Below are 464,917 nucleotides of genomic sequence, written 5' to 3' on the forward strand. Positions count from 1 at the left end.
GAGCTGACGTCAAATTCTTGGAAATTTCCGAATAAACTTCGAGCGAACCAAACTCTTGTCCAAAAATTCGATTTTGTATTAGGAGAACATGACATGATAGGAGGTCGATCGAAAAATTTTTCCAAGAAATGACGTCAAATTCTAGGAATCTCTGAAATTCTTGGAACTGGGGTCAAATTCCTAGAATTTTCAATGTTCTTGTAGCTGACGTCAAATTCTTGGAAATTTCCGAGTAAACTTCGAGCGAATCAAACTGTTAGCCAACAATTCGTTTTTCTATTAGGAGAACATGATTTAAAAGGAGTTTTTTCATCTTTATCGTATGCTTATCCTTCTCGTACTTATTTTTTAACCATTTCTCTTAGCGTTGCCACTCCTTTTAGAGCTTCAAAGCATTTTTTTTGACACTTTATATTAATTTGGATATTCACTTTTTGCACACTTATCCTGTATCATGAAAGCTTACTTTTTTAGTGCGTTTTTTATCGTTTTTTTTTACCTTTTGAAGAATTCATTCCATTATTCGTAATATCTCGTTTGTTTTTAACAGTCGATTGCATAATAAATTGTACCGGGTGTCCAAATAGTGCTTTCTCTTGTATCGCGCTTGTTTTTGGAGATATTAAAAAATGTTTCGAATAGAAGTTGATGCGTTTCGAGGGAGATACATCCTTCCGTCATTCATTTTTTTCTCCATAGAAGCGTAAAGGATTTATGAAAGCAAACGATGGTTTTTTAAGTAGATCTATACACTTTTTTTTAATGTAATATCCCAGCATTCTTTTCAAAAAAGTTTTGAGCCATAAGTAGCAAAAAATACATAGTTTTGGTAATATATCAATTTTTTTGAATATCTCTTAATCTGTTGTTTTTTTACTATAAATGGCTTTATATATTTTTATATAGAATACAATGATGCTCATATTTGTGCTTAAAAAATTCTACGATATACAGTATTTTTCGTTCGTGTTTCAACTTTGACTGTCTCCAATGATAGATTGAGACATTACGATCCGTATTCCATTCCTTTTACTCCAGGATTTGTTAATTTGTCACAACGACGGGGTCATAATTTATATATTTCATTTTTCATGGTCATCGTTTCAATTTCGAGCCACTAAATTGACTTGGATTTCGAAAGAGAGAAACGAGATCACGTTCAAAGTGAATTGCATATTTTTGGATTAAAATAAAACACTATTTGAAATATTTTAATATCCATATAAATGATATTTATTATGGAATACAATATATGATTGAAATAACTTTCTAAGTTTTTCTCATGTACCTTAATCTTTTTTAATTTTCATATAATAATTGGTTTTAGTTCATTAATGATTATTATAATATCAATTTTCACTTATTTTTTAAAATATTTTATAGGAGAAATCTGATGAAATGAAATTAATGAAATTAAATCTCATGATGTGTCATATTTGATTGACATCTTCTGCTCATGAAATTAAGTATCCATTTAATTTTTCCTTCTTTATTGCAATATTTTTTTTCTCTTTTTTGTAATATGTGGCATTTGATCATGAGTTTTTTAATTAATAATCCAAAAATTAACAAGCATGAAAACAATATTACAATTATTAATGGGACAATTAAAATTTAAACCAAGTTGCAGTTGTGAATGAAAGCCGATAAAATCTTTCGATATTGTATTTCATAAATACTGCATAAATAATGAATTTTATATTTAAATAAAGAAACTTGAAATATCTCAAACAGTTTCTATTATTATAACGATTTCATTTACGATTTATAAATAAAATTATTTAAATTTGCCAATATGATATCATAGCTTTATTGTATTGAGAAATTGACTTGACAGTAATTGATTAAAATTCGACAGACATTAGTTCGAAATGGGTTAGGTAAAGGGATAAGTTGTTAAGCTGTTGAGAGGATTCAATTAACGATGTCGTTTCAACAAGGTTGCGTTGTCGTGGCTTGTAAGATTGATAGTTTGAGACGTATTAGCGTAAGAAGGTGAATCGATAAAATAATGATTAATGGAAGATTGTCTTTCTCGCGAACACAACATAAATTTAATATGATTCTATTTTGTGAATTTCAAATAGCAATAAGGATATATTCTAAATGACATAATTATAGAAAGAATGTATAATCACTTTTATTTAAATGATGAAATGAAATGAAAATTACAAACTCTTAAATAAAGTTATTTGATGAAAATAATTTTTATCTCACGTGGAATAAAATTATTTCTCTTGGATTGTATGTAGAATAAAAATACTATGGTATTTAAAATAATTCATTATTCTAAATTTTTATTGGTTGCTTTATTTCAAATAAAATATTCCCAACTTTATGAGCTTAAAACTAGCCTTAAATATATATACATATACATATACATACATATACATACATTATACATATATTAAAATATCTTACGAAAATATAATATAAAAAACCTGGTTTTAAATGTAATTTAATTCGTTATAACATATTTTACAGTACACTATTTGACTTATATTAAAATACTTAGGAATCATTAATATCCAACTATGAATTCTTTCTCAAAAATAAAAACATAAAATACAAAATAATAATGGTATGAAATTAAAAAAACTATTACTTTTCCATTATTATAAAAATACGTACGCAAATTAACAATCCGTATTATTATTTAATTAAAATCCACCATTTTAAGTTTCAACTTCGATTCATTCTCGTTCTCAAAACTTCGCAGACTCTCACTTCACGAATCCTTAAACCTATCCTCATTTCAATAACTTCTAACCTGTTCAAACGAACGTGTCAAACCGTCGAAACTGAAGCGATCTCTAAGCAGACAATCGCACGGCTCGTTTCCACCACCTCCCAGCGACGACGCGTAGCAATTAGCCGTATCTCTTGCATAATAAGCCAAACTCCGTGAGACGGTACCCGTCGTTGCAAAATTAACCGTTTCGACGAGCGAGGAGTGCCCCTCAAACATTTCTCCCTCTCTCGTACCAGCGAACGAGATCTCTCTCGCCTAAGGAGCCAGTCAGACCGAAACTAAAGCCAACTTGTAACCCTCGACTATGTAATTGCAACGCGCCACTTGTATAAATTAGCCGAAATCTCAAGAAGTAAAATGAGCCGAGGAGAAACACGTCGGTTGACTTGCTAATTCCATTTACTCGCGTGCGTTCCTCTTTGACGCGAGTCTGGGATGGTGGGCAGGGGTCGAAAATTGTTCTTGAACGGTGGCGGTTGTCCGCCTCGGTCAACCATTCCTTCTAATTTCCCATCTGCGATCCACGCGACGACAAAAGTCAAGCCACCCTTTATTAGCCAGTCTTCTACCCTGAAATTCACCATGCACGGCATATTAACATCCTGGAAAATAAACGGTTGGTTGCGAATCGTCGAACCGAAAGTGGCGCCCTCTCAACCAACTTGCCCCACGAATATGCAACCGCCTTCGCAATTGTTTTTCTCTTTTTAGACGCGTTCCTCGTCGTTTTTACATTCGAATTTGGTTTTTATTCGTTTCTGAGGGGAGGTAAGCATCTTTTTTTTTTTTCAAAATGCTTTGAAACTCACCTATATGTTCTTTGTTTGTTGGTGTTCCAGTTTGGACTGGTGAGTTGCTGACTGACTGGATTTCGTCGAAACACGGTTTCTGCGATGCGTTTGTCTGAGTGAAACGAACGATACGAGAGTTGATTGTAGATTGCGGTAGATTGTAGTATTAGGGTATTGATTGGTGCGGATAGAGAATAATGGAGATTTTTGTTGATCGATCGACCTAATAAAATAGAGTAAAATAATATCTGTAAATGAACGAAACGATTTTCGCATTATCTTTTCGAGATAAAATTTTTTCCAATACAAATGCGTTCAAATTTTATACACATTTAGCAAATATTTTCGTCTAAAATTAGCATATTGTTCATATTTTCAAAAGATGAAATGGAAAGATATAACATGAAAAATATTCGGAGCGGAAAGTATTTCTAGGTAAAGTTATATCCATTTTACCCGGCATATGAGACAAGGAAACTTACTCTATATGTTTTTTAATTCTTCTGTACAATTATTTTAAACAGAGCCTCTCTGTATTTAAATTGGCCGTGTGATGTGGTCACGAAAGAATATTTGAATATCTCTAGTATGTTGCGAGAACAAACTTTTAACCCGTGAAGTTTCACATTTCGTGGAAACAAATACGACAAGTCGGCACGTTAAAAAAACGGTAATTACGATAATAGAGAACAGATGTAGAAATTTAACAGTATTTAAATAGCTATTTTTAAGTTTCTGTAAGCGGTTTCAAACCTTTGATCATGATATCAAAAGGTATTATTCGAGTTTTTTCGATGGAATTTAAAAAAAAAAGAATTTTTAATGAAACATGCTGAAACGAATGATATAAAGGATGTCAAGTTATTTAATTTTGTAAATTTGAAAGAAACCAAATTAAATTATTTTATTTAATTGAAAAAAAATTTTAAAGAAGAAAGATAAATTGTGCGAAATATATATTTGCAACATCATACGTGTTGTATATTTTTTGAAAATAACAACATGTTTGTGTTTTTAATAAATCTATTATTACTTCAACATATAAATCAACAAATATTCCAATTTTTAAAAAATGAATATAACAATAAAATCGTACAAGTATATCGATTTGTGTTTTATAATATCTTTAGAAAAGTATTCACTATGGCTGTTTCCATGCCAATTTTCAAGATTGGCTCCGGCCAGTTTTATCGACATTTGATAGGCGAACTACTTTTTCACGTCGGATCTGGGAGAAACATGCATCAATCAGGTACTGTCTGGAATAAAGATTGTGTACAATTTATTTCATTCAACCACGAAGTAACTAATATTGGACTTATTCGTCAATTGTCAATCATACTTATTCGATATTCGTTGATTATAATTCCATTCGACACATAAATATATATTCCTTAAAATTGATTCATGTTTATAGAAATTTTTTTAATAGAGATTACTTAAACGATTTGTATTACTTTGATATAATTAAAATTTTATTTATAAAAGCAATTAATTTATATACATGAGTTATTTATTATGCTTTGTAGTAAATATATTGTCTTTTTGATTTTACAAAATCTTGAAATTACTTTTCTTCAAAAATATAAATAGATAGATTTCTTTAATAATATTTATATACAAATGATTTGTAGTTAATTAACAATAAGATTATACTAATGGAAAAGTCGAATATTTATTTATTTTATCGAAGCAAATAATTAATTGATAGAGGTAACTTTGTGACAGTTAACACGACAGTTAACGAGATATTGCTATATCGTATGGAAGATATATTCCCAAGTTTAATCTTTCGAAAGATATTATATTGTTATCACGTCGTTCTAGCTTCGAGATTAGAGTATCGTTTAATTTTAGAGTCGTTGGCACTTTTATAGCATCGTAAAAAATTATTAAAAAATTTTTAAATTATATCCTCCTTCACTCCAATTTCCAATAAATGGAACAATCAAACAATTCACATTCGCAAGTAAAACCATTTTTCATCTAAAACGTTTTGATATCAAATTTGAACTATCGGCTATCGAATAATTATGAAACATAATAGCCTTTAATTAGTTCAATCTTCGCCATTCAACGACCGCCATTTAAACTTTTCGATAAGTCACGATCATCCCTCTCGATCGTATCGTACCTCTCGCAAAACTTTTCCATCGACGCCTTAAAGCGTTTATAATCAACCATAGAGCGTGTTATGATTGACGTTATTACGTCAGGTATTCGTGATTTTCCAAATTGCTGGTGTTAAGTCTATTATACGAACAATCTATTTTAAGATATAATACGAGCTACGATATAACGAAATCGTAAATTAAATCATTAATACACTCGTACGCCATGGAAACTCGTCATGTATTTTTCTAAATAACTTGAAAGATTTAAATTATTCATTTACGACTATTTTTTTTATATTTATCGAATATTCATCATTGGGAATTTTTTTCGATTTTTGTTACAGTCTTGAATATGCGAGAAGCAATATAAAAATAATATCAAATGAGATACGTCATATTTAGAGCCATTCTCCACAACCATGTATTCTCTTTTAAGTTTCCAAAAGTTTCAAGATACTTATCTGATCATAAATTCATCGAAAAATTATACCTGATTTAATATATTTGATTCATTTCACGATATACTATACATATTCAAATTCTATCATATTCATCGCCACTTATTAAACTGAAAATACATGTATACCAGAAATTAGTCAAGGTAAACGGTGTGACGATTCGAATAACGTAATTCCACCTGTTCAATTCCATACCTGTTACGAGTTAATTACGCGTTAATTGATTCACTGCCACGTTTTCGAATCTCGTTACTGCGTAAGAAATTAATTTCTTGGTGGATGTTGTTATGAAATTTGGAACATGGCTACGATTTACGGCCTGTTGGTAAACGAACTCGCGATGGTTTAAGCTGAAAATATAAATACATGAAAGACGTGTATGTAAATGTTTTCAAGAATTAATTAGAATGATTTCTATAACACATATCAAAATGAAAACTATACTTATTCTATTATGAAATGTTTGAAGAACATATTTTATTTAAAAAGTTATTGAAATTATTACATATCGAATGTCAAATAATTCGATTCATACAAATATTTTAAATGTAGATAGGATCCATATGGAATGCTTTCCAAAATTTCATCATCGACAAATGTCAAATCCTCGTCTCGAAACAAAAATCCTTAACCTATCACAAGTTACTTCACTCTTCGTCATCGATAATATTCCACGCAATCACGGACGCTCTCCAATACGAACGAAATCTACCACACGATTCTTCTCCACGCTAAAATCCTTTCGCGCAGTATGACTATGGAAAATTACTCGAAAAACGTCTCGATTGTTAACCGCAGGTTGCTACGATGCAATTGACAGTGCTTAACTTTTCATTCGCACGGAAACTTCAATCTAAACTTTTCCATCCCCTCCACCACCAATTTCCATCCTCATCGCTGTTTCGGCGTATGCCATCGCGGAACGTTCGAAAGGCGTCCAGATGCGCGAGGATTTACGGTGACGAGCCGTCTTCGATGGCTCGTTTCCGCTTCCTCTCCCTTCATCGACGATCGAAACTCGAAGAGTCGGGTACCATCCACTTTTGTAGCGAATCCTCGACGATTGCGAGGGGATGGATCGACGAGTGATTGCTCTTCTGGCACGCCAGATGGATTCTGGACAACGAGAATGGCTCGTAAAAAATGATCGTAGCCGCTCGTAAAAGTGGAATGAGACTATTGCGTATGCGAACAATGCCTGAGGCTAACTTGCGAATGAGGGACAGTGATGGAAAGGGAATGGAAAGTTATGGAGATACTGTGTAATCCAGTCAGATTATATGGTTCTACCGGATGAAATGGTTGCTCAACCAGTTTGCTTAATTTTGATTTGATTATTGATGTATTTCTATTGATATTCTTTCAAGTTTGTAGAAGTATGAATGTAGGATTTGATGTTTCTAAGAAACAGGGATATTGGTATTCTTATTTTTTCTTATTTTTTTATCTTTACTTTTTATCTAATGTTATAGAGATTAAAGTGTAAATGAAAGAAATAAAGAAATTAATTGGAATATTTAGGATGTACTGATTAATAATAAAAGAATGGAAGAAAAAAATATAAAATACATTCATGTGAGTACATAAATATTCAATTACTTTACTTATTTTCTCACTCATTTATGAAATCATTAAAATTTACATCACAATAATATATATACGAAGTCAAATAATTTTTATAGAATTAGTTTTCAGCAATACTGTAAGAAAAAAACTTTAATTACATCAAATCAAATAAAGAATTATAAAATGTTTGAACATTTAATAAACAGTTTACATAACATTTACGTAATTATACATGTATTCAATGTACACAAAAAGTAATTTCCTGGGAAATATTTTTCAATATAAAGTTGTTTCATTTCCTCCAAAGTTAAAATTTCGTGTTTTCTTGATTTTATTGAAATTGAAAATTCGTTATTTTATGTTCGAATATTTCGTTAAAGTTATATTTTTAATAATTTCCAATTTTTCAAATTAATTGATCATAACATTAATTGTATATCTGATAGATATATGGTTTCTAAAATCAATACGCCAACTTGATGTTGGTACCTAAACCTACACATTTCCAATCTGAAACCTTATTAATCATAAGTCTGTGAGGTAGAAAAATTTATAAACTTATAATTTTATATTTTTTTTCATTTTTATAAATCAAAAAATTATTGTACAATACATATAATCATAAAAATGTTGCAAACATTCCTAAATAAATTTTTTTTCCTTAACTCCTTCAAGAATTATATATTCTATTATCTACAATTTATAATTATCTAATTCATCATAATTCGAAGAATCAAACGGACAAATTAATTTCATATCATTTCGAAAATCCAATCCAACTGATAAAGATCTCCAAAAACTCATTTTCCAATCGAACGATTCGTATTGCAATTTTCCCTTACAAGAATTTGTAGATTCTTATGGAAATCAAGTTGCTCGACATCGTAAACGATCGATCCATCACGTTTGACGAGATATTCGATTGTCGATTTCATTTCTTCGACGGTGATCGATAAAACGATGTGACACACGTAATCGTCGCATTGACTGTTGGTACCCAACCGATACTTGTCTCTTTCAACATTCATAGGTAGAGTATCCATCGGCCACTTGCACATGTCACTTTGCAGTCATCGATCCGCGATTATTTACGTGCTTCTCTAGACATCAGACACTGTCGATTATCCTCGACTCAGGTTGGCGGCCTAGGTGAATCGTATGCAGCACGCGGCCGCATTTTGTATGCGATGCATGCTCATCTGCATCTCGAAAGCAGAAAGTTACTAGTGCTTCTTTCGTGCTATAAACGTAGGATATACTTATACTTATAGTTATATATACAGTTTAAGATAACGAAACGTAGATGAATTTTAATCTGGATTTAGGATATTACTTTATTCTTCTTTGTTTTCCATTATCCTTTGGATTTCGATAGTGATTTTTTATTTTTCTTTTTATAGATCATATGTAAAATACAATTTACTTATAATGTAATTGAAAATAAATTTGAAAATGTGATTTAAAATATTTATGAAAAAGAATTTATTCAATAATACGCCTATAATTATTAACCATTGCAAATTATTACATATATAACTGATTATCTTCATTCTTCTTACTTCTATATTATGATATCCAAAGTTTTAATAAGGAAGATAATTAATTATGAAATTAATGGAAGAGATATTGAATACGAAATTCAATCAAGAATTAATAAATATCTAAAATGTGCATAAAATTAAGAAAATGAAGAAATTAAGAAGATGAAGGAAAATATTTTATAAAATCTTCAATAGAAAACATGTTTCTTTTTCTTTCAAGAATTGTACTTGTTATATATCATTGCACATTAATGTATATATCAACCTTTAAATCTAGATAATCTGATATGAATACATAATGAAGACAAGAACATAATGAAGAAATTCAAAGAATATTGCAGCAAACAAAGCTCAAACACTTTCTTCATAAATATTTAAGATACTTTTGATAATCGTAGAACTATAACTCTTGATTACTTATGATGATAATAGATCGTTTTAAGTAGCATGCAACGTTTAAAATTCCGTTTCATATCTCTTATTTCGTTGTTAATTTTTTATTCAAAATTACGCCCCTTGTTTTCTGAACATACCTAATTACAATTTTAACTGTCGATTCTTATCGACTCTTCTTGCCTTTTATCTGATGATAATATGATATATTGTATTATTCATGGATATCAACACTGTCTATCTTTACATCATTCGCTTTATAAAAGAATAAATGAGTTTTTTGTAATTATAATTTCTCAATTATATTTCATTAAAAAAAAACAGAAATAAATTACAAATAAATTACACTTGTAATTCGAATTCAGCAAAACACTTTAACTCGTAATCACATTTCATCCATCTCAATTTGTTCAAGAAATTAAGAAACAGTTAGTTGGAAAGTTCACTGAAGTTAATCGTTAATTGAATCAACTGTAGATCTTACTTCGATTCAATACTCGGAGGACATTTTGGTTAATTCTCCACGATAGTATTAAGTACCCTATTCCATTGGGTATATATGACCTTAGCTTACAAGACAAATATGAGACAATAGACGACATCAAAGCAAACCAGTTGGCACAAGCAATTCCAAGAGACGATTGAAAGTTTCAATTAGAATAATTGGCGAACTTGTGAAAAAGCTACCTCCTCACCGATTTCAATGATCTTCAAATATATCATTAAAGTTATTTAGAGCAATTCTTTTCTTATATATACTGTGAAAAATACTTTTGCTTATAACTCGAAAAGTCGTTATGAAAAAAAGTTGCAACAACATAATTCAAACTCGTTAAAATCATTGGAAAAGTATCTCTTCATCGAATTAATTTACTTAATTATATTTGCATAACGAGTATTGTAATAATTTGAAAGGAGAAATAATAAATTTACTTGCTTATTTGGAAAATTCGATTTCGAATACATGAATAATTTCAAAATCGTTGTTAATCATACCAGATAATAGAATAACTGATATTGCAACTATTTCATAATAAATTGGATAAAATGGATGTAATTCGGGATATCGAAATTATTAAATCATAAAACTAAAATATACTCGATTTAAATTGCTTGATTTAAAGATATTTAATTGTATTATAATTTTTTTCATGGCATTTACATCAAATGTAATATACGAAATGAAAGTGAATTAGTCTAAAATTATGGCGAATCTGATGATATCAATTAAAAATAATAAAATAGATTTTTGATAAAAATAAATTTAGAAAAAAGTATCTCAAAATATTAAATATTAATAGATTAAATATTAATCCAAACTCTTGTTTCTAATCTTAATTTTTAAATATTATTATTCTGTTTCAAATAATATAATAATCAAATATATCTGTCAAAAAATATTAACTGCAATTATCATTTTTAATCTCTGATAAAAAATTTACAATACTCGGGAAAGATGTCAAGGCGACAGTGATTACGAGAAAAGCTTGTGTAATTGGAAATGAGGGAAACGTTTAAACAAAACGTACAAATCAGGCTAAACCCGATACTTATGAACCAGGCATACGTTGTTCATATCGATCACAACAGGCTGTGCTTAAAATAATACATGTTTCTGTGTAGATTTAATGGGCGGTTTAGGTAGGTAAGTGCAGTAATTTAGACTACGATTCCATGACCATACCGCGAGCTCGTTAATTATTAGAGAACGATACCTATGGCCTATGGAACATATCGACACGTATTTTACATGTTGTGCATTTACATGCATCACATATTTTCCAGTTAAAATATATAATCAGATAAATAGGACATTCTCGAAGATACTTTTTCATTTAATATAATTAATATTGTCAAAAAATATGAAATGACTTTAAGTCATTTTTGACATTATTCATTGGTCCCAATGGAAATTTCTTAGAACAAAATGATTAACTAGGTTTTGAATAGTTTTGAGTACAGTTGTCTAGTCATCGGTTATGGTAAAAGTAGGTTAAGCAGATAGTGGAAGAATCGTGTTTCAACATTAATTCATAACCTGTGATTTGCATTTCATGGAAGTGTAATACCAATTCCAACGAGTCGTCGAGTAGAAAAACCTTGCTCTGAATGTAGTCTATGATTTGTTTCATTTATTCAACAACGAACATGGGCAAATTTTTGTTTAATCTACAATAAAATAGGTTTTCTTAATCTTTCGTGTCCATAATTCATTTACAATTAATTCCACTAATTTACATACTTTCATTTTAAACATAAACTAAACCGTAAACGCATCCATCCTCGAATCCATCCTCATCCCGATCCCCTTCGTAGCAGCAAATAAATCAAGTCCTCAAATTAACAACAATCGGTAAACAGGTTCCAAAGCGATCAACGTGAGACCAGAATCGGTACAACCGATTCAAGCCCTCGAAAATAGCAATTAGCACGGGCACAAAGATCCCTCCATCAAACAAGCCATCGAAGCAAAATCAACCGTCCTTCATGATCCGAGCAGGGAACACGGTCTATCGTCGCTCGATCCAAAATTCGAAGGACCAATTAGACGTGGGCACAGACGGTTTCGTTGATGGAGCAACGACGATCATGAGTGTACGCCACATCTGTATCCACTACAAAATCATCGGATTACAATGGTTGGATGCATCGTAATTACATAGTGTATTCACGGGTAGAATGGGGTGACAGTTTGAGGCGCAGGGAAGGCTGAGCGAAGCATACTCGGTGTAGAGATCGAGGTCGTCTTAACAGCCCCAGAGACAAGGTTGGCACATAGAATAATAGGGTTCGTCGGTGTGGCTGGGTTAGTCCCTGTTAGCAAGACCGAAGGTGCACAATGTATGCAAACACCGTCGCGCTACGGGATTCCCTGGAAATGCTCGAATTAATGCGCCTCCGTCCAATAGGGCGTGCTCTCCCACTCTTTGCAACCCCGTTTCGCGAATTGCCTTCAAAACTAACGATGACAAGACTATCAATTTTCCTTAACTAGCGTATTATGGATGGAAGTCTCTAAAGAAATATACTTTTTTGGAAATATTTTGCAAATATTCTCTATGATTTTTGAAATATTGCGAATCGATTAAAATACAACTTAACACTTAAGAATGAAAATAGGAATTTAGAATAAAGCTTCGTGAACTCGATAAGAAGATAGCTTTTGCAGCTTATTTACAGCTCAGACTTAGTACCATCAAATTGTATACTGTTCTACTTCTTGGAAGATCGATGGTGAAGTTGGATGAAGTAAAGATAGATTGTCATCAAGTCTTCAAACGCAAATGGATGGAACAAAGTCACTAAAATTGATAGAATTTATTTCGAAGAGAAAAAAAACTTTTTTCTTAATTTATGATACTTATTAAGATACTTATATATAATTAATAAATGTGAGATAATACTTACCTGACTTGATGTATGTAGGTTGAATTGAATAGACTTTAATGATTCGAATCCTTTCGTCGATATTGCAGTAAAATCAATAGATGTAAAATAAAATATATATCGTTAGAAAAATTGTAGAATTTTTTTGTATATTGCTAGTCGAATTATAAGATCTGTGTATGTAAAATTATGTCGTAAAAATTTAATCAAAGTAATCTTAAACACTCTGCAGTTATATATATAACTTTGAACAGTTATTTGGACTTAAATTTATAAATAATTAGACTAATATGAATTGAATATATTTATACGTGTATTTAATTATCACAGGGACGAGATTATCAGAAGTAAAAGAATATATTTATTTTTTATCCTTTGATTAATTATTTATTTAAAATATAATTAAGTATTTATTTAAAATATATTTATAGGTATTATACTTTCTTTTTTTTAAAAAAGTCATGCTTAAATAAAATATAAACTAAAAATATTTGTCAGCCAAAAATATCTTTTGACATTAAATAATCAATATGAATACTTACAAAGATTGATTGCCAATGTATTATTCAGATCTCGTATTTTCGCCTAACAATACGTGTTAAGAAAAACAGAATAGAAAAATGAAATAAATTGTTGAAACACAACAACACAAATGACAAATAAAATTTATATTGAAGCGCTATAATACATAAAAACATATCGATCGAATATCCAAATGACAATAATGCCAACAAAAAATGAATCGAAACGATACATCCAGCTTCGTTTAAGGCAAAAATTAGGCAAAATAATGTTTACACGATTCAATAAACAAAATATATCTCTATTAAGATTAAAATAATTCCAAACTAGAATATAAATTCGATTAAACATTAGATTATACTGAACAAAAAAAATTAATCATATTTTAATCATCGTTAAAATTGAGCCCGTTCTCGAACAGTACTATGGAATACTCAACTTAAAAAGCTGGCCAAAAAAAAATTTTCATATTAAGATTCTTATTTAAAGATCAAACACATACGTAAAAAAAAAAAAAAAAAAAAAAAAATAATAATAATAATAATAATAAAATTTTACCAGCAATTTTAAAATAATTTTAACACGATCAAATAGATTAAAACGCTGTTAACAAGTTATATAATAGTGTATCTTTGGATTATTTCCAAATGCATAATCGATTTCATCTTAAGCATACTTCCTACGTCCTTAAGAGTTTGAAAATTTGAATTTCGGCCAACTTCTTAAGCCAAACACTCCATCGTGTGATCCCACTTGGAGTAAAATTTTCATGGTACTTTCATCGTCGTGGATGCACCCCAAGATTTCCTTCACGTTCGGCATAGGGAACGTGATGGACACTGGACCGTGTAACGAGATTCGGCTCACGTGCGGCCGAAATTTCGGCTGTTCATTCCGTACGTTCTCTCCTCTCTTAAATAGAGAAGATCGGGAAAAGGTTCGGACAGGACGACAAGTGGGCGAGGCACTCGTTTCTGTAAAACAGATGAAACGTATTCTCTTTATTTCGTATGCCATCGAGTATTTATCTTACGTGACCGAACAATCCTCTCTCCCCTGACTTAACAACACGTGACTTTTTTAGCGAATGAAATTCGGACATCGGTTGTGACTATCCAACTAGGGCCAGGCTATCTCGCCTATTTACAATAGAATCTTTGTACAAAAACTAATCTCATATAAACAGTAAAATGTACGGATGATCCTGGGTTCTCGGTACATGAGCCGAGAACGAGGACGGGACATTCGATATCCCTCCACGTTACCACGTGTCGGGCGATTCGACGACGATCCACCGTCAAATTGGACCTCTCTCTTTATCGGGCACTCGGTTTCCATCCTCTTCGAAACCCGGTCTCTTCGTTTCATTCGCGAACGTGGCCGTACTCCGTTATAAAAATCTGCAGGTAGAAAAAGAACGGACAATCGAACGAGAACCCATCACGATCCGATACACTCCATCAAGCATCGAGTTCCTGTCTAATCATCGACGTTTCATTAACTCGTCGAGTATCCCGATATTCCACTTGTCCAATCTACACGACTAAAATCGCCTGTATGCTATTCCTCGTTCCCGTCACGACGACCCGGAAATTTCTCATCTCGCTTTCTCTTTTATTTCGTTACTTCTTCTTCTTCTTTTTCTTCTTCTTCTTTTCTTTCTTCTTATTTTTCCTTTCTTTGTACAACGTTTTTCGTAACGTAGAGTCGTCGACCTTAGGAAGACGCAACGCACGAGATTTCACGCGAGAATTCGAGAATTCCTCCCCTTTTGTGGGATTGGGGATTCCCGCGCAATTTGTAACTAGCTTCTCTTTGAGAGAACGCTCTCTGAGCCACTCGAGTCTCTCGACACGGCGAGACTTTGATCGCGAGATTTATATACAACTTTCTTGTATCCGATTCGAGCGCGTCACCACTTCCGGCTGATGGAACTTCCCCTGCGCGGAGACCGAGGAGGAGACCGGCCTCTGCGGCATCGATGACAAACCTTTGCCTGACCTCTGGAGGCTGTAGTACATCTGCAATCAATCGAACGTGTTCTTTGTTTTCAGCCAAATACTTCGCTTGTTCGTTAATAGCTTTGTATTTTCTCTTTTCTCTATTGATATGAGGATGATGTACTAAAAAATGATGATTTTAATATTGGAGAGAAGAGAAATTTTGACGAGTTAAGTTTTCTCAATTGTTAGAAGAGAACGACTTTAAAGTTGGAGGATGAATATGTATCGAGCTTTTCATCTTTTTATCTTTGATATATCTTGATATTGGATCAATATCAAAGTATTAAAATAAATATTATGTACATAAATTTATTAACAGTAAATATTTCCAATTTTTCACGCTTTATTTAATGATCCAAGAAAAAATGTTCAATGAAATGGGGCACATATAAAACATTATAAAACGATAAAATGGCACGTTTATCTTAGCAATAATAATAATGTAATTACGTGTTTGAATAGTTGTTCAGTTTGATATAGAAATTAGCGCTCAACCAGTTTACGATCCTGAGGAGACAGATTAATTATCCTCTCTTTAACGCTTTTCGAAGGATGTAAACATTTGCTAAAATTGAGTTTCAGTTAATTGCGTCGAGAACGTTAAACGCTTTACGAAAGGTTACCTCAAGTCCTTAGAGACTTTTCTGAAAGGTAAATGTGCTTTTTCCAACTTGTTTTTTCAATGTTAATTGAGTTTGCACATTTCCATATTGCGACAACGCCCTATATTTTCCTTTAATATATCAAAGATATTTCAAAACAGGTTTTAAATTGAAAATAAATAGATTCCATCTTGAATCATTATACGATTGAATCATTATTTATGAACTCATAGCAAGAAAATATACTTTTCTTTAAAATCGTATACTTTAAACTTATTAAATTATGATGAGATAAATTTTTTTACAAATTGCTTTAAAATCATGGCATATATTGTGTTAATTTTTTTTTTATTTCTTCTATATTTATATTTAAATTCATTAAAGTATTATAGACCAATACTTATGATTTTTCATTTTTTCAAACAGGCAAGACTTTATTGACTATCATTTAATTAGAAGTTAATAATTTCTATTAACTTCTATTAATAATAGAAATATTAAAATTCAAAACATTTACCATTTTCATTCCATCTTTCATTTTTGCACAAATATCTTTATTTTCTTCTATTTTATCTTACCTTTTATCCTATTCTTTTACATTTATCTTAATTTTTATTTATTCTCCTCCAAAATAAAATTCCTTTCTATTTCTCTATTTATTTTATTCTTTATTTTTTCCCTCTCTTCTCTATTTTAAATTGGGTAGCAATCAATCTCTCAATTTAGATTCCTCGAAGAGCAAATAAGAATTTTAAACCATTCATCGATAGAATTTTACATTAGACGAATTCGGAACAATTCTTAAAAATCACACAAAATTCTTCACGTCTAAATTCCATTATTCATCCATCATTAATCGTTAACGTAATCAATTTTGTAAATGCCCGTATTTTCATGATCAATAATCATATCTGTCCGCACATGTTGATAAACCCTGCGTCTAAACGCAAAATTACTTACACTCTATTAATTCAACGGTATAGCGTACCATCAACATTGTTCTCTCGCTTAATTGGACATACAGCCCGATAGATTCCCATCAGAATTACACTGACCACCGTTACAAACCGCATTAACGATACAAATTACACCTTCCACCGCTCGCGTATATAATTTTCACACTGAAAAAAATATCAGCTTATCTTAAAACAACCATAATCTACATAATCTATATATCGCGGGATCGAAAACTGCATAAACTGTTCGCACGGAAAATAACCAAAACTTTCGATTTACGATACCAGCCAGCGCGAAATGTTCAACGAATGAGAGAGAAAGAGAGACAATGAGCGAGCTCGAGAACGAGAGACAGACAGATAAATAGAAAGAGAGAGAGAGAAAATGGAAAAAAGGAGGACAGTAAATGCAAATGCATCGATACTTGTGAAAATTGCAAATTCGGAATTAATAATGGAACAGCCAATGGGGTTGGAACGCGAGCTACACCCGAAAATAATCGAGAACCGCGGCTGGGTTATGTGATTCCGTGAAAAACAAAAAAAAAAAAAGGAAAAAACACCACTCGTGGAAAACGAAAACATCCAGGGGGAGGGAATACCAGGGGCTGTTTAATGAACAAAGGCTGCGGCGGTCTCGGTTTTCGAAATCGGTATTAAAATTATTCAGACGTTTAATGGAACGCGACCAGTTGTCGTTGGGAAAGGAAAGGAAGTCGAGTTACGCGCGCATCGGGACTGGCCCTCTCGAATTATCGAGGAAACTTCGACGTAATTAAACTCGCAGATAACCCAAGGCTTCGCTAAACCGGAAAAGTTAAAGTGGAAGACTGGCGTATATTAAAGCGAGCCGATCCCTCCACTTCTTGGCTCGTGTCCCGGGATCCCCTCTCTCCCCTCCTCCTCCTCTTCTTCGAAACTTCGAATATTTTAAAACAACCTTGTCGGTTTGGTTACGCGGGGCGGAGGGGGGAGGAATAGGGAGAGGGACAGAGATTGGCCACGATAAAGAAGAGGAATCGCGTCGACGAGGGGAGGATCGATTGTATTGCTTCCTCGGGTAAAAAAAAAAAAGAGAGGGAGGAGGGAGGGGGAGGGAAGAGAGAATCTCCCTGTTGAATATTGTATCACGTTTCATCGATCGGCCGGTTCGGTAATTCGCTCGTTTCTCCTACAAACTTTCACCCCCTACCCCCCTTCTTCCGTGGCCAGGGAAAGCGTTAATTGCTTCTCATTAATCAAACGGCTTCGACTAAATACACTCTATTAGATATCGGCGAAAGAAAAAAAAGAGGGGATCCCCGATTAAATTTACAGACCTTAATGAGTTTATGGGACTAATTGTCCTATCCCGCTTGAGGATGATTTATGTGGCCGCGGTGTCGATCGATTAGTTCCGGTTCCGGGATATCCTGATCTCGTTTTTTTCCTTTTCCCGAGAGAATGCGAAATCGTGGAAAGTTTCGTGGTTGAAAGGAAGCGGAGAAAAGAGCGATAAATCCGGATGATCTAGTGGATTCTTCTACTTTTGTTTCTGTTTGCTTACCTTCGAATTCCTTTTGGAACGTCAATCATGGTGACTCGTGAATTTGTTGATTCTGGGGAGGGAAGGTAATTCTCTCTATCTGATAGTATTTTTCTTTCTCTCTCTCTTTCTCTCTCTCTCTCTCTTTTCGAAGAATTCGATGGAATTTCATTAATATCTGAATTTTCAATGAAATTCGATACGTCACGATTGTAAAGTTAATATTTGGAATTCGGGGAAAGCTTTGAAATATGTCCATTTCCATTTCTATGAAATATTTAACTTCTCTTTCGGATTGATGATGTAAATATGAGCCATCGAGAGTCAAATTAATTTTATACGGAATTATTTCGATTCTTGATGAAACGAAATATTATTATTCTTTTCTGAAAATTTAAAAAAATTCAAGGAAAAACTTTCGTTTATTTTATCAAACACGTTGCATAATTATATAAATGGCCTTATTTTGTCATGCTTTTCGTATATGTGTAATTTCAAATTTTCCCACCCACGTAATATATTATACCGGTGATAAATTGCCTCGCTTTAACTGAACAAAGCTGTATCTGTAAAAAAGTTGGAGCAGAATTTCACGCGACAAAAATAAATGGGTTTGAATTGCGCGTGACTTGGTGCGTTTAAAAATTTCATGGTCGCTTCTATTTTTCTTTTTTATACGGAGCCGTCTACTTTTTTGTATTCTCACCAATTTATATCTGGCTCGTGTATAATATATTTGCAGTTACGCCCCCAATTATACGAAAAATGCATACAAATTTTTACTTTCAGAGAAAAGAATGATTGGAAGAACTCACGTTTTGCTTGTTTCGTTGATTGTAATCGTCCATTGCCATCTGCTTGAAGTCAGCCATGGTGGGTGGATTGCTGTACGTATTCGATTGGGATATGTGATTTTGGGGATAATTTATGGTCGGCGTTGGCAGACAGTCGCTCAACAACGAGTCAGGTGGTAGATCCAGACCGTGTTGCACGATCGGCCTTTTCTCTGGCGAGATCGCCTCGTCCATGACACGATCCTTCTTTCTCCGTTGCGGAGGCGTCTTATATATCGGAGTGTACGTTAGAGGTCTTCTCTCTGCGAACAGATTCGAACGAAACCGTATAAAGTTGCGTGTACGTTAAGCAGATTAGTCGATTAAATCTAGACAAGAGTTTAGTCCCCGTGCACGGTACAATACGTACAACAAGAGAGAAGAGCTCCAGGAAAAATTGTGCTTCCACGATGGAAGCATTTTTCTTATTTTTAATAGGGACGAATGGATAATTTGAATATTCATTTGTGAATTTATATGAATTTTAATATGAAAATTTCACTTCCTGTAATATAATATATTTGATTATAACGGAGTTGATTATCCAAACATAGATTAAAATTTAAAGTTTGGTTAGTCGAATAATCGATTATATATAGAATATAGAATATGAATGCCAGAATGAATATGCCTTAATTATTAGTTCAAATAATCGATATTTTATTGTATATCTATAAAGTGTAGAACATCTTTTATTTATCGAAATGAAATTTTATTATTATCCGAACTAGCGTCGATGATTCTAATTATACGAATGTTTACTGTGAATGAAAACAAAAGACGTAATAGTCATAACATATTGCGTGATTTCAAAAATAAGCTAAATGTATTTGATTGAATCCATTTTGTATGTAAACATAAAGTTGGATTATTTGAACGAAAAGTCGCAAGTAGCAAGAAAAATATTTGGCAGATTTATATAAATGGAATTCTGTTATATTTATATTTTGAAAGAATCGAAGAGTAAAATTTGATTCAATTTATCATTTACAAATTATATAGTCAAATCATATAAAATGATTTTAATTTCTAAAAAATCTTATCGAAAATATATATAGTACTTTTAAATTTGCAAAAATATTACATACGTTTTTTATAAATAAAATCTAAATGATTTATTTATTTTCTCAAAGTAAGTACATATTACTTACAATAAATTAATATTCATCCTATTGCTTATTCCGATCATATCAAAGTCTTTCTTAAAAATTACGAAAGAAACAAATTACACTAAAAGTTATGCTATGCGATTCAGCTTCGAATTCAATCTGAAATAATGGACGTTCATTGAACCAAAGAAATTCAAACAATTCGAATGGATCAAAGAATTATTATTACAAGGGATCGAAGAATTAATCTGTAATTTGAAGTGAAATGATATTTTCAGAAATAACTCGTAGTCGACAAAGAAACGAATCTCGTTCATTTTTCTTTCGAAAGCATCAAAGCTTCCGATGAAACGTAATGCGTTTGCGTTCGTCCGCTTTAATGCTGAGATAATAATGTAGAAGTTTGATGAGCACACATTGATCACTATTCATTGTGGATAAAGGCATCGCGTTTCCGACCTATTAATGTGTATTGAAGCGTATCAATTTAACCTGACAATGCATTTCGAAATTCATTGGTACGCGGAAATATCTTTGATGGAAAAAAAGAACCCTTCGCAAAACCATTCGCCATTAACATTCTGGGAATTTGAACGGAATGAGATGATGATACGCCATCGTATCTCTATCGATTTTTCCCCCTACTGTTCATTGAACGCATTTTCGAAAATTAATTCGTTGATTGGAATCCAAATGCAAAACAATTGCCTTTCTGAGATTAAAATTAAAGAAAACAATCTTCCATTTAAATGAGATTATAGATATCCATGATGCTTGAACAATTTGATCTTTAAATATTTGAATTCAAATAACTTCAAGGATTCAACATTTTATTTTATTTATCCTAAATCTTTTTCGTATAGAGTATACATACAAAGTATATATTCGTGAGATATTTTTATAAGATCGATTCTGGAGCTGAAACAAGGACTAAAATTGATGTGTAAAATTACTTGAATCTCATTTGTTAATTAATAATTTAGTTGGAGTTTAAATTGGGATTCCTTTCTGTCTCACTCTATCACCATTTTGCATCATCTAAAACTTAAACTCTGCTTATAATTTGATAAACAAACAGCACTAACTCTCTTATTTATTTTACCTTCCAAAATCCACCCATCAAAAATCTACCAACACTTCACCTCATTTCAGATTATTTGCAATTCACTTAATTTCCATACTTAATTTCCGAAAATTGGAAAAATAAATACCAAGTGTATACCAAGTCTTTACAGGTTCGCGTGCACGTAGACCATGACTCGGAGCCACAGTTTCGAACAATCGGAAAGTCGTATACTCACCATACTCGTTGGGTATGATGTCTGGATCGATGTCATCGACCGCCTGCTTGGTCTGGGGGTGTACCGGAGTTGTTGCACCCGTATTAGGAGGGTCGCACACGATGGGAGCGTGCTTTGGACTTCCGGGGCGGCCGTTCGAGTGCTTCCGGTAGAGAGCCGCCAGGATCCCAGCTACGGCCAGGGCCAAAAAAGTCGCTGTTGCCGCGAGGCCCAGCAGCAACGGGCTCAGCATTGACGCGTCCGTGTTCCCTGTCATGGAACCAATGGAAAACGCTCGATCAACCGGAACTTCCATCGTGCTACCTATCTGCTGTGTCTTCCTCTGTTTTCTCCCTGTACCCCCGATTATTGCCGCAAGTATGTGTATTTTTACGCCACCTATACAACTATACCATCCTCTGTACACATTGCTGAGCATTGTGAGCTATTTGATCACCGATTTTCGTTCGCCGACATTCGTTTAAATTTATAGTTCCGCAGGTATTGTTACTCTCTTTCGCGATGAACACGGATTGAATGATCGCGGTTTGTTTCGCAATTCAATATTCTTTTTTGTGTTTAAAATATTCGAGACGTGTGAAAGCTAATAACTTGATTTGTGAAAAATTGAATAGAATAGTTAGAATAGGAGAATGGTAATTTTAAAATAAGGGTAATATTTTTTGATATTCGCGAATTTTATATTGACTCAGTTAGTTGGACAATATGGAAAATTATTTATATTATCTTCTTTTATTAATTTTCTTTGAGAAATTGTGTTTATTATTTAAGGTAAAATGCAAAGGCTTCTAGACACTTATATTTTGATACTTCTCCAAAGAAAAGAAAAGAATAATAAAGTATTGTTTATATTTATTCCAATTAAAGAGAAAAATAAATTAATTTCGTAACTAAAACATAATTGCAACATAATTTATTGTTCAATTTTTATTCTTTTCTTCTTTAAAAATAGATAATACCTATTTATAATAATATATAATAACACTATTTTTATAATGTATTTTCAGAAATGATGCATCAATATTGTATAAGATATACTACAGAGAATCAGAAATACTTCCTCAAATGTTGAAAAACAATATAGTATTAATATTAAAAAATAATCCAAAAACGATTTCATTTGTCCAAATCAAAATATAAACTGTCTCTCCAATTCTGTCTTCAATTTCCTTTCTATAATCGCACAAAAAAAAGAAAAGAAAATTTACAAATCCCAAGAAATATCGAAAAAATTAAAAGAAATCGCACGACAACGAGAAAAATCCTCAGCCATTTTCATTTCGAGCACGGATCATCCTCAGCATCCGGATTTCGCCGGTCAAACGCGTGCACGCACCCCTGCCAGGGGGTGAATCGTAAATCAGCCGTTAGGAGGCCGCAGTCGCTTCAGGCTTTAATCGGGCTAAAGCTAGTCGCGGCGATGTCGCGCGTTGTAAATTTTACCCCTTCCCTCCCCCGCGCGTAATCGTCGTGAATTATTAAGCCGGACGGTGCTTCCGTTTCGCGCCAAAAGGTACGCGGACCAGCGTCGATTTTTCCACGCTGATTTTTCCACGCGCCTTATCCCGGTTATCGTGCCTGCTAATTGGTGTTTGCGCGAAAATGTTTGCTCGACGAGTATTAATAAGGCTGTTTGGTTTCGTTGCGCGGCGTGTTTGCTCGTTGTCAAGCGAACGGATTATTCGTTAGCTATTAATTGGGATGCATTCGTGGTAATGCAGCGATGGTTGAAAAGAGCATGGTTGCTTTGATTCTACCGGGAGACAAATTTGCGTTATTCTTTTTTTTTTTTTTTTGTTCTGAAAATATGTATAAATCAAATTTTTAAATCGTACGAGCTTCGATTCCATAGAGGAAACGAATTCCATGAATTATTCTCGTCTTTAAAACGTATAAGTTGAATGTTTAAATGTGCACGATTTTCGTGCGTAGTTTTCTTTCAGTTTCGATATGAATTGTAGATATGAATTGATTGATTGTTTGAAATGCAAATAGTTTAATATCTAGAGTTTCTCGTAGGTGTTGAGAACGTTGAATTCATGTTTATTAATGTTTAATATTTATAATTTATACATGTCGAGATTTTATTCAAAGCAATTCATGCGTTTCGTAAGATTTTTTTTTTCTTTGAATAGGAATTTTGTACTCGAAACTTAATAAATATTGTTGAAGAACAATTTAACGAAAAATTTTTATAATTGGCAGCCAATGATTACAATATAATAATGTATCTGATTCGGAGATATCGAATGTTTGAACAAATTTTTTGGTTTTATTGCATGCTTTATTGGCCAAGTAGATTTAGAATCGCGTTCTTTCGTATTTCCATGGAAATTTCGCATCTATTGCGCTTTTTTTGTTTTTAGTGAGAATACGTTTAAAAACTTCATAAAACAAAATCGATGGATTCGGTTCAAAATAAACATTGAACCAAAAACTGCAGTAAATAAAGAGTCGCGATATAAGCGATGAAAAAAATTGGTCGAAAAAATCAAAGTAAAAAGTTGAAATGATAAATTTTAATTTATCCTATTTGACATAAATGACATGGAATGAAATGTTTCGGACGTAAATGTACGTTTTTTTTTTTTTTTTTTTTTTTGATAAAAATCGTTTGTGAAAAATTATTTGATACGACATATAACAAACAAAAGTCTGAATCAAAGCAAATATTATGATATAACAACAAATCCATGAATTTTATACAATAGTGAATTTTAATTTCAAAGAGAATTTGTAATTTATTATTGTAATTTTTAATTAATTATAAATTAATGGAACAATAATTACTCGTGCTTTACTTTCGTTTAAAAACTTTATGCAGAAAATTCTTTGTAAATAATTTCACATGTATGTATGTAACGTCAAAAGGTATTCAAAAAATTTATTATCCAATAAGAACGAGAATTTATATGAAATTTACGCAATTGAATAATTAAAAATTATTTGCTTAAAATTAAAGATAAATAAATTATTAAATTTCTTTTATATCTAATTTCATAATTAAATTGCAAGCTGTAAAAAATAAATAAATACCCGCTCCCTCTTTAATGACACTCTATAAAATATAAATTCGAAATTATTATTTCAACATTGAACAATTTCTACTCAGACAAATCTAAATATACAAAAACTAATAATAAAACACAAGAAGCGCGTCGATAAAAAGATAAAATCCAGATATCCTTTTAATAGCGAAAAATTTCATATTTCAAATTTTAATCGTGATCTTGGTGATCGGTCCATTGATCACAGGAAGTAATCAAAGCGATCGGTAAAATTTAATTCAGTCGTTGGGATTCGTGAGGGTTGTCCATATTCAACGGTGTCGACCGGTCCCTGAAATTTTTAAAAGAGCCGTAAATCCGGCGTAACTCTTACCAATCGTTCTGCCGTGAACCCCGTTGAATCCCCGCGCTGGACGAACGAGCAGGGAACATTCGTGATACTCGTTAAACTTTGATTAGACTTTGATTGCCGGCAGAAAGCGGACCGATTTAAACTAGCGAGCAGAAGTCGGTGTGTACAAAATAAAAAGAGACATCATGCCAGGAAAGGGGAGGAACGATAACGAAACGACATCCGGTGATCAAGCCACGTCTCGATGGAAAAAGAATTGTGGACCTTAAAGCAAAAAGAAGTCATTCATTTTTTGATCGTTTTTTTTTTTTTTGAGATATTATGTGTAATTTTCAGCGATTGCAAGGTAATTTTATTTTTCTTTTCTCGAATTTTAATTTTAAATACAATGTGCAAATATTTTTTATAATCATTTTGCATAGAATATTCTGATATTCTGCATTATTTGGTGTAAGTTTTATAGATGAAAAACGTACCTATCCTTTTTGGATCTTATTATTGCTTTGCAATACGAATACAGAATAATGTTATTTTTTGATATCCATAGAAAATTTCGATATATCTTCTCCATTTTTGATTAATACAAACTGCAGCGAGTCGAATAAATCGAATATTTTATTGTCGATATAAAGTAATTGAAATTTGCTGCAAATCTAAATTTAAAATAATATTCCAAATTGAAAACAGATAGATATATTTTTAATTATAGTTTTTCTTTCTAAAGTTAAGTAATTTCGTAATTTTTTCTCTTTTTTTTTAAATTTTCATATTAATTGGTAAAAATGGAACTACATCCTTTCGTTGCTTCGAGGTCCTCGATTCAGTTTGAAAAAAAACTGCGGCTGTCTTTCCACGGTTACATGATATACAGACATGTTTACACCAGAATATGTCGTCGGGTGTAATTAAACTTTTTCCGTCGCGAAATTGGTTGCTCGCCACTCCCATCCCGCTGTCTCTTCAACTCGACGGCAGATTAATCGATTGCCGTGGAAAATGGCAACGGTGAAATTGCTCAGACGTAGATACGCGAAGAAGAATATGTCGTAATACGTCGATTCCAAATGGATCTTGAGTAAACGAACCGTAAATCCATCTGGCTTCCGTGATTGGAAGCTGGATACACTGTGATTTGTATTGATGAATCAGAGATGTAATTAGAGAGATGGTTGTCACGTGATGTAAATTGTGAAAATTGTTTAAATATAGGAAGATGGTAATAATACAGAGGGCAATTTTTAAAAAATTCACGTGAAACGTTGAAAAATTATGAATCATAAAAGATTTTATAATCTGCTTCTTATATATATTGCTTTTAATAATTGAAGATAAGAAAAAGATGATCATAAGCGATAAAATTAAATTAAAAAATTGTATAATTAAAAATCCATCTAAAAAGATACATTTTTACACATTTTTCCTTATTTTATACTTAATGAATTTATTTTATTCATCGATAATTATGATGAAATCGCAAGAAGAAAAATGCAGGAAATTATAATGAAATACAAGATTGAAATAGTATACGTACAGGAATTGGAGAACATTTTATGTTGTAACACTTCAGGGGGATGAAACGAATTTTTAATCGCATCACTTTCAACAATCCTCTCTCTGTACAATTCTTTTTTATTGTCGGTTTCCCACAACTACTCATGATTCGTTTGGTCCATCGTAATTCATCATTCGTTTGATCCTGACTTTTAATACGCGTTGAACGATTTTCACAAAGCGAATGTGTTTCTTTAATTCCGAATTTACTGAAAAATATACGCGTATCGTCTACTGTTTGTACGCAAAATTTATTTGCGTAGTTTATGCAAAGATATTTGCAACGGAAAGTTGCAATGTAAATTATTACAACGCGAGTCACGTAGTTTTATTCACTATTCAAGCTCTTTAATTTGCTATTCCTTTTCATCCGAAAAAAATTGTACTTGTTTGTTTGAATTAAATTTAATTAAAGAAAGAAAGAATGTAGATAGTTGGAGATTTAAAACAAGAAAATAAGATTAAATATTCTTTGTATAACATAATATTTAAAGAATGAAAAAATCCAATTATTTCAATCATATCCTTTTACTTAATTTGCAAAAACATCAACATTATCCCTCTCACCCTCGTTTCAACTCGAGATAGAACGAAACATCAGTTGTTTAAAGCAAATCGTAATACATCATGCAAGAAATTTCGCAAGAAATCACCCATCCAAAATCACAGCGACGATCCCCTGTTCCCCATCCGCACCAACTGTCTAAATGAGCTCCAAAGTTTAACCGTAGAATAGGAGTCGTAAGACTGGCGTCTCAACTATTCCCATTGGTGAGCCAAACATGGCTTAAATACGTTTCCTGGACTGTTTGCGTTCTCAGACTCGTGAGCCCTGGCAACTCACCGTCCCATTACTAATTGTGGCAGAAACAAGGGCAAATAATGAAGCAATGACGGTGAATGGGGTACCCACCACCACGTCAACTGTTGCCAAATATTGATATACCTGCTGCTAGTAGCAATTGCAGTATCTAAGTACTGCTGAAACTTACCACCACAACCCGGTGTAATCGGCGACAATGGTAACAACAACGCGAGTTAATGCCAGACTGCCTTTTATAGAGAAGGGAAATAAACATGCACGAAATTCTTAGGACAGGCGGATAGTATACATCCAGGGGCAATGGCGGCCACGTTGCGTGACGCTCCACGTTTCCACCCTCCTTTCCACGTCGCCTGCTCTGAATATTTAGCGAAGCAACTTTCAAGGGTATTCCTTAATAATGGATCAAGTACCTTTTCACGTGCAGCCGGGAGGAAAACCAACTGGAGAATTAATGTTTCGTTTCGTACATCGCGATGTTCGACGATTTCTAGGATTTTATCCGCTCTTTTTTCTTGTACGTCGATGTGGAATCAAATAGAAAGTTGAGAATTGTCGATATAGGGATTGATGTTATTCTGGTACATTATGATATCTAGTGAATGCATTTTAAAATTTTGCTTCGTAATTAAAACTATGTAACTATGAAAATATAAACAAAATTTAGTTTAATAACAATGCGAATGTTTAATTCAAAATAATTATATAATATAAAGGTAAAAAATATCACGATTATATAAGATTTATTTATGCAATATCCTCGTAACGTAATTAAATAAAATAAAATTCTTAAAAACTTGATGATTTGTTACTTGAAGTTTTAATTAAAAATTGTTACGGAGAGAAAATTAATCATTCCAAACTAATTTTATTTAGAATCAACAATTCTCTTTGATCTCTTGATATCTTTTCATTAACAAATTACGTAATTCACTAGAAATTTAAATTCACATTAAAGATTTAAATCTTTTACTTTATCTCTCTCAATTACCTTGTAATCATATTGTTGTATTATATCTACAATAATATTATCCAACTATACATAAGATCATTGATCTTCATTTCAAATATTAATTAAGTCTGTCATCGACTCAACAATGTCAGCTTGTCATTTCTATATTCTGTCTGTCTACATTTCTATTACCTTCCTCTCTCTCTCTCTCTCTCTCTCTCTCTGTCTTTGTCTACCTTTCATAATATAGTCGCCTATTCGAAACTCTCCCTCGGGTTTCTCTGTAATAATTCCGCTAACTGACACTTGTTATCATCCGGAGCGAAAGATCTCATTGCACGAATCTACGTGCTTTATATATTTTTTTTTTTGAATTGTATTCTGGTGTGGCTCGTTGGGGTTGGCAATTTTAAACGAACATGCTCGCAAAGTGCTTTACGATCCCGCAGCATTTATTTCGGGATAACTGTCCCGAAGCTGAAAAAAGGGGAAGATTATGGATACACATTTCCAACAACTGCCACCTCTGGCAATTCGTGTTTCAACTTTCGTGAAAAAATAGTGTTTTATATAAAAATAATTTTTCTATTAATTTTATTTCTTTATTTTATTAACCGACAAATCTAACTTTGAAATATGCACATGTGTATATATTTACGAGGAAATAAAGAGTTTGTAATAATTAGTCATTTTAAAAAAAAAGATTAGCGACAAGGATCCTTATAATATTTCTAATAATCTTTTAAAAATATTTTTTTAATATCTTCAAAAACAAAATATATTTTTTTTATACTTTTACATAAGTATATTACACAAATATTTCATTCAAAATTGGCTAATTTTTACAATTATGAAATTGTCTTTCATTATTCCCCGATATTTCTCAAAACAAATTTCAAGGAATACTTGAAGTACTCTCGAATATATACAACAGGTAAAAAGCCAATAAAGTTGCGCCAATAAATCCATGTAGAAGAGGATAAATCTCTCTCTCTCTCTCTTCTTTTTTTTTCTAGCATTTAAAATATTAAATAAAGAGCAACAGTAAATAAGATCAGAGACGAGTAAGAATGTCAAGAGAACAACTCTTCGTTTCTCTACAAGTATAGCTTGTTCAGAATGGAATTTGAATGCACTTAAGACACTTACATCGTCGTAAATTCGTGTTGACCATGCACTTTGTTCCGCCTGCATAAACAATGCAGACACGTCACGGCTAAAGAGCGAAACGCGTGGACAACCAAGTCTTCGTAGTTAAGACCCAGGTACATCCACTTGAAATCATTATGCGACCCTTTCTCGGATGTGACAGGTGTCAGCCGTCACCTAAGCTATCTGTCAACACTCGTCCAGAATTTCTCTCGCGAATGCTTTCGAAGTGCCACGCATTCCAACAATCCAAAAAACACGAATATATAACTATAATATATTAAAAAAATCCATTTTTAATAAATATAATTACGATTACATAAAATACCATTAATAAATCATCTTTAATAACTTACATGAAAAGTATTAAATATAAATGATCTGCAAAACTTACGAGTCAACGTTTCTCACTAATGAAATTTCCAAACTCTAACCATAATTTCGTTGCGTATCGATTCAAACTTCTATCCCTTTCCTCGTTCCACGTTCTCTCTTCACTCAGATAAACATAGAAGAGGGAAACAACGAGATGTCTCTTCAACGTGGTGGAAGGGAACAAGAAAGTTTCGAGTTAGTAGGCGGAAGTTTTCTGCGTACTAAGCTGGAAGTGGGGGAACCAAGCCTACCTTCAAGGCAGCAAAGACAATTCATCCTAAATCGAAGCAATCTCGCGGAAACCCGAAACCAATTCCGAAAGAATTGCATTCTAAAACCATCCACGTGCTAGCTCCGAGCCAAACAACCGCGCGTATACGATCGAGATGTCGATTCCATTGAATGCCAAAACTTGTCGAAGAGTTCGTGGCCAAAGTTGATATCTTGCTAAGTCAAGAACCGAGGAAGGCCAAGCCCCAAAGGTTTCCATTCCTTTCTTATTTTTTTCTTTTTTTTTCCCCTCTTCCTCTTTTCCAATCTTTTAACGTCAATGCTCCTAATTCCATGAACGTTTTCTTGTTGGTGCGTTGATTTGTTTCCTTTGGACCCTTTTCTTCTTTGACATCTCGCTAAATGTTTCGAACAGGGTACATTAATCGATAAAAAACTTGAGATATCTGGATTTCTTCCAATAAATTGTTTTTTTTTATTAATATTTTACAACGTAATTTTGTTTAAGAATTTTTGTTATTGATGTACTATGAATCGTGTGTATTTATATATTTTCAGAGTTTTTGAATTAATTGATATTACTTTTAAACTTTTGTCGTGTTATATATACAAATAGAAGAATAAAACTTTTCTTTCTTGATGTTTTTATCAAAAATTTTATGTATTTATTCAATCTTAATTATCCATTGGATCAAAGATTTAAATGATAATTGTTCACAATAAAAAAATATATCTCAATACTGCATTTTTGCAAGGCCATATTATTATTTCATAATCGAATCTTTGCAGAGTTATATTTTCTGTTTTCGTTAAAGCCCGTATATCTCTGTGTTTCTATATCTTTTGTTCGTGTTCATAACCGACCTTTCTATCCACATTTCCACGATATTGTCATTTTCGCGTGCGCGTCGAGGGTGGAGTTTTCATTTATGAATTGAATTTTCGTGGATGTGGAAAGCTCTTTCTCAAAACCTTTTCCAACGACGATGTGAAAGTACTTTCGAAATTTTCTGAAGCTTGGATGATCGTGTGGCAAAATCTATTTCTGTATGGTGCCCTAAGGGTCTCCGCTGGCTGACTATGGTATTCAACTTCAGCTTCGAACTATTATTTATATTCAATGAAAAAGTTAAATGCAGAATAGATTTGAATGCAAATGCGAGTTATAACGCGTTAAATTTATTATCTCTTAAATTTTAATGGATCATCGATTGTTAGCATTGTTTTCATCAAATTATTCAAATTATTATTTGAAATTCTAAATTCTAAATATTCCCATTTCAAAACTGTTCACACTTCCCTACAATTATACCAAGCTCATTGAGATAGAGAGAGAAATTGATTACCATTGAAAACAATTTCAAAATCCTATCTACCTAATCAGTATCCAAAACAGATATAAAATTACTTTCAATTTTCATTGGATCCAATAAAATTTAAATAAATACTCGAATTACAAAAAAAAAAACGTAATACATACACTTGAAAATGAAACCCTATTCTGCAAATTCTTCCCCCTGTAAGATACGGAAAGGAAGATGGGTGGTCGAAAAAAGAAAGAAAAAAAAAAAAAAAAAGAAAAAGGCCAGGGGAAGAATAACTATTTATCATTCTCCTTTCGGTTCTCCTCATCTCCGATATCTTATCCGCTCCTTTTCTCCGAAAGCCACGCTCCTTCCACTATCTTTTCCCCCTCCCCTTCCAAGGTGCACGTTGCGTGGTTAAAAGAAGAACACGGCCTTATTTCTTATTCCACGATCCACGGCGACGAGGTCGGTTCTTGGTTAACAAAGAGGAGCCAGAGGACACGTTACCCCGTCAGGAATAAGTAAAGCCTGTCCCACGCTTAATTTTCCTAATGGATTAGCTGGAGCTAGTTCAACAGCGGAATGGGAAAGAGGAGGGAGCGATTCTGTTCGCGCTTTCCATTCTCCGCGCTCATTTTCTTGCACCGTCGCGCCATCATCCCCTACGAACGGCTTGCCTCACCAGTTTTTCTTCCGTCTTTCCTCCAACCCAAGGAGGAACGGGGCTCCTTTCCTTTCCTCCGATACCTGAAGAACCGCACGTCTATCCGCGCCGACGTTGTCATTGTTCACCAAGGGAGATGCGCTCTTTCTTGGCCACGTTTTTCAAACGGCGTCTCGCCTGTTACCTTGAATCGAGATCACGTCCCGGCTCCCATTTGTTTTCCCACCTTGGGAATTACCCTCGCTGCCTTTCGCTTCGTAAGACCGAGCACCGAGGATTTCAACCCTCCCGTTGAATGGGATTGTAATGCGAGATTCGATGCCCAGGTATCGGATATCCGCCCCTCTTTCGAAAAAAAGATCGAAAGAAGTTCGCTTCGGGGTACTAAGTAGATCGCGTTCCGAGAGATTTTCGCTTGATTAACTGCGCGTCGTCACGTGCATATCGTGAGGATATATTCTATGAATGGAATTTTTGATGAGGGATGACGTATCTGAAAAATATTTTAGACATCGTTTGTGAGAATAAATGAAAGTGAAAATTGATAGGAAACAAAATAGGAAAAGATTTAATCGAATCTTAATATCCTGATCTGAATACAATCATTCGAAGTTCAAAGCTATTAATAATGACTTATTAATTTATTCTTTTCCTATGCATTCCACGTAATAAAATCAATCCTATCTAATTTATGATTCCATTGAAAATTTGATCAGACGATTCGAACAATGATCCGGACAATGAACATTCTACCTCTTCTTCCACGCCACGCATCCCCTGATGAAAGATACTCCTCCGTCATAAAATCGAGCACAATGTCTCGCCAACAATTCACACAACTTGGCCAACCGTATACCGATCCCTGGAATAAACCCTTCAGCAAAAATACTCGGCCGTCGCACAGAATGGAATCGCTGAATGCGCGGCCGGGGCGGCACAAAGAGCCGTGTGCGACGACTTTCTTGACGAGCTGGCCTCGATGCCGTTCCATCAAACGGAGGACAAAGCAAAGAAGCCGCAAATTGGCTGCGACGACCTAACGGTCGTTGTGTCGTTCGGACAAATCAGCGTTGCGGACGTCAAATCAATATTTGCAGCTCCTCGCTACCCTCGCGCACGGAAAGGCAAAGTCGGGGCCAAAGTGTTGGAATTGCGGTGGAACGAGGCGGAGTATACCAAGGATGGGCGCCACCAAGGGCGAGAACGAGAAGTGGATCGCGCTATGGTCGACACTCGCTCTACCGTAGAATCATCTCTGGTTTAGAGTAGAACCAGAAGATCACGGACAAACTGAATTAACTCGGTATTAACCCGTGACCATACCGGTCTGGCAACGACTTTCCGCTCCCACGGGCTGTCTGGGCAAAGTCGATTATAATCGAGACGCTTCCGCTCTCCCGGAAGGAAGACCCGTTCGAGCTATTTTGCGAGTGTACAAATAGGTTGGGCCAGTGACGTCTTCACTCGTGGTGATCCCCGTGGGAGACGTGCGCGAAACCGCGCGATGAATTTCGCGTTTGCCTCGGCCAACTTCTCTGGGAAATGGATTCACGGTAAATTTGATCGTTGGGGAAACATGACGGCGGTAATGGAAGCGTGGCGAAGTGGAATATATATACAATTGAATATTTGAGAATTCGAAGACTCGATAAGTTTCAATTCTGCCAATTCTCTTGGAACGATCGGCTTTGATAATTTCTATGGGAACGAATCCGGAGGAGAATGTTTTCCTTGTGTCGAGTGGTTTGAGAAACATTTATCGTTATCGATTCGAAGGAGATGAGATGTTCCGGTTGATTCGAGCAAGCTTGATTATGTTTGATGTCTTTGGGATCGGTGCGCGTGTTGGATGATTGCTAACTACCTGTAACGTGCAAGGGTTATAGCTATATTCAAAACCTATATTCACGTATCGCATGAAATTATGTATAATACGGTAATTGAGCTATATATTTTCGTGGATATATACTTACGTGATATTATACTTTTTACTTAACCATCTATCGAACTAAAATTAAGAAAATCTTCTCACACCAATTATAATAAGTAATTCGATTCTAAAATAAAGAGCAAATATATAATATCTGCTTGTGAATTTAATTCCGAAATAATTAATATAAATATTTATATAAATAAATATTATTTCGAATATTTTCAAAAAAAGAAATCCATTAAAACATGTTCTCACTTCGAATCCCGCCCGTCGAATATCGCCAAATCATTATTCCACCCATATCACCCCTATCACCGGGCCGATCGCATCAATCGCTTCATCACCCCGTTTCCATGACGAGGTAACTACAACCCCTCCCCCTCGCCTCGATATCGCCCACTCACTTCGCACGATCACTTTCTCGTCAGATCCGCAACAGGGGCGGAAAGCCTCCCCGTTATCTGAAACTAATTCGACAAACGATCGTGACCGAAACGGATGCGGCGTATCGACCGATACCAAGAGGCTGCTACGGGGATTCCGGTATTCATCATAGAGTTACGGGGCTCGTAGAAGGCATCGTTCGCGGAAGAGAGATCCGGTTGGCCTGCACACGGATACCGGAAGTGATATAGGCGTTCGTTGATCGAGTGTAATCTGTTTTGTTAATTGCAAGTTCGGGAACGGCCCGATACCTGCGGTCACGTTCCATAGTGTTCAGCGTTTGCCCTGCGCACGACCCTGCCTCCTTGGTGCGCCAGCAACGAGCCAGACCGCATTCAGTCGCCTCTTATGATGCTTACGGCGACCGGCCACTTGGCCATGGGACGAGTTTGAGCCTCGGTTAACCGACTAATCGCAATAACGACGCGCACGCTCGGACTATTTGCGCAATTGCGATCATATCCGGCCTCGTTGTGTCGTCTATCGTCGGTATAATAGGCCACGCATGGGCCACGTGCACGCGCTAATGGACCGTCAAAAGCCGGGCTTCACCGTTTTTCCGGCGGCCGACAGTCATTTTTCAAAAGCCACCCTCCGGCGAAATCGGCCCCAGTCATTGGCCGTCGCGACAGCGGCTGTTACCATTGCGATTCTGCCGTTTTTTTCCTCTCTTTTCTTTTTTTTTTTTTTTTTGTTTTTCGCTTCCTCTTTCTTTGTCTGTCTCTCGGTTTCTCTCTTGTTTTCCCGCTCCTCTGTCCCTCTATCACGAGTCAGTTTCGGCAAACCGCGTGAAAAACGACTACGCACGATTTATGAGGAGCTTTGTGCGCCGTTTTGTTCCCCGAGACCTTTGGGAAACTTCGATGAACGATCTGCGGCTTTGTTCTCTTGACTCTTGGCCAATTACGATTGAAAAATATCGGATGGCTGAGTCTCTGTGATTCGTTGCGAGACAATGAGGATATTAAATTTCTGGGTTGTTTCACGTTCAAATCTTTGGATCTTCGCGTTTCTTGACACGATAATTTAGCAATTACATAATGATGGAATTGACAAATTTTCTTTATTACTTTAGAATTTCGTTCAAAGAGGACTGCCGTTTAATTTGTTCAACCGTTTATTCGTAAAATTCGTTTATAGAAGTTTATTTATTTTATTATTAATTTATTAACATTGAATCTTGTTAATAATATTGATTCGAATATCGAATGTCTTTGGAAAACAATTTAATACATAAAACGATTGAAAAAATTTCTTTTTTCTTAAAATACAGATTACTACATAGACATTTTTAAAAATGTAATGCATTCAAATCCAAAACATTCATTTTGATGTAAAATAAAAAGAAATATTAATTAATTTTATGAATGTATAACTTAAAAAGAAATGCTAGTAGAATTGACTTATTTAATTTGTATAATTTATAAAGAATATAAAATTATTTAATTATCGAGCGATGTCAAATGCTCTCTCGTTTAATAAATATAAAATTAATTAGCTGCTTACAAGGCAAAAAGTCCATCTTCAAGCGTAAAGCACGTTAAAAGACGCGTTCATTCTTCATTTAAGAAACTTCAAGTACTTCGGAGTTAATAATGAAATGTTAGAAAGAGTTTGTCAAAGTTGTGCCTTATAAAGAACTTATAAGGGGAGAAAATTTGAACTATCTAAAAGAAAATCTAAAATAACGAATATTATATTGATTCTGATACTTTGTAAATAAGGTTATAATAAATATCTAGTTTAGTTTTAGATACATTAATATTACGGGTTTAAAAAACAAACGGTATATTCAATTTAGCTATAATTAAAATGAAAAAGTTTTAATATCACGCCAGTCGTTTTTCAAATCCTATCAAAATCGATACTCATAAATTATACCGAAATCCATAAATAGTTGATAGTATTTCAGAGCGAATCAGAAACGACAATTATCAAAATTTCAGAAATCTGAGATCTGATTGATTAATAATGTTGATCATATTTCACGGATTCATATTCAGTTTATTTATGTTGAATAATAATCGTGATAGGTTTTTACCATTGACTGTTTTATATATTTATAACTATTCTTTATATGATAAAATTTTGATAAATTTTTGACTAACTTTGTCATAAAATATTCAACGTAGAGATAATCACTTTAAAAAAATTAGAATGTGTTGAAATATTTCTTTTTAAATTTTAAACTTTTGATCTAAAATTTCTATTTCTATGATAAATAATTATTTAAATTATATTATATTATTTCTCAATTATATTAGTTTTCAATTATAAACGTATAATGTAATTTCTTCTTTTAATTTCAGTTTTTGAGAAAATCTAATTTAAAGTATTCAATGAAGAATTAATTAGGTACACGTATTCAATGAATTTTCAAATTGAATTTTCTCAGAAACGAATTTTCGAATAGAAAAGTTTAGTTCTACATTTAGAATACTTTTTGTTAATTATTCGTATTTAATCAAAAATTAGTCAAACAGAAACGTATAATAGATTTAAGTTATAATGTTGCTTTAATTAATAAAAAATTCTTAAACAATTAATTTTAGATTTTAAAATTGTATATAGAAAAGAAAACTTTGCATAAATTTAAGAAATTTCGAAATTTCTTTCGTATACTTTAAATATTTTAAAATAATCTAACATTAAAATACTTTTTACATTCTTACCAAATATTTGATATGATTTATCTTCAAAATAGAATATAATATTATCATTAAAGAGTACTATAATATACAAATATACATTTTCCATAAGAACAAAGAATAATTATATCATTCGATATCGTTTTCATAGTAAATTTGGATCTCGAGAGTTTACATTTAAATTCGATATTCGATACGAAGAAGAGTCGAATACGTTTTCCAATTAATACTTTCCAATCTAAAGCTCACTTCGATCATTTTCCTCGCCGTTAATAATATCGTGCTACGATTCGAGAATAGCCTCGTGATCGAGACTTAAGATTTACCGGACGTCCCGTTTTCTTTTAACTTGTCGTTTTGTCAACGCCCAAGGAGTTCCACGAGAGAAACGTTCCAGTTTCTTTTGCTTCCGCCCTTTTCTTACAGATAATGTAAAAATAATCATCGTCGGTAACGAGAAAACTTCTCAACGCTTTGCTCGAACTCGATAATGTAAATACATCCTCTTTCTCTATCTTTCTTTATCTCAGAATCGTGGATACTTTGTCTGGATAATTGGAACAAGTGAGAAGTTGATCCGATCTGATAATTTTGCATGCAAAATTCTTGCATGAATAATTCAACAGAATATTCGAATTTGGCGATTATTATTAATTTTTTACGTTATTTATATGTAAGATATCATTGATTGAAATTATCTCTACCACAGAAAAAAATAATTGACCAGAAGAATTTACTGTGATCTTTTACACACCTATAATTACTCCCATAAACGTCATTGAGTTACTCTGTATATCATCACTATCGAAATAACGATCGAACAAGCAGTAATTGCATTCTTGATCAGTTATACTTGAGAAACAAATCTCGTTTAATTGTTTCTGCTTCGAATGATTGCGTGATTGCCAGTTGTTGTGATTAATACTCGAAACGCGAGTACAACTAAAGTCACTGTACGATTGATCGATAAGTGCAAGATTTAAATCGAGAACCAGTTAGTTATTTCGTATGCAGTCCACACAGGAGAGCATGGATATTTATTACCAGCACTCAATATTTATTGCCATTCTAATTGAATATCTTTATAGATTACTATTTGGTATGAAGATTATAGTATTGTACAAAGTTATTCAATAAGATACTGTCGTTTCGTGACAAATTTTTCCAATACATTGTTTATCGATTTCGAAAACACGATGTATGTATATAAAAATTTTCTCAGATTGATTAAATAAAAACTTAAGACTAAACAACGTGAAATAATCAATGTACAATCTTCAATACACTATTAGCAAGAAAGTTATAATCAATAATTTTCTAAGAATAAACATATCTATGTGTAATTTATCTTAAAATTCGATCAAACTCTATTAAAATTAGGAAAACTTTAAATCGCTATAACTCCGAAGATAATGACTTTTAATCAACGAATCAAAGATCATTGGAAACGCGGAACCTTCCCCTTTAAAACGCTTTTTGATTTATCTTGATACGACTTCCGGTTCCCGAGATATCGTCGTGTAAAGAAAAAGGTAATTTTTAACTATTTAGTATTTCCGTCCTTATCTCTTACTCGGACCTCTCGCTCGCACCTCGTGTCACTGCCCTGTCCCAAATTCCAGACAAGCGACAGACGCGATTCCTGGAAAAATGCTTAGTACGCACTTCCAGGGAAAAAATGTAGGTCACTGGGCCACGATCTTATTCATAATCTTTGAAGTCTTATATCTCGGCAACCGATTGAGATATCGGGATAAAACAAAAAGCAGCTTCAATGGTACAGTTTTCTCTACTTCCTGCATTAATTTTGATGATAAAATTCTTCATTCTTCGTCACAATTTTTACATTAAAAATCGAAAACGTGATCTCAATGATCTAATGCCGTGCTATAATTTCACATTTTTATGTTTATATGCTTATGTATATTATGAATATATGATATTGCAATAATCTTTTCCAATCTACGTATTAATTTTTTGGGGATAAACGATATCAATTTACGCGAACAAGCATGAAAAATTTACCGTGATAAAAATTTATCTCCGAATAATCTTCGAATTTATTATATTTATAAATTCGACAAGTTGTCCCACAAATCTCGATGATGCATGTAAATGTAACATGCACAGAGCACAGAGCGTGAAATACTCGAAGGAAATAGCTGTTTGACGCGAAGAATCGTTTCTAATTACAATAGCAATTTGACATATGTCAAATGGTTCCGGTAAATCCGCCACGTATTAGAAAGTCAATGCACTCACCGGTCGTGTACATGGCGACACCCTTCAGGGTCACTGGCTCGAGAATGGCAGGCTCGCTCCTCCCCTTTGCATTAATCGCGTATAGAAAAAGTCGATAACTCCTTCCCGTGGTTAGGCCTGCCACCTCGAAAGTCGGTCCGTTCGGGTTTGCCGGCACAGTTTTGTTCAACAAAATTGGCCCGCCATCCTCGTCCGCGACCACCTCCAACTGGTAGCTGTAGATCGGAAGACCGCCATCGTAACCCTCCAAACAGCGAACTATCAGTCCCGTACCGGATCTCGCGCTCAACTCCTCCGAGTCCAAAGGCGCGGACATTTCCGTCGTTGTGCAGTTATGCAGAGCGTACGGACGTCCTGCGGCTATCACCTGGAAAATATGGTCGCTCGTTGCTGAATAATGTATGTTGAACGTTTGAATCTGATCGAGTTCGACAATGTTTTGCGTTACGATTCATGGAGCTTCGTCTAATCTTTCCCGGATGGGATGAAATATGTCTGAAAGATGTTCAGACTAAATGGTACGAATGTATTTTAGAATATTTTATTCCCATGGAAACGTTGAAACGAATGCGTAATGTTGTTTTAATTCTATTTAAAACATTTCTTTCTAAATATATAAATATTCTTTCTAAATATAAATATTCGTACATCTTTTTTTGGAAGTGATGCTTTGAATAATCGTTTTAATATCTGTAAATATGTGGAATTTATGGAGGGAATTTCAATAGGATACGAATTTAAAATAGTTCTTTTCATTTATGCGATAGTTCAGACGTAAGTGTATCTTCTGATCGATATAACTAGACTTTAGATTGAACAGATCAATGTAACAATCATGCGATATTGCGTTGACTTGATTAATTGATAGAGCTTGATTAAAGGGGTTGATTGAAACCGATATGTATTATCATAGAGTCGCTCATTACTACAAACATTTGCTTACATGAATGAATTAATATGAATATCGATATGAAAAATTTAGCAGGAAAATGGTAATTTCTACTTTTTTTTATCTTCTATCATTTTACAAGAAAACTAGACATGTATATATTTACTCATCCTTAAATACAAATTGCATTCCTCTGTTGGCGAGGCTAGAGCCATGTATCAAGTTTCATTTTCCTTTCCCGATCTTTTGGAAAATGTAACTCGTGCACACACGATTGCAACTAACATCACTTTGAAAATGGTCGAAACGTGTTCATGCTCGAAACGTGCAAGTTCGTTCGGAAAAGTCAAAGAATTTTTTACAATATTCAGATGAAAGGTGACGAAAGAAAAAAAAAACAAAAACAAAAATGAAAAATATATTATTTGTAAAATAAAAATATCATGAGTTTCTTTTATTAATGTCTTTTAATTTTAATGAACGATTTGCTAATTTTTTATATTAGATTTTGATATATATATTACTTCTTTCTCGTTTCCATAAAATGCCACAAGTATAAAACGAATCAGTTCTCTCCATAAAATTTATCATTACTTCAAATATTTGATCAGGATTTTCATTTACACAGACTATTGATCAGACTATTACTTTTCCTCGAATGAGATTAAGAAATAAATTAAAAAAAAAAGCAACAAATGATTGAAACAGACAGATCAATAGTTAAAATTCTAAAAGCATCCTATATCTTCCTCATTCTTACTTTCGAAACCATACAAACACCGTTTCAAACTTAAATCCAATATAAATTCAAATAATAACAAGCATGATGAACATAACGCGTGGTCAACAATTTCGAAAATTGGAGGGCAAACAGATGGGGAAATAAGAGAAATTGCATTCACCTGAAAGAGGCATGGCGTCCGTTGCTTGCCAACCTGGTTGCTCGCCCAGCATGCCACCGTGCCGTAGTCCATTTCCGTTGCGGGTGTATAGTTCAACCTGGGCCCGTGGAATTGTTGGTACTCTTTCAGGCTCTCTGCGACAGACGGCGTCCCGACCGCCGCCACATGGGAGTAACGGGGATGAGGGACCTCAACTAGCTCCCCAGAATTATTGAATGTCCAGTGGAAAGTCAACGGTGCTGGATGACTTTCCACGGAACAAACCAACGATACGGTCTCTTGCTTCAGCGCACCCACAACTACCTCGCCCCTTCCCTCCTTGCACACCGGGGTATCTGTGAACGAAATTGTTCAATTGTGTAATTGCGATCTTGTTGTTTTCTTCAATTTTTTATTAACACGATATAATAATATTGTGTAATAATAATTATTACGTAGGATGAGTCGATGTAAATTGGCAATGTTCAAGCTTGTTATTATGGTTATTAATTGAAAGGATCCTTCTTAAAATTGGCTAAGAGTTAATGGAGTGAAGGGAAAAGTACTTTAAAGGAAGGCTAGATTTACGATACATTGGTTTTGCCATGTTACAATTAATCTAATTCTGGAAACCATTCGAGAAGATCTCATTCTCATATGACAAAATTTATATATGATATATTTGGAAGATTGATTCTAGGGACCAAAATATTATTAAGTTAAAAGCAGTTTAAGTTTGCGTTAGATAAAATTGAAATGGGGAGATAGAATAATATTTTGAGAACTGTTAAACGTATACTATTATTATTTCCACGTTTTGTACGAAGAACGAATAATAGAAATAATGTATCAACGGTCAAAACACAATAACACCGTGAAACGACATGAAATTATATTTTAATGTGATTGAACGTGCATTACAAATCCGAAGCCGTACAATATAACAAACTGAAACAGTCATCCGGATCCAATTGACCTAATACAGGGATAAGTTGGACAGCGCACCGGTATAAGCTACCTTTCAATGTCTATGCAGATATCGTCCCATTGCAATTTAACCAATTCGAATGCAACTCGACAGTTGCTGAGGTAATCACTTATCGCTCGAGCACGTATTCGTGCAGAAAATTAATTGTTTTCGAGCGAATTAGTTATCATTACCTCTTAGATCCGTTTAATTGGGTAGCAAGGATTCGATATACGAACGCTGAATTATAATCCTTAAATGTTTGCTCTTTAATTAATTGAAATCCATCGATACGCAGCAGATATACACATTATCTTTAAAAAATGAAACTTATAAATAATATCTGACGTTTTAAAAAATATTTCTCTTTCTAGCTGTTGATATTGAAGATTTATATTATATTTATATTTATATTATTGAAGATTTATATATAATTTTTAACTATTTTTAAAATTTTTATACGATAAACATATTTCTCCTAACTTCCATTATAAAATGTTAATTCCCGCGAAAATTTACATACACAAACGTTCAAGCCAACGTGTATAATCACTACCTAAGAAAAGCATTCTTTATAGTTGGTCGGCAAACCGATAATTCATATATTAATTTTAAAAATTAGCACCAGCTTAGCCCCATTCATCATCTCACGTTCCCCCAACTGCACAAACTAAACTCCGTATCCACCTCCTTTCAAAACATCACGGAATTACCCGCAATCCTTTAACAAATTAGAACCTAACCCAACCTTCACCCATAACGTGCTCCATCCGAGCGTAAGAAATTATGATCGATATGGGTGGCAAATAGAGAAGACGTCTCGCTCGAGGGGGCGTTTAATATCCAAATGTGAGGCGCGTGAAACGGAAGAAGAAGCTCGACACCATTGAACCGACCGAGCGGTTTCGATCGATCGCCTAATAGGAAATTCCCTTGACATCGGTATTTGCAATAGGCCATGGCATACGGAAATTCCAAATGGCACGAGGGATGATTTACGGCGGAAGCGCGGGATCACCAGACGGCTTGGTTTCAATCTGATGCGTTTGATGCACTGCCGAATTAATTACTAATACGAGAAGTCGACGATAACTGGAAACGCGACGTATCACCGGGCTGCATTTATCGAGTGGAACACACGGTTACTAATTAGTAAGCATTATTAATTCTTTCATCTTAATCAAAATGCGTATAATATTGTCTTATACGTCGTAAGGATTACGATTCAAGAAAATCGCACGTTATCGAATTTATCCGTCGAATTATTGGGCGAATTAATTGCGTTGAGAGAAACTTGATGTACAATGATATCTAATTATTCTTATAATTTTTCAAAGAATAAGAAATTATTAGAATACCTTTGTTGGCTTTTTCTAATTTAACATACAAAAGAACATGTAAATTTAACCTCATACATTTTCTTATAATATATATTTAATTCACGATTAAACTTCGTTACTGCAGATTTAAATTAATAATTTGGAATTACGAATATTTATTTCCTGTCTATCTAAAAGCATAAAAAATTGCCAACATTTTAAGATCTTAATCGAATTCGCGAAATTCTTGAGGGACTCGACTCCAAGGATCAATGTCAACAGTCGAAACGACGACACGGCGCGATGGCTTAAAACATTAGGATGAATCCGCGGTTCCCTTTAACTCCCCCCACCGGCCTGGCTTAGCACATTGCCAGGCTGCGTTCACCCACACATGAATATTCAGTTACGCTTTACATACATTGAATATGCATCGCAGTCCTTCCTTCCCTCTTAGGTCATTTACAAGATGCAGATACGCCGGGCCGCCACCATCACCGACCATTCTAATAGAATAACTGGTGTCGTGCGTTTTACAGAAAACTATCCTCAACCTGTCCTCCGTCTCTTCTTCCTCGTCGCCACCCACTCACGCTTCCTTTCACACCGATCCTCACCTCCCCCCCTCTACTCGATCCCGGTTATACGCAGTACTCTACTTGCCATCGATTAAGTAATTATCGAGCAGGGGCAAATTAGAGAATTTCGAGGGGAGAATATCAAGCCAGTGGCCGTAATTCTATTCGCGACCTCTTCCGTTGTTCTCGTGATTAACGAGGGCTCGAGATCGAGTCGGCCCGCTTTTGTGTTAACGCGGAAGGAGAACGGTGTTGGGCCGTTGTTTGGCTGGAATTTTACTCGACTCGTTGTTTCAGTGAAGTTTCATTGTCCGATTGTGTTGGATACGGATCGTGAATCGACGGGATAATCGCGTGAATCGATTATGTTAGGGAATGCGAGTGAGTTGTTTGGTAATTGATGATTCGTTTAAAGTAAGAGAAAGTGAACTGATGAAGCGTTTGCCATATTGATTTATCATATTTCGACTCGATTCGTTTCGTTTCGTTTACATTCTTTGTGCGATTAATAATGAATTTATTCACGAAAATAATTATTTTATGAGAAGTGATAGAAAAAGATCTTTCGTTGATTTCAAATGAAATAATATAATATTTATTGAATATAGTTATATTTCCTTTATATTTCATTCGATTTTAACATTTTAAAATTTCAATCTGTAATCGAATTAATATATTTATTTAAGAATGGATGGAAGAAATTGGAGAAATCAGAGTAAAATACGTGAACTTACACATTATTTGAAGAGTCACCGGATTACTGGCAGTCTTCCCTTCGCTGTTGGCAACGAGACAAGTGTAATCACCTGCCGAGTATCGAGTTATACGCTGAAGAACCAGAGAATGATCGCTGAGGACGATACCTGCTGTGGCATTGTTTTTAAGCTCTCTGCCCTGAAACAAGTAATGCTATTTAATTTCAGAAATACTCCTTTATAAGAGTAATAATGGATACAAGACATTTAATTTTACATTAATTTTTTTAATTTATTGTAGATTAAACATGTCTTTCATTTCCTATCCAAAAATTGTGAACAATTTTTAAAATTATTTTATTAAGTTAATTTCTATAAATAATACATAGAACAAGGAATAAATAAAATAAAATTTTTATAAAAGATATTCAGTAACTTTCTAATTGTACGTTGCTGAATTTAAAATAAAAAAAAATTATACTGATTAAAAAGCATAAGCATTATATTTTCAATACTTTTAAGATCGAGCCAAGATCTTATCTTTGTAAAATCTTTTAAACCTATAGAATGTCAAGACTTACATCCTTAAACCAGGCAAGCTTGTACACTTTCGGATTAGCCCTGACCGAGCACTCGAAGTAGACGTCGTCACCCTCTTTGATATCATCTGGATTCAAGGTCTTGCCCATCTTCAGAGTTACCACAGGCTGATACTGCACGTCCAGCCTCCACCTATCCTCCAAAGCGCTTTCAGGAATAACAGGATTCTCCGCCCGACAGGTTAAGTATTTGCCGTCGTCGTCGATGCTTGGCACGAAACTCAGGATACTAAGAGTCTGATTATTTTCCAGCGCGTACTGCCAATAAAAACATACCTCTTTCAGTTCAACTTATATTAGAAGAATGGTTGAACAAGATGAATAATTCTTACAGAAGATAAATAGCACGAGATAATATAAAATTGAGTTAATATTTTTAAATATGAAATGAATTTGATTGAATTTTCGCTATTGATACTTATATTTCTTTTATTGTTGCGAGTCAAATTGATATCTATTAATATTTGTTAAGATGATTCATAAATATCATAAATTCCAATTTTTATTTTTTATAATAAAAGTAAAATAAGTATCCATTGGATTTTTAAAATTTTTACTTTCCTGTTACAAAATGCCTCGTATTCATAACTAATTTAAATATTTCTATCACAAAGTAACAGATTGGGATATAGTTAGATGCTCTGAATTAAATTAAATCAAGATGATTTATCCTGTTAATGTTCAAATATTAATATACCTCAATGATATTAATAAAATAGAATTAAAGAAGAATAATAAATAGTTTCTTTTAAAACGTGATTAAATTCTACATAATCAGATAAAATTAAGGAAATAATCTATATTAAATTACATTATCAAAAATTTCAAACAATTAACAATTATGAACATTAACAGGATAAAATCATCTTGATTTAATTTAATTCATCTAACTCTTTCTCTCGTCGTAATACTCGGTATATACATCCTCTTTCGCAAACACTTTCCACCCCGCACGTTCCTCCATTAACCCCATCATCCACCACTTACCTCGATCCCCCAAAATCCTGCAAAGATTAACGCCACTGATTTGACGTCGACGAAACAGGTAAACAGATTTCGCAAGCCGTGGTCCGCCGTGCCCCGTAAACGAAAGCATCCAAGCGATTTGTCACCGGTTTAATACGAAAATCCATTCGGCACAGCGCAAGGGAAATGAGAAAATAAAGGGGCGAAGCGGCGGCGGCAAGTTGAAAAAGAGATTAACGATTTTTCAGAATTTACGATGCAGTCGCGTGAGGAAAATGTAACCCCCTCCCCTGTGTAGGGGTGGCAGGGTCGATGACTGTCTCTCTGGTTTTCAGTTTTTCTATTTTCTTTTATTGCACGCCGCGTAACCTTCCGTTTCCGCGATGTCATTTTAATGATAGCATCATACAAGCATACATATCGAGAAAAGCCGCGTATTTCGCACCGAGTATCACGAGCACGATGAATGGAGCTAACGGTTCGTCAGGATGAATGTCGCTTCGTCTCTCTCTCTTTCTCTCTTTCTCTGTTTCGTTCCTTCTTTTTTCAACCCCGCCTGACCGGTAGTGATGGGATCAAGTGTATCGCAAACATGGTAACTCGGTGAAATTAAAGTTGCACGTCGCTTATCATCGTTTATTTTTAGAATCGATCTAATATATTTTTCATTTCAATTTCTTCTAACTCTTAAAATTATTTCACTAATATTTATTTATTTATTTATCAATATTCTTCCAAAAAAACGAGGAAAATACTTTCAAATATAATCGATAAATCATATTCAATAATAATAAATAATTAGATATATACGTTTCATTATTTCTTTTTTTTTTTTAATTTGTTTAGAGATATGCATCTTCAGGCTTTATAAAATATCATTTTTAAACAATCGTGAAAGAAAAAGTTCACATGACAACGAATTCTACGAAATGAATCCTCCATGTTAGATTTAATCTTTATCCATATAAGTTTATGCCGAATTTTGTTCCCATCGCTACTGACCAACGTCATTCTTCGTCTATTTCGTCCTATTTCTCTCCTCCCATTCTGTCACGGCGTTGACAGTTCCTCTCTCTCTCTCTCTCTCTCTCTTTCTCTCTCTCATTCCTTCAACCGTGAATCTCCATCAGCTCGTTCGATTCGCATAGTCGCGGCACGATCGAATTTCTCGATAAAGGTCCGCGAGATGGTCGAACATCCGCGCCGATATATCTTCGCAGCGGAGATCGTGCGTGTTGGACAGGATGCGCGCCAAAGCTGAAACTTTATCCGCTCAGAAATTGCGGACATCTCTTCCGCGGACGACGCGGAAATAAATCAAATCTTTCATGGGTTTCGCCACGCTTTATAACGTTTCCCGTTCTGCGCCAGATGACGCCTCGATCGAGTTATGGATTCACATAATTTATCTATCTATTCTTTAGCGAGATGACCAAAGCATGCGGGAAATGTTACGCTATTCTGCGGATACGTCTTCACGTAAATCAGAGATTTGAATGATTGGAAAGAACTTTTGACGGATTCGTCGATGAAAAAAAGTGTCATTTGACGATGATGATGATCCTTCCTCGTTCATTATGGTTAGTTAAGGTGATATTGAGAGGGAAGGATTGAATTTGATAACGAATACGAGGTATTTCCTGATGTTTAGAAATATTTTTTTTTTTGGCATAATTGGTTGTATCACAATTTTCAAACTATCAATTTTTTTTTTTGTATCTTTAAATACGATAGACTTTTCATGCAAAATAATAAAGATAAAATACGTGATTAAACATGAATGCAAATGTGCATAGCCGATGGACATGAAATAATGTGATCGTAAATTAAATAAGCAATGACTGGCACAAATTAATGCAGTAGAACGTTAGATAAGCCGTAACATTTTAAAAGGATCAGAGATAAGTTCTATTTTAAAATAATTATGGAAATTGAACGAGAATAAAGGTATTTATACGGGACGTAGCTTATTAAGATAGTTGTACAATTATATTAATAAATTTAATTATTGATCAATTTCAATATTGATAATAATAAAAGCATTTGTCATTCCAGAATAATTTTCTCGGCAACATTTCTACATTAAATAAAACTCAACTATTAATTTTCAAAATTCACGCAAAAGTTCATTTATTATATCACAGATAACACTCTTCGAATTTCTCGATTCATTTCGCACAATTTTTCACGCGAAACTTCCTCTTATATATATTTATATACCGCAAGAACGAAGCAAAATTCAAACACTGACCGGAAACTTGTATAAAAAGGGAAAAATTTCTGCTTCGCGAAATACGAAAGATTCGGTTTTCTGTTTTCGTGCGATTACGATGGAGGGAAAGTCTCGTTGCAAATAAAAAAAAAAACGAAGGAAAGGTCTTTCGTAATTTATTTCGAGGAAGGGAACGAGTTAAGGAAAAAGAAATATTCCGATAGATTCGAACTTCTACTTCGCCACTTCCGGTGAAAGTGTCGAGATCGTAACGCAAAAGAAAAAAAAAAAAAAAAAGAAACAGACCGTTGTTGAAAAAAAAGAAAAAAGAAAAAAATGAAATAACTTCATTGCACCAACTTCCTGATGAATCGTTGCGAACTGGAATAACTCGTCAATTTCGCGAATTCTCCTTAGAATCGCGTCACGAAGCTGAAGGTGCACATAACGCGTGGAACTTGAAAACTCGAAACCGCTAACGTGGTCGATTCGATTAGCGATTTTCGCTATTTGCTGATTCCGTAAAACTCGCGATTTTATTTTCGTTCCGTATTTTTCTCTTCCAACTCGCAACGTGAATGCTGTCGAGGCTCGTTCCCGAAACGAGATCAATAAATGTGTCGAAATGGAAACGTTTTGTTGCGGTGGAGAAATTTCTGCGAATACCGGGTAATATATTTTTCGTGCAAAATATTGATAAGAGACGAAAGAGTTGAGAGAAAATAAATATAGCTCGAAAGAGAAAAGTAAATCGAAGGAAACTTTATGTTCATACGAGATGCGATATATAAAATCGCATTTCTTTTAACTGATTAACGATTCTATTCGGTATTGTATTAGAAAATTGTGGAAAAATAAGAAATTGAGATTGATATGTGTCTTTTGCCCTCGATTGTAATTATTGTGATGATATAAATTATTGAAATAAAAATAATTTAAAAATATATATTCAAGTATAAGAAATAGCTATCAAAATGATATACATTTTTTTATGCTATTTCTTGAAAAAAAAGTGGGCCGATTTTATAAAGCGAGATAAACAATTTTGAACCAGGGAAATAACAAGGCTCCAATCAGAATATTGGTCGCAAGAAATTGTATTAAAGACAGAACGACGCGCGCTATTGGATTTTGCAAAATTCCAATTACTGACAGTGGAACGTTTTTAATTATCGCGAATTATGTTACACATTGTTTTTAATATCAATGCATTCCCTTTCTTTCTCTCTCTTTTTCTCTCTTTCTCTACGGGCATTGTAATCCACTCGTTCGATAGAATTACGACGTGAATAAAGAACGAACCAATTTTCGTCGTTGCAATGCGAACAATATTTCCATAATAAATCCTCTATAAAATAAATGTACGCTTTTAATCGGCATTTGCGGAAATTGTTGGAAATTTATTCTCGACAAAGCTTACGTTTTGCGCTATTTTCTTAATCTGCTTGTCCCCTTTCCACCAAGTAATTACTGGTTCCGGTCTAGAACCACTTGTCCTGCACTCCACTTCGTAGTTTTTGTCAGCGGAAACTCGAGGCTCCTTCGTCAAAATTTGCACGACCAATGGCTTTACTGAAATAGAAAAGAACAAAAGTGTTAGATTTTGTACGAGATCAATTAATGACGATCGAAGAACAAATTTTGGTATTTGACAAATTTTTTCATCCTTTTCCGTTTTCCCCCAATCCATTCTTGGGATTTCTTTCTCAGTGGAAAGTAGTTGTCGATCGATAAAAAATATCGAATATGAATTTCGATGCATCGTTGAGTTACTTCCAGGCTAACAAGAAAACTTTGTTTCCTTCAAAATTCAGCTTCAAAGTCTCAAAACTTTTGCTAGATTGTGGGGGAGATCGAAACTGATATCGAGTAATTTCTATTTCTAGGCAAAGTTAATAAAGTTGTATTGCATAGATTTTTCTTAATTTATCAACCAATCATCATTTGATCTAAAAAAGAAAGATTCTCAATTTCTTTTTTATTAAAATTTGAATCATGTGTTTCTTTAAGTGATAAAATAATTTCATTTTTTGGATTACGAAAATTTCATTTCCCAATATGATTTGTTATACATCATAAGAAAACGTGACTGTTAAAAATTCATTCTAATAGGAAGAATACAAATAAAAATTTCACGCACAATTTTCTAACTTGACTCTTAAGTTAACTTAAACCTTATTATACAACCAACTCTCACCTAGTTGTAAAAACAAATTTTCCTTCTGAATAGCTTAACTTTAACCAACTTATGCAAGAGCCGCCACTTTTCGAACTTATCCTCTTCGCTCTGTCGTTCGTGAAAACTGCAAATTATTCCGACGTCTCATTTTCGTCGCCCTCCATGTGTTGAGATAATACGAACGAATTCAAGGAGATGATGAGGCGAGAATGTCTAATTTTTGAAGACATCGGTGGAACGCGTTTAATGAATGGGAACAGATCTGTTCTTAAATTTCGTGTGACAATTTCACGTCTTTATCAGTGTATTTTTACACTATGAAGATTGATATCTATTGTGTCTATAAGTCATTGCATCATTAAGTTATGTAATTCGATGGTCGTAATTGATGGTGATTGGTTGGTCGTAATTGGTTGTGATTGATTTATTCTATTAACATGAAAAAAATATTAGAAAATCATTGATGATATGTCATGCTATCAAATAAACTTATAATTGTAGATCTATCTATTTCAGACTTCAGAAAAAGTTTTATCGTTATCACTGAAACATATATTAATGAAATATTTAAAATTTTTTCTATGTTCTCTAATTTATATTTAACGAATTATCATCAAGTTTCAGATAATTTAATAATGAGCACGAGACAAGATAACACGTCGAAATTGCAAAAACAAAGAAGCTGTACGTATCTTGTAATGCAAGGGTATCACATTGCTCAGGGTTAAAGAGAGTCTTTCAAGACGTTTACGACCACGTGAATGAACGAGAGAGGCTCGAAGAAATATTACACGATGAAAGAACCTCTTGAAATCCTGTCGACGCAATACAACGATAAATCTTAATTATTTAATTTTTTAGTTACGCCAACAGCTAGTGTTTTGTGGCCCAGACAAATGATTCGAAAAAATGGTACCTTAATGAATGAAAGTTAAGAACTTTTGGTGGAAAGATTGTACATAATGCTCTCTGTATAATCATTTTATAAACAGCACAATTTATAGAAGTAGAATATAATTTTATAAATTATTATTAATTGTAAATGTTATAGATGATTGTTTTCTTCAAGTAAATTATGATTAAAATTTTTCAGAATATCTATTAATATTATATCTCACAAATATCAATTATAATATTTTTAATTCAATTGTTTAAAAACTGTTTTAGAAGTTATAAAAATTCGTAAATCTTTATTGTAATTTTTAAATTTTATTTTTTGTTAAAAATATACCATTCACTCTAACTGATATATAAATTTGTATATATCATATGCAAAATTCACTATAATTATTGACTATTATTTATATCATGTAATTTTGCAGAATGAATGATAGAGAATATTGAATTTCCTATTAACGCTTGTGCGTTGCCTACGGAAATTCATAGGTTGGAACGTATACATCTGTCACAGTAAAGGCATATATGTACCGCCTGTCCATTTCCATCAGCGATAAATCTTGGAACGTCTATTGATTGCAATTATTGCATGCAATATTGGATCGCCTTAATCACGCAGAATAAGGTATATGTGACGGCAACGAGTTGTAGCGATATTGGTTTTGCATTAATCGTTTCATCATTTTGACATTTTATCAAATAAAATTAACAAATATAGTTAATAAAAGAGAAATATAATGTATGTAACATAATATAATATTACTAAAGAAATTTATGAAAAAATTTCTAATTTTTTATTTTAATATTATATTATATTAAAAGAAAAATAGAATCGTACATTAAAATCAATTATAATAAACTGTTATTATTATATATAAAACCTTATCATACTGCTTTCAATGAATATACATTTCAATAATTTATTAAAACTTTGAAAGTTATCTAATACATTATTAAGTACTAAATGAGAAAATGCGATATCTTGCCAATTTAATTATTCATCCTATTCGAAATATTTAAAATTGTTTAAATAAATTGAATATCAAATATTTTCTATCCATTCCTATTTCTACTCCTTAATGTCACATGTACAATTTTCACAACATCAATAAATCAATTCTGAAAATATTTATGTATAATTTCATTCAGAAGGTTTAAAGAAATCAATAAAAGAAAATCCCCATCTTCGTTCATCTATTCTTGAAACTTACGAAATATTTTGCTATCTTCCTTAGTCGAAATTTAATAAGTGTCGACACAGAAAAACAAAAGAGCAGTTGTGTTTAGCGCAATCCATAATACCACGTTGCCCATCACGCGGTCTGCCTCGTAAATTCCAACGTACGTTTATGCACCGCCGCAACTAGCCACTCGTACAACCCCTAATTGCCATTAGTCGGTAGCCACTTCTCTGAAATTGGTTCCTCCGTTCCGTTTCGTGGATTCTCCTGCTACTGTATGTGCAATGGTGATCCTTCTCATCGTACGATCAACCTCTCGTTCCCTTTTCGTCCCTTATACATATGTTCACATTTCTAAAGATCCTCATTAACTGGGAACAGTCCACGTAAAAACGATATTCTTTGAAACTTAAAGAGGGAAAACAATGAAGGATCTTGTTGAAATGGAAATGACATGGAGATAATTGTTGATTGTAAGATGAAAAATGTTTTATAGATTTGACAAGATATGCTTGATAATTTTTAATATTGATAAAAATGATTAAATTAATTGATTCTTTAATTTTTTTTTTTTTTTTTAATAGAAAATGTTTCAATTCAACGAATATAAATAATATTGCATTGAATTCTTTTCCTATTTTTATGGAATATCTGTGTATGATTGATTATGTTTCATTATTTTAAAATTACTCTACTTGTTGGATTATTATTACATCACTTTTCTACTTTTTTTCTCTCTTTTATTTCGTTTTTGAAACGAATGTATACTAATAAATTTAATAAAATATATAATAAACTATATATAACTTTTATTATTTAAAACGATATTATTTATAACAATTTATTTCAACGAATTAAATTAAAAAAAAACGAAACAATAAGAAGAAAATACCGTGAGTTAAACGAAGTCCGAAGTCCGAGTGCCCAGCAATTTTAACTTTCAATTAGTCCGTGATGTTTGAAAAATCGTGGACAAGAATCGCGAAAGTTCGTTTCGTGCGAAACACGTCAGAAACACGTATGAAGCATCGATAAGAATGGAAAAGCTGAAATCAAAGGCTGTATCGTTTGTTGCACGAAGCATCGCGTGTTGTTGCATCGTGATCGCGGCTTCCTGCCTTTCAAGAAACAATGGGGAATTGACTGTACTTTTTGCGATCAATTAGTGAAAAAAAAAAAAATCCGTTCCAGATTGCTCCTCGGTGATTGGATTGCTTTAAAACGTTGAACGAAAATTTCGATCTGTAATAGTTGCATATATGTATTGCTTTTATTTTTACCTTCAGAAGAGTTAACACGAGAGCATAAAACATATACAGAGTGTTCGAATGGAATAGATAAAAAATTTAAACAGTTAGTCTGAAAAATAAGAAATAAATAAAATAAAATAGGTATGCAAAAATTGTTTGTTGAAGATTATTCAAATTATAAGCAATTTAATTTTTCATTGGACGAAGCAAGATAAGGATATAATTCTCCATTATATTCTATCTTTATTATTAATTTGAAAAATAAGCTTCAACAAATATTCTCTATTAATTTTTGTATTTGATTCGATCTCTCAATTATTAATATAAATTCTTTTCCAAAAATGTTGTATCATAATTACTCGAATCATCCATTTTTATCGCAAAAACTAGAAAAGAAAAGTAAGTATTCGATATTATCAATAAAATAGCACAAAAGAAAAAAGCTACATATATTTCTCCTTACATAAGAAAATAAGAATGTTCATTATAATTCAACACGCGTATTTGGTATAGAATATTATAGAAATTAAAAAATTAGAACGAAGAGAAATAAATGTTAAGCCTGTTCACGTTTATCACACGCATACTGCATTTTTACATTTCAAGCACTCGACGAAGTTTACCTTGTGCTATTATCGTTAATTTGAGTGTATAAGCTTCGCCTACGCACGTTCTATTGACTTACCAATGCACGTCCATCGTTTACATAGATGTATGCCCAACCATCGAAATCATGAATTAACACCTGCATGATTAACGTTCCACGATCTACCTTAATGTCGCCACCCGTGTTTATCTTGGAAAATTATCGTTTTCTGTTTGAGTACTCCTCCAAGTCAATTTGATATAACCTCGTCAATCTATAGCTTTGCAATTGAATGTAAGCTTTCGTTTCTTCGAATGGTTATTTGGATTTTTTGAAATTCACTTCATAGATCGATGATTTCGATAAAAATGATCCACGTTTTAAATTGATTTAAGTTGACAACTAAGTTTATCAACTAACGTGCACATACTTTTATCTTTCAATCGTGTCTGATATTTCATTCTCGTTGCTTGAAAATATCATTAGAAAAATATATATTAGAGAATACTTTCCACTATTTCTCTATTATTTCATAAATGAATTAATATAATTCATCTGCTATCATAAATTTCGCAATAGTGGCGATGATATTTCGTGACACGGATCATCATATAATGATTTTTCGTGTAGAGTCAGAATAATTTGACGAGAAGATCCATCGTATCGTTTCGGATTTATTATTAATTATCATTCCAGGAATAATTCAAACACGCATCGTTGCTCGCGAGCAAATATTGCGACCGAACACGATTGTACATCTGCACGATCACGAGTAGCCGCCGTATGGGCGCATGTTTCATGCGTGCACGCGTTTGGTGAGCATTCAGATCAACCGGATGTGAATTATCGGCGATCAGTGTGGCGATACATATCAATAATACGATGCCCGTTTATACCAGTCTTTAAATCTTAATTAGCGCCGCAAATTGCTCTATTTAGACATTAAAGGGACAATTATTTGCCCCTATTCTCGTAGGAATATAGCCCATTTAATTTTTAATGCAACGTTTTAGATTTAATCGCCACGATTTGTCTTTTACAATTTGTCTTTTATTTTTTACGCTCTTATTCTCGATTCTTTTTAATTATGAATACGTAAAGTTTAATATTGACGAGGAAATTTTGTTTAGAAATTAATTTTAATTATAATACCGAGATATACGTAAGTATGTTTAAAGATTAGATTTAGAAAAAGAGAAAATAAAGAGAATTACTAAAACAAATTTTGTTCATTTGAAACATTAAAGACAAGACTTTTTTCATTATTAAAAATATAACCAAATATAACCAAATATTTGTTAAGAATTATTTCATTAAATTTAATATATCCTAATACGTACTTTACTTTTGTTGCACAACTTTTCGTGCCATGATACGTTGTACATAAATTATGATCATTCGACAACGCGTTAAATCACTTAAACGAGGAACATGTGTAAATCTAAAGGATCACAAGGAATCGATCGTCAAAATCAGACAATGACGTACGAATTAAGCACGAGCACGAGAACCCGAGCCACTAATGATTTTACGCGTGTTTGCATTAACGTTATCGCCAAGTTCGAATAGTTTTACCCCTCGTAACAGTTACGATTCCCGACCAAAACTCTCTAAGCCGGCGTGTTCCAACCCCTTCACCCAATGAAACCACCTTCCAACCCCGTATGCACAATATATCTCGTCGCCAACTCGCTCGCGAACACCTAAACGCGTGCCACAGTCGTACAAGTCGCATTCTTCGCCCTGTACACCGCAAGAGCGTACAATTGCACACATACATCATACACGTGTATACACATATACAGAGTGTCTCATTTAAATCGACCCGAATATCTGCCAATTGTTTCAAATAAAAGTTTCAAGGAGGTATAAAATTTAACGTGATTAATTTAATTATATGTACATTTGATTATTTAAATATCGTATAAAGTTACATACATCTTCTTAATCTAGCTTATCCACCTATTTCTAGAAAATATCCCTATTTTTTGCTGTAAATAGCACCATTTTTTCCTAATCAAATTTACTAATCCATCACGAGGTTACAGCTCATCAACAATTCGAGGGGGGTCGATTTAAATTGGACACCCTGTATACACACGAGACGAGAAAGGTGTATGGCACACACGACGCCTCGTCACCGGTATCGACCGACAACGGTTGAACACGGCAAGAGCTCGGTGTAGAAACACGGAATCGAAGCCGCGAGGGCAGCAGGCACGCGATCCACTGATCCGTCTTGCGAGAGGCGTTACTGTTATCTTCAACGTTCGATCTCGAATGGGACGACTAATAGGTTCAGCGCGTGAACACCTTGTCCCGGCAGGACCACGTGAAAAGGCGTTCGGTAGCCGGGAGGGAGGGTGGGAGAGAGGGCTCCCAAGAAATCGTCGTGGAGAATTGTTTAACCGCGATGGTAGATAGGGCGATAACCGGGGCAGAGGCCGATCAAGCGCCCTCTAGGTCAGGTGGCTTCGCGCGGGCCGCGGAGAATATTACTTTGAAGCGTTTATCGGTGGATCTAGCACGCTGGATTTTCCTCTGATTCCCTTTCAGATTAGGCCGAATTGGACTTTAATTCCGATAGTCGTACGGGAATCATTCTATGATGTTCTGTTCCTTTCGTGGCACGAACGTGGGTATGGATATCGAATCGGGCAAATTAATCGCACGCACGGTGAATCGATCGGGAGATATTCGGGTTTTGAACGGAAGTGGTGGATAAAGGATTGTTAAAAATTGCAAAAATGAGGCTGATTTATATGCCAGAAAAGTTAGAAAGGTTTATAATTATATTATTGATTTTGATTAATTTTTATTTAAATACGTGAATAAGGGTGGATAAGATAGTTGTCGAATTCCTGAGTTTACTGTACGTGAAACGAGTCACAATCGCTGAGCATATTAATGAATAGATACAGCTTAATATCTTTCGAATAATAATCAATATTAATTATATATTCAATGTGCGAGTAAATGCATATGGTCGGCGAGATTCTATCAATGAAAACATTGTGAAATAATTATTAATGATCTCAAGCTAATCCAGTTTGTCGACAACTGATAATTTTATTTATTTATAATTTTATTTATTTATAATTAGGAAAAAATGTTTATGTCATTAATATTTATATGAACTTGCAGTGAGATATAAATTATTGAATGAATATATAGAATGTTCTCAAATCGGTTGCAAGTACGAACATTTTGAAGCCATAAGAAATCAGATTGTCTATCTTGAGACAAGCGTGCAAGTCGCGCATTCAGCATGACATATGCGTTAATCACGCGTGCAAACAAACTGGTTTCTGCATAATTTCGTTACGAAAGCCTCAAATCAAAGATCGCAAAAAACTTCTTTCTTGCATCTCTTTAAATGTTTTTCACTTGACTGAAACCAGTATTACGATTCTATCTATTTATAGCACACGGAAGTAATTTGGTGGCACAATTTGGCACAATTTCATTATGATAACAAATGATATGACGTGTATAATTTAGAAACAAATTTTGTCAAGCAATTTGAGAACATACACGAAGAAAAATTGCATCCTTTTATCTTATTTTATGTAACTTATATTGAATGGATAAGTCTTCGTTTTTTTCTTTTTTTTTGAATATCAAATCTATTTTATTTCATATCTTATTTTAATATTTTTTGATATTTCTGTAATGCAAGTTCAATAAATAATTACACGATAAGAGAACTGAATCAGAAAATAGCCATTTATAAATTATATTTTAATTGCATTTCATTCCATTTTCACGTTAAAGGTAATGAAATAAATATTTCAATAGTTCCATTACCTTTTTCGTGAATTATTAATCTACGATTAAATCACAGATGAGATTGTCTAATTAAATTTGTTTGAATATATCCAATTATTATTATTATTCGAATTCTAAAATTATTTTTAGAAACTGATTTACAAAGAAAAATTTTTAAATTTATTAATCTAGCTATTTCTCAAAATGTAAAGTATTACCAGTTAGTAAACTCACTAAATAAATTCTGTTTTTTGATTAATCATTTATTCAAATTCCTTTCTCTCCATTCATCTCTCTAATTTATTCCTGTTCCTAAATAAACGTTTCGTTTCGAAGAATATTCTCATTAACCAATGGCAACTTCCCAAGAAATTTTACATTTTATATTGCTTATCTAATTAAATCACACCAATCGCAGATTATTTCAATTAAATCTGTAAGAATGGAACAATATCTTGTATCGCAACAACGTCTACATGCCATTTTACATTCATCTAAAGAATATTATATCTTTAGAAAAATACAAATCCTAAATTTATATTTTCATTACAACTTCCCGATGCAAATAACAAATAAAAATTGAAATTGATTTGAATTGAACCTTGGAATTGATATATTATACTTGTAAACTCAACGTGCTCACATTCCAGACCATTGATCGTTCCAGATCACTGATCACTGAATAAAATTCCTTTTATTTAATTAATCAAAACAATACAATTGAAAGCCTCAAGCACCCTCATCAATTACATTAACTCCGGGCAGGATCTTAAATCTTAAAGAGTCTAAATTCGAAGTGATATTTCGTTCTTCGCCAATCTTTCGCCATAGTTTAAAATAAAAGAATCGAAAAATTTAAAAAAAAAAAGTTTAAAATTTCGTATACTTACGATTCATATCCAAGATGACCAGCCTGGTCTGCGGTGGCACCAAATTTGTGTTGCTCGCCTCGCAGATCAACCGAGCCTTCAGATGTTGCCTTCCAACTTTGGGATAGGACAAGAGATTAACCGTGAGTCCAGTCTCGGCATTGTAGCGATAGGATTCGTCTATCACGGTGTTCTCGAGGTACCACGTCAGCTTCGGGGGCGGCCTGCCACCTCGTACCTCGCAAATCAGGTTCACGTCACTCCCCTCGTTGTACGGCTCCTCCAACCTCGAGATGTCCCTCGTCGTCCCGTCCAGTATCATCGGCTTCGACGGAGGAACTGCGCGCCAAAGACACACGTGTAAACGCACCGTGTGTATTCGTGTGCACGCACACGAGGGCACGCGCGCACGTGATTGAATCAGCGGAAATGCGGATTGATTATTTGTCCGCCGCTTGAGAATGGCTGATCTATCGCGCTGCCTGCGTGCCGGCGTGATTTACTCGTGAAAGATTGATTAGGGCCAATTGAGTTCCGCTGATGCGAGTGATTTACCATACGGTGAATACTCTTTTGTCGACGATTACGTGCAAACCCTGGCAAACGAACGGCTAAAAACCGTCCAGTCCCCCGGTTGAATTTCCGCGTGAAACGGTAAATTGCGCACCAGCTTGGCCACCGAGCGATTTATTTATATCCAAGGGTTGGATATTTAATTCTTTCCACCGTTGGATAGAAATACGAGTATAAATTTCGAATAAATAATACGAATAAATAATCGCTTTTTCTCTCTCTTTCTCTCTTCTTCGAATTAGATAGTGTCTTGCGCAATGTTAGATTGGATGGATTTCTTATGAAATATAATGTTGGACATAGTTATAGGATTATAGTTAATCTTTCTTGTTTGTTATACGATCGAATATCAATTGCATAATTCAGACACATTGTAATTTTTGTTAAGTTGAAATGAATTGCTCACCTATAACAGTCAAATTCATCTTTTGCTTTCTCGTCGGCGAATTCTTAAAGTCCACTCGACACCGATAGATCCCTTCGTCCTTAGTTTCCAGCCGATCGATGCTGAGGTGAGCAGGATTCGACGCTGTGATAAAAAAAGCTCTTGGTCCCAGTGCCGTCGGCGACGACCAGAGGCGAGCATTGTTGAACTGTCGGCGACCACGGACGTCGAAGCTGAAACCATCGGTTGTACTTCTTTGTAGCGATGTCAAGTAACCACGAAACTATTGTTTTTTTATTGTATGAACTTGTATCGAGTCGATGGTATCGTGGAAAAAAGTAGAAAAGTATAGTACTTTTTTTAAATCGTAGGAAGAGTTTGATACAACTTTTTAATGAAAAAGTTGTTAGATTAAACTGTTAAGATCGATGTAATAATAGAAAATAACAATAGAAAAGATAATTTTTATTTCAATAAATTATTCTAATAATACATTCTATATTTAATGTATTTTACGTTATTTTTTTCGTAGATTGTGTACTTTGCAAACATGGAATGAAACGAAATTATCAATTTACTTTTCCATTTCAATTCTGTCCAAATAGTGAAGAAGTAACACAGCAAAAATACATGAAACGAGTTTTCTTGTATTTTTGTATAGTAGTGAAAATTTTGTATCTCCATCCAATGTAAAATATCATATAATTTAAAAAAAATAATTTATTGAACGAATCAATTATCAATTTTTCACGAATTAATTACTTAACTGAAATTAATTACTTAAATTGTTTTTTTTATATAATTGGATATTATTTCACTTTTATTCTACTTTTACTTCTACTTTAATTTCCACCATATTTCTGCTCGAAATCCTTAACAATTTCACTTATTAAGAGATTTAGATTGTAAAAAAAAAAAAACTTCAACGGATCTACGTTTCTTCGTAGAGAACATTTCTGTTAGATACGAGTTAATACTAAAATCCCATGGAACTGAGACGAGAATTTTCATGGAACAAGCACCTATAATCTCGAAGATCCGACAGTCGACAACGGTCTTCGAGCCGTCTTGCGTCGTACACTTTAGTTGGTGTAACGTGCGAAGTTGAGAACATGCTCGTGCAAGCTCCTCAGATCCTCGACGATTCCGTCTTCGATCCAACTACGAATTTCGAAATCATTGGTAACACGATTATGAAGTGGATAATCGTGTCTTCTGAGTCTAATTGAGCATGAGGGAAACTTTCGTTCGCGAAATTTAATAATGCTTCAAGTTTAATTGCGCGAATACCAAGAAACTTGAAAATCTTTTCAAGTATAAAATAAATACATATATATATATATATTTTTTATAAATGAGACGGATTGATAATTAAAGGAATTAATATTTTGTTTTTTATTGGATTGTATTTATAAATGCTCTCTTTTTTAATTTCATTCCATGCTTCTTTTTTTCAATTTCATTCTTTGTATCCTCTTCATATTATGTTGGAAATGATTAATATGAATAATTGTTATATCAAATATATTTTACAAATAATTCATTTCAAAAAGCATCTCATTCCTTTCAATTTAGATGGATTTCTATCCCTTTGTTAAATAAATGTTCGTAAAATTTTTTATTAACTTTAAAGGATTATTTATGTTCCGATCCATATGTATGTTTTTTACAATGGCTGTACGAAATTAACTTGTATTGTAATAACTTTCTGTATAGTTGAATATACAGGACTTCATAGAGTTATATCTATTTTCGTTATTTCTATTTTCTTCGAGCATAAAAACCATTATAAATTGAACAAGCAAACCAGTTTCCCGATAGGAATGTACTATTGAAATAAACTAACTATTAAATAAAAAATAATAACTTTCTATGAAAAGCATAGCTATTTTCTTTTTTATTTTTTTTCTTTATTTCAAAAGCTAACCATAACATAAAATACATCTCAATGAACCGAAATGAAAATTGTACATTTAGAAGAAATATTAAGAAATATTGGAAAAATGATGGAATATCGATATTTCTGTGTATGTCTCGAAACGCAAGGTAATTATTTTGAGATTCTAAAGAAAAATCCGAAGAATACATACGTGTATCATAGAAAAACACGCAAAATATTTAAAATAAATATTCATTACAAAGAATCAAATTCCTCAGATTTTGTTCTTCCTCGAACAATTTCAAATTTATTCTTTATCCTCCTCGCACATCTTTTACCTTCTCAAACACATTTAGAAGATCCTGCTACGTAATTCCAACATCGGGATCAGAGAGTCCAAGCAGACTCGCGATTTAAGATCCTTCATCACGCCGTGAAGGTCTTAACGACGGGGAAAAGCGTAACGGAATTATAATTCGACGGGATAAAGGGGTTAGGCGCATACATCGTGGAGAGCCATCTTCCTTGCGTGATTGCATATTAAACATCCCCATCCAGGAAGGGAATTCGGAGAGGAAAAGAGGGAAAGGGACGAAAGTCGTGACAACGGATACGTTGGATCTTTATCCCCGTTCCCCTCGTCATCCCTGTTTTTCTTACCTCTGATATCGCGACAGAAGTGGTGAGAAGGGGCGCAAAGAAAGAAGATAGAGAGATCGCAGGGAGCGTGGAAGCCGACCGACTAAAAGTTAAATTGCGTTCCAGGGCTGCACGGGAGTTCGGATTTCCGCTCGTGACTGAGTATTCCCAAAGCTGTCCCACTCCACCGGCTGCTTCCGCGGCATTGACGTTGAAATACGATTTAATTCTTCCACTTCGCACTTCCAACAGACGAGGAAAGCGCTTCCGTGACGTGCCGCTGCCGTCCGGACATCCGTGTAGTTGCTTGCCTTCAGGCGGCTAGCCCTCAGGGCCCTTCCCGTATGGATGCAACCAGCCACGCACACACGCTCGCCTCTGCATATTCGACAGGATCCCTCGTCTCTTTTCAGAAAATCGCCAGGCTTCCGTGGGCGGTTGGAAGCGATTCGTGGGTATAACGCGTTCGTTCCTCGGCTTTCGACGAGCGATAACCCTGGCAAAGCGATTCCCGGCTGTCTGAGTTCCCTGGCTGAATCTTTCGATCGATCGGTCGACGCGCCTCTCGCGTGCCTCGTCGATCACCTCGGCCGATTCGCGGAGATTTTCGAAAGAAGAATCGACGATCGAACGCGGCCCTGGGTGGATGGAAATCGAGGCGATTCCCGGCTCGCCCAGGTTTTTATTGGAAATCACGAGAGGCGGATTTGAGAGTCGAGGCGAGGATCGACGGCGCAACCGTGAATACCGTGCCGCGATAACTCGAGAACTGGTCCCTCGTGGCTTCTACGTCGTATGTTGTGTTTACGTTTCTTTTGAAAAGTTTTGATTTGTTAATGGATAGTGTGTATGTTACGATTGTGGTATTCTTGGAATAATTTAATCCATTGTTTATAAACCGTATTAGTCATAGTTGTGAAGAAAACAATGTTTGGTCACTGTAATGTAGCGATAATAATATTTTAATAATTTGTATTATTACATGAAATTATATATATTACAAAAATGATTTATTAAAATAAATAATTTATTAAAATAATTTATAATAATTTAATAATAATAATAATTAATAATAATTATAAATTATTATAATTATAATAAATTATAATTAAATAATAAATTATTATAATTATTATTATTAAAAGTTAAGTTAAAGTTAAATTATATCTTTTTATGTAAAAGTATAATGAAATTACCTTCATATTTCTACAATGTAATTATTATATACGTATGCTCTTCGATTAAACCTACGTTTCAATAGAATTATCCTTATTCGCTATTTTATAAAAGAACAGACTTTCATCTCTGTTCATTCCTATATATACATTCGATAATAAACTATTAACCGTCGTGAAAGAACGACCATTCGCATAATGCACACGATTTAAATATTTCCAAGGAGAGTAGCGAATGAAATTGGACAGATTCAATTTTATGAAACGATGTCCCTACAGGGCAATTGAAGAGGTTGTTCAGAGATCTCACAAATATTATTAGAAATTTCATGAAAAGTCGAAGGTTGTCTGGTCCGAAGAAAATAAAAAGAGTAAGGAAACGTAGAAAATCGGGGTCATCGAGGGAAACGAAGTAAGTAGATGAATCGATAATCGAGAGAATCGAATGAACCAGACTTTCTGATGGGGGGAAGAGGGTGAAAAGTTCAAATGGCCGAATAAATCGGCGTAATGTGATTACGAGTCACAGAACACGCGACAGGGGGGATAATACGAGTGAGTACGAAAGGGTAAGATTTAAAAAACGTTAACAACTTAATCAACTTAACTAAAAGGGATTCCAAATATAATATCATAATTCGTCCAAGTTTTCACGATATGCAGAGGAGTAGATTTACATATATAAAACAAGCCAACGCTTATCTCCCGACATGGGATTTGGCTCGAGGGCAGAACTAGCGTTCCGTTTTTCATTTCTCGTTGGATTAATCAAAAAATTACCCCTGTTTATCAAGGCATACTCTACGGTACTTACTATTAGTCATAATCACGAGTGCTGTTCGCTTTCCCTTTAGAATGCACGTTTTCATTATGCTGCATTAATTTAGGAAATCTGAGAGCCTATTTATTTCTCGTGCATATACGAACAAATTTAGCGTACATTGATAAGTAGGTTATGAAATATTGTGCGAGCCATAAAAGATTTGAACATTACTTCATTAAATCAAGTACATCTCAGTAATAAATTTTTAGAGTAGAATATTTTTGCAAATATTAGAAAATAATATATAATTTACTTTTTCTGTGATCCATAATCTATCCAACCTAATTTTCTTCGTGCTAAAATCCTTTGAATGACTTTTATATCTCGTAAGAAACTGATATAAATCTGGCAATAAAAGTCATTTTATTAACAATTTACGACATAATTTACTTACAAAATCGTATAATTCTGATACGAATATCTGACTTACGAGTTATTTTACTCGTAAAATATAACAAAAAAAAAAAAGAAAATGTTTCACATTTCCTTCCATAGCTGTTAACAATCGATAAAACGACAATTATTGATGCTCCCTATGTGAAGTTTCGTACATATTTCCAAGCTAAAAGAAAGTCAGAGCTGAATTCACTTAAGAAATGCGAAACGTATCTTCTTTATTACCTGTTCATGAAGCAAGATGTCGCGACAAATCGAGGAAAACAAGGGAAAAGGCAAGGAATGATATTTCCCGTCTTTAACAGTCTGGCGCACGTATGATAAGCGAGGAAGCGTGCCTAGCCATAAATATTTTACAGCTTCAGCCGGAGGAAGAGTACGCGGAAAGCTCGAAGTCGAGAAAGATACAAGGGGGGTGCGTCTGTCTGCCTCTAAATTTAAGGTCCCCCCTCCCCCACGGGGGGAGGATTAAACTGACTTTACAAGAGGCGACGACCTACGCGTCCGCGATTCATATACCTCCGCCCTTTCTCTTTTCTGGACAGAAGCGGAGGAGAGAAAAGGAGGGAGGGAGGGAGAGAGGCAGGAGACGATGCATCGCCTGCCCCCGCACATATCTTACACCTTATTACATTTCTTAAATATGACCCGAGCCAAGAGATTCCACGCGATCCCGGTGTTTCCGCACCCTCTTGGTCGAGGGGGGGGTCTGTCGCGCTTCTTTGCGGGGCAGGGAAGGGGGAGGCGAGGTTCGAAGGTTTGCGGGCCAAGCACCATTCTATATGCAAAATTTCACGGGTCGCGGAAGCGAAATAGCGAGTCGGCAAGCAAATGAAGTTCGCCGTGGAAAATAACGCGAGGAATTTCTGGACCGTCCTTTATCCACCCCTACGGCCACGCCCGCAGTGCTCCTCGTTTTATTTCTTCCGAGCAATTTATATTCCCGGATTATCGAGTTTCGGGAAAATTTTAGATGACGCCCCAACCAAACGCGACATGTAACCGTTGGTAGAGAATTTCTGGCGAATTCGTGACTTTTTATCGCGGTCACATCGAATCGTGATGATGAGTGGAAGGAGCTGGGGATAAAGAATTTAGTTTGTTTCGATCGATTGCAATTTCGATTTGCGTTATTGTTAACTCACCTGTAGATGGGTTCTCCAGCACCCTCCTTGTACCACAGTACCATGCTCACTTCGTCGTTGTCGGCAGAACGAATATCACAAGGAAGGTGCACTTTGTTTCCTACAACCCCGCTGATAGTAATCACTGGAACTGCAAATGAAAAAATGAAAAATGTTATTAGTTAATTGTATTACGATAAAATGAAGTAAAAGTTGTTTAAGCTTGAAAACTTGTTGATCAAGTTTGAAACTTTTATTTCTCTTCAATATTCTTACGGGGGAAACTTGATGATGTAATCACAATTAACTGAAGATTAATAGAGAAGTCTTGAGAATTTTATGATAACGCTTGATTCGTTGAATATGAAAGATGTAAAGATTTTATAGTTTGAAATACTTAAAAAATGGAATAAACTAATATTTTATAAACTGTAATATTTATTTTATACAATACAATGTATATGAACAATATAAATTATCAGAAAAAATATCGAATAAATGATAAGTATTACTTTCTTAGAATAAATAGTCTCAATCTTAAGTTTTACTTAAAGTTTACATTTTCCTTCTTGACACAAAAATGTATCTATAAAATATTAAAACGAAACAATAAATCTATCTTATATCTCTAACATTTCTTTTGATATAAAAAAAATATTCTTTATATTCAACTTTAAACATTGCTTTTATCCATTCGAGTATGAACAATTCTTCAGAAATTTTATCAAGAACCAACAATCGAACAACTTCTCTTCCAAAGACGAACAGAAGAAACCTCTTAAAAAAATTTGTTAAAATCCACTGTCATGATCCAAGTATATTAACCAACAAACCAGAAAGGAATTAAATCATACGGAGTACGCGGATCAGCGAGGATAATTAACCTCATTCGTTTCCTCGTGGGCGGATTGGATGGTTTTACAAGGCAATAGAAATCCGACCAAGGTGATGCACAGAGAAGACATCCTTCGGGATTAGGTCTCATTACACGGGAATTCAGTGGCAGACATACGCGTTGACGGTTCAACTCGTGGCTTGCCGAGTTTAAGGCAGTCGTCGGCTGACTCGTTTTGCCAGGTTCACGATGCTGACTGTGGTTAACGAGGGTGGTTTGATATCCTCGCCACCCCTGCCCGATTAGATTTACATGTAGATGGAGTTATCACGTTTTAACGAGGTACAGGGTGACGAGGTGTATCCGCCAACACCGCCACCCCTTATCTCCCTTCTTCCTTGATTGACATGTTTGCCATCGTTGTCAGACGAAAATCAACGATTGCACCACTACTCCCAGGACTGATCGTTCCCAAGGATCTCATCGATCACTGACACTCTGCACCACGCTTGTAATGGACCCGCTGTTACACAGATTTCCATCTTAGGTCGATCATGCACCCTCTTGCAAAGTTGGGAAACACAGCCGTGAAAATCGAGGAACCGTTGGGTTGGGGATGTGTGTCTGGAGATGAACCGTTGTAAAGTTTGTCCGCCAATTCTGACTGAAATTATCATTGATCGGACAAGTTTCCACGTTAAATTTCTTGTAAGATTCCATTGTCAAATTTGTTCGAGGATAGGAGAGATAAAGATAATTTCGTTTGGAGTATTTACGCGATAAATAATTGGAATTCCGTTTGTGATAAATTTTTATCTATAGCACGTAAATAATAAATGATAAATAGATAATATTTGGATAAAATTATTAAATGTATTTTAACAATTGTATATAAATTATAGTTATAGGAATCTATTATATCAATTATCATAATTATATTAATCTATGTAACATTAATTATTTTAAACTATTGTAACACATTTATCGATAATCACTTTATAAAATATTAAAATTTTTAATCACTGAAACGTGAATCCCAAAAATTTCTCTCAATTTTTCATTGTAGCGATGTCAATCAATCCAATTGAAGAATATCTTTAAATCTCTTGAATAATTAATAAGCCAAATCAATTACCAAACTGAACAAAAAACTAATTTAAACTTATCCCATTAAGATATATCACTCAACTATAGAAAACGCGAACGTATTGTTAACATTATATGACTTATTTTCACGTTAAATAACGATAAAAAAATAACAAAATTTCTCCATAAAGATTCACAAAATGCTTGCTATCTTTAGACAAAATTCCACAAAGAAGTAAGAAAAGCAATAACTTAAAGCATCGTTCCCTTAATCATTAATGGCTAAAGCTGTGAAAGTTTATCGTCGATTTGCCACGAATAGGTTCTTCACCATTTTCTTCCATAGTTGGCCGATATATCGGTCGTCTAATTCGCCGGATGTGTAGCGTGCATCGCGATCCGTTCCATTGGCGAAGAATCCTCGAACGCCCACGTCGTTCCCGGTACGGATCGATGCCACAACTCACGATTCATAAATAACCTTTCTACGCGGAAAACGAATCCATCAACAAATCCATCAACGAATCCCGCTTCTTAACTAGCCAATTCGAGGTAACATCAAACACAACACCCGCCTTCTTTTCCATTCTTTCCTTCTTTTAGGCTTTTATGTTGGTGGCCTCGTAAATAAGTGATCTTCTCGTTTCAAGGAATGCGCGGGAACATCTTGAATTCCACGATCCGGATGATCCCTTTCGTGCCAAGAATATCGGTTGCGTTTATTTTCTCTTTTTTTCTTTCTTTCTTTTTTTTTATTGGATGCGTAAATTTAACTAGCCTTATTTTTCTTCAATGTTTTCGATTTTCCCCGCTTCAGCGAAATGAAATATAATATTATTCCACTTGAGAGAATCCGTATTCGATCCTTTTCTTTCCTCTCCTTTGTTCGTGTTTCACGAGAAACGATATTCTCTCCCAATGCGATATTTTCTGATAGTTTATCGATGTGCTGAATTATTTTTTATGCGGAGTTTAAGTGGGAGGATTATAAAGATTGGCTGATAGATCGATTTTTGTTATTATTTTCAATTGATATATTACGATGTATTAATAAAATTGTTTCAATTGTGTTGTAAAGTTTTATGGAAATATATTATATTTTATTTTAACGAATGTAAAAATATTTAATGTTTATTAATATTTACGTAATACATATGTGATAGATAGCTAGATGAAAATTACTGATATTATAAATATTTTATTTCTATATATATTTCAATCGTTTCTTAATAAATAAAGGACTATAAAGAACTCATATCAAGGTAATTAATACTTGGCCCCAGAAATAAAAATATCAAATTCTGATCCTACTCACTCTTGTCGTTGTAATCTAGATTCGTACGGCGATAGATCTTATTTCTGTGTTAATTATTTCCTCGAGTGGCATACAGGATCGTTTTACGATAATGGTGGAACGAAGTGAAGCTATTAAGATATACTAGCCAGTCGTCGTTCGAGTATCGTTCGTTATCTTTCCTGTCATATTAATGCAACTAAAAGGATAGCATTAACAGGAAAGGGTGAAAATGTCAAGGTTCATAGTCATAAAGTAATAATAACAAGAGTAATTTGTTCTCAATCCTATGAGGATCTTTTCTCTCCTTGATGTTATTAAATTATTAGTGTAATGTACCCTGAACTTTGTAATTACTCTGTAAGTTTTTATGCTAATGATTACGTGATCAAATCTTTTGTGACTCTATATATTACAAATTATGAATTCTGTTTGATTAATTTTCTTTATGAACGCAATATTCTAATTTTTTTATTCTCTTTTTATTAAAATGGTGTTTAATTAAGTTTAAATTCAAAGAAAGATGTATAACTCAATAATTCATTATTTATTTTCGCGAATAATTTCTGTGCATTTTTATCAAATATCTTGAATTATTATTATCTTGTACAAATACAAATAAACGATTATTTTTCTTCCAATTTAGATCAATTATTGTATATAACATTTATATTGTAATTTATCTATAAATTTTTCTATGAGTTTAATATTATACCTAAAAGAATTGCATCAAGAAAAAAACAGTTTACTTTATATAAAGGAATTTAATATATATATATATATATATATATAATTATACATATAATTATTATTATTATTATTATACATATATATAATTATACATATACATATAATATATTATATATATATAATTATACATATAATTTATATAAAGGAATTTAATTTAATTTATAAATCTTCTTTTTTATTATATTATAATAATATTTGTGTGTTTATATTTGATGAATAATATTTTTTATTATGTAAAAATAATTTTGGATGAAAAAATGTCCCAGCAATCAATATATACATCGCAGAATTGTATAATATATAATTGTATAATATATAATTGTATTATATAAATTTGAATTGTCGCCTCGATCGGCTTGCATGCCGAATCGTAATACCGATCATACCGCTAGGCGGCTTCGAGTACTCGCTAGTGCAATATCGCCCTATCGACTATATATAGCTGCCGATCTGCACAATTGATTAACAGTTTTCTATATAAGGGTGTTATTTTACAATTTTGTTTTTACATTTTGTTATAGTATATTGAGTAAGGCATATTAAGCCTAGTGTGTGTGTGTACGTGTGGCTGTTTATTCCTACCCTCTTCCGGAAATAATTGTAAGTTTTTGAACATAATTTATATTATATTGTCTTGTTGTTTGTCCATATAATGGAATTGTGATAAAAATCACATATATTTACTTGTGGTTGATATTAAAATTATTGGTATTTATTTGTGATATATTATTTGGTTTCATATGAAACCAATATAAATAAATCTAGTATTTTCTATTATTATATTTTGAAATAATTAATTAAAGTTATAAATGATTAACTTATTAGTATTTATAAAAAAAAATTAAAATTCGAATTGTATTTAGATTTGATAGTCAAGATTTCCTATAATTTCTGTAAAAAGTTAGAATATTTATTTTATTATTGAAAAATATTCTTCTAATTTTTATTTTTATTTCACTGTAATAATTTTAATAATTTAAATAATACATATTTTTTAAATAAACTTAATTATTTAAAAAATTTTATCTTACCATTCAATAATAAATTCATTTCTTAAAATGTTCTTTAATTGGGAGGGTTCTTTAAAATTAAATATAATTAAATAATTGGGATAAAATTAAAATGAATATTTGAGAACGATATATAATATTCATTATTAATTATTCACAATATTGCTTTACAATGCAGTTTACTATCGATCAAGTCTTTTAACTAGACTCGACCGACAGATGAAACTAGATTGGCTGATTGTTTATTAAATGTTGCCAAATTATTAATGCTAATAAGCCATGGTTTGCCGAGCACGCGTTCGTATGAAACCAAATAAGCGACGGTGGACATCGAAAATATCTGGCAGTGACGCATGTGGGTGGCTACATGACGTCTACCGATCAAAATTATTGTAATATTCGAACACAGCCGTGACTCGAAAACATCACCTCTGTCCATAAGTGACTAATGAATTGAGAATTTATGTTAAAGCATTTTAATATTGTTTATAACAGATTATCATTTCGTAATAAGTTGATAAATGAGATATAATGTTGTATAATTAAATCGTATTATTAATTTTCCTAATATTAGTTATTAGTAGTTAATATTAGGTATTAGTAGTTAATGAAAAATTTATTAATTACATTCAATAATATTTTATCTTTATAATCTACTTAGAATTTTGATTGTTTGTTGAACAATCGTCAAATTTGGATTGTAGATTATCTTTTGTTTTTTATTTAATTTTTATTAACTTATATTTCTAATATAATTCATCAATAATTCATCACAATAGAATTTAAACTAAGATATCGTAACAATTAATAACTTAATTCAGAATATTTTCAATATTTATGTACGCAATGTATATCATAAATCTTTTTATATATTGAAAGACGTGAAGACACAGCTGTGTTACTTCCTGATTCGAATAAAGTACCATTCGTTTTTCAAACAATCAAAAATCTTTTCACATAAGAAAACATGGATAAAACAGATTACATACACACGGCATCAGAAAACATACAATTCTCATTTATGTTTCTTAATGTCCTTTGTACATTCATTCATTCATTTCATTTTTGAAGTGAAGGGAAGGAAAAGGGGTAACTATTAAAATGGCAGTCGCTAGAAGAAAAATTCCCTTGGCACAGGGGACGATTCCTCTGTTAAGTCCAGATGTATTGTGGACCACAATGTAGCAGGTAGATTAATGGTTTCTACTGGTGCTTGAGAGAGCTTTTTATGGCGAAAGGTGCCCACGCTTCGTATAGAGTGCCGCGACGGGCACAGTTCAGGTTCCACTCAACCAGTAAAACTTGTAATTACTGTAAATCGCGATGTAATTGCCGTAGTAATTACCGTGGAGCAAAGTAGGCAGCCGGTTCGCGTAAATAAAGCTGTGCTTGCAAGCTTACCCGAGCAACCCCCGTAAATTTCAATCGTGAATGTTTCATTTGTTATGGAACCGCTTTTAATCGTCCACCTTGCTCTCTCGGCTCTATTAACCCTTCTGTTGGATATCGTTTTTCCTAGTTATCGATTATTTTTTTCTTTTATTTTTTTTTTTTTCTCTGTAGAGATAATAATATCGTTTATGTCACTTTGGATATAATGCTGAAGTAAGGTATTTTTAAAGGTATTTTGCGTATGGTTAATTCATTAATTTATACGTGGTGTAATTCATTGATGAATATCAGCATTTTATGTGTTTTTGATTCACGTGACATGAAATACGTAATTTGTTAAGCAATTTTGCTTTATATATTAGAGCTTAGTGTGATACTGTACGGTTAATAATTATCCACTTTAATAATAATAATTATACAATGTAAAGATTAAAAATTCTATTTCAAAGAGAAATTCTAGAAATTCTCAGATGATTGTATTTTTTAAATTTCTGATAGCCAACTATCTCACACAATTCGGAGACACCCTATACGCAGTTGTCGCGATTTTATGGATTCCCTTTGACGATCCCCATCTTAGAATGAGATTATGTATATCTCCGATTTACTTTACTAAGTACGCAAAGCCGATTTAAGAATAAGCTGTGACTACAAGGATGCGTGTTTTTCTCTTTTACAATCGATTCGAAGAGTACCGTCTATCTAATTACCTGCTTTAAAGTTTGGCAATATTTTCAAGTATACGGCCATTCTATCAAGTTGTATTGCAAATTCTTTTAGGATCTCGAAAGCAGCTTTCTCGTTTCCTTTCAGGTGCAGAGAAAAAATAGATGAGAAATTATTTTTTCGCAGAAATATCCCGAGAAATCCATTCGTATCTCGTCCAAGTAAATTAAAGGATTCTTCTAAAGGATTCATCTTATAGTATAACTAATTTTAAATGGAATTTAGAATTATTATATTTTTCATTTGCTGATAATAATTTATGTGAAGTATATATAATGCCATTTCAAATATATTTTAAATTTCATGAATTGTATATAAAATGATTCTATAAAAGATTAGAAGATAGGATATATTAATCAGAAACTATCTTTTATCTAGTATTTAATTATTTTCCATATCTTTAATTAATTAATGCTTTATCAAAATTTGTCTTAAATTATCCTTCATATTTATATTATATTGTATTATATGAAAAATTCTATTGTTGCCAGGATAATGCTATAAAAAATTTTTATAGCATTAACGAATTTATAATCATTTCCATATATGATTTGACACAAAATTGTTTAATTATTTGATGGCCAATTATATATGCTTCAATAAATAATATATTATGATATGACATAGAAGTTAATTAGTTTCTCTTTATTATCAATAATGTAAATCATTTAATTAATAATAACATTATTTCCATTTAATTTTCTATCGTTAGCTAATAACGTTGTGTAAAATGGAAAATATGATTATTATTAACTGAAAGATATTTTTGTAGTAGTAAATGATATATCAATTTTCTCTACATAGATTATATTTTACATTTATAATAGATCTAATAAAAATTATAAAGCAACAAATTTTATTTCTCTTCTAACCTTATCACACCATTAATTAAAATATATCGATTAAAACAACAATCCTTATTTATTTATTCTTATTAAATTCCTCCTTTCCATACTCAATAATTTTAATCTCAATATTCCCTTATTAATCGACTGTCTGTTCGCGCGCTTGCAAAACTTCAAACATCACATTGCCTCCGTTCGAAAGAAACCAAAGGAAAAGGAGGAAGAAGAAAAAAACCGAATACAATAATGGAAAAACATCCTGTTGTTATTCCTGGTAGGCCGTTTTATTCGCGCAGAGCTATCAATAAAGAAAGGCCAAATTTTCTCGTAGGAACGGGAAAAGGCCAGGTTGAATACTCATAGCTGCTCTTTACGACGTTCCACAGTCGCATCACGATCCCAGTTTCCTCCGCGAGTAACAGCTTTCCTACAGAACAGAACAGTTCTGTAGCGAAGCTTTACAGTTCTCCAGTTGCGCCGGAGACATTAATCTCCCTTATGAGTTACGACGTGTGCGAGAACATACACACACATACGCCCCCGTCTCTCGAGAACCGAGCGGTTCCCGGCGCTCGATATTTATACAAGTATATATATTTATACGCGTGACGCAAGGGTTTCGCAATCGACACGATGGTGTATCGAAGAAGCACGGGCCATAAAACGGCACGTGCTGCTACTCGGAGAGGAAACTCGGCGAGAGAAGGAGAAAACAAGAAGGAGAGAAATTAATCGTAACTCGAGGGTGGAAGGAAGTAAAAAAAAAAAAAGAGAACCCGTGTGTCAACGCCACTCCTTTCCTCCCCTCCCATCGACACGTAAGTCGACTCGTTTTACAGGGTATCGTAATTCACGCTTTACGAGCGGACCCTGAGCTCGCCTCTGTACCCGTCCATCCCTGAGCTCGCCCGTGCCCGTGCCCGGGACATTTTATCGAATTTAATTAAGTCGCCGCGCGTCTCAGGATTCTCTTGATTCTTGGGAGGGAGGAGGGGAGGGTGAGCACGAAAGTTGGCGTGGTGAAGTTCGCTAAATTACGCGAGCTCAACTTACGCTTTTCGCGGCGAACTTCGGGGGCGAAGTTTGACCATCGCGAGACCGTTTCATTGCGGGCAAGCGTGAGATTCTCACGCTTGGAGGAGGAAGGGGGCATGATTGGATTCAATAATCGATTGGCTGATGACGATGGGGTGAGATAATTTTAGAGAAGGAAATTTTTTTTTAATAAACGTAAATGGCATTTGTATATGTGAATAAGTAGAAATGAAAATTTTAGCATTCAATCTCTCGAATTGTAAGTAGATTTATTAAAGAAAATAGAAAGGATTTTTATTTTTATTAAATTAAAATTAAAAATTTGGATTTTAATTCCCTTCAAAGATTTTATAAAAATACGTAATGAATTTTATAAATATATAATATTGTGTGTTCAAATGTTCAAACGTTTATAATTATTACGATGGAATAGAATTGTTGTATTGCGCATTTGATAGAGTTTGAGAAACACTTATCTAATACATTTCTCTTCGCGATATTCAACATCATTTTGAAGCGGTTCTATGAAACAGTTGTATGAAGTTTATTCCTAACAATAAGATGAATTTCTGCGAGTTTGAATGTTAGTTATAGAATATTGTTACGTAGAATGGACATGGAGACCTTCGATGAAGTTATTTTGATCTGTATCTCTGAATCAATAGTTTGTCTAACTTCATCATTGTCAGAATTTCTATGCTCTATTCACGTGCAAATTCTCGCATAATTGGCAGGTATAAAGACAATGTTACCTTCGTTAGAATCGAGAGATTCCATGTATTTCTATAAACGAATATATTCAATATAAATATAAATTTTATTTTCATTAATTCATTGAAAATGTTTATATTAATTACTTATAAATATTTGTAAAAGAAATCTTTTTTTTTTATTTATGATAATTATTGCCACTATTTTCGAATTTTTCATTCAATATTTTATAAGTTTCTGAAATATTTTATTTCAACACCCATATATTTTCGTGTTTCTGATATTAATCTCATAATATATACTTTTTTAATACGACAAAAGGAATCTGCAAAATACCTGTTTGCTGATAAAAAAAGATTAGATTAATTCTGATAGAATATATAAAAATAGAAATATATGATATGTATTTTGAAATAGATACTTTATCTTTTATTCAGGAAGCTGTGATATTTTTATAGAATAAAAGTGCTTTGTCCTCCTAAAAAAAAGAAGAAATAAATAAACAAACACGAAATACCAACGTAGTAAGATTAAAATAGTTTTATATCGACCGAAGGTGATTCAATGATCGAATGAAAAGTGCTGTCCATAAATCGTAATATTTCCACTTGGACGCTTCGTGAATACCGTTCATTCTTGTTTGCAAGATGTACCGATTTCCTTTTATAGGCTAGTAAAAAGTTCGATGATGAAATCCATCAAACCTCGTTCGTCCTTTTATAACCTTTCGTCTCTCTGCTTTTTACGACTCAATTCTCGTAGAATAGTAGTGGCTAGTCTTTAAAGCACTTCGATACTTGTTAAAGACTTCCTTAAACCGAAATTTTATTCGCGATGACAAGCAATAACGCTAATCTATATCGAACTTTGCAATAGATTCATACATTTATACTACTCGTTTTTCAATTTCAAAGATAACTATGGTTTGTTAATTACATGTCGTTTTTAATTTTGTAATTATATTACTTTCTTTTTATTTGGGATGATAAAATATTATTTTTCTATTATCTGTTTGCTGATTAAATTAAAAAAAACAGGATATTTACGAATATGTTCATATATTTTTTGAAATTCAAATCGTTTTAAATAAAAAATCACAGAAGCAAAGGAAATATTTATTTTTTAAATAAAAGATGAGATCTGTCTAAGATTCAAAATAAAGTATTTTAATAGTATTAATTAAAAGAAAGAAAAATTGATTATGTAATATGTAAAATAATTGTTCAACGAGAAAAATATTCGACACATCTTTAAAGATCTTTTTAAACGAAAGTAGTTTGCAACGATCCGACTTTATTCCTTGCCCATAATAGAATTGAAAATCGTTGAATTGATGACGACAAATTCGGGATACAAGAATGCTCTGGATTCTGCGTAGTGCAACACCGAGGAGGCCAAAATTGCCAAAAGCGTAACTGTCCTCCTTTTTTTGAACAAGTGATTTTCAAACATCGATACCATTCGACGTGTCGTTTGGAAACGAAGCGTGGCATTGTCCAAAATGAAAAGGAAGAATTGGGAAATTGTTTGAGCGTTGAAACCTGTACCAAAATTCGAGAAATGAATAAAAATAGAAGGATAGAATAGAATGTAATATTTTGCAGAAAAAAGTGACAGTATATTCACTGGAAAACAATTTTTATTTCACGAAGTGGCAATGTTTGTCCTTTTTATTTGCTCGGAAGATTAAAAAAAGATTTTATCTATCAGCAGTACTCAATTTTCATATGACTCGTATCAAAAAGAATTCCCCTTTTTTACAATGAAATTAAACATTGGAAAATTTTTATATTTCTTTGCAAAGTAAACATTAACAATTTTATTTTAATAAGCATTATTAGATTTTTATTAGCAATAAATCCATGATGCTAGATTAAAAACTTTTACTGATATATATTTTGCATATATATATATCTATATTTATATATACATTTAAATATACGTGTCTTCGAATTATTCAATCCACAATTTTACAACTCGAATCAAAAAAAAATTGTCGCCTCTAATTTACAATCTTTCGTGTATCGTCAAACATCACAAGCAATCATAAAATAGTGCACACGATAATCGATTCTTTCCTTTCGATGCAAGGTTTGCGTGCCATGATTTATCGATCAAAACCTCGATCCTCGGCATCTTACAGGGGCAAAAAAATAAAAGAAGCGCACGGTAATTACGTCGTCTGAGGCGTGCACAATAATCAGCAAGGTTCGGAACTTAACGAGGGTCGGTAGCCAGAGAGAATCGTGGCTAATAATTAGAGATCCGGGAGAGCGAAGACGAAGATCGAGGCGAGCGTTGAAATAAGCGTTCGATTTTTCCATGCAATGTGTGCGCATCCGATTCACGTACGTGCGTGGTCGGTTACCGAACGATTTCCTGCCGATTAGCTTTCTTTTCGCCTGTGTGAATATTGCACTTTGATCGTGAAAGTAGATGCGAGAGGCGACTCGCGCGGAAATTGCAGGGGAGATTCTCCACGGAGGGAGAGAAAAAAAAAAAAGTGATTTAATGAAGGCTTTAGGAGCATAATACGTTGCGTGGTGGAAAAGTCGAACGTTGAACCGAGAAAACGGAATGATGTTGCTTCCTCGATTTGATTCCTTTTGTTTTTAGGATTAATATAGCATGGAAAAGAACTTTTGAATAATTTTTTTTATTCCAGAAACGTTTAATAGGTAAGTGGTTTTTCTTATTTGCTTTTTGTCTCGTGTAGATATCCTTATTTCATTGCAGTAATGATGTTGTTACTAATAATATAAACATATATATGTAAAATTCATAAATTGTTCATATTATATATAAATATTATAGGATTTTCAATTTTTAATATTTTTTAATAAAAATGTAATATTCATATTAGATGTTTTGTTCTTTAAGAATTATTATTTCTTTAAGAAAATCATTAATTCTTTAAATATATTTTACATTTTATAAAGTTATATTAAGAAAGAGGGAGAGAGAAAGTGAAAGAGTAGTTTTAAAATCGTCTGTTGGAAATATATTGGAAATATATTATGTGATATATTGTTAAAAATCACTAAAATCATTCAACTATTCAATCATTCAACTATTCATTAAACTATTCGAATAATTGCGCGTTCAATTAAAAAGTTATAATCAAATGGTGCTATATAACGCGAAAAGTTACCTTTAAAAGTTTCTTAAAAGAATTCCCAATCGGAATCTTGATGGGATATCACGATCCTCACGATAGATACGATTCGTTAAAATGTTTATGGCTTTGAATGGAATTGGATTTGTAATCGAGATTGCTTCGTTATTTTTTTTTTTTTTAAGCGCATTTCATCTCGCGTATCTAAATAAAATAATCGTTTTACGATCCAAACCTTAATCGAAATTATAAGAATTTACCTTCGTTACTGGGCAAATCAATTTAATTTTACTTACCAAATAATCACGGATATTTAATTTTTCTAATTTTCTCGAATTAAAATTTTTAAATTAAAATCCTTTCGATTTTACAAATATATGAAAAAGTATGTACAAAAATTTGTCACTATAATAAAAAGATTTTTTCTTCATTATTAATGAAAATTAAAATTTACAAAAACAAAACATTATTATAATTAAATATCCTTTTTATTAAACGCTTAAATGATCAAATCTTTTGACGTATCTTTTCCAACATATGGACGTTAAATAAAATATCAAGTCCGCATCGACATAGAGCGACAAAGGGTTAAGTACTTAAAAGGGAGTCAACTGAACGATACATGATTACAGTTGCAAACTCCATTTTCCATTAAAAGTACTTAAAATTTAAAACTTTCCGTCCCTGAAACACCATTATCCCATAACCATATTCCCCTAAGCAGCCATCTTCCAATTTTCTTATTATCCTACAAATCCAATCAACATACATATCCCATAAAAGCGATGGAAAAAAAAAATATACATATATCCCCTCATCGATACGTACAACTTAGAGAATTTAATATTTTACTTTTACAACCCCATTTGTGCCATTTGCGAATTAGCGGAAAACGTGGCCCCTCAAACAGTTGGCCTTTTATCAATGATTCAGTAATCCGTTAAACGAGCATTCAACTTTTGCCGCAATTTTCGATTTTTGTTTCTATTTCTTACGGACATCGAATATATATGGTGGGCAGGACCGTGAAAGCCGTGTGCAGAATAGCATTTGGTGTCTACTCTCTGGCAGGTTTTAACAGCTCGGGACCGTATGCCAGACGCGTGCTAACTTCATCCCCCTACCCCCGGGCAACTATTCGTCTGTCTGCGCGTTTATCTTTCACCCAGGAGAAGAAGGAGAAGAAGCAGAGGAAACAGGCAGCTACTATTTTCCCTCTCTGCAACCACCCTCTTATTTAACCTCCTCGAGTAACACCGCGTGTCGGATATCTTGGTTTTGCTTGGTTAGCCTGAAGCGTTTGATCAATTTTCATCATATCTTCTCGCCTGTATGTAGTTGGATTGTCGAAATAAATCGTTAAACTGTCATTTTTTTTATTAAATTATGGCTTGAGCAGGGATCAAAGTTTGTTTAAAGTATTGATTTATTCGTGGGACAAATTATTTGAAGGGTTGATTTTAGAGGCGAAAACAAAAATGGTATTACAAAATTTTGGTTGACGTTTATTTTTTTTAAGTTAAAACATTTTTAAGTTCGCAGTAGATGAAGCAAGATGTTGAGAGCTCATTGTTGAATTGAAAGGAAAATTGAATCGGTTACAAGTTTATAAATAAGCTTTAAATTTTTATGTTTTTGAATCTTCTAGAATCGATCCTCCAAATGTATTTTACGAATATATTAAATATTCAGTATACAAAGTGATACAAGTTAAAGGGGATTACTCTTTGAAAATTTTATATTGATAATTTTCACTTTCAAGTTGCTTTTATATGAAAATTTACCCTTTTTTGGATTATATTATAATTTTCAACATAGCTTTCATATATTTTCTATTCTGTGCGATTATATTCGAGTTCAAGATATTTATAAACTTTCGGAAAAATTAAATCGTATAATTATCAACTGTATTCGATGAAACAAATAATGCAAGGCTTTTTCGTTAATGTGAAACTTAATTAAATTGGTATTTAATGAAATAATTATTAAGCAATTATTTGTTTTCGGAGTTATCGTGTAATGGGTTGTACACATGAAATTTTGCAAATTGTGAATGATGATCACGTGAGAGTACATGAAAGTTTGATGGAGTATCTGGTTGCATCGTTTATCATAGATGTCTTTTTCCTTATGTTACACCGTCACACTAATGATCACGATAATAATACTTTGCAAATTCTTCAAAATTGTTTTAGATTTCCTTTTCTAAAATATCGAACGATAATTTATTCTTTGTTTAATCACGATATAACATTGAATTTCATTTTTCAGTTTTTACCTCTGAATGTAATTTAATCTTTGACAAAATCCTAGAATAAAATTTCAAATTTCTTTCTTTTCATTATTGTTACATATATCAGAAAGGAAAAGAAATTTAATACGTACAACACACAAAACTACAATTTTTTAGTTTAGTCGTAACATAGAAAACTGTTTTTGAATAAATTGAATAATTTGAATAAAAAGAATATTTCTTCTTACGGAAAGAAATATTCGAACAATGTATGCGATGACAAACAGCGTGTTCCTAAAATTGCAATCCCGATGTGTTTGAAGGATACCAGTCCATCTCAGGATCAAATTTGCGTACGACAAATAGCGCTTATATCAAATACATAACGACTACAGAAACGACCGACTCCATCGTTGAAATCTAGAATGGCTCTCGAACGATTTTCAACGAGGAAATCTCTCTTCCTCTTTTATCCGTGCCTCGAGGTTCTGGTTCCTTCAGGATTTCCGGGGACAAGCGCCCCTTTGCAACAAGGGAAATCGAGAATACATCCTATAGGTCAGGCTAGCGTGCTTACAATGAAAAATTGCATATTTCGTGTCTTCGAATTGTCGAACAGAAACGTTCAGAGAGAAAAGACTTTTATTTTTCTTGTCTCAATCCTTATGATCTTCGATTTTTGTCATTGTTCTAATATAATGAAGATGATAACAACGAAGAAACGTAAATTAATTTGGATGTGTATTGTTATATCATAATCAAGTTTTAATTTTTCTTAGTTTCGTATTTATCTGTAAGAAATTCTTGAAACATGTATCCAAATTTCTTTTTTGAAACATCATTAAGGGATATTAAATTTCATATTAATACAAAAACTATTGATAAAAAATCAAGTACGCTTTATATATATTTTTTAAAAAATAAAATAAAATAAAATAAAATATAAAATGTAGATATCACCAGTAGCATCTCTTTTAAAATATTTTCAATATCAATCTGAAAACGAACAGAAGAGAAATAATAACGCATTGACAATTTTATTCGAAAAAAAAAAAAAAAGGAAAAAAAAGGAAGCGTTATTACGCGCGACATGAATTCGTTAATAATACGTGGCAATAATGATGCAATATTCCTCGGTGGATGCATTATTACAATGTGCATACACGCGAATCGTGCAATTAAATTTCACTCGATGGTTGTTCGACCAGTTTTTGCCGTTTCGTCGAAATGCCACGCGATCGTGTGTCCATTACATAGGGTGTCTCACAAACGGAATCATGGGTGCATGCATGAAAATACAGGCGAGGTAAAAATTTTAAAAACTGCGTGGCAATAAACTCTTTCGACTGCGCACTCTTTCGTCCGGAACTCGAAAATGGGGTATTCTGTGGCGCACGAAACGACGCGACGTTTTATCCATTCTGGAATTGCCTTTCGTTGCGAAAATGGGATGTTGGATGAAATGTATTTTCAAAGTAACGGTATAATTCTGCTCAACATGGTTTGAATTTAGATGCGTCTAAATAAAAGTGCACATTTGAAAATTAAGTTTCTGATTGAAACGATATTACCTAAGTAATATGATATGATGTTGATATGATAATTGAAAAAATGCGACGTGCATATTTGAGAATTGAAATTTTCAAGAATATTTTTTTATAAATGGATATTGCAGTTCGAAAATAATTTTCACTTTTGATGCAATGCCATAATATTTGCGAAAAAATATTCTTCGTTGCATTATTCTCAAAAGTTTCACTTTCAAAATAGTCTTTACATTTGATAAATTGTACAATCTGTAATTAGATTTAACATATAACAAGATGTAAATTTGCAATTGATATTTGCAATCTTTTTTATCTATCAGTTTAGAAATGCATTCATATTATTTCCATCATTCAATTTCACAAACAATTTTCTAATAAATCCTTTTATGTTAAATTGTCACGAAGATGCACGAGTTAATCCTCGTATCAATCATTATTGTCAAAGATTTTTTTTATTTGGAGATCACGTTAGAAGATTGAAAAGTGATTCAATATTTTCAAGAGTGGCCTTCAGTTCATCAAGAATTTCACCTACGGATAGTGCTCTCGTGTGTCAGATCTTCTTCAAAGCTTGGGTTACCTAATTAATGACCCTTTCATCCCTCTTCTTCGCTCCTGTTCATTACTCTTTGATCGGATTCGTGAGAAGCGACTTTGAGAGGAAATTTTTAAACAGACGAGCGTTCTACTTCAAAGATCTTTCATTTGTCCGATTTCGACTGTCTCTCTACTCAAAAAGCAGTAAATTATAAACAAGCAAAGCATCTACTTAGCAAAAATTAGATGATATTTTTCTTATAAATTATCAAATGGTAATTTTTAATCGAGATAGAATGAATTAATTTAGAAAGATATTTAATTTGTATATGATTAATGAAAATTAATGAGAAATGGAAAATGGAGAAATTTAATCAATAAATGATTAAATTTCAATATGAATTTTATACTATCAATGAATAAATTTTTTCATTGTTTCATCTTTATTAATAATCATTTGTAACGTCCAAACACAAAATTTCATTTATTTTCCATTTATTTCCAATAATATTAAATTAAATAATATATTAATATATTATAATATATATAATATTAAATTTATATAATATAATATTATATTATTAAATTAAATAATATAATAATATATATATGATGAAAAAAATACTTTATTGGAGAAACATCCACATAACAAAATTCATAAAATTGAAACAGTCAGAAAGAATCTTATTTGAGTCTTTATTATTGTATATTATTGTAATGAATGAAAAAAAAAAAAATAAGCAAGGAAAATATTTGATATTTAACCAAGAAAAATATTAATAGTTTTTCGAAACTTAATCCTCGTCTACTTTCAAACTTTCTCGAGTAATAATAACAGAAAAATGATTCGTAAAGACACGTTCTAAAAGTGCAAATCGAGGAGGAATACCAGGATACGCTAAACTTGCGTTAAGAAAATTACTTAGGATTGAATAGCGTCCAGCATCGATCAAAGTCAGTGACGAGTTGCGCGAAGAAAAAGTTCAAGCGGAATCGAGGCGAGGAAAAAATGGCGAGGGGAAGAAAGGAGGAGATTCGTCGGGAACCGCGAAGTTTGGAGGGCGAAGAAAGAACACGAGAGAGGGAAAGGAGAGAGGAGAAAAACAAAAACGGACAAAAAGCGGATGAGATAAAGGTGAAAAGAAGAGTCTGACGCAAGGCTGGCTGGCAACCGTGGCTCCAAGCTTAATACTTTCGCGATCGATAAAAAATAGTATTATATCTCTTTGTTTATAAAACTTGAAAATCGTTGACAAAGTACCGTCACTCTTCATAACGCAGAGCTGGAACTTTTGAGATGGCCGCGTCCTTTGTCACGCGCTTTATCCTGGAAAAGAACGGTTAAGAAAAGGGACGTACTATCCCTTTCGCTCGTGCCACGTTTAATGATTTTTCGTTTTTAAATTCGTTTCTTTGAAGCAATTGACCGTGCAAAATAATGTATGGTAAATAAATATTGCTATCGATATATTTTGTTGGTAATTGGTTTCTCATACTTTGCTATACTACTTTAATATCGTTTAAATCTTATAGACGATTAAAGATATCAATCACATAATATTTTAATAAAGTATCTCTCAGCATAGATATTACAATCACCAGTGAAAAAATTGTACTACTTTAAATCATTAACATAAATCTAAAGTTAAAACTTCGATATAAAATTAAACATCGTTAAATAAAATATTTAAACCCTTCAACATTACGGTTCATTACTGGATTCTACAGTGGGTACGAATTTTTTCCCATATTATATTATATTTCAAAAGTTAAACTTTTATTATTAACTTTTCATCTTTATTATATATAATACTATATATTTAACTTTTTATTACGTTATATCATTCCGACACGTATATTAAATAAAATAATTTTAATCGTAACATACGTATATAACCACTACCGAGGAGATTAAGCTTTATTTCCGTATGAGCACAACGTGCAACGTAACCAATTGCATTTACCGCCTAATAAAACGCAATCCGATCAACTCATCCTTCCCCTCGCATCAACCAACCCAAGTCAAACAAGAAGCATTTACCAAACCAAGGCGAGGGAGAGAGCAAACCGTGTGAACGTAAAACACGCAAGGAAGGTCTAAGAATACCCAACGACAAACACCAACGACGACAAGACGAGCTTGGTAAACGTAGGAAGCTCGGAGAGAAAGGAAGAGGGCTTGCGAGGAGACAAGAAGCTCCGAGACAAAACAAAGTAAAAAGAAAAAAAAAAAAAGAAGATCTCTCTTCTCTCGAAGAGGAAAGACAAATAGAAAGAGCGCAAAAAAGAAAAAAGAAGAAGAAGAGGAAGAAAAAGAGAAAGGGAGAGGAGGGGAAGGGAAAAGGAGCGGAGCAAAGGCAAACGAGAAAGGAGGAAAGTTAAACGAGCGGAGGAAGAGCTAAATAGCCCGTTACCGTCGCTCGTGTGTAACTTCCGGGGCTTGACTTACTCCTCTATTAGTCGGCGGCCTCTCCGTCTCGAAACTTCGTTTTAATACGCTCGCATCGAAGAACGACGGGAGGAAAAGGAAAGCCGGCGCCTCGCCGCAATGGAACACAGCGTACATCCTTAAGCCTCCCCTTCTAAGCCCCCTCCCCCTCCGGCTTCCAACTTTCCCGAACTTCCGGCGATCGTTTCGTCGCGGAACGGACGAGAGCCTTTCGAATCGCGAGCGGAACGCTCGCGTAATCCCCTCTCGCCTCGATGGCCAGGCAACAACAGAGGCTTCAACCACCCTTCCCTCCTCTCTCTCTCTCTCTCTCTCTTTCTCTCTTTCGATCCTTCCTCTTGGTCTTTCGTTTTCCATCTCTGCCCGCGGAAATTTCGGATCCTTTATTCGACGGCGGTAATAATACGCGAGATTAAAAGTTACCACGGGCGAATTCTAACCGTGAGCATTGATGCGGTTCGCAGGATTAATCGCAGGATTTGTGGATCATGTGTTGGTGTAATTAAACTGGCAGATTTGCGGTAGATTGCAACGGGTTATTCTTGGAAGAGAGCGGGTGGAAGCCGGTTGGGATGATAGGTTAGTTGGTACCGATTGACCGCAGTAGTTGTAATACGGGATGATTCCTCTGGTAATCTGTACTCTGGGAAATTAATTAGGAGCGGATGATTATATTGATGGGATACGATTCTGGGATTGATAGGGATTACAAGTTTTTTTTTCTAGAGAGGAATTAAGTTGTAAATAAATAAAGTATCGATTCTTTTTTCTTTTGTACCAAAAGATTGATAATTTTAAATATCTCTAGAATTATTATTAATTTATACAAAATAATAAATATTTAGAGAAAGAAAATTCGTGCATGGTTAAATGAATAGTGTTAATAATTAGAATAGTTAAAACCAAGTGAATCCAAGTCTTATGATGTATATAACGTAACGTGATGAAAAACAGCAAAGTTACTTGATAGATGATAAATATTAACAGAATTAATGTATCAATAATTTTAAAGATTGTCCTCTTCAAAAATTGGTTGAAATCACTTTTCTCTGATCGATTCGCAATTAAGGAGGGAAAGAGAGAGAAAAAGAGAAACGTAAATTCATTATTGCACTCCTCATCATCAGTTGAAATTTCACGGATAAAGTTTCACCCCATGAAACGTATGCGAGGCGCGCAACCCGCCGAATTATCTCGCCCCTATTATTTCGAGCTCGTGCCACCAGGCACGTTCCACGGTTTATCCGAATCCGATAGAGCTGAAAAGACACGAGACCCCTCCAAATAGTTTCCTTCGTATATGTCTCGCCTCTATTGACCAATCTCATCAACGCGATCACAGATATATAAATGAAAGCTCCGCCTTAAGCTCGTATTCTTCCAACGAGGAGCTCGACCTTAGCTAGACCTAGGGGGTTTCTCTTCGCGGCTGAGGATGAGCGCCTCGAATCCAATTGGCGGTGAACCGTTTCCATTTTGAAGCATAATTCGAAGGTAGGAAAAGGTATATACCGTTTAGAGTTGATAACAAGGAGGAGGAAGGGAAATGTTCGTGGCGTGGAACAACAGTTGCCTGGATCTTTCGTCACCGTTCTAGCCCAGCGAAGGAAGTTTGGTCAACTTCGTTGACCAATCTCTAACACGCGAGTGGAATTTCCGCGTAATCTCGCACTGTCTCGAATGCTTGCTTCTAGATTACATTCACCGTCAAGTAACTTTATGTTCGGAACACTTGGTTAGAATCGAAGTTTCTAGGGTCGAGCCTGAGAGTACCAGCTGCCTTTATTGCATTCACGATGACACTCTGGAACAAAGTGGGTATATCAAGGTTGCGAGAAATCTTGAACGTTTCAATTAATATTTATTAAAAGTTTTGTTATTAAAAGATGATCGATGGTTACACAATGTGGTGGAGATGTTTAGGAATATTTATTGATATATATCTATCGGTGAAAATTAATAGATAAATTGGTTTATTCTCGAGATTACGATGAGAAACAATTCAATTAGAGCTACATAATTTAAATCTTCTTCTGTTTATTATGTAGAAATCTAAAGTAAACTTTGTATAAACGTAAGAATTGTGTTTAGTTATGATTTTTTCTCATACAGAGTCCAATATTTGTTATTGTGTATCTAATATACCTAGCTATGTTTAATATACTTAGCCAGATCATTATAAGAAATATCTTTCAAAATAAACATATCTATCATGTAATTTACTTTTTCAAACCGTATTATATTCTATTAAAATTAAGAAAACTTTAAACCGCTATAACTACGAAGTTAATAATTTTAAATCAATAAGTAAAAAATAGTTAGAAGCGTGGAAACTTCCCCTTTAAAATGCTTTTTGATTTATCTCGATACGATTTTTGGTTCCTGAGATATGATCGTGTAAAGGGAAGGATAATTTTTAATCATTTACTATTGCTGTCCTTATTGCTTTCTCGGATCTCTCACTCTAAAAGAGCGTAGTACCTATTTTCAGGACAAGATGTCACTAGCTCACGGTACATAATTTTTCCACAATGTTAAGTATTACAAATACTTTAAATCTTTATATCTTGGCAACAAATTGAGATATCGAAATAAAACAAAAAGCAATTTCAATAGTAGGGTTTTCTCTATTTCCTGAATAGATTTTGACGTCAAAATTTTATATCTTATTTTATATTATATCTTATTTTATCTTTTATATCTTTTATTGTCTTCATTGCTAATGCATTAAAAAATGTAATGATTCTTTTTAAAAAAAGTTGATCTTTACCCTTTTCTTAATTTTGATATGTAAAAATTATCACACTCTATTATTCATTTTTCAGTTTAAAATATATTTACGAAATCAAAAAAGATATTCTCAATGATAGAATGGAATACCAATATTCATGAAAGATTACACGTTCCACGTCACGATAAATATTTTATCCAACTTATTCGATTCGCGTCTACTAGAGGAAGTAGCGACAAATCGCAGGTGAGAAAAGTCACGGAATTGAATTTAAGCTTTTAACTCGAGGGAGAGAATTCCATTACGGAACATAGCTTTGAAAGCAATACGTTTCACGATATTTTCTCGAATCACTTTCCCTTTTTCGAATCAACTTTCATTCCATTCCGTGATCCGTGCCAATCTAGACGATCTGTTTTCGATTCAGAACCGGACCATCGTACCTTCTCCTATGCCGCTATCTTTTATAAGCTGCGCCTTCGAATATCTCACTATTTTCACATTATTTCAACGATAAATTTCTATGAGGAAAATGGCACGAAATCGTCGAAGGGTAGAGCTATTCACGGTGCCGGCAAGCAACGGGGAATTTATCGTCTGGGAAAAAAGATGGCCGGAACATTGCGGTTGGTTCAATTCGTTCCCTATTATTGGTTTCCTCTTCTTTATTTTTTTTCTTTTTCTTTTTTTCCTTAGATAAAAAGTATTTGGGACAATAGGATATTGGCAATGTGCTTATTTCAAATTTGTTTTAATCGAATGTATGGAATTTTAATATGAAAGATTTTTTCGCTTTATTAACCGATAATATATCATATGAAATGACAAACATTCGTTTTAATTTTTATTTTAGAATTAATTTTTTTTTATTTAAATATATGATACGTGTAATTAAAGATTTATTTGATGAAACAATATTTCATATGCATTGAATTCATCATCGAAAAGAGTCGAATATTAAATGCTCTGTTTTTGAAAACACTTTTAATATTTTTTTGATTTTGTTGGATAGGTATAAATATTCGAAAGCGTGTTGCTATTATCGCTGCAATTATTATTTTTTAATTAATAATTTCGTTCATTTACTAGCTGTATTTTATTTTATTAATAATTTGAAAATTAATGATTTAAAATTTTGCATTTATATTGAAACATTGTATTGATATTGAAATCAATATTTTAAATAATTTGATATATTACTTTCGATAATTTTAATAATTTTTTTCAATATTAATTTTATAAAATTTTTAATTCTCAGAATTATATGTATTGCGTTTAAAGTCAATTTTTTATTTCTAAAAGAATAAATAATTATTACTGTAATTTTATTATTAACGCAAAAAATAACAAATAATTATCTTTTTCTTTATACAAACCGTGTTTAAAATCTTATAAACAAGACAACACTTAATTAGATAGCTATCGATTTAATTTTTATCTCAATTTCGAATCAGTAATTTTATTTTTATTTTTCGAAATTGATTAATACCTATCTACTTTAAATTTCGAGATATTTCCTGTTCAACTTTTTAATCAAAAGTAGAAACGGCAAAAAAAGAAAATAATCTATCAAATACAATTTCTAATAAAAAATTGAATTAATCAGTAACATCTGTCAATTGCATAAAATGAAACGATCGCAGAAAGAATTATTCATGTGAACAGTCCAACGGAAAAGTGGAAAATTTTGTAATGAGAAATATCATTTTTCGATTATTAGAGACATATTTCGTGAAGTAGAAATATTTCAAATAAATATTATTCAATAAGTTTTCAAAAAGCGTAACTTAAAAGTAATTAATTCTACAACCAGATAATTAATCCTTTGAATAATTAAACAATATTCGACAACAACAACCATAACAATATATCATTATACCATTTATCTTATACAAAATTTTCTACATTACAACTTATACAAATATTTAATTAAATACAATAATATTTATTCAAATATATCCACTATATCTATGATAATGATGTCATAAATTTAAATAAAAATTCATTTTATCAAAATTTGTTATAATATCAAGAAAAAATTGAAATAAAATTCTCAATATGAAACATACCCCATAAAAATAAAAACAGAATTCACGAAATTCTTTTCTTACACCTATTGAACTTGATCTTTGTATTTCCATATATCCTCCAAAAAGAAAAAAAAAAAGAAAAAGAAAGAAAAAGAAGAAGAAGAAGAACAGTACAAACGAAACTTCCGCTCGAAAACAAAAATGGACCCGTTGTCCATCGGGTCGCAACAAAATGATGGGAAGAGGGCATGGCGGTGAATCGAAAATCAACGTTGCATCGACGACCTTTGTTCCGGGGCAGAGAACACCTCAATTACTTTGGCTTTCGGGCTTTGCTGATACACGTAAATTACAGACGTGACCGGGCTCGACCCCCAGGGGGCAGCAAATTCGCATGGTCAGTGCTAAGGTGCAAGTACAATGGCAGCACCGGCGAACAGAGAAATTGTACCACCAATGAAATATCCGCTGTCGTCCGGCATCGGCCGAAGATTTGTCAAACGGGAATTGATTTAGGTTCGAAAGGGGGTAGGGGAAGGGGGAGAGGGGCCTTAATCCTCGAGGGAGCTGGCAGCAGCAGTTGGTTTGCCTTGGAATTCGTTCGATTGCAACACGGTCCGCCCGTTTCTACGCAAATAAATTGAGACCCTTTATGTCGATCAAAGGACACAAGCCTCATGTTTTATTCCGCGCGGCTTCGAAACGTTTGACGCATTGCTCGCACCTTTAATATTAATGCACAACGCAATTCCAATTCGAATTTTGCTTTTTTAATTAAATTATTCACGTTCTGGTTATTTGGTTTATTGGAATAATGAGTAATTGTGATATTTTTATGTTGCTTAAATGTATGTAGCATTCGGTTAGTAAGTAAATAATATAATAGAACCTTTGTTATTACAAAAAAATCGAAGAAAGGTGTGTTTCCATCATAAATAAAAAGGAATTCGATCCTTAAAGAATTAATGATGATGCGATTGAATTATTATTTTAATTATAATTAATCGTCAATAAATATTTAATCGTCAATCGAACAAATTCTTCTTATCTTCATCTTATTTACAATCTTCCATTTAAGATATTTGTATTTTAGGAAATTTCATTATAAAAAAGAATTTGCGAATCTTATATGATTAAATACAAATATCTCGTGGGAAAAACCTAAATTTGATTATAACTTTCGAAAATCAGATTTACTTTAATTGAAAACCGAGATGCACACCGTCAAAGCATATCCTTAATTAAATTAAATGTTAAATATTATTATTATGCGGTACATGAATTCCAGGTTACGTGATGCATTTTTTTCCGTGAGGACGTATCATAATGCTTGTACAGCCGCATAACGAGGGGCCCTAATTACGCCAGGAGCCAGCTGCGCCATGTTTGATGTTGCAAATAATCTTAAAAACAGCTGTGTTCACGAGATATCCGCGTACGCCACAAGAATATTTTGTCAAATGTAATATGTACAAAGTTCTCGAAAATTTCGAGAATTGCAACGTTTCAATATCGTGTTGCTAGTTTTTATCGATATGCTAATCACATGCGCATGATTATGGCGCTAAAAATAAAAGTTTTAAGCTACCAATATTGCAATAAATTATACAAAGATACAGATTTTCTAGAATAATTTCTAAAATATTACGAAAATTTCATAAGATTGTATTATCAATAACAAAAATGTATAGTTCGATTTGTTTTCAAAGATTATCTGATCACTTTCTCTCGCGTAAACATAATTTTTGAAGCTGAATATTTCTCCTCGCAAACAGCTGTTCATCAATGCGAATAATATTGAGATCGAAGCGACAGATGGGCCACAAAATGGCCCAAAGCGATATCATCGGCTCAAACTCACCCTCGGGGTGAGATTCGTCCAATTTTAATAAACATTCGAATCAAACAAATTGTCCGAGCGTCTCCGGGAACAAGTTGCCTTTTTATGGAGCTTTATCTCCCGCCATAAAGCCAGGGAACAGAGGGAAGCCAATATCGTGAAAATGTTGCTTCCTCGTCATAGAAATCCTCCTCTATGCCATAAATAAAGAGAAACACGATTTCGAGCTAACGTGCTCGTCGTTTCGTTCATCCTGCCCTCCATTAACCCTTCGTACGTGATAGGGACCACGATTCTCTTGGAACGAGGGTAAATACCTTTGGCTAATGGTCCCCTGAATGGGATCGGAAACAGTTACCATGAAGCGCTTGATACCTTGAGAATGACCACTAAAATGAATGCTTCTCTGGAAGCGCAATTATCACTTGCACGTTTACAGGGTGTTCTAATGTGCGAAGGATTCGTGAACTTTTTGAGATGGTTTCAATTAATAATTCTCGATTTAATTAATTTATCGAAAATTATGAAATTTTATAAAAAAAATTTGATGCACAAAATGATATTTTGACATTCGAATTATTATTATTTTTAGAATTATTATTTTAAGATATTGAATTTTGGAAAATAATTTTTCTATTTCTTTGCATGATTTATATAGATTAATTTATATAGATTAATTTTTTTAAATGTCGTTCTTAACGTTTATCTATTTCACTTAAACGACGAAGATTATAATTTCTTTTCTCATTCATATAAATATAATTTTTCTCATCCTAAAATCTTTTGCATTAAAAATTTAAAGAAGAATAAAATACTATACTTATCATCGATCTATTTCACTTAAACGACTCAAATTAAAGCCATAATAAAAGAAAGCCTCTTCGATAATTATTAAACCCAATTTTTCAATTCTCTTAAAATCTTTTACGCAAGAAAAATTTAAAAATAAGAATAAAAATCGTGAAATTTGTATTTCCCTATAAGCGGTAATAATCACCGAAACGAAAATAGAGTTAGGCAGCCAACGTAACGGAGCAATGCATAGTAACGAATGCAAATTTCCTCTCACACGATAAAATCGAATTCGCGAAACAGGGGATGAAATTAATATTGCCGGCATGCCGTTTCAAACATCTGTTTCCTTTTAAGCTCGAATCGATGCGAGCTTCCAAGAATGCAGCTCGAATTAACGACCGAAGAAGGGGCGAGAATGGGGTAATTCTCGTTTCATGCGTTTCATACGATGATTCATCGTGTTAATAGATATTCAAATCGTACAATTTTGGGAATGGCGTTTACCAACAACTTTAAACGAATCTAGCGTGCAAAGGTGGCTGGAAATTCTCATTTCCAGCAGTAAATGCTTGCGGCTAACGTTCTTACCACAGAGCCGATAGCTGTTACGAATCGAACCGTTCGTGTCTTCGAAATCGTTCCCGGAATTAACAGTAATCACGGACTTCACAATCTGCTTGCAAATGAGATGGTAACAATAAGTTCGACAATCTCAATAAACGATCTCGTTTCGAAAAATTAACTTTGTGGAAATTTTTTAAAAAATTCTGCCGACGTACCAAGTGTGACAAAGTTGCTAAAAATAAAGAAATAGTTATGGTTTAAATGTGCAATGTCAAAGGATGATAAATACTATTATACAAGACTTATCATTTCACCTTATCAAATGCAAATATTAAAAAAAATCACTCAAATCACGTTATTGTTCTACGTTCCAAAAAATACATAATAATCCATCGAATACTCGTTAATTCTTTTCAATTAACATCATCGAAAACGATCTCAAATCTTGTTCGATTTCAATTCTAGAACATCAGTCCTAAAAATTCATCCCCATAAGCTTCAAAAATCAGAATTAAACTTTCGAAGATTTCGAAGTACGTACCGATTTCATCGAAAAAAATCGCAATTGCATCCGAGCCAAAATCGTCTCGACGTTTTCATAAATTTCCACTTGTCCCCTGAAGTTTGTCTCATCAAATTTTCATCACGATTTTCACTTCGGCCGCCGATATCGAGCCGCGCATCGACAAATACTCGGCTTCCGCGGAGAGCCTCGATTTCCCTAGATAACGATACGCGAGGCCGTCGCGATACACACTTGGACATTAATCCAACTGTCCTCTCCTCGACGAGCACCATAAATTACGGGATTCCAATTTCCAGACAGCGAGCCGTTCTCGCGGATACGGGTCGGGAGAAAGAGGAATAGAGATGGAGGGAGGTGAAGAGAAGAAGGGATGGGAAACGGGAAACCACGGGGTTGGGAGGGGAAGGGGAGTCGGTCATACAGAGTTGCGTTTTAATTATCCACGCTCCTAAGGACGGAGAAGAGGCGACAGGTATTGCATTTCCGGTGGATAGACGACTGAAAATCCTGTTACAGTTTAATTGTTAATTTACCAGCTCGCCAACTGGGCCAGACCACGGGCGCAAAACAATAGGCCAACCCTTCCGGGGACCAACACTTGTGGAACTCGCACACGTATTCACGCCCGAGGAAGAGTTTGATCCCTAACAAGTTTCCAGGAACGAGGTGTGAAACTTCTCTGCTCGTGTCCGCAGGAATGTACGTGGGGGATGGTTCTTGGACAACTCTTCGGGGGAGAATCGATAATTTATGAATGGGAGAGTTGAGTTTAAACGGCACAAAAGTGCGGTGAATTTCGTTTCTTAAATTTCCTTTTGTCAGATAGATCTTTTCTTTTTCATTATTGGTGTTTTTAATTATTGTAATTAAAAACAATTGTGCTGAAATTGTGAAAAAATGTTTATTAGATTTGTTTATTTACTTATTCAATCATTTCAATCTTATTCATAGAAATATGGAATTTGTATTGAATAAGTAGTTTTGATAGAAATTGCATGTTGAATAAGTAGTAAGTATCAATAATATAAGAACGTTGTGTAGAATATGTAAGTAGAACTGCTTCGATTACATTATAAATAAGAATTTTAATAAAAATTGATATATGTGAAAAGGTCTTTAGATCTGATCATCACTATAGAATTTTATAAAAAAGAAAATGGTGCCTTGAAGAAGACAAATAATCTAATTCAATCCTTTATACAATTGTCTTCTCACTTTTCTATCATTTACTATCCATTCTTTCCCTAAAACAGATAAAAACTCGCACAATCGTCTTTCTCAAGTGATCATTGATTTTATAGATCGGCGATAGGCTAACTAAATGAAACAAGGGTGCGGCGATTGTTCGATAATACTCCACGCCCAAGGAACCAAGGACTTGAAAATGGATCGAGTTTCATCGTCGACTCAGAAAACCTATCCTTTCCCGTTCCAATTCACCATTTCGCCACTTTCTCGCGTTTCTTGCTCTAATATACAACATACAGATCCGTATCTGGTGTTAACCAGATACCACTCGAACCACTATTTTCCACGATGTTATTACTGGCAACATCCTCCCGCCATTGGGAGTGCCTTAACCTCCGCCATTTTTCCATTTCACGTAGAGACGAATGAAATTTTCTCGACCATCTGGCTGTTCCTCTTTACCTCTCCCTTCACCCGTGGCAGAATTTGTTCACATGGTGAATTCAAGGATGGGATTGAAAAGAAAAAAATGTCAATTCATTTGCACACAGAGGCTATATCAAGTTCACATAAATATTTAATTAGTGTGGCGCGAAGGATCGATACAAGTCAACGAGAAGTTTGTAAATATTTTTCTTTTACTTTACATCTCTATGATAATGAGAAATAAAAGAAAAAAAATATTGATTATATTATATTATGAATTAATATATCCGATATTGGATAACGTGAAGGTATGAATTCTGTGGCTATTAAAATAAAAGAAAAAAAACATTGATTATATTATGTTATGAATTAATATATTCGATATTGGATAACGTGAAGATATGAATTCTGTGGCTATTAATGTTCAATTCATATCATGAATTATTCTGAAAAATGTCAAAGATGAAGAAGTTCTTTCTTTTATACGTGTTTAATATGTACGATATGGTCATTATTATATTTTGAATTTCGTTGAATTTCAGTTTGGATTTATATTTATCAAAAATCAATTTTATTATCAGAATGTAATAATGTGAGAATACTGTAGAAGTAGGGTTGATGACAGTCACGACAGGATGATTGTTTCGTGAATTGATTATAATGTAATCTGGTTTTTTTTTCTTGAATACTGAACATCGGTCATGAGGTAAAATGGGTGCCGAGGTAAACATGGGTATGAAATAAGTTTGGTAAAGTGCGGTGTCAGAGCTTGTTTCATTAAGATGATTGATGATCTTGGAGCGAATCTCTGCGGTCGCGCTCGGTTTTTCTTATTCCATGAGGGGTAATTTGAATTAAGGTGAAGTCGTATATCAGGCAATCAAAAGCGAGGAACGTTGCTTGAATGTATGCTTCTTTAATAATTCTTTAATAATAAGAATTTGATCGAGTATTCGATCGACTTTTTCTAGTATAATTCTTGAGCGTATAGTCGACTTGTCAAATTGTATAAGATAAATGAAATTAATATTTGTTTTCACCATTGTATTATTAATTACAATAAACAATTAAAAATTCTTTTTTTTATGTTATTTAATGCAAGAATCATAGAGAAATTACTTACTGGACAAACAAAAACAACCCCTAAATTCTTGAGATCTTTTAGCAGAAGATTTATGGATAAAATAAAAAATATTGGAAATTAATGTAATAGTTTTCAATATTTTATAATTCAAATTTGTTGATCTAGAATTCGTAAGTATGACAATATCTCATAAATCAGCTTCTCCAGTTTCTGCCAAACCATTACCCCTCATAAAATGGCTCACTTCTTACGATCCAATAGTTTATCCTCTACTGAAGTCTGCAATTTCATACTTGCTTTCTATGCTATCTCAAAAAAAAGAAACTTAGTAACTGATATTTCATTTTTTCTCTTCTTGACTATACACAAACACTTTATGCAACTTAATAAAAGTTAAACTTTATGAAGAATTCATACTAAATATTACAAATTTATTTTGAACGAATAACAATTTTCTCTATAAAATAATATTTAAAAATACAAACTCAAATATTTTATCGTGCTTTCATCATCGAGTCAAATAATTTTCAATCAATATTTTTTCCATTTTTTTTTCAATCTACAGAAATAATAACACACATCAACTGTTTATTTTAAAAAATTCTCGTGTTGTTGAGAAAAAGAAGGATAGAATCCCATAATGCACCATCAAACTTTTCCAAAGGGAAGAATGAAACTTTTTACAGAACGCGGGCAGTCGAATAAAATTCTACGGTAGAATGTGTATGCTAATGCGGCACCATCTTATTTCACTTTAAAATCCTCGCTGTCAAACTATATTTTCTCTCAATTCTTACCCTCTCTGTTGCTTTTTTCGGATAGTCGACTGGAAGAAAACATGGAAAGCTATACAGAATCCTCTCTCTTTCTTTAGATTCCACCGGATATCTGTTGGCGGTTAGTGAACCGTTACGCCAAAATTAATAGATCTCCCGGCTTTGCTTCTCTTTCGGGACGTGAAAGAGCCTTGATAAACAGCTCTGGTCGCAGTGTATCGGGCTGCTTTGAAATTTATGTCTGTATCGTAAACCGCGATCCCGCGCAGTGATTTTTCATTGGTCCTTTCGCCATGGTGGCCAAAGGAAAAAAGCGAAAATCGGGGGGAAATCGGTGCTCGCAAAACCCTTTCCCTTCGTGTTATATTGACATCTTCGATTCTGGGTCGGAGAAGAGATATCGATTGAAAATAATATTCTTTTGATATTTTGTGAATTGATGTATTTATAACATGAAAATGTGCAATTATGTAAAATATGTGATGTGATATTTAAGAAGTGAAATAAATCTTTATTTTATTTTTATTTCTGTAGATATTTCTGTATCATTATGTATAGATAGATTTATTGAATAATTGAATAATTATGTATAGATAGATTTATTGAATAATTTCATTATTGAAATATTTCACAATTTTGATTTTATGTTATAATTAAATTTCCAAGAAAATTGTAATAAAATTATCGATTCGAAAATCGTTATATTGGTTATTTTGTATAATTAGATTTGCATTATATTATATTCGCGTTCAATTTTATTATGGTAATTGTAATTATGTTTTAATTATAATAACATCACTAGCTAACTATTCTTCCAATCAATATTATTATTACATAATTATCTAATAATCGTAAAAGATTTCGGATAAATAATAAATTTACGTTTAATTAAATAATACGTAAATTTTTAATTATCTTTAAATATTCTTTTCAATTATTCACCCATACGAGAGAATGAATTCAGTTAAAACAATACTTGTACTTAAGTAACAATCGGACAATATATTCTCACTTAAATGAATTAAGAACCGTCAGTTAAGAATAGAGAATTTACGAGGAGACAACAAACGTAAAGCTGTTTCCTCTATAAATTTTCTTGATCGTATTTTGACTGCATGCAAAGTAGCTATTATTCTCTTGCTTCAGCGAATTCGAGTCGTGATATTTTGTGCAATACGAGGATTAATAAGATTAAAACTGCCATCGATTAACAAATCACTGAATCAATAAACATTCGTCCAAGAGCATTTTATGGATTATTTTATGAATCTGTTTAATAACCCATCGTTGCAACGGTTTAGCAAAAAAGAAATATTTTAAACAATATGTACTGTATATTATGTATACTGTATAATATTAAGCAATGATAAAAAATATTTTATTAAAAGGTAATATTTTCAATATAAATAAATGAAGAAAGAGAGAGAGAAAATAGTATTGAACAAAAAAGAAATAATTTATCTTTTCTAATGTATTATATTATTTTTAATAGTAAGTTTTATACTTTCTAGGATCTATATTAAGACTATATTAAGACTATATTATCTATATTAAGACTAAAGATAAAAATGTCAGATAGAAGATATCTAATTCGAAAGAAACTATATATAAGTTTCTTATTCTTATTTTTAGAATTCTCTTTTACTAATGAAAACTAGTCTACGTCAAGAAATAATAAGTCTTTATCTAATTCATTATTTCAATCTAAAAACGAACTTTATTATTTGCATAATGAACCATTTATAAAAATAGTGAAAAGAGATGTAAAAATTAATGAATTTAATTATGATTAACAAAGCACGATTAATATATTTTGAAACAAATTTATCAACTTATTATTATTAATCATCCAAATATCAAAAACACATTACGTTATAAATAAATAATAATACCAGCTAATTAAAATCAATTTATTTTAAGAAGAAAATCTCAATTAAATCCCGCTTGACAATTTCTACTTTTCCGTAGCAAGAGACAATAAAAAAATTTCCTTATCAACTCGTGGAATTTTTAATCTCCTAACTTACTCGTTAGATCTCTTCCATTCTCTCTCTCTCTCTCTCTCTCTCTCTCTCTCTCTCTCTCTCTCTCTCTCTGTCTCTTTCCTTTTCTCTCTCAACCAACGAAATGTCAGCCACCAAATGTCTGATCGCGCGCGAAGGATTCGAGATAACTGCGCGTGAGGGTGGTTGGCAGTGAGAAAGTCAAGAGATCCCACGGAGCAGGAGGACCACGAGGAGTTATCAGAGATGACGAAGCGCTCCCTGGATAGCCCTTACCCGTTTTCTGCCAACTTACCTACCCTCATTCGACCTCTCTAGGACAACGAGAACAGAATGGAGGAACATTTGCAAGCTTCGCCGTGAAAAATTAGTTTTGACAGTTTGCAATTAGTCAGCTTCGTTGCTCTGAAGAGCGGAGTAATTTTCATGCATATTGTTCGCATTTTCCTGTTCCACACCGTGGCAAAGAGAAAAATATGAAGCTGTTTAATTGTGAACGGCCGTAGCGTGTCGCTTTGTAGTCGACCATTTGTTAAAATTATTAGGGAATAATAAAAACGTATAAGGTTCTCGAATAAATAAAGTCTATTCGTAATGAAATTATTAGAATCGTGAAAAGTAATCTTCTTTTTTTATATTTTGTGTTTTATCATACGCGAAAGTTAATATTATATACACATATTGTCCACAAATATTTTAAATTCAATGTATTTAGAATATTTTGAAAAATATTGTAGTATTTCTTTAAACGTTATAGTTTTTCTATTAAAATTTTAAATTTATCAACGTTTATATTATAATATATATATTTTTTAATTTGTAAAATTACATTTACCTTTAAATGCAACATTTTTAATTTTTCTTTTAATACTATCATTTTAAAATTTAACTAATTTTGCATACAAAAGAAATATCTTGGATATCTTTCTCATTTCAATTTTTTAAAAACTTCAAAATACTATCGTTTAATTGTATAATAAATCTGATGTAATAATCTGGAAGCATACAAAAAAATAGGATGAATGCACATCAATTTATGCGAGTATTTTAACGAAATCATGTCTAATTTCCGATCGATTAACCGGGTTGTTTAATTAATACGCATCGATGCTTTTATTGGCGTATGGCACGTAAATTGACACGCGATGGATATAAAATCACTTCAGTATCGACGGAATCGTGACAGGCATCAGGATCATATACAAATTCCCAAATTTCTACCTGACTAATCATCGTTGATCATTTGTTATCTGTTCAATTATTCTCTTGCCCAGTTTTCACGATAAATTATTTCGATTAACAATGTCAAAATTTACAGCTTTCGTTTTGTTTCCCTTTCACATTTTATCAAAAATATAATGATTTATTGCAACTTTATAGGATATTATTAAATTTATTTACTTTCAACTAGAAATAACTTTTACTTTTAAAAATTAAAAATATAATATCCTATATTAAGGTATTTTATAAAAGAATGTACCAAACAGGCTACCAGAACACATGAAACGTAATAATATAAAATATAATTAAAGTCTTTCAATTATCAAATGGAAAAAATAATATCCATAACAATATATTATACTTCAAGTTCATTAATCAATAATCTAAATCTTTAAAAAAAGGGTGTAATTTATGGATGAAAACTATTGGACAATAGATTCAATATATGTATCTTTATATATATTGAGAAACGAGTCAAAATTTTATAAAATTTTTAAAGCTTAAAACTTAAAGTTTAAGAAGAAATCTTTGATAAACTTAAATGACCTAGATTTCTGATAGTATTAGTATTAATAAAAAAAAATGATCGCTAAAAGAGGATCAAGATGGATAAAAGAGGCATTGACCCAAATTATAATTACTCTACTCTAATAAAATTCGTCAGCTATCCATCGAAAGTAGAACACCGAGAAAATTCAGGTTTGACAGGAAACAAAAAAAGAACATTTATTTTCGTTTACAACGCATAATGAATGGAAAATTTATTTCAACGGATATTGCACAGATATTTTTTATTTCAATTTTTCAATAAAATTGAATTGAAATCGTATCATGAAAATAACACCACGTAATTATAATCTCTGCAAACTAAACAAACCAATCAGATTTTCTTTTCCATATTAAAATAAATATCAATCCCTTCGCATTAAACCAATCGATATTAAATATCTAAATTAAAATTGTAATTCCTTAATTGTTCTTCGTTAAAAAAAAAAAAAGAAGAAAAAAGAAACAATTATTTCCGCTTTCCGTATTGCACTCGCAATGTTTCTTGATACATTACACGCGATATTATTCCTCGACAAAGAAACGAGCCAAGGGAAAAGTAGGGTGTTTTCGCAAACTTACAGGCCGTCACACGAGACGGAGAATGCGGTCGAATAGTCCGGTAGCGGGAGCTCCGTTCCGGAATTCGAGGCATTCGCCGCTTCCGGAATTCCGCGATAAACGCCGCGCTTCGTACGCTATATTTACGATTGCAGCACGCGTTCGTGGATAGAATTTGCCCGGCTCGTGGAAAAACCGCGCCGTTTCTCGCTGATAAGCGGGGGAAAATTGTATCTGGCGGGAAATTTTAAGGGAGAGGGGGTGGGGATCCGGCGAAAAACGCGAGCCCGCCATTGACACGGGTAACTGGCTACGTCCACGCGGCGCGGCTCTTTTGAAAGCTTTAGTATCGAATAAAAAGCACAGTTTAACCTTTTATTCTCCGTGTCTCCGTTTCGACGTATTTTTTCTTCTCTCTCTCTCTCTCTCTCTTTCTCTCTTTCTCTTTTTATCGGCACATCCCATTTCCCCGTTTTCCAACTTGCGAGCAACAGCGTGAATTCGATAGGATTCCGATAAGCGAATTCGTCCAGTCCAACTGTACACTCTTTTTTTATGCTTCGATGAGTCTTAGCATTGATTCGTCAAGTATTGTCTTTTTTTTTTTTTTTTTTTTTTTTGATCGTTCGTGTGTACGGTGATGGATCGATAAGAGGTGTGAAGCTGAAGTGTGAAGCAAAATAAATAATAGATTGTGAAGAATATATTTTTTGAAATATTCTTTTGAAATTTTAGATTTTTATGAATATGGCTTATATTTTTCCAAATGAAAGATTTGAGATTATAAATTAACTTAATGAATATCTTTTTCATCAATAATACATTGAAATTTAATATATTATACACGTTTGTTCATTCGTTTTTTGTAAAAACTAACAGAACTTTGAAGGAAAAAAGAAAAAATTATTCTTGAAATAAGACTTCAGTGACACGGCTCGTAAATAGAACTCTAGCTAAAAGCTTTCGTAAACGGTAGAACGGTAGAACCCAGTCCTTTGAAAAAAGGAAGAATTCGCATTTGCACATGACGCATAACTTAAAAGAAAAAGAAAAAAGAAAAAAAATATGGAAAAAGACAACCAAGACAAAAGCTGAAAAATTTTTAACAACAGTAACTCAGTTTCTGGAAAACTATTATACTCTCGTTCCATGAGAAAACGCGATTATTCTCAAAGCTTTGCGTACATACGCACTTAGGAAGCCTTTTCTGCCTTAAATGGACAAGACTGCTCTAACGGCCGGTGTGTTGGCAACAAAACGTTGAACTGTTTTGTATTTTCTAACAATAAACTTCTTCTATTATCACGCTCTTTTCTCGCGAAAGTAATATTTAAACGCGTTGTTTGACCCGTTTTCGACGTTAATCGGCTCTCGTGCACGCTTCAACCTGGAAACGAAAACATATTTTACAATTAACGTGGCATTATTCCAAAAGTAGTATTAAATTAATTGGTGGTCGTTACTCGGCGAGCGCCGATTATTAAGTGTAACCACACATTTTCGGTTTACAACCTGTCAAAACAATGTCAACCCAGTTACCAACGAATTTAAATTACAACGCTCCCTATTGTTCTCTTCTACCTTTTTCATAATCTGTGATTTTAATGATTTACGTTTGATCAAAAGATTTACGAGAAAATTGACAGTAATAAAATTGGAAGTAAATTTTATGTAGCTTTCCCTTTTTCAAAGATTTCAAGAATTTAGGTTAATTGGAATATTTTGAATATTTGAAATTACTGAAAATTAAAGAATATAGAAAATATTAATGGATAAAATCACACAATAAAATCACAGGCAAGATACTTTGAATATAGAAATATCTGAATTGTCAAAACTTCGCATTATTTATTAAGATCAAGACATATTTCACTATCTTAATGATCAATAATTCAAAGAATGACGAAACTATTACTGCCATGAACAGATAGAAATAATTAATATTCGTATTCATGGAACTGGATTAAAAGGGAATACGTATTTTCATTCAACTCGTATTAAATTGTAATAAACAATCCTCGTGGGAAAAGCTAGCTTTTTCGATTTATTATATAATTTCATTATATATATAATTATTATATGCAGGTATATAATCCTGAAGCGTGTTATCGAAGAAAATTTATAAGATGTAATCAGTGAACTTCCTACTTTATCCTGTGTAAAATGCCAACGAAATATTAATATGGAAATATATATGCATACATGCTTGTTTCATTCATCAATTATTACGGTAGGTATTTAGTACCCATGGCTTAACTATAGTTAAAATAAAGAAAATAAACGTGGATGGAGAGAATATTTAAAAATTTAACAAGGAAGGTTTAAATTTTATATCATGATGTGGTTGTAGTTGAATAGACAATTACATGTATTTATTCAAATATTAATACGATGGATTAATCTAACTTGAATACATCTGTTTCACTTACATTCACATTACGTTTTACTAAGATATAATGTAATTGCTTATACAATTATTAATCATTGCTGTTTTTATTATATTCTAGATATATTCTGATACATATGTGTGTTAGAATTTCCATTATTTTATGTCTAATAATAATTTCTTTCTTTTTTTTTTTAATATATATTATACACGTTGAAAATTGAAATATAAATTAAAAAAGAATTATTAGTTGAAATATCGAAATAAAATATTTTTGAAAATGTTTAATAGTAAAACGAATTCAATTTTAATTTTAAAGTTAATATTGAAGATGCTGAATAATAATTCATTGAAATTGTAGTTTATACTGGAGTGGATTTTCTATTAGCATATTCAACAAAAATTATATATATTAAGGTATTGATCTTTCAATACTTTACTTAATTATTTTCATAATCGTACAAATAAAGATATATATATATATATAATCAAATGATTGATAATTGTTTTGCAAAATTTCAAACAAAGTTTCTTTCACGATTGAACACTTTATCTGAAAAACTTTGCGAATTTAACTCAAACAATATTTAATAGAGAGCATGCAAACAAAATCGAGTTTGAAAAATCAAAAAAAAAAAAAGCAAAAACAAAAACAAACAAACGAGATTTTATTTTTAATTTTGCATTCGAAAAAATTGCCTGCCTGTCATATTTTTCTCATGAGTTATACACGTATATAACCAGTCCAGATATATCTATTTTCCTATGTTGCTAGAGCTCGCTGTTGCTATTGTGACAAACAATCGAAAAACTAACAACACGAGAAATAAAACGAGTTCGAGTTTATATTTTTTTCAAACAAATTCCGCACGTATACAGCCACGGCTCATTCGCCGTTCCCACAATGTCAATCATGCGCAACGGGTAAATTGCTTCCTTGTTAAGGTAGCAGAACGATTGATCAAAATGAAATATGATGTAATAAAAGTATAACTGTGGAAAAATACTTCGGTTCGTCGATGGAACATTGGGAGACAAAAATCCCAATCCCCCATCACGCCTCCCTCCCATGAGATATAGTTTCTAGTCGAGCGAGGAATCAACCCTCTCGATCGCAACCCCCCCTTTATCTATATGGAATGATTACTGTTCCTCGCGTGTTACAAAATTTACGTGAAATTTTCGTTCAAAACCGGTGCTCTTCTATCATTTTGCGAACACGAACGACCTCGATCGTCACTAATAAGGATAAAGAAATTAACGAAGTGGGGTGCTTGAGATTTTAGCTATACCCCACACATACACACATATTTTGATGATAATTTAAAGGTGAAAACGAAGAATCAAAGATCGAAGTCGAGATCAAAGCAATCTCTTATTAAAATTTAAACTTGCTCTGCAATAAGTTCAATCTCGAGTTCAAACTCGCAAACACCCTTTCCACTTATTCTACTTCTCCATTCCAGTCTGATCGTCTCCGTTTCGAATCAGAGATGTTCCCCGATTCGAAATACGAGAGGAGAGAAACAGAAGAGAGAGAGAGAGTAATAACGCCACATCGTTCGAAAGTTGTAAGTTGCTTTCGAAGCTACTTTCCGCGAGCGGGGTTCTCGCGCCAACGGCCGCCATTATTTATGAAGCATGCGTGGCCTGCATACGCGTGCCGTATTCACGTGTGAGGCCTGAGGATCACGTGTGTGCAGCAACGATGGAACGTGCGCCAGGAAGGAGCCCACCTTGCCGCATGTAAAGGAACTCGAACCGACACGCGATATCGATGTACAAAGTACCGACCTCGCTTCCTGCACGTACATCCATGCACTACCGTTGATGATGAAATATCGTCCCTGATAAGAGTTCGACAAGGACAGGAATCTGGATCGAGACCAGGTCCATAAATTCGCGCCGTTCCGTGGATTTGGATCAGCGCTTGGTAAGGGTTGCAGGGCGTGTACATTTTTGTGCAGAAATTTCAGTTCAAACGTATGTCATGGGATGTGAATGCGGACGTGACTTGTTTACCCCTGTTATACGGTATAATAAAGATGCATTTGGCATTTCGCGTTATTCATTCGTGATGAGAATGTGTATATAGGATGTTGTACGTTATTTAGATGCGATAGTGTTTCTTATGATTATTTTAGGTGTAATTGGGATTAGTATGTTGAATTTAATGCTTGTATGATGATATGAGATATCTATTCGATATTTTTGGATATGACGATTTGATGAAGAAAATTATAATTAGTTGTATATTATCAATCTTCGAAGGGAGCTTATGATTTTCAGTAAGTATACGTTTCTTTTTTATTTATTTATTCTTTTGTTGTAGTTATTCGTTTATTTATCTTTTTTTTTTGTAATTCATTTCCTTCTTTTAGTTTTTTTATAATGAAAGCCAAAAGAATAATAGTGGAATATCTTTCTTTCATTTGAAATATTACTTCAGTCGTGCCTTGTCGTTGATTATTTTCAGTAATATCTCTTGAAACCTTATTGTTGATGGCATTCCCCGATCTTCATCCCGAGTTCATTTTCTACTGAAATATCACCAGTCTTGAATTTCATGAACCATACACACATACACATCGTTGTTCATTTTCATATAATTTTCTTCAAATGCTAAATTTATATTTTCAGCAACGTTGGCGACACTTTTCCCAAGTTTAATTCATTATTTTGATAAAGTTAACTAATGGTATAAATTTTATTACCACTTAAGTTTCTTCTTCTTTAATTTGATTGATAAATAATCGATCAGTTATGAATATAATTACAGTCACTAAAATTTTATTGAAAAAAGAACTGTATTTCTGTCTGTAAGTAATCTTATCTCGACTTCAAAATGAATCATTATATTTATAATACATTCAATCCAAGTTTAATTACAAGTTTAACTTTCAACTTATTTTTAAGTTATTTATAACTTCTATGTTAATTTATGGTAACGAAATATAGGGTTGACTTCTTTTAAAGGTAGAAAAGAATGATAGAGGCAAGATTTACATCGTTTAAAAATTCTACGATGCTCTGACCATATTTTTTTTTTGTAATATGCAAGATGCATATGCAGTGCACGCTTGCAGCTATCTTTTAACCGGGACATGTTCAAATTTATTTATTGTAACTGATAACACATAGAATATTATAGTAGGATTTCTTTCGGCTTACAAATGCACCAAGTCACAAACTTACATATTTTAAAAAATATTCGAGATTTTGTGAAATCTGTAAAAATAAATATTTTTCTATTCTTATATTTACAATATAATGATATGAATCATTGAAATTTTTGCATCATCTTTATTCAATTATAAAAAATTGAATAACATGAATCTTTGCTTTACTAATTAAGAATTATAATTAATTCTAAATTAAAAGTTATCGATATTTCAGTTACATTATTATAATTATAAATTTTCACAAGCCCAAATCTTTATTTTATTTCTATTATAACTTCAATATTGGCTTCATTTCTTTTTTGACGTCGAAACTTTTCATGGATGAAAAATATTCCATCAGTTCACCCTTTTAAAAATAGATTTAGAGCACATTGTTATTACTATTTAAAATTAATGATCAATATCTACACTGGTATGCTCCACCAAATGTAGAATTCTCTAAAATTTCATTCAAAAATAACCAATATCCCCAGTCGTATCATAAAGTAGCGTGCACTAACATGGGGGAAAATTTTTGAAATAGCAATTTTAAAGTGGAACGCATCAAAAACAAGTAAAGTTTCATGCAACACAAACAATTTTGCAGGATGAACATTTTTTTGCGTCATTCTAGTTTACGTTATTAAAAGTTTCAATTGTTGTGAACATATCTGTACACATAAAAATAAATTCAATTATATAAATAGATATAAAATATTATATTTTCCTTTTCGAAAAAGGAAAAAACAAGAACGTAAAGATATTATATTGGATAATATGAATTTATTCATTCGCGATAATAATAGTTAAAAGTTTTCTGAAATTTTTACCATATTTTCTATCAAATATATCGTTAATATGTAAGTTAAAATTTAATTGTTAATCAAGATAAAAAAGATCAATTATTCCAATATTGTAATCGTTGTATTGACATATTGAATTGTACTGCACATTTAATTTAAGTTTTAGAGATTTATCACATCATTAACTTTTTTATTCTGTGCGAGTATCTTTCAAATTGGTTTAACCAATTAAACCAATTACAATTTTGAATCTTCAATTTTCGAAAATGATCGGATCTAATTTTAATCTCTTTACATTTGTTTAAAAAATATAAAAATCGAAATCAGATTGTCGATATATTTCACTTATCAAATTCTAATTTTAATATAACCAAGTTTAAAACTTCATGACCTATTTTTGCCACGACGTGATTTAGCATTTGCAAATTTAACTTCAAATAAAGTAAATTAACTTCCAACTTTAACTTCTCGATTCTACTTAACATCATACTTATACTTAGATTAATTTAAATACAATTTATAAATTAAATACAATAAATTTATTTTCGTTATTTATTCTACATTTCAGAAAATGTTATAATCTCTCAATTTTCAATCTGATTTCTTAAATATCTCAAATTCGATTTAAATAATCAATTCCTTGACAAGCGTCACAGAAGCCAAGTAAATCAATTATTCGCAAGACAAATCATTAATCAAATACGTTGCCAAAATTAACAATTATTCAGAAACTGAGATGATCAATTCTACACCCAACAAACTATTCCATTCCTCGCTTAAATTCAATTAAACGTGAATTAAAGCAACCAACAGGGAATGACCCGAATGCTATAGCAACAGATGCGTTGATTAGAACCCGGCCTGGATTACGATGGCGTAAAAATCGTTGCCCTATAAATCACGCGATGGTGATTTCGAACCATCCAATGCACACGAACGCATCCTCATATTATTCGACGTGCTACGCATCACAAAGGAGCTCGTCGTGCTTTTTTTCCCTCCCCCCCCACACCAAACATTCATCCCTGCTTTAATTATCGATCCACCGTTGCCTCTATCTCCTTCAGAAGGAAAGAAAGAAAGAAAGAGAGAGAGAAAAAGAGAAAGGAATAAAAAGAAAACTGTCGCGTTTCGTCGCCTGTTCCCGCTCCCACGATTCAAAGAATGAAGGGGGAGGGGGCGGGATCGTTCCAACGAGAACAGTTCATTTCCGTCGCGAGGAATTCATCCATTTCCCTCGGGGAGGAAGTGAATTTCGTCGAAACGGAGCGGCACCTTTAGCGCGGGGAACCTCAATTTGCAAGGAAAACAGCCGCCCTAAGTAGATTTAATTCCCAAACGGGAACGAGAGAGACGCGAGGGCGTGTTGGTCCAAGACGAGAACTACCACCGCCTTCCGTAAACCCCGTGTCCCGTTGGGGACCATGCCTTTTTCCGAGAGTGACGGGCCGAGTATACACAGGTAGCAACAGGAAAGACCACACGTCCCGGCAATACGTCATCCCGTGTGTCCCGGTAACCACAAGTCAACTATCCCCCCTCTCGTGGCCGGCTGTGCGCTCTGAGTGCGGTTAACGACGACTCCATCCACGCCCGTTTCCTTTCGCCAGTCCTCTGCGAAAATGTCTTTTTCTGATCCTTGTTGTTGCTTCGGAAATTCGATATGAATTTATTTTATTATCGATCTCGAGGGAACGAACGGGAATTAAATAGAAAAATATATATTCTTTTCCCTGAAAAATTCGAACGTAATATGTGAGTATAAGATATATGTGAAAATTGAAGATACATAGAATTCGTCAATTTTATAATTTATAATGTAGTGGTATAGGAAGATTGATTCTTAGAAATAAAAATAAATATAAAAGTCAGATGTACAGGAAATATTGGTTGAGCTCCAATCAATATTTTTGTACGCCAACTTTTGTGTTTATTTTATTTCTAACGATCCTCTACCTCACCGTTGTGTATATTTATATACTACAGAATACTAAAATGAATATTATTGTACCGCACTACATATCCTCCCCTCCTTTCTACACGGATTAACTCCAACCAATTTTCAAAAAGGAGAATATACATGACATTCGTCATTTCGCTCAATCCAATAAAAATTGGACCCGACAATGATGAACCCGAGCTAATGATACCGATCTAATATCCATACGGGCACGTATAGCGGATCAAACGATCCATTAATAATCCCAATTTACAGAAAACGTTGAACGATGATTCGCCTAAACGAAACGAATCCCCGGCTCGATCGTCGGAACACTTTCGTGGATGAAAGTCATTCAGGCCACGTAGCGAATTACCCCGTGCACGACCTCGTTGTCCCTGCTCGGAGGAGGAGGGAAACAGAAGGCCTCCCCACCCCCTCCCTGCCTCGTTGTTCGGGACGATCGCCTATCGATTCCTCCCCGCGATCGGGTTCGGCTTTTCATTCGAATCCTCGCTTCGGGGAGGAGCTTTGCGGTCGGCGTTAGGTAAAAGCTCCAGTCGTGCGCTTGAGCTTCCCTTTTACGATTCCGGCTTTCATCGAAGCTTGCACGTTTCAAAGTGGACCACGACACAATAGATCTGCTTACGCGCCACGCCACCATGGCGAAGGAGCATCGAATCGTCGTGAATACCATCCGAATCAGCCTTACCCCCGGGGGAGGGGAGGGAGATTTCCTTTCTGGAAATACGCGAGCATCGTCCTCCAATCCGCGTATTTACGCCACCCTCGCGTGGATATTACGTGACTGCAAGGGGTTTGGATGGGGGAGAGAGAGAGAGGGTGGTTGAAGAAGTGAAGAGGGAGAAGGAGGAAAGGAAGGAGATCCCTTTCCTATGATTTATTCCACGGTCTTTCTTACTTCGATTACGTGACCCAATAACTGTAGATTTATAGAGGATCTGTATCGTTGGTTGAAAAAAAAAGAAATGACTGAATGATTTGTTTTGGTCTGTTGCTTAATGGAAATGATATTTCGGCTGGATTGTTTATTGCTAGTGAGAGAGGTGTTGTTACGTGGAATGATTGAATGGTTGGGAGATGGGAATGAAATGATGTGGATGAAATGATTTATTCTCTATCATCGTTCTTTATATATTTTCTTTATGACGAATGATTTGGAAATAAGATAAGCAGTATAATTATTTTATTTTTGTAGTGGAAGAATTTGACAATATTTGTTTGTCGATGAGTAAACAAACGAATTATAGATTTGAAGATATATTTAATTTAATAAGATTGAAGGAATAATTTATTTTTGTGAAATATTTTATATAAATGATTCTGTAATAATCTAATATTGCATGATTATTCAATCAGAGATGATATTGTTTGAACAATATTATTATTAATTCGTATAATTAATTAATAATTATATCAATAATTTTCGCGTTCAATTTTGATCAAATTGTATTATTTTAGAAAATATTTAGATATATGTACTTTCATAATAAATGAAATATATTTTAGAAGAAAATAATTTATCTTATTTTTCGAAATGAATGGTATAACGTGAACCCAAGTTACTACGATGTTACATATGCTACAAAATTGTTCCACGTTTAAATTTATTAAAACATTTATACTGCAGCTAAAGGTGTAACTTTGGAAGACCGACGTGCAGAAAGTAACGTCAGTTTGACTTCAAAGTTAGAACTAAAACTTGCAAATCAGAACGTCTTTGCAAGTCGCTAACCTGAATGTTTTAACAACTCGTAGTAAGCAGAACATTCTGAAAAGTCAAACTGAAGCTTGAATATCTTGACAAGTCGCTGTAACCATAACGTTGAGGAGGAGGAGTTGAACTGTGACCGTGATGCAAGAGTTTGAATAAGACTTCTGTTTGTAAACTTTCAACTTACTAACCTGTGTGCATTTGGCTGGCGTTACGACATCCCTATTTTAGTTTTCACTCCATGTTTTAAAATATTAATTATTCAAATTATTCCTCAGATCTCGAACTTATCTCATTTCATCACATTTTGTCAAATAATATTACTTATTTACTTATTTATAAGTATATTGGACACTCCAAACTGATTTAAAATTATTAAATCGACTCGATTAAACGAATTTTATTGATTCCTTTCAGTTTTAATTTTTATACCCGAACATCCTGTATCGTTGTTGCAAAACATATGCCATATATTTGCATTAAAGAATGAAGCTTATTAACGAGACACGTACTTCCCTTTTCACAAACATTCTTTCTCACAATTTTCCAAATCAGCACACCCCACGCGGATTATCCTCGACGCAATATTCCATCCCATGTGATCACAGACTGCCTCTCTTTCTCCCGTATAAATCGCAAACCGGTATAAATTTCAGTCAGCGTAGCTTTCAAGCTTCCTTGCCTTTTGCATCACGATGTCACACAACTCTGAGTACAACTGTAAATACCGTCCATGGGGGAATTCACGCGACGTATTTCTCTAACGTATCCCGACACGGCCAATAATATCGCCGCTCCGAATCTGTCCGCATTAATCAGACGGGACAGACAGTAATTTCTCGGAATACAGAGTCTCGAGTTATGCATCTGGACGGGAAGGGATTTCGGTATCCGAATTGGCCGGCGATGAACAAAGAAAATTCAGAGAGGTAGCCGTGGAAAGGGGAGGGGGAGAGGGGAGGGGGAGAGGGAGAACAATGAAACGCGACAATATCGATGGAATTGATGAGTGGTTGGACCGTTGTTTCGACGTTCGTCCAACGAGAAATGACAGAGAATCGAGAAGAAACGCGGTTGACAACCTGGTTGGACAGAATGTAATTACGAAATATCTTCATCGTGCAACTACCATGCACGGTTTTGAAAAATGAAATTTTTGACGAAACGGACAACTGAATGGGAACCGAGGGGAAATTATGGACTTTGTTTTCGAAGACTGTACAGTTTTTATCTTAGTTAAATATATCGACTAATTATGGGGGAGAAATAGTATTTAGTCGAATAATGTAAATTCTTGCTTCAAGTTTTATCTTTTATCTTATTTGCTACCTTGTGGATCTTTATTTCATAAAATTATCTTATTTTTTCTTAAATTAACGTTTATATCTGTCTGTTGGCAAACATGGCAAAGTAAAAATCATAATTATTTTAATAGATCTAAAAGATCTTTAAATGAAAGATGAAATTAAATTTAACGATAAACTATTTGACAGATTATTTTTTTACATCATAATGAATAATCCTCTTTTACAAGCTCCTCTTTTACAATCCATTTTTATCCATCAAAGCAACAGAGTTCTTTTGTATCAATAATAATGAAATGTTGCATTTTCAACTACATAGACAAGTAACAAATATAACATTAACAATGTTATATGATTTATTTATTCAATTAATGAATGTGTAATAATTGCTGTAAATGAAGTATTTGATTAAAAAATTAAAAACAATTTTTTTCTATCCTCATTAAACATGCATATATATATAATTTAAATACTTCCTTTCTTTATATATTTATGATATAAAACAAACAGTTTTACATGCCTTTCACTGTCATGTATTACGTTAATTTAATATATGATATAAGATATTTTAGGTAATTAATACGATATTAATTATTGTTCAATATTGAATTGAATGAATTCATAATGCAGCAAAGTAACGATAGTTTCAATGTTTTCAAAGTGATAAAGTATTATTAAGAACATAAATGATTTTCTTGCAATGCAATGCAGAATTTCCGGTTTTCTACGTTATAGCAAGAAGTTACAATAAGAATAATAAATGCTTCAAAACTTTGCATATACTTTCACAGAAAGAAAACCTAACTTTCTAATTTTATTACGCCGCATAAAGTTACCTTTAAATCGAATTGCATAAAAATTTTGAAATAGACTATATTTTAGGCATGCGTATAATAATTCTAAAAAAAAAAATATCAAAAATTTTCATTCATTTCCATCATATGATAATATTGAATTTGAATTTATAATATTATACCATTCTATCTATTTTCTATCAATATCATTACAATACAATTCGTAAACTCTTTGTAATATTAATTAAATTCAAACTAAAACATTGATTGATAATTGAATCCTAATTGAACTTACTTTAACACGTAGTATCACACCATTATGTAAAACTTCAAAAAAGATAATGAAACACTCTGAAACATCCAAAACGATCAAAAGTTCAAAACTGAATCGCAAAAATCTCATAACACATCATGAAAATTCCTAAAAACAACCCTATCCGAGAAATCTTCTCACCCCCGATCGAATTAGATTCGATCGCGATCGAAAGATCTCGATCGAGTTTCGTTCACCGCCGATCCGAACTTTATCCCACCCCCCGCGATCCCCGGCGTCTACGAGCTCCTCCACCGGCCATTCCTCTCCACGGCCGTGATTCAGACTAGCGTGGCTGAAACACGAGTCCGACATTATCGCCCACCGTGCAATCTCACCCCTGTAGTTACACATCTATACGCAATACGAAAACCGGTTCGATCGATCCCGTCCACGCGACGATGGGTGGAGGGAGAGGATGGAGGGAGAGGAGGAGGTGGGGTGAAACGGTCGCGATCGTGGCGGCATGTTAATTGGCTGACAGTAAATAATGCGTCCACCTGATACAACGGGGCGACACGAGGCCGCTAGGGCGAGTTATTCGTGGGCAAGGATGGCCATCGTTTGGGAAAATTAATTCCCCGGCGTGCAGCTTAACGCCTATGGGATCAGAGGTGGTGCAAAGCTGGGTAGCGCCGTGATTTTCCACCCCCAACGAATGCGGCTTCGCGATAACAACTCATTTTGCGGGCCGGGTTTCAAGTTAAGTAGCAGGGTTTCTATGCAGGGAAAAGGGGGGGGAGGGGGTGAATTTTCGACCAACTTAACGATATCTTTAATTAGTTTTTAATTTGTTTGGTATCTGTTGGAGACAGGATTTTGCGCGGATGTGGAGGGAGGGGTTATAAATTAATTTGTTGTCGGAGGTCGTGCGATGAGGAAGGGGGGAGTTTAATTACGAACGACAAAAGTTGTTGTTAATAGTCGCAGATTTCTGTGGAGTGAGTAAGCTTTCGATTAATCGTGGATATCTTAAATTAATTTTGATTTGTTTAATACGTTGTCGAAGACGAGATTCGTATGGTATAAGGGAGAGGAGGGATATTTCGATTAATTTTGTATTACTGAGTAAAACGAATTGATAATTGTAGAGCTAGGGTAATTTTTAATTATCATTTTTTTTATTAGAAGATACGAGTCATATTGCTATGTGCATTATATGTGCAAGTATATTAGGCATTTCTCTAATGGATGAATCGAATATTATAGTACTTTTTCATTATTTTTCTCCGTATTCTTGAAAACATGAAACATTATTTATATAGATTTATAAAATTGCACAATGCAATTTCGAACTCACATGATTTTAAATCGAGATAGCATTTAGGTCGTATACCAGTAAATCGTTGCACAAATGGTATTGTAAAGAGAGTTTCTTCCACAAAAGATTTTATAAAATATGTCTTCACGCTATCACAACCAAATAACAAAGTCGCTATCTGAAAGAACCTTTAAATAAAAGTACCTACGATGAAAAATAACAATTCCAAAGTCTTCCAAACTTGGCAGGTTTGAAATATTCTGTAGTCTGGAAAAATGAATGTTTCGCCATTTCTACATTGTTGCGGGCTTCCCTGATATAATAAAGAGATATTCCTGTTTGAAGGGTTAGAAAAAGTTGCATTATTTTGTTACTTTTTTTAATTTACAAGAAAACTTCTCCAACTCGAAAGTTGCAAAAAGTTTGAAACTCTGCAAAAGAATTTAAAAAAACGTTAAAAACAAAATCATTTTTCTCTTTTTTATCTCAACAAAGAAGTAACATTTTATGAGTTTTCGAAAGAACCACGTATTTTTAAAAAAAAAAAAAAAAAAAAGAACTCAACGAACTTGAACATCGAAATGCAGATTTTCTAATTTATCTATATCTTGCTTAACCCAATGCAAATTTAAAAATAATCATAAACCTTCTTCCATCCACTGTACAGCAAAATCGAACATTTAAAATATGCATTAACGCTCAACACTGGTATTGCATCAGGGACATAGAGCTGACATTTGCCGAAATCCGATTTGCATTGCAAACTTCGAAATCGTTCGTTCGAAACGGTGGCTGATCGAAGAACTGTGACCGTAGGTGATTAATTGTTCCGTTGCGCTTTGCGAGTAATTTAGTTTGTTATCAGCGCGAAAGGGCGGGCCATTATATTTCCATTTGTTGGTATCATAATCGCGATTGCTTCGCTCAACGATAAGCATAAATCGAGTAATCGCCTTAGCGTCAGGAAATGTCGGCCGAATAATTGGCGACAGTGTTACAAAATCAAAATTCCAATATGCCTACGTGTAATCTCCGATTGCTGCCGTTTCATATTAGTGGTCAATGTTGATTGAAAGTAGTTGGTATGTTGGAACGTTGATTCTGCCAACACATTAACACCATGTGTTACTTTGAAGCGTTCAAATATTGTTGTTCATAATGAGTTAATACCATAGTTGACGAGGATGTCGATAATGCTCGTGTAGATCCTTGTGTATGTAGACTTAGGTTATCATTGTTATGCAGAATTTATGAAAGAATTGTTAATCTTAATTTGAGAAGAAAATTTTCTCAAGAAGATAGTCCATATATTGAATCAATTCTTCGAATAATTAGCATTAAAATATATACACAATGAAAAATAAGAAAGATATACACGTATAATAGATATTTTCTGCTCCCTTAAATACAGAAACAAATTATTATTGAATGCTATTTAAATAAAAATAAAATTTGATATGAAAAAAAAAATAGTTGTTCCATCATTATTGAATGCTATTTAAATAAAAATAAAATTTGATATGAAAAAAAAAAATAGTTGTTCCATCGATATCCAAAATACTTGTCTTCTTATTGATGCCATGGTTACAAAAAAATCCTAATCTATCGTATTATTTTTGGCAAAGAGGAAATACGTGAATAAAAGAAGATCTCGTAAATTAGTAGCAGCAAGACAGGAAATAGTAACGACGATTTTAACTCGTTGTATCCTTTCTTCTCGTGAGAAAGATCAATCAATAAGAACGGAAATTCTCGCCAGAATCGATTTCACTATGCCGAGAAATAATTCAACGATGCTCCCTAGGTAATAATTTCCACATTGGTAGATGCACAGTTGAATAGTGTAATCAAGTTTTTGAAAAATTCACCTGCTATCGCTGCATTCCGAGTAGGCTAATGGATTCGTAGCGATATACGTTTGAATTGAAACACCGTTTCCGAAATTGCACGTAATCTGATGCGAAACGATGATTCATCGACTGTATACAAATTGAATAATCCTATGAAATGTACACATTTTACTTTCCTCGCTCTCCGTATATATATTTGCACGGGTTAATCCTCACTAGGTGCTATAAATTTTATTAAATCTTTGTTATCGGTGCAAAGTCGGTGTAATTTATGTTCCGTGAAAATGTTTATAAAAATTTTTTAATGGAGTGACACGTTGCAGATGTCATATCCTCATGTCATGTTGAATCAATTTAAATAATTGTAGCTAACGATGCATGGCATGTGATTAAAAGTAATTTTAATCTGGAATCGTTCTTAAGAATTGAATTGAAAAATTCTTTTTGTAATTTTATACGTATGTAGGTGTTAAATAGAAGATAAAGAAATAAAATAGACGAGTTAATGTATAGAAAAAAGGAAACTTGAAAATATCTTTGACATTTCGTTAAAATTCAAAATCAATTGACAATTTGTCAAAGAAAAAACGAATCAATTTATAAGTATAATTGAAAATAATGAATTCGTGTGATCAATGAATATATCTTCATGTATTTTTTATTATTTTATATTTATAATATAGATTTTAATATTATTAATGCTTAAGCGATCAAAATTTTTTAATTTTGTATAAATATTTTTAACTATAAAATTTAATTACGAATTTAATTTAATTAGAAAGTTACAAAATATTTTACAGGCGATATCCAAAATCACTAGGAAAAAGAGGACATAAAATTTCGAGATAAAATTAATTAAATTTATCAGTTTTTCATACCATGTGTTCATATGGTATCTTCCTATCTACTAATATTATTATTTAAATTTGATTTGTTCAAATCAAATGTTATCACAATGAAATTTTAACTCCTTTATGAATATTTGTAAAAAAATCTTGACAATAAATCTTAATAATTTGTGAAAATTTTTACAATTGTTCGAGAGGGAAAACTTTTATCAAAAAAGTTCAAAATAGCGGAAGTAATCTCTATTGAATGCAATTGAATCTATCATTTTTTATTGCTTCTATCTAACAATAGAATTTGTTTTCACGCTGTCATCCGCGAACAAAGTATTTCAGAATATTGCAAAAATACGATTTATATTTGAATAGATAATTAAAACGAGTAATAAAATCTGCTCTAACTATGAAACTGCCAATAATGTTTCTCGAAGTTCGTTTTATCTTTTAATCTAGAAAAATTGATCATTAAAAATTTGAATAATTTCTCTTGTCTGACATAAAAGAAAAAAAAAAACATGATTTGTACAAAAGATCTTATCACAAATCGATTATAATCGTTGGTTAAAATCAATTTTCTCCCTGGTCATTATTCAATTTCAAAGAGCTGATATAGACAGAATGTGGAAGATAGTTAATCAATACTTTTCCATCCTGCTAACGGAATGCGTTCGTGATTGATGACATAAACTGATAAACTCATTTACTACGGAAACACTCATTCATTCATTAACGTAGTATTTATTTGGTAAAACTAAATCATATAAATTAGAAGAAGAAGGAGAGAAATAGGGGAGACAACTAAATTAAATTAATTAAATAACAATAAAGTAATTAGTCAATTTAGATCGAACTCACATTTGAAATATATAAATGAGATAAAATAATTATTAACTTAAATTGCATAATATTACGACTCTATTATAATAAAATAATAACTCTTTTCTATTAATTTCTCTTAATACTACAATTTTTCACACCATTTGTCTCATTTTCAATATTTTTTTTCTGAAAATGTGTTTAATAACAATCTGCACTTGAAAATCTTTCGACAGAAAAATAAAAAATTATTGGCACAAGTGTTATTTGTAATTTAGAAGAGTATGGATATTTCTGGAAAAAAAAGTTCTCTTCAACGCTTGAATCTTTCTTGCCATGTATAAAAATTAATCTATCATACAGAATAGTGTGATATTCCAAACGTAAAGGGTTATTGTTTCATTTCTTATAAGAATAAAACAGTTATCCACGATCTATGAATCAAAGAATTGAATAAAAGAGAGGAAAGCAAACCATGAATTACCAATCGATTTCACATAGATACAGGTACTAAATGTCTCAACGTTAAAGATAACAGAACACGAAGTTGGTCTACATGCCGAATCTACAAAAGAACCGCAACGTAAAGCTAAATTTAACCCTTCTATTTAAACAAGCTTACAGACAACCCAAGTGAAATCATTTCAACAAGTTTCCTAAACAGCATGTTGAATTTGGATTAAATCATTAACATTCGTAATTGACAAGTTGTGCGCAATTTTTAGAAAGTCAATCGCAATAGAGAATAATCGATGATTCGATTATTTACACTTGAAATAATTACATTTGAACAAAATTTCTAACATAAATTAAAAATTAGATTTAACGCAAAGTTTGAAGTTGCGGAATGTTGTTGCAAAGTACAAAGTTTAATCCCGTGGTTAAACTCCTAACAAGGTAGCTTAATTGTAAATTGAATCGGTTGATTGAATTAATAGTTTAATTGTCAATTGGATTAATGATTAATTAACGTAATTCTTCATCGTTTTTTTTTAATAAAAATTGATTATAATTCTTCTACTCACGAGACAATTTTTAAAGAAATTCTTAATTCAAATTGTCAAAATGTTATTTAACATCCTTAATTCTTTCACAATATAATAAAATTATTAAAAATTATAACGTTACCTCTAGTTTTCGGATACAATATCCATCACTTCCATTTTCTTATAACATTTCTTTCAATTTCATCAAAAAGTTAAATAATATATAATAAAATAATAATAGTAGAATCCACATTTTTAAAAATCTTATCATTTTTCTTTAATTATAGTAAAACAAATATTAATACACATAATTTCTTTCTCTTCAATACATATCAATATCAATCACGTTACTTAATATTTTTACCTTATTATAAAATTATGAAAAAGAACTTCTTCCCAACCTTTCCCTTTACCAAAATTGCATATTATTCATTTCTTTAATTAACCTTATGACAAATATCTCCTTCATATCTTTCATCGTGAACGATATCACTTATAAGACGACCCAATGCTTTCCTCGACCCAAAAAACAGGCACATGCACTGTTAAATCAATTAAATCGCTGCGCTCTCAGAAATAACGCGCCTACACATTTTCGTCCGCAACGTAAACTTTGGAACGGCCAACTACCCAAACAGTAATTAAACCCGGATCGAGGCGTAACAGCCGGATGACGGAAGGTATAACCGTGGTGGCTCTAATAACCTGCTCGTAATTTTAAACACTGCCCGTTATCGTGGATCACCGGGCGATCGCATTGCCGGGGCCGAAAGCATTGGCCCGTAACTACGAAATGCCTGCACACACGCGCGATCAGGTTTTCCTGGAAAATCCTGGAAATCGTGGCTCTCCATGGGGCGAGACAGATGCGCGGATTTCTATCGTAAACGCGAATCGAAACGGTGTTTCCGAAATCATGCGTAATCTGATGCAAACGATGATTTAGCGGTGGGCAGAGCTCGGCCCTCGAAAAGGGTTCAAAATGGCCACCGGGCTCGAATAGGACGTTGTGACGTTACGGCCGGCATTATTTTGCGTTTTGTTCACCGCGCCTCGCCGTTCGCAGCGAGGGAAAGCGTCGTTAATATTGATGAAAGCCGCCGCTGTCGAAACGGTCATGCCTGTTTCCACCTGGCCACCTCTCGTACCAATCCTCTCCCCCTTTCAACGTAGAAAGAGTTCGGCGTTCATTTTGAACGCGGTGGATTCAGACTATGCGGAAGTTTGCGCGGAATTATGCGCTTTTGAGATGATTTTTTTTGAATCTGTAGTTTTCTCTTCTTTTCTTTTCCTTTTTCTTTTTTTTTTTTTTTTTTGAATTCGAAATGAAGCGAATTTGAAAGTGAATTTGTTAGATTTGTCTACGTTGAAGATTAAGGATGTTAAAAAGAAAGAATTGGATAGGAAGAACTGAACTGTATAATACAAAATAAAAATACGTATAATCTATTTCTTGAATCATGCATCTTCAAAAAAGAAAAAAACCAATACGTAATCCAGAAAAGCAATCAAAAAAGCTTACCAACGATTAAACATTTTGCCCACGTTCGACTGGTGGAAAAAATCGATACGGATGCATCGAGAAGATCAGGGGTGGTATCCACCACTATCTTCCACGCAACGCTAACGCCCAACCCCCGGAAATAAACAGAAAAAAATACTAACCCAATAATGCTAGCGGCAGTGATTGATAGCCGGCACGCAATAATACCGGGTGGCCGGATAAAAAGTCGGGAGTCAAGCTGACAGATGGTCGACGCGTAGCAGGATACAAACGAGTGGACGACGAATTGGAAAAATTTCAACGTTAATGACAGACCGACATATCGATCGGTCGAAAATCGTCGCGCGATTTTCGTTTCATTAAAAAATCCCTCGCAAAATTCCTTCCATCGAACGAATTCACGAACGCCCTTCTTCCTTTTTCTTTTTTTTTTTTTTTTTTTTTTTTTTAATGCTTCTCACTCTCATCATACCCTTTTTACGACGAGATCATTATTTTCTCATGCACCTGTTCTTCCGTTCGCAAAACCACTTTCGACCAAATGTATTCTATAACGGGGATATTTCGACCAGAAATTACGCTTCGCGAGAGATTTTCTCGTGAGATTTGTTATTATTTTTTTCTTCTTTCTTTTTTTTGATTTTCGCTTCTGTTTATCACGGATATTTATTTACGGATTGTATTACGTTATTATTTTCATAATAGATGAATGCCATAGTGGATGATAGTGATGAATTATGTTTAGAATCATCGAATATATTCGTCACACGTATATTCGGATAATATTGTCTCTCGTAGCCGTAGCTTTTTTTTTTATATAAAGATTTGAATGTAGGTTTTTATCGAGAGCAAGCCCATTTATTATACCGTTTGTATGGCGGTATTTGAATTTTATCTCAATATGAATGGTTCGTGCGATATTTTTATACTCGAATGACCGATTAAAATACTTTCATCAAATATATGTACATATAGTAGTATGTATTATATAAAATATGCATATACTGACCATTGAATTTTCTTTCCAATTTTGTTAACAACTGAAATATTAGATTATCGCAGATATAAATAATAATTTCACTTAATTCGATTTAAATTTTTGACGAAATGAATTAATTTTTCATACACAATTTTTTAACAATAAATAATATGATATATATGAAGCAGGCCATCATATATTTTTTCTATTCGAGGATCCAAAGAATTTTAGCAACTTTCATACAGAAGGATATAAAAATAAATCATAAATTTAATTGCATCGGTTTATTAAAAAATTGTGTCATTTGTAATAAAAGAAATTTCAATCAGCCTAAAATAATTAAATTCGTTGATTAAAAAATTACAGCATGAATGCATTTTTTGGTTTCAAAATTTCAAAATATTATTACGAAGAATAATATTTGAGAGACAAAATTTTATAAATATTCATATTTAAATAACACAAAAATATATACAAAAATAATTTCGTTCATAAAGAAAAGAAAAAAATTTTTTTTTAAATATTTAAAAAGCAGAATAATACCTATAACTCAATACTGAAAACGCGAAAATATGTAAATGTCGCGTAAAATGTGTGAAACATTTGGGGTAACGCGCATTTCTTTCTATATTATAAAAAAACGTCCAGATAATCTTTTTCATTCGGATGAAATAATTATGCAATCGTGCAAGAAGTTAACTAACCGTGAAACTCTCCAGAATTTGCTTCAAAAGTGAAATACTCAGTTGTACGCGTCGATAGCTGGTTTTATAACTAGAAACACGCTTGTTGGAGACAAGACAATTGACGCGGACAAATATTTTATTTTATCCGGATGTGTCAGCGCGGGAAATCTTGGATTCTGATAAAATATTAAAAGAAAAATAAAAGAATCAGGGACGAGACAAAAAGCAAACTGAAAGAAAATGAATTATTCTGAAAATTAATTTTGAATTGTATATAAACGGAAGCAGAAAGAAGACAAAGGGATAAACAAGAGACTATTTCCTGGTCCTTTGAGTTTTTACATTTGGAGATTTATATTTACGTTCCTCCATTTTCTTTTCCATTAAGTGCAAAATTGCGAAATTGCCATAAGCTATAAAGAAATTCCTATCCTAATTTATGATTCCAATTTAAAATTCTCGAGCGAAAGATTATTTCTAATTGAAATTTCTATTTCTCTTTAATAACATTCTGATAATAAATTTATATAATGGATAATAATAATAGGTTATCTGATATTTTAAGATATTCTAATAATTTCATGAATAATCACGATATAATCATCGTAAAACGAAATAGACGTAATATAACTAATGTCCATCATATCATCTAATCTATAATAGAAATACAATTAAAAATATATAAAAAATTGGTTTCCATTCAGATTAACTTTAAATAGTATTTTAGTAAAATTATTTCTGGTGAAATTATTATCCTAAATCAATTATCAATTTATTGAAATTTCTATTAAATCATCGATGAAAATATTAAATTAATATTTATGAAAAGCTCTCCACCGAGCAAGGAAGGGGCTGATTGCCGAAAATCATCGATGTGACCACACGCATTAAAGGACATCTGAGGAGGAAGGCCATTGGATCGTTTCACGATCCACGTTAATTTCGAATCAAAGGTAATCGATGCGCGTTCGTTTACAGCTGAATTAACTAACTTAAATGGTCAAAGGTCAGAGACATAGTCCTCCACATACACACATATGATCGTACAGCGTGGACAAGTGTAGGTGCAACCGTGTGGACAGGTAAGAAGAGACCTGTATGCGTGACGATGGCACATCCACGCTATGTTGTAATTGCCTATTAGGTTCGCTGGTGCAATGCACTTTATAATCGACGTGCACCCTTTTAACACACGACGATCGTGATATACGTCAGAGTATCCGTGAGGAAAATTACTATCAAGTATCGCGGCGAGTGATTCTCTCCATATACATATTAGAACATCGTTATGAATATGATTAATCTATTTATTCATCTCCTTAGAAATATCCCATGGATAATTATTTCTTCTCAAGAATATTTAATAATATTTTCAGTAATTAAACTGTAGTTTCATTGTATTTCTTTATCCCAATCTTTTCAGGATCACATTGTCCATATTTTTATGAATATTAACGTGCTAATCTTCGTAAAATCGTCAATATTTTCGAGCACATTATCAGATTTGTGTGCTTTTAACATATATGCAATATTTATTAATCTACGTCACTTTTATCTCCGTTTGGTTAAATGCACGTAAATCAAAAAGAAAGAGCGGAGCAAAGATAAAATGCATTTATCTCCGTTATACCGAAGGTCCCTGGTTTCTGCATCGTAAAACCTTGTTGTATTCAAACGCTTAATACTCCTGCACCGCGTTAAGTAGTATAAATAGAACGGGGCTACGTTTTGCTTCAGGATTGCATGGTATTAATTCAGATTTAATGCCAATGTTACAGTAATGTATTATTACCTAGGCCATTGTTATCTTACAAACCGGTTTTTACAGTTGTAGAAATATCGGTAGACGACTTCTGATTCTTTAAATCATACATATTTTAATACGTCTGGATCGAACGGTTCCTAGACTTTGCACAATGCTCTACCTGAGTGTGTACGTTCACATAAAACAGGAGATTATTGAAAGAAATATCTATACAATGTCTCGTTCCTCGCGTGTAATTCCAATATTTATCGAATCCTTTCCCCTCCACAAAAAAATCGAATCGAATTTCGCTTTTCTCTGGTGTTCAGTCGGAAAAGTATCATCTCAATGTTCGTTTTGTAAACAAACTTTTGTAAAAATTCCTTGGCAACATGTTATCTTGTAATAATCGTGCATGTGGAAAGTAATTTGTTTCTTCTACTATTGCTGTATTTTGTGAAAATAATGTAAACTTATTTAAATCGATGTGTTGAGTGTTCTTATTATGTTTCTAAAATCTTTTAATTACGTTAGAATATGAAATTATATAATTTTAATGTAAATCTAGTTTTAATTTACTTTCTTTAACAACAAGTGAAACCGAATTTATTCAAGATGAAACTTATTAATTAAGGGAATATTTTATGTAAGTGATGTTCGAGTTGAAAATATTCGTAGTTGTGATCCAAAGTTAGCAACACTCTGAGTTTGTAAGCTGATTTGACCACAGTTATGATAAGAGAACTGTTATCAGTTCTCTGGAGTGTTCCAAACTTACACACTCTCTAAATTACTGGGAACCGTGAAAATAATAGTATAAGAATAACTATAAAAGTATATTTAGTTAATAAATATCACTCCTTCTCTGATTTTATTAAACTTTATAATGTTTAACTTTGCTTAATTGATTCATAGAATATTTTGGAATACTTGAATTACTAGATTAGGAATATAATATATTCGCAATTATAATTAAAGCAGAAATATCGGTATTTTCATGCAGTTAGAAAATATGCGATTGCTTTCGAGCAAAATTACAAATGAAACTTCGAATTTTCATGCAAAAACCGTAAGAAAAAACTAAAAATTTTGCGATCAATATTCACTTAAAAAATAGAGAAAACCATGCCATTGAAGTCACTTTTTATTTTATTCTGATATCTCAATCGGTTACTGAGATATCACAGCTCAAAGTTATCATATTACTTAAGATGGTAGACGAAGATTATGAATGAATTCGCGACCTACATTTTTCTTAGAAATGCGTACTACGTTTTTCCAGGAATCGTGTCTGCCACTTGTCTGGACTTTGAAGTTGGTCAGTAAGACGAAGTGCGAGCGAGAGCGTCCGAATAAGCAATAAGGATGGAGAGAATAAACGATTAAAAATTACCTTTTTCTTTACACGACATATCTCGGGAACCGGAAGTCGTATCGTGATGAATCAAAAAACGTTTTAAAGGGCAAGATCCCACGCTTCTAACGTTTTTAACTTATTGATTTAAAGTTATTAACTTCATAGTTATAGCGGTTTAAAGTTCCTAATTTTAATAGAGTTTAATTGAGTTTTAAGGTAAAATTACGTGGTAGATGTATTTATTTCTGGAAACATATTTTATGTAAATGATCTAATTGTATATGAACACTATGTACAAATACTACGTAATTTTTATAATTATGAATTCATTTAATATAACTTTACAAGTTATATTACATAAAAGTTGGATTATGTATAAAGATAGAATTATCTTATGAATTTCTAATAAAATACGAGAAAAATTCAATGAAATACCTATTAGTATTTCCATTAAAGCTCGCGAGAGTACACCAAGAATCCGCAAATATTTATAAATCCTTTCTGGGGGAGATAACCGAGGAAGAAAAGAGGACAAACTAAGAGAGTTTGATCCCTTAATCAACTCGCTTGATCCTTCAAATCACTGTAAATGTCGCAAAAGCTGCAAACAAAGCTCGCAATAATCCTGGCCAGTGTAATCGTTTCCGGATGAAAGGTCGAAGGGGCTGTAAAAACTTTCGAAAGTCGAAAACGCTCAAGTTTCATGAACTTTTGACCCAGCCATTTCCTGCCTAACCAACACACCGGTGCACCGGAAACAGACTATCTCGAAACTTCGAGGTTTGACTTAATACGTTGCTTCGACACACCAACAGAGACATGCGAAACCTTCTCCCATTTTGTGTCTGTTTGGTCCACCGTTACGCACTATAAATCCGCTTAGCAGAAACGAAATAGCAGTTTCATCTTGTTTATACTTTGGTAGAAATCCGATCGAGTGGAATCACTATTACGAGTTTTAACACAATTAAAAGCTTCATTGTAAAATATATATATATATTTTACAATGAAGCTTTTAATTATAGAGAATGTATAAAAAATATTTGATAAATTAAATCTAGAAAGTGTAACTTTATATATATATATATATATATATACGTCAGAAAAGATATTTTCTATAGTTTTATTATATCTGACAATTATACAAATATATATATATATATAAAGTTACACTTTCTAGATTTAATTTATCAAATATTTTTTATACATTCTCTATAGGATTATTATTTTTCAAATGATGTTGACTTTTAAATAAATGAAATAGAAACTTACAGACTGATGTTGTACATTTGATCATGCCTCTTACTCTTTATTATCTTTATTATTATATCGTTTCCAGAAAAATATCTCTTATCTTTCCTGCATTTTATAGCACGATAGCTTTCGTTTCGACTAAAACGTGTAATTCCTATACATCACATATCCTATTTCCAACACAACTAAACAAAATACACTAAATACCAAGAATTTCGCCGAACTTTATAAATTTTATTAAACTTTTCCATCCTCCATCGAACGTAATAACGGTATTCTCATAATTTTATCGATTCTACTGACCCGGAGAGAGAAAGTTAGGACGAGGAAACAAGTCTAGAGTAATGCTATTACCGAGGTATCAGTTACCTTGGTATCAGTGGCCAACAACATCACGGGCGGATCACTAATTAGGCAGCAACATAATTCCCATATTTCAGACCGGATCAGTAGGGCTCGGATCAGAAACTGCGCTCGATACGCGTTCATACGGTATCCCCTATTAATTAGGGGACTAATACGAATGTTCGTTAGCGGATAAAGGAAGCGCGCGCGCTGTGTGTGACGCACTCGCGGGGAGGACGTGTCGAATGTGTGAACGACGAGTTGAGAGTTGGTCGTAGAGAGCGCAGTTGTTTATTAACAATTCCCTGCCTTTCCCTTTTTTCTTCGACCTCTTTAGCGAAACGGGGGTCGTTGTCACAGTGGGACAATAAGCGACGGCGAACAACGCGAAGATGACAACGACCCCCGGCACAGTTACCGAAAAAGTGTCGAGGACGCTTCAAGATTGACGATGAAAATGCAATTTCGGCGGAGACGCGAATTTCGATGCAACGAATATCCCATCGAAATTAGTTTCAACGTGCAAACGAGTTTGCATTGGTATTGTTACTCGGATAATGTTTCACGGAAAGAGGATGCTTTTAGAACCGTTTTCCCGGATCGGATTCCCTGGAATCATGATTTTCGAATGAGGATGAAATTTTGAAATGACTATTGAACAGGATTCTCTTTTCGTATATTTTCAATTTATTTTAAGAAGAATTGAAATGAATTTTGTAATTTAATTGTTGTGGAATGGGATATTTTATAAATTTTTATTTGTAATCGTAGCTTTATCGCAAGTAATCGTGATTAAATTGCAATGTTCATTAGTTATTTTTTCGTTATAATTTGTATTGTATTAACTCCGACTTTGAAAGCATGATAATAAAAAGTGAAAAATTGTTTTACAGTTTGAATTTTAGTGCTTCACATATATCGTAACTCTCCTATGTTAAACATGTATGGAGGATAATCCGCTTTTCTGTGAAAGATCACACGAAAATCCCTTGTCGCGGCTATTCATAGAGTCGCTACATGGCTAATATTTATTTTTTTGTTCATCGATATCATGGTATTTAATTTCACGTTGAAAACAATTTTATTTATATTCGTTTATCGATGCTGAAACCATTACTCTCCCATGAAACTAATGAAACTAGTTTACACGGCTAATATTTAATTTCGTTATTGAGAATTCGATTTATTTAATTATAATTGATTAAATAACTAATTATATCGATGTTAGTTAAACTGGTTTCGAATATTTACTGTGAAATTATGAATGAAAATTACGAATCAAATTTGATTTACATCATTTGAGAATATTGCATACATGATGAATTGTTATATTATAATAATTCTTGCAAAATAAAAATCGATATTTAATTTTCAGAATCCAAATATATATAATCTCACAATCTTTAACTTTACAGTTAAAAAAGATTCATCAATCACGAGAATAAAATATCTGATATTCTCGTACATTCTACAAAATATTTAACGACATGATGAACATATCTAATATTTATTTGAAATGAATGATAATTAAATAAATAATTCGAACAAACTCTATATATATTCTATATACAAAAATAAAATCATCCTGTTCAAATTTTCAAGAGAAGCTTAACAGAAGCTCAATAGTCGATCAGAAATATATTCGACAAAAAATACACAAACGATCTCAATACCAAACATATCTATCAAAATAAGTCAAATCACGAGATTAATATCCACAAAAAATCCTGTCTTTATTGATCAAATCGAAGACGAATCATTAATCGTTAGAATTAATCGATCGGCTTTATCGCTCGGTTTTTGGTTGCTCAAAGAGAGACTCGAAGTTGCAAAAAATTGTGACTGACAACTAGATAAAAATCTTGATACGTAGAAAGGGTACACGGGCCGGATAAACGTGTCTCTTATCCATGATTCCTCCCTTTAAACCCTCCGCTTCCAACTCTTGATCGCGATACGACATCGAGAGGAAAGGGAGAAAAATAAGAAAAAGGGAAAGAAAGAAGAAAAAAAAGAGGAAAAAGACCTCCCTGGCTTCCACCTTCCGACTTTTTGTCGGCTACGATAGGGAGGAGGTTGAAAGCGAGCCGTAATGGAACCGGAGATGTATCGTTCCCTAGCGAATAACGAGTTTTATATTTCTACCAGGTCCGCGGGGTAACTTTCACGGCAACAAGATCGAGGCTGTGTGTACCTCAGGTAATTAGTTGCGTTCGAGTTATGCTATTCCCCCAACCGATTCCGTTTTAAATTCGCCCCGTTGCTCGCGGGCGTAAACGCAACCGCGGCTAACGAGCTTAAGTCCGGATATCGTTGGAATTGCACGCGAAACTTCCCCCGTCAGATGCACGCAATCGCAACAATTCTGACCGCGCGTGAATTCGAACAAGTGGCGCCACTTGTGAAGTATGATGAACGGCCATGCTGGAACGAAAGAGACGTCGGATTTCCGGGAGGGAAGCCTTTTTTTCCCCTCCCCCGCGGGATTCTCGAATGATGAATCTATCTCGTTTTTATTTTTATTTTTATTTTTTTCTTTGAAGTGGAAGTTGTTTAGAGGAATGGAAAATTGTTCGTAATTTGTCAGAGTCGATTATTATAGGGAAACAAATTAACGAATGAAATAAATTGTAAATTTTTCGTGAATTTTTCGTATTATCAAAGTATTATTATCATAATATATCATTATTATTATAATCAAGGAATGCAGTTAGAAATTCCAACGTTCGTTCAACGTTGTATTCTAATCTTATCGTTCGTCTTTAAATCAATCTGTTGATATAATCATCTCGTACACGCATACAGAAAATGTTCTAAAGCATTAATAAATCGAAAGCATTAGAAATCTTCCTCTTTGGGGCGCGATTAAAATTAATATAGCACTAGCGAGAAACGGCTAACAATAATTTGCCTCAAGTGGTCGATGTATTATGGAAGGCGGTATATCGGTGGTGTAAAATCGCATCGACCTCTATTAGCAGCTTATATGCACACGATCGACTCGTACGGTGGTAGCGACGCCCCATTGACCCACAAGAAATGATATTGATCTAAACGCGGTTGACTTACACTAACGCGTGACTATTATTAGCCGCTCTTAACGGGGGTGGTCACCGGGACTAATTACAAAAAACCGGGGAAAAGGGAGAAAAAGAAACTATAGAGATTTTTATCGAGCTACTCAACACGAGAGAACGAACAAAACTCGAACTCGAATGTCGAAAGTAAGTAATTACGGTTCGAAAACGAAACGAACGATGACGATCTGTGTGGAAGAAGAAGAAAATTCCTTTATTTTATTCAGGTTAATTTGCAACTTGTGTCGTTCTGATTCGTTTTTATCGATGCGTTCACGAAAGGCGAATACTTAATCCTTTCCCAAATTTTCTATTCTATTCTTTTTTCTTTTTTTTTTTAAAGAATTTGAACATTATCGAAAGAATATACTTATTTCATTTTATTTTACTCTTATAATATAAATTTATTATTACCTAATCAAAAAAAAAGAATAGAATAGGATATTTCAATTTTTGCTTTGCAATCTATTCATATTGATTCGACACTTTTGTATTTTTAATAATTACGAACAACGAAACCATTTTATGCATCGTAAAATCATTAAAAATAAATCATTAAATATTCCTCGTTTCTTCTTTCATTACGTATCTCGATGTTCTTTTTTTCGTGATGGAGAAAAGAGCGAAAGATATAAAGCACATTATATTTATCCATGGCATCGAACAATGATTCTCTTTAATATCGTTCTCGCATTGCCCTCGACGAGAAAGAATTTACGCGATAATCGACGCGTAAGCTGAACGCAATACAATATGATCACGTTGGAGGATGAAAAGTTGGCAAATCTGATCGAAATAAACCTAAAGATCCCGTCGACGTTATCTCTGTCATCTGAGCAAATCCGCTTTTTACAGTCTTTTGAAACAACGATAATCTCGGTTTGTAATTTGTTCGACCTCTTTCGTAAGTTCTAGCGTTTCAACGTGGAATCCTTCTAAATGGCAGATTAAAGGATAACGCGAATCTTGCGCTTTCCTCGATCCAACTTGAGATACTGATTAATTAATTAAGGAAAGCAATTAATCATGCAATATAATTAAACTAATCATGCAATATAAGTAAAAATTATAAAAATAAAAGATTAGTTGACCGTTTAGCATTTCGCGTGATTGATAAAAAAGTAAAAGATTTTAAAAGTTTAGATCGTTACGTTAAAAAAGTTGCAACTCTTGATTTTGTGCAAAAGAATAAAATAAATTTTACCATATGTTTGGTGTAAATTTTATTTTCGTCGATTTACGTACTTGTCGAATATTAAAATCGTTCTACGTATCACATTTACCTAAATATTGATTGGACGTGTATATTTTGTGATTTCTTTCCCAGAAGCAAATGTGAAAATTTGCATGAGAATAACATTAAGCAGATTGTGGGAGAATGAAAAACTGAGATAAGTAATTTTTAATCGGCGATTATCTTGACCTGAAATGTATGTAACACAGTGTATAGACGATTATGGGGTAAGGTGATTTGTATACAGATAGAAGATAATAGCAAAGAAAACTAAATTTAACAATTGTAGAACTTACAGCCCTTGTTTTTCTTCGTAACTTAAATTACTTGTATTTGGTATATAATTTCACTTTTTCTATGAAATATGCATTTGACTTTTCTGCAATTTTCCTGCAATATCCCGATATTTATTGGAAAACAACACATGGACAATATGATAATATTGCATTCAATCCTTTATACTTTCAAAAAAAAGGAAGAATAATTAAAAAAATGATAATTTATATTTATAAGATAACATACTAACGATCTATCAATTGACTCTTAACTAGAATTTACATTATTTCTAAAGCAAGATTGTAAGATATTTTAATTTCCGTATGGAAAAAGAAAATAACGTTCATATGTACCAATAATTTAATATTTTCAATTATGTTTAAAACTACAAATATCAAGAGAAATATAAGTATCGGAAAGGCAAACGTTCCATCAATTACTATCTACTATTTACAAACATTCAATCACTCTAGAATAGCAACAGCCACGAAAGTAGAAATATTTTCACAAGTGTATATACGCGTGGTCGTTTTATATCAATCGGTGGATGTTTATTCACGGAGAAAAGATCGATGAATCGAGTCGAGAAGCGAAATACACTTGAAGGCCAAGCGATGTTTGCACCATAAACTGCCCCACGTCTAAACCGCGTCTCCTTTCCGTTGTTATTCCTCTTGATCGCGGCCATTCTCGGTCAACGAATCGTGCGAAGGAAAAGCATCCTATCGTAAAATTTCTCCGAATTATTTTCATACCCCGTTGAATACAACAGAACCTTTTTTATTTTCTTTTTCCTTTTTTTAATTTACAAAAGAAGTTCTGGAGAATTGCGAAATTTCTAGCAAAAAATGAGTTCAAATATTGCTAGATATTGCTCACTTTTGTTTCTATAAACTCTGAAACTCAAATAAATAGTATTTTAAGAATTCTCTGGAGAAATATATTTTTTTGTCCTTAAAAAATAAAACTTGGAAGAAGAAAAAAAAGGTTGCGATGAAGGTCTTGTCATGTTTGTAGGAAAATATAATAATTCGAATATCTGTAAAATAAAAAGGTAGAAGTATGTTGGGCCCTACTAGTTAATAACCAGTGGCGCTAGTGTTGCGTCATCGATGGTCTTCGAATTCAACATTCATTAAATCAGATAATTAACAATTAATGCACAATTATAGTACATTAAGACAACTTTACCGATATCACAACAATAAAGATATGAAAGAATCTCTGATTTTTGTTCACCAAAATGATTTTGATCCATGAAACACAGCGAAACTGGTCCATTCTTGGCCATCCGATTCGCTACGACCCATCCGTCTCAATGGCTAATAACTTTTCGATGGGTTTCAATTTAAAATCACCGACCACGTATACGCCTCGTCGTAAAGTTTGCCAGGGTTGTGCGGTTATTGACAGATATCCTGCATTTTTCAAGCAACCGAGTGGCTTTACGGTCGCTTTATATTGTACAATATTCACGAGGGACCTCTCTGCCTGTAAAATGACCGCTCTTTCCACCTCTTTTTCTATCTTTCGTTCTCTCTCTCTCTCTCTTTTCTGTTTTTTTTTTCATTCTGCTTTTTCATCGGCCGCCGTCCCGAGAGCACAGGTATTCGTCATCCTTTTAAAACAGATTATTTCACGGTTAACTGATGGTGCTGACACCGGGGCCAAGCGCTTTATAAAAATGCAAGCGTACAACTTTTCGCTCGATGGTCTAAGCCGCGGCTTTTGGACTAGCTGCAGAGTTCCGGCTGCTCACAGGACCAATCGTGATAGTGTGCTTCTCGTTCAGAGTGTACCGGAAGAGTGTACCGACACGAGCGTATATTTTTGAATTGTTTGAACGCTTAATTCGAATCGAATTTTTCATTCTCTCTGTGAACGAGTCGAGATAAAAGATTTATAATCGAATAACACAAAATTTTGAAGCTTTGAAATTAATAAGAAAATTGGAATTATTGAAATTGGATAACATTCATCAAAATTAAATATTGTCACTGTGAAACGAAATGTCGAAGGGATGTAATTTTTTTCTTTTTTTTGTATGTGTTTGAATTCTTTTATCATCCCTACGTTCTTGAATCATCAGATTAAATCATTAAATTACAAATTATAAGAAAAATAACACTAGCAAATTCCCATAAGTTGGGAACTATTGATTTTATAACTAGATATTACTAGAATATTTTCTATTTAACGAATCTTTCGAACGCTGTAATGTCTTTCTATGACAGCATAATAATGACATTAATAATGACATCATATAACGATTTCCTGAGTCATTATTTATACATCTTCTGACTTATGGAGTAATTTTATATGTTAAAGCCTCGTTTAAAATATCTACAGTTGAAATTGCTTTCAGTAACGTGACAAGAAGATTTTCATAAGTATGTCAGAGAAAACAAGCGAAAATTGATTTCTAAAATGCGGTCTCAGTAATGTGAAATGTATTATTTAAAATCGATGCAATTACTGTTGAACATGTTGATTATATTCTTCTTGATAAATTACTAAAAACGAAAAACAAAGAATGTAAAACTATTTTATATTTTCGTCATTCCAATTTCATACAAGATTAATTCTTAGATTGAACATGAGTGAAAATACTAGTCAGTGATATTACGACTAATAAAGAAAGATTCATTGTTATTATTAAAAACAATAGTATAATATACATATATGTATACGATACTATTGATATAGAGAAAAAGCATTGGTATAAAAATAACAGAATTTTTAAAAGCAGAGCGTGACTTTGATGTTTGGAAAATGAAGAGAAATCCATGATGGTATCATTGTGGCTATAAGGAAGAGTCGTGAATGTGAAAAATTCTTTTTAAGGGTGAATGGTACGTTGAAAAATAAAGAATGGATTTGAAAAACAAATTTAGAAAAAGGGTGTAAAAATACGTGCAACAGTCTGTTATTTTCGAAGCATGTGAAACATAATTTACTCTTTTTTAATAATTTTGAAGAGAAGAAGAATTTTATTTGAATACTCATAAAGTATTCATGCAATTCTGGAAAAAATATTTATACTTATCAATACATATTCTTTTTGACAAATATAATTAACATAGATAATGAATGATTCGGTGAACAGAGTTTACAATGGAAAAAGAATTTTTGCATCCATATCTATTGAAAAAGAAGTGAAATATAAAATATAAATAAATTTACAGTGATATCCAAACGATATTGCGTTCGTTTATTGATTATTGCATTCCCTTGTTCCTACCTTTCGATCCATTTCAAAACGAACGGTTTTATTAATGATACATCTAGTATTTCTTCATATTTACAGAGAAATGTTTACTCGAGGATATTTATCGTGGAACAGTACACATGACCGTTCAATTGAGAAATACGAATTATTAATTTGATGGATATGTAATATTCCTTTCAAATTTTGTATTTTGTATTTTTCAACATTGATTTTCAGCTTTTCTTTTAATTGAAATTCTTTTTTTCTTTTCAATTCTCCTGTGTAAAGAGGGCATTGATCTATTATTGTATTTCTTTTCTTTACTCAAGTTATTGAGTAATTTTTGTATTTAATACATTATCTTTGATACCCAATCAAATAAGGATATATTTATTTTTTTTTAATCTTCGCAAGAAACATCGTATCGTGAAAATTTTTGTAAATAAAATGCATTGTTATTAAAATAAGTACAATTTCCTTGAATGATATTCTCAACATTTGTTCTTAAACCTCTCTAAAACACTCACTGTGTATTTATTCTCTCTAAAAACGTTTAGCGTGCGCGTTATGTTCGCAGTATTCACTAAATCCTGCATTCACCACGCATTGACCACAGTTAAGAACCCTCTTAGCTCGCGCCTCAAGCACATTCACAGATTCGCGTCGCTTCCGCTTTTCACCATATTTGAAACAGCAATACAATTTCAAGATTTCCAAATTCAAGTATACATAACTTTAGAGTATCTTTGTATTTTCAATATGACGATCGATCACAAATTAATAATTTAATAATTTAAAATTAATAACTTGATGCATTTGTTAAAATATTAAAAGATACATTATATATATATTTCTTCTATCTTGATGATTTTTATTATCGAACACGATAATATTTTTGTAATTAAATAATAATGAAAGAGAAGATGTAAATCCATGTAAATCCAGAAAAAAAAGAGGAGAATTGTTAAAAGAGGCAGACCAAGCAAATATTCTTTTAATTATTCGTCAAATATGCAATCGATGACATTTTATGGTAATTATATAATCTCTTTCTCTCTCTTTCTCTTTCTCTTTCTCTCTTACCAAAGAGAAAATTTCGAAATAAACAAGGTAAAGAGAGAGATAAAACGTCGGAAGGCAAACTCAATTCCCATTTTTCCTGGCATGTCATTCATTTATAGTATTCCCGAGGCTCATTTATATTATTCGAATCGTAATCGCAAGTAGCTCGTTAGCGCGCTCTCTGAACCGTTCGACGAATAACTTTAGCGCCGATAAAAAGCTAATAATCCCGACCTTTAATAAGTGTCGACGTATAATTTATCCTCCAACTTCCCCTTTTCCCCATTTCTCTCTCCCTTTCTCCCTTCACTGATCCCTCTGTTCGCTTATTCCTAACGTTTCATCTGTTTTTTAACGTTTTTATCCAACAAAAATATTTCGTTCTATCTTCGTTCGACAAACGACACGAAATAATTAATGCACGTTACGAAAGAATTTGTAAATGAATATGCAAACGTGCATGAGTAGCATAGTAAAATAATGACGAATTTTTCTATTTATTTACAACAGAAAGGGAATATCTCTTTAAAGAATATTGTAATTAAATTGCAAAGATAAATTTCAATATTTATGCGTATGACGAATAAGAAATGTTGAAATTCAAATGAAAATTACTCGAAGCTTGTCGTCCTTCGTCTTTTCTTTTTTTCTCTCTCGAAAAGGAAAATATTTTCTCTTCGAAGAGAAAAGAATAAGAAATGATTGCTTTTCTTCCCTCTATTGCGTATGTTTAAATTCTTGATCTTTCGTCGATATCGAAATTTGATGAAACTACTTTCTGATTTTTTTTTCTTCTTCTTATCCTTCAAATAGAGAGACATTAATTTAATTACAAAACATTCCGATATTAAAATTTTCCTTCTGATCCCTTCCGTTTTCTCTTTATTCGAACGTTCCCTCTAAAATTCTCTCTTCCATCAAGCATTATTCGTTCTTAAGGGGATTCTGCTCTCGCTGTACACGAAGACGAACGTATTCAGACTTTTGTTAGTTACGAGTGTCAGTAACACCGACACATCGCTACGATTCTTGCTCCGCAAACATCACAGACACGTAACACTCTTAAAAATTTTCGCTCCCAGGCTATTCACACTTTAAAACCAGGAATTTTCGTTTATGTACCTATGTCATGAAAGCACTTTGCCACGATGCAATTTTCTAAGTCAATCTGCATACTTTACTTTAGATTTAAGTGATCTGCGAATATACAATTTGCAAGTCTATTTGGAGAACTGCACGCGAACGATTGATTAGAATTTTGATACTGGATTATATATTTTCTATCTGAGAATCGTTCTCATATTTATCAAACATGTTAATTCGATTACTTTAATGTGATCAACGTCCTCCTTCTTATAGAAAATGATTGAAATATTAAATTCATTTATTTTGTTTTTGCTTCCCTATTTTATCGTAAATAATAATTAAATAACTTTTTCTTTAGTTAAAAATCCAAATTTTTATTGAATTTAGAAATATTTATCACTCGTTTATCGTATGTTCTCTTTGTTATTTCGAGACAATTAATACAAGTTATTGTTTTTTTAAAAAATTCGATAGAGAAAATGTATCTAGAAACGTATGTGCACGAGAAAAATTGAGAAAAAATTATAATAATCCGTAATATTATAGTTCGCAGCAGCATGTGGTTGCGTAAATCGTGATATTATAACTGAAAATTGCATCGTATTCCCTCGGGTAAAAGTATATCAGAGATATAGTGGATAGATATTTGGCATCGATGTAAAATCACTACAACAAAAAATTAGAAATTATTATTACATTCTAGATTTTCTTAACTTCATTGAAACGTTACTTAACTTTTTTTCTAAAAGTTTTTATTAAATATTCGAATTTGCATTTAATTTTCCTTTCAAATGTAACTAACATCGAATTAAATGATTTAATTGGAAATGTTTTCTGTAGAAAGTTTGCTTTCTTATAGCATATCTGACATTTAATTAAATTCAACCGTTGTGTACCGATGTATTTAAAAGAATAATATTCCATTTATTCGATTTAACTTGATTATTTAACATTTTTAATTTGATAAAATTAATACAAAATTTTTAAATCTATTATAACTTCCAATTTTCAATTTATATTCAATTTTGTAATATAAATTATAAATAAGGAATATATATAACTTTACAAGAACTCAAACGTAATGATACGTGGAAAATAACTGGAAGAAAAATGAATAATTATAACTATTAATACCAGCACGTTCAACAAGCCATACTAAATGAAAAAACATCATATACTGGTATACTTATTGATGTATTGTATCTCAATTTTATTGATTTTGTTTAAAAAAAGATTTCTATTCTATAAAAATTTATTTTTCATATATATCTTGATTCACTCATAAATTGTAAAAGACAATAATTCGAAAATAATTCATCTTTCTATGAAATAAGCATTTAAAAAATGCGCACAACATTTCTTCCAAAATATTGTGATACTACATCACATTGAAATTCTACTTCAATTTATCACTTCTCAATACGAAGGCAAGTGTAATGCTCATGATCACGTGTAAGTGACAGCATCAAAAAATGAAATTTTTCAAATTCAGTCACGATGCTCGTTAAAGTTTCAAAATACTTAAATATCTATTTACAGAGGAAGACCTGTCACTTTCAACATTTTATCCAAATTGGCCTTCAATATTATAATAAATAAACTTGACATATTTCTTTATCTTACCTAAAAATATTATCACATTAATTATGGAATCCAATATAATTCAAACGATCATTACCGATATTTCTCCCGCATAAATCTCTATCTCATCATAATACGCACATATATAATTACCATTATATTCATCCATGTCTCATATTCATCAATTACTCTAAAAAAAAAAAGTTTTATGTACATATATATATTCTCTTCACTCACATATAATTAACATACTTCAATGTATCCTCATTTGAGCATCTTTGAACAATTTTCTCATGACCATCCAGTTGGCCGTTCAATCACACCGGCCAGTCAACCAAATTCCCTCAACGCCCACTCGTTCACGATCTTTCGGTGGCTCTCTCTCCCCCCTCATTTAGCGGAATGGGCAGATAAATCACGAGCGAAAGGTAAATCAAAGTCGGTTCCAGCGCAAAGGCAAAACCTTCAGAAATTGAGGCGACGCCGTCAGAAAAACTATACCGGCGCTCTCGACGATCGAGCCGGTCCACGATGGATTATCTAATGTCGGATTATGACATTGGAAAATTGGGTCGTGCTATCCAGCCCGTGCGATTCGTCACGCCGTTGGTCACGGTGTAACACCATCCGTCCCACGAGTCTCTCCTGTAAGATCGGATAACGGATACTCGACCAACGGCTACACAACGTTAACTAACATGACTGTCACCCTCGAGGGAAAGGATTACGATGATATCGCGAGATCCTTCAAGCTTCGTGTGTGTCGTTTACGAGGATAACTTTGTTCGCGCCAACTTGTCGGAATCTCTTCTTTTTCTCCTTCTTCGTCTCTCTTTTTTTTTCTTTTTTTACGAGAAAATTTTAATCAGGTTTCGAAATTTTCGGGAGAACGTTTGTTCCTGAAAGAAATTTGAAATGTTAGTGGAAAAATTGTTACAGAACTTATTTTGTAACACGAGATTATTTGTTTAATCCAAATCATGGATAAAAATGATTGATTTTGTGAATTAATATCCAAATTAAAAATCTTTTTCTTGAGATCATTTTTCATTTAAGGTTGATAACAATATCATAATGAAATGAAAAAAAATTTCTAATTTAAAAAAATAGGAAATAAATGATAAAATATAAGGATTTTCAAATAAATATAACTTTGCATTTATCTATATCCCAAACAATAAATCTGAGAAAATATCCACTCATAAATCCGCAAAACGTAAAAACCTAAAAAAAATTCTATTCCTCGAATACCGTCAAGCTTTCGATCTTCTTCTTTTCAATTTCTTTTCCGGATAATTTAACCATTTTCCTCTTTACACGAACACCAATAAAACCGCGCGTTACATCGTGATTGACGAAGGAATTGATAGACGAAGGAGTAATCCTCGACACCGAGCTTCGAGAGAATCGAGATCCAATTTAAAAAGGGGCGGCTATCGGTATTTACCAGTTTATGCGAGCGTTACCAAGGGAAAGGGTAGTTTTGCCCGAGATTATCCGCTAAAACTCCATAAAAAGGTAAACGGGAATCGTGACCCGGTCGGCTCTCCTTGAAGGCGGTCCCTCCCTTTTAACTCTTCTCATCTTCTCGTCTTCGACCTGGGGGCGTTATAGCGTTCGCCCAATGTTTTCAGCCAGCAGTGATCCAACGCTTTTATTGACGTTCCCCGCAGATTGGACGTGTAAGACAGGTATACGAAATCCTTTTGTGCCGGGATACACACCAGCAGCTACGCCTGTCGTTCCACTTTATATATATTCCTCTCCCTCCTCTTCCCTTAATCCTGGTGGCGCGCCCTCCTCTTTGTGTTCGTTTCTCGCTTCCATAAACGATTTTCATTGTCTTGATCCGACGGAACGACACTCGGTTAACTCGAACGTTTCTCTGGCTATCCGCGAGAAACCATCGTGTAACCATTCATCTCGAGGCAATAAAATTCCCGCGAACTCCCTCCTTTTACTCTCCACTCCGCGTGAAATAACACGGGAGGGCGAGTATCGTAACGTTGCTGGACTTGGAACAAGCAAATTACGTTAGTTTCTGCGTTGTTGTTGGCCAGACCGACACTTTCACGATTTTTCACGCGATCGTGAATTAGAGGGTTTGAGAGACCGGTACGCGCGCTCCATTGTGATTAAGGTGTGCGTAATTTTGAGGAATGAATTCATTGCGCGAATATTTTCTCTTCGATTTGATTATTGTCCTCTTGTCGAAAGATTTTTGTGCACGTGGAATTTTTTCAGGGATGGTGTACTCTGAAAATTTAGGAGTATTAGTTCTAAATGTCATACTAGATCATTCGATATCTAATGATGCTGTCTCTTTCTTTTTGTCAAAATTTTTGAAACTTCATTATTTCGAATATTATTCCAAGTAATATGTTATACACTTCGTAATGCAAATTTGGCTTTACATCTTTTCGTTAACATAACTTTGGTGTTAGTTTTATTAACAAAAGTAATTACTTTTGTTAAAAAATTAACGAAATTCGTTCTTCATTTTTAAAATTATTGCAAACTTGTATAATTTCCTTTTAAACATCTAATTATACAATCTATAAAGATAAGGTATTTAAAAATAACAAATCTTTTTCAAATTTTTAATGTAAAAGTACGAAAGACATACCATTAAATGGACTGAAAGAATAATGCGTCACTGAAGGATTAAAATAAGTATATAAAACCATTACACTGCAATGAATCAAGCGTTGTACTACGAAACATAATTACCACGGAGAGATATGTTAGCTCATATATGCCATTAATTGGTACAGGGCAAAGATTTGCACCGATACGTTCCTTTATGAGAGAAGGTTACGCTTGGGATACGATAATGATCCGGAAATGGAATGGTTAAGCTAGTGTAACGATCCCTTAAACTGGAAATCCAATGGTGGAAACCACGCGAAATCATGTTATAATCCCTTTTAACGATAAAATTGTTGAGGCAAGGGTGAAAATATAATATAATATCGTCGAGATCGTTGTTAGAAAAGTTGGGGGAGGAGGCTCGCACTTTTCAAGCTGTTGCAAACGCTAATGGACTCATGACAGATTCGAAATAATTAAAACCGCGGCGAAGAAGAACATTTTCCTGGTTGAACAAATATATATATATATATATATATATATATATATATATATATTTTTGTTCAACAACTGCAACCGGCTGTTGTTTATTTAATTTCAGCTTTTTAATGAAACAGTAAACGAAATTGAAAAAAGTTACGAGATTTAATTATACGCGAATCTGTAACAAGTTTTCATTAGATTTTATGCTTAACGCTTTTGTTTTATGCATCAAAGGGAAAATACATTTGTCTTCTTATAAAAGAATATATGTTACTTCAAAAATTTTTTAATTCCATATATATATGCATAGAGAATAAAATAGAACTTTTTTTAGAAGTTTGAAGGATAATCTCTTTATTTCAATTGAAAATCGGTGAAGAATATCTTATGAAAGAAAGAAAAATTAAATTTTATTTTATTATTAATTAAATTTTATAAAATATCTATTATTAGTTATAATAATAGCAATATTTTAGTTAGCACGTATAATATAGTATTTTTAACCCTTTTTTTTTTAATTTCTTTGCAGTATTTGCGTTTGAGGAAAATTTAAATTATATTCTTCAGTACTCGATTATACAATTTTACTTCTTTTACATACTTAAATACTTTCATGTAAATTAATTTTCTTGTTAATTTAGATTAAATTTAATTACGTACTTTCACATACACATATTGCCGGCTTTTATAAAAAAAAAAAGGCTCTTTTTATACTATCATAAAAGAAGTATAATTTTCCACAAATTAGTGTGCTTCAGGGTAAAAGTTTTTTCAAAAGAACAGACGAAGTAAAAAAGAAATTTTTGAAATAATAATAGAGTTAAATTTGAAAGAATATTGATAAACATAAGTTCTACATTGTTCTTAATTGCTCTTAAAATTTTTAAACGATTCTGTTAGTGATTTAGGATGAAGAAAATCAGATGTAATTTTATATTCATATAGAAAAAAAAATCTCGACACTTCAGATCGAATGTTTTGATATCGTATAAGTTTCGGAATGAATAAGCTTATAGAAAAATGTTTGATCTAATTTATATCTAAAGATGATTAATTACTACTATTTTCTTTAACATACAAACAATTAGCTTTCGAATTAACTTGAATTTATTTAAAATGAAATATTTTTTTCGTTGTTTATAAAATATATGGTAATTTTAAAATAATCTGATAAAATTAAAATGTTAAATATATTTTATAATGGAAAAAATTCATTCAATCCTTTGCTAATATAAAATCTAAATTTTAATTCAAAAATTTAGCTGGAAGGATAAAATTTGCATTTTTGCATTTTTACATAAAATAATTAATAGATGTCGAGAAATTTGAAACTCGTCGCCTAACGTTATCGCAAAGTAATTTATATTTAATCTCAAACATAAAAATATCAGCGTGTTATCGAACCATTAATCTAATGGTTTTTTCCATATCATGTCAATGTAATATTATATTATATTTATATGTTGATCAAAAATGATATTTGAGAAACATTATAATTTATTTTCTTCAATATTCCTAGAATTTTGATGTAAAAAGCAACTGCTGCAGAAATGTTACCAACAGCAAAGAAAGTTAATGAGATTCTAAGTAGCTTTCGAAGACATATATATCAAGAATTTAATTATTCATATTCATACTTTTCCTTTGCCAAAGAAATGATTTGTAAATAATTCTTATACAACATTTTTTCTGTTATTAAATATTATTCTATGCTATATTTGAATTACTCAAAAATTAAATTAATAAACCCGATTTTTTGAAAAATTGTATTGCTTTAATCGCAATACATATCATATAGAAAATGATCAATCATAATTGATTTACATAATATTGATTACATAAATATCTAATTTAATAACTTTAAATCAAAGCTTTATTTCGTTTAAATATGATATTTATGTCGTTTAAATAAGATTTAAAAAATTAGAAAAAAATATCACGTTTTCTATTATATTTTCCATAATCCAAACATAGATAACTCATTGTATTTGTATTTATATCTTGAGTGTGAAACAAATAAATTAGTATATTCCTCAAACATCATAATTTATTATATAAAGCTGCTCATACCCAATTGTACGTTTATATTACCAGAACAAAATAAAATACTGTTTAAAACACAGCAAAAAAATAAAGAATAAATATAAAATATTTTTTCAAACACGTTTAATAAAGTTAAAATCAAATTTCGATAAATAATAATACAACACGTAAGAAAGGAAAAATAATAAAAAATTCGCTCGATCTAATTTCGTCAAAGCTGTTACACGGTTTCGCGACTGGTTATTGCTTTCATTTACGTTTCACAAGCGAGGATGCGTCAATACCTGTTAGATAAATAGACACAGATACGAAATAATATTTCTCGCGACCAAGTTTACGGCGTTATATGCGCCACGAACTTACGTAAGCCGGAGCGTTTTCGCGGAAATGGCGCAAACACGTCGAGTTGAATCTCGTTGCCATGCCCCTACACAATGCCGCCACTGACGAGTACCGATCTCTAAGAGGAAGGTATCTTTTATTAAAATAATAAAGGAATTTCATTAAAGGAGTCGTCGTCGAAAACGTGTCTCTGAACGAAAGGGGAGAGGAGGGTTGCAAGTAGGAGGGTTGACGACGAGAAAGAGGTCGATAGTCGTGGGGAGAAGTGGTGGAGGAAGAAAGGAGGGACGAGGTAGGAGAATATGACACGGTAACACGGTGGAGGGTAAGGAAAACCCTGCGAGTATCTTTTCCACCCTCCCCTCGTCCCCCTTATATATCCCCCATGTCGCGTGCATTTTTCTCCGCCAGTTTTCTTTCTCGTCTCACGATATCCGCGCCGCGTGTAATCCTGTTGACACGGATTAACGAGGATTCTTGACCGTTGTGCATCAATGCCCACTTTGTTCTATGGTAAATTAATGGATGTCGCGTTTCGAATTCTTTCACCGGAGTCGAGACGGTGGCACGTCGCGTTAACGGTACACGTCATCATCGCGCTCCTCTATCAAAGGAAGAGTTGACGAACATTTTCCTCGTTATTTCTTTTCTCTCTCTCTCTCTCTCTTTTTTTTCCTTTTTTTTTATTTTCCTTTTTCGAGGATCGTGCAACGCCAACTCTTCGCCAACCCCTGTGTACCCGTGTGAAATATGAACGGGGCTGGTTTAATACGTGTGATGATGGTTCGTTAGAAAAGTCTCTTGGATAATATTTTTCTCGCCTCGTTTTGTCATTCCGTCAACCTCGCAAAATGTATTTCCATTATCAATCTTTTATCATCTTAAACCCTTGAACGGTTAAAATGTTAAGGTTTCTTCTAATCAAATGTTCCTCTATGATATTTCGCAACTTTCGAATTTAATTAAGAGATTAATTAAAAACGAATTATCTACGGATTTACGTTATCCTCGTTAATCGCATCGTGTGTACACTTCTTCGTTAAATCGGAATTTCAACGATTCATCTCGTCGAATTCACCGTAGCGCAGAAACTACGAATTACTATTCGCTGGTTCATGTGTTCGCTGGCATTATTACTAAATATAATAATCCGGATTCGAAACGCATATTCGCGCATTCGGGCCAAACGGCACCCCCGGTTTTCTCCAGGCAGTGCTAGAAGTTTTGCAAGTTGCACGTTAATTCGTGGAGAAACTATTATCATAGCCATTGTTTCCCCATATAGCACGCTAGCAACTGCTACGTCTGGCCGGAAATGGTGGAACGGAGGGAAGATGCATCGGGATATAAGGGGGCGGGTATAAGGGGTGAATTGTCTTGAATTCGAACGATTCGACGAAATGGCTGCCGGCTACTCGTAACAATATCCGAAACAGGTTGCCCGTACCTGTTCACGTAGCTTAGCTTGCCGCAGATTACCGGTAATCCCTCGGGTTCGGGTAACAGTTACACGCTTTCAACGAGAGACGGGGAGTTTTGACCAATCTCTGTCCCGGCCCGCGGCGGACCCAACTTCCATTCGCACTCACGACGTCGTTGAATCTCTCTCTCTCTCTCTCTCTTTCTGTTTCGTAAACCTCTGGGACAAGCCGATGAACTTCCCTGTGCGATATACAATTCGTTAGAAAATTTGTTAGGCCTCCTTTTTCGCGAGTGTTTGCGATTTCTGATCGAGAATGCATTGTTAATGCATTCATTGAAAAGAAATAAGGACGTTGGATTATTTTATATTTTCTTTCCAAGAGATGTAGTAATTTCTGTACGAGAAATGATCAGTAATGGTGCACATCGAATGATAGTATTGTTTTAAATTTTGTGAAAGATGGCAGCAATAGTGTACTCGATGAAAATAAGAGAATAAGAAGCATTGATGAGGGATAATTTTTATAGATGGAGAAATGGAGTGGAGAACATTTGATAATTAAGGTAATAAATGGCTCATTAGATATATAGATTTTATGTTATTTATATCTTTTTAAATGTTATTTGTACTTGATATCAATTAATTAATCCATAAGACTGAAAATCATTACATATAATATCCCTTGATAATTTTTTTTAATGAATTAAAAAAGTGATCAGTTAAGTTTAAGAATATAATGAAGAAAATAAGAAAATAAGGCAAGAACTTGGCACTTTTAAAATAATAATAATAAACATATTAAAACACGTATTAAATTGAAGATCAATATCTTATAAAAGAATAGGAATTTATATTAATTTACAATCAAAATATTTTTTAAATTTAAATTAATTTTTTATTTGATATTTTATCAATCTATATCTAATCTCTTGCCTCGTGTTCTTATTTAAAATAAAACTTTTAGATTTTAAAATAGTATTTTAACTTTTATCTTTCGTGCTTAGGTATGCATATGTAATAACTAGACAATGCTCTTACCTATCTTATCACATAAATTAAAAATCGATTTATGTGGAATGAAAAATAATACGCAATTAAATGAGAAACAATATTTTATCCACAATTGTTTTTAAGTATTCCAACTATCCGATTAAACGTTCGCCACTTGACGAGCAACGAATGTTTAATGGGGTTACTTCGTTTTGCTCGGCTCTCGTGTAGAATTACCCGTGGCGTGGTGTAAATGAGCGGCAGACAGAGGTGAATCGGTTACCAGCGGATTAGAGACCACTACGGAAGTCTCGTATTTCCAGTTAATGGCAGATAACCCGGATCGAAATTAATGATATTTTTGATAATATAGATTCACGATTCATGATTTCATGGATTATTCATGTGCGTGTCTTTAATCTCAAGAATTTATTGGTGCATGAAATACACGTTTTTTTTTAACGTTTTACTTATCAAATATACAGAATGAGGCACGAAACGAGAATTTCTTTAGAGACTTTAATATTGATATTTCTCGTTGCTTTTTTTGTAATATTTTGCAGTTTGAAGTTTTGCTCATTTATATCAATGACATAATTAGTACTCTAATATACCATAAATAATAATTTAAATGCCATATCGATTATAATCTATTTTCAATACTTTTAACTATCGCAGAACTATTATTCAAAATATCTTCTACATGGAGGGATGAAAATTACTTGCACACAAATTAAACTACAAGACTTCATTTAAAAAAAGATCTTACTCTCTGTTAAAATATAAAAAGATCTTCAAATGAATTTCTTTTTTACTTATTATTTTATACATCAACAAAGCATCCAATATCATTGTTCAAATTGAATATAATTTTAATTTTCCCCTATCCCTTTCTTTATTTCCCCTCAAATAAATCTAAGCTATCGTATTGGAAACAAGAGATAGCAAATTTTTGCGGGACTTCTGTCTCAAATAAGTGATACGTGGAATTCCGAGCGAAGGGGATGAAGTCGAATGGTGCACGAACGAGTGTATCGATTCACGTCGTGAAAACTAATTACCGTTAAACGAGAGTAACGAAACAAAAAAATGGCGTATTCGTTTAGGAGGAGGAACGTTCGATCCGTACCTTATAGAGTGAATTACATCGTGTGACTGATTTTGAAATTGCTCTCCGGATACGAAGAGGATCTCGTAGATATACGAAACGGCGAATATGGATCCCTTTGACGCATATCTGTTAATGAGATTCGAATAAATATATCTAATTAAAATTTAACGTGATCGCGTTTCCTCCATCCGTGGTGCAGCTTTGGCCGTAAAGGGTTAAAGGGTGAAAATTGAAACTATCTGCTCGCAAAGATTAATCCTAATAAATCCGTGAATTATGAAATTTATAGTGTACCAATCGATGGCGTAAAAAGAAAGAAAAATGTAAATGTTGAATGAGTGGAAAAAGTTGATGATATTAAAGCGATGATAAAATGGGAATGAATTTGAAACGTGTTGAAGAATATTCTAATAGTGAGGCATTTAATTTTCGAGTGATCAATTTTTAATATGAGAAATATAAATTAATAATCATAAATAAATATAACATGATATAATATATGAATAATAAAGTAATAGTGTATTTGTAAAATGATAAAAAAGATTAAAGTTTTAAAAATATAGACGCAAATGTCTATGTAACTTTCTTAAGGGTGTTATAGAGGGTTAATTATAAATCTTTAATTATAAAGTATTGAATATCGAAAACAATCAATGTTTTTATATCTTGATTACTTGAAACAAGAGAAAAATAATAACGTAAGAATAACGTTTACCACAAAATTTTACACAATAGATATTTTACAAATTAATTGCAAAAATATCTATTATTTCATATTCATTTTACTTTTTTATAAAACTTACTTCCTTTAGCTGCAGAAACAGAATGAATATAAATTTTAAAATAAATATTCACCAGAAATTACAACTTGGAATCTTATATTTCATGCTTTAAATTGAGGATAAAAATTTTTTTACCCAAATACATTTATCGTTTCATCTATGTTAAATACATTATTATGTAAAACAACAATTTCGCAAACAATTTTCCTCGAATGTTTCTATCCACGAATCCAAGAGAAACGGATTAATTTAAGCGTCTAAGAATAAAATGAAAATCCTCGCGAATTACCGAGCGAATGCTGAACTGTTTCACTGTTTCACGGAGCGGCAGGAAAAATTCGTGAAAAATTCCTGTTCCAGCCGGATCACGTGTTCACTTGGCCGATATGGGAGCATCGAAGTGGATCCACTTGTTACCTGTATCAGAATTTTGCGAAACGAGGCCCGTGGGTGCGATATTCCGCGTTTTCCACGTGAACACCCGTGAGAGATATGCGAAACACGGAACGTGGCATGTCGGCCGAGGCCTGCATAATTGCGCGACAGATAATGAATTATAATAATACTGGGGTTGTATTATATTCGAATTCTTGTCAGAGGCTCGCGTCGAAACGGAAATGCTCGAACGAGATACGACGATTACGCGTAATTTCTGTAATTCTCGTTATTTAACAAACGTTTTGATATATAGCGTCGCGTCGCTACTTAATTGAATAAACTGTCTGGTAAATTGCGAAAATATGCAGCGGAGGATCGTCGGTTAAACGGTTTCCAGCGACATTATTCACCATTATTTTCTTAATATATGTATATGATTATAAATATGAAATTTTTAGTCAATTCTCTTCTGTGTTTATGGAAGACAGATTATTTGTGACATTTTTAGAAAAATGATGCTCGTTAGATATTTTAAAGATCGATACCTAAGTAAGAGTTAACTTATTTCTTTAACATGGTTATATTTCAAAATATAATATATAAAAGTAATTCTTTTGCTAAATGAAAAATTTTGTAATGATTTCATATGTATCGTGAATATTCTTAACAAATTTTTACCCTAACAATTATACGTTTAATAATTTTCGAAATAAATGGATAATATTCAAACTTTATCCTATTTCGTTCCAACCTATCTCGCTTTAAAGTTTCAACTAAATCAAAATTTTCCGATATTCCCTTGTTAGTGTAATACACTTGATTTAATCGTGAAATACGAGTATAATTGTATCGTGATTATCGATATTAGGAATTGCCCGTTTAGATTTTCCCCTAACCAGTCTCCATGGAATCGAAACTACCATCCCGTCGTCTTGATACACGACCGATCAGTTAATTAATAGCAAACGAAATTCCAGTTCATTGCTAACCAACTCTCTCCATATTGATCGTTCCAAATAAAACTTATATATATTTTTTAATCAATATCCTCGTCTCACATTAAAATTTTCACTATTATATCAATTTCAACCAGAAAATTCGAGCAAAACAGTACAAACAATTAATAAAATTTCAAACGCTACTTAATTCTCGCGATACAACTTGACAATAAGTCAACAATAAAAATTCACTGCAAGATTCGAGAAACAGGTTTTAAATTTGCCGCGAATGATGCGGCAACATTCCAAACTTTTCACCACGAGCGGCGCAACGTGCACCCTCCTCCTCCTCCTCCTCCTAAGAGGACATACCGTATAATTCAGAAGACTTGCACCGGCATGTCTCGTCTCTACGAGTACATTCAAATTAAGAGCTCTCTAGATGGAACGCATGGTGTTCAATAAACAGAACACACCGTCACTTGACCGTCCACTCACGTTTTACACTACACACAGAAATAGCGAACTATTTTCACAAAAACCTAGAATCCATCGCGCCGGCCAAGTCACGTATACATCCTCCGATTCCGCTTTTATTTTCAGTTTTTCCGTATCGACCGGGAACGGCTACGTTTTACGACGTTTAATCGTGGTTGTTAAAGCCAGTCCGGATTCGAGAGAGGAAAAAAAAAAAAAAAATAATAAAAAAATAAAATAAAATAAAAATGCTGTAAATTTCCTCTAGAAAAAAAGAATCTCCAATGTGTATCTCGCGTAACTCGTGTGTACGATTTTCCCAACACATGAACACTCAGAAGTTCTTTTTTTTTTTTTTTTTCAATTATCGAGTCACGTTCATTTATTCATTTCATTGCTAACCGGTATATCATTAGACAGAAATGTATGCACATGGGCGTATAAAGAGCGTATAAATAATCTGTATGGTTTTTGCAATATTGTTATGTCGATAGTATTTAATCATTATTGCAATCTGAGATCTAATTCCTTCCAAGATTGACGTGTTTATTGAAACGTTTGATGTTTGATATAATCATTTCTGAAGCTTTGATATATGGTAATTTAATTTGATAAATGACATTCGGAATTTTCTAAACATTTTTTTCTGCCTTGTATTTTTGAAATATCTTTGATTTATTATTTGAAAAATTCTCGTACGTTATATAGACTTGAATTTTATTTAAATTTTTCTCTTCTTTCTACAATTTTGTATCTGTGTTATATTATTTGAAACACAAAATACACATCACAAAACTCCACCTATACAAACAGAGAAAAGCAGCAAAGGGCGGGCATAATTACATCAATGATTTATTTAAACTGACTACCTTCCTCTTCAAGACTCTCCAAACATCCGAGACCACGTTTCAACACGCACCTAAACGCAACCGAACCGCAAGAAAACCAAACAAACCCCAAGTATCCACCCTCGATCCACTTCAATCAACGACGTTTAAACTGTGACCCTCTCGAATCCTATCATCCCATCATTACAGATTCCGGATAAAATCTCTGTACAAACTGTCCCTGTGAAATGCTCGCGTGGAAAGCGACTCGCGAAAGTCATTCGTCACCGATTTTCGCCACCAACCACTTCGAACTTGCGTTCGAAGTCGCGTGCAAATTATCGTCTTTCGCCGATGAGACGCGAACGGGAGAATAGGTTTGACCAAAGGCCACACCGCTCGTCCAATGACAAATCACCGGCCATTACGCCGATTTCGTGGTCATCCCGTGGTTCCTACGCTTCCGAGAGTGGAGCGCAAAAAATTAATTACCATCAACCGGCGCGATGCTGCAATTGCCGTTTTTCGAGTGTCGCCTGCACTTCGGCCACTCAGCCGCGCGGAGTGCCTCGTTCACCCTCGTGACCGTGTTCAGGCGAAATTTATCACCCTGCGGAGGCCACGCCGCCACGATTAATACGTTTGAGAGAGACGAGGCCTCCCTCCTACCCTGATGAATAGCGCGTGCGAGCAGCGAAACGGATTTCGATAGATTGCGGCCTACGGATGCGAGAGGAAATTAAGTAATAGTATGTGCGCGCGTGGAATTTTTACCGTGTATACGTGTGTGTGTGTGTGTGTGTGTGTGTGGGCGTGTGGTGGAATTCGGTATTGCGCGGAGCGTATCTCATGAACCCTGTCTATTTGAAGTATCTTCGTTATTCGGAACGATATTCACGATGTTAGGTAGACAGAGATATCGAAATTGGAGAAGAGGTGAAAAGGAGATGTGAATTTAATTTCCTTTAAGCGGAATTAAATGCAATTTTTCTATGCTTGATCTCGCTAAGTATGTAAAATATTGAAGTACATCGATTTCTGAAAACGATTTCTGGAAAACGAAATATGTTCTATACTTTTTATTTGAGTTTTTATTAATATTAATTTCATTATTTGCAATATAAAATTTTCTCGTTTCTTGTAAACAATGAAATTAACAAGTTCTTTCAATTATTTATGTGGTATCTTTCGAATAGATAAGTTTTATTTATTTAAATTAATAAATCTGTATATGGGTATTCTTTTATTCCATGTGATGTATGTTCCACGTTTTAATTTATAGTGAATAATACGGTAAAAGTGGTTTGAAAATAATGTATACACGATATTGAAAAAAATAAAAATTTTCTGATAATAATGGATTCCATCCATCACCAGCATTCTGAAAAAATATACAGCGGTGAATATGAAATCCTCGAGGTTTCAGATCCATCCTCTTCAAAGAGTAATACTCACACTTTTCATCGTTCGATCAGGCTTACATACGAGCGCATCGAGGATAAAAAAAGAAACAGACGTAGCGCGTTCCGCGAAACGGGAAGCGCAAAACCATCTGCACTTTTAATCCTCCATTTAGGCCGTTCAAACCGTTAGTCAACGGTAAAGGAACCACAGATACGTTTTCTCTTCGCGGTTTTCGACATTAGATGGCCTTCAATGGAGGCGTTCAGGTGGCTGAACCGCGGTTTTCCATGATACACCGTTCTGTGCAGAGATTTCTGTGCGTTTTACCACGCGGCGGCCGTGTAAAAGCTTCGAGCTAAAAAGGGGTGTATCTTTGAAAATCGCAGGCAAATATCGTGCGGTGGAACTCGGTCGACGTGAAATAAGCGTTAATGGAAATGGATTGAAGCAAGAGGGACCTTTGCTCCTAGGGAAAGTAAAGAAAATTCAACCACTGAACCATTTACGAGCCTTTCTTTTGTGTCTCTTCGATGTATCTTTTTTTTTTCCTTTTTTTTTTTTTACGAGTCATCCATGGCGTTAAAATTAGAAAACAAAAAAATCTCGAACAATTTGCTCGCACGCGATGCACGTTGGAATAATTAATTTGAAGAAAAGGAGGTTAATACGAAGATTAATGCTTATTTTTTTAATTAGACAAAAATTTTGTGTACATGTAAAATTATTTAATTTCATCGTTACTCTATTATAATCTTCGTAGATGTATTAGCATGTTGAATGAATTACATAAAGATATATTAAAATAAATCTTGCAATGAATCTTGTAATAAATTTATTTCATACTAATTTTATTTTAATTTTAAACGACTATCAACGATTTACAACGTCACATTAATTCAAGTTCTTAATTTGTGACAATTAAGAATTAATCAGAAGAATAAAACCAATTGTTCTAACGATATTGTTTCTCGCAAAAATTCATAAAAACAAATTAACAATAGTTTCATGGTTCCAGTCTTCGTTTTTGAAAGAAATTTGAAAATTTATTAATTGCAAATAAAATAAAAATTAAATAATTCTAGTTGAATTGAAATACAAAACGATTAACTCACATGGTAAGTTAAAAATGTAGAACTTTTTCATTTCAAGATTCATTTTCGAGGAAATAGAATTTGAAAATTTACCTATTACCTGAATATTTGATTCTTGAATGAACATTTGAAAAAACTTTATTTTATTTTTCACATATTTCGTGTAAAATAACCTCCTGTTGATTATCGTGTAATATAATCTCCTCCATTATTGACAAGCTTCCAAATTTTTCTTTTTAAAGAAAATCGAGTAGAAAAACTCATTTCATTTTACAATTTTCACTTATTTTATACCGCAAGCCGTCTCTTCTCTTAGCTTTTTAGCATTTTATCAGATGCAATCCTGTAAATTAATTCTTATAATAATATCTAAATAATATGCCCAGATACGCTTTTAATTCAGCATTAAATTAAAAATTTATCTTAAACCTCTGAAAGATTTTCCAATCAAACTGGATCCTAATTATTTTCCGTACTCGCTATCTATTTACACTCCAAACATAGAATTTTATCACTGGGAAAATTAGTGAATCGAAAAATACAGCATGTCGAAAGCATTAGTTAGTGATACAAGGATTAAACCATAGTCGCCGTAAAGGTTTGAATAATCGTTCGGGCATCGTTTTCATTAATTATGTTTCCCCGTGGAAGGGAAAACATAATTAACATCGAGTGTTTCGGAGCGCTTCGAGCCGAGTATCGTTCACGTATATGTAAAGCGGCGTAAAAACTATTAATTAACCTGGTACATGCACGAAAAAGTTACCACACACGTTCTGTTTTTCATCCCTGCCAGCACCTGTTGAAACAAATGTTCAACAAACCCGACAGAACCGCGAGGATAACGTTCGATCACACGCTCGTAGTTTTGTAACTGGAAAAGCGGGCAATTGCAATCGCAATTAACCGTTTTCGAATTCACTGCGAAGCTTGTAGTATTAATTCGGCTCGAGCAATGTTTGTTCGCATATATCCGTGTTGATGTATTGTTTTTTTTTCTTTTTTCTCTTTTTTTGTTTTTTCTTTTTTCTATTTCCATATGTAATTAAGCGAACCTTCTCGATATTCCCTGGAAAATAATGAATTTTCTTTGACTTCGTTACAAATGGATTTATCAAAGCTAGATGCGAACTAGTTGTTTCGTAACGTTTCGTGTTTATATATTTGTTTAAGATACGAATCTTTCAGAGAAAAATTATGTATCCGTATATACGTTTATTTTATTATTTTATCATTATTTTTGTATATTTTGAAAATATTCTCGAACCAAAAGAGCGAACATACGTGCGTTACGTATAGAATTACGCAGGATCGACCATCTTTGTTTATCGATCGAAATTATAGACTTGTAAAAAGAATAATCGTATAATCTAAAGATTATAACGATTTTTAATTGAATAAAATTTAATTCAATATGGGAAAAGATCAAATATCATGTATCAATCGAATAATTTGCAATTTTTCACAAACAACTTTTCAGCTATCCATTTATATAATAATCGAAAATAATCGAAGCAATCACGTCGGGTAATTCACCTTGTCCAGCATCCTTGCAAAGATCGTATCTCGTTCGCAGAAATAATCAATACCCCAGCTTCCAAGAAAGAATTAACTCAGAAAAAGATAACGAAGATGCAGGTTACATCGATGCGTTCGCGGAAATAAGGAAAGGGGTGAGCGCAATGATTAAATGGTACGCGAAGGACGGAACCGTTTTAATAAATAGAGAAGTTTTACAACGAAGTTTCGCAACTTGCGAAACTCGGTGCCACATTATTTTCCGTCTTACAACCCGGAAACCTGAACTTCCCTATTGAAATTCCAATTTTTTTCCCCCTCCCCCTCCCTTCCTCCCCCTCGAAGCGGGCCGCGAAATTTCTTTTCCTTTGTCATTCGACGATAAATTCAGAAGGGGGCTTAGAGCAGCGGTTTAATTAAACTAGTTTAACTGTCATTCCGTTCCTTCAACTTAGCCTCGTTCGCCGCATAGTGTGGCCCGCTTCGAAATCGATAATCGCTGCTCCCTCCCTCCCACCTACATTTTTATTACTTTTACGTACGGATTGTAGGCTTTAATATTAATTTCCCCGTGACAAAGGAGGGCCTACTCCATTACGTACGGTATGGGGAACGGGCAGAAGTATCCAGCTTTATTGGAAATTCTTATTCGACGTTGCGCTCACTTCCTTTCAACGAAGGTAGAGAATTCGAAATGGAGCCATTCACCGTGATATTAACGCTTCGAATTACGGCTCGATATTAAGACACTTTGACGATCGCGTTGAGTGTGTTATTAAGCGGTATAAATATAATTAAGTATTATTAAATGTAGCGAAGTTAATATTCGCTTTGATGGTTATTAAGTATGAATGAATGTAAATCGAAAGAGATATGCCTTTTTTTAATTAAGAATATACGATATTCTATTTATATATAATTATGGATATGTAAATTTAAATTTACTCACTCTAAAGAACCGTACATTCATCGTACATTACACTACTATGTGTATAATTATCCTAGTGTCATGTAAATATTTATAGTTTTTAAAATCTAAATAAATATCTGCATTCGTATGAAGATCGTGGAAGAAAAGTCTTTGACATCTCGAAGTTAAAAATTTGACATTTCTAATCGTGTCATGAAAAAGCTCAAGTTCAAAACTATTTAGAATTATCTTTAGAAATTAAAAAATACGATTTATAAAATACAAATATATACCAGCAATAAGAATATTGCATTTCTGATTCTATATATCGTTCCAATTTTTATAAAAGCAACTTTTTATCTTTGAAATTAAATGATTTGAAGATGATTTCCAAGAATAACCCTTTCACGTCAAAAAAACAATACCTCACTCTGAAAATAATTCTCATTATTCGCACGAAAACGTGCATGAAAACATATTATCGCAAAAAGATCCTCGATCAACAGTCACGATATGTAAAATCTAGGAAACGATTAGTTGCAAGATCTCGGTCCATTCACTGGAAATTTATTTTACGTTCGTCTATTATGAATTTCCTTATAACTACAAGCATAAATCTATCAGATATTTTTAAAAAATATTCTTAGTTTCGATTTTTCTATAAATTTCACAAAAATTTCGCAAGAATTTATACATATTTCTAAGGAACTGCATATTCAGGAAATTTTTATATTGCCTTATAAGTTATCGCAAAGATGTACATTAATTAAGAATATAAATATTTATTTCTCTCTTTCACTGAATATATGCAAATATATTTCTGATACATTGTAAATCGTTTTCAATGTAAGAATGTGAAGATATATGTGATTTTTTTATATATTATATATATTTTATATTTATTATATTATATATTATATATTTTTTTAAATAGGAAAATATACAATTATTTAATTCTTCACGAATTTTCTATTTTCCAAAAAATATAAAATATAAAATCGCATTCCTCTATTTATAGAATATCTAAAATTTGTCTACGCAAATTTATAATATCGTTTATTTACCAGAAAATCCTCAAGAAACCAACCAATCTGAATCTTGATTAAATTGATTAATTTTGATAACCATCAAAAATCAAATATATCAAGGAATAACAAGATCTCTCGATTTTCTATCCGAATTAATTAAAAAGAAAAAAGAAAATTGGAAAAATTTCAAAAAGCAGCAACATTAATTAGCCAAAGGCAATTAAACCTATTCGTGTTATTTTCCCCTAGGATCCCTGTACAACATCGCACCCCATCATCAAAAGTTCCCGAAAAATTTCAGATAGCACAGCCGCCGCTGTAATTATCATCCGTTCGACAAAGCGAAATTTCATCCGCCGTTAAGACCGCACGTAAAACACACGTGTCCTCAAAGGCAAAGGCACCACCGTGTAATAAAATTTCTCCACGCTCTGCCCAAATTAAAGGAACAAAAACAAAGGGTGAAATTCAAACGACACCCACCGAGGAAATTAACTATCCTACCGAGAGGAATTAACCGCCGACCTGTTATCCTCTTTCTCGAGCGCGTACGAAAGGAGAAAAAAATTCGGGAGAGGAAACAGTGGTGGCATGCAACGACAACCCTCCCTCTCCCCCTTCCATTACTCCCTCCCCCTCTCTCCCTTCCATTACTCGTGATTGCGCGTTACAGCATCGCGAGTATAAATAATAAATAAGGGGTGTACGACTCACTTGGCTTATCCAGATCAGATATCTCGAGCTGCGAGTACACCGTTGCAATCCCCAACACGAACACCGTGGTCGTAGTCGCGACACTCCACCGGCACCTCCACCACCACATTTTGTCTCCCTTTCGCGCACTCCTGGCACACACACCCTCGAACCAACACCTCGGCCTGGCCGCCCCCCCGCGCTCTCGCCGCCCTTTCAGCGGTTACCTAGTCTCGCGACCGTCGTGAACCGGCACTAATTGCAGCTGCTGTTGCTGCCGCCGGTGCAGCCGGTGTTCTCCTTCTTGTTGCCGATGTTGCCGCCGCTGCTGCATTGCGCCGCCGTCGTCGACATCCTCTCGACTCGCCTTTCTCGTCCTCCTCGACTCTTCGCTCGACTCTTCGGCCCTCGACAATTCACCACTTTTGCCACCCGATCAGAGATTTCAATCCCTATCGTGATCACCCTATCCACGATTCGCCTCGACGCACTATCGAAATCGAACGCTTTCTCTTCTTCTTCTTCTTCTTCTTCTTCTTCTTCTTTTTCTTCTGGAGACTTTCCCTCTCTGTCCTGTACTCCGATAACTCGACCAACCAATTGATCTCGTAACCCTCGGCCGAGCACTCGTTCCAATTACGATCCAGGGGAGATCACCTTCCAAGGGAGCCTCAATTAATCCACTTGTAAGAGAATAAATGAACGAGAGGTGTTCGAACGTTGACAATTCCTCCCGCGGAAAACTTTTCAACTTTTGGTGTATTTTGCAGGATTTGACTAGGTTTTTGGCGGGTTTTTGTTAAAAATATTGCGTAGAAAAAAATGTGCGGTCGGATTTCAATGGCAGTCGGGATAATTAGGCAGTATTCACTGTGTAAACGTGACGATTGTATCGTAACGATAATTTCTATATCATATTATAGGTACAGATCACCAATGTTGAACCGTTACTTTGTAAAAATTCGACACTTTCCAACATTCTTCAAAATTTAACAAATACACACTATCGAACTCGATTCGCACTAAAATACGAAAAAAAAAAAAAAAGAAAGAAAGGAAAAAAAATAAAATTCATACAGAGATAATCATATAGAAAATTGGCAGTGTAGCGCAGAAACACGTCAGGTATCAAATTAAATTGGTCCTTTCGACAGATTGGCGAACCGTGCGATTCCTCGAAGCCATTCACTTTCAACACTGTTATCTTCGGAGGTGTTTATCGCGATATTCGATATTTTTCGAAGAAGAAGGCTTATCCTCGCGGACGAAGCAACATTATTACGATCACGATGAGAGGGATGACGGCGAAGATTTAAAATTCGAATTGCCGAGAATTGGTGAATTCCGAAAATCGGATCGAACTTAACCGCAAGTAACGTTCTGGACACGGGTCTAGTTTACTGCACCACTAGCTCCGAATGAACTCGTCGGTTTGCCCCTATCTCACGGCTCGTTACTCGCACCGCTGCTCCAGGGGCGCGTACACGGAAGGACATTCGCATCCAGCGGAGGCATCCGGTCGGGTTCTATGCGTAATTAAATCCCCCTGTATATCGATATTAATCAATCAACGAAATCAAATCCGCGGCCGTTATTAATTAACTGCCTCGACGGTTCGAATTGGAGCAAGATTTACGAGTTTCGAGCGCCAATCGTTCTTCAATTGTTTGTCTATTATTAATTTTCATTTCTTCCCTTTTTTTCCCCCCACCCCCCTTTCCTGTATTTTATTTTTGCCCGATCAAGCGAAACAAGTCGAGTTTAATTTCGTTTTTTTTTTTTTTCCGATCCATCGGAGTGCAAACACGTGCTCGTTTTCATCTCTCTGCCGAGATTGTCGCGCACCATACATCGACGTCCTCTGTCCTCCACAAATGAGACACCATGCTATCACATCGTCGAACGTGGTATTCACACTATCTCGAATTGTGCATATTTAAAAAAATATATATGTATGTATATATCCTTTGCAATTCGCGTCAATCCGTTGTTGCCATCGATCTCGTTGGTAATGGATCGATCGAGACGATGGATGAGGGACGTGGGAGCGCGCATGCAGGAACCAAGATCACGTTGTCCTGCCGCGATTTTAATTCATAAATCACAGGGAGCACCGTGATCGTACTCGAACACGAGTGAACGACAAACCCCTCGTTTGATAGAACCACGTCGAGTCCTGACCCGTGGCGGCTCGGTACTGAAACCATTGAGTAGCGTGAAGGACCACCGCAAGCCGGTTCGGCTTCCTTCGCGGCCGCTCGGCCAACTTCGGGCACGCTCGCGCTACCCGTCCTCATCGTGCAAACCGGTCTGTCCTCGTCATTGCCGGCGCTATATCCACCTTTGCTTTTCCCTCTGTACAATCGAGCTTCTTCTCGCCTCTTCCTCTCACTTTCTCAACCACGCACGCCGCGTCGAGATCACTATGATTTAGTGGCAGGGCTAATGAGTCGTCATAATCGCCGCGGTACAAAGCATGCAACTTCTTCGAGAGATCGACGAGGTGGCACGGATTCGCGCCGATTGGACGGATACCTGGATCGTAACTTTCGTCTCCATTCGTTTTTTTTTTTTTTTTTTTTTTAAGTAAAGTTTGCAAAATATAGCAATAGTTTTCGTTCAAATTATTTTCGGGTTTTTATTGGAGGAACGAAAGAGAAAAGAAACTGAGATTCTTAAAAATCGAACCGCATTATATAAGATCCGGAGCGGGCCACTCGGGTTATTTGACTTTAACCGCTTGCGAAATTAGTAGGTTTTATGGGTCGATGACGACCGTAATTCCCTCGTCTCGCGATATCGTGTGAATTGGTTAATATTCATGAATGTTACGGGATTGGATAGCTTTGAATCTTGAACGAGTCAAATTATCCGTTCTATTACACCAAAAATATGTGGTAATAAGGAAACCGAGAATTTTATTTATTTTGATTGATACAATCCCTGGATATCAGATTAATTAAGGACGAAACGAGAATGTTTCACTTGCTATAAAAAGCTTACTATAGTTCTCAAGTAAAATAACAATTCTCTCAAAAATTTTATTCTTGACTTATTTTTTATTCTCTTGTATAAGAAATCATATGTCTGCTAATATAATACTCAGATATATAATTTTCTTGTTTTCATTTATGAAATAATCTGTAAAAAAAACAAGCAATATGAAGTTACATTCCCATATAAAATAATGAGAAAAAATAATGAGAATAAAAATTTTTAAAATAATAAAAATATCGAAGAAATTTTCAAATGATTGATATACTAATTATAAATTATTCATCTAATAATCTCTCATCCAATAATCAATGTTATAACTGATTAGATTTCATTATATTTTAAATGTAATCATTCTGGAAATACATATCGGAATCCAATATGAATAAATAATAAGATTTTCCTAAATAGCTTTCTAATAAAATATCAAAAGTGTTGAAAATATTTTCGAAACTTCTATTTTCCAATTAAAATAAAAATTTTTAAAGCTACTAAAATAGACTAATAATGGTTAAATTAGTACGTCAGGGGATACAATTAAGAAATATTAACGAAATTAAGAATCTTCTCAAAAAAATTCGTTCTTAAATTCACCAGATAGACACTTGACTCGACCTACACTCTATAAAGGCACGCTCTCTTTCTAAAATACTCATTTATCACATAGTATTCCGTAAAAAGATTCAGCTCCACATATATCTTACACGAATTCCTACACGTAGCACCAAACACAACCACATACCTACATCGACATCTAGTTTAGAGACATTCTTAGAATTCTTATCGCTCATGCATCATACCCTGCTCCTAAAAATTCCTTTATTTTTGCAGAATTAAGTAAATTAAGTAATTAACCGATAAATCGTTGAATAAATTGTTTGTATAAAACTTTTAAAATTATAGAAAAATTGGAATAAATTGTTATAAGTCCTAGGCAAACTTTATAATATAATTATCGAAGCAAAGCATACTTGAAAATTTTCAATTTTAAAATAAAATCCACATAAACAAATGCACTTTCAATCTCTGCAATTTCGTGATAAGCGTTATCATTAGACATTCGTCCAAAAAAGAATTACGTTTAATACCCAAAATATATTTCATCAACATTGATAATTGTAAATATTCACTTTACAGATTTAAACACGGTCAAGCCGAAACGAGGTTAATGAGCACCACGGAACATACATATGTTTCGATCGGAAGATTGGAGGGATTGAAAGGGTAGAACGCTTATTTACGTCATAAACATGTTCATGAAAACTGATAGTTCGTGCATAGGTGGTGCACGCGCGAGATAACACCCCTCGAAACTTCATGACTACGAGAACTCTCTGCGATCACGATAAATTCTGGCTTTCGTGTTTCCGTCGCTATCGGGAATCGCCTGCAAATCACTTCCTAATCCTCATCGAGTAGGTATCTGCGAAGGTACCTTTCCTAAATCCTCTTTCTACGTTTGAGAACAGCTTAGGTACGTATATCGTTGTTTTCCTATCATTTATCGTAGGCTTTTGACGGAGCAAGATTTTTCGTTCTTGATTATGAAACAATTTCACTATATTATACTAGAAAACTAAGAGAGAATTAAAGTTTGCACATCATGGAATATCGAACAACTAAATTATGAAAGTTGATACAAGATATTCCATTTTTGTAATGAAAAATATAATGGAATAAATTAACTCAATGATGTACGTATAAATCACGAGAGAAAAAAGATAATTATTTTTAAATTTACTTGTGATATTAGTTTTTCTATAATAGTAAATGTTAATTTTGTAGATGAGTTTGTAGTAGATATTAATTTTAAATTATTATAATTAAATAATAGGAATCAAGCTACGTACAGAAAATTTGCAAGATTGGAATCCGTGCCCGATGATTGGTGACCCCCAAATCGGGGACTTCATATCTATCGTCAGAACATTTTCTTGATTCTTCGATTTCTTTATTGCTCTTTTGTTTAAGATTATTGAAGATTCTCTAGTATTTGATTCATTTTTATATATGTATCCTATTATTAGTAAATATGATATGAAAGAAAAAATCTTTTAAGATGGAACTATCATATGAAGAGCATTAGTTGATGAAACGAAGAATGTTACATAGAAATCTTCTTCTTACTTTTTTTATGTATGTTTGCTGATGATTATTGCGGTCATTAGTGGAAAGACTTAATAGACGGCCTCTGATTCTTTTTCTCTTTTTTAATAATGGAATTTCTTGAGTCATTACGTAAATGTTGTATACGTCATTACTTAAATATTTGAATCATTGTCTAAATCATTATTCTCATCAAAAATAGATTCAAATAAATAAAAATGCGAGGAACAAGTAAATATCAATTTTTTTTAATCATTTATATAATATAATTATGCCTTCATGGTGAAAATTAATGTGGAAGATTTTTAATTTTAATTTAATACATACTCGATGATTCTTTGAAATGATTTTAGTACTTGTCGTTGTTATATAAGAAAAAATTACACTATAGATAACTTTTAATTTATGATCTATAAAATTTTATCAATAATATAATGGTTTAACATACGAGAAGGTATTAATTATATGACTTTATCGATAGGAACCAAGTTTGTAATTTATTATTTTACATCCTGTAATTTTATCTTAACTTTTATTATTGTTCAAACTTTTATGAGTTTGCTCATAACGACTAGATCCCTACAATGGGAGATTCTAAGATCTCAACGACCCTATCGAATGCATCATTAATTTCGAAGGAAAATCGAACGATTTCGAAATCTCATAAAATACAGTGAAAGCTAATCGCGCGACTAGCACGGTGTCGGATTTAATGTATTTTTTTAAAAAGCTTCGAAGCCTGAGAGATCGAATTGTAATCAGAGACGTGTACTCGTGAGATAATCAACGTGTCAGGGTCAACTGTAGTAATTTATCTATATCAAGATACCGATACATTTTCTCTTTTCTTCTTTTTAATTCACGAGTTCAATTCGGTGTTCGCTTTCAATTGCGAAATTTCTTTCTTGTCTTGATCCAATGAATAATTACTGAGAGTAAAAATTTTGATAAGGAAAAAATAATTCGTAAAAAATTGTATTTCTCCTTTAAAGTCTAAATTACTCTGTAGCAAATAATTCTTGATGATGATGATATTTTTGAAAAAATATATTTGTTGAGTCGAATATATTAATTGGCAATACAATGACCTGTAACAAAGATTAAATCCGTTATTTAAAAATTAAAAGCAATTTTTTGGATGTTACAAGCAATTTGCTGATAAATTAATCTGTGACAGATTAATTTATTTTATTATTTACAAGATAACAAGATAATGTGCGTTCAAAATTAATTTACCACAAGGATTAGAAAGTTTCATAAATTTCGTTAAATTGCATTAACTGCTAATTGCCATAAAAATAAAAAAACGTACGATAGAAAAAGACCAAAGAAAGAAAAAGAGAAAGTAACGTTCTCGACGTTATACTTTTATTCGTTATATATCTTGATTAAAATAGATAATTCTGCAAAAGAAATAACAGAATTAATCAAATTATTATCAAAGAATGAGAAACTTTCAAATAATTCATTTCCATTTGATTCTTTTACTTTACGTGAAACTTATAAAATCTATGATCAAAATTTGACATCGCGTTGGTCAAACCAGGTTTTATGTATGGCATACATAAAACATGCAAGTCAGCCTCATCGATGTTTCACCAGATCGTATTTAATCCCTTGTTCGATGGGAATGCAAAATGTCCATGTCATTGGTTTATAAACATAGAAATGTACATGTAACAGAAACGATGCCAATCTCGACGTTGACTCCGGATATATGTATGTCTCATTAATCTTACAGAACTGAGTCAGTTCGGTTATACTAGTGATTGACAATGATTATTCATTATGTAGAATTCATTGGGTTTAGTACAAAATTTTAATCCTTGGCTTAAACTGGTGGAATATACGGAACACATTAATCATACTGTATGTTCTATTACGATATTCAAAGATTAATATCATTGTTAGAAAGTTGAAATAGCATACTATTTATTACTTCCTTAAAAAAAAAAAAATGTAAAAAATCACTATAGTAAATATAGAATGAAAATAAAAAATGAAAAAAATGCAAATTGAAATGAAAAATGAATTACAAGTATAATTCATTGAAAATCTAATGATATAAAATTAATAAATTTAAAAAAAAAAAGTATAACTATAATAAGCCAAAATTAAAAATGAATTAAACTAAAAAATTTAATTCCAATAAATATATTTTCTCAAAAAGCAAAAACTATTGGCAAAGCCAAGAGAATTCTGATGAAATATTCCACGTAATTATATTCATTATTTTGTTAATAGAACAACTAATCGCTACATGATACATGGAGGTAAACGTCACTATTGAAAAATAGAAGATATTCCAAAGACCTTCCCATTTCCTGTTCTCCAACTCTCGAACTTAATATCTTATGAATATGCATTATTTAGGTGGCACCAAGCCATAAAATCGTGACAAATATTCTTCTTCAAATTGTCATAAATATATCCAACCATAAATATTTCTTCATTATGAAAATTCAAAGATTACAATTAAGAATCGTGATTTATAACATAATATAAAATATTCTGAAGCAATCTGTTTTTCGTATTTATTCGTTTTAATCATCGTACGAATAATAAAGAAAGATATAGGCGTAGATCTGAAAATTTTTCACTTACCAGTTATATATAGACATTATTCATAATACAATCTTATAATATCTTGAAAAATTAATAGATAATACTATACTTAAATAATTTTACATTTGCTTCTACAAATTTGTATATTATCTCGAAAATTTTAGAATATCTACATTCGTAACTTGAAATGTTACTATTTAGCATAAATATTGCTGAATAAATTTTTCCCAATTTTTAATTTATTTATTCTTTAATCAAAATCTTTCATCTTTCTTTGTAACACGCAAATTATCAAAATCATCCTGCTCATTATTAATTTTCACATCGTCTCACGAAGCAAAAATAGCTCGATAACACAAATCCCGCGATATTTAAACCTTCGAGCAATCCCACACACGAAGTTTTTTTCCTCCCGGCGCATTTTTTCCCAAACTGCCAAAGCATAAACGATCCTTACGCAAACAATCCGTATAGAGTTTCGAATCAGTGGAAAAGCATTAAAAAGTCGTTAAACGCATCCATGTTTCAGATTATCCGGGATAAAGCCACTTGAATGCGGATTCGAAAGACTCGGATGCGCTGGTAATCGGCGGCTGCCATTCAGAACCTGGCGGCTTGTGAACTGGTCAGAGTGTGTCTGGTACTAGCCCAGACCGCGTGCCGGATCAACGATATTTTACATCGAGCACAGAACCCGCTTTCATGGCATTCCCAGAGGATTGGAACCTGACACCACGTCATACATCATAGTACACCGTCGAATACCCAGGCTGTTAACCCGAAGCACAAGTTAGATACGATGTAGGTTTCCCGTGGCCTCCTACTTGTCGAATAAACTATGAAGCCTGTCAGTCACACCATTTCCTCGTCCATGATCGCTTTATTATTTCCATTTTTATCTTCAACCACCGTGCCCTTCGTCCACAATTCTTCTTCAGTTGTGTTTTAATCTTTGCTCCAACACTCGTATTAAATATCGCATCATTTATATATTATATATATTTTCTGTCGAATTTTTCCAATATTAATTAATTTTTAAAAAAAATTTATATTTTAACAATTAAAAATATACTTGCCGTCGAATAAAATTCTTAATAAAATATGTAAGAAAAGTTTCGATTCGATGTTTCATCAGAGAAAACTTTCTCAAATAAGTACAAATGAATAAAAATAACGTCTTTTTTTGTTTCTCTTCTTGAATAAAAGAAATCTCGTATCGGAAGAACTCCTTCCCCAATTGTCTTCTATAGTTTAAATCGCAAAACAATTCTCCCGATTCGGCCATAAGCACGTTATACGTATTAAGCGCTTAACGGAAGTGCCGCCACTATTGTCAAAATCGATCAGGACAAATGGAAAACCGTCGGTCGTGAGTTTGTTCCGGTCGAATAGGAGGGGTAGCCACCCGGTTAAGGGGAGAGCGAGAAGTAGTAGATAGTCCGTAACAGTTAACGGTGGTTCAGGATGGCCAGGACGTATAATGTAAAAGGGGGTGAAGGAGGACCGTGTGGAAATTTATGTCAGTGTTTACGCGAAAGTGGATGGTGCTCTTGGCCGGGAACGGAGAAGGAGAGAATAGTTATTACGATTACCGTGCAGAATAACGAGTTTCCATCCGGAAAGCAAAAGATTTTGTCCATTCCTTCTCGACTTTTCCTCTGTCCTTTTCATCTTTCATCTCATTCGCTCTTACTCATAATCTCTTTTCTTCTTTTTTTTCTTTATTCTTTTTCTTTTTCATTCATTCTCGATTTCTTTGTTTTTCTTTCCTTTCCAAGACTCTGTTTCATTCTTTCGTCCAATTTTGTTTTTTTTCTTTTTTTTTTATCCACTAACGGCTCTACAGGGAATCAGAAGTTTTCAGAGAGGAAAAAAATCTTGAGAGAAGGGAGGGTAAATTTAGCGTATAATTTCGCGATGCAAAAATAGAAGGAAACATTTTCTATTTAGAACGTTGGTACAATTTATTATTACGCTTTGACCATTTGATTTATAATATATCTAAAAGATTAACAATTCGCAACAAATGATATTGATATAATAATAACATAAAAGTAAAACGAATCTCGTTATTTTCCACGTTGATTGCAGTAGAATATATCCGTATATATAAAAACTTAATTCTTCGTTTCATTTTATGTGAATATATCGTTATGGGCAAAAATTCAGATTCAAATTTCTAGTGAATTAATTTCGGATATCTTGGTTACGGGCAACCATGCAACAGCGGAAAAAATAACACGAAAATATTTTCATAGGAACTATTACTCCTGCAAATATCTTTAACTCTCAATCGAATGAGACATGGAAATTTTATAATATTTCAGAGGTTTAATTTCGCTCATAAATTCTCAGATAAATTTTCTTCAGTTACTTTCTTTTACTGAATTTCAATGAGACTTTTATTCTCGAAATTATATCGATCAATATAGAAGCATCTGCGATAACATGTGAGCAAAGATATCCAAAGATAGTTCTCGTTAATATTTCTTCGTTTTTCGTTTCTCTGACAAAGATGAAACGCGTGGCAAGATATCTGGCAGAAAAATAAGAGGAATGGCGCGGTTACAACGCAATCGCCGCTTGAAAAACGTGTTCGAGCAACGATAATGGACAAGAGGGGCGTGATACGAATATCACGATCGTTCGCGCGAATCTGTACGCATCTTCATTATGCACCTGCACCACTGTTCATGGAAACCCATGGACAGGCCCCACGTATTATGCAGATGACGGTCCAAGAAACAAAATGGCAAAGAGCCCATTCTTCTTTTCTCGCTTGCCGTCGTGAATGAAGAGAGAGAAAAAGGAAGAAGAGATTGCAAACGTCGAAATGAGAAACATTTGCAGGAATCTTTAAGGAGAAACTCGGTCTGCTTTTAATGGAATCGATCGATAAATCACAGAGTTTACGAGATGGTCAGAGACTAGAGTTATTTTTCAGATTAAAACTTCCTTTTTCTATGGGGCAATATTCAGATAATATGCGATGATTATAATGCAGATTTCTTGGGCGCTCACATTTTTCGTGTTTTTCATATTCTTTTAGTTTGATTTGACGATTTGTTAAATCTCTACTTCGATTGAATTTCTTCGAACTCAAATCCTCCTATCTCCTCCATTTATTTCCTATAACGAAAGAGAAGCACGTTAAGAAAAGGAGGATGAGAATCTTTCTCTAAATAAACAGAAATCCATTGGAAATGATTTTCAAGAAATCACTTACATAAAAGCAATCTTTTTTCCCCCCTCCCCCGTATATTCCTTCAATTTTCGCGCTCAAAGTTATGTTTCACGAGTGCAACGCGTGCAACGCGTAATTCACACTCAGCAACAAATATTCTGATACATCGATGCGAGTTAGATGGTGGAAATTATATCATTTTTATCGAACGAGTGCACGTAGATCCAAGCTTCGAATTCGCGTAACCGAGCGTGTATAACGCTTCGATAAATTCGCGCAACAGAAGCTTCTTCGCGAGACTGGGATTCGTGTTAAAGTCGTAAATTTGTCGTCGCAGCCGTAGGGACGAACGAGTTGGAAAAATTATTTGCGGAACTGTTCGAATTCCGCGTGTGCACCCGGTGGTTTAATTAAAGGAGGAGGGGAACGATGAATCGCCAACCACGGGGATAAATTTCTTCACCTTCCTTGTTGCTTCTGTGGCGAGGTATTAATTTTAATACGTCGCTTATACCCCCGAAGAAACCTCATAAATTCTTGAGAATTTCATAACATTTCAATCGCATCACAAAATAATCATCATCGATCAATTTTAATCCAGATACGTCTAACTTCTGAAATAAATTAAATTTTTTTTACACAATACCTTATTTCAATCGTAGTTCGAAAATCAAAAAATCAAGGAAGGTATTCCATTCTTCTACACAGTGTTAAATATAATTGACTCAATTTGCATATATATATATATATGAACATTATAAATAATTTATATCCGTGGATAAACGAATTAAAAATTGTCTCGTCCCTTTAATTATCAAATAATAAATAGTATTCTTTCAAAATATTATTATTCAAATTATTCTTACGAAATAAATAGCCATCGGTATCGTAGAAAAATTTCAAGAATATTAGATCATGGTTGGCGCGTGTATTATTGCCTTCATGGGGCGGTTGTCTTCACGAAGCATCGTTCAGGCTTTCGTATTGAAATGAGCAGACAAGTCGGTGGTATCTTATCGAAGACGTATACGTTCATAATGAAAGAATGGGTGTTCCCTCTCTCCTTCGCCGGAAGAGGTCGCAATATACTTGTAAAGTAGTAGAGAACATCCGATGGATCAACATAATAAGGGGTAGAAGAGGACTGTTGAGAAAAAAGGGAGTGGAAAGAAGAAGAGTGGGAGAAAGGGTAGGAGGGAAAGGGAGAAGAGGAGAGGAACCTCTCGCCGAGGATTTGCCGTGGATAGGAGGAGTTCACCGGTTGCTTCCACGACCCCTCTTCTCCCTCTCAAGGCTTTCCCCTTAACGAGGAACGACTTGTCCTCGTTACCACGCTCAGAAAACACAGATCAAGGGAAAGGGAATAAAGATCGTTTCTTTTGAAACGAAGGATTCAAAGAGCCGTGGGGAGAATTAGTACGTTGTATAACGCGATGCCTTGGCGAACATCGTTGCTTCCAATCTTTCAAATGAATGACAACGCATGATGGAGCAATGATATTGATGACTTTAAAGATTTAAACTTTTGTGGGTTCAGGAATATATTGAATTTTACGTAATAATTTCTTCGTACGAATGGAGAAGAGATTCATGTAAGAGATTCATTTGTTTCTTCTCTCTTTTTTCTTTTGTTGCTGAGTAGGAGTTAAGAATATTAAAACGATTGAATAGAATGTAATATTAAATCGCTGTGGCAATTTATTTAATTATCGTTCATAAAGACGTATCATAATTGGTCGAGTTATATTCTATTTCTGTTTCCATATAAATGCTAAAACAAAAAAAAATATGTATTAATAAAACATAATTTGGATTGATTTAGAGTAATAACTCTGTATTATTTATATTTGGCCAATATTGTTCAATAAGAAAAAAAAGCTCGATTCGTATTCAATGAAGGTTCGAGTGATTGAGGAATCACGTACAACTACGTGCTCAGCCGTCAGAATGTTGATATTTGATGAATATGCCAATTGCGTTTAGACACCCACTATGTATGCATGAAAATATTACTTTATGATTATATTAATAATAAAATAATCCTCGAAACGATCAATGATCTTGGCCGTATTCCTTTAGACAAACAAATATACGAATCGTTCAAAAATGATTGCTTCAAAATAAAGAAGAAAAAATAAGAAAGAGAGAAAGAAACCGTACAATATATCTACAATGAACCGTTATTATTTAATTCATTTATAAAAAATGAAAAAATAATTCCAAACTCTTGAATCATACCTTTCTAATAATAAAAACTCGACAAGCAATCAAATATTATATTGCCAAAGTTTCTTCGATCAATATAAAAAAAAAAAAAAGAGAGACATAAAAAGATCTTTCAAAAAAGTCTTTCAAAAAAAAAATCAGAGAATACTTACGAAAAGTTTGACCAGGTCGTTGCATCATAGTGCAACACATGAGTTACACCTGTGATATGGAGGCGCAAAACTCGGAACGAGGGGGAATAAACCAGCGGAGAAATGAGTTTGGAAAGAAGAGGACGCAACTAGTTATTAAAAAGCGGCAGTAGTAAAATCATTCCTCTCGTTATGTAAGCGTGACACAACACACATTACGAGTATAATTTCACGAGGATTCCTTGCCGCCAGATTGCAATCTACACAACTGGCCGCCCCGTTTAAAAAGCAAGGAGGCATCCACAGAGATTTTTACGAGTAGAATATTAAATGGATGGATTCGCTGAAATTCCATGTTTATACTAAATTTTTCCCGGGATCAGTTTGATGCACGAAACGGGCATTCGCGCCAAACTCGATGGAACAAAATGTCCCATTTGGAATTTTAAGTGAGAATTGATACACATCGTGTTACGTGAAAGCGATGGAGATTCGTTTTTATCTCGTACAGTTTTTTAAAATTATCTCATATCGACGTGTTCTCCTTTTTCTATATTGAAACAGTTTATACGTATATATTCATAGAGAAGAAAATCCTTTCCCTTTTCATTGTACAAGAAAATATGTATCGTTTCTCTTAAGTGATTCTTCGATAAACTTCATAACCAAATTCGTACTTTTAACATTGCTCAAAAATCGATAAATGAATTGAAAAAAATTTTTTAAAACAAGAACAAGAATTTAATCGGTGAATGCAAACGTATTATTCCACAAAAAAAAATCCAAATTGACGGTAATCGTATGGTATCGGCAACTGAGAAGAGGGGCGCCGAACAGATTTAATTCCAGGATAAGATGCATGAACGAGATCTCTCTTAACGCAGCGTAATCTCTCTTCGCACTCACCTCAAGGTACACGGTAAATCCATTCAGAACGTATTCATCCCAGCCTCCTCTCAATGCCGATAATCTCGACCCACGATCTAAATCACCCCTTGTATTTCGCGCCATTATCACCATCCAGCCTTTTCTTATTTAATCCCTCGATACGTCGATCGCTCATCCTTCCACTACATCTTTCCACCACCACTCCATCCACACGCATCCGTCGCCAATTATATATTCGATGCCCTTGCAACATCATTACACCATGCATCAGATAAAAGCGTAATTAAAGGGTTCGCGCATTTGTGCGACCGCCATGTTGGCTCGCGGTTGAGGTTAGGCACGCGGCGGTGGAGACCTCTGGGCGGGAGGGAAGTGAACCACCACGGGAGAGACGGGGATTGCGCACAGTTTTCGGGGAAGGGTGGCAAATTGTAAAACGTGACGCAGATTACGGTGCACAGGCCGTAATAATAAATTATCATCGACGTTGAACACTGTCGATTTCGAGGCAACAACGAACGAACGTTTGCAAATTCGTCGAGCGATTCGCCGCCTGCATAAAATCGTGTCGTTGCTCGACCCTCCTCTTTCCTTTGCCGCCTATGTCCCCCTCGTCACCGAGCGCAAAATGGTAAAAGAACGAGGGCGGATTTAATGCCGACTTGATTGCGCGGCGTATCGTGGCGCCAGCATGCTTTATTTCTTGTAATTCTCTCGCGCCTCCCCCCTCTCTCTCTCTCTCTTTCTCGCCCATTGAGAATTTTTCGCGGACGGGAAACTCGGGCGTAATGTTTATTACGTATGACGCTTTGTTAGTTTGGAATTGCACAGGCATTTGTCACGAGTGAAACCGGCAGCAGCTTTGCTCGATGAGGGGGTCGAATTAGGGCCTGCAAAAATTTGAAAATATTATTAGGACGTTGACAAATGTTGCACCGCGTATAGAAAAATCTTTGCACGGTCTTGATGTTATTGTGCCACTGCCGGTTCGTATGAAAAAGTTGATTCAGTGAAAGGGTATTTCGTTGTTTTATGGGCAAGTTCGTGGAATAACGCGATATGTAAATGGGATTTTAAGCTCATTGATCATTGAAATGAGATTATATACGAAGATTTCGGATTTCTTGTTAGGACATTTCATGTGTTGTAAATATGAATTGATCTCTTAAGTAATTCTCAAATTAAAGTGAAATTATTACAAGTTGCGTAAAATTTAAACGTTATGAATTAAATTTTTCTTTCCATGGGTGATTAGACATTTTATTTTTGTATATTGGAACTGGAAAAGAAAAAAAAGAAAAGAAATATCGAAATTTTAAGTGATTCGATGATTCAAATTCGTACATATTCATTAAAAGAATAAGTTTAACTGACACTCGGAATGATAGATAATACACTTGTGTTATTAAACGATCGTTAAACGGTCGGAATTGTGATCGGGTTGACGCCAAGTTTCACCGATTATAACGATAACTGTAGCATAATGGAAGGGATGTTGAATGGCTGATCACGAGTGTATTTGACCAAACATTGAATAACGCAATACAAATAACCAACGCGATACATCAAAGTGCCCTGCGAGTTATAAATTGGAATTGCGAGCACGACAAAACAGGCGACGCGCCATTTGTAGATTGAATCGCTGATATTAACGAAAAATTCATTAAACACGTGGGATTTATAGATTATACATATATCCACAGCGCATAAAATAACGGGCGCGTGCGGCTTTGTATTTTGCCTTTTGAAATTTTATCGAGATAAAGACCTTCTCCTGAACTATTTTCGATTGTTTTAATCTTTATTGTCGTGGAACATCTGATCGTAAATATCGTTATTTAATGGTAGACCGACTGGAGCCATATTTTTTTTTATCACCACAAAGGATTTATCGATCGGTATAAAATAGATCTTACGCCGCCTATTATTTCGAACAGAATATTTATGTTGGAAAGTTCAGTGCAATCATCGATCGGGTATAGAAAATTTTTTAAAAATATCGCTTTCGAATAATAATATTGCCCTTTCAAGAAACTTTAATATTTTTCTTCCCTTAATATAATCTTTCGATTATAAATTCTTCCAAAAATCTTCTATTTATTTTTAATTCTTTGAATGAATTAATTTTCTAATTCTTTCATTTTTTATTTATTACTTTTTTTTACTTCCTCTTGCACTTCCACGTTCCTCACCCTCGAATCCAAATAGAGAAAATAGTGCGTAAGGATCGATCAAACAGTCATTGTACATAAATCTTTCTTCCTTCAAATTTTAAATCACGTTTCTTAATTATTTTAGCACGATCAGTTACAGTTCGTTGACTAATTACACAAGATTCGGCCGCCACTCCTTTTCACCCCCAAGTGGAAACCGTTCTCCATTTTTCCTCTGTTCCAAGAGAACGGTGACATTCGTTTCAAAGAGGGTGAGAGGCGCGCCGCTGTGCCATGATGAGTAAACATCCATTATCCCTGTGGAACAGCGAAGGGAGAGGAAACGTTCGAGGAGGAGAATCGGGCGCGTACCCCCGGACGATTTGACCGTTTCAAAGGGAAGAGAAATCGATCCTGGTGACCTTTGCCCACCTCCACGGAGGAAAAAGTCAAACGTCGACACCCGTGACTGGTAGCTTCCTCTATAGATATCAGGAAAAGATATTACGATCCCTCGATCGGTCTCCGATTGACCTTTTCACGAGACACTCCATTCGTTCGGGATTAAGGGGGTAGGAATGATTTAAGGTTAATTTCCACCGGATTATCGCCCTTCCCTCCCCTCATCGGACCCTTTTTCTTCTTCTTTTTCTTCTTCTTCTTCTTCTTTTTTTTTGTAGTCGAATACCTGCTTAGATATTTGCTCGAGATATTGCGCGAGATCCACGAGATCCTTGGAAGGAATAGTGAGGAAATAGGTCGGTACGGTGGATTTGTTGTATAATATTAAATTTTTAATAAGCGTCCATTATTATGTCGAGCCCTTTTTTTCGGGCGGTAATCCTTTTTGAAGAGGAATGGCGATGAATTTAGCGGGAAATTTAATTTTCATCAACCGCTCTTTACCTTGCTCTATAATTAATGACGCGATATTTAATGACACGTTACCTTAATTAATCTCTGTGTTACAACGCAAATTAAGTGCTTTACGAATTCGGATTCCCTCGTAATATAACACGCCGAATCTAATTCGAATTCCGCTCGTTCACCAATATAAGGAGTTAATTACCTGAAAAGGAATTATTTACATAAAACTGTCATATATAATAAAAATACTTTGTCGAACGGATTCTTGCCTGCACGAGCGAGATCCTCATCGCCGATATCGTCGATAAAATTGCGAGGCGTTAAATAACGCAAACATCACCGAATCGTAATCTCTGCGAAACAATGTTGCCTATAAATCCACTCCCAAGGAGGGGAGAAGTTTATACGAAATTTAGGGGCGCGGGATAGCGAGTCGAGATACACGAATCGGAAGTTCATCGTCGGAAGTTGGTCCAGGGGTTGCGCTATCGTCACGTAACCGTGTCCAGTATCTATCCAGAGAGCAGAAGGAAGGTTGGGACGGAACGGCGGTGCAACGGGTTAAAAGCTGAGCACTCAAGATGTCATTTAGTTGGACATTCCTCTCTCAAGGTCTTGGGGGGGGTCGGGCGGGGTTGTCGTGTATTTCTTCCGCTTCGAGGCATCGCGTCACGATAACCCACGGCGAAACCTCGAGAAGTCTCGTTTCAGGATTACGAGCGTTCCACTCCCTTCCCCTCTGGCTCGATCACTCGTGGCCGGAGAGACCTTGTATTACAAGATGAGGGGAGGGCATCGTAATGAGGGATGAGAATCGCGAGTGATGACTGACGCGGTTCGCCACAAAGCTCTGCCCTCTCGTCGTCTGTCGCGTTACCCTTCGATTGATCGCAATCATTGACCCGTTATCGAATACGGGAGAAATACTTTTGTCGTCGCGGCTGCTGCCTCCTTTCCCAATTTTCTTTCTCCTCGCGTTTGATGTCGAATATAATATTTCCCTTTGATATGGAGTGACACGACGATATCGTAATAGTTTTTAGGAATCGAGAGATAGATATTGTTTGGGTTATAGCGGTGAATAAATTTCAATTTTACGATCGAAGAATTTCTTTAGAGGATAATTGGCAGGCAATGTTATTAATTTTTCCTTTGGAATTATAATTGGAGGGGGGGAAAAAGGAGGAAATTAAACTCTCGTGATGCGTTTTCTACAAGCTCGTCAAACGTTACGACGTTTCAAATTTACGCATTAGTATAAAATAAAGGAGCTTGTACGTAGGTAATAAAGTAACGCCTACTATAGGGGCAATAAAAGAAACTATCCAACGTTCAGATCGTTACTTGATTGCCCATTAAGAGATCCATTAAACTCTTTTATATCGATTCCTCGTTGTAACACCCGAAGCTTTTTCAAACTATCGAAGGGGAATTAGTTACATTCTCAAAAATGCAATTTATAATCCATAAGAAAAAATCAAATCTAATATATGGTTAATTCATAAAACATCTATTCTTGTGAAATTTGAATTTACAATGAATAATTCTGAACTGTTTATTTATAACATGTGAAAACTACATTAATATATTTATTAACTCAAAAATCAAACGTATGTATTGAAACCTTTAAACCTGTTTCTCTCGAACGTACTAAAATATTGGATATAGAATATCTAAATCCAATAAGTCATATGCTTTTTTGAGATCCTGCATATACCTAGGAATCACATACACGAAACAAAACATGTGTGGTGGTACGTAGAATAACGTGTCATCTCGTATAGGTATAATAAAAAAGTGTTTAAGCTATGTAAGTATTCTCTCGCGTGCAACACGAAAGAACCTCATTGTTAGCATCGTAACAATCGTTCGTAAGAATGGTGTAGGGGTACAGCATCAAATGTCCTTGATATTAATACACGATTTGACTCGTTTGTATCCGTGTCACAGAACTCTTTAGTATCGTAGATTACGATTGTTGCACAAAAGATCGAAACGAATCTGACATTTGTGCAACCTGTAATAGATGACGGAGACGTGGCAAAAAAAACATAATCGTAGTGCGAAGAGAGGCTTTCATTTCGCAAGGTGGTTATTTCGCACTTCTTCTGTCGATCCGACGACGTAAGAAAACACGTAGAAATCGTTGGTTGAAACTCATTCAACGTTTGACATTTATCGTTTCACCGATCATTCACCGAATCGAAATGCCTCTCGAATCATTCTCGATTATAAACGAAGACCGCTTATATCGAGAGAATAATATCGAGTTTCGAAATGCCTGCCCGATTGGATGGTTAGATCCCATCTCTCGTATCGGTCGTCATCCGTGCTCCGTATAATTATTAGCTATGATTCAAATCGAGATGATATAATCGTTTTGCTTTAATCCGTGAGACGATATATTGCGATTCTCTTTCTATGGAAAAATTTAACAGGAAATGGAGGAATTTTTCGAAATTTTGTGTGATTTAAAATGATTTGATACATTGTCATGTATGGTTCAATTAATATAGTTGAAAAGTTTTAATTAGTGTAAAGACATTCACATAAGAATCTGAAAAGATGATAAGCTTATTATGTTTAATTAATAAAAAAAAAAAGTATTAAACATTAAGCTATTAAGATGAAGTATGATACTCAATCAATTACGATATTAGAGATATAATCCTATTTCCACCGATTAATCTTATTATCACATCCCAAATTCCGAAATTATCAATTATTTGCTTGCATGAACATATCCGAAATCAATATAACTTCAAATCATGATAGGTCAAAATCTTCTGAATATTGTAAATAGTAGAAACGTGATTATTTAAACAATCTTCATCAGGAATAAATGCAGGAATAAAGGCAATTTCCTTCGAAAATTTTTAGATTAACGGAAAACAATAGCGAGCTGCTGTTAAAATAAAAATATGTTAGACTTCTATTGTAATTACCTGTAATTATAAGACACGAGATTACATGTGCGGTATACATATTGCAAAATATCACTAATTTTATTATGTTTTTATTATATATGTACGCTTGGAGCTTGAATTTTAAATCTAATTTTTCGCGTGGAAAACGTGAGAAGAAACAGAAAATTTTATCATTTAAACTCGTTCATTGTACAGAGAAAATCGTGCCATTTAAATTCCTTTTTGTTTTATTCCGATATCTCAATCGGTTGCCGAGATATAACGATTCAAAGTTTCGCACGGTGCGAACATGTGAATGGGTCCGCGATCCACTGACCTACATTTTTTCCAGGAAATGCGTCTGTCGCTTGTCTGGAGTTTGGAATAGTGAGACGAGGCGCGAGCGAGAAGTCCGAGTAAGCGACAAGGACGGAGATAATAAACGATTAAAAATTACCCTTCTCTTTGCACGACGATATCTCGGGAACCGGAAGTCGTATCGGGATAAATCAAAAAGCGTTTTAAAGGGGAAGATTCCTCGTTTCCAATGATCTTTGATTCGTTGATTAAAAGTCATTATCTTCGAAGTTATAGCGGTTTAAAGTTTTTCTAATTTTAATAGAGTTTGATCGAATTTTAAGATAAATTATGCGATAGATCTGTTTGTTTCTGGAAAAATATTATTTATAACGATAATATTAACGTTATATATATACCTCGAAGACTTTAAATTCATTTAAAACTTCCTTGTTTCACGTAAGTTACTCTTTCCAATTTAACTCGAATTTAATTTAATTTTCTTTCCGAGCATCTTATATCATTTATATAAATTATTCAACATATAATACAACATATTATATTATATATATTATTGCATAAAAATCTGCAATCTATCTCATTATTCTATAAACCAAACTAAAATAACAATTTCGAAATTAGATTTGAATTTTCCTGTAATATAATAGTTCGTGAATACTTTCGTGAACTATTATACATAATATGCATATAGCTTGTAATATGTCCACGAACTTATTGCCCTATCCTCCGTCTAATAAGTCCACGTTCGATTCATCGATCGATTGTACGGGGAGAAGTGGTATCGACGCCATACATTATTTGGAATGTCGAAATTACTTTCGCCGTATCGGTTCGAGCACAAGGGTTAGATCGTCGTTACAGAATGTGCTTCCGTTTTAATCCTATACGGCCAGTTCCCTAAATCTCGTACGAACTTCTCCACTAACTTATGCATCGTCCATCGTCGTTCCCCTGTTGTACGATACCGATATGACGTGACCGTCACATTGTTGGAATGCATTACCGGTATCGTATATCACTCACTCCTGCGACGATGCTTGTGCGTATTGGCGTTTCGAAAAGCGCAGACGATATCCAATACGTAATTTCGTGGATTAAATATAAATGTCAATAGGATATGGTGGCTCGAAGATGTGAGATGGCTTGACGAATTAAATCGAAACTTTTCCTTCGAGATCCAGTACTTTGGATGTAATGATAGATGAGAAATAGATTATCTAGAATTAATAGATATGAATATATCAAATTTATTAAAGACGAATAATTTATGTATGTTAAATTGATATTATATTAAAATATATTATAGAATAGTTTTTGGGATTCTTTTTAAGTATCAATTTAATAGTTGTAATCCTAAAATTTTGAATAATATTTATAAAAATTCCAATTTTATACCAACGTAATACTGTGTGCATTTTCAGAAGAAATTTAAATTCTTTATTAAAAATCTATTAATGCATTTTTTCTTCGTCGGAATATTACTTTTTGATAAATAACTTAACTCAATTTAATCGATGAAATATATAATTATACCGTTTTATTAAAATTTAATAATTCTAAAAAGCAATTTAATGTACACTTTAAAAATCACGAATGAGATATGAAAGGAGATAAACCGATAAATAAATTCACATAACATATTATATTTACCAATATGATGTAAGTTATTAGACGTTAAATATATGCTCGTAAACATTCTAATTGTTAATTCCAAACTATCGTTTATAATATTCTCCATAAATTTATTAATAACGACATAAAATATATAATCCTTTCATTTTCGCTTCCTCGCAATTAACTTTTTATCGTTCGAAGCGATCCTCTCGCAATCACGTCGCCGCATCTGCAAAACACGCGGAGTTTGCTTCATGTATAGCCAACAGTATGTATGACAGCTTTGATTCCTTGATACCCATGTTGATAAGGTATTAGATATTATTATACCCGCGTACTGAATCGCGTATGAGATGTATAGAGAATACCATAATTGAGATGCATTGCTCGCAGCGGAGTACGTGCAGCTGGGGGCTTTCAACGTTGCGCGAAATTCCTTTGGACGAAACTTTTTGACGCCACGATTTAAGCGTAGGCCCGATAGTTTTCCAAGTGCAGCGGAGCACCATCTTCCAGCAAGATTTATGCATCGCCCGCGAATATATCGACATCGCGCCTAATACATCCCCACGCCATCCCAAATATATTACCCCCATCATACATCACTCTCCGGATGGATATAGCGCGCGGATGCATGCGCGTTGCCCACACTCATGTAAGTACACACGTGAATATACGAGCTCTAATAATGCAGGAAAAATACGATCAGTCTCGCTGATTTATCTGGCGTTCATTGGAAATTATTCCGGTGTACAGCCGGCCCGCGTATTATTTCCTCGGCACACGATTAAATATTTTTCACTCGGGTCATCGGGTAAATTTAATCTTTTCTTGGGAACGCCATGATGAAAGAGGGGAATTGCAAGGAAACATCGGTGACGTGTAAAGTTTCGCTAAAAAAAAGAAAAAAAGTATTAATAAAAAATTCGTTGTCTTTATGAGGAAGCGTAATAAATATAAGAATTGCGCTTTTGTAAAATTTTAATAGAGAAATCGGACTATTTGTCAAAATTTTTCAACGGTGCCTTCAATAATTGATAGAATAAACAGGAGGATTTTTCTTTAGCATTAATCTTTGCGATCATTTAATATTAATATTTCCATGATATATCGAATTTTTCTCTGATATTTCTTCATAATGAAACAATCATATTTGCAAAAGTTCAACGTATAAATGGTGGAGATTTCTTGTTTATTTTGCATTCGTTATATTATTTACTCGAAGAGTAAATGTTCTAAATCAGGATATCGATGATAAATCATTTTTGGATCAATAATCCAGGCACGATCGCGTTTGTTCAACTCGAGAGATCGACGATCGTTCGAATTTATTAGAAACAGAACGTTATTTTTACAGAACGGTTTGATGCTATGTTCGTGACTGAACGCATTATGTTACGTTGGATATACTGAAGATTTACCGCGAACGAAAAATATATATACAAAAAGGAAATACGAACTTTCCTCTGGTTCTTTCGTTTCCTGGAGCTTAAATCAAACTCCATTTTCTTGTATACAATCAATAGCGATGGAATCAAATACCTCGTTGATTCAAACTTTGTCTGATTGGATTATTATAAGTATACTTATAAAGATATACTTATAAAGTATACTTATAAAGCTTTTATGAATGTTTTATCAGAAATATTATTATCAATCTTACCTTTAAAAATCATTTATATTATCCTTTATGAATAATTCAATTTTATTTAAATAATAACTATTTATGTATTCTTAAAAAATATATTCTCAAGGATAAGGAATATTATTGATAATAAAACTATTTGTATAATAAAAAATTTGATTCTTGCTAATATATCTTGTATTATATATATAATAATCAATTTAATATATCAATATAAAATAAATAGAATAGAATAGTCATCGAAGCATTATTCTTTCTTATAATTAACACTATTCCATGAACATATTGAAATAGATTCAGATTCATAAACTATTTTTACGAATTTTCGAAACTCAACAAACTTTTAAGTTAATTTAAATTTTCAAATTTCAATATATATCGAGAAACCCATTCCTTATAATAAGTACATATTTAACTCGATGCCATTCCTGGAAATCAACGAATACACGTTTTTTATTATCAAGTCAATAAATAGATAATAAAACAGGATATATCGAGCGTTAAATCGATAAAATCGAGCATCGAACTCGAGGAAGAATGCTCATTCAGACAGCGATAAAAATCTGTTTACTACCTGGATCTTTTGAACAGGATATATAAAACTCCGGTTTTCCGATTAACTTTAATAAATCTGCCACGGTGGATAACACTATAAATATTGCCAGGTTGTAGACCTCCGGGATAAAAAGATCAAAGTATTATCTCGAAACTTTCTCATCATCATTCGCTGACTCCGCCAGTTAGCGTTTCTCAGTCGATTTCATTGTATCGGGTATCGTGAGTACGTTAATTGGGTATAACCGTGAGATATATATATACATGTATACAGCTCGTAGAAGCTTTTTTGAGACTTCTTCGGAAGAGATATGATCGTTCTTGGAACGATATCGACTGAAAAATTACCATTCAACGTAAGAACTTACGAAACGAGTTTTTCCCCTCCGCTTTGTGCATTGTTTGAGTTTATTCTGTGTGATTTATTATTTATGCAAGTTGCAAAGTTTTATTTTTGATATGTATTTATAATCAACGATTTTTCTTTTCTGGTAAAATGAATTTTTGTATTTTCAGATTTTTAGATATATCTCCATTTCACGTATCTTAATGATATATATATATTCTCTTTGATTATCAGAAAAGATATTTTAATGCAAAGCTCTTTTTTAAAAATACACGAGTGAACGAGTAAACGAGTATGTAGTTATAACTTCCTACACTATATCGATAGAATTCTGGCCTGTATCTGTCCTTTTAGAAACACCACCCAAGTGTATCCATAAACCGCCTTCGTTATTTTTAGTAATTCAAGCGTGTCGTGGTCACATTTCTCGAGAAAAATCATTAAATTTATCATTACATACGTATATAATAATATTTCATATTAACGTTTTCATAATAAATTTTCATCACGAGATTGTTATTAATCTTTTAAAATAATAGAGACAAATTTTACAGAGGGAAGATTTATTGGATAAAGTAAAGAATATTATTAATACTAAGCAAGATCAAGAATATAATTTCTTTCGTGAAAAGTAAATAATGTAATTTAAAGTAATGTTTTATGTCAAATAAATTTTATACGATACGAATATGAATATTAAGATCCAAGAGCGAAGTTTCATCGACTTCGATTTCACTTAATTTTATTTTATTATTATTTTATCATACCATTATAATAAGTACAATGTTCTAATACTTAAATAATTTCAAAATACCTTGAAATATCATGAAATATATTTATCATCTACAAAATCTACTTCATCATTTCGAAAAATGACATGACATAAAATAAAATAATATTATGTCCGTTACAATTTGTTGGTTTTCATGACGTCAAACTTATGTCATAATGTTTGAATATTTATTTGAACATACACATATGTGTTAAACATTCTCATATCGAGAAAATATAAAAACGGAACCGCCCTTAAAAAAACAATGATGCGTTAAGCCGATATTCATGTTAACGTGGCAGATACTCCTTATCGAATGAAGTAACTCAATTTATTATCGTTTTATCCTTTTATTGCATCTTGTGCGATCAATAAAATTATACTAATGTAAATTCGTCATTAAGAAAAACATTTGCCATTGATGAGGATATAATGGCAGACGATGAAGAAGCAAAGATACATTTTATTCTTAATCTTAAGATTAAGATAAGCCACTGGAACAGTAAAAATATCGAATGAGTCAAAAATCTAAAGAAGATTATTTATAATTTCTCCATTCAATGTTAAACTTTAAACTTATTTAGATATAAAATAAATGATAAAAAAAAAGTCTGGTTATTTATTATTTATATTTTCCTTCGTATCATTTGAATTATTCCACATAAAAGAAAAGATGCAGATATCAATGTACTATATAATAAATACTAAATTTCTATTGTTCCTATAAATATTTACAACAAAGTAACCAAGAAGGAATGGTTTTTGAATTTTAAAATCAGAAGAAAGGAAAGAAGCATAAATTATAGTATCTATCTGAAACATCGAAACGTAAGTATTTAGTGGATGATATTTTGAATGGATCGTTAAGTAATCAATTTAATGCATACGTGAACAATCGTTATCGATGTTCTCGTTGATTATGCATGATCGACATGCGCATATGAATATATGTATATAACGAGCTCTGGGTGCACTCTTGAAACTAAAATCGATACCACCCGTATTAGAGATAAAAGCTTTTCAATTTTAATTGCTTTAGTGGCAGAATTTGACTATTAAGGCAAAGCTGAAAACAATCGATATTGACGTTCATTCTATTTTCTAGCGTTTCATCCGAACGTAACAAGTTGATGCTATTCGAAATAATTTGACAAACGAATCGTAATAATTCATTATTTTTGTTGGTGATTGAATCATCGATTAATTACTTCTTATTAAAATATCTTTATCAAATGAATCAGTTTAACTGAAGATCATTAAATTTCTTCAATTAATTGCTTTGATTATGGGGATTGGGACTATCCATCCATCGTAATATTTCGTAATAATTGTTTAAATTATGTTAAAGTTATCTTGATTTCTATATTTGAATTTCTCTTGAATGCAGCATTGATTTTAATTTCGATAACGAAATAAATGAAAATTTTCCATACTCCATATACTGATAACTTAAATTCAGGATGTTTATACAGGTATATAGATATCTTGATGATCAAAAATTTAAAAAATAAAATCTAATTAAATATTCGTTTCACTCTAAATATCGTAATTGAATATTTTGGATATATTTTGCATATCATGTTCTGTACAAACATTCGTAATTTACCGATAAAACATTAAAATATACGCTAATAATTTATGTGCCGACTAAAATAAGCCTAATTTTCTACCTAATATGTAATAAAATACATGTTCAACGCCATTATTCGCAATTTTACTAAATTGACATTAATAATGAATCTTGAATATCAATTAGAATCCTCTGTATATGATCAATTTTAAATGAATTTATCTCATTTTGCACAACGCTTTTGCATATTGTAGATTGTACGCCAGATATTTCGCATAACAATAAATTTATTCCTATAATTGATTTGCAACGGGAAACAGAGGCGTTTAATTTTCAATTTTGCCACAATTCTGCTGTACATGTAATTTCGAAAAGAATTCGACCGAAATCTCGCTAATTGTTGCATTTTCCATCTTCCAAATATGCAATATGTGTACTTGAATATGTATACAAACTTTGTCGGATAAACTTAATTATTCGAATGGCTTCTTAATTTAATTACTTTAATTAGCATACTGCGTTTTGATTCTTCAATCTTTTCTGTCTCGATCTCAAGTTTGAACAAGTTTTCTGCGAATCACGTGAGATGATATATTTTCTGTGTTCAGAATTGGATGTGGCAAAATTGACACGAATAAGATACTTCTTATGTATCTCTTATATACCTCTAAGAATTATTGAATAAAACGATTATAATATATTTCAAATATCTGCAATCAAACTTTTATTTTTTCTTTTTTTTAACAATCTATTAACTGAAATATAATATTAAACTTCTACTATTATAAATAGTAATAATTTTTTCGTAGAAGAGAGAAACTTCTTTTTAAAATATAATCTTATCATACCATAAAAATGTAAAAATTTTATGATATTTAACAATGTATGAAGCACGATATATTTTTCATATACCCATTCTCCATTCTCGTTCTTCTTCAATTTAACTGACGAAAACTTGTCAAGTTATACTTGGAATACTATTGAAAAATAGAAACGAAGTAGACAAAAAATGTACCTTTCAACAAAGATTTTCAAATATTAAGGTAATCGATACAAATTGATAAATAAAATGGTCCAAACTTATCCTTTGTACCCTATTTTTCATTCTATATCGTAAAACCAATTTCAATTGCAATACAGACCCGGGGACGAGGGTTGCATTTCGTCCATTGCAGATGCTGCACCATCATCTAATCTCCGCGATACGATTCCCGGATCATTGACATCGGTTGCTCTTTCGATCTCGATTCCCCTTCTTCACGTTTCACGTCAGTGGGTCAACTCTATTTACCGCTGTCTACCACCCTTCCGACCGAATGTCTCTCAAGATACCGTAGATTACAGTGTGACCGTTTCTCTCCACCCCCCTGATAATTGCACGATAAGGTTTCGTCGAAATCGGACAGAGATTAGAGGCCATGGCAGTGTACACTGGTTGGTACACACGGTGGCGCTCTCTGATAGTTACCCCGGCAACGATAAAGAGTTTCGTGTCGCACGACCTAATTAAACGCGCAGGTTTCACCACCGAGTTACTTGAAATCTTCGTTACAAGACGATTGGAAAGAGTGAGAAGATGTACGAAGATGTGCACTGGGATGTTTAACTCAAGTTATCATGAGTTATACGTGTAATGTCTCCTTGATTGTCTCCTTTAAAATATATATTAAATCGATTCCTTTCTGCACGAGTATGAAGATTGATTACGTTGTATTTTTTCTATTTTATTTTATTTCTATATTCAATAATATGAAAATTATATATTATGATCGTAATTGTTATTATACCGTTACAATGACGACGTGTTTATTTCATCTTGTTACGAAATATGGTGTCTTGCTCGTGTGCTGAAAGTTGTTGACAACACTGCTGTCGTGCTGTTAAGTGAGCGATGGTTATGAATAATTTTAATGTCGATCAGATGTTGCTATATCCGACAGAGAACTACTTATATTTATGGAACATTTTTAATGGATCGATTCCGAGAATTCGAGATAAACATAAAAGTTGATACACACAAATCGTCATTGTCTCGTTTCTTAATGTTTTTATATAGTGCTACAACTTTTTTTTTTTTTTTTTTAGCATTTAAAATTAGCTCTTTAATATTTATTCCACGAATATTAAAACGCCAACAATTAAAATAACATTCCTTGGAATTAATGTAACATCGACTTCCATTAATTGGCCGTTCTCAAGATCGGTACGCCGAATCCGACTGGACACACGAGGTAAGACCACCAGGATCTCTTTACACGCGACGACGGCACCGAGTCAGATCCCAAAAAAAAGAAAAAAAGAAGAAGAAGAAGAAGAAGAAGAAAGAAAAAGAAAGAAAAAGAAAGAAAGGGTACTGCTCTTTCTGCTCGTTTTTCAGCGACACAATATCTCTCGTTGAAATGACGCAGAATCTCACGTGTTTTCTTTTTTTTTTTTTTTTTTTCTTTCATTTGGTTAAAAATTTCTTGCAACCTTTTTTTTTTTATTATTATTATTCCCTTCATGGTCATGGAAGAAAACGATGACAAGGGAGGAGAAAGGTTCAGGTGCAAGAAATCGTGGCGTCGCCCAACTGTCGAACGAAAAACTTGAAAATAAGAGGAGGATGGGCCAACTTGTCTAGAAGGTGTATAACGAAACGTTCAAACGAAACTGCATTCCTTCGTGTGTGCCGAGTGGCGGCCAAGAGCACAGGAATGTTAAGGGCTTAATTATGCGAAGAGGTCCCGCTACTCTCGAGTGGACGTGCTCGAAGAAGAGTTGTTTTCGCCGATCCCAATGTAATTCCCAACGGCTAGTGCTTAATTACGTTTCCACGAAAATTTATTTTAGTGGAGCTCGTTTACCTACGCACGTGGCAATGCGTCTATTCTCCCCTCCGTATTTAAATGGAAACAGCACGTGCAATCGTTCGAGAACCGGTTTTGGAAAAATTGCTTTGATTCCTTTTTACAAAGTGTTTGAGATTTAAGTGAATTAAAAATAAGATCGTAAATAGAAGTTTCATTAGTCAAAATAAAATACTTTTAATAATTCAATGGTGATGGAATCAATATAGGATATATCTTGATCCAAAAGTAGATCTCTAAGATTTCAATCTCTATTTTATTTTTTTTTTTTACACCTTATTCTTTATAAAATATATATATATTAAAAAATTCGACGTAATATTTTATTTTAAAAAATCCATCTTTGTCTTCTCTACTGTCTTAACAATATGACAGTTTTAAAGATACTATTACATGAATGAAGGAAAAGAATCTTCAATAACATATCACTTTTAAACAAATCCTTTGTTGTATAATTGTGATTCAATCTTCACTTGTTACGTATGATATATATTTATGGGATGATTTGCAAATATTTTGTTAAAATTACAATTAACTGTTGTTTGAATTCGTTTAAAATTGAACGTGTAAAACGGAAGTACTATTGTCTTTTGTGTATAGGAGACAATGTAGTTTCTATTCCTCTATCGATCCTGGTTGATTCTATTTCTCTTAGACTGTTTGAATCGTGAGGTAAGTTTAGTCTAAACACTTCTTGGTGGTCCGTACTGGCAAAGAAACGCAGTCAATCCGATCTGTGCTAGTGGAGTTGTAAAAACAATTTATGGATAGATCAAAAGCATTTTTCCTTCTCTTATATGTTAATAATAACAGCAGCAAAGGCATCGATCGAAACGATGTTCCCCTTTCAGAAGAAAATGGACATCGGATAGTCTTCTTTATATATCAGTGGACTTAAAAAGAAAATATCTTCTTTCGATATATTTAAATATAAAATGTTAGTTTATAAAACATCTAGTTTTCTTCGATTAAATTATTTATCCATATTTACTACACCAATGATGTAACGCAAAATTTGCAATTTTTGAGAAAAGAAAAAACTATTATTCTTTATATTTTTTATTGGATGTAAACGATAATAATCGACGAAATTTAAATTGCAAAGAATCAATTTGATCAACTCGATGTTTTATTTTATATCTATATCTTTGATTTCGATATTTCTTAACTTTCAGATTTGTAAAGAAAAGAGATTTAAAATCAGTCTTAAGTACTTTTCAACAACGCTCATAAGATCTCATTATGAGATTAAGATTATGTTAATTAATTGTATATAATAAATAGAGTGTGTTATACATTTTGCTGGTTATAGCTGAGGAAAATTACTTAGAAATTTATAGTGGGTGGAAACTTAAGAAATTAGGGTAAATAAGCTAACTTTGGAATTTAAGTTTGGATTAAAATTTTAATACTTCTGATCTGTTCTGTAATAAAAAAAGAATAAAAAAAAAAAATAAAGTTAAGAATATAGAAATTATGTGAAGTGTGAATTTCACGAGAGATTAACTTCACAACATTATTCCACGTTTCATTATTCACTGTGCAAATAGAAAGAAAAAATACTTCTTATACAACAATTCGCGCATTTCTAATTATTAATTACTCTCACATTCTTTTAAAAAGTCAAGATTTTTATTTAATTCACAAAAATTTCCTTACGGAAAGAGAATCGCTCGTTTCAATCCGTATTTCATCAGAATCAAACGAAACGAATGACAATCAAAAATAGCGTAATTGTAATTCGAATAACGAATTAATAAATCTCACCCTCGGTTTCATCGACGATTTCAATCAAATCAAGGAAAATTTCGCGAAACGATGTATAATATATAAACGTTATCAATGACAGAGAGATATCAATCACGAAGATATACGTGGATTCCAGGGTCCTAGGGAATCTCGTGCAGATGGCGATGGATTGGGTATTCAGGTGACCGCGTTCAAAGCTATCGATTACAATCAACGTAGGGATCGGCCTGGGAGCGAAATTCACACCGCGTTCGAAAACCAGTCTTCATACGATATCTTGATGATTACTGGCAAGAAAAAATGTCATGGTTGGTAGTTAGCTAGGGACGACGATTGCAGATATTTGCATCAGCCGTTTGGCCATGGAATACGAGAGAAAGAGGTATTACTCTTGTCCACAAGTGTATAGAAATCGTTTGTTTCTAAAGAATTTTATTAAGCTGCATAAAATATATTTTTTATTATGCGTTTTAATTAATTAATATGCTGTGATATGCATTTAATAATCTCATCGATAATAATACAAAGTAATTAAATTCTCTTTTCATCGATGTATTCCGTTGTAATTATTTCTATTGATCTCGATATCCCGACTATCGTCTTTATTATTTTCAAACGCGTCTGCCTCGTTGTTCAAAGGATTCGAATAATTAAATTTTTCAATCTGCGTATAATACGGAGATAAAATAAAATATTATAAAAATTCGAAAATTTTATATACTTATGGACAAGAGTATATGAAAGAGATATATATATATGGTAATAATATACAAAAGAGAGAAATAAATGAAATCAAAAGAGAGTGCAGAGAGGGAAACTCGATATAGGATCATATATTGGAACCTATGAAAATACGTAGAAATACGTAATATATCCAGCCAATGGATCGGATATTTAGTTAAACTCGTTGAAAATTGACATTCTTCGATTTGGCCACCATCTACCTGCGCGTGTATCATATTTTTTTCCACGAGAAAATTCTTCAGGTCGTCCTAAATATTCGGTATAAACTTACACCAGGTGTTGGATCAGGTGTATCTTCCACATTCATCGTGATCAGATTGCACGAATTGATATTTACGAAAAAATAAAAAAAGATATTTTGTCATGTACTGCACACCTGGCTGATCAATTAACGTTTTCGTTTTTTTCTTGCCTCGTCTGTTTGCACAACGCGTACAATTTTTATTGAATTTGTAACGCCAATATAAGCAAAAACATTGCGCGCTTATTTTTCTTTTTTTTTTTTTTTTTTTTTTTTGAGATATTTCGATTTTGATTTTCCGCTATAGGAAAAGTGTATAATTCAATTTTGTAAAAAAAAAAATATATATAATCCTTTTGTTTTGAATCAATTGGGAATATAATTGAATTATTTTACACGAAATTTTGTTACATCGTATGCACGAAATTTGCATGCGTGTGTTAAAAAGACATGTAAAATTGAGGTAGTTAGAGTAATTCGTATTATTTTCTATCGATGACTAAACCTACGAGTAAGTGAATGTGTCATAAAATTGCTTCATGTTGAATATAATTATATGAAAAATATGTAGTGAAATATAATGACTCCAATACTATTCGATTGATGTCAGAATGATTGTATAATACATTTATGTTGTGAAATCATGAATGGCTAATTCAATCCGTTAGAAGCACAAGAAGTCATAAATCCTGGATAAATTTTTATATTTAAGTATATAATAAAAATTAGTAAAAAATATTTTTAAATATCATTTCATTGTACTTCTGTATACCTCAACTAATCTGATATCTGATTACTTTACATATTTTTATTCGAAAAATTATTTTAATAAAATCTCCAAATCATAAATTTCGAAACGATAAATTGAATTCAATATAATATAACAAATTTCCTTCATTCAAAATATTATTATCAGATACGTGGTTTAAAAATCCATCTCCCGAAGATGGATAAATTTTAAACGTATAATTTAATATGTACAGCCATTATATTTATCAAAAACGTTCAGAAATCAATTTCATCACAAAGTAACACGATAATAACACTAGAACAAAATCACAGCAGATTCTTTCATCCGCAATTTTGTGATTAAATTAAACACACTATCATCGAAAATAATCTATCCTCCAACCATCCTAAACCATTAGGATAATTATCAAGCGGTTTTTGATGATCACTCGGATTCGAAAATTCTGGAGTCACAGAGTAATAACGAAAAAGAAAAAAAAAAAAAGGAAAAAAAGTGTGAAACGATTCTCTCTGTCGGCGAAAATAATTATCGTCTGCGAGTCTGCGCGGTTTCAAGGCGTTTTGCGAGATGAAGGAACAATCAGCGCGCCGATTGCTTCGCCAGTCAGGTATTTTATATCGTTAGTCAGCTCGTAGCTACATCTACCTGTGGAATCGTTTCACGTTGGCCGACTTGTCAGGTGGGTCTGACGATAAACAACATCGATACGCTTCCTCACCATGTGTCCAATGTGTTTCTTTTTTCCATGCCGAAACGTGCGTGGAATCAGGGCCCTGATCAAATAATGCTGTGTTATTATATTTGAGATTTTTTTAACGAGCCTAAACCCTTACCCTTCGCCAAGAAGGAGCGTATTATATTTTCATTTTGCAGAAAGTTGATTAAAATCGCGCCTTTGAAGTTTTCTATCGCGTCTAATTTAACGGCTTGGATGGAATACTTTTAACGAGTATAAGTTTATTGTGTGAAAAATAATTACAATGCGCGTGTGCATCGTAGTGGAAGGGTGTTTCAAAGATGTTCTTCTTTTTTGTTGTTCTTTTTTTTGTTTAATAAAAATTAATTACCATTACATATAGTTGTATAATAGGGTGTTAGTATATTGAGGAGACATCTTTGGACGATCTTTTTCTAGAGAAAATGTTGATTGAGATTTATTTATCAAGTTTAATAATCGATTAATTCGTGATAGAAAAAGAGAAGCTTGATGGTTCCATCTTTGACAAAGAGAGGCGATCGTGTGACAGAGATAGAATTATTTCATTCTATTTGTTTCTATTTCTCGCTTCATTTAATTCAAACTTAAATTGTTTATAATTTTTATTATTATTATTAAATTGTTTATAATTTATTTAGAGGAGAATGTTTCTTAATTTGGATTCTTGCATTAATATTAAAGTTTTCGTAAAATGTTAAACTCTTGTAAAAGTATTGAAGTATATAAATTTAAGTGTACTATATCTTTAATAATCCTGTTTTCCCCACAATAAAATTACTGAAACAATACAAAAGATAATATTCAGATTATGCTTTAAATTTCACTTTGATGTTTAATAAATATCATTTAATTATTAAATTTCGATTCATTCCACACATTTGTGAAATTTAACAATTCATATACGACCATCTAATGCAGAATTTTAACATAACTTAATAATAACCAAGTATTTTCATAATTTATCAACATTTTCATGATTTATATCCCGTGTTTATATAATCTGTGCAATTGTAAATTAAATGTCGAGGTCTTTTCAATCGGTTAACATTCTTCTTCTCGTGAATGGGAACGTTATTTTATTATCATGGAATATAGCCACGTTGTTGAGTAAAATGTAATTATGATAATTTGAAAAGGTATAGGTTATACCAATATTCATTAATCATATAATAAAATATGCATATGATAAAATTTGCATATGAAGCGATTTGAATGCTGGTATTTTTACGAGAACGTATGAATGAAACCGTAAACACAATGATATATTGCTTTTCCATTTATATCCTTCGATGTAATATATTTTGGAATTTTAATATTAACAGGCTATTATTTCGTTTCTAATATTGGATTGGGGAATATAAGCGAGTAGTCGTTTGGTATCAGGAAGCAAATGAATTTTGGTTATCCTTAAAGTCGCAAAGCAGGTGGTAATCGGATTCCCGTTGCAAATGGGAATGTCACTGGAAGATTTAGCGTGGCGCATGGCGGCAGAAACTCTGTTTACAACCTGAGGCTTTAGTTTACGAATGGAAATTCTCTGTTCTCGAACCGACCCATTTATAAATTTCACAGATATCCTATCGATCGTATAAAAATTTAGCAAATTTTTGACGAGTGTAAATTGCAAAATTGCAAAAAATTAAATTTTAAGGGATCAATATAATTAGGACGAAAGAGAAGAAAGATTGAACTAAAGTGTGTAAGCCGGAAGTCGGTTATAACCGGCGGTATGACGATCAATGATGTCTGCCAAGACGTTTCCAAGTGGTTGCAGCTGTCACAACATGCAGACAATGAAAAAAAAAGTGTTCCTGTTTCTTTAATAAGTTCCACGTTACGAACGATACGTCATTCCCTCCACGATCCTTCTCAGATTTGTATCAGAGATTAAGATAAACGCGAACATATGTTTCACTGGTAGAAAGTATTAAAGAGACATTAAATTATGATACATGGGAGCAACAGTTGGATTCAGACAGTAAATGTATTAAGCAGATGGGTGGAATGTATATTTTCTTGAGAGATCTGGAAAAAAAAATTGTAATTAATCGACACGTAAATTATAATAAATAAAATTAAGAAGATATTGATCTGCGAAATGTGCATAATATTACAGAAACAGAACACTGTATTTACATTATCATTTTTAAGAAATTTATATCGTATGATGATAAAATTTTCAATAAAAATATTGCGAATCATCGAGCAATGCTTGATTTTCACGAGTTTAAAATCAATCCATTTCCTTCCCAATTCCTTTTTAAAATATTTCTCTGACTATACGTCACTCGTTTATTTAATTATTTCCCGAAGAAAGTAAAGTGGAAAGTTATGTTGAAAACATTCATCCTACAACAAACTTTTCGCAAAGGAACGAGCTTCGTGTTTGTATAAAAATTTTACGCGCGTGATAAGGTATTGTTTCAACACACGGCGCACAGTCGTTTCGTCAGCTGCAACTTAACACTTATTTGCACGATTCTTTACGCGATGGCTATTCGCACTTCAAATGGATCCGGATAGGCGCAGAGAGAGGTCCTGTGGAGCTCTTTCAACTGTCCCTTTCCTTTAAATAAACAGTACGCCTCTGGTCCACCTTTCGTTCATCCACCGGCTTCCTTTATTCCACGTCCCCTCCTTTCAGTTTAGCCACGGGTGAATAATGGCTACCTCAAGCTTCAAGCGAGGAAGAGGAAGCCTCACGCTGTGAGCAGATAACTTGCCCACCTCTTTTTTTTTTTTCATTCTAAAGACGCCAACTGCAGCCAACCGCGATATTGTTTTTAAGAGCAGCTGAGAGCATTGCAGTCCGATATAACCGGGTGCCAGAAACCCATTTTCTTAACAATGTACAACGCGACAATTTTAAATTATTTTGGTACGCGTTACACGATTTAAGGTTCAATTAGAAACTATCGATAAATTTATTCCATTTGACTTGGAGAAATTATATATCGAATATATATCGAAATTTCTCATCGACGAAAATATCATTTTCTCTTCAAGTTTCTATCCAACTTGTCGAATTAACACAGATTGTAAACGTAATTAAAAAGAAGAAGAAATTCCAATCGTATCTTTTAACAGAATCGAAACTCCAAATCCATGTTCTTTCTCAAGGGAACACTCGATTCCCATCTTTCTATCATTCCGCGCACCATATCAGACCGCATTAGACTAATGATCATGATGCATTAATATTCCACGATGCGGTTTCCACGATGCGTCATTCAACCTCCTTCAATCTATCTTGCTTCATTAATTACTTGGGCTTTTTTGTAAGCTCTGGCCGCCTGAGCTGTACGAGTCGGCATTTCCACTCTTCGGGAAAATAATTTCCTTCCTCACGTCATCGTCCCCAAGCGGCGACTGGTTTAATTGCCGCACACTCCAGGAGCCACCACGCCACGAAATCTACTTGCTCGTTCCCCCGGTGGACTCGAATGCTCCTCCCATTATACCCTAATGGCATAATAATCTGTATATCCCGCGATATGGTTTCCAATTTCAAGCGCTGATGCAGTCAGCGGGGGAGGAAGCGTGTATACGTATAACAGCTGGCTTCCTGGACCCCGCCAGTGAGTTACGATTGCCGCCAAGTAATGGCCACGTTGGATGTTTCGCTCGTTGTGCAACTCTACCGCGTATTCCCCAAACAGGATTCTCCGTTTCTCTCAGATCGTTTCTCGATCTGAGAAGCCAGGGGAGGGAGGGAAACGTAATTCTGCATTTTCCTTGAGTGGATTTTGTACGAATACCGGCGGCTAATGGGACCCCCCGCGACCAAGATTCGAAAAATTGCTCGTAATGGCGAGTGATTGAGCTTAAATATTCGATAAATACCGCGTCTCGTTTGACGTGTCGTTTAATTCGTATCGAAAGAAGAATGGGGGATGGCCTCTAAAAATCTAATAAGAATCTTTTTGAAGTCGATTGAAGTCTTCAAATTTGGATGTTCAAGATGTTTGATTGAAATTGTTCGTTCATTTGAGTTCTAAGATTTCGTATATGAATTAAATGTGTTAACACATTCTAATTGCTATTGATTATATATTATAAAAGAGAAAAGAATAGAAAATATACCAAATCTTGCTCGTATTATTTTCTAAACTTATTCATTTTCTTTTTAAATATTGCAGAAATTATTCACGTGCATATATCGCGTCGCCAATTTCAATTGGATTCTTTACTTAATCAGATACAGATCTCCTTATATACAAAATTTGCGGTAAATTTGATTTCTCGACGTGCCTCTAATTCTGTGAATTGCAAACACAAGTTTTGAGACTTATAAAGAATCGTCCGTTTACCATCGAGACGGAATATAATGTACCGATTCCTTCGATTTTTAGAGGAGTTTTACGTGACCACCACAAGTATCTCGCGCGGCGACACAAGCGCCAATTTATTTTTCGAAGGGTAGCTGGCTAATGAGACATCCAAACCGTGTAGTCTGATCCTGAACACTTCTACAGCTCGTAAACCGTCAGGCGGTTTTACGCCGCGAAGCGTGTCAGCGTCGACGTCATGGTAAATTTGCAACAAATAGAAATTGTTGTTGGGGGCTGGAGGGGTGTGCGTGCTCGCAACTAGAAGGATTCTTCAATAATGCATGTCTGTCGTCAAACGTATAGTGTAACGTCCGACACGGCCGGTACTGTTTTATCTTTTAACAACGCGCACCAGATAATGCGGCATGTAGATTCCCGCGATAGTGTACTTGGAAATATTGTTTCTCTTTTGTATTAAAAATTCATCCAACTTCTCGTTCCATTTATACAATAAGTTCTTTAATTTATCATGAATTTTTCTAATTGTTTGTTCTCTAACTCAAAAAAGGATCATTGTTTTCAATGTGCAGCAAACTTTTTGATTGATTCTCAGAAACGTTTAATTTCTTAATCTTTAAGAAATCTGAAAAAAAAAAACAAAGATGGTTAGTAGAGTGAATTTGTTTAAAATAAGTGCATCCAGAATATTTGAAATTATACCGAGATTATTTCTTTTTTTTAAATTCTTTTCAATATTTGAATAATTCAATAAGAAAGAAAGATTTTCTTCGGGAAAAGTGAAGTTATAATATTTATAGATATATCTCTGAAATAAACGGTTTAATTAAACGGTATAATTATTAAATTATACTTACGTGATTCAAACTGAATGCAAATATAAATCATTTTCTCGAGTATTCTTTCACGATGAATCAATCCAAAGTATTTCTAAATTATTCCTTATTCCAAAAATTGAATGTATAATTCAATTTTCGATTTTGAAGATGCTATAGCAAAAATATTAATTGAACTATAGATCCATATTTTTTCGAATACATCTCATTTTATTCGTTTTCGTTTTGTTTTCGAGAGAATACGTGAAATCCATGCAATTTTCATGTTTGTTACGCGAGAATTGGAGAAGTCGCCGAATATGGAAAACTTTTTTCCCCGCTTAACCAAGAAAACCGCCATGGCATTCGACTCTCGATTGTCGCTATAACGAGTTGACACGAGTACGAGGGAAATAATTAAACGCTCGTTTCACTATACCTTCGAACGTTTCGAACATGGAAACAAGTTAAAATGAATTACCGAAGTGTCGTTCGTTTTCACGTGACTTGACACGCGCTGATCTGTGGACACGCAACTTCGAAGCATCGTTAATCAATCTTGCGGATCGTAAATTATTTTTAATTGCAAAATAATCGTATAAAAATAAATAAATTTGCTCTTTCACGCTAGAATTTTATTTATATTAGAGATTTCGATAATTAATTTCATCTTGCATATCATTATTATACACGTGTTTCACGATCCACAAAATATAAGATCTTATTTGATTTTTATTGATCGATATGCTGAGCAGAATGGAAAAATGAAAATATAGATAGACCAATTTTGAGATTGCGCGGTTTTATAGCCTATAATTTAAGAAGCCTTTCACGAAACGAGAAAGATTGTAAAAAATTCATGTAAAATTTAAGATACGATGATAAAAGACTTAAAAGCGAATTACGGGAAGACAATCAAATTTACGATGGCAACGTATAAATAATATTGAAGAAAAGTAAATACTATCTGTAAAAATTTGAATCGAAATCTTAGAATGTAAAATATTAACAATAAATATTGAAAGTTTCGAGCAATAAATTCTTTTCGATTTTATTAAATATAACGTGTTTTCTTTCGATGAGCTAACATAAATTTTAAAACTTTTTTAAAAGTAACCTCGTCCATTTTCTAAAAACGTCTACTCACTATCATCATTCTATCCAAGATTGTCTATCTATATATTCCCTATCTATATATCCTTTTACCACAAAATTCAAAATAACAAGTCGAATCTTTGAATAAAACGTAATCGCGTTAAAATATCGACATACGTATATACAATTGCAGAAAAAGAAACAATTATCGAGGAAAATAAATGTCATAAAAACCAGCAACATGACTAACTTTCTAAAGATAGCAGAGAATGTTAATTAAATAGGGTTATTAATCACAACGCGAACAAGGTTCACGCATCTTTGCACCTTCGAATATATTTCTACCTCGTCGAAGAAATTGTACGGTCACGTTCCGAAGGAAACTAATGTTGTGTGTCCAGCACGTTAATCGCAGGTCTTTGTTAATGAATTATTACCCTACGCCTTCGCGTTCCAGTCAAGTGCCGCTACGACAACCGGTCAGCCAGTGCGGTAAATCGTGACGTTGACGAAGAACGAGTGGCTAAATGAGACGCGGCAATTTTTATGTTTCTCTTCAAACAAGCCGTCCGATTCATATCACAGTAAATGTCTCGAAGGAAGTACGGGAACACGTGTATTCGTACGAAGAAAGCGATAACGCTTCTTTTGTTTCTAATCAAGGAAGAAATGCCTGCTCTTTATCTTTTTTTCTTATTTCGAATGAAAATATTATTTACGTATCAATTTGTTTTAAATATATTCAAATTCAATGAAATCTAATTCATCTTAATAATTATAATTTGCCATTTATATCGGTGATTTAATTTACGATTTTATTATCTCTAAGATAAAGGAAAAGAAATATAGTTGTCTTCAACGCCTATTTATCGTATAAACATCTACTAAACTAAAGATTACTCCGTATATTATTGAAATTATTATACGAGATTTAAACTTCAACTTCGAATAAAATTCGAATAGAATCCTCCTTTCATAATCGTATCTAATTACGTTAAAAAATACGCTACTCTGGGTAAAACAAAGAATGAATTACGACGAAAACGAGTCGCATCGAGTTTGTCCCTAGGAAATTCTCAACCCGTCGATTAAATATTCAGAATCAGTTTCGCCAAGTTTCAATTTTCCATCCACTCTTGGGCAAACTCGCTCGCAGCATACTTACATTACCGAGGCGGAGGTAGATGGTATCGTCCGCGGGAACGACTGTATCCTCCCTTCTCCCTTCTCGAAGGGAGCCACGACGAGATTATTCGTTAAAAGTTCGTCGCCTCTGTCTTATCATTCGTGCTCGAAAACTTGTTCATGCTTTCCACTTATCCGGCACGTGATGAGAAATCGTGATCGGAGGGAGGGGCCTCGTGTATTTGAAACCAGATTTCCGTGCCGGGGACGTTTCTTACACCGGGTGACGACGGCTGCCCACCTGCCCGCCCTTTCGTAGCGACATCTGCGCTCGATTCCCTTGTCCCGCGATATGTTCGCGGTTATGACATCATTTACTCGAGGGACGTGGAATTTATACGGCGTGAAAACTGCACGCTACATGCACCGACACGATTTATGCAAATTTATTCTTTCTCGCGAGGAATTCGAAACCGTTGTAAAATTGTGAAGGAAGCAAATAAAATTCGATTACAGGTGTGTCGTCTTGTAAATCTCTCTCGTATTTCCATTATATTGAATAATTGTAGTGAATGAATTGTGCAGGGTGGTCTGGTTAATTGATAGTCTGGCCCATCGTAACATCTCTTTCAATAATACAGAAATATATTTTTGTGCGCGTTTTTGATAATGGGATGATTTTGGCATGATGATGGCCTTCGAGGATGAAAATTTGTGTCATTGAGAGAGTGTAGAATTTAGAAACAAAGTTGATAAAAAAACAAATGTGATTAAATACTAGGTGTATGTGAAAGGAATGGTAAATAAAAATGGTTTCTTCATTTCCTATTAACATCAATCCTCAAAGCAAATTTAGAGACAGCTTAAAGTTACACGGTAACTTCCTCGATTTATCAGGATTATCGATATTTTAAGGATATAAAGACAGTTTTATGGTCACCAATACTTTGACCATTATTTATGGATAATCGATTGTAACATCTGTACTTCATAGCAGTGGTGTACCGTATATCAATATTTATTTTATCGAATCGTTCCGTCGAAATACTGCACTCTCATCCTCTTATGTCATTATTAAAGGATAATGTCGTGAATAATGGTATATTGAATATCTTAACAAAGTTGTAATATTTTTTACTTGAAATATAATTAATAATTATATGAGAATGTAAGATGAAAAAATAAAGTGTAAGTTTACTTACAGATAGTAAAGTTGTAGTTCAAATACAAACTTGAAAAACTTTTAATAGAATTAAACTTTCTAGACTTCTTTTAATTGGTTAATTAAAACGTTGCAAAATCCATATGTCGAATACTTGAACTTTCAACCCTTTTAACCCATTGGATCGATTAGAATTCGCCTATTACGAATCAATACCGATGTTATTTCAGAAATGATAGACACAACCACAATATTTTCATATAATCTTTCTCATCGACGATGCGAAGATTGACCAGAAGTTAAATTATCGATAAATTTGACGTAGAAAATTACCCATATGACTTCACAGTTCACAAACATCCATGAATTCCTATATTACGTCATCATCGTGTTATCAATCCTCAAATATTCATCAACGACCAACTTACTACTTCTTAATAATACATCACCACGTTCCTTATACATATTATCCTTATCCATTCACTCCAATCACAAATTCATCCCCCGAATTTCAAAATTTCTGTCATTACACACGTCGAGGAGCAAAGAAGGAACGAAAATTCTGACTACGGTGGGGAATGTTTTCATTTCATTTAAAAGGACCACACGGCAGGTTGCAAAGTGAAAGATATCGACGTTAAGCATCTTGGCCTTTTGTCCTTTAACGGGGGCTGCAGAGAAAGAGAGAGAGAGAGAGAGAGAGAGCGCCGGTGGTTTGCGTGCACGATGCGATAGGCTAATTAATTAGACTCCCTTGGAAAGGCATAGCGGCAGCCGGCAGTAGGAATCGGGCGACGTGGATGACACGGCAGATAGGTTATGTATTCTAATCCATGGCAGAGATACAGCCACATTCCCCCGGTCTGGCACGAGTTCGCATTTCAATGAGACCTAAGACGTCGTTCCCCTCTTTATCTTCCATCGAACCGTCCCTTTCTTCCGCCTCCCTATTCCGAACTTGATTCTATCCAAAGGGTACACATCTACCACACACTGCTCTTCGGCAAAAGGGAGTTTGTTCCAGCCGGGAACTGCTCGTATCAACGAGTGAAACCACCATGGGATTGGTCGAATTATTAGCATAGATTGAGCATCGATATCCTCCATAATTGAAATCCACGAATTTGTATTGTCGTGTTTATCAAATTCTTAATTTTTCCTTTGTTACTTCTTAATGTGTTAACGTATTCCTATATTTTCTATATTCTTCTTGAATGAATAGCAGATATGTCAAGGAAAAGATTTTTAAATCCAAGTATATGGTTTAGGATATTTTCCCCTGTATTTATCAATTTTCCAAGTTTAGAATATTATTATTGAATAATTTTAAAGATCTAATTTCAAAAACAATTGCTCTATTCATCTGTCTTCAAAGTAAATATACGAAGAAAAATTTCTGGGTTGACTCTTACAAAAATTCCTCCCAAGATTTATTTCTCTCTAATGGAAATTAAGATTGACAATCAATCTGAAAGAATTGCCCATAAGAAATAACTCTGAGAGGTATTTTACTCTCAAAAATGACGTGCCCTTACCGTTGCGCCATCTAGCAACACGCTCGACGCCATTTCTTTGATTAAAGAACAGATGCATATGTGTGAGGTCGGCGTGCGCAAGCGGAATGACAAGTGGCCCGGACCCTAGACCTCCCTTGGAATTCGGTTTTCCCTTATGGAAACGCCAAAGAAGCGTTCGGTAGATCTGGTTTTTGTTAACGATAACAACCACTTAAGCCTGGCGCCCGATGATTAACTTGTTTCTCGTGAAGCGGAGTACGATCGTGATAACGCGTGTCGATTTATACACCTCGAGTATCTCGTACTCGGGGATATTTCTGGGGTTTCGAGTGTTCGGCACGTTTGATGATCTGGAATTTTGAAAGAAGTGATTTATTCGTGTTCCGTGTTATTTTCCCTTCAGTTTCGATCAATGTAATTACCTTCATTTCATTTTGATTGATCGAAAATTATTAAAAACTTGGACGAATTTGTAATTACATTATGTTATATTACTTTTTGCAATATCCTTCTATTAAAGTAGTATTAAATAAGAAATAATTATTGAATAAAAAAATATAGAACATATCTCAATTAAACCTGTTTAAAATATTTTCTCAATGTACTTCATTCGTAATTGTTGTATTAACACGTAATTGATTCTATTTAAACTCAATTTTTCTGAAAGGGGTGGGGGAGAAAAAGCAACTTTTTTTCGCAACTCACAAGCACTTTTAATAATTGCCACCGTTTGCCGGCAACAGTTTCTAAAATTCTCTGACAAATTCTGTGGTTGCGCGGTTAGGCAGCGGTACATAAAAATTAACTCGAAGTCGAGTATTTTTAAGCGGCAACTCGTGAGAGTTACATCTCGTGAATTACGTCAAGAACAGGGTAGGACTCTCCTAGAGCGAGCTTAATTTGCGAATTACGTCGGGTACACGGGAGAAGTGCAATGTCTCTTGCAACGAGACAGTCCTCCACAGCTTTCAGACGGTTTATGCTCCGCTCTGTTGAAAAACGAGTCAAGGGTTGCAATAATTCGAAACGTCCCGTGAATAATTTCACGAATGAATATATGAATTTACCACCGCTTCATGCTAATTATATATTATGCTACGCCAGGATTCAATTCATTGAAATAGGAATTTACGTCAATTCCCAATTAGGCGATCTCTAACTGGACCTCTGTCATTTCATCATGCTAGTTACGTAATTTCAATTACATTGAAATAGAATTGGTTACGTCAGTTATATTAAAACATGGTGAATCCATGTTTTAGAAAAGAGAATTTAGAATATCGTTTTGCATCTTTTACATTTCTTGAAAAAAAAGAAAAGAAAAACTCATGACACGATTGTATGCATATCAATGAATGCATTAAATGAAGTAATCGAACGATTGCAATTGCGTAAGTAACTGCGATTTACTAAAAATTCATTAATAATATCAGCCCACTTATGCAAAAGAGGCTTGGCTACACGAATTGCTTCTCTCTTAAACGGTTCTGGATAAATGAGACTTGCACTATCGATTTTATTGTCTACTATATTCTCAAATAGAGGTAAAAATGGAATGAAAATCTCGATTACGAGATTTTGTCACGACAGTTCCATGTGGATCGAATAATTTTTCTTCCCTTTTTCTTTTCACGAAGGGATCGAGTCATGAAAAGTATCATGTAAAACGACGACTTCGCTGCAATTTTAACTCATGAATTACGGGGGAAGTATCGTTAAACTCGGCTGAATCGAATGGTGGCAATCTCTCGTTGCCTTTTACGGGGTGACTTATCGTCCTTGTCGACAGGAATTACGAGCACCGACCGAAGAGACACGCGAGGCCCGTGAAGACGGAACCGATCGATCGATCGATCGTGGAACAACAAAACCATTATCTGCTTCAGGCGTTCAAACACAAGGTAAACTGTTTCTCCTCGTTCAAGTGGGATTGCTCTGTCGGAAGTCACAGGGTCGCCCCTATTCCTCGACATCGTGGCAAGACGTGCACCCTACACTCTATCTGATAGTCGTTTCTGAACCATTGCTATCGATTCAGAGTTTAAAGAATGGGGTTGAAAAGATGGAGGTGAAAAATTTAGCATCGTTGCGCTTATAATTATGAAGATTATCTGTAATTGTAATGTAATTACGAAAATGTGCAATCATTTTAATTATTTTATCGAGTGGACTGATTGAAAATTTTTTCTTTCGTGGATGATTTAATTTTGAAGAGCTTTCAAAGTGATTACACTCGATCTTTTCTATGGTTTTTATCTCAAGTATTAGAAATAATAATTTAACGTAGCAAGAAGATGAAAAATGATACCTTAAATCTTTGAGAAAGTTGAAGATAATAAATATTCAAATCTATTTCTAATAATTTTATTATAAATAACGAAATTGTATTTAATAATAATAACGGATAATAATAACGGAGATTTCTTAATGAAATTTCGCAGCACCTCGATCAATAAGTTATATTTTTCACTTTGAAAGTTCAAGTTTCTTTTAATGAAAGAGATAATTTACCTTTCTACCGGGATTCATAGCCCTATCCAAGAGGGAAGATTCATTTAAAGACGATAAACAATGAACGATTGTTTTCGAGGAAAGTTCCAACATAATATTTAGATTGGTGTAGCTTCCAACTGGAAACGTCGGTGTCTTTTCTTAATTTCAGCCTGCCTCTTCTCATGAATACCGTAGTTTACTGAGGGCGATACGCCGACGTGAAGCTAAGAAAAGGATTACAATGATTATTTGTACAGGCCGATTCCGGCAGCGCTTTGCATCTGCCGTGGGAAATAGAGCATTGAACTCAGGGCCCAGATGCATATTTACCACTTTCTTACCACGAATACCGTTTCCATGAATTGATTCTTAATTCGTCGATAAATGGATTAGAATATCGGAGAACCTCTAATCTCTAGAGAAATTATATTTGAAGTTTATATAAATACAGATTGATTAATATTGAAAATCAATCGAAATAAATTTTCGTAAATTTCAATGAATTTTTATTTATATTTATTTTTCAATGAATTATATATATATATTTATTTTTAACTGAAAAAGATTGAGAAAGATAGATGTTCCACAAAAGAAAAGAGAAGGGAAAATATGAGAAATCAAAAATCGAACAATATTATTTTTAAATTAAATTAAAAGGGTGTGAAATCCGAAATCTCCAATTAAACCAAAATTCAAAGTACACGTAAAAACAGAATAATTTTATAAATGAATATATATATATATATATTTCAGTAAGCACAAATATGAATTGAAAAAGTGTACTGTTGTAATGATACATTCAATCTCGCATATAATTTTTTTCATCTTCATAAGACAAATTTATCAGAGTAATGAACGTTTCATTGAAATTTTTTTCATATTCGTTCATATATTTTTAAATGTTACATATTGCTTTCAAATATACAAAGTTTAATTCGAATATTTACAAAGAGAATTTTCGACGTAATTACTTTCAACGTGGAAAACAATTAGAGAAAAAATAAAACTCAATGTCGTCGAAAACTTTAATGTATGCATTTTATATTTTATTTAAAAAAAAAAAATCTTTATTGCGTATAAATTCTTCACAATATTAAAAGATATTATCAATTTAAAATTCGATACGTAACCTATTAATTTATGAACGAATAAATTTATAAATGATTCTATATTATTATTATTTTCTAATTATTTCATACGTTGTGATGATATTACATTTATTATATATTCTTTATAAACGTTATTACCATCACATGTCTAATATTAACGAGTAAGAAAAATAGAATTTGAGGGACGAAGATAAATTCTCTAATTAAATCCTCTTTCATCTTATTTTGTGTCCTTAAATATGAAAGGAAATGGATGAGGATTAAATTAAGGCAGTATTTAAGTTAATTAGTTCGCTAATTATGAAAAAGTCGTCTGACAGTAAAAAGAAATTCCTTGTTACCACTTTCCCCTCCATTTCACTTATTTTCACATTTTCACCGTTAAAATTCTCGTGGGCTCTTTTCTTATCACGACTGGTCTGCACCGTATCACGCGGCAAGACGTGAAAAAGCTCTTATCTATTTTGGGATTCCACGAAAATGAGGGAGGCAGATGCATAAGAAACGCTCGACTACGTCGCAACTTGGAACTCTAAACGATTTTCAGAACGATTAGTATGTAAATTCCGCGATGTGGATCTATATATATATATATATATATATATATATATATATATATATATATGCATGCATATTCGATCTTAATCGAGCAATTCGAACGACGATGTTAAAATTGGTTAAAGAATGGCGTCGTGCGATTTTGCTGGTCGTGCAAAACGTGCATTTGACGTGCACGATTTTGCCACGCGTGCTATAATCAACCATACGCTTTTTGTCGATTCGATCTATCAATTTCGAGGATTATAGGGTACCCCGAACCCTTTGGTTAATTAGGCTTCTACTATGCAGGTAAGCGACCACGAAAGGCGACGAACCTTTGATTCCACCTTATCAGATCTTGGACGAGAAATTCGAAATTTACGAAGCGGTTCATAAAATCCTTTGATACGTAGATCAAAGATAATTTCTAGTTAAACAATTTTAATATCCGTGCAAATTTGATAAATGTAATAAATACATTATGAAAATCATTGATATTATTCTGATTCTTGATCTTCTTTCTTTTCTTTTCCAATGTTTTTTTTTTTTTTTTTTTAATATTCAATCGAAAAAATATTCTATTTCTAATCAGTTCTTCCAATTACTTCAATTTCTTCGCATTTGATTATGACATGTCAAATTGTATTTGGCACATGGATTGTATCTTCATCACCTGCCGAGGTGGATGTGACTGTGCTCTATTGTCGATGAATAATGTATGTGCAGCCCGTAACGCGTGTTCTTACCAAGAAAACCCTTCTATTCTCTGACGCACGTAGTAAAGTACATATGGCTGCATATGCGCTCACGTACGAAAAAGTGCGCCACGGGTGGTGAAAGAATCCTTTCAAAAAAACCCCGTGAACATTTCATCCTTATTATTTTCACATTTCGCTTCAGCATTGTTCTATTTCCCTCCTTACCACTATTCTTTTTCAATAGTTTCTCCTTATACGATTTGCCTCTTCGTTTTGAATGAAATTTTTTCCTACTCGATCGTATATCTTAGATCAATGAATTGATTTGAGCGTTCATGGACAATGATAAAATATTAATGCAATTATTTAATCGAATAATAAATTCGAAGCATAGTATGAACATGGACCTTTTTTATTAATATATAATTAAAATAATAAATTTCTTTCCTGATCCTTTATTTATTCATTCATTTTTTCAACATCTTCGATTCAATCCACTTTAATAATAAATATAAATATACTTTGAATATCTCGTATCCTTTTGCATATCGTGGCATGTATTCGATAAGTATTTCATACGTTCAAACTTTCCATAAATGCATAAATATCCGCAATTTAATTATCGATGTAAAATATTTAATAAAAGTAAAATACAGGATTCTAAGAAATATATTAATATTGAATGTATCCATATGTACAATGAATCAGAACATATCCTAAAAGACATATATTCCGATACACGTATACATATAGCAAATTGATTTCAGGCATTACGATGCGCATTAGAAATGTCGATATGCATATTATCCTTTATGTCTCGGTAGTTCATGTATATGTATGTTAACGCATCATAAGTTCCAACACACAAATAATTACGGCAAATGTATTCGTCGTGACCGCATCGTATAATTGGTACAAAAGCTTTACTTGTATACGTATAACAAATTATGCGCTCTCGCGGCTACGACAGCTGTTGTTTACTTTACGTGATATCTGTACGCATTTATTTGCCTATTGGTATCATTAGTCACGTGCACATGCTCCCTTCGTGCTGTTTCCGGATGAGTTTTATAGCCAACTTTGATACATTCCCTCACGATCCACTTATAAACTTGGGATTTCGTTACCAACTGATAACGAAATTCGATATTTAACTGTTATTTTAGCGATCCAAATTCGACTTCCCCTCTCCTAGTTAAACGAGGTAAAATCAGTCGTTAAATTTCCTTGAGGAAACAAAGAATAAATCCATGAAGAATGTAAACGAATGGAAATCGATATTTAAAATAGCTTTTAGATTTTAACTTTAGATTTCCTGAACTTCTTTATTGGTAGTTGTAATACTTGGCATTTAGTTCGTATTTATCGAAAAATAACAGAGGGAAAAATTCCAAGCCGAAGAATTTTAAACAAGGTAATTTAAATCTCTTTCGAACAATCTCTTTCTTCATAAATCAATCGACTATCAAGAATTTATTATAAATATTATTATAATATAAGTTTATTATAGTATATTATATATTATAGTATATTATATATTATAATATAAGTTATTATATCGTTACAAATTTCACTCGTGAAATTTTCTTTCATATTGTCCTATAGGTGGACCTTCCAATTTCTAAAACTGATTCTTCTCGAATTCTCCTCTCTCCCTGTGCTCAGTATTTTCTTCACCAGTCAGCCTCTGATATTTCAAGCGCGTCGACGGAAACGTAAAAAGTGATATCTTTACGAGAGTGCTTTTTTTTCGCCCCCTCCTCGTTTTCCTACCAACTCCTCATCGTGTTTTTCTTCCAGCTTACCCGACTGCACGGCGATCGTACAACGACAGACAACCCTGCGACGAGGGATCGAAACGAGGGTAAGAAGTGACTCGCTTTCAAGGCATTCTCGACAGACGCAACACTTGCATCGAACGAGCGCCCATTGGCCCCCTTCTTCCTATCGAATTTTGATGAACTCGATTTTTATTTGACACATTTTTTATTTGACAATTTCTCGAAGGAAGTTATATTCTTGAAAATGCTCACGATTAGAAATTATCACATTTTTTGAAAAGAACACTTCGTTTTTAAGGAATAAATTTTTTTTATATCGAATTATTCAACGTTCTTCCACTTCTTACGTATAGAGAAAATATAGAAGAATAATTTATGAAATTATTTTAATTGTTTAAAGCTCGAGTTATTTATGAAAACGTATGTTATATAATTTGCATATGAACTGAATAAAGTAATGTAAAATAATTTTTTATAACGACTATATTAACAGCTTAAGGAATTAAACGATTCGCATCATTCTAATATATAAAGTATAGGACAGAGAAGAATCGCAATCTTTTGAAGAATAAAGATGAAGCAATCAAGGTGGTTAACCGACGGTGAAAAACATAGAGAAATTAAGTTCCCCTTGAATAGATTATAATCTAAAATGAATCCGTGTAACTGAATTCGCACTATGGTCCATTTTCCAATTTTCTTTTTCCCGGTGATTCTACGAGACTTTCCGCAAACAGCACGCCTCATATTTGCATTTGCACTGGTAATTGTAACTTCCTGAATGAACGTAATCTTTCTCTCGAGAGTTTTTATTAAAAGGAACCACGATGGCTTTTCTACCGTTATGAAGGAAACATTTGCGTTTCCCGAAAGGAAGGAAGTTACTTCGTTCTCTTTCTTCAATGACAGAGTGGTGTATTAATGGAGAAGAAAAAAGAAAAAGATAAAGAAAAAGGAAATAAAAAATGTGGGGGATGGAAAAAATACGGAAACGAATAACTTGAAACTGGATGCTCGAATATTTTCACTCGTTTTCTCATGATGAATGAATTATTTTTGCGAAAATACAATTTTATATTAATTGAATTACGCGTTCAATAATTGCAAACCACACCTTCGTTATTTATAAAATGATTAATCTATTTTCTATATTATTATGTAAATAACGATTTATATTTTCAGATATTGTGTTTGAAAATTGTTTTATTTCCGGTATACGTTTGCAAATTTTGCTCCTCCAAATTTATTATCCGAAAATTGATTATCGAAACGAGTTTGTATCCATATTAATTAGGATAATCGATATTCCATTATATATCGATATTCTTTATACTTTCGTTTCCGATTATTTCTAAATAAAAAGCACTCTTTTCTTTTCTTTTTAAAAAAATCACATTAACACGAAACTCGTTCAAATAATTTATGGATAATTTTTTTTAAAGATCTTGAGTCTTCTTATTTAATATAAATTTACACTCTACGTATCTTCAGTTAAAAATATTTAAGCATTACGTAAAGAATTATTGAACATCATTCATTACAGTCTAATCGATTGCAAAATCGAGTTAAAAAAGAATTACTCTCTTCGATTAATCTTTTTACATTATAATGCCATCCTCGTTCCTTTTTTTTCTTCGTTTGCTAAAGTAAACTATCATTTTCACCAGCTAGATTAATTTTTCGTCGCTTCAGATCCCTTTGCGAAAAATGAAATTTTGTTTGTTCTTCGTAACGGAGGTTTCAAATGCTCTTTCATCTCGTAAAGAGGCAAACTATGATCACACGTAATGCAATTGCTCGTCTTTTCCTCTGCCCTTTTGTTTCATGATAATTCGTGGCTATTGTGTGACATTTTAGATTAACCAAAATCGTTTTCTTGAACTTCGATTCATTATAAGATTTTCTTGCAGTGATTATTATGTATACGTAAGAAATATTTGATCGTTGACGAAATCGTCTTGATTGAACAAATTTGTGTAAACGAGAATGCTTCGTTCTCTCTGGTACTGAAACGTTATTATAATTGTCATGAGTCACGGCTGTTTAAGCGATACATTAGATTGCCTTGCAGGCATATAAATTGCCATCAAGCATATAAATTTCTAAAAAAATATTTAACAACCTCAGAGAATACGAGAATACGTTGATTTTACTGATTGAAATGGTTGTTGATTTCATCATTGAAAAAATATTCAAAGAAAGGAAACTATCTCATTGCTTAGGATTAAATTAAAATATACCAAATCTCAATTTTTCTTCTATTATTTTTGTAATTATTGAAAATATTTATATATCTTTCACAAAATTAATGTCGATATTGAAATAAAATGATTTATTATTAATTTTCATTGCATTACTTAATGAAATTATTAAAATAATTCTTTTATTTTTTTTCTTTTAAATTTTAATCAGAATGGAATAGTCTCCAGTAGTCACAAAATAATCTCCAGTATTTATTTTGAAAATTTACACAGATGGTTCTTTAAAGCCGCCATATCCTTAAATCACAATGTATAATTTAAATTCAAGAGGAAATAATAACACTCGTTTAATTTATAATTTTATCGCAATTTTAGTTTGTACACGCACTATTTAATTTTGAAATAATTATACCGATTTAAAATCTAATTACGATTAAATCGTATTCAACGATCCTCAACCGATATATTTATTTCCATGGTTCTATTGAAATCGATGAAAATGAGAAAATTTCCGCAATTATTTTTATATTTTTTTTTTTTTTCTCTTGATGCAATACAAATTCGAACGTAACAATAAACGACACCGTCCATTCTCAATGATTCATGGAAGTGAATGAATTAATCGAAAAATATCCTGTTTTGTTATAACAAGGAATTGATAGGGGATAAAATGGAAACGTTATGAATGCGAAATTTAATTAATAGATGTTTTAAGCGTTTCTTAATTAATCCACGCGTATGCATGACCCCGTGTAAAAACTGCGGATATTTGTTTCATCGGTAATCAGTTTACACGTTTTACTCAAAAATCATTGGCAGAAAGATAATGGAATTAAAAAACAATCCGTTTTGATCAAACGTTATTCAATAAATATTCATATCACTGTCGTACGAGGGTACGCGCTGTACATAATCCGAATTCATATTTACTCATTAATACGAATTATACCTGTCAAAAAATATTTGCGCCACGCTCACGTAATTAATACAAATCATCTGTGCTGTGGTTCGGTCGCCAATTAATTACGCAACTTCCAAAAAATCGTATCCAATATGTAAATCGTTCGCAACAAAAAGGGTGATACAGGGTGAATCACCCTAAGCAATGGAATAATTTGTAAAAATTGTGGATATTTAAATTGGAAAATTTAAACGAAATGACTTGCACAATATTCCTCTTTTAAACTACAAAAAAATTTATCCACGTTATAATAAGAGATAAAATTTCCATGAATAGAAAAATTCATCAAATTTTCTAAAATGATAAAGCAAAACGAGAAATGATATTACCATTTCCTCTCGCGACGAAAATATTCAAAAATAAAATTTTGGAAACATTGAAATCTTCACGCGAATATTAGTATTAATTTTTTTTTAGTAGATGATAAACAACAAAGTCCAAAGGTGATCATTTTACAACCGAAACCCAGACAAGTACAAGTTGTAAATATGGTGGAAATTGGCGATGGTGATTCCACGCGAGATTTGCACTTTTACGACGTCTTATTTTTCCATTTCTATTCCCTTCGAAAAGAAAAGGTCGATATCGTGTGGCAACGGTGTCGTAGAGTCCAAGGTAAATGCGAGAGCGGAAGAAACGCATACGATGGTAAGAGCAATATTATCGTTGAGAGGGAATGATAACACCTGGCTGCATACGTTACTGCACGCTGATACAAGTGTTCCTCTTCTCCTTTGAGAGAACACTGATATACTTTCTTCGGGGTGTGCTTGAACCAATAGCGAATGTAAGAATGTTTTAAAAGAGAGGCAAACGTACCGTGAACGTATGTATGCACGTACGTAAGAAACCATCGCTTGTTTGAGCAAAGGATCGATATCTTTGAAGGCGATGTCGACACCGTATCGAGCTATCGAAACACGAAACGCTACCTAGAATTTGATCGTTTAGATTACGCGGCGTAGGTAATTTGCATTATATACATACGGTAATTCGAGGGTAAAGGGATGTGGAGGAAGGGAGGGAAGCGAGTAAGTAGTTAGTTAGAGCAAGACGTTGGGATAAGTAGCTTAATTTATTAGATGGAGTGAAACTATTTCAACGTTTTTTATCTTTTTGAAAGAGAAAATTGTGTTGGAAATGGTGTTACTTAAGGAAGTTATGGAGGATGATACGAGAAACAGAATTTTTATTCCGAGGGAAATTGTGTGATACGATTAAACTTTTATATATCTATATGGATTTTAAAACTTTTAAAATATTGAAATATATACTGTATGAATAATATATAAACATATACGTATTCAAAAATCTATAATAAAATTTTCTAGATAAATGTATATATCATTTTTTATATATTTCCTCCTTAAAGAAAAGTAAACTTTTAAAATTGTATATACAAATTATATTGAGAAGTGATATTTGGCCAATTCCACATATCAATAATAAAAAAAAAACATATTTTTCATGGTTTTTTTATTCTCCTCGCACAAAGGTATAATTTATTTATCGATTTATCCTTGTGCCTCTACGATAAAAATATACCGTGTAAATTACCGTGAAAATATATATGGAAAACAGAAAATACTTCACAAAGAATCTTTGTTTATAACAGATATAGCAATCGTTAATCCGCAATGAATTTTCCTGCTCGTCGACGAAATGCAAAAAACGAGCTTATATAAAAAAAGAAAAAAAAAAAAAAAAAAGGAAGGAAAATCGGCTGCGATAAAGTGGTTCAAAACAAAATTTAACGAGGGCGTTTTATAGTTAACCTCGAGCAGGGGGAAGGCAGAGAGGGCGCTGTGATCGAGGATATGCAAAGCCAGCCAGATCGTTAGAACTCCATTTCACTTTATTGTAATTTCATTTTTCTCGTCTGCAAATAAACGCTCGGTTGGTTACGTACATTGCGTTAACCACGAGCAGAGGGAAAGTTTCGGAGGGTTAAATGGCTCTGCCTCCCTTCTTACCGTTTCGTTTCCCGCCCTCCTCGATTTCACCCCTCCTCAAGTTTCATTCGTCACTCCTTATACAGATCTCGTGTTATTTCTTTTCTCTTCTCTTCTCTTTTCACTTATTTCTCTTCTTTTTCCTTTCTTCGTCACACGTTTCTTCTCTCGTTCCTCTTGCTTTATTAATCGGACTATTTATCGTTCAATATATCGCTCTTTCTTCCATTTCGTCACAATTTCTACGCTTTTATCGTATCCCCTCCGTTCACGGAACCGCTTTGATCATCCACTCTCTTTCCTCTCCTTTTTCCCCCCCTCTTATAACGCCTGAAATGATTTTCTTTTGTGCACCCTTATACATATATGCACCCTTCGCGAGTTTCTTACTTCGCTCTTTCGCTTTAGTTATGACAGGAATTACTAATACACTTAATTTCCTTTTACGTTTCCTTTTCTCGACGTTTCGTACATTCGACGACTCTTTCGTTTTTTGATTATGCATTTTATAATTTATTAAAAATATTCAACTTCTTTAAGATTAAATTTTTTAAAAGCAACGAGAGAATTATATATTTCGAGATTATATATCTGGAAAGGTTATTATATCGTATTATATCATTTTCTGTTCGAAATCTCTTTTTAAAACAAAATTTTACAAGCAATTTTGGTGATTCAACCTGTATGTTTTACATGCATGATGAAGAAATAATGAGCTTAGCCTTTAACCATAATTTGGATCGCGTGAGTTCAAACTTTCTTTTGAAAAAGTTAATACACGTTGATTAACCTTATTTTTGAAGAAGAGAAAGAATGATTGTATCGATCATTTGGTGAATCACAATTAGTGATATCATCAACGATATCATTATAAAATTGATGTTAATACTATTGTTTTCACTCTTATCTTTCCACCCTTCTTTCCATGCTATTTCGTCTCTTGAATTTTTCGCTTTACAAACTTTCATATCCATTCTATCCATTTCCATTCCCAGTAGAAAGACGAGTTATTTGTTTATCCTGATATAGCATTCGAGTTTCGAAGACTAAAAGGTTTACCTTTTTCAACGTTCACGTATTTTTACATTTCTAATTCGAAAAGAACTAAGATAATTTCGAAAAATTCATTATTTCGTTTCACGAATATTTTTATTATTTTTATAATAAAATAATCTGTTGTCCACGAGAAAGATTCTTGATCACACCTTAATAATAATAATAAAACCAGTCGAAACAGCTTTTAACGTTTTCCGATACGGTAGCTAGAGCTAAAAGTGTCTGCATTATTCGTTTTCTCGATAAAAACGTAACGTCGAACGTGAAAGCGCAAAGTGATGGACTTTTTTTCTTTTTTTCCTTTTTGTTTTTTTTTTTCTTTTTCGTTTACCGTTGTAAATACGAAATTTTCGTTCCGCCTGAAAATTCATTACGATCTATAAAAATGTGGAACAATCTCGTTTTTTCTCGTTTCCCTCCTACCCATTCACCGAACGCAACAAAGAATGCGCGAAAGAATATAATTCAATCGAGTCAAAGTACACGATTAAATTTCAAACACGACAATTTATATATTTAAGGGGCCTGTATCGAATGGACACAATGTATACGTATGACGGTTTTGCAAAGCCCCAAGCTCGTTACGGCCTCGTAAAAGGGTGAATTTTAAAAACTTGGCTCGAGACGAGTTGTTTTTATCAATGCGCACGCGAATGGAATTTCCACGTTAGCCCAATCGCGTTTTAATCAATCCCGTTTATTCAAAATTATATTTGCATTTCGAGATTTTAAAAAATATCACCGCGTGATATTTCATTCCTCTCTCAACCATTTTCTTCTTTTCAGATCTTTTTTTTTCTCCCTCTCCCTCTCTCTCTCTCTCTCTCTCTCTCTTTCTCTCCCCCGTTTCTCTCCCCTCCCTTCTCCCTTTTCGCGCGATATTTTGTTTGCTTCGTTTCGTACAAATACGTGTCTCGCGTGGGGAAACGAGGTTGGCTCGTTTTTTATTCGCAAATAGTGGAAAAATATTTCGTACGAGCAAATAAATGTCCCCTCCCTCCCCCTTTTGCTCGGACATTGTTAAGTATTATTCGAAGATGTGGGACGCGTTTTGCGTTCGGGCCTCGTTCGTTCACATCTGCGCGATGATAAAATAGTTGGCGCGCGCTTGAACGGCGAGAAAAGAACAAATATACAGAATGTATAAAATCAACGTGGATACGCCACGCGCACGGCACAGGAAAATATAGGGACGGAGTAGCCAGAAATAGAATGGGACGATTTTCCGAAACAGGTATATGCGTATAAAAGTGATACGAAAATATATATGATACGATTCACGTTCCTGGAATTAACCGGTCATACCGCGGCAACGTTTATCTTCAATCTTATTATAAATATTTGGGCTAAGCCCCCAACGTTGAAACGAGGCAGGGTTGCAGAAGGATGTTACGCGTCCAGATGGCACTGTCGGATTTTTTGCCTCGATAGGTGTTTTCATAAGGCAGGAAAACGTTATCTCTCTTCACTCGTCTCTCGTACGCTCTCTTTGAATATTTAGGAAGCACACGTGTAGTTACCATCGTGGCCGTACTTATGGTTTACCACAGTGCATAGATATTATACATATGATATATAGCACGCGTGTATATACGTGATATACATACGCCACTGGTAAACTTGTTCCCGTTATTTTCTCAATATATGTATTATACATTGATCTGCACGTTGTATAAATAAATGGAATTGAAGTTTCGAAGAAATTTCTTGTTTCAGAAATACTTATATATATTATAACAAATTACAACAATTTAATACAAATTGAAGTAATATCGTTATAATATTTGTAATGGTAGAATACTTTGGAACAGTTTGAGTTTCACAATTGATCGATTAATAAAAATAAATTTTGGATTGGAAGAAGAAAATGGAGTCAAATCTTTTAGATTTTAGAATGGGAAGATAACGAGTTGATAAAGAAGAGCTAAAGGTATTTGGCGCGCTCTTAGAGGTTTATCCCTGTTGGGATAACTTGAATCATTAAGGCTCCCCTACTGCAATATTTTCTGCTCATTTCGCCATTAACCCTAAACACTGCTGATCATAAATTATTTCCACTAAGATTCATCTCGACAATAGAGATATTTGAAAATTTAAGAAGAAGATTTCGTCCTTATTTCTAAAATCTAAAATTCATTTCCTTTTCCGGGAATAAAATACATTATGTATTCAACAAATACTTTTTAGAAAGTAAAGTTTGAAATTTACGTGTTTCATTATTAGTTGCATATATCTAACTATTGTTTATTACAAACAATTAATAATAATTAAATCCAAACACAATTCGATAAATTCGATAAAAATAAAGTAATAATTTTATAATTAAATTAGATTTGCATCGATGATTATGCAAATATATTATGCATATGATTGCAAAAACAATAATATGATTTTAAAATTATAAAACGGAATGATTTGAGAGTACAAAAAGTGATTAAAACAAATTCATTATAATCACTTTGTAATATTTTAACTATTTTGAAATAAATGACTTATTTTTTTATATTTTTAATGAAATGTTAATAAAAAAAACTGTTTTTTTAATGAAAATTAGCGAGTATTATAACATAACGAAGCGACATAAAGAAGATGAAATTAATGCTTAAAATTTCCTTTGCATTTTTCATTTTCTTAAATATAAACTATGTAACTGTACGAAATAAAATTTTAAATTGCAAAATATTCAGAATTTACCACTCTATCATCTTGTTATAAAATAAATATGAAAAAATGTTGAAACTTTGGGGGTTGATTTCACCCTAGAGAGATTTCCTCGACAAAAAAATTGCTCCATATGTAACCTACTCTGTTCCACGAATCTTTCATTAAAATCAGAATTTGCAGACCGGATAAATTTCCCTGCAAAATTCTTTTACAATATTCACTTTGTATAATACAAAATCATAAATATAAAAACATAAATGTTAACAACAATTATTACTTACTCATCGATTACGATCTTCCAGAACTTATTCGTGTCCCTCAATTTCGTTCGACAAACATTTCAAAATTACTTTCGTATATTTTTTATGTCTCCATTCAATGTTTCGCCGCTACTTTATCCCGCTTTCTATCTAAATTCACCAGTTTGTTCCAATACCCTCTCCACGCTATAGACGCATATTTACCATTTCACTGTTCGAACGGTATTGCGTTCGATCAATCCCCCTCCGCTTCTGTTTCGTCCATGTTTCGAACAATCCTTAACGACTCATTGTGAATGTTGGTGGAGTATTATTTATGCACGGAATGACAGCATCCGTGATAAAAGCCGGCGGATCCCTTTAAATCAGTCGAGATCACCCGTGCCAAACGAGTTGTAAAGCGCGTATATGGCTCGTAAAGGAACGTCTGTTGCCTCTGCCGTTTTTTTACGATTTTTGAGATTTAGGGAGGCCGCTATGAGACACGTGATGATGAACAATAGTGGAGCTTTCCTTCGTGTCAGCTGGTCACCTTTGCAGAGAATGGTTTTAAAATTAAATTATATAGAGGCGACGATCTGCCTTTTGTCTTTGCACACGATGCACTGGATTTTGTTTGGTTTGAATAATTAGGAAAATTGTAATTAACGAGATTAAAGAAGTAATATCGTTACTTTGCTTTCGCGTGATATGAAGTGGAATGAATATAAGTGTAAGTTGTAATTCAACACGATGTACAAACGTTTGTTTTCCTTTTTTTTAATGAAAGAATGTATACGCTTGAATTGTGTACGTGTTTGTTTAATGTGTCAGTGAATTAATATTGCCGTTCCATTCGATCCACGTGATTGATACTCTTCGTGATTGAACGAAGAAGATGGATTAATTATTCAGTTTTCTTTGTGCTCGTGTACTTTGAAATGCCACAAGTATCGTATAATTATCATGATTGATTGAAACGTGATTTTCGGTACAGAATGCTTTCAGTTTCAATTCGTGTGATTGTCAGAGTATAATTTTAGAATTTATTTTTCATTTGATGCGAAGAAATGTTATATGAATCTTGTTTTCTTACATTTTAATACGTGTGTTAAGCTATATTGTATGTATTCTACACGTATACGTAATTTGTTCAGAATTATCTTTATAATAATAATGCAACGATGAGACATGCTTTACGTAAACTTGAGTTAAATTAAACTGGTTTAAACGGCTATGATAATTCTTGAATTTAAACATTTAAAATGGTTACCATCGATCCGCTTGTTATTTCTCTGCTCGAATTTGAATAAAAATGGGAACTCGAGTCATGAATATTTTTAAAAAATTGTTCTCACGATTAATTTCAATTCTGTTAACTTTAGAAATTCCACGTTGCATTATATCAATCAACAGGATCTCGGTAATCTTTTCATATCGAAGAGGAGAAACGTATCTCGAATGCGGTCGAATGGATGAGCCTTAATCCATAGAGGAGCGATTCCATAATCTCGAAAAGTGGACTCGATTCCCTTTATTTTTCTGGCAAAATTATCTCTCTTCCGATATTCTCGAATCCTTCGACCTATTCCAGACAAGGAATGACGATCAGAATGAGACAATCGCGTCGAACTTTTTTTTCTTTTTTCTCTTTTCTTTTCTTCTTCTTCTTCTTCTTCTTCTTCTTTTTTTTTACTCTCATTGAATTATTATGCAAAGTAGCAATTAACCTTTCTATTCGGATAATGTTGTAGAGGGGCTTTCATATAAGATGTCGTCGATGAATATTTAAATATAACGTTGAAACGGGTGAAACGATTGGACAGTTCCTTTTGCCTCGGAAATGAGGCCTTTCTCCTTTTCTCTGGGACTAGATAAAACGTGATTCCAACTTTTCTCCACCTCGTCAGATGAAAGCTCCCAGATATAAATGCACGCAGAGGAATATTTTAATATTCCAATAAGAGTTTCCGTGAAAATATTTTTATTTAATGGTGTTCCAATCTTTAATGATCTTACCGATATCGAGTAAAGAAAAATACGATACATCCAATAATAATAATATATTGTAGATTTTGAAGTTGATTGCATTTAAATCCTCACATTAATTATAATCAAAATAAATTTATAATACAGTAAAAATTTCGAAAATATATAAATAGTTTAACTTTACCTCGTTCATTTATCTCTGTTTTTATATTTATAGCAGACACAACATTTGATAGAAGAGCAAACTAATCGATGCACTCATAATTGGCTCTCTAAACTTTCCTTATATTTTCATTTTTATTTAATCATTTCACCAAGTTTCGCAAAAATGATTTCGCAAGGATTGAATCATTTCATCTTCCAAACACAGGTCTAACGTCATCAATTGTCGCCTCGTCTAAACAATCGTGACATTGTTCAAGATGCGAACGTAATTAGCCTTGTTGATGAGAACAAACGTTTTAGCGGCACAGTGACGGACGATGTAGGGTTTGATACGCTTTAAATTTAGACAGGTTGGCGGGCCCCCCCTCCTCGTGTTGTGATGCTCTCGCAAATTCGAATTGGACGAGTCGAGAACAAGGGTGGACGTGCCGTGACGATGATTGCCGAGTCGCAATGCAGTCGCGCATTATGTCGCGCGCATAATGACGAGCTCGCATGAATGCGTTGCATTTTCGGGACGTTCACGCCGATTCGAGTGCCGACAAAGGGCGAAATTGGTCTGAACCAAACTGGCTAGCTGCTCTTCTTGCCCTGTCTGTCTCTTTGCCCACCTCTTCGCGGTAACTGCCGCTTTCTCTTGTAATTTGCCCTTCCCTCTTTTTCCCCTCTTTGCAACCCTTTCGAACGATATCGAACACGAAGGAAGAGATAAACTTTAGAGAAGTAACGTGGTTGAAGAATATAGATCCAAGTTTGGATACTTAAAACACTATGGATCGAGGAATTATTTCGCAATTTTGTATTTGTTTATTTGATTCGAGCGAAAGTGAAATAAATTTAAAGTTGTTGTTTATATGTAATTAATATCATTTGCATATTTTTATACCGTTCTTACTTCATCAAATTTATCTCCTAGCACAGAAATATAATTTCCATAATTAATTCCATTCTCCGAGGAGCTATATTATCTTTTCGAATTTTCGTTAACGCTTGATCACGTTACACGGAATACAAAAAAGAAAAAAAAAAGAAAGAAAGAAAGAAGAAAAAAAAGAGGAGGGAGGTGGAAAGGGAAATAAACGAGAACGAACCGTTTCGAGGGGTGAATTATCCCCGAACGTGGGGAATTCGATTACTTAATTCGTTAACAGATACGTCGATCGGGTTGCACGAGGGTGCAAAATGTGAGAAGGATGTATATTCAGGCACGACGCAAACTCTGTAATCCAATTAACGCGTTGAAAGGCAAGATTGACGGTGAGACGACGGAGTTTCAAGAGGGGAATCGATTCGCAACCGGATCTCGTCGCAGATCGATCGTCTGGCGGACCTGTCGAACTGTACTCTTGGGACAGAGAGGGTTGCATTACGGCCGACCTATCAGTCGCGCGTGTTCGCGCGATTAGCGCATTCCAAAGCGTTTCTGTTCACCGATCCTCTGTGTCCGAGTGGAGATAAGTCGATTTGCGGCCCGTTCACGACCGACCATTGTGTCGTTCCACATCTGTGATCGACACTTGGATCGACGACTGTTCACTCTCTTCTTCTCGCCTCTTGTTTCCACGCTTCGCGTAATTGTTCCTCAAACGCTTGATAATCCATTTCGCCATCTTTTATATTTGCCGATTGTCCGTCCACGATTGTTTCATTTTCGAGAAGAACATTCTCGCGCTCGATTCAACGGGGAAAATCAATGTTCTATTTGAAAATTTTATCATTATTATATTAGAAATCAAGTATCAAGTAATTAATTTAAGATTCGGGTTCAAATTCTTTGAAAATATTGTCGTAATTTTACTTACACTATCGCATGAACTATTGTATAAATTAGATTAATATTTAAAAGACTTCAATTAATAAAATTAGAAGCTATTCTCCATATTTTTCATATTTCGTATGAATATGTAACAGAGAATAATCCACAGTACATGAAATAATAATCCATCTTCTTATCGAAAAACAATCCTCGAATCCTTTGACACGAATTTAAGAATTAATCAATTGAGAATTATCCGTGAAAGAATTTCCACAACCAACCAAATCTATTTCCAATATATCCCTTGATTCTTTTCAGATTTCATCATTGGTTTAGAATGAAGAAAATGAGCGCTTTGTTTTCCATCCAGGGATACAAAATATATCCCCATTTTTCTCGAGTAAAAAAAAAAAAGCTCCTCGTACGAGCAGGTATCAAAATGCAAGCTTTCCAACTGGCAACCCCTTTCGTTCCACGGAACTCGTTGCTGTCAGCTGCTGCCATCTGCACGACGCTGCAAAACGCTCCTCGTTTCACGTAAATCCACGTGGCAAAGGGAAAGGTGCTCGCGCGCAAACGTATCGACGTGCCTCTTTATAACTGATTGCAATGGAGCAGTGGCTGGAGAAGGTGACAAAAGCTTTTCATTCGATCGCTTTCCTTCCTTCCTTCCTTCCTTCCTTCCTTCCTTCTTTCCCTCCTTCCTTCCTTCCTTCCCACTTATACACGTATACCGACATCCGACCTCTATTCTTCGCGCGATCGTCATTCTCAGCCCCCTATCCGCCCGCACACCCCCTCCCCTCCCTCTTTCTCTTGATTTCCTTCCACCGACCGTCTCGCCTCGACCAAAGGGAAGTCTATAAATTTACCGGGAGAAATTGTCACGAGAAATATGGAATATTGAGCGCGAGACGAGTTCCCCGGTTCTCGTCAGTCGAATGCCGAGGAAAGGAGAAGAGGTTTGCCAGCCGGGGCAACATCGGTTCAACCGTCCACCCTTTTCCTTCCTTCTCTTCGCTTAAGGAGCGAAAGATCCGTCCCTCCTGTTTCCTCCTCTTTTCTGCACTATTTTTCTGAAATGGATGGAGCGTAGCGAACAATTGTAAGCAACGTTTAAACGTAAGCGTGTTTGTAAAATTGTCGAGGTAATGTCAGCTTGTAGTTTTTATCGAAGAGTATCTTTATTTTCCCTGTATAAATTATATTCGAACTTTGTTTATTACTCTTTGTGCAGTTATCCGATTGAAAATTTCAAATTTGTTTGTTCAAGTACTTTATTTTTCGTTTCGATCGTATCAAAGTTTAATATATTTTCGCGTAAAATTTGCAAAATTCGAGATCACTTGTACACTGGTTGTTATCCACTTTGTTTATCATTTATCTGTCATTTGTTTCAACGATAATTGGAAATTTGAAATTTCGAACGTCTCTATCGTAAAGAATTCAAAAAGTAAAAGGTATTTTCGTTCAATCAATCGATGGGGATTCGGTATGTAATTTTTCGAAACGATGCTCGTTAGATTGGCAATCGAGACGTACGAGCGCTCGAGAACGTTTGTCGAACTTTGTTCGATTGCGCGTTATTTATTCGAGCAACGAGAGCGTTTCGTGTGTATTCGACGCGAGGCCTCGTTCGACTCGATTCTTGCCCGCGATCATTGAACTTTCGATCGTTTACTTTTGGCACGTTAATTTCCTTAGAACACAAATTTCTGGATGGAATTATCCATGAAAATTTATTCGTTATTTGTTAATAAATGTATGTATTTCTCGAACAATAATTTTTTTGTACGTATATTTATATCTTAATAATTTCTTTTAATAATTGGTAATTTTGTATGTTATTTATTAATTGATTCAATTAATTTTTAATAATTTTTAATGCTTTCCATAATTGAAAATTAATAAAATAAATTGGAGGAATTTTCTGTAACAATTCATGAAAATTAAATTATGTATAATAATAACGAAAACAAGATATTAAAATTTTATTTACTAAAGCTGTTTATAAATAAAAATTTAGTGAAAAAACAATATGTATAATTCAAGGATTTATTATGAATTATTCGATTGAAAAAAAACAAAGCAATAACTATAAACTAAAAGACAGATTCATAGTGAATCTATGCAGTAATATATATGATGGTAAACAAAAGTATTTTAAAAAAAATTTATTTTTATCCACCACCATATTTCCTAACTCTGATCAAAAAGATTTTTGGATCAAAAATTCGATATATACGAATAAATTCAGATAAAAATAATTTCGAGATTCTCTTGTTATTTTCTTTATCTTTAAAAATATCATGAATAAATATAAATTTATTATAATTTGAAATAAACGTGTAATTTTCAAAAATCTAAATATATTCTAAATATATTTTAATAAAATAAAATCTATGTAAATGCATAAAAATTTCAATTTTACAGTATCTAATTTGAATAAATCATCACATTTTACCTTTTATGTCTGAATAGTAATTTTTATTTCATTGGCAATATATAATTCGTTTCATTAAAAATCTTTCGTCGAGATAGATGTACATCCATAAATAATACTTATGATAAAATCTCCTTTTGTACGTAATTTTAAGTATTTACGAACTATTTTCTAGCACGTTACAGAAATAGACGAAGAGTGGCAGCTGTCGAATTTCAGATATCGTGATTGAATACCGATAACGGTGAAAATGCTTTTGACGAAAAGAACGTCAACGATGTCCTTTGCATAGTGGATCGAATGATGAGCCGTCTATCCTATATATATATATATATATATATATATATATATAGATCGAGAGACAGTTTTGAATATCACATAAGTGACGAGATGATTCGAGCAAAGAGATGTCGATCTATTTCCAGAAAAAGATCCACATCCTCTTCCTGTAAAATTGATACATAATAATATCTCGTCAGAATTATTTTTGGACACAAAATTCGTTTAAAAATTTCACCCCATTCAATGGATACAAGATATGTTGATCCAGATCCAAAGATAATTCAAATTACATAAAAATACAATGATCTTGATATTTCACAGAAGAAACAATTTATTAATAATTCATTCCTTCCTCTTCTACTCTATGTTACTCTATATTATACATTATTCATATTTTACGCATAAATTATTCTTCCTTATCCTTCCCTTAAAATCTTTTCCTTATAAAATACATAGGCATTAACGATATATTTCATCGTTTAAAAATTTCGGAAATCGCAGACTTACTTAAGAAGATAACGTTATTGTTGTACAATTTTCCTCGAACTTTCGAAAATTACATCCCTTCTGGATGTGTGTTTCACACACATCGCATCCATATTCTGCGACCACAAATATAGGGGAGGTGTTAGTTTGTTATTACGGATAGGTAACCCTGCAAAACGTGGACGGGCGTTAACGTCTGCGTATAAATTATTAGTCGATATTTCAAGCATGACGTCACTTCCGGCAATGTGCCGGCTGGTTTCCGCCGTATGATGGATGGTCTACCCCCCCATTCCGTTGGCCCGTGTCTCGCCATCCCCGTCGTCGTACTCTTCCTCAAATCGTTGCGCATACACGGATCTCCTCGCGTATACACGTCAACCAAGTTTCACGTAATAGTACGTGTATTATATCTAGCCGATATATACATTATGTACAACATTTTGTACAAAGTTGTGGAAAAATCAATATTCAATAATTGTGATTTATTATGTTTAAAACTTAATTCGATATTATTGGATATTAATATCACTTGTAATTCTGACGTAGAAATTTATGAGTTACATCCCATTGATTCAATTCTTATCAAATTATCGATAGAATCGTGTATATTTCGTGTATATTTTTTTCTTCAATTTTTTTTTTTCCAAATTAAAAAATATTCTTTGAGAAAAGAAATCCTCTGAATTATTTTTCTCTGTTTAACTCTATTTGATCCATTTACCAATTATCCATTATTTTCGGCATATTAATGTTAAAATATATTCGCATAAAAATCTGCAATTTATTTATTACTCGTTATTTAAAATATAATATATATAAAAGTGAATATTATGGAGTCAAATATTTTCTTACATCTATCTAACAAATATTCATTGTAAAAGTATTCCATGTTAAAAGTATCACGTGATATCCGCTTATTCGATGTTTTGCTTCACGTACTATTGTTCCAATTAATCGATGAACATCCATTTACGATTTGCGAAATCGAACGATATCTAATTTTTACCAGGAGAAAAATACACGTTTATATACGTGCGAGAAAAAAATCAGTCAGACGATGCAGAGGGGAATTCTTTGGTTAAGCTCTTATCGTTGCAATTGGAATTTCAGTTCGCCGATAAATAAGATGACGAGGTTATTAGATATCATGGCCACGGATCAAATTCCAATTTCACCGTTCGAGGGCAAAGAGCTCTTCCATCCGAGGATTCAAAGCTCAAAGGGGTTAAATCAGTTTCTATCCAGCGCTTAGAGGATCTTGGCCAATGTCCTAACTGAAAGCAACTGTGACTCGGAACGTTTACACATGACCTATTACAACGATACCCAAAAGCTGGTCAATAGTGATTCGATAACATCCTTTTAACTTTTTTGTCGGTACAGATATTTTTAACTATAGGAAAGATTGCATTTAAAACAGAAATGTATTTTTCAATGCAGTAAATATTTCCAATGGATTCGTTCAATGGATAGTTGAAGTATTACAATTTAATAATTTACTGCAGTGAAATAATAATAATAATAAAAAAAATAAAAATTAAATATACCTCAATTAATAATCACATCTTGTTATAATTTACGCGCATCCATCTTGAATAATTTATCCACTGCTTTATATTCAAAGAAGGCGTAGTGATATAAAAATATACAAGACATAATACATTCTTTCTTAGCATTCAATATAAAGCCACCAAAAGATTTTACCTCGTGTACAGACTTCTTTTTTCCTTTTTTGTCTTTATACCTTCCGCTACTTATTGTTAGATCTGCTACTTCCTTTCATAAGTACAACCAACTTCTTGTATTCACGCACAATGAACCAACTACACCCGTCTTTCTTAACTTCTAAAGATTTTTCTGGTCTTCTAAAGATTTACCATGTTTCTGCACGAAATCTCAAAATAGACAGCCAAAGAAGAAAATAAAAGCCTTTGTAACCAAAAATACAGTATCAGATTCAAAGATTTCACAAAGAATCTAACGACAAGTGATATATTTTCTCTCGTTCAAAAATAAAGATGAATTTTTCTTATTTATTTATATATATATATATATATTTTTTTTTGCTTTTATTATTTTAATTTTCCTTCTTTCATTCATATATTCTCCCTTTTACGTGCGAATTAAAATTTATCTCGACAAACTGATTGCCAATGTTCGTTATGTGCATTCGCTCGTATGCGACGACACTGACAAAGAGATTGCATAATTTTTCAGACCGGGCTCGGACATTCTGATAAGTTATGGGATTTATCTGTGACCATTTAATGGTAAGTTACAGAGCCACGGTGCGAAAAGGACGGTACCGACGTCAGCAGAACGCAGACGTTCGATCGTAATCAATGGTGATGAATTTCGTCGCGATTCGATACGCTTTTCGTTCACATCTCGTTTTTCAGGTTTATGGCTCACCGAAGGGAGAGATATTAGCTTGCAAGGATTAAGAGGGAAGCTCTTTTGCAATTGATGCATGTAACACAGGATTTTCAGCTGTTTTGTTTATAGTCGAGTGTAAATCCTGATTTTATCTGGTTATCGGGTAGATTTTAAAACCATAAACATTTTTTACTAGATGTATATAAATATTTTGTGTTTCATATAATAAAGAAATATGTGCACTGAAATATGTATGTTACACATGTCGAAAAATATCGTTTCGCTTTTTCTTTTATTATATTCTTTATAATTTTTTACTATAAATGGTTTACTGTTTTAAATATATAATAAATTATTAAAAATTTCATTCAATGTTTTATAAAAATTTATCTTTCATCATAGTCATCAATCTTGAATGACAATCAACTGCAAATCATTTATTGAAAAACACTTTTAACTTCCATATCTTTTCCATCTATGAAAAACTGAATGAATTATTGACGTTTATGCAAAATCAGAACTTGATGAAAGTATGATTTTTTAAAATGAATTTTGAAAATTTTGAAAATGAAGCTTAAATAAAGATTTGCTTTGAATTATATTTTGAATATTTCATTGTGTTTTTTTTACATACTGCAAATCTATGTGCATTCTGCAGATTTTTCTACATTCAAATTTCGAATAAATGCATATATATTTATCCTTCTCTTGAAATCAATCAAGTTTAATCTCTGTATTCTTCTTTTTTTTTTTTCTCGTCGAGTTATTCACACGTATCGTCCTGTGTAATCGAAAGAACAACAGGGAGACACGACAACAAGAAGAGGCAAAATATAAAAGCTCGGTTGTAACGTGATTGTTGAATTATAATCCCCAGTCTAGTTAAAAGCAACACGTGAATCGTTCAGAATTGCTTTATATTTGGGCAAATCGTTTTCAGAGGTGGACGTAGAAACGATTACACGAGATCTCTGGCAACGAAAATGTTCCGCGTGTACAATTCGCGCAATATTCAGCAGTCCAAACAGAAAGTAGAACGGGATTGCGAACTATACCGAGTGACTCTCACTCCATCAGTATAAGTTGTTAATTTAAACTTTCTGCGTTGAAAATGCAACAATCCTGTTGTCGACGAGTTTGCAACTGGCTTGCTTACGCGTGACTTTCATCCCGGTTTCCGTCTTTTTCTTGTTTTTAGATAATTCCCGTTATAGTATAAACGTTGTAAGATTTTATTGAAATGAAGCTTGAACAAAGAACAAAAGATCTAAATTAGAATCTGGTAAAATTTGTATTACATGTTTGATGTTTTATACAATATTTGCAATAAGAGTGTGCAAAGAATAATTCAGATATTAAAAAATGTTAATGTTGATTTTTTATATGAATAGAAACGTGAAACTATTTTAATTCGAATTTATATATTTTTTGATCTTCAGAATTAACAATTTTCCGATAGTGAACATCTAATTCTTAAAATAAATATAGAAAATATATATTCGGAAAAAGGATATTTTTAAATTAATCCGTGATACATATGTAATGAGCATGAGAATTTCGAGAAATAGAACACACGTTATAACTATCACGTTATATTAGAACAAATTGATTGATGAACTCTAAATTTTACCAAGGATTCGCGACACGAATTTATAATATTTCCAATTCAATTTGCGTCTATGCTTTTAATACCGTTTTATTTTTCACCATGTAAAGTAAAAATAAAAATCACAAGCATCTCTTTCAAGTTCGATTAAAACTTTGAATATATTTATAATTATAAATCTCATCCCTTCTCCTCTAACTTTCACTCACAGATTTCAAAATTTCCAACAGATTAAATAAATTTCTCTCTCACATGACTATATTTCTACTTAACACACTATATTTCAATCAATCTAACAAAACTCTAATCGATTTCCCTTTAATTTCTAAACAAATACCATTTACAACATCCTCGTTCCCCACCATATGCACTCCAATATTCTTCTTCCTCCAGTATCTCCTTTCTCTTTTTCAATGGTCGAGATATACATATATAATAATCGGTTATCCGTTCACACAAAGTCGGCAGAAAACGAAGCGAGGCGCGCCGCGTAGTGGTTCGAGCCAGGCGTGTATAATTGATTCGAAACAAAGCCGCGAAAAATGATTTCGATCGTTGTCGAGCGAGAACGGGGCCGCCGTTGTATACGCCGCCACCACCCCTTCGTCTATCAGGCGCAACGCTTGTCCCGATGACGCATAGAGGGGGAGGGGGAGGCTGCGACGATGTACAGGCCGGTTCAAAGAACGCGGTACCAGGCGCGAGACCAGCGGCGGTGACCGGTTGGTGAGCGCTTCGTTAAGCCCATCGTTTGCGTTTCCGTGCCGTGACCGAAAACCACCGTCAACCGGCCGTTTCTCCTCCCCAACTCGCTCCAGTTTCAATGGCAGATAAAATAGCGCGGTGTCCAGCCTCCGCCAACACCAGCAACGCCACCCTCCCCTCCTCCCTTTGCAGCCGGTCAATAGTGGACGACGTGTACACAGCCGACGTGCCTCTGGCATTTTTAACGGTTATATACGCCCAACCTCCTCCCCCACCTCTTCTTCGCTATTTTGTTTCCCTTTCCATCGCTCGCTCACCCTCCTCCGTTTCTACCACCCTCGTTACTCTCGTCCGTCTCGGTTTTGACATCGCTCGTTTCCCTCCCACGCGTGCAACACTCGCACGCTCCCTCTCCGTCACACCCCGACCTCTCGGCTTTCGTCACTCGCACATCCACTTCTCCCCCCATTGTTCTTTTCGCGGTCTATCGCATGCACTCTGTTTTCTCACTCCTTTCCTCTGTTTTTCATTCTCTTTCTCTTTCTTCCTTTCTCTCTGTCTATGCTTCACGTTCCTTGCTTCTTTCGCCGGCTGCCTTGGTCTACTTTGATTTCCACCACTCGTTCACAGCTTCCACGCTGTGTTTCTCATTATTCCGCCGTTGCTCCGCGCTATTGTTCGACCGCCGTTGAATTTTTCTGCCACTTTAATACCGTTATTTCTTCTCTATTTTAATTAATTCCCGGCCGCGAGGGCGGGTCCGATGTTTCGAACTGGTGGTTTCAAACTGGGTTTTGGTCGTTGGCAGCTCCCCCCCCCTCCCCCTTCCCTCTTCCGTGTATTTTCCCTCCAAGGTAAGTTGCCACGTTATAGGTATGTAACAGAATTATGATAGGATATATAATATATATTAAATTATGATACGATTAACTCTGGTACGTAATAGAGTTATTAAAATTTCATGGATAAGAATTTAGCGATTTTATGGAGATGCGATTTTACGCTTTTAGCGATATTATGGCAATTTTTGATTCATTTTGTTCTTTCACCCCGTCCACGCGTTTTAATTATGCACAGTAGGAAATCGATACGTAAATTTTTATTCATATGTGTTTATTTTTTTTTTTTTTTTTGCTTTATAATTTAATTATATTTACTATTGAATTTCGTTCGAAAAATAAATTTTTTAATTTTCACGATAAGAGCGTAATTATAAATAGTGAATGCTGCCCGATAAATAAATATATATTTTGTGATAAATTATTATATGTATTATCTTCTTTTTGAACAAATTAAATGGAATTCGAGGTAAAATATTATCGCAATAATTTATTGTGAAAAAATGTGCGATACTTTGGTGGTTTTGGTGAGAAGGAGAGGAATCTGCACTCGATCTATTGCAGTTATCTTATAAAGTTATTACTCACCATTTCTCTCGAAAGCCATTCTAGATTCTTGTCATTTCTCACAAGTCGTATTGAGGAATCATTATTAATGTACCAATTTCACTTGTTACACATCTTCGATATAATGGTGAGGTTTCTTCAGAAACTTTTACATTTAATTAATAATATACAATCTATCTGTCGAAACATAATGTCGATTATACAACAATTGGAAGATCTCGTAATTTCTTTTTAATATTTTCCAAAAAACAAGCGATATATTTTAAGTATAGATAAAGTGGAACACCCAATACATATATCCAGAATCTAATTTCATTTTTCCATCATTAAATTCGAGATATTCAAATTTCTAGAATTATTTCTTTGCGCTCGATTTCACGGTACGCGAAATAGGCTGGCATTTATTATTTTCTTCTTTTTTTTTTTTTTTTTTCGGTATATATTCTGAATTGAAAAGAACACGGCACGGAGTTTTTTTCCACCCTCCCTCCCTAGTCGGTCGATGGAGACCGAGAGCGAGAGTTGAGCTGAATGCGCCTATAGAAAAAATCGTCCGCGAAAAATCGGAATGTAGTTACCAATCTGCAATGCAAACTCGCGGTTTCGCGATGGTTATGTACTCGATTTGACGAGCGGGGAAAAATCGACGAAGAAAGGAATACCGATAGATAGCATATTGACTCGAAAAAGAGAAGGATAACGATACCTCGCCTCGTTTTTTCCATTCCAAACTCATCCTTCCTTATTAGATTCCATTGTTTCGTTTCGGTTGCTATACCATCACGTTATTCCCTTTTTTCACCAAAAATATACTCTGGAAATTTTTGATCAATTTCCTTAAAAGAATATAGATATATAACCACGTGATTATCAATTAATTAAGTGAAGTAAAAAAATATTTCTAGCTTAAATGATCATTTTTTTTTTTTAATACAATTGCATCTTAATTATTGAACTATAATTTATTTATATTAATATATTCAAGAATAATTTCAAGGATTAATATTAAATTTTCCAAATATATCTACGTGTATAAACAATAAATATTTAGTACATCGATTATATGATTATATTTCATTACTTCACGGTATTAATATCACAGTTGCCATTTTGTGCAGCATTATTTGTATTGATATCATATTGAAGCATGCTTAATATCATTATTACACGTTAAACAATGGAATAATTTGCAGTATCAATATCACAATGTTGCACTATATATTATAACGTAGGAAAGAAATAAGGAAAGTGCAGATACCAGTAACGATCAATGAAACTTTTTTCCACGACGTTTGCCAAGAAGGACAGGGCCGATACGATCAGTGGAGGGACGATTCTCGTTCTATTCTTGTAAAAAAAGTAGGTCGGCTTTGAGTGTCTTCTATAGCCGATTAACAAAATTAGTTGGCATTGAGAATATTTCAAACGTTGAATAGCTTCATTGATAAATGATATGATGTATAAAAAAAATATATTGATCAGATATTGGCAGCTTTGAAGAAATCAAGTTTAAAAATTAGAAAAATTTATTTCAAAAGATAGAAAATAGAAAAATTCTTAAAAAAGCAAGATGTACACTTGATGTTTATTATACGATTTACATTCTTACTTTTGCCAACAAATAATTATAAAAAAAAGAAAAAAAATTTGTTTGCAACGTAATGAAATGTAAAATCAGTCATTTCTTTTATTATTTGATGATAAAGTAAAAAAAAAGAAAGTTTAAGCGTTTACTTTACCATTTGATTAACATTTAAGTGTAAATCTTTGAAATATTTTTAACATATGAAATAAATGTTAATGATTCGTAATTTCTCTTACTTTAAACTGTATAATATCCTACTATGAAAAGTACAATTCGCAAAAACACACGGATATTATTGTATCTACATATTATATGGTTTGAAGATAAACTCGACGAGGTTTGAAAATTAACTCCTATATTATAGCTATTATATTCCTCTAGTTTATCTTTCAATAGATTTGTTTAAGAATATTATTATTAAATTAAATACAATTTACGAAAATGTGGAGGCTTTAATTGGTCCTATAGAACAGAAAAAAAAAAAAAAACAGAACGTTAATGAAATGCCAAAATTGAATAGATTTTAAAACAATTTCAATCAAATTTCAATACAACATATTGATGCCGACAACAAATTGTTAATAAATTTTGTTTCGATTGGAAAAAAAATTGGATATTAAAAAAATTTAATTTGTTAATTTTATATGACTTCGTTTACAAGTTAAATAATTAATAAAAAATAAAATGAATTCTATAAAATTATCACGTGTTTTTATATTAATCTATATTAAACCTATAATATCCTAATATTACTGAAACAAAGACATGTCCAATTGATAAAGAATACATGAATATGAAATAATTTAAAGATTAATAATTTCAGATTTAATTTAGTTAATTTAAAAACGAACCGAAATTGCACATTTCTCTCATTCTAATTTAATTTTATTTAAAAAAATTTAGAAAAGAATTTTTTTTTTTTGTGGCATCAAAAGACGATTTCCAATAAATCCTTATAATTATATAATTTTAAATAATTCTATTTAATTCAAATATTGGATTTAGACTGCATAGAATATTTTGACGCGAATTCTCACGTCAGTTGCAAATACTGATATTTTTTTCTCAGAATGAGACACGATCAGTGCGATTGAAATACCGTTTACATGGGAAGTCGAGTGCATTCCAAGTAGTATAGCTGTCTCTATAAAGCAATGTAAATCCATGTAAATGCACGAAAATCTGCAACGAGACGTCGCATAATGAAATGTTTAAACGAGTTAAAGGAAGAAAATTACATGCAAAATATTCACATAGTGAAGTGCACGCATACTTACTTATATACTTTGGAATTGATGGAAATTCATCTAACATAAGTCACTTTCTGTGTTCTATTTCCTACAAAACATTTTTCTTAAAAATAATCCATATTTTAGTATCTAATTCTTTGACAATCGATAAATTATTTTTCATATACACGTTACTTCGCAATTCCTTTCCTACATTTTCTCCATTCTTTCCATTCGTTCGAACCAAAATTGTAAACACACTAAACCAAAATTCTAAAACAAATCGATTAAATTCATTATTACTTACTCAAAAAAAAAAAAAAAAAAAAACATCACTCACAAAAATATATTCAAACCTGAACCAATTAAAATCTTAAACAGTTATATACCCACGAAAACCCGTTCAACCGTAAAAGCGAAACCGCCAAAACTGATCCTCCCCATCGTGACGCGTTGCGGTATGTAACCATGAAGATTAATCACCGACTCAGCCTGCCGAGCGTAATAATTTTAGGGGGGGTAAAATTTCGTCGATCACCTAACCGCAGCTTCCGCTTACAACGCGAATCTTTCGCGGCCTGGACATTGGGTTCAATCTGGCCATCACGTGACACATGGTAGTTACGCCTAGGGTTAATTTTCTCGCGCAATTCCCTAGATTCGTCGCCTGCAAGCCCTCGTTTCCCCCACCACGATCCCGATCATGGCAATTCTCGTGTCTGAGTGCGTCCATATAACACCGGTGGCATTATGTACAGGCACGAGTTGCAACGACAGTCACGTAAGTCACGAGTATCACGCCCACGATAATGGCAAGCCCACACGAGCATTACACCTGTGTGTCTTATTCCGTGGCGCGGCGTATGTTTAATTCGAGCAGACCCGCCGTTAAACCTTGTCTTCCGATATTTCCATGACATTATTTACGCCATTTTGCCCCGCCACGAGGGGTAATAGCATAATCCGCGCCCATTTTTTAACCACGTTTTCTTCGTGTCTTATTGTTTCGTCGATCGATTCTGAATCGCGTTTTATTCAACGTCATTGACCTCCCTTGGACGGAGCTTTGCTTTCCATCGTATTTTTATTCTATTTAAATGTTTTCTTGGATCAATTTATCGTTCAAAACGATGATGGTTCTTGTGATTGTTATATCTTTTTAATGCGAGCTTCGAAATTATATTTGCTTTTGTATCTTTTTCTTGACTGAGACTTTCGTTGAAATATTTTATAAGCATGCAACTGGAACATATATATTTAAAATCAGATCAGAGATGGATAATTTGGAAATAATTTTATATCTATTTATTTTTCTAATTTACAAATTTATTTAACTATTTTATCAAACGTGACAATACGCAAATCATCATAAAAATAGAACACTAATCAAAAATTTGGAATCAGTGTCGTATCAAACTTAAGAACAGTTTGAAAATCATAGCACGAATTCCAAATTAATAATGAAATTATACGAAACATATGGTATAAGTTATCAAGAAAGTGAATCTAAATTTATTATCTAACTGATTCCAGGAAGAAAGATTCAAATGTGACTCACGTATATATCTCTATATTCACAAAAGGATTAAATTACAATACGATCCTTTAACTATTCACGATTTCTCACGCGCATAAACATCCAATCCATTTCACCAAAATACAAGAAAAAAGAAGAAAGAAAAAAAAGAACAATCACTAAATTTATCAAAAATTCCTAAATCTTTCTACCATTAACATTGTCGTCACGTGCCATCGCTATCACCGCCGAGGAATTTATGTCGAATGCATGGCAAGTGTATTTATATGCGACAGCCAAGCTCGAGATACGTATTATCGTTTCATTCTTCTTTCCTTTCAACCTGCCGATGGGCAAATTTTACGCTTCTTACAGAGGCGGAAGGAACGAAAGAGCGTTGGGAGAGAGGGGTGCAGGATTACCGAGGAAAACGAAAAGCAAAAGGTAGAACGTGCCACGTTACGGGGACGAAAAGAAGCGGACCTATTTAAAATGCCGCCCACGACGGGTCATACCCCATTGTCTCGATGTTTGCAACGAATTTGCCTACGTGTTCGAATGCGGCCACAGTCGTTTTTCGGCTGTTTTGCTCGCTGCATCGCAGTTTATATACGCGCCAGGAATAAATGTCTCTTACGCTGTTTCCGCCGCCGCAAAAAACTACGTTTGCACGGCCAACGTTTAACGTTCCTTCGCTTGATTCACTAGTGCGAACATCTCTCCCTCTCTCTCTCTTTCTCTAGCGTTATATTTATTCTTCAATTATTGTCAATAACCGTAGTAGTCTCTTTAAAGTGATGCCGAAAGTTAAGATTCGTAATAAGATCCTCCAGATTTGAAGATTCAAATGTATATCTTTTAAAAAAGAATTATGTAAAAGAAATTGTAAACTATAAAATAATTTAAAATATGGAAATATGTTAAAAGGAAGTTAATAAAAGAGAAAAATTAAAAAAAAGGAAAGAGAAAAATATTTTCCTAAAATTGTTTGAATAATTGTTTACATAACAGAGAATTAGATTGCAATTAGATGCATTATATTTTGGTAGATTTGTTCACAGAAATTAATCTTTCGAGTGAGGAAATGGAATTATCAATATGCAAAATAGGTACTATCTTCTACTTGATTGAGTAAATAGTGGAAATATGTAGAAGTGTTTATTGTTACTATATTTAAAATCTTATTGCTTTTACCTTAAAAAGATATAATAAAGATACTTCTATCATTGCACTTTTTTTTCACATCTTTTTCGATAAAGAGGAATTACGTTAAAAGGAGAGGAGTGTTCAAGTATAAACGTTTAGAAATGATGGAAAACAATGATCAATCGCGCGAATCCGCCTTCGCTATTGAAAGTCTGACAATTTAAGTTTGAAATATATCCACCTTCTTTCAGCTTCTTCTGGTTGAGAATTTATCGTTTAAAAGCTATCTATAAATCTTAATTTTTAAATCATAAATCTAGTCTATCTATAAATCATAATTTTTTCAAATAAATATTCAAGTGTAATATTTACTGTTTAATTAAATCTGAAGTATAACGATGTAATTAATATTTAAGATTTACGATTAATAAATTTTTAATAATTTTACGATTTTACGATTTAAAAAAAAAGATATATCTTAAAAAAAGAAGATACATCTTTTGCTTCCTTTTTCCAAACGAATTAAAGATATAGGATAAAGATGAGGACATATATCATCGAATGAGTCTCTTTTACTATATTTGCGGATTTTGTGCATGTATATGTACACGTGCGGAAATTTGCTAGATGCAGTGTGCAATGCAGATAGGTTGTATATCTATGTATACTCTTGGGAAACAGGTCGTAATTTAATAGACCTTATTTGAATTCCCATTTTCCATGGCTTAGGTCCTAATTAGAAAATGGAATTTTCCCCCTGATAAACAGCTAAATCGAGAAATTTAAATCGCAAAGAAAATAAAGATGGGAGTACAAAAAATTTGTTAATTTTTTTTTTTTAAATATCTATACACGAGATCAATTTATAAATTATAAAACAATTTCTCAAACGAATTTATTAAACGTTATAATTTTATCCGAGAATCACATTTACCTCCCCCCTCTCCCATCTCGTTTTACTCTTTTCATTAAATCATCGAAACACTACGCGTCATAATTTTAAACGTATCAGATTATATAAAATAATCGTTTAAAATTTATCATTCTATACCATGCTCAAACAGAATTTTAATCATATCCCACCGAAACGATATTGATATTTTCAAAAATCTGTTTCCTCGTTCATTTATTGCACCTATATCGAATCGAACGATCCTCCAATGAAACCAAATACATTGGCGTAATTCACGTAATAGCAATTTCTTAATTAACAATGCAAACTCGGCAACGGTTCGGTGTTTAATCCTATGTTAAATGTTACGGCTTATATACTTCTGCAAACGAGGTGGAAGTAGAGGTCAGAAGGGCTTGCAGGTAACACGGCCAATATGCAGTCTCAATAGCTTTATACATACGAGCTATCGAGGAACGTGATTTATGGGTGGACAGTATGAATCCCTGGCTCGATGCATAGGCCAGGGGAAACGATGCTGGGCAAACTGACTGGGATTAAATAATTATTCGCAATCACATACAGCTGGTGCATTATATATGTATAGGTGGATGTCAGTGTTATTTAAATGTTCGCTCATGTGTTTTCCTGTACTATGTTGCGTTCTGATACTTTTTTTTAACATAAGTAAATGGAGAAATAATATATTAATTTTTTTTTCTACAATATTTTTAAACTTTTGTATTATCTACTTACAAGAAAATTATCAAAAGAACGTTTTCAGATTTTCTTTCATTTTACTTTTTTCTCTCAATTACTTTTGTCTCAATAATCAATAATTCTTTTCATGATTTCTTCCAATTATTTTTTAAATAATTAATCTCAGAATTATTAAATTTAAATACAATTTACATAATGATATTTTTTAATTATACAGAAAGAAAGATATTTAATTAATATTTTTTACCATCGTTTCAATTTACGTTTCCACTATCACGTTCCTCCATAATAATAAAATTTTCACGTATCAAAGTGAATGTCTTCGATCTAAGCTTGATACAATTAACCTGATGACTCGAGGAAAAACAATCAAGAAGCTAACCAAGACAGATAACCGTTGTATTTGTCTATTGTGTTGATTCCATCGCAATTAAGAAATAATTATTCCTGGCATGGAGAACGACTCGATTATTCGACAATTTGGAAAAGAAATAAGGCCAGTTGGTTGAAAATGTTGGCTCGTTAATCGCGCGTATTCACGATTTTCTGCTCGTTACGTAAACGCGAGAATTCGACTAGTCAGTCTAGTATTATTTCAAAGAGGATTGCACGAAAACACGCATCGAGGCATATAGTAACAAATGATAGCTACGATAATTATCTATTTGACCAATTAATGTCGCCCAATCATGGATAGAATTCTCACTGAGATGAATGGAATCTCAAATATTTATACTTATAGTTTATAATCCTACATACAATCTTAATAATTATTTAATTTGATAATTTGTTATTTTTGAAATGTGAATCAAAAAGCTCTTTATTAAAAAAATAATTTTAATTTCTCTGTTTTTTCAATCTACTCTAAATAAATTCAAATTATATATAATATTAAGTGAGAATTTTTAAAAATAAAATTACATCATGGTCAAAATATATGCTATCAATTCTAAATTTCGAAGCCAAAGTGGCTATAATTAACTTAAATTTATCAGTTTGCCTTCAACGTTGTTCCATATTCATATTATCTTACTCTATCAAATTATAACAATACACTTTCTCGATTTAGCGCTCAGACAATTTCTAGAAACATTTAATACCCGAATTCGAAATAACTAACGAGGAGGATCACTTTATTACAAGTACAACTGCAAATTAACTCTATTTCCCTCGAAATAATTCACCATTAACCTCATTCAATCATACATTTCTCTATATAACTTCTCACATTACGTATATGCTTGTAAATCAATACTATCGTGCCGACATTGAAACATTCCTCTAACCAGCCCTGTATTCCATTCCGTTGTTCACCCACGCGAAACACGGACACGTACTTTTACTGGTTCCAGAGGCCAAGCACTTTTTCATTCCAATATCGTGTTCCCTCCCCTCCCCCTTGAAGAAACTTTTTTTCGGTTAGTTCCCTTAAAAAGGAATTCAGGGAGGGAGGCTAGGTTTCCTAGTGACTTCATGAAAGACCAGGGATTTTTCAAACCGGCCTGCAAAACTCTTGCGAGCGTTTGGTGGCCTGAAGCAATTATGCGAATTCCGTGGAAGATGGATATTCATTCCAACGTATACGTGTTCCGTGTACAACACAAACGTGATGCAACGAAACACGTTTGTTACGAGACCCGCTATCCAACTTCTCTCTGTCTATCCCTCATTAGCAAAACAGTGGAAACAACGCGAGGATAGACAAAATTCCGTAAATAATTGCAAGGGTTTGTGTGTCTTTCGATGCGATAACTTTGTTTTCGTTTCCCCCGAATCCGAAATCTTTGAAACGATGGTTCGACGTTTTTGATGAAAATGTTTCTCTTTCTTGCTGTATTTTTAGATGTTAAAGAATTTTTATATAGTAGGTCTTGCAAAAATTCGAATTTCTGTTATAACTATTTACTTTTAATGGGTTGAATAGAATGAGGAAACGAATTTTAATAATTGTGCAGCATGGAAATGAAAAAAATTATTTGAAGGAATATTTATATTAAAGAAACAGATGAGCTAATATCTTTTGAACAAATAGAAATACAAATATTTTTACTTGAAAGCTTTTGGTTAACAATGATTTTAATTTTGTTAAAATCCTTGCTCTAATTGTCATCGTGCGTATAATTATTTTCAATAAAAGTAAAAGAAAAGCTTACATATTCACTAGAACTGTTAAATTTAATACTATAATTTCCTTAGCCTTATATTTTTACGAGTACTATTAAGAAACTGAGAAGAAGAATTCTGAGATTTAAATCTCCTTCATCATAAACAAGTGTGAAAGTGCCTACCATAGAAACCCTTAAACCAGCAAGTAACGAAGGATTTACGTGCAGCAAAACTGCCTATTGCAACCGCAAACAACCGCTTTTAACTTTGAAAATGCGCTCTAAAGATAGTTACACTTCGATGTTACGGACCATACGAAACAGAGGCTAATATTGCAATACATTCAAGAATAAGAAAACCTATTTGGAACAAGTTATTGCTCTTCGTGGAAATTTCAAATTATTGTATTGAAAGGAAAAAAAGAAGCAAAAATTCTTCTATAAATAGAATAGATATTCATTATAATGACAGATGTATAATTATCTCGATAATAGAAATTATATCAGGAAATGAATGATATTAAAAAAAAAGAATCAAATGTATGTACATTTTTACTTTACAAATACTATTTATATCACTTTTTTAATATTTTTACTACTATAAAATATTTTGTAAACAATTGTATCTTTGTATTGAAACGATTTATAAAAAAAAATCTTCCAAATAGAAGAATTATACTTCTTTAAAATTTAATTTATGTATTAAAATATAAATAATTTAAAAAAAATCTATTTTTTATGCATCAAATTTTTTGTTTTGATAAATATTCTATTTACAACGATAGATTAGATGCTTTGAATACGAATAGAAAAAAAATATAAATCTGAATGAAAAATGCACGAAAAAAATAGCAGACATCGTGGAATAACAATTTTTGTTTTTCAAATAACTTTGAAGATAAATAATTGAAAATTCGTACGCTTGACCATCTCGTTTCGTAGGAAACAAGATTTATTAAAAAAAAAAGTGAACGCGAATGACATAAGTCTACCGAAGGAAAAGGCGGCAAAAAGTAAACATATTTTTTTCATGCCTCATTTCTCTTAAAATAAAATTTCCTCCTTAAAAGTTTCTTCTATTTTTCCTCATTATGCTAATTGCATCCAACCGTACAACAACGGCACGGTTTCTATTTCGTTACCTTTCGAGAGTAAACACCTTTCCACGCATAACGGAACCTTCTCATTCCGCCGGCCTAGAAAATCTGACTGACAACGAGATGCTCTCACAATGCAAATAGGTGGATGTGTTATTCAAGAGGGTAGAGATTCGCGGAACCCATGAGTCGATTTGTATTCGTCGAGAAGACCCCATGCTCGAAACTTCGCGCGAATGATCCAAAATGATTCCGAGGGGTTGGATCCGAAATTCTTTATCCTTACCCCCCTCCCCCATTACCGAAAAATCCCTAACCAATCTCGAGACTACGTTGAACAATGCATTACGCGTTGAGCAAATTTTAGATACGAAATTTCATCTCGAGAACACTAGTAGTTTACTCCTACTCTACTCTCGATGCGTGGCTGAATTCCTCGCGCGCGCAAGTACACGTGTCTGCTTTTGAAATCAGGGATAGTCGGTTGCACGGAGAACATGGAAAGCACGCTTTTAAAACCGAGCAAACGTTACGGGAGGAGGGAGGAAAAGGTAGCGTGACACTGTGAAGCTTGTGGAGCACGTGAAAGCACGACGAGAACGTTTCGAAGGTAAAACGAATACCTATCAGGGCTAGAAAATCGACAATGGACGGGGAGATAACGGGGAGGGGTGTATACATACGTACAGAGGGGAAGAGAAGGAAGAGAAGGACAATGCGAAACAATGCGGCAATGCGATAGAAATAAAAACAGGGAGAAGTTTCGATGTGTGTGCAGAGTATCGTGACGGAGGGAACGACTCGAAGTGGACTCGGATGATGGCGGGAAACGGTTGGAACAATGGTGTACGGAGTACACGTCGAAAATTAAAACGGAAAGGAAACGGGGGAGACGGTGGGGTGGGATGGCGTACGATTAACTGATCATCGATCTGCGCTTGTGGTAAAAATCGAGGGAGTGTAGGGAGGGGAGAGTACGAGGGTAAAAAGGGAGATATAGGCAATGGAAAACGGAAAGGAAATCGATGGTGGGGCTTATTGGTGAATAAGCGTATAGGTGGCGCTTGTAAGAAAATAGTAAATATCCTGGCATCGGTTGCAGGGGAAGAAATTCGGTAGGGACGTAAATGGTAATCGGAAGAAATTTAAAAGCGAAGGGAATAAGGAAATGTTCCGTTGATTTCTACGGAGAGAGTGGAATAAATTTTTCGAGCAACTCGACAGGAGACAATGGAAAGACGTCTATATACCTCGAGATATCATCGAAGAGAAGCATTTGCAAGGTTGGCGAAGAAATGGTAGAAATCTGTCAAGAGATTGGAAGAAAATATTTGTTGATAAGAAAAAATAAAAAATAGAATTTAAAGAAAAGATTATTTTCTCTCCTATAGATTTTAATAACTATAAGACAAATCAACTATGATACAATAACTTTAAATATACGCATAATATTTTGTGAAATTTATCGTTTCTATAAAAAGAATTTGCTATTGCCTAAATTTTAATAATTTATTCGATTTCTAATTTTCAAACAATCAAAAATAAAGCCTCGAATTTTCATTTTAATTATTATCCTTAAATTCTCTATCTACTTCGTCCAAACACCTAATATGTAACAAACATATATATTTACAACAAAAATTTCGATCAATCTCGATTATAATATACCGTAAAATCGGAAGAAAAACGAAACAATAAAAAAACCTATCTAAACAAAATGAAGATACCATTTAACCTGCATCCATTCCTACGCAGAAGCTGTAAAGCTACGCCAATAAAAAAAAAGCAAAAAGAGACACAGAGGCAAATAGACAAAGAGAAAGAGAGAGAGAGAGAGAGAAAGAGAACTAAGCAAATAGAAAATATTGGAAACCATGAAGCACAGGGAGGAAAAAGAAAGAGCAAATAGAAAATATTGGAAACCATGAAGCACAGGGAGGAAAAAGAAAGACAACTTTATAAAAGGATGGAAGCGGGTGCAGGAATTGCAACGTTTCCATTCGACCGGTTGTGTGTATTTCGGTCGCAATAACCAATGACACCATCGTCGTGAGGTTTACGTAGGTACGAAGGGAAGGAGATCCCGTGGTGGTTGGAGGGTGGAGAATACGGGCAGTTTGACTTCATGCGCGACAGTATATAACGCGGGTAATACAATTTGTCGGAATTTATTGGCCCTCGATACCCCCTCGACCCCCTCTGGAATCAGCTTCCTCCACCGTGTCCCGCGTTTACCGTCCACCCACGTCCGCTTCCATCGACTATCGCGTAAAGTCACTACCCATCCCGCTTCCTGTTTCCCATTTACTTCCTTCTCCTCTCTCGTTCACGTTTCGTCGTTCGGACGAGTGAATTTCCCTATTCGCTATCGTTTCAAATGAATTTTCCTATATCCATTATTATCCAATCTTTTTATTTTTCAATCTTTCAACATGACATGTTGCGGATCATTTGTCGAATGAACGCGTGAATGGATACGAAGAGAGATTTTTTTTTCTAAATCGTTTGTTTATTTATTGCTTTCAGAGAGAACGAAGATTAGTTTAATTCGAGTCATCGTAGTCGATGTGATTTACGATTGTTTTCGAAAATTTCTTGGAACTTTTGGGTGATTGGAAAACATTGCTCTGTTTATTTCTTTTTCTTCTGTTTCTGTTCATTCTGAATCATTCGTTGCGATTGTTTGTTAAAAGAATCGGTGAAATGCGATTCTAGATTTTTCTCTTGCTCTTGTTTTTTGAGAAAAGTTGCTACATTTTTTATGCATAAAATATATGTATAGAAGACGATCAAAAAATTGAAAAATTATTTTGTTAAATTCTTCTGTAAGATATAAATTATCAAAATTACATCTCGATTCGAGCCAAAATCAAAATCAACAATGCTCATTATTTCCCCATCAAAATTCGTCGCCATCCACATGTCAAACAATCACCAAACGTGTCGCAGCAAGTTAATCGTCGAGCCAACTATTCAACGATCGAATCCACGATTCCTCCCCCTCTCCATTGACAAAACCGCGACGTGAAATTAGTAGTAGTCTTTCTCGTTTGATTCTGTATAATAAATGTCCCCCTCCCCCTTCTTCCTCCGTGTTTTGCGGGGGGAGAGAAAAGATTGGCCAATTGCCAGGCCCATGGACGTGATGGTACCGCGGCAACAGCCAGACCGAAACCAACCACCAGGTATCGCTGATGGAATGAATTAACGCTACACCGAGCGAAGTCGATGAACGCCACGTATCGTGGCTCCTACTGACAACCAGGCAGTTGAATAATTAGCAGAAACTCAGAGTAAATCTCCATCTCCACGGTTGCCTCGATTCACGATCGTTTACTTCCAGTCAATTTATCCTTCATCCCTCTCTCTTTCTCTCTCTCTTTCTCTCCCTCTTTTTCTCTCCAGCGCTCTCTATCGGTAAGAAAGGAAACGCAGCGCGAAGGGTGGTTGGTTTTTCCCAGGAGGAAGCACCGAATCGTCGCAGCAGAACCGCTTTTGTGAATTGATCGTCGTTACGCGGGAGAGAGCGCGCAAGTATTGAATCCGTGTGGTTTCGTATATACCCGCGCGTATTCCTGCGCAGAGAATAGAGGCTGGTTAAGCTTAGCAATAAGGCAACGTTGTCGAGACCGCGCCACCGTTGGAAGGAAAAGAAAAGAGAAGGAAAGGGGGGAAAAATTGGGAATAAAAAAAAAAAAAGAAGGAAAGGAGAATAAAAGCAGATATGGTTTATCGACCCCCGGGACCGGTTTCCCCGACGGAGGTGAAATTGGAGGAGTAAAATGTGCAAGCTGTTACGGATGGAAGATAAAGCAACTAATAAGATAACGTCTAATTTGCATGATTGGGTCAGCCGTCCTGGGATCGAACGGTGAATTTAAAAGAAGCTTTTGCTCGAGACCGGCGTTGACAGCGCCAGACAGCGAGAAGAGCGTTCCTCCAGGAATATTTATCCCTCGTGACGAGTTCTCTTGTCGTATTAATTTAATTATCGTTCAGAGGAGTGGGGGTATTAACGATGGTTACTCCGCTCTATTCCAACATCGTCGATATCAAGACGATACGCGCGGCGTATTTTTAATTACGAATCCATCGATGAGACAAAAAGTTTCTTCAAAGTTTCTTTTATTATTTCCATCGTTACGAGTCGAAATTACCGCGACCAACGTTTCAACGAATCAAAAAAGAAACGACGGAGGGAAGAGGACGGAGGGTGTGATTAAATATACAATTACGAAGGATCGAAAAAGGGACGATTGCGCGTGGTAGACGGGGATAGGCGTAGACACGAGTGCGAAAAGAAGGGTAAAGGATGTGCTCGTGGTGCAAACGTCCCTCCACACGTTCATGCACCGTGGCACGTTGGTAGTAGAGCGCGTATACCTCGCCGCACATAAACCGTAGGAGTCGGGTGGGTGGCGTGGCTGCGAGGGAAACTACCCCTTGGCACGCGAGAATAGCGTACCGACCATTACGTTTTACCTTAACCGCCTAGCGCCGCCTTCCACCTCGGCTCCTCATCAACCTCGGCCTCCACCACCTCGAGCTCCCGTGGTAAAACGGGCGGGTATGCCAACGGAGAGAAAGCACGTGAGAAGGCCGACCGCACGGAAAGAAAAGGGTGAAAGGAGTTTCGGGTAGGGTGCACAGTCACGTAGCCCCCGGCCAAAGAATGGTTAATTGTTTGTAATTAATATATTACATGCCGAGTGGTAAGTCTCGAGTAGCTGGTGCATTACGAAGATAGCCATCATTTATTTACGACTATGGCTCGTGGCTCGTGCGTCGTGCAACCGAGTATACGATTGGATACGTGTGTATGTGTGTGTGTGTGCGTGTGTGTGTATGTTGATCGAATGGATCGTGTATTTGTCGAAGATTCCTGTTTGAGGATGGTAATTTCTGGGTTGTTGTCACACAGAATTAATTGGTTTAATTTGATCTGTACTTTTAGGAAATTTGTTGATAAAAGAGAAATAGAATAAAAAAACTTTTTTTTAATAGTATTTGTTTAGGAATTATATCTATAGAAAAGAAGAAGAAAATCAATATTGGGATTATTAAAATTGATTAAGTTATGAATTTTCCAAAATAGTAATAACATATTCAAATATTACTTTCCTGATTATTATTTATAAAATAATAATTAGGAATTTTTCGAAAAATAAAATCATCGAACGAATATAACTCTACTTTTAATCACAATATTATAATCATCGAATTCAAATATTGCACAAAATTGAAGCTGGCTTCGTTCACATTATTTCCACTTGTACCATGTACCGTATCCAGAATCATTGTGAACAAATTTAGAATGGAACGAAACTCTCTCAAAGACTCTGCACGTTACACTCGCGTAATTTAAAAATGAAATTCCCGATGAGATTAATTAACAATTATATCATTCGATTTACGTATATTACTCGAGCATAATTTCGCACAAAAGACGAATGTCCACGAGGAAGGGGATAAAACATAGGTTGTAACATTGCATTCCTGCACGGTGCAGGAAAGTGTGGATCGGTGGAGACAGCAATGGGGCAAAGGGAGTCCGAGGCAGGGTTGGAAAGGCGTCCGGTAAATTCCTAGCGGTTTGCTTGAACCACATCTCCCTTTACACGTCGCTATGCGCTTAAGTGCGATTCTAGTTGGCGAAGGATATACGCCGAGGCACACAAATAGTGGTCCATGTCCGACCACTGTCGTAAAATCGTTTTCCTTGCCCCTCTCGTCGAAATTTTCATTCGAACAAACTTTCGAATATTTTTCATTCAATGGCAAGGTTCTTTCGAGTATTTCTCATTCGATGTGTAACCAATCCTTCGTCTTATCCCTTTTAGCACCCTGTTAAGCTTTCCATTGATTCGTTGTCTATATATATATATATTCATGGGTGATGAATTTTTAACTAATGTTAAAAAATAAGAGATATTTATTTATATATAAATTTATATTTATACGAAAATAAAATCTAAGCAAAGATTTTATTCGTTATTTACGTAGATATTACAATGAATGACTTTATAGATTATGCATAGATTTATATGGTTTAATGACAATAATTTTGATCCCCAAAATAAAATATAATTTTCACTGATACGCTAAATTCTTAATTAGTTGAATAATCTTAAGAAACTGTTGTTTAAAAATTATTCTCAACGTTCAATAAAAGATAATAGAAAAAAGTTTCTTTGCATACAAAAACATCAGTTAAAAATCATCCAAAGTAAAAACTTCGTTTAAAACGACGCACACAGGAACAACTGATATCATTATTCTCTTAAAATATTCGTCACTATCTGAACAATTCCTCGATCCACGCTTCTTTTCATTTAACTCCTTACTCTCGAGTTATAATTTCTCCCCTGGTTTTTCGACGTCGTTGTTCCAAGGACGTTCTCCAGTTTCTATCCTCGCACCCTCTGTCAGGCGAATTTCCATGAAATTACGCGATATCACCGCGACGCGTCGGCGCGATAGCGCCCAAAGCGGGTTGATAATCACTTTCGATCGTGACTATGGTAATGAGGCGGCTAATTATAAAAAGGGATTACAAGCATTCCGTCGAGAGAGAGAGAGAAAGAGAGAGAGAGAGAGAACAGAGAGAGCAAGTAGGAGAAGTTTTCTTAAAACGAGCAGAACAACCACGACGCCATGCCGTTTGAGTAACGACTTTCGAAACGACTAACTACTTTTAACGAGCAGTCGCGAACGTTTAATGAATAGAAAGTGGTTCTGTTGTATTCTTAAGATGCAATGGTTACGTTATCTCGAGTGGAAATATATCCTTGTTGTTTCTGGAGTATCCTTGGATACGGTGTTGGATCGTTAACAATAATCGTTAAAAATACGTTTCCAATATGTAACATATATTGGTATTTGGAAGTGGAGTGAAATTCTTCAAAGTTTCGAAATTAAGAGGAAGGTATAATTGATCGAAGGAGAAAATTGCATTGAATAGCCTTGGAGAATCTTCGAAGAAGCAGAGGATCGATATTATAGAAATATTGTAAATATGTAAAATTTCATATTTTACATATTTAGAAGAAATAGTACGAGTGATTTCTTCTTCTTTTAAAAGAAAATTAATTTTATTCCTATCCGCGTTTGAAAGTGGATCCTAGGATCCTGCGAAGGAACGAACAAAAGAAATTTCTTAAAATTTTTTCCCCTTAATTGTCACGTTCATTTTGAGTAATTTCGTTAAATTGTTCGGGGTAAAATCGGCCGAGTAATCGTACTCAACCGTTGGTCCATTGTTTGGTGGCGGATGTCTCGTGGGATGAAGTACTCAAGGATGAAAATGCGATTTCAGAACTACGTGTACAATTCAGAATCAGCGGAGGAGAGTGAAGATAATAAGATAACCAACGTGGTTAGAATAGAATCGTCGTTTGGGAACAGGTCGCTAATCTTTTCATCTCTCAGAAGATATTTTTCAAAGATTTATGTACTGCATCAATTAAAATCCCAATTATGGCCAAGATGAATGACAGTAAAATATTCTATATTATATCATAATTTTATTTCTACAAGCAAAGAGTTTAATTTTATTTGCATCGACTTAATTTTAGAAATCTCTACCTATTCCCAATCGAGTTTGTTCTCAGAAATTGGTAACAAAGTGGATTATTGGCTAATATAACGATACCCAATAATACTAGATTTTGGAACAATACGTGTCGATAGTGTTCTCGTGTTCGCTATTAATTCTCTAAAGAGGAATTATATTAGAAAACGAGATACCACATTAATTAATATATGAATGTCTAATTAATTAAATTAAATAATTACAATTTAATTTTTAAATTAAATTGTAATGTTCTTCAGAATTATTATTGTTAAAATATTGTTACTTATTCACCAAAATGAAAATCTATCGCTAAATGCGTACTTTCTTTTTTCTTACGAAATATTTCTTCAAATTTCGATTAGAACATTACAAAATAATTTTATAGATATTAAAAGAAATCTATTTCTACCAATGACCTAAAAAATGTTCGAGGAATCGAGCTACGAGAAAATATACGCGAAAACACGATCGACGTTTCGAGCACGCATTTTCTTGTTCGCGCCTTAACGCTTTTAGAACGTGCGTCACGAAATTTCGTGGTCGGATAACGGACGATTCTCTTTCGAGATAAACAAAACAAATAGAAAAAAGAAAAAGGTGCTCGGCCGAGTTAATTAGGGTGACGAAGAGAGTTACATGAAAGTAACGTTGACAAATAAACCGAGGACCGTTGTGGAGTGCTTACCGGAAGCGGTAACTGGATTAGTTAGGTAACTTAGTAATGCGGCCACGATACCTGTGCCGAGAGTCGAGAAATTAAAAAATTAAGACCTTAAAAGCATTAGCTCGTGGAGGGCGGTTAGTACGTGGTGTTCTGTCGCGTAAAGTGGCGCTCCATCTGCGAAGGAGGGGCTGAAAAAAAAAAAACTTGGATTAAAACTTAATCCAATTTATCCCTCTTCCCCGTGTTATTTTCAAATTTTTGTCTCATCATTGTTTTCGTCTCCGTCGCACATTCATTTTCTCGCTCTTTTCACGGACGAACTTTATTAATTGTTCTTCGTCGATCGATCGATTTACGGATATACTTGTTCTATTTCTTTATTAATCTTTAAATTTTTGTAGATCAGATATTTACGCGTGTGTTATATTCTTATCAAAATCTCGTTTCTTCGAAAATAATTTTAAAGAAAATATCTAATATGTACTATTGAATATATATATAAATGTAAATACTCATGTAAATGTAAATAAAAATTGTCGTTCGAATATCGTGTGATTATATTAATTATATCATATTTATTTCTGTTAACAAACAACAAAAATAATAGATAAAAGACGAAGAAATAAAAATAAAAGTATTATTAAAAATCTGCATATCTGCATATTTATATACAGATTTTATATGCACATTTTAAATGTTATTATTTACATTTACATTTATATTGGAGTAAATAATTAAATAATTTATGTATTATTTAAAAACAATAATAAATAATTAATTAGTTTATAACTAATTATAAAAATTAATTAATTTACTAAAGAATACAATATTCTTACGAGGAGCGTCGAGAAACACGTCCGTTCCGTGCCGTGTCTCGAAAACGACTACGTTAAATCGATATTTTGATTATGAATGTCGACCGATTGTTATTATTCCTCGCGCCGCGATTCATGACATTCTATATTGTAATTTTCAATACTCGTAACAGTATTATTATTCTATTGCTATTTTAATTATATTTTATTATTTTTTTTATTATTATCGTTTCTAAATTTTTTCATTTGATAATAATAAATATTGAATAATATATTAATACAATAATAATATATTATTACAAGAAAATTATATATTTCACGTTTATATTGTTTATATTTATTATTTATTAATTCGTTTTATTGATTCTTGAAAGATATAATTATGCTTTTAAAAATCATAAAAAATCACAAAAAATTAATTTCGTTAATAAGGTAATTTTATATCTTCAATTGCAGAGAAGTGTGTTTGTACAAATTTAAAAAAAAAAAAGATTGAAAATTATTAATTGAAAACGATCAATTTTTTTATTTTGCTCATGAATTAAATTGATTTTTCGTGAATAATCTATTTTCGATCAACTAACGACACGAAAAAAAATCATTGATTATTTTAAATGGATAATTTCGAGGAGAAAAGCTTTCTTTCCTCGACGCCATTGTTCATATCGTGAAATTCATTATTTCATGATTGCGTGTTAGCCAAAAGGAAATAATTCCGATACGAATTATCATTTCTATTGATGAGAGATTTCTGATAGAATATTTCAAATGGCCCTTACAATAATTCATTTCATCGATTCATTAAATTTCCATTGAAAATCTTATTACACGACGTAATATTGATTGAAGAAGGATAAAAAAAAAAGAAAATTTAAAAAAATTGAAGCATCGCAATTATCTGTTACAACATTTGGATCGTTTTGGTTAATAAATCACTTATTCACAATTCTCATTTAGTACAAATGAGAAATTAAAGAATATGAAAAAATGAATTTCTATAAAATTTTTTTTTTTTTATTTAATTCCATTATTGGAAAGAAATATATCGAATAATATAAGAGATGAATAATTAAAATATTTAATCAGTCACTGTATCTTTAATTTCATACTTATCGTATCGTTTTTTAAATTACGAAAATTTTTATTTTTATCGAATATTTTAACATTACGATGTAATTTTTAACATAATATTACGTTATAAATGAAAGGATAGAATGCTCTATCACGATGCACTATGAATATTATTGCTCATGCATGCTATATCTTAGACCAAACATCGGTGTTGTCCTAATTATTGTATCCTTGCTAATCCTTGACGGGAATACCGAGACTAATCGTAACAGACACGAGATAAGATAATGGTTTCTGAGTTACAATGTGATCAGAGGGTATAGTATTACGAGGAAATACAATCCGTTCTAAGTGAGCTTTAATGACTTGATCAAGTATATAATGATCTTATAGCGGTCATGTAACTCTCAAAAGTTGCATTTTTTTATCGATCAAAACGTAATTCAAATGAAAATTATCATGATCGAAGAGAGAGAGAGAGATGTTGAAAGATTAAAAATTAAGAAATATTAGAAAAAAAAATAGAGACGCCAAAATTTATTACTATTAAATATTATATTGATTTGATTTCTTTAAAATGTATAATAAAGTTTGAAATTACAATTTATGAACGTGGACTTTAATAAGCATGCTTTAATATAATTTCATTCGTACTAAATTGTGAAAAACAGGTTCGACATCGTTGAGCAAACTATTGCTACAATGTGACAGTTCCATAAAACGTACAAATATGTAGTATAGCACGAACAGAGAAACAGCGGCGGAAATGAAATATTTCAAGTTCAGGCAAAAAATGAATTCAGTGGCAGAAAAATTTCAAATTAGTTTCTCGATAAAAATAGAAGCCAAACATATCAAACGTATACTAGCAAACAACACACTAACTACCGTACATCATGATAAGTATACAATAGTTTACAAAAAAATGTAATCGTTCATATTTATGACAAATGAGATATGGTATATAAATATTTATATTAAGAATAAATTTCTTAAAACAATATATTAAGCATATATTTAAAAAAAACTTACTTTTTATAAAGTATAATTATATTATTATTATTGTAAAAGATTAAACTAAATATTTCTTTATTATTGAATTTGAAAAAATGTTTAAATTATTAATAATAAAAAACAGAATGATATTAATATCGTAATAATTCAAAGTTACAATTTCAGTGAAACTGTCAAATGTTTCTGGCCAAGCTTTAATTCAATTTCAATTCAAATTAAACGGTAATAAAATTTCCATGGTGGAAATTTAATAGTGCCGTATTTTATAATCCACGGTACTTGTTATTCTCATACGGTAGGACTTTATTTTAACTGTATTTTTTTTAATAATATAATAAAATTACATTTCCATGACCGAAACTCTTCGCAGTTACTGCATGTTCCATATTTATTTTATATCCTTTCAATAATAAAATGTGCCTGTTCACTTATTGAACTGTTTCATTCAATATATTGGCTTCTATTGGAGTATTTATTTAAAACTGACAAGAAAATATGCGTATAGCAATATTGATGAATTATGACATACATGAAATCCATATAAATAATCTTTTATCCTTCTTCAACTTAATTTTTAATTTTTCAATTGCAGAGGTTAATACATGCTCGCCTGTATTGTTAAAAAATTTTCTTTTATAAGAAAACTTTTATATAACATATAATATATACATACATATTGCGTCTATCTAGTCTATCTAAATCTAATTATTTGACTTCTGTCAGGCACTTTTATCTCTGCGATCGCACAATTCTCTCCTCTTCGTCAAGATCATAATATCGAAGAAAGTTCGTTCACGGATGCAGGTTTACGAGGGCATAAACGATTATAGCGGGGCAGACACCCCGTTGGATTTATAAGAGTCGCGGTGAACTTTGTCTCTGAAACTCATTACATACTTACAACGTCTCCTAACGAGCAGTAAGCTTGAAGTTATTGCACGCGAGCACGCCGGAGTCGTCTACGATTTTTAATTTAGATCCTGTTCTCGCGGTAATGCGCGGCCATTTTTCTCCGCCAGTTTGCCTAGACGGAGACAAAATGAGGAATAATTTCTTTATTAGTTTCTTCTTGCAATTTTTAACACTCGTTAACAATAATTTGCTCCCTTATCGTTGATTCTTTTTATCTTGTATCGAGAAATAAACGAGAGATGGGCCATATAAGTGATTAAATAACAAATTTCTTTCTCTTAAATTCTATCTTTCTTTCAAATTTGGTCTGCTAAATTAATTGCTCAAAAAAAAAAAAAAAATGCTCGATAAGAAAAATTTTATCAATACGATTTCATTAATTTCACTGCCACGTAACTCTTTCCTTACGCAATGATGATAAGGATTAACAAATATACATACTTGATGCTGCGTTACAACTTTTGGCAATAAACGAAAAGTTAAAAACCATTGATCTAGATTTAAACGATTGGTTTAATAATTTCTTTTTCACGAATCGTGCTTGACGAACCTTAAAAAACTCGTTTAAACGATTCGGCCCGTTCGTATATATCACCGACTCTGACACGCAGGAAGCGCGAAAAGCGGAAGAGCTGTTACGTTGATTTGAAAGAAACAGAGATCGTGGAAAATTGCTTCGCGGGAAACACGTTATACGTTGGCGAGATATATTTCTACCTACCCGTGCAGTCCATTGTTAACAAATCATGCGGGGGGAGAAAAAAAATTTTATTACAGAGCCGGCTACCTGACCCGTTACCGACGAGTCCTCGTCCTTTTGCACCCACGCTACCCATCGATTTTCCTTTCAACCATTCGTACACGATATCAAGAACCTGTATAAGATTATAGCCCTTCGGACGACAACTGAATAATTATTCTTACTTTATACCGCTACTCGGCTATTATTAATATCGATCCTTGTATAATTTGTTTCTTTCGATTCAGATTTATAGTTATTGGAATTAAAATATCGAGTCGAGTTGATAGTTTTAGAATCGATTTGTACTTTGCACTAGATTTATTTATTATGGCAGCGATAGAAAGAAATATTTCATTTATTTATTTATTTATTTATTTATTTTTGGAACAACGAAAATTATATGGACGAGGCATTATAATAGTTCGAAGCTATCACGAGAACAAAATATTGCTGACAGAATAATAGCGTGATAAATTTTCAAATTTTTAATTATCAAATTTTTACCATCCGTCAAACATTTCTTCGATTTTATTTAACAGATGATTCTTTTATTCGTTGATAAAATTCGTATGCTCTGCTATTTTTATTAATTCAAGATAAGAATATTTTTAACACAAGCAAAATGTATCTAAGAACAATACAGAAATGAAAGAAATAAGTATTATACGAAATATCATAATAAATTCTGATCGTTTCACTGTTCAAGTCGAAAGTAAAATGATCTTTAATATTCTGAAAGAGTTTCGTTCCTCACCAATGCTCAACTTACCACGTATCGTGAATCTAAAGCATTCCTTTCTTCGATTGTGGAATAAATATAGGATTATAACCATGCCACAATTGATGAGTACACTTCATATATGCCAGAGGCTATTATAGAAATATAAAGAAAATCCATAGAACTGTTTAGAAGGGAATTCGGAACGCATCGTATCGAAGAAAATTCAAAGAGGCGAATATAAGGATGGAACAAGTTCAAATTTATACTATTAGAATAACAATTATATAAATTTAATTTAAATTTTCATTAATCATTAACTTGGTCCATTGGTCTATTTTAAACAAGTAGCCTTACAATTTATCAAATTATTAAATTTTAGATTTCGATTAATAATCTTCCTTAAAATTAGTATGACAATTTTTCGAATAAATAATAGCAAACAACATTCAGAAAATATTAATTATTTATATATCTATTCTAAATCGGATCATCTTAAAGATGTCAGTATGCTCGCATCTATCAGATTCAACCCATTATACATAAATCCACGAACGAAATTGATACAAAAATAATTACACACTATTACCGTGTCATGAATCATTAGCATCAACAAGCGCTGCCAATAATTTTTCAATCGTTCCCCGATTGAATTATTCGCGACGTGACGTTCGATAAATCCGATGGAATCCAGTTTTCCACCAATATTTCCAACCATCGAACGAAGAAATATTAAAAAGCGTCGTGCGAAAATTTCGATCTGCCTCGCGAAAAATTCGAGGGCGGATCGTCCTGGAGATTTGCCTCCTGGAGACGTCCCCCACGGGAAGTCTTCAGAAGAGAACGATTTGCATTTAATCGCGATCCACGGCCAACCTACACGGCCGCGTGTGTACCCAGCAGATACGAATTCATAGTTTACACCGAACGGCCCCCGGTTCATATACGCAAACTAATTGTACAGGCGGTAAATTACAGCGCTTGTACGCCGGCAACGGCAGCTGCAGTGCCGCCGCATGTGTGTTGTGTACAAGCCCTGTTCCACGCGTATACCTGCATCTCGCGATGCTCCCTGTATTGGTATCGGGAAAAACTAGGGAAAATAAGAGAAAAAGAAGAGAGATTTTTTGACAAGGGATGGAATGCTAAGACACGTATGAAAGATTATAGCTGCGATTCATTGTAGTCGAATCTTTGTAATTATAGTAAAAGATGAAGATAAATCTCATTTGTTAATATCGAAAATATAATTTAATACTCGACATATTTTTAATATTATATATTTTTTATTTGTGTTCATTAATTTATATGAGATTCGTGCCAAGGTCTTCATCTGTTCTTATTAAAAATTCTGAGCAAGAAGCGAATAAAATATAAAAGAGAGAAAGAATAACGAAGATTCATTAAAAGTGAAAGTGAAGAAAAGATGCAACGTTGAATAGACAGAAAATAATATCTAAAAGATGAGTTAAAACAACTGGATGCTGGAAATGAGAAGGATCTGAAAATTATTTTTTCAGATAGAAGGAACATTTTTTTAATGATTAAGATAATATAAATTATTATATACATTAACAATCTAATCTTTTCATATTATGAAGAAATATTATTATATTTTATCAATCATAATTAAATGAACATGAAAATATAGAGATGTTTATCAAAATATTTTCATATGTATATAATACGAGAAGAAAACAAAAAAAAAAAAAAGAATAGAATTAATGAAATCACACAAGCAAAATCAAAGGATTGATTTGCTTTATAGAAAAGGCAAGAGAGAAAAACAGAAAAATTTAAAAAGGTGAACAAGATTGATCAAATTGTACAGTATTCGATTAATACTCATTTGCATTTTGATTGTCACTAGAATAATTGGTGGTTACGGTTTTTCGTAACAGTAATCTGTGTAAAAGTGGGAGTATCTTGTGGACACGCAGCATGAAACACCAGCTTTTCGGAATTTGTTACGTTTGCCTGTTAATCCGTGTATACAGGGTGTCTCGGAACGGCGAATACAAGAGAATACTTCCAAATAAAAAAATGGATCGAAAAAAAAAAGAATAATATTTTTTCGATTGAGATTTTGTTTTCCAGAAAATCGAAATCTGAAAATTCGTCAAATTTACGTGAATTTGATTAATTCCCGATGGAATACGAATAAATTATCAGTTGGAGATACGCGAAAATAAGCGAAAAATATAGAGTAAAATTTTCCCATTTAAAAACTAGTTTTCGAGAAAATTTTATCTGAATTTTATATGCACCATTCAATTTTGACGATAACACATCAAGATCCATCGCCATCCTAGTAACTTATTTATTTTCGCTATCAAAATAGTTAAAAATAATTTTTTTTTTTGCAAAAGTTTAATTACAATACTTTAACAGTATTATATTTGGAAGTATATCGATGAATTTTTTTCAACATTTTTCACATAATGTACACGTACAAAAAAATTCTATAGATAGATAATAGTGTTCTATTACAGGATAAAATGAGAAAATTTATCCTTTGTCCTGAGACACCCTATATAATTGTTATCGAGGTTGGGAAACAGTGGAACGGTGATACGTTTCGGTCCAACGGGCTTGTCAGAGAACGTGAGAGGCTTTCGTTCGATAATATCGTTGGCTAAACACACGGATAATGAACAAATTGCGTTATTCTCGTGTTTTCTCCGCGGGCGATTTTCGTCCTTTCGCGTTTCATCCGTTTCGTCCGCGGATTTATGACGCACAACGGAAATTGCTAGTATACGTTTCAAAGTGTACATATTTTCGGCCGAAAATGACAAACTCTGAACTCGCGAGTCGATGTCAATTTTCTGGCTGGGGGAACTCGTAATTATGAGACGAAGATACGAAATCCGATGTCGATTTCGGTGATAACTTCAAAGGATTCTTTCATTGCAGTTTACAACGTTTTAGAGAGGGAAGAAAAAAGAAAAAAAAACGAAGTTTCTAGTGGATTTCACCATTTTTTTTTCACTCGTTCCTTCACTTCCAAAGCTTCTCCCACCCTTTCACCCTTATCCCCATAGCTTTTCGAAATGCTCGAAGCGTAAAATTGCTGGCGGAATCGCGTTAAAGCCAAGGTCTGACCACCACCTGGGACCTAAGATCTATCTACAAAGATATCTAACCGTGGAGCTTGAAGATCGCAAAGAACAAAATTCTTGCCAATTCCCGTTGAAATTTAGTCTTAGATGACTGTGGCATTCTTGCGCTCTCTGCTAATCCAGAAAGAGAAGTTAACGAAGCCATTTCTTTTATCAACATAGAAAAAAATGTGAAAATACAAGCGAGCCAATTAAAGATCAAATTTGATATGCTGCTTTCTGAAATATTCTTAAATTTTTAATCAATCGGATAATTAATTTAAATTATATAAAATTATAAATATTATATAAATTATATATTAATTTAAATTATATAAAATATTCATTTACGAATAAATTTTAAATATATTTGCATCTTTTTCATTAATGTAACTATATTAATATTTAATAACTACTTAATAATATCTATTTCCATAATATTAACGTTTAATTAAGGAGACTTTAAATTATCGAAATGAAAATATATCGTACGTGTAAAAAGCAAAATTCTTTTTTTTTTTTTTTATCAAAACTTTTATAGAAAATCAACTTTCTATAATATAAACGTTTCCCTACCAATTTCTTGCAAAGAAGATTACCCATATTCGACGATCACGATAAAAGCCCAAATGTTGGAAGGGAGATATAAGAATTCAGAAGGCAGGCTGGGGGATGGTGGAGGGACGACGAGGGGAGACGTAATCGAAAAACGAGAAAAAAACTGAACATCACGAAAGAAAGAGGCAAACTGTGTAGAGACCTTTCTTTTTTTTGTTTTTTTTTTTTTGTTTTTTTTTCACCTCGTGCTCTCGATATCATACCGAGGGTGGACATATGAAGTTAGCCAGCGTGCCAACTTGCCCATTTTCTACTTATCGAGTTTCCTAGAAAGCTGTGAGGAGATACGAAACCGAGGAGATATCGAAGGAAAAGGGGAGCATTGGATGAAGGGAGGCAGGGAGGGAGGGGAAACGAAACAGAAATGAAGAAAGAAAATAGAGGGTGAGAAGGAGGGAGAATGCTCGCAGAGATTTCCTTCTAATTTCTCGAACTTGATTAAAAGTTATCCGGTATGAAAATTAAGTTTCGTCTCGACCAAAGTATTCCCTTATTATCTACCCTCTCTTGTATAAACATCAAAATTTTTAAAACCTGTCGAAAGGATCGAAGGGAAATCGAGAAACACAGCGCGTTGTGTTGAAAAATTGATCGAAATCAACGAGATCGATTTTTAAACCATCGAAATCATGTCGATAATTTGTAACGATTAAATAGAATAATTGATGACACGATTAAAATGCTGCTCCAGCATTTTAACATTTATACCTGTTTATTTATCGCGCGAATTAATTTCGTTTTACGAATGTGCGTGCAAGTTTTATCGTTATATTTCACAGGTGCATAGTTAAGCGATTAGTATACGAAGTGAGTACGTACACACGTGCACACGTTAATTCACACGGTGTAATTTCAGTAAATTTTTTATTATCATTGTCCGACGCATTATCCACGGCCAAGAGAGGATTTGATGGAATGAAATTATAAGTAACGTTATTCCCGAGAACCAGGCAGATTAAGCACTTGCTGCTTAGTTATACAAGCTGAATTCCAACTTCATGATCAATATTTTAACGCGGTTAACAGTAAAGCTTATGCATATCGAAGCGGGTCGTACTTCCAGGGGAAATTTACAGGATTATCTTGGCTAATTATTTTCAAACACGCGCGGATTGGTTATCGTTCCCAATAAAAGATGAAAAACATGTGGACACGCGGGAATTCCGGTTATAAAAGGATTAGCGTAAGTTATGGCAGTCATTTGCATAGCTTTATCGGTTATTTGTAAAGCAGTTTCGTTAATCATATAACATTTCGTTCATTTAATAAACTAATACATCGTAGTATAAATCCAGAGAAACAGGAAATATTACCGCTTTCAAATATTCGATGATTGATTAGAATGGTATATGTGCAACGAACACTAGTTGAAAAATATACTACCTTTTCGCGATTTTGTTGATTTTTATTATTTCTAGATAAAATAGTTATGCGAACCGACTACGTATCGATTATCCATTTGTATATATGACGTTGCTCTCGAGGCATGCATTCTGGTGCCAAAAATTTCACGAGAGATACACGGTGCGGTTGATCTTCATCGTTGATATTTATAATCGCATAGTGGTTATTAAGATTGAAAAATAATTTATTTTTTAAAACACGAATATCGAATATCTTTCAAGAAAAAAAATTGTGCCAATAAACACGATGAATTTCGAAACATGCGTTCCTTTCTTTTTTTCTAATCAATAACAATCGTCTCTTCTAAAATTCCACCCCATAGTATGATAACTAAGCACGATATTAAGGAAATTAGATTAACAGCAAAATTCCCGCAGCGAACTGAAAAGCACGAAATTCCAACCAATAGGATTTCTCGATTATTTTCGTTCCCACCCATTTCTATGAAAAGTAATCCGTATAAGCGTCATAATCATTAAAATTTCATGGGAACGTATCGGGATCGGGTTTCGAAACGAATCCAAACAAATGATTGGCAAGTCATAGAATTCCTACGAGGCAAATCCGAAAAAGCGTGAAAACATCACGCAAAATGTTTCACAGGTTCCAATCGAGCGTTAATCCCCGGTGTTCACCACGAGGCGAGCACGGATCGATAAATCATTTTTCCAACAATGAATCCCCCCCCCCCTCCTCCTCCCTCCGAAAAGTTCGTTTTTTACGCGGCACTTGAACAGGCTTCGTTTAATCGGATGCCGGCCACGGCCGCTATCAGTTTCGGGTACGGGTCTATAAAACAGCCGGTTTCCAGGGCGTCAATTTCCGGTGGTCGCTCTTCGCGCGCCACAGTTTTTGGCCACGTCACGGGATAGGATATAATTGACCACGGCCGATGCCCGCGACCATTAACGGCCGCATGAAACCGTGAATGGACCGTGTATATAATATAATTAAACGGGGAACAATATGAAATCAAATCCAGCGAAGCGTCCGTCACGAAGGAGGGTGGTACGGGCTCGCGCCTCGTCAAACGGCACTCGTACCGTTTTACCGCTATTTAGATTTTATTATACGTTTTACGACTCGCCGCGTCCACGCTTTTCGACTTTTTGCCGCTTCGCTTTTAGACCGATTCGTGTGTCATCCAAATGATTTTCAACAGTGGAATTCTACTGTGCATCATCGATCGCGTATACATGGGGAAATGTAATTTAAAATGGAGACGCGATAAAAATTGAAATAAATTTGGAAAAATTATTATTTAGAAAAGATTGCGATGGTTTTATATAAAATTGTAATATTTTTTTTAAATAATATATTATATTCTTGTGACGTGAGTAATTTGGTATTTCAAATTGGTCCAATTTAATAAATTTCGTCGATATTTTATTTTTACAATTCGCAAATATACGTGTGTTATGAGTTTTTCTTTTCGTCGAAAGAAGGATAAAAATCACGGTAACGATATTTAGATTAATAGTGGATCTCATTACTTTCAATGAGAGCGTAGATTTTAAATCTAATTCAACTGACACGAAGGATATCGAGTGCAGGTTGCATGCAAAGGTGAAGTTCCACTGAAATCTTACGGAGAATATTTCTTCGTAATTTGTATCGCGTGCTTAACGATCCTTCGAATACCCTAGTGTCTTTAGAACAGAAATTCTAAAGGATATTTTAGATTCACACGGATCACATTCTTGTCCCAGATGCATTCTTGCATAAATATACGCAGTTTATTTACGCGGTAAAATGTTTAATATTCCAGACGAGATATAGAATAGATATGTTGACGTAAATACATATTATTAAATGAAAATAGCAAAGCAAGAAGTTATTATTATTTAATTATTGTAAGTGGGACAAAGCTTGTACGTATTCCAATCACTCTGATACACTTTGGCTTTATGAAGGCCAGTAAGCACAAACTGCACTTAAGTTTAACTTCGTCAGGGAGGAAGCTACGCAGAATACGAAATTCGCGATAGCAAATCCAAGGAAGGGAATCGTTACTTGCATTGGAACCATCAGTGTCCTTCGGGAAACGATATCTATACGAGTTTTATGGAAAACTGTTCCCATAATCCTATCTATTTATTCATTTTTGTTGCAGCTTATGATCGTGATATGAAGATGTGTATTTTTAAAAATATGGAACTTTAAACGATGCAATTTGTTTTCATTGTTCAATAGTTGCATCCAATAACAATGCATTAGAATAGCAATCAGAATAAAACTTTGATTTTTCGTGTAAAAAACGTAGGAAAAAAATAAAAATTTTGTCACCAAAACACATTCTAAAAATAGAAGAAACTATCTCATTGAAGTCCCTTTTTGTTTTATTCCGATATCTTAATTGGTTGATATAAGAATATCAGATATAAGAATTATAAATTTTCTTAAAACGATGCAGAGATTATGAATGAATTTGATGACCTACATTTTTCCTGGAAGTGCGTACTACTTCCAGGAATCATGTCTGTCACTTATCTGCAGTTTAGGATAGATGAGACGAGGCGCGAGTGAAAGGTCCGAGTAAACGATAAGGACGAAGATAGTAAACGATCGAAAATTATCTTTTTCTTTACGCGATGATATCTCGGGAACCGGAAGTCGTATCAAGATAAATCAAAAAGCGTTTTAAAGGGGAAGATTCCATGCTTCTAATGGTCCTTGATTCGTTGATTAAAAATCACTATCTTCGAAATTATAACGGTTTAAAATTTTCCTAATTTTAATAGACTTTAAATCAAGACTCCAAATTGATTCAGAATTATTTTAAATATCGTTTGCTTGAAATAATGGACGATTATGTAATCGTTCTGATTCGAATTTAATGACATTAATTATTCAAAGGTAATCTTTTCCACCGATAATAATAAAAATTCAGTCTAATAATAAACATACAGTTTATATCCGAAAATTGTTCAATTTCTAATCGTTTCACGATCGTTTTTCCATCTTCCACGTCTTCGATCAAAAGCATCAAAAATACATAAACCGATATTCGTCCAAACTTTGCGCGGAACGATAAATCTTGAAGCGTGTCGCAGCTCGTAAGCAGCCTCTCATGCGAGTCGTAGTCACAGACTCGACTACGTGTTCCTTAATTTATTCCATCTTAGCCCGCGTTCTGATTTTCAATTCGTGCCCCAAGGCCTTTTACTCCTGTCGAGCAAAGTGTTTGGAGCGCGTCGACCGACACGCTTTCTCTCGTTCGCCGTTTCGAAGCCGGCTGCTTGAACACTATCTACATGTAAATCTAATATACGCTCGTATATTCTTCGAGGTTTCATCGTATACCATCGTATATATACGTCGTGCATTCGAGACGATATTCCATCGAGACACCGTCAACCGACTAGGCTAATGGGATCATCGAAATATTTTGAGCGAGCTTTTCACAGTATCGAAGTTCGTGGGAAGAAAGCTCGTTATGCTTAGCAGACGATAGATTAGATTGTTCCAAGCGAATTTCACGAGTGACTACGCGGGATAAATAACTTTGCTTATTTATCTTTTGGTGTTGAGATAAGAAGCGAATACTTGTGAAATAATACGTTGAATATTTTAATCCATAATATCTTGATACCCTAAATGTTTAGAATTAATATTATAATCAGTAAAAATTAAATAGGAAATATATTCTTAGGTACTTGTACCTAGAGAAGAAAATAGAAATTATTTAAGAATGCTTGCTTCTTATGTACGCGACCTTTTATTCCTCGATGGAAAATTTTTCTTCGCATAGTAAGAAGTCTTTTGTCTTTTAAATAACACAGCTATTTGATTGGTGACGCGAGCAAATATCGTGGAAATAATTAACATATCGGAATTAGTGTTAATTAAAAACAATCTCAGAGATCGCTGTTTTCTACATCATTAGGTTTCATGGATGGCAAGATAGGCACGTGACAAATAGACCGTAACGAGGCCATTACGTGCTAGTGATAACGTTTTAGGATAATCCCGCAAATCCTGATATCTCCTCTTTTTTTAACTTGTTCAGGAAGATTTGAAAATTATACTATTGAATACTATTGAATAGCAAAAATTTTTACGAAAGATTTAAATTAATTTGCTTTGTAAATTATTACAAGTCTTGTAACTTTTAACTTTTTCATCTTTTTAACTTTAATATACTTACATGTACTTTCTCTTAGTTATTAAAAAAGAAAAAAAATCAATAAAAATAAACTTAAAACTTTCGTAATAAAACAAAGAAACGAAGAGAAGAAATTTTGTACTACAAGCAAATTATCTTGGATTCAAGAAATGTTTAGCAATAAAAATTTGTCAAGATCCATGCGAAAGGATCAAGTAATAATGAGGATGAAAAATTCCCTTATCCCGATCTTTAATTTCGTGATTCACGAATCCATATTTCTGTGAAATTAAATGACTATTCGATCCTTTGGTAAAACAGCCAGAGGGCACGTTCTTTTAATTATACAACTGCTGGATCTCGATATTATTTTAATATAAACACGTCGATATCAACGAGAACTTTTCTTTTTTATCACGATCCTTTTATGATGGAGATTTAACCGCGTAGGAATGAACGAGAGGAATATTTGCACACCGAACACTCCGAGAAATTTTCCTCGATGGTATTGAGCTTTATACGTATTATATTTTCCAATGCTTCAAGTTTTACTTGTTCTTTGTTCCTCAATTTCACAACGTTGCTCTTCCTTTCTCTTCCTTTTTTTTTTTTAAATTCTTTCTCGTTACGTTTCGTTCACCGTAAAATTTCCCCACGGTAATTATTTCTTCGTTTTCCACCCGAGTTGAATTGCAATAAAGAATGGCCGTTTCAATTTTGTATACTTCCTCGTCTAAAAATCTATTCGATTCGCCGATGCAAGAATTTTTGAATATTGGATACGTTTGGTTGAATATCGTGTGTAATATAAAATATTAAGTGTCTCTTTCTCTCTCTTTCGAATCGAAAAATACTGTTTTACTTTTCTTTTCCTCCAAAAAGTATGTTCTACGATTATAATATATTCTGATTTTATTGTTACTATTTATTATAAATAATTTATTATAAATAATTTAAATAATATTATAAATAATTTATTATAAATAATTTAAATTTAATAAAATTTAATAAATACTTTAATCGTAGCAACAAAATAATTCGAATCTAAAAATTATCCTCTTAGAAAAATGATAAAAAAATGTATGATTTATCACATTCTCCATTAATAACCATCAGGTATTAGGATCGTAGATTATGCAGAACGTTAGAAACGAACGTTGATAATCCTTCATTATCTTTTCTGCGACGTGACGATTGGAAAACGGTTTATATCAGGCGCATTGGAGGCGTCGCTTGTTTACATTGACACATAATAAATCTTTCCATGAAATGGGGATTAGCAAGGCAATGATGGTTGTAAAGCTGTATATCTCTCGTTGGCAATCGATAACAAGCTTGGCAATTATTCGGCCAGTAGCTTCTTTGAAATCAGCCATTTTGCGTGCCGAGGGATATAAAATATGGGTTGTATCAGGGTCTGCGTCAACCAAAGAAAGAATGCGATCTGATTAGAGGCAGAATCGCAGCACCCCCGTTGCCTCGGCTTAATGTTCATGGATTCTGCTTTCCTTTCCTTCCTTCTTTCGTTCGTTGTGGTTTTTTATTAGCCTGGCAGAGCCAGTATAAACTCGGAGATTATCCTGACTCGATATATATAACAATATTTTTCACTTTGTCCAACGAATAATCCGTATAAGATGAAATGGATCGGTTATGAAAAATTATAATTATTGTTGAAAAAAAATATTGTTGTAAAAATTAAAATACAATATGTCGAATATTCGTTCTTTCATAATATATTACTGTTTACACTATTAAATGTAAATAATGTATTTAATGATGAAAGGTTAGATAAATATTGCAGATTAAACGCTTCATTTATTGCGTATTATTCATACGCAATTATCTTCATCAAATATCATAAATTATTCATCAAAATTATTCCCCAGTTCTATGCTAATATATTTTGTCTTTAGCTAGTATATGGCGATATTCCCAGAAATTCTATATTTCTAATATGATATTTCAATATTTTTGCCTCTAAATTTTAACATTTTTTTCTGTCTTAAATCTTGTTGCATTTTAATTCAGTAAAATATCATATTAGAAATAAATTAATACATTTAAGTTATCAGATATAGTATGATACACTAATGTTAATTAATTAACTATTAGATTGTCGAGTATCACATATAACACGATTTATAAAAATATTAAAATATGTATGACTTCCAATTTAAATGAAATTTAAATTTTAAAAAAGTCTGATCTAAAATTGCTGAAATTATAAATTTATTATCATAGAAAGAATGCTATATCTATTCTCTGTTTCACCTATAATACTATAATCAATAAAGAAGAAACAATAAACATAAACATTTTTTTAAAATATAAGTGCAATATAAATTATATTTCATAAATATCAACCATTTACCTCTAAATAAATAAATCTCGAACAAGATTCACCTATAAACAAACAATCATCCAGGCTATCTTAAATCACAATCAACAAAACACCAAACTTCATCCTTCGAGAAAAAATAAACCAGCTTAACCAACAAACTTACTTAAAAAAAAAAAAAAAAAAAAAAAAAAAAATAACTGCTCTCACATCCTAAGCCACGAACTCTTATCGTCTTCAAATCGATCGCGGTCAATCCTCTCTGTCCAAACGAGCTGTGGTTTGGTCTCTCGAACGGCGAGAGATTACCTATCTTTCCGCCTCCTTTAGCCCTAGTCCGCTTGTCCCTTCGACGAAACCGGCAAAGATCTCTCACGAGGATCGACGATTTTTCTCTCTCGCCACGCCACGCTGGAATCTAATACGTGAATCCAAGGAATAGACGAGCGTGGTTTATTCGGTCCAAGGCGTCGGCTAACTATGCCGACCTCGAAATCTCGCACGCCGGATTACGAGCAACCCTTTGAAAGTGTCCGAGCCGAACGAGGATCCGTCGTTCCGTCATGTAACGTGGCATTATGCTAATTTCACGGCTGTTAGCCGGACGAAAGAGCAAAAGGTGCCCGAATGACCGAATCGGAGTTAAATTACGAATAATTGTGGCCTGTCTCTGGGATCACTCACGTCCGATCCCACCTTCGATCACAATTTGTGCCCAATGTACGAGAATCGTTAATAAAGGATTATTCTTTGAATTTCAGAATATTCGTGTAGTTGGAGTATCCCTTCTTTTTTCTTTTTCTTATTTTTAAGTTGACAGAATTGATATACCGTGAACGAGGAAAGGGTTATTCTACGTGTGAGCCCTTCGAGGAAGTTTCTGCTGATTTATCTATATGTCGTGTAAAGTTCTGAAAAGGATTGTGAAAAAAAAAAAGTGTTCGCGAAGAGGGTTCTCAATAATTTTATTTCCTTTGATATTTTGTATTAATTTGAATTTATGTATAGGGAATAATGAAAGATTGATTGCAAATTGCTCGAGAAAGAAGGGATAGTTTTAAGTAGCTTACATGCTGATAAAAATAATGTTGATTTATTTTATGTTATCATATAACGTGTGAAAGATATTTTAAGAAGAGAAGAATATAAAATTGTATGGATATTAAAATAAATGTGTACGTAGAGTGTTCATAAAGATATTGGCTACCTGGTTTTCTCATAAGTATAAATATAAAAAAAAATAAAGAATTAAAACAAAATAGTATGATAAAGCTTCTTTCAAGTGTAATTTCAAGTGAAAATCAAATATTTGCAATACAGTACAAACGTAAATATTTTGTACAATGTTTTTTTTTATATTTACTTTATACTATATTTTCAAATAACGATATATTGAAAATAACAATACTTCAAAATAAATTATTTCGAGCAATAAATTGTTTCTTTCTTCAATTTCAAATGAAATGTTTAGGCAATTGATAAATATTTAAAAATTATAACGAGTAATTTATCAAATAATTTTTAAAATATTAAACAGCCAGGAATTTTAAATACAGTTTATGCTTCTTTTATTAATAATTCTTACGTTTATTTTTTATTATTATAAACTTGTACATTTTTGGAGCGTATTTTATTTAAGCTTGCACAAATCTATATAGTTCGAAAAGAAAGAAACCCCAATTTTACGCTCCAGTTCTCTCTAAAATCTGTATATTTCATGCGATGTCGTAGGGAAAAAAAAAAAAAAAAAAGAAGAAAAAAAAAAAAAAAGAACGAAACCAAAATTCGAAGGTTTCCCAGTCTCTAATTAGAATTCAGAACTTTTTTGCTTACAAACGAAAGCAAAACGAAAATATCAAAGTATATGAAATTTTTCATTTCGAAAAATATGGATATGCAGAAATTATTACATTCATATCGAGCATACTTCATCCTGGTTTTTATTCGTGTAAACGAACACGCATGACAAATTATAGAGTGATAGATCCAGTTTAAACGGAGCATTGCGTGATAAAAAAGAGAATCCACCATCCACAAAAACAGGAGTCTGTTTGACTCGCGTTGAAAGAGACTCGATTATTATCATTTCCTCTCGAGCATCATCATCTTAACATTTTGCATCGTACGTTTGCAAAAGAAGCGCGCATTCGTGATAACGTAATTAAATCGGTTCTAAAAATTCTCGTATCTCTGTTAACACCGTGGGAACCATTCTTGCGTTAAAGCACGTTTTATCGTGGCCCCGTTGAACCTCGACCTGGTGTTAATACAAATTCTACGAGACAAGCTCGAAGACGGTTTAAGTACATTAAATTATATATTGTTGGCGTGCTCAGATTTCGCTTATGCGCTAATGGCAGAATCGTGAAATTTGGAAAAGCGGTGAAGCTTGTCTGATCCCGCTTCGAAGGTATTAAATATACTTACAATATGTAAGTAACAATAAATTGATGATATAATAAAATAAACTTATGCATGTAGATTTAAAATTCTGAAAATATCATGTATAAGTTATAATACTATAATTTTTTATTTATAAAGACACGAGTTCTTTTTTTTTTAAAGCTGAGCTGTTTTTAATGTAATATCATTTTAAGATAATGAAATGGATTCTTTAATTTTCCATATTTCTTTCATATACTTTATTATTATTTACGGTCGATATTTGGAATTGATTGCTCGTAACGTTTCTACTTTACGTTATGACTAAGAACGATGAATCTTGTATAAAGTACCGTAATTTGTTTCAAGAAATTGGTAACATAAATTTCAAATTCCCGTTTTTCAAATTACACAGAACTTGTAATATAAAATAATTACATAGCATTAATACAATCATACTCCATAATATCAATACTTTCGCGATCGTGAAACTGAATTCTTTACACCATCAATATATTTTTCGATACCAAACTTTAATTCTAGAATTAAAAAAAGAAATCCTAATAACGACGTTCCTTGTACACGATGAACCGCATTGAATCAAAATAGAGCCTCGCCTTAATCGAAAATCGAGAATCTCGTTGATATATAATTTCGTAATCGAACGACATAAAGAGAAGGAAAATACCATTGTTGATTCCTCCACGGCATTTCTTTACGACGAATAACAATAATGCCTCCCTTAATCCGGAAACCATCATCCGGGAATATATCGCCGGAAACGATGTACAGGCAGTTTCAACTTCGCCCACCCACTAAACCGAGCGTAAAGTTACAGTTTTACGCGTTGCGTGGGTTCCACGTACCTTAAGAAGATAGCCTGAACGTCTTTAATGGTTCCAAGAGGAAGGTGTTGCAACCATTTTACGACGAATAAAAAAAAAAAACGGGCTCCTTCTCTCGTTACGAAGCAATCGATCGTGGAACCGATCCGCGCAAAATGCGATTAAGGCTGGCTTGTTTTTCGAAATTATACTCGATTAAAATCGCGTAAATAAGCGGCAATATATTTGATTTCGTCCCGGTGATAAGATTACACGTTGGACATTTCGAGAAGAATCAATCAACGAGTTTATTAGGGGATCAAAGCTGTTTGCCAGCTTACAGACTCGTCCGTATAACGTGTCCCAAAGATCTCCATTTACCTTGATTCTGTGTTATCGTCTATTACTAACTATTAAAGCTGGTAATTTTGATTTAATGGATATTACGCACTGTTTATACACGCTGTTATTTCGAAACGATTGGCAAATTAATTTTTGAGTAAAATTGAGTTTAACGAGGTCTCGAAAATAGTTGAAATACAAATTGACAATATTTTGTCAATGTTATCTTGAAAAAGAAGAAAGGGAAAAAAAATCTGAACAATTTCATCGGGAATTGTAAACTATCTCTATCAATTCCAGAAAATTCCAACGCAATAAAACCATCTGGTCGAAAGTATTTCTCGTCTCGAAATGGATTATCGATAGGCGGCAGTGAATAAATCATTTGGGAATTGCGATCAGCGAAGATCGATTTTCACACACGTACGCAGAATCGGCCGTCATCGAAAGTCATTCGTCTTCTTCTACGTACGTACGATTCTGATGGGCACACTTATCTCTGCTTATCAATGAAAGCAACCGGGGAGGCCTGTGCCAAATGATACGATGGACGCGAATTGAATGATGGATGCGCCACAAACATTTCGCATTCCTCCTTTCCCACGTCACTTAAAAAACCGGGGAGGATCTATCGTTGGCTTCGCCCCCCACCATTTGAAACGCGACATTTCTATTGTGCGATTGATCAAAAATGCGATTCCTTCCCTCGTTCACGGTTTATTTTCATCGTGTGTTCGCGATTTCAAGTCCCTCCATTAAGTTTTGCCTCGACGATCATTTTTCATGGTCAGGTGAGATAGAATTTTATATGACGCTTCTTGTGAATTGTTGAACTGTTGTGGATAATTTGGCGGTAAATGATGTTATTATTTGATAACGTGAAAAATTTTGAAGATATTGTATTATTATATTACACGGGGAAAGAGTGATTTCTCTTTGTGAAAAAGAAAAAAATCGAAAAGAAAATATTTTCGATTGGTTTACGGGAATGAATCATTTAGAATGATTGATAAATCTAAGAAGATAGAGATGATGCCGCTTTTTTTTTTATGAAAAGTATATTAATTGCTTGATATAGAGTTTTTTCTAGTCTGTAGAACAATTAGAATTTACGAATGATCGAACCACCTAACGATTTCGACATGATTTATTGATAGGAGGTGAAATTGATTGCCTGTTACTCGCAACTTCCAAATGTTTCGTAGCTCCTGACATTGATGGAAACTGGATGGTTGAAGTATTAGTTAGGGTATTTTGACCCTCTTTAACTAAGTTGCTAATAAAGTATAAGTTTTAATATTATCACGGAAATTGATAAAATATCAAAATAGATTTTTTATAGAAGAATAAAAAGTTTAATTAGATTGAAATGTTTAAATATTTAAAATATTTTTGTATTTTTGTATGACGGATATATTGGATATATATTTATATTTCAATTTATATTTTACTATAACGTAAAAATAATTGTTTATTTAATTTAAAAAGGAAAAACTTTGTTACGATCATCTTTAATGCATTGAATTTTTAATTAATCCATTAAACAATAATGGTTATATCTAAGTTAGCATTAAAATTTAACTAAAATTTCTATAAAGCGTTTTAATATCTTTCTTTGTCTTATGAACGGACTAACATTTATCTTATTAAATTTTTAAACTTTCCTTAAATTAAATTTCTATATAATTATAAATTTTTTATATTAAATTCAAGTTATTGAAAATTTCATTTTTTTCTACAACGAAAATATTTTAAAAGAAATATAATATTAAAACAACATTATCATAAACGTATCTAATTATTTTTAACACTTATATGTACATTCCTTAAATAATTTTAAGAGATATACATACATTATAATATTGTAATCGTAAAATATCGATTTTAACGCGACAAAGAACACTCTAAATTTGTTCAACAACAAATTCGTGAAATTTTAGACGATAAATAATAGTATTAAGATATCGATTAAAATATATAAAAATGGGATCCATTAAAATCTTGCCCAGTCTGTAAATAGTCGTAATTTAGCGTTCAAATTAGCGTAGCGTAAAATTCGTGAGAAACAGATTTCGGCCGCAAGCCCATAAATTTCCTGTGGAGTTGCGTATCCCTTTTTTTGCAACACACGTCCAACGAAAAAAGTGTGGACCGGTTTCCAGGACGGAAACGATAACATTCTTTTTCTCCGCGCCGCTTAAAAATTCTAACTAATTGATGATATCGTTCGTCGGCTACCTTTCGAAGAATTCGAAAATATCCGCATCAAAATATTCCATTAACCAGATCGACGAGTCTCGTCTGGTTCCAGAAAGGAAAATACAATTTCGAAAAATCGATCAAAACACGCGTTAACGAGTTAGTATCGAGATTACGATCGAACTGCTCGCGCCATCTGCACCGCTCTCTTTCTCCTTCTCCCTAATTCTCCCTATCTTCTGTCCTTCCCCCCTCGGATGCTACTCGAGGATTCGAGCGAGGCACAGTATTCCCTCTCGCCAGATATCGTCGTAATTTATATGACAGTCGTTTGTTTCGAATCCGTTGGGCAGAGATAGCGGAACGCAGAAGTGCGGCTTGATTATTCCTTCGCCCATCCCTCTGTCAACCTCGTAAACCGGCAGCCACTCCACCCTCTTAACTTTCATATTACCGAACACTTCGAATGCGTCTCGAGAACACTCGTAAATCGAACTTCGGCTATTGTTTCGTCGTATTTGCCCGCGTCGAGGGCAATCGAGCAGTCGGATGTTCGACTTATTGTCAGCGAGCTACGTTTCAACCTTGTTTTACGGCTCGTGTTAACGGATTTCCAGAGTGTTTTTAAAGTTTCGAAGAAGTTTTCTTCATTTTTTTTCTTCTCTTTATGATTGTTGCTTCCGTTACGATTGTTATAGAGCGAAGATGAAGCGACAGAAGATGTGCATGGCTTTTTTTTTTATGAAAAATGATCTATCTGAATTATGAATATAGCTAAAACATACGTATCTTTCTTTATTAAAAATAGAGAATAGAATATTTTTGCCACTTCATATGTATGAGAATAAAAAATATTGTAATACGTTTACGTTTCAAAATTTGTTAATGTAGATGTGTTTTTAATGTACAAGTGTATTGTGCATAATTGAAAAATCACATTGGCTATATAATAAGTACCAATGATTAATATGATTGATAGAACAATTGTTACTCTTTGAACAATTAAATTGATTCCTCCTTATTATATAAAAAAATAATTATATATATTAAAATAATAAATATGTGTCTGTAATCAACATCTTGCAACAAGTATGTCAAAATTTTTTCCTGTTATTGACGTATCTTGTAATTAAAACGAGTTACATCGTACTAATGAGGCCCTGAAACATCTGTCTCATTTGTTTTAAGACAAAAACAGTAGCATGTGCGCAAACAATATGGATTAATTAAAGTTCCAACGGTGTACATACTTTACTCGTCTTTGAATTACTCTTGTCTTTGATTACTTCTTGTTCCACTTGTTCGTGAAAATTCATGGAATGCCTCTTTGATTTTCATAAGCTTGTCGAGTGCAGTAACGTTCCTCGTCCACGTTTCGAAATATGCTAGAAATGTAGCGAGAATGATTTATGAAACAGTCGTTTGTTTTGGATCTGTGTTGTCTTGCAATAGAGTAGCACAGGCGCTTGATTACTCTTCCCTTCCTGCTCTCCTTCGTCTCGACCACCTCTGCCTATGAACCGAAACCACCCCGCCCCTTTAATACACCCGAATTCTCCGAATTTCCTTTCATATCGTCCGACAATTTGGCTACCTTTAAATGATATTTACGAGCTCAACTTTCCTCTTGAAAATTAACCTTTTACAGAAGACATTAACGCAAAATGAAAACTCGATAAACTGACAGGGTTTCGGTAGTTGCGGCAGAGTTTGATGTAATTCTTGCAAATATCCTGAATAATAGATAGTTGGTATATTAGATTGCAATGTAAAATAGAGAACAAAGGTATTCGAGCAAGAATGTATAAATAAGAAGAACTGTATATTTTAATTATATTCAAAAGAGAGAAAAAAATTCGAAGAAGTCTGTTCATTTGAATCTAATCAACAGAATCATTTGTTCGATTCAAAATTAATATTTTAAAGATTTCAAAATTCAAAATCTCGTGACAAAAAATATCCAAACTATAGCATCCAATGAGAACGAGAAATGACAACTTATCAAGAAAACGAATCAAATCTTTGTTCAAATTCTTATTAATCAATCATTTCCATAAAAATTTGATTTTTCGTTCGAAATGTTAGGAAACAAATTCAATAATGTGAGGGATATATCAGTCAATTAGGGAAGAAATTTCGTTAACAAGACAAAGATCTTCTATCTTTTTTCTCGAAATATATACGTTCCTGGAAAAAGAGCAGTTCATGTTTATGTCAAACAGATTCGAATTTGTGCAAGCAGGTAGCCGCTTCTCGAACACCTCGAGACCTTCCTCACGACAGGATGCGCTGCACCAACGAGGATCAAGATAGCGTAATTTATGCGACAGTCGTTTGTTTCGCTTCTGTCCTTCCAGTGATATCGGGCCAGGAATACGCTATGCTTATTCCTACTGTGGCTATATCCAAAACCTGTAACACTTACTGCCCTGAGGGATCCGTTTCGATTCAATTTTCGTGCCATGATCGGTTGACCCAAGACACATCGTGTACTCCAAACGGAAGTCCTTTATTTCATTCGGTTGCCTCTCCTCTCCTCTCTCTCTCTCTCTTCCTCTCTTCGATAAAAATTTGTCTGATAGATCTCCACGAATGATTTAACGAAAATATCAAATAAGAAAAATTTCTTTTTTAATATCCTTTAATTTTGATATTAATGCGTGATGACTTTGATCATCATATTTTTATTAATTCAGATTTCATTCTTCGATATTTTATCTCCCAGTAATTAAAGAATTCTTAACGAGAAATAATAATTTATCATCTCCTCTTTTAAAAATCGACTTATCACGAAACTGATTAGACGCGATCCATCAAAGACGTGATTACGTAGTGACGAAATTCGAAATTATCATGTAAATTCCTCCGTATACGCGCGCACGCACGAGCTCGTCAATCTTAGAAATGGATCGAGCATCGTTATAAATCAGGTTTGGTCTCGTGGAAGGGATGACCTTCCGTCCAACGAATCGATTGAAAAGTAATCATTAGCTCGGACGCGAGTGGGATAAAAAAAAAAAAAAGAAAGAAAGGGGAGAAAGTAGTGGCAGTGAAGGTGTCGAGGGTGGAGGAGGTTCGACCTTCTCATCCCTGTCGTGTAGAGTTAGAGAAAAATGTGCTTTTCGGGGCGAGCCCAACCGCCCATCCATAGAAACTTCGTCCACCCTATCGCCCTGGGGGTGAAACTCGATTGGGAGCGAAGGGGTAGGGGTAAGGGAACTCGGTCACCGTTTTTCAGATTTCGAGATTTCGAGCCGTATAAACGTCCACGGTCGAAACATATTCTTATCGAACCCGGGGAATTTCGGGTTGCGTTAGATTTGCATATTTCTTAAAATAAATTCCACGCCCGATATATAGATGATATTCGATTTTCCTACGGGTATTCCGATTCCGTTCGTGAGGGCGGAGGAACAAAACGTCGTAGTCGACATAAAATTCTGTAAACTGCACGGGCGTTTCGAATTGCAATCGTCGAAATGACGATAAATTCTTTGGGATAGGATATAAATTCGATCGTGGATGGGAAATCTTATTCGCTATCGAATCGCGTGATCTGTTTTCCAGGTTTGAAAAAGGTTGAAATGAAACTTTTCTTTATTTTTTATATTCCATTAAGGTGAAATAAGATAAAAAAAAAAAATTAGGGTCCGTAGATTTAATGGTTTTTATGTAATATGTGTGACTAATAATAATGTAAAATGTAAGTATAAAGTTAATTTTTAAGAAGTTTAATTAAGATTGGAATGGAAAATTAAATTTTTGAAAGTAAAGTATAATTTTGTACGCGATAATAGCATAATTCAAGCTTATTCACGCAAGGAGATATTAATCTTTCTTTCATTTTTATGCGAAGAAACATTAAGATCTCAGATTCATTTTTCTTTAAATATACAGTTTAATAATTAACTTTTCTATATGATCTATATGAAGAGAAGTATGGTCTGCTACAGAACGTATTTTCGTATTTATAATGATATCGAAGCACGATAATTTATATAATTTTATCGATAAAATTTCCGTAAATTTAAGTCGATGATACATTTATGATTTACAATGAAACAGCCATTGAAATATTCGTTGCAATATAACTTAATAAACAATTATTGCAGTTGTTACGTCACCAACAAGATTAAAAATTAATTCGAATCTCATTCAAAATCATTATATTTCTGCTCACGAATATTTTCTTCACGAATGATTGCAAAATTATTATTTCACTTTAAAATTACTCTGATTACAGAGCTTCGAATATATCCTTTATGTTAGATTCCTAACTCCATTAACTCTCGTCAAAGGGTCAAAAATAAATTCATCGAAACAACAATCTCCGCACAATGCAAACATTATAATCAAAGGACCGCGGTATCAAAGGTTCTTCTTTAACGCAGACAGAAATGAGAGAGCTTTGAAAAATATTTTTCAAAATTACAATTGATGAAAAAAAAAAAAAAAGAAAGAAAAAAGATAGAACGACAAAGTTATTCCCATCATTTTCGATCATCGTCGATAAAACCGATGTCGTATGTAAAATGGCGTGTAATTAGTACACGAATTCTTTATAACTCGATAAGCCGATAACGGGGACTTTCTGTCCCGGTCTTTGGAATAACTGACCTTGTTATTTCGCCAAACACATCAGACTGCCGTTGGCTCCTCGCCATTTCTCCTGGTCAAAAAAAGCTTTTCTTCACCGAGTCTCGTTGCCTCGGGATCAGATATGTTGGCTTGGAGAGAGACGAAGGGAAAGGAGGGAGGGGGAGAGAGAGAGAGAGAGAGAGAGAGAGAGAGAGAGAGAGAGAGAGAGAGGGAAGAACGAGAGAAGAATCGTATGTGCGGGTTGCTCGACAAAAGAGGACTTGGAGAAAGGGAGACTGCGTGGCTGGTGATTACAGAAAGCCCTCGAGCCACTTCGCTGGCCATAATGATGCAATTAAAACTCGCTGTAATTTCACTTATACTTGCTGACATGGCTGACGGCATTTGTCTCGAACCCCTTGGTATTTTTTCATTCCTTTGCCTCCCTTTTTCTTTTCTTTTCTTTTCTTTTCTCTTTTTTTTTTCTTTTCTTTTTTTCAATGGCCCAGCTACCGGAATAGAAACACGGACATGTCCGCTCGAGATTGATGTTCGTAGGCGTGCGGGATGCTTGATGCCTCCAATTAACGCAACCGCTCAATTAAGAGGCAGCCAATATTGTGCGGTTGCCGCTTCTTGGTCGAAGGGTAAGTCAGAGGGTGCTTTTAATTTGAGACGAGTCGTTCGAATGAGATGTTGATTAATTTGAAATGAAATTAAAACATTAATTCTTCTGAATTCTTACTGGAACGATATTCTTTTAAATTTGATATAACGTATAATTAGTAAGTAATTTGACGACGTTTAACTTTCAATGCGTGTATAATAAGTATTTATACGAGGTAATGATATCGTTGATGTTCTGTTGATACGATATTGATATCCATTTTTGAAATTTAATCTCCATATAACGTATTTTTTATTAAAAAATAAATAGTCCACGAACAGCTGATCACATTCTGAAATCTTCATTCTCTTTTTTTCTTGTAACAAGAGGCATCTCGAAACGTTTATCTTGAAAATAAAGAGAGATCTCGTAATATAAGGAAAGTTCGTATCCGGTTGCAAGGTAGGAACGAAATTCCAAGGCGAAATTTTGATCCTGTATCCGAGCGTGATCGTTTAATGTAGCAGCCGTCTTCACCACCAATCGCAATATCTCGTCGACGCTTTGGCGAGTAGTTGTGCGTCGGCTGGTATGCTGCGGTACACTTTGGAATCTAATATGGCGCTGACGAGGACGCTCTGTCCAATAAAATGTCGTCGCTGCATAAACAGTTGCACCAGCCTGGTCACGGTTATTGCTGGCTCCACGATCGTTTGCGCCCCGTTCAATATTTCGCGCGAATGCACCCTTTTGGAACAAAACAATCCGTCTGCTTCGTCCGTTCACTCGATTAATGAAACCTTAAGATTAAGGTTTGAGGTATGAGATACTGAGGTAGTTTAAGGAAATTTGTGTTTGTCTACGTTTTTTTTTTTTTGCAATTTCACATCGTGAAACAAATGATTCTCTTTTCAATCCAATTCAGTTACCAGCACAATGGTACCAAATTTATTTGCATGTACCATTTTAGATAGATAATAGTATGGAAATTTTAAGTTGATATATATCATAAGTATTGCGATAACAACAGGGAGACAAATCTTTGACAAAATTCATTTTTAAATATTATTTGCATTTCGTCTAAGATAAACGAAATATTTTTATTTTCCCAGCAATTAAAATTCCTTTCTTCTCAAAATTGATACACCTATTATAACATACATTACATTAGAATGAAATTATTATTAGATTTTTTCTTAAGAATATATTGTTCTCCAACGTAATATTATTTTGATCAGCTCTACGTCCAGTCCAATATTACTTACAAGTACTCTATCAAGATTAACATCTTGAAAATTGCTTTCTTTTTTCTTGACACACTGTTCATTTATTCTTCCAACGAGAAGTATTAAGCACGATATATCCTCAATTTCGATGGGATCCTCTACAAAGAAGATCGGGGTGAGAGATCACGGTGGAATAATTAGGGTATAAATAACAATGAGAGGCAACTTTACGGGACGAATGTAGTCGTTGGAAAAAAAAGAGTTTGGGAAAAGTGGCTTATATCTAATTTATTAGAGGGCGTATATTGTCACCCCCCTGGTGAATAGAGACCGAAAAACCGAGGGTGATATTGTACGTGGGAGGCTTGGCCCTCGCCCTCTTCGCCATAGTGTACTTCGCTAGGGTTCCGGATTATACCTTCATCTGCTGATTTACAGCGTCTCCGCGGCTGTTCCGGCCTGGATATGAGAAACTGCATATAGAAAAGACTTCACGGTTAATCGTGGCCACCAAAATTGAACGAAGGCTGACTTACGTCCTCTACGAGCCTCCCCATCCCTTTTCCGGATCCCCGTTAAACGTGCCAAACTTTCCTTACAAATTCTGTACTCTCTGTGGATCCATTTGGGCCAAGTTTATTCTTGGAAAAATGTCCTTTTTCCTTTCTTTCATTCCGCTTCTTAATTTTATGATTTATTACTCGACTCTCTGTCGCAGATGCTTAAATTGTAGAATTGTTGAATAACGCATACGAATATGTACACTTTATTTTTGTGTGTAAATATTATGAAAGAAAAATCGTTGTTACTTGTATGTTTATAGAATCTTGTAGATACGTTTTTATTAATTGTGCATTTTCGACGCTGTGACGAGAGGTTCTTGTGCAAATGGAGTTAAGTTAGGTAAGTTATTTATTATTCTTTTTAAAAATCTTTTTTTGGTTCTATTAGATATACGTTATATCTTTATTAATTTTCTATATTTAAGTTCTTTTCTGAATTAATATATTATTGATGACAGCATTATATATCTTCGATATTTTCTTCTTCGCGCATACGAGATATTAATATTTATCTGAGAATTTTATATATTTGAATTTTCGTAATAAAATATTCGTTGAAACATCATTTATGATATGTTAAAATTTTAATATCTGTTTTTATTAAAATGCAATTAAACTGCAAAAAATATTTACCACTCGAAATCCACAAGTCATAGCTTAAAACACGTCATAAAAATATTTGTATACTTGTCGAATATGATTTAAAAAGTAAAATTTATCAAAAAATAATTAAAAGAAGTATTTTATGTATCAACACTACAATTATTACATTTGTCAAAACGAACATGTTTTATAATTTTATAAATTTTTCCAATTACTTGTAAACAATTTTCATATACTTCGATCATTCACAAATACAATACGTCCAGCATAGATTGAAATTAGATTGAATAAAAAATAAAAATCATTTACAAATAACATTTACAAATCGATTTTTAAAAAACTGACCACTTTCTCTTCAAACGTTTCTCAGAAATACCAGACTCAGCGGACTATCCGCAAATTTATCAAACTGCAACCTACGAAACGAATTCCGCCCGACCGCAAAAATCCGATCCAACCCATCACCAACACTTGTGCGGGGGATCATTCTTCGCCAACAAATACTTACCCTCCCGAAAAGATTCATACGGTTTGACTAATGGCCTACCTATCTATCCTTGAATGGATCGATGCTCAATGCGCGAGAAGACCTTTAAAAATTCGGACCTGGGGCTGTCACACCGTCAAAGGCGGCATCCATTATCGGCCCAGTTACGGACAGGTGTACTTAAGAGACCTGCGTTCGCTGCGATTTCGAGATACTTTTTCCGTTTAAGGGTTCACGAGATCACGGATGGAACTTTGAAAATAACACTCGTTACACATTGTGTGACACACAAAACGAAAAGTTCGAAGATGAGAGTACACAGAGTTGATGTTTTCTTAACGAAATGAGAAACTTGGTTGATTCGACGAAACAGGGTTATCTTATACTATCAAGTCAATCCAGAGCGAAAGTTTGCACGTTTCAATTATGCAAATAGACAGAATTATGTAATAGACAAAAGGGAACTCTGATTAGAGTAAATTCTATATTCGATATAGACGGTTTAAATAACGGTATTTTGAGAGATTTGATTTTAATCTAAGATATAGAAAACATGACGATATTTCGTTCTCGAATAGAGCGATGATTTTATGTAGAAAGGATTGTGATTAACGTATGCTTCTATGGCGAGGAAATGAATCGTCTATTTAACGGAATTTTGCTCCTTGGAATCAGGGATGCAGTTTCGAAGCTAGAAGTATGGAAGAAAAGCTCGAATAGTATGGGGGTGGTAGAATATTGAAATGGAAAACGAGAAGGGGATGAAGATTAAGAGAATGTAGTTTTGCATGAAGAATGGCTGGAACGTTGGAAGATCTGGCAAGCAGAAAATGCAAACGATTTTGAATGTATATTTTAAACGCGATATGACGATATGACTTGGAAATTATGTGGTTTGCCGACGAAAGGACGAGACATTTCAATGGGAATTTTCCTGTTATACACCGACCTTTACATTTTCATATAGATACGACGAAGAGCTAAACTTGATAAGGAAGCAGACGTAAAAAGTAGTATTATCACAATTGCATAGTGACGTACGTTTGTGCATAATATGTATCCGAATATGACTAATTAGCTAATTTATCTCTTTTCTATTCCACTTCAATTCGATGTTTCTCATTCTGATCATCCACACACGTGAAAGAGTTAAATGATATACACCTTTATCGCATCACACGTATATCTTTTTTTAAAAAGAAAAAGAGAAATATATAAAGTATCCGTGATGAACTTTCTTATATTCAAATTTAATCGATTCTAAAATGCATCAATAATCTCTCAACGTTAATTGAATCTTCGAAATACCACCCGCATTGTTTAAATTTTTGAAAATAAAATTTTCTACGCGTTGTTATGAAACTTTATTATCAGGATTTCAATCGAAAATCTGTCAATAATAATGAAAACTCGCTTTTATATATATGTATTATACCGATGATGATCTCAGGGAAACTTTGGAACCGTGCAGTGAAATAAGGATGAAATGGACGTACACACGTCGTGCGAAGCAGCCGGGTAAACAAGCATTTGTCATAATATATTATTCCACGTCGTTGGTCGGACATAGTACGTCACATAATCGCAACATAGGGACACTCGTAGCTCATGCTCTCGCAGCCATGGCAGTCTAGCATCTAATTACGCTAATCAACAGTCACCCCATCGTAATCGGTCGAGATGTCACGCTTCTGTTACTTCCAATTCCAATTGTCTCATATTATACCGTAATCAGGATTTATTACGCGGGCTGACAAACGGCAAAGAAACCGAAAGATGTTTAAATTAACTGTCGAGTCACGTTGTTGAAATTGGCGTGTCGCGAACCTCCATTACGCGACACAGTGATTACACTGACTGACTCGTCTGATTACACCGTGGATAATCCATTGAAGCGAAACGAAGCCGAATTAACGGTTACAACTGTACGGATCTTTTGGAAAATTATTCGTTACCTCGAAAAAGAAGAATATCTGACAAATAGTCGAATATTTTATTCTATTTTCTAGAATTTTTATTTTATTTTCTAATTTCTTGTATTTCAGTTCTTCTATTTCGTTGTCGAAATGTCGAGAGAATTGTAGTTTCATATTGATTCGTTTTTTATTTTATTTAATTTGTATCTTTAAAATTGTTGGTATTGTAAAATTTTATATCTCTTCTTCTGTTTCTTTTTATCAGATATAGTTTAAGTATTCTGAAGTGTAAACAACAATGTTTGTCTTGCATCGTTTATGCTGATTTTAATGAGATTTATAGCGAAGATTTTTTTCATTTTATTTAATAGATATATTGTATTTTTAAAAACGAAAGAATCATTGTTAGTTTCAATGATTTAAAAATACTAGGATCAATTGTTGATTCTGCGATTTTTAAGAACTGTAGTATGCATATTTAAAAATTTTGTATGTACGCCAATAATAATAATAATAATAATAAAAAATATACTCCATTAATCATTTAAAATTCCCTATGTTTTCAATTTAAAAATAAAATTCTCCTATGTAATTTTTCTAAATTTCAAATTATTTTCATAATAAAATTGCCAACTTGTTAAATTTAAGAAACGAAAATATTTCAAACTATCACGTAGAGGATCGCAACATGAAAAGAATAAATTAGAAAACGTCTAACTACAATAGAGTACGATGAAATAATTCGATGATCAACGACTGGCATCCGACCATAAAAGGATGTCATCAGAGCGCGATCGAATTGGCCTTACCAAGATTTCAGAGTTACGAGTTACGCGGCCTTCTCTCGCTCTTCCATTCGTTTCATCTTCCTTGAGTGCGCCAAGTTGGTCCAAGTTCAATTGGAGCTAAACCGTTCCGAAGTTGTAACCATTGAAAACCACTCGCCCACTATTATTGGTCTAGATCGCACAGTATAATTACTGTTCCCCCTCTCGATCGAGCTGCTCCATTCGCAACAGCCCTCTTTTATCCCACTTGATCGAGTATGTGGAGCCGTCAAACTTGAATCCATCGATTAGACGGCCCATTAACTTTATAAGGAAATAAGGAGAGAATATGTGAGTGCGAATCGCCTATTCGAAGTTGAATAAAATTATTTAACAGGCGTTTGAGATATACTTTAATTTTTATATAATTATATTATTAACATACTTATTAATAATACAATATATTTAATTAATGTTTCATAAGTTTTTTAATATATTTAAATGATAATAATTGGCAAATTATTTGTTGAATTCCATTCTTCCACCAGAATATTCAAAATTTCATTGATGCCCATAATTTTCCAAATGATAAAAATTACCAGAAAATTTTAAGAATTATTTGAGAGTGAATCAGGAAAAGATAAAGCTTCTCTTTCTCCCCAAAGAGAATCGTCAAAGCCATGATATTATTGATCACAAACGTCGATCGACATACGCACGAAAAATAACAATATTCACGATATAAACGTAAACGCGTGTTTACGCGATGAGGAAAGGTACGCGTTTGTTTCAAAGTGTTCGAAATTTACCGAGTGGGAGGGCTATTAATTTTCCGGCGAATCGGAGAAGTATGGAGGAACGACGCCAAGAAGCCAAGAAGCTGGGGGGGCGGTCGACCCCGATAACTTTCGTTTCGGCGAACTTTTCGCGGAATACGTGAGGTGGAACCGCGTGAAAAATTCTCGCGGCCCATTTTCCTCGCGGAACAAAGGGAAGGGATGGAGGGGGAGCGGGGAGGGAGCGTGGGGGCGAAGTTCCGTACGTACTGTACAGCTACTTCCATAAAATCTATACCGGTATTCCAGTAGGGCAACTTCTACTTTGTCGGCGCTCTCTGACGCGGGACAAAGAGCTGGCTCTGTATTGGCAGCCGGTGATTTAGATCGTTCGCTCGAAAACCCTCGCGTGTTCCACGAAAATTTGTACATCAGGCGATGAGCCTGCGATTTGCATACAGGAGGCCCGAGAGCCTAATCCTTTACGTGCTATGCATACCTAATTCTGTAAACAATATTTATGGTAATGCACCCCGTAATTTCATTGAAACGTTCCTGTAGGAAGCGCGGTATGGGCGCGGGACAAGGAGGATTCGATTTTAATTGGGGGCTTGAATATTTTTCTACGAAACGTGTGATGCTATTCTTCGCTCGTTACACCGATATAATTCAGTGTTTTTATTTCTTTGGAGAGCAAATTTTTTTTTTTTAAACGAGAGGAAAAAACTCTTCTTTGTAGATTATCAATGCTCGTTTTTGTTGTGTTTTTGTTAGGAAGGTACGGTATGTTGAAGTATTTATCGTTTAATTTGATTCTGCAATGGCACACTGTTTTCTCAAATTAAATTTTATTAAATGATAATTTATGTTCAATTATTTAAAAGTTTTTTTATATATTCACTCGCCAAAGTATCTTATATTCGATTCGGATGTGTTGAAATATATAATTATTGTGCATATATTTAATTTAATTAGTTATTCAACGACACGAGACTAGTGAAACACAATTCGTAAAAATATTTTGAATGCATTATTCAGAAGGGAGGACAGAGAACATGGAAATTCAAAAAAATTATAAAACTTTGCATACATGTAAAGAGTAGCACAGTTATTATTCGTAACACAGACCAATTTTCTTTCGTGCCAAAAAGCATTTTCAGGAGGTGAAATCACCCCTTGAAAAAAATCCGTAATTTTCTTTCTCTATGTCCAGAATGGTGAGAGATATCAAAAAAGAATGAAATAAAGAATTGCATAGCTTTTGCACGTCCGCAAAATCTCCACAAAATTGAGTTATTGGACTTTTTAAATTCATACGAAATTCTTTCATATATGTAAATGTTTTCTTAATATATATACTCCTTTGTAGTTTTAAGTTTTAAATTTTGGAAAATGTTTATAAAAAAAATAAGCGTATTTTTTATTATTTTAAATAAAAAATTGCTTATTTTAACAACGTTTAATCTCATCCATGACTCAATCGAACACTTTATTTTGTTCACTATTCTTTTATACTGTGTAAAAGTTATATTTACATCCACTTTTACATAAATTTGTTAAAATTATATTTTTGTTTATTGCATGTCTCCATGTGATCTATATATACAACACCATTGAATATTTAAATCTATTTTTTAAAACCACTAAAAGTGAATATATAAAATTTAAACAGTAAGCCATCGACAGATATGGTAGTTGGAAACGAATGAGATTTTTCCCCCTCGTTGTTTTATAAATCAATAATGAACTTTAATTGGACGATATTTTGTCAGAATTTTAATGACTACCATGGGTGGATCATGGGGATCTCGATGCTAGATTTATCGTCGTTGCCTTGGCGTGTGGCTTCCCACTTTTGAGTATGCAATCAACGGCGAATTTCCGGTGAATTTCGCCTGGTCGTGCGTGCCAGGTAAAAACAACGAAAATCGGTGGCTAAATTGCTAAGTCATTAAAGGCATCAAACTGTGAGCATTTGCAACGAGCGATACAATGATAGAAACCGACATAATATTTAATTACTTCGTTTATTACTCAGAATCTAAAATCAAATTTGATTGGAATTAATAAAAATTTAAAGATAGGTTGAATTGAATTTGAAACATCTGTGTCTAATATCTTCAAACATTTTTATAACTCTCGTAAGAGCCAATTCTTTTCTCTTATACAGGATGCTCGAACGAAGTAGGTAAAAAATTTAAGAGGCTATTCTAGAGATTCTTCGAAATAATGTGCAAAAATAGCCATCGAAGCTTAAAAACAAGTTATAAGCAAGTTAATTTTCGATAAAAACAGATAATTCTTCGTTTTCCTTTTAATCTCTCTTTCTTAGAATCACTTTTCAAACAATTATTATATAATTCTTTTTCCATCGTTTCACTAAGTCCCCGAGAAACACATTCCACTCCATTACGACGCATCCATATTCAACGGTTTTACCTTTTTTACTTTCGCTTCAAGGTAAATCGTAATCACGCATATACCGTATCGCGCAAAATCCTTCCTTTATCCGTGCAAAACGGTATTATCGCCAATCATAGTCGGCCACGGTATCGCGCAACAAACTAATAACACATTCGAGAGCGTTATCCGAGGAGGAGGAAGAGGGGGATAGGAATCATCCCGCTCGAGTACCCGCATTGACGAGAATAGTGGAGTCTCGACGAGATAAGGTAGATACGATCTTCCGCTATAGCGGCGGTTAATGACCTGCTGTTTATGCAGGAAAAATCTGGTGGAAGACCGGTCGTGAGAAGGAAAGAGCCGCACCGACAAGTGGGTGAAACAAGGCAGAAAAAAGGAGAGAAAGTTCTAACGATGAAGGAAAAAAAAAAAAAAATGGAAAAGGCCCGAGGAAGCGGGTAAGAAGGAGGAAGAGGTAAGGGTGAGAAGTGGATAGGAGGGTAGGGTCGTTGTACCATCCCGTAGGTCTCGCTTTCCTCGTTGAGTCGCTCTATTAAAAAGTTCGAGATACCTAAAAAAAAAAAAAAGGTAGGTTAAAGGTTGGTCGGTCCTTAACGCGAATCTTCGTGCTATTTAATGCTTGGCGAAACGCTTAAAATTCAACGTGAACATCTGACGAGGAGCATCGATTCTCTGTTATCTTGGGATGAATTGGCAATAGTTTCTTACTTAACCTCGAGAACTCGATGAATCTCGAGTTCCGCGAAATTAATATCGATCTTATCGAATTTATTTCTGGATGAATTCTCGATCACTTGGCTGTGATCGCGTATATTTGATGAATTCGAATTATTCCTGTTCTAGGATTTTTATTGAAATTAAACTGGCAATAATTTATCATTGCAAAGTCATTTATAATTTTAAATGTACATCACGCGGTTAAAGATAATACATTTATTGTGTTTGTTAGATTAAAAGCTTTGAAAACGAACGTGAAATTTAGCAAATTTTCTATATTTATATATTTCTGTAATTGTTAATATTAAACTTTTGCTCTTTTTCGATTTATAAATAAAACATTTTCAGATACTGAAAAATTTTAAAATTGTAAAAAAAAGTTATCTTCCTAGTCATTAAATTTCATGAGATTTGAAATGATTGTCTCGTAAAAATTTAGCAAAAAAAGTGAAGAATTATTTATAAGAGAGCTACGATATTTCGAAAACTGAATGAATTTGTTTTGTTTGTCTTTTAAGAAAAGAGAAACTATGAAAGAAACTATGAAAGAAAGTATGTAAAATTCTAAGAAAACAAAACATAAAGATATATATTGAAAAATTGAGTTATAGTAAAAAGAAAATTTACAAAGTTTTAAACTGAATCAGAATTTTGTTAATAAAGAAAAATTTTCAATGTACGAGAAGGTTTGTTAAAACGATTCGTGACTCATATTTTTGCTAAATCTTCGTAAGAAGACTTATCAAGACTTTGAGATTATAAAAGAAAAGGAGAGAAGAAAGATGGAAGCAAAGGTGAAAGTACGATCAATTTTTCTAAATTTGTGTCAAAACTTCCCGAAAATCTCCACAATTTATCTCGAGTTCAGAAACTTATTGTTTTGGAAAATTTCAAGTTCTAAACAAGATTATCCAAGATTGTAGAAAGTAAAACAATCCACCAAATGTGGGAGAGGTCTAGATCCACGCTCTGTTACATTGCAACAACAACCCTTCAGGATTATCTTGCTTGGGAAACTTAGAATTTATGTTAGATTACTTGGAAAAGATATATATTTATGAACTTTCATCTTACGAATTGTAATTTGTGAATTACAAACTTTCAAACTTTTGTTCTATGAATTTCGACCAACTTTGACAAAACTTTCCAACTTTTTGGAAAATTGTTCATAACATTCCAAAATACTCTTATTTAGAAACATAATTATGTAATTGATGATAAATTAAATTATCACTAAAATTTATTTATATCTCCTCCAATTGTGCCAAAAGGAAAAATGAAAATTGTTAAAAATTCGTCCTATTTCGATCTTCGTACTTTGCAAATTTATTATTCGCCATAAATGTAACAATTTCGAGAATATACTTCCACGAAAAGGGCAAAAAGTGTCGTAAATTCGAGAACTTGCGAGGAAAGGACGTGCTCATCGAGCGGACAACGCCTCGTTACGTTGATTTTGTATGACGTTTCCCTGCACGTCAAACTTATCGCGCATCGCGGCCAAGTTTGCGGCGGTTTGTGCAATAAAAAGTGACCAGAAAGGCAGTCAGTTGGCGTAGGGTAAAAAGTCGAAGCCGGAACCCACATCGTGATAAAGCACGGAGAGGTTGGGAAAATCGTTTCCTGCAGGAGTGGCCAAGATAGAACCTCGACCTACCGAATATGATTTATGCCCTAATATAACTCGGAGGGGGGGCGATAAAATAAGGAACCATCTCTGCTTCCCCCTTTTTTCACTTCCGCCTCCCCCATTTTTTTCATCCATCGCCTTTCTCGAAATTTGTCCATAAAATATCCGACAACTTTCTTTATTCAACTTCACTCAACCGTACTATTTTTAATCCAATTTTCGTTGCTCGTTTTATGGACCATCATTAACTTCTTTTCTTCCTTTGATAAATCTGTTTATTCCTATTTTACAATCTTATTTCTCCGTCTTTCTTTTGCACATATATATAAATCATGAAACAAACCATTCTTCCCCTCATCACTACACGATTGAATAATTAATAATTCTCTGTCACGTGCAAAAAATTCAAAGCTGTTTCTTAAAAAAAATTTGAATCGTATTACGTAGACAGAAGAATAAAAGCACACAGAGTGAACACAGTGAAATTTTCTTTCATTCTTTTTACTTTTTTCAACCTTTCTTCGCAAAGTATTCAGAGATAAGCCGTAGTTTTTGCGGCAGTTCCAAGTCAGCCTAATCGAGCGAATGATTTTTGAGGGTGATTGTTCTGAAAACTTGGGAAGATTCTGGTAACCGTCTGGAACAGGCCGAGGTATGCCGTGAATGGAATCGCAAAGGTACTTTTAAGGAGGAACGAATAAGACGGAGGACTTCATCATCGCGACTGATTGGTCGATTTGTCACCCCCTTCTTCCCCTGTCCTCTTTCGCCCCATCCCCGTAAATCAGGACTCTTAGACTCCCCCTTGATGGTTAATTGAACCGGTCGAGCTGCTGATCCGACAAGCGGGTACCCCCTTCTTACCTTCCTTCCTTCCTTTCTTCTTCTCCTTCCTCCACCCCATTCTTTCCCTCTTCCACTCCCTCCCTCTTTGTTTCCTTGATTGATCTTTGCTTGGTTGATCGACCTGCTTTATCGGTGCCACGAGTCCAGATCGATCCAACGAGTTTTTTAACGATTACACGCCCTCTTTGAAGTTCTCTTCCTTCCCGATTTGAGAAAGAGGAATCGTTCCCTCTGGGGGGGGTGAATCGTGATATCGACGCGGAGTTTGTTTGTTTGTTTGGTCCCTGTGATTTCGAGTTGATTTGATTTGTTGTTTTAGGCCAAGTTTCTATCGACCACTTCATTCATTCCACGATTTAATTGATATTAATGGTTTAATTTTTTTTAAGAAAAATTTTATGTGCTGATCAACTTTGTGGATTCTTTGTGTTTATATATAAATATTTCCTTTCAAGGTTTTAGAATTTCGACATGAAGTATTATGCAAGAAAGAGTTATTTATAAATTCCAATTCTTTAAATATATTTATATACTCTATTACTCTATTCGATTTTTATCCTAGTATATCACGAAGTAACAATGCCATAATTCAATTCTTTAATTGTTCATTTTAATATAACGAATGCATTGTCATCGCAGAATAATACAGGAAATATTACATATTCGATTACACGATAGCTAATAGCTTTTCAATATTTTCATTGAAACATCATGCGTATAAAATTTCATAGTTTCCGCTTGAAACTTGGTTCGCAAAATATTTAAAATTCCCGTTTGAAAAATCCTGGAGAGACGTCCAATTTACCCAGAGAGCCTCGCCATTTCATGCGAAAACTTCCAGGTTTTCTCTCCAAGCAATGGTTACAAAAATCAACTTTGCTTAAACCGAGGCGCTTGGAAACGAATTAATCGTTCACCGTCTAAATTCAGAGCCATCCCCCTCTTCTCCCCCTCCTATGATCATCATAAGGTAACATTTGTTTTCAAATGCCGCTTGACGATTCCTCGCCACCGAGATATCCCGGGTCATATTGGAATAAATTACGAGAAACGAATTTATCCACGGCTAGGATAGGAAGGACGACGAGGCTGATGATGTAGGGTTGGCCGGCTACTCTAGGCAGGAATTTAATAAAGTACGAGGGGGTGATAAATCCGTGCTCACTTAGTAAAGCGCGGTGGGCTCGAGGGGGGGAAAACAAAACTTAAGGAAGACGCATGGCTGGAAAAATCCTAATGAATAGTAATAGCCCTGGACGATTATACAACTTCAACAGAGAGTTGTATCACGCGGCTCTTCACTACCTTAGCTTCGAAATTATTCGCTTATCACGAGAAACGATTTTTCTCTAGTTCGATGCTTATATTCCAATTCGTTGTTTGACACTATGACGATGGACAGTGCAAGTCATTTCGAGTTTTTCTTCTCTTTCTCATCGTTGCTCTTTTTTTTTTTTTTTGTTGGCGAGCTTCCATAGCTTTTAAAAGGAACCGCCATGAGAGTAAATGGACGAGTGAGGGGGAGATTAAAGGATTATCGTCGGGGACAATCCGTTAAAAAAGCTGCATCATTTATCTTTTATTATTAGAGACGTATATATGTATATGTATATATAATAGAGAACAAGAGCGTTATGCTTTATTCCGATTTGTTCGGTTGCATCCGCTTGAGGAAATCTGGTCCAAATGCTATTTGTCGTTTATTAATCGCGATGGTACTTCGTTTTGATTCTTAGGATGGAATGGATTATCGAGAGAGAATGTAATTTTGAGAGAGAATGAATTTAAGTTCTTTGGAAATTAATGAAAATTATAAATTATATTTATATTAGAGATCTTATAATAATCTTTTGATATACATTTAAAAAAAAAATTATCTTTTAATAATAGATACTTAGAAAATTCTCTATCGTTGGAGAATGATATGAAAATTGAAAATAAAAAAAAATTAAAATTGTCTTCCTTGTGGATTTCATAGATTAGATAAATTAAATGATATTTCATAGTATGTGTTAATTACATTCTCTCTTCATTTATAATAATTTTTTAGATATACCATTATAAATACCAAAGATAACAACAACATATTGAACGAAAGATTAATTATAACAAACTTTTATCTTAGAACAATTAGACTGAATGAAAATTTTCTCTCCGTGTTTTTGCAAAGAATTACATTTTGCACTCTGCCTCAATATTTAAACATTTACCTTTGTATACCAATATTAGTACTGAGAACGTGCTATTAGAGCGTATAATTCTACACATTTCTACCTCGAGGTAAAAGCAGCTCGCTATAAATTTAGTTATCCACTTAGAAAGGTACACTAATTCATAATGCATCCGTGTTTTAAATTCCATTTGAACACGAAACATCGGGACGAATCTTATTTTCCTTCCATAAACTATTCGAAATCAGAAATTTCCACGGTTGAAAGTGATCATCGAGCATGAAATAAAATTAACCCGCTGTTTCATCCCCGTTTACCCTCTTTCCCTATGGAAATTCGCGAACAAACGAAAAGCGATTGTAAACTGAACGGAAATACAGTCTCGAATTTTCATTAAGTCGGACGTCACGGCGATGTTATGGAAAGGCATAAACATTGTGTTAATATCTAAGTTTATTGCGCAGTACCGCTCCCTATTAGCGTGTAAACACGTACGTACACGCACAGATGTCCGACGTTATCGTTGGAAGCTTGTACACGCGTTTCTATTTTACGTATAAACTGGTTTCATAGATAAACATCTATTTCACTATTCCGTTATTTGCCATTTTAAATCACGTAAAACCTTTCTTCGTGATCGATAAATAGGCAAGAATTATAGAAAGAAGAGAAAGATTATTTCGAAGACTAAAATTTATAGCCGATAATCGAGTGATTTTCAGTTGACAGAGACCTCATAATTTTTCTTTTTACACATGAAAAGATTAAAAGCTCAATTAAATAAGACTTATCAAAATCCTATTATCCGAAGAAAAACTGCTCACTTCTTCGACACTTACGAAAATGATTGAGATGATCGTTGAACGAATCTTCTTATATTCCTATCCTTTAAAAAGTTTCAAAAAGTACTCAAATTCTTTCACCCAAACAGTACACTCAGAGAACTATATTCATCTCACTTACTCACGATTCAACCGATTCAAACAAATTCGTTCGATCACCGATCTGCAATGGTATGCGCGCTTTGGAAACTGGAAATTATCTCTGCATTCTTGCAAGATTTAACTGTTTCTGTAATGCGTGGGCTTGTCAGTGATCGTGACGATCGATCGAAAGGACAGCGCGAAACAACAGCATTGCGGTCGACTCTGCTCGCGCGTGTTAAACGCGCCCATGTAAACGCATCGATAAACACGTAAGTCCACATCGTTACGCACGGCCTTCGACAACCTATGTCTCCCCTCTCTAACAAACTCTCGAGTGCTTGATTTTACGAAGACTTATGTCCCATATTACAAGCATCGCGTCCCACTTACCGATTACTAATAACACGATCCTATAACACGGTACCATTCACTTGGATTTGCGCGTAATATGTTAGTGTTAGTCGTATCATGAAATATGGATCTCGTGTCGTTGCGAGAAAATGATGTTATTTGTGAAAATGTTCGTGGATTCAATAAAAATTTTCATTTTTCTAATCGTGAAATGTTAAAACACATCCTTTTATGCATTGATTATATAAAAAAAAAAGGAAATAAAAATGGATCTGCCACGCTTTTCTCTTTTGAGAAAAGAAAAAATACGTACTGATGTGATTGTAGTAAATTGTTGTAGAATGGAAAATTATATTTTAATATAAATGAAGGATTTATTGCGTAATATGTTGATGATTATACTAGGCACGTAATCTGTTTATGTACACATGAACTTATTAAGGATGAAACAGGTTCATGTAACCAGGTCAGTCGTGTAATGGGAATCTACTTAATCCTCTTTGCTATGATATTTTGTTCATTTAATAAGAATCTAAATTCTAACTCTTCTTCATATTAATCTTCTTTTATTATATATATCTAAGTGTTTCGTTTACACACTTTCCTCTTTTTATAAAATAAAATTTAATCTTTTGTCATTTTATTATACGTGACAATTTAAATAAATCTAAGTTTAAAATTATTATTTCCATTCTAATTGATTACAGTCGTTTTTAAAATGGGTCGTAATATAATTTATATAAAATGCATTCATATTTTTTTTTCCTTCCTTTTTTACATAGCCTTCAATATTTAACATTTTGTATTTTATAACAAAATATGTATTTAAAACAAGAAGAATCGTGCTGCTCGCTTTCAAAACAGTTTCTCATAAATTCTTTAGACCTGGAACGGAGAAAATGGGCCGCGGTTTCTATGGAAGAATTTCAGATACAGATAGAAAAGCTTTCCCCATTACGGAGCTTTCATTGCGAGAAAATTTCCGACAGTAATTTTCTAATAAAAATGTATTTGATACAACATGCAGGCCACTTTTTAAAATTTTGAATAAAAAATGAAATTATTCTTTCATGCTTTTAACCTGTTATTTATCTTTCCGTTTCAAATTGAATAATTAATAATTTTCTAATAATCGGTTGTATATTTTCACAGTAAATTGCATGATGTCTCATTTGAGTCTTACTTTAAAATTATAAAATATTTTACAATTATTATTTGGAATATATTTTATCATTTTAAGTAGAAGAGCTTATTTTATTTAATTCTATAAAACTATTCTACTTATTTCAGGATGCAACATGTATGAAATACGTTTTAAAATTATTTAAAAAAATAAAAAATATTTCATATTTCATGGTAATTATTCCATATAAAAATAAATAAAAAATATAGAATAAAATTTTACGAATGAATTATTATTTTTAAAAAATTAGATTTAAAAATTTATTAATCAGTTACATGCAAATTTGTTTAACGATCGGATACAAATTTGCAAAATAATTTATTAAAAAACTTTATTCATGTTCTTCTTTTTTAAAACAACTTATATTTATTAATATCATATATATTCCTAAATGAGATAAAGTGAAGAGTTGAAATTTTGAACGAGATACGACGATGAAATTTGTATATTTTTTAATCTGTTTATTTCTTTTTCCTCTTTTGTTTCTTTTTTTTTTTTTTTTTTTGTTTAAAATTAAACGCACGATGAAGTTAAAGTTAATCTCGACGCAAATATCCATTCACATGAATTTTTTGATAATTTTGTTTCATCCAAATGACCCAGTGAGCGCACAGCTGTTTTTATCCACAGCTGGAAAACTGTTACCTGACTGTAATTGTATACGAATTGCTGCCAGTGCAGCCTTTCCACGTTAAGATAATTATAAAAGTATATGCTTGACTCTGACAAACGTATAGGATAGTTTAATTAATGCGTAACAATTTCAACGAATACTAATTCCATACACCGGATCTCTGAACGCATGTGTTCACCGGTGTTCACCGTTATATCGAATCCATAGTCACACGTGTTCAATAGTGATTAACCCGTGGCTAAATGAAATTTCCGTAACGGCAGATCGTAGTTTTGAATATTGCTTGCATAGCTGTTGTAACGTCGAATTTATGAACTCATAATCCGTAGTAAGTAAACGATAGATTTCTGAGAATTTGGTAGAAAATAGATTATTCATGTTACAATTAACGATTAATTATAAGAATAAATACATTACGCGTAAGTTCGAATTTAAATGTATTTTATTTAATTTTATTAATAACTATAAAAAAACTTAAAATTATAATTGATTTTCGATTGTTATTCAATATTTATTTTATGATTATATAATAATTATAAAAAAATTATCTATAATTAAATTTAGAATTTTATGGACGAAAGAAAATATATCTGAAAATAAAAACCTCGTAAAACGTTTAAGTGAATAATTCGAAAGGATTAAATGGAATTATTCTTAGAAGATATCATAGGTATAAAGTAGAAGTAACGAGGAGGTAAATGTTATCACATATGTGAACACGTATGTGTTCAGTTAGTACATCTTGGTCACGTAACGCCGAATTTCGTAGCCACGTACTTTTGGAACGAGCTGTGAAACTGAATGGTAGGTCAAAGTATTCCCGGGCTAAGCTAGCTAAAATGAGACAGTATCAGGTAAATGTCTTTTCACCCCTTTTTCACATTTTCAAAGAAATAATTTAAAAATTGATTCTTCGAGCTTCATATCGGACATATAAGATAAAAAAAATAATAATAACTATGTATTATGTATTTAAATATAAAAAATATATATTATAAAAATGTACTAATTGTATGTAAATGTACTAATAAAAATTGTACTAATCAAAATCTATTTAAGAATTCAACCCTTTATGAAATCGAACTTTATATTCGATGAAGATATGAAATGATAAATGACGCAATGATGCATCTGAAACATGAAAATTAATGAAAACAGAAATTATGAAATTAGGATTTGAATAATCGAAGGATTCGAAATTAATTACGTATGTACACCAACATTTAACATCCGTAAATTATTCTAACCCTAATTCTCCACTCTCATTAATTTTATTACAGGATACACATGAAAATCATAATCCTACATACAAAATGAAATGCAGCATACGATATCAAATCCTATTTGAATATGTAATATGATATCTCTGATGGTATTTTAAACCCTCTTGATATTTGACAACTGATGGAGTTTATATAATAAGTATGATGGAATAATGTATAAATACCTGATACCATTATATATCATTATCATATAATTGTCATAACTGTTAATCACTGCGGTCATTTTCTTGCTAATTAAATTTATATCTTGCAATATACAGTTCGTATATTAATCAAATCGAATAATTCAATATAGAGAAAAATATAGAGAAACGATTTAAAAGTTATTATTATTTTTGAATTGATTTGCTTCTCTGCTCCTTTTTTTATTCTTTTATCGAAAAATAATTATAACTTTTTAAGTACTGCGAATATTAAGAGATAAATAGATGTTCATCAATTCATTTAAGGGATAAAAGGAATTTTCATTTAAAGAGTTTTAACGTAAATAACGTTCCCATTAATTTACGCAAATTTACTGATGTTTCTTGCAGGCAACTGCCTTCGCAAATAATATTAATTTATCCACGAACCGGGGTTAATGATAGAATGGACTTAAGAAACGCAGCCATCCAAGTTTCTGTTCTTGGTTCTTGCTTTTAACGATAATTGTCTGAAGTCCATTTTAAAACCAAAAGTACCGACCCATTATAATTAACACTAAAAGCAGGCTGTTAACGATGGCTATAAACGACACGAAGCACCATCAAAATTGAGAAATCATGAAACTATTATTAATAGTTTCTTTAAGATTCTTTCCTCGCGAATGTTTCACTTAACCATACTTCGAGATTTCGTTCGAATCTATCAGCAAACAAAATTGATCATTGTATTGTATTCCAAGTTTCAAATGTAAAACTTATTATCCAGAGACTTTTAATTTTACACTTAAATACAATTTTTCGAATGTTCAGATATAAATATTCAAAATAACAGAAACAAATTTTTCAAAAGGTTAATATCCTAGACCTAAATTCTTTCTTTAATATCTATTTAATTAATTATTTAAATTACCTACCCCTTTCATAATAAGAAAAAAGATTCACTCGTAAAGATCTTTCTTAATATTTTATATAAACATCCTATAATAAATTTGCTTATGTTAAAAATTAGATTTTTAAAATTTGTGAATTCCATTTGTTTTATTATCAAACGTTTTAGGAACAGATAAGCTATCATCAAGTACAATTGTCATCAACCAACCACCATAATTAAGAGAGTGGTTATGTATCGACCACGGATTACCATTGTCTGTTATCAACTGTCATACTGCGATCATCGAATCATCATTGTAAATCTGTTCTGATATCAAAATTAAATGTAATACTTTGATATTTATTGGCATTTATATTAGAAATTATAAATCAAATGATATTTGATGATAACCGATGATCACAAAATTACTTCAATATATTAAATTTTGAAAATATGTACGTACTTGTTACATTTCATTATGTTAATATTGGTAATTGTAATATCTGTAATTAATGATTTGTAAAATTTTATTAATAATATTAATTGAAATCTGCAAAACGAGCCTGATAAATTATACATAAGATATTAAAATAAATGAATGATTCTTTTGATATAAATTTTATATTATAAAATAGGAATTATACGCGCGTAGAAATTAGTTAAATAGAGACGCTGACGGATAGACACGAGATGAATACAAAGCGAGAGAAACAAGCTAACCGTACTCGTCGAAGTGTTTCAATGGGGTTGAACGTCGATCATGTGACCGCATATGCGCGTAAATGAACGTTTGCAGTAACGATGAATAATTATTGCAATGTGTAATGCATTGTGGAAACGCGCCTACCCCAGCACACTTTGAGCTAATAGCTTTACTGAAATTTGTATTTGCCTGTAATATATATGAAATATTCGTTTTTCGCTGAAATGGGAACATTCGGTCCTTTAACCTAAGTATTATCATTAATCTTTCGTTTATCGCCGTCTAAATTACAATATACGTACATTTTGCCAAATATTTATCAAAATATATATTATTTTGAGATTGACAATTGAATTCGAAATCAAATATTTTTGAAATTTTGAAATTTGATACAATGCTACAATAATATATATAACTTTTTGCCCGATTTCATAATTTTTTTTACCATTATTCTATTTTCAAAATTCCAGTTTTGAAATAGAAAACTAATCGAGAAAATTTAAAGATATTCATTGATTTTATCTCGAAAAATTAAAATGTAAAAAACGTTTAGTTATTAAACGTTTAGTTATATTGTAAGAATAATTTTATATGTATGTGCATATTTTTCATTGTGTGAAATATCCTACAATTTTTATTTTTTTTATCAACAGTTTTTACCATTTTCTGCCTAAGTTAATCATTTATATATAGTTACCCATTTATCAGACAAAGATACAATTGTTGTTGCGTTGAATTTTTATAGAAGTGATGATGTGACAAATAGTTTTCTCCCCTCAGAAATCAATTTCAATTTTTTTTTTTCCCATATAGATTTCTGCCAACATTTGTTAACGGAAAACATTCGTTTAGCTATTTCTTCTCTGTCAAGTTGGTTAAAATCAATTAAACTTTGAACTCGTTTACCATTCGATATATTTTGGTATTATGCAACACACTTCGTTATCAAAAATTGACGAGTATCCCCTTGCATATAAATAAAATTAGCGAAAAGTATTTTATTTATTTATTTATTTATTTATGTATTGAAAATTTTAAACATTAATTTTAAATAATAATAAATCCAAACTAAATCGAACAAATTTAAATTGAACGATATTTTTTTTTTATAAATATCAATCAATCAATTAATTAAATATTGAATTAAAAATTTGTATTGATCACCGTTACAAATTTCAAATATCAGCATGATTTTACAACAAGCATGAATCATAACTGTTCTAACTTGAAGTTTATAAACTGAATCGATTTTACATAACCGAAACTGTGTTCACGTGAAGTTCTTCCAACCAAAATAAACTTTTTAAGTTCACTAGCACGAAGATGATTTCAATTCTGAGAAAATTAACCAAATAATAAAGATATCTGAATTAAAACAATCATAACAAATCATGTCCTGAAAGATGTTATTCCAAAATAATTTATAAATATTATTATATTACATATTTACTGAGTAAATATTAATTTTTTTCTATTCTAAAAATTTTATTTTTATTATCAAATTTCACGAAATTCACAGATTCTAATCTAACGAATCCTAAATACTAATTTAAATAATTGAATTAACGAAAATTGGACAGAAAATTAAACATTTATTTTATTCTAATAAGAACGAAAATAAAAAATTCAATGGATTTTCAATACTTGTATCCAGTTCCATACTAAGTAAAAAATAAATACAACATATAAAAATTTAATCGTATTAACGATTATCGTCCATTTCTTTTAAAACATTTTTTATATTATCGTTTTTACAAAATCTTTACATTACATGCCTAATATCGAAAATTTAAAGTACGAACCATTTTCGCAATATTAAATTCGCTCAGATTTCTCACTGTGACCAATAAAAGTTTTCTAACTTCGAAATTAATTTCTCCCTCGTATTTTATGTATTCTATTAAAAATTACCTAGTTATAGTTATTAGTTATTATATAGAAGTTATTCTATCATCATCAATATTATCATCATCATTAAAATGATGAATTTGTAACACGATAATGGCTATGATCCACACGAAATTGTTTCCTTTTTTACTTTATACGTTGTTAGATACCTTATTATCCTCCTGCTTTTCATAGCTGATCATATACGCCTACTTGAAGAATAACGTCATTATAATGAACAGGCTATTTCCTTTCTATTATACACAAACAAATACGTACATTTTTAGATAAAAAATAACGAAACTGATCTCAATTCTCGACAACAATATACAAATCTCTATCACAATTCAATTCGATTGAGAAAAAAAGAATCTATTATTTCCCTTTCCATTTTTTTTCTAGTCATTGTAACTTCTCTGAATCTCTATAAAATTTTATTTTCGCCTCGTACGTGCTTCTCTCGATGACTATTTCGTAGCCACGAACAATGAAATTTTCTTTTTCACGGTGTAAAATTTGTTCTTGATAACATCAGCGTTTTTGGAATACGCTGCTTCAAAAAATAGAAAAAGCGAACTAGGTAGACCGTGATATCGCCAGTTTTTGTTCAATTTCAGGCAAATGCTTGAGATTCGGTGTAACTGCGAAAGTTTTTTCCGATTTAATCGATGAGGAATGCGCGGATCGCGAAGGAAAAATTTCTTAACGAGCACGGAAAAAATATAAAAGAGTCGGATACGCGTTTCTAGATTTTATAACGGATGTAAAATCCGTTTAATAAGTCTTCTCGAACTTGAAATTATTTTAATGATTTATTAAAATTTCTCTCATGGATGCAAACGATGATTTCTTGTGTGATTTCTTTCAAATTTGTTTCCGATTCTTTTATGAAGCATAATGTAACATGAAGATATTATAAGAACGATAATGTGAAATTATACACATAGAAATATTAATTAAAAATATTTATGGATATACTTTTTGGAAGAAATGTTCCTCTCGATTTCATATATCAATTTCTTTTGTCTCAAAGATTTATTTCTCGATGTTTATTTTCTACTTATTTTATCTGATATTATTTCGTAGACAAACTTAATTAGTATAGTTAACGTAAGTAGTTAAATTAAGTCTTGTCACGTTCTTTAAAACTAAGAGAGTTTTCATTATACAAATTAACGAATATTTCGACGAGAATTATTGAAATACAACATTATGAAAGCAATATAATAAAATAAATTATTTAATTGAAATGATTCGAAAATTATTCTTTCATTTATAATTTTTCAGTATCATTAGATCATTAAAGTATCAGTAATTATTACCAAGATCCTTGGATTTTATTTCAGTGCAGGATGATCAAGTAACAGTTTCCAATAATTATTTAAATCTCAAGTTAAGTGCATGTGATTCCTCAGATTAGTCCGTAAAAAACATTCCAATATTAAAATATAGAGGCAACCTATTAATGAAAAATAATCTGACCGTCCTGCATTTCATCTGGATTATTCATAATGGCTTTATCGTAATAGCCTGAGATAAAAGCGTATCATTTATTACATTCATAAATTGAGTTCGTCGCGTCTCTTAATGGAAAATTCGAATGATGCTGCCTGCTAATTAGTGCTGATGGGAGACGATGATATCCTACGACTTTAAAAGCGACGTGAACGCATCGAATATAACCACGGTAATGGATTAAACGGATAATTAATGATTTTGTTGCGTAGTAAATCATATCGAATAGAGAAATTCGAATCGATTTTATACGAGATATCATATTTATTGATAAGAAATCTACGTTGAGGATAAAACTTCACCGAATTTCGTCGAATTTCGTTCAACTTTTACTTAACTTCATTTGACACGTATTTTTTTATACCACAAAAATGTTCCTCTTTCGCGTGTATTCAATCAAAATTTAACGAATATCCTTGAGATTCATGATACTATATCAAAAAATTCATTTCTATCCTTTATGATTCGATGCCACATTTATCAAATGTTATAAATTAAATCGACAAATCGTTACTTTTCGTGAAAATTATCATTCTACCATTCCACCATCACCCAACAAACATTAATCTCGCTTCTCACGAAAAAGAACCATACTTCATACTGAAAAAAAAAAAAAATATATATAATCCTCGTTTCGTTTAGTACCCAATCTTATAACACATTCCATCGTAGCACGGGTCACGTAAAACGCTCGATGCCCGCAGACACGTGACGCAATCTGGTATTATTAATCCAGCCACCCTTGGATAACAGGGCGACCCCGCTTTAATTCGCATGACCAGCTCCCCTCCCCTCCTTCCGCGGTAAAGACTTAATCCTTCCTAACAAAAATACACCGCCAATTCTAAAGCACACGACAACACACGAAGAAGAGGAGAAGGGAGAGAGGGAGGAAAGGGGGAGGACGAGGAGGAGGCTCACTCTCTGCTCTTTAGCTAATTCTGTCTTGCTTAATCGCGTTAAGAGGTTATGAATGGCCGTGGAAAATACACGCCTCCGCGTGGCTAAACACCGCCAATTAGGACGTTTAGCGTTTTTCGAGGGGAGACCGGTATCGTCTCCACCACTGCCCTTTTGTTTTTGCGGCTGCTATTACGCCCGCCACTCTGTTCGCCTTGCGTGGGTGGCTACGTTATTTTCGAGGCGTACATTCAGCATTGTAAATGCATTTTCAAGCTCGTTGAACGTATCGCTTATTAGGGGATACAGGATGCTCCTTCTGGATACGATTAGTTATATCGTATCGATCTTCGTTTAAATTTTATGCGATATTTGGTGATTGGCTCGCATAAGTTTTCAAAGTTTTTTAAATTTGTAAATATAGATAAGTTTAAATTTGGAAAAATAAAGCGAGTATGAAATATGAATACTGCAATTTAATACAATAATAATTTGTAATAATAATGAAATTCTATCCGTATCTCATCTTATTCGCAATGCTTTAACAAACTCTCGAACGTACAGATTTCTTCAATTATTCGATTCGATTCGTTTCAATCGTTTACTGTTAGATTGTGAAAACTCTGAAAACTCTAGGGGTCAATCAATTATCATTTATGATCATTTGAAAATTAAAATGTTTGAACGGCCAACAACAAGCGCGAATATGTTTTTTCCTTTCTCTTTCAGAAGTGCGATAGCTCTCGTATCCTCGAGAAATCGAGGAAATGGCATCTACACGATTCGAATTAATGCCCCATTCTTCGTTAACGATTCACATTCATCAGATTCAGTGAGATGGGAGAAAGTACGATAACTCCACTAATACAGGGGATTGCATTTTTGCCGGCAATTTACACGTTTCGCCTCGCCAATTAGCACGAACTTATATGAATGCTTATTGAAGAATCAGCTGAATGGAGCGCGTTGTTAAACGAGCTGCAATACGTGTAGACGGATTGAAATTTCTCATCGAATAGTGGATAACAATACAACAAGATCTTGCTTTCATTAGGATCTCTTGTTGAATCATCGGATATTTTCTGTTTAATCTGTTTACAGTGGATGACTTAAGCAGTGCGTAGAATGCGGTGTCGACGACTGCACATATCAAACAACATGAACAATTCTGCGAAGTTGCTTCGTTTACGACAGTGTTGTTCAACATGAGCGGAACAGCCAACACGCATATATAAAATCTCAATTCTCCACTATATTATGAAATGTAATTAATCCTGGACCTAAAATGTCGAATCTCTTTTTTCCTAGCTTTTCTCATAGGTCATAGTTTTGAACTCAACAATAATTTTGAACCCACAATGTAATAAGATATAAATATGATCTAAAATTCCAAACTATTAATCATTACTTTCATAGCATTTCATTTCATAATTCTATCGAATTAGATTTTAAATTTATCTCTGAAGAATTAGCGCGTTTTGAAACTATTAAATACTTTGATAAATACAAAAGATGAAATTTGTTGTAGATATACTGATTCTAGCGATATAAAAATTTTATATTGATTCGAATATCGAATCGTGAATACATATTGAACTTACTACAAAGAAATTTCCAAAAAGCTACTTCCAATAGAGAGTAAGGTTGAGTTTAAAGCGTAATATCAGCACAGTGAAAAACCTCTCGTATTAAATGAAAAAAATGCGGAGTAATGATACGCTTAGTAAGAAAATTTTTTAACAAACGTTTCTTTCCGGGTGGAAAATAATTTACAATGTTTTATTGTGTAAAACGTGTAGTTGTAAAATAATGAGACCAAAACAATACTCTCAACTTCGAGAAAATAAAACTAACGTTCGGTTTGTTCAGCAAAACGACCAAGTAGAAACATAAAATAATAAAGATACAAGTGTTTCAATGTTCTGTTACGTTTCTCGTGGTCAGTTGAAGTCAAACAATTCACGATATTGTTCATAAAGGCAATATTAATATTATTCTGTTAACAATGTTTTGAATAAAACAAAACAGTATTAACTTTATTTAATGTAACATTGCATAAGCAAGTGTATAAAAAATTTCTTTTACCATTTCACGTAATTCTTTTATTATCTCTTTTGATAAATCTCACGGAAGATATAGCAAATTTTAATTATATTGAATTCATGTTTTTATCCTGTTATCATGTTTAATTAAAATTCCTAAAAATATTAAAAAATTCATTAATTGTGTTATTCTAAATTTAAATTCATTTCGTTTCGTTAAATTAATCACCATATAATTTTAATCTAATTACAACAAATTATACTAATGTCTGAAAGTAAATAATAATTATTATTTACTTTCAGAAGCTGCTTATAATTTTTAAACTGAACTTTGCTCCAAGAAACGATATTTCGTACATCGACAATAAAAGAATTACAAGAAAACACTATGGATTAAAAATATACATCATGTGTTTACTTTATAATTTTAGAAATAACAAAAATGTATTGATCAAAATATAATTATTTATAAATTTAATAAATATATTTTTCGAATTGCTATGATAAAAGAACGCAATTTATTCCGATACTTTTTAATTAAAAAATTAAAAGAAAGCTAAAACCCTCGTACATCTTGTAATGAAAAAAAAAAAAAGAAAAAAAAGATTTCAAATTTGTATATCGTACTTTTATTCTTATATACTTACACGTGTATTCTTTTCCCTTAGAATTCGTCGTATCACAGGGCGATAGGGAAGACAATGCATCAAAACGGGGCGGTTAACACCGAGGTTAGCGTGTCGCTTGAACGACAATCGATACACCTATTCCGTAGACACACTGGGTAAATCTGTGCCTGCGGCTCTGGACCTCTGACACCCGGGATACATTGTTTGAGATGCTGTTAGTCTTGTTCCGATTCAGTCAGCAAAGAGTCGCGACGAACGTGGAGGGATCGATGTAAAGCTCCGCTCAGGGATATACACCGAGGAAAAGGATAAACAGAGCGACGTGACAGTGGATCGACGTACAGTTAGCTTTTCTCCGTCGAAAGAAACCCAAGAGAGAAAGGTAAGCTTGGAAATTTCAAATGGAAGGTTATCTCTCTATCAGGGATTGATCCAGTTTCCTGGAGGAGGGGAGGAAGTTATTCGCACCTATTTTGATCGTGTCAATTCTCTAAATTTGAATAATTTCTAGAATTTAGCAATTCCTTTTATCATTTAGCTGTATTTTATTTGATTTTATTAATTTTGTTCACAAGACAACAAGGAATCCTATAAATTAATTATTAATACGATTTTGTAAATTTCTTTGATATTAAATTTCTATTTCAAAAATTTAATATATATATGGAAAATATATTTCATATATGCACGTGACATTAATAGAGGATATTAATATACTCGTGGAATTTGAAGGATCGATTCTTTGAAGAGATCAAAACAAATATAAAAATTGATACACATTTATTTATATCAAGTTACGAGCAATTGAAACAAAGTAACTACTGTGTTTATTATATCGTTATCGTACTCTGTTTTTGTCTTGTTTCTTTTAACGCGAAAAGAAATTGTTTATATCTTAAGAAATATACCAACTTTTGATACTCGTTTTGATCTATAGAATCAGCTTTCGAAATAATATTTCCAACGAAAATATTAATATATTATCGCATATATATATATTAAATATACATTTACGAAATACCAAATAATCTCCCAAAGATTTGTATATTAAAATTTTTAAATAATATTTCAAATTCATTTCGTTTTTATACATAAAAGTATCAAATGCTTAACGAATGGAAGTGTTTCAAGGTATGTTTCACGCAGAATTAATCCAATTTCGAATTACCAGCAATTTTAACATACGATCAATTTTGAAAAAAAAAATTGTCATACTAATTTATCTCGCTCGATGTACGCGCGTCATTAAATATTAGGACAAGAGCAAACGGGAGGAATTAAATCGAGTGTAAATGCGGAGATATCGAGTTCGAAATCGAGGTACGCGCATGCGCTGTATACGAAGGATAGGATATTAATCATCCGTCTAGGGACTAATGCTTTTAGTGCACCCTGAAAAATGAATCCTCCACTGCGCACGTTTATTATACTACTGTCGCGATCAGATTTAATGGTTAATATGGATAAATTGCAAATGACATCTGTTTATCGGACAAACTCCACCGTATGAGCCGATCGTTTCCCCGGATATTTATGCAAACGTGTGTTTATCAAGCGCCGGATATAAAATAAATATAGTACCCCCACAAAGTAGTCTGTAATCGACGCGATTTTTGCGAATACGTAGCGGGTAATACAGATCGATTTATAAAAGAAAATTTATTTTGCACGGAGACCGTATTCCCCGATAAGCGAGCATTCCCATTCTAATGAAAAATTAATTGCGACTGAAATACGAATGGAATGGAACAGAAAGATTGCGCTGCTCGAAGAGAAATCCAACCTCTCTAATTCCATCTAGTATTATTCTGGCGAATCCATTGTAGTTTAAAAGTATTTTATATCACGGAAATGTATATTGAGCTCAATAAATTTATTAGATTATAATTAAAACTGTAATGATACTAATTAGTTTTATTAATAGTGCTTAATAATTAATGTAAATGTATTTATGATGAGGAGAAAGAAATGAATTAGATATGGAATATGATATTATGAAATATAATTTCATAAGATTACTATCCTAAAACCTAAGAAATATTTTTTGGACAAAACAATCCTTTGAAAATATTGTAATAATATTGTAAAATACTAATGTTAAATATAAAATGTATCTGATTTGATTAAAATACAAAAAAAAAACAGAAATAATTTAAATATTTTTTGGTATTTATAAAAAATTGACGAAGAAATAAATTTTCTACGTTTCGTGTTAATTATTATATTATTTTTTGTAGATTAAATTACTGTTTTCTTCTACAATTATGATAGTAAGAATTATAAAGTCACACGCCGTAAATTCTCCTAATGTAATTTAATGAAAATAGAAAAACGCAAGTCGTGTGATTTATAATTGTATGTTAACTCACGTAATTCTTTCCAGGTCAGATAGCATGGTTAACGTAGCGCGATCTTTTTTTCTTAGTGCAAATTCGTTCACGCAAAAATAAATCTCCGACAAGACTAAGTAATCAAGCAATTCCCTGAGCGGCAATTTTTAGTACATCGTTACTTCTCCATAAGGTACAATTTTCTCCTTTTCTCTTTCTTTTCAAATAAATGGTGCACCGTTAAACGTGAAATGATAAAAATTGAACTATTTCACGTAATGTAGAAATTATAAAAAGGAAAAAATTTTACACGTCATTGTTAATTAAATCGTATTAAGTTGTCGCGAATAAGTAATTAATTTTGAGAAAAAAATTTTGTATATTTTACGATTTTTTAAAATATTTTATCATTTCACGTTTCATTTGTTTCATCCTGAGTCGTGTTCGTGATCTGTAAAATTATATATTTATTATAATTTATTATAAGCTGAGTTGAACTCATTTTTATTTTATGCGCAATATATATAATTAATTTGAAGGAAATAAATAATAAAATGAATAGAGAATTAATTATATTATTTAATATTCTTGTTATATTCTGAAACGAATCAAATAATATCTTTGATAAATCAATTTACGAATTGGTCCAGTTTTCGATAAAGATTAAAATATCAATTTTTATTAACTGAAATTAATTTCTTCATATTTAATATGAAAAATAAAAATTTTAATATTATTCTAAATTTAACATGATTTTAAATTAAAATAAAACCGAATATTTATACTTGTCGAAAAATATTTTTTTGCTTTCAATTAATTCAATATATTTTAAAAAATAAATAAAACTACTTGAAACCATTCATCTAACGATCTTTCCGAAAAAATAAAATGAAACTTGAAACTAAAATTCTAGCCAAGCTTAAAATCTATGAAGATAATTTATATCGCGAAAGATTGAACATATCGTCACATTAATAAACGAAATTTCGAAAACACGTTTAATCGAAACATCCCCCAACATCGAATAAAATCCCATCTAATCGTGCAAAAACAGCCGTTTCGCCGGCAAAAAGTTTGATCGCAAATTTCAGCCGATAGAAGCTTTATTTTCACTCCGTGCAACTACACATCGCAAAAAAATAGAACACGCTAGGATCGAGAAGCGGAAGTTGAGATCTAGTTGTCCTCTACTATCTTGTACTCACGACCCTCTCTTCCTTCTCCTACATTCATTATTTTCTCGTCGACAGGATGGTCACGAGAATAGCTGGGACATCCGGCCCTCCTCTCCTCTTCTTCTTCTCCTCTTCGACCTCCACGAAGTGCTTCTAAATTATTTTAAACCGTTGTTCCAACGCAATATGACGACAGGTCGACGCGATGCTGCTACGTTCAACGAATCCGCCCACCTCGTACACCGAGAGAGAGAAAGAGAGAGAGAAAGAGAGAGAAAAAACGGGGAAATAATAAAAAGACGAAAACGAAAAAAAAAGAAAAAAAGAAAAAAATAAAATAAAATCGTCGCGCAGGTGTCGTCGGCTGTCGAAAGCACGCCCGCGATATATATTCGGTTGAAGAGTCGTCCTTCAAAGATGAATCGTGCTTCCAGGCTGGAATTGTTCCGCGAGGCAAGCTTTCAGAAAAACGGCTGCCATGCTCGCTCGAATCCGCTCGACAACCGAGATTTCTGGCGAATATTTTTAGTGGCCGTCTATCGCCGAGTTTGTGCTCCGTGTGTCAGAGATTATTGTTCAAAATGATCGGTTTTTTTTTTACGTGTCATCGTTGTTTTTCTTGAAATATTAGGCGAGAGAGAAAAAGAGAGAGAGAGAGAGAGAAAAAATATTGTCGTTTAATACCTTGAGAGATGAATTGAAGGATTTATGACAGGAATAAAATTTGACAATTTGATATTCATTTTACACTGTTTGTTGGCTATTAGAAAACTCGAGGAGCCAATTATTTGGCAAGTGATTGAAAAAAATAAAATACATTCATCTGCAAAATAAAAAATTTAAAATATTTATTTAATTTATAAAATTTTTTATCAACGATCGCGTAAAATTTAAAGTTTATGTTAATTCGAAGTTCAAATATAATTTAATTCGTCGAAAACTCGTTGAAATATTGAAATTCCCTCCCCTCTTGATTAATTTTCCGGCAATAATTTCCACCAATCGTAAATCTTACCTCGAACTATAAAAATTTTATCTATCTAAGAATGAAATTTTGTTCAATTCAGAGATTTATGCCTCGAAAACATAGTAGACATTTTTCTCGCAAGTAATTACGTTTTATATTATTCCGTTTTCTTTTTTTCTTTCTTTATCTTTAGCTATAAATGTCCAATCTAAACGAGAAACACGGATTTGCGCGTCGTCTGAAACCATTTATCCAACATAAAGGATTGCAAATCTCAATTCCCTTCGCGTCTTGTATCATTTCTATCCATCGGTACATTTGCTAAAACACTTTTTTTTCTAGGCCAAGGGAACGATATCCCGTAGGAATCAGGCGCAATTACCACGAGAGGGAACGAGAGCAAGGAGCTACGTGACGTTATTGTAACAAGCGCGGGACGATTTGCCGGTGAGGGTGGAAAGTGAGCTGGATGGAAAAGTAGAAAAGCGCGAGATGGGGTGAGGAAACGAAGATGGTGGAGGAAGTCGGCTCTCGCGGACCGGCAAGAGATAAGACTTGTACTTCCACGGAGTTGAACCGTGGTAAGCGTGGGAGTAAAAGTTTGTTCGCCTATCAGTTGGCAGGAGGAAAGTAAGAGATCCCCCGTTGCTCACCCCTTCGATGACTGAAATCAAGAAACGACCACAGAGACTTTGCTATAAGGCATTAAATTGGCAATGATGGAAGACTGTGTTTGTTGTCATGTTGAATGAATCCTTCGCATTGTTGTCGAGAAATGAGGATGTTACGTTTTTTCGTACGTAAAGAAAAATAACACGAATCATCAAAGATGTAAACATGGGTGTCTTGATATTTTTTTGCAAAAACGAACTCTCGAACTGCGGTATCAGTGAAAATTTTATTCTCAAATATATTTTCATTATTCTAAGCGAATCTTTAAACATTTCTGAACAAAGCGATGTATTAGAATATCTATATTTTGATATTAAATGTATATTTTTCTTCCAATCCCTTGGAATGTAAAATTTTTGCACTCCAAAAAGTTTAAAAAGCTACAAAGTTTACGATTTAAGCATCATTATCATATATCCGAGGATAAAAATATCTCAAATGCGTCTGTTATCAAGACATTGCGGTTTCGTTGAGTTCTTTAAAGAATGGCACATGTAGATTAAAATTACTCGCGAAACGTATTCATCGTCTTCCATTTCGAGATTGTTCCTTTATTCTCGACGGCTGTAGATCTTGACGAGAAAGAATTTGCATCAACGCTTTTTCCAACATCCGTACTTCCTGTTGCAATTGCATACTTTGCATAGTGACATTCGTTGGGAACTGTTGGTTAATCGTGGATTTATTGCAACCTATTTAGCGTTTCACTGTTCCCCGAATAAATAACATTATTTAAATGCATCGAAACGCATCGCAATCGAGAAGAATTTTACGAAAATTCGTTATCTATGAATCCTTGGATTATTTTGGAACATCCTTGATCTCTGAAAATTGCTTCATCAATCCTTCCTTTTAAGAAAATGGAAAATGTTCCGTATACGCGAATAATATTTAAATTATAAAAAATTCAATTTTAATTTATTTCTTTTTACTTCAACAGAGAGAATACGATGAAATGATAAGTCAATATTTTCAATTGTTATTTCATTCGAAATTTACTTTCGTTTCGTTCGTTCAATTGTCGAATAATTATTAACTTAGCTCAAAGAAATAAACGTAGATTCGTGCATCGATTATTATCTAAGGCACAACGAATCATTTGTTCATTTATCCATTACTTATCATTCAATTTACTCACTCATAAATGATAATATTATAACACATTATAATTAATGAATCACACGAATAACCAATAACAAAATAAATATTATTTTTCCATCTTCTTTCCCACGCGATTTTCTCTTCCCAGTTACAATTATTGCATCTTATACCAACCTTCCATAGAATACACATTTACACACACGCAAATCCTGACGCAAGAACCACCCTCGAGCCACCCGCACGTTGAAAAGACACGTCCGTATCCGCCCAGTTTTCCACCACCTACATCACTATACAAAAGGGAACGATTTCGCGAGACCATAATACAACCATCCCCTCACCATAGATGAAGCACGATCGAGTGTTTGTGTCGTCGAAGAGATTACCATCCGACATCCGCGCACCAACGTATCGTGGATCCACGTTAATCAGTCGGCTGTCTCAAAGAGGGTGGCACGGATTCATTGTGACGGTCGGTGGCGAGATAAAAAAGAGCGATTTTTAAGTAGTCCCTCCTCCTTTTCCCCTCGTGTCCTCGCGTATCCGCCATATACCGGGTGGGATTGATCGCGCACGCTGCGATGAGCGCGGAAGAGGAACTCGAAGGGGTGTGGGGGAGAGGCGGGAGGGAGGGGTTGGCTCGTTCGCTGGAGGCTCTATTCATTTGCCGGCGTTACCGCGACTGACTGCTCCGCTTTTTTACGAAACTAATTGAATGCAGTCCCCCGTTACGTACAATGCGCCAATTACCGGTAGAATTGTCGTCCATCGGCCGCGGGGCCGCGCCGCTCGCGCCCGCGGACAATATTAAGTCCGCGCCGATTTGGCAAAACAGTAGGTCCGTAATGGCACTAATTAGGTGTACTCTGCCAGCTTCCAAACCTATCCGCCGTCTCTCTACCCTTTCCACGCTGAGTCGCACCATTCCCTCTTCGTGTCTCCACAGTTTCCTCCACAGTTTCGACGTTATACACTCATTCTCATTTACCACGTTCCTCCCTCCCCTCCGTTATCTACCTACAACTCGCCGCGTATCGTTCGCTCGTTTCTCTTTTTCCTTTTTTTTTTTCTTTCCTTCTCTTTCTCCCCCTCTCTTTTCCTTTCTATGAAAGGAATATCCCCTAACCCCTTATCCAGCACGCTCGCTACCCTTGTATGTGCGTCCTCTCCCCGCGAGTCACCCCGCTTTTACTTGTTCACCATTGCCACGAATAATGGCTACCACACTTCCCTATGGGATTGGAGGGAACGGGATAGCCGCGCTTGGTTTTCGGTGGATGTGGTATTTTCGGTTTGCGGCACATAGTTTCGCGATGTGTTTTCCTTCTTTTGTGTTTTCCTCTTTTCTTTTTTTTGGTGATTTTATTTATTTCTAATCCTTGGTTTTTCGTTTGGAAAGAATTCGTTGATGAATTTGATTAACAATGAAACGAATAAAATTATTATTTGAGTTATTATTAGGAAGAATAATAAAATATGGGATATATAGTTTAATTGAGGACGTATGTAGAAGAATTTTTTGAAATGAGTTTTTCAACAACGGAACAAGGAGGGCTACTGTGATGTAGAAGACGCTTTGGAAGAGATTCTAGTACTCGACAATGACACTACAAGTCAGGAGATGTGCAGAAAAAGAGAATGAACAATGATGAGGAAGTGAAAGAAGGATGTGTATTATCGAAATTCTTATCACGTTTTAGTTATCTTGTTCACATTTTCGTTAGAAGAAAAATTATTTTTGTATTTTTTAAAAAATTAATACACGCCAATGTCAGAAATAATAATTCTTATATCAAATTATGCATTTGTGATCGATAAATTAATTTCTCATTAAATTATTTATTTTTAACTGGAAGAAGGATTGCTATAAAAAGCAATAAATATTTTTCTAATCCAATTGGTTGTATATATAAGTTCTATAGTTAGAACTTCTTATAAATTATCATTCTTATTTATTAATTTGATTGACAAGATGAATTAAAATTTTTGTCACATGTTCCTAGTATATCCCTAGGACAATCAATCTCGATTGTTTCTCGATAAATGTCGTGAAAATCTGTTACTTCGAGATTAGTAAAAAACAAATACCGATTGATAAGATAATTCGTAATAGTTTTGATGCAATTCAAAATAGATTTTTAAATCATTATTCAATTCTTTGCAATATTGCAGAACAATCTATATTTCTTATATGCATTGAATTTTTTTATATGATCAATAATATTCAAATATTTTAAAAAGTGTTTAATTCGAAAAATATAATTTCCTTGAAATTAGCGTAAAAATAAATATAAAAATAACGAAAAATAAAAAACTAAAAAGCGATTTGAAAAATTCAGGACAAAAGATATTAAGAATGAAGAAAAGAAATATAATTTTCAATAATAATACTAAAGAAATGCTTCTATAATTTCCTATGATAATGAATAAATCGAAAAATACCTATCTCATTTACTTTACTATGAAACGTAACATCATATTATTTTATATTGAATTATGTTATATCGAGATATCTATTTCATCATATATCCATAATCCAAACCAATCTATTGTAATCACATTTTCATAATTGTAATAAGATTTCAAATCTATTTTAAATTGCCAAATCTACATTTAACAATTTCAGCAAATAATAATTATTCATCTTTTTCTAAAATTAGTAATATAACTAAAAAAAATTCTTTTAAATGTAAAAAAAATTTAAAATATTATCCCTAACGAACAATCTATCAATCGTTAATATAATTCGACAAAAGGATATCCCCTTTTCATTCTTTCTTTTTTAAATAAATCCATGAAATTTTTATCAGATTCGAAACTCTTACACAGACAAAGTTCATTCTCCACGACGGATCTTCTCATTTCACATGCATCCCTATCCATCCTTCCAGCTATCTGTAAATCGGATGGTTCGATATTCGAATATCTCAGGGTCTCGCGTCACCTTGACTCGACTGTTGTAAATTACTTTGAACAGATGTACGCGCCATTTGTCGTTCTTCGATTTTCGCTCGATCGAACGCTCGCAAATTGTTTATGACCCTTTATGTATCCTATTTCGAAAGAAAAAAAAAAAAAAAGAGACGATCGTTGATACAAGAAATATCGTGCTTCATCGTATTGCAACTCGACACGCAATCTTTGACAACTTTATTATAATAAACAGCTGCTCGAGAAAGGAACAGGAAACTATGCCCATTGATATTCGATCGTGGATCGTGTTCGAAAAGCATTATGCTCTTGCGTGCAAACGGTGAGATTGAAAGCTCTTATGGCTGGCGATAGGCCTCAGGCGATAATCTCGAACCACTTCGAGTGTATGACGAAATTTTGAATCAGTCGAATCGAAACGCTCATACGTTTCGTTCGATTTTTCAATCATTTGCGATAATACGTTCTGTAAAAAAGATATTATTAATAGGGTATTGTCTACGCTCAAATGGCGACGTGTAGTAATTCGATACAAAGAGATATTTACTGTGTGAGTAATATGCTCCAGATATTTTTCGTTTTCGACGTTGACATTATCTCGCCACGTGTCCCTTACACATTGCAAAAATTGAACCATAAGGATATATTGCACCATAATGATATATTTAATTTTTAAATTCTTTATATTCGTAATTAATTATGGACGAAGGTATGTCGGACGATAAAATTATTTTTATCTTAAATCAAAAAAATCTGATTTAAATCATGTTCTTTAATAATGGCGAATTTGTCATAAATTCAGCGTTGCATGTGCACGGGATCAAAGACCTTTGATCGTTTCCCGCTGCTCGTATTCCCAGATTACCTCTGTTCGTATATCGACATAATTGTCATTAATTTGACACATACAATCCCGTATATGCACGTATTATCACAATGGAGAATATATGGAACTTGCAATTTTGTGAAATTGAAAGTAAATTGCGGTGCATGCGATTGCATGGCATCATAATTTCACATGGTTACGAGGAGGAAAGTGTTTTCGCGAATTGAGATATTAAAATTTTCTAAATAATATTGAAATTTTTAAATATCAATATCAGGATAATAATAACTTTTATACTATTTATGTATTCTAATATTTACCGAAAAAAGCGTTTAAATATGCTTGTAATTTTACATATAAAAATTTTAAAATAAGATCGTGTAAAATTTATTTATTTTTTAAACAAAAAGAATTTCTAAAATAAATTGTCATCTTCAAAAAGAATGAAATACAATATTTTATTTACCTAGTTCTTCTTGTATATTTCCAAAAATTATAAAAAAAAAAATGATTTGAAATCCATTGTTTCCATTAATTTTAATGTTGATTACCACTAATCAAATCACCAGATACATGTTACGTAATTGTTTTGACAATTACGCTTAACGGTATAATCCACAGGATCATGTTATGGGAACAGGACACTGTACTTCATCGTTTAATACAGCCAAGTCTGGATTAGGTTTCAGTCACACATAGATATTGTAACATGGTGGAGTGGTTGTCACTTGTATAAGGTAGCGTGTACCGTTCTGGGGATGTAATAAGAGCACGGATAAGGGAAAGCTTTCCGATAAAAACGTCGTGGATGGAAATCGACCGAGGAAGAGTTTTCATCGAGAATAAGAAAAGAACGGACCCTTTCGCAGATTTTGCGAAACGTGAAATCGGAATACGGAGAGATTACATCGAATATTAAACATTCCTTTTCAAAATATCCTATCCTCCCTCCTTCTTCTAGGTCGAAACGATCATCTTGCTACGTATGCCGATACTCCAAGTAGAATAATTTGATTTTTCTCTCCCTTGTTCTCGAACGACATTGTTAATGGAATTTGTTAGATAAAATTATACTTTTCTAAGAAATTCCTAAGAAGGAAGATCATGTTAAATTTTAAATTTAATTAACTATGAAACCTTATTTTATGTCTATTATAAGTTCCTTATAATTTTATTTTTAATAAATTCCTTATCAATTGTTAATCATCGAATTATATGTCAAAATTTAAACTTTTTATTTATAATTCACGTGTGTAATTTATTATCATTGTGACAAAACGATATTTTTTACACAGATAGATAGATAATTTAAAAATAATAAAAATTTATTAAAATTGCATTTCATTTTGTGAAATAGCCAAATACTTCCTACCAAATAAATACTTGTTTAATCGTTTATTGATATATTTTCTGTATATTTGTATCTCAATGTGTAAATTTATCTCTCTTATTTATCTGGCAGTACAAATATTAATGTTCTGTTTTTATTTCTATACTAATTACACATTAAATATAATAAATATCGAAAATATACTGTCAGTGCTTTTATTATATCACCATACTAATCTTAAAATATCCCTTTGAAATTCTAAAATTAAAATTTTCCCTGCTCCAATAAATTTATCCAAGAATAAAATATTCAAACTATTATCTATCTGTGTAGAAACATCGCGACACTTGCTTCGAAATTTGTTCCTCATTTATTTCAATCCTATTCCATCTTCAATTTTCCTCCTTCAAAATCTCACAGTGCCATAATCCTCCACGCTATCGACACATACCATCGACCAAAATCGATTCAACCGATATTCCACAAAATTTTGGGAAACGTTGCCCTGAATCCAGCCAAGATCGACCTTTATTTCCCTCAGAAGTGACGTAGCCACTTCGTTTCAACCCCCGTTTCCGCTTTATCCTCACGCTCATCAATCGTTGTTATTATTGTGTACTTTACTTTATTGCGAGCATTCATCTTTGCAGTAATAATCGGAAGTTTCACCTTTCCTCTTCCCATCGGTTGGTTTCCTTCCCTTTTTCTCTTTCAACCCCTTCCCTCCCTTCTCGAGTTACAATGGGAACAGACTTGACCAAATCCCTTTACTCTCGCTCTTTTAGTAGTAGGATTAAGAGAACGATAATGTTAACCGATAAAATGGTGGACAGTTGGCCTGATCGAGTGATTGAAAACGAAACGGAGGGTTAATCTTGCGGTCTGGCTACTTCGTTACACGTCAACCGCAGTCGTTAGCCTCACCATGGCACATGACTTTCGCGAAACGGCCTAAACAATCCTATATCCTTTTTTCTAACTCCTCAAAAACATGTTTGTAACAACACGTTATCGTGTTTAATGTATTTTTTGTTTATTCGAAACTGTTATCATGTAGAGAGTGTATATTAAGAGTATTGTTATTTTTGTATATTTTTGAGTTTATGATTGTCAATATAGAAGAACAATAATATTTTATTCAATTTCATTATGGAATGTTTTATATTTGTAAATTATAATCAACGTGAACAAGAAATTAATTAACACGAAAGAAGAAAAGTGTAAACTAATTTGTAACTATATAATTATAGTTTATAATTCTCTTAAGAAATATAAATTGTTCTCAAAATAATTGTCAATAATTGTCAAATATATTTAAATTTTCCCTATATAAACAAAATAAAAAATTGACGAAACGAAAAAAAATATTTAATGAATTAATTTATTACCTGATTCCCAGCAGGAGCAAATGTTCCAATTTACCAAATATTTATCCTGATACTAAAATTTAATGGAAAACGAAATTATACACGAAATCGAACATGATACGATCGTGTATCAAGCTTTATCATCGAAATAAATTCAGATTAATTTTCCAAGTAAGGCGGATTCTCGTTAAACGTTTTCATACCACAACCATAACGGTATGCAACGCTTATTAAATGGATTTTACGAAGAGATATTAATAAAAAAAACCTCTCTTTATATGTGTAAATTACACATATAGACTGTCAACTTCTTGTTTGTGAATCGAGAAAGCAGGAAAAGTATTTATGTTACTCGTGACATTTGTAGGTGGCCATTTCAAATACGCTTTGACGTCGTCCAGAAGGAGGAAGTAATTAAACCGACGATCTCTGTGCCGTGTGATTTATCGAGAAGGCGATTCTAATTACTATCCGGATGTTGGCAGACGAGAAAACTTCCGATTGAAGAGCAGTTCATGCGCGAGCTCCAGTCGATCAAACTTCTCATGGCAATATTTTTAAAGGCTTCCTGTTTATTCCACCAAACGAGGTGCTTTTTCGTTGATAAAATCTTCATTTTCTTGATTAAACGTATTTTCAAGAGTAGGCATCGTTTTCGAATTTTTTCACAACCTCGTAATTAGTTAATTTCATTCAAGAGATTATTCATGTGTCGCCTCGTGGCAAAATCATTTTCGTGAAAATTGAGACACATGGGAAAATATTTATTTAATACGATGAAAAGAAAATGTTTCATTGAAATCAAATTAAAATATTATCGATAACAAATTTAAATATTTTTATCTATTTAAATTTGTCTTCCTTCTTTGAAAAATTTCAATATTATATTTATGTTACAGTAATATCAACTTATTATGATAAATTATATATATAAAAATAGTATCATATTCAAAACTACGTGATTTTTTAATTTGCATATAATATCTTAACTATCATTTGTTTTCGATATCGGAATATTATATTTTAATTCGCATTTTCTTTTCATACGCAGTTTAATTTTAAAATAATCCAATAATGATTTTCTTCTATTGGAAAATTTATACGATGGCAAAACATTTTATGAAAAATTAATTTTCTTTAAAACGATGACACCTAATAATGATATTTTGTGATACATCATTTTTCATATATGTATGTATATTATATCTTTATGCGATAAAATATCCTTTTAAATTACCTGCATCACATTAATATTTCACTCGACTACATAAATTAATTTTATTATATTTTATAATATTACGCATTAATAATAATCGCGGATTCTGGGAAAACAAAAGCAAAATGAATTGATCCGGAAAGCTGTCATTTTAAACATTTATTGTAAATAACAAGTATTTAATACAATAGTGTATTATGAACCCGACTAATAATTCAATTGATAATAATACATTTACATATATGAGTGCAATAAAAGTAAAATAAGTTATTTACGATCGTTTATTGGTTTGAAATTTATTACGAATTGATAAATTTTCATAATTAATTAATCTTAACTGAGTTAGTAATTAATTCATTATTTAATAATTATTAAGTGATTATTATTTGTTCAATTATCGAGAAATTGGTATCTTTAAAATCTACCTACCAAGTTTAATATTACTCTATCATATTAATATTGTAATATAATTTTCCTCGACCGATTAATTTATAAAATATCGATTAAATAATCTCATTAATAAAATTTCAATCATTATATTTGAAAATAACAAATAATAATTTCAATATTATTTCAAATATTTCAATATTATTTCAAATCACTTTAAATATATCTACAAATCTATAGAAACAACGATACTGTACTAATTTAATTAATAATATAAATTTAACGCGAAGAGTTTTCAAATTCTCTACCACAGCATTACAATATTTCCAAAAGTATTCGAATTCGCAATTAAGAAATATACCCATAACTCTCTAAAATTTCGTCAATAATATTAATCCAATCCTGAGAAAAGGATCCCTCAAAGAGATAGAGTTAAAAGAATCCAAATATTTAAATTTGGATCAGAGATGATGAATGAACCGATATTTGAAAACTCTCTAAAATTTCATCAATAATATTAATTTAATCATGGGGAAAAAAGTCCCTGTCTAAATCTATCACGATCGTATAAAAGATATGATTTAAAATATCCTTCCAAATATTTAAATTCGAATCAGAGATGATGGATGAAACAATACACGGGACGATCCCCCGAACACCCTTCATAAATTCGAATTCACCGATCCCCAGCGATGTGATAACATCAGCGAGTGGATGAGCCGAGGCATGTTTAATCAAAACCGTATGGGCGGTGTGGTAGGGTACATTCTCGAAAATCCGCCACAGGAAGCGAACCGGTTTCATCGTCGACATACGGTGTTTCGATCTTCGGTAAACGTACGTCCATTAGCGTGTCCCTCTTCAATAGGGTTCGTGGCCACGGGTACGCGTCGACTTCCTGATTTGCTTTGACAGACGTGCGTGAATCAGACAAACCGGGGACACAGGGAGATACCCATGAAACGACGTGTTGGACGCCGGCCTGATTCACGATGCCCGATCAACCACGAACACACAGCCTCGTTAATAACGCCTGTACAATCGACATAGATCGTCGATTAGGCACGCGGAGGCTTCGTTTAATCGCTAATTAACTCGAGATTCATCGGTTTTGTCGAATTCATCGCTCGTTCCTATCTCGATCGTCCCTTTAACGATCCGGATCGAATGGTTTTTCCGAATTGGTTCGAATAACGCGATGATTTTGTGAATTAGTTAACGGGATGGAATTTAAAATTAGGATACTACGATGATATTAGAGGAAAAGTACATGAAATGTACATCAATTGATTAAAAAATTCTATGGAAAAATACACTGTTTGCAGGATTCCGTTTAAAATAATTTAGAACGATGTATCAATTAATTTGAAATTTCATTGAAAAAATAAATGATTACCTATAAAGAGATACGTCTCACCGATTTCGATAATTTTCAAAGATCAATACTCGAATCACTTCGTTCATAATATAATAAAATGTAATATAGTTAAAAAACTATATAGATGGAACTATATAACTATATAGAACTATATAGAACTAGAATGTTAATATATTCACGAGACGCTTTTTCCAGAGAAAGAAACGAACACAAAAATCTATTTAAAATATTTATCATAACTAGCAATTAATTAACCAACATGTTTGTACACCAATTTTTAAAAATTATTTTTCATATTCGAATAATTTAATTCTTTCGCCCTGGCAAGTTTTCCTTATAACTCAAATAACAATTTGTACATGTTCCATCTTATATCAGTTGATTCTATTAATAAAACCATACGATATTCTCCAAAATTTACAATCTCGTATGCTCGAAGCACGAATTTTGTTCAAGACAAATAATCAAAGGCTTCTCGATAATTATGCATAAGCTCGGTTGGAGTGACGTTAACGAGCCTCGCGACACGTGTCTCTTGTTGTACGAACGCGTGCACATTTTTGACGAAAGAAAAGCGACAAAGAGGCGCGAAAGAAGAAAGGAGTGGCTCGTTCGCGATCCAAGCCACACCCTTTACCTTAGCCTTTTTGTACAGACGAACTATTTTAATCCCGTTTCGTAGCATCTGGTGTTCAAACTACCGACACGTCGTCAATGACCTCGTTAGACGAAGCTAGACGCAATCCAGATTTCGTCTACCTAGGATTACGAACGGCTTGAAAAGACACGACCGAGTTTAACCTGTTTCCCCTAGTTTCGTTCCCCCAGTACATATGTTAACGCGTTGGTTAAACATATCCTATCTGCTATTTATAGCGAATTTAAATAGAATTAATTGGAATTAATTACGCGGAGGAGAGAGATTGTCATCATTATTATTAAACAAATAATTGTTCGATTAAAACTGTTGGCGTTTCTTACACTTCTCGGTTCAAAGTTTATAGAAAAAATTAATATTCAAAATTATATCTAAAAATGCATATTTAATTTAAAAATTGATCTGATCGGTATCACACGACGCGTACGATAATCGTTATCTATAAATATTCTATTTCAAGCGCTCGAATCCGAGCGATTTTAAAACGCGCGACGTCCATTAACCGTATCCCATTCTTATTTCCTTCGTTTATCGACAAACCACGCAAATGACGGGAATGAAATCGAGCGAGCAACACCGTTATCGAAAACCAGTCGACGATGTTGTACACGGCTCGCTTATTAATCAATTCAATAAACCGTTTTCCACGCGGTGAATAAAAGGAGAAACGAAAACGGTGAAAAGGTAACAGGGATGATTGGATAAACATGGCCCGTCGATAACTAATAATAACGTTTTAATTCCCTCGACCGAGCATCGCCGATTCTCGCCGCGGGATCGAAGAAATCGCGAAACGAATTTTCAACGTCAAATATATATATACGAATAATAACGAAGGTGTGTAACGAATCGATCCCGACCGAGACCAATTAAACGGACGCCACGCTGTTGAACAGGGAGTTATTTAAACGGTCACGGAGAAATTACGGGGACGCGAATGGATTTATAGCGATTGTTCGGCAACATCAAAAGAAACGTAAATCTGTCCAGCCTGTTGTGTACGTGGCGGTTGCGTGCATCCACCTTCACGGTTTTTAGCGCTCGACGTTTTAACCCACCCTCCCCTGTCCGCGATACGGCAATTAGAAGATGTGTGCATACATACACGTTGCGCATCTCTCCCTCTTTCCATCCCTCCATCAGGAGGAGGAGGAGGAGGAGGAGGAGGAGGAGGAGGAGGATATCGGTCGCGAGTTAAAAGGGGAGACAGTCACGCGGTTGTCGGCGAGACGGGGTTGCAAGGATGGTCGAAAACTATACTCGTACATCATCCGGGGGTAGCACGGGTCAAGAGTGACTTAGTGGCTGTTCTAACCCTCTAGTGGAACAACCTCGGTAATCTTCAAGATCCACGATCTTTTTCAACTCCCGTTCTGAAAGTTTCCACATATTTTAATACGTTTGGCCGCACCTGGTCGCGAAACAACGAAACGGGGGATTCGTGATAGAATTTAAGGGGGAGAAGTAGATAAAATCTGTATTGTTTGTATATACGTTTGTCGGGGGATTAATGGGATTATTTGTGAGCGGTCAGCGTTGCGATTTAATTGATATTGCACGTTCAATTAGCGTTGCTATTGCTTTTTACGGGGGGAAAAAGTGGGAATTATGATTTCGATAAGCGTCTTACAGATGGATTCGAGGATTTAAATACGGGTAAATTATGAGACGTTAAGCCGGTTTTGTTTGTGCAGAATCGCGATATCGAAGGTTTTATACTTTGGTAAATCATCAGAATCTAGCTTCAAAGAAATTTAAAGAAATTAAAATCATTATATTTGAATATTTTTCACACTGTTTCTATTCTATCCTCTCAATATCCATTTAGGAATTTAATTATAGAAACTTATATTAAAATCTCGTGTCGTTATCTAACTTGGTTTCGAAGAAGAAATTTGTATATAATTGTGATAAGAAATTTATTTCCCATTTTCGTTCCCATTGACGTGTACAGTGTACGACGATGAATCACGATAGATCAGGTACAATTACAATACCCGCATGGTTTTAATTATAACATTAATAGCAACGGATGTCGTGAATATATTAATATTTCTCGTTAATCATACCGGCGTATGGTCAGATCAGATTTCCCCGAGATTCGCATACAATTACAAAATCTATGGGTTTACGCACACTCGCGTCGAGACAGTATATTTAATCATGGTAATGTGAACTGAGCTGAATTTCATGCGGAAAAATGGTCTCGTTGTATATACGAGACGACAAACGCATGATGAAATTAACAGTTAAAGAGCATTAAACGAAACAGGATGAAATAAGAGCAGAGGAGTTTGTAAATGAGAACGCAGCCTGACTTTTCATATTAAAAATTAAAAATTATTCCTTGCTTGGAAATTGATGATATGTTAGATCTCGATCATCTTGTCGAATAGATTGATAATTATTTTTATAAGAATTTTTAGAAAATTTAATTCGTTAATTTTTGAAATTAAAAAATTAAGCTCTAGAAATAGCTTTAAACAAGGAAAGTTTATATAATTTTTATAATTTGCTTCAAAACAAAATTCGAAGAAATCAAATTGAATCGTTTAAAAACCGAAATAAAAATATTATCTATTAATTACTAAGGTTTACATTTCATTCAGAAAAAATTGTTGCGATAAAAATACCAAATTTCCAGAGGCAAATAGCTCGTGCTCGGGTCAACGATTTTGTCAGAAGAGAAACTTTTACTCAGAGCACCGTGCCCGAGATGTACCACAGGGTAAATACAATTTCCTTGAGGAAATACTTGAAAAAAATCAGCAACGGTGAACTACCGCGAAATTCTAAAGCACACCTTCGAAACTTTATGAACGATATTGATGCAGCCGCGTTGCAAATTGCATCTTCAGCAAGACGCACGAGCTTCGATAAAGTAGAAATACTTTTGTCGAAGAAAACTTCGCGAGATATCTGCTGCGAAGCTTTTCGAAATTTTAAGCTTTTCACAACAGTTGCCATAGATAGAAGGAATAAGAAGTTAACGTAAGAATCGCGATGAAATGACGCTTTGTAAATTTCATAGCTATTAAAAAAATCATCGAAAATTTTTCAGTATTATATAAACCGATTGTTTCCAATTTGCTTTCCTTGAAACGAACAGAGATTAAAATAGCTAGGAAATATATTTCATTCCATTCGTTTAAAATATAAATTCAATATATCGCGATGATTCGTGATTCGAAAATTATATCTATATTTTTATCTATGCGAATCTACGAACCGCTTGTTGCGTAACGTTGCTCTTTACAGACGAAGAGTTGGAATAAGGGATTCGTGTCACGTTGCTCGAAGGGACACAGTTACACGTTTTCCTCAGAAATTAATGCATCTGCGGAACGTAAGCGAGCCGTAGCATAGAGTTACGAAGTTGGTATTGCCAATACAAAGTACACTCGGCGCAGTTACCAAGCTTCAACGCGAAACTGTTGTCAAAACAAAATGATATTCTAGTTTGTAATAACATCAACATACATGTTTGTTTAACCATATAAGCATATAATATACTGTCACTTCATCTTATCCTTCTCCTTCCATTAACATTTATATATATATAGATTAGTTATATTCATTTCGAATACAACTTTAAAAAGTTAAGGATAAGAAGACGTTTCATGAGATTTAATACGTACTTGTACTCAAGATTATTCCTATCTTTTTATAATTGAAGTATATGATTGTACTACATTCAAATCAAAACTCGACTATAATTATTTTGAGAAAATATTTTGCTGCAATAATGACGCGACAAAAATTTATAAGTTTTGAGCCATTGATAATAAAAAAAAATTGTATTTGTCTTTTTTGTATTTTTTAAAATAGAATTGCCTAAATTAAAATTAAGAAATCAGATCCTATAATATCGCAGAAAATTTAGTATAAAATTTTTCCTATAATTAAGATTTTTGAGTTATCATTTTGAGAATATCAGATGAGGCAATTCATAAAAATTTCAATTATAACTCGACAATATCCAAACATCGATTTAAAATATTAAAAAAAAAATAAATAAATAAATAAACTGCCTTAAAAATAAATAACTGCCTTAAAAACTGATAAAATTTCTCAATAACTATAATCAGCAACAATACCCCGATAAACTTAATACTCTTAAATATTCTTTTTGCATCCCTCTCTTCGGTGGGGAGGCAAGAAATCGGAGTTTTAATTTCCAATAAATCGTCCGGTAAATGGTATCTCCACGAACTGAATTCGCAGAGAAAACTGGAAAAGAAGACACGAAATAAGAAAAGCACAAAAAGGGGGTCGGAATCGGAGAGGGAGTAAAAATTAGAGAAATTCGCGGATGAAAGTTCGGTTGGGATGCGGTTTGTCATTCGGGATATAAGAAGTAGGCCGCGTTATTTTCTAAGGTTGGTTGAAAAAGAGGTCGAAGGAAGGAATGTCCGAGCTTTTCGTGGGTATAAGAGGGAGATGATACAATGGATAGAGGCTGAGGAGCACGGTTGTTCGGCATTAAGGTTGGCGAAGCTGCAGCCAGCTAGTCGTGGCTACGATTGTCTTAAATTTAAATAATCACGGGAAAATGTTAATGCCCTACGCGCCGTAATTCAATGATAAAACAAAAGAAAGAAACGTGGTGCAGCCCAGTTGGAGTATTCGCTCGAAATGGGCGGGACAAGGGGTGGGGTGCAAGGATCAGAGAGGAAGGATAAGGTGAGTAGTTAAGAACTAAGTAGCAGGGGTGCTATGCTTCTAACGCGGTGCGGAGGTAAATTGAATTAACAAAGAAAAGGTGGAAGATTTAAGGCTAAGGATATGTCTCTGTCTTAAAAGATATTGCCCAACTTTATGTTTTATTTTTCGATGTTCAACTGCGTCCAACTTTTTTCTTTCGTTCGTTGGATCTGAAAGGTTTTATTTGTGGAATGATGAATTTAAGAACAGTTTGTGGTGCCTATTTCATAGAAAAATTTCACCTCGAACGAAAACGAGATTTAAATTTAACAGAAATGTTTGTGGAAAAAGTAGCTAATGTAATGGTCGTTGAAATTTGTGGAGACGAATGGATGGAACAACGATCGATTGTTGCGTATCGTTTCGGTCGATCAATGAAAATGAGATCGTTTAACCTAGTATGAGAATGTATATAGCCTTTTTCTTTCTTTTTTTTTATCGTCTGAATGTTATTTAATTAAATTTCACATCAAGTTAAAAATGAAATCTTCAAGAATTCGTTATTAATTATATTTCTTGTTAAAAAAATGTATCTTGGATTTTTAGAATTTTTTTTTATAATTGTTATATTCGTTGTGTAATTCACTCTTACAAATTATAAGATATTATAAGATACTTTATATAAAAGCAGAAATTACTAAAAGGATATAATTATAATTTATCACATCTCTCATATTTACAAATTTCTAATTTATATCCTCTTCTTAATTTCCCATGAGTTTTTTTTACTAATTATAACACGAAGCTGATTCTCATTCGTCGTAAAACAAACTAATTTAAGTTTACATTATGAATGAAGTTACATCTGATAAAAATCATGCTGCTCTAATTATACTTATACATACATATGTATAGTAAAATATTATGCATTGTAAAAATTTATTTTATATAAATTATCTATAATATCTTTAATTACTGTACTAAAAATATTAGAAATAATGTATTTTTATCAGATATTAAAAGAAAATAAAAAAATCTTTTACATTGAAAAAGTAAAAAAAAAATTCTTTCGTTTCGTTATATTTTTATAAATATAAATTATTTTTTTTTTAAACTATCTATTTCTCTCTTTTCAGTGATCTTTATTTATTTTTTTTTTTTTTTTTTTACTGAAATAGTATGATTTTAACTGCAAGGATTGCAAGATCTATTGATTTAGTTCGAAATACAAATAAAAAATCATAAATTTTACGAATGCAATTCCAATTTCCATCGTATACAATTAATGTGATTGAAACTTCGTTTGCTAACGAAACAATTACATCTACGACCATCTGATAGTTTGCAACTTTTTCGTCATTTCTGGAATTTCCGAAAGAGTGAATCGGAATGTATTGCCGATACGAAACGCATCGATCGATCGTTTTGATCTTCTGAAAGTAATGAAAACTAGTTTTTTCATTGAAATTGGAAACGAGAAAATAGTTTTTTTTTTAATAACAATTTTGATCCAATTTTATTTGAAATTTACACTATTGTTTTTTTTTAAAAAAAACATGAAAAAATCTTTAAAATAATTTTTTGAAAAATAATAAATTAAACCTGAATTGTCTCAAATACCATTTTATTGGAAGTACTTGATCAAAATCTAATATGAATTATATTATTAAAATTTAATCGATTAATTATATGAAATAAACAAGTATATTAAAATCTCTTTGAATAATACTCTAGTATTATTCAAATAGATTTAAATTTATTTGTTAAAATAAATATAATTTCTAATATGATAATTTCTAGGAAAAGGAATCGAATGTCTATAATTTTTTCATTATTCAATCAATATTATACGCGATAATCTACATTAGCTAATCTTAACACAAAATAAGATGATTATATGATTTATCTATTCCAATCCTCTCATCATTTACCTAATAATTATAAATATTTTTAAATATATTCAATTAGAATGTGTTCACTCGACAATTAGAAAATTTCTCACGATTTTCATATAAACATCTAATCCTGTGTTTCACAACTTCCTCAAAAATATTTACTAAATTTTCCAATTAACTTATACATCGTAAAAGCCAAGCGCTTCCCTCATAAAATATCGATTGATTAAACTTTTCACCATTTCTCTAAGAGATACGAGTAAATCCATTCCTAGCGAAAAAAGGCATATAAGAGACGAGTATTAAGTACAGTAGAATTATCGGATCCTATCTAAGGAGGGGATAAAAATGTATTCTCATTTAATCCTCTCTAAAAAAAAAAAATATATTACGCAATTACAAAATAACCGAATTTCTAATCGGATGTAACACGACCTGTTTTCAACCTGTATCGATAAGCTCGATTCTTTCGTGTGCATCTTCCCATCGACGATGCTCGAAACCGCGTCCCTACTAATACTCGGCAACTGTTGTCGAAGGAGATGCGAACAGAGGAGAGGTGAGAAAAGTTTTCAGTCAGGATAAACGGAGGATTTTGCGATAGGAGCACGGTTCTATATCGTAAGGGAAAAACGGGCGTCGAAGAAGTACTCTCAGAGATATAAGGGCATATGTTTTGGCGTTGTTGTCACGATACTCGAAATCGGTTCAAGTTTTATCCAACTGGGCCAAAAGTTGATACGAGAAAAACATTTCCCACCAATTTTTCGATATCTATATATATCTCGCATTATATTTATATATTTATCGAGATATTAAACATTCATAAATAACTTTATAATTGTAATTATAATTATAACATATTGTTTTATAATTGTAAATAATTGTAAAATATTACAATTATATTGCATTTTTTAATTTTGTCTTCACCATTTGGGGAGGATTTCAATTAGTTTATAATAGTGAAAACTAAAATTAAATTAGAATTAATTTAAAACAAATTAAAAAAATTAAATTAAAATTAGATATCGAAAAATTAGATTAAGATATATGCTATTTAACATGTTGTAATCTAAGAACATATCTAATGAAATTGAATCATTCATAAAAATTGAATGATTCATCCTACGAAATAAAAATTGAACTGAAACAAGAATATTATCCATCACCTTAATAAATTTTCTACTTTTCCATGCATACGTAAGGAATTAGTTCATATTATTTCTTATAAATATAATTATATCTTATAAATATAATTTATATTTATTATATATATAATGATATAATTATATATTATATATTAAACAAAAACCATTTCTTAAATTTTACTGTTTGCTACAAATTGGAAATATATAATAACTACAATGCCACATGCAATCTTCTTTTACGAAAAAATTTACCTCCAAATAAATTTTCAAAAAAGAAAATTTATTTGAAAATAACTTCAAATCTGATTATATAAACAATAAAAGAAATTATAAAGAAGCAAATAGAAAAGTAAAGCAAATATTAATTCCTATCAATATTTTACATTTTCATCATCATGAAAATTAAAAGTTACTGATAAATAGTATAAAATACATAAAATTAGCAAAATAAATATTTGAATTATTTCAAAACGTCCCACTACTTTGCCCATTTATTTTCTACTTATCTATATTATTTTATTTATTTAATTAATATCTATTAACACACATTAATACGCATGCATGTATTAAATTACAAATATATTTAATTCCATCAATGTTAAGTATATTTTAATCTTGTATTTCTAATATAGAATATTCTACAACACACAAGCTTTACAAAATTCAATTAAAAAATCTATAATATAAAAATTTAATAATTTCTTCAAAAACTACCTAACTCTATCTGTCAGAAATCTGAATATAATAATAAAAGCTAATTATAATAAATATCTATACAAAAGAATTATTAAACTTCAGAGGACATACGACTTTTTACTACAAAATATTACTCAATTAAATTCATGTCATTATTTATTTAAATATTCATATTGAGTATTTGTAAATGCATATTCATCTAACTATGTACATTTACAAATATTAATATATTAAATATACTTTGATTTTATGAACTACTTATTAAATTATATCATTTAAATTTCTAATATTATATATAAATAATATAAAATTTTTATAATATATCTATTAACCATTATAAAGTTAACCATTTTTATTATTTTCCTTATTCTGTTGATGTACTGACTCTAATATGCATTCGAAACGAATAATTGAGAATCCGGAAAAAACATATATATGTGACTCACCATTAGATGTGATGAATTTGCTATTGATACTGCTATTGATATTCCATGAAAATTATTGCACAACCATTATGAATTAAGAAGCGAGAACTACTAAAAAATGGAATATCACAATTTAAAATAAATTATATATATATTTGAAACGAATAATTAAAAAAAAAAAAAATAAAAGACTAATAACGCGTTTGTTAAACTATAATTAAAACAAACATATAATCTAAATTCGTGAATATAGTTATTCTATTTAATTAGAGCTATTATACTGTAAAATATACTATATAAATTATTTGAAGTACTATTACAAAGCAAAGACTCAATCTACCAATCTAAAATCTACGCATTGCGCGCGATTAAATTTTCTGAAAGAAAAGTTGCATTAGCAGAAAAGGGGGTTAATAAAAAAATAAAATATTTTTTTATAATTTTTTTTCTTCTATCAAACATTTATTAAAGAAAATTTCTATTTTTATAGACCTATGAATTAGAATTAGATGCTGCAAGAATAAATTTAATTTATTTAGAATAAAAAATATAACCTAATATATCTAAAATAATAATATAATTTGTTTAATTTTTTTAAATTATCTAATCTCTTCTTTTACTGTAGTATTTTTAATAATTAATATATTGAATTTACTATTATATATACTAACTTCTTTTTATTATATATTAACAAGTAATAAAAAAAAACATACTGATTTTTAATATAAAAAATAAAATGTTATTAATTATTTAATTATTATTAAAATGCGGATATTAATGTTAAAATTCCTTTTCCCTATTTTGTAGATTATCTCAATATTCAAATATTAATTTGCATTAAAAAAATCAAATTTTTAATATAAATATATATAATATACGAAATTAGAATCCTATTGAAACAATGCAATATTAATTTCATTTTAAAAACCGATATCTTTGCTAATAACTAACAGTAAAATAGGTTACAAAGAAAATTCAATAAATTGTTTCGCAAAAATAATATTAATTATAATAAATCAATAAATAATTCCATAAATGTAATAAATAAATAATAGTAAAGAAAAATAAACAATAAGAAAACAATAATTACAAAAATTATATATAATATAATAAATTAGTCACATACCTGAAAGCGAAACGAAGCCACCAAACAGCACGACATTCGACAGCAAAATAGCAGCTCGTGGCACGATTTCGTTTATCGAATTGGATTAAGGAGACTATATGCTCGAAGTTTGACAACAATTCGAAACATTGAACGTAATAAGAAACCACTCATTTCCTGGAAAGGTAATAAATATTTTTCGCTTTCAACAAACATAGCAAAACAAAAATAATACAGCATCAATTTCTAGGAAAGCACAATTATAAGAAACGTTCCTAACTCGAGCCAATATGAAAACAAAAACAATACGCATGAATAGACATGTCTAAAAAATATTTGTACGAATGAAATATGAAAATGATTTATTATAATTATTTCTATTTCCATTCGAATAAGAAAGAAATTTATAATTATTTTATATATATTTTATATATATTTTTTATTAAAACCTTACCACATTTATATGAAGGCGAAGTATTCATAACCTATTGCATCTTCCACGCTATTCCAATAATCAAGCAATCTGCACAATTAAAAATTGTTTTAGAACAATAAAACAATTATAATATAATAAAATTAAAATAATATTAAAATAATGTGATAAAATATAACATTCAAATCTAATTATAAATGTTTATAATATGAACAATCGATTATTGAAATTATCAAATATGTTAGCAATGACCAATGACTAAAAAACGTTTAAAAGACAATTTAATTTTGATATAATATTTCACAAATGCTTAAATACACTAATTAAAAAAAAGCACTAATAATATAAAAATTATACTACACCAAATTCACGTAATTAAATATGATAAAATGACGCGCAATTCTCCTATGATTCTCTTGGCAGTAGACTGACGCCATGACGCAACTGATTCCCTTACCACTAGATCTTACAAGCTTCCTGATTGGCTGGAGTGATCTATCTAATTTACTTCAGCTGTGTTGAAAATGTATGAAAATTTGAGTAAATAATACATCTCAATTGTAAATTTATATAATTTTTATAATAAAACGACAATTAAAAATATGATAATCAAATACATATTAATTAAATAAGAGTATTAATAGTACACAAATTATACTACAATATCAAATACCACAAAATTATATATCTATAACAAGACGACACCTATTTTTCCTACGATTCCTGACAGCAGGCTTCAGGCCACTAATTTTTCTTACCATTAAATACTAGAAGCTTTCTGATTGGCTAGAATAACTTAGCCTATTCAAATCGACTGCCTAAAAATTATACAATTTATTTCTAAATTTTTATAACTCTCACAATGATCCACCGATTAAAAATATAATAATAATATGCGTGTTAATTAAACAAGAGTATTATTAGTACACAAATTATACTACAATATGAAATTTCACAAAATTATATATCTACAATGAGACGACACGTACTTTCTCTACGATTCCTGACAGTAGACTGACGTCACGCAATTAATTTTTCTTACCGTTAAATACTAGAAGCTCTCTGATTGGCTAGAATCACCTACCTATTCAAATCGACTACCTAAAAATTATACAATTTATTTCTAAATTTTTATAACTCTCACAATGATTCATCGATTAAAAATATAATAATAATACGCATGTTAATTAAACAAGAGTATTATTAGTACATAAATTATACTACAATATCAAAATATCATAAAATTATATACCTATAATGAGACGACACGTACTTTTCTTGCGATTTCTGACAGTGGACTCATGCTATGCAATTAATTTAAAATCAAGCTTCCTGATTGGCTAGAATAACCTATCCTATTCAAATCGACTATCTAAAAATTATACAATTTATTTCTAAATTTTTATAACTCTCACAATGATCCACCGATTAAAAATATAATAATAACACGCATGTTAATTAAATAAAAGTATTATTAGTACACAAATTATACTACAATATCAAATTCCACAAAATTATATACCTATAACGAGACGATACGTACTTTTCTTGCGATTCCTGACAGTAGACTGACGTCACGCAATTAATTTTTCTTACCATTAAATACTAGAAGCTCTCTGATTGGCTAGAATCATCTACCCTATTCAAATCGACTGCCTAAAAATTATACAATTTATTTCTAAATTTTTGTAACTCTCACAATGATCCAACAATTAAAAATATAATAACAACACGCGTTTTAATTAAACAAGAGTATTATTAGTACATAAATTATATTACAATATCAAATTCCACAAAATTATATAATGAGACGACACGTACTTTTTTTGCGATTCCTAAGTAGACTCATGCTATGCAATTAATTTGTCTAACCATTAAATTCTACAAGCTTTCTGATTGGCTAGAATAACCTATCCTATTCAAATCGACTATCTAAAAATTATACAATTTATTTCTAAATTTTTATAATTCTCAGAATGATTTACCGATTAAAAATATAATAATAACACGCATATTAATTAAACAAGAATATTATTAATACGCAAATTATACTATAATATCAAATTCATAAAATTAAATATATAAATATCTATAATGAAACGATACGTACTTTTCCTTCGATTCTTGACAGTAGATTCACGCTGTGCAATTAATTTATTTAATTATTAAATTTTAGAAGCTTCCTGATTTGCTAGAATAACCTATCCTATTCAAATCGACTGCCTAAAAATTATACAATTTTTTTTCTAAATTTTTATAACTCTCACAATGATCGACTGATTAAAAATATAATAATAACACGCGTGTTAATTAAGCAAAAGTATTATTAGTATGCAAATTATATTATAATATCAAATTCACAAAACTATATATCTATAATGAAATGACACGTACTCTCTTTATGATTTCTGACAGTAGACTGACGTTACGTAATTGATTTGTCTACCACTAAAGTCAAGAAGCTTTCTGATTGGTTGGAATGGCCTGTCTTATTTATTGCAATTGTATAAAAATAATACAATTTATTTGTAGATTTCTTTAAATCCTATAATGATATACCGATTAATAATAACTGTATTATTTTTATGCAATTGAAATAAATAAGTATAAAATCTGTATTATTTTCAAGCAATTGACATAAATAAGATTAGCCATTCCAGCCAATCAGAAAGCTTCTTGACTTTAGTGGTAGAAAATTCAGTTACGTAACGTTAGTCTAGTGTCACGAATCATAGAGGAGGTGCGTGTTGTATCATTAAACATATATAATTTTATGAAATTTGATATTGTAGTATAATTTGCATATTAATAATACTCTTGTTTAATTAACAATTTATTATTATTATATTTTTAATGTGGATCATTGTAAAAGTTATAAAAATGTAGAAATAAATTGTATAATTTTTAGGTAGTCGATTTGAACAGGTTAAGTGATTCTAGCCAATCAGGAAGCTTCTAGTATTTAATGGTAAGAAAAATTAATTGTATAGCGTGAGTCTACTGTCAGGAATCGAAGGAAAAATGTGTCGTCTCATAATAGATATATAATTTTGTGGAATTTGATATTGTAGTATAATTTTTATGCTATTAGTATTTTTATTTAATTATCACGTGTTTAATTATTATATTTTTAATCGATCATTGTAAGAGTTATAAAAATTTTGAAATAAAATGTATTATTTTTACATGATTGAAATAAATAAAAAATTGGTGATTCTAGGTAATCAGAAAGCTTTTATTGAGTTATTAGACAAATCAGTCATAACATCAGTCTGATGTCAAATATAAAAAAAGTATGTAATATTATAAATATATTATTATATGGAATTTGATATTGTAGTTTAACTTTTGTACTATTAATACTTTTTTTTACTTCATAAGTTTTTAATTACTATATTTTTAATAATTCAACATTTTGATTTTCAGAATACATTCCTTAAGGATTGAACTTAATTATGGTAAGGATCAAACAATATTATCATATTATCATATTATCAATATTATCATAATAATGATCAAAATTTTGACTTCTTCCTAATTAATGTACTTTATAACTTCATCACAGAAGTATCCCTTACAACATTAATTCCAAAGAGGTTACTGGAATGAAGAGATCGAGGAGAATGAAGAACCGATAGCACTCGTTCTGTGCAGAAGGCCACAGCCACTCAATTTTGGGGTTAATACCTTTGCTAGCATTCGTATTGCAGCATTTCATCCCTTCTGCACGCCTACGTATTCCCACTCTCATACCACTGATTTACAGCCCTGGCATCGATATATATTCCCCCTCCCTTTGATTTCGCTCGACGTGCACGAACGAGAGCGAATCACGTTTCACAAATACGCGCGCCACGACCCGTTTCGATTTTAGCTTGATGCTCGCGCGCACGACGAAAGGGCTCTTAGGGGGTGGATCGACGTGGGATGGCAAATTAGAGAGCACACGCGGGACCAGGCCGACTCGAGAAATGTTGTAATGAACGAAACAAGTTTTATTCGGTTTTCCTTGTTCCCCTGTTTACTTTGTTTCGTCCGCGAGCCGGTGTCATCGACGTGCGCTTCACTGCAAAACGTGTCCTCCGAATCCACGGATGACACAATTTCGTTGGATTCTTTTGAAAATTGTTTGTAGATTTTTTTTTTATGGAACTATCGCGTGATGCGTGTGTACGTGCAATGAATTTATATACATTGAATGTATATTGAATGTATATAAATTTTAAGAAAAATTCAATAAATTTGTATCTAAAGAACTTAGATATACAACTTTTTCACAATTAATTATATATATATTATAATGTAAAAAATTTTTATTGAGCCTTCTCAATAATTAATAATTATCTCAAGTTATTTAAATAGTTAAATTTGAACAGTATGCTTCAATTCTGAAAAATACTTCATGAAACGTTGTTAAATTTAAAAATTAATGGCATTGCAAGTTGTTTCGAGATTTCTTTGCATAAACAACAGGATTACTTCGATGAGAATCTTGAAATATTTATTCGAGTTGTTCGTAATAGAGTTGCATATTTCTAGAAGCAAAGTTCTTGTATGATATTACACGCCTCTACATAAAAAGAAGGCGGTACGATTTCATATATTTCTTCTAAATGGCAAACAATCTTCGTATCTATACTTTTCTGCATAAAGTCCATGTATGCATCTGTTAAATATACCAGTTTGCAAGCATTCTAGATCTATACATATGTATCTACAATTTAATTGCGTTTAATATTTCATAATATCAATTTCAAATTTTAAAAAATTATATGTATTTTCGAATATTTATACATATAAAAAATTTAAAAGTATAAGAAAGTATATGCAAAAATATATAAAATATTTTTAATATTCATTATAATAATTATTATATGAAATAGTACTTTATTTATTAAATATTTTTTTATTTCTCAAGCAAAGATTGTAAAATTTCCAAATTCTAAGATTGTCTTCCATTTTGTAACTTCTTTCTCGAATAGATTAATAATCAACTTTCAAATATTAATATCAATTTCAATCATTGTATTTACAAAAATAATTTTATTCCTATCAATACTCATTGAAAAGAATAGATTTCAAGATTGAAAAAAATTCATATAAATATGAAAAATCATGTAGATGTCTTGAATAAATTCGTGAACAGGTGGATTTGACGAACTTAACGGAACACTATGTAGACAAGAATAGGTTCGCAAGCAAGGAGGAAGGATACGTAGCCATCTAAGCGAAAAATTGTGCTTTCAGACAGTCATAAATGTGTCAGTTCGTCTCTCTGTCGGCTATATAATGTCAGATTAATGTGTATCGCGAAAGAAAGGAAGGAAGGCATGCTTCGGTCCCCAGGTGCATTTTCTAGAACGGTACATTTTCGAGCCGATCGTAAGATGATAATAATTCACTGGAAACGATTCCCTTTCGCGTAGATCCTATCGAAAATATATATACTATTATATTTTTGACCAAAGAGATTGTTTGTAAAGAATATCGTTGAAATTTTAAATCAAATCCTGAATGTTTATTCTGTTTCGCGTGAATTTATATATGATATTATTTCAGAAAACATATAACGTTATCATTATTTGTAATTTATAATTAAGTATAATCAATATTTGTTGAAAGGGCATGTAATATCATACAAGAACCTTGTTGTTAGCGAATGATAAATGATAATGACGATAATGTATATAGCGAAATGGCAAACAAAAATATAGAAAATACTGTGAGAAATAAATATAATTTGATGAAATGTTTGAATGATTGAAAGTAGAAGTTCGCTAACGAACGAAGAATTTATTTAATTTTACGAATGTTGATTCACTTCAAGCGAACATATATTTTATAATAAATATATCCTACAAATGGATGTATTCTTTATGAAGCTTACACATATGCATACAATTTAGTGACAAAATGAAATATCTTATTTTTTTATAGTATAATATGATAATTTCGAATTATAAATCTACAAACTATTGTATATAAGTATTTAACACTGCAGAAAATTCTAGTTTCAAGAGTTTATTCAATATATAAGAATCTCATTAAAGAAATAAACTAAAAAATTCAAAAGCATCGCAAGAAGGATTTATCGTTACTCTATACTCAAAATCTGTATTCATAAGCCATAAAACGTGTCTAATATTGAATCATAAAATTATATTTATTTTGAGTATCACAACTAGTAAGCAGTGTACAATTTCAGCGTGTGGCTAAAATCAGAAGACAGGGTTTCGTTATAAAGTTGATAATAAATGTATATTATTCAGATTAATCGTTATTCTAGGATTTTATGTTACGAAATATACCTCATAGACGTGCAGCTTTAATCTGATACTAAACGACACTAGTTTAAGATCTAATTCTGAGAGCTAACATTGAAAGTCGTGAAGAGCTAAATCGAATTTTTCGCGATTTCAGGAACAAAATCTCATTAGCGAGAAGATAGACGATTTCTCTGTATTTCTATGGCATAGAAGGAAGAAGTACAATTGAATAAAAGCAATTACGATTTTTTTTCACATTTTTATTCTTCATCTTTTTCTTTTTAAGATCTCGATTAATTAATCGGATAATCAAAAAAACATATTATCATACTATCAATATTCTAAGATTTTATAGAAAATTCTTTTGTATAACATTCAAATTTTGTTTATTTTGATAAGACTTTTAAAATTTAAGAAAATCTTTAATTCGAAGTTGTAATTTTTTTTAGTAGAAATTCGAAAAATTAATATTTCTGTTATATTTATCGATCTTTTTACTTAAAATTGCATCTTTGTCGCATAATGATTGCACCACTCAACAAATATTTTTTCAACGAATTTCGCTATAAATTTATTTATCTATAATTCTCAACTAATAAAACGAGATAGAAATAAACAAATTATTCACCGATTCGTAAAAATTCCCGAGGACGTAAAAATGAATTAAACACGTAATTATATCCCGTTTATTTCGTCTTTCTACCAATTACAACACCTTTCATTTCTTTTTCCACCTCCATTCAAACTCATTACAATTCCTTCCAATTCAGTGATCATTTCAATTTACAGATCCGCAAGTTTGTTCATTAAAATTTGTACATTCGTAGGGAAGAATTTCTTTTCAGCTCACTCGACAAATCCAACAACAAAAGGGGGCCGCGTGTATTTCCCTTGCAGACAGTAGTTGCAAAATTTTGTTCATTATTAAATCGCGAAAAGCTTTTTCTTCGCCTGTAATTATAGCAATAGATGGAGTAACAATGCAAAATCAATTAACGGGGATGAGTGGCTCGAGCAATGGTCGGAATGAAAGATCTTTCATCATCGGGTTTCGTTTGTTTCTTTTTTTCTTTTTTTTTTTTTTTTTTTTGTTGCTACGAAACGCGTTCCGCGTCTTCTTTCTTGCTACGCGGACGCGAAACACAAGCAAAATATTATGCAAGCGATATAACTCTAACGAGGCGACTCGTTTGCACGAGTAGTCGCACCTCGAACAATAAACCGAAACATTATTCAATGTAATTACGTCAGTTATGAAAGGTTCGTTATGCAATAACTGCAAATCAACTTGTAAAATCACGTGACACGAAAAGAACGAGCTTCGCGTGAACGAGTTGGAGAGTTCTAACAAAAGTGTTTTTAGTGTTCGAAAAAAATTGAAAAAATGCATTGAATCGTGTAATGAATTGGAATTGTTAAGAAATTTTTTAATCGAGGATTTATTAAGGCTCGAATTTTTTGATATCGACCCTTGATAAAACGAATAGAATTAAATGATATAGAATTTCGAGCAAAGGACTTAAGATATCATTATTATATCATTACAAGTAAATTAGAAAAACTTTGAGTCACTACGATTCCGAAAATAGTAACTTCCACGAATTAACGATCGCGCAAAGTCTTGTTTTTTAAAAACGTTTATCTCGATACGATTTCCGGTTCCCGAGATGTTATCGTGTAAAGAAAAGGATAATTTTTAGCCATTTATTATTTCGATCCTTGTCGCTTATTCTCGCTCGTACCTGACCTATCCTAAATTGCAGACAAATGACACAATTCTTAGAAGAATGTAATATATATTTCCAGGAAAAAAATATAAGTCACTAGGCCGCAAATTCATTCATAATTTGCGCTAACAATAAACGCATTGTAGAAACTTTGAATCCTTGTATCTCGGCAATCAATTGAGATATTAGGATGAAACAAAAAGCAATTTCAACAACTATGCTTTTTCTCTATTTTCTGAGTGAGAGTATTGATAAAAAAAAATTCTTTTATCTTTGATCACGTTTCTCTATACGAAAAGATTTCTTTTTTAATTTTTCGATTCGAATGATTGTCACGATTTCAATAATTGTCACATAAAGTTCACATTTATTCAACTTTTTACGTTTTTATATTTATGTAGAAGTAGGAATAATAATTATCTTTCGCGAATAAAGAATCAAAGCCCGATCTTAGTCGATCATTAGCATGTGCATCGCCATGGCGAAATTTCACGCACGTCCGATGACCAGCCATTTTCACACGGGTTGAAAAACGGGATCCTCGTAATCTGGCTGTGAAACAAGCGGCTAAGCGCGATAACATTCTCGAGGAACGTTCCTTCTCGTAATCTCTTGCGACTAAGTAATGGATGCCGGCCTGATAAAGTCTCTCACTTGCACCAGCTACGACTAACCAGCGACCGCATCACCTCTTCCGCGAGTAGTTCCAACTTCCCGCAAACCCAAATTATACACAGCTAAATGATGGATGACTTCCCTCGCATTCCAAACATCCTGAACCTGTTCTGTTGGCCAGCTACCGTTCGTTCGGAACACTGAAACTTCCGTTTTGACAACTATTGTTTCGGGTTCGAACTTACTTTCAAAAACATTTTGTTCCGCGTTTCGGAGAAGATTCATTCTGTCTTATCACGGTAAGAGTTATGATCGTTAGGTAATTATCGTAAGGTAATTACACTCTATGAATAAATGCTCGATGATCGTTTTATATTATAACACATAAAATAAATAGAATGCATTTGTTCAATGCGTTCAGAGAAGTTTAGAAATAGGATAGCTTGGAAACAGGATGTAGGAAAAATTTTACACCTTGTAATTTTTTGCAGAAATTATTGAGACTGATATCTCTATACATCTCTTTACATTCGTTTATATTATTCGTTTATATGAAGTTTAAAAAATATAATCATCTTTTTTAAATCCTCTAAATAAATAATCGTGACACGTTGTACAAACTTGTAGAAATTGTATTAATGAATAGATTAGAGTAGATTATGATACAATCGCGCAATATTATAACAAGTAATATCATATTGACTCAAATATGATAATATTTATACATATAATTATAAATGCACGTGTGATTGTTTGTTAAACTTGTTATTGTCATTCTACGCACTTTTAGAAAGATTTACAATATTTTTCATTGTTAGTAAAACATCATATTTTATAAATAAGAAATATAACGTATTATCCTATACTATACGTAGCAGAGAGGATTTTGTCAAGCGTATTAATCTATTTTTTCTACGTATTTATCATACGTGAATATTCGTGACATGTTTATTATTATTTGACACGATATTATGATCCTATTAAACAAAACCGTTGAAATATATTGCAGTGTCATTTTTGTTATATTTAATGATACATTTTATAACAATACACGAAAATCTTGTACCATCTTTATGCACCTCAAAAATCAAATCAAAAATTCTTGATTTGAATAATAATGTGATATCAATAGTTGGATTATAGTTTAAATTGTAAATAATTTTTCTAAAATATATGGTATATATTTATATAAATTCAATGCGAAGTTTAATAATTTAAAAAAAATTTATAGCACAATTCTTCGCAGACCATATTATTTCAAAGTTAACTCTTTGTGTCCTTGCACTGAGCCAACCACGACATTACTTTTCACCTTTTTCAGTTTTAGCAACTAAGTCCGGAAAAAGGATGGTTGGACTATAAATGCGAGCAGAAAGCCACATTTATGAGGATGTAATTAAAATCATGTATCTTTCAGCATCGTGAAATAAAAAGTATAAAGTAAAAACTATTAAAATAATTTTTTAATAAAAGAATCGATTCCTGTGATTGATGTATATAAAATAATACGATATGAATGTAATACTAAATAAACAATTTTTTTTAAATTTATTTCGAAAAATATATTTCACACTTTCTCGCTATTAAAAATTACACATTATTTAATATCGGTTAATCGATTAATTTATTCACCGTATATATTGAAAAAGAAAATAAACGATAATTAAAAACGTATTTAATAAAATTATCATTCCCTGTGTAATTGTTGATCTATAAGTTTATTATCGATGCCATGCACGAATAATTGACGAAAATAATTTGATGATGGTGAAAAAATTTTCGTCAAATTTAATTGATGATGATCTTCCCGACACATTGCACTTGATCGGCGTTGAAAAAAATCGAATGGATTGGAAAGGACATAGCTGTCAAGCTGCAGAACAATTATTGGATATGAATTGAAGCGTACTGAATCGTGTGTATGTGCGTGAAGTTCCCTACGAGGGAATCCGGAAGAACGAGCATGAAAATCGGTTAACACGATGACAACTACGAAACTGAAAAAGACACTTCACTATTCTAACCCGACAAACAGCGAGGATTGGACGTTGAGGATTCTTAAGTGCATAAATAAGTCAATTACAGGAATGATTCTAAAGCATCGTTAATAAATTAAATAACATTTATAATAACATTACAAATAACATTTACAAGTTTATATTAAATAACGATCCTTGTGAAAAAAATTCTTATTTTTATTGCAGAAATCGATATCACATTTCAAATAAAATGAAATATGAGATAGATGTGCATCTGGAAAAAAAGAGTCAGACAAAGATAATATTTTTTTAAATAGTATTTTCTTAACTTACAAATGATTAAACTTGTTAACAATTTCATTCAGAATTAATTTTCTAAAAGTATTTAAATTATAAATTATAAATTAACGATCATATTGATGAAATTTTTATCACTCCTACGATAAAAAGATACAAAATAATGAAAATACCCCATAAAACATTCTGACAATTTTATTTTTCAATAATGCATACGTTATACATATACGTTATATTAAAATTTATCGTGCCGAACAAACGAAAGCCCGTTTCTATGTGTGACATATATAAAATCCATCTGATAGTAAACGTGTTAAAAATAATTTATTTATAGTACGATCGCATCGGGAACGATCGTAGTAGATCCAACTTCCACACTGAAATATCATGCGAAAAAATCAAATATTAAAGGAATACATTTTTTGTTTGAGAAACGTTTTTAAATGCATCACGTGTAATATTATAAATATCAGATTCGTACCATTCTAACTCTATATCCCTATTTGTCCAAAGCAACGCAAAATTTCTATTTCTCGCGATTTCCTCCGAACGCAATTTTCAAAATAAAAAAAAAAATTTTGGAAAATTCGCGTGATTAAATTGACTGCTAGTCAATGAAGAGCAACCACGCTTGCAATCTACTTTCCACGCAATTACCATCGACGACCCTCGGTTTCGTACAATATTAATAGATCATCACTGTTATCGCGCTATTTCCATTGAACGGGATCCAATCATCGAAAATTATTCGACCGTCCACCGCGGCACGCGATAATCATTAATCTTCCACCGCGGCCACCGCGATCAACTTCACAGCGATTTACAATCGGCCTTTCAACCCCCTCCCCTTAGACCAAGTTCCAAAGCGTTATTCCTTGGGCGGCGATACGAAACTGAATTAAGTCCCAGAGAAACGAATTAACGGAGCATAGAAAACGTGCGCGCACACAAAATCGGCTACGCACGTCACCGCTGTTAAAACGTTGAAATTAACATAGCTCTCCCGTTTGCAGTTACAATGGAATTAATTCTCGAGAGTTTCGACTAACGAGTTTGTACCAAGATCGCGGGGAAAGGAAGAACGAACGAAATCCTTTCTCCTTCGAGGTTCGAGGTGAAATACACGACGACCAGCTATTGATGATGATTATATTCGTGGAATTATTTTGTTTATTGATAAATATTCTCATCGTTTCTTCATTTTTACACATTTTTACACATATTTAAAGTAGATAAGTAATAAATAAAATGAGAAATATATATTATACGTACAATGTTTAGATTAAATTTGGACCTCAATTTTAAATTAGTTTTAATATATATATATATTTTTTTAATAATTCACTAATTAAAATTCTCGTTTTTGAATATTACGTATATCATCGAGGTTATATTATTATTATTATAGTCGTGTTCTTTGTATATTGAACCAAGTCGTACCTGTATAATTCTTTTTCCACCAACGATGGAAAACCTTCGTGCACGGTGTAATAATGGAAAATATCGGGCGAAAAGCATCGAGTTCCGAGAACTCAATCGCGAGTTCCGGCGTTTCCAATTCAGAAATATGACAACAACGACGCTTGCCACGATTACCCGTGTCGTCCGTCGTTTTTCCCTATTGAATAAAACTCTCGTCGAATTCGATCAGATCGCACGGTGCCGCCACGTTGGGATCATATTTACAGATCGCACACGTTTACGTCGAGAACCGAACGATTTATTGGAAATATACCGCGTGCCAATAAATCTGGTATCGTCACGCGTGAAACCATGGCTTTTTCTCGCCAAGCGAGGCAGGGATTTTTTATCACTCGAGTGATATTCTTCGCATCTTCTTTTATATTTGTCTAAATGATTCAAGGATCGAGAGATAAAAATGCCATAAGAGGATCAAAATCAAAATATAAATGGTATATGGAGATGAGGGATATGAATGCATTTGTATATAATTTTATTAATACTCCTAGAACTAAAATTTTTTATGGATAGGAAAAAATTCTTTTCTATTAGTTATTATGAGATAAATATTTAATATATTATTCTCTTCTTTTTTAAAAGAGGTAGAAAATTTATTAAAATTTGAGATCTTTCATTGAAAAGAGATATATTTTATAATTAGTCGAAACATTGTTATATTTTATTATTTATTTTCGACAAAATAGGTATCGAGATTATAATTCTTTATCTGTAAATTTTATAAAATAATTGTGTATTTATATAAATTTAACTATGGTGAATTTTCTTTGATAGCTTTTTGCAATTTATTAGACAGTTTCGTGATCGCCTTTTTGAAAAATGTTTCCTCTTTGAACCAGAATCTACAAGCTTATAGCATGTTCAATTTCTTGCAAGTATAGAAAGTCTTGTAAAGATCAGAATTGATGATAGTCGAGCTATGATATACGCGTATCTTGTAAATGCAGCAGATGGGGTTCAACATTCCAAACTAATGTTCAAGATTTTTTGCCAAGTTTTCATCATTCATGCACACGACATATGAAATTTTCATCGTCATATATCGTTAAAAAACGACACCTCTTCCAGTGATTAATACCGAAAATTTCCTTCTTCCTCCACTTAACCTCTATTTAATCGTATTATTAATATTTCACAACAAAATTCGTAATAGAAATAATTCTTCGATCAAGCAGAATATCAAACAGAAATATTAATTACCAAAAATTTTTGCACATTAACGAAATTAACATGTTCTATATCTTATCATTAAATTGATATGAGAATATCCAATATATTTCTTAGAAATTTAAAAATTTAAAGAAATTATTTCTTCGAATTTAAGATTTTTTTATCATATTTTATTTTTCCGCAAGTAATACATCGCAATCATCTTTTAAAAAAAAGTTAATAAACAATTTTATTCGCGTGAGAAAAGTTTTATCATAAAACATTTTCTTTTTTCCACCATATTACAAGTAGTACATCCCTTCTTCTGTAAATTTAACCTGCAATAAGTAAAGCTCGAATATCGATATCTGAATCCATCTCTTCGATCCCCCGTTTACAAAATTAAAAAAAAATCATATTCCAACGCAAATCACGGGAAGAAAATTTCGAGATACGCGTACAAAACCCACCAAATAAATTAAAATCCCCAACCCCATTTACTTATGATCGCATCTCCTCCCTTTCCCCATTCTATCCACGTAATCGGTACGCCGATCACCGGCTTAAACGAAGTTCCCTTCGAGAGCCGTGGAAACGATGAAGCGTCGAAAAATTGGATAAGGAAACTAGTCGGAAACGAAGTCAAGGGTATGTGCCAATAAGCGCATTCCGGAAGAGCGGGGATTCATCCGTTCACGGATTACGCCGGAACAGATTCTCCATTTCCAAGGCGGCGTTGCTCGATGATACGTCGAATGGCTTTGCCACCCCCTCACCCCCGTGTCGAGCTAAATTGCGTCTGTCAAATCCGCCCTGGTAAGTCTTTCCTCAATATTACGGATTTCGTAACCGACACCAACGATGCTTCGTTCGTTTTGCTCTTACAATCAACATAACATTCTTTTTTTTTTTCTTTTTTTTTTTTTTTGGATCGGTGTCGTATCGCCAGTTGAGCGCACCAGATCGCGTGGGTTAACCTCGGCACACACGTGCCTTTACCTTGAAACGAGGTTCTCCTCTGGGCAATCGCGTGGAAAAACTTTCAATGAGATCGTCGTTGTACCAGATTCCTTTGCAGAAGTTTGGGACATGTTATTATCTGTGGAGGCTAGTCGCAATCCCGATCGTTGCACCACTTGTTTTGACGTTAATGGACCGCGGGGGATGAAAAATGGAATCGGTAAAAATGGCGATCGCGAGAGCCTTCAGAGAGAAAGGAGCCTCTTCCTTTCTTCGTGATCGATCGGATCGTTCGAGCGCGAACATTTTTAGCATTGTACGAGCATGGATTAATGGATCTGTTGGAATTGGGTGTTCGAATTTAGGGATTGAATGTGGAGGAGATTGTTCTAATTTGAAAGTTTGTGTAATTGTATCGGGTTGTCTCAGATGTTCCTTTCGTTTTTTTGCAATATGACGATCAAGGGTTATGCATTTCAATCAACAATATAATTTGTCGTTTATACAATTTTGTATACCTTATATTCGATACTTTTAAAGCAAGTTTCACTTATTAGTAGTAAAATAGATGATTGGTTTTATTAGAAAGAATCATTTCATGTAATAGGATAGTTTAATTGATTCGTAATTCAATTGATATTCTAATTAATAAAATATTATTTCAGAAATAATTTTTACTTCAATCCTTCAAGAAACAATTTTTAATTGAATCAATATTTAACGCGAATTAGATAATCTCACGAATACATATATTATTACACATGTCTCATATTTTCTCTTTGATTCAATTTCAAACACTGTTACTACAATCTTACGAAAAACATTTTTTTCCACAATATCTCTTCACGCCCAACTATACGAACGCAGAGATTCCTGTCTCATCAATCACGCGTCAAGCACTAGCATTCAACGTGAGTCCAGTGGAACAATAAAAAATCATTTCGTTGTAAAAGGATCGTGGTTGATTGAAAGCTAAAATCGTCATAAAAGTCACGTACTCTATATATATAAAAAAAAAAGATACACGTGTGTCTCTTGCGTATGTATTAATTGTTTTCAATTACAATAAACATCCTCATACATCGTTTATTTCGAATGAGAATCTTAAAATGTTTTTCATCCGCGTTTTAAAGGAACGTGCCTTTTTTTTTTTTTCAGGAGGAGAAAATGTCGAAACGATCCCCCAATAGTATTTTTCTTCAGAGGGGCGAGCGAAATAAAGTTTCTTAATCTCTTTTTATTGCCTGTAACCAGATGTGACTTTGGGCCGTGCCTCGTAACCCAAAGCTTCTTCCTTGTCTTCGATCTTCACGCGCCCATTCGCCACCCTCACCCTTTTTCATTTGTTACTCACCCTATCAGCTTTTGTTCCACATTCACGCCTTCGATAAGAATGATAGAACGAGATACGTACATCTTCCGTGTTGGTGCGACGTTTCGCCTTTTGCATACTTCCAAACTTCATTTAAACTTCCCCGTTTAATTTGACACGTGAAATCTCAGTAATCTGATACGTGCGAACGAGATATTAAATTGAGATCAATGATACGTTTGGTCATAATAAATAAGTACAGTTACTTGAATAATTTATAAAATATAATGATAGTTATTTAAATAATAATGAAAATGTTATCTTCAAACCAAAACATATACAAAGATTTATGATTACGAATAACTCTTTAATATAAAAATAATTAAAAATTTTTAATTATTTTATTTAATTCGTATAATGTAGCCAACATATATTTATAATGTAAATCACGCTTCATATTTTTCATTAATATCTCTTTTACCGTGTCCAAAAAATAACGAAATAAAGGAATTAAATCATTTTCATTCTTCACTCCAATCATCCCTTTATACACACAACCAAGCCATAATCGAATAACGAAACCGAAACCAATTGAATTCTAATACACTTCGTAACACTTGTCGTAACACTTCGAAGTATAACGAAAGCAAAAACAATTGTATCGAATTCAAAAAAAAAAAAAAAAGAAAAAAAAAGAAACACCAATTGATTGAATCTCCTATCAACTAGTTCCACTCGCAACAAAATCGAACGAACGTGAAAAGAACTACTCCCCCTCTTCTCTTCGAAAAAAAAGAGAGAGAAACAAAGAGAGAGAGAGAGGGAGAGAGAGAGAGAAACAAGACCACGATCAATAACACGATCTTTAACCCGGAACCACTCGCGGGCAGAAAATCATCGTGTCGTTTCACGTGTGTCGATCCTCCTGCGTACGAGATGGAAAGCAGTGAAACGCGTCGTCCGGCTAACTAACCGATTATCCGTCGCTATCAAATATCGGGGGCTAATTGGTTTTGGGAGCGACCACCGCGGCCACGGTATCGGCGCTCGTTAAGTTTATTCGGTTACGATGGATCCGCCGATTGCTCGGCCGTCGTTCGGGGACAAAATGGCCTCCGTCGACGTAACTATTTTTTCCCATCCCTTCCCTCCACTGTTGGCTCCGTTCCTTTTTTTGCGCCCGTCGATTAACCCCCGGCTCTATCGTCCGTCGAGCAGTCTGAATTCAATCCCGATCTAATTACGAGGAAAACTGATCTCCCAGGCGTCTGGGATACCTTCTCTGTTTCCTCACATAGAAAACTTCCATCTCGAACGCATAATGATCGGTCGAGAGATTACTTTTGCGCGCGGGTCTGTGGGATTAAATGCGACACAGGGAGCGACTGCATTATTGATCGAAGATTTGTTTCGTATCGAAAACAAGCGTGTTAATTTTTTTCGAGAAGAAATGTTTAATTTTTTTCAATAGAATATTCATTTGTGTATATTATTGCGATATCCATTAGTAGTTAGTAGTATAGTACATGGATGCTAATGTTATTTCTAATAATTATGTGTGGATATTATAGCCAATCAAATGATGAAATTGTGGCTTCGTTTTACGAGTGAAATTGGGCAAGGATTGTTTTCATAATTTAGTATAAAATACAAAATATTTCAAGACTAGAAATCGAAATAATTTTGAAATTTTTGTTGATATCGAGAAAAGTAATTGATTCGAGAGGAATGTAATTTGATTCGTTTTTTTCTTTTAAGTGGATGCGTGAAAATATATCAAAATCAAGTTTGTTTTTTTTTTTTAAATGAAATCATACAAATATTAATGGATCAATAAATTCAGCTTCGTCATTTTTTTATAAAAGAATGTTAAATTATTTATTCAGAGAAATAGGACAAATAATTTTATTTTTTTTGAAGAAAATAACAAGTTGTTATTTAAAAATATATAATTAAAATATATAACAGTATCAAGAAATTAATAAAACAAAGTTTAAATTCCTTGATATTTTTGAAATAATAATAAATCCATCACGTCAAGATATAAACAAATTGCATCACTGTATAATATATTAAAATCATTTGAGTGACAAAATGAATAAATAAAGATTTACAAAATGGATTTTAAAAATATATATAAATTTTTAATTAAAAATTTTTATTAATACACTGTCCTTCCCATTATACAAATAAAATATTGACATCTCGACAATAAAAAAAACTGTTATTAAAATAATGGTATACATTTTAATATTTCTCCAAGAATACAAATTTTTAATTTTCACGTCATATCCAATTCTTTTCTGCATAAAGTTTTTCTCAATTTCTATCTTTTTCTTACCTTTAATGTTTGATATATTGTTCTCGCTATGATAATGATATCAATTTTCTTCTCTAGCAAGCAAGCAACTATTCTCATATAATATTTTACCAAGACTGTAATATTATATGTCAACAATATTCTATTACACAATTAGATTCAAAATTTTTGTAAATCAATAATTACTCGAAAACTTTCGACAATATTTTTTGACAAATGAAAAAGTATTCGTTCGTTCAAACGATATTCCGTGACGAAAAATAATTCTGGAGATATATAATTTTAAATGTAATCACATCGATCTATTTCTTTGAGTTATCGTTTTATTATACATCCATTGTTATTTTTCTATATATCTCCAACACTATTGGATTCTACGATTTTTCTGATTTAATTGGAATCGGTAATTTCCATACGAACCAATTAATTAAAATTCCAAAGCCCAAAGGGATCCCGATCCTTAACAAATAAAAACAATCGTTTACCTTTAACAAGTGAACCGCAGTTGCAACGTTGAACTCGCCGAACCACAATCGATTATCGGATGAACTCGAGGGAATTGTAACGAGCAAACAAATTACAAATATAGTTTGCACCCGAACGGTCAATCAATCAACGTTATCAACCGCTAGAACAACAATGCGCCACATGATTACGTGCGCTGCATCGTGGTTGCATTCTACTTTGCGATTTTTAAGTACAAATATGCATGCAAATATCCCGTTTAAAAACAGATTCAACGGTGTGAATATCTATTTCATTCGACATTGATTTCAATCTAAATACATTTAGAATAAAATTCTAGTGAATGAAATATGTATGACTTACATGACTCATGAGCCACCAGAGATTAGATCAATTTCGATATTCACGTGTATTTCTGTTTATGAATAGGATACGTAAATAGTGTATATTTTATGAAAAAAAATAACTGTTAAATATTATTGAATAGAAATCAAGCATGTTTAAAATACATCGATGCTTTGAAAATGTTAAACATGTAATATATATGGTTTCTTTTGTAAAATGAACGTTTGAATATATATTTTTTTTAAATCATTTCTGTTCGAAAAATTATCAATATCTCGCAAGATATACGTGTTGTATGCAAAATTACACGATTCTCTGTATTGATTGTAAAGCGATGTCTGACAATAGATGGTCTACTTTCACTTGCACGTATTCTGAACATACCATACTTCCACGTTTATCTATCTGAAATTATGTAATAATTATATAAACAATATTTTAAAAACTTTCAGAATAATTAAAATATTGTTTATAAATGTTGCATGAATTAATTAATAATTTCGGATTCTTAAAAAAAATTTGTATTTTTTATTAATTAAATCACATAACTTTATATATATTCATATATTTTATATGAAAATATCAACACGAAATATTCGTCTCTACATAAAAATCGTGTAAATCGTTGTAATAACTCTTCCTATAGGAGGAAAAAGAAAAGTCTAATTCATAAAAGAGCTTGAAAATATCGTCCCATTTTCTCGAAACTTTCACTGCGCCGTTCCATGAAAACGAAAACTATTCAGAAACGAATCTGTGAAAATGGTTTGAAAGACAATGTTTCACATGCACGATACGTTTCATCAACCGAATTCCAACAAAATATCACACTGACATCAGCAATACGCTCGCATCAACAATTTCTAACAGAGTTCACAGAATAACCGGTACGTATCTACTCTTTACAGTGTACACAGTTATCCATGAATAATGAGTAAGAATATAGCGTTGGAGCGCGTGTGCCTGCCACCGTGCTGTATTACCTGAACGTATACACACACGTGCCGCTTCTCGCATGCAAATGCGACAGATGTACACGCGTTAAATAAGATTCGTTGCAATGATAGTATCTACAAATATTTGGCGTCAAACGAACATGGAATTCAACGATTTAAGCTGGTGTCGCCGATGCACACAGTTTCGCGCGAGCCATTGTTTGCATTAACCGGTGAACATAAGTGGCACCATAGAGGAAACATTCGGGAAGGAACGATTGAAAAATATATTTGAAATATGAATTATTTTTCAAAGGACTTTTCAAAATTATACGAATTTTATGAAATCATCTGTTTTTATATTTTTTAGATTATTTTTATATATTTTGTTAAACTATAGGCGCTATACGAATTAAAATAATCGTTGCATAGTTTTCGTTAAAAAAGTAATAGTTTGATCACTGATGAACTAGAGATTTTATTATTTAATAAAAATTAAATTGTTTCACACCCGCGTAAAAACAATTTGTACCCATGAATTATTTACATGTGGTCTGCGGTTTGAATTTGGCAACACGGTATTGGTAATTGAACGTTTGATTAAGAAAATTAATGAACCCATTAATACGATTGTACAGTTAGCCATTTGGTGGTCCCAGGTGAATGAAATTAATTACATAGATATGAGATATTATTACAGATGTCGTGAATCGATCCAAAATCAACTCGTTATTGTAATTAACTGCAACTGTTTACTACATGTTCCCATGAAAAATATTTTATATTTAATATTATATCGAATCGATTGTTCGTTTGAACAAGGATACGAGTTAAAAGTTCGTAAAATTCAGCATTAAGTATTTTCAAAAGTTTGTTCCGTTCGGCGAAAAACTTTTTTCTAGGCGTGTATAATCGCTTATTACTTTCAGCGATTATTTCTAAAACTCGATTAAAACAAAAATCCTTCGCTATCAAACGGCCACGGACGTAGTCACGGGAATTACGAATAAAAATTCTTCGAATTATCGTTCAAACGATAACAACGAGCGCGCAACGAGCGGTTTCCATTCGTGGAAAATTCTCGCTTTAATTATAATCCAGAGATCCAACGACAGTGAAATTTAACTTCCTCCAAGCAATCGCGATTTAAAATTTCCAAAATATATTTCGCGTATATTACCATTCCATTTTATATCTCAAAAATTGCATCTCGAAAAGAATTTTCTATCGTTATATTTGGCCGAAAAAATTGTTACCAGATATATAGATACTTCTAAACAATTATAAAATTAGATAGTCTAGACAATTTTTATTAGATTTATTTTTATTTAGATTAAATAATCTAAACAATTATAAAATTCAATTAGAAAAGAAAAGAATCTTCCACTCGTCAAATAATATATAAACATAATCACGAACGTAATAGTGGAAATTACTCAATGGAGATTCCTCGATGAGTAATTCGCCATTCAAATGATAACACACGTGAAACGGGCGGTTTTTTTTAATCGCGAAAAATTCTGCCGCGTTTTAATTATAATCCGGACAAGGGTATAACGATAGCCACGGTGGAATTAATTAAAACGGATTAGCCGGGACGTCGGTAATGCGAGGACGCGTCTTTCAAACGGTTCTTCAATTACACGATTTACAAGCTGGAAATACGATTTCCTTTGTGGTAATAATTCCGCCTTCTTTTTCCATATTTTCGAAACGGCCGCGTCATCTGCATCACGGTGGAGAGAAATTTTCAGGCTCCCTGGGGCATCCTCCCTTCCTCCCTCTCTCTCTCTCTCTCTCTCTCTTTCTCTTTCTCTCTCTCGCGTTGAACTTCCTTTATTCCGATGGAAAGTTAACTTTAATTGGGTCGACATCGATCGCTTTAATGAGAAAAGTTGTCGAATCAGAGAAGAAGCGGCGAACGAGGAGAAGCCGGGTGTGCATCGCATGCCTATCGGAACAACACACTGCATCTTATCTTTTCTTCCATCTGGCTGACTGGTTCTCTGAAAAATCTCTCTCCCCCTTTTCTCTCTTGTCTTTTCCTCGAATTTTTCAAGTTCGAAAGTTCATATTGTTCGATTAGATTCTGCAGAAAGAAGAATATATTACGCTCAAATTTTGTTATGACAATTGCAATCAATCATTTCTAATAATTTTATGTCACGTTTGTCGATATTATAATCGTAAGTCAAGTACAAGATCCAATTTTTTCCGGATCCTTAATTCTGATATATATTCAAAATTTTATCTTCCCCATAAATTATCCCTTATAGAAGCGCATGAAGACCACGCGTCGACCGCGATACGCTTTCGTAGATCCAAGATGCATCCATGGGATGATAACTCATCGCGAAACGATGGCCGGTCCCAAATGAAAAAATATCGTCTCCGTTAAAGTTGAAAAAGCCTTTGCCGGCATTAACCATGGAAAATTGCGTGCGGCACGGCCGCGAATTTATTATCAAAGTTTACGCACGGGTCGCGTTTCCGTTCCCTTGGCTTCTTCCTGCGTAATTGGAAGAAACGGGGGGAAACGTCCGGGAGGATGAAGGACGCCGTTTGCCAAGCGCATTTTAATTGCATAACGAGCCTTTCTAATTACCGTGTAATTTTAATTTGTAACCGGAACGACGATCGTTCCACCGTTGTTTGCGCAACAAAGTTGTCCGTGGAGCAGAGAGAAATGGACAACGCCATTGTTACGCGTAAACAGAAGTGGAACCGACCGCGGAAACAACAATCAGAGTTTAATCACGAACGATTGCCGCTCACCAAAATTATCTTTGATAATAGAAATCGTTTGACGGTGCTGTTTCCTTGCGAAACGTAAATAAAACACATGGATATATAAACACACGGAATAATAAATGTAATATTTATATAAATACCTGTATAGTATCTATATAGGCAAACAAAGAGAATTTTTGTATCGTTTTTTTTTTTTGACACTAAAAGTTGATGTAAATATTTGATTTCTTATTTATTTCAAAGCCAACTTCTTAATTTCTACGTAAATCGTGTACAGGGAAAATTAAATAACCCGGGGCGATCTGTGTTAATGTTGTTCTTAACAATACGTCGTCGCCAACTCTCAGAAACTTCTGAAAACTAAATTAGCGAAATGAATTTGTCGAAGTTCAACTCTATTATAGGGGTTGATTCTAAATTGCTGCACTGTCACATTTCAAAAGGTAAATTTAAATTCAAGAATAAAACAAATATCTCGTGCATAATACAAATCATTATGTTTCAGCCTGCTTGCTAGAAAAGGAAACTAAAAAATATTATCAAAGTAAAAATTTCTTAATGTTTAAAACAATTCGTACAGCGATATATATTAAATTTATCGTATAACGCATTGAAACTACATAAAGTATTTTATCTTCGTAATCGAACATGAACAAATTGATACGTTTAATAAAAACACGCGATACCTTTTCTTCAAAGCTACTCTCTTTTACAAAGAGTGACGAAAATATATACAGGACGCGATTCGTACCAATTAAAAGGTGCGTTTCGAGCGTTAAGAAGCTTCCAAACACCCCTCTCTCTCTCTCTCTCTAAGAGCACTCCATAAAAATATGTCAGTAACCTTCCTCCATTGCTAGCAAAAATATGAGCCCGGTGGGGTAGTTGGTAAACGACAGTGTAAGAAAGGGGAAAACATAAAGAAAGCCGAGGCAAGGTGGAAGAGAAGGCGAAGGAGAAGCAAAGAGGAAGCGGCACGAGGGATGATAGGCAAGGGAGACTTTACCGCCTGTTCGCGGTAAAATCCGTCGTCTCTTTTCACGCCCCCTCCCCTCCCCACGCCGCGAGAAAAGCTGCCGCATTCCCTGGAAAAGCTTTCGCCGGATAAAGACACTTCTCTTTATGCGGCACGTGCAAAACTGTCACCGAGACGTGCATCCAACACGGCGACAACGAGTTTTCAAGAAAAAGAACCCGGTACCCCTCCACTTTTTACTCGAGCCCCTGTATAAACGTGTTTTACGAACTCGCCATTTCGCGTGGAGGGGGTTCTTGGGGGAAAAAAGTATCCCTTGCGAATTTTTCGACCCGAAGAAATCACTGGTTACAACCTTACTTTTGTTCACGCGTTTGTAAATCTATATCGTCTTTTTTATTCGAATGCTCATAAATCGTGAGGATAATGAGGATTTATGTTACGGTAATACTTTTATGAGAATAGGATTATTCATACAGGTATAACGTATTGGAAGTTTAATACTTAGGAATGGATTTATAGTTGAATTTGAAGATAGAAAAATTTCTTTTCTTTTTATATATGAATATGTATATATAATATTTAATATTTAATTTAATATTGTTTTTGTATATTGATAATATATTTAATTTCTTTATGTTTCAATTTATAATAATAGAATGATAAATAATTTGATTTGATAAATAAATAAATAAATAATTTCAAAAAGAGTGATTCTAATATTATGAAAAAGCGTGTAATATGATTTAAAACTAAGAATCGAATAGATGGATTGATGAATCATTAAGAAATTATCGAAATTTTGAAGAATATATCATTCGTCAAGAAGTTTGGTTATTGTATTACAATCTGACAAAGAGATTTCCATAAATCCCATTATACCTCAAATTTTACTTGCGTTCCCAGACGACTTCTTAAAAAACGTCCATTTAAAATACTCGAGAGACACAACGAAGTGAAGAAACGTCTTCCTTTGTCAGTTATTACACGTATAGAGCTCGAGGAGTGGAGTAAACAGCGATGCAACGATCAACAAACCTTCATCCGTATCCCCGATACAATATCTCCATCTTCAGCCTTTCTATACAGAAACAAACAATTTATAATTCCTAGAAGTTGAAATTCATTTTTAAGGATCCATTGTGCCGCGATAGGTAGCATTCTGAAATATTCAGGCCAGCCAGCTTACCAAGGCGGGCTTAACCCTCCTACGTCTGTATGAATATTGCGCACGGAAGAAGCGAGAGGAGAGAGGATTCTCGAGAAAAGAAGGGTGTGCAACCGCGGAGGAGTTTTCATAGCCGATCGATTTTGGCCACGAAGCAGAAGAGGCGCGCACACACGTACAGGAAGCTGTATGAAATCCTGCGGATCGGTCGAAAGCAAGCGAGAAGGGCCCCTCTCTGTCTCCGTACCCTGCCCTCCTCTCTCCATCCCTTACGCTCCCGTATTTTCGGTGTCCATCGTAGCGTGAAGCGGTGATACCAAACCAGGCGAACGCGATCGAGGAAGGGCGCCATAACAGATTGGGAAGAGGAACGCGGCCGAGGCTGCCAGGAAGAATTCTTTTTTTTTTTTCTTTCTTTTTTTCTTTTTTCTCTCCCCCTTGTTACACCCTCAAACGCTTTCTAGCTGCACCATTGCTTTCGTACATGGAACAGGTTTTTCCATTTCGATCAGTTTGCGCGCGCCTCCCTGTTTGTGCAATAGGGGAGGTTACGAGCGGAGATTCCTCCCCTGTAGAACCGAGAAATTCGATTCGTGAAATTTCCGGATTTCGTCTCCGTTTTCGAGCAAGATTCTTGATACTGCTAGTCACCGGAGTTTCCCGCAATCCTCCAACTTTCTGGACAATTCTATTGGGTAATATTGCGCGAAATTGTCGTCGCCTTTTATTTTCTTTATTTTTTTATTGAATCGTTGCAGTTCATCGAATTCGTAGATGTGTTAAATTGATTTTTTGAGGAAAAAAAATAGTACGTTTATATATTATATACATTGGAATCATCAACAGTCGATTATTTATAATTAAGTCACCCTGAAAAATATAAAGTTTCATAATATAATCGTATTTAATCTTGTCAAAAGAAATAAAAGATAATAATTATATAGTATAAGTCTCTGAATATTCTCTTGAACGTAAATAGCCCTTTAATATTCTTGTAATTAAACATTAACAACCTGGAAATAATTCCAATTCCTCTAAATCTCCCTAAGTAAATTCGTCATTTCTCAAGTATTTAACTTAGATTTAAAATCAAATTAAAGTAAATAGTAACTATTATATTCGAATACCAAATCTCTCTACAATCCTCGAAATTCATCAACCGTATTTATTCTCAAATATAATCACGTATTAAGAAAAAAAATTATAATATTTAATCGAACGAAAATTAATATCGTATTTAATATAAAACCTTACAATATATAAAGATTAAAATGAATTTTTTAATGTAAACGTATTATCACAACATTATTCAAAAAAAAAAAAAACACTAATACCGCAAAACGTTTCACAAATCATCAACGTCCGCCGATAAAACCGTGAGAGAAAAAGGGAAGTAACAATCCGCCGCGGGCAATCCTTTCGCGAATTAAAAGCACCACGAATATACGTTCCTAGAAAGCTTGCAAATAGACAACTTTTTCCTCGATACACCGGGAGAACGAACAAAATCCCGGATTTCCTCGATACCTTTCCACGCTCGGAGAGTAACCGCATCGTGCAAACGTCGAGCATCGGTTGAAAGCAACCAACCCATTAGCCGTGTATCCGGTACGTAACCGCGGAAGTACCGGTCGGTTTTCCTGCGTGTTAACTGAAAAAAATTTGGATTAAAGTTTACGAGATACCGATCGAAAAATGCCTCGAGTTCTCCTCCTCGTTGTCGTTCACTTTTTCACATTTCAACCCCCTCTTCTTTGCCTTTGGGCATCCGACTTTTTCTATCTTTCTTCTCCCCTGCCCAACTATCTACTTCGTTTTTTTCTTTTTTATCTCTCGTCTCATCTCATTTTATTTATTTATTTCTTTCTTTCTTTCTTTTCTTTTCTATTTCACAGCCCATGTCTCTCTCCAATTGAACGACGAACCGAGTCTACGGTGTTTCGCTTTCAATTTTCCGGCTTTTAATACGGCCGGGGTCGCTGTTTTCCAACGGCTCGATGTTGTTGTCGCAACGTTGCAGGGATGCGTGTAAATACGCGGCTTATGCCGTAGCTGGAATTAATAGCCGGTGAGATATGGCGAACGGTTATTACCATAATGACCATCGCATAATTTGAATCGGCTATAGAAAACGCGTCGCGAACCTCTCGATTTTTTTTTTCCCCTCCACGTTCTCTCCAGTTGTGCTGCATCTGGAACAGTTCGTGGAAAATATAGTGGATGAAGATGGAGATGGAGATTCGATCGAAATGTTTCACGTGACATCGAAAATTTCGCTAACTTTGGAGACGTTAAAATTTATATAAGTTTGTTTTGATTATATAATTGGAAGAACTGGATATTTGGAAAATATGTACAATGAATTTTCGCAGGATGCAGTAACGTAAGTATGTTGCAAAGCACGTTAAGAGGCGGATAAAATGCATAGTTTAATTCGATTGTGTGCTTTGTCTGTGATGGATATGATAAATTTTCGAATTTTTAATCGTATAATGGAAACACGACAAAGCGAATTTTATTGTACCCAATGTTTTTCTGAAGTTTGATTGAGAAACGAATTCATGGTATGCTTTTGTGGAATTTCGTGCGAATTTCATTCACTACGTGTTTTTGCGTACTCCATCGTTTTATTTTGTTGTGAAAAAATTACATTAAAAGAGATTTTTCAAAATCAATTAATAAAAATATAATTGAAACGCCACGAATGTAAACAATTATACGAGTTAATTTGCTAAATTTTTAAAAAAAAATGTAAGTTTTGATTTTTTGAAATAGAGGGAATCGTGGTAAGATAGGAATTTTGGAATTTGAAAAATTTTCCAACGCAATTCAAAACAATCTCTTTCAAAATAATTTATCGAATAAAATTTATTGATTAAAAAATCAATCCAATAATTTTTTATGTCGTGCCAACTTAATACGAGTTTTAATTACTATTCTATTTCTCAATTTCTGAGTGAAAAATTGAAATGATAAGTGAACCGGCAATTTAATTGTAAATAAAAATTTGTTTTTCGTACTCTAAATAATCACGTAAGCATTGATAATGGATAATAATCGATTTTTAATTCGTGATGCAAACAGAGCGTGAAACCAGAGGGAAAAGTAGAAGTGTCGGTGTTAGTCTGCCAATTATGGTATAATAAATGCAAAGTTATGGATCGAGTAATTAGTTGGATAGAAGTTAAAGCGAGTTGGTGTAATCGTGGCTTCTCGTCGAGATATCGTGCCAGGCCGCAATGGAGTTCGTCCTGTACCATAGCATATATTAATTACTACCTTCTGTTCGTGTTGTGCTTGAAATTCAAAAGATCCGCGCGGGAGGTTGCGAATTTTCGGTTGTGATGGAAATTTCGATATGTTGTAGTATTTGGGCTGAAATCAAAGCTACGTAATTTCAACGTAAAGAATAACGTGTCGTCACGACACGTCAAAACGAAAAAAAAAAAAATTTCTGATCGATATTCAATGTTTCGTATCAATTTTGTATCATAACAATTTTTAAGACTCTCGATTTATAAAAGAATTTTATTACACGTATGCATTTATTTTTAATTTATATGCAATAAATTATCGACACTTGGAATCGTTATTCAAACCTATTGAATCTTTCAAAGTATTGGTATTGAAAAAGGAATTTAAAAGCTTGTGCTTCGTTAACTTGTAAAATTGTTACTTACTTCATTGACTTAAGACCAATGATTTTTCTATCTTCTTTAGAACAGTCTTATCAGATCCAAATAATAATTTTATCTCAACTGAGATTACTTGAAGAAATTTGCGATTAAGAGAAATATTTTGGAAGATACCAAATTAATACCAAACACGTTCGTTCACTTTTCGTATCTCTCATCCGAGCAAGGAACACAGAAGATCGACGAAACGGAAGTTAGCTCGAACCAGATATACACTTCTTAGATGCCAATTTAATGGAACTTGGTTTGTAACAAGGGATTAAGCTATGGCAGTACATCGACAAGGCCTCTAAATGACAAGTTGTTTGAAACGCGACCACTTGCTGTATCAAATTACCCTGGACGAGAGAGAGCAGTGTTATTCTTGTTTGTAGAAGTGTCAGTCTGCATCGCGTTGTTCTTCCTCCCTTCCATCATCTCCACACCAGCCTCTGCAACTGTTCCCTCCCTATATACCTAGAAATTTCACCGGAATTCCTCTTATCTCCAGGCGACAGAGGTTAGCCCACAGCGACAGCGGGTCAGGCTCAACCGGTTCGAAACAACGAGCAACCGACCATGAAGACGTCATGATGCCAGGCGCGAAAACTGCCTGCTTGTGTTCTGCTCGTTTGATACAATCTGCCCTCGCTAATGCACTGTGATCAAAGAGAAGCTTGATGTTGATCATCGAGAAGAAGAATCATGGGTCATTAGCTTGTGATTCGATGTATAATTTTGACAGTTGATCGGATTAATCTTCACGGTACATCACGGGGTATCGAGTAAATTAAGATCGTGTCGTTTCAAAGAGAATCTGATTCGTGGCTCATGTATGATATATTCTAATTTCACATTTAAATCGTTAGAAATTTGTACATCTATATTTAATTAAATTAACAGAGAAATCAATTATCACCGTGTAGTCCATGTAATTAACCCTTTATTAATGAACAAATTATTAATAATATAATTAAATGAATAAATATGAAATTATCTGTTTCGATACAGAAATATGGTATTAAGTATTATGATTTATCGACACTATGAAACTGTATCAATCATTAATTTTCAGGATTGTTAATAATTTTAATTTTGTGAGCATATAAAAGAGCCATATATGTAATAATTATTCCTACAAATTTCTCTTTTAACAAAGAATAATTTGTATATCCATGTTCAATTCAATTAACAATGAAATTTCTTTCAACCTGTTTGCTACGCACGTGTACATATTTTTCCATCCGATATATAATCTTTCCATCCGAACATACACGTTACATCCATGCATTCAATTTGCCCCCGAGGAACGGTGTACGGAATACTTTGCAGAAAGTAGTAACACAGTGGAGAAAGCACGCGCGCAAATTAATTTCCGCGAACGTAGTGGAGGGATGTTTGGGAAACACGGTCGTTCCCTTTCCTTCCGATGTTGGAATGCATCGAATACAAACCGTGGCCAGCCCAGGAATACCTGGAATTAAATATTTTGTTAGCTTTTCGAGCAACAACCGGTTCCTTAATAGTTTCAGGGACCTCGAGATCTCGAAAGTCAAATGAAATCTTAAAAGTCTCTGCATGATCCTTGTCAACACGTTGGTTGACAACACGAGCACGACACACACACGGTTCAACCAGCACAGTTTTCTCAGTAATAATTCACAGATTATTTAACGTTGTATAGAAGTTCTCACTCCTTTCCGGTTCTACGTCACTTTCACTCCAACGTTGGGAAGAGACTCGGTTGCTTCTGTAATTTCACCCTTCTCTTCCTTTCTGCCGCAACTCTCGTGCTGTTGTTTCGCCACGTTCTTCCTTCCTATTTTTCTCCTGCAAGATTGTCCCAAAATATTTACGAGTTGGAACGTTCGCCGTCTACGCTTTATGTCGACCGACACGGATTGTATTCGAGTCGTGAAAGACTCTCGACATTACTGCTGCACACGTGAGAAAATTCGATATTAGAATTTATACGTTTTAGAAGAGAGTAAGCATGGTGAAGAAATAAATTTCTTGGATATTCATTGTTTTTGATTAAATTTTTTTTTATTTTCATTCCCTTATTTCGATTACTCGTATAATTCAGATTTATACGATTATTTTTGAAAATTACAATTTAACATCTCGGAAGAATACTTATAAATAACGTCAAATAAACATGAAAACATTCAGAAACTCTAAAAATTAAAATTTAATCTAATTTAGAAAAGTAATTTCAACAGTGTTTTTATAACCAAGCCGACATAAAAGTTAACAAATTTAACCCATTTTAAGTTCGCACACACCTTGCACGTCTAATGAAAATACACGAAACAAGTTCTGTTTAATAAAAACTAAGTTTAAGCTATTCCAAAACGACGGACGATTCCCATCGAAAGTCCCTTCTACGGTTGACCATTGAGATCTGAAAAAACAACTCCCATTTTATCCGTATTTTTCAATACCATTTTTCGTTTATATCTGTGCAGCTTACTACACGCTATACAACAAACGTTTCCAATGTTTTCAAAAAATCCTCGCGCTCTGCCGCGCATAACTCACACAAATTCATCCTCCCTTTAGTTTTGCAAACTAAAAATTCGCAACAAAACCTCCGTTTGCCCGGTGTTCCATTAAAAATTGTTCTTGTTTCTTTTCGACCGTTTTCGCGTACCGTGTGCAACATTTGTGCGCTAATCTGGCCGCGCCTTTCGAGTCACCTGTTTTCGCGCCCGGGCACAATTGCTGCAACGTTTTCGAGGAAAGTTGGCGCGATATCTCGTCACACGTGGCGCGTCCTGTGTCACGATTCCTTCATCTTTTTTTCTCGCCCCGGTGAAAACGTTTCTGTTTGAGCATGTGAAAAATTAATTATACAAATGCAGCGCGTGCGCGCCCCGTTTCCTTCATCCATCGTTTTCTTTCGCCACGTTTCCTTCTCCGCGTAATTTCATTTATCCTCCCGCTTGTTTGCGCGACGTATATAAGGTGAAATATCGCGTTTTCCATTTTACGATTCTTTGATGACGCTTTTAGACTTGGCGATTTTTTTCAATGGAGGAAGATTAATCTTGATTTTCGCAGCGATTTGTATCGTGTTGCATTGGAAATTATAATTTATTGAATCAGAGATCGGATATATCAAAGTACGATAATAGTTGGAAAACTCGAGAAAATGAGTTTTAATGCGATTAAAAATTTCTCGGGGGAAGGGAAAGCTAAAAAATCCCTTTTCTTCTCCCTCTTTCCCCTCAAAGAAAAATCAATTTTCCCTTTTATTCGCGCCAACATTGTAAGTTCATTTGCATTTTGAAATCAGTTACGTAAATTACGTATCCAAACGACCGGTCGAGAAGGAAGGCAGTCGAAATAAATTTTTTAGACGGAGGAAACAGGAGATCTCTCTCTCTCTCTCTCTCGTTTCTTCTTCCTCCTCGGCCAGGGACGCGAAACGCGTTCATTCGACCATAGGGGAACGTGACCCTATGAAAGCGAGATTCACGCGGCTCTTTGATCCTCCGGCTTCACCTATATTTTCCAGGAACCTAGTAGTTTGCAAACGGTTTCTGAGACAAACAAGAAAGGTATTTCACTCCGCCTGGTCGTATTTTCGCCACCCTGCCGAGACCATTACCATCGTTCCATCGAAATTCGAGGGAAATAACATGGCTAGACGCGTTAACGTCCGTTTAAATTTCAATAAACATCGAATTCTTTCTCGTTCTCCTCTTGTAAGAGTTCTGTCGGCAAATTTTCCCTCGTGAAATTTATACCAGGCATAGTTTATACCTTGCCATTTTTCCTTTTCCTCGAGATTTCTCCACGAGGTTTTTCCGGTCCCTTTTTTTTTTTCTTTTCTTTTTGTTTTGTTTCGTTTAGTATGAAATACCGAGTGGAGAATATAGGATGTCGTAAGAAGATGAAAATACAGGGACACTTTTAGCGTTTTCGCGTTGGAAACATTGCATAGTGGGATTATCTGGAAACGTGTAGCAGAATTTTTCAATTTTGCTCCGAGCAAATAGGAGGGTTGAGGATTCAAAGGATAACAGAGATCGCTGAAGGGATGGTCGTCCAAAGGAATCACTTTCCGCAAGAGAAACAATATTACTCCTCCTCTTCTGCTCGTTCACACGTTCGCATTGCGTGACTGGTAAAGCTATCTATTACTTTCTCTTATATAAAGTTTCTCCCTTTAATTTCATTATCAACCGCATTTATTTGATTCCCTCCACGAGAAAAACTAATTTCTCCCTTCGTATTCACCTTGTCACCCGCAATTTTGAAAAATAACGTCGAAAATTCCGTTCTATCCATCCATGGGATTTGTAACAATCCCACGTAATCGTATATATATATATATATATATATATATATATATATATATATCATTATACATAAATTAGAAAATTTTCAATCTTCATTATTCTTCGTATTCTTCTCTACGTTCCTCTTCATTATCGGTGAAAAGGAATCGTATATACCCATTTATATTACACACGAGACCACGAGATAATTTCTCCTATTTTTCAACCCTTCCTCGTACCACGCCCTCTTAATTCGAACACGTTATCAGCACGTTACGGGCACGAGCCGAATTATCTTTACGCGTAAATATTGCGATTCATGCAACCAACAATTCCCCCGGCTAAGAGTCCGGCCGACCCGAATTCCCAAGTTTATCGGCTCTGAAACCGAAGTGTCGGGTATCGCGCGCGGGTCAGCCGTGTCACTTTTGGCAATGTGCCGCGCGACATTAATCCTCGGGGAACGGGAGCACAAAGGTGGCCCCTAGGTGGCAGCACGCTCGAGCAACGGGAGAAAAGTCCGGCCCTCGCCATTTCACCGCGGCGAAAATACCCCTTTTGTTTCTTCTAATGCCTCCAAACCCCTCTCTCTCTCCCTTGTGTTCGCTTCTTTCGCCCCCGTCTGACGCGCGCGAACACCACGCTCCTTCCACGCGCGCCCTCCGTAACCCTCCTCCATTCGAGCCAGACTTCCTCCCAAGTCCGTGTTCCAGGGATAATGAAAGGATCCTCGAAACGAAAGTCCATTGACGACGCGGCCCGATCCACCTCGTTTAATCCGCACAGAGCACGGAGTGGAATCCACTCGTATATCAAGCGGAAATAAAGAGTTTAGCGGCCGTAACTAAAAGCATTATCCTGTGACGTGTCGACAGGAAACGTCTCGGCCATCACTCGCGAGCAGTGGCCGGGGAATATTGCAATTGCAACATCGCCAACTTCCGGATTGTATCTGCGTGTATTTCTTCGTGTAGCAGCTGGATGATGGATTTGGAATGAAAATGGAATGCGACGATGTTGAATTTGATGGTTTTTCTTAAGGTGGAGTAGTTGTGGTACAGATCAAGTTGATTTTAATTTTAATATCTTCGTATTTTTCTTGCGACGTGATAAGCCTCTTCGTTCGAACGAAACCAATACTTTCAATGTTTTTTCCCGAAATATGGAGGAAATTGGAAATCATAATAGGATTTTGTTGCTTCGATAAGTCGATTTTTATAAACGATTAAAATTTAATCGTAATATAGATTAATATAAAAATGGTAATTTCTCCCAATATCAAGATTTTATCTGTTTAAATATTTCAAGAAAATCGTTTAATTTTCAATTTTATTCGAGCAAAGTTAGCGGGGAAAGATATTCTCGAATTCAAATGTACAATGAATTTTTTATAAGATAAAAGTTCAGAACCGGGGCTGAATAAAGAATCTAGAATAATTTTAAGAATTCTTAATTGGCATTATGATGACTCTCTCGATGTTTAAAAGTCTAAATTATGCATATTAATGAATAACAACGTTTAAAAATATAGAAGAAGAAAATTTTTGTACTTTTAATTATATTAGACATAAATTCACATAAATCTATCTTAATAAAATCTAATTATTTCGTTTGAAATTCTTTCATCGTTACTAATTCGCAATAATTAAATGATTTCAGATAAAATTTAATGGATAATCGATAGTTGATAAAGAGTAAGAGAAATTCTCTTTAAAATTATATAATTCATCAAATTATAAATATAATAAAAAATTATAAAGAAATAATATTCGATAATTAATAACGCTAAAAATACGTATTATTTTCCAAACCTTTTCACAAATTAAGAAGACGCAAGGGACCCAAGCTCTTAATACACGTATACACACATCCATACATTTTCAAGCACCTTGATTCCTCTCTGAAAAGTAAGCTACATCCCTCCAATGCATCCGCAGCACCCTTCATCACTTCGACGAGTTCTCACGAGCATTTCCACGCGAGCCGTTGCATTATGCACCGAGCATAAGGGCCACATTACAGCGCCATCCATTCCCGAATCTCTCACGACGGATGGCTGGGACGAATTATCCGGCTAAATTCTATCATCGTCATCCGCGCGGATATTATTTTCCGTGGAATATCGAGCTTTGCTTTTACTCTGCTCCCTATCACCCACTTCACCACCTCCTCCTTCGTCCCCCCTCGTTCTTTCTGTTTCACGCAGTCGCTCATCCTCCGGTTGCCAGCTTCGTCGCAACGCCCTCGATCGTCGTGGAACGCTCTCGTAGCCCGGAAGAAGTTTTCGAGAAACCCACCGGGAAATTAAAAGTCCGACGAGTGACTCGTAGTCGGTGACAGCCACCCTTCTTCCCCATTCTTCTGCCCATCCTTACAACCCTCCTCTTCCAACCTGGAGCCCTCCTCCCCCTCCCCCTTCGTTAATGTAAGGCCGAGCTATTGGAATATTTCATTAACAATGGAACTTTTTGCAGGCTCGAAGGCGCTGAAGGAAACGAGGGACGGGGGGTTATTGGTTCTCGATGGCCGACGGCTAAATACAACCGGATAATTAATTGATATCGATTAATTATTTACAATGGCCGAACCTTCGACCGGTCGGCGCGACTCGTTATTGATTAATTAACAATTCGAGGCCATCGTTGTACTTATTTCCCTTGTAGGGGTGGGACTATCGTTCTATCGTGTCGTAAGTATAATACGTAATATAATAAGTAAGTATAATTTTATCATTTAGAATATCTTGCTCGTTTTTAGAAATATTAAAATATATTTCGTATTTTCATTTAATCAATACTGTATGAATTATATTATTTTAAAAATAGGAGAAATGGAAGGAATATTAATCTCTATCATTGTGGAAAATTACAATGATGTCAAAAGAAATTGATTTTGTTTATTCTTGTCACGAACTTATTGAATATTATTCCTTTGAGACAACTTTGTTGGATAATTATTTATCTATGATGTGATGAATGTTGATATTATTTCAATATGCATGAGACATCGCTTTGATGTACGTATTGTTACGTTGTTACGTTTAATTATTGAAGTACAAATAATTATATTACGAATGTTCTCAACTTAAAGTAACAACTCGTGGAATATATATATTTGGATGCCACACAAACATTCAACTTCATCAATCAAATTACAATAACTTTTAACCCTATAATATAATAAATTAAACATTATATCTACTTCGTGTTAAATTTTAGTAAGTCTTTCTCTAAAAAAAAATTAAATCAAATAGTTGATTGAAAATTTTTAATTCGAATTTTGAATTATCTCGTGTTACGTTGTATTATTAATTAATTTTATTTTATTATGATTCATCATTGAAATTAACCCTTTGTACTTTTTCGAAGAATATTTGCTATAAAAATGACAAATCAAGCGTTAAAACAAACAAATAAATTCTATATTATGTATTAATATAAACATTATTCTTTTTTTTCATATATTAAAACCTTAATATAAATTTTCTGAGATTTTTCCTTTCATAAAGATAAAAATTATCCTATAATTCTATAAGAAAGCAAACGCATGTTCTTCTATATCTTCAATCAAGATTAATACGAAATTAATTGGCAAGTGATAGTTAAGTCTCTAGAATCTAAATTTATGAATTTATTTTTTTAATTCGACCGTGAGAGGATCTTTAACACATTCGAACGCATTCCAAAAGCCAGGAAAGAAATGAAAAAGGGAAATAAAAAAAGGAAAGTGCGGCACGTTATTCTTAATTCACGAATTAGAAACGGTCGTTTCCAGCAAATAAATTTTATTTACGTGCGTACATCCGGAAGTTGCAATAGTTTTTCGTTACGACCAACCAATAAGACTTTTCCAACTTTTCCAGACTCTCCAATAAAGCATCACTGGAAACTCTGTGTACCACGATACCTCCGCTTTCCTTTTGATCAGATATCGAATATTAAATTCAATTTAATAATACAACGCAACAGGGAACGATACGAAAGCGCACTATTCAAGAAAGGCAGTAGCATTAAGAAAGAATCGAACTCATATTCCAAATATTGCGGGGGGAACAGCTTTCCACCGTGAACTCTACACCTTTAAGCTCACCATCTTGTACATTTCGTCCTTGTCCGTTTCTGCATTCCTGATTCTTTTTCCTTCTCCTTCGTCAGCCGGTCGAATCGTCAAACGATTCCTTAAAATTGCTCTCCTTTCACGGAAACAGGGGAGATCGGTGATGAAATTTCGCGAAGAAAAGCTCGATAAGGAAATCTAAGGAAAGAGAAACGACGTTAATGACAGAAAAGGAAGAATTGCTCTGAACGATGGAGGAGTGGGATTAATAAAGGGTGGAAATTAGAATTGAAAACGTCTATCTTGATATTGCTTAATCCCTCAAGAAAGATATTTTTTCATTTGTTTCATTTGTCACGATGCTGCGCAACACTCGAATCGTTCTAACTGTTATCATTTTTCCACGAGGAACTGAAAAGAGACAAGGAATTAAAAAAACAAGAAAACTATAACTTTCTTATTCTGTTATTTATTTTATTATACCTTTATTCTTTATTCACGCGCGCACACAGAAAATTATCCATCGGATAAACTGACGGCGTAGAAATTTTACTGGAATTTTACGTTCCATCGGATCAAAAATTCATTTGATCTTGAATTGCCAAATAGCCACAATAAAGCGACAATCAACCCTCTTCCGGTCGCAAATAGCCGTCAGTCGTGGACAATTTCAGAAAATCGACGTGTGGCCGTGATGAAAAAAAAAAAAAAAAAAAAAGGAAACGACGACGAAACGACGAGGACCGCGTGAAAAGTCGATGAAATTCCTCGAAGGGTTGAAGGGTGCGGAGGAAAGAAGAAGACGAAACGGTCGACAAGGCGAGGAAAGAAGAAGGAAAGAAGAAAGGGGGAGAGGAGAAAAAAAAAAGGAGTGGAAAGCAAGGAGAGAAGTGCGATAGAGAAAGGGGATCCAGAGGACGACAGTGGTCCACGGTTACCACGAACTACACAATAGTTGGCCGTTTCACAATGGAGCAGCTCCTCGGGCTGCGGGTGAGCAGACGGAATGAGTTTTTCTCCGTTTGCCGGCGAGAAGACTATTTTAGTTCCTATTCTTTCACCTCACGACACGCTCATTCCTCTCTTCCCCTCTCTCTCGCTCCCTCCCTGTCTCGACCTTTTTCTCCGCCTCGAAGCGTCTCATTCAGGGCTTCGTGCCGTGTGCCGCCTTCATAAAGTTATTATTTTACGAAGCCCTCGGGGATATAGGGTGAGGAAGGGAGAGGGAAGGAGGAGGAGGAGGAGGGGGAGGAGGAGGAGGTTAGGACCCACCTGGAAACTCATTTCGAATGAACCGCGCGTGAAGCCGAAATTAATTCGTTTCCGGCTCGCCTGGCCGACCGCCTTGACGAATTTGAAGAATTTCGGGAACGCGAACTTTTCGACGCGCGACTGACGGCGTCGAGATGCCCGAGACTGGCGAGAAGGGGTTAGGGTTGGGGTGTACGAGTTCATTTTGAAAGGCATTCCGGCCACGATAAATGTTGGTTCATCGAACAACTTGTCGGCAGACTGATTGCTCGCCTATTCTCGTCTTGGAATTTAATGGAAACGTTTAGAATCTGTGGAAGGAAAAAATATTGTGCAGAAATATCTGTATATCTTTGTAATTTTTATTAGAGAGGAGTATATTGGAAGTAATTGATGATGGAATAATTAATTTTGTAGTTTTAATCTATTAAAATTATGCGTTTTAATCTTTCTTTGAAATTTAGATTCTTTCTAATAGTGGATTCTTTCTAATATAATTTCTAAATTTTAATAACTGGTTTTGTATTTAATTTTTATATACGTATTTTTAAATTTACAGTGACTATAGAAAGTAATTATATATGTGCCAAATAATTTCTAATGAATCATTTTCAAACTTTTGATTTGACATATCAAAGTATTATTAAAAGATATTTGAATCCAATTATTTACATTATTTACAATTTAAATGATATGATAAATCCATGCAATGCAAATACTATCCTTCAATATATTATTCAAAATAATAAATGCTTTCTAATTTTAAAACTAGATCATTAGTAAAAAAAAATAATTTATAAATGAAGTATCGACTTTCTTTCAAGAGATATCCGATTATACCTGGAAAATACTTTCTAACTCGTAGAACACAGCTCTTTTACGACCTATCTGCTAAGGATCTAAAAGATCAAAGACGATATTTCTGTGGGTGACCTGGCCGGTTGATAAATGCGGGTGAGAAGTTTACTATTTAATTAGGATCTGATCAAGTTAGTGTAATTATTTTAGAGAAAGCATAGGAGGCGTGGTTACAGGATTTCACGTAGTCTTTAGATATGAAAGGGTTCACGGCCAGGCCGGCGTGAGACTGAAATTAATTTGTTTTCAGTTAATTTCAGGTTTAACCGGACCACCTTGATTGCTTCGAAGATTGTTTGGTCTGACGCCGCTCCATGCCCTTACATAAGTAGACGTTTCTGTAAAGCGGTTATTAATTAGAACACGATTGCAACTAATTACCGGGCGGAAAGGCTAAATGATTCATTTCAATCTTCTACACAGCGGGGCATCGCTTTGAAAAAGAGAATATTCTATTACATGACGTTTTGATTAGATAATTCGTTCCAAGTCGTTCTTTCAAGTGCGATCGATGAGATAGAGGATAGAAATTTGACATTTGAAAGAAATTTTTATTATTTCTATTAATTTTTTTTTATTTTTCATCAAGTCTTGTCATTTACTTATTGTTCTAAACGAAAATTGAATAATTCGGTGAAAGAGCTTTTCCATTATAGGATTTTTAATTGTGCTGACAAATGATGGAAACAAAATCATAAAAATTTAATAATAATAATATATCCTTGTTTAAAAATCAAATGTTTCTTTCGATATTGAAATATTTCTTTGGACTCTTCAAAGTTCTTTATTTTTGAAATACGAATAAAAGTAAAAATAGGATATTTATCAATGAAAATTAATGAATATAAATAGGATATTTATCAATAAAAAGAATATTACGAAAAAACAAACATATATTTCATGATATAACTAATCCAAAAAACCAAAATACCATACTTGCAACGGATATAGAAAACAAAAGAGAAAAAATAAATCTATAGGTAATAAACCAAAAAAGAAACCAGTCCATTTTTATTTCGCGTTTTTAAAATTTTAAAAAACATTCGTGAAATTATATTCACCTAATATTTTTTTCCTAATCATCAGAGAGCACAATAGTATTATTCGGCGGAAAAAACCAGGCACACTATGTATGCACGCGTACGTACAATTTTATCCATTTCTGTTGGGGGTGCCATTGTGTTTTATTCGCGATGACTCATGGTCTGACGCGTGAAAATCGGCTGGTTGCCTAGTTGGATGCATGGAAAACCAGAAATAGGACAAAAATATAGCGTAACTCATCGTGGCCATCAAAACAATGGAGAAATTATTTTTGCTTTATCGCGTCGTTTAATGAATTCTGTCGATCGTCCATTCCAATTCAGCCATGTTAAGGCACACGAACGAACTTGATATTATAATTGCTGTATCTTCAAAATTATAGCCGACAATATACGCTAAACGTCAGTCTGGATTTATGAAACGTGGATTTTTCACGGCCGTTTCGTGTTCGTAGATAAACAATGAGTTATAACGAAAAGATAAATAACTTTCTTGTGTATAAAATTGAACAATAATATTGTTTATTCCGTCTTCGAATATAGCCGTGCGATGAGAAATGAAAATTATTAACGGTGGGAAATTACTTAGAAGATATTTTTACTTTAATTGAATTGTAATCGCGTGAATCGTTCGTTCGTGAATGAAAACGTTTACAATTACATTATTTGATACAATTATTTTGTCTATAAAATGATTTAAGCAAGTTGAACGATATATTTATAATTAAAAAAGGATACTATTAGAGATATTATTTGAGAAAAAAGATATGTAGTTCAAGTTGTTCAAAAAGAATAACATATTTTTTTTTATTAATGATTTTCGTATATTTTCTAGTTGCATGATATTTTTTTTATCGTATTTGTTTTTTTCGTAGATCAAATCCTTTCATCATTCTGTATAAAAAATATCAGGATATAGTACTCACTATCATGAAACGAAATGACTCTCAAAATTGTTAGTCACTTCATCACTGAAAAATCTGTATTAATAGTTTGCATAAAGTCTCTATAAGTTTGCTTTATAACGATGAATAATGTTCATGGTATAAAATGTTTTTAACAAGAATCAGAAAATAGGTAAAAAATCAGAAAAATATTGATAATTAAAAAAATACTTTGGTTTCATTGATGCAATTTGCAATAAACAATCTTGATAAAATTCAATTCCCATATTTAAGATATATTTTATTGATATGTATGTTGTTTGTCAGATATGTTTTAAAATGAATCCTTTACATGCAAAATATTTACTACGAAAATTTATTATGTACATTGACAATGAGTACAATAACCATTATGATTTTATAGACTATATCAAACGATCCCTGATAACTAATTTATTTGAAATAATTTGCAATTAATTTGCAACATGCAAAAGATCAAAATATGCTATCATTATTTATCAGATTATTTATTTTGTAACTGATATTAAATGGAAATAGATACCAGCGTTGAAATTTAACAATAATTGTTTATACATATTATGTCTATTATTCGAACGATATTAAATAATTATTTAAATATTAGAATCTGTATATATTTCACTGTATTCAAACTGATATAATAATATATACGTGTATTATATCATTCACAAAAATTTACATTTTTTATAAAAATTTATATTTCAAATTCGTTTTCTGATTAATTCAATTTTGAAATATCTCATTCAAATTCCGTCAGAAATTTCATTCTACGGGATAAAATTTTCGAAATTCCTTCGATATAAATTTAAACGATTCTATCCCAAATTCTATCTTACGAAAAAAGTTTATCTTCGTGGAAATCTTTTACTCGAATTCCAAAAAAAAAAAAATCTTATTATCATCGCATATATATAATAGAGAAATTCATCACGCGACTTCGATCGTTATATCAAAACATTTTTTATTTCCCATAAAATACAGAGATACATCGATAAAACGAAAGATCACCATTTAAGGGATAAATTGTACATTAACGAAAGTTCTTGGGCGCGTCATTGATCACCGTGGCAGCTTGTGATTATCGAAGGAAACGGAGATTTCGATAGATTGTCACTATTTTGTGACTACAGTCCCCGTGACCGCGTGATGATGTGCTGCAACGACGTCGCGAACCTTCTGAAACAATCTATTTCGTTTATCGACGAGTGTCAATCCAGTTTCTACGGTGTTCGAGCGAAAATTTTTATTCTTTTCTTTTTTTTTTTTTTTAATTTTTTAATTTTTTTTTATATTCTATCTATCTTTCTCCTTTCGACAAACCTTGAAAGAATTGACGGAATCCTTGTCCTCGTCGTTGTTCCGGGGGCCAATTCGCGCGTTGTATGCCGGCACCGTACTCAAACGCAGGCAGAGGTTCCTCAGCGACCTTTCCATCTCCTTATGGGTTACACTGTGCTTACCAGCGGTCACCGCTAGATTTCTTGCATCCTCCAATGATTCCTCGAGTATGTCTATGAGGACCGTCGAAAGAATGGCCTCCGCCTTCTTTGAGATGATGTAAGTTTGATCTGCATGAATCGAAAGAAATGAGAGATCCAAGGGTTTAACGTGGATATCGAGTACGAAGAATAATATAGGGATTTCGATCATCTAAGAGTATCTCTTATCGAAGGAAATTTTCAAATATTAATTTCAATAAAAATTACATTATTTATTTCAAATAAAATTCGTGTGACTTTTATGGATATGGAAAAATTTTACTTCCGAGATTTGTATAGAGAATCGTTAAAGTGATATTCAAAGGATAAAGTGGTTAATTTAAACGCATATTTTTTTCCAGAGAAGATAATAATTTATAGTTTCTGTTATCTCATAATACTTGAAACTTTCACGACTTAATCGTGGCTCTTTTTCTTTAATTTATGCACTTTTTGGTTCCTTACTATTATATTAAAAATACATTTTCTTCAGAATTGGAAAAGTTTTTAAAGAAATAAGAACGCGAGTAGATCCAGCTAGACCGCGAGATCGTGGAAGTTTTTTAAAACAAACTTGTAACACGAAACTTTTAGTGTCTGAGGAGTTGAGTAATAAAAGGAGAATTGACTTCCCTTCCGACTGATTGCAAGTGTCTTTTTTAATTAATACTAATAATATAAATAATAGTTAATCGTGTGCACATTACTCGTTATTTTATTCTCTTTATATATATATATATACGTATCGTGATCTATGGATCCATTCACTTCATCTTTTTCCCCGTGAAAATATACTTCATGCATTTACACAACAATACGAATTGAAGTACAAGTAAAAAGAAACTTTTATAAAGAGTTCCCTATCTCTTAATACATTTTCAAAATGCCAAATCAAAATGCCTGCGACACTTTCCTCGAAAACTTTTCCCATTACGATATTCAAGAAATGCACGAAGTCACCTTTCATATTGCGCAATCTTTCATTTCTATGTTGGAAGCGAGAGGAAAAGCGGCGATCCAAGAAGAAAATAGCACGAAACGACTTTCAAATCGGGGGGCCGTCGATGATTTTCAACCGCAATCGTGATTGAAACCGCTAGCCTTGAGCGTTGACTCACAGGATGGCATATCGCGTACACATAGGTGTGGTTGGCTTTTTATAGGCGTGGGTGTATCTCATTTCGTAAAGTGCAAGACCACTTCAGCCTGGCACCCTTCCATCGGCATCTAAACCCTTATGTCTCTCCTTTTATCGTGATTTCAACCTCCCTCGCCCTACCACCCCCTCCTCGTCTCCTCGCAAGCGTTTCGCCGACTGTTTCAACAGAGGAAGAACAGTGCGATATCCCTCCACCCTTCGCGACTATTCTCTCTGTACAATTTCTTGAGACGCGGAATAGTTATCTATTCTGACGTTCTTCGAAAAAGAAGAAATAAGAGTTTCGTAGGATTTATAATGATAATGAGTATAATGTATAAGAGTGATCCATAAAATTTTTGAATATTTCTTGTTGTAATTTATTTCGATCAAAAAAGAGGAAATCATTTTAGTACCTCGTTATATACCATTAAGTAATGTAAGAAATTAAAACGTTGGTCGACTAATTTACTTTAAAATTCGATTAAACTCTATTGAAATTAAGAAGAATTTAAATCGCTATAACTTCGAGGATAGTAATTTTTAATCAACGAATCAAGAATCGTTAAAAGTGTTGAAGTTTTCCCTTTAAAACGCTTTTTGATTTATCTTGATACGACTTCCGGTTCCCGAGATATCGTCGTGTAAAGAAAAGGATAATTTTTGATCGTTTACCATCTCTGTCTTTGTCGTTTACTCGGACTTTTTGCTCTCTCTTTGTTTCACTGACTTATCCCAAACTCTAAACAAGTGATAGATGCGATTCCTAGAAAAGTATACTATAGTACACTATTCCAGAAAGAATATAATATGTATTTCCAGGAAAAAATGTAGATCATGGATCCATAATCTCTGCACTTTCTATGGATACTTTGAGACATTACATCTCGGTAATCGATTAAAATAATAGGATAAAACAGAAAGTAATTTCGTAGATATGGTTTTCTTTATTTTTTATATAAAAAGACGAAGTTTTATTTGTGACTTTGCATTAATGGAATATGGATATTGTTATGATGACAAAGCATAAAAAAAATGTTTCAAAAATATCATTTTATTGTACCTGCATAAATAATGATGTTAATGATGAGAGCAAGATAAATATCCTGTATATCCTGTATCCTTTTTTAAATGTATGAAAGATGAAATCATACATTTATAGGAATAAGAACTTGTTATTATTCAAGTTATTGGTTGTTTGAGAAAATACAGCAACGAATCAAGAAACTTAGATATATATATAAACCTGTGCTATTTTTTTTATAATAAATCAAGAAAAATAAAAATAAAAAACAAAAGAAAATAAAACATTTTATAATTTTGAAATTGTTATATGCTGGTATATAATATTATAAAAGTTTAAAGATACATATTTTAAATATATTTTCATTTGTATCTAATTAAATAAATGTATAATACGAATTAACCTTTAATTAGTTTTTTTTTGCTTTTCTTTATATTAAATGAAAAATAAATACAAAATTATAAACAAAGATGTATTAATTTTGTTTAAATAGAATATGAATCAATTGTTATAATCATTTAATTATTTTTAAACTTTTTCGTGGCCGTTACAAGAACTTTGAAACTTCAATAGGTTAATATGTTTCCAATATTCGCTTACTTGTATTTCTTTTTATTGCTGGATGTTTATTCTTGTTCCGTGTAGGAAGATTCTTTCGACGCATACTTTTGTTAGAAAAAATTATAAATATTTTTTGTTAAAACATTACGCCTGAAATAATTTATAGACTGTATGAAATTTTACGTCCTTACATGTGTGTCCAAATAACATACTGTTGACTTGCAACCAAATTCATAGAATATCAAAAATATTCTGTGAATGTGTATCTGTATATGAAAAGTCAAAATACAAAGGAAAGAAGTTAAAGAACAGCAAAAGAATTTTACTTATAAATTTTACTTATAAATTAGTATTATTAAATAAATAATAATAATGCTAAAAATAATTAAAGTAGTCAAATAAAAAGTAATTTTGATAATGTTCTGGAAATCTAACATTTCCAATGTCCATTTATAAATCACTTTATTTTAAAAAAATTAGATTTTATCAGTTTCTTCCTATATACAATGAATACAGTAATATTCATGCTGATTTATATTTACAGATAAATAAAAAACAATCTTAATCTTCTTTCAGATGATTTAAATATAAAAAAAAAATTCAATAAAATATTATATTATGATTTGACCATGGAACAATTGAAATTCTAGGTATCGGAAGCCACGAAAGTAAAATTTATTCGTGTATGAAACATAGAGAATATTTATCGTACGTCATGTAGTATTAAAATTGTAGTCACGTAAACGTTTCTATTCCACGACGTGATATTGCATCTTAGTAGAAGTTAAGAAGATACAATTTTTCTTACGAGTATTCGAATATACGCGACTAAAGCCTCGGGTATATAGATTACGAAAGATCAGTGAAATAAATATATAATGCATAGATGATACACTCAAAAATAACTATAAAATATGTCTATCACCTACGTGAATGTCTGGTGAAAAATGTATTTTTGTACGAAAAAAAAAAAATTTCCTTTTATTTTTATTATTTATCTTTTTAAGTAAAATTTGTATTAAATGTTCCTTCCTGAAATAAACAAAGTGGAGTTCTATTTGAAGAAAAATGGTAACGTAACGGTACGTTGCCTTTTAAAATAATTGTGTTTACTAAAAGAAGACTCGTATAATTTGACCAACCATAAAAATATAATTTGCCAGTGTAAGAGATCTCATACAAGAAATCTCTTTGCTTTAATATGAATATAAAGGAAAGAATAAGATAATAGATAGGGAAAAGGTAAGAATATTTTTTTACCTATTCCTTTTTAAAGAGGAAATTCTTTGCATAAAATTTAACATTCCAAAATTGCATCGTACAATTTTATATACTTAATATTTCCGATTTCGAGTTTCACGAAGAATTCAACAGTGCTCTTCTCCCGTTGTTAACGTCGAAATTTATCGGATGAGGAAAGAAAGACTTTTCCCTTGTGCATTCTCACTCTTTCCTCCGCGTCTATTCTTTCATAGTTGATACAAATCCTTAACAACGGTGTCCAAGGAAGTTTTGAGTCGAGTTGCATCAATGAAAAGATAAATCTTCTTCGAGCCTCGAGGAAAGCATAGAATTTACGAATCATGATGGATTGAAAACGTTGAAAACTCTTTGAAATTCATGATCTTTGAAATTCATCATCTTCAAATGTATAGAATTTTTTAAATATTTCACTTCATCATTGTCCATTACTAAAAACTACTTTATAATTTTTTCCTAGTTAAGATATCTACAATTTATTAATACAAATCTATAGTAATATTATATTGCAGAAATATAATTTGATTATCTCATACTTTTATCTCATAATGAAATACAAATAAAATATATCTACAGACAATTTACAGGCATAATAATTTTTCAGTTAAAAGCAATATCTTTCATTCAACAATTCGCATAAAAATTATCTTCTACTACATCTTACTCACAACGTTTCTAATGATCGTCATCAAGACATTATCCTTAACTCGACCACTGAGGCAGAAACAAATCATTCTGTACAGGTTTATAATTAAGTTTTTAATGTGAACGCACGGATATTAGTCTTCTGCCAGAATGGACGTAGGATCCACAGAGCGCAAAAAGGAGAAAGCGGCGAAATGGAAACGGAGATAAAACCGGAGGAACGATCCGGTGGCCTCCCTTCTTTGTCTTGCCTCCCCTCTTCCTTTTTCCTCCCCGTTTCTTATTAAATTTCCAAATCAACGACCGCGAAATATCTCGGCCAACCTGTCCACCAACTAAATTTTCCTTCGTTGTTTGTTTGAATCACCAAATGTAAGTCATATTATAAGTTATAGACTGACTTAAACGCCACATCTTTGAAATAAAATAGATTGTTTGAAAATTTTTAGGTTCCGTTATGAAATTGTAGAGATCTAAGTCTATTTTTTTCGAAATTCGAATTATATTTATCATTTTATCATTAAATTTAATAAATGATTCCAATGTTAGATTGGAAATGCATGATGCTACAATCTTTTTGTACTGATAAATAATAAAAAATGAGTTAGATTATTTTATAGTTACAGAATTGTGGAATATTATGACTTTCAAATTAACTTTTTTTCTCATTTTATCTAATTTTTTTACATTGCTGTTAAAAATGAAAAAAGTTCATTCCAAAATTTAAAAAATACTTATTCATTAGTTATTTTGATTCACCTGTGTGCAGAAATTTTCATTGACTAATCGCGAAAATCATTTTCTCGAAAGAAAAACACATGACTTGCGTTCTCCTCGCGAGCGAGAACAGAGAATTTACGAGGTTCGAAAACGTTAGGGCGTCCGTCATAAATTTTGGAACAAGCATGAAAGAACCAGCCGCTATATCAGCGTCTTGATTTACCCTAAAAATATTGTCGTGAGTCGGTGATAAGCCCATTATTTATATCTATCTGAATTATTCATATGAGATCTAGAAATATTTTGTAACAATAATAGTTTGATGCACAGAACGGTTATTAATATTTTTTTCCTTTGATTGAATTAATATCATTAATCATTCCAAAAAAAAATTAAAACATATCAAGAGTGATTATAGAGATATAAAAGATTGAAATTTAAAGATGTGAAGTGGATGTTGCTCTTGTAAAATATATTATTATGCTGTACGTATTTTTAACAAATTAATTAATTCGAGGAAATAGAACAACAAGAAAATTTAAATTAATTAATCTTATACGAACAAAAAGACAAACAAGAATTATTATAAATATTTAAAGTAAATAATATTATATGCCAATATGAAATATTAAGAGGAAACGAAATAAGAGCAGAGAATAAGCTTCTCTTTTTAAATAGAGAAAAGCATCCATTGTACATATTTTTTTACTCAATCGCGATGATAAAAGAAGATTATATTTTGAAAAATTAATTAATCCTATCAACTTTAATTATGCCATATCCTCCTAATGTACTTGAAACGTTAACGAAACTTTTAATTGCAAGACTGAACGAGTTTGTAATACACGTTTCGTATACGATATAAGTTGATAATGCTACAAGCCAACTAATAAAGTTGCTTAATGAAAAAAAATCCTGAATTAATGAAACATTTCGTTTCGTTCTCGTAAAACTTTACACGCGGTGAAACAAAGGTTTGCGAATAATGCATATTCGCATTGAAAGTTTTAAATAAAATAGAATGTTTATTCATGTGTATTTGCATTGGTGAAAATTTTTCTTTTCTTTTTTTTTTTTTTAACACTTATAGAAATTACATTCAATACGATTCACTTAATATTTGTTCAAACTCGGAATTTTAATTGTAGATATTTTTTTTTCAATCTACAATTCTAAAAGTAGTTGTATTAATTTATTCAAAATTATTTGATGAACAAAATATTCTTCGTATCATTAAAATCATTATATTATATCAAAATATCCAAATTTTCATTTAAATCCCAATCAATCTAATCTACTTATGCAAAATTTAATTTACAAAATCCTATGAACTTTTTTCTATATTGCAAATTTATATCCCATATTAATTTCTTTGAATTATAAGAATTGAAACTCTATAATATTATAAAAGTATAAACATATTATCTGAGAAAATTGATTAAAAATTATAAAATTCTATCAACTTCCTATTCGAATCATATTTACGTTTTCCTTTTCGTCACGATGCAACAAACGATAAATCACGCGATGTGTCCGATTCAGGGAATCCCGTAGAAGGAACAGATTGCCGGCAATTTATTTCCAGATAGCGTGAAACAAGATTCACTGGACGAACATTGTCCTAACGATGTGATTTATCGTTGGCCATCATCGTCTGGATCTCTGTTAGAACGTCAAGTCGTGTGCAGACTAAAATCTCTGTTGCGTGAATCGTGTGTGTATCGCGACACTATACATTAAACGAGCCACTGGGAGAGATCTCTAGATTCGCGGCTGTGGGATAAGCGGCTTAACGAAATATCTGCCAGTCCAGCAAATCGTTGCCTTTGCCTCTGAAATCAGTCAACAATATCCCAAAACGTCGAACGGTTAATGGAAGAGAAACAGTTCCCCCTGTCAAGTGGGTATTGCATCTCGAATTTATGTAAAGCTGTATTCGTCGCGGACCAATTGTTTCTTCCAATCGTTTTTCGCTGATCAAAGTTTTAGAAATTGACGTTCGATGACTATTATCTTCCGCCAATTGATAGATGGATTATATCTACAAACGAAAGAATGGAAAATCGATTTATGGTTAGATCGATGTCGAAGAAAAAGAATGGCGATGAAAAAAAAAAGCGCGTGTTATTTATTTATGCGTAAATTACTTTTTACTTGAAACAAACAATTTTGAAGATCGATTCCAAAATTGATAAAATCATTCGTCAACAGAATGATGATTACAGAGAAATGAAATTAATTTTATTAAATGTTGTTTACTTATGATCTATCTTTTTAAGATATACATAGTTTATCGATTAATTGAATCAACTATTACTTACCTATTATATTTCATCGTCTTCAACATCATATGGTGTATACTCTTTAAAAACGATCTCAAGTTATTAAACAACAAGGTTTATTATTCGTATATACAAACGTTTACATGCTCGTTAAAATGTTCGACCAATTGATTGACCAAGCGTTAACGCGTTCGCCTGTGAAACGCGCTCATTCTCACACGATACATCAAGTATTCACACGAAACAATGTTCAACACGAAACCACGTTTACCGACGATGACATCGGGTATACGGGAAGCCTTTTCGATTGGGAGACGAACATTCAAGGAAGAAAATTTATTGTCTATGTACAAACGTCGTGATCGTCAAGACGCTCCTCTTTGTCTTATTATCTTTTCTCTCTCTCTCTCTTTTTTCTTTATATTTAAGATTAATTACTAGCTTAAAATTAGGTGAAAAATAAGATCAAGACAGTTCAGGATGGAATCTTAACGATACTTATTGTCTATTTACAAAACTTTTGTTTGTCATGCTTGGCGTTTTTTGGCATGAATCAATCATAGTTTCGCGGACAGGACAGTGAATTTGTGAGCCACGGTCGTTTCTCTGTTCCATTTAAGTGTGTGTATAAGGTGTTGTATAAAATTTTATGTCAGTCCTTAAACATCAAACGATTCGTTTTATTTAACCCTCTAACGTTTTACGTGAGAAAAGAAATTATTGTTTATTAATTTTTATAATCCGAGAATCGAAGCCTAGAAATTATTATGAAGGGTTATTTGATAATTGATACGTGAAAATTAAATGATTAAATTATAGAATCGAATATATGCCGTTCCACGATGATGCCTCGTGATCAATCATGAATCCGAAGCATATGCTAAAATTATTTTGATGAATTTTTAAAAATTTTCAATCAAAAGATTCGACGTAAATTAAATGATCAAAGTATTTCAGTAATTACGATTTCTGTCTGAAAGATCCATTAAAATATATATATACGTTTCATTTTATTGAAATTTTCATTTTAACTTTAAAGCATAAATATTATAAAATGAGTTATGATAAATTGATATAGATTGAAACAGGTTAAAATAGATATACATATTGTCTAATTAAAGCTGCTGCTCCCGAATTATTTTTGCTTCCTGATTTTTTATTAACCGGATATAAAATAATAAATATCTGTAGATAAAATAGCTCAACTTTTAACAAAACCTGCAACATTTATAACTTTATTAAAAATAATATTAAAATATGATTAAACAGTTTCGTTACACTTAACCATTATGAAACGAGATTATAATTATAATAACTTTTCGTTATATATAATTTTTTTACATTTTCGATCTTTCAATTTAAATTTTTCACACTAGTTTTATTCATTTTTTTTTTTCCCCAAAAGCCGTATTAACATGACAAGCAGCTTTCACCGTACTATATCAAAATCTGAATTTAAAAACCAGTCGGATTCATTTATGTTTCATTTTAATAACTATTCAACAAGCCACTAGAATAATTTTTGAATAATTTTCGAAGTTGGCCATTTTATACGCAATAACGTAACTCGATAATAAAATCAACGTACAATAAAACGAATAAATAAACCTTACAAAATACACACGTGAATACGAGTTTCGAATCACGCGACGTTTATCGTTACAGAGGATTAAATTCACGATGTTTATTCCAATACCTACCTTCCCCCCTCCCCCCAAAGGAATACGATAATCATCGAAACCGATCATTCAAGCGTGAAGACGATCGAAAACTAATAACTGTTCGAACGAGATACCAATCCAATACTTGAAAACGAATCGTGGCCTCTTAGTTTGGTCAACATCAGTCGTAACGCCACGATCGTCGATAAACCACCCCCTAGGAGCCATCTATATACAGCTTTCCTGGACGCGAGAACTTCTCGTGTAAATATCGTGGCTACGATGAACCGGGAGCGTGCTCGGCCGTAACGGGCTCAAGCTTCTCTCCACTTTCTTCACGTACCCGTTCGGATATATCCACGAATCTTTCGTATGCAGCACGGGCGAGGGAGACGGATAATCCAACTCCTCCAAATGATCGAAATCTTTCGTCCTCTCCGATTTCACGGCCTCGTAACCCGGCTCGAATATATCCGGCCTCTTGTCCATCTTGCTTGGAATCACGTCCGGATCCTCGTCGGTCACATCGTTCCCCACCACCTCACCCTTCGCCTCGTCCCTCGACTCTTTGCTCAACGGGGCCACCCCCGTCATCCCCCTGTCCTCCTTGGCCCCACCACCGTACTGCGCCACTTCCGTGTGGGCCTTGATCGGTTGCATCGGATGGCTGCGACGATACAGGGTCAGAGTGATGCCCACGATCAGGATGCACACGGCCGTTATGCCGCCGGCGAAACACGCCACCAGAAGGCTGTAATCCGAGCTGTCGTCGGATGTTCCGCGATCTGGGGACAGAAGGAAACGTGACTCAAACGTGGAAGACGATATCGTTATCGCGCGAGGGGACACAGCCCCGTGGGGATATACTGATGTTGCGCCAAGGGTTGCTAACGAGGCTTTTAAAATCGCTGACGATCGTTAACGTGCCCCGCCGTTCGAGTCAACGCGCACTTTTTGCGCCCTTCTTTCTCTCACCGATCGGCCGGCCCGCATAGATGTCGCCCCAGATACGTAACTTCGGCAGGGGTTTCGCGGGGATAATTGAATTTCGTTATTGAACCGCGGCCAGTTTCGAAATTTCATCCCGCCAAGCTGCAGCTACGTTCGCGCAATTAGAAATGTAATTAAGACTCGTTCGACCAGACTCGGTGGATTTTGTAATGGAGATCCGGCGACTTAATTAGCTACGCTTCCGGAAAGTTTTTCGGCCGGAATTGGAATTTCACGTTCGTTGTTTTTCTTTTTTTTTTTCTGTTTTTTTCTTCTATCTCTCTCTCTCTTTCTCTCTCACTCGTTCCTTTTTATTTGAGGATAGTTTCTTCTTTATGATACTGATAATTTGAATCGAATGAGAAGTTGGAACTATTTGCTAATTAAATCACCGTTTACTTCTTGAAAGATTTTTATTACAATTTTTTTTATTCGGAGATAAGTGTATATTACATGAATCATATCGTATACTATATTTTGATAACACGTATTTTTAAATAAGCAACGATAGAATATTCTTATTAATGTTATATTACGAAGAAGACTGATTTTATTTATTTATTACTTCGAACAAAGGGATATAAAATATTGAGGAAAAATAAATAATCTATAACGAAGAATATTTCTATTCAAAGAATATAAAACGTAAATATTATCTTCAAGATAAAATAAAATCTGTGAAAAGCCGATAATAAACAATTGATCAAATAAAAAGAAAAAATTCCAAATGACTAGAATTTTAAAACATCGTGCTAATTTGAAATGTCATTTGCAATATATTTCAAAGTGAAACACTGTATCGTCAATTATCAATTAGAAAAGATCGTATTAGAATTCCCTTCGAAATAGAAACGTGACTTGTCCTTGAACGACAACGTATCTTGAAGAGTATCTTATACGTGTCCGGTAAACGAGATTTTCTTTTTCCTTTATTTATCGGATCACGAGGGAAACGTAAAGAACTTTCGGTAGCAAAGATTAAGAAAGGGAAGAGGAAGACGATGGCCGACGAGGCTCTTTGGCATTCAGAAAGCGCTTTGGTTCGTTAGCTAAACGAACGTTTCGTACGTATACGCCTTTCTACGCGCATCTGTACAGATGTGTACGTATCCATTGCGAGGTAAACATATACCGGGATAATTTGATTTGTATATAACTAACGTTTACAGGAAATTTGTAATCAGGGTAAATACTTCTAATGCACCGGTTTAACTTTAAACGAGATCAGGGAAGAAAAGCTGAGAATCGCAAGTGTTGTTTTTGCATATAAAGTGACTTCAAGCTACGTGATACATTTGTTTGTAAAAGGAGATGATGAAGATGAATCAAAAGAAGATTGATTAGATTGATTAAAAGAAAATATTAAATTAATGTTGTAAATTTGATTTGAGTAGATTAGTTAGTTATGCAGATTATACAAGAATTGTATAAATGTTTTATCAGAAGAATATACGAAATCTTGTAATTTTTTAAGTATTTTTAAAGAAACAGAGTTTTAAAAATCTATTTCACGTGTTATTTATATTAACTCTTATAATTTTTTCTAAATTTCAGAAAATGTGTTTTAATTATTTCATTTTGATTTTCATTGGAATAATAAAGAAGATATTGTTAAATGGATTATAAATCTGCAAAGTTTCATCAGAATAATTATATTAGTATTTCATTGTGTATTTTTTCTTTCTTGAATAAATATTATCTCATTTCTCTTTAGTCGTTATAGAATACTCTTGTCAATATTACACTTTTGTTTCCATTTTCAATGAGACTTTTATGTGATTAAATTGTGCATTCCATTCTCTTAATCATAGCTTCTACGTAATTACGTTAAAATATTTTTAGATAATGAAAGTCTCGATGAATATTAATGAATAGTAATATATACTATAAATTTTTATAATTAAAATATATATATTATTGCTACGTAATTATTATATGTGAAAATTAAGTTATATCGTTTGAATATATTTAAATAATGTAATTAAAGGCTATATTATATATTTCAATAGAGATAACTTTTAGAATTGTTCTATTATAAATTGAATTCTGGAGAAAAATGAATATTTGTATATATATCTCAATTGTAAATAATATTTTGTGTCTTTTAAAATGTTACGTATCCTCGAAAAATTTGTATATTTTTACGGTGACAAAATTCATTATTATGAATGAAAGATATAAGCATAAATAATGGTTATATTTACAACCACCTACTATGGATTCTCAATTCTTACGAATGGATCTGTTAAATATCCATTTCATTATAAATGGATGCATCTGTTGAATGAAACATGAATGTATTATAATCATAAATTCATATTATTTGTTGACAAATATAATAAAAAAAATATTACTATTTTGATAAATTTTGACAAATTCGAATATTATCATCAAAGTAATATTATTCGATTCATTTATCTTACAGAAATATTATATTATTAATCATTCTGATAAATTTTATTTCCATCAGGTAAGATTACGTAGAAATTATTTTGATTATAATACGATATTTCAAAAAAATATATAATAAACAAATTACATTAATGCTACACTCTAATTCAAACGAATCCATTTTCAATGCGATTATAAAATCTTCAATTCCTTATGGGAATATGCGTGTTAGTAGGAAATGGCAAGGACATGGCGAAACCGGTTGAAACGGTTTCGAAGAGGTTCTCAAAGATTGGGGACAGGGTTGGAGGTGGTCCAGGTCCGCATTATCCGTACACAACCGAGATCCAAAGATGGGTTCGTGTTGCAAATACCTGTGTCACGTATATATATATTACATATACACGCGACATTTGCACACACGTACATGGGGAAAGAAGCATTTCCACACACAAACCGAGATCGTCCACGAGCCGACATGAATAAATCATGAGGATGGAAATTAAAGGCGATAAATGCGCCTCGAATGAGACAGCAGCGAGGAAAAGACTTTATGGGATTTTAATTCAGCCTCCGTGGAAAGGAGTATACGAAGAAACGTGTCATACGGAAAGGAAAAAGGCGAAGGCTCTGGGGGAGTTGAAATTATCGCGGATACAAGTATAATTACGATCATGAAAATTGCTTGTCCCTAAGACAAGTCCACGCGAAGGCAATGTTACGGGTTGTTGAACTCGTGATACAATTCCGGCTAATTGAGATCCATAAAAAAACATTGTGTCCTGTTGGCAAAGAACCTCATGTCTACGGTTTTTTCTCTGTATTCCTCGTCATGATATTCGCCTCTTGAGTTTTGCGAGAATGGAAATGAATTTGTAACGATTCAGAGAAATTATAATTGGTAATTGATTTGATACTAAATATAAATGGATTATTGATATTTTTGGAGTGTTTATAAGTTTGGACTGTGTTGTGTTCTGTGTGTGATGTTTCAAGGAAATTGGAATACTAATACTTGTAATTAGTATGAGAAATAATATGTTATTTGATATTTATAAAAAGAATTAGAAATAATTTGATACTGTTACATCATAATTGATTTTTCTATTTCATATTTCTTTTTGATATTTTGTTTTTAATCTTTTTCATCTTCATTTGAAATTTAATCTTTTAATCTTCAACAAACAGGAAATTTTTAACGCGAAATTATTTAAAAGAAGTATTATATTATAATTTAATTAAAACGAATTTTTATTCTACTGATTTTTAAATATTTTTATATATACAAAGAGACTACTATATTATACTAATTAAAGTAACAAATATACTTGTATTACACTTTAGTAATTTAGTTAAAATATATTCGTTCCCTTTGAATTTTATTAAAAAAGTATTAAAAAATATATAAGAAATTTTAAACAGTCACAGTTCAATTACATTATCGATCACACATACCTAGATTATAAATTTCTTTTCTACAATTTTATATCTCTTATTTAGAATTTATAAATTACTATTAAACTTGTTCTTCTTGTTATTGCTTTATGCCCAACAAATATACAATAAACTAATAACGATTAGTTCCAACAGATAAGAAGGCTCTAAAAAAAGGCATGCGCCACATTTTTTATGTCGATTTAAGAAATAGACATTCGAGGAACTTACCGGTTGTGTACATCGCGACTGCTTTAAGCGTGACCGGTTCAAGAACCACGGGATCGCTTCGACCCTTTGCATTGACAGCGTAGAGATGAAGCCTGTATTTACGGCCAGGCTCCAAGCCAGGAACCTCAAAAACAGGACCGGACGAGCCGGATCTCTCTGTGTGGTTCAGGTAGATGGTATTGACGTGATAAACGTTCTCCTCGCTGTAGACCTCCAGCTCGTAATTAGTTAAGGGCAAACCGCCGTCAAACCCTTCCGAACATCTGACGATCAACCAGTCCGCGTCCCTCGAGTCGGTAGCCTTCAAGTCCTCGTGACCTATTTCATAGAAAAACGTGATGGAAGTCTCGAGGAAAGATATCCTCGAAACTATACTCGAAATATAATCGTATTATAGAATATTGTTGGTTAATTGATTCATATATAATTGATGAAGAAATATTTCCTTTTTGGATAAATACTTTTTTAAGGAAAAACAAAAATCATTTTATTCTTATACTTTATATTATATTTATGTTTTCTTCTGCAAATTTGAATTCGTTTAAGAAATATTTCGATATACAATATACAAAATTATTAATTTCCAAAATTTAATCTCTCCTTTTTGCTATTCAGAAATATCAAATTTCGTCGCTCAGAGATCAACGATACATCTTACATTACCTAAAATTAAAATTATTCCTGAAGTATAAGTATATAATAAATAACGATAATTATAATTTCTCAAACGAACGATTCATATTACCCTATTTAAACTTTCCTCAATTTGCCTGAACGAATGAAACGAGCAAGAAAATGTCATTCTCAACGTAGACAAAGTAACCTAAAAAGCAACCTTTAACAACATTTAACGTGCCATCTCACCAACACCAAACATCCCCCCATCCCCAGTGTCACTTTCCTGTAACGAAAAACCGGCTACCCCTCGGAGCGTGCGGTAATCGATCCCCAAAGGGGATCGCCTAATTTCACGATCGTTTTCACGCACGGTCGAACACCTTGTCTCTCTCTCTCTCTCTGTCTCTCTCTCTCTCTCTCTCCCTCTCTCTCTTTGGTCGAGGGTATACCGGGAAACAAGCTGTTGAACACAATGCCGGGTCTATCGAGTTGTGAGCTATCATACTATCCTATACGGAGGATACGTAATGACATAGTTAGGCGCGTTTAGGTTGATAGAAGGGTTCCAGTATCACTTACCCATTCGATACGCGTACGGGCCGGTCGATTGTAGGGCCGTGCAGTTCTGAAGGGGATAGGGTTTCCCTGCGACGATGATCTGAAAAAGGCAGGGTGTCTTTTGCACCCCTATCCGATTTTTCGCCCAACACGCGACCGTCCCGTAATCCATGTCGTTGGCCAGAGTATAATTCAACCTGGATCCGTGCCAGTGGCTGGTGATTAGGCTGAGCGGTTTCACCGGTGTGAATCTGTTGGACGGCACGTTCATCAGCTCGCCGGAATTGTTGAAGGTCCAATGGAAAGTGATGGGCGGCGGTTTAGACTGCACACCGCACACAAGGGAGATGGTCTCGTGCTTCAAGGCGCCGACCACTTGGGTGGATGACCCGTCCTTGCACACAGGCGCGTCTGAAAATTCAAGTGGACGTGTCATGGACGCGAAGTTTAACTTGCTCACTATTTTTGCGTTTCGAATCGAATGACAATTGTTTCCCAAAGAGAAGTTGGGAGGCATTGAAAAAGCATTTTTGAGAGAATGAAAATGTAATAACGATGCACAATGTTGTTTAGAGAGGAATATTGTTTTAAGAAGAGGAAAGGGTAGAAGTACTCACACATTATTTCCAACGTTACAGGTCTGCTGGTAGATTTCCCTTCGACATTGACAGCCATGCAAGAATATTCGCCCGCAGAATTTCTAGTCACGCTTCGCAAAACCAAAGATTGCCCGCTGGGAAGAAAAATTCTAGCAGTCATGTTCTGATGTAGCTCCTTTCCGTCCTTGTACCACACCAGCTTGTACGCCTTCGGATTCGCTTGAACGTCGCATTCGAAATAGACATCATCGCCTTCGTTTATGTCGTTTGCTTTCAGACTCAAACCTAGCTTGATCGTCACTATTGGTGAATCTGAGAATTTTGTGCCCAATAAATCAATATTTCTAAATGTTATATTATAACAATTCAAGTGAATACAAATGAAATCAATATTATAAAAATTGATGAAAAAATATTGGTATTTGAATGAAAAAATAACTTGAATAATGATCAATTTAATATGCTATGAAATATATAATATCATATTGCATGATATTATAATTGTAATATAAAGATTTTATTAATCGATGTCTAAATTAATCAAGATCTAACTTGTTTCGAGCAAAAGATTAAAAATCAATTTAATGTCTGCATAATGTAACATTAATAAGATCGTAAAAAACAATATTTTTCAAGAAATAAACATATTTATCGCGTAATCTGCTTTAAAACTTGATTAAACTCTATTAAAATTAGGGAAAATTTAAACCGCTATAACTTCGAAGATAATGACTTTTAATCAACGAATCAAAGATCGTTAAAAGCGTTGAACCTTCCCCTTTAAAACGCTTTTTGATTTATCTCGATACGACTTCCGGTTCCCGAGATATCGTCGTGTAAAGGAAAGGATAATTTTTGATTATTTATTATCTCCGTCCTTGTCGCTTACTCGGATCTCTCGCTCGCACTTCGTCTCACTGACTTATCGCAAACTGCAGACAAGCGACAGACGTGATTCATGGAAAGACGCATAGTACGCATTTTCAGGAAAATATGTAGGTCGCGAGCTCATTCTTAATCTCTTAAACGCTTTGAATCCTTATATCTCGGTAACGAATTGAGATATCGAGATAAAACAAAAAGCAACTTCAATGGCATGGTTTTCCCTATCTCTTGAATGAATTTTGATGACAAAATTTTTGTTTCTTTTTATGTTTTCTACAAGAAAAAGTCGAGGTTCTTTTTTGTCACTTCTTGAAATTCTGTATTTGAATTGGATAATCAATGTAGTGTTACAGAATACGAGAATCATTGTTAAATTTTGTATTATATATTATATTTTAATTTTAGCGAATTGTTAAATAAATAATCATATTAATCTAAAATGAAATGCTTTTGTGATTCTATAGTATTCATTGTGCTTACAATAATTGCTTAAATATTTATAGGATCGAAAGATTAGAATAAAATTTTTTGTTTCACTTACAATATACTAATAATCGCCATCTATTTTCGAGGGCGCTATCAGGTACAACTGGATTCTCTGCTCGACACGTCAGATATTTCCCATCATCCTCCATGGTGGGTACGTAACTCAGCCTACTTCTCGTAATGTTCGGATCTGCAAACTACGAAGAACTCAGAATCTAAGATCACGCGTATCTGTCGTGTAAACATCGTGGAAATAGAACACGGCAATCGTAAGTTCAAAAATGTTATACTCACATTTCTGGCCATATGTTTGACCTGGTGGTTTCCCTTCCACCAGGTGATCACAGCCTCTGGCCTAGAACCCGAACTGGTGCATTCAATTTCGTACGTTTTTAACGCCGACAAGTGGGCTCTTTTGTTCGTAATATTCACTAGCAACGGTTTCACTGGAATTCGAAGGGTGTCGTTGAATCGATACCAGAGTAAAAAAGTAACGTTTCGGATATAAAAACAATCCAATTCCGATTTTTTTTTACGCAAAAATACTCTTTATTAAATTCCAGTGAAATGCAGAATATCAACAATAATAAAACGAATAAACAGCACACGATTTTGAAACATATATTTTGTGAAAGCAAGATAATTTTAGAATTTTCAAACACTTTCTTGAAAAGCTCTTCATAAATATAAAACTTAAGAAATGTGATTATTATAGATATTTAACTCTGAGAGCAAATATAAGAAGAAAAATAAAAATATATGCAATATTCGCATCATCTCGAAGTTTTCAATAAACACAGCAGTTTATTAAAGTTTATTAAAGTAAGAAACTTCTAAACTGAGATTAAGTTGTTGTTCCCTTCCCTTTAACGAGAAGTAAACATTCGGTAGGAGAGGTTTGACAAGTTGAAACAGTTTCTCACTCACAATTAATATCCAAAATAATCTCGGAAGTGAGAGGAGGCACGAGATGCGTGTTGCTCGCCCGGCAAATTAGCCTAGTCCTGAGAAACTTCCTGGTGACGTTCGAGATATCGAGACGATTTATCGTGATATCACCATGCTCCAACGTGTAAGTGTCGTCCATCGCCCCATTGAAATGCCACGTGACTTTCGGTGGTGGTGAACCCCCGATTACCTCGCACAATAAGGACAATTCGCTACCCTCGTTGAAGGGCTGTAATATCTTGGCCAAACTTCTACCGGCGCCGGTGTAAATCACAGGTTTGTTTGGTGGCACTGTCGTAAGAGTGGATTTATGTACGTCATATAACATGGATATTTACTTTTCTTTTAAATCTTTTGATAAAACTTGACGCGCACGATATTTTCTCGCGAAAAAAATTTATTTTCGGTAATAATAATTTATATCTGTTCGATGCTATACTTTATCTATTCGTATTAGATAAAATATTGTATCTGTTTCAAATCTTGTATCTCGTTCAAAAAGCAAGGAGTTGTAAAATTCACCATATCTTGTGTTAGAAAGATAAATTGTAATTACTTAATTGTAAAACGCTATAAATAATCGTCACAAAGCAATGTTAAATTAGAGGCAAATTTTGTTTAAGCGCACACTGCGTGCTCTCATGATAAAACTGTTGGGAATGATGCCACTTAAAAAACATACACGTACAATTTTTTAATCTCTAGAACAGCAAGAAAATATCATGATTCATGTTAAGCTTGCACAATTAATTAATTTGAAATCACGTTGGACAAATGTAACAAGAAATTCATAATGTAATGAGTTAAAATAACACGATTTGTTCTACAGTTAACTAAAGATTATCCTGTCCCATGCATTTATAATACCATTGCACCGTGTTTTATCGTTAATTTTGAAAGAAAATCTGTGCCACCATGAACAAAACGAAGAACAAAATTTCTCTCTATTTTATAACTTTAATTTCATAATGATAAAAGAACAGAAATAATATTTTTTTAATTGAAAATTGAAATATCAAAATTTAATATTCAATATTCTACGACAAACTCTATTATGTTAACTTTTTATATTTTCTTATGGAAAAAAGAAATTTTTAATATAGATTAAACAACAATTTAATTTCATTACTTTTTTATATTTTATCATAACAATTTCGTTATGGATATATTTCTCTTTTTTTCTTAGAATGTAATCGGTCAAAGATTAATCAATCTTTTTTTCTGGATTTAAATCTAAAGTAAATACTCCCTACATCTCTACGCAATCCATCACTTACTTCCCACCGAGATAATAAAGAATGTAATTTCTTTTCCAATATTACAATAGATTACAAAAGTTTTAATCACAGGTATCAAAACCGAACCTCATCACACATCGCTTCGAAAAAAGAATCCAAAAGGAGATTCTTTTAAAAAAAAATAAAAAGTTGGGAATTAAAAGCGACGATAACCCAGTCCAAATGCCATCAAATTCCAGAACGAAAGCAATTAATCGCGATTGATTATCTAGGGAAGAGGGATGAGGGTGAGTGAAAGAAAGAGAAAAATATAAAGGTAGGGCGTACTCACCTATCACCGTGAGGTTAACCTTCTGATTTCTGGTTGGACTATTTTTGTAATCCACCCTGCACCTGTACACCCCCACGTCGGCCGCCTCGAGGGGATCGATCTCCAATTTCGCGGGTTCTACGCTCGTCCTCATGGTCGCCCTTTCACCGAACACGTATGGATCTGACCAAAGCTTCGCCTGAGCTATCGATTTGCCGCGAGCGTCCAGGCTGTATATCGGCTCGCCGCCCCTCTCGTCTTTGTACCAAAAAACCATGCTCACCACCTCGCTCCTGCTCACCGGATCGATGTCGCAAGGTATTTGAGCTTTGAAACCAGCCACCGCCGACACATCCAGCATCGGTACTGAAAAATTACCCGAAATATTATTCGTCCAACGCCGAACGCGTCGCTGTTTTCAAAGAAACACGCGATTAAAGGTGATTTTTCAAAAACGGCGTGTATCCGAATATCTAATGGATCCTTTATTAACAACGCTTTCAACGAAGTTCCAAGTTATGGCCATCGCGTTGAAAGCTACCTCTCCTCCTCCGGAAAACTCTTATCCATGTACACAGTGGGATTTCAACGACCCTCTTTGTTTGATGTTTTTTAATTCTTTCGTTCCGCGTTTTAAGCTCGAGGCCGAGGGGCGGTGAAGAGTCCATCCCCTTTGCCGATGTTGTTTCCACTCGGTTATAGGGGATGATTTAGTTCTTGTCATTTGTCGTTCGCTTCGTCGTTGGGGCGAAGATGTAATAATGCAGAGGGGGGAAAAAGTAAATGATTTTCACTCGTTTTTCACGGGGATCTCGTTGAACACCGTAATCGGATTTTTATTTTATGCATAGGTGAATCTTGGAAAATATTATAATAGAACGATAAAATTCTGCGACTCGATGGAAAGGATCTTATATATCTCGCGTGAAATTTTATGAATCGATCTCTGGCTCTGGATATATATCGACAAAGGCGAATAGTGATGAATATTAATACGAGCCTCGTTGCTTTTGCATTACCAAAGTACAGAGTGAAGAACATATTATAAGTCATAAGATAAAAAATAGATATTCCATTCACCCCTCTAATATCCTTTTTTCCTTTTCCTTTTTTTGACCTTAATACTTTGCATTAATTTTAATTCTCACTCGATCTCAAGTTGAGAGAAAAAGAAGAATCCTTTTCAAAGGGGAAAAAAAAGGAACAACTGCAATTAAATCTCGACCACGATTAAAAACTATCCTTCTTCTCCCCGGGTAAAACCACGAGCCACTGCCGCTTCATAGATTTTCTTCCTAATTCAACTTCCAGCCAGGAACGTATCCAGGCCACTTCTCCCCCTCCTCTATATTTTCTTACCGCAACCGCAAATTTCCAGTTTTCCAGTCAGTCACTGACCAACAGCCACCAAGTTACTGCAAATTGGCCGAGAAACAAAAGTTGGTTGAGAAACAAAACAGGGCGCGCGTTCCGTGTAGGAATGGGAGGAGAGGGCAATTAATCGATCTACTTGCCGATTTATGCCTCCCGGTCCACGTAGTTGTCGCGATTCCATTGGCTTTCATAGCCACCTCATCCATCGTTTCGCCACCTCGCCACCCCTTGCTCGTTATCCTTTCCCTCGCCCGACCTTAGATACAACGATGACTCGGGAAATTGGTTTGCACGCGGAGATTAATCACGCGCTGCCTTATCGATTTGCTGCATGAATGTCCATCGCTTTTTTCGTTGCTCTTTCCGTCGTGGAACCGAGCGCACGACAAGCAAGAAACTGACAAGGAAATGGAAAGCCTTGAGCAGTTTGGGGAGAGGTGAAGTTTCGATAACGATGGAATGTTTGCTGGATGGTTCTTCGAGGTTGTCGAAATTTAAAAAGTGTCGTTTGCTTTGCGACGTAAAGAAATTTGTTATTTTGTTATATTTTGGCATTTGGAAGAATTTTGAGGAATGGAGTAAATGGATACTTTTACTTAGAATCAAGTCAGAGAATAATTATTAAGTAGTTTAATTATTAATTATTAACCGATTTGTATGAACCAATTTTTAAAATTAATCACGTATCTAGGATCAGTATCTAGGACTTTATTTTTGACATTCATTTTAAGGAAAAGTATGCTAATGTAACAATAAATTTTGTAATATAATCTTTGACACGAAATTTTATATTACGAAGAATAAATATATATTAAAATTCCTATTTAAAATGCGACTTTAATCCAATCTTGATACTAAATCCAACTTCGTATAGGTATCTAATTTTATCTTTGCGAGCAGAATTTAGTACAATGATTAATATTACTCTGGAAAATACATGTCAGAGGATATTAATTATCGTTTAAGCTTCTCAGTTGCATCTAATAATAAATTTGAACATTTCTGTTGTGTCATTTATATTTTGTATTAATTGGAAAATTTTGTATATAACCAATTTTACAACTATGTATATATATATCATTACAATATATTCTATCATTTGAAAACAAATCTTTTCTAGATCAATTATTTATATTTAAGAATGAATAATAAATGTTTAATTAATTAAAATTTAATGAAATCAAAATTTTATTATAGAAATAGCAACGTATCGTTATGTTGTTGATATAATTGACATGCATATTCAATCATTAGTAATTAAGCGTAATTAAATTTGGTTTATACGGATCTGATAATCAATAAATATAATTCGTTATAAGCAAATAAGGATTGAAAAGCAGAAACACATTAATTAGAGATTGATTAGAGATTGCAAAGCTAAACAATGATATTATCATCATTCTCTATTATTATTCTGAATATTATTTTTCTATACATATATCCAATGGTCTATACAGAAACTGATAGGATTATAAAATAATTTCTTATACACAGAACATATTATATCTATAAAATATAAAACATTATACTTCTGTATATCAAATTATTCTTAAATTTTAGCCTCTAAACCATCTTCTTTTCAAATCATCGAAAAAACGTTCATTACTCACAAAACATCTACTTCATATATATTTATGATACATATATTTATAGCCTATTATATTTATCCATTGAATCATTATTTAACAAACTCGGCAAACTAGAATATTATCCGCAGACAACATGGAACACAAGATATCCAATTATTGGATCCAATCTAATTCTCGTCCGAACAAAACAAACACCTGTTAGCAATGGTACCAAGTAATATTGTCTCGACAAATACAGAACATCGTCAAACGCTAAATAATCTACGTAATATGTTCATGTAAATCAAACGAATCGATAAACCAAGCCGCAAATGCATGAAAACGATCAATAAATGATTTAATCGATGGTTCAAAGTTTAAAGTTTTTTGAGGAAGAAACGTAAAGAAAATTATTGATCACCATTCGACCAGTCAATTGTCTTATTCATTTAATATGTTTTTTTCTCCGAATACGATAAAGATATTGAATTTTCTAAAAACATAGGCAAATAGAAAAGTTAATATGGAAAGTTTCATAGTTACTTTGGAAGAAATTCTGAAAAATGATATTTTAAATTAACATACGTTCTTGAAAAATAATAATGTTGAATTTGGCGCAATCCAAAGATTTTGGAGTAATTTTATCTTATTCTAATCCTAATTAATTACAGATAACAATGGAATAAGATTATAAAGAATTCAAGAAGATACTTAATGATTAATTTTACAAAATAAATATATATTTAATTATATCCTACTAAATTATTTATAGAAAGATGCTATAGATCTTCGTATAATAAGGATTTCTTTAACATACATTCATAAGATCCATATAAGATCCATATACCCAAGAAATACGGCAATGTTCGTATAACATAGCATCGAAGGACACGTATAACATGGAATATACATGGTGTTTAAGAATGTATCATATTTTTCCAGTGACCCATATAACGTGAATTTATATGATATAGAATATATTCCATACCGTGTTGTATCAGAGAGTTTGCAAAATTATGACTCAATAGTCTCACATAGCTTCATATATATATGAGACACACACACACGCACACACACAGGATTGACAATACAATAAGACGAAGGAAAAAAAAATAGCGAAATAATTCGTGTATAATTTGAATACATTTCAAATTAATCTTATTTCCCTCAATTCACGAATTATTCGACAAATTCTCAATTTCCTTAAAAAAACTCTAAGAAAAAAACAATACTTTTTTCCTCCTTCTTCATCCTTCATCCTTTTCCATATAAATCTCCATCTCGTTGTCTCCTTTCTCGTCCAAGGATCACGCATCCTCTCTATCAAAAGTGTCATCGATACACAAGCAATTTCTATCATTCGAGGAAATCGGATAAATCCGCAAACAAGCAGACCCGGTCACCGTCTTATCAGCGTGACATATGTCGACGTGCAAATACGGTCGAATAGTTCACGGATTCGACACGCGTATTTGGATAGATTGGAACGTTTACTTGAGGGAGTCGCATAGATCTCAGGGCGTATCCGGCTACAACGCCGTATCTCGGGTAATTATTCAAAGCAAACGCGACCCCGTGTCGCGGATCGGTAATGCATCGCATTATCCGCTTTTGTGTATGTACAAGTCCACGTGCGAGGATTTCAACAGGCGCAAACCGTCGCGAGAGGCGGCACAGTGCGCAGGATAGGGTTGTGATCTTATTCGGAGGAGGGAAATGCAAATCGACCTGATCGGATTTCGAGAGAACTTCGAATGGAATTAGGGAGTTGTCGACAACAATGCTTGCGAAGAAACGAAATGTGACTTGACATAAATGAATAGAAGAATATAAATAGGATTTTTTTCCCCTTGTCTGTGTTTCGAGAATTTAACAAGCAAAATATAATAAACAGAGAGGGAATAAAGAAAGAATATTTCATTGATTTTTCTTCTTTTTTTTTTTTTTTTTTTTTTTTAATTAGTATAATTTTAATGAGAGGTTATAAAAGAAAAAGTAGTACAAATCAAGCATTTAGTTTTCAATATTGTCACGTATTAGGATTAATATTAATATATTATAAATCTTTGAAATAAAATTAAAAAAAGAAGAATGAAAAATAGAAATGAATATTTTTCTTTTTTGAATGATACAGATTTCGAGTAAATACCTTCTGTTTTTAACATTTTATAGTACAATATAATGTATTAAAGTTATAAATATGAATTTCCGATTTTAAAAACGAACAAAAATGATGAAAAAAATATAATGCAACTTTTTCACAATACCAATTGTATGTACAACGAATTGGCTTTTCTAAAATCGAAGGATTCGCGAAAATCGAATCCCATCAAATATTGCGTTACATATAATCCCCAATATCCCAAAAATTCATGCAACTTTTAATTCTCAAAAAAAAAAAAAAAAAAANGAAAAAAAGAAAAAAAAAAAGGAAACGATTCACGAAAACTATACACTGCACACAAAACCCAAACACATAATGAAACGAATGAAACACAATAAAAATTGAAACGAAAAAAAAAAAAATAACAATAACCCATCATTCTTTCACGCGACGTTAAAATATCACATTTAAAACAGCTCCTTTTCGACACGGCTCGAAACCGCATCCATATTTCATATCGTTACCATTGCTGTTGAATTTCGTGTCTCCGGGACACGAGCCCCGTAAAAACACGTCGCGATATCGAATCACGTCCCCAGGAACAAGAACAACCGTGGCCTCTGTGACCCGATAACGAGCAGTTACACCATGGATATCGCAAATTCGTGAGAATTCCCGTAGAACACGTCCAGCGATTCCATCGGAATTCCCATGGATTGCAAAAGGCGCTCGCGTTCTTGCGATTGTTATCGTTTAAACGGGGCGGTGACGCTTGGTTCCAGGTGGTGGAGAGACGGTTATGTGTGTAAACAGCACAATTTGTGCAAACGCGGTAACAACCCCCAACGACACACCTGGAAAACAACGTCGCCACGGCAAATACGCGTCGAGAAATGGCGGGATCTTGACAAAATTACTCGTGGAGAGGAGAATAAGAGATCGAGTTGAGAGGTTTGGAATTAAGGCTTGGCGTGTATTATGAATTTTGTTTTAAATATGATTGGAAAGGTGTCGAAGAAATTGTTAAGAAATCGATGTTCTGCGTTTATTCTACGTTTTTAAGAGTGAGAAGGATAAGAGTAAAGTGGATGAAGTGAAATATCGGGTTTAAGGAATGATTGGTTTGATATTGCATAAAGAATCTAAGATGGTATCTTTGAAATTTGATATTGCGTTCTATTGGTGTTAAGAATGGAAGGAATTATACTTTTTTTATTAATGTAAAATGCGATTTTTTTTACATTTCAATTTCCAATCGAAAGAGGAATACGTTATTCGTACGGATTATCCTTATGTTTTCGTATTCTCTTTATAACTTCCATTTCAGTTAAGCATCATATATAAATATTAAAGTGATGTAATATCCATAAAACATCCATATATTCCATCTCATGCGTATTCAAAATTTATTTTACTTAAAAAATTATTCGGATATAAAAAGATTTTCAGTTTTGAACGATTGTGTCGCTGTTTCATCCTGTTTCATCGGGAAATACACTCGATTTCTTTAAATTTTCTCTTGTGATAAAAATGTTTCTTCGTTTTCTTTTTTTTCTTTTTCGTAACTATCAGAAATTGTTATGCTTTAAAAATTTTTTATTAATTTTATAAAATGGAATATTGTAAAGTCACTTAACGTACTACTCTCAAAGAATTCACTACTCTGAAAGAATGAATGCAGCTTGTATGCCACTTATCATAAAGAATTTCGAATAAAAAGTATAGAATTTTTCAAAAACATTACGAGTTAAAATTTCTTTAAAAGAAAGTTGCACATTATTTTCCACATAACCTACATTATATAAATGGATTGCGTTTGGAAATGCAACTTCACGACACACTTTCTCATAAAAGTTTTAACATCTTGTGTGTAATATAAACGAAAATTCAAGTTAAAGAAACGCTAGTCATCTTAGGGATATATTCTTATTAAAAATGTATTTGAGTATATATAATTGCAATTCTAATGTAATAATGCAAATCCTAAATGTAATAATAATTCTTTATGAAAAAGATTAAATAATTGAAAAACATAAAAATAGAACCTTTAGAAAAAATATAAAATGTAATTTCATATTCAATTAACAACGAGTATAATTTAGTAGGAAAGGATACATCTACAAAATATTATATGATATATCTATCAAAACTTTATTTTCTTTTTCATAACAGACGTCTAAAAAGTTTCCCTTCCATTTGAATAAAACATTCATATCTGTAAATTGTGAATCAACATATTTATATTCTCAAATTTTCTTATCTTATTCCATATTGGCATATTGTTATGATTCATGAACATATAAATAAAGTTAAGATCCTGAAGACTACTTTGCAGACTACTTTACTAATAAAAAAGCTACATGAAGTTAATATAATTCAAATATATAATATTAAAATTATTATTAAAAACATAAAGTATCTTAAGACTTTTTAATAAGAATGTGTGTCGTTACAAACATACAGTGAAATTTACTCATAAATTTATTCATTTGTATTTCACTATATTTTATAAAGAATTCTGTCCATTATTCCTCTTATTTTTAAATAAAAGTGAATATCGACGTCGTTGCGTTTAATTAAAATATTAATGCGACTTTATCAAAAAATTATTCAATAAAGAAAAAAGTACGTTGCCCCCACTCGGTACGTTCATTAAACGCTACATACCAAAATCTCTCAAAGATCTACTCGACTTCCCCTTTTCATCGTACGTTCCTACACACCTCTCCTATTCATCGAGCTCGAGTAAATTGTCAACAATCGGTATACGGTATAACCCGCACGCTTGCTTGGAACGGGAAACGGAGCACGGCCGATAGCCGATTTAAAAGGAAAGTCAAATAAAGTGGGCTCGCCACTTTGGATCGCGAAAATTTCAGAGTAATTTCCATCCCGAAGGCGTAAAAAGGGGTCGATGCCCGAAAGTAGAAGTCGGTGCACCCAATAGTAGAGGCAGCGATAACCGAGATCCTTCGGTGATGAAAAACGAACGAATCAACTTTAAGGCTTTTAGGTTAGAATTGTAAAAGCGGACGAGGGAGGGAGGGAGGGAGGGAGGGAGGAGAGAATAACCAGGCCCGTTTCGACGTATGACACATTTTTCCCTGTGCTCACCCCTCTCTCCTCCAGTTTCATCCCCGTTACAATTGGATTTTACGCCGCATCAAGCGCGCTAGCTCTTTCTCGCGTTACACGCCGCCATTATGCGCGCGGCGGCCTGCATACACCGTTTCCAACTTCGGATCGAAAGACTTACAGGCTACCCTTTTATAGGGTATCGCGATACACAATTTCATATTACCTCCCTTGCACAGTCGGCAATTTTTAGTCGGCCTTCCTCCACTTCTCTGCGCCCTAGCCTCGGGATAGGACGTATAAACATGCATAAAATGTTGATGGGAGAAAAATAGGCGAGAGAGAGAGAGATGTTGGTGCTGTTTGATATTTTGTATTGTAGGATTTTCATCGGCGATACTCCAGTTTCACGAGGCTTCCCTTGTAAAAAATTCCAAGTTATGGGGTTGGAATGCTTGAAATAAAAACGGGAGCGGATTACTTTTCAGGAGAAATGTTTGTTCTGTTACGAAAGATGGAATAATATATTGAAAGAGGAAGGATGTTAATAAATAATTGTGTAAAGTTTTGTCAAAGTTATATACGCCTCAATCATCGATGTTTAATTGTATAGATCTACTTTTAATCGTAACTTATAAATTTTAAAATTTATTTTTTCAATTAGCAATTTAAATATACATTTGAATTAAAGCTTTAAAGATTCATTAAATATAGATGAGGAAGTTACAGAATAAATAAAAGATGGTAAAGAATGATAAATGATAATTGACTAATTCAAGAAATAAAAGTTTCATAAAAGAAACTTTTGATTTGATTTTTTTTTTTTGCAGTTTATGAAAAAGAGATTGATATATTTTCCAAATTTTGAAACGTACGTAAATTTCATTTCAACGAGAATATTTATTAAATCATTAAATTAAGACACATCAGTTTATTTTCCAATCACACTTAAGTATCTTCATGCGAAATCTGATCACTTTAATCAAAAATGATCCAGTTTAACCAGTTTAATCTTTCAATCCTTTGTGATTCCAAACAATCGTGAAAGGAGGAAAAAGCTTTATATCATTCCAATGCAAACGATGCATAAATGATCATCTTTCTTCTTGTAAATATTCTTACATTATCTCCGGATATGCTTACGATTGGATAGAAATGTCCACAACTGAGACGGTTGGATCTGTGATAAGGGATGAACATAGAGGGTTGCTGGATAAACAACGCGTGAACAAGGGGTTAGAGAGGATAGTATACGGTGTACAATGATGTATTAGCGATTTAGGCTAAGTGACAAATCAACAACTAGTCTAAATGCTACTCACGATTGATAAATTGAATTGTAAACAAATTATTCTTAATTGTTTTTTTCCTTTTGTAATAATAGCATTGAGAATAAGATATTAAATTTTTTATTAGCGTAAGAGATTAATTAATTAAGCATTAACTTATTTTTATATATATATATCCAAAGTTCTATTTCTACTTAACTCTCTACTTAACTTTTCAGTCTTGTATTTATAAAAATTCATGATTTTTTATTTAATTATCTATTACATTCAATACATCCACAATGATATTCATCTTTGAAATTCAAATCAAGAATTGATTCTTGTTCAGCTTTTCAGCGTAGATATTGCACTTTGCACTCCGAGAATTCGGTGAAATTATGCATAAGTAAATAACAGTATCCCATTTGTCGGCGATAAACCGGCGTGTATCTGCTTAAAGCCATGAGAGATGATATAAGGGGCTCAAATTGTCAATTTGAATCATACGATCCCCTTATTCCAAGACATTACACGTTGCACGTATTCGCGCTCGTTTGCCTAATGCAATAGTCGTACTACTTACGATATGTGAAACCATGTTTGTCCCTACATATGCTCCCTCTATCGTAAGGTACGCCAATGCTTGAGTGTACTACTAGAATATGCGCCCATTCAAGGAACTGGATAACAAACGATGGAGACAGTGCGGCAAATGGAAAATGGAGAGGGGAGCGGGGACCAAAAATGGCGAGAGAGGAAGAGTATCGAAGAAGAGAGATAGAAGATGTATATAGCGTGTTCGATTTTAACCTATGATTTCAAATATCTCGAAGAAAATAAGATGGATAGGAGAAGATAGACTTTTAATAAGTTCTCGAATCTCTTGAATAGAATTTTATAATTTTATATATGTTTAAAAAAAAATATATTATTTGCTCCAACAAATTGTAAAACCTATTATATAAAAAAAATATTTAATAATTTTTTATTTAAATTTTATTAAAATAGATATAATTAACGTAATTCTGATTTCGTAAAATTTAATTTATGAAAAATAAGAAAATACGAGTGTTTGTTTTTTCCCTTACTTTTGTAATAATAAGTTACTATCGTTTGATAACTTTCAGAATTGAAATATTTTTTCTTCTAATTTTTTGACAAAGATTAATATTGTGAAAGAGAAATCGAAACCAAAATATCTGGACAAACGAAAATAGAAAAATTTAAAAAATAGAAATAAGAGAAAAAACAAATTTGATAAAGAAAAGAAAAGATAGGAAAAAATATTAGAGAGAAAAAAGTTAAAAATACAAGAGGTACGATATAAAATCTCAAAAAAAAACAATGAAAAAAATAAAAATAAAATAAAAGGGAAAAAAATAAAAGAAACCTTAAAAATTAAAAAGAAGATAAGAAAGAAAGGAGAAAAACTGTGACATAAAGGAAGAAAAAATAAGTCGAAAATATTTCTATAAAACTAAAAGAAACAAGGAGGATAATAAGAAAAGATAGTGATAAAGAGGAAGAATTATGGGAAGAAGCAGAGGAAAGCTGATAGGACAACGATAAAAATAAGAGATACATGAAAAATAAAATATAAGAACGAGTATGCAGTGTAAAATAGGATAAAGAAGTTATATATGAAAATAAGAGGATATTTCTAGAAATGAAAATATACAGAATACGTGTAGAAAATAAAATGGTTGCAAACGAGGTACGAATCATGTTTATATGAAGCAATACTTTTGTGAAAATACTGTGATAAATATAAAATAAAGGAAATAAAATTTGTTCTTTTAAAAACTTTACAATAAAAGTTTTATATTACATTTTCATTATTTCAGCTTTTAATATATTGATATCCAATGTTCGTGATAAAAAAATTCTGAGAACGAAAGAAATTTAATTATAAATACATAAAAATAAATTAATAAAAATATTTTAATTAAATAATTAATCTTATATAACCTTATAATTTGGGTTATGTTTATTTGCAAGATTCTCTTTTATTCTTTTCTCTTTGCATGTATTTTTAACTGTGTTAGTTAAGTAAAAAATTAATTAAAAGATTCGTATGAAAAACCTTTGTTAACTTTATCTTTCCCGAGAGAGCGAAAAAATATTAAAAAATTTTTAATTTTTCTTTAATTAATTTAAATTTTCTTCAATAAAATATTAGATATGTATATTCTAAATTATTCCATTAACAAATGAAATTGTCACATATTGAAATATGAGATTAAAAAAAAATAATAATAAAAATAATATTAATCCGGACTAAATAATACAAAGCATTTTATTTTGAAAAGAAATGATAAAACTAATAATACAGAGGAATGAAAATAATTTAATCTGGAATATTGATCGAAAAAATTTGGAAAAATGTCATGGATATAATAATAAGAAATAAAAAGAAATGGAAGTAGTAGTTTTAAGGAAACCGGAAATCACTGAAATTTTAATAAAAAGAGATGAATATAAAAAATATAAAAATTGAAAGAAAAAATAGATTATTCGTGAAAAGAAAAATAAAAAGTAAAAATATAATGTTCGTATGTAGCACGACATTGTGTTCTCTTCAAATGCATATGAGTACTTGTTCACCCAAGAATACCACTCACTAACCTGTTGGTAAACTTGCCAATCGATTTTTATCGAGTACATATTTTACGCATGCTCTTTCAGCAACAAAGTTTCAAAGGTTTTGAATTTCTCCAATGGATATTGGAATTTTCAAGAAAATGAAATAGAGTGGTCGTTGAAATTGAAATATTTTAATATAAATCGTTGAAATATTATTGAAGCTTATTGATCGCGTTTAAAATAGCTTATAAACTTTGTAGTAAATTTCCTTTTACTGATTAATCGAATTTGTTAATACCAAAATATTTAAGTTTATATTTAAGATTTCATTTAAGAAAACAACTTTTCATATGCGCATTATTTATCAATATCTTTTTCATTTATTTTTCGTTCGATTCAATCCTTATATTTATATGTATAATAATAACACAAAAACAGATAATTCTACATATCAAGATAGATATTTTAAAATCGTATAATAATAATAATAAATTTATTTTATTTTTTTTTATAAACCAATAAGCAAACTCTTTTGCTCAACGAATCCAAGGAAAAGTTTGAGATCGAATAACGAATATGTTCATGTTAAAGAAATCGAGTAGCACTGGATAAGACAAAAGGAACTTCGAAAGTTGGATACTCTTTTTAGAACGAAGATTTCTTTTTCCTTTTTCTTTTCCATCAGGAGGACACGATGACAAAGAAGCATATACGGTAGATCATTGTTTCGAAGATCTGATGGTTCTGGTTTGGCCAGCCGTTTCATCGAAGAAAATCACGCTCGTTCCTCACGATTGATGCCGACCATGTTTCTTCACGAACATTCGAGGCCAAGAAACGTATAAAAGTCGGGACGTTACAGGAAGTCGATGGCCAACCGGCTGCCCAATCAGGAAGGAATTCGGATTCAAGGGAAAAATGAAAGGAAAGGATTCTTTCTTCTTTTTTCCAATCCACCATATCCCTTATCTCACGCCTTTAGCTTTATTTTTATTTTTATTATGGACGATCTTTATTAAATTCGTTACAATTTTTCATAATATTTTTCGTGATATTTAAAAACATCGAAAAACAGAGTCCCTGTTTATAAGAAATAATATTTATTGACATGATGAATTGATAATAACTAGAAATTAATTAGTGAATGGAACGTCTGAAACATCAATAACAGAACGCTTCACGAAAGAACGTAATATATATCGAATGTAAATAATATCTTGTTTGTCCAATACACGTAATTAATACACGTGAGTTGATGACCAATTATATTGTACAATGGTTGGAGGTACAATATTGTAAATTGATAGGAAAATATTACGTTTATGAAGATATAAAACAAGGATGTTTTTTTTTTTTGTAATAAATTTTCACTTTTTTCATGATGATACCACTTGTTTTTCAAATATAAATTTACGCGAATTTCAATTAAGAATAAAACAAAAAGTTCGAATATTAACACGTGATAAAATCGAGTATAATAATATGAAATTGTATTATAAGTATCCATTATATTTTATGGCCTTGTGTTTAGAGATGTTCCAGAATAATTCGAATATACCCTAAGAATTACCATGAAATTCTTGGAATTTGGTAGACGGTAGAGGTAAAGGATTAAGAGACTTTAGTCGAAATCGAGCAAATGCGGTGTGTAAGTGTCTAAGGATCCTACTTTATGATATTGTAATACTGCTATCTAATAAAGCAATTTCAGTCTCTGATATCATAACATGACACAGCTAGGAGATTGTAAGTCTTATAATGATTTTAGACAAATGCTGCTCGTCCTTATTCTAATTACTTAAAATACTAATACTTAAAATAAATTTAATTTTCAAAATATTTGCAATGATTCCCTTAATATATTTTAAAGAATATTTTCTTGTTAAATATACTTAAGATAAGATAAATTATTTGTAATTCTTTAAATTGATACTAATTGATACTTAATTATTAATAATTATTCAAATAAACTTTTAAAATATTTATGTTTCAAACGTTCTTTGAAATATAGTCTATTTTTTTCCTGAATTGAATTCTGTTTACAATTAAAATATCCATTTGATGAATTGTTATTATTACAATACATACACAAATCTAATCCAAAATACATAAATTTTGTATTTAAAGATAGCAAAAAGAAATTGATAAAATTTTTTAAAACAAATGAAAGTACACTTTTCCTGAATTTCTACTTAAGGATTGAAACTATACAATTATTTTCTCACAAAAATTCGAAGGGGAACAGATTGAATAAATCTGATTGAAAAATCATTTACCAGTCACTTTAACAAAAATAAACATTAAGAAAAATTTAATTTTATTGAAACTCTTCTCTCAAAATCATTTCGTTTAAACCGTGTCACCAATCGATATCACGAAAGAGCACAATCGCGTAATTATTTCGAGAAATCTACGGATTCATCGGATCCAATCACGCGATTGATATCGACAGCGTTTTTTTACCGAGCATTGATTCCGGATGAAACGCGCGAAGATCCGGGCTCAAGAAGCGTTCCAACGGATAAAACGTAAGAAAAGGAACGCCATTCCTTCCCACCCCCCACGTTTCATCCCCCATATTTCCTCTTTGTTTCTTTCGTTTTTCGAGAAGACCTGCTCTTTGACGTGCGCCAGAAGACAATCGCGGGCCACGGACAATCGTGGGGGCCAATCAGTCGCGTATTGAGTTCCGGCCATCCTCTTTTCCCGCTGGTTCACACGCGAAACGCGGGGAGAAGGGGGATGGATCACGGTCGGAGATAAGAGGAAGCGCACGAAGGGAAGCGGAAAAAAGGAAGAAATGGGGGTGGAGGCACGACGATCCTCCCCGTGCAACCGACCTAAAATCAGCTTTATCGGGTCACGAGTGACGCGCTTCTCTGGCAATCTCGTCCTTCGATCGGTCGCCAGGACGAGACCACGGTTTAACGATAAACGGCTTAAAGGGAGGAAACTGTGATGCTATGGTTAATAAAAGGGGCAGAATTGTGTGGAATGTATAAGTAATTCGAGAGAGCATTTCGATATCTTCGAAGTATCGTAGATTTGTAATTTGGTAATAGAGATATATAAATTTTGAATGTTATTCGTCGCGAATTTTATCATGTTTTACGAAAAATTTTGTATTTTGACGAGATATAATAATATTCAATGTTTTTTGATTAAATTGTAAGGCGAGAGATTAACCGGTTAGACCGGTTGATTGTCACTGGTTGTTTTTAGAGTACGTAGATGAATGTTTAAATTAAATTTGGGGCATCACTGTGACTCATATTCGTGTAAAAACTGAAACTCCCTTAAAAATGGATTAAGAGGAATAATTTCACTGTTAGTGTACGTTACAATGTTAAACCGTATTCACGTCGCTCGTGAATTTGTCACATTAATAATTTCCATTAATAATCCTGGACATTAATGTCTTTGAAATTGGTATTCGTGCGTTCGTTTCCTCCTCTTTCTACTTTTTATGTTTCTCGTCATTTACCTACTTTTTATCTTTAACAGTAAATCTTCTACACGTATTGCTCAATACTTGCCCACACGACTCACGCATCTTCTTTAACGGTTTTTATTTCTATCTCTCTCTTTTTTATTTCTTTTTCTTCTTATTCTATCGTAATATCTTCTATCCTTTTATTCTATCGTAATAAATTTTAAACAGAGAGAGTAATTTAAACAGGATTAAGCAATGAAGGTTCATCGATCAAAACTGCAATAAAAGTTTGAAATCACCGCACTTTTAGCCACAATTTTATCTTTAATACGAGGACTATTCTACCGGACAATTTCTCGATGACTAAACGATAGGAAAGAGGAATACAGTGGAACGTGTCAAAGATAGAACAGCGAGAGACCGAGAGCGATCCATGAAGAACGATCTCGATATCTAAGATCGCTTTTCCGATAGTTTGGACACTGAAATATAACTGACTCATGAAAAAGATAAAGGAAAAACGTGCCGTCCACAAGTCTACTCACCGCGATCATTTAACAATTCCTATCTACTGGGATTCATCTTCTCTAAAAACTCTGAAGCTAAGTTCTGACTGGCTTTACTCACGGCTCGTGATTTCTGATGAATTGCCATTGATGATTAGAATGTGGAAAAAATTTGAAAAAAAAAAAATAAATAAATATAAAACATATATAAACTGTCATAATTTACTTTATATGATATAAATAATCAAATTTTTAGAATTTATAATAGAAAGTTTGTGTTTTGATAATTTGCATTGCAAAATATAGTTATTTGTTTATGATAGTCTTTGTTATACAATAAAAAATATTTGCACAATGTTATGTTATTTATTATAGCATATTAATTAAATAAGTTAAAGTATTGTACTCTAGTAGTACATTTTTTAGTAATAATAAGAATTTTACAAATTATCATTGAAAAATTATGTGCAAATAATTTCAATAGCTAATATTGGTTTTTTTGAGAAACGTTTTACTTGGCAAATATTGATATATAGTTATGTATCTGTTCAAGTAAATTGGGATTTTAAATAAAAATTTGATCATCAAAGAATAAATATATCAATTTAATATATTATTTTAAAAATGCTCTTCAATCAACTTTGCGTACTTTGTTTATAAAAAAAAAACATTTTTTTAATAGTATATTCGTTGCATTTTTATGCATTTTAATTTTCAATTTTATTTTTTATCTTTTCTCGGATTCGTTACGTATTTCATAAACAAATTTTATCAATTTTCTATATTTTGCATGCAATAAAATATTTGTTACACATAAGAATATTGAAATAAAATATATTTTTTTAAACTTATTAATTGATGTCAATAAGTTCAAAACATTGTTTGTATTTCAAAAACTAATTTACAAAAAAGGAAGAAAAATAAAATTAACTTCCTCGTTGTTTATTTATGAATAAAATTAGTGTTGAAATTACACTATATGGGATGAGTTATTAAATTCAACCATAGATTCTATAAAAGATTATATAATACAGAATTACATATAACGCTGAAGCGGATTTTTTTAATATATTCATGCAAGCTCAACACAATCATGAATAATTTTATAAATGAGATTCCCGTCACTTTTTGCAACTACATAATTTTACATCAAAATTTGAAAGTGGCAATGATTTCATATCGTATACTTTATATTGCATGAGTATTCACATTGTAATTTTAATATAACAATTTTCAAATTTACCAAAATTTACATATTATTCCAATAAAAATAAATGTACAATGGATAACACTTTTCATGTTATAAAAATTACAAATAACAAAATACGTTTAACAATCAAATCTCTCAAGTCGAAATAATAACTCGAGTTCTTTCTCTATTTATATAAATTCTTTTTTGTATCGCCATCTTCTTAATTCTCAAAAAAATAATAATCGTTCAATTTTTATTCAGACGTTTAACAGCGTAAACACGATAACTCCGCTCAAAGAGAAAATTCCACGAGCCCCCGTTAACATTGTTCATCCCCCTCCCGGCCATCGAGCGCCCCTAGGAAAACAATGGGGAAGGGACGTGGAATGAGGCTATAAATGCAAAGCAATAATGACGCTCAGTTGGGACACTTCTTGGCGGAGCAAGGAGGACGTTTACCGGTTGAAGAATTTTTTGCATTCCATCTTTCGTCCCGTGATTGTCGAGCTTTTTGTCTGAGCGCACAATTCGTGCTTGCGCGCTATCATTTACGCGCCACCATCCATATTACATTTTTCCATCCCGTCTACTAGAAACTCGGGATTCCACGCTTTTCCTTTTGTCGAGCAACATTTTATCCATGCTTCTTCTTCTTCTCATTCATGGTATATCGTCGAATAATATTTAGATTTTCACGATTTTTGTACGCGAGAATGGTTCAACATTCATTTTTTATCAATCATCTGCACGATAAGAATTTATTTTTAAAAGTACAAATTTGTAAAAACAAATTTTTTTCCCGATTTTAATCTGTAAATGTAAATTACTTGTAATGCATTTGGGGAAAAATAGAGTAATTTCGAGAGGATATAATTAATTTTCCTGTTGATTTCGTAAATAAATTTCTAACTTTCTTTTTAAAGTGAAATTGTACAGATGCAAGATGTACGCAGCTCTCTTTTCTAAAAAGTTTTGCTTGATAAGATATTTTTGTTAAAAAATCATTACAGGATATTGTAATTTGAAGATTGTAAGTAGTGAATAGTTTACGAGTACTTTGCATTTATAGATCAAAATGGACGAATAAGAGAGTTAAATTAGTCATAGGAAAATAGAAACGTGGATGGAATATCCGGATTTCGGCGGAAGTTGAGGGCTTGATACTTTGTCACGAGACGGGATGGATTAGATTTGAAGGGAAGGCGTCGAAGTTAGAGTCTGGTTTTCGATTGCAAAAGTGGAATAAACGGAAAGTAGATTAAGAATGAGGGGGAACTGTGTTTCACGGTTTGTTGCAATTTCGGCCGTTGGTAAGGAGAAAACGTGGTGTTCTTGATGCGTCCCATTTTTGCGACCTCGTTTCCTAAGTAATCCCTTTCAACGGCTGTTTATTCAACGACTATAAATTTCACTGATACTGGAAAATCACTCGGGGAAATCACGTTAATGGAACGTTCGATTTAATTACTTTTGTTCTCATGTATTGCGGGACAATATGTTGAAAGTATTTTTCGATAAAGGATTGCAACGTAATAACAAAGTTGTTAGTAAAAAAAAAAAAAATTTGTAAAGTTTTTTTATATTAGAATTTATATAGAATATCTCTTAAAAAGTATGTTTAATTTGTTAATAAAAAGTATTTTTATTTATAACGGAGCGAATTTTTATTTTGAGATTAAGATATCATCTAAATTATAATTGTAATTATTCGTTTAATAAAAATTTGCAATAAATTTTTAGTTCTAAACAAGCAAACAATCAAATATTCTATTTCAAATATATTTCATTTGTTACGATATACGTATAAGGCGACTCATCCATTTTATGGCTACACAAAAGCAAATGTTACAAACAGCTTCAATTAATGAAAATTTATATTTTGATTTATTTTGATTTCCAGCGCTTTTTGACAGTTTTTTTACAATTCAATTTAACAGTTACAAGTTTTTTTGAAGCTTTTCCCTTTTTTAGGGATAAAAATACATTTATGTAAAAGAAAAATAAATTACTAGTTCTTTTTGATAATATTTTTTAATGTACACCATTTCAAATATTCAATTTGTTTATTCATTTTATCATACGCATCATATAATAAATATACAATTTTTTAATATATAAGATATTAAATATTAAAGAATAAACTAACTGGACAATCTAAATAATTACCCAATTATTATATATAATATTAATTTTACTATTATAAAAAGAAAATGAATTGGAAAACAACCACTGCAATCATTGAAACTGAAATCAATCATCCATTTTATATTATCCTATCACATCCAAAATATCCTAAACCGCCAATAGATTTCCATAAATCGTTATCGCCATTTTCCAAGAAACAATACCATTTATCAACCGCGTGCACGATCAATTTGTATTCAACACGATTTATTCCTGATTCATTGCGTGATAGATATCTGGACCACGAGAAAGAGGATTAGAGCAAGTTAGCCGTTCGAGCATCGTGATATGAAATTAAATATCGAGAACGTCGGCCGGCCGTGTCCTATGTTCATCCATTATCTTCAATTATTAATATAGCCACGCCGAAATTGCCGTGCGTTTCCACCGTATAATCAAAGCAAATTCCCGATAACCGGTATAACGATGTAAAACGAACACAAGGTGACCGCATTATTCCATTACCCTTCAAAGCAGGAGTAATGATCCCCCCCCTTCATCCCTGCATACCATGGTAACCGAGTAAATTGCTTGTTTTATATGCAAATTTCTTTACTCTCCTCACCCTGGACGGAATTATAGCCACGCGATAAACACGTGGCGCCACCATTCGGATCCATCTGATAATCAGTTTTAGACACCGTTGTTCAATTTGTCATTTCGCCACGGGCTACCTCGGTTAAGGGCAAAGGTACAGGCAACCAAATTAGCGGAGTGGAGATTCAAAACTTTAATGTGGCTACTATATTACGAAAATAGAGCTGCGAACAGAGAAAATAGGAATTTATGAGTTTGGAGTCTGTTCTGAGGTTACAATGTTGCGGAGTATCCGCAATGCTGGATATAAAATTGTGCAAGAGAAACTAGAGAATTGAAGATCTTAAGATTTGTACAGCGTTTACAGTGCTAAGAATAAAGGTATGGGCAGTGAGAATAGAAAAGAAGAATTTGAAGACTGTTGAGTCTGTTATATTACAGCACATACAATTCTGAATATTAAGAAACTAGAGAATTATTGGATCTTAAACATTGGCTGCTGAAAAGCTATGAAAAGTAAAATTATAAGATTTATTAAGTCTACATCCTGGCATCCACAATACAAAAAAAATTTAAGATTTTAAAATTTACATCTTTTTGTATTTCCATTTGCATCTGAATGATGCAAAAAGCAGAAAACTAGCAGGATTGGAATTTTATATATTGTCTGTGGCTCTGAATTGAACTGAAGAATAGAATTGAGTACGTATGTTTAATTCGATAAAGAAAAAAATCAGTATCATATTTTGAAAAGAGATATAAGGATATATATCTCTTAAGAATTTTCATCAAGAGAAACGACAAGTTTTTACGACACGATTGTCAGTGATCCATCAAGGGGATGAAAGATTAATGAAGGTTGGTCGAATGGCTCGATATTTTTGCAAGGTGGGGATATAAATTGTGGGGATAGACATTGGTCTTCCTTTCACTCTGAAATACTGATTGAAGATATTAATTTGCTCCAGTAATCAATAAAATATTTTCTTTAGAACAATGTGGGACAGCCTTAAGGAGATGTGGAGCGGAAAAGATAGCGACTTGTTAGAGGTAAGTTGGGCGTAAGAGACTTACAAAGACTCGACAGATCTTATGTGTATACATATAACGTTTTCAGAAGAGAGTACACATGTTTACGAAAGATGGTGACAAGGCAAAGAAGCATATGAAACGTGTACATAGGTACGTTTATTTTATGTACAAGTTAAACAATATTGAAAGAATTTTTGTAATTATATAAAAATATATATTAAGGAGGAAAATGATAAACCGGAATCTCGATTCCTTTTTTTTATTTTGAAAAACTCTTTTTTGCACTCAAGGATTCTCATTTTCTTTCCTATTCAATAACACGAGATTTAATATAAATATTTAATCAATTAATATATAATAAATTCAATAATAATATAACGCTATAAAATACATGTATATTAAATATTTTTAATATTCTCTTTTATTCAGAAATTCATATCAAATTCTCGAATAATGATAAAATTATCTGATTTACGTTAATATAATTATCAAATCGGTTCAGATATGATTAACTTTATTATAATTCCATATTTATTTCTATATAATAAATATTGAGAATTTATTAGATATTGTCAAACGAGATATAATATATTATATCGAGGATTAAATCAATATAATAAGAAGTTCAGATCTCTATCATTACACGAGATACTTTTCAGATAAAAGTGGATTTTTGAGGCGGTTAATGGATCGATTTTTAGAGCTACCGTGAACAGAGACAGGTTTGCCTTTGAAACTTTCCGCCGAATGGGAAGCATTGGCAACGAAACTCGACATCGTACTCCGAAGTCTATCTAAATCCATTACTATATAGCTAAATCCTGCCGTTATTGCGGGGATCGATCGTCGACAAATCTGCATTTCGTTTTAATCGACTTGCCAGAAGAAACTATTCTACCAGCGGATAAGCGAGGGAATGTTCTCGAGGATTCTTGGAATTTTTTTTATGAAAACTAGTAAACTTTCGTCGTATGATTTATGATAATATTTTAGATATTACGATATTTGATTTACCAATTATTTTTTTTTTTTTTCAGATTTGAACAATATAAGAGTTGTACGAAGGAATATATCATTTAATAATTTTTCGATTAATTCGTGTTATATTTTTTTCATCGACGATTCTAATTCTTTCGTTAAAAATTACATTTCTTATAAAATAGAATACACGTGTCATAAAATGAAATAGACATGTCATATACAACTTTGAATTTCTTTGCTTCGAAAATGTCGATATTTGGAAAATATTGATATTTGATGTATGCCAGAATTTTCTAGTTTATCTATATTTCCATAGGGGAAACTATACATATTTCAAACTATATTCACATATATGAACAAGGGTAGAGTTCTTATATCCTCGTATCTCCATCCAATACATTTGTTCTGGTGATGCTGCATAAATATTTTCAATTTACATTTATTCGTGTTCAATAAAAAAATTGAAAATGTACGAACAAATAATCAAAGATACGTGATTTTTAACATAAATTTCAATAAGTTCATTTCGAATGGTCAATAATTTATGATCAGATGATCAATGCGTTATAAGTAGAAAAGTCAACGATTCAATCAGAAATACTTATAGTGAATTTTTAAAAAACGAAGCTTTAAAGAAAAAAATTTTCTACATTTTTCATTTATTTTTGCACGAAGAATTCTCTGAATATTGATTATTTGATATTCAGTGGGGAATAAGACAGGTACACATCTATTTGACTGGCATTCGAACATATTTTTCTCGAAAACTTTTCTCCAACACAATTTTCATTTTATTTTATTCTCGTCATATTATCTATTAAACATTATTTATAAAAATGTTTGCCCGTAATTTATATTCAACCAAATTAATTGATAAATACAGCGAAAAATAGATGTCTACATATTACATTTTTATTTTAATTCTAAAACAAACTTAAAGCTTAATTTTAGAAAATGCAAAATTTAAATCTTTACAATAAAATGCAATATACAAAATTACCATTTCTTCTAACTAAAATTCTATCCTATGCAAACATATTTTCATAAAAGATCTATTTTCATGCGTTCCATTATAATAAATCCAGCTGCAACAAGAGATAATGAGTCGATCGTTAAAAATACAACGAAACAGAAACACAAAACACGACCACAAAATTCTATACACACCGATTCTCAAAACCGACACATTATTCTCAATTTGGCGCCAATTTCACGTGGAATTTTTACAGCCGATGCTTCCACCAAAAAATTTCGGACACGCCAACTCATTCGTCGAATCGAATTTTCGAACGAAAACGGAGATCGAGCTCTCCCTGTTTTTTTTTTTTTTTTTTTCCCTCTCGTTTGTTGCCCTATCGCTTTCGCAGCGAATAGTATCGACATTTTTTTCGATGCTCTAACCGGATCCATACTCGTTACCCTATCGTCTTCCTTTTAAGCGAGCCCGCCGTTCCTCGCGCGTTACCTTCCCCCTTCGTTTCACTTTATTTCGTTACTCTTTTTCCAGTCGTCGAGCACCAACCCGTTCCTCGCGAATATACTCGATAATAAATCCTCTAGAGTGATTTACGAACCGATCCCCTTGTTCCTCCTACCCTACCTCTCCTCATCGGTTTCCGCCACCTTTCTCGCCCAGTTTGCAAATTAATAACGTCGACAACGATAGGCTTTGTTACAACTCGCTTTTATATTACATTATTACGGAATTGTGAAACGCTTGCTGTGATAATTTTTGCTGAAATAGAAAATGATTGTTAAAATATTTGTAAGTGTAGCAGAGATTTTTAGAATATCGAGATAGGAATTAATATCATTGACAGATGTAAATGTATTTTCTATTTATGGATATTTTTATATCAGGTTTGTATATTATTAAGTGTATTTAAGAAGAAATTTTAATATGATAAAGCTGTTTTTGTTTTATTCCAATTCTTCTTCTTTCTCTGTTATATAGTATTTCTTTTTATTACTCGACAGGGTTTGAGAGAAATTTAGCAAAACAAATAATTTTATAATTTGATAATTAAATTAATTATTGAGTTGTAAATAAAGAAAATGAAAAATCTATTTTTTTTATATTGTCTCATTAAATTAATATAATCAAAGTGTCTCTCTTTAAATGACGAACATTGATGCTAATGTTTCAAAATTTGTCACGATAGATATGAAATATGATTATCGATCGTGGAAAATACAAAAAAAAAAAAAAAAAATGTGAAAAAGCACAAGGTACAAAATGATCGCGCGAAAACGAATTTCATAAATCACGTAAAAGCGATCGACGACACCATTTGTACATCTCCTGAATTTCGCGAATCGTACCCTGTGGCAGGTCGAAAAATCACGTGGCGAAGCGCGAAAATGCGTTTTTTACACGCGTGACTGCTGCGAAATTGTAGGTACATAACGCCCTCGAAATATAACATACATGGTGTACCACTTAAAATTACCATTTCCATGTGAACCAATATTATTATTTTCAAAAAAAACGGGCAACGAATCAAATAATGGTTGCGTGATTTTCACAGTATCGGATCGAATGGAACACTTTTTGCGAGGAAATTGTTTCGAAATATAAAGATATCTTTTTTTAAAATGAAATTGTAACGTAATTATCTTTTAAATATAATTGCGATATGATCATCATTAATAGTCTTTCTTGATACATTAAAATAATTAAAAACTTATTATTCTAGACTCTACCGAAAAAACGAAATTCTTCGAAGATATTTATATGTAAAGTCTCTGCTATATCACGTCCATCGTTGATGAAAAAAATATAAACACCCCTTCGAATAAAATCAAAATTAAAATTACAATATTCTCGTCCAAGTTATTTTTGTGAGGCATAAAGTAAAATCTTGATAAATCTTGAGATATCAGAAAACTGAAAAAAAGAGAGAGAGAGAGGAAGAAATATTAAACAACATTCTCGAAAAAAATAACTTACATCGTTTTAATAATTTTTATCGCAACGAGAGATTTTTACCACAAACTTCGTTAATTTACAAGGAAAACTTTTCAAGAATAAGTCAGGATACTTTGCCTGTTCCATTGCAACGGATTAAAACTCGCGTTCCGTATGTACAAACAATTAATCCAAACAGGAAGTAACGTGCACAAGTTTTATAAAAAAAAAAAAAAAAAAAAAGAATATCGCAGCTCGTTACGGCAAATTCTATTTTCACGCAACGAATCCTGGTATAAAAGCTCGATTTCACCGTCGAGACCAACGTGCATTAAATATTTCAAACTGTTTTCTTCTGTTTTTTTTTCTTTTTTCTTCTCTCTCTCTCTCTCTCTCTCTCTCTCTCTCTCTCTCTCTCTCTCTCTCTCTCTCTCTCTGACAGCATTGCACCACGCAAACATCGTCCCACGAGTAATGTCATCTCTTTCCGCGCATTCACTGCCACTTCCGCCAAGATTCGTACTTGCGGCTCTCTCTTTATTCCTAATCAAGGAACATCTATGGAACGTGGGTGTTCGTGTTCTACTACGAAGTAGTTGCCACGCCGGCAGGAAACTTCGGATGCGGAAGCAGTTAAAAGATAGAAAGTCCGCCAACCATTGAAATTATTTCACCCGTTTATTTAAAATTTGTCGCTGCTTATGCCGGGACAGGAAGTGGAACGTTGTTCCAGACATTTTGGATGGCGCGCCAGTCCTTTGTTCCAATTGTATTATATTTCTTATGTTTATATTTGCGTGATTTGTATTTTTTTTTAAGTAGAAAATGAGACTGAAAGTGAAGATGAATATAAAAATATATTCAAGATATTCAATTATATTATGAAAATGTTCATATGAATGGAGAGACATTCAGTTCAGAAGTTTAGACAACATATATTTGATATGAAATAAAATAAATTATTCAGACTATTTAATAATTCTAACATTGTTGAAATATACAACGTTACCACGTTATTATAATGAAATTCTGATGAATAACGTACATAATAACGTAAATGGCTCGCGTGTTGAAAATTAGTCGATATCAAGCTCTTATAGAGAAGAAATTGCGGAATATTTCGTAAAATATATTCAAGTCTACCAAGTAGAGATCGAAACAGCGAATTTCTGCATGATTTTTCGTTATTTGCCAAGCTATACTATCGTGAGTTTATTGCAATTTCAAACGTGAAAGGCAGAGAGGGATGCTAAGTACTCGTTCCTTAAGTCGTTGCATACACTTTGTGTAAAGAGGAAGGATAGGTCTTCGATCATGTTGTCATGTTATATGTAGTACCATAATCTGTCTTTACGATAAATGATTCCGTGTACAAAAAGGGCTCGAAAAAATATTCTGTTTATCGATTCAATCTACTGATAGAAGAATTTCTCTTGAAATTGTAGAAAAAGTGAATATTGGTATAATGTTATTGATTCAAAACACAAGTATAGTAAACTAATGAAAGATATTATGCAGAATGAATAACTGGAAAAAAAATATCTATATCTTACAATCACACTATCATAATTTTCAAATTTTTCAACAGAGCAAGTAAAAGTAAGTTTCCATCTTTTTTTCTTCGAATTACGAAAAGAATCTTAATTGTTTCTATTATTAATAAATCAAACAAGATTTTTTTTTGTTTTATGATTCCTAAGAAACTTGATAATATTTGATTTTTTTCCTATATTTTTTTATTGGATAAATTTTTAAAATTATATTTAATTTTTTTATATGTAATCAATAAAAATAATATTTTCATTTAATAAAAAAAATTCTTGTAACAAAATTTTGATTAATTTACAAATAATGAAGATAAGTGAAATGAATTACTTTTACTGCATATAAAAACTAATTATTATTTTTCTAAAACAAAATATGTTTAGTTGCAAAAGAATATGCACAGAAAATAAGTAAAAAAACAGTATTTGATTTCTATTTAAATACAATTACATAACAAAGTTATAGAGATGATATGAATTCAACTATCGAGGAATTATTCATTCTCTGGTGTGTCAATTTTCGTGCAATTTATGTTGAAGCGTCTATAAAGAGGCGTATTTCAAACCTCTAACGCATAATATACTAATTATTATGTCTATCATATGTGCAATTTAATTGCTGTTTGTACGTTTAACTTCCTCTAATAATCACCTGTGATGACGAACATCCTTTAATACACGTATACAATGCTTATAAATTTTACTCGTTACCTTCATTATCTGAATTAATTAAATCTTGTTACGTATCGATTAATTTGTGATGAAAGCTAATGAAATTTTCATACATATTTTCCTTCCTTATTATCATTAAGCATTAATTTACAGGAAGTGTAATTAATAATTAAATTTAATTTTTCTTCTTCTTGATAATTCGAAATTTTTAAAAACTAATATCCAGAAATAAAATTTGAATCAATGGGAGAGTATTGAAAATTTCAAGTTAATGAACGTCGAGTCTCGAATTACTTCCCTTTATGATTAAAATAGTTTTATCTATTTTTGACTCTGTCAAGATTTTCACCTTTACAACTTTGACATATTGAAGAATTCCATTTTAGCTGGATGACGTACATAAGAAGATCAATATAAAAATATGTAGAAAATATAAAGACCTTCTTTGTAGCCTAAAAATATTTTTTACTTAAAATTTATAACATCGATTATGAATATAAATAGAATAACCTCGATCATATATTTTTAATTATTAGACTCAAATGTTATAAATTTATTGAAGATTTTGTAAAAACATATTCAAATATTCAATATACAAAAAGTACACTATAGTATATAAAACATGTATTAAATTATATTTTTATATACTTTATATTACAACGTAGACCCCCCTGCGTTCAAGAATAGAAATGAAACTTCCTCTTTTCGTAAAAAACATGAGAAGATACCAAGTATCAAAATCTACTCAGAAAATAGAGAAAGCTGCGCTATTGAAATTGTTTTTTGTTTTATTTCGATATCTCAATCGATTGCCGAGATATAAGGTATCAAAGTTGCTGTAATATTTCAGATTGTGCCAAAACTATGAATGAACTGTTATATATATTTTTTTCTTGAAAGTGCATACTATTTTCTTCTAGAAATAGTGCACTAATTCTAGAAATTACGTCTCTCACTTGTTTAGAACGTAGGATAGATGAGCGAGTGAGAAGAAGTGCGAGTGAGAAGAAGTGCGAGTGAGAAGAAGTGCGAGCGAGAGATCTGAGTAAGTGACAAGGATGAGAAGAATAAATGATTAACAATTACCCTTTTCTTTACACGATGATATCTCGAGAACCAAATATCAAGATAAATTAAAAACCATTTTAAAGGGGAAAGTTCAACGCTTCTAATGATCTTTGATTCGTTGATTAAAAGTCACTATCTTCGAAGTTATAGCGATTTAAAGTTTTCTTAATTTTAATACAGATTAATCGAGGTTTAAGATAAATTACGCGATAAATACGTTTATTTTTGGAATAATATTGTTTACAACGATCTTATTAACGATGCATTGGAGATTATAAATTGATTTAAAAACTCTCCGCGTTAATTCTTTCGATTAAAGCGAATCGAATTATTTTTAATTTGGATTTAATTATGTCGATTGATCAAACGGCTTTTATCGCGCGTTACTCCTATAATATGAAAAATATATATTTGCATGGAAATCCGCAATGTATAGAAACAAATAGGTAAGCCAAGTTAAAGCTCCATTCCTTTCTTCCTGTTGAAAAGGAATACGGAGTTTGCGGAGAACATTCGCAATCTACCAGTTATATAACCAAACCATCCCCTAATCCTCGAGAAACGAACATTCCAAACAATCCAACTTCCGTGGCATCGGCGAAAGTCAGTATCTGTACCCAACAGGACCTATTCTGTCCATCGCGTTCTGAGCCCCCGAGGTACGGACAGGAAGTTCAGTAGCTTTGATTTCGAAGCCGCAGCACGTTACTGCCAATTATTCAACGTACACATTGTCCCATTGTGAATCAGTCGAGAGACGGTGGTCGATTACTGCATCCGAAGTGGAGCCGTTATGTCAATTTGCATAATGCATCGATTAAATAAACGGGTTGCGGTACCGTCCAATGTCGTAGAGCACGGAAACCGAGGCTGTGCCCGCCGCAAAACAACTATTGACAGCCAAATTCTCCACACTGTCCACGTGCGTATATCGCATCAATCGTCCAACACATTGAAGTTAACGCGCCTTCCCTCTTTTTTCCTTCCTCTCAACGCTACCACCCCGCCAGTCATCGTGCACGCTCGCCTCGACCACGAGGTTCGTAAATGCTTCACAACGATTATGAGGCCGCCGACAGCGTCATTACGAATGACTGACACCGGTGGCCAGTTGTCTTTACGCATTAATTGGAACCGTAATTGCAACGATCGCCCTCGGTTCGGGTTACGTTTTGACGGATTACGTTATATTCGTCGCGATCAATTCAGCGAAGGGGGTTGACAACCCTCGACGCGATTATCGAGGTGAACCGCGATTCGACGCTCTACCGAATTTTAATACCAAATCGTCGATTCTATTTACCGTCTTCGCGATGATCGTTGTGGAATATTGAACGGTTTGTGAATTATAAAGGGGAAAATGGAATTCTTCGAAAGTTTTTAGAATGCGAGATAAAACAACGTGAATGAATCAAGAATTGTTTAAAAGAGATGTCAACAAGAGAAAGAAGCTTTTAAATTTATATGTTTCAATAAAGGTAAAAGCTTCTAATGTACTACTATTCTTTCATATTCATAATCATCAAACTTAAGAAATTTATCAACGATGAGAAATTCTATTGGATCAATAATAATCCAAGAATGTTGAAGGTAATAAAAGTTGAATAAAATGAAATGTGTCACAAAGTTTCAATATAAATATGAATATAAAAGAAATTTAAGTACCTAATTCGAAAAAAGAAAATTAATCTTTAATCTTTCTTGTGACATACTACTTTCATAGAATGTAGATATAGTATACAAAAAATATATCTTTCCCACAATATATTTTTTAATTAATATTCTCACTTTTTCTTAGGAATAATAAAAAAACTTTAAAGTGAGAAAATATTATATCCTATACTATTTCATTTATTCATATCGGTTGATAAAATTTTAAACCTCAAAAGAGGAAATGAATAGGTTCAATAGAATAATAGGATAATAGAACTCCTCTACAAAAGGGAAATGAGTAATTTATTCATTCGCTTTTCAAGAAGCAAAATGAATGACGATGTTAATATTTTCCATAATGTATGGTTTTATGATGAAAATTATGTAATAAATAATTTAAATTACAAATGAATTTTGTATTATTAAATATGTTTCGTTTGGAAAATGAACATTTAATAATTATTTTTTATTTATTAATATTTGTATTTTAAAAATTTCCATAAAGTTATTGTACGTGTTAAAAATGTTGACAAGTTAATTTAAATGTTTCAATCAATTATATATAGTAGGTGTGTAATTGTAACACTACAACGAAACGCAACGTAAAAGAAAATTTTAAAGTACGATACCAAATTGTCACATCAATTGTTCAAAGACAATGGTATTCAATACCTATATATATTTATACGTACAAAAAATATTATACGTTCAAATATCGCTACACATACATCCAAATAAATAAAAGAAAAAGCAATTCTGGAAATCTACATTCTACTGTTACTAGTATAAAAACCAAAAAACCTGAAATCAACCAAATAAATTCGATATCCTATTCGAAATTCAATTAAAATTACGAAAATTTGGCGAACGCGATGATTATCCCCTCACGAAAAAAAATAAATACTCGTGGACGATATTACAATAGAATTATTCTTGCGTCTTAATTGAACTCGTTCCCCCCTCGAATGAGCTCGGTTGGAAATCAGAAGTTTCAATCACTTACTCGGCTCGTCGACGTCGCCGAGGAAAACTTCCGCCGCGACAAACCAAGCCATCATCATGCTCATCAGCAAAAGCATCCCCCTCATCCTGGGACCGTGCGCAACCGAACGACCGAGTCCTGGCAAATCCCCTGCTCCCCCTCGAATATCCTCCTCCTCCTTAACTCCAGGATAGCAAGTTGGCCGAGATAGCTGATAAGTTTCAATGAATCTAGTTCTCTCGATGGGTTGGAACTTCACTTCTCTCAAACCGATTCTCTCTCTTCCGTCTTCTGGGATTTCAACTTGGCTATCCGTCGTGTGCCAAGACGACTACGCGAGTCACGCGAACTTCCACACTACACTCGTTCCTCTCTAACTTCACACCGCGATTCTCTACTACTTCTTTCACCAACTCACACGAATATAATGTATATATATACATATACATATAAATATATCCAATGAGTAACGAACAAGTTGGATTTTTATTTTGTTCACGTTCGAAATAATCGATGATGTCTAGCTTCGTAAACTGAGAAACTGTCGATCAACCGTGTTTCAGTTACCGTGACCGCGAACGGTCACGTACACACGCGTACACATACACGTACACGTACACATGCGCGCCCTACACGATGCACATCGAGCGGATGCATCGAATGCGGAGGGGAAGGGAGGTTCATTCACCAAACGTCCGAACGAGAATGCGGCGCCGGCAAGGGTGCTCGTCTTTTTTCAAAGTTGCCCGATCATCACCCCCCACATGATGCAACTGCGTGCGTCCCCCGTTGCAAGCACGAGCCCCGTTGGTCGGTTATTAATGGAGCTTCGGCTAATCGTACACACCGTCCACGGTTCATTAACTCTCTACCGCCTCATACGCGGTTACACATAATCACACACCGGCTCATGCCGTCATCGTTCGCCAATAACGACGTAACCCTGGGTCCTTTTCAAAGAAAGTTTGCCGCGTAGGGGGAGGAGTTCGACGGGATATAGAAATAGACGGCCCCGACGATACTGACGATAACACTGGGCCGGTGTCATTAGGGTCCATCGGATGTTATCGTGTCGGAGGTTGCACGGGGAGGTTGTCGTCAGAGCCGTTTCATCATGCACCGTGTTGTACGGGAGTCATCCTATTCCCGATTCCAACAGCTTCTCGATGCTTGCCACGACCACGATTACGATCACGATCACGACGAGGATCACTGAACAGAAGGTGAATCGTTTCGAGTGAATGGTTACAATCTCGATTTCATCCTCGATACGATTATTATACCGTATTTTTGCAGGTAAAACTGATAACTCGTGGACCGATTAGAGACAAGTAGTTGCTCACTCGAAATCGATGGATTTTTCACTCATCCTCCCCGGAGCGCCCCACCGAGAAGCTTGCGAGAACGAGGACAACCGTTTTTTTTTTTTTTTTGTAAACCAGCGTACCGATTATATTCTAATTATATCTCCTTTGTTCGAGCCCTAGTTTTTCATCGAATTCACTGGGACCACTTTGAATTATAAGAGCGATCTATGCGGCGATTAAAAACGTATACAAAATGCCGAATGCAATGCACGACGAGAATGATGGATCGCGAGTTTTTAAGGGCCAGAAACGATCTATTTCTCTGATTGCTTTGCTCACGAACGATAATAAAAGGATATTAGTAGCAAAATATAAGGTATAAGTGTGATAAATAACGACGAGAATTCCGAGAAAAAGTCGCGTAATCTTCGCGCGTAGTGGAAGGCGCGCTAACTGCTGCGTTGCGGCAGGCCTACTGACAGGGGCAACCGAGCTTTCGGTTCGGCTCGGTACGATTCGTGCGATTTCGCCACCCTTCGGCGCCAGCTTAAAGCATTCTCCGACCACTTTTCATACCCCCTCTTGCCGCGCTGTGATCACTACAGGCTATTCCCCTTGTTCAACCCCCAGTGAACAGACAAATGTTAGAAAATGGTGTGAGAAACTCGAATGCTGTATTTACTATTCATTCATTATCCACCGGATTAGGGGGGAAACGTTTAAAATCGATTACGGATTATTTGGGCACCGCATACCGCGTGTGCATGTTATGATCAGGTTGATGAACCGACGTAAATAGAGAGGAACGTTGATCTCGCTTGTCATGAAAAAAATGAGAGAAAATCCAAATATATCTTTTCAAATATAGAAAAAATAAATTCTATTGGATGATTAACGATCCATTTAAAAATTAAATCAATAATTTTTGTCATACCTATTTATTAAAATCTAAAAACCTAAAAATCACGATTAATATTTCAGAAATATCGTTTTGAAATTTTTTGCAAATGTGATTCTCGTTATAATGAGATAATTTATACGACGCGAAACATTTGATAACATTGAATATTAAAAATTTATTGAAATTCTTCGATAACATGCTTTATTATTTAAACTACATGCCATGCAACGCAATACTTGATACGAATATCATATAATATATAATAACTTACATATTCGTATATCACTCTTAGTCAACTTATTATTTTTAAATTTATTATTGTAATATGAAAACAACACGTAAAACAAACCGTACAACGGTAAATCAATTGTAACATGAAGAAGGTGTAACTAAATATCGAGCATTTTGAATATTTTGTGAAAAATATGAATATACATAAATCAATGTAGGAATATAAACAAAATATAACAAGTGAGAAATTGAAAATCAATAACTTGCTACATGAATTAACAAAATACAAACTTTCATCAAAGTTTATCAAAATTTTCATTTCGAATATATTAAAGTTTTCAACCACCTTAATTCTATATCTATCATTTAGCCCGGGCAATCAATAATCTTTGCACACATTCGTAAATAATTTTGAATTGAACTGTGTTAGCGAAATAAAATATTTCTTTAAAATATTTAAAAGTATGAAAAAATATTTGATTTTAAGAAAATATATTTTTAACATTTATTTTAAGTATAAAATATTAGATATTTAAGATATTTAATTAATGATTGAAATATTTCTAAGTCATGATTTTCGAAATTATTTTTTGCTTTATTCTATAAAATAAAGAATATTTTTTCATACGATACAAGCTTATACGAATTCATATTTTTCACATTGAATGATTAAATTAAAATGAGAACGATTTTGAAACATTTTTAGAAAAATAATAATATCATGCAATATATTATTAAAAAAGTAAAAAAAATCATATATATTATTTACATCTCCAAAAAAAATTATAATAATTTTCTTCCTTCCACTAAACGAAAAATACAATTACGTTATCAAATTGCAAATAAGTATCAATAACTTGCTTTATTCTCAATTAATAATCATTCAAATTTATTAATCCAAAATTTATCTTATTTATAGGTGCACTAAAACTAAATATAAATATAGCAAACATTTGATTCCCTTACCCTTTCTGTTACAAACTATGTATCAGTTTCCCGGAAATGGCTACTCTACTACCCTCCATCGGCATTGCGATGAACTTAACAGCCGGCCACCACGCTCAGCCGATTTTTACCAAACTTTCATCGCCCTTTGAAACGCAAACACAAGCCTGAAAACCTATTAAAACAGGGTAGAAAGGGCAAAAATGGATTCGTATGTCCCGAAATGTTGCAATATTTCTGAAGGGAAAAGTCGAGCCAGCCGTTATCCAAACAGTGGCCAGCTTTTTCCATCCACCCGAGAAAAAACTTTCCCGCCTGCAATTGAAAACCGTCCCATTTGAATGTCGAACTTTCGAATGAACATTTTCATAAATATGTATCGTGAGTTGATGCTTTCTCGCCTTTTTTTTTTCACGAATGTGAAGCCACGGATAAAGGGAATAACATTTTTTTCCCACCCCATCTTTTCGTTTTCAACCGTTTTTTTTATCGCCACCCTAAAAATAGAGAGAACGACATGAAGATATAAATAAATTCTTCAAGTTTGATTATCGAATCAATTATGTTGCATGTGTACTTATACGTAATTGTAAAAATGTATGCTAGAAATCATTTCGTATTATGCTATTAAGAAGAACTTTTAACAAAAATATTTGTTAAAAATTATGTCACAGTATGATATCTATATTCGTGATCTGATTTATTATATATTTTTCTAAAACTTCTGATCAAGGTGATATGAAAATTACAACGAATTGCAATCTAAAATATATCGAAGAATTTCAATTCGTGAATGATTTTCTTTATTTCATACTAAGACAATAACGCATATCATTTAAGAAATCTTAAACTCGAAGACATCGATTTAAAAAAAAATTCCTTCGATTATAATTTGTCGAGGTGGGTACAAAGAATCTCATTGAATGAGACAGGAGGTGGCACGCTCGTCATAATTACGACGAGATTGCTAAAAGCCCAGAAAAGTCGACAATGGGCTGCTCGAGAAGGAAGTTTATTGCTTCCGCAATAAGTTTTCTAGGACGTACCTTAAGAAAGGGGTTAAGTTCAAAATACACACTGGCTAAGCGATGTGGGGTACTGAGAATTTTAAGATATCTCATTGTGATAATACAACAGATGCTAGATTTTTCATAATTCGTTTTCACTTCGATATAGAAAATTATCAATAGAAGATGGCTAGAAAGAAACATTAGAGGAAGAATTTAATTTTTTTTGATGATTTTAAGAAACTTTTACATTCCGTAATTTAATTGTAGAAATTACTTTGTAATTGTAAAACTAGACTCAGTGATTAAGAAATTATTTATTAAGAATGTTCATATTTATGCAAGTAGCATTTCTTTTTAAAATTAAAAATATTTGCTTTCTTCCGTTGTTCATACGGAGAACAAATACAAATAAGAGAGGGAAGATAGGAAACGATGAAGAGACAAAAATACAATATTTAAATAAAAAAAAGCATTTTATGTCACGTTTCGAGAGAACGAGAGAATGATAAAAATAGCTGAAACAAACGAATTTTTTAAAGAAAGCTTTAAGAAAGAGAAAAACGGTGTGATGAGAGCTGCTCGTTTCAACTCCTTAGCCTCGAATGTCATCTCCTTTTTATCTCAGTCACTGTGACTATTCGTGTCACTGTCACGAGGTAAAAGACCACTTTTAACGAATTATTTAACGAATTATTCTGTTACAATTGGAAAAATATTAACACTTGTGCAAAATTTATACGTTTGTTAAACTTTCTATATTCAAAAACTTCGATAAAACGAATTTTCGTAAGTTGAAGCTCTTCTTATGATTCAATTTATCAAAGCTTGATTATATATTATAATTATAATATTATAAAATTCCACATTTCATTTTCATATACGACAAATCAAAATACGACACTACACTCAAAAGTTACTTATGATTGAAATATACGATGATAAAGTATACGTTTGTACGATTCAGTGAAGGGAAATATTTCAATATTTCAAAGATCTAAGGATACAATAGATTTTTCATGGCGTTTATCAAAGCAGTTTCTTGAACCAAGAAAGCAGTTAGATGGGATATCGGATTTGCTGACACGAAATCCTCGTTCTTGAATCTCGAACTCTAGGGATCGAGGAGATCCAGATTCGAGGTAAATATTGGAATCACGATGGATTTCTTGGATCGATCTATTGTTGAGTTTTTCGTTTAACGATTTTTATTCTTGAAAAACTATAACGGTTTTAGAACGGATTTACTCGGAATAATCTATCCTCCTCGTATCTTGGCCGATGTAACTGCGATGATAAATATAACAGTTACAATGTTCGAAAGATATTAATTTTTGTGAAACGGATTGGATACGGTTACTATATCAAAAGGGATATAAAGAAAAATTATTTATTATATCCACTTATAACTTTGTTTACAATGACTTTTTCATTGAATATTGGATTCGAAACGAAAAAATAAAAAGTTGAATATTTGCGAAAAAACAATATGATCAATATTTTATTTGATGAAATATTTCATTTTGCATTTTACAAAAAAATTATTAGACTAGAGATAGAATTGTACAAACGTATACGATATATATAAAACCATTTTATTTATTAATTTATTATTTATGTTAATTTAACATTAATCTCACAACATTATAATTTCTTGGAATCGATAATAAATATAAAAGAATTTATTTTCCGATTCAATTTTTTTATTTATCATTATTTATCAAGAATCAATATTCATACATACTTTTGTATTTTATGTACAATTTTGAACAACAAGATATAGCTGTGAGATTGATGTTTTATTCAATTAATTCTTAAGCAATAATCGTATAGCAAATAATGATATAGCATAAATGATACAGGATAAAAAGGAAAAAGGAAAATATTATACTTATCTTATTTTTTTATCTTGTTTTTACACTGAAACTTTTGATATTTTCAAATGTATACCGTCAACAGGTTGAAGAAGAAATAGTGGTTTCTTGTCTTTTTGATATATTTTACGAGTTTTCTCGCATACTTCAACTTTGAATTTTGATAAAACTGTGGCCAGTCCTACCTTTAATTGCTTTTTTGCCAATCTTATTCCTGAAAGATTTTATATTTTTATTAAAAAAAATAACTTTTCTATATTTTATATTTTCTATATATTCAATAAAAATAAGTATTTTTATAGAAAAGCATATCTTACCACTACAATGTCTTGGGCCATCTCCAAAAGGTAAATGAGCCATCGAATGTCTAGTTTTAATTTTGTCATTGGTGAATCTTTCAGGATCAAAATTATTAGGATTTGGATAAATATCCGGATCTCTTTGTATCGCATAGATTGGTAAAAAGACTTGTTGACCCCTTGGAATGGTAACTTTTGTTCCCGTAAATGTGTAAGTTTCCGTCGCTTCTCTCGACAACCATTGTAATACTGGATACATTCTCAATGTTTCTGAAAAATAAACAAACAATATTCATGTAAAATATGTTCGACTGCAAATTAATAATACTATTTTATTATTGGATATTATGATAAATATAAAATATAATTGGAAAAACTTCAATATATTAATGAATTTTAATAATTATTATGAATATAAAATTATTTGCAAAGATGTACATACATGAACAAAAGTTAACTTTAAAAATTAATTAACAATCAAATAATATATTTATAAATATATTTAATTAATGATGGAATAATGTTTTAGTAAAAATTGTAAATAATTATACCAAAAATACACGCTTCCAAATATTTCATTTCTTCCAAACCATCGTACGTGATTTTTCCGTCATATTTTTGTAAAATATTCACTACTTCCGCGCGAGCTTTCTCTTGAATCTCTGGCTTCCATGCCAGCTCGTACAAAGCATTGCTGATCGTTAATGAAGCATTTTCGAAACCAGCAAAGAAGAATTGAACAACCTGTGATGCCAAGAGTAAATTGTCCGCTTCTGCGAATATAAATATAATTATATATTCTGTAACATGTTCAAAATCCATCAGAATTTCTTTTTCATTCATCACCAAAAAAAAAAAAAAAAATTAATAATATACACATATCCTATATGTATTATTTTCCTGATTTAAGAAGATTCAAAGATTTAATTGAAACAAAAAAATCATAAAATTTTGTTATGTAGAAATTATTATACCTTTAAGACCACATTTCGTTGGATTTTTCCTAACATCTGCCAGAATATCAATGACATCTCGTAAATACACATTGTTCTGGATTCTATAATCTATGGCGTCTTTTGTGGCATTTACGAAGAAATTAGTGACCTCGTGATCAACGAAGAAGCGTCCAAAGATTCTAAATAGGAAGGGATATTCTCTCAATCTATCGTTGAGAAATTGTTGGAGGTTTGTAGCGAGAGCTTGTTTGCCCATCTTGTGAAATTGGCAATTCTTATCTGTAAGTGCATTCGTATGAATACTGAAGGCACAAGCACCGATCACGTCAGTGGTAAATTTTGCAGCAGCCTCACGACACTCGACCAGTCCTCCTTTTTCTACCATTTTTTCTAAATACTTCTCAAAATTATTAGAACATTCTACGAATAAATGGAACATTTCCTTCAGTTTTCCTGATGAAAAGAAAGATGAAAGTTTGAGTCTTAAGGGTCTCCATCTTTCTGCATCCAGTCGGAAAAGTTGCTCGGATAATGGTTCAACCTGGAAAATTATAAAAATTTCATTCGTCATCATCTATTTTTGATACGATGAAAACAGAAAAAATTTTCACACGGATTAAAAATATAAATTATAATAATTTTTAAATATTAAATTTCTTTTATAACTTTTTGGAAGAAATATGTTCATAAAAATAATATTATAATTAAATATAATAATTGAAAAGAAAAATATAATGATAGAAATATTGATTATTTTTTTCCACTTTTTATATATATTCTATATATGATAAAATATATTATATATAAGATATAAATTGATAAAATAAACAAAAAAAATTATTATAAAAATAAAAAATACTTTTACACAATGTTCTTACTGATACTATATTATGTAACTAACATTTAAATAATTTCGCAACTAATGAACATATTATATAGTCAAAATAAAAAAAAAAATCTCAATAATCACGTAGAGATTAATAGTTATGAAGATAATAATTAAACTTACTTTTAAAAAAATTATGAAATATAATACATTTCAAATACATAACAAAATTCCAAATATCATTCTGTACTTTCATCTTATTTTCATCTTTATTTCTTAAAATTTCTTTAACCATTTATCGAACATTCAATATAAAATTATTATTATTTTCTATATTCATTCATTTTAGAATCTTTAAAAAAATTCACTTCATAACTCATTCTAATTGAAATCACACATAAAATTTCTCACTTATCTATTTATTTCTGTGTATTTTATTCATTAATTTACAAAATAGAGTTATTTTATTTTACGATGTTTTATACGTACCTCTCGTATAGCACCATGAGTTCTTTGAGCGAACTTGTTAAAATCTTTAATAAGAACGTCTTTTATTAAATCTAAATCTCTTAAAATTAACAACGGTTCATGACCTCCATACACTCCGACCATTGGCTCATCCTTGAACTTTTTGTACGCCCTTTCGAAACAATCCATGGTCGATTCTTTTGCCAGGAGTACATCTTTGAAATTACCCAGAAACGGAAGAGGTTTTGGCCCTTTGACGCCACGTTTCCGCCAATAATCCATCCTCGACATAGAATAATAATACAGTAGGAAAAATACAGTGGCAATTAGGCCAACAGTCTCTATCATTAACCAAGACATTGTATTTTATTTGTTTATTCTTTAAATTTTCTGTATAAAGATCGAATATACATATACACAAACACGGAATATCTGCGAATAGAAAAAAAAATAAATGAATAATAAAGTCTTTTAATCAATTCTTCAATATTTTTTTAACGAAACGTTCGCTTCGACGATGTCATCAAGAATGCGAACTTACTAATGTGCGAGCTTAAATATAGGCGAGTGTCGAAGTTTATCGAAATATATGGTGATATCCCTGTTTAAAAACGATGTATTTATTTCAATTCGCTGTAAGCATTCTTAAGCAGTGCCAATAGCCACCATGTTTATTATTCTTTTATTATTTATACATGTAGACTCTAGATAATGTTTGGAGAATCTTATGAATAATATGTTAATCAGATTTTTGATTTCGAAAATTCAGATTCACACACACAAATTCCACAATCACGAAACGCGATCATTCATTTTGACTCTGACCTATCTCCACATTGAATTCCATGTCCACTGAATATCCATATTGAATAAACAAGCGTTTTCTTTGTATTATAATATTTTTAGCCTCAGAAACATATTTCCAATATCGAAACAGCGAGGCAACAAGTTGTTGCAAATATTTCGTCCCGATCGGAGAACCGATTCTTAATGGAACCATTTATATTCAACAAGAACCGGTGCTCGAGCTAAAGAACTTGAGCTGAAAGAAAAGATATACAGAGAATGTAGATACTCGAAGAATATGCGTTTGGGAATTGCTTAGATATAAACCTGTGCGATAGTTGACGAGATATTTACTTGAAGCTGTCCTTTGATAGTTCACCACGATGCAGGGTATATAGGAACTCGGTTACGATGGAGATTCTGATAGGCGGCTCTTGAATAATTTCATGTTTCTGCTTCCCTGACTCGCGACGAATTTCATATATTCGAGAATATTCGTTGAACTTTACTGAAATATTAAAGATTGTTTTTGATCGATAAGAGGGAAATGTATTAATAACGCGTAGCATCGAGTAAAATTGACGATCGTGATGTGTGAATTTTGAATGAGTTCGATGAACCGATTTGATTTTGTTAAAGGAGTGATAGATAGATTGCCAAATATTAAAAGTTAAACAATTATGATAATTTTTAATTAGATTTTGTATTATTTGTTATTATAAGAAGTGATAGCGAATATAAAATGCATGAAAAATAATTAGAATCGTGTTTTGATATGATATCATAATGCATTATGTTTTTCTGCATAATTTGATGTTATAATGATGTAAATATATTAAAGATGAACACAATCGACAAAAATATTCAACGATAATCCATAATTTATTAATGATTTTCTCGGCTATCGTCTTGCAACAAGCATCATCTAGTGGAAAGGTCGGTGAATAGGCAGAACCATGAATTATACCTATTGATCTCATAAGATCTCATAGATTGAGACGAAACACGATTTGACAATATAAAAATAAGTATTTGAAAATATTTTATTTATATTAATAATTTCAATAATTTAAATTATTGTAAAATCAATTAAATTATATTAAAATCAATTATTAAGTAAATAAAATCTGGTAAACATTTTATTGTTTAAAGAGAAGGTAGATATATTTATCTTGTCGCAAAGAATGTTAATATTACTGTTAATATTAAAATAAGTTTCGCTTTATTTGTAGATATCTATAATAATTAATATTTATGAAAAAAATTGAAATGCAAACATATCTTGCTTGGAAGAAATTTGAAATATCTCACTGATAATTAAATATCGAATTTCTTAATATTTACATAAAAGATACCAAGATGCATTCTTTTATCAGAAGAAATAAAATTGTAAGGATTATCTGGGCAATTAGTATAATTAATAAAAAATAAAGTATAAATTATTTTTCTATATATATATTTTAAAATAGAAATAAGCATTATGGAAATTTTTAAAATGAGCAAACTTATATTTAAAAAGATAAATAATAAAAATAAAAAAAGCTAAAAAAAAAAATTATATCAATAAATATTTCCGCTGTTTATTGATATAGATATAAGAGAAAAAAACTTTATTATTATTATTATTATTTATTATCATGTTTCTTCTTTTTTATATATTTCTTTTTATATTTCATTAGAAACATTGTGTATACGTTATTTTATTATTACTTTATTTTAGAATATATTTTATCGAAATGTTGCACAATGTATGTGATTTCATCATAAATAGTATTTGATATTTGAATATAATATTAAATGAGAGATTTAATAGAAAAGCACATACCATATCAAACAAGAACTAAAATTGAAAAAAATTAGATGATATTATATTAGATGATATTAAATTAGATGATAAAAAAATTAGATGATATTAAATTAATGAATAATTAAAATGATAATAATAATGATATTATTAAAAGTCGAAATTGATGTACATATATATCTTTTTTGGCATTTTTAAATATTAATTTTATTGGATAACAATTTGATCAAATGATAATTTATATACTACTTTTAATAATTTCTTTTATTTATAAGATATTAATTAAATTAATAATTATTATTAATTTAATTAATAAATAATAATTATTATTATATTCTAAAATAAATTTAAAATTTTTAATTTAGAACTATTAGTTTAACAAAGCATAAGTTATAAATTATTTAGTGCAATTTTATTTCATAATTCTATTTCCTTCGTATTCCTATCTATAATTATTCGATCAAAAAATTTCGAATTTTGAAACACATTAATTAATAAAATACAAAGATTATTGCGGAGTATAATTTTAAAACTAAATAACGTGAAAAATTAATTTCCTTGGATGGATATATTTAGCATTCTTCGATAAGATAGAAATAATTAACAAGAATAAATATTTTCATGGAATTAATGAAATATAAAACTCGTAAAATCAATTTGCCAAATTAATGATACAAATTCATACTTAATCTACCGTCAATTTACTTTCATAATTATGTCCACAAATCTCTTACCTAATCTCACTTAAAACTTAAAATTATATAAAATAAAATAATATTGATCGTTCGACATCATCATCTTCTATCCCATTCACAAACTCCTATCCTCAATTGCACAAAAATTCCCTCAATATGTAATCACAACAGATCGATATATTTAAGAGATAAATAAAAAAACGCGTATAAAAATTTTTGATCCAAAATCGAGTATCAAACACCCCTTTTGCCGTGCAATAAAGGGAAAAGAAAGAAGCAGCTCGCGCTCCCTTTTAATGACCAACTCTGCGTAACGTAAATCGATACGCTTCGCGACGCAGCATTCATTTAATTAGCCAGGTTCAACTGAGGAAATAAGAATGAAAGGGAAAAGGAATAAAAAAAAAAAGAAAGAAAAAGAAGAAAGAAGAAAAAAGGGTGGTAAGAGAGAAGAGCGAAGAGGTATAAAAGGAATAAAGGGTAAATAATCCGGTGGCGAGGAACGCGCTTCGTGTTGTTACGTCTTCCTTCTCCGTTGAAATGGAGCAGTTTAGAGCGGAAAAAGCGCGGTGGCGCGCGATGGTGGTTCGTTATGCCATCAAAGGGCGAATCGAGTTCCACTCAAGCACCGTTATTAAATGCAACATGCAAACGTGTTGTGCAACATTGATTTTCTCTAATTGCCCCTTGTTGTCCTGGCCCGCCATGGCTGACTTCCCACCGAGATCGTTATCGTAGATTGTCCTCTCCCGTTCCGGGGGGTTAATTAATATGCATTGTCATTTAATTCGTCCCCATTGTTGGTACGTGCGTAGAACGAAAAAACAAAAGGGGAAGGATGGAAAACGCAGGCGAAATTTCGTCAATGATTCGTCTAAGAGGAATCGCGGGCGAGGATTATGTATGGGGAATTTTCAATTTGTAAAATAAACAAAACAATATTTTCTTGATGTAAATGATTACTTGTTTTGTATAATAACTTTTTTCTGAATAATTATTATAAATACGAATTGTATCATTATAATATGGTATTATATATTAATTTTATTTATTTATTTTTTTATATGTTAATTTTAAATTTAAATCTATTAACATCGCTTTATGAATTTGTTATTTGTTTTTATTATTGTTATTATAAACAATAATATAAAATATATATAAAGACATTATACAATGAATTCAATCTAATATAATATTTAATTTAACAAATTAAAATGGATTTATAATAATATATACTTATTTATATATACTTACGATACAAATTGTTAATCAGTAGATATTATAATTATAATATTCATTTATTGTATTAACTTTCATCTGATTAATAAGATTATTTAAATACTATATATAAATATTATTATAATTATATATTGTATATTCGATAACACTGGCAAAATTTCGCGAATGCAAAAGGAACCACTTTATCTTTCAATGCAAATTCCCTATTTCGATAAAATACTGTTTCGTATAACAAGTGGAAAATATTTTACAGAATTTATTTCAACCAATTGCGCACACTTGTGATAAAGTATCATTTATTGCACGTAAACCATGCCACTTTGGCACAGATTATATCCGTTATCCCTGTAAATAATATTTTATCGAATCGTCTGCAATTGCACGAAATAAATAAGTTTTTAGTGCAGATAAAACGTATACGCTGGATGTTTAGGGAGTATATTGTATTTATCATGATATACACTAGACGTAAAGTATCATTTACCAACCAACTTATGCGATATTCGCTGCATTCATTTTAAACGCAACATTAAATTGATATTTAAACAATTTAACATTCCATCTTAATTCTAAACTGTGCATTTTATCAAAAATTAATGAGCTTATATTTTTTAGATTGATAGATATAGATTATAATGGATATTTGAATGATACTTTTATAGCGTCATAAAATGGTATAAAAGATTTGAAATTTAAATAAGTCTAAAATATTAAACATACCAATAATTTTTTAAAAGATATTTCCAGCTTATAGGATATATTGTAAAGATATTAGATAGATATGAAATTTCGTTTTTAGAAAATTGTTACCATTGTGCTAAAATATTTCTTTTTCTTTTTTTTTTGCAACTGGAATGTAAAAATAAAAACATTTAAATTTGAAAATATATTGATTAATTTTAAAAAATATAAAAAATTGTGCATATATGATATTTTTCTCCTTTTCTTCATATTTTCGCTCCATTATATATGCTATTGCCAGCTTTTACTACCGAAAATTGAATTTTTCTCACTTTCAATCAGTTTCAGACACGATCAAAGTATTCTATAAAAGAAAATACGTATATTAATATTATTTGTAAACATTGATAACATTATAGTTCAAAAATGTAAAGAGCACGTATCAAATATTGATAAAAGTAATCAGTAACGGAAAAATACTATTCGAGTTGTATTAACTGGTTTGAAAAATTTGATATGCATATCAGATGTTACGTTTTGATGATTTCTTTTTAAGAAAAAATTATAATTTCATATCAAAATATTAGAGATAATAATTCTTCTTATTATAAAATTTTTCTTTATCGTTCTCATTAACTCAAAAATAAAAACTATTTTTTCTTTGCAATAATCTTTTCGATAATAAAATATATAGATATTGTTTATGACTGATAAAATCAAGTTTTGTTCAAATTAATCAAAATTTTTCAAACATATATTTTTTAAACAATTTTAAAAGTAACAAAATAAATCTATAACTTGAATCTATTTTTACGTGAATTATGATATATGTATATTTGATTCGAATAAAATATTTTAAAAATTATATATTGATCAAATATTAAAAAAATTCTTGTAGAAATATCTGCACTAATCTAAAGACAAAAATTCGTAATGTAATTGGCAAATCACAATAAACATCGAAAAAGAAATAGATTTTCATTCATTCTAAGATAAATTATACTATGTTTGTACCAACATAAGATGAATCTTGTTCGAACTAGTTTAACATATGATTGCGTATCTAAAGTTCACGAGGTTAATTAAACAGAATTTGATAATATATTTACCAATGAATGTAAGTTAAACAACATAATATATAAAAATCTCTTTACTATAGATTGAATTAATATTATTATATTATATGTTATTTAATATTTTACAATAATTATTCATCCTTTAATGGTAACTAGTTCTAGATTGACAAATCTTTTTTTTTTCCAAAAAGGGAAATATTATTACACATTATATACTATTATAATGAAGAAAAACAATATCTAACAATGATTTTCACTTTTCTTCTTTATTGTACTTCTTTTTCATCTGAACGTTAAAATCTTTCTTTAACATTTTCAAATTTTTCAAAACAGAACATTCAATCTTTTGAAACAAATCATAAAGATATGATAATTATGAAAATGCGTACATGATAATGTGTTAAAAATTTATCCAATATATTCCAAGTTTCTTCCATCTCGTAATAAGTATAAAGTTTCTATCGTAACTTGTAATTCACGGCATGGTACATTGTCATGTGACAACCAAGATTACACTAGTAGAACAAAGTTACGTGTTCGTTCCACACATATCTCCTCGAATAGTACTTCGAAAAGTCCTGTCTTCGGTAACCGAGTTTCTATAAATTTTGTATTTTAAAAATTCACTACTTGTACCAGGTCCAGATTCGCCGAAGAGCCTAGATACATTGATGCAAGATCTGAACTCCATGAATTATGCAGTGGATCCACGGTACATCCGGAGTTTTGCTTCGTATGAGTGCCTGAAATCCCTCCATAATGGAGTAACGTACTCACAGAATAGATGTAAAACGACCATTATTAGTATAAACACTACCACATTTTGTCCAGATTAAATTGTTTCCAACCATCAATGACAATCAAGAATCTCAAACAAATCTCTAGTTATTGTATTTACAACCATAATCTTTAGTTCGTGTAATGAATTCATATGATTAAATTAATAATTTTATTGAATGATAGTATATCCTCGTAGTAGTTTTTTCATATACTTTAACGTTTTTTTATCAAATTTCAAAATCAGGTAGAATCAGGTGTTCCACAATGAGATGAGGCTTTTTTAATTTCTGTTATTCAATCTCAACTTGTAGGATGCTAGCAAAGCATTGTTTATTAACTTATGTTTCATGTGTGCCAACGCCATGTATATGTGCAATTGAAGAGCTATTCTTTATTGTACGTATATATATGTATACGTAATATATATAAACAACGAAAGGGTTAATATATTCACTACATATGCATAACTGCTCATATGTTCGTATTTTATGCATAACTGCTCGTTCGATATTTATTTGTACGCATTACAAATAATTTTGTCATTTTTGTCATGTCAATTTTTTCATTTCTTGATAAAATAGTCGAGATTAGAGTAAAATTACGTAAGCGACATTTGATTGATTAATCTAGAAACATACATTTTGACTTGTCAAAACTTTCACGTGAAATACGTTTATTCATATCTATTGTAAAGTTGAATGAATCAATAGAGTTAAAATATTTCAATATTCTATTATATTATCAGCAATGATCTTGAGTGTTTGAGAATGCAGACTTATTTAATTATTTTTCTATTTTTTGATTCTTGAATTAACAAAATTAAAAAATATTCATATAAAGTTCATGAAAAAAGATTGATACAACTTCAATTTCTATTGAATTCGCTTACATAAGCACACTATCTTGTGCTAATATAATGATTCATATAATAATGCTATTATATATGAATTGTTATTATTTTAATCTTGAAAAATAATCTCTTGATCGTGGGAGATAATTCTATCAAGTATACGTTACAAGCACGCAAGTATATAATTAAATGTACTGGCACACCTATCGTTAATTTTACTGAAGCATTTTTTTAATTTATTGTCAAATATGCTATGAAATCTTTATATACTTTATAAAGATAATAAAAACATTTGAAATATTAATTAATGTATGCTGTCAAAAATTAATATTTATTTTGATATTTTTGTACACTTAAGTTTTGATAATTAATTAATATACTCTTATATATAAATTAATACGGAATAATACGATATCTTCAGATGATAACGTCGAATTTAATAAATAATGACCTTCGGGAAATGAAGATGGTAAAGCATCCATATTGTTAATTACGAACCTTTCTTGTTTGTAAATTCCCTGAAATGAAATAGATTTAATGGTTAATTAATCTTTTGTTTTTTAAAATATAATCTAATACAATATATATATATATATATATATGTTTCAATATATTTTATATTTTTAATAATTAATATAATTAATAATAATAAATTTAAATAAATTAAAATTAATATAATAATAATATAATAATTAAAATATTTACATACTGGTTTCGGAGGACAAATCTCTATATTTACTGACTTTATAAATAAATATCCCATAGAATTTTTTTCTTCTGCAAATTTGCATAAATCACCTTCTAAGTGAATTGCCATAGGAAGTGTATATTCACCCATTTGAGTAGTGAACGTATCAACTTCCAGCTATAAGAAAAAAAAAAAATATGATAAAAAATGAATGATTCGAATAATTTTTTATCTAGATATAGAATACAATTAAAATTTGCTACAGTATATTCGATTCATCAATCTTATTTTCTTATTCAATTTTTCAAGATATAATATTTTTATTTATTATGTTACGAGTAACAATACGTACTTTGATGGAATCATAAGGAATTCCAAGGATTTCCAGATACGCATCCAGTTTAGATCCATATTCACTATCGTAGTCTACATTTATTTCACATTCCTTTACATATTTTTCGTTTATATCGAAACACTCAGCATCTTCGAACACTACCTCGTAACTTGCCTTTTATCAATAATAAAAATTATTGTTCATATTGAAGAAAAAAGTTTTTTTATTAGAACAGTAATATGTAAATATAAATAAAATCTTTATAAAAAGTATTCATAAGGAGTAATTTCTTTCTTTTTAAATAGCACAAATAATTATGATCATTGATGTTTGTGATAAATAATAGTAACAATAAATTTTAAGATCTTTCAAAACATAACAAAATACATATACTTTATGTTCATCGTATCAGAACCAATAAAAATTATAAATATATATATCTTCTAATAGATAAATTTTGTTATCAAGTTTTACAGTTCATTCTCAAGATGAAAATTTAATATTTTTAATAATCCTAATTTAATCAAACATTTAGAGATTAATAGATATTTATATGTATATTGTCATTACATTAACATTATACACTATATATATAAATAAAAGAAAGAAAAAAAAATTATATAAATTTAAATTATCAAATATTTTATTAAAATTAAATATAAAAACTGATATTTTATTATTATATTTTATTTCTATATCGTTTTTTTTTAACAAATTTAATGTCACAGGAAATTTATTTTTATGTAATACATATTCTATAAATCATTTAATATAATAAAAAATTAATTAATTATATTTACCTGTACTGTGCATTGTAGCATACAAACTGTTAATAACCACAAGAACATCTTGATCCACAAAACGTATTGTATTCTGATACACAAAGTACTATATTCGATTTATCATTAAACACTGTTTTTTTTCATTTATTAAGTTTGTAGAAAAAAAGCTGAAAATATAACGTGATTCGTGATTTTATCAGAAATCATTGTCTCGTGTAATTATGAAACTGACATGAAAGAACAACAATTTTAGAATATCTCGTTTTTATATAACTATTTTTATTATTGTGCATATGCATATACTGTTAATAAATCCTGAAGCGAACATCTATGTAAAGACGAAAGAAATAAAATCATTATTAGAATTATTCATAAGTTTTTTTTGAAATTTTCTAAAATTCTAGATATAAAATATTTAAAACAATTTATTAATTATTTTACAAAGAAAAAAGTTTGTGGTAATAAATTCTTCTGATTACAGATTATCGTTAAAAATAATAATTTCAATTTTTACTTTAAAAAGATAAAAATCAAAAACATTATACGTACTTAATACTTTTTCATATTGATCGATGACCAATCGATTCAAGATTTCCTAAACAAATTGTGCTCATTAAATCCATATATAAATAAAATCGTAGCTAAATAAATCCTATCCCCAAAGGATAGGATCTATGGAGAAAAAAGTTTCGAAAATACGAACCTGTATCATCATTTCCACAATATACCCATCGAATAATATTCTCGATATTAATCGATCAAGATCAAAATTTTCTAAACGTGCAAAACGTGCACTCGCTTCGAATTCATTTCCCAAAGGATGGAATATGTCAACGCAGCGTCACTTCGATAATACACCAAGTTACAAGGGATGGACGCTTCACGAGCTTATTTCAATTCCGACTGGGCGGGCATACAGCTAAATGGATTTCGTCAATTCATTTACCACTTGATCTAGTCGCGCATTTCAATTATATGCGTACTCTTTGCCAATGGTATCCGGCCGTGGTGTGCACGCACGAGCCGCATCGACCGTTTCCCTGATAAAGTCGTGGGAGTGGATGCGGTCCACGATGCAATTGAATTAATCTCGATCGAACAACACCGCGGCACAAAACGAAACAGGAAATCGCGTTGTCGCGCGCGAAATCGAGCAAATGCGGCCACGCCGAATCTATTGGCCGTTATTAGCCGTAACTGTTTTCCAGAACGTTGCTCGTTATTGGCCCCGGCCACGGTTTTTCTTCCTGTTCCTCTCGTTTCCTCCTCTTCCTTCTCCTCTTCCGCGCTTCATTAATTAGAATGTAACCGGTGCGACGCGATTAAATTACTGGAATAGAAGTAATTTATTCGATGGCGAAGCAACTTGATCGTCCAGAACGATATTTTCAGGATAAATTCTGGATGGATTTGAACGATTGAAAAATATCGACGTGTTGGCAAACATGTTCCGTACAAGGGGAGGAGAAGGAAAAGATGTTTGGTATTTAATAATCATTTCTTATTCCAAATATATCATTGTTATATATACGTATGGTTTGTACTGTATATAAATGATTATAATTTAATTTAATGTGATAAAAATAGGTATGTATAGTCTCTTAAACGTAATTCATCATTAATTCTGGATAAAAGCTTTTCAACAATTGTAAAAGAATTGTAAATGTAAAGGTTATTTTGATAAGTTTGGTAAATTGTATTCAGAAGAAATATTTTTTCAAAGTATTCCAGATCACTGTTCTTTCTTTCTGGAATACTGTTTGGTATATGACTCCTCTTTTAATTGTCCAGTTATAGAATTTTTCATCCCTTAACATTTGATCTAATTTTTCTCCTTTAATTAATGTTTGTGTGATTTCTTATAGATATAAGTCACTGGAATTTATAAATTTATTACTAGATATACACAAGTATAAATAAATAGAAAAATTGAAACAGTTATGTATGAAAAATTTAAATCTCAACTTTTCATTTATATACACTTACATCGATGATGACTACATTATTGAACGAAGTACAGATATATAATTGATGATATACAATTCATACTTACACAGACTTATCGATATAATCATAAGTAACAAAGATCAGATACATGCCGTGATCCGTGAAATATTTTGTAAAACATAATTGTTTGAAGAGAAAATTATATTAAGATGAATCCAACCTAGATTGAAGATTAAAATTGCGTTGTCTCTCCAAATTCATCTCATTGGACAATCGAATTAAATTAGCCTGCTCATTTCTAAGAGCTCTCTTCAGCTCCTGAAGCTTCCATCCTGCCTCCATTTGCTTCTCTGCAATCTGTTTCTGCAAAGCAGCTATACGTTTATTCAAAATATCCGTCGAATTCTCTGATCGTTGGGGTGCTTCACATGGAACAGCTTTGGAATCTTGTTGCACCATGTCTGATGTCAATTCACATATCTTGTCATGAAGTTCTGCCAATTGCGTAAGTGTCAATGACTGAAATGAAACACGATAAATACGATAAACAAGATATTCAGACGAATGTATAATTCATAGATACGTTTAATGACTATTATTCTTGCACTTACATTTAACCAACCATCAGGATCGAAGGCACCAAGTTCCTGAAAAATAATTAAATTATATGTTGAATATACCTTATTTTTTTAATATTGTAAATATTGATAATGTACGAATAAGTTTAATAGCTATTTTTTATAATTAAATATTACATCACATTTAAATATTTAAATAATAATATGTATTATCATTTTTAAATTTTATTGTTATATATTGTTTTCGAAATGGCCATTAATTATTTAAAATATTACGATATAGTTTTTGATTTATCATGAATATTGTACATACCACAGGTTTTAATAATTTAGCAAGATTTTGTATTTCTTGCTCCGCTTTATTAATATTGATACTTAAATCTTGAGACATCTTCAACAAATCCTCAATCTCAATGTCATTTGTTGTATTTGGATTTATTTCTGATTCTTCCAATTTATCCGCCATTTTGGGTTCTGTTCCCTTACCGTCTAAATAATTGATGTAGTCTCGAAGACGTTGTACACCTATTTTAAATAATGAAAAAGCATATGTTTTGTATTTCATAGTTTAAAAAAAGAAATCAAAGATGAAAAATATAATTTTTTTAAATGTAATTCAATGAAAAAGTAAAATTATTATCAAATATGTATATATAAATCTTCAAGATGAAATATAGTAAAATACTAAATATTTGAAAACAATATTTGTATTATTATATTTTCTCAAATTTAATAAATTTTTATTTTTCAAAATGTTAATTCATTCAAAAACTTAAATTATTTTTTATTCTTTATTATTTATTATTTTGATTTTTATCCTAATTATATGAATCAACAATCTCATATTTTTTATTATTCTTTGTCGATCAATCAATACAATGTTTATAATTTCAATGTTCAATGTGTTCTTTTCAATTTCCGTACACCGGTAATTCGCGTGTATAATTTGTCGCTTTTAGCTTGAACCATAGGATCGTTTAATGTCTTATCATAAGCCTCGTAATATTAAGCTAGTAATATGCTGATACGTTTAGCCAGATATTGTAAACTGCGATTAAAACATGGATATACTTACACGCACTTGAAGATAATACGTGTAATACGTTTTCTAATCGATCGATTCTGATCAAATTAATTAGCACGATATTACGTCAAACTTATTACCATGTACAAAATATGTACATATACTGCATGTATGTACATGTAATATGTATATACACATAGATTAGTGCGAGTCAATGACAGATAAAAATTGTTCAACTTTGAACTATACATGAACTTTCATTTTTATCTTTCAATAAAAAAATTATTTATAATATGTACGTAACGTGGTAACGTTAATAAAAATAGATATTAGAAGATAGATAAAAATAGGTATTTATAAATATTTAAAATGAAGAAATTTTTAAGAGATCTTAAATTTATAATAAGAATCTAAATATAAGATCTGAATATATACTTTAACTTATAAAAAGAAAACTCTATAACTCTACAAAGAAATATAATTGTACAACAATCATGTTGCATTTAAATATTTTTTCGAGTCTATAATATTCAAATGAATCAGATATTGTAAACGATTAAAAATTGTAAATAATCTCAATTAATAATGACAATGAAGAAGCAATAAAGCGACAAAAATAATTTCTTACATATATGCACATTCGGAAAGAAATCTTTATTCTATTCTTTATACCTTTTAACTGGTTTTCAAAATTTTTCTGCAGTATTTTGTTTGCTTTAACATACTCGCTGCAATCATCCAGAATCTCTTTGTCAATTTCCGTCTCTTTTTGATCCACATCTTTATCTGCACATACACATATATATACAATAAATAATTCCTAGAAAATAATTTTTTCATATTAGAGATATTTGCTAAACTTTTCTAAATATTGAAAAATCAAATTTATCGATGATCTTGTTCATTTCTAAATAATATTAATAAATACGATATCTATAAAATGTAAGAAGAAAAAATATACGTGCAATTAATAAAAATCCTCATCCCAGCTTTTTATTAATATTGCATATCTTTAATCGAATTCGTAAAGATAGTTTATTTTTGTCACCACCAAATTTGCAACATCGAAAAGTTCGAACAATTGAAATGCTACTATTTTATTAATTATCGTACCTAAAGCTTTTTTCAGTTTGTCATTTTCCGCTTTTAATTTAGCCAGTTGCTTGCGCAACTTTTCGTTCTCTTTCTGGCAATCGTATAAATCGCTTTTCAATTTTGCATTTGTGGTCTTCAACTCGTCAATCTCTTTGTCCAGCTCCACATCCTTTTCCTTTCTTATGTCCCTATCTTCTCTCGCCTTGGTCAAATCGCCCCGCAAGTCGGCATAATCTTTTTTCAATTTGTTCAAATCTTCTTTTAATCTATCCCCTTCGCTTTTCGCATTGATCAAGTTGTCTTGCAGTTTCACATTCTCCGATTTCAACTTCTCCAATTCTTTAAGCAACCTATTGTTCTCCTCCTGGCAATCGTCTAATTCTGTTTTAAATTTCGCGTTTTGATCTTTCAATTCGTCATTTTCCCTCTTCACCCTGACCAGATCTTTTTCCAACGCGGCAGCACGTTCTCTAAATGTATCTCTCTCCACTTTCAGATCAGCAAGTTCAGTTTGCAAATTATTATAATCATTTTGCAACTTATCCAAATCATTCTTCAAATTTAACGATTCGTTTCTCGCATTATTTAAATCGTCTTCTAATTTTTTATTGGTTGATTTTAACGTATCCAATTCCAGGCTCGGCTTGTCCAATTCCTTTTTAGCCTCTTCCAACTTTTTCTTCAAATCATCAACCTCCTGCATCTTATCCTCGAGACTATTGATTTTATTTTTCAAATCGTCATTCTCTCTTTTCAGATTGTTCAATTGAGTCTCCATATCCTTCAAATTATCTTTCGCCCCGGCTAATTCCTTAGACAATTCCGCGTTCCTCTCGTTCAGATTCTCGATCTCATTCTTCAGATTCGCACTTTCATCTTTCAGTGCGTCCAATTGTTTATTCAATCTCGCTATTTCCGCATTCAGCTTGTCATTCTCATTCTTCAGCTTGTCGTTTTCATCACGAGTCTTATTCAATTCCGCTTTCAACGCTTCCAGCTCCTCCTTCAGATTGGTCGACTCCTTTGCCATTGTATCTTTGACAGCCGTTTGTTTCTCCAATTCGTTTCTGAGATTGTTCAAATCTTCACGGGTACGATAGAGTTCCTTGACCAACTCCTCTTTCTCCGCCGACAAATTCGATAGCTGATTTTCCAGAGACTTCATCTTCGCCTCCATATCCTCGAGTTTCTTCTTCGACTCGTCGAGCTCTCTCTTCAGACGATCATTCTCCGTTTCCATTTTATCCAGATTCCTCTTCATCTCGTTGATTTGCGTTTGCAATTTATCATTTTCAGTCTTGCAACTTTGAAGATCCGATCTTAATTTTTCCGCGGCTGTTTTCTCCGCGTCCAAAGTCGTCTTCAATCTGTCGATCTCCACCCTCTGCCCATCACCCTCTCCTCTCAATTTCCCGAACTCGTCCTCCAAACTTCTCTTGTCTTGGATAAGTTTCGTGTTCTCAGATTTCAGATCGTTCAATTCGGTTGTCAGCCTATTGTAATCATCCTTCAAACTCCTCAGAGGATCCAATTCGGACCTTAACGCGTTATTGGCGTTTTTCAACACAACGATTTCATCTTTGCAATCCTTCAGCTCGTTCTTCACCGATACGAGTTGTTTTCCTAGATCGTCTATCTCGCTTCTGTACTTGCTGTTATCCGCTCTCAATTTCTCTAATTCTTTCTTCAACGCTTCGAGTTCGGAATTCAAGGAAGCGATTTGTACATCACCCTTATCTTTGGCCGATTTTTCCGCTTCCAATGTTTTCTTCTGTTGGTCCAATTGCGACGTTAAATCGGTCAATTTTTTATTCAGATCGTCTTTCTCGTTCTTTAGTTTGATCAGATCTGATTCAATGACTTTTTTCGCAACCTGTAAAAATTTAAAATTAAATTTGAAACCACTTTTTACGTGATATGCATATAGTGTAATATTAATATTAATAATAATATTAATTTTAGTTAAGAAAGAACGAAAAATTCGTATCAATATTTTGAAAATTTTTCTCTTAAAGATTCATAGAAATTTTATTTTGTTTCATTAATCACGATGAAAATATTTTATATGAAATATAATATTTCCCGTGAATAAATATGTATAAACAATAATAAAATTATATCAAACGAAATTTATTTATGCACTTGTTAAGCAAATAATTTATTAATTTACCTGACATTCGTTCAAATCTTTCAACACTTTCTCGAGATCAGCTTTTAATTTTTCATTATCCAATTCGAATTTGCAATGCTCCACTTTCCAATGGTCTATCTCCGCTTCCTGATCAACGATTTTCTGCTTGAGTTGTTCGATCTTTTTCTGCAAATCGGTAATATCTTCTTTCAAATTATCACATTCCGTCTTCAAATTCAATACAACTTGTTCCGTGTCCGATAACTTCGTTTTAAGATCTTTATTTTCCTCTTTCAAAGCATCGTTCTCCGCCCTACAATTGTCCAGTTTCTTATTCAAATCGTGCATTTGATCCTCCAATATTTTCATAGCGTTTCGCATATTTACATTGTCGAGCGTTTCTCTATCTAATTTAGCTTTTAATTCGTTCGCCTCGTTTCTCAAAACCGCCAATTCACTTTGCGATTTCTCATTCTCACTTTGCACACGCGACAACTGCGGTTCCAAAATCTGAATTTTATGTTCAGCTTCCTCGAGCTCGCGTTTTAATTTATTCGTTTCATCGTTCAACGATTTCAATTGTCCTCGTAATTTTTCAAGTTCGTCCTTCAATTTGTTATTTTCGTCCTTCAAATTGTTATTTTCACCCTTGCACGATTCCAACTCTTTTTTTATCTTCGTATTCTCAGCTTCTAATTCATCATTCTGCTTTTTCAATCTTTCATTTTCCGTCTTATTCTCCGCCAATTGCTTGTTCAATTGATCTTTCTCATCTTTCAAAGCAGTATTTTCGCCCTTCATGTTAGTCAATTCACTGGCTAAACTGTCCCCCTCACCCCTGAGTCCGTGAACTTGAGATTTCAGCTCGCTGTTCTCATTTTTCAACTTTTCCATCTCGTCCACACATTTGTCGAGACCGCTTTTCAAGGAGTTCATCTCGGTTTTCAATTGATCGATCTCTTTCCCAGCATTTTCCAATTCCTTTTTCAAACGATCCACTTCGGCACGCAAATCGCTATCCTCTACTTTCGCTTCATCCAACTTTTTGCCAGCGTCGGTTAATTTTTGTTGCAATTCTGAAATTTTTGGTTTCAGATCGGCAACTTCGTTCGTCAAGCGATCCCTCTCAGATTCCAAGCCTTCAACTTCCGATTTAAGGTCCTTGTTCTCAGTTTTTAGCTTTTCTATCTCGTCAACACACTTCTCGAGAGCGTCTTTCATAGAACCTACCTCGGATTTCAATTGATCGATCTCCTTCCTACCACTTTCCAATTCCTGCTTCAAACGATTCAACTCGCTAAGCAAATCGGCGTTTTCCGATCTCATTTTGTCCAATTCCTTTACAGCGGTGGTCAAATTTTGTTCCAATTCCGTGTTTTTAGCTTTCAAACTCGTATTTTCGTCCGACCAGGTCGTTTCGATCTTCTCTCTCTCCGTCTTAAGTTTCTCGTTCTCTACCTTCAGTTTTTCCATCTCGTCCACGCATTTATCCAGAGCACTTTTCAACGAAGATATCTCTGATTTTAATTGCTCGATCTCTTTCTTGTCTTTTTCCAATTCCTTTTCCAAATTATCGATTTTGGCACGTAAATCGGCATTCTGCGACTCCACTTCATCCAATTCTTTCTTAACGTCGTCCAACTTGTGTTCCAATTCCGAAGCTCTCGTTTTCAAATCGTCGTTCTCTTTCTTCAAATCGTCCTTTTCTTTCTTCAAATCGTCCTTTTCTTTCTTCAAATCGTCGTTCTCTTTCTTCAACTCGCCATTTTCGGTCTTCAAGTTCTGCATATTTTGTTGCAGTTCTCGAAACTCGACGTCCTTTAACTCTTCCTTATCCTTTAACGCATCACCGACCGCTTTCATCTCTCTCTTCGACTCTTCAAGGTCGTCCTTCAAAGCCTTTACGTCCTCCTTCAACGTCTCGTTCTCGAGTTTCATCGTGTCGAAGTTCCTCTGCAACTCGTTCTTCTCCGCTTTCAGTTTGTCGAGTTGTTCATCGGCCTTGTCCAACTCCGTCTTCAGATTTTCGTTCTCCGTCAACGTTCGTTCCAGCTCCCTCTTCACATTCTGATTCTCGTCCAGCAACGCGTCCCGTTCTCGCTCCACGTTGTTCAATTCATTCGAGAGATTGTCGATTCGCGCCTCCAAATTGCCCATCGTTCGCTTCATGCTCTCGTTATCCTCGTTTAACTGTTTATTTAAATCCTCGAGCGCCTTCTTCTGCCCCATCAGATCATTGTTCTCGCCTCGCAGCTGCTCCAGCTGAGCCTTTAAATTTTCGTTGTCCTCCATCAACTTTTTCGACTCTTCCAACCGGTCGCGAAGTTTATCGTTCTCCATCCTTTCCACCTCTATCTCATCCTTCAGATCCAAATTCTCCTTTTGCAATCTCTCGAGCTCGCCTCTGTTATCCTCCAGCTCCTTCTCCAACTCGGCTAGCTTGTTCTCGAGGACATCCATGTCCTTGCAACACGCCTCGAGCTCTTTGTTCTTTATCCTTTGCTTTTCCAACTCATTCCTCAGATTCTCGAGCTCCTCGCTCAAACTCGCCTGGTCTTCGAACCTCGCCTCTAACTCGTTAACCTTGCTCTTGTAATATTCCTCCAGCTTAGCCTTCTCTTCCAATATCTGTATTATTTGATCGTTCCTCTCCTTCAATGTGTCGCGCATCATATTTAACTCGTCCATTATTTCCTCTTTCGTTTCCCTCAGTTCGTACAATTCCGGCTCCAGACGTTCCAGCTTAGCTTTCAAACCGTCCAAACCGAGCAAGTTTATCTCCGACTGTCTTAACGTGTTCAAAAGATCCGAAATCTGAAAGAGGAGGGAGTCTCTTTTTTCGAAAAGAGTATAAATCATAAAGTAGTAAGATTTTAACGCATAATTTAATTTAATATTTCTTCCAAATGAAATCGCATAATCTTCGCATTAATTATACACATAAAGTTAACAAGGTATCTAAACTTTTCCATTATGTTGATGTTTCAAAAAAAAAAAAAAAATATATACAAAGAAGAAAACACTTCTTTTTCTTTCTTTCTCTCATTACTATGTTCTTTTTACATCATCTCTCTCTCTCTCTCTCTCTCTCTCTCTCTCTCTCTCTCTCTCTCTCTCTCTCTAAAAAAAAGTCTCTGAATACTAATTAACCTACACTTTCCATTCCTAGCAACTTTCCATCTCAAACGACAAACCCTCAAACGAGCGCTTCAACGTATCGTAACACGAAAGTGTAAGAAAGAGAAAAAGAGAAAAAAAATCAATTCGAGTCAGCAAAGGGAAAACTCATTCCCATTAATCGCTACCGTTATTTTTCAACGCTATACCTTCTCGTCTTTCTTCTTGAGATCCTGTTTCATTATCGCTATTTGCTCCTCCAGACTTTTCAAAATGAACATCTGCTCCAATTCTTTGTTCAACGCGTCGATCTGATTGTTCTTCTCCTCCAACTCTTTGGTCAGATTGGCCACCATTTCCTCGCAATTATTCAATTTGTTCACCAAATCTTCGATATCGATGTATTCAGGCACAGTGACCGTCTCGACCACTTTCACTTCCCTCGGCTCCTCTATCTCTTTTATCTTTTCCTCGCACTGGGCCAACGCGCGTTTCAAATCGGCCACTTCGGCCTTAAGGCTCTCGTTCTCGGAGCGCAGATCTTCGCAGCTTTTCGAGATGGACACCAACGTCTCGACTGGCTCCCCTTTCATGAGGTCACGAAGCTTCGCCCTTAGACGATGTATCGCCGGGCAGCTGACGTCCTCCTCGGTCCGCGCCAATTTCAACTTCAATTCCGATATCGTGTCTCGCAATCTGTCGAGAAAGGGCGAAAAAGTTCCTTTGACACTTTTAGAAAAAATGATGGGGTACGAGGTTTTTTTTTTTTTTAAAGTTTCAGCTCTAAAGTTTTATGATTCAGCTTGTTCTGATTCAGAGTGAGAGTTTAATTTCTAAAAGGAAACGATCGTTTCGAAAGACAGTGAATTTTACTTGTATCCGAAGGAGATGGAGAAATAAAATGGATAATTCTATGTTAATACGATAATATTTGATTTGGGAAAAAATATCGAGCGTTTTCAAGTTTTACTATATGCTAAGAGATCAGCTATCCTGGATCATTTAAAAAGAAAAATTAAATTGATATTTTTATTAGTTTCTAAAACAGGTTATAATATTTTCGTATATTTCCATCAATTATTGTAAATAAATTTGAATATTAAAAAGAAATAAAAACACAGATTGCGAATAAAAAACGATAGATCTATTTAGAGAAATGTTAGCAATAAAATATCGAATATTAATGAACAATATAAGAATAATTACATTCGCAAACTAAGCTTCGAGAGATCAAGTGTCTTACATAATCTAATCCATAAATAAATTATACAAACATTTAAGAATGAATCAAACAAGATTTATCGAGAACGTTGCGTGAATACACCAAAGAAAGATTTTAACAATACTTGTGAAAAAACATTGGAATATTCATTAATTAATTAACTCTTCGAATATATATATATATATATATAACATATATACGCCGTACGCATTACTAGAAAATTATAAAATATTAAAGAAATCTGATTGAAATCACGTTTTAATTTCTTTCGCCATCTAAATTTCTTTTAAACAAACACAAATACTTCTGCCGATTTATTTGCAAATTCGTCCGAAACGCATCACCCTGTATCGCGTCGTCGTTTTCCTAATAATTCGCCGACCGGAATAGGAAACGATTAAACGAGATCTACGAGGTTTACGAGGGAGAGAAAGTGGCAAGCAGTACTCTTTCTTTTCAAGCGCGAAACGCTCCCTAAAATATCTCATCTTCTCCCTGAGGAAGAAAATCGTGGCGCCAGGATCGTCGCAACAGTCTCGTTCGGCGAGAGTTTCCTCCAGATCCCTCACTTTATCTTCGAGCGCCGCGTTTGCATTTTGCAGCCTTTCGATTTCTTCCCGGGAGTGCACCAGCAGTGGATCGGGCTTCAATATCTCATCCGCATTTACACCTACACAAAAACACATCTAATCTTTAGGAACATTCGGAACAGTGCGCGTGCACACCTCGATATACAGCTCGAAGAAAGAGCTCTCTGAATTTTCAACCGAAAATCCTTGAAGCGAGAAAGTCTTCGGATCTACCGTTCGAAGAAACGGTTTGTATCGCTATTACTAGCGGATGTGTAGGATAAATGTGCGATAATCTATATGATAAATTGTGTAAATAGCATGGAAAAGAATGATGGAAGCGAGAGATTACTACACTTTTTAAGGAGATAGGAGAGAAAGACGTAAGAATAATTATTTATTCTAATCGACGTTACTTTTTTACTCTTTTCGGGGAGGGGGAATTTTTTGAATTTTTTTCCCTTTTTCACGGAATAATTCCATCGCACAGAATATTGTACAATTTTCTTGTCGATCACTTTCGAGTTCAAAATCATATCTATAAAAATATTCCGCACATTGCTCATAAATCCCCGTAACGATCTTAATATTCATTTCGAGGCATTAATTTGCATTGTCGACAACACGGGAACAATTTCGAGCTAATCAAATTAAACGAGACACCCGGTGTGTATAATTTCACCCGTTCTGCTTTTTGCAGCGCTAATTGCACGGAACGACTACCCCCTACTAAACGACTAATTCATAAGGGAACGAGGAGAAACTCGAACGAAAGGGTATCCGTACAGAATTCCAATTAATCAATTTCGCGCGAGCCACCTGCTAGTCGAAGCAGAGAGAGAGAGAGAGAGAGAGAGAAGAAAGGAAGACGGAAAAGAGAAGAGAGAAAGAGAGATAGGGAGAGAATGGGAAGGATACGAAATATCATACATCGATACCGAATGTCTGGAGGGTTTGTTTCAGAGACCTATTTTCGCTCTCGAGCTGAAGTCTTTCCATTCGCCACTTCTTCATCTGACACTTCATTATCGTGAGCTTCCTCAGGGCAAACGAGAGGTCCTGGATCTCCGACTCTTTGGAAGTGTCTTTGAAGGGATTGTAACTGCAGCAACAGCAAGGCTCGTTCGGGAAATCGGCCGATTCCAACGACGCCATTATCCGGCTAATCTTTTCAAGTTTTTCAACGTAATTGCAAACCGAGACGAGAATTTTAAGATCGATCTGTACCTACAAGAAGGAAACGTGGAGTTCAGAAGCCGAGGGAAACTCGATGAAAAAAGAAATGCTCGGTCGTTAAAGGAATTTTAATATATAGATTGATTTATTTTAAGGGTTAAACAATTATTTCCTCCCCCCTCGAGTTATCTACCACTCGAATAATTTCTTTTATTTTAATTCTACGATTCAGTTATTTAGGATTAATTTATAATAAACGTATCGAACAAGATCATTCGATGCGATGTATATAAAAAATTATAAATTAAATTCATCGTAAGTAACATTTTAACATTCAATTTCAAGTGTCTAAATATCGTTTAAAATAACGGGTTCGTATTTAATCTTACAACGCTCGTTCGCGGCAAGTTTCTTCACGAGGGATAATGGCCAAACATTGTTAAAAAAAAAAAAAAAAAAAAACGGCAAGAAAGATAAACGCTTTGACTTGAATAAAATACATAATTCATAAGTCCGTTCATAAAGGAACGTAACCGCGGCTGAAAGGGCTATGAATTCGCATCAAGGCCATTATCAACGGTTACGGTACAAGACTTGCCACTTTTAAAGGAACGTAAAACCGCGTTTGGGCATTCGAACGATCGGTGTCCTTACTTCGTTCCCGATCCTCTAAATTCCCATTCCATCCATTCGCCTTATCATATTTTTACAGGTTATCCGTAACGTAACTGTTCCTCGGCCGCAAATCGCGACGAGTCATCGATGTAAGCGAATTTACGGTCGTAAACCGATTATAGACAGTCCGTCGCGCCTAAGCGCGAAACTGCCCCAACGCAGGACAAAACATTTAGCCTGGATACGTGTATACGCGAAAGAGGAAGCCAGGTTAGGGTGATGTATATTTCACAGCGGCAGTCACACTTTTGCTGCCACACGACCGCGGTCATCGATGAAGATCGATAATCTGATTTAACGTCAGACCGGTCTGTTTTATTGGGGCCGCGTAAATAAATTCGTTCAAATCTCGATGACGGTTAGGTACGATAACGTTTTTCATTCACCGATATTATTTATTTATTGGGAAACTGGTTCGGTGTGCGAGCACGATTTACGATTACTTCCGCCATGATTTTTAAATTATAGGACATCGGCCAAAAAATATTTTCTTTTGCACGCGATTGATTATTCGTCATTCTTCTTCAACATAATCTAATAATTTGATTAGATACATTTTGGATTGTTTTTCGTCGAGCGAATATCTGAATCAATGAATTGTTAATCCTTTAAATACAACAATGAATAGATCCTGTTTTATTTTTATTATTACTTACGAATTTTGAAAGAAAAAAAAAAAAAAAGATACAGAATTTTAGTGTTGTATTTACTACATTTACTTATAGTAATTGAGACTGCTTTAATATTCTCTCATTAATTTTTAAACGCGTTACATTTACATATTCTCGTTTCCCCAAATTAGATTTATATTCATATTCTCGATAAATTTATGAAAATTTCGTCCAAACCCAATGAAATATCTTTTTTAATCAATTCGAGCAGATTGGTTCAGGAATTTGTGCGAATCCTGCCGGTATCTAAGCATTAACGTTGCACACGTTTCCGAGAGAGATCTAATTACAGCCGCGTTATTAAAATACATTCCGTTTGTATGCAACTCGTCGACCGAGCTCATCTTTCGAAACGCGAAAACTGGGAGTCCCTTTCCGCCATTTCCGCTTTATACATTCGATACAAGCGATACAGGGAGACGTCGTGGATGTAATTAAAAGAGCGCGGAGGGGAAAGCTTTCTTTTCACCGGATCGGTGAGGAAAGTTGTCTCGTTAAAAAGGGAATCGTTGGTCCACGACTAGACTAGCAGTTACTTATCATCCAGATTTGGCGAAAAGTTTCGAAAGAAACCGGAAACTTTCGAATCGTATCCCCATCCGTGTAGTTCCGCCATGTTCGCGTAATTAAATTAGGGGAGAGGCCTCCGTTAGAATTTCGTTATTAAAGCCTCGATATTAACTTTTACATATTTATTATAAAACTTGGATGAAACTTCCGGAGAGAGAGAGAGAAAAAAAAAAAACTTGGATGAAACGAACGACGATTCCGTTTTGTCATGATTAGTTTTGTAGAGAGAACTCTGTATACTGAACGTGGAGAGGAGGGATATAAAGATGTTCGATCTTTCGAGAAGTTGAACAATTTATATTAATTCCCTTGAATTGCCAATAAACGCGAGGAATCGAAGAGGCGATTATTGATAATGATACGCTGTATTAAAAGTTTTGAATAATCACCTGGATGGGTATACATATATATATATATTTTTTAAGACTTTCGATTAAACGACATTTCAAAGGTTAAAACGAGCAGAGAATTCTTTTAAAGTATGAAGATAGTTTTTCTGAGTGGAAATGTCAATTGATTGTTAAATCGTTCGATTAATTTATTATTAATGATCATTTTAAAATTAATAAAATTATTTTATTAAACGTATTTCTCTTCGAGTAATGTCAATAATTAATTTTGTTATATATTTTTTAATTAACAAGTTGATATATAACAAGAACTAGCTACTAAAACGAATCATCGATATGCGTTAAACTCTCGTGTAAAAGTTAGTTCACAGCTACGAAACTTTTGATTCACGTTCAATTTAAACGATTGATAATTGAATTACAATTCACCAACTCTCGTTAAGAATATTATATTGGATGTTCCAATTTTAAGAAACTTATACAACGATACGAAAGTTTTCCAACAATTGCAAAGAGATTTATCTTCGGTTCAATTACTTATACTCGTAAATTTATTACACGAGAGTATCTTTTTAATTAAATTTGCAAAGTGAAAATTTAGAAAATTTAAAACAGTGTAGCAAAACTAATATTTGACATTACGTTAAAATCTTAAGATAAATATAATTATCAATACAAATGCATGCTCTGTATTTAAAATTTATGATAATTTTATTCAAGAAATTTATCATAAATAAATTTATCCTTGTAAAAATTTGTTATTATTCTATTCTTTACCTACTTTTTAATAATAATATATTTATCTTAGATAAATTAACAATGAAATCATCTCTTATCATTTTATAAAAATTTAATCTAATGTTTATATAAATATATCGAAATATTCTGTTCATATATATATATATATATATCATGTGAATAATATTTATTTTATTTATTAAAAAAAATTAAAAAAAGAATTAAAAAATATATATATCTACAAAATATTATTCTATAATTTATTCTAAACAAAAGACATGCATCATTTCTACGACCTGAAACTATAAATATATGTCAAATGAATTTTCAGTGACGTAACCACAAACATTCAAACCATAAAATTTTTTCAAAAGTTCCGTAAAAATGTAATATGCTTCAAGAAAAATGAAAATTTCATTCAGAGGATGAAAATTATATGTAAAGATGCAATAAATTTAATAATTCTTTCTGGCATTTGAAATATCTTTTTACTGCAATTATATTTAAATCTGCAAAAAAAAGTTTAACAAATGTTCGTGCAGAGATTTCAAGGTACAATATCGTATAACTAATACCAAAATAATTATATCGTTTAATTTTCCATACAAGATTAACCTAGAAAATTAATTAAAAATTAAATTCTCAATATAAGTTCTTAGAATCCATACCATTATTCATATGATTTATTAACGCAAATAATGAATTAATTCGAATATTATACCAATTTGCAAAGATCATTAATTAATCCTGCAACGATACATTTCACAAGTATTTCACAAGGATGTTCATTTTCATATTATATTCTCCCAAAATAATTACAAATATAAAATTTATTTAACAATGCTTCAAATACGTTAATCGTCCAAAATTATTGAATATATTATTAAATTTTTAACAGTTTCAACATAAAATACTATACTATATTGTTTAAATGCTATAATATTTGATTACAAATAAGGAATAGAACCATTGCAGGATTAATTTGATCAAATATCTCAATTTGATTTACCACATAAATTATACACATTTGTTATTGCAACTTTCAGCACTCCCGATTCCTTTTTCAATCAAAGATAAAATCATTCTATCGCAAACAACTCTTATCCAACCGAATTACAAACAATTATCTCCTATCCCTATTAAAAAAAAAAAATAATAATAATAAATCCAACATTTCGATCTGCCTGACCGATACTCGAGAATCTAACAACAAAGATGAACGAATATCTCGACAATTGCCACTCGATCGAGCAAACTGGCGATGACGTGTTCAAAGACAAAACGAGGATAGCTGAAGTAGCTGCTGCCACGTTGTGCAGATTGAACAGCATAATGAAGCAGATGAAAGACTGGCGGGACGATCGCATGAAATTGCGATCCAACATATGGCGTTTGAAGCTGGCGTTACGCGTTGCTGGAAGGGAGACGGACGGCAGTGTCCACGCTGACCCATTGATCGAGCAACAGAAAGAGGAAATCAAACGACTGGAGACGACCAACAGGGAATTGAAGAAGGAGATTGCCAATATTAAATCGAGTCTGCTCAGTAAAGGGTACGTGACGCAGGAAACGGATTGGAAATCCGAGGACAAGCTCGTGGAAGTTGAGCAGGAGTATTTGATGGAGAGGGAACGTTTGAACAACGAGATCCAGTATCTGAAAAGTCGGTTGAACGAGGTCGAGGAGGGTCATGTACACAGTTCGGAAGTGGAACACTTAAAATGCAAGCTGAAGCACTTCATGATGGTCGACTACACTATGGAGATTATATTCACCGATATAGTTAACAAAGTGGCCGAGACCATAGCGAATTTGTCCGAGGAGTTGGTGAACGTGAACGAACGTTTGCACAAGTCCCAAATGAGGAACGACAATCTTTACGTGGAGATCGATAAGTTGAAAGCGATGCTCAGATTCAAGAACGGCAACCTAATGGATTACCAGAGGAGGATAGTCGAGCTGGACAATGTGACGAAACGTTTGAAAACGGAAGTGAACAAGTTCAAGGTTAATTACGACGAGAGCTCGTGGAGCATCGGGTCGAGCAATTTGAAAAACGTGGAACGTTTCGTGAACGACTTGAAGTACAAGTTGAGGAACGATCACGAGGCTCTGCTTGGCGGCGGCGATCCGTATTGTTTCATGTACATTCAGAAAATCATCGAGTTGCGGATCAATTTGCGACAATTGCACATCGATTTGGCAAAATCGATCGGCAAGGAGCACAGGAGCACCTCGGGGAAATTGATGGAGCACAACGAATACATGAAACAGCTTTCGAAGTTGGACTCGATATTGAAAGAGATCAACAACGAGATCGACAAGTTGAAGAGCAATCACGTGAAAAGGCATTATAAAATCGGCGATTCCGAGGGTCTCGAGTATTTGAATAAAATAGTCGAGCTCGAGGCGATAATCGAGGAGATACAATCGGCGATGAACAGGTTGAATCGTTGCTCGAAAGGAAAGTCGAACGAATCGAAGGACATAGAAAAATTGGAGGAATTCGTCGGTAGAGTGTGTCACGAGATCAAGCAATTGGAAGTGATAGTGGTATCGAGCGATCGTTTGAGCGTGTTCAAGAGGATCGACCAGCTCGAGGAGTCGATCGTTCGGTTGAAGACTGAATTGAGCAATAAGGAGGCGCACATGACCGACCTCGACCAGGAATTAGTGGACACGGACAGTATGTTGAAACAGAAAATGGTGGCGTTGCAGGACGCGCGCCACGAGATCACGATACTGATACAGGAGAACAAGGTGTTGAAGGAGAAGACGAACGTGATGGAGGAGAAGACGTCGGAGCTTCAATGCGAACACGAGGACGTGAAGAAGGAGTTGGAACAGCTGCAATACGTGAAACACGAGGCAAATTTAACGAAGAAGAAATTACAAAATCTTCAGGGCGACAAAGAGGAGTTGTTGAACGAAATGCAGAAAATTCGCGACGCCCTGAACAAGAAAAACGAGGAGACGAAGATCGTTCTTGCCGAAAAGAATACAATGGAGAGGGTGTTCAACGTGAAAATCGCGGATTTGTCGAAGAATCTTCAGATCAGTTCGAAGGAGAATGAAAAATTACAGAATAAGGTGAACGAATTGGAACGGATGAAATATAGGCGGGAAGCGTCGAACGTCGAGAAGGAGAACGAGAGCGCGAGACGGCTTAAGGACATAACGGAGAAGATGAACAACGAGATACAATTGTTGAAGGTAAACTTGAAAATTTCGAAGGAGGATTTCAATCAAGCGAATCGAGAGATCGCCGATTTAAAAATTAAATTGGAACATTTGTCCGACGAAAAGACGAAGTTGGAGTCGAGCGTTGCTCAGTTAGAATCGAAGAAGGAGATACTGGTGTATCAATTGGCCGCCGAGAAAACTACCGCCGAGGAGAGGCTGAAAGAGATCACCAAGTTGAAATCAGATTACGTCGAATTAGACGTGGAGAAGGTGAATCTGAAAATGGAGAAGGAACAATTGAACGTGAATTTCACGAATTTGAAGGTGGAGAAGGAACAGATAGAGAAATCTTTAGAATTGGTTCAAAGCAAGTGTTCCATGTTCGAAAGTAAAATTGACAAATATAAGTGCGAGCGCAACAATCTGCTCGAAGAAGTCAGAAATCTTAAGGTGACCAAGGAAACTTTAACCATCAAATTGGAAGAGACGAAGTCGCAGTTGGACGGAACTGGAGATAAGATAAGGCAATTAGACGTTGAAAATTCGAAACTTCACATTGACCTGAACGAATTAACTGTGAAGAAGACGAGCCTTGAACAAGCTTTCGAAACCCGCGAACAAACGCTTTTGTCGGAGAACCACGACCTCGCAACGCGTGTTAACAAATTGGACGAGGAAAACCAGACGTTGAAGAATCAATTGAAGGAAAGTAAAACGACAAACGAATATTCCAACGTCGAGTTGAGTAAACTCAGGACGGAATATGATAACGTGAAATTGGAAAATACGACTCAATTGGACGAGTTAAAGCAATGCAATGAAATGTTGAAGGAAATGAACAACGAGTTGAAAATGAAACTGAATGAAATTCACAGCGAGTACAGAATATTAGAGAATCAGTTGAAGATCTTGGAATTGATGAATACCACGTTGAAGAAGGAGAAAGAATTATTGGAAAAAGAATACACGAACACTCTGCAGAAATTGAAAATGGAGAGATTGGAGAAGGAAGGAATCACGTCGGGCAGCGAATCAGTTTCTACCGAGCAAAACGAAGATATGGGAAAATTTGAGAAACGCCTGAAAAAGGAAAAGGTACCGGAGAAAGAAGTAATAAAGAAATTGATATTGGAAAATGAATCGTTGAAATTCGAAATATTAAATTTGAAGAGTCAAAACTATGAAATTAAAACGCAATTGACTCAAACGAAGGAAGAGATTCAAAGGCAAAAGTCGAATGCCGTGGAAAAAAAGACGAATGAAACGACGATTAAACCTATCTCGAACAAGTTGGAGATCGTGAATCTTTATTACAAAGAGATTAACAGTTATTCGTCTCGTGGTCTGAAGAATACAGAGGCGGTGACGCACATAGACCAATCGAGTTTATGCCTGTATGAGGGTATGAATCGTGGATCGGACCTAGAGATCGAAAAATTACTGGAAATAATGAACAAATTGAAAGTGGAGAATATTGCCTTGAGAATGGAAGTGAACTCTTTGAGATGCAATTTGATTATTAATTTCTCTGAAGAAGAGAAGAAGAAGAAAGACCTACGAATAGCCACGGATGAGATTCAAGCATTGAAATCGGAATTGAAGAAACTGAGGGACGAAAGAGAATCGTTGCGGATTAAATTCAATACAACTAATGCGAAATTGGATCTGCTGGAATCTGAGAAAGCTGCTTTGAAGAATGAACTGTATACTATAAGAAATATTAATTCCGATTTTAAACAAAAGATAAGCGATTTAAACAGCACTTATCAAAAATCGAAGGAGAAGAATTTAGTATTCGAGAATTGTATCGTGAAAGCAATTAAAAAGATAGAGAAATATACTTTATGCGATAATATGCAAATCAAAGGTAATAACGAATTGAAGATACTTTTGAAGAAATACATATCAAACGAAGAAATTTTGCAATCCATTGAAAAAAGAATAGATATAGAAACGACATGAATTTTCTGGCAATGAATATCGATAAAATTAATTTGTATTAAAATGAATTATATTAAAATAAATATGAAAATTAAGAAAGAAGAGAACAGAAATATAATAAGTAATATTTAAAATGAGCTTAAAAAAATTTCCAAATTTTAATAACTTTATCAAACAGTTTAAAATATAATTTCTTAAATATTAAATTTACCTAGTTCCTAATCTAAATAATTAATCACTTAAATCTCTAATATAACAAGACTCTAATATAAGCTGTACTGATACAGTTCCGTGATGCTTATAAATTGGTAAAAAAAGTTTTGAAGAATCTCGCAAGTTTCGTGAGAGAAACTTCAAGGTCCAATTAGTTTAATTACCAATTTATTTCGAAAAGTATCTTCGAACATCGTTCTGATAAAAGATGAATATAACAAATTTATAAATATTAATTACAATGATTATTTACCGATCAACCGAATTATCAAAAGATAAATGAATCGAGTAATCGTGTTAATTATTTGACCAAGAAAGAAAAAAGAGAAATTAAGATGAAATATTTAATATTAATCGAAATCGATAACTGTTTTATGAATAATTGCCAATAATTTATG

The 464,917-nt window shown here is 33.0% G+C and overlaps 6 protein-coding genes and 1 long non-coding RNA gene across 12 annotated transcripts; 2 read left to right on the forward strand and 5 right to left on the reverse strand.

The window, feature by feature from the left end:
* Window positions 1–13,606: 13,606 nt before the first annotated feature.
* LOC122719527 (hemicentin-2-like) lies at window positions 13,607–331,523 on the reverse strand. Of its 6 annotated transcripts, XR_006347635.1 has the most exons (13): window positions 158,873–159,692; window positions 66,404–66,533; window positions 60,368–60,579; window positions 59,410–59,727; window positions 50,079–50,230; window positions 45,463–45,738; window positions 44,921–45,080; window positions 41,344–41,678; window positions 39,553–39,919; window positions 21,854–22,102; window positions 19,426–19,706; window positions 18,405–18,996; window positions 15,434–15,545 (listed from the first exon to the last, which is right to left on the reverse strand). XR_006347635.1 is itself a non-coding variant. In XM_043945433.1 (12 exons), the coding sequence occupies exons 2-12, from the start codon at window positions 66,445–66,447 to the stop codon at window positions 15,402–15,404; spliced, it is 2,538 nt and encodes an 845-aa protein (XP_043801368.1). In that variant the 5' UTR covers window positions 66,448–66,533; window positions 331,423–331,523; the 3' UTR covers window positions 13,607–15,401. The 6 variants fall into 6 exon arrangements, 5 of the variants coding, with proteins under 5 accessions (XP_043801368.1, XP_043801367.1, XP_043801366.1 ...); XM_043945433.1 differs by lacking the exons at window positions 18,405–18,996; window positions 158,873–159,692 and adding an exon at window positions 331,423–331,523 and having other exon boundaries at window positions 13,607–15,545; XM_043945432.1 differs by lacking the exons at window positions 15,434–15,545; window positions 18,405–18,996 and adding an exon at window positions 13,607–14,498.
* Window positions 331,524–335,054: 3,531 nt separating this feature from the next.
* LOC122719530 lies at window positions 335,055–335,519 on the forward strand. Its single transcript, XR_006347636.1, has 3 exons — window positions 335,055–335,127; window positions 335,261–335,292; window positions 335,400–335,519. It is a non-coding gene; the product is annotated as an uncharacterized LOC122719530 (long non-coding RNA).
* Window positions 335,520–383,143: 47,624 nt separating this feature from the next.
* LOC122719528 (hemicentin-2-like) lies at window positions 383,144–424,925 on the reverse strand. Its single transcript, XM_043945437.1, has 9 exons — window positions 424,812–424,925; window positions 394,148–394,492; window positions 392,558–392,869; window positions 391,925–392,076; window positions 391,686–391,827; window positions 390,278–390,571; window positions 389,682–390,071; window positions 388,485–388,802; window positions 383,144–384,223 (listed from the first exon to the last, which is right to left on the reverse strand). Exons 1-9 carry the CDS (start codon window positions 424,894–424,896, stop codon window positions 383,667–383,669), a joined length of 2,595 nt encoding a protein of 864 aa, XP_043801372.1. The 5' UTR covers window positions 424,897–424,925; the 3' UTR covers window positions 383,144–383,666.
* Window positions 424,926–431,096: 6,171 nt separating this feature from the next.
* On the reverse strand, window positions 431,097–433,964 carry LOC122719533 (probable cytochrome P450 6a14). The gene is made up of 5 exons (XM_043945442.1): window positions 433,626–433,964; window positions 432,329–432,851; window positions 431,906–432,127; window positions 431,373–431,624; window positions 431,097–431,269 (listed from the first exon to the last, which is right to left on the reverse strand). Exons 1-5 carry the CDS (start codon window positions 433,962–433,964, stop codon window positions 431,097–431,099), a joined length of 1,509 nt encoding a protein of 502 aa, XP_043801377.1.
* A 7,886-nt stretch (window positions 433,965–441,850) lies between these two features.
* Window positions 441,851–443,909, reverse strand: LOC122719529. Its single transcript, XM_043945438.1, has 5 exons — window positions 443,869–443,909; window positions 443,338–443,486; window positions 442,556–442,711; window positions 442,225–442,380; window positions 441,851–442,033 (listed from the first exon to the last, which is right to left on the reverse strand). Exons 2-5 carry the CDS (start codon window positions 443,383–443,385, stop codon window positions 441,887–441,889), a joined length of 507 nt encoding a protein of 168 aa, XP_043801373.1. The 5' UTR covers window positions 443,386–443,486; window positions 443,869–443,909; the 3' UTR covers window positions 441,851–441,886.
* A 1,444-nt stretch (window positions 443,910–445,353) lies between these two features.
* On the reverse strand, window positions 445,354–456,157 carry LOC122719531 (flagellar attachment zone protein 1-like). Its single transcript, XM_043945439.1, has 9 exons — window positions 455,941–456,157; window positions 454,881–455,103; window positions 453,421–453,907; window positions 450,134–452,908; window positions 447,982–449,836; window positions 447,541–447,654; window positions 446,158–446,369; window positions 445,878–445,913; window positions 445,354–445,785 (listed from the first exon to the last, which is right to left on the reverse strand). The coding sequence occupies exons 1-9, from the start codon at window positions 456,155–456,157 to the stop codon at window positions 445,471–445,473; spliced, it is 6,234 nt and encodes a 2,077-aa protein (XP_043801374.1). The 3' UTR covers window positions 445,354–445,470.
* A 4,240-nt stretch (window positions 456,158–460,397) lies between these two features.
* On the forward strand, window positions 460,398–464,232 carry LOC122719532 (spindle pole body component 110-like; the record flags this gene model as incomplete). Its single annotated transcript, XM_043945440.1, has 3 exons — window positions 460,398–461,522; window positions 462,069–463,475; window positions 463,536–464,232. Coding segments are annotated over exons 1-3 (3,229 nt in total), but the record flags the coding sequence as incomplete, so codon positions are not given.
* Between the last annotated feature and the right edge of the window lie 685 nt (window positions 464,233–464,917).

This window comes from Apis laboriosa, unplaced genomic scaffold, assembly GCF_014066325.1.
Source record: "Apis laboriosa isolate Shangri-la unplaced genomic scaffold, ASM1406632v1 scaffold81_cov154, whole genome shotgun sequence".
Classification (NCBI taxonomy): Eukaryota; Metazoa; Arthropoda; class Insecta; order Hymenoptera; family Apidae; genus Apis; species Apis laboriosa.

Bases quoted from the DNA above. Each gene is read 5' to 3' on its own strand.
- LOC122719533 (XM_043945442.1), bottom strand. From the start codon at position 433,964: ATGTCTTGGTTAATGATAGAGACTGTTGGCCTAATTGCCACTGTATTT. The intron at 432,128-432,328 runs GTATAATAATTT...TTATATTCGCAG, and splicing joins AACGAAATGTGGTCTTAAAG to AAGCGGACAATTTACTCTTG. The intron at 431,625-431,905 runs GTATAATTATTT...TTTATTTTTCAG, and splicing joins TTTGGAAGCGTGTATTTTTG to AAACATTGAGAATGTATCCA.
- LOC122719527 (XM_043945431.1), bottom strand. From the start codon at position 158,981: ATGTGGTGGTGGAGGTGCCGGTGGAGTGTCGCGACTACGACCACGGTG. The intron at 66,534-158,872 runs GTGAGTCGTACA...TTTCATTTGCAG, and splicing joins ATCTGATCTGGATAAGCCAA to TTCCAGTGATTACTATCAGC. The intron at 39,920-41,343 runs GTGAATGCAATT...CATATTTTCCAG, and splicing joins GGACGCCATGCCTCTTTCAG to GTGATAGCCGCAGGACGTCC.
- LOC122719528 (XM_043945437.1), bottom strand. From the start codon at position 424,896: ATGAGGGGGATGCTTTTGCTGATGAGCATGATGATGGCTTGGTTTGTC. The intron at 392,077-392,557 runs GTGAGTGAGAAA...TTCGAATTCCAG, and splicing joins GATTATTTTGGATATTAATT to TGAAACCGTTGCTAGTGAAT. The intron at 388,803-389,681 runs GTAAGTGATACT...TCTATGAAATAG, and splicing joins CCCGTACGCGTATCGAATGG to GTCACGAGGACTTGAAGGCT.
- LOC122719529 (XM_043945438.1), bottom strand. From the start codon at position 443,385: ATGTTCTTGTGGTTATTAACAGTTTGTATGCTACAATGCACAGTACAG. The intron at 442,381-442,555 runs GTACGTATTGTT...TTTTTCTTATAG, and splicing joins TTCCTTATGATTCCATCAAA to CTGGAAGTTGATACGTTCAC. The intron at 442,034-442,224 runs GTATGTAAATAT...ATTTCATTTCAG, and splicing joins AGATTTGTCCTCCGAAACCA to GGAATTTACAAACAAGAAAG.
- LOC122719531 (XM_043945439.1), bottom strand. From the start codon at position 456,157: ATGGCGTCGTTGGAATCGGCCGATTTCCCGAACGAGCCTTGCTGTTGC. The intron at 452,909-453,420 runs GTATAGCGTTGA...CTCCTCTTTCAG, and splicing joins TCAAGAAGAAAGACGAGAAG to ATTTCGGATCTTTTGAACAC. The intron at 446,370-447,540 runs GTATAAAGAATA...TATTTAAAATAG, and splicing joins TTTTGAAAACCAGTTAAAAG to GTGTACAACGTCTTCGAGAC.